The sequence below is a fragment of the Opisthocomus hoazin genome, chromosome 6 (genome assembly GCF_030867145.1).
Source record: "Opisthocomus hoazin isolate bOpiHoa1 chromosome 6, bOpiHoa1.hap1, whole genome shotgun sequence".
Taxonomy (NCBI): Eukaryota; Metazoa; Chordata; class Aves; order Opisthocomiformes; family Opisthocomidae; genus Opisthocomus; species Opisthocomus hoazin.
The window spans coordinates 62629456-63206171 of NC_134419.1; the positions used below are offsets into that span (position 1 = coordinate 62629456).

The following is a 576716-nucleotide window of genomic DNA, read 5'->3' on the forward strand; positions in this document are numbered from 1 at the left end:
TTAAATAATGTGGATTGTGGTTCCTTCACTACTATTTATTATGTGCTTACCATATTTACATTAATTTTTGTAGTTTGTTTTTTCTTGACTTGTATCTTTAATACCCTATGGATCAAACACTGGATAATGGTGATACTTAGAGGACATCAGAAGTAAAAATTGTGTAACAACTAATAGATGTAAATGAGGTGTGAGATTACTGAAACAATCTGTTTTAAGTTAATTTAAATTCTTGCAGAATAATTATTTGCATAACAGAGGAAAAAAGTAAACTCTAACTGCTAGCTAAATACAGACTATATGATTTGCTGTGGTAGTCAAACCTGTGTATGGCAATAACCATGTAATAATACAGCTCCAGGAGAGCTTTCAAGCTGAACTATGCAAACCCTGGCAACTCTTTCCTCGGAGAGCTCTAGAGGAAGTGTGGGGGAGAGGAAGAAAGGGATTCTCTTAAGGTACACACATTTTTTGTATCTGAGAGACTCAGTATTGCAGAAAGGGAACAGAATTTCTGGTAAACAGTTTATTCCTTATACTTTTGCATATAGTATTGCATCAGTTTGGCTGTAGCAAATGAGAACAACATGCAGTACTCTTGTGTAAATGTTTTCTGTAATTTTTGGGAAAAAAGCATGGGTGCTTTTGGGAATGTTTTAGAAGCAAGTCTTAATTCAATAAATGTTTGCACATTTTTAATTCTGTGCCTGAGAAAAGCATACAGCATATGAGGTGCTTAGCAGAATCAAATATAGATCTATTATGCCACCTAAATTTATTGAAAAGTAACTGCTTTACTGTATCAAGTCTAGGAAAGTCCTCTGTTTTCTGCATTTAGTCAGATCCGCCAAGTGGAAGTTGGAAGAAATCCTGTGATAGACACTTGTTGACTAATTTGCATTAAGAGATATGTCTTCCTTACCTCCATTAGTATTTGGCTTAAATCCTGAATGATTTCATTAGCTATGCAAATACTTAATCTCTTGAAAATACTGCTAAGCTCTTGTCCTCATTGAAAGCTGTGATAATTTGTTCTACTTGGTTTTGTATTTAAATACATTACATTTCAGTTCCACTAAATGCTCCTTGTTTTCTTTTTTAAAATAATGGAGAGATGAATAAGAACAATTTTATCCCATCTGTCCTATTATTTTCACCCCTCTGCTGTTTGCTCTTTAGACTAGAGTCTTCTTTAAGCAATACCAGTTTTTTCAGTGCAGTCACTGCAGTCGTGTGTGAGGTAAAATTAAATATTTATGGAAGTTGATGCTTCTAATCTTGTTTTTTCAACATATAGTAGTATTTATGAGACAGCTGTAATTTATGCTATAATTATTCTTTTGACATATGACTTTGATCTATTCAGAGTTGTCCTGCACCTTTTTCAAAGGAAAGAGAACCATACATAAAAGTTGCAGAAGAAAGCGCTGCTTTCCATCTGTGTGTGTAGTCCTACTGCAAGTATGTAAGAAAGTTAAATAGCCTTTTTACTTTCTTTTCCACTGGGGGTGTACATCATTGCTGATACCTATTCTGTGTTGATAAAGGGGAAAAAATGGCATTTGTAGTAACTGGAAAAATTATTTTGGAATCTCTTAATGGGGCTGTATTGCAAGGGGATACGTTACAAGCAGTTTGATACATTTTTATCCCCTCCACAATGCTGACGGATTCGTCAGTGGGGACAATGTTTCCTGTTAAATACAAACCAATCCACGTACTAAGTATAATATAAGTATAAACAGGAATATATGAACAGGGAACAGCTTATGGGAACAAAACAACAGCCAGCATTTTCAAAGAGAAAGTGGTGATGGAAGTGATTTCAAGCTACTTCTGGGTTCTCACAATCTAGTTGATTGAGGAAACAGAAAAAATTTTTGATGTATCTTAGCCTTTGTGGTCTCTGCTAGGTGTAGTGCTGTATGCTTGCTACCTTTTTACCAACTAGTTCTCCTAAGTCTTAGACTTTACAAGAAATTCTTAAAACAGACTTACAATCATCTCTGTGTTGAGCAGAGCACATAATCTGAACCCAGGTATGAAAGCCTAATAGTGACTTTTCTACTATTGGACAACCTGTTTTCCAGTAGGATCTTATCCTATTTTCACATCTGTCATGCAGCAGTCTTGGGTGCATGGCTACACGCCCACTTCTTCATCTGCCAATGAAGATAGTCTTCTAGGTATTCTATATCTCTGCTAGAAGGTTATGGAATGTCCAGGTCCTTGGAGATTGTCCTTATTGCGCCACAGTCAACAAGCACTAAGATAAGATACGAGCACTGGGATATGATGCAAGGACAGAAGCACAGAACTGCTCTCCCAAATACTGGCGTTTTCCCTGGAAACTCAGTCTCTGTAGCATTTCTGAAGAATTTCTCCATCTCTGGAGATCTGTAGCGATGCCATCTAGAGTGCCGTTTACCTTCCTGCAAAATCTGTGCACCTAAACATATTGCAACACTTGGCAAAACATTACTGTTGTCAGTGTTTTAAAAACACACAAAATTCTCTTTGTAACGTAGTTGATAGGTGGTTGGAATGCAAACGTGCATATAGTTGACCTCTGTGGAAAAGGGTAAAGCAGAACATCATTTGGCAAAATCTTTCCCAACGTTGTGCTGACAATAGGCAGATTCACAATCTGCATTTATCTTCTGCTGTAGAGTCCCATTAGTAAATCTGTAGGTCAAACTGAAAGGAGGGTAAGTCTTAAAAGTGCCTAGTCTGATGGGCTCGAGTACTGGAACATCCATAGTGTAATTGTGCCAATGTGTCAATACACATACAATAATTTTCAGTTACTTCTATTCAAATGTCTGTTTTAATTTCCTGAAAGTTTCTAAGTAATACTTTACATATCTATGTTTTCTTAAATATGATAAAGATACCTAGATACCTGAAGATGCATACAAAAAGGTGTTTAAGGAGAAAATAATTCTTGACAAGTAAAAGCTTGGTTGAGTTCATAAAAAGTAATTGTAAAATGCCTGATTTAAACTACAAGCATTGCGCATATAGTAGAGCATCTTTTATGTATGAAAAGGTTTTAACTAGAGAGCAGTTATTGATAAAGATATGTAACAATTCTTTTTCTTAAGTAATCCTTCCAACTTTTCAATTATTCCATTATAAATTGGGTTGGGGTTTTTTTAAATATTTTGTAGCAAATGCTTTCCTTTGTCAGAATGCATGTCTATAGGGAAAGAGCAAACTGTATAATGTAAACTTCACAAATATATGTGCTTGTGCCGTAACTTCTAAAATATCATTGTAATGGGGACTAAAAATAACCACTTGGTGGTTGACAACCTTTTATTAAAAAGTGCACTTTTGTTTAGTCAGATAAGGCCTTATCTACTCAAGAGGCTTCTGTTCCTGTGAACATTCAGCATGTAGAGCTAATAAATTATTCATGGGGGATGCTACATTACTTTCTGGTTTATGTATTCTTAACAGCAGTATTACAGTTGCAAAAAAATCTTTATTATTGGCGATATGCCAGTTAAAATTTAATCTTTTAAGCTAAATTTGCAGTGCTGGAAGAATATAAATATCCTCATATTTAATCTAGCTAATGAACCTGGGTTGTGAGAAGCAGAGATAAAGCTTTTTGTGTTGCATACAAACATAAAAAGCCTCAGACTTGCAATTTGAAATCTGAAGTTGAGACTTTTACTGAAATATTGAAATGAAAAGTAGCTGGCAGTTCTTTTAGTTGTTAGAGATTCATAAAGGTCATGGGTAGTTCCTATTTTGCAATTACAGTAAAAAATATAAAAATTTGAGATTTCAAGGAGACAGTCTAGACAGACTTGACTTTTGCTGCCCCAAGGGTGAGGACAAAACTTTACAGATCAAACTATCCATGTAGTATGCATGCCACCACCCTAACAGAGCATTGCCCTCATTCCCTTAGTGCCACCAACAGAGCAGAGCTTGCTCTTCTCCATCTGTCTCTGGCCCTTTAGAAGGGTTTTCACAATCAGAGTTTATTCCTAAATGGATGGGTGTAAGCTAACAGAGACCTCAGAATTTCATTGTTTAACTTGAGAGGAATTAAATTTATGCAACCTGCTTAATTTTTGGAGCTCTACCCATAATCACATAGCCTTGTTACAAGTATGTAATGTGCACATTATTAGGAAGAAATTTTAAGCATCCAAATATATTTCTTGCTAGGATGCATCACGTGATTTTATGCTGCTTTTAACAAGATTGAGACTTCACAGCTATTGTAAATAACCTAAGTATGTGTAGCTGTTGATAAAAGGCTATTCCCACATCTTCTCCTAAATTGTTTCTAGTATTAGAAGTAAGAGATTGCCAGTATCACTGCTTTTTTTAAGTGAGAACAAAATGAATTCACGCCCCTGCTCTTGAACTACTACAGTTCTTTTGTTCTTGATTTCTTTGTTACAGCTGTGCTAAAGTGTACAATGACAGTGCTAAAGTGTACAATGCTTAGCATATGCTGTGGGTGCAGTTAGTTTTAAAGCCCCTTCCTGCATGATTTCCTTCCTGGTGTTTTTTTTTGTTTTGTTTTGTTTTTAATTGTAAAGTCAGAGTGTTCCTGAAGCTTGTCACAGAAAGGGTGGGGAGAAAGAAGAAAGTCCTTACATCTTCAGCCCATACACAGGGATGATGCAAGACAGATTAGGGTCAGTTCACATATTTAAAACACACACACAAAAGCATAGTATACACTGGAGGCTTCTTACTCAAAACTAGTTTTATTTTTAAAAATAAGTTGAATGCATAGCACTCACAAAGATTCCATTGTTTTGGACATTTTGCATTTAGGAGCACCATTCTTATTTATGCCATAAAAAACACATTTTGGTTCTAATAGTAAGAACAGTGTATTTTTAATGTACACTGGTAAAGCCCTTTTAAATAATATATTGAAACTGTTCAGTGTACATTTTCTCTATAGTCATTATGCAGCTGTAGTGTCAGAAAAACACTCAGACTAAGTAATAAATTAAAAATAAACAGCATGTAGTGGATCTTTTTACAGTTGACCTAGTGTCTTAAGATAGTCAAATAAAAAACACCCTATTAAATGTAAATTTGCAGTATTAACTAACTCAGTAAGCCCCCCCGCCCATTATAATTCCAGTGTTAAGTATTAGTTACATTTTTATGTATCAAATACCTATGGGATAAATTTACTAATACCCCCAAAAAGAAGAGCCTATACTGCTGTGTCACAAATAAAGATGACAAGTTAGCCAATTTAAGGATTTTACAGAAAAAAAACGCTACAGGCATCTGCTGTTATTTCAAGTCATGGTCTATTACAAGACTGTACATTCATAGCATCAGAGGTAGTTAGAGCACTGAGGACTTGGACATAGCATTGCAACAAAACTGAACTGGCAGAAGGAAGTCTATTTCCCTCTTAAGTGGGTAACAACGCTGAGTAAAAAGGATAGCATCTTCTGAGGTGGAAAGTCTCTACTTAACACTACTCTCAGTCATGAGGAAATATTCATTATAAGATGAAGAAAGGAAGGAAAAAAACCCAAAACCAAACCAACTTGCACTTTAATTAAGAATTGACCACACTATGCCTATTTCAAAGTTGATTCTCTAGCATAGAGCAGAGAGAGGGTCATCTCTTTCATTCACCCTCCTATCCCTCTTAGTACATATACGCTACAAAAGCCCACCAAAAAAAAAAGGGGGGGGGGGAATTATGCAAAAAAACCCAAGAGAAACAGGATTTCTTCTCCTCAAAAATAGTTTTTTGTAGCATGCTATCATTCAGCCCCAGAAAGAATGAACACAGCTGTCCTCTCTTGATTCTGAACATTATGGTAAGGCCCCCTTCTCCTGTGATAAAGCTTTCATTTTAATATTGATAATGTATTTTAATTGCCCCTACTTTCAAAACAGCCTCTGTAAGATTCAGAATACTTCAGTGTCATTAGATGGTACACAATTTTAAGTTCTGCCACTAAGACAGGGGAGGAGAAGGTGGTAAAAGAACAATAAAACAAACAAAGCCTTAAACCCACATACTATAAAGATATTTTAAAGTAGTAAGAATCCTGTCATCCATACTTCTTCCTCCCATATTCTACCACAGAGGAAAGTCAGGTATCTTCTTGTATTAAAAAAAAAAAAAATCTGCCATTAATATCTCCACCACCGTTTTCATCCAAGAGTTGGATGAGTGAAGCTTTCTACCATCAGACTATCCGCTCCACAGGAGACAGTGTAATTCCATAATGTTATGTAATTAGCACCATAATTGTGATAAAGCAGTTCACTCTGCAATATATTTTTGATCCACCCATTCAGAAGAGTAAATCTCGGCCTTTTCTTCTGGAACTCCCAAATAGTAGAAGAAAAAGTTGCCCCACTATTTCCTGAGTATTTCCCTCCACTGTAAGCCTGACAGAACTGGATTTCTTTAAGCATTTAACTGTACTGTTTTTGTACGAGTGATACTGTCAGTACAACTGGAGGGTGCTTTCTGTTGGTTAATAATACCTGTGTGTTTGTGTGTGTGTACACAGAGGAATCACAGCCACTGTCGTAGTTCTGGTACAGTACAAGTTCAGCTGAAACTTCCTCTTTTCTTCAATTACTCAATACCACGCAGCTGGGCAGTAGTTCACATCTACATTCTGTGAACACTAACGTATCCCTTTGGTACTCCACATATAGATACCCTGAAGGAAAGCCACTCCACTTGCCATAGTCTTTTCCCTCTCTACCTTCATCCCTCAAGTTATACCCAATTAAGTGTACAAACCAGCAGCACACAGTAGTGAGCAGAAAATTCCCTGAGTTAGTATGAGTTACTTTAAACATAAACAAGATGGGGAAGTGAAAGAAACAAAAACATAGTGTCTATCTTGTGAGGTACAAAACTTAAAAATCTAGCCAAAATACCAGTTAACTCAAATGCCTTAGCCTAAAGCAAATACCCAACACAAGTGCTGAAAAAGGGGCAAGAGTATGGAGTTATCCAGATGAGAGCTGTTTCTTCCTGTGCTCCCCATGTATCTGGAGAAGTCTGGCATTCAATGGAGTCTTAAGTTTCAATAAATTTAAAGTAAGTGTTAATACTGTACGGTGGTATTACATAAATGTCTTCAAAATAATACTGCATATCTCCTTCATTAAAAGGTAAGTCTGTAGTTAGTCCACAGCTATTTTTCTCTTGACTAGCATTTCAAAGATGTGCCTTAGAAGCACAGAGTATTCTGAGTGCCAGAGTAAGAACTTGCTACCCCCAGGTATACACATTTTTTTTAAGAGGGTGTTCTGTGTGCTTATTTTTTGCAGTCTGTATTTGAGCTATGGTACTGTTGCCAATCCAGTTGTTCTTTTCCTGGAAAGACACTTTTTTGATTCAGTTGTTGCCCTCAAACTTATTTGAGGTTTTACAAAAAAACAAAACAATCCCCTCAACACAACTTCCCACCCCAAACAAACAAGCACAAAACCATTTTGTACTTATCACCTCTCAAAGCAGGGAGTAATACAGGAATATCGTCCATTCACTTGGTAACTCCGGTTGTAGGAGACACTTACACATGGCTTCACTTCTAGCGGAACAGCTAGTGGCATCGCAGCACCAGTCTGTACATGGCCTCGAGCCTGAACACTAGACTGTAAGGCAGCAGGGCAAGTCTGAAGTGGGTAAGACGCTGTATGGTTAGATGATAGTATCTGTTGACAGTTTTGCTGCTGTGATGTCTGATGGTGATACTGTAACGAAGACTGATGAGCTTGGAGATACTGCGGTATGTGCTGTTGAGCATGAGCCTGCTGGGGAGTTGGAGCTGGGGTCTGAAATACAGTATGTTGGGCAGACTGAGAATGTCCTTTTTGCTTGTTTGCTTCCTTCACATCGTTATCATGCGCACTAAAACAAATTGAGAAGACAGAATACGTGAGAACAGGTATTAAATGAATTTAAACTCTTTTGGGTTAACTTCTAGGAGAACTCTAACAAATGGTGCAATTATCTGAAAGCTTTCAAAGCTTTTAAAAAATAGAAAGAAAAAAATCATTTTAGCCTACCCTTTAAAGACATCTAAGGTTTTTACATTTGTTTCTTTAGGATATAGTTTCTTTTCAGCATTTCATTTCATTGTAACACAAAATGCAGATAAAAAGCCAAGTACAATACAAATAATACAACAGTATCTAAAATTAAAGGTGTGCTAGTGTACTGCAATAAAGTGCCAGATTGCCAGAACGTGAAATTAAAACTTAGCTGATAGTTCTACCTCATTTAAATTGGGTAACAGAGTATAGGGTTTTCAAATACATTATATCGGAGGGTTTTTAAAGATCTACATTACTGTACTTCAAGATCATATGTATATTTGTATTGGATCCTGCTTTGGGGAGTGGAAATGCATTTTTTTTTTTTTCCTATCACCTGTTTTCTAGCCCACCCAGTACTTAAGCCAGACAGTTTAGCTCACCTGAATTCCCTTTGATTTACACCTGCCTCAAATGTATTTAGACATACTCTTTCTCTTGCTCTTATGCTGTGGTTAAGGCCGCTCACACACTTCAGTCAGGCCCATCTAAGTTTTTTTGGTATTGCCTATACAAGGCAGATCACTTCAAGACAGCTGGGATTCAACCCCTCACCAGTTTTTCCTAGAAGACTACTAACTTTTTATGGTGCACTGCAAAGATGACTGAAAGGCTTCGTTGTCGTTGTCCCACCACTCCCAGTGTTCCACAGCAATACTGAAAACATTTCTGCAGCAGCACTTGGATGCTTTAAGTACTATCCCTTTCATTACACATATTAATGAATCCAAGGGAGGCCATCAGGGGTCATAATGTCACACTTACAAGGAACATGTGATTCTTCCAAATACAGCTGCTCCTGTGCTTCTACCAAGCACAACTGTATTTAGATCTGGGCAAGAGCAAACTTCTGAAGGCGGAAAGCGGTTATGGTGGGAATAGGTTTTGATCTTAAGGTTTAGAATAAAAGAACTGATTGGGTAACATCCCTTCCCAGTAAGGTTCACTTGGCCTGTGTTGGTATTTTCATCTCATGTCAGCTGTTAGTGCAAAAATGGATACAGGAAAAATGGATACAACCTCCTGATCATTTCCTCCCCCCAGCGTTGGCCACTGAAACAGTCTGCATGTTTGATCCATAATCTGTTTGGAGCATCCCTTGAACTTCCAAGGCATGGAGTCTTCAGAGTAAGTAGGACCTCCTATGCCTTCGGTACTCTTTACTACCTCTTTTTCCTCTAGTAGCAGACTACAGAGATTGGGAATAAGTTATTAAACAGATTCTCAAACCATGCAAAAAGATGTTCAGTGGACATGCAAACCTGAGGTTTGTTGGAAGAACAGGAAAGATGTTAGATCTAATAAGGTTTTATTTTTTGGAAAGAACAAAATAGTTATTACCTAACAATATTACCTAATACCCAAGTATTTTTAGAATAGAAAAACTGAAATTCAAGAAGAAATTTACTTTTAGTGCTAACAACAATTAAGTATACAAACAGATGCAGAAATAGCTTAAAAATAGCTGCTGTTAACTTACATTAATAGTCGCTCAATACACGGCACCAGGAAATCCCAGGAGTATGCAGTAAGATGATGTAGTCGAGTAGGCCACGTTGGTGAGAGACGCAAGATAATCCTTGAAGAAGCTACACATGCAGTAGCAACTAAAGAAGGAGCATAATTTAAAAATGCATGATCTAAAAAGGAGGAATAAGAAAAAGATTAATTTAAGGTGGACATTGTCTATCAAGACAATAGTCATTACCTGAAATCCATAACTCACCTTGCAATGATACTTCCAGAAAATAATCAGCATATTTTGCCATATATAACTTCGTCTTCTCTAAGCAAACCATTGGCCAGCCATCATGAAGATCAGTCTCATGGACAGCAATAGAAAGATAATAGTCGATGAAATGAGCAGCAGTTGGGAGGCACAAATTCCACTGAAATGTTTCTAGCAACAACAACTCCATATGAAGCAAATTCTGTTTTGTTAGTACCAAATTCATGTTAGTCATACAACCCAAGCTGTTCAGCTGTTCAAGTTTGGGAACACTGTCTTCCTTTTCTTCAAATTTACCTTCAGGTGAACAGAAAAAGAGAAAAAAAAAGGTCAGCACAAGCGAACTATAAAACAGATTGTAGCTAATGTCTGTGTTGGTCATATTTTAATTCTACTGTGTCAAACAAGCTTGAGACTTTCCTGCAGATGCAAAGCTCAAGGCTTATGTACTATAAAGGGCTAAATTCCAGCAGATTAAGTCAAACACTGTGTACGGTACTGTGCAGTGCCATGTTTCCTGTTGGTTTTCCCACTCCGGCACACAGAAGCAAGCTGTATTAGGACACCACTGGCATTGCATATGCAAGCTTTTGTCACCCAGTTATTGTATAATGTGTCCCCATCATCAGTGAAATACCACTGTGATGTGACTTGGCGTACACAACACCACAGCACTTGGCTTTAATCACCCTCCCACCCCCACACACCCTTTTTGTTTCTAAAACTCACCGGAGTATAGCTAGAGCTCTAGCCAACGTGGCTGTTTCAATGCCTGTTCTGGTAGGTACCTTTTTAGATTTGATAGCTGGTAAGCTGCTCCAGCATTTCAAACAAGTGGATTTCAGCAATGTGCATCTGAAAACCCACACTGCCATATGTACTGTTTCAACTTTAACGCTGCTAGTAGCTTCACCTATCCTTGGACTTCAGCTTGTCAGGCCTGTATGCTTTTAGCCTGAAGCAAAATCGGGTATGTAGAAAACCCATTAATAAGAGAAATAAGTGTCACATTTCCATACAGTTTGCCATATGGTTGTGCTATTTCAATTTCATTGCAAATTCTTTCCATCTTACACTCTTTATTCAGTACTACACAATATGTTGTAAATGCACATTTTTAGAGAGTTTTGCAGGACTGAACATACTGAACGTTTGCTTTTTTCCAAAAGTGGAGGTACTTATACAGGACTTAATCCAACACCAGTCCCAGCCTCGTTAGTTTTTGTTTCCCATACTCTAGTAATTACAGAGATACAAGCTTCAGGAGTCACATAATAATTTCTCTTATTACTTCTTTAACCTTATCGGATGTATCACAGTGTGATTTGTCCAACTTATTGCACTGCTGATTAAACAGCTTGTTTTAGCCACACGGGGCAAAAGTTTAAAATAGCATTCTGGTTTGTGTTTTCTGAACCAGTTCATACACTGCTTCTCAGAAGAACAAGTACTCCAGGCTTTCAGAGCTCTTGCTGCAGCTTATTATGAAAGATGGCAGAGGTTTGTTTTTTTTTTTTAGAAATATTATAATTCTCTTCAGAACATGAATTTAATATGAAAATCTGGTATTAGTTCAAAGCCGATCCATTTTCCTAAATGGATTACATTGTTTCTGAGGCGAGGTTTTCATACTCCGCACCACATCCTTTGCCAAGAGGAGATTGCTGGCTGGTGGCATCCAGTCAAAGTTTACCTCCAGAAGAATCTGAAATAACACTTTTCTTGTTTAATTGTTCTGCTGAATAGCTGTATTGGTGAAGACTGGTGATGCAGTGAAGGAAAGCAGCACACCAAAAACAGCCAACACCTCAGTGCTCTGGTTTTCTAACAAAGAGGGCCTAGAGCCCTCTACAATGTGATATATCTTATGTGAGAAAATGAAAATGGATTCAGAGAAACAGATCAGCAGAAACTAACCAACAGTTAGTTCAGCTGCCAGGATCTATTTCTCTGAATCTGTTGGTTTAAGAACAACTGCCAGCAGGCATCCCAGCAAACTACACCCATAGCTCTTTGGGGAGATATAAAAGAGGTCCACAAATGTCAAAAGACGGATACACACCGCAAGAATCTCACCAAGGTCAATTTAAGCAGCACTATTCATAATGAGTGTTTATAATTAATTCTGTCTTCAGAGTACTGTGCATTCACCATGTATTTTACCGTTACTCTTTGCATGTGACAATACAGGATGTACGTTAGCCTTAGCTTGCTTAAAGAACACTTCAATTTATGAAATCTAAAGTATTCCAGAACCACACAGCACCATGAGCAGGGTGCAGTACAGTCTACATATGGTTTATTTAATTTCTTCCTTTATCACAGATATGCAAATTTCTCATTTCCAGCACTGGGTCTGCCTATTTTGAGATGTCCTCAGAAAGACAGTCTTTCTATTCCTGCATTACAGCTTTGAAAGTTCACCTGAGAATAATTTGTTTCCAAGCATAAACATTGGTTTTTAATCACAGTTTGTTTTTTCTCTGCTCAGTTTCATCAGGTGCCAGCAGAAGTCAAAACAAGAGCCTAAAGAAAGGCTCTACCAATTGGACCAAACTGATATACACTAATCTGCCTGTCTTTTGTAACCATTTTGTTTCCCCTATCTGCTGTATCCCATCAGACACACCTTGTATTTGGCAGCAGAACCTATACTGCTCTAGTTAACGTTTGGTGCTACATACTTACTTGCTAAAAGTAAACAGGAAAGAGCAACCACATGCAGCTGCTGTATAGATATGTCATAGCGATCCATGAAGAGGTCCAACAGATACACAGCTAGATGTCGTGCAGCAGGACAGAGTCTGAACCGATTGCTCACAATGGCAATCAGATCTGCAAAGTATCTTCTCAGATGTAACTGGGGAGATTGGCCTTTGTAGGAGGGCAGCTTCAGCTCCTAGATGGACAGCAGCATGTAATTTTATTAAAACCACTATTTAGTTTGAATTGGTATCAGATTAATATAGCTGATATTCTCAATTTATAATGGAAGTTTCAAAGGATTTCTCCCCTTTTCCTTCTGTTCCCAAAGTTTCAGCATCCCTTTTCACAGAACAAATCCAGTTGTTCTGTTACAGAAGAACTAAGAAATAATTTGGTTCTGCGCAATATTAGTATAATAATTTAAAATTTAACATCTTTTCATTGGGCAATCGGCTAGATTTCAGCTTTTACCATTTCTGTTGTACTACCTCTACTGCAAAGGCTGCACCTCCCAGGAGGGAAATGGCGAGGGTATGCGAGTAACTCCTCAACTGCTTCAATGCAATGTGCAACAGCTTAACTCAACCCCCTCCTGCTACAGCTCAGTCCCAGCAACAAGACTTTGTACTGAAGCTTTTCCATGTTCCAGTGCTGCCAGTTCTCCTGCAGCTGCCTCCAGGAGAAGGGCACCAACAGCTAGCTGCAGGTACCCTCGTAAGGGAGAGGAATGGGGTGCGCGTGTGTCAACGTTTCTTGCCTACGTATGTTTAAACCCTGACTTAATCTGATCTGATTGATGTTGCACTGACACCGATTACAGTATGCTCTCAGGCATACATAAACCTCACACAGTCTCAGATTTGGGGGGGACTCCACAAAACAAAAGCCCTACCAACACCACAGATGAGAAAAATCTGTGGCATGATCCACTCTGGATACAAAATTTGGAGTGGTAGAAAGAACATTCCCCAGGCTGCTGCCGAGTAGCTGTATCTCCTCTTGCGTACAGCAGAGCAGCAGTGCTGTCTTCTGTTATCATGAATAAATTTATGAGTTAGATTGTGCAGCCCAGATGAAGTAGGATTTTGAGTACAATTAAGTTTCCAGCGGGATGGTCTGATGACATCAAGTTGGAATGGAGTCACACAAAATTTTCAAAGTGTTAAGGTCACTTCAAAGCTCTGAAACGCGCTATTGAAGTGGAAAAAAACCTCAACAAACCAACTACACCCCCCCCCCCCCCCGCCAAGCTTTAGAATTCACCTCTCACACTAACTTAGTTTTAATAACGGTAACTTTGGTAGCAAATAAATTATCCTGTTCCTCTCTTGTGTTCCGCCCCCCCTCGCAAACAAACAAGCTGCTTTAGCAGTCACACCCCCAGGAAAGACAACCCACTCATCGAGTACTGTCAGGCAGCAAAAGCACATTTTTAGCAGATTCAGGGACTGTGAACCCATGTTTCAGCTCCGAGCGCTCCGATGCGCTCTGCTATGGAAGCAGCCCCAAGGAGCCGCCCCGGGTCGGCCGGCACAGCCTCAGGGCAGCGCCGCGCAGAGCCCCGCCGCTCTCGGCCGCTAGTAATCCCGCAGCGGGACCCGCGCAGCCCCTTCCCCCGCGCGGCGGACCCCCGCCCGCTCCCGGAGCGCGGGCAGCGAGCAGCCCGCTCAGCCAGGCGCCCGTCACCGCCGCGGGCAGGCGGACAGCCCGAGGGGCAGGCGCCGGGCTTTTCGAGGTTTAGAACTGCGAACTCCCCCCAAAACCTGGGCGGGCCGAACGCCGGCCGCCTCCCACCCCCGCTCCAAGCCGCCGCGCCGGCTCCCACCGGCGCGGCCCTCACAAAGGCCCCCCGCCGCTCTCCCCCGCCGGGGTACCTTGTAGCGAAGCGCCTGGTGAATGTCGGCGGCCAGCTGTCCGGTCCACCACTGCGCCTCCAGCTCCATCGGCGGGGCGGCGCGGCAGCCGGGGCCTGGGCACAGGGGAGGAAGCGGTGCTCGCTCAGCGCGGGCGGGGCAAGACGGAACGGGCAGCACCACCCTCGCCCCCTCCTCGCTCGCCCCCGGTTAAACGCGATCAGCTGCCGCCCGCCCCGCGGGGCCCCCGGCCCAGCTGGCCGCCATGCGGGGCGCAAGTGAGGCTCGTTAAGCCGCCCCCCCACGCCCACGAGGGGGGGCGGGGGGCGCGGCGGAGCCGGCGGCCGCGGCCCCGGGGGAGGGCGATCGCGCCCTGACAAAGGCCGGCGGCGCTTCCCCCGCCGAAGCCGCCACTCACCCTACGCGGCGGCGCGGCTGGCGGCCGCGGCGGGGCCTGGCCCGGGGCACCTGAGCGCGGCGCGGCGTCCCGAGGGCTCCCCCGCCATCACGCGGCGCCGCCCGCCTCGCCCATTGTTAAAAGGCCGAGCGGGCCGGCGTGTGTACAAAGCCAGGCGGCCCCCGGCACGCTGCCGCCCACCCGCCAATCGCCTGCCGCCTTACAGCACGGCCTGCCCCCCGGCCGCCAATCAGGGCGCGGCGCTCACGGCGCACGCCGTGCTCCGCGGCCCCGCGCGGGAAGGCTTTGGCCCCGCGGGGCTGCCGTAGCCGCCCCGATAAAGGCCCGGGGAGGGCTGGGGGCTTTGGCCCCTCGCAGGGACCCCCACCGCCGGGTGTCCCTTGCCGGGGGCCGGGTGTCTTGGGAGAGCCGGGCTAGCGGGGCTCTCCCCGGCAGGAGCGTGGGGTGGTGCTTAGCCCCGAGCACCCGGTGGCACCTTTTCCCCTTCCCTTTTCCCCTGGCGCTTTCCCCTCCTGGCTCCGCTGTGAGGCTTTTAGCGCGCGGAGTGACCGCGTCGGGAGCCGCCGCTCCTTCAGCTCGCGCGCTGCGGGCACGTTTTCCCTTCAGCCGTGAAGGACGGACGCCTCTGGGGCTGCAAAAGTTACGAGGCGCAAGTATCACTCGATTTTGTGGATGAGCCCTTGTCCCCACTCGTTGAACTCCGGGGAGAAGGTTTGTGGCAGCACGCGGCCTCCTTGAGAAGGGCCTGTGCTGTTCAGCTGTGCCTCCTGCCCGGGGCTTGCTGGAAGGAGCTCCCGCGTGCGCTTCTGCTGTCGCAGTAGGTGCTGCGTGCCTGGTTTGCACTCAAAAGACCTTTTTCTAGATGCTTTCTGCTTGTTGGTAACCCCCTGCTATGGAGATCTTGCCAAAGAGTACTTGGTGCCTTACGGTGGTTTACATCTTTGAGTTCCCAAAGACCCAAACAAGTAGCTAATGAGGATGTAAAACCTTGCACGACAAGCAATGCAAAGTGATGCAGAAGAAATGCTTTGGGTGCAATTCAGGTTGAGGGAATAGATTTAATTTTTCATTTCCACCCATGCTCAGACATGATTTTTTTTTTAATTAGGAAAATGGAAACCAACTTTTTGACATAACCGGTTTAATGACTCTGTAGCCAGGGCTGTTCCTTTAAAGATGCATGTCTAACTTTAATGGGTAGTCCTGCGGACTGCAGTGGTCTGTTTCATCTGCGGAGGTGTGCTAACAGGTGGAAGCCCTTGCTTTTGAGGACATGTTTCTTGGGCAGTTTCCATTTATGACAGATTTTGTTATGTAATGCTACATAGTTTTCTAAAGAAAAAAACAAGTGGAAAAATGTAGGGTTTTTTGTGCATGAATGCATAATTGAGAAAATGTTTGAACGACTTAAACTAGCTGTCTGAGATCTATAGACTTGACAGCACCATTTTGCTGTTCTGATGGCTTTTTGTCTCATTTCTGTACATTGTTTTATAGGCAAGTGCATGTTCACACTAACTTTGATTTTAAAATTATTTCTTTTTGAAGAAAGGTAGTACCAAATTTTGTATTTCAGGGATAGGATAAATCTCAAAAGCAGATTCTAGTGGAGACATAGTCACTCACAACACCTTTATGGCCTTCAAAAACATGTTGCCTGCTTGAAGAGGAGAAAGCTAATAAACACCAAGATGCTAAAAACCTGTTACAATGGGCCCAAACGGGGAAGTGATGTTTTTACTCTTACATGTTGGGAGAAATTACTGTTAGCACTGCTGCCTCCCCCTAGAGCTTTTTAACTACCATGTGGATCAGTCTGTTGCTGAATTGTTAAGTGGGGAAAAAAAAAGAGTAGATACTTGCTGGCTTATTTCTCAGATGTGCTTGTCTGATAAAGCTATTTACTCTGAGAGCTATTACATTTATATATAATAATTGAGAAAAACAATGATGCTGTAGTTACTTGCCACGCTACAAAGATGACCGAGCTGTGGAACTACCTATTTCAGATCCTCGTAATGCTGCTTTGTTGCCTGCTTTCAAGTTGCTATGCACCCATTACAGCCTATTTTAATTGAGTTGATCTTGAAAACAGTTGCATCTGTGTCTGCTTTTCATGCAGTCAAAAGATAGCTTTGGAAAGAGCCTTGTCATCCTGCCCAAGACCAGGATTGCTCTTGGCATGTGTTTTTCTGATCTTGGAGACATCCAGAAAATCATCATACTGGAAAAGCCAAAGCACTTCTGTACAGCCACGTTGTTATCGGCAGGAAGCATACATCTCTGTGTGCACCTTAATCCAACTGGAAGAACTGACAGTCTTGGAGCCTGCAGACTGAGGCTGTTTGCTTTCACAGTCCAGGGTTTCAAAGATCAGAGTTTAGGGGTTTAAATGGGAATGGGAATAGTGCAACTGTAATGAGAATAGGTTAATACGGCTTCTTTGGATGTCTTGTAATCAGTCCTAAAAGTAATAACCAGCGGTATTTTTTTAACCGGTGCACATTTTATGTACTTTTGGTGGTCAAGGCTATGTACAGTGCTCTAAGTATTTCCACCTTCATCCCCTGTGTGTAAGTCAGGGCAGAATCAAAACATAGTCAGTCCTCAGAATAAACAGAGGATATTGAAGATTACTTTGTGGCAGTAGTTAGGTTTTTATTAGCAAGAAACTGGCAATGTGAAGTTTTCCACTTATGTGTAGTATATGGAACCCGAGAGAACAGAAAACAGAACTAAACGTTAAGAAACCATTTTGAAATGGGTATCCTATTCCTGTGAAGGGCCGTGAATCACCTAAGCAAATACGTGTGTCTCAAGGGGGAAATGAGATTGGCTGTGAGAGCTGCTGTCTCTGCTTTGAAAAGGTGCCAGACAGCAAGAAGCACTGTTATTCTTGGAATTCCCCAAGAAAAATTATGACGCTTAATTCCATCCAAAACAGGCTAGAAGGTAACCTGTGAAATCTGGACTAAAATGCTTGTAACATTTTTGTGGAATCTTCTAAAGAGGATGCTGCTGAAGTCTTACAATTTATGGACCTGTAACTCACAGGTTATAATCCTAACACAATTTCAGACATGGTGGGTGAGCTGACTTCTCTTTGTAGTTACTGGGAGGTTAGATCTGTATCTCAGGAGTTGATGCACGTATTTATGTGTTTAAGCTGCTTTTTCCTCCCCTAATTTTTTGGTGGTTCTTCTTGGCCTGTGAAAAAAGAAATGTGGCTTTTAAAATACAAATGAAGAACTTGCAGGTAGTTGCCAAGTACAGCAAATACTCTGAACCTGAGAACCACCACCTCTCTGCATTAGAAACCTTTTCCTTCTATACCATTTGGTATATTGTTTTAGTGTTAATGGTACCTCGACCACAAGAGCACAACAGTTCCTAAAGACTGACACATTGTTTTACTTCTGTGCCTATTGTCATAAAGATACATGTTTGAAGTTTGGTTTTGTCTTGACTGGCAGAATTAGATGAATCGGTCACTTGAGCTGCCTAAGCAGAGTCCAGGACAGATACTGAATTCTGGGGTTACATAGCACTGAAAGAAGTATTTAAATAATGGCTCAATCACTATGTTAATTGTTGTTTTGTTTATTGGTTCTTGATTTTGTTTTGATGGTCCTACGTGGTTCTCATCTGAATAAAGAGATGGTAATTCCATAAAATACGTATTTGAAGGACTGCATTTTTGGTTGTAATGTAAGAGAATCTCAGGTTTGTAGAACTTAGCATTATTTAAAAAAAAAATTGTTAGAACTTAGTTCAAGTGTTTCTTAGGGCTGAGAAAGTTAGCTCTGTTTTTGTTACTGTACTTGTTGATCTTATTTTCAAACAAAGACTGCATCTGATGACATTCGTAGCAGTAATATTTCAAGGGCATTTAATTAAAGGGAATGAATCACTCTAAAGACAGGACTGTAACTGCTCATAGAGCTCTTTTGCATCATGGTAGTAGATGAAATGTGGCATGTTGGTAAAGAGTTGTGAAGCATTAGTGAGGGCGGTCTCCTAATGAAAGTACTCCAGGGTTGTGTTTGTAAATGCCTGTACTGAATGTTAAAGGTACTCTGTGGGTAAGATTTTCAAAGTTGTCTGGGGATTTGGATTTCCGAGATAGCTACTAAAATGTGATTATTAGATTTGAACTTAGCTGGTAAATATCCTTTGGAACTGTTGACTTTAGTTGTTAATATGGCTATTAAGAGAGAAAGCATCTGAGAACGCTTTGGTCTCAATGATACATGCTTTTCACTAAGCATTTTAATAAACAATTTGCGTTTAAGTGTTTTCCCATCCTCTCGGAAGCTATTATAAAACTGTGTGCCCATTAATGTTTTATTTGGCAGTAGGATAAATGTATATGTTTTTGATAATGTGTTGTATGAAGGAAATGTTCATACAAGTGGAAGAGTGTTGGTGGATATGATTTGTACTGAGGGGTTCTTCTTTTCTGTAAGTCACACTCTTGGTTTAGGAAATAACTTTGTCAGTAACTAACAAGACTGGAGGAATTTTGCATCTAAAGCATGTGTACTTCCTGCTTGGAAGGCTTCAGCTCATTTGACTGGGATTTAGGAAAGGTTACTTGTCGTGCAGCTAGCTCAGGGATGGAGAGGTAGAGCCGTTAGTGATAGGTTGTGGTTCCTGTCAAACATGTTTTGATTTTAGTTATAGCTACAGAATTTAAGTGGGACAAAGTGGTCTGTTAATTTCAAACTTAAGGTCCAACAAAGAAATTTTTTTTTTAATATAAATATATATAAATAAAAATATATCTTTTTAATATAATATATATATATTCAGGTCTGCCAAATTAGGAGCCAGCCCAGGCAGAGTACCACAAAATTAATGCTTTTGCTGGCTAGTGGTTGCCATGGAGCAGAGCTGCCTGCAGACATGGGCTCACATCCACGGAGGGACGTGGTCTTTGCAGTGCTTTTTGTTGAAGTACTTGACCAGGAGGTTTTCAGTTCTGTAGCCAGGCACAAGTGGAAAACTTCACTTCCAGTTTCTTGCTAATGGAAACCCAGCTACTGAAAGCAACCATTAATATCCTCTGTTTGTTCAGAGGAGTTACTGAGCTTGTTTTCGAGTCTGTCCTGATTTACATGCACAGGGGTAAGGCAGGGATGTGTAAAGCACTGTACTTCCTTTTAGGTAAGGGAAGGCTGCTATTAGGTCCTTCTGGAGCTGTCTCTGGGCTGAAGAAGCCCAGATCACCCATCCTCTCTGCAAAGGGCAAGTGCTTCAGCCACCAGCCATCTTGGTGGCCATCCAATGAATTTGCTCCAGTTAGTCAATGTCTTTGTTGTACTGGGGGTGGGACAGAGGTCCCAAAGCTGGATGCAGTATTCTAGGTGTGGTCCAACAAGTGCAAAGTAGAGGGTAATAATAATAATTTCTTTTGATTATTTTGCTATGGTTAATGCAGGCCAGATGCTGTTTGCTGCCTTCAGTGCCAGGGCATTCTGTTGGCTCATGGTCACCTTGCTACTGCGCGAGTCCTCAGCTTCCCTCTAGCACTAGCTGGTCTGTGTTGCATTCTCTTCCACGTATTTGCCAGGGTCACAGCATGGTTTACTCTGTGTCCACGAGGCAAAAAAACAAAAATGAAGAATGATACATTGCAGCAGACTTGGGGCTGGTGTAAATCCTGCCAAATCCCACGGGGTTTATATGCATTTCAAATACTGTGCTCCTTGATCCGTTATTCAGAAGTGCTGCACCTTATTCGGTTGTGTTGGTAATGATGAGCGTGTGGTTTGGGGCTGCATTATGTAGAAATAGTGTATCCTAATCTGGTCATAGATCACAATGAGATCTGGGATCTGGTTCTGCAATAGTGTCCGATGGATGTGGCCAATTCTGCATCTGGTAGCCAGAGCCCAGGGGCTCCTAATGTGATCTTTGCGTCTCACCATGCTGAAAGAATTTCACATTTTTATGTTTGGGACACATTTTACTGCCAGGCACGTGGTCATGTGTTGAAGGAGCTGATTAACTATATTGTATCTGGCTAGTGTGTGGATGTACCTTTCTCAAGCTTTATGGACAAACAGACCTTCACTTCTGCTTCCTGGTATCTTCATATGCTATTCAGTGCCTAATTATCTAGTCACAACACATCTAGTTGAGACATGTTTTAATAGACATGAGTCAGTACTCTTCATGCTCACTCACTGCATTGTGACTCATTACACCTACTGTATTATTAAAAATGCAGAAACATACCTCCATTTGGATATTGTTAAAAGCGCTGTGATGACTGGTTTAAAAAGTGTGTTAAATGAACAATCCAGTTGAAAGGATATCTGGGTGGAAGGGTAAAATGAACCCAAACTTTGGTTTCACAGCTCATTGCCAGTGGTACTCCCACCTGAAACCCTGACCCCTGTTTTGTGTTAGGGTCTCTGTTTGGGACTGTTTGATGAACACATATGCAGACTTCTATAAAAGCTGTGCCCTGAACAGGTAGTTAACACCTCGTGGGAAGAAGGGTTCAGTAGTGTTTTTTTTGTTTAAATTAATCAGCAGTGACTGTTTCTCTAACAATGAGGAAAGAGACAGTATTAGGATAGGTTCTGCTCTAGGAAGCAAAGGGCAACCTCCACCACCACTGGTGAGACATTGCTCATTCTGCCCCTGAACCAACCTCAGACGTGGAGGAAAGGTGCTGTCAAGAGTCAGTGTGCATCTGTGACCGGGCTCTGCTTAGTGGCTTTGCACATTGTGTTGCTGTGATCGTGTGCACAATTTCTGATGAAGTTGTGTTTGTTTTCCTGTCCCATTTGGGAGCATCTTGAGGACAGTGTATAAGAACCATCTCTTTTGCGCTGTTGGCAAAATGGAGTCACATTTGCTTAGTGTTTTGAGTGAGAAACACTGCGTATGAAAAAACAATATAAAGGTCAATCTGAATCTGAAGCTATCAATATGGTAAATAAACAGGATCTGTAAAACACTTATACATTACCATATTTTAAATTTGTACGTGATTCTCTTTGGCAAAAAAACAAACTAGCACTTCATGTTTCTCCTCTCACTAATGGCCTCAGTCTTAGGAAATGCCAGCTTGTGTTTTTTCTTTAAGTAGTGGTCCAACAATTTCAAAAACAGATGGCAAAAGTCAATCTTTGCGTTTGAGTCATTGCTTTGCTTAGTATGTGACAAGGATTAGAGTAGGTATTGCTTGTAAGAAATAATTTGATTGATACTGCTGGGTGTTTGTTTTATGGAAGTTTGTTACATTTCGTAATTTATTCTTTGCTTGAAAATGCCTGTAGAGTTCTTTTTAGTTTACCATCTGCAGTTTGCAATTTACTGTGTTACTTAGCTATAAAAGCCAAGTGGTATTATTGTTGGTTCCTGGTTGTTTTTTGTAAATAACCACCAGAATTAAACAGAACTGAATTCCTATCCTCTTTAAAAAGTTTTATGAAAATAAACAGTCCCATTTAAATTGACTCTGTTGCATGTGTCTGTGTGTTTACATGTTCAAGACTGGCTTTTTATGTCTACATGGTGCTGTAGGGGAGCAAGAGCTCTGGACTGCAGAAGGTGAAGGGAAATGGGGGTCAGTAATGTTGGGGTGAATATGTGACTGCAGGTGATTGATCCGGGAGGGGGGCATAGGGCGGGATGGAGTTAGAGAAGAGCAGAAGCAGGTGATTAATAGGAGTCACCATGAACTGGTAAGTCCTCAGAGACCGATATTCAGAGCAGTTCTCAAACACTGATAGGCTTGGTTGGGGTCACCAAGGACAAGTTGACTTTTCAGACAACATCAGAAGTTCATTGCTAAATCAACATGTATGTTAGACCACAGGGGTTAAATATGGAAAAAGCATGTCAGATTGGACAGATTTGTCCAAGTATTAGGTTTTACTGCCTGATCATGTTTATTAAAGATTTCAGATAAGCATTTCCATGGTGATGATCTAGAAAAAACACAACCCCTATATTTTACATAGATTTAAAGTATTAATTTTGTTATGAAAATCAGAAGTATAATGCTGCAGACACAGAGCCAATTTGGCTTGTGGTCTAATGAAATATTGTTCAACTTCAGGACTCCTACAAGTAGTTTAAAAATGTGTTGCTGCATGACCCAAAGCTTTGAACTGGCGTAAAGTTTCTCTGTTAGTTCAGCTTTGTTTGAAACATTTAATTGGGTTATGCTTGTGCTGGTTATATCAACAATTGCCTGTTAGTGCTGCAGTTACTTTATACAAGAATAGGAATCACTCATGCTCTGACAGCCAACATAAAGCCCACATAGAATTATAAAGCCGGTATAAGCTCTGTAGTTTATACTCTTACTATTTTAATCCTGATATAGATAAAATTTCTACTGCTAGCTGATCGAACAGCACATAGATCTGGTATTAGTGCCTATGGAAGCTTGGTCTTACCTGTGGATAAGAATATCGATCCTCTGTGTTTCTGGCCTTCCACTTCCTTGTTCTGCGAACAAGTTAGCTGTGGCCCAAGTAACTGAGTGACAGTCATACCATGCAATCACTGGATGCAAATAATCCTGCAAATCTATCTCATCGGGATGCTTCCATTGAAATCAAATGAGTAACATGAGATAAGGTGTCTTAAAGAGTACATAAGATGGAGCAACTGTTAATGTAGTTACTGGAAACAAAAAGACAATGAAGGCTTTGATTTTTTTACCATCAATGGAAGAGACTGAAAGCTGAAATTACTTTAAAAAGATTGAATGACGTCTTTCTTGTTCAACTTTCTGGAACTGTAATACAGATTGACTCAATTCAGAGAAAAAACACAGAAGTAATAAAAGAATCTACTGTATTTACTTCTGAGTTCAGATTAGGTCATACAGAGTATTATTTCATGGCCTTTCTCTAGTGCTTTGTGAGTATTTCCCAAAGCCAAAATACACGTTTTCTGCTGATTAATGGTCTATAGTTAGATGAGGGCAAGCAGTGAAATATTCTGTGGTTGCAGAACACAAAGTGAACTGACAGAGCTCTCCAGCTACAACATCCTCCTCCCAGCAGGAGAAATGCTACTTTGCTGTCCCCATCCCCTTTGACTGGGATTTTGTTTCCCATCAGACTACTTCAGTCATGATGTAAAATTTAATAATAGCAATGTACGTTTCACTTCCTAAGACATATTTCAGGCAGAGAAAATGAGGGAGCAAGCCAGCAACTTACGATCAGAGAAGTCTCTGTGGATCTGTAATACTTCATGGATCATGGAATAGGGAAAGTGGATACATGGATGTAGGGAAAGTTATACGCAGTGCATGCATCTGTTTTCAACTATTTTCAAATTTGGATTATTTGCAACATAGATCTATGTAAGTGTACTGAGATTAATTTTATAGTGTTATGGAATAATCCTGTTTTATTTAACTGTATCATGAGGAGTAGCCAAATGAGCTGAGCAGCATTGCAGAAGAACACAGCATTTGTCTTGCCTTCCTATTTTTAGCTTCTTCCTGAAATAGAGGAATAAATGGCATCATTCCAACCAGGATTTTCTTGTGAACACCCAAGCTACTTAAGAGCCTGATATGTCAGTTTGGAAAATGCAGTGTAACGTGGGTTATTTTTCAAGTCATTTTAGAAAGAGTTTGTCAGGAGTAAGATGCCAGGGTAATTACTCATGTCTGTCAGGGGTGCGCCCTGGAAGCATTGCCTAACTTTGACCTGCTTCCAGCCATCTGGGAAACAGACAGGTTGCTTGGTGGAATTAATAAAATATTCAAAGGCTGTGTTAGCATCATTTAAGCATGTCATAAGCATATCAATACCAAGGTTTAATTGAGGGCCCCTCATAATCCAGATTTTTAAATGTGATGCTAGTTACTGCAACAGCTCAGTTCTGTGGCCACTGAAGTCGGTTTGAGTTCTGATACTGAGAAATTATTGTTCTTAAGTTGTCAAAATCTGTACAGTCTTTACTGAATAATTTATTACTTTCAGTGCTGCATGCACCAGAAATAGTTCTGGTACCATTCCTGTTCCCAGCTGTAGGAATAGCTGTAATCTGAGTGAGTAGCTCTCTATCTCACAGAACCTGTTTACCTGGGATATTATTGACATAATTGAGGAAAATAAATTGCTTCAGAAGCTGAAGACTGAATGGTTATGTATACGTGCTATTTTGAGGGCCTAGAGACAATATTAATTGCCTGAACAACCACTGAGCCTGCCCCACCTGATACAGGAGTAGAAGCTATCTTTGGAAGCCCAAAGGATGCTGCTTGCCTCAGTGTGGCTTATGGCTTAGCATGGCTCTAGTGCATCTTGCATTCATTCTCAGGATGTTCCCACTGTCACACCAACTGCCTGCAGGCTTTTTGGGAGCAAATGGCTTTAGGAGAATGTCATGCTCCTGGCTACTTTGAGGACCAGTGTTTAGGAAGAACATAGATATGGCCTGCTGTGAGAACTGTTGTGATTTCTACTCATGAAACCCTGGCTGAGAATGATGGAGGCACTGGGCTGAGATTTGCTGTACTTGCCATGGACCTTTTCCTGATAATTAAATGTTTCTCTTTATAAAGCTGTCAAATCTCATACTGCCACTTGCCTTCTAATTCTCCAATAGTATGTAGTAATGTTGCTCTTTCGGTAGTATTCACAGAACATCCTGGTTTAAACAGAAAAAGGAAACAATTTCATTAAAAAAAGAAAACAGAACTCAAGCCCTCTTCCTAACTCTCTTTATCCTTTGCTACAGGTTTATTCCTACTAGCAGAACCTTTCGAGGTGTGTATCTAGAATTATATTCTTTGTCAAAGTCTAGCCATGTTCACATTTTTTGAAAGAAGGCATTAAATATTGTTAGCAAAAATATATGGGTAAATAAATATGTGCATGTAATAGTTTCAAATAAATGAAGGCGTTGCATTCAGAAACTGAAGTAATGCAGTCTTAGAGTAATTTTGTAATGAGAATAGGTAGAGTGCAGCAAAAGCAGGCAGGTTTTACTTCACAGCAACTTGATGTTGACTGCCACATGCCCACAAACTGAAAAAAAAATTTTTGCATGCTTCTTTGGGATTTAAGTTACAAGGCTCAGCTTGGAGTTGCTGAATAGGAAGCTATGACAGATAACAGGTCATGTGCAATAACAGTCTGTGCAGGCTCTTGATAATACAATGTGATTGGAAACTGCTTGCCCCAGCGTAAAAGCAAAGCCAGGTACCTTCTATGTGTTGTGGACAAAAAACATAGCGGGGCAGTTGCTGTGAGGAAGCCTGTCAGGTTTGCTTGTGTGCAAGGTATTTTGAAGTGCCTTCCTTGAAATAGGGTTACAATATACACAGTGCTATTTTAAAAGAAATGGAAGTGATGAAGTATTCCAAGGTTGAATGTAATTTCAAGTCTTAGAACGTGTGGGAGTGCCTTAGATTCAGGATCATTTTCATATATAAGTGAATTGGTAGATTCTTGAATCTCATGTCATTCTAGCTACAGAATCTTCCTGACATTCATGGACATCCTGTGTGCCATTGAGATTTGTCACTTCAGCTAAAGCTGGAGAATTTTCTGTCTTTCATGAATTTATCTAGTAGATGCATTAGCCGTCTGTAATCTTGATACTCCTTCGCCTGTGTTGAAGCTGTATTCTACGTGCATCTCTTAATCCATGGAAGCCAGGAATACTTTACCGAAGATACCTTTTACAATTCTGGAGTCTTGTTTGTTTGGGATTCTTCAAAGCAAATTGAAGGAAGGTAAGAATGTACATTCATTGCTGTTATTCTAATATCCAGTACTAGCCAGAATACCCAGAGCAGTTTTCATCTCCAAGCATTTTAAAGACATCTTTTTTTCTTATTCACAAATTATCATCTCCAATTCCTAGATAAATTAAACCAAGGCAGAAAGTTGAGGCAGCTGCCCGAGACCAAGGAGAACTGGTACCATAATCAGTGTTAGCACTTGGAAATTTCCGTTCTTTTTCTTTTTTAGTTTTTGAAAATGATATGTGACTCAGATACCCACTGAATTAAAAATTGCTGACTCTTGGTCTCGATGGCTTGGCCTCTCCCCAAACAATTGAATGGGCTGGATGAGTATCACTGAATCATGTCTAGTCTGGCAGGAATGACTGCGTTACAACTGCCAGCATGTAAGTGAGAGGTCGTGGGATGCTCTGGAGACTGACGTCTCGGTCACATTAAAGATTTAATAGTCGCTGCTCAGGGGGACTCCTTTGGAAGTTGGGTGAGCACATTACCAGACCTGAGGCCATAGGGCTGCCACTGAGAACTTGGATCTGCCCTCTAGGCAAAGCACAGGGAGCCACCATACTGAACCAGGGAAAGCTGGCAGGCTAGATAAAGAGACTCTTTTTTTTTTTTCTTAGCACTTAAGCTATGTGCACAAATATTTGATCTTGCTAGCTTATGAATCATGTCTTGGCTTGAGAGGGCTGGTATCGCTGTAAACCTCTGTTGGCTCCAGAACACTTATCCTGGAAAGTCTCCTGTGACACCTAGATTGATTGGGATCTAGTGAAGGGCTGTGGTGAGAAACTAGTGCTGATACCAGTGACTCAGGTTCCGAGTGATGCAGCCTGTGACTAAGTAGCTGCACTCCCAGATAGACTGCCACAACCTCGGGAAGCACAAGACACTGCTCCCAGGCTTGCGTCAGCTCTGGCTTCTAGGTTTGTACATGTGCATTTTTTTCTGTATTCTTCACCAAGGATCCAGCTCCATTCCCCTGAAATGCAATGGCAGAAACCTTTGCAGCTCCCCTGGGTGCCCTGCTGATTTGAACTGCACAGTTCATCTGGTAACAGTAAGAAACAAGCTGGTGGCTTAGAGCTCCATTGACTGGGTGTGTTTGCAGAGCAGAAGGCATATGTATTTGTGTGTGTATGTGTGTGTGAAATTGGACATACGTACTGTGAAATGCTGCCAACTGGTAGAAGAGCAATTGAGCAAAGAGCTTTTATTGCTGTCTCTTCTCCTGAGGATCTTCTTGTGATCAATATGTAATCACCGTGAGAAAGAAGCAGAAGATCCGATGCTCCTAGAATATTTATATTTCATTAGCAGTAAAGCTGGATATCTTTCCTGAGTGTAATTAAACTTAAGTTGGATGATACAAAAAAATAATTCAATAAATATTGATAATGTCAAGTTTTGTTTATTCAGATAACAGTACTTATTTAAGTGGTTTTAGTTTTCCCTTCGATGCCTGAAAATGAAGACATGAATGCTGGGGGAGAAAGGGATAAATGTATGGAAAAAGAAAAATCCGTCAAGTATAAGCATTCTTAGCATTCGTAGCCTCGGGGTTTAAGGAGCTGGAAACAATCAGAGCTGAGAGCAGCACCAGGGCCTACACTTGGATGATGGGTGTGTTAAATTAGTACAACTCGATACATACTACAACCCGGTAATTTGTAGTAGATGAATCTCCGCCTCAGACCTGCTTGGATACGTGCCAGCGCCTCAGAGCTCGCTCTCCTATCCTAGTTTGCCAACTCGGCAGGGATGTCTAGGAATAAATGGATTTGGGAACAGCACGGCTTTTTCACCTCTAGAGGGACCACCAGGATCAGAGATGAAGCCTGCCACAAGCTGGCCATCAGCTCAGCGCGCTCCTTTCCCTGCTTGACCGGCTCTGCCCGAAGACGGAGCGCTCCAGGCTTTATCAGATCATTAAGAATGAGACAGTGGAAGGGGAGGAACCGCGGGAAGGGACATTTTGGCAGGAGTTACACCGGCAGCGTGCTGGGCTGCCTTCAGGGCGGTGAGCAATCCCTCCCCACAGTGCTCGGATGTCTCCTGCACCGGCCCCTCTTCTTCTTCCTCCCCTCGAGAGGAAAGCGTAGGCCGAAGATTGTACTCATGTGTTAGGGTTATTACTCTCTTTTCATTTGTAGCTGTGGTTCAATCCGCTTTGAACCACTGTCCCTCTCCAGTCTGACCTCTGCCACTGCAGAGGGTGGAATGAACCTTCAGAAAATTGTGGGTTACGTGATGTCTGGACATCCCTGTTGCATTTTTGTCTTCATGTCTCCACATTAAACAGCTGCGCTGTGAAATTTCTGCTATGACCAGTTAGGGTAGAAAACTTAGTGCTTTCACTAAAAATGAGAAATCACCGACTGGCTTATTGTTCAGCATAAATTAAGGTAAACATGGTCTCCCTGTTTTCAAATCTCCAAACTAGCCTGAACTTGCTCTTCAGCATGACTACGCTCTTTCAAGCAAAATTCTGCATGGTTTCCTCCTAGTCATTGCCAAATGCGTCTCCATAATCTGATTTATTTACTTTTGATAAATAATTACAGTGAAATGCTTTGACTACATTTTCAGCTTTTTGATCTTAACCCTCCATAAATGGGGATAAAAAGCTTTAGGTATGCAAATATAGTTATGTAGATATATAGAAAACATCCATATGAGAGCATTGTGTGGCCAGTTAAAAGATGAAGTTGAATGAAATTTGTGGTAAGCTTCAGCTCTGAGCTCTGAGTCGTGGTTGGATGACAACGCAATGCACATTTTTCTTGATAATGTTGCTCTGTCCTGACTGTTAACATATCTGGAGAGTTGAAACTTCTGTTTTCTCTTCATATGGAAAACCTGGAGTAGATATCTTTAAGTTTACACTGAAATATGTATCTGCAAGCCCTTGTAATAGTGTGTTGACTGTAGCCTCTCTGCAGCAGACTGGAAAAGAGTGAGGGACACTCTGGAAAAAACGGAAGAAAACTTGTACAGTTCTACACCAGCTCTTAGGGACAAACTCTTGAAAGAACTGAAGAACAATGGCCTTGTTATTAAGGTGTTAGACTGGTAAGTTGATGATTTGGATTTATGTGTTAGCTTTGCAAGATATCACTTATCTGAACATGGGGAGGTCATTTAACCTTTCTGAGGCTCCATTTAGCATCACTGCAATGAAAATAATAATACTTATTTTCTGCTGTCTACTTAGGCAGGTTTTGTAGAGCTCTGAGTACTGCTAAACCTTGAGCTGATGCAACCCTGCGGGCATTGCTGCGCTTACTGGTCAGCACTGGTCTGCTTTATGTGCTTCTGCTATGCCTCCGGAGGAGAACGGAGAGACAGGAGGGAAGGTGACTTTCTGGCATGTTTTTGTTCCCATCTTGCCTCACTGAATGTCTTAGTTTGTGGAGCAACAGCCTAATGTTGCATGTGAGGAGCTGCCTGCAGGTGACTGAATGCCACTTAGTGGCTGCGAAATGGATGATCAGAAAGAAACCAACTGCAAAATGTGCCAGACCCATATTAAATTCAGGAGAGTTTCCAGCCATAGGTTTTGTTGTGTAAGTAACAAAGACCAACAGGTGTTCCAGCATCTGTGGGTCAAGATAGTGAAGTTTGTGTGCTTTCACCAGCTTGGCTCACATCCCTGGGAAAACCCTCTCCTGGGGATCTTTTAGAGGAATGGGCTGTGCCTACCTGGGGCTTGATCGGACACTTCTCAGTGGAAAAGTTCTCCAGTGGAAAGTGTGAGAGAGGGGTCAGTTACGTGAAGTAAGGGGATGATTGTGGTTGCAGGAGAGAGTTGGCGTCACCACGGGTTTGCCTACTTTGGGATTTCTATTTGAGCAATAAACTGAACCTGAAAGAGAGAACTGAATCCAGGTTGGCCACAGTGGCAGTCCTTTCTGAGCAAAGAACTGGGCAAGCTCTTTACAGGTACTGAAGAACACCTTTTTCAGAGTGCTAACTATCTATTCTATGTTCAGGAAAAATAGGCTAATAGTTCCTTCCTTCCTTCTCCAATTACCTCATTTAACAGCCATTTTGTTTTTCTGTGGGTCTTAGGTACTAACAAGGCAGTTTTGTCTCCTTTGCTCCTTCTGCTCGTTGGAGCTCTTTTTGCAGTGGCTACCATGATCATGAAGCACCTGCTTTTGTTTGAGGCAGTGGGAGACCAAAAATCGTGCTCAATGATTATTTGGTGATGGTGGGAGGATTTCATGCAATCCTCTAAGAGCAGGAGGCTTCCATCTGCAAACAACGTCCCACCAAGAATTAAAATACTGCACGTAGATCTGTGTGTTTATCGTAATTCACTAAAAGATTTTAGAAGTTTCACTTCAATAACGAACCAGGGAGAACTGAAGAAATTAGTCTGTTTTAGAAGTACAGAACAGTAGCTGTTGCAACAAGAAGCCAGTTTCAATTGACAGGGAATATTTAGCGCAATTTCCTGTGTGTTCAGTAAACAAGAAGAAAAAGGCCATGATGCTTAAGGAAAATGTAGTAGGAGCAGAGGTGACTGAAGAGCAGTTGAGACTTTTTTCTGATAGTGAACTCAGATTATAGGATGAAATACAAAGACTCTGGCAAAGCAAGTGCAAAGCTTCCTTGCACTTCAGAAGATCTTGGTATTAAACCACTTTGAAAGCTCCATTTGTAGCCCATTTTGTAGCATGCTCGTTTTTATTGCTTTTCACGAAAGGATATTAACGTTTCCATAGCTATTTTCTTCCAGTGATTGGCTTTTTTCTCCTTCAGTACTGGCGGCTTTCAATTCATAGTTCCAATGCAAAGTATGCTTCATGGCAAAATACTTTCTTTAACTGTTGTTATGGCCTCTGTTCATCTGCAAATCCAAGCCCTATGTGCAGCAATGAATTGGTCTGCTGCCAGTTAATCTTCAGTATCTCTACTGCATCTGAATCTGCTCAGGGTACAATCTTGTTTGTCCCCTGCCATTTTGGAGTGAGCCTCCTTTTTCCCACTCCCGCCTTAGCTCACTCAAACTGCCAGATGCCTTTAAAAGGGATCTGGGGAACAGTCCTCTCTTCTGGCAACATGTTTTTTTCAGCACTAACAAAGAACAGGAGGTTTAACAAAAGAATCTCTCTTATTTCGTCTCTCTCCAAAACTGTTCATTTGGACTGTAGTATTGAATTGCCTGAAATAGTCTTGCAAGGCGACTTAAAGAAATGGGCTCTTGTGTCATGGCACAGGTCTGCTCCTCTGGGTATCTGTGCATTGCACATGGGGCAGAGAAATGCTGAACTGGTTTTTTCTGGTTGGTATAGCTGCTTATCCAGTTAGTGGAGAGTGGCCAGCAAGTTTCAAGCTGCCTAAAACTTTTTTTGACTTTCCTTTTTTAGTAGAAATTCTTGCACACAACATAGTTTGATTACTGGCCACCCTGCTGGTCTGTCTTACTGTTTCCAACAGCGAGTGGTGCAATTCAGCTTTCTCCGTGGCTGGGTGGTTGCAGTTGCTTTCCAGTGAGCGATGCCATCATGGAATGAGATTTGTTTTCCAGGAAACCTTTGAAATTGGTTGATTCCTTCTGTGAAGTATTCAGCTCTCACTTTAATTTCTTCAGATCATAATGCCCAAGGGACTTTTGCAAGCATCTATTGTCTTCCTCCTGCGAATTTATAAGAACAGCTCAAGGTTTTCGTTTTTGAAAACTGCCTCATCCCTTCCCCATGCTACCTTTTTATGTTCCTACAGCTCGCTTATAGTCAGGGTATTGCAGGTTGTTACTCTTAAGATAGTGGTAATGAAGGTTGCTGGGGTTTTTTCTTCTCTTTTTTTCCCCCCGCCATGGTGCCATCCTGTTCTTGCATCCTGTAGATAGAGAGTAAGCAAACAGCAGGAAGCAGTTTCATGGCAACCATGCTCTTTTTCTGTCTCTTTTGAAGATTATGCAAAAAGAATGTAGCAAAAAAAATGCAGAGACAGACCTGTGTAATGGCTCTGCTCCTCTCTTGGAGTACTCCTTGGGTATTTCTCCTGATTTTATCTCTCAGTCATATGATCACTGCTCCATAAACCAGTCTTTCACCTCTCCCACCGCTATAAGACCCATGGAAAACTCCACAGACAGCATCACTCTCCATTTTCCCTGTGACCTCTTCTGGGGCCAGTGGTTTTCCATTGTTTCAACCAGTTTTTAAACAAAGGGATGTTACACTCACTTAGCAGAGAGCAATGTGGCTATCACAGCCAGCAGCTTCAGAAAGGTGTTGCGACTCCATTGTTGGCAACACATCAGAATAGAATGAGTTTTAGGGATGCCAAAATAACCTGTTCTACTGCCCAACAGGGTTGAAGTCTTCATTATAATGCACTGAATTTGTTACTTGCATTGCCGAACATGCAACTCATGCAAGCTTTTACTTGTGTGAGTCAGCTTCTACACTCTTGGAAGCTTCTGCAGAATTATGTTCTAAATCAGTTATATGCTCAAAAGATGTGATTTCTCATTGCTTCTGTGAAGGAAAAACATGGAGGCACTTTTGATTGCTCTGAATTTTATTTGCTCTCATATTTAATGTTATAGTCTTATAATCTTTCAGGCAGCATGCACAGACAATTTTAAAAACTTTTTTTTTTTTTATTTCCTTGTTACAGAACACTGCATAGAGATTAATTTTCCTGCAGTGGTTTCTGAATTCTAAAATGCCAAAACTACTGCTCACAAGAACTGCCTATTTTATATTGCTCTTCCATCTTTAGTGCTTCTGCTGCTCTGCTCTGGATACACAGACCTCTTTAGAGGAATTAGGGAATACTTAATAAATGTAGTTTTTTGTTGCATCTCCTTTTTTTAATGGCTCACTTAATTTTCCTGTACATTTAAATGCTTCTGTTTTTTTCTGTTGGTGTTTGTTTGTTTGTGTTTTTTTGGTTAATTTAGTGTACAAATACAAAGGTACCTGAAAACTTGGTTCCCCCATCCAAAGTAAGAAAACCTGTTACTGCTGTGGAGAAGTCCCTCCATGTTACAGGGGATGAGTTCTCCTATGATTTATTCTTTTTCTAAGAAGGCTGACTTTAACTTCTTGGATAAGGAATGTGATTAACCCACAGGTTGTATTGCAGCTACTTTTTTAACCTTCCAAAAGGATCCTTACTCTCTGTGCCTCTGAAACTGGAAGCAACCTCGATCTGGCTGCCCCATATGTCACATCACCATCCTCAGACCCCTTTTTCTTCTTCCTCTGCAGAGACGTTACAAGAATTAGCATACTTACCTCAACTGTTCCTTGGCTTCTGCTCAGAGAAATGTCCGTCAGATATTTGAGCTTATCTGAATGTTGCAAGTCTCAAACACCTGGTAAACTCTGTTTTCTTCGTGTCTTCCTTTCCTTTTGCTCTTCTTGTCCCATCAAACTCAGAGAAGGAAGCAAGACTGATTTCTAGAGGATTTAGCTGGCAGATTGAGAAATGCAGTAGGGACTGCTCCAGAGTGAAGGAAAAACGGTCCTCACAGTTTTGAAATGGGTTAAGGGTGTCGCGAATGAGTGGTTAGGTCACTTAAATCATCCCTCAAAGGTTTTGCAAGAAAAGATTTTACTGCAAATTTAGAAAATGTGATTTTACAAAATTCGTTGGCAAGGTTCACTCTATTACTTATTAAATGAATGGAATACAAAATCAAAAGGGGGGGTGAGTAGAAAATGATTTATACAGAGATAAAAGTGTAAGGGGTAAGGGAGACCCTCCCGTTGAGTCACCAGGTTCGGACTGGTCCCCCTTGCTTTCTAAACTTCTTCTCAGAGAGGAGCCTAGGTGTGGCTGGATCCAGAACTGGCCTTAGACCACAACGGTTTATGTCTAAAGGATATGTTTAGCAGCAATTCATGGTGTGTTCACAGTTTAAAGAAAGAGAGAATCACAGGAACTTATCAGCTATTAGTCACTGGTTACCTTAACATTTCCGGAGTGATTAAAAAGAATTTGCTATTACAATCACAGTAATGGAGTATTATGTTTGAATCGATTCACACACACACACACGCAATCATAAAAATTCCCCTCACATTCAGTGAAATACTCACATCAAATCAAATGATTTCTCAATGGGTGAAGGTTGAGTCTCAAGGAGATCAGCCCAGTTAATGCCAATGGAGTTCGAGTTATTCTGAGAGGCGTCCCACTCAGAGGGAGTTACTGGGCACAGCCCACTGCCATCCAGAAGAGCTCACAGGGCCTTCCTTGGTACCGCTGTTTATAGGGTCTCAGCGTGACTGACTTTAGGCATCAGTAATTTTCCATCCTGGTCACGATCCACATGATGTAATCCTGATACTTAGACAGTAACTATACAATTCCAGTACTTCCCAGAATGTACAGTTCTGACATTTACCAGGCAGGTGCGACTCCAGGCATCAGTGGTTCCAGGTGCGATGGGGATGTGTAATCGACCCAACTCACTGCTCTTGTACAAAGACAAGGAATGTGCCAAGTTGTCCCAATTCACTGCCTTCATACAAAGACAAGAGAAATGGCACGTCGCACCAACTAACTATTCTTCAGGTGTACGCAAGAATATAATGTTGGCTAGTTCTGAGGTCGCCAGGTGTGACCAGTCATGCCAGCTAACTATTCTTGCAGTGTAAGCAAGAATAACATGTTGGCTGGTTCTGGGATCACCAAGTAAGGGGTGGGGCTTGTACCACCACAAAGGCGAATGGCAAATATTGGTATCAGCCAACCTGCAGAGATGCAGTAGCTTGTCTCAGAAACTGGTAGGGCTGAGAGCTATCTGTTTGAGACTCTAAACCACACTCATAACTCATAAAAATCCACTGTTGTGAGCAATGTTTTGTCTGTGGTAAATATGTTTCTGTAATCCTGAGATTTCACTGCCTTCTACAGTCATTAACACTGGTAATAAAAATGCATCCATCTGCATCAACACCTTTAAATTACTTTATACTTGCTCTGGGATGAATTTAATCCTGTATATCTATTATCCAGTAAAGCAAATGTCTGCTTGATATTAGATTATATTATGGTTTGCTGGTTTTCCTTTTCACAAAAAGGAGAGAAGTTAGGGAGAGTTATGGTAATTTCATGTCCGTTTATGTCCAGTATGCAAAAGTAGACTGGGACCTAAAACAAGGCCCAGTGACCGTGGTGCTGAGATTTATAGCTGTTAAAGTAAATGCTGTATTTCCAGTAAAATTAATGGGTCACAGTCTAAAGCGCTTTGGTAATATTTAATATTCAGACTTCAGGCACAGACACACCTTTGCTTACTGCTGTTAACCCTTGGTTACTGCTTCTTTCCTGGAGGGTTTCACCTCTAGAACTGAGGTGCCAGAACGCACTGACGCAGAGGAGTGTCAATGGTCAGGTCTCGTGGTTCAGCCACACAGACAGTAACCCCAGTGGGAGCGGGAATGTAAACACTTCCAGTTCACTTTGCAAGAGGAGATCTGACTGTACTCTCGAGGCACTTGCTTGCACTGTAAAATTTCACCATACTTTTTAAATTTAGATTTTGGACAGATTCACAAGTCACTTTTCTATTTTGTTATTTATTGTTTGTAACAGAAAGGTGCCATGGGAAGCTACGTCAAGCCACAGACAAGGATGCCATTATGCTGGGTACTGTATAGATACAGGCTGAGAAGAGGGTTTGAAGATTTATAGTACATTTAATTTTCCATTTGTTTGTCATTGATTTAAATTATGTAGTTACAAATATCTTAAATCTGTATAAGCCGGCTTTTCTAGGAAAAGGAAAAGGAACTCTGCAGCCTAAAGTTTGCCTTTTCTCTTATACAAAGTTAAAGAAGTCAATGCAAATATATTTTCCATAGAGGAAGCTGTGTTTACTTGATGTTTCCTTCTGACCCTGTTTTCACATTGTTCTTGGTGCTCTGTGCTTGTTTTCCATCTGCTGCCTGCAGACTTCCCACTTTTCTTAGGTTCCTGGGTCAGCTTTTTTCCCCCTTCTTTTTTTTTTCCCCCATTTTTTTAAACAATTACACTGAAAGCAGTGGTCAAAACTTCAAAGTGAAATCATGTGTTTGGGGGTAAAAATGGTAGAAGTGAGCTATAGTCTGGCTGAGAAACTCCAGAGGCCCAGGTATCTGGATGACAAAGTAACTAGGATAAGGACAGAATGTTAGCTGTAATTTAAAAGTCTGTTTTCCAAGCTTGAGGCAGATTTAATATCAGGGGACAACATCCAATTTCCATAATAAGTCCTACAGGCAGCTGGGAACACATCTCTGAGGAGTAACATGTGTGTCCCTTTTCCCCAGTTACATCAGAATAAGTGGGGGTTAGGTGGGAATGACACCAAGCCAATCTGTTAGCTTTGACCTGTCCAAGAGTTACACTTCTGAAGCATAAATTCCCACTTCCCTAAGTCAGTTTTCTTGTTCTTTTGTGAAACCTATTATGGCTTCTGTGAAGACGTGTGAGAATTTTTACTGTTTTGAGTTGCTAGATGGTGTTTCCAGTGCTGGAGAAACAGAGTAGAATAAACACGGCCAGAAACATGGATCTGGAGAAGGAAAGTCATAATTTGAGTGTCCTGTTGTGTTCCTCCTTTCTCACAGTATCAAGCATAGACCAGTCATCACCGATTCAACCTGCATGCCTCACTGCTGCCCACTGTTATCTCTCATCAACTATCACTCTCCATTTCTCTTATGATTTTTTAATTTATTCAGTAACTTATTTTCTCCAGGTACTTTTTCCCCCTCGGTGTCCATTATATGCTGGTGGAGCATCAAACAACCCCTTGAAATTCCTGCATTGCCTTTCAACCAACGTCTCTGTACTATCTCCGGTCAACAGAGCCAAGCAACTGGCATGTTATGATTTCAGGTACTCCCCTTGACACTTTCACTGTTACGTGGCGCTTCCACATCCACTATTTTTCCTTGTTCTGTTTTGTCACTGACTTAGGCTAAGTGACCAGCTTTCTGTTAGGTCCACAAGGGCTTATCGGAATGCTTATTGATTCAGTACTGCAATAAAAATAATAAACATTAAATTATAGAATGGTTGTAATTATAATAATGGAAAAGTACAGAACTGGAAAGGATCCTACAAAACAAACGAAAAAAACAAAGTGGAAACTCAAGAAGCAGAATAAGCAAAAAAAGGACACTGAAATGAAGAAAAAAATCCAAGAGAAAAATGTAAACAGGAACAGATGGGAAGTAACAAAATAAGAAGGTAGACAAATTTTGTAGAAAAAGATATGAGAGGGGGCAAAAGAGGAAGAGAAATGCTCAGAGATGGAAACAAAAAAGTAGAGTTCTAGTACTTCTAATGCAGACAAAATTTTCTGCTACCTTTCCTGTGAAAGGTTCGGAATCTGGCTTTGAACTCTTCATACAGACAAAATTAATGAACTTCAGCTGAGGAAGGTAAATGCATGTCATAAACACTGTTAATCTTTGGGGAACTTATAGCAATATTAGTAGAAAAAAAAAGATTTGTTTCTATGTTTACAGACTTAGCATATTAATTATTTAAAAATGTTTTTGAGGCTGCAAAGTAAGGTTTTGCTGGTGATACTGAGTAAAACCCAAATGAATAAAGACCAGAGGTTGTTTTGAAGAGTTGCAGAAAGATCTAATGCTATTATCGTGTGATTGAATGGTGAATGAAATTCGTGTAGATATGCATAAAGGTAATGAACATGGCAAATCCCAATATCTCAGCTTTAAATACACACTGAGGGATACTCAACTAGCTAGTACTGTTCAGGAACTTCAAAAGGCAAGCCCATAAAAATGTAAAATCAATGCTGAGTAGCCACCAAAAAGGGGATAGAATTTAGGAATTATTAGGAAAATATTAAGAAAAGAAATGAGATAACATAGTTTTGCTGGTAGGTGTTCTTGGTGTGCTCACATCTTGAATACTGGATGCGGTTCAGTTCTCCCCTCTCAAAGAAGAGCAGAGAATAGTGATATGTATGGATGAATACATGGGATGGTTTGAATATGAAGAACAATTAAATAGACCATGATTTTTCTTCATAGATAAAAGACAGATAGGTGAAGAATATGATAATAACATGAGTGGCACAGGAAAAGAACAAAAAATAATTGTTCACTGTGTCTTCTCATCCAACACCTAGGTGACATCAAATAAAACTAATAATAAAACTACAGGACAAGGGGTAATGGCTTTAACTAAAAGAGGGCAGAGTTAGATTAGATATAAGGAAGAAATTCTTTACTATGAGGGCGGTGAGGCACTGGCACAGGTTGCCCAGAGAAGCTGTGGATGCCCCTCCCTGGAAGTGTTCAAGCCCAGACTGGACAGGGCTTTGAGCAACCTGGTCTGGTGGAAGATGTCCTGCCCATGGCAGGGGGATTGGAACTAATGATCTTTAAGGTCCCTTCCAACCCAAACCATTCTATGATTCTGTGATGATTCTATGTTGTTTCTTTCTCATTGTTCTGCATAAAGCTTGTTCACTACAGACTAGTTAGACCCCTTTTGAAGTATGAATTTTCTTGAGGGTGTGTGTGATGGTTACAAGGATATCTGTTTCTTAATACTCATCTTCACAAAATCTCTTTGAGGTAAGTTCTGTCTTCCCCATACAGAAGTGCTTCTAGGGCATGAGGAGAATAAAATTTGAATCAGTGTTGGGTGATTGATTTAAGAAAACTGGAAGGTAATTCTTCATAGAATTCAGCATGATACCTCACTGCGCTTATTGACAGTGTCCTCCACTGGTGTGGACAGCAGATACAACTGCTGTGTACTTCTGCGCATTGGGACCGTAAGTAGCTTTTATTCAGAAAAAGAGGCACTGAAACTCTGAACAGATGTAAAATGGTGTTTCAGTGGCCTGGTTAGCATACCAGGAGACCTTTAGAAAAGGCAGGGGTAGAACTGTATTCTCCAGCACACCATGCAGCTGCATTAACTGTGCAAAGCTGTTGTTACTATTGCCGTGATCCCCTGTCCTGCCCACTTCACATTTCCTGCTCACAGACAACGTTGGCCTTCACTACACAGCGCAATTAAAATCCATAGTGAGTTGTTCTCTGAAACTGGAGCAAGGGCGGCATCACTGGGCATATGCACAGAGAAGCTAAATTAAAGGTTTCAGGGGTAATGTTAGTTCCGTTATTCTTTACGTTTTTGACTTAGCAACTCTTTTAAAAACATAATTTCCCAGTTTTATTTAAAATTCCCCACCTGAGTGATTCCATCAGATAGCAACATATTGACTTGCTCCTGTCATCAGCTTGTAGTTTCAGTCTCATGCACAAACTCCTGCCTGTGCTGCAGACGCCCTCCTCTCCTCGTTCCCTCAGTTTGTTCGCAATACCCATTCCAGTTGTCTCTCCACCCTCAGGTTCTTTTCAGTAAGATTTCCCTCTCTTTCCCATATTCTTCAGCTCTGATTCCTTGTCTCAGTAGCTTTGCCTCAGTAATCTGTCTAGCCACAATGCCCCACCATGCAACGCCCATGGCTTGTGGTTCCCCTCACACATTTTCCTCAACAATTCCTAATCCTAGTTTGTCTCTGCCACCAGTAGCTCCTAACAAAATCTCCTTGCCAAGACAGTCCCTCCTCTTCTTTTGCGTCTTTCTTGTCCCTTGCCCACTTTGTCCCAAACTTGCTTCTTCTTTCATACCCACTTCTCCAAAGCATTTACAGAATCTTTATTTTCCATTCAAACTTCATTTTAAAAAGTTAAACAAGACGCTCACCATTAAATACTAGTATTATTGTAAGAGGGAAAGGTTATAATTCATCATGAGTGAAATTAAACTGGGAACTAGAAGGCTTCTGGCTATCCATGGAGTGAAATTCTGTAACAGCCTTTCAAAGAGAAGTGAAAAGAGGTATCCTCAACTGTTTGCATCTGTGGCTGTAAGGAAGTTTTATCATGCTCAGGGATAACAGTATCTTTGGAATGTTAGCTATTAATCTCTAATAAATTCCTACTGAGCATACGTAAAAATAGATACTGCATAAGATTATGAATTGTTCATCTTTAGGGGACTATTGATCAGAAAGGCAATAGTAGTATCCTGGATACAAAAACCACGTCTCTGCCGAATTTCAAGTCTCTGCTTCAAACTAGATAAGGAGGAGATACCTCTGTCAAAAAGTGCTGATGTATATATATTTAATGTGAGGAAAATGGTCTTTTTTTTCTTCTTAGCATTGCTCAGGCTTGCAGAATCACAGAATTGGTGAGGTTGGAAGGGACCCCTGGAGATTGTCTAGTCCAACCTCCTTGTTTTGCTGAACTTCATGAGATTCCTGTCTGCAAACTTCTCCAGCCTGCTAAGTTCTCTCCGTCGCGAATGAGTGGTTAGGTTGCTTAAAGAATCACTGTCAAAAGCATTTGCAAGAAATTATTTTAATAAGATATTAAAAAATGTGATTTAATGAAGTTTGTTGGCAAGGTTGACTCTATTACTATTAAATGAATGGAATACAAAATCGAGGGAGGACTGAGATAGAATGATTTATACAGAGATTGAAGAAAGATGTAAGGGGCAAGGGAGACCCTCCTGTTGAGTCACCAGGTTCGGAATGGACCCCCTTGCTTTCTAAACTCCTTCTCAGAGAGGAGCCTAGGTGCAGCTGAATCCAGACTTCGCCTCCAACTGCAACAGTTTATGTCTAAAGGATATGTCTAGCAGCATTTTAAGGTTTGTTCACAGTAAAAGAGAGAAAATCACAGAAATTTAGCAGTAATTAATCATTGGTTAACTTAGCATTTACAAAGTGATTAACAAGAATTCCTTACAATCACAACAGTGTATGATTTGAATAAATTCACACACACACACACACACACACACACACACAGAGGCAGACAATATACATAGATAAAGATACCTGTTAAAAATTCCCCTCACGTTCAGTGAAATACTGACGTCAAATGATTTTTCTCAGCAGGCAAAGGCTGAGCCTCAAGGAGTGAGTTCAACCTAGGTTCCATCAGTGACAGTAACTTCGAACTTCCGAGCTGGAGGGCTCTGAGAGGCGTCCTAGTCAGAGGGAGATTCTGGGTGCAGCCTGCTGTGGTCCGGGAGAGCTCAAAGGGCCTCACTTGGTAACAGTTTATAGGGTCTCAAGATGATTGACATTAGTCATCAGTAAATTTCTATCCTGGCCACAAGCCATATGAGGTAATTCTGATATCTTGACAGCAACCATACAATTCCAGTACTTCCCAGACTGTGCAGTTCTGACATTTACCAGGCAGGTACGACCCAGGCAGCAGGAGTTCCAGGTGCAGTCAGGGCGTGCCTGATCAGCCCAGTTCCCTGCTCTTGTGCAAAGACAAGAAAAGTGCCAAGTCATCCCAGCTCACTGCTTTTGCAGTACAGGCAAGAACACAATGTCAGATGGTTCTGAGATTGCCAGGTGGTCCGGCGAGGGGGTGCTGTATCACCACACTCTCTGAAAGGCAGCACAACCAACTGGTGTATCAACCACTCCTCCCATTTTGTCTGGCTTGCAAACTTGCTGAGGGTGCACTCTACCCCATCATCCAAGTCTTTAATGAAGAGGTTAAAACAGTACTTGACCCTGTATAGACCCCTGGGGTCCAGCACTAGTGACTGGACTTCATGCCACTCATTGCAAGCCTCTGCATCTCTGAGCAGTTCAGTTTTCAACCCACCTCATTGTCCACTTACCTAGACCACACTTCATCCATTTGTTATGGGAGACAATATTGAAAGCCTTTACTAAAGTAAAGATAAACAACATTCACATCATCATAGAAGGCTATCAGGTTGTTCAGGTATGATTTCTGCTGACTGGTCTCAACTACCCTCTTCTACATCATATGTTTCAAAAGTTTTTTCAGGATTATTTTCTCCATCATCTTCCCAGGGATTGAGGTGAGGCAGCCTGGCCTGCAGTTCCACAGATTCTCCTTCTTGCCCTTCTTGAAAATGAGTGACAGGAAACCCCCAGTTGCCATGACTTTTCAAAGATTATTGAAAGTGGCCTCATAATGACTTTATCCAGCTCCTTCAGCACTCATAGGGTGCACCCCATCAGGTTCCAAGGACTGTACGTCCATTTTGTTTAAATGTTCCCTAACCTGATCCTCATTTCTGACTGAAGTTGGTTTGTCAAATTGCAACCAACTTAAATCTGGTGCTTTGGATGGAAGATGGCTTGTGGCAAGTGATACTATCAGTATGTGATGTGTGTGTGCATGAACATTACAGTGTTCTTCACCCATTAAAGATGCACCTCAGGCCATGTACCTTTAGCTGTCTAATGGTTAAATATGTAATTAAGAAATAGTTTTTTACTTTCCCTCTATAGTTAACGGAGAAAGACAGGCATCTCCAGTTGACCCATCCCACTTATTTTGGATTAATTCTACACTTGGTGTCCTAGGGAATGAAAATTTCATATCTTTTAATTAAATAATTTGTATACTATGTCTTTAAGGGTCAATTCTACCTAATTAAACTGCAAGCACAAAATACTCTTAGGTTTTATTGAGAACAAGATTTCAGTATACATATACAATTTTTCCAGCTGTATTGTCAAAGGCTCAAATTCTTCCTTGTTTTCATCAGAGATGTGGATTAGGGATAAGGCACAAATTCTTTATGAGATTTTCTTAGTGAGGTATAGAATAAGGTGGGTAACTGAATTTGAAAGGTGGAATAAATGCTATCACAACTTACTAGATAGCAGTCACACCTTTTCTGACGCAGACAATGTAGTGCCTACCAAATGTCAGAATCTACTGTGAACTAGATCATGACAATGGGACACGGAAGAGCAGGGCCACCTAGAAGATGGACTAAAGTTTGGTTTATCTGCTTGGATAAACTTCCAAGCTGGAAAGCTCCACAACACTGCAGAAATGTGAGATTTTCCCATGTTCCCGCAGAGATCCTGTGTTTGCAGCTGTTCCTCAGGTCTCTCAGGAAGAAGTGGGAATGTACCAGCACATCTTTCATCTAAGAAGATGCAATGCTGGGTGCTGAACCCTGAGATGATATGTGCTTTTCTGCAAAGATGATCCTTGCAAACTTTACCAGCAGACCCAACTAATCTGAGTAGTCCTGGTATAGAGCAAAAATTGATAAGGCATGAGGTGTACCAACTTCAGAAAAAATCCTATCAGACTGTGGACACCCGGACCTAATTTCTTCCATGCTTTTCTTTTGCTGGTGTAGTACTTTCAGCTGTATTACGTCTGCAGCATATTTAGATAACCAACATGTTGGCTAAACTGACCAACCTGCTGGGAGCTCTTATATGGTCCTACACAACCCTTTACAGAGAGGACTTAAAAGAAGTTATATAGGTATATTTAGCTTTTTGTTTAGCAGACAAATAAGCACCACCAACAAGACTGCACTCAAGGGCATGTAAGTGTTTCTCCATGGCTCTGCTAAAAATAAATTGGTTGTAAAATAATAGAATAATAAATAACAGATTGAGAACTTTGGAGCAAATTAGCAGTTATCTGTCAAAAATCCCTACTCTTCCTCCCCCACAAGGCTAAATGGGGCATGAATTGTAACACAGAGGAGTTTCAAAGAAATTTTTGTATGAAAAATACTGCAAGTTTCTTTTGGAAAGTATAGCTCTACACCCTAGTGAATAAATAAAGAAGCAAACAAACATACTGACTGAGGATCACTATAAAAGTAAAGTAATGGACATGTTACTTAAGCCTGCACATCACATCTTCTTCACAATTCGATCATTCTGAAATAGTGCATTAGTGTGCTATATTAGCTACCATTCTAATTACTTATTGAAAACTATTTTCTCTTGTGGGAAATATGGAAGATTTCATGGAATAATATGGTGCTGTTTCGTTATCTGGGTTTTCAAATTGTTTCCATGGTGATGTTTTAAGTATTTAATGTTCTTCTATTGATACCTGCATGAAACCGTGTCTGAATTACTTATAATGGCCGTTGTATGTGAGCACACCTTTCTTCTCACAGTTTTCCCTTTGGTGAACCGTGAGGTCTGAGGATTATGTGGGTTCGTATCATTTGATTGCCAAAGTGACTAAAGACTGAGCCTTTCTTCACTGTGCCCTGTGTTCTTGTTTTTCTTTCTTTCTTTTTTTTTTCTTTTTGGATAAATAATACAACAAATATTTACAGAAGAAAATTTAGACCCTGTTCAGGAAAATCCCCTAGCTGCCTGAAAGGACTTTGTGATACACTTGACATGAGGAATTTCTTTGATGATATAAAGTTACTGGCGTAGGATCACAGGCGGGTGTGTTTGGGGTGAATGTGGCCAGAATGATACTCCACCTTAGGGGTTACCAACTCTTGGACTTGCCTTTTCCAGTGGCGTAGAACTGATCTCATATTAAAGTAGTGCAGCTAGTTCATCATGGATGCAGCTAAGAGTCTGGCCCTATAAATCTAATCTTTCTAATCAGATAATCTGATAAATGTCCTTGTTGGAAGTGCAGGAGAATGCTGGGTGGAAGGGAACAGCTGGAATCCTTTCTAAGTCTAATTGCCTCGCGCCATTATTTTCATTTGTGATATAGCCAACAATTGGCCAGGGCATGTAGTGCACAGGCCACCTTTTAACAACAGTTTAGCCCTGCCAGGAAAGGGAAGGAGGGTCATTAATCTTTGACTGTCTTTATGTGCATAACACCCCACAATCATAATGCAAGTCTGATCACCAGTATTCTAACATTGCTAATTGGGAAGAGTTCAGCAGACATGTCTGGTATTCTCTGAGGTCCAGCTGGTATCAAATTTCCAGCAGAGTTTGCTGAGAAACATAAAGGTCAAGTAACTTCCCCAAGGTTACACCATAAGTGGCTCAGCTGGGATTAGGATCCAGATTGTCCTTGCACCTAATCTTTTGCCTTATTAATCACTGTAGTCTCTTTCTACAAATACCTAGCAAGTTCATATTTGTAGCTTTACAAACACAATGTTATGGGCAAACTCATTTAATTTGGGGGAATAGATTTCATGAGAAGGCAGATAATGAAATAGATTAGCAAAGCTAATTTGTAACTGAAATGGAAAACAATTAAGGCTGGATTTTGCTTATGGGAGCTATTTTAATGGCAATGTTGTACTTCTCTTCTTGATCTCTTATTTCTCAAAACTGTGCATATCTTTCTTCTGGGCTCCCCCCTTCAAGAAAGATGAAGAGCTACTGGAGAGAGTCCAGTGGAGGGCTACAGGGATGGTGAGGGGACTGAAGCATCTCCCCTACGAGGAGAGGCTGAGGGAGCTGGGCTTGTTCAGCCTGAAGAAGAGAAGGCTGCGAGGGAACCTAATATATGCTTATAAATATCTGAAGGGTGGGTGTCAGGAGGATGGGGCCAGACTCTTTTCAGTGGTGCCCAGCGACAGGACAAGGGTCAACAGGCACAGACTGAAGCACAGGAAGTTCCATCTGAACATGAGGAAGAACTTCTTCCCTCTGAGGGTGACGAAGCACTGGAACAGGCTGCCCAAGGAGGTTGTGGAGTCTCCTTCTCTGGAGATATTCAAGACCCGCCTGGACAAGGTCCTCTGCGGCCTGCTGTAGGTGACCCTGCTTTGGCAAGAGGGTTGGACTAGATGACCCACAGAGGTCCCTTCCAACCCCTACCATTCTGTGATTCTGTGATCTGGTCACTCTCCCTTATCAACTGTCAATGCATATGCCATCAAGAAGCATGATGTTTCCTGAACTTCTTGGAGTCTTTATTTACCTTTATTATAACTCAAAGAAATTGGCTGACTGGCAAAGCAGAAACAGTAAGAAGGTGTCTGGGACATGGTTTATGTGTCCTTTTGTAAAACTCTGTGATGCAAATACCACAGCATTTAGGATTATGAAATTGTTATAATGTAGTTTTTCTACTGCTTTCTTGTGTGGGATGGGGTACGCCATCTTTAAGAGGAAAACTAGCAACAGAGTTTTTAGTTAGGATGAGGAAACCCCCTGATTTTCCATCTCTCTAACTGAAAACCATGGTCAGTATTGTGCAGCATGAAACAGTTTATAGTGCCAGCTGGTTTTAATTAAAGGCTTAGTTTCCCCAATACATTCATTACAAACCAGCAAACATGTTCACACCCGTGGTCTGCTCTGTTTCTGTAAACAGGAATGGGTACAATGCGCATGTCTGGAGAACTGCTTGGAAAGCCTCGTGGGGCACAGAACTAAAATAATAGCTAACACATCTCACATGGATTAAGGAGCTAGAAAAACAAAAATGTCTTTATTTAGCCTGTTGTTAAACTAGGCCAATATAGTGTAACTGATCTCCTGCCATTAGGCAGTGAAATTGAAAGGCATGGGGCACAATTAAAAGGCAATCTGGCACCTGCTGTCTCCAATACACCTTTCAAAACAGCTAGAAAGAGACTATGCATCTTAATGAAGGCATTGAGGATGGTATATGAAGGTTTTTCCATTGCAGGTTCCTACTTCATATTCAGCCACGTACTATATGGCCTGGAACGCTATATAAAGGGATTTTGGTCTCTATCACCACTTTTCAAAAGTTACCACTTGATATTAATAATTTCAGCAAAAGTACCAGAGATGTATGAATATGGAAGTGGGACTCATTTGCAGTGTGATTACAGATGATTAAATGCAATGACATAGTTGTTGGGCTACAGAGACAAATTGCTGTTGTGTGAAGTGCAGTAGAGGATCTGCTAGCTACATTCAAAATGCAAGATGATGCAAAATTTAAGAATTGTTGACTGCATTAAACCAACAGATTATTAGATTTCAGTCTAAGAGTAATGCTTTAAAAACCATTTGAAACCTCATATGGAGCCAATGAAACAGATTAAAACTAAATAAAACTGGAAAGGAGAGAATTCTGACAATGTCTAACTTGATACCACGATGAGATACTGGATCAGCTGGAGACTTTTCCAGAGCAATTTCTAGAAGACCCAGCTAAAATTCAGCATGTGGTGATTTAACAAACATACAAAAATGTACAAAGGTATCTGAGTAAAAGAAAAGAATTTAGTTAGACTCTACTTTCCCTTTAGATTCAAGGTTGGAAGGCTTTTTGTTAGGAGAGGTTTATCAGTAGTGACTGGGATGGAAGTTATCATTGTTCAAGCGGCAGAGAGGAAACAAGTTGTGTCCAATTCTGCACACAGATATTTCCACAATTTCCACAGAATTCAACAGGAAGAAAACACTCATGCTTTAAAGTCATTTGCTTCTCCCATTCAATTTTGGTTTGAAGTGTATGTATGTATCTACGGTTAAAATGCAGGAAGTCACATTTCTATTCATGAGAAAAACATGTTGGATTAGAAATGTCTCTTAGTTCTCGAAAAAGAAACTCAAGAATTTCCTAATAGATATCAAAGAAGGTACAAAGCTGTTGGTCTGTAGAGTAAGACAAAGAAATACTTTAAGCTAATATAATAGCAGTCATTGCAGAACAAATTAATCTGATATAGAACTAATTCTTTTAGGACCCTCATGAGTGTACGCCTTCACTCCAGCTGATGGATAAACTGAGGCAGAGAGGTTAAATGACCTGACCTGAAGTGTGCAGCTGTGGACCTGTCTGCCTAGGTGGCAAAAACTTGTGAGAGGGCTCTACTGACAGATACTCATAACTATTAGAAATGCAAGAATGGACAGAAGCTATGGTGTTATAGAATACATAATGCTATGTCTTATGTTATGGCATGGAATAACCTGGCAATTTTAAATATTTCAGTTTGTGTATCTGTACCTTCTGAAATGGAAATTAGCACTCGACATGCTAAAGAAAACAAGACCAGTACTCAGGATGTATGTTGTAATGTTGCATCAGAAAGACAGTATGCGCAATGGTATGTGGTTTCTAGTTTGTTTGCCCCACAAGTAAAATCTTCCCCATTTTGAGAAAGGCTTGAGGATTGCCTTGTTTTCTCACTGTCTCTGTGTATTAATAGATTAATGCAGTTTGCTTTGATTCAGACTCTTCTGGGTTTGCCAGTCCCTCTTGTTTCATCTGGGCAACTGTGTTCCACCTCACTGCTCACATGCTGCTTCACTACCGATAAAAAGGGTGCTGGAGTCCTTCATTAGTATCTGCTGATGAGGAGGATGTTCGTATCATACAACAGATGCTGCTAGCTCAGCTCTCTGTCACTGAAAGCTGCAAAGTCAAGATATCTGCCACAGTCAGTTCAGGCATCCCTCCCTTAGTCATCTGGCCACAACTATTTTTCCAAAGGGTAATGGCCTCACCTCCAAGGCAGCTGACCGGTGTAACTTGTCCTGATGTATGGGAAATGGGACAGGATGCTCTGGGTCACTTAACGCCTTCTAGTTGTAATTGTGCTCTAGATTCTTGCTTTTGAGTGTTGGTTCCTGCCTAAAATCCTGGTCCAATTTTCTGCTTTCTAGACCTTGTCCTAGTTCCTCTTCCTGCCAAGTGCTAGTTCCTAATCCTGCCCTTGATCTGTTCAGCCTTGGTTCCTAGCTCTTGCCTCTAGTCTCTGCTACTGCTGAAGAAGCTTGCATACGTTGAGACTAAAATTGCAATGAGCCAAATCTGACCTTCATTTAATCATGCAAACTTCAGTTTTCATGAAACTAAAACATACTCTGAGGACAGTGGCTTTAGTATTGTCTAATCAAGAAATAGATACGTAGAAATTCTAGTTCTGGTACCAAGGCAAGCTACTCATGAAGGTGAATCTCATCTTTAAGCAGATTACTACTAATTCAGTTACACGTGGTAGAGCCATAAATACAGTGATAAACTTCTTAAAATTTCTGTTTTCACATTTCTAAGAATGCCTCTCCCATCTGCTGTCTGGCAACACTCCCCCATACCCAAACAGTAATAATAAAAAAGTCTTACTCACTTCACATAACGGGAAGGCAGAGAGATGCTTTCCCCACCAGTTTCAAAAGAAGATTCAGTAACTTCCTAAGAACATTCCCTCACTTGTACTACAGATTCTTTGTATGCAGGTGATCAGAAATGGTATTTGAAAAAGCTATGCTGAGAATAAATGTATGTAGGATATCCAGTTATACCAGGGCCTCTTAACTGGATGTGTCCATCTGGTGAGCGTATTAAAATAATTAACTACGGGAACAGATGTATGGAGTCTATTTAGCAAAGCATCACCTGGCCAAAAGCAGATTCCAACAGAGCTGTAGCAGAGGAGGGCTAATGCTGCTATTTTCCCAGCTTGCGCTCCTAGTGCACAGCAGTCTGAACCTCAGGGTCATCTTGATTCAGAGGTCATACCTTTCATTTTAATAATTTGATTTTCCTTCTGTGAATTTATCTCCTAGCTTTTCAAACTCATGTAAATTCTTGGTATCCTTTGCTTCGTGTGAGAGTGTGTTCCCTGATTTAACATTTAATTGCACACAGCACTCCGTTTATTTGTTTTCAGCTGGTCTCTTGATAACTTAATCTCATGCCCTCCAGTTCCTTTACCATAAGAAATGATGAGCAGTCATCCTTTGCTCACCTCCTTCATATCACTTCTATTGAATCGACTCTTCAGCTATCCCTTCTCATGGCTGAAAAGTCTGAGTTTCTTCATTCTTGTACTAAAGTGATTCCATGCATTTGGGTTCCTTCTTTCTAACCTTCCTGGTTTTGTGATATCCAGATTGAGAAAGAGAGGCCAGAACTGAATATAGTGTGGAAGACATGTCCACAGGAAGGATTTATGTAGCAGCACTGTGATGTTTACTGTTTTGTTCTCTACTCCTTCTCTACTGGTTCTTAACATTCTATTTGCTTTTACGAATATTACTGAGCATAAAGACATTGTTTTCATATCAATGTCCATCACATCTCAAAGATACTTTTTCTAGGCCATCTTTTTCTGTACAAGATTACTACTGCTTTTCCTGATACTGTACTGAATTTATTCTTCCAGTTTATTGCCCAGTTCTTCAGCACCATGAACACTGTCTACAGCTCTCTGCAGAACACTGTGACTTGAAAAACTTACTGTCATCATCAGACTTCGGCTCTGGTCTTACTGACTTTGCTACCGTTCATTTTGTTCTATAAGCTTTTCTACTGACACTTCAAGACAGGTTAAGAGTCTTTCACACATACTGCAGAAAGAAGAGTTCTAATGCAGAAACCTCCACAAGTCTGTTCTTACAGATGCAAATAATTAATTTTGGTTTTCTCCTGTGGTTTGTTCTTCTGAGTGCTCATTTTATACCTTGCTCATCTATTGGCTGTACAGATTTTCTGGAAGAGTTCATGTTTCTGATGTTTTTCTTATGACATGGGCTAAATCATTCCTTTATAGCAGATCGACTTCTGAATCACTTTGTGGCTTTTAGTAACAGTAAACAAAACTTAATCTCATGCATTTATCTATTTAAGCATTTAATATATTTATTAAATATATACTTTATAAAAAGTAATTATTGATGTTTCTTTCCTGGCTTGTCTGCAATGAGATTATAAACCATATTCTTATATACTGCTTGGCAGCTACAGCTACTACTTAGTATCGCCAGAACAGCTCAAATTATTATCTGTTTTTCCAGAAGACAGCAAGTTCTGAATATGTTCATGAAAAGTATATAAAAAAATACGTCTGTCTTCGTGGTACAACTCGGTAGGCAGTATCACAGGTAGCAGAGGCTGGAAATTCATGGAGGAAGGAACCATGGACAAAACATAATTAGATGAAGGGAAATTATGATTAGGAATTGACAGCCATTGCTTAGTGTTGGTAGGCAGTCTTTGAATTAAAAGCAAAAAAGAAGTGAGATGCCTCTGCTATTTCTTTTAAGACTATCTGGTTCACAGGAGCTAGAAAAGATCTGTTCTGACACCACCAAAAAGCCTGAGTCAAGTACTGCTAGATGGTTGTTTCAAATGCTTGTAATGACCAGTAAATAGAAAGTATAATCTTGCAGAGAAGCAACATAGTACAAGTGGAGGGTTCAGAGAAAATACATCTATTCTATTCTGTTCCATACCAGTTCACTCGTTAAAGGCGCTAACTTGACTTTCTTGTATTATTCTTTTTTACTAATTTATTTTTACATAAAAGCTTTTTGGTAGGGCCTTTTGACTTTGTTCTTCAGATCTATTATTCCTATACCAATCTGCTTGCAGAAAGCTCCAAACTGTGCTTGTCATTAGGATAATTAATACATTGGCTAGGCAGAGTTCATTTTTTTCATAAAGTACCAAGTAGTTGAAACAATGCTTGCATGAATGAGCTGCTTCATGACTGTAAGACAAGTTCCATATTTCTTTCTCTAAGATAAAATACCAGTACACTGTGAAAATAAAATTGCCTTTTTATGAGGAACTGATTTCTGATACACTAGGTTATTGGCTTTGATGATCAAATATTTTGCAATGTACAGTTGCCTACAGATAACTGTCTGTGAGGTAAAATAAACATATTCATCTTTTTAATCTCTGTTTTTTTCTACAGTAAATAGCCTGGTTTTATTTCATTTGTTAAAACATTAGGAAAGCATAATGGCAAGGCTTCCTTTTCACGATACATTGTCTTATAAACATAGCTGTATTAATGCTGACACCCTGATGGTATCATTACTCGTATCAGAACATAACTGAATTCTCACTATGGAATTACCTGCACATCTACAGTGACACTGCAATAGTGAAAGAACTTGATGATTTAGATTTCTTTGTGGGTTTCATGGTGCAAATCCATCTTAGAGCTATCTAAGCTATAATTGTTAAAACTGCAACAAGAAATGTTTGAATCAAAACAACAGCACCATTGGTAATGTCTGTAGAAAGAGAAATTAATTTAAATTCATGTTAGATTGAACAAAAAATGGGAAAGAGGCAAGACTAAAAATCGTCATAGATCAAAAATCTTATTGGGATGTGGCTATTTTCTTGCACATACCAATAAATGTGAAAATCTGAATGAAATAACATTTTCACTTTTAGCTAGGTATATCCACTTTGTAATTCAAACATGGACCACAGTAGCAGTAACACCTCATTATTGTTGCTAACTAAAAGAAGCTCTTTCACATCTGTGACCAAATTAAATGATTTCAGGCAAATGCATGAGTAACTTCACATTAAAAAGGAATGGTTTTCCTTAAAAAAGGAAGAGTTCCTCAGCTTCCTTCCATGATCTGTGCTTGGTATTTTCCTCAGCACAGACTTTTGAAAATTGAACTCTCTTTTATTTTCCAGAATATTTCTGAGGAAATCCTTAAGTCAGCCCCAATTATTTGGTGTGGATTCATTTCTGATATAAGTAATTTCTTATAGTCCAGCAGATTACACAACAAATTGATCCCGGCCATCCCGCTGTCCATAAATAAGCTGGATATCTAATTGAAACCAGGGATGCAGTACTCGTGTTGTTTGTGACACACCCATGTATTTGAGGAAAGCACTGAGTTTTCAATTTTAAAACATCACATATACAGAGCTAATAGCAACAATAATAAAAATTGCACTATGAAGTCTACTTATTTGCGCTTAATTTCCCTACAAATTTATAACAGACTAATGCTAATGGCATATGTAATGGGAAGTCCTGTCATTGTTTGCTATTTCAGATGCACAATGTGATGTAATGTGCACGGGGAGAGCTCCAAAGCTTCTGAAATACTACACAGCTTACATATGTTTCTGGAGACAATAGCCAATGCTCAGGAAAAAAAACGACTGCAGATGTCAGAGCAATTTTTTTGCTTGAAAAGTAAAAACTACTGTGGGATCTTTCATGTTTCACAGAACACAGGCTGTCCTGCAGTCAAACATCTTCACAGGATCTCACATAGTAAAGTGGACCAAATTTAATTTATCTTCTGAAAGAGAATGAAGGAGTGGAGTATTATGTGGATTCAGTCCTTGCTTTTTAAGAATTTGGGAATTTAACAGTGATGTGTATGTATCATGCCTATCCAGATACATCATGTGTGATATCTGCCTTCAGGAAAAAGAATACAAAGATATTCTAGTCCTCATGCAGCATTCATTGATCCTTGAAATAGGACAGTGCCTGATGCTACTTTAAAGAAATTGTATTCTAAGGACAACATAAAAGTACTTCAAAATAAGTTTGCCTTCACGCACTCTGTCACAATTCGTGCCTGATGCCATGTGAGGTTCAACTGCCAGCATCAGGATACTCAGAAAACGTGTGCGCTGTCCAGTTCTGTGCACTTGCTTCTGAAACATTGGAGAAGACTTTGGCCTCACTTAGGTTTCCTTGGTGGCTTTCAGTTTGGTTTCTACTCTGAGCGTGGTAGGATGGCAGTTTTTGCATTTATTGGTCCTGTCTTCAGTGGTGAGCCTGTGGATTCAAAAAGATCTTGAAGGTAGCCTCTCAAGTCACAGTTTATCAGGCGTTCCTAGTACTCCTGCAAAATGGGAAGGTTGTAGACTATAGCTTAGAAATTTTGGGGAGCATTTTTGCCAATACTGACTCTCATGATTAAAGAGCTCTTTCATTAATTTTGGGAGAAGCTGTTATATAATGTCAGTCTGTTTGGTGGGTTTGCCCATTGTTGTTGTTTTTCATCTGATTGCCACTTTTCCTTTTCCATATATTCCTATACAAATCTTAATATCAATACAAATTTGTTGTTACAAGCATGTGTTTTGACGCAATCTTTTTTGATTCCTCCTGTGCTGCAAAGAATTTCAATGTATATGATAAATTAGATCTTAGCACTTCTTTCTTTCTCCTGTTGGTGTTATCTCACAAGTTTTCTTTTCCTCTCTTTTGCTTGACATCCATGTGTTCTAAATTTGAATGATGAAGTGATACACTACAGATAAAATATTTGTTGCTATTTTAATATGCGAATTTGTTGGGATGAATAGCTGACAATACGATGTAGATTTTAATTTCAGATTAGGCATACTAGCATTCTAACACAAGTTTGATACTGTAGCTGCTTGTTAGACTGATGACTTTCGTGGGTAATTCTTTTCTGTTATCTTTCCTAACTTTAGGGCTGCAGCCAGAATTACGCTGTTTCTCAATTATTTTTTTCTTCAGTTGTAGTTAGTTTTCAGATCCTCCAAAACACTATGGGCACATATTTGCAAACTCCATTTCTGATAGTTTAGAAAAACATAATGAATTAGAGGCCAGAAGAAGAATGTGAAGATTTGCATGCAAATCACCAGTGTATTTCTCTGCTTACTTTTGGCACAGATTGTTTCATTTGGGTGTAGTAGAACCATCAATGATAGAATTCTATTCCTGAATATGTATTTTTAGGGCCAAAAAACCCCACCCCAAAATGGCTTCTATTAATTTTCTTTTACAGGCCAGGACCCAAGGGAAATAAGTGACGTCAGTTTGAATGGGGAATTGAAGATATGTTCATGTTAAATGAATCCTTATTACATGCCCATATACGCTCAATGTCAGCAACATTCCTCCTTGTTCTCAAATTTAATCATTGGTAAAAAGTGTATTTCTTAAACTTTGTTGCAACTAGTAAGATGTGACAAGATTTCTGGAGAAAAAAATTTTACCTGCATTGCTCAGCGAAACTGCTCCTGAGTTGGCTTAAGCTTTTTCCTTAGGAACCTAAATCTTTCTCCTCTTTGCTTTTCATTTTTTGAATGCTGTTTTGTAAGTAGAGAGAGGCTGTCCTTTTCAATGGCCTCTTCACTTCCAATGAATCTTTACAGTCTCTTTTTGCCATGGTTCCTTGCCACTTGGTGGCAATGGTACCTCTGAATTTCCTGTTTCACACGTGCCTTCACACTCGTTGGTGATCTCACTTTTGGTGATCAACTGTGTGCAGTAAAACTCAGCATAGATGTTTAAAGCACGCGACTGCTAACAAGTGCAGTTTATCCCTGTTCTAAGCAGCAATGTTATTGAGTCTCCAGCAAGGCAAACATTTATTTCATAGCGATTTTCAGCTTTTTGTGTTGAGCCTATCAACTCATCTCATCCATGTATAATGTTCTGAAATGCTTTCACTGCTGCCTTTTTCTACAGATACCCCCTACACATCGCGCCTATGCACCTCAGCGAATCCTTGGCTAGGGTGGACCACACACAGCCTAGGCAGGGACCTTTCTTCCCGGGTGCTTTGTGATGGGCCATCAGCTCTCCCTGCCCAGTGCCATTAACGGCGGCTGGACCGCACACACCCTCGGGCGGAGGGAGGCGCAAACCCATCGACAGGTAACGATGGGCCGTGCGGCCAAGCTGCACCTATGGCCCTGCCATGTGGCCAAGGCCCACCGGGGCCGCCCGGCCGTAGGCCTTGGGCCGGCGCCAGGCCGCGGCGGCCCCGGGGGAAGGGTGCAGGAGGCCTCGGCCCTCCCGCCGGGCGGCCCGCCATCGTCCTACCCTCCTGCCCCCAGCCCCCGCGGCCACATCCGAGGAGGAAGAGGAGGCGGAGCAGAGGTAGCGGGGGCGGTCGGTACCGCCGCCTCGCCCACAGCAGGGGCCGGCCCCGCGGGGCAGCCGCCCGTCCCGCCGGGGGGCGGTGGCGCCCGAGCACGCGCCCGCCTTGGACCTCGTCGGCCGCCGTTCGTCTCCTCAGGTGAACGCGTATCCTTCCGCCGCGGCCGCCCCCACCGCGGAACTCGCAGCTCCACAGTCCCCGGATGGAAAGTGTTATGGCCGCCGACAGCGGCTCGCTGTACTATGGGGAGGGGCGAGGTAACTCCGCGAGGGGCGCCGGGCGGGGAAGGAGGGGGACGGCCTCCGCGCCGGGCGGGAGCGGGCGGTCTGGCGCGGGCCGCGGCGGCGAGGAGCGGGTAGGAGGTGCGAGCCCTGGCGGGGCAGGAAGCCGCCCGGTGGTTGGGCTGAGCCGAGCCGTTAAATAGTCCCGCGCCCCCCGTCCCCTCCGGCGGCGGGAAGTTCGGGGGGCGGCTGGGGCTGGCGGAGGGGGCGGCCGGGGGCCGCGGAGAGCGCCCGGCGGCGGCGGGGAGCGGGCGACAATGCCTGGTGGCCGGCGCCGCTGCCGCTTGTGGCGCTGTATCCCTCCGCCGGCGTACGCGGGGCCGGGCGAGGCGTCGCGGGCAGCGCGGCGTCCTCGGGGCCGTGTGGGGTCCCGCGGCGGGCGGCTCGGTCCGGCGGGGCGGCGGCAGCGCTGCCGGCCGGGACTGTCCGAGGAGCCGGGTGGTTCCCAAGCAGGAGCCGCGGAGGGGAGGCGTCCCCACTCCCCTCGCCCCAGTTTCGGGCAGCGCCCGGCGCTGCCGCCGCGGTCGGGTGGAGCCCGCGGCGCTGAGGCGGCGGCAGCCCCGGGGGCTCCCCGGACCCCCGCCGGGCTGGCGTCACCGGCCGCTTCGCGTTTTGTCCCCGCTCTTCCCTGCCTCCTCCTCCCGGGGACGGGGGATCAGCCCGCGCCCCGGCCCGGCGCCCCGTGGGACCGCCCCTCCTTCACGGCGGGGCTGGCAGCCTCGGGGGTGGGGGGGAGGCGGGGGGCGTCCCCGCGCCGCCGCAGCGTGGGCTGGGGAAGGGGGGGGCTCGGCGGCGGCCGTGCGTGGCTGGAGCGGCCGGCGGCTGTTGGCCTCAGCGGCGAGTTTGCTGGGTAGCGTGGGTGTCTGCGCTTGTCACTTTGAGGGTGGTTTGGTGATTTATTTTTCATTTTATTTTTACGAAAGCAGCGTTTTGCTGCGCCAGACAGATGTACCTGACCGCCAGAGGCTCTGGCTCTGTGGGTTCCTGCGGGTCTGGTTCTGTAAATCCGGCGTGTGCCCAGGTCTGCGTGGAGAGGAGGGCACTGCTCTGCGCTTGCGGACACGTGTAGGATGGGACCAAACACGGAAAAGGCTTTAGCACAGGCTTGGGTTTTGTTTTTTTCAGTAAAACTTAAATGAGCCTGAACAATTTTTACAGAAATCTGCCTGGCAACATGTTTTGAATTTCTATTTTTTTTAGTTCAAAATGGGAAAGCTATAAAAGCTACCTGACTTAGGAGAGTCTTACTCTTATCTGCCATTTCTCACTAGATTAAAGTGTATAGCTGAAACTTTTTTTCTCCATGTGTGCTTTTTTTAAGCAAAGTACTGACATATTGGAGCATTTTGGAGGGAAGAAAATTGGTGCTTGGAGCTTCAAGTGGTTACTTATGCTTGTGCTTAGTGGTTTTTTTTTTTTTAATGAGTGTTAACTTTGGCACGTTTATCTATTTTCAGGGTTTAGATTCATTATATACACTTTATAATTGTTTCAAATACTGTGAATGTAACATTCCACCTCCCCCCTCCAGGCTTTTGCAAAACTTTCTAGAAAATTATAATTAGTTCTTTGTGATAGAATTTATTACAGTGTTTATGTAAGAAAAGGTACAGTCCTTTTGAGTTCACGTTAAAATTTGGTGGACTGAGGTACCAGTTATTGTTTTCTGTCTTGTTTTTAAGTTACTGTATGTTTGTACTTACCAGTTACGAATGCCTGAGAAGTAGTGACAAAGCTAAGGTTAAAATAGGCCTTGTTAGGAGGAGTGTGCTAGCGATTTTTAATCCCCTTCATTAATTTAGAATTTGTATTTTATTTGGTGGTGTTCTTTGGGAAGGAATAGTACGTGTTTACAGTTTTTCTGTGTTCAATGTATTAACGCAGATAATGTAAAATTGTGAGGGATTTGTGCTTTTCAGCTTATTCTTTCAGTTATGCTTGTATTTTTACACCTTTAAAAATATCTTTCCTTTTGTTTCCAGATGTTTTTTCAGTATTCCTCCTGACTGTGGCCTTTTCTGAGTCTTGCGTATTTACGTCTTCTATATGTGTGGAAAAATGTTAAAAAGGCTGTTCAAGAATTGATGTCAAGTCTTTTCTTAACGTGTAAGTCTGACTTCTTCTTTGATAATGTACAGCTAAAGATCCCTGGGATTTTTTGATTTTTTACTAGTTGGTTGTTTCGAGTAAATATTTTTGTTTATCATGCTGGAGGTGCTTGTTGATAGTTGCGTGCTACCCAATAATAACAAAGTTAAATTATAATTTGTGTGGTTAATTAGTTAAAGGAGATCTCAAATCAGGTTTGAATATACCCAGCTGAGACTCTTTGCCAAACATAAATGTTTTATCCAGTTAGTAAAATGTTGCCCAGTTGAGGACCATACTGGCCCTGTGTTGAAAGCCCGAGATTTGTTCTCTGTAGCATACTGCATCCACTTCTGATTTTTATAGTGCTAATTGCATGCGTATTTCAGGTTTCAGCATTTGACAGTATAACATTTAAATCTGAATAATAGGCAGCTACCATTGGGATGATGTATTGCATCATGCAACCTGTAATCTTCATGTGTTGCGTCTGTGTATTAAACAAGTTCTTCAGCAAATAAGTCAGTCATTCTTAGTTACTTATGTGGGAGTTCAGCTTACTCCTGTTCAAGAAGGGATTTACCATTGACAAGAGAAAGCGTTACAGTACAGTACTCTTGGTGTAAATGGAGTGCAGTGTAGATGAATTGTTCTCTTTTGAAGGCTCAAAGTAGCGTAACATCCCGTGTGTTAATCTCCTGTGTGGAAGATGGGAAATGCATCGTTGCGTTTTTTAAAAAAAAATAATCCTGTACCGAAAGTATTTTTTTTTTTTTTTCAGTTTGGAAAGACTCCCAAGGAGGGAGCGTGTGTATATGTCTGTGGTGTTTGGGATTTCTTGGTTTTTTGAATGTCACATGTATAGTTGGAATCTTGCAGGTCTCATAGCTGAAGAACACAATTAATTGAATTTATTGGATATTGGAGTATGTATAAAATAGCAAAGTCTGTTTTGATAATTATTTTCAAGAGTTGTGCAGAAATGCTAGTATGTTTTCCAAAGGAATGCAATAGAGCATATGCTTTAAAACATGTTTTGCTTTTTTTGCTACATGATGCATGAACACGGCCTTGAAAATTTTTCAGTCTCCATTTTCTTTGTCAAATATTTGCGTATTTAACGTTAGATACTTCATTCTCACAGGACTATGGGAAAATACTTGGAAGACCTTAGTGGTGATGCTTATGATGGCCTGGAGCTCTAGAAGCAGCTCTTGCACTTCATCCCAGTGAGGGAAAGGATGTGATTGTTTTTTTTCAGTTTGAATGTGAATACATAGAATCATCTAAAGAGTTCCAAGTCTGTGTTGCTTCAGGGTGGGCAGGGGAGTAGTGGAGAGAGCTGCTGATCAGATTTCAGCCAACACTGTACTAGATTTTGCTAGTAAAGAAGAAAGTGATGCTATGACTTCTGCTATGGAAAAAGTTTTTAGTAAAAAGTATTATATACTAGTGAAGAAATAGTTCTTGTTCCTTTTCAGTTTCACTTTTCAAAAGCCAGATTATTTTCACTGCTATTCCAGTTCTGCTGATTTTATGTTTACATGTGGGGCTTTGTTTGAGTGTGGACTTGAGCTGGTAGAAGTTGTCAGGGCAGCCTGTTATGGAAACACTGGCATTAAGTCTGTAGCAAGACAATGATGCTGACCATACCTATTTGAGCCTCTTAATCCATAAAGGAGTACTCTTGTCAGTCATACTCTTGTTCTGGAAAGATTCACCTATACCCAAGAACATATGGTTGGAAACCAAGGTTAACATTTATCTGTTGACTGCCTCAGACTTGTGTGATACTAAAGGCAGGCATGCAAAAAATTCATTGTAGATGAGCGTAGTGGGTTTTTTGGTGTTGATAAAGGTAATGTCTTCATTAGCGAAGTAGACGTTTCATCAGATTTTGAGCACAATAGTTAGCTACTAATAGAATAATAGACTTAAGTAATAAAAATATCAGCTCCTGCTGAAATTGACTTGTTTTTAGTACTTCAGCTAAGTTCAGTTAGTGATCCACGTCACAGAGGAGGTACTGTGTTTACATTTGCTTGGAATCCTGAATGAGTAATAAATGCTAGCTTCGCTTTAAAAAAACAGCGCTTGGGATTTCTCGTACTTACAGACTGTCCTGGTAGGAGAAAACCAAAATTTGATGGCATGCAATTTCAATGTTTTAATCTTTTGGTAGATGTTGTCCTTTGAGACTTATTTTTCAAGACTTATGTATGTTTTGTGCAACATCCCCCCCCCCCCGCCCCCGACACACACCCACCAAAAAAATGTCACAGTGTAATGTCTCTTTTTTTTTTTTTTCCTTCATCCTTTTTTCTTTCAAATGCTATTGTGAAAATTAACAGCTTCCAAGACTGGCATGTATTTACTAATGAATTGTAGTGAGTGTTCTAATTGCATTAATTTTAAAAGTAATGGTTGCTTTGTTTTCTAATTTCAGGAGAATAAAATGGGGAAGTTCTAGAACCTTGAGAATAACTCAGCACAGTAGTCTTGTTTGCTGTGGGAACTAAAACTAATCTCAAGAATTCTCCCGAAGAAAAGGAAAACCTAAAATCATGCCATCTGAAAGGGAACAGTTTTTTTGTGATAAAAAGCAAATTAGTTTGTTAAAACACAATGCTGCGAAGAATTTCTCTACAGATACTACTTTGGAAAAAGCACTGGTGAATGATCCTTTAAGTATGATGACTCAACCAGCAAGTTTGGATGTCAATAACTCTTACGAACTAAAAAATGTGAAAATTGATTTACCCAAGGTGAACATTCCAAATGAAGTATTAATGAAACATGAAGTTGATAGATATGGAAAACTCTTTCAGTGTAAACAGCAAACTGCAAGGAAGTCATTAAGCTTAGAGGAAATAAACGGAAGCAATCCCAATTGTTCAGAGGGCAGCCACTTGCAAAATAAACCAGAAATGCAATTTGAAGAAAGGTTGAAAACTACGGCAAAGATACTGAATTTCACTTGTACGAAGTGCAAGGATAACATTAGATACAGCCCAAATGATCTACAGAAACATTTTCAGCTGTTACACTATGGCGAGTTGCCTTTGTATCCTTGTGAGATGTGTAACTTCTCGGCTAATGACTTTCAGTCATTTAAACAGCATAGACGCATCCATCGTAGCACTTTAGTAAAATGTGAGCTCTGTAATGATGAGCATATGTACACTTTGTTGGATTTGACGAAACACTTCACATCAAAGCATTGTTTAAATGGTCGCTTTCAATGTGAAAAATGTGGGTTTTCTACCCAGGATGTGGGCACTTTTGTTCAGCACATTCACAGACATAATGAGATTCCATATAACTGTGGAAAGTGTCATCACGTAAGCTTTACAAAAGAGGAGTTCCAGAAACATCTTCGTGTTCATACCAGTATCTTTCCTTTTGGTTGTCAGTATTGCAGTTACAGCACATCACGGAAAGATTATCTTTTAAAACACATCATAGCTTTGCATAGAGACCACTTATATGCAAAAGAAAAACTGGAAAAGGATAAATGTGAAAAAAGAATAGTGAAGACTCCAGCAGGACTGAAGCTTGTGTTAAGAAGGTGTAAAATGGGAGCATCGAAAAAAGCACTCTGGAGACGGAAAAAAATAAGCAGTGGAAGTGAGAAAACTGGAGAACAAAATGCACAAGTGCTAAGAAGTGTGAATAAAATTCAAACAAAAGCTGAGGAGTTGAACCAGTGTATGAGAGATGTGGAAGCAAATGAAGAAAAAGATCAAATTACATATACAGAAAAGCATAATTTCACGGGTGGAATGCTCTCTGCTACTCCTGCGCAATACAATAAAACAGATGATAGAACAAGTTACGGCCTGGGATTATTGAAAAATGCTGTTCATGGGCCAACGGTATTGATGGTCAAAAACAATAAAATATCTATTCCAGCAAATTACAGTGCTAAATTTATGGGATTTAAAATGGTAGATGGAAAACAACATATTGTTATAAAATTACTACCTACAAGTAAGCAAAACATGCATTTGCTGGATCAGAAAGCTGATCCTATTAAAGATGGTTCTACAACTCCTTTGCTACAGACTGCTGGTCCCTGTGGCTTGTCTTCAGGTGCTATACCACATGTAACTGGTCAGTCAACCTTAAAGAATAATTGTCTTCACCCATTAACCTCCCCTCCATTTTCTTGTTCTGCTCCTCATTCAGGAAAAACAAAAGTGGAAAAACAAAATAACTCCTTATTGTATGGTAGGAGTGTTTCTCAAACTGTAGCACCTTCTAATGTAGCTGTAGGAAAAAGTTCAAATTATTTGCCAATGAAGTTGGGTTCAGTTGTACCTCCATGTGATGAGGTGACAAACGTTGGAACTCGAAGTAGTGTCTCATGGGGAAGCTATAGTCCTCCAAGTCATCCTCAGGTATTACCACCCACTATTACAAATACGCTTCACTATGACTCTATGAAAATGCCCTTCTTTCCTGGACTGAAAATTCAAAATGGTGGTCTGAATAATAGCAATGGAACTAATAGTCTCTATTATTCAACTTCAGTGGATTCTTCTAATGAAGGGTTACTGTCTTTTCACAACTACTCCAAAATGGACACTTCAGATAATCCATGTAGCATTTGGATGTCAACAGATGACAGATACAAAGAATTTAGTAAAACAGTTTCGTTTCAAAACAGTAGAAGTGAATCTGCATCTTCGTATTCAGAGTCAATGAGAGGCTTAAAACCAGAGAAAGTTGTATCAGCACAATCAAATATTAATAGAACTTATGGACACATAAACACTAAGAATAACTCTGTGACTTCTAAAAGCCAATCTAAATGTGGTCTTGAGAGCGAGTGTTTTATGGAGGGCCAGCATAATGGCCAGCAGTGTTTGGACACTAACATACATCAAGGATTTGAGAATGTAGCTGAGAAATTCCAAGAAAATGCCTCTGATTGTGTTAACTCGGTTTTAATGCCTAAAATCACATCTGTTTTCTCATTGCAGAGTGAACAGGCAGCTAATTATTTGTTGCCTGAAATAAACCAGTTACTGCAAGATGTGTTAAAGGTGAAAGCAACTACTCAGCAAGAATCCCACAGCAAGTCAAATAATTGCATAAAACTTCATTCTGACAAGCTACTTTCTGGTCACGAGACAGGGAATAAAGCCTTTACACATTTAAAAAGCTCGGCAACTGCAGGTGGTTTTCAGAGGCTGCCTTCTAATGCAGGCTTTAATTTATATACGAAAGAGTTGAACGCAATGGATAGCACAAATGAAGGTGCACATTGTGGGAGAGAGAGACAGACACACAGAACATCATTTGAGTCACAGGAAATGGATAAATTATCCATAACTCCAGGTGTTGGTACGTTCCTAAAATCTCATACAGATGCAATCATAACACAGCAAGTAGTAAAAGATAAAATACTGTCTACAACCCAGAACCCTAGCAGCTTTTCACCAGTTATTCAGGAACAGAAGAAAACCCTTTTAGTTCAGTCCCCTCCATCAGGATTTTTTGTTCCTTTGCACCTTGCTAACCAGCCTGGACTGCAGGTTGTTTCAGGAAAATCTCTTCCGTCAACCAGTTCGTCAGATGGGCATGTGGCTAAAGGTGTACCTGCATCTTTTGTCTTAAATAAAGGACCTGGAATGATTTTGACTTTTAATGGGGCAATTGGAACTGTTGCAAATGTCACTAGTGATAGTTCTCAGGTCTTAGGGAGAGTTGCATCCGGAGAATATGGTAAAATAACCATACCAGCTTCAAAAGTGGAGGCGAAAAATGACAGTTTCAGAAGTGTAAGAAGTTCTTGTAATAGGAGAGGATGTAGTACAGCAAATGACTCATTGAATGGCATGCCGTTCAAAGGGCCTCTTGTGATTATGAACTCATCGGAGTCAACTGTGAAGGGAATTTCTTCTGTGAAGGTGTTACCAGAGCATCAGGATGCTGTCTTTGGTTCCCTGGAGTCAGTAAGCCAACACGAAAATAAACAGAAACAAAATGTTAATGCACTTTCACCTGACAAACAGCAGGCAGTTTTTCTGAAATGTATGACATCAAACAAGCCTGTAGTTCATAAACATAGTGTTTTTCAGGATAGTACTCACTATCAAAATTGTCAACCAAAGAAAACTGGAGCCATGCAACAAAAGCTTTTGCTGAAAATTAAGACTTCTGCTTCAGATACGCTGGCTGATGCCACTCAGTCAGTAAGCAACTCGGTGCCCTCACTACAGTTTGATAACTTGCAGTCCCTTACTCCTGCACTAGCACAGAAACAAACTAACCTTACTTCTAATGATGCCTTAATCTTACCAGGTAGGTTAATGCCAGCAAATGCCTCTTCGTCAAGCTCTAATCAAGCATGTTGTGTTCCTGCTGTAGAACCTGTTTATTCTAAGTCTGCAGGGACACGGTTGCAAAAAGGTTCTGTTGAAAGTATGCAAGTAATTGCTAACAATAGGAAAAACTTTGGTAGTCAGAAGTCCACATGGAGTACCCGAAAAAGAACTGCAAAAGTAAAACCTCGTTTAAAACAAACTGGGTCTAAAAGTTCAGAAGCTGTGGGTATACAAAGAAAGAATAATTTCAAACGGAAAAAGAAGGATAATTGTCCAGAGCCTCCAAGAAAGAAAGTAACGTTGCACAGAAAGTGTAAGGAAAAGAATCAAGCTGAAGGTGTTAGTGAATCAGGTGGCCCTTACAAACCAAGGGCATCAAAAGAAACTGTGAGGACTTTGAAATTACTTCCTTTTAATTCTAAACAACTTGTAAAATGCCCTCGGAGAAATCAACCTGTTGTTGTGCTTAACCATCCTGATGCAGATGTTCCAGAAGTTGTAAATGTAATGAAAACGATTGCTAAATTTAAGGGACATGTTCTTAAGGTTTCATTGTCGAAAAGAACTATCGAAGCGCTTCTGCAGCCAGCCTTCTGCAATCCTTTGGACGTAACTACTGATAATCTTTCTCAGAAGAGGCACAGGATAATAAAACCTATTAGCCCTGTAAAGGAAAGATTTGTCTTAAAATTGACACTGAAAAAGACTAGCAAAAACAATTACCAGATTGTGAAAACTACCTCTGATAATACCTTGAAAGCTAAGTTTAGCTGCTGGTTTTGCGGTAGAATATTTGACAATCAGGATAATTGGGTAGGACATGGACAGAGGCATCTGATGGAGGCTACTCGAGATTGGAATTCATTAATGTAATGATGACCAGTGAAGAAAATAAAATTTAAATATCGTACATTACAGTTTTTTAAAATGAAAATCAATTGAATTAGGATACACAAGTCGTTTTGTTTTGCATTTCAGTTTTGTAACTGAAGTTAAAAATGATGCAAAGTGTTTGTATTTTAAAAGGAAGAGCAGATTCTCTGTTGCCATCAAGCTTTGGGATAGATTAATGAGCTTTGTGGTTAGGTAACTTGTAACGAACTGCAAATACAATTCCATAAAAATATATATTATTTTTTGTTACTACTATCATGTCGTATATTTTTATTCTATAGAATGAGTTTTCAGGGCTTTTGTTCTGTACATATTTAAAAAAAACCCAAACATGTAAATATTTTTATACTTTGCAGTTATTTGGTATAATTCTTGCACAGAAATTATCCCCCCCCCCCCTTTTCAGTTCTGTGCATGCACTACTAAACCCAGTTTTAAAAATTTTTTCAAGTACACACAGCTGTTATCCTGGGTTTTTTGTTACTTTCACTTGTTGGTTCTTGATTTTCAGGGATTGAACACTATTGTTAGCAAGTGCCTCAAAGATGTGAAGCAGTTTACATTATGTCAGCTGTGTAACCGTAGGTCCATATGGGGTGAGGCGCTGGAACAGGTTGCTCAGAGAAGCTGTGGCTGCCCGCTCCCTGGAAGTGTTCAGGGCCAGGCTAGATGGGGCTTTGAGTAACCTGGTCTGGTGGAAGGTGTCCCTGCCCATGGCAGGGGGTTGGAACTAAATGATCTTTAAGGTCCCTTCCAACCCAAACCATTCTCATATAGGACGATTTGCCCAATAGTTTAATTTAAACAAAGCCATATGTGAATGCTTTAAGCTATATTGCTATGCACATGACACTTGTACTATTTCTTGCAGTTTGTCTACTTTCTTAGTGAAGTATTTTTCATATAAATTAATAAAACATGTTATGATTGTGTTAATACGGTGAGCCTGAGAATGGAATCAGTTGGAAATACACAGTATATATATTCATAATGTATATGGTGTTTAATAATGGTGAACATTCCTAATCTGTATTGACTCTGTCACTATTAAATTTGCTATAACTTGTGTTTACAGAATATGACTGTGAGCATTTATAGAAAATATTTCTATTTTGTTTTACACTATGTCTGCCACAAACCCTATAAAAGGCCAGGATATGGTGAAGTGTAAAGCACCATTTCAGGCCTGTAACTGCATTATAGTTTTATTCCAGGTGGATGTAATTTGTCCGCATAATGACTAAAGAGTGTTTTCTACTATTGCTTATTCAGATGAACTGCCTTTTAGGGTACCAGGGGTCTGGCAAAACCAAGGCTTGAGTTATTCCTCGTTCATTTTACTGGCCAGTAGGGTAATAATCCTAGGAACCTGCTTGCTTCCTACTTACGGTTTAGGGATAACGATGAAGGGAGGATATGCTTCACATTTATGTAAACAAAAGACCTAATCTTATCCATAGTGACTGAGAGTATACAAATGAAGGTCCTTATTACCCACAGTAATTATTATGTTTAGAGGCTTTGTCCTCCAGATGCTTAATGAACCCGGAGGCTAGATCCAGTCTTCAGTGGGAGTGCCGTTACCATATGACACCTTTTGCCCAAGTACTGGACGATAACATCTGAGATGCGTACGTCAGCTTCCCAAAGTATTGATGGAAAAACTGTCAAAATTGAATAGTGGACTTGGAGAGGATTGAGGCGTTTAAATCTCTGAGGTTTTGGATTGTGTGCAAGCCCAGGGGTAGTTCTTTTTGACTGTTTCCATAAGGTGAAGGTGAAGATTGACTTGCTACCAATGAAACGATTGGAAGTCCTTTACAGATGTTACAGGGATGTCACTGGTAACAGAATTTGACATATGTTTGAAAAAGTGTTACAATGAAAATGATTTTAAAAGCCCCTACTTCAGTAGCTAGGTAGGGTTTTATTTCTTCATGTGTCTGTTGGCAGGAAGATGGACACTGGCCTTGTAAGCTGGTGAGTTATGTATGGGAGTCAACTGAACTACCTGAAACAGTCAAGGCAGCATAGTTTGGGTGAATTAATGTAGAGTTGGTGTGTGTTCTGTATCAAAATCGGATCATTTTGTGCTGCACAGTGGGCTTGATCTCTGATGTGAATTTGGTTAGGAACTTCGATGAAGACAAGTGTAGTGGTGAGGAAGTGTGTTAGAAGGAAACAGCATTAGGAAAGGACAAAAATGTGTTAAGCTTTTTTGACTGGAAGAATCTACTGGCTGCCTCAGCTTGCTCTCCTATAAACCCTGAAACTCAGCCCCTGAATTCTGGACATTGCCGTTGCCGCCTGTGGCAGAAATACCTGTGAAATTTGTTGCTAAAACTTGGTGCAACTTCACCAAGGATGACCAGTTTTTGTTAACAGTTACTTAGCACTGAGGTGGAAGTTCAGCTGTAGGGTTAGGAGTTTTTCTCTATATTGCTGAATCATGAGAGTGACAACTGTCACTGGAATTTTTTTCCTTCCAGCTTGTTTTCCTGTGAATTGAGTAACCTTAAACAATGTTGTGAAAAAGAACATTGTAAAGCTAGAAAATGTTGAAATAAGGTTGCTTTATACAGCCTTAATTTGTTGTCGTGTGTCACTGTCCATGGACATGCATCTCATTCAGTACTAATAATTGTTACTCCCTCTTGAGCAGTGATTTAATATTTTGCTTCCCCACCCTCAATTATGTCCTTGTATTATTTAGCGCACATTGCTCAAGTACTGTTACAAAATATAATTCTTCTTTTCTTACGCGTTTTTCCATGCTGCTTTGTTTGAGGTCCTGAGAATTTGGCACTTCTGCAGATCAGGTTTCAAGGAATCTCAAGTGAGACTTCCATGAAATTAAGATCACAATTAGTGATCATTAGGAGAAGGTTTGTCTTAAGCAATTTGAGCAGCATCACGGTGGATGGTGCAGTGACAATATACAGTTCTTCAATGAAAAAGTGATCATACATTTGATGCTTGTATTGCGATGGATATATCTGATGTGACAAATTAAGGTTGCAGAGGTAACCTGATTGAAGAGTGTCTTGAGTGCTTGACTTGGCAACTGCAGCATTTTAAGATAGCTTGTAACATTGTGCATATAGCAAGATAATAAAACCTTACCTCAGTTGCACCTATTTCTGTATGTCGAAAACACTGTAAGTGCTGCAGGGTCAACAAGTGTTTTTCCTCTGAGGAAATGCTTTGTAAATATATACTTGGCCTAAGCCTTATTTGTACAGTGTTGATGTGATTGTGTAAAGTGGCCTTAAAGAGGCCTGAAATCTATCTTGTTGTGTATTCTTTGCAAGATGTGTATTCATCCGTAAGTCCTGGTTTCTATTCCTCAGTAATTTCAATGTTTTAACAAAAAACTTGTGTTCAATATTTGTTCCAGGGCTGTTGTCACGTGAGACCTTTCTTTTTTTTTCCAACACTGCCTAAGAATCTCTGCCTGCTGCTGGTGGTTTAGATTGAAGGAGGAATGTAGTTTTGTAACTTGTGTGTCTGAACACTTGGATTTTTGAGAATGCAAGTTCTTACTCCTTTCATGGAACAACATTGTCAGAAATGATTTGCAGTACTCATTGTACTGTCCTTTCTGTATCAGGTAGGCAGACAACACTTCCACTCCTTTGTATAGTGGTAAATATGATACTTTGCCCTGAGTTCTCAGACAAAAAAATTACTTAATTTTAAAGCCATTTTTTTTAGTTCTAGTTTTAGGGCTTCCTTTTTTTTTTTTTTTTTCTCCTAGCTATTCAGTTAATGACAATTATATGAAGAACAGATTAGCTAACAATGTCAAAGAAATACGAGGGGGGGAGGTGTGTTGCTATGTCTGTCAGAGGTCAGACGACATACGTGCGACCTGATGGAGACACTTGACAGCATTAACAGTGGCAGCTGCTGGCAATGCTACTGTTCTAAGAAAGTTTCAGGTATAGGATTGCACCAAGTTACCATTTCCTACATTCTGTATTGGCTGCTGAATCAATAGCATCAGGCTTTTTAACATAGCATGCTCCATCCTAAGTGCTAATTTATTTTACATCCTTGCAAAATGCAAGCTTGTATTTTCCCTTGCTCAAACCTTTCTCTTCTCCAGCTAAAACTGTGTTTCAAAGTATGTCTACGCCACAGTCTGCCCAAGTTATAAAATATCTAGCTTGAATATGGAAAGCCGAGTACCTAGTCTGCTTATTGTATAAAACTGCATATAGTAAAATAGGTGATCACAGACTGGTGTTACTGTTTGTGGTGGTGGTGGTGGGTTTTTTTTTCAGCTTCCTCTGGAGTCTGACTTTGTTCCGAGGGTGTTCTTATCTCAGGATGAATGGATTATTTTGTGGAAGGTGGTGTTGCCTATAAAAGGCCATCCTCATTTTGTTGTTGAAACTGTGAGGTACCCCTGTAATGATACAGAACATGGCTAAAAAGAAGAGATTGGGGACGAAGGTAGTTGAATGTTTATCTAGAACATATCCTGTTATTTGTAGATCAGCCACAGTGTTACATGTAGTGCTGTGCGCTTAAGAGCTGAGGGGCCGGAACAGCAGTGCTTTTGGATAGGGGAAGAGCTCAGTATTGCCAATTACCTTAAGACACTGCTACTTGGTCTCGTACGGAAGTCTACAGGTACACTTAAATTTCACTTTTTCATACCTTTTTTTCCCCAGTTCTAGAATGATGGTGATGCTACACATTTAACTCAGAAAGCAATGTTTGAAGAACCTAGACGCTTTTGTGAGTAGCATCATATAAAGGTTAACAAAGAAACAGACAGTTTTGTTAACAAAGTTGAAATACTGTGCAGTACATGAGTGAATAAGGCAAGGACTCTACCTGAATGCAAAGAAAGCTAAATACTGAGTGGCTGATTTTTCATGGAGTATTTTCAATTGTGAGTATTGCTTGAAATAGTAACCTTCTAAAGTGATGTTTCATGTAACGAATCTCAGAGTACACATACAGGAGTAGATGAAGCTTGCAGAGACTAATAACTTTTGTTAATTTTGAGGCCATGACTTAGCAATCTAAATGTTCTAAACATTACACTAGTACTAAGTTTAGTATTAGTATAATGCTAATTAATACCAACGGAACAATATACTAAACATAGCATTTATGTAGTACTGTGAGGTCTGTCGTAGGCAGGCTTGTGTAAAGTGTGTATACGTTGTTTCTTAATTGCCAGTGTCTCATTTGCTTCACATCTGGGGTATTATCTGTGTTGCCAGGGGAAGATATTGAGATGCAGCAAGGTAGGTAGCCAGGTGCTGAACATCTTTTTCATGCGAGTAAGCAGTTCATGGGTGTGTTACTTGCAGAAGTACTTGATCAAAACCACAAGGAAGTAGTTGCAGAATAGAGCTACAACATAGCTCTAAGTGAGTTGCTGAGAATTCGCAAGTCTTGGCTCAGTCTTGCCTTAAATGCCTTGCAGATAATCCTAGAGAACACTGCCTAATCTGGAACACAACAAAGCAGCCATGCATGAAGTGTCAGTTTTGGAAAATACCTTTAAGATGGATGAGTTTTCAGGTCCAGTAAAAGCAAACACCTCTAGAAGTAATTGACAACTGTTCATAAAATTTTTCATTGCTGCAATTTATACAATCATCAAGTAAATTTTCACCACTTTAACCTTGTTTGCAATAATGCAATAATTCAATAAGTAAACCACTGGTAGAACAAGCTTAAAAAAAGAAAGGTGTTTTTTTTGTGTGTCTCTAAACAGCAATTCTGCAAGAATTGAGTGGGTACTTGGTTTAGCAATGAAACAAGGTGCTTGGGTCACCAACAGCAGGCAATCTGAAGACAAAAGATTTGAGAGCTGTTAAGCTAAATATATATGCTAAAGCTGTGAAAAAACAATAAGTTTTCCTAACATCAGAACTTGTGAAGAAGCACATACAAATATATACATTAAAACATCAGCAATGGTGAAGTGATGCTTTCTTCCTGGAAGGATGCTCAGAAACGTGATCCAGCAATGCTTCCATACACTGTTGACTTTACAATACTTTAATTTTATTTGCACATTTGAAAATACAAACAAAAATATTAATGAAACAGAGTAAAGCCGAGGAAAAGGACAACACATGTCCATTAATCTAAAACATTCAGGCAGCTTTATTGCCACTAATTACATGAAGTACAGTCCTATTTTCAGCTTGTACACAGCAGTACCTTAGGTTGAGTTGCTCTAACTTCTGGGGCTGTGCACTTTACAAAGAAATTGCTGAAAACAGTGATTTGTGGTAAACGTAATGAATGGAAAGAGTAGCTCACTGTAGGTATTCTCATTTTTAAAGTGAAAGTGTCCTACAGGAAATCTATCTTTAAATAGCAGTTGAAGAACCAGGCTGTGGTATGCAGGTCTTCACATGACTTTGAATACCTGTGTTGTCACAGATGGAAGTCGCAGACGACAGTGTATCTGTTTTGACTTCATGTGTTAAATGTGCTTTTTTGATAAAAGTGACATGGGGTTGAACTTAGGAACTGCATCTCTTACTGCTCAGTAGGTGCTCTTAAAGAGTATTTTCCATCATTTTGGATTTTCTTCCTTTAATACCTGATCCACGTTTTGGGATGTTGAAAGAAATGATGAAAAAATGTCTTCATTTTAGCAGTCGGATTTGATTAAGAAACTCTTACAATGTGTTTCAGTTTCGTCGAGTCTTTTGTGTTGTTTTGGCTGTCAATTAGAACCAGGGAGGTGCGCTGATGATTCTCTACTATTTCAGCAACACTGTCAAAGCGCTGGGTAGAGAAAACAAATTAATTAGTGCTGGCTTCCTTTAATGCTCTAATACTGACAGCAATCACTGCATCATCTTTTTCTCTTTGCTTCTCCCACCACTGAAGAGTGTGGAGCTATGACTGTCACCAAGTGAGATGCTCTGCCTTTTACTAAGAGCACTGATCCTGCTTAGTCCTGATTCTAGTCAAACAGATTAAATTTGGACAATGGAAGATACTATGGCCGCTAGCTGTCTCATCTCATGCTCTTTTTAATTTGTAATTGCCGTCTGCACAAACTGAACCACAGAGGTTGTTACATGGCATATTAAACTGACACCACTTTCGGTTTACCTTAATATATACCAGGCTGCAGACTGGCAGTTTGGAAGCTGCTGCTTCTGTGATTCAGCCACCTCAGTTAGAGGGAAGGCAATCTTCAGGAGTAACGTGGTACAGACAGCCATCAATGAGAACTTGTAGTTATGCAATTTTAATGTTTGTCATTGTAAATATCTAGAATCTGCTAGGTCTGTTGCTTTTCCTTTTGGTCTTTGGCCAAATACAGATCTTGGCATATCTTCCTCTTTTTCTCCTGAGGTCATTTTTGACCCTTTGTTGAAGGCCAGATGAGCTCCAGGCTATTATTTATTCTGTAACTTCAAAACCACTACCTGGGAGGCAGATAATTAGGCTAAGGCAAGCTTACTTTCACATCCCTGAAAAGCCTATTCTATGCAGTGACAACAAACAGTTTTTATTGGTATTTGGGTTCCAAGTTTCTGTTTTGCTGTCAGAGTAATTATCTGTGTGGTATAACAGCCAACCAATGATTTTTGCACTCTAGACCTAGAGTTTCATATTTGCTTTATGTGAGAATAGGATTAAAAGTACTGCCAGTCTCATTTTTTGGGGTGGGTTGTTTTTTTTCTTTGGGGTTTTTTTGGTGAGTTTTTTTTTTTTTTTTTTTTTTTTTTTTTTTTTTGAGCATGGCTGTTCTTCCTTTACAATTTTCCAAGAAACTTAACTAGAGTCTTAGGTGAATAGAGGACTATAAACAGCCGGGGAATTTATCTAGTGGCTGCAGCTCTGATCTTGGTAACTTTTCAAAACAGTTCTATGAGTATATTTTAAACTTCATCAGTGGTTTTAATTACTCACAGTATGCAGAAGCTGATGTTACACTGGTTTCTCTAGCTTGATAAATCAGTCATTACATAGGGTATACTTTTATCTTGATACATGAAAAATCCTTTTGGTCATAGTGCAATATATCTTAATCCTTGCTTATTAAAGGTATATAACTGAAAACTTAAGGAAAACCCCCCACCATCTCACCTCTTCACCATTTTTTTCTCTGCCCAGTGCATATTGTCTTGTTGATTCAATAAATCGTATAGGAATGTTGTATACTCTTCTGTTGTAAAACACAACCAGTGTGTATGGTTGCCGTGAATCCTGTCCAGAACTCTTTCTTATTAGAAAAGATCCATCCTAAAGACAGAAAAGTGGTCAGCATATTCAGCTTATTTTTTCCAGCAACTTAGTTTGGTTTTAGCTTAATATTTTCATCTGTATTGGTATTAAAACCTTTTCTCCCATTAGAAAACCTGTACAGCAGGAGATGAGAAATAGCATACGTTCCTGCTGTCTAAAAGAAGCTTGCAGAGGTGTCATTGAAGAGTCACCTTTGCTGCTGCCTGTTCTCTCTCAACCAAAGAAAGAAGAAATAAACACATAGTGGCAGCAGTCTTTTGGGGTCCACAGATTATTAGGAAATGAAGTTACTATCCGTGGCAGTAGGTAGGCAAGAAAGCAGTGAAGGGTGGAGATACTGTTTCTCCAGAGCTGTAAAAAGCTCTCCCATGAAGGTGAGCACCTACAGCTACTGGCACTATAGCCCAGCGCTCACTAGCTAGCAGTAGCCTACACTGGTGGTAACCCCAGTGCTCTGCCCCTTTATCTTGCTTTGTGGAGTTAGGCAAGAGTGGAAATGTACCTGATGCTGAGGATGCAACTCCACATGTTACTATTCCCTTCTGTGACACTAGCTTTTGTACACAGAATAGTTGAGAGAACTCAAATTCTCCAAATACCTAAATGCATAGTGTTGCTATTTCAAAATGCAAAGCAGCATCAGACTTTCCAAATAGCAGCTGTTTTTACATGAGCCATTGGACAGCGGTGGAGATCATTTAAAAGTCTTGGGGCTTTGCCTCTCATTTTAATGGATGCACATGAGCTATCAGATCTTCCTCAGCTGTCTAGTCTGTAATAGCTTTCTCTGCAGTGCACAAGTCTTTGAGTTAAACTAATGCAATTTTGTCATGGGATGGAAACCATAGTTAAATAGTTTCATCACAATAATTTCATGTTTGACAGTGTCTGCATGGTACAGTATTCTGACCTGTTCAGAATACAATTCTTAGAATTTTTCTAGTTGTCTTTCAATTTATTTATGTGAAGTTTTTTCATAATATAGACATTCTTTAAAAGTGGCATACCTTGTTTGATCGGTACAATGCATCTTCTGCTGTTTTCCTATCACAGGTAGCAGCATACCACACTTTACTATGAACACCAGCATCCTAGAAAAAGAGAAAAACAGTGTTTCACCTGTAAAATAATAATAATAATAATAATAATAATAATAATAATAAAAAAGAACATGCCTGTAGGTGAGTTACTGCTAAATACTAAATGCTGTGAAGAGCTCAAATGCAGAACACTCTAGAAAACACAGAATTTAGAGAATTCTTTGCCAGGAGCTCACTGTTTTTGCTGGATAGAGGTAGGGCAAAGAAAATCCAATGCGTCAAAACAGTGGTACAGATGTGTGATAGAAGGCTGATAGACGACAGAAGAGAGATACCCTGGGAAAAACAGGTTCAACTGGAGGATAGTTTGGTATTTTTAAAGCAGGAAGCTATTCTAGTAGCATTTAAAGAAGATATCCAGGAAATGTTGAGGAATGAGTTGCCCATTAACAATTTAAATGCTGCTCGGCTGTGGGCTAGCCAATGAAATGTCCAGATTTGGTAGGCATCTAAGCTTTGGGAATGAAGTTTCCCATATGCTTAATGCTATTTGTGAACATGATCATGATTGCCTCCATCTGGATAGCGTGGAGATTGGGTAAGTGCATCTTTTGCACTTGCAAATGGATGGAGTCCTACAAAACAGAGGAATAATTAATGTGTTTCCTCTACTAACACAGCAGTTCAGCCCCCAGTGCTTTCATCTAAGACATGAGATACAGATTTGGTTCTGGTTCCCTGTTGGATAGAGTCTGAATATATCCTTAAGTGTTCTTATCTAAAAGGCATAATCCCATGTTTACTGTGGAGAAAGATTACATCTGTAACAATACAAGAACGGCTTATACTTTATCTCTTGGGTGCCTCCTTTCTGTATGTTATGCCCTGTGAACACCTCACCAAGATCATCCTTCTTCTCTCCATTCTGTGAAATGCTTGGCAGTGGTCGGTACAGTAAACGAACTTAACCTCTTCTTCCAGTGCAAAACATGGGACAAAGGACTTCAGGTCTGCACCTATGCCCCTATCCATGAAGATACAAGATAGAAAGATTGGCACCCTAAAGATAGGTGGATTCTGTTTTAGAAGATAAAAGCTCTTATAGCAAAGAAAGTACAAAGATAAAAAGATGTGAGGAGGTGGTGGCTGGGAGTGAGTGGTATGAGATAATAATTTGAGTAAGAGAAGAAGTGGTAGAAAACTGGGTAGTAAGATGATGCAGGATTGAGTGTACATTTGGGAACAGGAGTGGAGTTCAGGGGAATGGTATGGGGGATCTTAGAGAAGTATGAACAGAAATGATACTCAAGGGAAGGACAGTATGAGGGATTAGAAGCAACATTAGACCTATGCATTAGACTTCAACAGCTAGAAGATTAAGTAGCAGGTTATAAAACCAGCAATCATAAAAAGCAAGCTCTTGCTGAGGAGGTTGATGCAAAAGCTAGCTCAAGTGAGTGGAGAGGCTATGGAAATAGTGCTGAGAGTATTTCCTAATGAACGCTTCTAGGTATTAACCTTCCTGGTCATTTGAATGGATTTGCTAGAACTTTATAGTAACAGGCTTAATGATAAAATTAATTTTCACACAAACTTTGTCACCTCTGTACAAAACAGATTAAAGATGGAAGTTGCACATTACAGCTGAGCTGGTCTAGCTGGCTTATCGCTGCCAAAAAGGCTTGTCTTGGCTTCTCCCTTGTGCTCATTTTGTTGCTCATCTGATCCCACGATAAGATAATTCACTTTAGTAATCTTGCAGAAAAAAATTTGTTACCTTTTTGTGTTTTGTCTTGTTTTGTGTTTGACTGCCAGGTTGGTTTTCTGTCAGTTTAATGAGTTGGCTCAGCCCAGCGCAGGATCAGAGGAACACCAGAGGAGCCTGGGGCTGGGAGGGGAGTTGACAGTGAGGGGAGAGCAGAGCCTCCATTCTGGGGGCATTGCACTAAGTTCTTATATCGGCTCAAGCCATAACATATAACTTTACCTCCAAAGTTCTTCCATGTGTTTCTCCAGTCACACTATTCATTGGAAAAAGATAGGATGAGAGGAACTGCAAGCATGCAAGATACTCAGCCACTTCGAGAATGAGTCCAATAAACCAACCTTTGTTCAACAGAACAAGGAACCAGCTGCCCCTAGACGTTTCTTCTAGCACTATCTGTGGCCTGTAATCTGGAAGCAGAGAATTGCTGCCAAAGTTTGGATGGGAACCAAACAAACAACGAACCTTATGGGCATGAATCATGTCTGTGAGCACCTGTATTGTGCAGGATGCTACAGCAAATGATACTACTGTCCATAATTGGTGGGAAAAAACCACTAACTAACAGTTAATATATTTTCTTTTTTAAACAAAATGGACATTTTATTAAGCTCTGGTTTTGCCCATGGCTGTTACATAAAAGCTGCAAATATAATTGTTACAAGCTGTTTATTTAGTGTCTGCTGGATTGTTTATTTGAAAGCAATTTTTATTATAAATATCCACTATGGCATACTGCAGTATTTTCCAGAATTTCAAGTTCTTTGTGTTCTTTGCTGATGTATTATCTTTGTCATGTCAGGCTTTAGAACATTTAATGTTATTGGCTCTGCATAACAGAGCCTTTGTTTTGCACTAAACAGAACTATTTTTACCTTGTTTCTGACTACTAGGCTAATAATAATGGCTTCCTGCATTATGTAGTCTCCCTTCAGGCAAAATGAGAGTAAGGGGAATAGCACTGAAATGAAAATAATTTTGTATTTGCTTAGATTATTCAAAGCTTAATGTTACAATGAAACACAGAAAAAAAGAATTTTTCATAAACCTGACAGCATTAACTGTAATGAGAAGAGGTCTGTTTAAAGGAACAGAAAGGAGTAGGACGTGGGAGAGAAAAAAAACATTTAGGGGGAGGCATCACAGCATCCTCAGAGAGGCAGCAATGACTTTCTTCTTCGTTCTTAAAACTTTGGTGACACCCCAAACCATAATAAATAGGGCAATGCTCAGAGAAGTGATTCTGCCTTATGCATCCTGCTGCGTTGGGCCAGTCAGCAGAGCATCCCTCTTTTCTCCTACAAATTTCTGGAATTTCTTAGTACATCACATCAGTGCAGGCTAAGGCTGATAGCTGCAGATGGCTTCATTGGATCTGCCTTCCCGTCCCCATCCTCCCCCCAGGCACACTATGTACAACTATAAGTTAGAAAAAAGTAGGCAATTAAAAACTCTTTATAACCTTCTATATCAAAGGCTAGACTTAAGGGCATCACCACAGATTTCCTTGTTTCAAATGATGTCGAAGTATTATGAACTGAGGAGTCAGGAAGACCTGAAACTTCTTTTGTTTAACGCAGCTGGTAGAATGCCAAGGTCGGGTATGATGCTATTTACACATTTTTCTACAGTTTATTAAAGCTCTCCTATGCTGTATGTTCCAAGCATTTTTTTTGTATGAAAGCTAACATTCAGATTATTTGTCCTACCGAAAATCTTCACTGCAAAAGGGGACGTGGATACCCTCCACAAAAGGAATACAATTTTTATTTAGAAAGGGGATAGTGGCGGAAATACTACTTTAAAGTAAAGGATAAGAAGATTTCTGTAATGTGAATTTAGCTAATGTTATACCTGGTCTGCAGTACTTGAAATAGATGAAATGCTGCTGTGAGGGGAAGTACCCAGGGGACGGTTGGTAGCTTCTGGCACTTCTGAAAAAAGGAAAGAACAACATGTAAGTTTTCGAAGCAGGTTTGTTATGCTGCAAGAAATTGATTTGTTACAAGAACTTTGGAAGACCAGGAAACGCTTGACCTTTGGTATCACTCAGGAAAGCTAGCTACTGCAAATGCATGGGCCCTATGTAAGTGCCTGGGACACGCGACTGCTCAAAAGAGAAGCCTTGCTTATAGAGAAACAGTTTGGTTAACAGCTTGGTTAATAGCCAGAGCTAGACTTAAAATGCAAGAACCTCCCCCAAGTGAATCAATGTAGCAATAGATAAAGAAAATACAGGAATGCAATACAAAAAGGACTCAGTCCAGTGTGAGAAGGAGTCATATAGGTGAGGGAGCCGGGAAAACAAATGTAGCTCAGAGATAATTTTTGACTAATTTAGTCCAACTGAAATGTTTGTATATGCGTGCAAGAAGTCTAGGCAGCTTAACAGAGAAGCAGAACGAGTAAGAAAGATTATGAAGCTTAATTATAATAACAAAGCATAGTAGAAAATAGCTATTAGGGCTGAAATACGTACGTCAAAGAGTTAAGAAATTGGAAGGGAAATGGTGGAGTGGTGTTGAATAGTAATAATGTGACAGAGATATGGAAAGTAAGTATAGATAATGGGTTTCTGGTAAAACAGAATCTTGGTCAAAAGATAGTATAGGTGTCTGCCATAGGTACCTGTGATCAGAGTTGTATACAGATCAGTATCATTATACTAGAGAATATGATTTTAGGAAGTTGAGTGTTACTTATTCTGTTATTATGGGAGGTTTTAGTTCCTGTTTGTTTTACTTATTGGGGGGAAAAAAATCCTGCTATTAGGATCGTTAGCACTCACCTATTCCTGGACATGATACTTTGCAGGCTGCTTTATCAAATCTTCACTAGTATAATTCTGATTTAGATTTTCGTTTCAGAAAGTGATAAGAATGTTATAGAGGTCATACAGTGACTCAGAATTAAAAAAATTCAGTTGGAGAGCTCAAAGACACTTGCATGAAGTAGGTTTAGGACTTCTTTTGTAGTAAAGATACAACTGTCCAGAAACTTCATTCGAAGTACAAGAGTGACATTGTAAAGAGCAGTTCCAGCTCTCAAGGAATGAATAATCATCTGAAGAAGGCTATTCAATATTAAGAATTTTGGGTTTTCTGTCAAATATTGACTCACCAGCTGCACCAGCTAGACCTGAAAAGTACATTGTGTTAATAAAGTAAGAATTGCCACAAGTCAGGCTGAACTGGACTTTACAAAAGGAAATTAAAATAAGAGACTCCTTAGCTGTGTAAAAAGGAAAGAGAAATGGGGCTGTCTGCACTAAGAATTTTATTGATTTTAAAGATAATCTAGGTACTAAACCAATAGCAGTTCTGGTACAGAAATGGAAATTTCCACAAATAATTGGAAGCAAAACTCGAATAGCTTAGTACAATAGAACTGGTGGGCCCAGATAATCTTTATCCCAGAAATTTTAAAAACCTACACATGAAATGGTAACAATTATTTTAAATCAATTTCAAGTTAGGGTGGTACCATATGATTAAAGAATACCAACCATAATAGCTATACTTCAAGCAGAAAAAGTGTCCTGAGCAACTACAGCCCTCTGACTCCACAGAGCACAATGCCCTAGAAGAGAATCTGAAGGAAAGAATATCAAGATTTGGAGATAAAGGTGAAACCAGCAAGAGAAAATCTGAAATTTACCCGAGTAGATAAAAAGTTATAGCTCTTTCATAAAATAACAGAGTTCTATAAAGAGGGAATATGGAACTGTACTTATTCTGGCCTTCAGTAGAGCATTTGATACTCGGCCATACAGGAAATTAGTTTTATGAAGATGATGAAAGTTAGCACTAGGCTTGTATGGTGACAAGGAAGAGACAGCAGGTCATGCTAAGGGACATTAGTGATTGGGACCAACTGATCTGTGATTAAGTTGTTATTGGACCTGGCACGGAATAAGAGTGTTCTGAAGAAGTTTACTAATCAGAGCATCATTTAGCACCAGATGACCTTGAAGAATAGTTACACTTTAGGGATTAGTAAAAATTTGTGCTACAAGTTGAAGCACATCATTTGTGCGACAGGAGCAGACAAACTTGAGAGCATCAGGGTGTTGCATGAATATGAACCATTATTATACCTCCACAGTGTGGGAGATGTAATTGCAACATGCATCAAGCAAACATTTCCAGAAAACAGAGGGAAGTACTAGTAACAGCACACCAGTTTAAGCTAGACCACATGCAGATTTCTATGTGCAATTCTTACTGTCCATTTACAGTGTGAAAGATATGTTCAGACTGAAATACATGTAGAAAGGGCTTGTAGGAGGGTCCGACAAGTGTCTGCTAACAAGAGACTAGAAAAAGGTTAGACCTAATTTACACTTCTGTGCAAACAGAGTTCCTATGTGTATTACCTAATTTGTTTTTAGCTGTGAACTGAAACAAAGTCCCTCTTTGAAAGTATTACTTGTAGAAGAGGTTGAGCATTTACCATTATAAAAATATCATCTCCTCCCCCCCACCACCCGTAGAGAAAGAATAAATTGCTGGATGCAGTAATAATCTGTTTGGCTTCTAGGCAACAGAAGTCTGGAACAGCCCAGAATGTCATACTTAGGATTCTTATGTGGCAAGGAAGATTGATGGAATCTTTATTATGATGGGAACTGACCCAAACGGCCTTTGGTAGAAATTTCCAGTAGTCACAGGTGGGAATGAAGCACCCAATTTCCACTGATTTATACACTACCTCTGACATACTCCCTTAATTTTACTAGCTGAGCTAAGCCCCTGGATACTTGATCTCCTCTTCGTATGCATTACAGAGACAAATGTTAATTCCAAACTAACAAATATGCATGGCATCTTGGAATAATCTTAATTCAAAGATTAATTTGAAATTACAAGTTAATCATATTTTAAATCAAAATCTGAATTATACTTACTTGGTAGAATTGAGGACTTCTGGAGCAAAGGCCTGAAATAAATATCAAGAGATTTCAGAAAGCTCTGAGGAGATCTACGCAGTTCTGAAAATACTAAAATTGAGTATGCAGTGGTAGAATGTGTTCCATCTCACCCATTCGTCCATTGAGAAACAAGGGACAGATACAGGCATTTAAAAAAAAAAAAAAAATCGTATCCCACTAATACTGACAATTAGGAATTTAAACATCTGGTTTAAATCTCCATCACCCCATTAGAGATTCTATCCTCCCATGCATTTTGGCAGTGGTTATAGTATTTGGATGCATTTGCCATGTTTTATTTTTTGCTACTGTGAGGCTTCAAGAAACATGACTTTCAAAAAACCAAGAGAAGGCTACAGAGAAAACAGTGCTCCCCTTTGAACTTCTCACAGCTGTGTTCAGACCGAGCAGTAGGAGCTGGTGCACTGAAATATTCCAAAGATGATGAAAAGGGGTTTTACTTTTGGGCACTGCTTGGAAGGGGTGGAAGCGGAAGCTCTTGGCTGGAACCTCGTCGTCGTTCTGCTGCTGTAGGTTTTTCTGTAGCTTGAAAAAAACAAATTGTAGAGTCAAGATTTCTTCAGAAATATATTGCCCCAGATAAGAGAGTCCCCAGTAGCTGAAGGAGGGATTTTTTAATTATTATAACTTTGGGGATTTTTCCTTACATGGCAGCTTGCCATCCTGCTGCTTTCTGTATTGACTAGTGGCTTACCACCAAATTTCTAGGCAAACAGCCGCACTGTGAATGCCTGCGGGAGCTCAGTGGGAGACTTGCCTTCTGAGAGGAGAGCTGTGCGACGCTGGCACGGTGGGGACGCTGGGTCAGGCTGCCTGCAGGAGCTCAGCCGGAGGAGCTGCGGCTGGCTGGCCACGTCTTAGGGTCAGACAGCGGCTCCTGCCGAGTTTTTGCCTGGAGGAGCCGCTGCCTCGCACAGAAGCGAGACGCATTTTCTGCCTGGGCAAGGGACTGGGTCTTGCCAGGAGTCGCCTCTGCGTGAGGTGGTTCTTGCTGAGTTCGGAATGATGCTCTTGCACTTCTCCCTTCCCCCTTGTCCACACCGAGGACTACAGGGCACATCGCTGGTCCATTATGGCGTACGTTACCCTGCCACTAATCTCAACAGTTTTATTGGGACTGCTTTGAGGGAACAACAATATTCAGTGTGGCTAAGCCTGGCCAGATGCAGTTTGAAACCAAATCCCTCTCAAAAACTTAGAATAAGTTTAATGTGGTGTTGTTTCATGTTTTTATTAAAAAGAAAGTTAAATTCTGATAACTGAACTTTTTCACTGTAGTGGAGATAATTTACCTTCATTTGCAGTTAAGGTCTCTCTGGAAGGTAAACATGGTTTCTGCAATAAAAGAGAAGGAAACCAAATATTAAATGGCATGTCACTTGTACAGCAAATGTTTATCTTTTTATACCTTTTGTGAACTAGTTTATATTTAGAATTGACAGCATCCTGGAGGGGTTAGGAGGTAGGGACATGGCCATTCAGTGAAGAGCCTCTAGTTCTATGACCTTGAAACTTGGGATTTTGCAAAGTAGATTTGGAACGAATCCCAGTTTTTGTGTACAAACAGATGGATAGAAGTATAATCTAGAGATGTGTGCCTTTTTTTTTTTTTAAACTCACATCAGTAAGTTTATAGTGTAATAAATGTTTCGTTCTTATTTCAAGTCCAAAAATGAAGAGTCCATCCCAAATACTTGCAAATCACATTTTGAATATTTTCATCTTTGTCAAACTATGCTCACAAATGTCTGAACACATTTCTTTTTACTCAAAGTTACACTGCCAGTTTAGCTCACAGTAAAAACTTGTCCAACCTTCCAGTTTCCATTTTTTTTCATTTTGAAACAATGATATTAAACTGTCAGTTTTGAAACATTTTTCAAATTAATTTCTTCAACAATTTCAACCAGTTCTCTCACTTTCTCCCACAAGAGGTTTTGGGATATTTTTCTAATTATGAAATACTTACTGAAAAACCTCTGATAAATACTGGTAAAATCCTGCATTTTCCTTGAGCTATCACACTTACAACAAATCCACGTCCCTCACATGCAGCTCTGTATATTTCAGGGAATACTTCTGACCTGTGTTCCCATTTATTTCTTATTTTATTCAGCTCTTGCCCTGTGGTTATTGTTACATCCTAGAGTACTGAATCCAAACATTCCTTTAATCAAAATATTTTTCTACTTGAGCTTTGTCATTGCTGCTTAGTTCATATAATGGCACCCAAATATTTAATGTATTTCTAACTCTTTCCCCTATTCTTTTTATGCATTTATGTTGTACCCAAACTCATTATAAAATTAAGTTTTACAATACATTAAAAATTACCTGTAAAATTACTGATTATGCAATTACAAGTCAACTTACTTGTGGATTTACTGCATTAGAAGTTTTCTTTCTGCAGGTTGGAGGAAAAAGAAAAAAAGAGTATGGTTAGTTAGCACATACATGAATTCATTTAGCAACTAAGCATTAGGTTCATTGATTCCCAAGATGTTTCTGGCCAAGATGGGAAGCATCTCCTTACTGGATAGCTGTAGCAGTTGGAGGGGGAAGGGGAAAAAAAAAAAAAAAAAAAAAAAAGGGGTATCCGATGTAATGTGGGTACTCAGGACAGGAAAGGTTCTTATGAAATGCAAGGAAGCTACACTCTGTCCAATACTTAAAATGACAGCTTGGGTGGGGCAGAAAAGTTTTAATGAAAAACACAGCTTTCTGCATTTATAGGCACGCACTTGGTATTGCTGCAGTATGTGACTAAATTAAGCAAGCCACCCAGCATCTGCCATCAGCAGCAGGCAGTGAAGAGCAATGCCACTGGCATACAAACAGTATTCTTCCAGAAATAATAAAATAATAGCTTGCCTTTACCTAGTCAGGATCTCTTTCATGAACAGCAATAAAAATTACTCCTGAATTCTGATTGCATAGGCAAGGATGCGAGTTAGCCTTCAAAGTAGTTGTTTTATTATTTTTTTTACTCACAGGCCCCTTGGTAATGGAGACGGAGCTGCTCCAGTGGGAAATCTGGATTCTTGTGTGTTACTGAAGCTATGATCTAGAGATGCAAATGACATATTTAGTATGCAATATTAGCTGTATCTGAACAGTAGATTTTCCTCACTGTCATTTCAGTGTTAAAGTAAAAAATATCCATTGGTTTAATTTTTTTCTTAATATGTTTTCCCTCTGATTATGCTAGAAAACAGTTCCGTAACATTTCTTGCTTATTGCTGATGGTTATAGAGAAAATTTACACTGACACACTCAACTACATATTAAGGGCACCAGTGACATACTGACAACAAATCCCTGCCATGTTTCCAGTACAGAATACTTACTGTCATCATTACTCTTTGCTTCATGGTCCTGTAATGGAAAAACACGCTAGATTTTATAAAAAGCAACTAAAAAAGGAATTATTATTAAATGGAAAGTGCATAAATAAATAATCAGGTCTTGGTAGTCTGTAGTAATGTTTAAAGAAATATTTGTACAGAATGCATATAATATCCAGAATACTTTACATCAGCTTTTTTGACATAATTTGAAAAATTTTAGCAAACATTAGACTAATTTTAAACATTCTAATAACCTTGAGCTTGCTTTTAGTATTGAGAAAAGTGGCCCTGAATTTTGCAGTGAGACTTTTTGGTTCATGTTTCATTTCTGAGCTGGAAAGCAGAAATTTTGCAGCAGGTCTGAAGATACTAAGAACACATTTTCCACTGAACGGAGAATACTGAGTAGACTGTCTTTTCACCATGCTAGAACTGATCCAGCGTGATTCCTGGCTTCTTCTGGAGATGCATTCTTTTGGCTCCCACTTCTTGTCTTTTAGGGAATCAGACTCCCATATGATAAGAACCTTTCACAGAAAAAATGATAGTCTCTTGATTCTCTGCAAAGCTAGGATGACATCCATCTCAGAGGTAAGCTCCGAGATGGAATTAACAGAGAGATTTCAGCTGCAATATGGCATTCGAGTCTGTTCTGAAGCAGCGGTATTCTTGTTAGTGCTGATCAGAGGATGGAATTCTGTCCAACACTCTCCCATCAGAAGGATTTTTTCACTAATCTTATATTGGTAAGAAAAACTGAGAAATCAAACCATTTCATAAAAGAGAAATCCTGGACTTGGCACCACTCGGGAATTGTTCGGCATCTTACATGATACAGATCTAAACTGGAAGAACGTTGGTATGAGGTGGAAGGTACACTAAAATGCTGCTGCAGTTGTATGTAGAGGTGCGCACCCCTCCCCCCAAATACTTGATATATCTAGAAATTTGAGGACTGAAAGAAAGATTATAAGGTGTTTCCATACTACCTGCATTATGTTACCGTAACATCTAATGCTATGCTATGAACCCAAATTACTGTCTAATTTATCTGTGTAGTTATTGGTAGACTAATTATTTATTAAGGACAATTCAGAGCATTGATCTGGGACAGTTTGATGTACACAGCTTTTGGTGCAGATGCTGATGCATTTACTGTCACCCTGTTTCTTGGTAGTTTGCTCCTCATGTGCACCCTCTCTTGTGCTGGCACAACTGTTAGTAGAGCTATGGTGCAGAACAATTTATGGAACTTATCTGGCTGAAAAAGAACCTTTTATGCATTTGCTTTTTCCCATTTGATGCAGTTAGACTAGCTTCCAAGTAGCTTCCTTCAGAAAACCTTTATTCCAGCACAGTGGAAGGGACAGACTGGGGACAAGAGTAGAGGAAGCAGAGGAATGACTTAAATACTGCCTTAGGAACCCAAAGCTTGTAATTACTCCTTCATGGACTGCATTTTCTAGTGATACTGGTTACTCAGACTACCCAGTCTGACATTTCAGAAGGATTCCATTTTCGGAAAGTATTAATCATTCATCATCTTTAAGGAATGAGGCTCAAGGAAGGTGCTTCAGACTGGGCAAAATTGCCCACTGCTACTGAAAGGAAGGTTCCTGGAGTTCAACTGCTGTTTTTCAGTACAAGAAATTATTTTTGTGGACTGAGGCATATATCCCTTAAAACATTTGAAGTTTTTCTTGGATCAATACATATGTCCAGTGTACCACTTCTGCCCAAAAGATTAATAACCACAACTGCAATATTAGATCAATCTGACATTCAGTCATGCGATTCTGTTATTTAATCCAGACAGTAAAAAGCATCCATCTATTTATATATATATATATAAACAACAGAACAGCATAAGTTTAACACATTCTTCTATAGTGGCACATTAATTACTCACTGCTTTTGGATGAAGACGATTTCTGGGAAGAGGCAATATATTTCTGGAAAATATAAGTAAGTTAAGATGAGTAGGATTTTACTTATTCGATTGCTTGGCTCAGATATGTGGTTCAAGATCTAGAGAGGACAAGGTTTGCAGTAAATGGATTTAATTGCAGCTATGCACCGCTGCAGTGGTTGTGGCAATGCTGTGCCCTTAGTGTGGAACTACTCTAGAAGAGCTTCTGTCCTGGACCTCGGGTCCCCTGCAACTGTGCGTAGGACCTCACCAAATACCATTACACACAGTGTTGTGGATGCCATCCGCTTTTCCTGGGGCATATGGCCTATTCTGTAGAGCAATGTCCTAGAGATGAGACAGCGGTTACGAAGCAGCTTCCTACATTTCTGGGGACACAGGAGTGAAATAGGGTGTGTACTCAAGTTTCCTTTGCCTCTTTTCCTCCAGAGATTTGGAATATAAATCATGGATTTATTGTGTTTAGTTTCTTGACAAGCAATCCTGTGCCCTTTTCCCTGCAAAAACACCTCATGTGCAAGGGTGAAGAGATGGGCAATAGGACTTTAAAGTGGCTTGCAGAGATGTTTTATCCCTGCACTAGATCTCTAAAGGGATATTCAAGAAAATAGTACCCATTTGGCGAACTGGCTTGATTACAAAAGTTCACAAGGAAATGAGAACTTCCAATTTTTACCTTGTCCCAGCATCCCTAGCTATTTGTGTGTCCTGATAATTGCTTATTGTCTGAAGGCTACACAATAGAGAGAAGAAAATTTTGTCTCTGCTAATATTTCCTATTGATATAAGCTGCTGTTGACTTACCTAGAAGTATCCAGCTTAGGTGACTCTCTGGTTATGCTGTGCATGTGGGAGCGCTCCACATTTTGAGTGGGCGTAGACGGAAGTGGCTTACTGAACCTAGTAATAAAACATGAATAAAGAAAGGAGAATTATATTTAACAACAGTGAATGCAAAGGCAACCTCTCTTGCTCCTCCCCCACCCTCACATAATTCTAAAAAGTACCCTTCAGTGATATTTCTTTTTAATATGTGTTATGTTTGGATTATTGAAATTAACACAGAAATAGATTACAATCTTTGTGTAGATAACCTAAAGAGAGAGAATTATGATATGTGTATCTTCTAGAGAGAGAATTATCAAACATATAGTATATAGATGAGAACATATATTTTCTGACAAGTTTTAAATCATGCACAAACATTCATCTCAATGAGTACCTGGTTACCAGTGGTGGTGATGGTTTTTCCTGTAGGAGAAAATGCACTGAATTATTTGGTCACTTTTTGATTTCATAAAATACATTTGTATGATCATATTTACATTATCACAGCAGTATCTTATTTTGGCGTTGTGGTATAGATTTCTAGTAGAACTCTGCCTGGTAGTCTGCACTAGGATGAGAGTGGCAAGAAGTCCCCATCAGTAAATCTGTGAAGCCCTGAGCACACTGCTTTGACCGTATGTCATGTCAGTACCAGCAAGTGGGAAGAAAATTACTGTGTCAGAACTGTCATTGCTCCTTTGGTGTAGTTCTGCTTCTGGAAGGCATTCCCTTAGGCTGCTGCTTCCCAAACTGGATCACTATCACATGGGACTGGGAAACTTCAGCCCCTTCCCATTTACTCTGTTCTGCAGACCTTTTGACTTGGTTTGCCAGCTTTTATGGGAATGAAATGTCAGAACATTTTAAGGGCAGGCACAGATTTGTTCCCATTTCCCCCTCTTTAAAAGACTGGGGTTTTTTTGTGCATTTTTTTGTTTTTTGTTTTTTTTAACAATCACATTTGTGTCCCGCCTGAGGGTGATGCGAGTCAAACTATAGAAAGGCCTTACCTCTTCTTCAGGAACCTCGTAGACTTCTGTAGGACAAGGAGCAAAAAAATGCGTTCTTTGGTTAGCAAAACCATACCGCGTGTTACCAGAAAAACTGACTGGCATTTGTATCAGTTGTACTTCTCCCTCTGGAGGAGTAATTTGGAAAAATCTGCTCAGAGCTTGATTCTGCCTCCAAAAACCTGGGGTGGCTACGCCCCTGGTTTTCTGGTGGGAACTTCAGGAAAAGTCCCAGAAAGTCTGATAAACAGTCATTATATTAATGAACCCTCCCCCAGCCCACAACCTTTTTCTTGTTGCCTTTCTCCCACCCCCCAGCAAGATGAATCCTTGTGCTGTGCAAGCCCGGGACAGTTTGGAAAAGATGTGTTATCACACCTGCGGTAGCATTTGACCTTCCCTGGACTCTCAGGGAGGAAGAGATCAGGTGAATCGTAAATACAAGCTGGTCCATCCCTGAACTCTGTCCCACAGGTGTATTTTAATTCACAGATCTTAAAAGCCAAAACCACCAGCATCCTTATCTATGTCCAGTTTCTTCAATGCAAATTGAATCATATTTCAACAGATTTCGTGTCAGGCCTCATCACTTCTGCTGCGCTGAAAAGTGGCCGAGTTCCCACCAGGGGGAGATGTTTTATTTTTTTAATAACATCTGTCAGGAGCTGGTTGTGCTCGACACCGATTTACAGAAAGGCTAAGAGTGAAAAGGGCATTTTCAAATGCCTGAAAAGTAACTCACAAAATCTTACGTGATTCATAAAAACTAAAAAACTTTTGTACTTTATGACTTGAAAGCTAAACACATTGCTAATGAATATGTAAAGACTTTCAAAGAACTGTGATCAGTCTGTAAAGGTTACATTCCAAGCAATTAGAGATGATGAGGATGCAAAACAACTCTGAGTTAGCACAGCTAAGGAAGATTAAGCAACTATATCTGCACTTACAAAAGCAAATATGTTTCCTCTTAGTTGCTTCTGCTTTTGTTTCTTTTTCCAAATAAACTGCTCTTTATAGAACTTAAATGGGAACATTGTTATCACAGGACGTGCAAAACATCAGTCTATACGGAATTTCTTTAAGGCTGAATCTTGATGTAGTTTTAAAGTAGCGAGTCTTGATTCCCACAGTGAAATGTGATTACTAACATACTGAGTCCTGTAATTATTTCTGCTGCATTGATCCATTTGCGTTTGTCCACTAGAGCAAAAGACTGAAAATATATTCGTTTGGGGCAAATGACTTGTTCTAGTTTTATTCATGCTTAAACCAGATTTACTATTCAAGCTAGGCAAAACAACTGCTACAACACAGAAAAACCTAAAGGGGAACATGTTTTTGTTTTACTGAAGTATGTCATATGGTTTGTGTTGTGAATACATCAAGCGTAATTTATTACTACTCAGTCTTGGATTATTTTATTTTAACAGTGATACAAACTCCACATACCTTGCGTATCAGAAGTAAGAGAAGGCTTTGGAGAAGTAGGGGGGGCTGACTTTGTTGTCTTCATAAGTCTGCTCACAGGAGCTAAAAATATATTTTATTCATATGCATACATACTTTTGTGTGTGTGTATATACACACATGTGTATTAAAAACTAGCAATGTAACATTTATACAATAAATACGAAGTAGGTCCAAGTGATAGCCTTTATGTATGACCTCGAACAAATCAAATGAGGCAGAAAGCAGCTCTCATTTTAAAAGGGAAACATTATTCCATGTTCTTGCCTTGCTGGATAGGTTTGATACTGTCAATAATGTCAGATACTGACATGTAGCAGAGCTACATCCTCTTCTCTGTTTATTTTTCACCTTTGGACTATAGTAAGTTTTACTCTCCAGCTAAATATACTTCAAATAGTGAAGAGGGAAAAAAAAAAAAAAAAAAGAATCAAAGTCTGTCTTTATCTACTGAAAATCTAAAAAGGCTTGTTCTGCTCCTGAGCCACTTCAGCAAACAGAATTTTAATGCTGTGGCTGCCATGGATGAGGAGGGAGATCACGTACTGTGAAAAGCTTCCTGGTTGTACAAGGGCTGGGCTTTGAAACAGCTGAGTGGGAAAGGCAGGAATTAAACATGGCTTCCAATAAGTTAAAAATAATTTTCTTTGGCCTTGTCATGGGCCAAAGGAGCCAACTGCCTTTTTGCAGGCTGTATTCTCTTTAATAGGTGCACCTCCACTCTTTGAACCCTAGAAATAGACATTAATTTGATCCATTTTTTCCCACTGTTGTTCCTAACAAGGCAATAATTATTAGCTTAAATTACTAAAACTCACATCTTGTAGGTAGTGACATGCTGCTTTCTGTGGGTTCAATATAGTTATCGTCGTCATTGTCCACTGGCACAATGTAATTATCCTATGAGAAACGCAGGACAAAAATCTACCAGTTAAACCTCTGTCATATCAACAAGCTGTTGGGATTGAAGCCCTGGAAGCAGTTTACAATCGTTGCCATTTCACAGTGACTGCTATTTCAGACATTTATCATCCTATGCAAACAAGATTCCCCAAGACTGAAAGTCCTCTACCAAATTACCCCAGTTCTAGACTGGTGGATGAAAGCTCTCCGATCCCTTAGGCCCTGGGGTAGCCTTTGAGGTTACTCTCTCCCCACTGCCTGCAGCTTGTTATGGATGAGCAGAAACCGCTCTGTGGTCTAAAGAGCCTCCTTGATACTTGAAGTAGGTAGAAATCCCCTAGGAATAAGCATGGTATACCTGCAGGTCACTGCTTGTGATGTACAAAATGATTTGTACCATAGATGTTAAGAAAGAGACCAGGCCATGGCACTGTTGTGTAGTTTGCCTTATGACTGGTTCAGGGTCATCAGTCACATCAACTGTCAAAGCAAGTATATCTATAAACATTACCTCGTCATCACTACACTCCTTAGGCTTTGGTGGTACTTTTGGTTTTGCAGCAGGAGAGGGCAATGGCAGGGATGGCATGGATGGTTTCTTCGGTTTGGACGTGGCTGGACTTGGCGTAATTGGGAGAGGTTTGTTGATGGGAGGAAGCTGCTGGTGACTGGTGCGATTGTCTTTTAATACAGAAGAAAACAACAATTTTAGTAAAAATTACACATTAGCCTCTGGACCATCTTCTACTACCTGTGCAAACAAGTCTTTACTGTGACTGCAGCTCAGGTCAAGAGGCAGACCTGAGTGTGTGCTAGTCCTGATGTCGAGACTTGTATGCAAACTGATCTGATTTCATCGCTCAAGGTAGCAACCTCTGTATCAGGCTGCAAAGGGTGCTTAGACACTGGCTGTTGTACGAACTGTTTAGCTCCTTGGGGAAAAGGTGGTGGCTGGGTGGTGTAGTCTATTAGTTAGTATGTCCTGTGCCAGTATGAACTTTGGTGATAGGAAGTGAGAAAGACCGTCTGACCTATGAGAAAAACAGCTGTAACACAGCACAAAGGGTGGGACTGAAACACAAATTATGCCAGGTCCTCTGGGGTGTTATTTTAAAAATTCGTCCCCTTTTCATAGAACATGTAGGTGAAGTGCTGATAAACTTCTGTGAGTACATATATGACATTTTAACACTTTGATGATTATTCTATAACCAGTAACAGTCTTGTATCATACAAAAATGAAAGTAGGCATCATGCCAATGTTTCTTTTCCCCACGGCTCAAATCTTCATTTAACCGAAGCTAACTTTCATTCACTTCAGTGTGATCTGCTCAGGGTTCAGAAGAATCAAAACAGGAGAAAACACACCTTTATGCTGGACTGATGTAAATAAAATCTTGATCCTGTCCTGTTTTTCAGGATATTTACCCTCCTCGGTACGAATCTTGAAGGACAATATGGAGTGAATATTTGGGCTGCTTGGTCCTCTATTTTACTGCTTTTGGAATAATGATTTGAAATACAGAAAAGATTAAGAAGGGACCCATCTAGTCTTATGTGCTTCATCTTCAGTACGAATTCCTGCACTAAAATGTGGATGAATCTGGAGCCCAGTTCGTGATATCTCCCATACAGTTCCTTGAATTTTGTAATTAGGAGATGTTTATCAAAGTCTCTAGAACACATTATATTAAAATTCTAAACATCATTACCAGCAATGTTAACCTGTTTCACACTGCAGTAACAAGTCATACTGCTGAAAGCCGAAGACCCGATTATCGGAATTAAAAGCAAACTCTTGAGGAAAGGACAGGTTAGCCCATTTGAGGCCACTTCTCTTCTGGTACAGATAAATAAGCAATTATCAAGCTGGCATAGTCAACCATTCCATAACTACCTGCGTATTCACCCCTAGAAACAGGGAATGCGGAGGGAATCTTCTTTTTCTCCTGCTCACTTGGAGGTGGCTCATAGCTGTCATCAGGATTCTCTTCACTGGGGACCACATACATCTCAGAGTCAGAGTGATCATCTGGATTTTCATAATCACTGTCCTAGAAAGACAGAACTTCCCATTTCTAATCTCATAACGTACTTAAGGCTTCATAGCAGTGTGTGACAAATATCCTTGCAGGAGTGCAATTAACTTAACTATGAGAAAGTATCCTTGAAAGGACACATTACGCTCCGTTTTAGTGCTCCCTCTCTAAACCAATAGGCACTCCCACCTCATCCCCCTTCTGATCCTCCCTGGAGCTATCTCCAAGGAGTCCTTTCACACCAAGAGCTTAGTATTCAAATTATGGACCAACATCTTGTTTCCCTTCACAGGACAGTTCCTTCCTAGTTCCAGCTGTGACTCTTGATGTGTCCTGTCACTTCCTCTCCCTTTCCTATTAAAAGGGTACTCAGGATCTAACTCCAGAAGGAAACTAGTCACTTGAGGCTGATAGTTGTACCATTACTTTATATGACTAATGACCATGACTTGCTTCATTCTAATGTTCTCTAAAACTCTTATCAGAAATTTTTCATTTTTAGGAACAAGTGGCTTTCCCCTCATCAGTTCTCCCACCCTCCCTCTCCCAAATGGAAGACCTTACTGGTTTCTGAAATTATTGCTTAGTTTGAGAAGTCCCTCAAATTGATGCCACGCGCTTACTTATTCAAAAAGCTTAGCATCCATGGCTACCACTGACAGTGCTTCTGAGTGTACTTCTAAGTTGAATGCAAAAAAATTGAGGTAGCTGAAAATCAGTGGCTACTTTTAAATAACGCTGATGTAAAAAACAAGGTAACATTTCAGTACTATTAAGTTCTACCACAAGTAGATGATTCAAAAATAAACTTTTACTATTATTGCGTGTGCTAACTTGTTGCTACAGTAACCTCCTACTACCGCAAAATATGTACTTACAAAATCATCTGACCATTGTTCCTCTTCATTGTCTGCATGTTCTAAACCAAACATTAGAGTTATTTAAGGAGATGGAATAGTGAACATAAACACTTATCTTAGATTCTTTTTTCAATCTGTACTTATCATATTCAGTTGAAAAAAGTGGTCAAAATTTCATAAACAGTTCAGAACAACACATCTGGTTTGGACTGAAGAGTAAATTAAATGCCTGCTTGCCTGTTTTTGGTAAATTGTTTCAGAGCTGTTGGAAAAGCATTAGAAAATGGCAAACTACACATGGTCTAAACAGCAGAGCATGCACTTTACCCAAAGTGTCCTGCTAACACATCTCATTTTTAAGCAGGAGTAACAATTGCTACATAGCAGAACTATTGCTGACCTCTGGGCCTTGCACTTTCTTGTTTCTCGGTTAAAGCCCCAAGACAGCACACTAATTACAAGTGTTTATGTTAAACATAGAACAATTATCTAACAACTTCCAAACTCTGCCCTCTTTTCTTCAGTTTTCACAGTGTTGTTTCCTTAACAAGATAGCTGTTAACTTGTAAAAATGCACATAAATTAGTTCGCAGGCAGTGCTACATGATAAGGAAATATCATTCTACCTCTAATATAACTCATGATGTCACCATTGTCACATTAATAGTATTAAGATTCTGAATCTGTGATGCTCCACTTGTTCCAATTTTTTCCCTCTTTACTTTCACATCACAATTTCTGGCAGAGAGGGACTGTATGTGAATTCTCCTCCATTTTTAGAGCAGCCTACATGCAGAACCCTGGTAAATATCATTCTGGAAAGAGTAGCTACTTGCTACTCTTTCTTCCTGCTGGGACAACTTGCCATGTTTTGCTTGCGTCATTTCAGAGGTGCGAACTACCTTCAGAGTAGTTCATAATGGAATACTGTTCTCTCGTTAAAAACAACTTACAGGCAATGTGTAGCTGAAATACTGTTAGGCGTATAGGTATCAAATATACACAGACATGCAGTTTAAATTTACATTAATACAGCCTTACCTGAAGCATAATCCCTTTGTGGTAAACTTGGTGGGGGTCTTTTTTTTAGCCTGTAAACAATAATTATTACATTTATAATCTAATAAGTAACATTCACTAGAAGGGAGCATTAGCCAGATACATAAAAAGCTGATAACAGAAGATACCTGCAACTGAAGAAATACAGATTACCATCACAGATGCTTAGCAAATAGCTGCAGGAGAATGCTTTGAAAAGCAAGAAACAGATAAGAAATTAGAATCTAACCCAAGATTTTATTTTTATTTTTTTTTTTTTTTGCTAAGATCATATTTTGAAAGAGCAGCCTGCTTGCCTACCCTCCTTTTAATTTCCAACGCAGAAACAGATAATATAGGGGTCAGAGATAAATGCGCATCTATCTGAAGATGAAAATCTGTTCAGGTTCACAGAGGCTTTGCTAAGACTATGGCATAAGAAAGGTGCAGAACTCTCCAGTCATATTTTTATGACTATCATTTTGCATGCACTTTATTTTCAGATTAATGTTTAAATGCATACCAGGTCTCTCAGGGCCAGATGCTGTTTCCATTTCTTTTTTTTTTTATGGTGTTATGCCCCTTTTTTGGTAAATACTGTTATAATGGCATCTGTAATACCAAGTGAATCAAAAGATAATTTGTAGAAATACTGAAAAGATCTTTGTGGCTATACATATACATATGTGCATGTATATATATTTAGCAAACAGGAGTATACATATATGTAACATGTATACACATATATATGTGTGTACTCCATATGTACGCTCCCGCTAGCTAAATTGCAGCTATCCAGAGAAGACACTGAATTACAGTCAGTTGATATACCAATTATTTCATTACCCTGTAAAAAAAGAGAAGATTTTGGGTTCAAAGTCAAAATGAATGGTGCATATGTGACTTCAGAGGCCAGACTGTTGCATCTGAAGAGAAAAAAAAAATGCTTTGCTTTTTTCAGTCACATAAGACATTAACACAATTTACATTAAAATGACTCTGCAAAATGACTTTTGAACATTTTCTGACAACGTCCCTGTAGCACTGATGAGACCTCACCATGCACCTAAATCTCTGTCCACTGAATTGATGGCTTCACTCATTTTTCAATCAGGTCCTAACAAATTCATTGGCAAAAAATAAGCAAATTATTTACAAAAAAAATTGTCCACAAAGAATTCAAAATGTTTTCCTGTGATCTCTGGTAAATAGTGTTTTTTTCTGTGATTTTGCTTTACCACAGGAATTTGACACTCAGTATTTAGGTCCTGAGCATGCTGCTTAGGTGTCACTTTTCAGGTGCCAGTGTAACTCAGTGCCAGCATGCCAGCAAACCAAACACATCAATTTACAAACTTTTCCTGTCTGTTTTGAGAAATGCTTTGGCTACTTTTAAGTTGAATTAATAGAATTCTGTTGTTCAGATAGTCACCAAAAAAATGCACATGCATGAATCAATAACTAAATGGTGCAGGCATTGCTAAAGCTCAAAAAACCCAACCCCCCAAAACCAACCCAAAAACAATCTAAGCACATTGCTTTTGAAGTGTTTACCTGCTTTGTTACTAACAACACTAATGGTGGATAGCTGTCGCCTCCGAGTCTTTAACTGCCGGCAGCATAATATAACTTAGTGTATGAACAGTAAATGAAAAACCATTCTCAACAGCCCTGCTGTTGTCTTCTGTCCAGGTTAGCACAGGCATGTTAGAAAGAAAAATCCAGGGTCACTGCCAGGGCAGATCTCAGGTCTCAGAGAGGGCAGGCCAAAATCTACTAATGTACTTTGCAACATGTCTGTTGTGAGTTGTTCAGAGACAGCAGAGACTTGGAAAATAGTGGAACTGAGGCAACAGTAAGAGGCTGCCTGGGTCACAGCGTGAAGTATGTGGCTTAAGCCACATCATACACTTCCCAGCTGCTAAGCAGAAGACTTCAACACTTTGTCCCAGGCCCTGTAAATCCTGGCAGTGGCCCTGACAGAAAATGTAAATATGTTATAACGAAAGCATACAAAGCACAGAACAGAGGTCTGTGTCTAAGCAGCCTATCATGCTGTTGTGCAGCTCTGAAATAGCATACCGGTCCCAAGTATCTTTCCCAGTTTTGCAAATTAAGGCCACTTGTTCATTTTGGAACCTGAATATCAATAGAAGAAAAGAAATAATGTTTCTGTCACAGAGCTGAAACAGTTCGCGGCCACATCTATATTTGCTAGAATCTCTTCAAATATGTTATTTATTCTAAAATTCAAATCCACTTAAAAAAATAATTCTCACTGTACTGGTATGATTTACTGAGTGTCAGAACTGAAATCCAGGCTCTTTTGAAGTCAGTTGGAGCTTCGCTTTACAAGAGTCAGAACTTCACTGAGTGTGCAAACAACAATGCAAACTCAGAAGACGTAACGCCTGTGCTGACGAACATATTGCAGATTCTGACGTAATTATCCACATAGAAGCTTGCAAGAGTGACAACTGACTCCATCCTGTATATCCAACTGAGAATACATATTTATGTAGAGGACAGAATGATTTCCTAACATATCTCTTCACAAAGTTATCTAAAATTATGGCAAATGCAATTTCCAAGTAAAACATTCTAGCGCTACTCTGTTCTGGACATGTTACAGTTGGTGAAATATCTCTGCGTTAGCTGTGATCGAACGCAGTTAAATAACTCAAGTTTACATTTACTTTAATGGGACTAGTATTTTTCTAAAATTAATAGAAAACAAGTAATTCTGTGGAGATTTTGAAATATCACTGAGAAATTTCAGTTCTAAAGGACTCAATAAAATTCAAGTACATTTCTGAGAGTACGTTTACAGGTTTTAAAAGCAACAAACCACATCTTACTATAAACATTTTAGCTTCAACAAATAACCAGGTAGCATTTGAGACATTTAATGTAATGGGTCTAGATGCTGCTCACACAAGAACAGAATGCACTGTACAGAAATTCATAATAACTTTCAGGAGAATAATCTATTTCATTTTAAAAACCCCAATGTATTCTGAGATTTCCCCTCTACAGCATGCCGAGGTTGATCCAACAAAACATTTAGGCACGTACTTAACTTTCCTTATGTAAGGATTCCTGTAAGAATTGCAAATATTAATCACATGCTTTGAGGTCATAGCACATTTTTGTGTTTTCCTGCACTAAATGGAGAATTTTTAAATAAACTGCAGCAGAAGTCTGGGTATGCTGCTCTAGCAACACTTGTTTTTACAGGCTACACCCAGAAAAGTAACCAAACATATGTAGTAGTAGCCCTTCATGCGTAGCACTTAATTCTCCCACAGATGCATTTCCTCGCTAGTGTTTCTGCTCCCTCCCCCAGCATTTAAGCTGTGCCTAAAACATCTTTGTGTTCAAGAGTCCTTCACTTTTTCTGTTGTTAGCTCTGTACAAAGTCCACTCCCTTCTGATGAACCATTTTAACTGAAGTCTTACAAAAATGATATTGACATCTTTACTGAGTTGGGTATTTATAGCATGTAGTAGTCCTAAGTGCACTAGATCATCACACTTGTGATTAGAAGATGAATTAATTGAACTTTGCCAAAAACTTTTTCAGAGTTCTAAACAGGTGCAATCCATCTGACAGATAAACTTTTCATGAGCTGAAATGACTTCATGGAGTAGTTTGTTACAGCTTTGGAAGTATCTGGAAATTGTACAAAATAAAATTAATCTGGATTTTTTTTTTTTTAAGTGTTATTATTACTCTTTTGCACATTTTCTTTACAATGCGCCGTGGAAGTGAAATCGCATATAGCTGAGACATTTATCTTGACTTTGATGAAATATTGTTACATTAATGAAAATCCTGGAATTCAAAACATTATATTGACATTCATGTTTCTTCAGAATACAATTAAAATTAAGCATTATACTTTTCCATGGTTTCTTTTTTTAAGTGTGGTACAGCTTGATGTTAGTACTTTTCTCTCACTGTTTCATCCATAACATACCACTTTTACCTCTGCCAAGGGTTTGATCATGGATGTCTTCTAGTCGCAGCTATGCAGGTTGAAGAGACATTTAGTGACACAACTCTATTTTTCTGCCTGAAGTTACTGCCTAAGTTATAAGTGGTATAGAAAAATGGACCAGACCTATCTGAAGTAAAAACTTACCCAGCTAAAGAGCTAGGTAGACCAGATTAGATGAAGATGCATCTTCTTTCCATGTTTCAGGTCACGTGGCAAATGTGATTTCAAGAAGTGGATGTCTTTGTTAAATGAATAACTAGAAGTCCATGATTTCTGATGGCTTTGCAAAGGAAGTTTTGATATGATGCAATATTTTAACAGGGTGAGTAACCTGAATGTCTAGATTCTAATTTAACACAGCAGGTCAGCATGTACCAAACCTTTAGGGTGAAATCCTGACTTTGCTGCATATACAGTATGACTTTTAGCACTGACTTCAGGGAGCTAGCATCCCACTGAACAAAGTGCAGAGGCGTAAAGCTTATGATTTACAGATGAGTGCTACATCTTTACAGCGTTTCAAGCATAGGCAACCATCCTGCAGAGTGAAACCTGGGATTTCTCTCTTACTTCCCTGTTCTGTATTACCAAGGATGTCAGTATAAAAAAATGGCCCCAGCTTTCATTGTTTATACAACTTTGGCTATACCTATTGCTTCTACACCCGACATCCTCTTTGACATCATGATCTGCACAGCAGCTGGGACTCCAGTATTAATCACACACAAAACTGTTTAAGGGCAAGAAGGTAAACGTGATCCTGCAGTGGGCGGTATTTTTACCATCAGAAAATTTTGAGTCAGGATGGGGACTAAGCAACAGAAACTTTTAAGCAATGAAGAAACAATCTGCAGTTTTCTTTCCTGTTACCACCATTGTTCAGACTGCTTTCCACAGACCTCTAAGACACACATGGATGGTAGACGTATTGCTCCCCACCTGCACCTTGCAAATGAACTAGATCAGCGCGCAAGACACTTGATACAAGAACTTCTCTTTTCTGCATAATCAAGAGCCAGTCCAGATTTTAGAAGTGTCTTAACAAATACTGGTAATAAGTCAAATGTATTTCATGAGTATTTGATCTTCCTTTCAGTTTCAGTTGCAGAGTCTTACAGTATACATGTGTGACAACTTTAGGCTTGGGATAAGCAAGTACACTGTCTGACATCTCTAAAATTATTTCTACTTATAATAGGTTTGAATTTGAGTCAAAACAATGTTTTTTCCAGCATAAAGACAAATTCCAAATCTGCACTAAATAAAGCAATTTTTTTAATACAATTTTTCCCATTTCAGTCATGTTTAGATCCTTGACATTTAATAAAATAATGCCATAACTGAAATGAAGGAAGCAATCAACTGGATAACTGCATTTTTTAGAAAAAGCATCTAAAAATCAAACTTAAAGCCCCCAAAGGGCACATTCAGAAGAATATAGCCAGTTCTAATTCTGCAAAGTTCAGTGTCTCTTCCACATATCCTTATCAGTGTTGTCAACTCAGGCTTTTATTGCAAGTCTAGTTATGTGCTGTGTTAAAGATTTGAGTTCTGAAGTCATGAAAATGTGAGAATTTTTTCAAAAATAAGAGTAAGTTTCTGATCTTCATAATTGCAGAACAGATTAATATGACTCAAGTGAACCATACATAGAATTATCAGAAAGTTTATTATATGTATTTTTTTTTACATCTCAATTTGTATTCTTATAGCTAGGGGAGGTGAAATGTGAGCTTTGTGCTGCAGTCATACATTAAGAGAGTTTTCATGAGCCTGCTCTTTTTTGTGGATTTTTTTTTAATCTTGAGAGAATCAAAGAATTGCAGTTTTATAGCAGCAATCTTGTATCTGACATTTAATGATGGCACCTCTGACCTTCCCAGCTTCAGCTACATTTAGTTCTTGTTATTTTTCCCTTGTCTGTCCTTCCCGACTTCCTCTCAGGGAAGGATACACAGTCAGAGCAATACTGATTAACAGCAGAATTCACGTCCAGGCAACTGTGGGAGACAATTTGTTGCTTCAGATTATAAACTTGATATGCTTCTATTGTTTCGGACATCTGCTTTCCTCTCGAGACATTTGAACTGGACCTACTGCAACATTAACAACTACACTTAAACCACTACTGTGAAGGAGGAAGCCACCCTTTATTAGAAAGCAACAACAAAAATCAATCCCCCTCATACCTCTTCCCTCCAAAAACCCACCAAAAACCTTGACAGCCTAGAAGCTCTTCCCTGTGAGCTGGTTCCAGGTGAAACTATGAGTTTTTGGAGACGGATCTCTGAACACAGTGGTCTATTTACATACACACTGTGTTAAAAACAAAAAACACACTTAGATTAAATTAAAGATCCAAGCAGCTGAAAGAGGGCCATTTTACAGGAAAATTTGCTTTTGTGTTTGTGTGGAAACAAGTATGTATACCACATGACTGTGACTTACTGCGAATTGCAGCAGTGCTGGAGTGAAAGAGAATGAGTAAAGCAAAAAAGTGACCTCAAGAATCTGATACATCAGGTGTACCATCAAATCTTGCTCCAGGCTTGTGGACAGAAACACAGCTGTGGTAAAGAGGCCACAAAGGAGGGTTTGCAGCCTAAGGTTACTCCTCCTGCCTGGGGAATGGGAAAGCCAGGTGGTCGCTGCTGCTCCCAAAAGTGTGTCCCCCTCCTCTGCCAGCAACAGCCCCATAAACACCAGCCTGGCTTTCCAGAGCTCTTGCCCAGCCAGACCTGGCACAGCCCTACCACTTCTCCCACCAGCCTACTGATTGCTTCGTATACACCTAGAATTAGCTCTTGTTACAACCATACTTTTTCTTTTCCTTGATCTGAGCCATCATGGTCACTCTTTAAAAACAATTTTAAACAACGTTTGTATGTGCCTTTTATGTACGAGAGCTGTATTTCTAGAATTTAATATGGTTGTCATGGAAACAGTGCAGATACTGTGTACTAATTAACTTTTAAAAGTATTTAGTACTTTTGTTGTCAATGACCCATGTAAAGAAAGACATTTGAATGAGAAAATCGGATCCAAATGGAAGTTCAATGCAAATGAGCTACTGCATTAAGAAAAAGTGTGCTAAATAGCTAATTGGTTTAAATAGATGTTTGACCGGAAACAGTGAACAGTGTATTCATTTGACAAGGATGCAGAATTACTGAAATTTCTTTCTATGTATAAATACACATGAATATTTTATGATACTCATATGCACGTGACATCAGTATGCATGCTGTTCAGCATTTCTTACTAGAATAAGGATGTTAGGTAATGCTGAGTTTTGTTTCATAGAACAGAATCATAGAATTGTCTACGTTGGAGAAGACCTTCAAAATCATAGAGTCCAATCATTGACCTAACATTGTCAATTCCACCACTAAACCATGTCCCCAGATTCCACATCTGTACGTCTTTTAAATACCTCCAGGGATGATGTCTCAGCCACTTCCCTGGGCAGCCTGTTCCAATGCTTTACAGCTCTTTCAGTAAAGAAATTTTTCCCAATATCCAATCTAAACCTGCCCTGACATGACTTGAGGCCACTTCCCCTTGTCCTATTGGCTGTTACTTGCGAGAAGAGACTAACACACGCCTCACTACAACCTCCTTTCAGGTAGCTATAGAGAGCAATAAGGTCTCCTCTGAGCCTCCTTTTCTCCAGACTAACCAATCCCAATTCCCTCAGCCGCTTCTGATAAGACTTGTGCTTTAGGCCCTTCACCAGCTTCGTTGCCCTGCTCTGGACACGCTCCAGCACCTCAATATCCTTCTTGTAGTGAGGGGCCCAAAACTGAACACAGTATTTGAGGAGCGGCCGCATCAGTGCTGAGTACAGGGGGACAACCACTTCCCTGTTCCTGCTCGCCACAGTACTCCTTATACAAGCCAGGATGCCGCTGGCCTTCTTGGCCACTTGGGCACACTGCTGGCTCATATTCAGCCAGCTGTCAACCAGCACCCCCAGGTCCTTTTCTGCTGGGCAGCTTTCCAGCCACTCTTCCCCAGGCGTGGAGCATTGCATGAGGTTGTTGTGGCCCAAGTGCAGAATCTGGCACTTGGCCTTTTTAAATCTCATACAATTGGCCTCAGCCCATCGATCCAGTCTGTCCAGATCCCTCTGCAGAGCCTTCCTACCCTTAAGGAGATCAACACTCCCACCCAGCTTGGTGTCATCTGCAAACTTACTGAGGGGGAGACTGAAACAGAGGAGGACTTAGCATTTTTATGGAAATTCTATCATGTCTGACCAGTTGGTTCAAGGTGGAGCTCAAATTAAAACTTAATTGTACCAGGTAGCCTAAACAGCGGCCTGAGGAGAAAGGCGCACACCCAAGTAACAAGCGATGATCATTCCCAAAGAATACGTAAGAAAAATGCATTTAATCCAAATATTCTTTTTCAGGGCTACAAATACAACCTCCTGTTGGAGGCCAGTTCTGCAACTACTTCGCGATACTCTTAATACTGACAGCAATTCCGCATGTTGCATTCTGGACTCTTTACATACGCTGAAGTACATCCCTCTAGAATAACACGGTCCCATCACTAAAGTAAAGTACTATACACTATGATAGCAATCTGAACTTCACCAAATTAATAAAACTAGAATTGGCATTTCAAACTTACTTTTTGAACTTGTTTATTATCCCAGTTTCATTTTTCTTGATGTCATGCACCATCTTTTGAAGCTTCCTGTAAGAGATTAAACAAAGCCAGCATTAAAATTACCATGTGGTTGAAGACCCATTCATATAAATTAAAATATTTCACACATCAAAATTCTTAATACATGTTCAATAAGTAGTTCAGTTGCTAAATCATTTGTTTGTGGCATGATTTGTGTTATTCTTCTCCTTAATACAATTAAGTGCAGTTTAAACAATCGATTTAAGAGTGCATCAGGAAAGAACATCATTGCTTAAAGGAATAGTTTAGATTATTTCAGTGTTAACATTTTGTTCAGAACTGACTTTAAAACACTCTACAGCTATAAAGTGAATGTCCTCTGATTTCTGACCTTACACAAGTCATTTTATCAGTGAACAGTCTACCTCATTCCCATAGTGTTTGCAATTCTAATAGGAGGGGGAAAATGATACATTCCCATGCCCAGGCCATGTGAGAAACCGTTAGACTACCTGTGACTGAGCTGTAAAAACTCATAATCTCAGGACTCCAGTTACATGGACTGACATCTGGAATCATAGATTGTTTTTATTCACCAGCCACACTGACCTCATTAAAATTTTACTTGTAATCAAGACAATTTAAGTTGAATGTCACACTTTTCACTCAGCAAGTATCATTTAGAATCCCACCTCTTCTCACATTTAAAAACCCTACACCACTAAAATCAAGTCAATGTCAGGAACATAGACAAAACTTTCTGCAAAATACTGATTTTATAGTGAAACCTGCTGGAAGTCTGGTCATTCTAGAAACTTCTGTAGAATGCATATATATTTTTAGTTTCTTCAGAGTATGTTCTTCCTGTCAACCTAAACTAAGTATCTTTTATTAGACCTGAGCTGAAGATTTCATCACAACCAATAAACGAAAGCAATGTTTGTTTTTGATTTTTTGTTGTTTTTTTTTTCTTCCCCAGAAAGGGCTTTAAAAAAAGTTTGCCTTCCATTCTTCATTATAAGTTGCCTAAGTCATTCCACACATTTTAGTCTTGCCTACCTCATCTCTGATGCATGATCAGGCTACCAAAAGACTCTTGGAAGCTTTACTTACAAAGAGAAGTACAAACATCAAAGTATTCTTTCCCTATTTTAAAGCTTTCTTTAAACTCGAAATCTTATTATTCAGAAGGTTGAGTAACACATAAAGCTTCACTAAAAAGAAACTATCTTCCAGCTTCATCATTAGTAATTACAGCTGTCTCTTAAATTAAAATAACATTTTCAAAGAAAATATGAATTAGATAAGAATTAGCTGAACAAAATCAGGAAATAACTGCACTAACATTATATGATTATTTGTCTGCAGTCCGTGGTTCAGGCTGAGCAGACATAGAGCCACTCAAAGCATCAGGCAGCGGTTCAGTATCAGGCTTATGCTGAAAGGGACCTTCCTACCTCTGTTGCTGATTTTAGAGCAATTCTTGTAGGTGGTGACAATTAATCCCACTTTGAGACTTGCTTAAAAAGAACAGTTAAATAAGAGAGTACTTGTAAGTTTCTGGAAACCCGAAATAAATAACAAAGCTTAAATTTAGTCTTGATAACATTTGTTAACAGACCAGAAAATTCTTATCCTTTCATTATGTCCGCTGGAATTGAAGGATATTCCACGTTTTCAGCAGCCCTGTAATACAACATCATGGGATATCCTGCTCTGACAGGCTACGTAATGGGTATTCCTAGAGCCTAAGTATTTTCCCATTTTTACTTAAAAACCAATTCAACCTATTCATTTTAGATTCTGAACTCAGAAAAAAACAACTTCAAAATAACAAACATGAGAATAACTGACAAATAATTCACAAGGACATCTTTAACTTTTGCTCAAAGCTCATACTATTAGTTTACAGCAAAAGGATATAGTGTTACCTGCTGATATAAACAAAATAAATTACTTATAGGTGCAAGAAACAGATGCACAGCAAAATGTTTCAAGATTTCCTGCAACAATGCATTACATCTATAAGAATAGCTTGGATGATTATCTAAACGAACCAGATTCAATGTATCTGCAAATCTGGGGTGAACATCTCAGAACTTCTGCTTTTCAGTGGGGTTTGGGGTTTTCCCCCCCCCCCCCTAACAGATTCAGCTTCTGGTTATGCTTGAGACATCACAAATAGCCATCTTCTGCAGTTTACTGTTTCTGTCTTGTGCCCCAGCTGGCACCTGGCAGTGTCTATAAATGAAAAGTAATGAGGAATGAAAAGAAAGAGATGAGATTTAAATGGCTTAGTTCTAGTATGGGGAGAATGGTTGTCTGCATTTGTGTCCTTTTCAAAAAGGCTTGCCAGTCTAATTAGAAATGTGGGTAAGCATCAGTTATTTTTCTTCCTGTATTTGTTGTTTGCTAGAGATAGGACCCCCACAACAACAACAAAATCTAACTGTAGATTTAGATCTGAATATTGCTTATTGCTAATCTCTGACATGAATATATCTTTACAATAGCAAAACTAGAGCTTTATTTTGAAAAAAGGCGTTTAATGTTTCACATGACTCATTTTAGTTTATATTGTCACTTCGGTCTCTAAAAAAATCCACAAACATACAAATAAAACTCACCCCAAAATTTATAACTACAACTACCCAGAACAGTTTGCTTTTGATTTGATCATGTTTTGGTGAATTGATTAGACTGTCATGGGTATTCCATGTGCACTGAAGAAGGGTATAGTTTAAAAGAGCCTTTTAATACACATTTCCATTTTTAAAAAAGATGTATTTAAATTAGAGATAATCATATGTGCCACTACTGGTGCAGTCAATTATTTTTCCCATGCAGATGGACTGCAGTCAAAACATTTCCATTTTCACCTAATTCAATTTCCTAAAAATCTCTGCCTCTCTTATCCCTCATTCTCTTTCTGGAGCCATTTCATTTTCTAATTACAAACTGTGATAAATTAGGGAGTATTTAACATGTATTTGTGTTAATTTTCTCAGTTTTTGAAGTTATGTAGCCATTACAGGAGTTGCTAGAATACTTAGTTTGTTGCCTCCTGGCAAATTGTATCAAGCCCATGAGAGTAAGCAGATAACCAGTGTACTGTATAGTGGTAAGTGTAGGCAGCCATCAAGCACGGATAATCTCCAGGCCAAGTGGAATCCTCTTTGACCCGTGAAGTTGAACAAGCTGCAAAAACTGGTCTGCCCAGTTAGCTAGAGGCTGAGATTTCTTGAGGTGCCAACCAATACAATAGGCTACAACTGACAAGTTTGTTACAAAGAGCTGTCTATCTGACTTGTGATTTTAGAGAAACAGTAGAAAAGATGAGAGGCAGATAGCGAAGCCTATAGTAAGAGGATTCTCCAAACCTTAAGTGTCTCAAGCTGAAGCCTGAAGGCCATTCCAGAGCAGCAAAGAAAGTGAAGCACAGAAGGGCGTTTATACACTTAAAGTTTTGCCTGGATCTGCTTATCCGACTAGCTCTCAAACACTTCTTGTCTGGCTCTCAAATACTTTTCTTTACTTAAGACAATACTCCAAGTAAAGAGGCTCACCGTGGGAGGAACTTACCAGAGCAGCAGCCCTGAGAGTATCTAGGAAATGGAGGCTACCGTGGCCCAACATAGACAGCCCTTGCTTCAGGTACATAACTACAACCTTCTTTCTTCACACCATGTCTGAGTCAAGACCTCGCTACCAGCTAATGCTTATTCCCTAGTTGTTCTCTTGGGATGAGCAGATATTAGAAACATTCAAGGACCTCGACCAGCTAATACTGTAAATGAAAATAATAAGTAATGTCAGTTTTACCTTGCATTGCATGTAATTTAAGATTATTAGGAGGTCAAACTTAAGACTTGTTTCTTAACTACAAGCAACAACTCTTCTTTCAACTTGGTAGAGAGCTTTTTATGTGAAATCAGGCTTGCAGATAAAGGTGCAGTCTGTGTCACCATTAATCTTTGAAAGCACTTTTTAGCAACAGACAGCTATTTTGAGATCCAGTTTAATTGTGACATGCATAGACTGGCTTGGACCCTTTGATCAGGAGCTCACTGCACACAGAATAGATTTTCAAACCTCTGCAGGTGAGAAATTTGGAAGCCTTTGCTCCAGGTGCTTCTAAAGAGTTTTAGGTTGCTTACAAATACATTAGAAATTCTACATGTTGAAGGAATAACAAAAAAGACTGTTCAATGAATCCTAGAAGGAAACACTTTTTTACCCTGTGTTGCTAGTTTTCGTATCTTACCCGTTCTGACCTCCAGCAATTCAGGATTATCAGACCTATTGACAAATGGGTCACTAGCTGTGATACAAATGCAAAGAAAGACGAAAAGGTTTACCATTGCCAATACAATATACCCTGAAAGAAGGATTTGCTGTGTTACAATATACCTAGCTGTGCTCAAGGACTGGCAGAGCTGCCTCAAGATAAAACAAAATGAAACAAAACCACCCTCTCTTTGATCTGGTCACAGCTCAGCGTATGAGGAATGTATGTCAAGTGGCTATGGGTGGGTCTGGCCTGTGACACATCCCTGCTCTCAAACATCAGCTGGAAGCTTTTGGCTCTTTTGCATATGGGCTATCCTACAAAAGCTTTCCAAAGTTAAAAATTTTTCAAAAGAGAAAAATATAAATAACATGAAGAAGAATAAAGTGTGTAATAAGCTCTCAACTCAGATGTTTTTGATGACATGCAGAGTCCTCAGGCTTGAGAAAGAGGAGTCCATCTTAATTTCAGACAGATCTATACAATAAGGAATTCTCCCACCATTTAGACTAATTTTTGAGAAATTGTATTTATTGGTATTGTAAGTCTGTGAAAACATTTACAGAAATGTATTATGGGAATATGTATATTATGGCTCAGAGCAGAGGGCATGAATGGCTCCTCAGTGGCCACGGCCTCCCCCTGCTCCTGGGAACAGAGAGGGATCTCCTGGTGCACCACTAGCACGGGTCACCAACTCGTGCACAGCGGGTCCAGCACCTTGGGCCACCAGTGCACACTCTGCTTGCCAGCATTCTAGCTGCACAGCTGCCTGTGGCAAGGGACAGCCCATAGCAAGTGCCAGCCCTCTGCTGTAAGAACATATTGTGTGGTCTCCGGGGTGCGAAGACGGGGCACAGTCACTTCAGTGCATCTGGCTGCGAGCACAGATGTATACGTTTACACTTGGGAGTGGTGCCGATAATGTTTTTGGAAACAGGGCTGACTGCAGCATCAGTAGGGAGTGGTGGCAAAACAAAAACCAGTTTTAAATGAATCACAGAAGTTTTCTGTATCACAAGCGTACTTATTTCTGTTTATCCGGAGGACTAGGATTATACCTCCTTAAATTTCTGGCACTTACAGAACTGTCTGAATAATCTGTTGTGCCTCTTGAAAAATGCCTATCTGCACTCCGAGATCAGCTTCTTTGGTTAAAGGAGGGCAGAACTTTGACCATGATATATTCAGACAGATTGTCTACAAGGGAAACTTTGTAAGCAATATTGACACATTCAATATTAAGTGACCTGCATATTCCTTCTCCTCCTCCTAACGGCAGTTAGTTCTTTAACTGAAAAGGTTGAATTGGTTTCAAAATAGTAATAATAATTTAAAAAAAAAAAAATCACACTGTAAATCTGTTAGTTTGCACTCCAGTATCAATTCTTGTATCTTTTTTGGTACATCTGTTGCTCACTGACTGGGCACCCTGTAATTCTGTATTTAGAAAGTCCAGTTTTCTGGAGATCATTACTACCTCCACTCACTTAAAGTAAGTTTGCAAGTAGGTGTAGCCCTCAATTTTGTTTAGAGAAAGGCAGCATAACAGATCATGTAAAAAAAAAAAAAAGGTAGCTATTTCTTGTTTTTCACGCAAATTCAAATGCTTAGCATTGGAAACTTAGAATGGGATTAAGTAAGTACAAATTTAGACTCAAAATAGAAACATCCCCCCAAACCCCAACCTGCTTCAGCTATAAAGTTTTACAGAAAAGAACCACAAAAAAGAAAACAGAAAGCGAAGAAGAGTATAATGGAATTTGGAAAATAAAAGCTAAGTTATTACAAGATAAAACCCAAAAATTAAAGAGGAGAAAATTAAAAATTATTACACCTACCTCTTATTCAAAAAAGCCACACTAAACCACGAAACTAAAGAAGTAACAGCATGCCCAGCCCCCTCTTTTACTGCTTCTCATAGCACAATTATTCCACCACCTTCTCCCCAGCTGGCCTTTATTTTGTGTTTCTATTAGCTTTTCGTTTTGTATACAGGTGTGCAGGTGACCAAATTAAGAAAGAAAGTTATTGTTTCTGGAAAAAGGGGAAGACTCCTGCTTGCTGGGAAAGGAAGGGGGGAAACCCGCTCACCTGGAAGGGGATTTGTGAAAGTACCACAAGAGAGGTTGCAAAGCTTGAAGCTCTTATCTTGGACTATCTTCTCAAACTAAACTAACAAACACGGAAAGTACTACCTTTCTTACAATAGGCTTCCGTTAACACGGTGCTCCTGATGTGGTCTTTGTAGAAGAACACAGATCTCTGTGAATTGGGTGTCTTCACAAGATGTAATTTTGTATTACTTGCCTAGTTTGTGCATCTAAAACAACCTAATTAATTATATAAAACAACAACTCCTCCCCACCTTCCACCTCCCTTCTAATTGCTCAGGAAGCAAAAGGAAATTCTCAAATACAGAAAGCACCTAATTCCTCTCGTTAGGCCCCTTTCAGGTGCTTCAGGTCTCCACATGCATGCGCCCCGATGTCATATGTGACCTGCAACAGCAAGTGGAGCTGCCTTGCAGGGATACGCGGGCTGGCAGCCGCTGCCTCGGTCGGAGCTGGTGTTTTCAATAGCTGTTCTGTGTGTACAATGCATAAAGACACTGCTGAGTTCTTGGAGGTGCAATGAGATAAACCGCCTCAGTTGCTGGTGGTGTAGGATAGGGGGTTACTGCCCCATAGCCACTCGAGGGGCTTATTGCAGCCCCCCCCCCCCCCCCCAATGCCTTTCATGATGGGAAAGGAGGAAGTTTGGAGCTGGAGGTGGTAACCTCTGACACCAAACCATCAGTTCCAGGCCCACAGCCTTTGATCTTTATCTGTAAAGCTGTGAAGAAAAGTTGAAAGAGGCTTGCTTACGGGGAGAAGTCAATTACAGACACCTATCCGAGAGGAAGCAGGAACAACGAGTTGTCTTCTGCTGTGTTCATGAGATGCACAAGAGGAAATGACTATAAATAGTTGAGTTTCGTCAAGAGTGTTGATTTTTTTAAAAAGTCTGAGTAACATCCTATTCTGCTTTCTTTTCAATCATCCACTATTTTGTCTAAAGGCAAAACCCATAGTTGGAGCAGGTGTGTGTTTACATGGTACACACAGAAGCCCAGAAAGGCTAAATATTGATTACACTTTTCAGCTTCACATGCCCTCTGCGTAATCTTCAAACAAGCTATCAATCTCTCTTGTACTAGTAAGTACTAACATAGCCTGAGTAAAATATTTAGCATGTAAAGGCATAATAAATCTTTGACACAAATCAGCCCTAACATGAAATTAACAATATAATTACTTTGAAGGGACTGTGAATTCTTCACATTGAAAGAGCCTATGCAGATTTATCAGTGGGGCTGAGACAACCAAAGCCCTAGCAATGACACCAACTGCTTGGTGCAACGTTTTCCTCATTTTAGATTAACGCTGAGGCTTGTTCTGAGTATGCATGGACACTATGTTAGATTTCATGTGTTTAAATTGTACACTATTTGCAATTACTTTTTTCATTTTATTTAGCAGAGTAGTAGGCCTGATTGCTGTTACCTTTCTTTACTGCTTGCAGGGACTTCACAGCTGGTTTTGAGTATCAGAAAGCAGAGACGGCCAGGCACTTTTTTGTATAGTTTTTTAAAATATAGATACTTAATAAAAGCTGAAGGCATTTCAGGTTTGGACACTTCTCCCCTCTTATTCAGCTTGCTTTTCCCTATATCCCAAATGGATAATCGTGGTACTGCAAGTAGCACAGAGAAAAATTAGCTATTATGATATGCTAAGTGAGTATTGTGTATCACTTCTAAACACAAAGAGCAAAAAGTATTTTCTGTTCTGTAACTGACCTGCTCTGTTCTGAGTCTTTTGGTTAACTGATCCCTTTTATGCACCAGCTGTCTGGATATGAGCTGATGCATAACAACAAACAAACAAAAAAAACCACACAAGCTACATTCACAAGGCCTACTCCATTTTTGTGAATGGTTTGCAAGCAGCAAAGAGAAACTAAATGCATTAGATTATTCTAAAATACAGCTCCAGTTAAAACTAACTGAGCTCTGTACCTCCTTGAAAGACTAGTACCCTACAGCCTGGCAGCTGAAGGAGAGCAAGGACAGAAATTCAAGAGAGTAAAGTGGTTTTTATATTTCACCAAAAAGAGGAAACACAAAGCCATTGCAGGGAAGTGAATAAAGACAGGACTTGGTGTGGACCCAGAAAATTACCACCTGTCAGCGGTAACATTAGTCATGATTCTATGAGCTTTTTTTGAAAGGCGAGATAACATTTCTGTCATTCCTGCAGGCATGTAGATTGAAAGCGCGCTACAGTCAGGTGAAGGACATGAAAGTGAATGAAAAAGTAAGAAAACTGAGTGAACTGAACATAGAAAGATGAAGGCTTAATTTTGATTTAGTGTGCCAACAGAGTGAAGAGTGCTGTTTTTCCTCCTCTTTTGCCTCCTTCACAAATTCAAATCTGCCATTGTAGTTCTGGTCACCTATTGAAGAACATTAAAAAAGTCTGTGTCTAACTATGTAATGGCTTGACCAAGATTTAGCCAGATGTTTAAGCACACACCTAACTTCAGCTGCCTTCAAGTTAGGCAAGTACCTAAATGTGGTGTTAAGGTCTTGCTAATGTGGGCACATAAGCACTGACACAAGATGAATAAATTTACTCCACGATCTGAGTGTGGTCTTCATCAATGTCTTTGTGTCACTGAAGACTGCTTCTAAATACGTTTCTAATGTAGTGATCTTAATCCAGTAAGTTCATGGGGAAGGATAAAAAGGGATGCTTTTTCAATGGGCTGGAAAACTTTGTGGGCTCAATAATTTGACGGCGAGGTGCTGTGTGTACTAGTGAAATGGGAGGCTTTTCTAAACAGCCTCTTCACTCTTCTCCTTAAGCCAAAAGCACATTTGTAATGCATAATGGTCTGCATTTGCTCTACCAAATAGTGCTCTGACAGCCAAATAAAACAGAGCAGAGCTTCTAGATATGGCATTAAACTTTAAACACTCCCATTACCCTACTCCTAGAGACAAAACAACCTGAGATATCTTAACGCTGCCCAATATTTGCAAGTCACTAAGGTGGTTCCAAGACAGAAGCTTTTGTGTATATAGGTTCTAGATAACTTCTTACATGTACTCAGTGTAAGAGAATCACTAATTTTAAGTTTTTCATAAATTTGCATTGCTTTTTGCAAAGCCAAAATTTGTCTTAAAGTATTGCATTATTGGTTCTGTTCATACTTGCTCAGCATGAATAAGAGTAACGGAAAAACCCCTGTAACTGAACTTTCACCATGTTTTTGTAGCTGTCCTTTGTGGCCCAGTACTTCCTTTTCCATTCTCTGACAAGATTTTTCCCTCTCCCAGGCAGTTTCTCTACAGGAATGCCCAAGTTGGCAGGAGACAGGAACTCTCTCTTGTTCTTCTCTAAAGCGTAACTTCTGTTGCTAGCAGGTAATCTACCAAAAATCTGAGATCACAGAATGGTCGGGGTTGGAAGGGTCCTCTGGGGATCATCTAGTCCAACCCCCCTGACAAAGCAGGGTTGCGTACAGCAGGCTGCAAAGTACCTTGTCCAGGCGGGTCTTGAATATCTCCAGAGAAGGAGACTCCACAACCTCCCTGGGCAGCCTGTTCCAGTGCTCCATCACCCTCAGAGGGAAGAAGTTCTTCCTCATGTTCAGACGGAACTTCCTGTGCTTCAGTTTGTGCCCATTGCCCCTTGTCCTGTCGCTGGGCACCACTGAAAAGAGTCTGGCCCCATACTCTTGACAACCACCCTTAAGATATTTATAGCCATTTATAAGGTCCCCTCTTGGCCTTCTCTTCTTCAGGCTAAACAAGCCCAGCTCCCTCAGCCTTTCCTCATAGAAAAGATGGTTCCCTACAGCCAAATGAGAAAACACTGTCACTTTCAGCCAGTGTTTTCCATCAGTTTTCCAATTCTCCTCTACTGAGTTCATAAAACCAGTGATATTTTCTTCCTAAAAGAAATATTTGCTTATCTATCATATTGTACTTAGACTATAAAAGATGCTATATAAAACTAAAATCAGTCCTCTAATGCAGCAATCATTTTAAAAACCACATAAAACATGTAAGAAAAAACTACATAGTAAGCAGAGATGCTCTTTCTGTTCTAATGATCAGGGACTTATAAATCATCTGTAAAAGATGATTTAGCCAACTGAACATGGCTAATAATTACTTTTAACCGATTTCTGCAGTCAGACTCCACCTATGAAAGAAGTAGTGTTGAGGCATTTACATTAAATACATCAGAGCAGGTCACAATTTTTCCTCATCGTGGTGTGCATACAGTAATGTGCTACAGTGGAGAAGCATAGTTTCATCCTGAACTATAGTGGTCCAACAAACTAAAACGAAGCATTCAAATTTTTGAAATGTCAAAATTTTCAGTTAACGTAATATTGTGAATGTTAAGAAGAATGGTCTAAACTCTACAAGTTGTCATTTTTTCAGTTTCTGTCCTGCAGATAACTGAAATCTTGTTTTTCCCTCTGGGTTTGGTCACAATGCTGGAACTGCCTGCAGTGTTGAAACACTGCCTGCACTTTTGATTTCACTCATCCTTTATACAGAAAGCAAAACCAAAGGAATTCTTAGGCTATTTTAAAATGTTCCAGTCATATCTTGTCTGGCCTGTTACAACCCTGAAGATGGCTAGTCAGGATTTTTGATCAGGTTAAATGATTTTCCAAAACTAAATTCACCAAAAGGAGAACTAAAACTTGATTCCATTACTCCTGATTAACTTTTTCAGCTGTTGACTTACAAGAGCTTTGCTTCCAAAGACTATCAGACAGTTCTCAGATCAGAGGCATCTTCCAAGGCGAGAAAGGAAGTCACTGAAAACAGCACTTTTCAAATAAAGAGATGAGGTATTTATATAAAAATTTCTACCATTGTGGGAGCTCCTCTCCTGCCCACCTCGATAATCTAATGTTGCTTTCCGACACTGTCATGGCTAACACAAGCCATAACAGTGTGGAGGGCTTTCTTGCAACATTTTACAACTGTCATATTTGCCTTCCAAAAGAAAAGCATCTATCACATTATAACATAATGTGCAGTATGTAGGTTTTGAATGACTCTGTAGAACAGAACTGTTTTGTTCTATGATCAACATATCACTGAGTATCTGCAATGTCATATCATGATTACTATCTAGCACTCTGCACAGCTGTATAGGATATAGTTTTAAGTTAACAACGAAAAATGGCCAAGTTTGCTGGAATGCTTTTTTTCTTTCCCCCATGGCCAAGAAAATTAATTTATTGGGTTATTTGCTTGGCTATTGGTAATTTATTATTTGACAAAAAAAACAACCCAAGTATTTAGATGCAATCTATATTACTATCTTTTGCTGAATAACACACAGTCATAGGCCTAAGACGATGTCATTTGTGATTGCTATAGTTAGCAAATGCTCCTACTGTGGACAGTTATTTTGGTAATGTCACTAGAAGACCTAATTTTATTTGGAAGAAAGTGCATATGAGGCAGTGGTGGAATAAGCTATGCCAGTGACTGAACAATTTTATCAGCACAAGTAGAGTGAAACTATAGGTACTGTATAAAAATAGCTGATCCTGTGAACAGACTATGCTTACACCACTACCTACATACAGAGATTAAATTAGGGCTTTTCACTATAGTTTCAATATTACACTGCATCATTTTGTCCATATTTTCATTTAAAACATAGGTAGATCACAGTCACGCTTTTAAACACACTTTTCTGTAAACAGCATCATAGGAAGGAAATGCTGTATAAGAATAATTTACCATGCAGCAACTTCGGTTTTAAAAAAAGTAGTGTTTTGGGGAGGTTTTTTGGGTTTTTTTAGGGCAGCATGGAGATTGGTCCAGGCAGGATGACAAAGCTGAAAGAAGCACAATAAGCAAGAAAAAAAGCCACTTTAAAGGGATTATTAGAATGAAAATCTTGTGCAGAGAAAAGGGAAGAAAAAAGGACAAATACAGATGGGGTGGAGGCTGAAGTAAGGGCAGAGGGAGAAGCAACAGGAGGATATGACTGGAGAAGTCACACTGGGGGTGAAGGACGGGATTTTTACAGTGGTATTTGGGGAAGTTTGCATTTCGTATCTCATTCCATTCCAAAGTCCAGAGGTGAGAGAGATTCATGAACTATTTAAGCTGACAGAAAGCTAGAGGAAACAGAGATCATACACCTTTATCATTTAATCACAATCCCGTGCTTTGTATGGCAAACTGGACCTAACAACCCTACAGAAAGAACTTTTGTTTGTACTCATCAGCACGGCAAATGTAGCTGGTGACCTCTTTTTCCCCCATGCTTCTGAAATTCAGCTTTAAAGACTGCATACTGTTGGCACTGCAATTTCACGTGACCTTACATCCCACCTATATTTTGTGGGGCTAAAAGGCAGGTGCACCACAAAAGCTGCTGTCGTAACAAAGTGCTACTGAGCAGTGGAAAGTTGTCAAGAGAAACTGGAAGCTGTGACAGAAGGCTGCTAGAAGTGGCCATGGGTGGTGTCCCAGAAGATCTTCACAGCTCTTAGCCCTTGGGGCCTGAGCATGGAGGCAGATGAGGCTTTTGCTAGAAAGAGGAGAAGAACAGAGCAGGTAGAAGAGAAGGAGCAAGCGGCCATGACTGGTGAAGAAGAGATAGTGATGAGCAACTAAACGGGGTTGGTCTGGAAAAATCTTGTATGTGGAACAGCTGATTTGGGCCTCTACACCTCTGAGCAGTGTACAAGTACCTGGGTATTTGCACAGCCTTTCCTACCAAGTCTATATAACTAAAAGGCGGAACAGCAGTTAAAGTTGGATGTGGACTTTGGTGCCCAGGTCTGTCATGGGGAGGATTCTCTAACTTATTTCAAAACTCCAGTTTCTTTCCTGCTTGAGTTTGTTTTGTTCTTTTGTCTTGTTCAAGTCCATAGATGCAATAAACTATGTTAAATTTTGACTTGAAAAAACAGATTAAGTTTCTAAGTCTGCTACAATTCACTATTAATAGGAATTAGAACTACTGTCATAAAATATTTTTGTACAGTGCAAAACTAATATTTAGATATTCCCCATTCATTTTCTTAAAAATTAAATATTCCCTATGATACAACATCCTAGACATAAAAGGTATCAGTTTACAGTTAAGTATCAAACAAATTCAGTTTTTGCTTATACACTTTCAAGAGGAAACGGTACCAGAAAATCCTCTGGTAAAGACAAGACCTAGAAGTTACAGGCAAGCTATCTGTATCAGTAGAAAATTAGTGAAGACCATAAATACCTTCAAATTTGATAGACAACTAACAGACATTCAGGCCCTAAAGAAATGCCTTAAGGAAACTCCTCTTGATTTTAACAGAATTCAGATTTAAATCCTGTTTAGCAAAGGATGTTAAAACAAAATATTGCAAATAAATTGACACGCTTATCCGACCCAAGGAGAAAAAAAAAAAAAGTCAGTTGCTTTTTTTCCACTTGCTTTTCTTTGGCAGTTATGGTTGGAGATAGTAATTTTAAGGGTTTTTTTGGGGGGAAGAACTGCTGCAAATTAACGAAGCCGTCTGAAATGAACATGAAACTATGCTCTTGGAAAAGGCTGTTTGCAGTCTGGAAGCTGTTGGCTGCATGACCTTAGGCAAGGGAAAGCATGTGGTACACTTCTGGTTCGTGCCATGGTTTGCCTGTCACTGCAGTGGTGATGGTAATGATGCCTTTGAAAAGGACTTTGTGATACACAGCTGAAGACAGCTATGAGCAGAGGGTCATTATTAAGGTTTGTAGTCATAATAAAAAAATGCAGCAAGTCTGAAGAGATGCTATAACAGAATCATATATAGCAGCTAGAAACTATTTAAAGACCAGGAATCACAGACTCATAGTCTAAGAAAGTTGAACCACAAAAGACTCTGCAAGTTTGGTGCTGTGTCTTTTGAGTTGCCAACTTCCCATTACCTTTGCTACCTATCATCCCTGATTACCAGTGCATCTATTTATGCATACATTTGTCTGCAGCATAAACTTTTTTTCTGAGGTTCAGGCTGAAATCAAGGCACACTAGAGTCTGCCATGGCAGCACGGCTATTTCTCATGTATTCATTCCACACTTTAGAAAAACCACTCAAAGTACCAAATAATTTGTATCCACCACATAAATTAAATTACCTAATGATAAAAAAACCCAAGCCTTGGACTTCATTTTTCCTGACTATAGGGAAGCAGCTAGAACACACAATGCACTCTGACAGAATACTTGTATAATATTGTGCATACCTTGTAACAAACACTATATAAAAATAATACTGGAATTCCATGAAGTTCCAGCATTCCTATCCAACTGATATTAAAGTTGAGTGACTTAACTGCAAACAACATCCATACCACAACATGGTAGTTAGAGGCACATAAGAACACTTACAGTTCTTATTGTTGCAATAAACAAATGAATGGAGTATGTTAAGAATTCAGATCTGACATAAGATTTGCTAAAGCAACAAAAAGGTAGGTCTGGGAGGCTCAAATATACCCACACAGAACAGATGAGCTTAGCAAAACCACATAATATCTAGTTTTTCAGGTCTACATTTAAAAAAATCAAAAGCTCTACTCTCAGACACTGACTCAACAGCAATGCTACTTTTAATTTCTGCTGCTATAAAGCAGAAATTTTAAAAAAGCTCTCTTTAGAAAAACGTGAACCATAATTACACCACTTGAAACTATGTTTGGTAGGAATATTTCTTGGCATTGCATCTTGCCATATGGAAGACGGTAGGTTTTTAAAGTTACTATTCAGTTCATGTAACATTCAGTACAAGCTCTGAACCATCTATGTGCCTTCCATGCAGACAGGAGGCTATATTATGAAGTCAGCTGCACTGTCAACAAGTCAGGTAGTGCAAGAGGGTATTTGGCTGTTTTAAAGAAGGAAGAAATGGCTGCCACCATGTTATGCTGATCCCTTCCTATCATGGAATCATTAAGGTTGGAAAAGACCTCTAAGATCATCAAGTCCAACCACCAGTTTGCACATCTCTGCTAAATTTATTTTATGAATATGTACTCATGGAAAGTTCTGCCATAAGTATTTAAATACCTGATACTGTAGTAAGCCCATGTAGCCAAGTACTCAGCTTTCTGTCTAAGGAGGTATTTTGACGTGCTCAAATCAAAGCATCCATGTACTTCCACTGCGTATAGTGAGAACACTCACATGTTTGAGAAATGCATGTTCCTGCCTTCCTCGCCCAACTAGGGTGAAGTGGCTGTGAGGCGGAGAGAAAAAGTAGCTTTTAATACTTAAAGATAATACAGGACAGCAGAACTACCTCCTCCTCTTCCTTATTTTACAACAATATTAAAGCTTTGGACAAGGTGAAGAGTGTCAGCCAGTGTAAAGAAGCAGCAGGGGTGTGGTGGCTGCCTTTCTGGCTTAGGGCTTTTGAATCAGTTCACAGACCAGCTGTGGAGCATTATAACCCTCACATGGAGACACCCCTCTGCATACTTGAAAGTAATCCTGCTTTAATCGTTTGCAAACATGCAGAAGATGCATCCTGGGTACAATTTTATCACAGCAGAGAGTATGTGTTTTATTTCTTTATGTATCAGTAACCGTCTTGATGGCATCAAGCTTTCCACAGTATCACTCAGCTTATTATCTTGAGATAGCTAGTTCAGACCAACATTGAGACCCAACACCATTTAGACTATTTAAGGTGATCAACTGCAGACAACGAGGAAATTCACTGTGTCCTTTCCCCTGTCCGTTGAGCCTTCCACAGATGTGTTGCCTGGGCTGTGGGATGCAGTCTGCTAGGCTTACATTAGGTGTGCCTAGCTGAGGAATATAATGGTCATGGCAGCTCTTCAACTGCACACACTGCCCCCCCCCCCCCCGCCTGTATTTCAACAGTATGGAAAGCTTAGATATCAAGAAATGCCATTCCATCAAGATCAGCTTTACAAAAGGGGTTGTTCCGATTTGCATGAAGGCTTCTGGGGAGAGGGACAGAGACTTGAGAATGACTTATAAATTAGTATTGAGTGCTTAAGTATGGTATATTCTAGGAAAAAATATTTTTCAGTGTTTCGTGCTTATTTTTCAGGGGAAAAAAAAGTTTCTATGCTACTTGAATCTGAAACAGGACTTCTTTTAACTATTCAGGAAAAAAAAAGTCACAATGAAAGAGCCTTGAGATGCCAACTCCACCAACACTCCAATCGAGTCACACTAAAAATACTTCAGTCGTGGTCAGCTTCTGCTTTTTTCCCTCTCAAACCCTGTATTTAACTTTGTTCTCCTTCGCTCAGGAACATTTCCCGTTTTCCAGTTCCCCCTATTCACCAGTTCTTTCGAAGATTAGGAAATGTTACAGAATTGAACTGCAAAAGCCATTTTCATAGGACACTGATTAAACCATTAAGCAACTCCTTCAGTTCTTCTGATTTGCATAAGGCTCATACATATGAGTGAGGCAAAGACTATGTTTTTTTAAGTTTTGAAAACAAACACTCAAAAAAAGATTCTTCTTTTCACTGGGGGTGAAGCAGACGCGCATTCTGCTTTGAAACCCGTGCCCAGTTAATCGCTCCCGACCTGCGCTTACCTCCCGCACCTCGCCGGGCCGCCCCGGCCACCGGCAATTAACGTGGATTTACTCCAAAACTTCCGCCAACTTCCCCGTGCCTCGGAGCCTCTCGGTGCCCCCCAGCCCGCCGCGGCCCCCGAGCCCGGCGCGGAAGGCGGCTCCCGGTCACCCCTCCCCGCCCGCCCCCCGGGAGAGCCCCCGCGCCGCCCCGCTGCCCACCGCGGACGAGACCGAGAACCGAGGAGACCGAGACCGGCCCTACCTGAACTTCTCCCCGGCCGGCACGGCCAGCTTGTTCAGCCTCTCCATGCTCCGCGCTGCGCCGGGACCCGCCGCGCCCGTTCCCACCGGCACCTGCCGCTGCTTCCTCCTGCCGGGCTGGGCTCGGCTCCCGCCCGGTGCCGCGGACCGGGGCGCGGCGGAAACCTCTCCGGCAGTAAACGCTCCGCGGGGTTAAATCGCGGCCGCTGCCGGAGCCTCTCCCTGTCCCACCCGCGGGCGCTCGCGGAGGAGGGACCCGGTGCTCGGGGCGCCCGGCCCGGCCCGGCCCCGCCGCCCGCCCCCGCCCCGTCCGGCGGCGCGCACAGGTGGCTGCGGAACCGGCGGCCGAGGTGGAACCGTGGCAGCGGGCAAGGCGAGGCCTCGCTGACCCGCTCCTGCCTGTAGCCCCCTCGGGGTGCCTTAGGGAAGCGCCGGCTGGGCCTCGGAGAGAGGTGAGCTGGCGGTGTCGATCTGGGGGAGCTCCGGGGGCCGTGGCAGGGCCAGGCCGCCCGCCCTCAGCTGTGCCCAACCCCGGGTGGCTCTGTGGGCTGCGGCGACCGGGGCAGGTGCTTGGCTCCCTCTGCTCCCCGCTCCTCTGCGCTTCCCGGTGAAGATGTGCCAGGTAGCGACGTGCTGCCCTGGAAGTTTCCCGTTCCCAGAGAAAATCACCCTGTTATCCCCATCCTTTTGCATATCGCTGTCAGGAAAAAAACATTTCCTCGCTCTGTTTCTTAAACTAAGGCAGGAGCAAACCCAGATCCTTCCAGGGGCACAAGCAGAGGCCATTCCTGCCCAAGATGCAGGCAGCTGGGCTGTGTTCAATGGCTCTGACACCTCTCAGCCTGGGATTTTTTTGCTTGGTCTTGATCTAGGCAGCTGGTTGTTTCTGAGGGGCAACATAAGCAGCTACCCGTGTTCAGCCTTCATCCTGAAGTGCTGATTAACTTCTGCACCTTTGGAGGAGGACTCTGGTTGCTCTCTTCCTGTATCTTTGGCCTGTCCACAGCTTAGTTTATAAGCTACAGCTGCCCTAGGCAGGAAACCTACTCTTCTTTTTTTTAAAAATGTACATCTGCATCATGCTAATATGTTTTGACAAGTGCAACATGTTTCAAGGACACACAAAGATATTTCTTGGGGAGATTCTCACGCCACTTAGGCTAGATTTTCACATGGATGGGTCTCCTCCTCAGGTTGTACTGACTGTAGTTTTTTCTTGTGAAAATGTAGCGGCAAAACGGACTTTCCTGGTTAATGCACATTGCTGTGGGGAAACAGCCTGCCACGAGATTTGTGGTTTTGATAACAGTATTGCTCTGATCTTGGCATGGCTGAAGGTTTTGGTCTTTGAGCTTTCAGCATGGATATCACTGGATATTTGCATACAGTATTTCTCTAGGGGGGGCCCATAGTAAACAAATTGCCCTTTTTGGAGTATCCTATAAAGTTTATAGAATGTAAGGAATAACATAAGAATGTTGAATGTTGTTTACTACACAGATCTCTGGAATTCCACCCTGCATTGTACCTGGTTGTGAACTGGACACCTTTGCAAGTTTACTCCCTGAAAGTTATTTTGAAAATGAAATTAATTTTGAATTGTTTGAAGTTAACACCTTAGCAGTATGAAGTGGGTATAAACATATTGCAGTGTCGCTTTACTTTTTGCTAATATAATCTTCCTGCTATGTCTAAACATATGTCAGAATACAGGATTTGCTCCGTAGGCTGATGCAGTGATTGCTCTTAGACAACAACTGCCGCTCACCTGTCGCAGAAATCCCAGACTGTTTCGCTTTGCGATCTCTGGTGGCAGCCTGTCATTTGCACTGCCGTACCGGTTTCGCCTTGGTTCTTCCTGACTCAACAGTCTGCAGGCTTAGTTTTAATGCTCTGCAGTGCCCGGTGCAGAGGCCTTTCATGCCTGTCCTCGCAGCGCTGTCAGGGCGGTCCCCAAGTCCCCTGTGCTCAGGGCTAGGTGACAGTGCAGCTCACGTAGGATCTCTCATCTCTCTGATCTGCTGTGTGCTTGTGTAGCTGTGCTGTGCGCTTGTGTAGCTGTGCTGTGCAGCGGACTGGGGAAGGAGTCCACTACAAACAATCTAGCAAAAAGTCACAGTAAAGGGGGTTTTAACTGCATCGGTGCCTTGCTTTGATGTGGATGTTTGTGAGGGTGCAGCACGGGGTGGGAGGAATAGGGTGTGTGACTGCGGAGACTGGTACTGCTGCCAAGGAGTTACTCTGAAGAAAGTCTCCATTGCACAAGACTTGTTCATGAGATTCTGTGGCAGGTATCTGCTGTGGGGCCTGTCCACTGGTCATACCTCAGCCTACTTGCTTCTTCTATGCACATACATGGCCCAGCATGCAGCCCTGCTTCACCGTAATATCTAAAGGCAGCTGGTAGCCAAATAAACCCAAACCCTTACCTATTACTCCATCAGGGCTTGTTTTTACCTGTCTGGAAAGCAGTACAGGGTAAAGAGGTAAATGCTTGTCCTCACAGCCCTCGTCCTCTGAATGCTTACACAGGACCTATCTTACTTTCCTTTATATCCACTCCTACCAAGACATACGGACGCTGGGATTTTTTCTTGGGGAGAAAAGAGTCCTGGCCTAGAATTAGCAGAAGTCACTATTATCAGGGGATGTGGCCTACACTGGCTCTCTTTGCTCATGCAGAACATGGGCAAAGAATAATTTAGACCCTTCCTCCTCCCAAAAGCACATACAGGACCCAGTATCCCACAGTTATCTTAAACCCAAGGCATCTGCGAGAGTGGTTTCTCCTGGCCACCTTAGCATATGCTGTTCCTGGGAAACCAATGGAGAGTCAGGTGCAGGCAAAGTCCTGAAATTAAGAGAAGGAAGCCACTCTCCCCCAAATGTCAAACGAAGCCTTTCTAGTTACAGTGAAATTCCTCCCATTCCCCATTTAAAATGTGTATGTGCATCAAAACCATCTGGATCTAAACAGTGTCACCTCACCAGGAAATGACTACAGCCTGCCTAGCTCTTTCTGGTCTGCCTCCAAATCAGCCTATCTGCCCATCTACCCTGGTGTTGAGAAAGCTTGCTTGGGTGCTTCAAGGTAGGACAACCACTAGAGAAAAACCCTAAATAAAGAACACACCCAATCTCCTCCAAACAGCCCTAGGCCTCTTCTTTTGCCCAGAGACCAAACTTCTGGCCCATGTTGGGACTGATCCTGTTTGTGGTCAAGAAGGTTTTTGTATAGTCCATGCAGAGAGGAGCAAACCCCAGTGGGCAGCTGTCAAGGGGGGCCCTGCAGACTTGCATCAGGGACAGGGCAGGCGAGCAGCAGCAGTTCCTTCATCTCTCCAGCGTTACTCATCACCCCAAATCCATGTCTCTGGGGGCACTGGCTGGAGGGGGGCCAGGGCTTCAGTAGCACCTGTTCTAGGAAACACCCTGCCTTCCTCTTCAGGAGACCCGGGAGGGTCTGAGGCGGTGGCAGTTTTGAACCACGCAGCAAGCATAATGTCATACTATTTTTGTGGTTGTAGCCCCAGCAACTGTCCCTCTTTGACCAAGTAGGCTCATTTGGAGAATGCCAAAGAGGAACTGGGATTTGTTTCACCATATGGGTGGCATCTTGACCATAGTGATGGTTAATGTGAAATCCCTCCTCCTCAGCCACGAGTGCCGTTCTTGGCAGAGAGGGGTTAGTTTCGAGGGATGCCACAGCTAGGGCCAGTGGAGACAGTGGGAGAGACATAACCACCAGCCTGCAAGTGTTGCTGCCCGCTGAGACGTGGCCTGGCAGCCTGGACCAGCCTGCACTGCCCAGCTGAGGTGAGGAACAGGTCTGAGGGGTGTGGGGCATAAAGTTGTCCCAGGAGAATATATCTTGATGTGTTGGATGAGGCCTTTTGCAGAGGTGTTCCCACAGTACTGCTTTTCTGGAGCATCATCATTCAAGTGCTTTACCTAAATGGTATTTTCTTATCCAAAGCTTTAAAAACCCACATTCACATGGACTCTGCCATGTTTGTGATGATGTAGATAGCCAGTAACTTTATTTTCCTGTGTACAGCTACAAAAGATACAGGATAAATTCCTGACACCATTACTTAACACAGGTAATGCTGGATTTGCCAGTAAATTCCTTTGGCAGAATGGTTCACAGAATATGCATGCATTTTTATTTTTATTTTTGATGCTCAAAATGCCATTGAAATTTTAGAAAAGACCTTCTAAATGCTTGGACAGATTTTCTAAATATAACTCTTGCAACATCATTTCCTCATCACTGCAAGTGTTGTGGCTTAGTCTGTGTTTGTTTCTCTGATCCTCTCCCAATATGGCTGTGTAATTCTCCTTTTATGCTCGTAAATAAAAAGATTTTTAAAAGCAACTTCTCTATGCTGTATGTTCGGAAGCTAAAATTGTTTTTCACCCTCTCTGCTATTTGTTTCCCGCCAGCTCATTCCTTGTACATGCTGCCTCACTCTGGCGGCGTGTTCTGTTTTCTATTTAAGAGCTGTGAGGTCATCAAGTCATGGTCAAAACTAGACTTGGTGGAACAAATTCTGTCTGAGACTGTGAGTATCCTACCTTCATTTGGTCGAAAATTGCTGTGAATTGCCAGCTATCTCCTGTTTGACCAGGGTTCCAGTTTTCTATACCCTATTGTTAAGGTCATTTACGGTTTGACTTTGCTTTTTTTTTTGAGTAGATAGAGAACCCCTGTCGCACAGAAACAAGGGACCAGAAGACTTGTCTGAAGCATTTCAGTCCACGGTAAGTGGTGTTCCTAGATCAGAACAGGCATCTTCATACAGAGCCAATCTCAGCAGAGAAAACATTAGGCAAAATACAGAGTATGACTGGTATCACTGAAAAGACTGATGGTTTTTCTTGGCTGAAGGTTTTTCTCTGACTCCTTTGATGACTGCTTTTTCTGATTTCCGCTGAAATTAATGTTCTCTAGTTTAGTACCTTCCAGTACAGTTTGTATGATGATTTTGGGTTTGCTAGGGATTCCTGCTTAAACTTCTAATCTCACTAATATTACAATGTTAAATATTATATGAAATATCAACTGTACATATCTTCCTTTTAAATTCATAACCTTTGATGCTAACACATTTTGTGGAGACCATTCATGTCATTGTCTTAATACGGATTACAGATTATGACTATGTTTAGTGTAGGGAACCTAGGGGCCTGTTTGAGTTCCTAATCTGGGTTTGCAGCCGAAGCCACATCCTGACTGTATAATGGGGTGAGGCTCAGTGATGCAACCTCCTCTGCATGACGAGAAACCCTAACAATGTGTCCTAGGCAGGAGCTGTGGCACATGGGAGAGATGGACAATGAAGCTGCAGCAGAGAGTGTGAAAAATCCAAGTCAGTGTATAGATACAGCCTTGGCTCTCAGTTGCAGTTTCTGAACTTCTAGAATTTCCCATAGTTGAAAGAAAAAGCAGAGAACTGTAAGCTGTATCATGTAGCATAAAAATTTAGCAATGAGAAGGTGAATAAAAAGAACTGCAAATAGATTAGTTTAAAACATCAGTTTACAGTAAACCTTTTTAATGTTTATTTTTATTTTTAATGCTTTGAGGAGACAGTGCTGCATCAACGGATCTCAATGAACTATGCATGACTTTCAAGAGGAAGCTATTTTTTACAGATTACATTAATGCTTGTAGATACAGTCTAGTGCCTTCAATGTACATAAAACAGCTGAGAAACCTGATCTGAAGTAAGCAATTGGTTTGATAACTAGATTTCAATTTTATGCATAACATGATCATAGAAGACTTACTTTTTCTCTCAATCATGCTAGAAAACCTATTTCTTAACTCCTTCTCAATTAGTAAATTTGTATCTCCAACATTAATAGAGAAGACAGTGCCAAAATTTTTTCTTACAAGTACTCAGGAGTCAAGGACGCAACTGTTCTTTGTAGGAAAGAATCGTTCAGATAGGTTTCATGTACAACCTCTCTTGCCGAGTAGCTAGTATATTTGCTCATTTTGCCTTTCCCACTTCTGGGCAATGTGGGGAACCACAAGATGTTGCACATTTTACTCTTTAAAAGACAGCTTCGTGAACTTTTGCTTGGCTTTTCCTTCAGGAAGTCCTGACAAAAAAGCAGCAATGTAAGCTCTCCTGAGCAATATGTAAAATGATTGAAAATTCACTTCAAAATATCTGTCTGATTTTACTGTCTTGAGGTCATAGCGTTTCACCTAGCTCAGAGGTACTTCTCCCTGCCTATATCTACATGCTGTCTTAAATCTCTCTCAGACTCTGGTAATTGCTTCAAAGAGAGTATTCATACGTAAAGGTCTCTATTTAAAATTTGAGTCTATTGCTTGAGCTCTGATTTCGTGCTGCTACTGGGATAGCACTAAAGGTGAGAGTTCCAACCGTGGATGCAGTATAATGTGAATGTAAATGTAGCTGGTCAGCAGCAGGAATCTGAGGCTTGATCAGTCTGCGTTCACGTGAAAGTCACTAAATGATTGCTACAGTTCTGTTTTTCAAGGCTGTGGAAGTTTAGTGAAGATAGCCTGAACTGATACCACCTACATCTGAATGGGAAAACAGCCCAAATTCATACCACCTGAATCTGGAATCTATAGCCATGCTGTAGGCTTGATTTTTTCCTAAAGTTCTGCTGTTTTGATGTATTTTGTAGATATTTGATCTCCTCTGCTTTCAGAATATCTATAGGAAGACATGCCAGCAGTATGCTGTGGGGATGAAGAGCGTAGGGGAAATGGAGGGTTAGCACTAGACTGTCACATGCTGCCCGGGAGGGTTTTGTGCTTGATCACATGGGTCTGAATGCAAATTTGTGGGACTTGGTACCAGGCCAAAAAAGCACTCAAACTCTATTGTTTAAAACTATGTCGATTTAGATATAGTTTTGTTTCCCCTTGATTTCTATTTCGGTTGATACACTGCCTACTTAACTTACCATTCAGTGTCCCATAGATGCTATTTGGAAACCATGAGTTTATGGAACATGATTTCTCATAGCATTCTCTGTATTTGCTACTTACTGATTGCTATAAACAGGTGAAACACTACTGCTTCATGATTAAAATAATAAATCTCTTTTTTTCCAAGCATTTCTCTCAGACTCTCAATAACTAGTCTATTTGAATGGATATTTTCCATTTCCAGGGTGCATGTAAGTTGTTTTAAACTAGAAAAGACTACTTGTACAGGGAAAGTTACATGTGGGCATTTAGTTGTGTCTTAGCAGATGAGAGGAAGGCACTTTTCTGTCTCAAGTGTTTTTAAATAATACTAATTTTCAGAAGTTTTAGTCTCCTCACTGTGAGTCAAAGAATGGCTCAATGCCACAGTGTTCATTTTGGAAGACTCCTAGCAACTGTCCTAGAAATCTTAAAGCTTTAATCTGTTAGCACTTTGGATACTAAATGACATATTCAAAGTTGTTCACATAGTAATAGTACCAGGAGATGCATTTGAAAATGCAACTCTAAATTTACTTGAATGGGATTTGGGTTTGTCTTTAGGCTCAGTGGAGGAAATGGGCCGTACGTGTAGGCGTGTACTGCAAGGTAGGCAAAGATGTCAAAACAGTAAATCTAGTAGGATTTTCTCATGAAGGGGCTTCTGAGCAAACTCATTTTAGCACCTGCGGAGAAAATGTGTTTTATTTCTCTGGGGACAAACCCACTCTGAAAAAAGCTGCACTTCTGCTTTTCAGTTTTACTGTCATCTGTTCCACATGCACACAGAAACACAAAATTTGCTCCCTCAGACAGACTAATTATTTGATGTTAAATTGAAAGTGTTTGAGGTCAGATTGCCTTGGAGGCAGTGACCTGTGTTGGAGCCAACTGACAGCTACAGTGACTCTGAAGAATAGTGCTGCTGCTTGGTCTGCAAATCTTATCCCCTTCCAGCAGTCAAGAGCGACTACAATGGAGATACTTGTAACTGGCCAGCTTTAATCTAGCTCAGATCCCAAACACGGAAGGGAGGGCGTAGTGGCATGGGCTTTTTTGCAGGCTGGCAAGCTACCCTCGTTTCTGACTTTTCTCCAGGGCTTGTATGCCCTGCTCTCCTTCCTCATCTCTTGCTGCAACTGGATTAAATGTTGGACAAGTTTGCTTCCCTGCCCGCCCTCCTGTCTGGGGTGTGGACTTACCCTGGAGGGTCCCCAAGAGGCCTCCATTGGAATGCTTAGCAGAGGGGGTTATTTGGCCCTGGCACTGAGAATGAGACTTGCACGGGGCGGAGGACGATGGGGGAGAAGAATTGTTTCGTGTCCTTCCTTTCTGCGTGTGCCTACTGAGCATCAGTCAGAATTCAGACATATATAGTTAATGGTCTAGATATGTTTGTGTCCTGGCTGACAAAATCGCTGTGTATGCTCACACAGAGAAAAGGTTGCACAAAGTTTTTAAATTTCAAAATGAAAGGGATATCTGAAAGTGAGGGTGTTTTGTAGAGCGCTGATACTGTTTGCACATATCACTATGCCTGCAGTACCTGGAAAATACTGAAAATCCAATAGTTTTTAAACCAATTCTTTCTTGCACTGATCTGTAATACATACAGCCAAGGAAAATGGTTGGTGCGTCTTTTCCCCTGTGCAACCTGGTAATCTGCACTGCTTCAGTGACCATAACAATTGCTGTCTGAGTATTTTCCTGTTCCTGCTTAGGAACAGGAAAAATGCTTTTGTCTGTAGTCTGTTCTGTTTTCTCATGTTTCCATCTTCTCAAGACTGCTCTCTTCTGTTTCTTGGATAACTGGAATTGCCTAGCACTCTGTTCTGGGAGCAGAAATGTCACTGAACAGAAAATGTTCCCAAAGTCCTTCTTACCCAGAAGCACAGTGGATTTGAAATATTGCCTTCAAAAAAAGACACTGAAGTGATCAAGGAGATGGAGGACTTTCTAAAGAAAGAAATTATTATCTTATTAATAAAAGAGTAGTACATTACGATTTGAAATAATAACATGGTAACATTTTATGACCAAAGGTGCTATATGGCTGTGAAATGACTTAAAGAGTTTCATGGAATGATTTCAAATAGTAGTGTCCTGCTTTTTAAATTAGACTTGTAACTATAGCCGTGAAATTTTTCTGTTGTCTAAGACAACAGAATTTTGTGAATTATTGCAAATATTATATTTACACCATTGGTAACTTTAATTGCATTAAGACTACAAAACTGTAGCAGATGAATAGGAGTGCCACATTATATCACAGTGAGTAATTATTTTTATGTATCCTATTTTGAAGCATTTATTGCTGTAGTACAGCATTTATAAGAGTCATTTCGTAAGTCTATGGTCATAAGAGCCTTCATCCTTCTACTCTCAGAGTATATTGGGAGAAAAAAAATTCTACATTTAGTAGGAAACACTGGGTTTCAGAATAACTGTTTCTACTTTTTTTTGGTCATCCCTTCAGATTTAGAATATAAAGGGAGTTTGGGGAGAAGTGAAAGAGAAAGACAATTTGATAGAAGTCTATATGTAAAGAAATGCATGTATGTAAATTTGAATATTCATTCTACCGCAGTAGCACTTAGTAGTCTTATTCATAAATAATTATCCCTTTTCATTATATGTTGTTCTGATACAGAATAAGAAGGAGGTCACTGCATTGAGGAAATTACAGTCTAATAGATTTTGGGATTAAAGAGAGTTTCTGACTGGTAGTTTAGAAATATTATACATAAGTGATAATTTTACAAGATTTTTCACTTCTGGACACTAGGGGATTTTACCAACATCTGCAGCATGGAGCTGGGTACTTAAACCTTCTCTGTGTTGTAGAGATCTGCCTGGGTTTATGTTATACATTTGAAATCGTCCTGTCTGTTATTGCCACAATAGCAAATAGGAAGACAATAGTGATACAATAGAGTGTTCCAGGGGGAAATTACTGTTTTTTAAGGTATCTCTTTCTTAAGAGTAGTGATTTCTTTCAAGCTTAAGCCTTTCTTGAGGTTAACTGTCATCATTCTATTCACAGAAGTATTTCCCCTCTTATGAAAAAAGACTCCTCAAAGTATCATGAGCTTAAAAAGGAATTATAGATTTCTATTATTATTCTTGTTCCTGGAACTGATACCACCAACACTTTCCTGAATCAAAGTTCAAAGTGTAAATTTATTTGTTTCAGCATGGTCCACTGGGGTGTTATACCAGCTAAGCGAGCGACGTGCTGTTCATACACATGCGGAGGCACCCACACACACCCACTTGCTCATTCTTACCTTCCTTAGGCACCTGAAGCAGACTAATGTCACGAATGTCATGAGAATTAGACCTTTGATCTGACCCAGGATCGCTTTACTTTAAGTAAGCCAATACTTGAGAATATAGGGATAGAAAGAAATGCCATAATAAAGAGTAAAATTTTGAGCTTGGTATAGAATAGATTCTAAGCCTGCCCAGGTATCTGCTGGAGCTACACCATGGGGCTACATTTCAAAACATTCTTGGTGCATTGGTTGTGAATGAACAACACTTCCAATCTGTACAGAAAGTGGGGGTTTCTCAGAACCTGGTGTTCCATCCTGTGGGCTCTGCATGATGGGTATAGACATGTACTGATATGTTGGTTTTGACTTAGGCTGATTCTGGACCATTTACATCTTTGACCCTGAAGAACACTGTGGTTGTTCTTGTGGTTGACCCTGGCCAACACTGTGGTTGGCAGAGGATCTGATACTATATTTACCTTGATGATGGTAGAAAAGTGTTGCTGGAAAGACGTAATCTTTTAGGGCTCTGGTCTGTCATCTGAAATTAGCTACATTTGTGATTTTGCAGTGTTTTCTTAGAGCTGTTTTTTTTTTTTTTAAGCTAAAAACCAATAAAGTACCAATATGATGGAAGTATATCATACATGTTTCATGGTGCTTCTGAAATAGCTGAAATTTTGGTTTTATCTGTAATTTTCAATAAATCCCTGGAAAGGAATTAGCTAGAATAGAATACCTGTAAGACTGCACATGTGAATTGTATGTCTATTTTTTAAAAAAGACAAAATAATGACAGGAAACATTTGATTTTTGAATTTTTTTTTCAAGTATAATTAAATCTATCTATTTGTGGGCTGTGTGTGGACAAACCCCCCTAGTTATGAATAATTTCCTAAACATTATTTGTACCAGTAATCTAAAAGGCATATAGCTGAAAGTTCTTGCTAACATTTCAAGTAATACAAACAATACTTTTAGTTCTGTGATCTTGAACTGTATTATCTATTCATTAAAGTAACAGCATCGATATACCTTATATTCCCTTGTATTTCTTAAGAATATTATTGCTTGAAGTCAGAGGAATGAGATAAGGAAGATAGATACTGATAAAGGTAATTAATTATATCAGCCAGATCAGGGATTTAGAAAAGGATCTGATTATTTTTATGAAATGTGTGGTAAGGCAAATTAACTGGAATGGTAAGATATTTTTAGGCTATTGTCTGTATTCTGAGAGCTTTGAAAAATAATAAAAAGCCATGAAACTGGGCAGCGAGGAACTAAATAGGAGAAATGACAGAGCTGTGGTGGCAGGTGTCTGGGGAAACTGAAGTGCCAGAATTGTGAAGAAGAAACTGATACTTAATGCTCTGTCAAGGATATCATTGGAGAGTACCTAAAATGTGCAATGGCAGTGGGTGGAGGAGAACGGAAAACAGGAAAGCTAATATAAGAACTGTAAAATAAGTAAAATCTCTTTTCTTTTTTTTTCTCCCTCAGAACTCTTGACTATTAGGAACAGAGTTTGTCAGACTTTGAAAAATCAGGCATGGCTTGTGGAAGAATAAAATAAAATATTTTTTAAAGTGGATGCAGGCTTGCACTATCATTTTTAACAGCAGTCTCAGCCCAGACCAAGACAGCTTTGGGCAGGGAGACTGAACTACCTCCCCAATGTGGAGAATGTCCTTGCATCCCTCTGACCTCCAGAAGGCTGATAAAATAACCTGTGAGAGGTGATCTGAGTAGTCCTAAACTGTAACATGCTTCAGGGAAGCTGCGTATACTGCTGTTAGCGTGGTGAGAGATTGGCCATAGTCTGGCCTCAAAACACTTCACTGAATCACAGAATCACAGAATGGTAGGGGCTGGAAGGGACCTCTGGGGATCATCTAGTCCAACCCCCCTGCCAAAGCAGGGTCACCTAAAGCAGGCTGCACAGGACCTCGTCCAGGTGGGTTTTGAGTATCTCCAGAGAAGGAGACTCCACAGCCCATCTGGGCAACCTGTTCCAGTGCTCCATCACCCTCAGAATAAATAACTTCTTCACTGTGTTCACTTGGAACTTCTTATGCTTCAGTTTGTGCCCATTGCCCCTTGTCCTGTTGCTGGGCACAGAATCACAGAATCACAGAATAGTAGGGGTTGGAAGAGACCTCTGTGGGTCATCTAGTCCAACCCCCCTGCTGAAGCAGGGTCACCTACAGCAGGCTGCACAGGACCTTGTCCAGGCGGGTCTTGAATATCTCCAGAGAAGGAGACTCCACAACCTCCCTGGGCAGCCTGTTCCAGTGCTCCGTCACCCTCAGAGGGAAGAAGTTCTTCCTCATGTTCAGACGGAACTTCCTGTGCTTCAGTTTGTGCCCATTGCCCCTTGTCCTGTCACTGGGCACCACTGAAAAGAGCTTGGCCCCATCCTCCTGACACCCACCCTTCAGATATTTGTAAGCATTTATAAGGTCCCCTCGCAGTCTTCTCTTCTTCAGGCTGAACAAGCCCAGTTCCCTCAACCTCTCCTCGTAGGGGAGATGCTCCAGTCCCCTCACCATCCTTGTAGCCATCCGCTGGACTCTCTCCAGTAGCTCTTCATCTTTCTTGAACTGGGGAGCCCAGAACTGGACAGAGTACTCTAGATGAGGCCTCACTAGGGCAGTGTAGAGGGGAAGGAGAACCTCCCTCGTCCTGCTGGCCACACTCTTCTTGATGCACCCCAGGATCCCATTGGCTTTCTTGGCAGCCAGGGCACACTGCTGGCTCATGGTTAACCTGTCGTCCACCAGGACGCCCAGGTCCCTCTCCGCAGAGCTGCTCTCCAGCAGGTCCGCCCCAAGCCTGTACTGGTGCATGAGGTTGTTCCTCCCCAGGTGCAGGATCCTGCATTTGGCTTTGTTGAACCTCATCAGGTTCCTCTCTGCCCAGCTTTCCAGCCTATCCAGGTCACGCTGAATGGCAGCACAGCCTTCTGGTGTATCTACCACACCTCCCAGTTTGGTGTCATCAGCAAACTTGCTGAGGGTACATTCTAACTCTTCATCCAGGTCGTTGATGAAGAAGTTAAACAAGACTGGGCCCAGTACTGACCCCTGGGGGACACCACTGAGAAGAATTTGCTTCTTCAAGAATTCAGAGCATATCTGAATTTTACTTCTAAGAATTATAAATAAACATCAAGACTGTAAAGTCAAACTGTGTTTGCACTGTGTGGTGGAGCATGATGTCAGAGCTGGTGATAGTTGAGCAGCCTCTGGAACAAGATGTAGAGGAGCTGTACCTTGAGACGAGGCATTTGAGACCATGTGCAGCATCCAGTAGTGCGGTTTTCCTGCTTCAGGCAGCTGAGCAGCTCCTGTGCTTGGTGCTAGCTCCTCAGTCCCTACGCTGCACCCACTGCAAGTGGGCAGCTGCTTTGAAGCCCTGAAAGTTAGAGAAAGCTAGCATGGAGGTTGCCTATGAATGTGCATTATGAGACTCTCTGGTTTTAGGTGGTTACAGATGATCTATCCAGAAAGACTCTATGATGCTCTGAATCACGTGTTGAAGGAGTGCTAATACCATCCATCACGTGGATATGCACAAGTACCATCATGCCAGTGTCCATGGTGTTAGTAAGGTAGTTCTACATTCCTCATACTGGCATTGCTCTTGGAAAGGGAGGTTGTGAGGAAAATGCTAGTATTTATTTGCATGCTGAATGCAATTTCTGTGTTGGTTTGGGGCGAATTTATGAAACATATTTTTGGCAAATTTATTCATTCTGTGGGTTGCCACCTGTAGCTATGCAGGCTGCTGGGTATCAGGTCTTGAATTCTGTTGCACAAAGGGCTGCTGTGGCATTCCTACCACCTGCCCTTCATCTTTTGGCAGGCCAGCTGCACTGAACAGCCTCTTGTGAAGCTGTTTCGAGTGACTGGTTGCTACAGCACCAACTGTCTGGCTTGCAGCTGCAAAAGGCCCTCCTGCCACAGTCCTTTAACTTCTCCTTGCAGCTCACAGAATCACAGAATCACAGAATGGTCGCGGTTGGAAGGGACCTCTGTGGGTCATCTAGTCCAACCTCCCTGCCGAAGCAGGGTCACCTACAGCAGGCTGCACAGGACCTTGTCCAGGCGGGTCTTGAATATCTCCAGAGAAGGAGACTCCACAACCTCCCTGGGCAGCCTGTTCCAGTGCTCCGTCACCCTCAGAGGGAAGAAGTTCTTCCTCATGTTCAGATGGAACTTCCTGTGCTTCAGTTTGTGCCTGTTGCCCCTGTTCCTGTCGCTCAGCACCACTGAACAGAATTTGGCCCCATCCTCCTGACACCCACCCTTAAGATATTTATAAGCATTTATAAGGTCCCCTCTCAGCCTTCTCTTCTTTGCCTAGCTGACCTCATTTTTAAGCACTGCAGTTTTCATGGCTTAGTGTCTTATCTCAAGTGTTTACCTATTCTCTTCTCATTTCTGCATTCAAGAAAATCTGAATGAAATGGTTTAATACTTTCCTTCATTATCTTAGAAATGCTGCATAGACCACCTGCCATCACAGCACAAACGTATGAACTAATGAATGAAGCGCTGCATGCTTATACAAAAGTTACGTTTTCACTCGTTTTCACAGAGGCGAGTCTGAAGAGAGAAGAATGAAGTCTCTCCTGCAGAGAGCATAAATGTGTGGATAACAAGCTGTAAATGAAATATTGTATTTCTTTCAAAAACGGAGAGGACTCCACTTTGGAGACCTGGAGCAAAATGAGCCAAGACATCTGCTCTGTTTTCTGCCCAATGTGTACCTGAGCTGGGGCAGACGTGGAATTCTGCTAAAATGAGATTATAAATTAATAGTCCTTCACACTTCATTGCTTGAGTGAGCCAGAAGTTATTTTCTTCTGAGTTTTGAGTCCCAGGTGCAGCACTTGCTGACTACCAAATATGATTTTCTAAAAGGGAAGAAAGACCAGTGAATCGAAACTACAACAACCTCTTCTCTGTGGTCTGAGTACAGCCATGTAATACAGAAAAGGAAAGCACATCAACTGTCAGGCTGAAGGAAGAAGATCCTGTCCAAACATATGATCATGGTGAAGGATCAGTTTGTTATTTGGGCAACAGCTTCCAGTTCTGGTTCTGCTTCTGGCTTTGTGTACAAACATAAGCAGGTCATTTGGATCCGTGTCTTAAAAAGGTGACCTCTCACTTTTTTCTTTGATTTTTGGTACCCAACTTGAGTTGCTCCATGACTGCTATACTATTGCTATTTAGGCTAGTCTAGAGTACTAACAAAGATAAATGTTTCTACTTTCACTAAAACTTAATGAGATTAAGCTGACTGTTACAGACTCAGCTCTTCCTACACCTGGGCCAGCATATGCTCTTTTATCAGAGCCTGATCCACTCTTGCTCTTCAAAGAGGATTAATAGACACCTAGTATTATTTAGCACTAGTCTGTCACACTGTTGTAAAAGAGAGTCTGTGATTTAGCTTGCTTAATGTCCCTAAAAATGAGCAAAATGAATATAGTGTTTCCAGCATGAAAGAAACACTTCTACATTATACTATCTGCCCCCCCTCCCCTCCAATGTCATTCCATAGATGGCTGAGCATGGTAGGGTACCATGCAAGGAGATTGGGCAAGGTTGAATAATTCTACAATTTTCTGATCTAAAAGTTGACCTGAACAGGCTCCAGAATAGAGAATAATGAAAAATCGTGGGTCTGAAGAAGAAGAGACTCTGGAGACAGTTATAGTCTTGTACTGATGTATATATTATGTATAGAGACATCAGCATCAAAGACTGCAACGTCTGCACCTCTGTATTTTCCTAACCGGGACAGGGAGGATAAAATGTGCCATGGAAGATACTCAGACAAAAATGGTTTCCGTTGCAGGCATCAAGGGTTTTGGGAAGAAAAATTGGAATTTCCTCTTACATCTTCACATCCTATTAGTTCTTTGGTGACCTCCAGATAATATCAACTGTCATTTGAGTTGATTAAGAATGGGATTATTTTCAGTAAGAAAGGGTAGGGAAAAGGTCAAAATTATTTAGTTTCATTGGAGTTTCTGGATGCAATTTTCATTAAAATGGAAAAAAATATAAAAGAAAGCCTTTTGTTGTAGGTTCTTTCTACTCGTCCCAGGGGCAGAATATAGTACACAGAACCACAAGAACTAAAACACTGCCAAGTTAGTTTCCACTTTAACCACACCTGCAATACTGCAGCATGGTGACATCTGAACTGCTGCCATTGCTATTTGGAAAGTCGTAAGACCCCAGCAAATATCTGGATATCAGGACCAGATCAGAAAATGCAAGCTTGCATATTTTGTATATTTTTGTACATTTTCAGCTTTTGAGAGAACTGTATTGCTCCTGTTTGTAGTATCATTTTCAAAGATTGGATTGCTGTTTTATTTACAGTCTCTTGTGAAGTCCAATAATTCTTGTATACAGGTGTCCGTCTTCTCTCTATAAGCTCTGCCAAATGTAATTTCTAGCTATATCTTTATTTCTGGTAACAAAGACAGGCTTGTAATCATGGTTATTTCCTGTCAACTTTATTTAGTATCTTTATACAACTGCAGTTAAAGTAAATAGTTTAGTGAGAAAAGCCACTGAAGTAGGGGCTTTTTAGACATTGTGTTTGCTTGAGATATTCTTAATTAAAAATGTTAAGGGATTCTACAAGAACGCAAAAGGCTGTGGCCTAGGTACTGCATCTCTGAATTTGTCTTAAACATGAACTACAAGCATGTGGTGGGCTGACAGGGCACAAGTCACTCATGATCTAAAAGCTGTATAGCACAGGACCGAACATAAGGTGGTATACATTGCTCTTCAGCTGAACTCGTTGCTAGCTGGAATGGCTTCTGTGTTGGATTTGGTTTTCATCCCACCTAGGATGCCATTAACATAATTCCAGCTTCCATGTCCAGCTTAGAAAGAAGATAGTTTGAAAATGTCTTCTATGTGGTTGCAGATGTAGGAGAATATGAAGTACAGAAATAGTTTCTCCCTTTTTCTTTGTAAATTATTTTCAATTTAAAACAATGCATAAAATACGAATTCACTGTTCATCTATGAAAAAGTGTAAAGAGTTATTTGACTTAAGTATTGGACAGTGTATTTTGCCAAGATAGACTATCACAAATTTTTTGGCAAATCTCATAAATGTGGTCAAGCTTGGTTGGAAGATTGTATTGGATTTCCTTAGTACTAAGAAAAATGCCCGGTTATAGATTCACAAGATTGGAATGTGTCTGCCTGTGTTTGGCTGACTAGGTACTTCTCTTGACATGAACCGAGGAACTGAGATGGGGAAGGTGCTGTGATTAAACTGTGGCATCGGGTTCCATGAGGTCTATGGTGGTGCCACAAGGCATTTAACACTGGTCTTTCCATTCTTTCATTGTTAAGTTTTAGCTAAACACTTAAAAAACTATTTCAGAATACCAGTTTTGCCTGGCTTTGGATTCAAGATAGCACGGTGAACAGTCTAGTCACAAGAGCAGAAGTGACGTTTCTAGAACTTGGAACACACTATGCTCCTGAGCTGTGAGGGGTCCTTCCTCCTTCTCAAGTAACTGGTGTCATTGCAAAAGTCTCGGTTGCTCATGGCAGGATGGAAAGAAAACTGCTATAATGCAAGTGTCTGTTGCCCCCTTTCTGCTGCAGGAGTGTAATATTCTCTGCTGCTGCAAAAGGATGCAAGATGGTGTTCCTTTGCTGAGCAAATTTTTCCTAGATAGATCCTCCTGTGAACAGAATTAGAATTAATTCTAATCAGCAGGACACAGCTGCCTCTGTAAATATTTCATGCCTGAGTAGACTTTTGTCTAGCCCTTCTGTTATAAAAAATTAGTAAATAATATGTAAAAATGTGATTTATAGTCAAATTTGGATACTTTTGCTTTTCTTTGGAGTATATATAGCTACCAAGGAAGTGTCCTGTACTATGTTTCTGTGACACTAGAGTGGTTATGTACTGGCAACTTCTTTTGGTCTCTTTTAGGTATCATTTTTATAGGGACATCACTGTATGAGGAGGTATCTTCTGAATCTGCAGCCCTGGCCGCCTCCAGTTTTGGGAATAAATGGAGATATTTAAAGTGGCATTTAAGCTACATCAAAAACTAAGGAAGGCAAGGAACTAAATCTACATATTTAGACACAAAACATTCAACCTGAGTCAGCACTGGTATTTAAAGGATATAGGGTAATTAAACATCCATTATGGTATATTCAAGGAGAGGGGAAAACCTTTCCTTCTTACAAAGTATTGAGACAGAAGTCATCTAACACCTTTGATTTTTCAGCTTGGAGCTTTCTCTGGAGTGGGGAAAGTCCAAATGCAGATTGTCATAAGACTTCTGTACTGTTGCATCTTGCTTAAAGAGACAGTAAAAGCTCTTTGTCTTTATTATTTCTTAAGGAAACATTCTCATAGAAATCACTTTAATTTTATTAATATTTTTATTAGGATTTGTCTTTGGTTAGGCAATCCACTGAAATAAAAGTATAGGAGCAAGAAATCAAAATATTTCAAAGTGAAACTGAAAGTATCATCTTCCACTCCTTATGTTTACTGACTAAGAATAAATTTAATAATAATGCCTATGTAATCCCCCCTCTCCAAACAGGATTAGAAAATTCTCTATATGTGAAGTTTGCATGTCAATGTAGTCTGTTAGAAGTCTGCTGATTTATTGCTTGAATTCTCTTTTCTTTTATTCTTAATTTTAATTATTGTCTTAGTGTTTATGTCTTCAGTTTTCATGTCTTTTGTATGAGAAGTAAAAATGTAACGGAAGAAAATGTATTATGCATGCAAATGTTTGAGACAATGATTCTTGCTAGAAGCGTGGACGATACTTAAAATGCACTGAAGTGTCTGACTAAATTGTTGAGAAAAGATGGGTGTAAATCTCTGTAACTAGTGGACTAGAATTAATTTTGCCAGCGGAGGCCTGTTTTCCCTTTGAGTCATTGTCATCTTTTGTTGCCTGCAATCCTGGGATGGCCCCTGGCAGCACAGGGGTCTGTCTGGCAGCTGCAGCGACTACGGCAGTGTTGTTGGCCACCACTTGGCCAGTAATCCCCACAGCATTCAGATGTCCTTAATGCATGTAACTCCCGTGGCCTTGTGGCATCACCGCTGGTGGATGGGACCTTGGGAAGCAAGTTACAGCTTTCACCTGCAGTGCAGTTGTACAGTTTTCCTTACTATTTTAAGTAAAGACATCACAATTCCTGACGCTTTTCCTTTATAGTACCCTTGTGAGATTGGGAAATGTGATTATTTCCACACTGCAGGTGGGAAAGGAAGCAGGGAATGCTGAAATAATTTAGCTGAGTTTACTTAGGCAAAGCAAGGTCTCAAATCCATATTTATGAAATCCAGGTTTAGTGATTATTGTATACCATCACTCCAAACGCTTTTGCCTTACGAACTTTCTCCTGACCTGGCTACAGAGAGGCTAAGAGAGGATCCAGGCCTTTGCACCTCGTGTATGGAGAGCTTGTTTGTGGATTTAAATGTTGATAGCCATGATAAAGCTGAAAAGTGATTTTTCCACAATAGGTTGTTTACCTTCATTAGTGAAGAAACAAAAGAAAGAATGTGAGTGGAGGGGGGAGAATGAAAAAGGAGTTAATGTGTGATATTTCTAGTTCTTGCAGTTTGAATTATGCAAGTGCAGACGTTTCAAGTGGAACATATCAGCATTACAAAGGTACTTTACTGATATGTAATATCTCTTGCAATTGAGAATTTAGTCACATGTCTCAGGAAAAGACATCTCCTTTGCTTGGAAGGCAAGGATTAAAAATTTAAGTCTCAAGTTATTAAAAATTATGAACAAATGAAAAAAAACGTTAGAAACTAATCTAGAAATCATTCTTAACTACAGAACACTTATTTGATTTACGAATAGCAAATTTTTCTGCATATAATATAAATTCCTGGTAAAAGAAACTAATAACATTTTTCACAGCAGTGAAAATTAGTAGATGTTTATTTCAAGAAAAGGTGAACAAATGCTGCCCACACCATAATTAAACAAAGCTTGTAATTAAGTGTTCCTTGTCACAGCTCACTTATTATCCAGGATCTTCCATAACTGCATGTTGCTATATACAAATGGTAGACTCAAGACCTGACGTCTCGTACCTGATTTGTGGGTGAAGATTTCTCATTTACCTAGCAATCGGACACAGCCAGAACAGGCTTCTGAATTTATACATGATAGAGAGCACTGATTTTGAGATGAAAGATTCCAGTCCTGATTTTGGAAAATAGTCCCCAGACCTCATGAGTTGAGACCAAAATTTATTCTGAGTTTGATTTGGGAGGAATTTCGAATCACATTCGCTGTAAAGAAAGCCTTTTAATTTCACGGTCCCTGGGAAAGTGAAACTTGAGTAAGCTGAAAGCATTGTGAAATGACTTCTGCGTAAACATCTGGGATTGTAAGTCTTGGACTATCTGCACTGAGGTGATCAAGCTGTAATTACATTTCTTTCTCAAGATGTGCTTCCAAATTATGACTGTATATCACTGAGTTATAGTTTATATGCCAGTTTTGCTGAATACAGCGATAAATACCAATTTTGTTTGCACTGCTTGTTATAATGTTAAGTAAAGTTAGCAAGACATCATGTTTGGAAAGAACTTAAGTTCCAGTATCCTGAAATATCTGTGGTATGAGGTTGATTTTGATATCTGCGGTCTATTAAGTAGTGCTCCTGGATGTAGTGTGATGTTCTATATAGTGTTCTTCCTGGTGTAAATTTTAACACTGAATAAATGAGCCCATGACTGTAGTCAGTGGGATGTTTGAGACTTTTCCGATGGGAAATATCTAGGAAGTGCTGTGGTACTGCTGTTCTTGAGAGCGAACTTGTTCAGTGTTTTGGGGTGACCTGAGGCTTTCAGGGTGAGAGTGTAGCAACAGAGCCTGCTGTGTGGAGTGAACAGTACAATGATGCTTCTGCAGGAGGAAGGGCTTTAAGCAGAGCTCAAGATTTCAACATGATGTCAGGACTGTTGAAAACAAAAACCTGTGAGAGCAGTTTGTTGCACAACCCTGGCAGCCAGCTCCAGAGAGCGTTGGACTAGTGCCTCAGTACTCTGCTGTCCCATGTTTGAAAGCAGCACCTCTCTTCTCTTATTATTTTGGGAAGTGGGGGAGGGAATCTTTCATTATTGCGTTTCAGGGATAGGATAGGACACTAGTAGAGACTGCACCTTGATAATTTCACTATTATATTCAGTAGCTGCTCAGAAGAAATCTAGGTAGGCCTCTGGCTTTAAGCGTTGATGAGAACTAGTTTACATCCGGCTGTCATTAGGCTGTCAAAGCCAATGCTATTTGAATTCACAGACTATAGTAAGAGTCTTCATGGAAAGTGTAGTGCAAAAAACGTTTATTTCAGAGTATCAAAACAGAATTACTACGATAAACTCTTCCCAGAGAAAATGTTCTGTCTTTTTCGTCCCTGTTCTCTTTTCCCCCTTAGAGAATACGTGTAGTACTGACTAGAGGGGAAAGAGCCTTCCATTGAGTTAGTGGAGGCATTTGGTGCAGAAATGAGGGAAGTATACCCATGTATGGCTGCAGATTGCTCCTGGTACATCTGTGATGGGATTTCCTAGCAGAATGTAGAATAACCGTGTGTTTTAGTTCACAGAGCATTTATAGCCTTCAGACTCAAAATCTTTCTTATGCAAAAAAAGCAAACCGAGTTGCACTAATGAGAACTGGAATGGGAAAGGCAAAGAGCTTTTGCTGGTGGGATGTCAGGGGACCTAGCTTCTGTCTAATGAAGCTCCATGAAGAAACTTTCATAACAGGCAGAGACCTCAAGCACTGGCCACTTCCAGGAGAGAGACAGGATTTTAGTCTTACCTTGTCTGGCAATTACTATTTTTGTGGTGATCTATCCTTAGTGTTTCGGTCCATTGGGGATTACCTGCTGTATGAACAGGTTTGAGCAGGGCTGTTAATCTAGCTTAGGTGGATCAATGTAGACCTTCCCCAGTTAAAACATGCAAACTGTTTGACTGCTTAGAAACTCGGGCAATTTTTGCAATAGCCAGTAGTAAGAAGTAAGAGCAACAGATTTTAGAGTGAAAGTTGGTACTAGGGATGTGACATCTGCACTGTGCATTTCAGGACTTTTATTACTTTGGACTGTTTTTTAAATTTTTATTTTTTCTATTGTTTGGTGTTTTGCTTTATATTTAGCAACAGAATTAATATTAAAAGCCGTCTTTGTTATACCCATATACAATTTGAGAATCCAAAGCTTGAATATCCACATTAGCAGAATTGCAACTCTTGGTCTCAGCTCGGTAGATTTCTGTTAGTCCCAATGTTGTAGTAGATCAGATTCATGTATATCACAGAAACAGAGGTCATACCCTTGCTTAACTTTACATTCATGCTCTCTGTATTTTCTCTCAAAATGATGTCCTGTTAGACTTCATTACTTTGCAAGACAGTCCTTTGATATTTTCCTTACTCATCTAGTTAATTATTAAAACAAACCCAGAAGAATATTAACTTATGCTCTCATCAATTTCTTATCAATAGGAATAGGATTTTAATGGGTAAAAATGCCTCCAAGTTTCTCCACTTTCTTCTCAATAGAGCAGAATTTGAAAAACAATTCTGTTTTCGTAAATAGACATAATATTTTCCCAGCTAGGGGGAAAAAAAAGCTACCTGAAATAAGAACAACCATCAGGTGAAGTAGAGCAACTCACTCCATATTAAACTGAACTTTTCCTGGTTTCGATGACTCATAGAGAAAACTCCCTAATATTATTTCTGTGCAGTAATACAAGAGAAGTAATATACTTGAACATTAAGGATATCCTTCTAAAGTAACTTGATTTGTCACAAATTACGTGAAGGCATTTCCTAACTGTTATAGTTGTATTTGTTTATGCAGTATTCTGTTTAAATGACTTTCAACATAGCACTTTGTTAATCTGATCACTTAAATTGATCCCTAAGCAGCAGACGAACCAATTCTAAAAATTTGGCCTTATACACTGTACAAGTAAAGAGCTTCTGTATTCTGGACGAAGTTGAACATGTGCTTTTCCTAATATTAAATTTGTCCCTATCTGTTCTGAGGAAGAATATCACCCAGCAGCTGGTGCAGAAGAGACCTTCTTGTCAGCGGATCTGAACCACAGTTCCTGTAAACCTTCGAGTGTCCTAATCCTGAGGAAGTTCCACCCCCATCCATGAATGCCCTTCACATGAGCAGGAGGTTTCAATTCTCATTTTGCCTTATTTATTAACAGAGAAATTAACAGAGAAACTGTCAGAGTACAACAGAGTATCAGTCATTTAATGGGGAAGCAGAAAATAATGAGAAACTTACGGCTGGTGCATAATTTTGAATAGGCTCAGCTCATAATCCGATACATTCTGAAAAGAGAGAAAACAGGTTTTGTATTTTAAATAAAGATCAATATAATCAAGAGCAATCCATTAAGTGAACTAAGCAAAGACGTGAAAAATAGTTTTCCGTTTTGTAGCTACATGGCTGTCTCATCTTGGTTAATGCTTAACTTTTTATTACTGGCCTGTTGTAAAATTTCTGTAAAGCTGGTAGCACACACTACATTGTTAAACTGGAATTTAACCAGGCATGTGGCAAGTTAAATTATGCTAGTTAATGAATCACTCAGAAAGTGATAAGAAAGCTTTTTTATGTGGTCTCTTTCCAGCTCCACCACAGAATCTCTTTGGGGGTTTTTAGTGAAATCAGCAGATTAGTATAACAATGGCTGAGTGGAGATTACTTTAACAATGGTTGGGAGACTATTATGGCCCAGTTTGGTCTGCTCTTGTGCTAGACTTCTGCATGACTCCTCAACCCATGAGAAACTGGAGATGAAAAAGAAATAGAATATTAGTATGCCACCTTGGCACACACGGTGCCCATTATAGTGCTGCACAAGCTAATTTGGGTACTGGAAACTGTTCAGCCACATCACTTCAGTAGTTTGTGTAGCTCCATATACCTTTCACCTCAAGGTGCCAGAGTCCATGCACCATATTAAAGCAGCAGAAGTACTTCTGATTTTCAAGCTAGTCCGTATCTTGCAGCCGAACTTCTTAAATCAGAATTTTAAGCTAGTCTAAATTAAACTTTTTATATCTGTGGATTTTCCTTTAGTGCAAAATTTCCAGTAAAATCTCTGGATTGTACTCAGACCAACTGTGTGATTGTATGGTTTCAGTCCAGAAACCTGTTAATGCTAAAATGCCCTCTTTCTCAGCATATATTTCAACAGGGGGTAGATCAGGCTGAAAACACGTCCATTTAATAGCTGCAATTCTAACCCTCCTTCTATTTTGTGTCAGAAAGAGGAAATTAATTTGCTTGTTTCTGGAGACTTCCTATGCACACCTCTAATGGATGTAAAACCTCTGAAACAAATGCTTTCCATTGACTTAGGTGATACCGAGTTCATTGTAATAAGATGTTTGCCGAGCTCTATCTGTTTTTCTGAATAACCCTCCAGCTATCAGTCTCAGTCCAAACTGTTTTGCCTTTTCTCTCACCATCTTATCCGCATGATAGATGAGTTTGCATCAGGCATACAAAATGAGACACTAATAACAAGTGTATGAGACAAAAGGGTCGAGTGGAGAACATGTAAGGTCTCAGAGAAAACATATTTCCTCAGTCTGTATTTAAATTCAAGTGAATCTCTGCATTTCTTTGATATTAATTTCTTGTGAAAATATGCCATTTCAGGCACTAGAGAACCTCCTATATTTAATACTTAGCATGTAATTGTACTGTAACAAAAAGCAGCTGCATATCTTCATGTGGTACATACGGTGATTCGCAGATGATCTAGCAGATCTAGAAATCGCCACATTCCTGAGGAAACTGAAAACTATATTGGGCTGATTGACACACAGGCCCGTCTGGGCTCGTTCAGCCTTTGTCAGCTGCGACAGTGACTCACCAGAGTGGCTCTGCAGATCAATGGCCAGCGGTATCAGGGCCATTGCCTCCCCTGTTGGTGCATCTTCTAAAGAAGAGGAGAAAGCAGCTATGCTTTTTGTTGTAAGGATCTGATTCCTGTTCACTCCCTTTTCTTTGCAAAAGAGAATATTTAAACTTGACTTGTGTGTATTAGGATTGCTGAGGTGTAATTGCTTGGTGATTGCAGCCAAATAGCTTGTTTAATCCTCTCTGCCCTTCCAAGCCGATGTTTGCTTTAGCGGCTCTCTGCCGTAAGCAGCTCTTTCCACGCAGAAGAACGCTGCGTGCGTGCTCAGATAAACACTTCTTTAACTAGCAATCGAGCTTACTAGAGGAAGAAGCTATGAATTTCAGCGCTTCCTATACTGGTGAATATTTTATATAGAGGGTTTTAACGTTATTATTTTTGTTTTCCGAGACAGTCATCAATAAGAGGGTTAAGCTCTGAGCGTCCCTGAAGTTTGGGGAGACTGGCATCTATGGGTCCAGCTGAAAGCTATCTTCTCTTATTTTGTATGTTTATTTTTTTGCAGTAAATTGCACTACTGATTGCAACTAAGAGCTGCTGCTGCATTTTAGCAACAAAATTCTGGTCTTACGAAAGAGTACAAAAATATCTTGCAAACTCAACATTTTTGAAATTACATGGTAGGTTCTGTAAGAAGATGACTAATCCTTCCAGGTTTTTGTTATCTATTGCTCCTGTTGTTGTTTATGATACACATTGTTAGTGATTCGTACTGGCATGAATAGAATGTATTGCAAATGAATATGTGTGACAAAGAAGAAGTTAAAGTAGTTTCTTTCCTGGAGGGATTCGAGTTGCCAAATACACAATGAGGAACTAAAGGGACAGATTGGAGTGTTTGGGTTTTTTCTGTTTACAGTTTCATGTTAGAGTGCAGTTTAGAAAGCATATAAAAATTATGTTCTCTTTAAACTTGATGTTGATTTTATCTTCTCTACTGGCTGCTTCATTCACCTGCCATCAGCTTCCTCAGTAGCTCCCGTAGGTAGCTCAGTAGCTAAGAGTAGCCAAAACTCTTAGCTGGCAGATCAAGCCAACTGGCTTTGTTCTGCAGACAGCATCATGGAAGGAGAGAAGCGCTGCAGTGATGCAAATGTTTGAGGTGTGTCTCTGGTTCCTTTACTTGCAGAAGCATGTCTTGGATCTGAGCCTATCCTGCTGTAGCTGCCTGCCAGCATGGGTGCTGACAAAGGGGAAGCCGTACATCAGAAGCAAAGAGAAGCTAAATTTTCATGCAGGCTGGAGCTGCAGATCCATAGATAGGTTTTATGCATTTTTGTCTGGAAAAGTTTAAGCCGACTCCCGCACATTTACTTTGCAGTACATGCATAGTGAACTGGCTTGTCTGAGGTGTTCTGGTTCTGGGCGTGTGCTTCACAAATGGCCAGCATACGTGTGTGGGGCTTACATGATTTGGCTGGGTGGGACTTAGGGCATTTTGCAGACTTGGGGACCTGTAGGCGATGACTGGTAGGTGGAGAAGGGGTAGTCAGTGTGCAAACAGATTCCTGGTTTGAGGAAACTGGGTATGTGTGGTAGGAAGGTAAAGGGAATGGGGCTCTTACATGGGATAAAATGTTCTAATGTAATGTGTAACGTATATGGCACCTTCACTGCCCCAGGACTAGCCCTCCTCCAAGGAAGGCTTGTAAGTCACAAATGCAGCTGTCAGAAGTTGGGGGACCTGACATGTTTTGGCTTCCAGGTTTGCTTTGGAGATACTTTTGTCATATTTTCACCGTTCCTAGCTGAGGTTGTGCTAAGCGATACTGTGATAGAGTCCTTGCCTCAAAAAAGTTTTTAGATGTCTTTTTTTAAAAGAAGGTTGTTGACATTGTTGATTGTATTGTTGTAAAATAGTGTGCAGACACCAAGATCCAGAGGAATCCACAAACTTCTCAGTGAGTTGTCCTGACCATATATGGGAGGAAAGACTTGGAATTCCTGGAAAGGACACCAAGAAGTACCACTTCTACAACTACCAGGGACCACTAGAGACCATCGAGGACCTCATGGAAGTCCCACAGAGACCCAGGCCGCATGTGTAATGAGTATGCAAATATGATAATTAGTTCCAGGAAGTAGAATAAATATATATGAATGTTTCGGGAAACTTAATGCACATACATGTAACAGGGTTATATAAGCTTGGGATGAGCCGACATAGGGCATGCATGTTAGGAGAAGCGATCCTCTGTGCATCTGGCACCATAATAAAGAATGCCTACTTTTTAGTGCTACATTGGTGTTAAGAAGTTTTACTCCCAGTTTTGGTGACAGTATGATGCAGTCTTTTCAACTATATTTTGAAATTCATAGAAGCACATCTTTTTCCCCTTCCTTACTTTACAGCCTGTCCTTGTAGGTAAGCACCTGTATAAAATGGTTAAGGCTGCAGGTGCAAATACTACCTTGAACAATCCAGGAGAGCCCTGAAGGATCAGCAGGAGTTCGAAAAAGACAAATTTTGCTATGAGGGACGATGAAGGGATTCCTTTGACTTTATGATAAACAAACGTAATGTGTTTCTAGGTAAGCTGTCAATATCTGGGCAGTAAAGCTGTGTGTAAGGTGACAGTCTTGTCATTACCTTACAATAATGCTGAGTTACATTCTGTAACATTGCCAGTTCTGAGCATGGACCAGTTTGGAGAGGTTTGTTGCTTGCTTTTTATTTTTTTTTCCTGTGTGTGTATATATGTATCTCTTTATATATATATTTGAATATGATATGGTATAATGAATTTGACTACCTCCTAATCTTCTTCAGTCTTTTTGAGGGGGAAGTAAAGACCCAGATTTATTTGATGTAAAGCAATTTCATGTGTTTAAGGCAAAGTAAATGCATAATATATTATAAAAACTCTGTATTTAGAATTATCAACTTCCTTATGTTATGATTTATTTATGTTTATGGAATCTGTTTGGTATTGACAAAAAGACCTGCAAGAAGCCAGGATTAGGAGTAATCTACAGCTACATTTTTCACTTCTGAGAGACAGAAATTTGTAGTGTAAATAAAAATGCTCTACATTCAGGTAGTCAATGTGAGTAAAAATCTGAAAAATCATAGAATGGTAACAAGCCATGTTAATGATATTTCCTACTAACTGGCATAGGAGACTATCAGTGACTGGTCAGAGAAGAACTGGCATTGTTTTAGTAAAAACGTTTTTATGGAATATAAAAATATCCTTCTAGAATAAGGACTAAGATCTCAGTGCTGTCCTCTGGAAATACAACCTGAGCTGTAGGCTTTGACCAGTGATATCTGGCAAAAACTGTGACAGTGTCTCAGACTAAGTAAATAATGGAATAAATGCATAGTGTAAACTTTTTAGGTCCTTTTTTCTTAAATGATAACTGTGCCCCACGGAGGGGGGTTGGGCGGGGAGGAGGAGGAGGGGGGGAGGGGGAAGCAGAAAAGAAGGAAGTAAATGTAATGTGGAATCCTTAAAATCAAAGGTCAGTCCAAAATAAATGGCATAATAAAGAAATATGTTTCTACTGTAAATGGGGAAATACTATTTTTGAGGTATTTATCCATTTTGAAGTGTATAAAACTGACATCTAGTGGTAGCAAGAGCACATTGTGTGTGAAGTGGTTTTGTAGTGAGACCAGTTTGTATAGCAGATTAACAGGTTGTAACTATATTACATACTGAAATTGCAATTCCCTGTACTTCAGCCTAACTCAAATCCTGTTTCTCTGCGTTACAGACCCTTTCAAATTAAATCTTGCTCCCTTTAGTAATATTTCACTTATATAATGGAAGATGGTGGTGTCTGTTCATCTTTATGAATGCATGGACTCCAGCTAGAGAAGTGTCATCCGGAAGAACAATTTCATTAGAGAGGAAAAGGTTGGAAGGGGTGTTGGGATTAAAATATTGCCATGCAAAAAGCTGGGGGTACCCGTTTAAGAAGCTCAGCAGGGTCACTAAGGAAATTGTTCAGCAGCTACCAGTTTTGAACCTGTTACGAATAAATAGGAGAAATCAGGCTCCAGAGCTGTGATGCATGTCTTGGGTGTGGCATTGCTCACAAGCACAAGTTTCTCTGGGAGGGGAAGCAGGACTCTATGGCCAAAACTGACATCTCGCATGAATTCCGGCAAGATGTGTGGGGTCTGAATCAACAGAACATATAGGTGTGTGCTTAAATCACTCACTGAAGACAAGACGATATGTTAACTTGTTGGGGTCTGTGCTTAAGTGTCTTGCCGAGTCATAGTTGAGATCCTTGTTTCTCATTCATGATGTTATTCAAATAGCATTTTAAAAAATAATTTTTTCTATTTCCTTCCACATTTTGTCTGGCTTATTCTGATTTTAGTGTCTGTGAAGAAAAAAACCCTTGCTAAAACTCTGTGTGATAGCTATCCCAATGAGGCTTTAATTTAGCTTTGCTGCCAGTGCTATTATATACATAATGGATAAATTACTAATAAAGAGAAAAAAAAGATCAAAGTTACACAAAAAAAGAAATACTAATTATTTAAAAAAATATTTTAAAATATGGCTTAGGGTTGCCACATCTATAGTTCAAGGATGAAATTTAAAATGAACAAACAAAAATTTAAAAGCACCATTCAGGTCCCTCTTCCAGATAATAGAATGAAAGAGAACAGCAACAGAAGGCTAGGTGAAGACAGAGACAAATCTGAAGAAGGAAAGGAAATGTGCATCAGTGAAAGGGTAATTAGAAGTGGGCAAAAATAAGAAAAGAAAATAAAAGCCATAGTTTATTTTTTCAGGGTTGGCGATTTGTGGCAGGAGTTGTCAAACTATATAGGTAAATTTTTGGTTGTAGATGTTTATTTTACAGTCTTCTCAGTTCACAATAACTGTTGCAAATATCTCAGATGTAAAAATTGTTGGTAGCATAATTCTAGTGAAACATAGCTCCGTGCAGTTTCAAGGCTGGGGCGAATCATGCTATGCTGCCTCTATCATTCCATCTCTGTTATTTTCAGAACAGGTCAATCATATTTGTTGAACACAAATGTTGATATTCTGCAATGAAACTAAAGTCACAGTTATAGAAGTGGTCTAAGAAACAGCTGCTGTCATTTCAGATAGGCGAGCCTACTGCTTTAACGTGAAAGCAGAGATGAGCAGCAATCCTGTTCGTTGCAGAGCTGCTCTGTGAGGATGAGATTAGTTGTTAACAGTTGTGCCAGCCAGAGCTGGGTGATGCGATCGTATCTATCCTGACGCTGATAATCCAGTGCAGGTGCTTAACAGTTCTAATATACTTTTGACCTTTCGGGTCTGAGTGTGGGAGCAGCTGCAATGACGCGAGGCCAGTTGCTATGTTCAGAGTCACTCTGGCTTTGGCTGTGCTCGCTGGGGCTTCTCCTTCCTGCTTGGACACTGATGCTTTTCCAAAGCAGTGAAAGCATAAGGATAAGTCACGCTAGTAGTGACACAATTGTTGATATACATGATATCTCTAAGATTTCACAGCAGCCATCTCTGCATTTGGCTTGTATAAGACCTCGCATGGTACAAATGAAGTTGTGTTGGTAGCAGTCGTAGTAGCAAGGGAATATATTCAGGAAATTCTTGGAGTAAATAGGACTGTTTGAGATGGATTTCTTGGTCCACTGTGGATTTGTCAGCCATCAGGAAGGTGTTGCTGGTATTTTGTCCTCAGGCATGGTTTTAGTTAAACAAAACTGCTCATCTAATGCTGTGTTACTAAGAGCTGTGCTCAACCTGTTATGGGAGTGAGATCTAGGTGTCTGTCAGCTGGAAGGAACAGTAGAATATTTTACATTTTTTTAGGACAATCAGGATTACTTTAGCACCATTGATGGAGATCTGCTTGTAGTATTGCTGCTCTATCATTTTGAGTGAAAACTGATTTTTTTTAATGAATTATGTGATTTGGCTTAATATTCGTTGAACTACTGTATGGTTTTGCCAGAACTGCAAGGCTAAGTCTGTACTGCATACCGTGACACATTTATTTAACCATTGGTATGTTAGAAACTTGTTTTTTCTTGGGGGGAATGACATTTTCCTGAAATAGCATCTCACTGAATATCTGTTGTTTACATTATTTTGAGGAAACTGCCTTTTGCAATAGTACCTAAAGTACACACATTTAAGGTTAACCAGTTTTACTTTGAAAGAGCTCCAATGAAAGATTAAATTAGTTGATCCTTTGTTCTTGTATATGCTATGAGTGGGTTCACCTATGATTTATTTGTTTATGACCTAGGGTTTCCAGCCCATTCTATACGCCAGGAGCTGCTTGCTTACATTTGGCTATCCAAGACTTTTTTTGAACCTGTCATATTCAATCTCACATGCTGAATGAATAGTCCCCTCCTTGAAAGCTGGCTGCAGAAATAGCCTTGGTCTAAGACAGTAAAGTTTGATCTGCAACATAAATCTGTCTTTTTAGTGCATTCAATGGGAAAGTTCATGTTATTTTTCCTAGAGCATGGGTGTTCTCATTAGTCTTAGGTTGACCTGATGGAGAGATAAGAGGTTTCCAAGGTTCTTTCAAAAATTTTACTGTCTTCCTCGGTGACAGTATAATGCTTTGTGGGCTGAGGTCTATATTTGCATGTCCTTAATGAAAGGACACTTACTGGAACACAGAAAATAAAACCACTTCCCATATCTTTATAGTAATGCACTGCTATGTGCTTAAGCAAATTAAAATGGGTTTTAGTGTTTGAAACAGGAAGCAAGTCACCACATACTACAGAAATAACAAATATGACCACTAGAAACTTAGCTTTAGCAAAAACCAGCAGAGCCAGTTGCTGATGTGGGCTGCAAGATCAGGAAGTCTGATTTTTTTTGTTTTTTTGAGAACAGAGATTTCGAATAGGCAGCCGAAAGTCTTCTATCAGAACCATGTATCTCTAAAAATGCTTTATCAATTAAAACAGATTGTTTTGCAGGACTCCTTTCACTTCATCAATGATTAAGAATGTGTAAAAAATTGTGGCAAAGTTGAATCAATTTATTTTGATGTTTTTAGTATAAGGTGAAAGACCCAAATGAGGCAAGTCAGTGCTACTGCTGTAGTAGTTCCGAAGATTTTTATATTTACTTCTACGGGAAACTTGCAACTATTCATTCTGATTCAGAACAAAGGGAAATATTAAAGAGTCAGAAGTTCCATTTTTGCCCACATCCAAGAATTGATGGCCTGGAAAATATTTCTAGTCTATAGTCAAGATACCAGTGACCTGAGATCCCCAAGAAACAGAACAAGCTGCAGAAATGGCCTCAGCATGGGGCTCTGCTGGAAGAAGAACTGGTGCTTTGGGAATTGACCTTTCCCCAGGACTCAGACCAAGGTGAGAAGGTACAAGGCTGTTGACAAGTTTTGGACACACTTTAATAGTGACATCTAACAGGATTTACACCGTCAGCTTCTTTTAATAATCTTGCTCTTTGACAGGCCTGAACCATGTCTGAGGCCATCTCCTGCTTCCAGCTACCTGAGTCCCCTTCAATAACTGCATGCAGGTGATTTGAGTCAAGCGGTGCCCCTCTGGGTCTAGCTTGTTAAAATGACACTGTTGTGAAAACAAGACTCTGCCATGGCTATGTGGTTACATGCAGTTTCTTTCTGGTTCGTCTTTTCCTACCTCAACAATCCACTTTAGCTACCTGGTATGTCCTGAAGTGAGCAGACCTCTCCACCATGGCCTGTGTACCAGACTCTTGCTGAGGTGGGAGTACGGGGGCTCTTCTAGGATGCTCCTTACCTCTGACAGGGTCTCTTGCCACTAGATAACCTAAGCGAGTTTTATTTTGGTTAGCTTGTATCGTGTTTCGGGGGGAGTGTGTTTGATAAAAGGCAGGTAGCATGGAGCCTTTCTGGTGCTTGCTGCCTGACGCCAGCGAGGTCCTGCCAGGCAGGGCTTGGGGGAAGCTGCATGAGGCACCTGCGTGTCCCAGCAGCCTGTGGCTGCCAAAGGGCCCGTCCTGCTCCCTCTCGTCTCCCTTGACTCCTGTCATGGAGGAATGTCTCCCATCCCTGTGCTGACTCTGGTGCTTCTCTGACCCTTTTGTAAGTTGAACCAGCAGCAAATGACACAAGGAAATTCCCTTGAACCACGGGAAACTTCTGGCTGGGAAGGAAGGGGGCAGAAAGTTTGGTGAGGAGACCCACCCCCGCCCCTGGCAGCAGCCTCTCCAGTTGTCTGGGTTTCTGTGAGATCTCTCACTGAAGAGAGATCTGTGCTTCCTCTACCTCCTCCACGCTGTCACCAGCAGTTGTGCAGTGAGCTGGGTTAGGGAAGTGGTCTGGCTGAAAAATAACTGTACCAAAGACAAGTTTCCATCTGGATAAAACCTTGATGCGCTGCCTTTGTGGCTAAGTGAGACCTAGTGCTAGCAAAGTGTGTGTGTGTGGGGAGTGAGAACACATGCCAAAGGTGAAAGGGGGAGCATGGCCCCTTTACCCAGATATGAAACTGTCCCTTGAGTTAATCTGATATGCTTACTGAGGAAACTGAGCGAGGCAGGAGCTAAAATGGTTGTGGTGGTGGCATTTTCAGTATTTGAATACTGACTTACTAGGAAGAATAGTGTCTTGGAATGACGGCAGAGGCTGTCTCGGTAGAAGACGCTCTGTGCACTGCATTGGAAAACAAAAGTCCTATTTTCTGGGTATTAATAGCTTCCATCCTGCTCTCATGAGGGAGGCTGAAAATGACAACAGGAAATAGCACAGCAGGAATCAATTCTCAGGTCACTGATAGGTGAGACTGGCAAGGAGCCTTGTTACTTGGGGAAAGTTAAGTCAATCCTGCTTAAATGCTGCTATACAGGACAAATAATTGAATAGAGACACTCTGCAGGTGTCACGGGCTGTTGGGAGAAATAGGATCAATCTTGGAGAATCGCAGAAAGTGGGGGGGCTTTGAGCCTTTAGCTTTCTCCTGCTGGCCAAGGGCCTGGGAACAGTGCAGAAGTGCTCCCTGCTGACACTGCCTGCAGAATCAGCTGCCTTCCGCGTTCCTGCATCTGGACAAACCCAATAATTAGAACAAGAAGTGCTGGGAAATAGCTGAGCCTGAAAAGGCTGTGCAGAAGGGGTATGAGAATTGTCTCGCCTCTCATAGCAAACACTATGGCAGAAGCAGTCAGCAACAGCAGTCTTAAAAGCAAAACCTATATGTGAGAGTATTCTTGAAAGATAAAGGAAAGATCATATGCATAATTGTAAGCACATTAAATTTCATCAAGGGAACTAGAAGTAGCTAGTTTTAATGATATGAATAAATGTCCTTGCTGAATCAGAAACCAAACGTGACTGTACATGCCTGGCAGCTCCAAATGCTCCAATGGCTGGGCACCTTCTGTTTGGAAATAAACCACATCATAAGCTCCTCACACGTTTACATTGAAGTAACAATGTTATATGCCCACCCAGAAATCTGCTAAGCTACGTAACTTTGAAAGTGCTGCTGGATAGTGCGATAGATTTGGTGTACCTTGTTTGATACTGGTTTATATTCCCAAGGTAGTGCTTTAGTTCCGCTGTTTAGGTTCATTTTAATAATAACAATGGTTATAGCTACCTGGTATACTCTTTAATTCACACAGTCATGAAAATATTATGTATGTATCTGTAGACATCTTGAAAATGAGCAGTTGATTTGCTTGACTCATGTTACCTCAACCACTGTAAGCAACATCACTAATAGTGGGTAATCACTGAGTCCATCAGCAAGATCATGACTGCTGCATTTCAAAGACTGAAATTACTTTGTGAAAAGATATACTTTAAGGTGCTGGCAGGTCATTCAGGTACAAAGCAGTATTATCAAGACTTAATACAATTGAGATCCCTTACTGTGAAGCTTACATGCTAGATCTAAGTTCTGAGAGCTCAGCCTTCATGACTGTTGTGTGTTGAAGATGCCAGCTGCCCATGCTACATGCAATATATGGCACTGACTCCAACAGAAGAAGCTATTTCTGCTACTGGAGAAAGACATGTAGTTGTTTATGCCAGTAGATATCTTCATTCAAACCATGAACCTCATCTGTCTTGGGTCACAGCATGAGTGTGGATGAGGACTTCCAAGATGGGGTGGAAGACACATGTAGCATGGAGTGGTGACCACTCTCCTGCTCTGTGATGCTGTGCAGAGTGCTGCTTAGTGGTGTATGGCCAGGGCAGCCCCAAATTGTGACAGTCACCTCTTGAAGGGGCAAAGCCAAAGACTAGTACAGTGTTAATTAATGCTTACCAGTGATGCAAAGAACTTCAGAAAATTTCTTGGTAAGTACTTGTACTTAACTACAAAGAGTTAAGGATATTTGATTTAAACATCTGCTTTATTTTTCCCAATTTGGAAATTTGAAAGACAGCTGGTAAATGTAACACTTCCTCTCCCACATGCCAACATCCCCTGACTTTCTGGGATGCCATTAGATTTGTTAGTGCGCATAAGTGGTTTAATTAAAATCTTTTCTGGTCCAATACAATAAACAATGTCTTCAGTTAGTGCAACCTGTCTGATGCTAATGATGCTTCTGGATGACAGATCGTTGTGGGGACAGCTATAAAGGTAAAGAATAACTTCATTTGAGAGGTTTATTTTCCTTTTACTTTAGCTATTTGTGAGCTGAACAGATAATGCCAGTTATAAGCAAAAAAAAAAAAAAAGTGCTTTGAAAGTTTGTCATCTCCTTTGTACTTATATGGAAATTTAACAGTGTAATGACCCATTTGTCAAGTGGTGTATGTCTATCTAGTACACGTTAAATTAATAGCTGCATTTCAGTAGGAAAAAGGAGATCTAGTTTTGGATAATTATATTAGGTTAAATAAACCAGTGCCAGTGTTTGAGTGTGTATTAATTTCTCTGCAGAATATTGGTACACAGAGGATATAGTATTTGTGTTTTTTCTACTTCTGTATTGCTGCTTGGACTTTATCCAAAAACATTTATTAATATGGTTTTCATGCTTTATCTGAGTACTTATTCAAGGTCCTGGGGCACCCAGTGTATACCTCATTCCCTTCCCTCCTAGCACTACAAAACTTCAAAAATGTAAGTATTAGTCTTTTCTTTTTGATGCTTGACATTAGCCAATGAAGTCCATAACTACATCTGAAGTTTTCAAAGCTTCTAAGTATTCTGACTGTATAATCCTGCTCTTAGTATGTTCTGCACTGATTTTGTCACATTAGATCCTGTTCAGGAATGGATATGAAACAGACTTCCTTTGGCTCTTTCTTGAAGTGACCCAAGTTATTTGTGAACAAGGCAGTTGAAAAGTGAATTATAAAAATTATGTCAAATGTCATTGAAATTACTGTTTCACTGTATATAAGCATACATAAATCTCTTTTAGAAAAATCTCTTTCTATCAATTTTTAAAATTTAAATTACAGTAGTTAGCAAATGTGGTTCTTGCAGTGAAAGAAATAGTAGGATATATATTTAAAATGTTTAAAAATAAATATGTTTTTTTCAAGGCTTTACAAGTCAATGACCCAACATGTTGTTGACAACCAAGATTAAATGCTTAGAAGAAATAACAAATTTCCACAGTGTTCCCTTTCCTGGCAGGTCATGAAACATTAACATTTGAATTTCAGTCTGGTGCCATCTGACTATTTTGGAGCATTACTTTAAGTTTAAATCTATTAGGAAGCTTGTGCAGAGTTTAGAGTGGGAGGAGAAAGGAAAAGCAGCATGTGTTCTTTGAGAAAAGTTGAGCTTTGAAAGCTGCTGAAAGTTTTTCAGTGTTAAAAGACAAACCAGCTGAGATACATTAACTGGCAAAGAGCAAGAGAAGAGGTCAGAACTGTACATGCAAATGTCCTTTCACATCATAATAATTTCTGAAGATTCACATGGCTTCAAAAATAAGCTAATTCCAGGGATACAATACACATATCTGCAACCAGTTCTAATATTAGTCTGTCATTATAATGGTATCTGAAAGCCAGTGATATTTATGGTAGCACAAAGGAGACTAATACAATCATTTTAAATTTGTTTCCCAAACCCTGTTGCCTTTTGTGTGGGAGTAGTTTCCTTTTAGGAAAAAGTAACTATTGGTTGACTTCTCTCCCTTTCTCATCCTCCAGCCATTGAATAATACTGAAATTTAGCTCACGGTAAATATTTTCATGTTTGCTTACATGCCATTTAAAATGCTTTAATCAAAGTTTTAAACCAATTTATAGTACACAGTAACTGTCATGTACTATTGTTTAGATGCAGAAGCAAACTAGAAATGGAATGAACATTGAGCGCTAATAGAAAAATCATATGCTGCTCTCTAAATGATTTGATGGATCTGTGAAAGTCAAGAGGCAATAATGGATAATCATCCTTCACTATATAACAGCCATCCTTATGACTGGGCACATACACTTGTAAAACAGGAAAAAAACACAAATAGAGAAAAGCATTTGAATTTTGATATGGGTTAATAAATTAAATATCAAATGTTGACAGATTTTGTATGTATGTTAGAAGTTAACCCACCACTATTAAAACTAGTCAATTTTGATTACGTAAGTTTCTTTGATACTTCAGTAAATATTGTAAGTACTATTTTTCAGCATGGCTTTCCACATTAACTTTAGTGACTAAAGCTACTGCCAATGATCGTATCACTTCAATTGTAGGAGACAACTACTTGTAGCTACTTCTGGTGCAATTAAAATGTAAAAATGTAATAAAAAAGTCCTTAATATATTAAAATGGCCACAAAATGTGTGTTGTTCCTAAATCTGCATTTCATCTTCACTTATTTTTCTCAGTATTGCAGGGGAGGGAAGAACAGGTTTAAACTTCAGATGTGCAGACTTAGAAATTTCTCCTTATAAATTAATGAAATGACCCATAATGCTGTGCATCTCCTACACAAACTTAAACAAACGTAGTGTATTTCTACTCCAGAAAAATAAAGCATTAAGTAATAAAAGTCCCTTTTCCTTTAGTACACTCTAACTCTACTTTTTTTTATATGTGACTGTAATTACCCAGCCATGTAATATACCTGCATTGCATGACCAGATGCCTTCTAAAGTACTTAAAAGTTGTCTTTCCTCATTTTTTTGTATTGCATCACTTGCCAAATAAGACCCTGGCATTTCCCATTCTAACACATTTGTAAAATGAATACTGCTTCCCACTATTGTGAGAGAGTGTACCTGCAGCTTGTTCAGATGTATGTGAGCATGCATGTATTCAGATGATGGATGTTTGGATAGTTGGTGACCTTCTGACTGATGGCCGTGCTTATGTGGAGTGTTTGTGGATCTGGGTACCATTTAGCATGACAAAAATGACTCTGTTTGACTTTAGCTGATTAAAATTCATATCCAATATTTCATGAATGTGGGTTACTTCACACTGAAGATCAACAAAGGCAAAATATTCAAAGGCAAAGGCAAAGTATTCAAGAAATCCTTGGCCTTGGAACCATATTTCATGTTACATTGTGGAAATCCAGCTATTGTCTGCAAATGTTAGATTATACCCATTTTATCTCTGCTACCAAAATGACTATTTCTTCTATTTGGAACCCAAGTGGTTGCTTGTGTTATGATGAAAAGCATAGGAAAACATAAAAAACCCTCCTATGACCTAATTGTTGAGTTCCTCAGTTTCTTACATTCCTGAATTTATTCATGATCACTGTCACAAAAATCCTTCAAGATCCAACAGAAAATGTAGAGCTACACTGTAAAGTTCAAGAATACTTAATTGGACAGGGAAAAGGGAGAAACGATAACACCATAAATAATGCATGGTACAGTTCTAAAGAAGACCAAAATTTGGTTGGCAGAGGACTTTCTGTTGGGAAAGTGTATATGCTATGACCAAATATAACCCCAGGCTTTGGGGATGATACCCTCATTCTTACAGATTTTTATTTGCTTTTCTTCCTATTACCTATAAAATTCAGTGCTGTGTTTGTACAGGCATGTTTCAGATACTCTGTGAACCACCTCAGTCAAAGCATTCAGGTAAGAGGTAGAGTTTTTTACAAATGTATATTTTTTAACAAAAAAATTGTACAATCTGTATAGTTATTTGTGTCTACCTTATCCTATGTTCATATGGTTAAGCACCCCGCATACTCGTATTATGCTGATCAGACGTTGTTTTCGTATACTGGGATTTTAAAGTAAGTTTAATGAAAAATCAAGTTTTTACTCTATCGGGGTCATACCATGACAAATCAATTCCAGGCATTTGTAAGGTATTAAGAGTTCTCAGTCTTACGCTTTTAAAGGACTTATGTTGGAATGGATGCAGAAAATAACACCTTTTAAATGTAGATTGCATTCAAGTAGTGAGGGGCAAAATACATAAACTGTGAAGTGAAAAAGCCCAACTACACCAGAACCGCTGAGGAAACTAAAAGAAAAGTACAGAAACAAAACAAAAGTGTTCTACAGCAGGTCTGAATGATACTAATTAACAATTTAAAATAACTTTCATAGGGATTTTGTTTACTAATGCAAACTCAAATACTGCATGTAATAGAACCTACAGGAAACCAAGTACCCTACAAGTAGAAGCTGTGCTTCTGCATTTGCCACACTAACGTGAATTTTGGATAGATTTTACCCTTCAGTATTCCAGAGGCCTAAAATACATAAAATGATTGAAATTCTTATTCTTCTAAGCACTGGCTTTGTGGGACCTCTGGGAATTCTGATCTCTTTCCAGCACGCCTCTTTCGGAGCGCCAGTGTGTGATGTGGTTTTCCAGCAACGCAACCCAAACTTCAAGCCAGATTCCCTAATGCTAAAGTCTGTGCTTATGCACAGAATTGGCACTGGGAAAATTCACTGATGAAAGATCTCTGCAATTGCATTTGTATGGTGGTGGTTTTTTTTTTTTAATGTGGGCAAATTCCATGAGCTTTTTAGATATGGAGTAATTGATAAATATTTAATAGTGTCCTCTGAGCCATTCTAGGAATGGCTGCAATTTGTTGCTCTTAATAGTATGTTAATAACCGACAGGTTGTGCAAGCCATATGCGGATCATTTTAAATTAAAGACAATATTACATTGAAATTTAGCAATTGCTACATTTGTAGCACTCTACAGATTTGCTGTTCCTGTTTTGTTTGCTTCCCCCCACCCCAGCATCATGCTTATTCAGAGCAGATGGGAAAACAGGATGGCTTAATTTTACAAAGGGAAACCCCCTGATACTTGGTAACTTGGTCTGTATCTGCCTCTGTGTTTCTTGCTTCTATAAACTTGCATTGCAGTTTCATTTTAGCTGTGTTAAGCCTTTTAATACAGCCATAACAGCTCAGTCAGCATTAGCAAAATGTGCTCAGGTTATTGTGGGTTGTATCTAGCTGTTAGGCTACAAGCCTGTCTACGTGAAAAATTTACCAGAATAACCTTCCTGGCATGATCATCCTCATGTAATACGCCTGTGGATGTCTTGCTGGAAATAACAGTGTTATTTTTTGCTTTAGTTCATGTCACTTTATATATAGTAGCTTTATAGTAGCAGTACCCAGACAGGCTTAGAAGTTGTTTCAAAAAAGTGTACTTCTTTCTGTGCTCTTTTGGGAAATTAAAATTGTTTTAATTTATTTTTTAATAATTATTCCTAGCCATCTTTCATTTCTGTGATCAGGCCTACAATTAGTTCCGCTTCAATTTATCAGGGATAGCAGCTCGAAATGTATCTCCTTGGAAATTTATGTCATTTTGGCCCTAGCATCACCCACTGGCCCAAGCAGCATCTTAATATTTGGGGCATTTCCCTCTGTTTGGAATAGAAATTTATGCTAAAGCCAGCTATATATCTAATGAAATCCTGTATTTACACAGAAAATTGATGAAGTCCTCCCTTCCTGAACCCAGTGGAAATAAACATCTTAAAAGTTCAGACTCTCCCTGGCCTGTTCCCAAGGAGCCCTTTCTCCCTGCTGTATTGTTTGGTTCTCATAGGATTTCTTTGTTTTCAGTGGAATTGTATGTATTCATCTTTCCAAACCAACAGAGCCTTAAGAGTTGTCCCTTTCTCAGAAAAACTTCTTTACAACATTGATTTTTAACCTTGTTCATGCTTTCTCATGAGAATCAATAATATTCATCTGGTTTTAGTCTTTGCTGCAGAAAGAAGTATTCCCAGAAACCTTCAAAAATATCTTCCAGGCTAAGGGCACTATGGTCCCCCTCATCAACAAGACAGTTAAATCAGTGCGATTTAACTCCTGGTTTAATTAGATTGAGATTGCACCTACTTCAAATTTATTGTCAACTTCTTTTCATTTTCATGATATTGAAGAATGATAAAGTTATGGGTTTAGTCTGGTCACTGAGGTCCAGACATGTATAACGTATTGTCCTCACTGCTGTATTTCTGTTACATGATCACTAGTTTCCCAGTATTTCTTTTTACTCTTAAAAAAAGATACCACCTAGGGTAACTCTGTGGCCATTATAAATTGATGTTGTGAGAGTAAATTTTCTTCTAAATTAAAATTTCTAATGATAGAAGATTCTTGAGAAAGAAATTGGACCCAAAAATGAACATAATTCTTTATGATTTCCTTCATTATATTAAAGATGTGTGTGAGACGCCATATAGATGTGAGACCAGCAAAATCAAATGGGCTTAGGCTTTCCCTTCCTGTGGACATGCTGTTACATCCTGACTAATTTTCAGCTTTGCTTTCATGTCTCTTGTGCCTGCAATTTTTAATGTAACATACCCTTTCACAGAATGAGCAGAGGTTCTGTTGTTGATAAAATGGCTAGAACACATAACTGCTGTGGATGTACAGTAGGAGCAAAAGATTTTTTTCCTTTTTTATTTCTCTAATCTCTTTCAGTCATTTTGGGTTTATAGGAAACAATGTTTACAGAAGGAAATGCAACTTGAAAATTGATTAGTTAGTTCAGGTCTTTCTCATTCTTCTGTGAAACCAGTCTTTTAATTTTTAATAGCCAAGTGCTCCTGCAAAGGTTGTGTTCCTGAGCTTTACTTTCTTCCATTCTGCCAGAAAAGTAGAGTACCCATCTTATAAATGTCGACTTGTCTAAATCTGTATCTCTGGGAAATTCTTACTGATTGTTTGAGTTTGTTTCTTTGTTAATAGAAAAGCATGAAGTATAACTTCCTCAAATGCTTCTACAAGCCAGAGTTAGCTAATACTTTCCAACTGCTCTGCGTCTTCAGTGATATTCAGACAAACATAGACAAAACTATCTGTTATTTTCTAGTCTGGTAACTTTGCATTGCTGGATCTGCAGCTATCAGTACGTAATGACAAATTTGGTCTACTCTTACATATGCATATATATGTCTAAGTAATTTTAATGAGAAAAGTATGTAATGGGGTTAAAGAAATTCTGCTGTCTTCTTTGCTTGAGATATTTTGCTGACTTCCTGTGGGACTTGCTCACTGAAACTTACAATTACTTCATTAAAAAATATTTATATAACTTGGAATATGCCTTTGCCTACTGATGATTTTTCTGTCCTTTTTTTTTTTGTAAGATAAGTCTTATAGAGAAGATATACAATAATAAGATAAGGATAAGATAATAATAATATGATAAGATAAACAGTGAACTTCCTGAGGCACAGGAAGTTCCGTCTGAACATGAGAAGAACTTCTTCCCTTTGAGGGTGACGGAGCACTGGAACAGGCTGCCCAGGGAGGTTGTGGAGTCTCCTTCTCTGGAGATATTCAAGACCCGCCTGGACAAGGTCCTGTGCAGCCTGCTGTAGGTGACCCTGCTTCGGCAGGAGGGTTGGACTAGATGACCCACAGAGGTCCCTTCCAAGCCCAACCATTCTGTGATTCTGTGATTCTCTGTGAAAATGAACTTGGCATTTTAGTATGTTCCCGACATTCATGTGCCTATTCAAGGATAAAATAAAGAGTGGAAAATTAAGAATGTATTGGAAACAGCTAATATGAAAGCAGAAGGACTAAATTGTGACATTTTAGGGACTTTATAAGACTTCTGAAATGGTTAGCAGCTGGTATTTAACAATGGGAGAGTGATTATAGTTTCTGGCTAGATTTTTAAAAATGACTAAAGATTTTAGGCATTAGTGTTGTGAAGTTCCAACTTGCACGCATTGTAAAAGCTCCTGATTTTTCAGGAAAAAAAAAAAAAGTACAAAAGCACCCAAAATGAAGGTTCTTCAAGTCACAACGTGTCTCTAAAGATGATTTCCTAAAATGATCTCGGAGGGGTGCATTTATGTAACCAGGATGTTTGAATAAAGCAAAAATGGGAGGAAGTGCAGAACTGGAAAGCCTGAGACTGTGTGGAGTTTTCCTATTTTTCAGCTCAGGGCTTACAAAGTCAGTGGTGGAAACTATGACACAATGGCTTAAAAATTTCCACAACTTCTCACATTCTTTTTCAAGTTCCTTGAATTTGAAAGGTCCACAAATCTTGAAGGATATTTTTAGTAACATCTTGAAGTAAATCTTGAAGGATATTTTTAGTAACATTTAAAATTATCGTAAACTTTAAGAACAAAGAATTCTGCATCGAAAGATATTCCTTTAATCCATATTTAATGTAATTATGACTAATGTGACATTTAGAATTTGATTGGATTGTTGTGTGCCAGAGCTTGAAGACTGGAAAGCAGATAAGCACTTTCCATCATTTGCAGCTACTGCATAAAACAAATTTATGTTCAAATTATTTCTGGCAGCAGCATTTGGAATGCGAATAGAAATGTTCTTCTGTCACATTAAAAATTAAGGGCCCACTACTGCAATGAATACTTTTGCATTGGCTCAGGATTTCTTACTACAGGATTACATTGCTAGATCATGGCATTAGACAGTTTTATTAAATTACTTCTGAGACATTTGAAAATACATTTGAAAATACTTAGCAGGAAAAGAATTCAAAATGATTGGACACAAATTCAGTTTCTAAGCTAACATTGATGGGAATCTAGTGATAATGGTGTTTGACTTTGTATCTGAGTCTAATATTTTCCTTTGAGTGTTTACTAACACTTATATTTAGAAATTAATAAACTGATAGCTGAAATAATTTGTATTCTTATGTGTAAGATAATGATGCATAACTTCACAGTGCCCTAGATTTCAGAAATTATATCTACATTCAGTAACCTATCTTCATATTTATCTTTTGGGGTTTTTTGAAGAATAAAGATAAATATGCAAATTTCACTTTTGCTTTACAGATGCCTTGTGCTTTGTTGAACATACATTAATATACAATGCCCTTGCACCTTACTACTTAATTGAAGATGATTCATAAGCAGCAGATGTGCTAAGCTGTAAAATATCTCTGTATTAGCCCTGGTCCTTTTAAGGTCACTCTTCGATTCTAGTTACTTTATACGCTTAACAACATATGCCTCCTTTCTATGGTATTTTCTTACCACTTTCCTCTTTCTGAAATGACTGTAAGTACCTGTAATTCTGCTTTTAGAAATAGTTCTCTATTTGGTAAGAAACAGCAAGAAACAGAACCAAAACCCTCCGTCCTTGCTGGCCGCTGATGTTCAGAGTGACCTAGGAAGTTGTTGCTAACTGTCCCCTCGCTGGCAGCCCCCCTGCGTCGCTCTGTGAGAGCTGTGAGGTGGCGAAGATTGCACTTCTCTGCTCTGTGCGACCTTTTCTGCTCTCTGTTTTAGTGCTTTGCATACATCTCCCCCGAGGAGAAACTATTTTCAGTTTCCACCTGCCCCGAGAAACTTTCATTTTAAACAGCTTTTCTTTAATAGTGTTTTCAAAGTCTGTAAAGCACTTGCTATAGGGATAGGTGCCGAGACTGCTTGTCTTTGCCCAATAGAGTTCAAGCTCTTAAGGTGCCTGGCTCCTGCCACTATCTAGGCTCTTCACTGAGAAAGTGGGCCCAGAGCCTGTAGAAATACTTGGAAATGAAGGTGTTTCTGAAAAACTACCTCTCATAGCTGAGCCAGCTCAGCTGCCTCCAGCGGGGAACCTCTACAGCAAAGGATGGAGATGAAAGCATTTCTGACAAAATATCTTTCACATCTGAGCCAGCTCACCTGCCTCTGACGGGGAACTCTACAGCTGAGAAGGATGGAAATGAGGAAAGCCGGTAGGACTGCAAATCAATGAGAAATGTCAGCAGGAGAAATTTCCTTTCATGAACAACAGGACCTAATAAAGGAGAAAAGGGAAGGAGGACCCTGGCTAAAAGGCAAGCAGAAGAAAAGCACTGGGTGTTGGAAGGCACCTAAGGCAAGGGTGTGTGGAGTGGAGAGGGCAAAGAGGGGCTCAGCCCCTGAGAACTGTGAAGGGGAAAGGACAGGGAGTGTGTGTCAGATGGTAGATAAATGTGAATAGGAGAAAGGAATGTCAGAGGAATAGAAATTGTGCAAAAAGGCAATTAAATTAGTGCAGTTACATGGCCTAATAATGTTTTGCAGCTGAAAATACGTATTTTAGTAACATTACTTTCCTGTGGTGAACAATTGTTGGTTTTTACTGTGGGGACCTTGTGTGTTCGCCAAAGGCGGGATAAACAATGCCTACATCATTTCTACTCACACAAAACACTTGGGTACCCCAAAGTGTTAGTATTGAGGTTTTGTGTGATGGTAAAAAGACTTTTTTTTATGGCTTTCTGAGATAAGCAGTATACTATTAAAACCTAGCTGTGGAATTGTGGCATTTAGCTGTCAACAGCCAGCCCGAGAATGTGACTCAACAGTACCTGCAACTTGCATCATGTCTCTGAACCTCAGCCATATGCAAGCTTTTTATGCTTGCTCAATACCTGGGGAAAACACTGCAAGAGTTTTTTGGCCCTTTCCCAGAGGAATTAGGTTATGAAGAAGTACTCAGCAAGTTCATATTTCTGTTGTTTAAGCTTCTAATTTCTATTATTTAATTTTCTTATTTCTGCTGTTTATGTAGGACCTGGAAAACATTTTTTTTCCACTGGAAACTCAAGATATTCCAAATATACAGGTATGGATGGCAGATCTAATTGGACAGAACCTGATGCTGGTTAGCTCTTTCCTAACAGATATCCAAGCAGGCAAAACCAGTTTTAATCTGTCCTTACACCTATTCCCATATCCCACGCTGCTAAAATACCACTCGCAGTATTAGGAAACACTCTCTTAACTGAAACTGGGGAAGCAATTTAAGTCTTGTGGGACGCTGCAGCATTTACGTAGCAACAGAGGAGCTCTAGGTGTGGTGTGTTTGGTCGTTGTGGTCACTAGAGAAAGCAGATATGGTTCCTGTCCTTTCCCGTCTGCTGCTTCTGCATTGCAGGGATGCGAAGAAGCATCCAAGTGAGACGGTAGTTGCTTTTTCTCAGTAGCAGTGCTGACATAAATGGATGTCAAAGTACAGCCTCAGTGAGTTGAACCTGGCAAGCTCTGGCAGTGTTTTGCACTTGCAGGGAGGTACAAATCTCCCACAGCAAGACACAGGTTCTGTTCTCTAAATATTACTCAAAAATCCCCAATATCTTATTGGTGAAGAAAATGCGTCTGGTTTTCTCCAAGGCACTCATATTCCAGCCATGCGATTTAAGTCACATTTTGAAATAGCAAGAAAGAGGAGAAATACATGAAAGTTGTTTAGAATCAGTCTGACCATTTTGCTATATCTGAGATTTCTTTTATTAAATTTGTATATACAAATCCAGTAAGAAAGTCAACTTTTTTTCTGTTCTGAAGTTCAAGTCAAAGTTCACTGCTTTTTTATACCTTTTCTTTTTTTCAATCTGTCACTATGAATTCAAAACAGAATTTAAAAAAACTCATCAAACAAGCAACCTACTCTTACAGGGAACTGAAAAGCAGAGTACAGTGTCGCAAGTTCAGACATTATAAAGCAAGACAACATATAATATGCTCTGTGCAATGCAGCTGTGGCTAAATGCTGATTTGCACGTTAGGACTAGATCAGCATCATTCAGATCTGACCTGCATATTGAAGAACTATCACAAATATAGTACTATTGATAAAAAATGAAACTGCATGGTACACTTCAGATCTAATATACCACCCTTTTGTGTTTTTGGATCCTACAGAAGTGTAAAGAGAGAGCTATTACTTCAAAATTTTTAGAAAATGCATGTAATTTTGTTTCCTATAAAAGATCAGTTTGATACTCAGTATGTTTATAAAAAAGAATATAACACTGCTATAAAAGTGCTTGTATTTTAGCTACTCAAAGACAAGAAATATTCAAAGAAATGACCATAGAAATGTTGATTACTCTATTTCTGTTCTGAAACCAGTCAAAATTGATTTAAGGTGTTAGGACCAATTTACCACAGATTACGTGGCTAAAGTGCCTGTATGAATCAGCTTTGAACATTTTAAACTTCAGAAAGACCTTGGTATTGATATATCTATCTGATTCACTTTCAGCTAAAATGCAATTTGCATTTGACGCGAATGACGTGTTGTGCAGGAAGGCCGCCTAAGAACTTTTGTGTTAGTTAAGTGGTGGGCTTTAGCACCACCACCTTCTGCAGCATTTCCCCAACTTTTGGCAACATTCTTTGGAAAAATTAAAAAGATGAGTGTCCTTACTGAAACCACAGAGGAAGCAGAGGCACATCTGGTGTGTTGGGGGTTATATCCTGTGACAAACGTTGCAGCACGCTGGCTGCACGCATTGCTTTCCAGGAATCGTACCTGCCAGCGAGGCCCACCAGCGCACTGCCCGCCCCAGAGGAGCGTTGCCTCTCTGAATTCTGGCACGTCTCACTAATGCAAAATGCCTGTGCTGCATATGGTTAAGGTGTCAGTGCCATGGCAGAAGTTTGGGGCTGGCTGGAGGAGTTTTATGGGGAGAAGAAGGCCTTGTCTGAGAATGGTGAATGGCTGTTGGTAGGCATCGAGTAGGCTCTGCTCAGATTGTCTTCTCAGCCCTTGCAGGCACTCTTGAGCACCTCTGCAGCAACACAGATGGATGGAAGACAGTTTTGCAGACTGTGCAAAGGTGAAAGAGAAAATTGTGCCTCTCTGAATGTGCAGTGGGGAAAATTCCCTAAATTCACATTTAAGACACCACTGAAAGTTGCTTTCTTCTTTATCTGCTGGACTAGAAGGAATTTTCTGTCCAGTGATACCTAACAGATCTCATAGCAAAACCAGATCTGTATCTAAATATCTATCTAGCATTGGGTAGACACATAGAAACAGTGTACATACATCATGAGATGTACACATGTGCATAGTATCTCTGTGTGCATACATATAGCAGAAAACTTGCATTTGCTTTTTAAAAATTACTAATATGTCAAGGTAAACCTGCCGCTCCTATGTTTTATGGATTTTGTTGGGCTTTTTGTTCACTGCTATCTAGTGATAGATGGCCAGCTTTTCTCTAGCGACTTTTAGCTTGAAGTCTGAATGTGATATTGAACTTTAAGACTTTGCAGAGAGTAGTGAAATAAATCATATGCCACTTACAACCAAATGATAAACTAAGGTGCAAAGCTAAAGCTCCTGCCAAAGGTAATAAACAGACACAATACGAGAATCAGGATTTTTGAATTTTGGATTTCCAGACACCTCTACACAAACTAGTAGATCCAGTTAGGGAATCACACTTTAAGTGGTGTAGACAGAAACTCGAATTTTATGGGTAGAATTGTGTACCTTATTCCCCTGGTTACTCAGTCATACATTGTTAAGGTGGATCTACTAAGGGTGTGCTTTCTAAATCAGACACCTTGTAACAGAGAAGGAACTTTTCATTCCAGGAATAGATTTCTTGTATACTAGGCTAGGAGCTTGGAATAAAAAAGTGAGCAGTTGATTTAATTACTTACAAGTGAATACACATATTAGCTGGTACATAGGAGAAAAGCATCTTGTAGTTACTCAAATATTGCTATTAATGATAGCGAGATATAGGTTCTGGAATCATTATTTTTTAAATATTTTCCTAATTAATTCTGTTTCAAGCATACCTTATTAGAGTTTTATCATGTTGAAAATGGTACTGAACAATTCGATTAAAGAACACATGAAAGCTGTAAGAAGTACTACTGGTGTGCGAGATGTCTCATTTTCTCTACAATACTATAAAAAATGGATATTACTCCTTGTATCACACATATACTGCCATGTTTTCTGAAGTGCAAAATAACCCTCAAAGATGTGTTAAAAAGAATAAATAGTTTGGAGAAAATGCTAGCAAATGCTTTCATTTTTAATCATCCTGCTTTTGTATCACAGACCATCACCAATGATCATCTATTGTTCCCCTTGCTTTTTTCACTTGTGTTTTGATTAGGTTACCACTAATGTCTGCAGATATTTCTCATATCCTTTTCCATTGCTGCTGTACACCTTTACTTGCAGCAGGCACAAGAAGTCAACACGTTCACCCTTAACTTTAACTTCACTCGCATCCAGCAATGGATATTACAGCACCTTTAGTGATTCATTTTATAATGCATGAATGGGACAGGACTTAGTCTGTATTTGACAGCTTTGTTAACCCTACTATGCTAGCATGAATGGTTACTAAAATCCAATTTTACTCTGTGGCCATGCAGTTTTAAACAAAGTGAACCTGCGTGCACTTGTGTAGCTGTGGTCTAATGAATCGCTTTGCAGAACTGCAGACCTTGTTAACATAAACAGCAGATATAACTCCTGATGCACCCAGGAAACAGTTTCATTGAACAGTGGAGTGCCAAGCAAATATGATTTCTCTGCAGTGCATAAATACATTGTAACAATTATTTGACCTGTAAAAAACATCTCAATGATCTTTTACTTCAATAGATACACAAATGGAATTAGTGGTAGAGGAATTGCCCCAGTTCAAGGACTTATTCTGTTCCTCTCTTGTAATTAGCTGCAATCAATTAACCACACTTTTATGCAAAAAATTCTAGACATCAACAAAGGAAGTTATCAGATATTTTTCAGACATTGTTCATGGTATCTGTAAACTTTTATTGTAAAATTCGCGTAGAATTCTGTACTAGTAAATGTTCTTAATCGTGCAAATTTTATGAAAAAGCTTTTACACAAATAATGGCTTAAAAATATATATTTTCTTAAAAAAACCCCAACCCCTCAAAGTCATATTTCATGAGACGTTACCTGCCATAGCTGTGTGCTAATGGCCAGTTCTACATATCTATACTTTCTCTGGAGGGGCAGAAGGGCTGGCTAGGATTTCTGTTGTGCAGTGGTGTTCCTTGAGTCAGAGATGTAAATCAACCCCCTAAAATGGGAAATCAGAGCAACTGATGAAGTGTGTATGAAGAATGACAATGTCAGATTATTTCCTGGCACTGTAACGAATACAAGCCTCATGCTGAAAGATGCTTGAATGACAGCTCTCACGAAATATTTTCTTACCAAGAAATGAGATCCACTCATGCCCAGTTTTTCTACAATCACAGCAGATTCAGGCATTCCAAACTGAGGTGCAAAAAAATTAGAGTTATTACAGTAGTATGAAACTTCATAACTGTAAACAAACTAATTAATATTTCCATGCTCAAATAGTGGAGGTTGTGGAAATTTTCACACTATTTCACATGGATAATTAGAAAAAGAATACTGGACAGAATAACAGTAATGCTTAGAAACAGATAGAGACTTCCACATAGGACATAATACACAGAATTACCTCTTTCTTGGGAAGAAAGATTTCAGGAGATAAGGGTTTACAAAATCATGAATGGAGTAGACAAGATGAAATTATGAAGCAGCAAATGTAACATAAATGGAACAAGGAGCCCAACAGAAATACACTGTGGAACTTAAATTGCTATGGGATAAGAGGAGGCCAGCATTAGGAACTGGTTAAAAGGTAGCTTGTGACAAAAGTCCATCAGTAGCCATGCAGTCACCTCAGGAAACGGTTATATCACTGACTGCTGGAAAATGAAGGCTCTGTAAGAGAAAGCTCTGTTGTTACGTGCCTGTTTACCAGCCCTCTGTACACACTGGGTGCTGCTCAGCTTCAGCAGCAGATGTTTGGGCTAAGCGCATCTTGCAGTTCCCATGATAGAGGGACATTACTGGAAAGAATTCAAGTTCAGAAACAGCATTCCTTTTCTGTGACATGGTTGTGGTAGTGGTGTTTTTTAAGAAAGTTGGTGTTGATTATAAATTAAAATGAAACAGGAATGTCCAGAAGTAGTATCTCTTTATGACAGAAACGAAATAGTAATTTGGAAAAAAAGTGAACACATTTGGTTTCCTTTATTAAAAAGTAGCAAGGAATGGAGCAGGGCTGAAATTGTCCCAGAAATCTCACTGTGTGTTGGATGGTTCAGCCTGGCTTTTTAAAGAAATTAAAGTTATGCATGGAAAGTGGAAAAATAATTTAGAAATCTTTTCTTTAAGAATGTACCACTCTTGAAATGAGTTTTAGTATTTGTAATGCTTAGCTGCAAATTTCTGTAGCAGTAATGACCAACTCAGACACTAACAGAGAAATATTAGTGAAAATAAATTATTCTAATGGAAATATTTATGTGTTTTTTCCAATGAAATTCTTTATTTCTAGAAAACTTAAGACTGATCATGCTTAAAAACAGTCAAAGTGTGTTTTATCTACTTAAACTAAAATTTCATATTCAGACATATATTCAGACTGTTTGGCCTACAAGCCAATATGCTTGAGTTTATAAGTTGTTCTTTTGTACTAGGACTGGGAGAGTGCTGCTAGTTTGCAGTACAGAATAGATCACAGTTCAAAGGAGAGAGTTGCTGTGGGTGTTGGACCAATGGTTGGTTATGGGATGTGTGCATTTGCCATCGGTTACACTGGTGTTGGTGGAGAGGCAAAGAATCAAGGTAATGCACAATTTCTGCTCATGGCTTTTGCTATCTATTTCTAGTTATTGGCTCTGTCTCCAGTTATTGGCTCTGATGAGCTGCTTTTGTGCTTTGCCTTATGCTATTAATCAAGCATGTAACTTGTGTGATGGAAAATTTCACATGGTTAGCTTGTCAGACAAACAGATGTCTCACTTCTGGTGTTCAGTGATGACCACTGAACCTTTCATTTTCTTACAAATACAGTAACTCCATAGCATTAAGATCAGCACTAAGGAGAGGAACTAGGCTACATGGCAAATGGAGACCAAGTAGATAAACACTGAATACAACATGGAATATCTCAGTGCTCTTGTAATTATATATATATATTACAGATGCAAGATAACATGGAAGTACATGCCCATATCTAAGAAGTTTCCAATTCTTACCCTCACTTATTTCTGAGAAAAAACCAAAATCAATAGGGATAATTATTTTTTAGTAGTGAAGTTATTACTTTGATACAAAATACCTTTCATGAGGCTGGAAACACATTGCAGAAAGGCTAGTTAATAACTTCTGTACTTATGACACAGAAATACCTGTTTTGGAAACATTATTAAGACTGTTAAGGAAATGCTAAAATTGCACTGTACATATGTACATGCACCTTGAACATATATATTACGGAACTAACCTCAGTATACCTCTGCTAGAAGACCCAGACACAGCCACAGCACATAAAAGCTGATCTGCCTTTCCTGAACTGCTGTTCAATATATTACATTCTGTTCAGTGCTCACTGCTCAGCTGCTATCTTGTGCACCTGTATGGCACAGTATTCGAAACTTCTCTGAACCCAGAATGATTTGAGTTTTTTTGTTGTGAGCTGTTCTACAGCACTCTTTCTAAAATTGTCTGAGTGCTTCAGAAACACCAATTAACTACTTTTTCTTAGACCACCCTGTGAGATGAAAACTCTATTGGTAAGGGGAGTTGAGGTACATGAGAAATAAAACTCATACCGTATCCAGTGGTTTTGGATGCCTAGCTACAGCTACTTAGGATCTGTAAGATATACATGTATATTTGTATATTCAATATTTTGGAATTTTTACCTTCTAAGCAGAGCTGCCACTGTGGTTGCAACTCTCAACTCTCACCACTTCTGGAAATCAGAGCTTGGAATTTCAAGTCAAGAACTCAGGAAATGCATGGCTTCAGGTAAAAATGCAGAGCTGGGGCAGTGACAGAATCTGATATTTTGAGGCAGAATTGAATCAATATTACCATGAATTCATTGTCTCTTTTCAGCAAGTCCTAGCCTTGTGCACCTTAGAATTTCTGTGACAGCCCAGAGTTGTACACAAAACATACAGGTTTCTCTGCATTGAAAGAGGCAGGTTTTTGTGAATAGAAAAGGTAGCACATGAAGAAGCAATTACAGAATGTCATTATGTGCATGTAAAAGGCGGCAAATTCACGTGAGAGAGGAAATCCCACTTCTGGCACATTTAGCATTGAGTGCTTGTTTCTGCAACCTTAACCACGTTATTTTTGGGTTCATGTACATGTATGCCCAGTCTCTGGCAGGGATCCAGCACAGCCCTTGGCATGTTGGCTGCCAGTGGGAAGGATGGTAGTATCTGGTGTGCAGGCTCCCTGGAACACTGGTAGTGGGACTTGAACAGCTTTGTACGAGGTGGCCGCAGGCAAATGGCTGCTACTCCCCAATGCTAGTCTTTGATATGCGGAATGGCCAAGCACATCATGTTGGTTATACTGTAGTAATTAGATCACTTAGCTGCTTTAATCAGTGATATGAGTGTAAGTATAAGCATGAACAGCTTTTTATAAAGTTGTAAGACTCTCTCTTAAGTATGAAGCCAGTACTTATGGTGTGCCTGCTGACATTTCCCTGGAAGTCTCTGAATTGTTGAACAATTGTTATTAATTTCTGTCTTGTATTCTGCTGTAGAATTGCAGAGTACTTTAAAATCATTATATCTTCTAGTAATTAGTCTGATTTCCTTTAAGCTGAAAGACTTTGAGCTAATTAATCCTCTGAGTAGCTGTACACAGTAATAAGTTCACAGGTTAGCTGATACATTATTATTATGGTATGAATTAATTCCATGGAACAGAAAGCACAGGGACAATGGTCTACCTGTGATACATCTGCACTGTTGTTTGTAGTTTTTTTTTAAATTTTTTAATTGTACACGCATGAATGTATGTATTTATGCACAAGGCAAAATGGAAAAAATAATAATAAAACCCACACATTTTAAACTTTTGCCTACTTTTTATGTGGCTACAAATGGAACTCTTGTAGAAACAATTCATAACACTATTATTTTCTGTGAAAAATATTGTATAGTGCTTCAATTGAAAAGGGGGAGAAACCTTAATGAGAATGAATTCTCACTGTTGGTGTAAAGGAGGAACCAGAAAAGATGAGTGCTTCTACAGTTAGAAGTAGGATGAACACAAGACAGAAAATTCCTATTTATAAAATTATATAGAGAAACTTGCATTAAAAAATGCATAAGGAAATGTAAAATGAGATTACATATCAAAATGCAGTGAACGGACTTTATTGTGTAAGTTACTTACAGGTAGAAGTCTAAACCCTGAGTCATAGTATTCAGTAAATTACAAGGAAAAAGCTGATATCAAAAAAAGGATACCTCATGGAGGATATGTGTTATGTATCTTGGAGGAGATTATTCAAGTAATGAAAGGAAGACTGAAGACAAGCTTGGAATATTTTGTGCAATTCGTGTTATTTTACGTATACTGGAAAGAACAGTGCAGAACTAGGAGAGGTACAAACAGACAAAGAAATGATTAAAAAACCCCCAAAGTCAAGTACCTTAAACTTATGCAACATCTAGCAGCTACTGTGGATATATATGCATTGAGAAGAAAAGATGAACAGTAGATTCCTATTGAAAAGCTGTAAATTTTAAAGTAATATTCAAATATAAAGCCTAGACCCACTTTCAGTGAAATGGTTATTTCTTCCCAGCAGAAAATAAATTGGGGCATGAAATACCTTTTTTGTTATAAGAAATATCCCTGTGAGCAATAATTTTTATGTGATTTGCCACATAGGAAATCTTAGCCAGCAGCTTCTGCCATGAATTAAATTTCTACAAAAACCAGGAGAGCACCAAGAAGTTCAAGTAATATTAATAAGTTCTTGGGGGGTGACAAGTCCTGACTAATCTATTTTCATTACTTTTGAATATCTGTGCTAGATTTAGGATAAGATATCTCTTTTTCAAAGATAAATCCAGTAAGAGTTTCTGCTAGTTGAATGTAGACTGGACTGTCTAAAGTGTTACATAGACATTCAGTACCTGTCTTAGGAGATCTGCAACTTGAAAAGCTGTCCAGTTCTCAAATTCCTCTTGAGATGGTAGTTTTGTGGCCATGTTGCTATCCAGAGAGAAAGACTCGATCTATGTGAGTAAAACTGAACTGTTGCTTCACTGGTTTTTACTGAGCTGCTGTAGAAATCCTAGGAGGAAGTCCTTTTTGCAACTTTTTTCCTGTTTGCTCACTTAAAGTAAACGCCTATAAAGGCTTATTTAGGAAGTACTAATGTTATTCTGAGAGTCACTCTTTCCAGTATACGGAAACTGTAAGTTATTATATCAACATATGCAAATATCTGTCATTACTGAAATCAATTAAACAAATTCTGCTGAAAATCAGTGTATAAAATATTTCTGAGTCATCAGAACCTTTGAGGTTTAAATATGGAAATTATTTTTCGTATCTTACAAAAACAGTTGGTGATAGCCGTCTCTTGCTTACCTTGAGGTTATTGATCCAGTTTCTAGGATCTGCCTTCAGATTGCATTTGACTTGCTTATGGGTTTTGACATAACATGCTGTGGTGTTTAGACAGAAAAAACAGATCTCAGTTGCAGAACATTTACTGCCATATTGTCACATCATATAATCTCATTCTTTATGTCAAGTCTGGCCATCATACTTTTGGGCTTAAATAAATCACTCAGTTACCCTAAGGTGATGTATAATCTAAAGTTTTGGGGGTTGTTTTTGGTTTTGTTTGGTTTTGTCCCCCTATCATTACTGCCAAAGAACAAATGGTCAACAAATTCATTCCAGTGCTACATTATTTTTACAAAAGGTAGGGCTAACATAAAGTGCTTGTACTGAGTCAGACCATAAGCTCATCCAGGCTAGCCATTTTGAACCCAGGGACTTACTGGTCTGGATATGGTTTCTGCACATATGTATCACATATGCTACACCAATGACTCCCAAATTTGGAACTGTGACCATTATCCTTTAATGAGGGAGATGCGCAATGAACTGGGCAGGCACAGCCAGGAACTGATCCGGGGCAGAAGCCACAAGTTTTTAGTGGAGGCTGGGGCTCAGATGGAGTTGAGAGGGAGCAGAGCCAAGGAGGCTCAAGATGGGCACTTCTGCCGCTTCCCAGCCCTGTCTCTGTCCAGCCATCTCCCCTGAGCTGCATCCCTGCCCCACTCACAGCCCTTCTCTGCCTGTTCACCTCTAACACAGAACATACTTCCAGTTTGAGAGGAGCGGCGTACGCAATTTTTAAGCTGGAGAAGGGGGCAGGGTGCATTTTCTAAAATGGAGCAAGGGGGAAAAGTTCGAGAGCCATTGCTTTGTAGAATGGGCAATAAAATTGCAAACATGCAGCTGCAGCTGCTGAAACAAACCCAGATTATTTTGCTCAGTAGTTCTGAGTCACCACAACAGGAGAAATATGAAAGCTTCCATAAAAGGCTGGAGACCAAGGAATGTTATATTCTGCTTTCCAATTGCTCTTCCTGTTTTACTTCCCAGGTCAAAATGGATTTGGGGCACACGTTCAAATATTAAAATGGCTTTCGGCTAAGTTAAAATGTCAAATCTGCTATCCTCCTTCAAATTTTCCCGTGTGTATTTTTGCTGTTAGATTGACTGACAGGTCAGTTGTTGCCAGTGAATACTCTTAACTCTTTAATGTCTTATGACTTTGAAGAACATTGAATCTGCAAAAACTCAGCAGCTGGAATTTCAGAAATGCAGAATGGAGATAGAAGCCTTTGGAACTTCAGCTTTGCCTGCTCAGAATAATCTCCAAGTGCCTGGCTGTGTACGCTATGAGAAAAGTTATGTTGAATTTCATAGTGTTTTGGCTGTGACTTTTTCCAAGGGGGACAGCCTCTCCCCGGATGATGAGAGGGACCAATATTCTCTTCCACTGCGTGCAGGAAAAGAAGAGGTGCACATATTCCTTAAGAAGTTTTGTTTGCCTAGTTTGAGTGCAGAAGTAATTGTGTCAGTAGTACGGTCTTCATATATGGTGGAGGTGGGAAGCAGCTGGTGGGAGATACGTGTGAGTTACAGGTTTAATGGTTGCTTAGGGGAAACAACAAAATAACAGAAGGCATCAGGTGTGAAGCATGAATAAAGTGAAGCACAGCAATGCTGTTATTTCTGCGGTACAGGCCGAGTTTTGTTACTGAGTAGGTGTAAGCAGTTCTAGTTCAGAACAGCTCAAAGGCAGATTAAATATAGTTCGAGGATTTTGCAATTCAGTGCATGCTGCCAGCAGTATCTGCTCCTCTTCTCACCATGGGTCAGTAGACCGTCAGCATTTTCAGAAATACTGGCATGCGAGGAGCTGCTCCTTGCTGCCTGCTGCCCTCCGCTGTTATGTTCCTATATGCATGATAGTCTTCAGTGTGAAGTGAAGCTATGCCTTGCCAGCTCGCCCACCTTGCTGTGCCCAGGCCTCCCTCTTCTCCCATCTGGCTTCTCTCTGATTGCTCTCCTCTAACACTAACTTTTGGCTAATTCTCCTGTCATTGCCTGTGTGACATTGCCTTCATTTGTATTCTGGATTTTCAGGAGAGTACTCTCAAGAAGCCAGTGTTTATGCAGTTCTCCTCTCTCCACTGAATGTGACAGAGATCTGTTTGTGAAGGTCATGTTCAGCTTTGTGTTCCCAAAGCGGCTCTAGCAGAGATGGTTGAATCACAGGGACTGTAGCTTGCAAGAAGTATTTTGCCATTTGTGTTTTAGTTAGATTAAAAATGATGACAACAACAAAAAATTTAAAAAAACAGAGACACGGGGAGGCTCATCTGGGATCCTGGTGCTAACCTCTCAATGCTGATGTTGATGTTGGCTTGATCAATGCTGTAGTTTTCTTTCCTTGAGTGTGTGCAGCAAAAATGGAGAATATTATCATGCACTTTCAGTTGCTTTCCACTACCTTCAAGGGGATTATTTCAACAATTGTTGGCTAGGAAGACCCCAGATTTAGTTACCACTTCTACTTAGCACCCTCATACTCCTAGTTACCTATGCAGTATACCACCTTTCATGGCAATCCAAGTAAATATATGCACTTGAACATGTTGGCTGTGTGGGCTATGGTGGGGGTGATCCTTGAGCAGAACATTGAGGTATCCAGAAAAAGATGGGCACAGATGCTCTTTCTTTTGAAGCGACCAGGTGCCTACACATAAGTTTCAAGCAGATTGTAGAGGCTTGAGTGAGAACCAGCACTAGCCCTGGGCAGATCATGCTCACTTGCTACTTAATATTCCCTGGAGCCTCTTGATCAGACATGGATAGCAGAGCTAAAAACTTGTATCTAACTAGAAATATTAACACTTTTGATCTGTAGTTTACAATTTCACTTCTCAAAAAAAGACAGAAATCTGATTTTGTATATTAAGAAATTTCATTTTTCTGGACCCTTTAGCAAAAATAACATCTACTATTTGAGAACTACCAAATTTCAGAGGAATCTTAGTCAACGTGTGCTTTTTATACAGCAGGTAATCTAACCTCTGAACAGAAAGTCATTCTCATACATAACTTGTACGTAAAGCAGAATTAACACATCATTACGGTATATATTTGAATGGTTTTAGTAGGTATGGTGGTGTTTAGTAGGCATGGTGGTGTTGGGTTGATGGTTGGACTTGATAATCTTAGAGGTGTTTTCCAATCTATGATTCTATGATTCTGTAATGTTTTTTCCTACAGTCTGAAATGTGCAGGCCACATAAGAGGCATGTTTTTACAGGCTACAACTCCCTGGAGTTTCATAAAGTTCTCAGTTTGTGATAGCATAGAAATTGTTAATAAACAGTATAAAACCCGACTCCTAGATCATACCACATGCATCTTAGTAAATACAGCTATATATTTTCATGAACATAAGCACTAAATGTGTTAAATTATTTCAAAACTTTCAAAGTCAAGTTCTGCTTTGCAAAAGCCTGTAGCAGCTGCATGCAACATATTACTGGATATAACACTGGAATATTGCTCTCTGTAAAGTGCACTTGAGTGAAATAGCTCAATGAAGTATTACTGTATATAAAATATGAGCCATTGTCACTGATTATTTTGCCCAATTTATACAAAAATAATGCAAAGGAATGTGACTTACCATATACTCATTTTTCTTTTCCCAGGCACACATATTGGATTTGATTCCAAAGAAGTTAAAGGAGCAGTTTCTCATGTCTGCTCTTCCTCCTTAAACTGTCCCATATGTATTTTGTTGTTGTTGGTGTGATTGACAGGCTTGGCATTCAAGGTGGGTGGGAGAAAAGCTTGCTTAAAGTAAAAAGCTGGAATAGTGTCATAGTCTGAATAAGTTCACAGAGAACATCGGAAAATGAAGGCTTACTTACAGCTATCTGTCTAGAGGTTTGATAAAATGTTGCTAATTGGTTTTGTCCTTCTATGTTATTTAACAGGAAATAAAAATAACATAATCAACAGAAATCATAGCATCTGGAAGGGACCTCAGAAGGTCTAGGCAGGCTTTAGCAGAAAGGCAGGATCAAATACAACTAGAGCAAATTGGGTCAGTCTTGGAAATCAATTTGGTAACCCCTTTTTCTAACTAAGGTCTTGGGGTAGCATTAGGATCACCACATCCTTGGGTGGCACAGCAGAAGAACTCTAATAATTCTCTACTATACTGATGAAGGGTGCAAGAGAGAGTGCCTGTTGGTAAGGATAATTGTTGTCTAAGCACCAGATGGGCTGAACCTGGACCTTCGCTCTTTCCTGAGGAAGAAAACCCAGTTTCCTTAGCATTTCTTCATTAATAATGATTGTCTTGTTTAACCTTTTTGTTCTCAGCACTCTCTTCAGTTTGGCTCCATCTTAACTGAAAAATAAGATGGACAAACTAGCCCCAGGATACTATTCTTTATCCTGTGGTAATTACTTCTGTCTCAGCAATATCCCAATGTATGTTAGAATTGTGCTTGTTATTCAACATTCATGTTATTAACAAAATACTGAATACACTTAAAACCAGAGCAAGTTCCTGTGGGACTGTACTTGAAATACACCCTGAGTTTGAAGGTAATTCGCAGATATCTTCTCAGATGGGCACTTACAATATACAGTACTTTTGTCACATTTCTCTAGTTTGCGTGTGAAGATTTTTATATGGAACTACATCAAAAGCCTTAGTGATAATATGTACTTTGGACCCCTTATCTACTAGGTAGCTATCACATCAAGGAAGGAAATGAAACTGATTTGACACAGTTTGTTTTTGACAATCCAGTTTTTACTGCAGTATTAAAGAAAAAATTCATAAGTATATTGAGGCCCAAAATTTGCTTTACTATATTTGTGAGAATTGAAGTTGGGCTGATTGTTCTGTAGTTCCCTGTCCTCCTTCCCCGCTCATCTTAAAGGACGGATGTTTGCCCTTTTTTAGCTACTGACATTTTACTGACCTACATTATGTGCTAAATTCATAGCACTCAGAGTTCAACGATAATGCTTTGGCTAGTTCTTTACATAATCTGTACTGACAATATCATTATGCCATTCTTATTTAAATTTCTAATCCACCTTAATATTGGTAATAAATATCCTGATCCTGCTGTGGCTGCCATAAAAATTAAGCATCTTGTCACAATCTTTTCTGGGAAGACTAAGAAAATACTTCAGTTTTCTCTCGTATTTGTAATTTATTCTCTTTCTCCCCACTAAGGTATGGATCTGTAATTCCCTGCTATTCTCTTACTAGTATTTCAGGAACCACAGTAACTTGAATGGACTTTGGATGAACCTGTGAATGAGGGAAGTGTCACAGGCTTTTCCAATGGTGCCACAGGTAAGTACTAAGGGAAGGAGTTTCTTACAAAATTACTTTCTGCAGAAACATTTTTGTACTGAGGACGGTTTAGCTTAATTGTGTTCTGGCATGTGCCTTTATAATTGAATTGTTTTTTGGTTTTCAACATTTGTTTTTTGGAAATTCTTGTTGAAATTCTAAAAATCATGCAACAAGAAGGTATTCAAAATCACTTCTTTTTGTGCAGCAATGCAGTATTCCTTAAAACTGACATCTCTTCTTACAATAATAAAACCATAATGCAAAATTCATAACCGCTTTTGTAATGGTGTGACCTGTCTCAGAGCTGGATTGTAACTCAGAATGTGGCACACGCAACAAAATTTTCCTTGTTTTACAGAAGAATTGGGGTTTAGGAGCTATAACTGGTTCCGTATTACAATACATACTCCAAGAGTGGCAACATGTACTATCGTTTTTTGAGTTGTAATTGTATTTTCACTTTTTTTTTTCCTACTGTGCCAACCAGTTATATAAGGCATGGAAATGGAGTTCGAGAGTCTTGGGTTCCCTTTGTGACTGATGTAGATTATTTTTTATGATTTAGAAAAGTCAATTAGGGGGCCTTTCAGAGGCCAAAGGGAACTCTAGCTGTCTAAATATTTAATGAATCTTTGCAAATCTCTTTATTTTCTGTCCTGGTGTTTTCTTCCACCTTTGTTTCTGTGAGAGGATTTAGTACTGTAGGAGGGAGAAGCACAGGGAGCCTTAATATATGAATGATTTCTCAAATGTTACGAAAGATTTCATGTTAGAAAGTGACCATGTGGCTTTTGCAGATGTCTGTTCTTCTGTTTTGGTTCCCCCTCCCCCCAGTAAACGATATCTTTTCAGTTTTACTAACTGCATGTTATATCAATTTTGTGTACTGTTTGTTGTAATACAGAGCAATAATCTGTAGAACTTCTTTGAGCAGCTATCTTACAAGTCAACACAAAATTTACTGGAGGATTCTGGCATCTAGACTATGTTACTGAAAAATAATTAACTGTTCATGGTAAGGAACAAAAATGATCCATTTGCATTACTGAATTGAAGTATGTCTCTGTGTAGCCCTAAATAGAACTCTAAAATGCATTTCCTTCTTGTGATTTTAAAAGACCCTGATGCAAAGAGGCCTCAAATGGAAGAGATCAAAAGCACAAAAAACAAACCCCAGACCCAAAGAACTTGCTAAGAATGGATAGCACCATTGCTATACCAAAAACACCATGGTTGTTTGCTAGTTTGAAATCTGCCACTTTTAAATCACTACCTCTATATCCAGTTTGCTGCATAAATATACCCTTTTTCTTTATTTCTCTTGTTCTTCAACCCATTCCTCAGGCATTTTGTTTCAGCAGAATTTTAATTATTGCCAAATGCTAGGCTTTTTTTGTTTGCTTGTTTTGTGCCACAGAGGCTGGATATGTGGCATAAAAACCATTGTCCTAAGGACAATTGCTTTTTGTTTTATCCCTCAGACTTCTAAAATCTTCTTATATGGCTTTTGATTGTTAGTTTGACCTTCTCTTTAAATCTAGCAACAGATTCACCATTATTCTAGAGAGATTTTCCCACATCTAACCATGCATTAAAAACGTACTTATTCTCATATGTATTTGTTTGTATGCTGAATTTTACACCTAGTTTTCTTTATCTTTTCAAAAATTCATGTTTTTAACTAGGACAATAAAATATAACAGTAATAAAAACCCAACCTGCTACAAAAGTGACATTGTTCATCAGAAATTCTATTTGACTTTTCTGAACGCTGGAATTGATGCTGTACTGCTTGGTTGTGATATCCTTCGCAAGTGCTCAGTATTCTTTGCAGTTTAAAACTGAGCTGCCGCTTTGATTTTTATTCGTTTGAACACCTTGGAAGAACTTGCAGTCTGTTCCTCTAGATTCATATGCTGGCTTGTATAGTTTATACTTACATTTATATCGTTTCTTTATAGAACTTCTTTGAAATTCATCTGTATGTTGACTACTCTGATAAAATGTAGGAAAATGTGTATGAACAGATTTCTGTCTGGCAACACTTATATGCATTAAAATATAGTAAGTAAATTTCAAAACAGAAAAAGAATATTACTTCAGTGTCTTGTCTTATCATCTAAATAACGTTCCTCGGCAGCTTAAATTTTAAAAGCTGCGACTGATGCTCATTTTAAATTATTTTGTTTATGTTCTTTTGATGTATTTTGTTAGTACAATGAATTCTTAAACACTTGATTTCTTTGAGTCTTGTACATTGATATGTGTAGAACATCTTTCATCATGCACATGACTCTTGATACGAGATAAATTGAAAAATGTTAAATTACTACTTCAACTCCCAGTGGGCATATGAATGCATCATTGTATGGTATTTTACTGTGGAAGATCTCAGCAAAAGCTTGACCCTGTAGGTGTTGAAGATTGCCATGAAGTTAGTATAAGAACCAGAGTGGTGGGGTTTTTTTGCTGCATCTACTTCCCAGGTCCATAGTTCTCTGTCACTGCAATGAACTTGGCCAATTGCTCTTCCTGTTTTACTTCCCAGTGCAAAATGGATTTGGGGCACACGTTCAAATATTAAAATGGCTTTCGGCTAAGTTAAAATGTCAGATCTGCTATCCTCCTTCAAATTTTCCCGTGTGTATTTTTGCTGTTAGATTGACTGACAGGTCAGTTGTTGCCAGTGAATACTCTTAACTCTTTAATGTCTTATGACTTTGAAGAACATTGAATCTGCAAAAACTCAGCAGCTGGAATTTCAGAAATGGTGTTTATTGCTTAGTGTCATAACGAGAGCATGCGGAAGGAAGGAAGCGTAAAGTGATGGTTTTGGGGAGCCCAGAGAGTTCAGGGAAGCATGTTCGCTTTATGGATAAAAGGAATTGGGTGGAGTGTATGTGTCAGCTGGCCAGCATCCAGATGCTGTTTGGACCAAAAATAAGCAGACCTCCTCCCTGCTTCCAGTCAACAGAGCCCTGAAAATGAAGTTGGAAAAATTAACTTCTGAGCCTGTTAAATAAAGACAGAAGAAAGGAGGAATTCAAAAGGGAAAGCAGGGCCTAGAAGATGGGTAGAGAAGTCGGAGACTGACAAAGGGAGGGAGTGTAGAAGTGGCAGGGTACAAAAAGTAATGAAAATGAGAAAGGAGGTGATGGAAAGACAAGCTGGATAAATAGAGACTGTTTCTCAAGGTTTTTGGACTTATACAGAGCTTTTAGATGTCTTCTGTCCTTAGCCTGCTGACATAGATAAAATTTTATGAGCAGAGTTTATTTGACAGTCAACAGAGAGAGAATACGATAAAATCTCAATAAATAAGAAAGACCTTAGGAGCTGAGAGATCTATAGGTGTGTTTTTTTATTTTTTTTTGATTCTGACTGCGGTATTTGGGGAGATCCAGAAGAGACATTTCAAGAGATATTACATTCATGATAATAAATTATAAGTGAAAGAACTATCAAGATAAAATGAAAAAGTACTTTTATATTTTTCTCATTTGAGTCACACAATTCAATGTCATAACATTTTATTCTAGCTCCTTTTTATTAGTTTGGTTTTGGTTATCATTTAGGTAAGGGTTCTGTCATCAGACTTCTCTATCAGCATGGTATCAAATGAAATCAGTTCTAGGTAAAATGACCTTGCGATAACAAGAAAGGTATGGAAGAAACTGACACTCAGAGACAGATTCTTCTCCCCACCAATTCTGGAGGTGTCTTCTATTTTTATCTGGTGAATATAATCAGAATTTAGTATGGTTATGTCCGTTCTCTTTTCATTTTTTCTTGTGAACTGGCTTTTGTGAACCTTTCTTCCATAGCTTTAGCATCTCCAGTTCAATCGTTGTAGAAATGCTAAGGAAAGCCGTGAATATTCTCACAGGTATTTTCTTTGCACAGTGCCAGAATTGCCTGTTGCAGTACGAATTGATGAAGCTACAGAGTTGTTTGAGTCTATTCTTCTCTCCTCTCTTCCAAAGGCAGAAGTCATGCTAATCATGTTAGTTTATTTGCAAGGAAATATGAGTTGCCTATTGGAAAAATGCTAGGGATTCTAAATATAAGAAGGTAGAGGGTGAATAATGATGTGGGATGTACCAAAAGGCAGTTTTGTGGTACCAGCTGGAGTTCGTGGGAACAAAGGTAGTAGCTGACTGCTGCATGTGTGTGTCTTGCATGACAAACAATACCACTAACGTATATCTCAAGATGTTTACTGTTTCTAGGGAATATACTAGGGAATGAAGGGCTCAATATCCATGCATATTGCAACCTAATGGAGAAAACTCCAGTAACAGCTGCTCTTATGTGTTGTAAACATTCCTCTGATAAGCTTTTTAAGGATCTATATATGAGGTCTTCACTATGCATCCATCTACTGACAGTATTATGAATATTGTATTTCTGACCTTCAGATTTTCTCTCTTGATCTCTGGTTAAATGATAGATTTGCCAGTTTGACACTGCTGACATTCTGTCTGCCTGGTCTAACTGTTATACCATGATTCCTTGTGATACCATTGTCATTGGAATGATATATCTCAGATGATGAGTATAATTTGAAGCAACATGGGAAATAAACACACTGGCTAAACTTCATTTACAACAAGACTTTTTGTTGCAAAATGCCTTCTTCAATGTGCAGTATAATTGATTTTTTGTAATGTTGATATGTTTAAGAACACTGCTGTTTTATCAGATAATGTAAAGGAGGATGAGCTACTATTCAGGTGGATACGGAGTATCTCAATTATGGTTTTAGTCAGATTTTTCCCTTGCTTTTAATTTCCCATGCACTTTATTACTGGGCTGTGCAAGACAATCAGCTGGACTGTAATAGAAATAGAAGTTTCCTATTTTGCTTCACTTCTCTAGAAAGTGAATGCTTCACTTCTCTAGAAAGAAGATCCAGAAGGCCCTTCTGGATCAATGGGACAAGGTCAGTTGTATGAGGTTTAAAAAGGCCAAGTGCCAGGTCCTACATTTCGGTCCCAACAACCCCATGCAACGCTACAGGCTTGGGGAAGAGTGGCTGGAAAGCTGGCTGGTGGAAAAGGACCTTGGGGTGTTGGTTGACAGCCAGCTGAATGTGAGCCAGCAGTGTGCCCAGGTGGTCAAGAAGGCCAACGGCATCCTGGCTTGTATGAGGAATAGTGTGGCCAGCAGGAACAGGGAAGTGACCATGCCCTTGTACTTGGCACTGGTGAGGCTGCACCTCGAATACTGTGTGCAGTTTGGGGCCCTGCGGTACAAGAAGGACATTGAGTTGCTGGAGCAAGTCCAGAGAAGGGCAAAGAAGCTGATGAATGGCCTAGTCCACAAGTCTTACTTGGAGTGGCTGGGGGAACTGGGGCTGTTTAGTCTGGAGAAGAGGAGGCTGAAGGAAGGCCTTCTTGATCTCTAGACCTTCCTGAAAGCAGGTTGTAGTGAGGCAGGTGTTGGTCTCTTCTCCCAAGTAACTAGTGATAGGATGAGAGGAAATGGATTCGAGTTGTGTCAGGGGAGGTTTAGGTTGGATATTAGGAAAAATTTCTTTACTGAAAGAGTGGTCAGGTGTTGGAACAGGCTGCCCAGGTAAGTGGTGGAGTCACCATCCCTGGAGGTGTTCAAAAAATGTGTAGATATGGCACTTTAGTACATGGTTTAGTAGGCATGGTGGTGATGGCTTGATGCTTGGCCTTGATGATCTTAGAGGTCTTTTCCAACTTTAGTGATTCTATGATTCTGTGATAGGTTGTCTTCTCTATAAATGGTGAAAGTTAACTTGCCTTCACTTCTCTAGAAGTGAATCATAAACTGTATGAGGTGAGAAAGAGAAGAAATCAATGCATAAAAGTTTTGCACTCTGGTATAATATTTTTCATATGCTTGTTTTATGTTTTTGAACACACTTCAAAAGCAGCCCTACCTTAGAATTCCATGCCTGTTTTCAAAAGTTGATTGGATGTATGAGGTGAATGAGACCTTGATAATGTTACCTACATTCCTGATAAATTGAAGTCTATTTTGATGCAAGTATTTTGTGAAAAGTCAGTGGGAGTTGTTTATGCATGATCTTCATGTCCTCATTCCTTTGTTATTAAAAAGAAATGAAATGAGAACTTAAACGTTAAAAGAAAAAATTGTCCACAATAAATGTCAGGCTGATAAAAGCCTCACCACTGAACTTCAGAACAGTGAGATCTGACAATGATGTGATTATCCTTTGAGGTCAGAAGTTAAAAGTCAGATGAAGCAGTGATTTTAGTTCTCTGCAACCTACACATTCTGTATAAAGTCCCATGCCTCATTTGCCACATCTTTTCCACTGTCCAGAGCATGATCTATTATTTCTGTTTGCAATTTTGCATCTCTCCATTATTGGCAGACTACAGCAGACAATTGAATTTTCTGGCATTTCTCACCTCTTGGTCAGCTGTGTAGCAGTTCACAACCAAAGCACTTAATGTGCTGTATATGTGACTAGCACATGTGAGTGCAAAAGCTATGGAAGCATGCACTAGCCCTGATATACCTGTATCACCAAAACGAAGTAGAATTGCCCATATCTTATAACTGATTACAGATTATTTAATGTCATTGCAAAATTGCTCTTAATGGTAGTTAATCTCTTCTCTTTCCTGTTGACTTTGGTAGCTGACGTTAGTTTAGTTTGATTTAGAGGCACAGAAATGATTTTATCACTTAGAGTTAACACTTTATCACAGTGTGTGCTGAAGGCATTCTGATCCAGTGTCCCTATCACATCACTGAGATGATGCCATAATTGTTGCCTACCCTGCCAGCCCAGCTTTTGGATTTCTACTGATAGTTTGAAAATTTCTTACATCAGCTTCTAGAGTCATGTTTTTTTTCTGCTATTAAGGAAAGCTCAATAACATGTAAGGGAAAATAACTACCAAGCAGTTTTGAGATTACATCTGGAAAGCCACAAAATCACTTACTCATTAGTTTCTTTCCTTATTGGGGATCTTACTGACTTTTTTCCCCTATGAATTTATCTAGCAAGACTTGATAAATAAATGCAGGTCTAAGCAATGCCTAAATTGACGTACTGGAAGACTTACGTGCTGAAAACTACTATGCATAGAATCACAGAAGATCTTGGGTTGGAAGGGACCTATAAGGATCATCCAGTACAACTCCCTGCTCCTTGCAGGACTGCATAATACTAAACCAAACATCAGCACACTCCTTGCTGTCCTCAGGCTCAGGTGCTTTAGGCTACAAGCTGACAGTTTGTACTGGGATGAGGCCAGGGCTTCCAGTTTGTACGGGGATGGGGCCCAGTCTGTACAGGGAAGGGGGCAGGAGATCCAGTTTGTGTTGAGACATGGGCCAGTCCGTACTGGGACATGGCCAGGGGATCCAGTCTGTACTGGAACTGGGCCCAGATTGTACTGGGAAGAGTCCAGGGGGTCCAGTTTGTACTGGGAGGAAGCCAAGGGATTCAGTTTGTACTGGGATGGGGCTCAGTCTGTACTTGGAGGTGGCCAGTGAATACAGGTTCTGTTCTGAATGGACTGAACTCAGGAAGTTCATAATACTATAAATAATTTTTTTCATTTTCCTTCCAGTTCTCACAATAGATGGATTGCACTCAGCTCTCTTACCTCTTGCTGTCTCTCTCACAGCATGCAGAACCCTGTGAGTCAACACTCTGTAAGAGCAGAACAGCAGGAGAGCAGGGCCAAAAAGAATGTAATATTTTTGTGGAGGTTTTCTTAGATCAGTCTCCTTCAGATTTCTTGTCTGTATCCCAGGAAACTTGAGAGCACAGATACTTGCTTGTCAAGAGGCTCTCTGAAACAAAAGTAGCCTGAAACACATCACTCCTGCACAAGTGTGGTTATGAATCTCTGAGAGGGCGAGGAACATCCTAGGAGGCATGTGGTGGCCAGCTTTGGCTGGCGCTCTGAAAGACTGGCTTCCACTCTGCTACTGACAGAAACCTGGCTGAAACTCTCTGATGTGATATGAGGCCATATATTCGTAAGGATTGCCTTTCTGCTTCCCTTTTTTTCTGGATTTCTGTCAACTTGTCTGCCTTCAGATTGAAAACTGCCTATGGGAGTGGGGGGTTGTCCCCCTCTTGAAAGATTAGAAACATGTCAACAATAAGGTGATTCTATCGTGGAAAAGCTGCTTTCTGTGTTTGCTGACCCCATCTAAATGACAGAGCCTTTGTATTTATGGTATTTAGTCGTCTAACGTAAACATCTCTTCCTGTACTACCTGTAATTACTAAGAAAATACTTTTACAATTAGTTTCTACCATTAACTCCAGTTCTAGAAACTCTTAGCAGTGTCTCTGTACAACTGCACATAGAATAGTTCTAGAGCATCCATGCTCTAAAAGTAGACTCTGTCCAAATACAATCAATCTCAGAAAGAGCAAAGTTGAGATGCAGCATTTCATATAAAATTTCTCAGTGATATTTGATAGTTTCATAATGGTAGTAGAAGAGCTGACCCTCCGCTGTTCAATTCTTGTGCATCATTTAATGTGGTTGTAGAGAATGGATCTTTAGATTCTCGCTTATGCTCCCAGAGGAGATTAAAATAGTACTGGAAACTATTTATCAAATGTTACATGGGAATGTCAGTACTGAGGCTTAATGTTTGGTGAGAGGATTTTAGTAGGTTTTTGCCTAATTCCCCAGTGGATTGTATCCTTTAGGCCATTCGCACACATGGAGTGTTCTAACAAATATTCTAAAAATTCTTTTTCACATTCACTCTCACAAAATATACTGCAGAAAATTGTTAATCTGATTATTTTGTTTAGAGATCTTAACTGCAAATCCATCGCAGACAAACCCACTCATTTTTATAAACTGAATAAGCAAAGATAAAAGCACTATCAGAAAGGATGCCTTTTAGCAAACTGTTTTATCACAATGACCCTGGAACTATTCAATTAAAGTTCGGGAGAAGAACTTGAATCAAATGAAGTGCTGTTTATTTCCAGAGAGGATCTTAATCCTTGATATGCTTTGCTAACATTACAGGATCTTCTGGGAGAAGTTAGTGCTTGCCTTTCTTTGAAGTTAACAACTGAATTCTGAAGACTTTTCAAGGGAGTAGAGCACTTTGCTGGACTGACACAGCACAAAGGTGGTGAAATCACATCTTTGTTGACGAAAGTTTTTCGGTACGTTTTGAGAAGATGAGTTGGAGCTAAAAAGAAGTGAGGAGGATTGATGGGTAACTACACATTTCAGTGTTTGAATAACATTTCAGAGAAGGATAATAAAATACTACATTTTTTTTTCTCCTCCTGAAACTTGATGAGGACATAGTAGAACAGGGGATGTATAGTAGCACAAACTGCACTGAGGAATAAGATATTGCAGATGGTTTCATCAGGTGAGATACCCTGTGTGTTTTCAGTCAGCACTAGGGCATAAATAGGAACAGAAGAAGACTTTTTGAATGGTGAAAAGCATTTTATGTTGAACAGCTTTTAATCTAGTGAAGCTGATCTTTATATAATGTCTAACTAGAAAAGCTTTCTTCTAAAAGAGTAGCACAATGAAGTTGCAAATCCATTTGGTACATTATGAAATTAGAATTTTGAAGTAGACTGCTTGATTTGAAGAAGGGGTCTTGAACTCAGGTGGAAATTGTTCTCAACAAATATACTCTTTCATGCAGCAGAGTGAAGGTGGCAGTGGCCACGTACACATACTGGACAGTTTTTTCCACTTCAGGAAAATTAATTGAATACCATTTTAATGATACTTTCTTTCACTGTGCTACATTTGTTTGTTACAGGATTAACAAATGCAATTTCAAATAATTCACTTCAGTAGCAAATCTCCTGTCAACAATGAATACACGTAGTTATAGTCCTGGGTAAATCCCAGTAAGACCAAGACACTAGTCAGCCATCCCTGATTTAATCAGTTATTTTCCTTTACATTTGTTCTATATATTTATTCTGCAAGGTAGCAATGGTGATCAAAAACACATTTAAAAGCAAAACAATGAATGATCATCTGCAGTTGCAGATAACCTGCCATTGCAAATATCTGTTACCACAGATTTATTCAGTGAAACAGTTTCTAAGAGGAGTTGCAATGCTATAGGGCTAGCTTAACTCTGATGATATACATACAGTGTGTATATGAGATGCTAGCATTTAATCAAGAGAAATATCAAGCATTATAATGCCATGTTGTAACAAACCAAAAGGGGGAGTACTTAACAACTACATTGATTCGTTAGAACTCAGGAATAGAAACTGAAAGCAGGAGTTTTAATGCAAGGCAGCTGAACATGGGTAATCTCTTCAACACTTGTTGACAATGAAAATCAATTTCCTAAAAGAAGGCTTTGTCAGATCTTTAGACTCAAAATAATTAAGCCACCTCATGTACACATAAAATAAAATAAAATAGTAAATGCCTTACTGAGCCAGAACCATTACAGTTGGTTTTCAAAAATGGAGTGGTGTTTTTTGGTCACTTGGAAAGGAGTGTGATAGTTTCTTCATTTATTTGACTGGATGGTTAATTTGTTAAGTGTAAAATTTGGAATATTTACACATACAGAATTACTGTTTCGTTTTCTTTCCTGCATTTATGCACTAAACACAGGTTCTATCTATGATTTTACCATAGATAGCTGATGCACTTACTTTATGTTGATGGCATTTACTATGAGACCTTTTATTGTTACTGCTGAGATAGGGATCTAGCCCACAGTATACATTCATGCAGGAGACATTTGCAGCTGTCAGACAGTTGGCAGCTCATTGGCTTGTTTTGAGATCTGTGGATAAAAAACTGCAGATTAATGACAAGATGTAGGATTGTATTTTTTTTGCTTAGTGACGCCTGGTATCAAGGGGGCTTAACATGATAGTTGACTGTTAGTTTACCCTGGCAAATTCTATGTGGAAGACAACAGTAAAGTAATGCCACACTTTTCACAGAAAATGTTATACTTTGCCTTTTATTTGGGAATCTTCATGTTCTTCAATGGTATTCACACAATTTAAGCAAGTCATAATTACTGAAGTTAGACAGAATTCTTAATGTTCCCCTATTTGTCAGCAAAGGTAATATAACAAATATATTTGTCAGAGCTTTGCTCTGTACAAGCGTGCAACAGCCTCTCACTGTACCTTAGTATCATAGAATGGTTAGGGTTGGAAAGGACCTTAAAGATCATCCAGTTCCAACCCCCCTGCCATGAGCAAGGACATCTTCCACTAGACCAGGTTGCTCAGAGCTCCATCTGACCTAGCCTTGAGCACTTCCAGGGATGGGGCATCCACAACTTCTCTGGGCAACCTGTTCCAGTGCCTCACCATCCTCATGGTGAAGAATTTCTTCCTAATATCTAATCTAAATCTGCCCTCTTTTAGTTTACAGCCATTCCCCCTTGTCCCATCACTACACACCCTTGTGAAAAGTCCCTCTCCATCCTTCCTGTAGGGCCCCTTCAGGTACTGGAAGGCTGCTATGAGGTCACCCCGGAGCCTTCTCTTCTCCAGGCTGAACAGCTCCAACTCTCTTAGTCTGTCCTCATAGGAGAGGTACTCCAGCCCTCTGATCATCTTCGTGTCCCTCCTCTGGACCCGCTCCAACACATCCATGTCCTCCCTCACCTGCCCAGTTGCCCTTAAGCAACAGGTATGGGGCTCTGGAATGTGAGGGACTGGCCACAGAGGATGTGGGTGAAGGTGAGGCTCCATCCAGGGGGTTGCCTAGAACGAGTCAGACAGCCCCACGTATTACAACTGCCTCAACTAAGAAAAAAAGGAGGGTCATTGTCATAGGTGATTCCCTTCTGAGGGGAACAGAGGGCCCGATCTGCCGACCGGACCCATCCCACAGGGAAGTCTGCTGCCTCCCTGGGGCCCGGGTTAGGGATGTTGCGAAGAAACTCCCTGGTCTGGTGCGGCCTTCTGATTACTACCCCCTCTTGGTAATGCAGGTTGGCGGGGACGAGGTAGCAGAAAGAAGTCCCAAGGCCATCAAAAGGGACTTCAGGGCACTGGGGCGACTGGTTGAGGGATCAGGGGCGCAGGTGGTGTTTTCCTCCATCCCATCAGTGGCAGGGGACAGCACTGAAAGGGGCAGGAAAACTCACCTGGTTAACAGGTGGCTCAGGGACTGGTGCCATCGGTCAAATTTTGGCTTTTTTGATCATGGGGAGGTATACACAGCACCGGGCCTGCTGGCAAAAAGTGGAGCTCAGCTATCACAAAGGGGAAAAAGAATTCTTGGCCACGAGCTGGCGGGGCTCATTGAGAGGGCTTTAAACTAGGTTCGAAGGGGGAAGGTGATATTGCCAAGCTCACTAGGGATGAGCCTAGGCTTGGAGTGCCAAGGCCAGGGGTGAGATTGACAGCCCAGCTCAAGTGTGTTTACACCAATGCACGTAGCATGGGCAATAAACAGGAGGAGCTGGAAGCCATTATACAGCAGGACGGCTACGACTTGGTCGCCATCACAGAAACGTGGTGGGACAACTCGCATGACTGGCATGCTGTCATAGATGGCTACAGACTCTTTAGGAAGGACAGACCAACAAGGAGAGGTGGGGGAGTTGCTCTATATGTGAGGGAGCAACTGGAATGCATTGAGCTTGGCCTGGGGGCAAGTGAAGAAGGAGTTGAAAGCTTGTGGGTTAGAATTAAGGGACAGGCTCACACGGGTGACATTACGGTGGGTGTATACTACAGGCCACCTGACCAGGAGGAGGAGGTTGATGAGGCCTTCTACAGGCAGCTGCAAGCAGCCTCACAGTCACAGGCCCTGGTTCTCATGGGGGACTTCAATCACCCTGACATCAGCTGGGAAGACCATACAGCTAGGCAGGCGCAATCCAGGAGGTTCCTACAGAGCATCGATGATAACTTTCAGATGCAAGTGGTGGAGGAACCAACAAGGAAAGGCGCGCTGCTGGACCTCGTGTTAACAAACAAGGAGGGACTGGTGGAGGATGTGAAGGTTGGAGGTAGACTCGGCTGCAGTGACCATGAAATGGTCGAGTTCAGGATCCCGCGTGGAGGAAGCAGGGCGATCAGCAGGATCAAAACCCTGGACCTCAGGAGGGCTGACTTTGCCCTCTTCAAGGAGCTACTGGGATGAATCCCGTGGGCCAGGGCTCTCGAAGGCAGGGGGGTCCATGAGTGCTGGTCGCTTTTTAAACAACACTTCTTCCATGCACAGGAGCAATGCATCCCCCTGAGAAAGAAATCTAGCAAAGGAGGCAGGAGACCTGCATGGTTAAACAAGCAGCTTCTAGTGGAGATCAGGCAGAAGAGAAAGGTGCATGGAAAGTGGAAAGAGGGACAGGCCACTTGGGAAGAGTACAGATACGTGGTGAGAGCATGCAGGGATGCGACGAGGAAGGCCAAGGCTCACCTGGAATTGAAGCTGGCAAGGGATGTCAAAAACAACAAGAAGGGCTTCTTCAACTACATCAGCAGCAAAAGGAAGGCTAGGGACAATGTGGGGCCGCTGCTGAATGAGGCGGGTGTCCTGGTGACGGAGGATGCGGAGAAGGCAGAGCTAATGAATGCCTTCTTTGCTTCAGTCTTCAGTGGTAAGACTGGCCCTCAGGAATCCCAGGCCCCGGAGGTAAGAGAAGAAGCCTACAAAGAGAACGACTTTCCCTTGGTCGAGGAGGACTGTGTGAGGGATCGCTTAAGTGATCTGGATGTCCACAAATCCATGGGCCCCGATGGAATGCACCCACGAGTGCTGAGGGAGCTGGCAGATGTCATTGCTGAGCCACTCTCCATCATCTTTGAGAGGTCCTGGAGGACAGGAGAGGTGCCCGAGGACTGGAGAAAGGCCAATGTCACTCCAATCTTCAAAAAAGGCAAGAAGGAGGACCCAGGGAACTACAGGCCGGTCAGCCTCACCTCCATCCCGGGAAAGGTGATGGAGCAGCTTATCTTGGAGGCCATCATGAAGCAAGTGGAAGAAAAGAAGGTTATCAGGAGTAGTCAGCATGGATTCACCAAGGGGAAATCATGCCTGACCAATGTGATAGCTTTCTACAATGACATGACTGGCTGGGTAGACGAAGGGAGAGCCGTGGATGTTATCTACCTTGACTTCAGCAAGGCTTTCGACACAGTCTCCCATGATATCCTCCTGGGGAAGCTGAGGAAGTGTGGGCTGGATGAGTGGTCGGTGAAGTGGATAGAGAACTGGCTGAATGGCAGAACTCAGAGGGTTGTCATCAGCGGCGCTGAGTCTAGTTGGAGGCTGGTGACAAGTGGTGTCCCTCAGGGGTCAGTACTGGGCCCAGTCTTGTTTAACTTCTTCATCAACGACCTGGATGAAGAGTTAGAATGTACCCTCAGCAAGTTTGCTGACGACACCAAACTGGGAGGAGTGGTAGATACACCAGAAGGCTGTGCTGCCATTCAGCGTGACCTGGATAGGCTGGAAAGTTGGGCAGAGAGGAACCTGATGAGGTTCAACAAGGGCAAGTGCAGGGTCCTGCACCTGGGGAGGAACAACCTCATGCACCAGTACAGGCTTGGGGTGGACCTGCTGGAGAGCAGCTCTGCGGAGAGGGACCTGGGTGTCCTGGTGGACGACAGGTGAACCATGAGCCAGCAGTGTGCCCTGGCTGCCAAGAAAGCCAATGGGATCCTGGGGTGCATCAAGAAGAGTGTGGCCAGCAGGACGAGGGAGGTTCTCCTTCCCCTCTACACTGCCCTGGTGAGGCCTCATCTGGAGTCCTGTGTCCAGTTCTGGGCTCGCCAGTTCAAGAAGGATGAAGAGCTACTGGAGAGAGTCCAGCGGAGGGCTACAAGGATGGTGAGGGGACTGGAGCATCTCCCCTACGAGGAGAGGTTGAGGGAACTGGGCTTGTTCAGCCTGAAGAAGAGAAGGCCAAGAGGGGACCTTATAAATGCCTACAAATATCTGAAGGGTGGGTGTCAGGAGGATGGGGCCAAGCTCTTTTCAGTGGTGCCCAGTGACAGGACAAGGGGCAATGGGCACAAACTGAGGCACAGGAAGTTCCGTCTGAACATGAGGAAGAACTTCTTCTCTCTGAGGGTGACGGAGCACTGGAACAGGCTGCCCAGGGAGGTTGTAGAGTCTCCTTCTCTGGAGATATTCAAGACCCGCCTGGACAAGATCCTGTGCAGCCTACTGTAGGTGACCCTGCTTCAGCAGGGGGGTTGGACTAGATGACCCACAGAGGTCCCTTCCAACCCCTACTATTCTGTGATTCTGTGATTCTGTGATTCTTATGTTGGGGGCTCCATAGCTGGACACAGCACTCCAGATGGGGTCTCACAAGAGCTGAGGAAAGGGGCAGAATCACCTCCCTTGACCTACTGGCCACGCTTCTCTTGATGCAGCCCAGGATACGGTGTCACCCAAGCCTGGTGTTGTCAGCAAACTGGTTGAGGGTGCACTCAGTTCCACTGTCCATGTTGCCGACAAAAATATTAAACAAACCTTCATAAGCAAAATATTGTGGTAACTCTAGAAGATATTTTCAAAACCTGCTCTTTAATGCGACCAGCATATGAAAGTGAGAGAAGTATTAAGGTGCTGAGTTTGATCTTCTCATTTGTCTGCCAGGGCTGATATTCCCAATGTGCGTACATCACCTTATGAATACAAACTGAATTATGATATGCCACATTCTGGCTTTGATACACTTTGTGATGAATAGATGTTTGCTGATGATATAATTTCAGGACTTAATGTTTGTACAGTTTGAAATGAGGTCTTAAATGAAGCCTTTATTTGAAGGTGATATACAGCCATTGATTGTAAGCCTAATGGATTCTCTCTCTGCTTTTGGATAGATTAAACAGTGATTTCTGAGTTAGAGAATTAGGAATAAGTGATATCGAACACAGACATTCCATGCATGTTTTCATGCTTTGGTGAGTCAAATTCAAAGAAGTGTGTCAACAGTATATGGGAAATGATACCTTAATCTCCATCAAACCACCTCTGAAAATGGCCAAAACCTTGAAAGAAATTTCTGCCTTAACAATGAGCCAAAGACAATTGTTGCATTTTTTGAAAGGATTACTTTTTCTTGCCAATGAGTTTGTGTGTAAGGGAAACAGGGACTGTGTTCTCAGTCAGGGGCAGTTCACACTCCTTTCTCAGGTGAACTATTAGTGTATTTGACATTCCTTCCCTTTACCACCAAAACTAGTGATCACAAAAATGTAGGAACTTAGCCAAGCTGTTCTCAGCACAGAATTGCCCTCATGTTGGAACATCATCTTTTTGTTTCAAAGTAATTGATCCAAATTATTCACTGAACAATTCTTACTCCATTTCAGTTCACTGTTCAAACATTTACTGGGTAACATATTGCTAGATCCAACACTTGAATATGTCTTAAAAAAAAAAAGTCTTGATTTATTTCCATCTTATGGACAGAATGACTTGGCTTACATGCTTCAATTAACAAATCCCATGAAGAGATAAATTAAACATATATGGAGAGTACCAACATTTCTGTGACACCCATAAGGATCATATGAGTAATCAGACTGGAATTTAATTGTGTCACATCTTAAAAAAAGCATGGAACATGTTCAGTCTTTATGCAAGATGTTATGGTATAATATTCGTGCCTGGATAGTGTAGTAATAAATAGTTAGATAGAAAGAAAATGTGCCCCAGGTTAACGTACTCGCTCAGTCTCCGAATCCCTCAGGAAAAAGTTGCTGTCCTGAATCTTTGGTGATATAGGAATGCTGTCTCAAATAAATAGTACCAAGTGAATCATAAATGTTTTCAACTTCAAGCATTTGACCTACCCGGTACAGATAAAATGCTTTTAACGTTCATAGAAGTGAAATGTGCATACACAGGTGTATGCACCAGTATGCAGGTACAAAGCACATTTTTTCTGCACCAGTTGCAGAGTAAAGTGCACCACTCTTCCCTAGCTCTTACTGAACTCTTGTTTACTTGTTTAGACTTCTGAAAATCTTAAATGAATCCTTTACTGAAACACAAGGGTTTTTTGACGTCTGTTTGATTTACTGTTACACTAGCTGAAGAAGAAATCATCCAAAAGCTGGCCTTAAACCAGGATTGAAAATGGAAGCTATGCAGTGTAGAAATCACAGTACTCAGTCTCCTTTTTCACAAAGGCTTCAAATAGAGATTCATAGTTTCATAGGTGTTAAAGCTGCAAGTGACTAACAGTCTTCATAGTGTGACCTTTCGCATAACAGATATTATGATTTATGTAAATAAATTTTTGCTTTGTATCCTATGACTGTGATTGAACTAAAGCATATATAGTTCATCAAAATATCCAGCTTTGATAAAAAGAGTTCCAAGTGTTTGAAGATTTGTCACAATCCAGATGCACAGAAATTGATGAAGGTGAATGGATCACATCTGCCATGTATTTTTGGTGAGATGTTGAATTTATCAAGATAGCTACATATTACACCATATTGATCTAAATACATTGAAGTCTAAGTATGTCCTATTATGGCTAGTCTTCATATGCCAAAAGATGACTATGCAAAAATCAAGGGCATAGTTAAAGAGACAGTTGCAACTTCTTTAAACAGTAGCATATGTTTAAAAAACCAAAGCACAAACAACCCAGACCCCAAACACTGTTCAGTACTGTTATGAAAATCTAGCAAAAGCCAGAGATCCAACAAATAATAATGGAGCTTGTTGTTCTAAGTTTCATGTTGCTTACGCCCATTTAGGACTCCGTGTTTACCAAACTTAGATAAACCAGTTAATGTCACCAGCAGAATGAGGTGAAATAAAATGGTGGGGCCATGTCCTTATTGACATTGCATTTAACTAATGTTTCATCAACAGTGTGCTGTTCTGCGAAATTCAGCAGTGTTACCTCTGAGATGTTTAATTAAGACAGGGACTGCTATGTTGACTTGTCTTTTAATCACCTTTTGGAGGATGGAGGCATTTCTTTTTAGTGAATTCTAACTACATAATAACACCAGCTTCTGCAGAGCAGAGCAACCAGTGCTGTGTTACAGAAAAATCTGGAAGAAAAGAGGAAAAAACTTGAAATATATTAAAAGCCTTGTTTTAAGATTTGTGATGTTTTTACTTCTCATTTAAAATGATATTTTAAAATAAAATAGCCCTAAATTTAAAAATAAGATAAGGAATTACAAAAGAAAGTATTCTGATATTGCTTTATGTTGCCATCAAATGAAACACATTGTTCAACCTAAACTGAATGTGGATATTTTTGGATAGTCAATACAAGGAGTTTCATTTTTGGTTGAATGAACACTTTCAATCACAGAGAAACATTTTGGTTTCATTTCATGGAAGACGTTCCGCCTTTTCCAATCAAACAAATATTTCTTTTAACAATTTTTCAGCAGATGAACTGAAAATGCTTTCTTTACCTGCTTGCATTCCTACACCATGTGTGCTACTCTGCATTCAGTGTAAGGCACTTGCCAGCATGAATGCACTAATTTGCCTAAGAACTGTATTTAATTTGGGACCTAATAGGGTCAATTTACAGAATGAAGAGAAGGGTTAGAGTTAGATTAAATAGAGAAGAGGTGCAAAAGCTCATCTGAGAGTTCTACAGAAGGAATTGTTGCATGTATGACCACAAAACCAAGCCGGATGTCTTCTTTTGAGTCAGGTCTGACTCCAGTCTGTCAGTCGTTGTTAGCCCAAACACAGCTGTTACCTCCCCACACCTAACATTCTTATACAAACAGGAAAGTTTCTTGATTTGCACAGGAATTAATTAGCCGTAAACCCATTTGGCAATATGGGTAAATGATCCCAGCATTCCTGACCCCTGCCACGCTAATATTGACTGCATGCCCAGAATTGCTAGCCCAATAGTCTATTTAGACATCAGCCATGGGATTCTATTAAATTCAACTCTTAACTCTACTGCGCTCCGAACTGTGAAGGTTTAACCTGTTCATTAATGCTGAAAAATGATTCCTTTTAGCCAAAATCCAAGCACAGGTGTCAGACCCTTGATTGCATCAGTGCTCAATCAATTTTCTCTTTTCTAGACTTAGTCTAAAACACAGGCAAATGAGCTCTATTTCCCAAAACCTCAAAATTATCCTAACCTGAATGTTGATATGGATATATTGCATCATCCATATAAATGGAGGCTGCTGACCCAGACTAGATCTAGTGTGATGGCCCCTTTGATATCTAGGTATACATTACCTGGCCTTGTTGATTTGGACCCTAGCCCTTACCCAAACTGAGGATTTCTTCTCTTAGCTACCCTAAATCTAAGGTTATTCTTACTACCCTTGTTTGCAGGCATATTGAACACCTCTTCTGGATAAGTACAAACCAACCTTAAACCCTAATATGTATTTCGGAACCTACCTCAACCCCTTTTTATTCCCTCTGGAGTCTTTCAGCTATAGCTGTCACAAAACACCATCCTATTCTATTGACATGCAAAAGCAATATTTATTATCCAAAATATCCTGGCCCAGGAGGTAGAATCATGTTAAGAGCACTAAATTTGGCCTAAGTACAGTCCTAACCTTACTTTATTAGATCCTGCAGAAGCCATTACCCTTGATTTCAGGTTGACGCTGCTTTTGTCATTTCCTTATATTTAGAGAGGGAATACAAAAGGTTCCTCAGTGAAGAGTTTGTATACAAATGGGCTGAGGTTTATATTCCAGGTGCAGAGATAAGTCAGTATCTCAAAAGGCTGTGGGGCCAGATATTTATATAAAAACCTGAAGAGTGCTAAGTATGCCACTTAAATTTATATACATGCCTGTGTTGAAATGTGAGGAATAGGAGGAGTATTGATTACTTTTCAGGCATATTCAGCATGAATTAGTGCAACAAGTGATATGTAACTGTTCGGGTGTATTCGGTTTATTTATAGTACCGAAGCAATCTTAACAAGGTTGAGCATTTTTAATGTATCTGTTTAAATGGATACCTTTAAAATGTGGCTTCTCAGGAAAGAAAGCAACAGGACAGACCTTCAGTCATTGCAGTAATGAGAAATTCTCGAATTCAACAAGAAAAGAAAACCTGAGCAATCATGTTTTTAGCGTGTTGCTAAAATCTTTCTTGCTTGCTCTGGAGATGACTGAGGAGGCTCTATAGACTTTTCTAAAAAGTCTGTGATAAAGCAACTGGCTGTACCATCATGTTAATTACATGTCTCAGCTGATTCTTCTAACCTCAGATTGCTCAGGCTGCATGAGAGCAAGGTCAGGTGCAGCAGTCGACTTCTTTTGGCTCAGACATTCTACAGAGAGGCTGACTTGTAAGTTTTCATGTCAAATGTACGGTGTTGGGTTGTGAGTGACAAGGTGGTAAGAAATTGTAACTCCCTCTGTTATATGTACTACATATTTAAAGTAGTTAAATTTTATGAGTTTAGTGCTCCATTGTTTTCCTAATCACTTTTACTCAATGAATCTGTTACAGTGCTGTCCCAAGCAATACAAAATAGCCTTGAGAACTCTTGTGAATTCAAACACATATAGTAGGACTGAGTATGGCTGAAGAAGTACCGTCAGTTACTTTTTCTTTCCTGCTTAGTCCTTTGAAATAAAGAGTTATCCTCAATTTCTGGCACTCTTTTTTGCCCCTCTACATTGTACTACCATTTGTTTACACTGGTATTTGTGCTGCAGCGTGGTTGTGGCTAGCACAGCTGTGGAGGTAACATAAGGTGATCCTGCGGTGGTTTGTTGTGGAGCAGCAGGGAGTGTGCACCACAGTTTCGTCTCTCACCACAAAGGCTGGTGGGGTTTGTGTTTTGCTGTTTGCTGGTTTTGACCAGTGAGTATTGACGAGAATATGTTTAAATGGTTGCTAAAGTTAGAGTGTTTGCCCCCAAAATTTCTACATCTAACTGTTAGAACCGGACCATTAATACTTTGGCAAAATAATTTTATATGGGATTAAGGAAATAAGAAATTACGTGTGTGTGTATATATATTGTGTATACGTATGCATACATAATTTACAATTAAATGCAAATGGTCTAAAGGTATTTTTGATACCTGTCAACTTTTATTTGACAATGTCTACCAGAGAATAGCTATTTAGGGTATTTGTTAATGGCCTCTATCATATGCCATTGATGTATGCCTACATCCTTGCCATCATCAAATCCTTCCTATTCAGAAACTGTTCTTCTGGACAGAGCCATCTTTTTCCACTCACTGCAGCAAAGTGAAGAATATTGTTTCCTCTAATATTTTCTCCCTCCAATTTGAATTGTATTCCCTCTCAGAAACATCTGCTCTTACAATCTGATTTAAGTAGTTCCTTTAACCTCCCTCTATCTATATTCATCAAGGAATATTTACATTCGGTTTCCTTTCACAATGCTGTATGCAACCAGAAGAGTAAGCACTGTTACAAACTTGGTCTGAACCTTTTCTTCCAGCCCTCTAAGCTGAGCATAATCACTCACAGTCATTGTGTCTCCCTCCACAACCTTGAGTTTTCAACACCTGTACAATGCGCATGAAAGGATCAGGAAGACATTTTAACTCACATAACTTATATACCGGTGATATAAGTAAACAGGAAGCCATTGCATCTACATAAAGGGAAAAATAGACACTACATATAATTACTCGTGACAGAGAATTTTCTGGATTTACTGATGTACAAAAATATGCAGGGATTTTTCCCTCCAGGTTGTGCAGTATGACACATTTTGTACCTTACTAGATGCCTACACAAGTTAATGGACTGACTGTCCAAATTTTCTGTAGATACAAAGCCATACTGTTAGGAAAATATAATTTTATCCATGTTAATTGGATGTTTCACTGATTATGACACCTATATATACAACAACTAATTTTTTAGTCAAACCTGTGCGTATAGTTTCTATATTGTGTCCCATCTTGCTTATGTAAACTTTTTTACTTATAAGAGACATCTTGGACTACTTTCCTATACAATTAAAAGCATGAAAACATCTTACATCAGTATTTTAATCTTAGTAGTTCACTACTTTTGAATTATCTTCCTCTGCAGACCTTTTCTTCTTCACACAATTTTGATAAGCATTCACTTACAGCTGTCGAAGCTGTAGTCTGCATATGTTGTTATACCCATGGCTTTCTCATTCTTTGAAGGTTATTGTGCAACTGCTGTGAATGTTATGTTGAGATATTCAGGTGTTCTCTGCGATAAGTCTGCACAGCACAGAGTGGTGGGTAAGACTGTAAGAGAGAAAAAGCAGTATTTTCCTCAGTGCCTCATGTAAGTAAATCAGTGGTCTGGCTTAAGTGCCAAAATCCACAGCAGATTTTCTCCAAATCCTCCTACTTGACTCATTTGTTTTGGACAGTGAAAGCTGGGTGATTGATAGATTAGTATCACTTCTGTGGTGCTTGAGTCCAGCTTGTAGAAGAGCAGCCTAGAAAGCTGGAAATGAGCTGTCTGGGTTTTGAAAAAATGTACGTAGTAATATTGTCAAAATAATTGTTCTTGACTGTATGACAACTTTGGCATCTACTGGTACCTCCTCTCTGTAACCATTAGCACAGTCTCAGGATTTAGGCCTTTCTCTCCTCTAGCTTGACCCGATTTTATATCTTTGTAATTCCACATATTTCAACACAGTTAAACAAAATAGAGGTTGAATTTGTCTGTGTATCGTGCTTGTATTCGTGACATTTTGAATTCCAGTGCATAGTAAACCTCATAATGATCTGGCAACAACAAAAGAAAACTGATATTGAATTGTGTCCTTAATAACATCATGAAGAGCAAAGTGACTAAATTAAAATGTCTTCAAATTATAAACAGCATGTATTTTTAGTAAATTTTTAGTAAATTCTTGTAACAGAACAGCATTCACAAATAGATTTACCTGCTTTATATCCTTCCTGCTGTCAGGCTTTGTAATATATGATAGTAATTAGTCTAGCATAGGAATAGAAAACCAGAAGGATATAGGAAACCTTAGTGAAGACAGACGTTGAAGCCTTCTGACAGAAAGTTCTTCAGTATGGTGTGGTCTTCTGATTTGTCACTTAACTATTGAATTACCAGCTCCATTCATAGTTACATGATTATATGTTGAGTCTGACTTTTCACATAGTAGAAAATTAGCTTTCGTTTCTTAAAACTGAATCCTCTCTGCAGCAATAAACATGGGAAAGTAAGCTCATAATACAAGTACTTCAGTTAGGTGGAATTATACTGTCTCTGAATAGTATAAAAATGTGTCAAAACTTGTCATGGAATTCCCTAATAGGCAGGTGTGTATCATAAAATAATGGCATGAGATTTACTTCTGTGATTTAAGGAGTCAGAATGATGGCTTTAAAGGCTGTGTTCTCAAATATGTGTAGGGACAGTGCGATTTTCTTATAAAGATCGATTAACATACATTCACAGCTAAGTAAGTGTGCAATGCTACACTGGAACAGGGCTTGTAGGGGCTATTGCACCTCTGAATTGACTTAGTAATATTGAATTTTTTACAAGATGATATGAGGAAGCAAATTTTGAGATAGCCTGGAAGAGGAATTTCCAGTGGCTTTGAGAAGTAAATTTTTATGCAGTAGAAAAAAATTAGCTTTCGTTGTAGTGAAAGGTCATGCCATCAAATTGACACTGCAAAATAAAAAATATTTAAGTATTTTGTGATACTTTAGGCAACTGTCAAATTATAGGTGAAGTCAGTAAGAAAAAGAAAGAATGCTTTTGTGGAAACTGTGTCAAGAGCAATTTTGGATTAAAAAAAAATCCAGCTGAATAAAGCAAGCTATCCTGCTATGAATTAATCACACAGCTATGTTACTTCTGCTATAATTAGTTCTGCATTCTTGGAACGCAGAACCTCAATAAATCAAAGAGGTGAGAATTCTGCCCCATTCCACTCTGCTTTCTAGCTTCCTTCAGCTCAAATTTCTCGGATAAAAACTTCTAACTTCTTTTTCCTTCACCTGCAAAATTCACGACATGTCATTCAGATGAACATCTGCTTTGTTTTCTCTCTGGAGATAATACAAAGATATGTTTAATCCTCATCAGCGATTCTTTCAGCTTCTCTGATGCTGGCTCTGACGGTTTTCAACGGCTGATTTCAGTGGACTGTGCAGAAAGATCTCTGTCAGGACTCACTGTACTGTTAGCCATTACCTGTTGCTTTTGCTCAATAGCCAGAAATTGAGGTAAACTTTCTTATCTTGGTGCGATTGCATAAACTTTTAAGAGGACAAGGGGACATACTGCATAATATTATTCATCATTTTTTCTCCCCTCTGCAACAATATTATCTATGGCACTTACCCTTATTTACTCCTCTCTTTTATATTGGTCTGATTATCTCCTCAGCTTGATGATGTGGGAACTGCAAGCCAAAGAAGCTTTCCTGTACTGCTGAAAATTGAGCGTATATTTGGAAGCTTTATGAGAAACATGGCAATAGCCTTTTCCAATTTTTAATAATTTTGGCTTAAGTACATCTATCTTTATTAAATGCATCATGCTTTACTATCTGTAGGTGTAGAAGGCATAAACCTCACTCATACTGCTGTTTGTGTATTCTGTGATGTAAATACGTCTAGAACAGCATTTGCAGTGTTACTGCAAGATGCATAAATTCTACCATCTAGTAACTATTGTAACAAACAATTAAAAGAAGATACATGATCAAATTAGCTCTTATATTAGTGAAGCGGGGAAGGAAATAAGGATTCTTTATGAGAGGATGAAGGTGGCAAGATAAAAATTTTTATATAACCGTGTATTCATTTCTAGTATGATCTTTTATATAAGAAGTTTCTTTAATGTCCACAGGAACATTATTTTGTCATCATGGAAAGAAATAATCTTTTCAGCTGCCTAAATATAGGCCATGCCACACTGTTTGTGTAGCTCCTCATCTCTGAAAAGTTGTTTGGTATCTGTTAATTAACAGACATGTCCATAATACTGGCAATGAGATGAATGTGAGAATTTGAATAAATTGTACTCAATATCCAGAGACCTTTATCTTTGTAAACTGTGTTTGGAAGAGATGCACATTTGTCAAAGGACCTGCCTGACCATGTATATTGATGGGATTATGCAGATATGTCTCTGCTTGTCACTGAGAGGTCCACGAGGCTCTCATGAGACTACAGTGTAAAGAAAACCATTGATGCATCAGCAAAAAAAAATCAAAGAATAGTCCAATAACAATCACAACAAGGAGCAGCAGCTACCATTAGCAAAGTAATGAAAGAGAGCAATTGTAAGCCTTGTTACTGAACAGAGAGACTGAAGGAAGAGTGAAAACAATAATTTCCAGGGAATAGAGGCATATTGATGTAGTTAGGAAGTTGCTCCTGCCAGGATTTGCCTCCAATTACTTTTCCCCATGCTGTAAGGGGGAATCCTATTGCTCTATTTTATTATTCAGTGCTGTGATATTGCTCTTCTCCAGTTTCCTCAGAAAGGGCTTAGAAGAACAAATTCTTTCTACAACAGCGGTGTATACAATCAGTTAAAGAAGCTGTTGGCTCTTTGTATGATTTTTACGTGGACAGTTTTTGAGTGTTGTTGCTAAATACATTCTTCAGATTCAGGTTTTCATCTCCAATTTGAGGAAAAAAGTGATAATAAGCAGCTATTCTGACCATAAGCATCAGAAATGTTGTACATTTGATGACAGCAACTACAACATTTCGTGTCTTCTCTAAGCCTACTTTATCTTACATGCCAAATACCATGAGCCAAGCAAGCACATTCAAAGCATACTATCAATTAATAAGTTTTTCAAAATTCTTGGTCATCTGGGTACTTTATGGAGTTTATAATCTTTGACGTGAATAACTCAAGCATGTATACTTCAACGTTGCCCCCTGAAAATGTTCTAGTAGTTCAAAGAATATAAACACCAAAGGGGATGAGGGAGAATAGATTTTTAAATGTATCTGAACATTTCCAGAATATACTTTTCAACATTTCCTTATCTTTAATAATAGCACATTTATTCAAAACACTGGAATCAAATGTAACAGCATGATGTTCTGTTTTTTTATTTTGTAGGCTAGCTAGATTGGTTTACTATGTTCATTTTGTAAGAATTTATATATTAGTATATGGGAAAAAAATAGGGACTAAAGAAATAGATTTGCAACTTAGGTTCAAACAAGGATTGCTGGTGCAGGTAGCAGTGTCCAGGAATTCCAGGTACTGACCCCTTTTGTCCGAAGGAGTTGTAACCCCTGTTGTGGTTTAGCCCCAGTTGGCAACAAAGAACCACACGGTCACTCTCTTCCTCCCCCCGCCCCCGGTGGGATGGGGAGGAGAATCAGAAGGAAAAGGCAAAACTCATGTGTTGGGATAAAAACTGTTTAACAGAATGGCAAAGGGAGAATAAAATAACACCACCACCGATGAAAAAAGTATATAGCACACAATATTCTCACTACCCAATACTCAACTTGCTCCTGAGTAGCAAATCCACATGCTTCAGCCAGCTCCACCACTTAAATACCGAGCATGGTGTCACGGGGTATAGAATATCCCATTTGATTCACTGGTTTGGGTCAACCCAACCAGCTTCTTGTGACAATTTACCCTATCCCAGCTGAACCCAGGACATATTGTTAATCTTGTTGATTACCTACTAAACAATAATGAAAACTTCCCACATAATGTGGAATTAGGGACAGAAACTCAAGGCCTTCATGAGTCCATATAGCTCCCTGGTGACAAGTGAAGCAGAAGATTGAAGTAAAATAAATAAATTCAAATATCAAAATAAAGACTGTACTCTTTTCTAGGAGAGAAAACTTCACAAAAAAAGTTCTGAAATATTTTGTATTTTGGTATATGTACATCCTTCAAGTTTGTGCACTGGCTAAGTGTAAGTGGTACAAATATAGAAAAAAATCCGTGTAATGAATTAATTTAAAACCATAATTGGATTCCACAAATTTTTTACTAAAACCGGGAAGAATACCTGCAATATTATTTTTAGGCATTGAGAGACTGGTAGAACAGGTATCAACAGCAGAGGGAATGCTTAGCAGCCAAGAAGGCCAGAATTTAAATAAAAGTAAAATCATGGCAATATCTGGACAAAAACAAATATCAGAAGGATTTTAAAATTTCCATGACATTGTTCATTGTAAAATGCTGAATTACCAAAGACTTTTATATGAAAAAGCTAAGAAAAATTGCTCTTTGTGAAACAATACTGCTTGAAAAACTGTTAAGCCCATGTGAAATAATAAAATCCAGGTATCCAAACAATCACTTCTCTAGTTTTTATTGATGGTGCTTGAGAGATGCTTTCTCTGAAGGTTAGCATACTGCAGCTGTGTACTACAAGCACCTTTTACCACTCTTCTCTCTTCATGGGAAAGCTATATAAAATGGGCAAATAACATTTTATAAAATATTTACCATGCAGTTCACACGAAAGCAGGGCACTAAAAGACTATCTCACTATAATCAAGAAGGTGCAGTGAAAGCACGTGCAAATACCGAAATTCAGAGGAGCTGAACTGTGCTTTCCAGAAATTGTGTGTTCCTGCACTTTCCCTCCTGAGGAAACCTCCTGTGAAGCCAGCTCACTACTCTGGGCTTCAGGCTGAGGTCTGTGCTAAACACTGCTTAAGGACTGCTTGGGATGCTGTTGTTGGCACAGGCATCTCAAGTGGTGAAAGACATTTACTTAAATGCCCATCAATATTTTTGTACATCTCATTCTTAATCTGTGCCTTTGACAGTGCACGAAACTGATCCTCAGCAAGAACATCAGAACATGGAAATTTGTTCCAGCTTTCCCTCCAGAGGTGTGAACTACTCTGAACTCCAGAAGCCTGTACTGAGATGGAAAAATTTCTGCAAGTTTTGGTGGTTTTAGGCCACTAATCGTATATGGTGGAGAGTAAAGGGTTATGCGTGGTGTTGTGACTCAGACAACACAATACTTTTCCTTTGTCATGAATAAGAGATGTGCTTTTTCTCCACTCTATTTGCTCTGTCCCTAATGCATATTCTACTTTCTGTGTTACTGTCAAAAATACTGTAATGTAGCATTGTAGGAGAGGAGTTTGTTCATTCATCTGGGATATGGAAATCTTGTTAAATTTGGAAGATATGTTTAATAAAATTGCATCATTGGCAGAGACCTTTTCATGATATTATAGTGTGTTTATTAGATAAAGAAAATCTCTTTGCATTAGGTTCAAAGCCAGAAATTGCTTTCTAAAGGAGCCGTGTGCCTGGGTTGCTTAGATATTTTGAAAATCCCACTAGGCCTCTGTTTGCAGCTTTTTGGCACCTAAATACCCTTGAAAATCTGGCTCAAGAGTTGTTACAGTAACACAAAGGAATAATAACTTATGTTTTTCATGCCAGAAGGATTTTACTGGCACTGAGCATCTTGATGCTACACTGGGGGAAATTATATTTACATGTTTGAGAGCACTGCATTAATTATAACATAAAATAAGACTTTGTTTAACATATGTAAAGAATCTGTTCTCAAATACATTATTCCTTGTAGGGCTTGAGATAAAGTAAAGCATTTTACCAAGCCTTGGAAGGCTGTAAACAGGGACATGGACAGTGTTCAATGGTTGATTAGTAGTCTGGAAAACAGACACGGAGCAACCAAAACAGATTGCTCAGCCTGAATGCCAGACCCATCACTATTAATTTTTTTCTTCCTTGCTGCTATTCTTTTGGATAAGCCTCTTAAAGTCTGCTAGTCCATTTTCTAGTTCCTACAAAAATATCTCATATAATTTCAAAATAACCTTGAAATGATTTATTTTGACAATTTTAATGTTCTGAATCAGATAGAGGAATAGATACTTTGGCTTCTGGGTTGTCCTTAGGCAAGGGAAGAAATGAATGGAGTGTAGTCTCTGTACTGAACTGTGTATATATTTTCTTCACAGCCTCAGGAAGACCCTAAAGCTGAAAGCTCTGTATTAATTTTTGATGGTTAGTTTCTATTCTGTTGAAAACTGTTTCTTTATATCTGTGATAAAACAGCTGAAGCAGCGAGAGCTATGGGGCTGGGAAAATGTCAGTAGTAATTTTGTAGTTTAATTTTAAACTCATAGCCATAATTGCAGGAAACAGGTTTTGACTCATTTTTCCCTAACTCAGGTTGTATATCCATTTATGACAAAATGACTGAAAATAAAATAGATAGATCTGACTTAAGCAGGATCTTTCCATCTTGCTTCCATTTCTGAACATGAGCAATGAGAACTGCAAGATATAACATTTCTGACGCATTCTGAAGGACTGGTAAAATCCAAATTCTCTGCTATACTAAAACTAAAAATCCAACTAGACATGGAGATGGGGATATTTACCACTGAAGTAGATTTGTGTCAGATAGATGCACATGCTGTGAACCTGGTTGTTTGCACTCACTTTGCTCTGATGGAAATTCAGGGTGATACCTAAGTGAATCTAGCACTATGTCTGCAACAAATTATAGTGTGGTTCTCTGGTGACCAATACCCCATCCTCTAAGAGAGGATGGTACATAGCCTCCATAATCTCCTCTGTAGTTGTATGTAGGTCACTGGGTGATTAAAAGCAAGAAGGCAGTTACCTTGTCCCTGCTGTACCTGCCACAGATAGCAGTACCTTCCAGGCCAAATAGTAGAAAACAATGCTAGCAATGCATGCAAAAAGTATATTTAAACACATCTCTAACGCTTTGTCTTTCTTTTCCTTGGGATCAAAACAGCAAGGGATTTCTTTTATTCTAAATTTGATTTCAAAAGCTTTTTTTTGTTTGCTCTCTTGAAAAACCTATCCCTTTTAAACATGGACAGCGACATCGAGTGTACCCTCAGCAAGTTTGCAGATGACACCAAGCTGAGTGGTACGGTCGAGACACCAGAAGGACGGGATGCCATCCAGAGGGACCTGGACAAGCTGGAGAGGTGGGCCTGTGTGAACCTCATGAGGTTCAACAAGGCCAAGTGCAAGGTCCTACACCTGGGTTGGGGTAATCCCCGCTATCAATACAGGCTGGGGGATGAAAGGATCGAGAGCAGCTCTGCTGAGAGGGACTTGGGGGTACTGATCGACGAAAGGCTGGACATGAGCCGGCAATGTGCGCTGGCAGCCCAGAGGGCCAACCGTGTCCTGGGCTGCATCAAGAGAAGCGTGGCCAGCAGGTCGAGAGAGGTGATTCTGCCCCTCTACTCTGCTCTGGTGAGACCTCACCTGGAGTACTGCGTTCAGCTCTGGAGCCCTCAGCACAAGAAGGACATGGAACTGTTGGAGCGGGTCCAAAGGAGGGCTACAAAAATGATCCGAGGGCTGGAGCACCTCTCCTATGAGGACAGGCTGAGAGAGTTGGGCTTGTTCAGCCTGCAGAAGAGAAGGCTGCGGGGACACCTGATTGCAGCCTTTCAGGACTTAAAGGGAGCCTATAGGAAAGATGGGGACAATCTTTTTAGTAGAGACAGCAGTGACAGGATGAGGGGTAATGGTTTTAAACTAAAACAGGGTAGGTTTAGGCTGGATATAAGGAAGAAATTCTTTACAATGAGGGTGGTGAAACACTGGAACGGGTTGCCCAGAGAGGTAGTGGAGGCCCCATCCCTGGAAACATTCAAGACCAGGTTGGACAGGGCTCAGCGCAACCTGATCTAGTTAGAAGTGTCCCTGCTCGCTGCGGGGGGGTTGGACTAGATGACCTCTAGGGGTCCTTTCTGACCCAAAACTTTCTATGATTCTATGATAAATTAATGACACAGAAGTAGCAAGTGTGCAGGCTATTCTACAACATACTTGTATACCGTTATTTAGTTGTATTCTAAGACATAGTTCCTAGCTAACAATAGGAAGAAATGTTATTATTTTTTAAAATAAATTGCAAAATAATATGCCCTGCAATTTCGACAAGTGACATTTGGAAAATAAGTGAAAACAGAAATTGTTGGAGCAGGGCCATTAAACCAGCTGAAGACCTGGCTGGTGTTTTGAGATAATTTTGCTATGATCGATATTATTTGGATAAAGTCTTTATCAGTAGTGGCTGTTTTAGGTAATGAAAGCATATTTGCACCTGTCTGGAGTATTTCTGTGCAAGAAGTCCCAGCTGGTAGAAAGCAAGTGATATATCTGCTTGTGTAGCACCTGTTTTTGATTTTAGAGGAGAAACAGAAGGAAATTACTTCATTGGGTAGTGACATTAAATACAGCTGCTCCCTGGCAGAAAGCATGTGATCTCCCTTTTACCCCAGTGAAAACATTTCTACCTTGTATTATGAATAGGATTAGAGTTCCAGCTGTATTCTCCCAGAGGAAGAGACAGCAAGGGATGCATTCCCCAAACCTTTCCCATGGTTATGAAATAAAGTTCAACAAGTTTGTCATTTTTATTATGCAGAGGAAGATGGGGATGACCAGAAGAAAGTTTTTGATGGAGCTGGCAAGAAGAAAAGGTTTCAGAGTAGAAAGTGAGCTAAGGTAGGAAAATATTTATATATGTACAAATAAAATGTAGTAATGCTGCTTAAAGTATCCTAATTCAATAAATGCAGTTATACAAGTGACTGTGGTTGAAATTTTTGCCTATGTGTTTGGTGGATATACTTTGCTCTTCCAACTAGAAAGATGCTTCAGGAATTCAGTGGGTGTTCTGTTGTCTTTTGGGCAGTAAGCAGGCAGAACACAAGCTAACAAAATTTCTAATGTTTTACCTCTGAAATCTGTGGTTCTAATTAATCTTAAGTCTGTTAATTTTAATGTGTCTGCATTTTTCAGTGTGCTGCTTCTCACATGGAAAATAAAACATGTAAGGTGTGAACCTGTAAATGTTTTTCATGGGATATGTTTCTATGTGTTTGTACAGTCTCACTGGAATCAATGAATCACATCTTTAGCTGATCTATGTCAGCCATTGTTTATTTCCCGCTTGAAGTCAGGTTGAGATTAATGTAAACTTTATAGCCAATTCCTGAAATGAAAAAATGTTAAATATACAGGAATGGAAAATGTGGTGGGTTGAGGGGGGGCATTTCACTAGAACATCTCTGGTATTCTAATATTTAATCTTCCTGTGAATAATACACTGATATGAGTCTCAAAGTTACTGACTTACACTTCGGTATTGCTTGGAAAGGCACTAGAGAAAAAAACAAGGAACAAACCACTGCAGATGTGGCATTTCAGGGTGAAAAGATGCTCCAGCTGCAGATTTGTCTGGTGGTGTTTCAATAAGGCAACTCATTTTGAAGGAAGCCTTCCTCCAAGTAGTGCTTTTCATGGGCACTAGTTATATCATTATGCAGTTTTCTGAAAGCTACATCATTATGTAGGTTCTCTGAAAAGCTGGAAGAAAATCAAATATTGATTATTTCTCTGTATCCGTATGCAGATAGTATACAACTGGGTTGTACCTATAAAAGCTCATTTCCACAGATTTTTTAGTCCCATCAACTTTGAAAGCCTGAGGAAGATGGGAGGATGAAATAATTTGTAAAGCAAGATTCAAGCAGGTATTGAACAGAAGTAGGCAATTAGCATTTGATACAAAACTAATTGAATTCTCAGGGAAAAAAAAATGAACTGGGCTGTTCTGAGTCCTACATTAACAATCCATTGAGGACTGAGTAAAGGCTTTGTCTGGGCTGCTTTGACGCACAGGTATTTATTGCTAGTATTTCAGACTTTCTGTAAGTTATATCAAGGCAGGTGTTATGTCTAATTTCAGCTTAACTGCTACTGGATGAAACAGAACTATTTAACTGTTGATTTTTGTTTTTGAAAATGCCAGAGGAAATGCTGAATTAGTTATGTTCTGTGCCAGGAAAAAAGCACAGCTGTAGCTGTACAGGTACCAGAGGAAACTGGTGCACAGCAGCTAAACTGCTGCTGCGAGCATAGTGATGGCAAAGTTCCCAGATCTACAGCTTGGTACAAATACATTACACATGAATATTTTATATAAAATGAAATAAACCACAGGAAGCAGAAGTTTTATGTCTCTAACTGATTTTTTTTTTTTAACTCAACTAAAGTTGTGACAGTTTAATTAAAGTAGAACCTAGCAGGGTTAAATAATAATAAACCCGTTAGTATTTCATGGCGATTCACCTAACCTACATTTGTAATATTTTAGTTTAAATTAAATAGGGATTTTTTTTCAATGGACTCTGCTCTACAAGTTGCACAACATAGAGAGAAAAAAATTGTATCATGCCATGACAGTTTTTGTATTTCTGAAGTATAGTACATTCAATAGATTTCTTATATTTCCAAAATATATTTAATGCATTGGAGAGTTATGTGATAACAGTTTTCTATGGGATGTCTCCAATATTTATCATTGTGATTTGGTGATTTAATGAAATCGGTTATTATTGACATGAATCCAGGCCACAGAGATAGGTCAAGCAGTCTTCTTGTTCTCCTAGAAAGTAGTTTGCTTTGAGAGTTTGGACGGTCTGCCTTTAACAGTTAACACCCATAGTTTTTACAGTCAGTTACACATGATTTTTACTGGTCATACTAACCAGCTATCTCTACCAGTGATGCCTTGCCTCTTTGGACAGCTTGATGGCTTCTCCAGGTGTTACAGAAGGAATACAAACCAATCTGTCAGGTCCATTTGAAATTTACTGTATATGCGCAAGGCTGTCACCAGCATGGGCTAACAGGAGGTTACAGAGGCTTCCAGACGGAGGTGGCTGCCATCAGGATGACTTGTGTTCCAATTCTAGGCTTATTTCTATAAAGGCTAAGTCAAGTAATGACGCTGTCTGTCTGTGCCTTTCCCCCAAGAAGTTAAGGAATCTGTTGACTGATATCAGCTAATTTTGGCACATACTTCAGAGATACTGAGGTCCTACAAGTTTCATGAAAATGAAGAGTTTCCTTCTTTATCTGTGTTGTCTTTGTGGGTGAAAGCACCCTCGGGGGGTGTGTGCGAAGGAGGAACACTAGGAATAACTCAAAATTTCCTACCAAGTTAGTAGTTTTCTAAACTTGCTGAGGAACATCAGCAGGCCAGGTAGAAATTTACAAATTATTATAAGTACGTATGTAACTTTTTCTTGAAGCATAACTTTGTCACTGTCCATTATTTTCCTATGGAAGGTGCAGAACTATGTCTTCTTGATCATGAATGATCACGGGATTCTTTCCAATGTTATTCCAGTATATCAACCCAAATTCAGTCTAATAACCTTTGTGCTACTGTATTTTTAAACAATGTACACCATACAATCTACTGAACAATAACTCAATCTGTAAATTTCATATTCACTAAACTAAGATGTTTTTGTAAGAGACCAGCTTCTTAGTAGGAAGGAAGTGGTCTTTAGATGGAATGCATAATTCATAAACTTTAAGTCTTGAACATTTGACAATGCCATATGTAAAGAGCTGCACATAAGTATAGAGATGTTAAATTTACAAAAACATATTGGTAGTTGTAAAGCTTTAAAGTATTGTTGTTAACAGACTTTTTAGTACTGTAAAGCTTTACTTCATTGATCAGGAATATTGGGAATGGGCTGTCAGGTATTGTAAAGCAGTCTTTTCATTATGGTACTGCTCACGCAAGACAAATATTTTCAGAGCTGCAAAAAAGTGCATAATAGGATAGTGTCCTATGGAAGGCAAATGATGCTGAAAGAAAGAAAATGCTGCACTTAGAGGAGCTGTCAGGCTAGTCTTTCCTCAAAACGGATTCAGTGACTGGAATAGATCTGTTGTGATATGAAAACACAAATGCTTCCCACATCCTAACATACAATATATACTACAATTTTCAGGAAGTGCATGGTAAGTAAACATGGAAATAGCAGCTCTGTATCTGTACATTGGGGTTTGGAGAAATAAAGAAAACACCTTTTTGTGTACTTCTTAACAGTGACTCTGTCACTCATATTGTGGCTGAGAACAATTCTTACCCGGAGGTGCTGGACTGGCTGAAAGGACAGGCTGTGGGCGACAGCTCCAGGTTTGAACTACTGGATATCTCCTGGTTCACAGCCTGCATGGAAGCAGGAAGACCACTTGATTCAGAAATGAAGTATCGTCTCATGGTAAGACAGATCCTTCATCGCAAAAACAGTGACATCCAAAAATGAATGACTCTGTGTGATTATATTTTATTTTCTTCACCTAAAAACATATATACTTGTGTTGTGATAGAAGTTTTGAAATGGAAAACTCTTTTCCCTAAAGTTTACATGAGTAATTCACACCATTTTAATAGATTAAAATGACCTTCCATACTTTTTATATCTGTGTCGGGTGATGCTACGTTTCTATGCTGTCACACGTTACATACTGGTAATATAAAAAGGGTGCTACTAAGGGAGAAATCTCCATCAACAAAGCACTTGCTGTTGCTGTGGTGCTTGTGGTATTTCCACAAATACTTCAACATCATGGTAAATGTCCCACTGAGAGCAGTGCATTTTAAGGGGCTTCTGATTGAATACTTTGCTTTTTCAAAACAATACAAAAATATTAAAATCTTTGCTGTTTTGAAGTGGTCAGCTAACCACTGGGCCCTTGAAAGATGTGTGAAATGAAGGCTGCTGCACTCTGTGAACATGCATTTACAAACTTGGCACCATCAAGTAAAACTGTGCTAAGAAAAAAATGTTTTATTATATTGCATTGTCTCTCAGTGGGAGCTGTAGGTCAGAGGATATCGTGAATGGCAGGCTGATTATTTGGTGAATGGTGTTTGACCTTGAAGCAATGCATGATGACGTATTTCCGTCTGATCTATATCTGACAAAATTATGTGATAATTTCTGAAATGGAAGCATGGTGTGAAAGGGTGGTATTCAATACCCCAAGTACAGACTGTAAATGGTGAGGGTATGCTAGGGATGCCTGGGAGTCCTGTGGACAGTGTGACGACAGCCTGTGCTGCTGGGCCATGAAACAGCCCCTGCGCTGTGGCAGGGTGAACCTATTACCTTGTTCTGTGTGCACTCATGCCTCACAGTGATGGATTTAACATGCACTGGTGAAGAAATGAATTCATATGTCAAGAGAATTACAAGTCTAATCTAAATGTCTCAGAAGTAAAGTGAGTGATTCCTGATGATTTCTGAGAGTCTGGATTACGCTCTGTGTGAACTGTGACCCCACTGCAAAGCAATAAATGGGAAACCCATGACCACTGGGACCGTAGGAAGATCTGCAGTGTGCACCTTGCTGTGAGGCAGAGGATGCCTGAATGTTTAACAGAGATATTGCACAGTTTGTTGCTTCTTCATTCTGACATTTAGATTATGAAGGATGATTCATAAATAGCGTCCTTCCCCAAGAAAAACTGTAGCACCTGATTAATTTTTTTCAGTCATCTTTCATTGCTAGAAACTATTTTCCAGGATTTTAAGTATAAGAATTACTGTTTAATAACACTCTGGGGGAGGAGGAGTGAATACACCAGATGGAGCTGTCGCTCTCAGACTGAGCATAATTCCATTACAGAGTATGTGTTTCTATTTGCAGTCCTTCCAATGAAGTATTTTTGCAGTGTATTTATCATATTTTCAGTGAATCTGCTGGAGGGACAAGAGACCAAAGAAATTAATGCAAAATAGAAAAAAACTGAAAAACTTATGACTACTGTATTATTAATCTCAAAGGCAAATGGGTCATAAAAATATAAGTACTGGGAATGCAAAGAAGTTCTCTAAACAAGAAATAAATCGAGAATGTGAGCAAAATCCTGTGAATTTTGCTGAGAGTTTCACATCAGGATTAAAAATAAACCAAATTACCCTTTGTGTACATTCTTAATTTTAGCAGTGCATGAAGACCTATAGATTCAGATATCTTGGAAAATATTTTTTTTTGTAAATCAATGAGAAGGCTACTGCAAGTTGAACTACCTCAGTTTCCTTTATATATAAAAGTCCTTTTGAAATACTGCTGGAGCAGAAACTTCTGAAAAAGGTAGCAGCACTGTCAGGAGATCACTTTTCTGCTTTGAGACTGTCTCTGCAAGTAAAAGATGCTGTTTTTATTGAAACATAATGTTTTCATGCTAATAAATGTAGAGTGCAATAAGCAAGCCAGTGACAGCTGTACCGTTAACTTTAAAGCTTATAGTTAAGACCAGTCTTAATTATATAGTGGCTCTAAAGTAATAAACGTTTTTGTAAAGCAAACAAGGAAGGAAGAGAAAAGATTCTAGAAGTTCAGCAAATTCAAAAATAATTGTATTGTTGCAGTGTCACTATGATTATTTTTTTTTCTGCCTTGAGAAATGAGGCAGGATTGAAGTAAAGGTTAATTTTCTTTTTAAGTACTACACCGAACTCATACATAATGTAATTTAATTGGAATTTCACTGCAGACAAATTTGGTCCGTTATGTCAGTCTGGTAAAATGTGAAATGAAACTGAATTAACAAACCTTGAACTCAGGCTGCATCATGAAGGCTTTGAGCTAAAAGGAATGGATTGCATTTGGGGAATGTTTTGGGTGAAATGTACGTGTAGGTTAATGGTAAAATTCCCGTTAATATCAATAGCAGTAAGATTTCATCTTTCAGATCTTATGGTAGCCTATTTGGAAGGTTGTTCTTCATTCAGGACATTTGTTTTAATGCATTACTAAAAAGAAACATCCTTCTCCATGGAAAACAGGGGAAATAAAGTCAGAGTTACAGACCATTAACTAACATATTTATTACAATTGTCACTAAACTACATCTTTCTGTGGTTGCGAATGATCTGAGAAATACTCTGTTGTTAGTGACTTATAAAGCATAAAAGATTGGGTGACCTGATCTGAGGTGGTCTGAATTCTTATTGATTCTTTTGGTAACAGTTGACTTTTGTAGTTAATAGCCATCATTTAATTTAATAGGCTACGGAAGTGTGGTAGCCAAGCATCCGCTTTAAAGAAAAATAAAAATATTTATCTGGCAAAGGAATGCCTTTGTCCTGAGGCACCTTTCCCACCACAAGTAGATGGGTATTCTGGATAACAGCAGGACATGGACATTAATATGTATGCAAGAGCATACCCACATGCTAGAAAGTAGTGCTGTTTCCTGGGTAATGGGAAAGAAAGAGGCAGAGGGGAAGCTTGCAGAGGGATCAAAAGAAAGGAAGAGAACCGTAAGTGGGTTGACATCCTCAGCAGCCTTAGGAACTGTGCTGTGACTGCATCTCTTCTGCCTTTTCCTCAGTCAGAACCCAAAAGTAGGTGCTTCTTTTTGTTTTCAAGAAGGAAAAGTGGTTTATTTCCTTCAGCAAAGGATTTCCCTCCACATCAGGAAAAGGAAGTGTCAGATCTTTTGATCCCTTGCCATATGATATGATGGACAACTCCTATTTAACATTTTCTGGAGAGTCTCACTCTGACTTGTGAAAGAGAGAAAGTCTAACTAATGGAAGAAATCTTTCATACTGACAGTCAGAGTTTCCCAGAAAATAAAATGAAACTTATAAACTGGCTGCCTTCTCTTCATAAAATGCTGGATATCAGCACAGTTTATTATTTAATCAATGCTGTCTGGACTTTACAAAGCTGCTGGCTGTTGAATAATGTGGCCTGAAACAGTCTCTTGTATCTGTGCGCTTTATTTACTGCTGCTCCATTTTCTCTCTCTATCTCCCTATGTCATTATACGTCTTCGTTTGTGTATTAAAAAAATAATTTGACAAAGAGCCAAGTAGTCTTCTACAAGATTAATTCTGCAACTAAGCCTCTCTGCTGTACAAACTTATGCTAGTGCTACAGGCTGATTTTCCTGCTTATGCCATGTGGAAAATGTCACTGTGAAGGAGTGGCAGTGACACTCAGTGTTACTGCAGCCTGGATGCAGGGTACAAACTCTGACTAGCTCTAGCAATTAAGTAGCCTACACATTTTGATATTTTTCAGTGGTTGCCCCTGCCCCTGTGGTTGCAGTGTACTATAATGCCATTTTAATGTAGTGGAGTTATCTGCAAAAAAAGAAATTTTAATGCTGACATTTTTCTCATATCTGTAGTTGTTTCTTCCCAGTATTACAAATTATTTTGACATAGTGTGAGTTTTCAGGATTTCTTGTTCTACGCTGTAATTGCTACTGGATGAAACTTTAGGTTTGTCCCATAATCTGTACAAATGATTTTATCCCATCTGGTCTTCCCACCAAAAAGCAATATCAAATCTGTTCTTATGTTCTGCTTACAATAGGAGATCATACCTGTAGTTCTCATGCAGGCATCATAATATTCCTTAAAAATCAGACTATACTAATTACTGTTTTCTAGACATTTTTGCTGTGGATATCTAGCCGAAATTTCTTCTTTTGTTATATATAATGAAGTCCTGTTAATTAAAAGCATAACTATTGCTGATTAAGAAAAATTCTCAAATATCTTTGCTAAGGTAGGAACAGGATGTTTATGTGCCAGCCTATCACCCTCTTAGATAGAGTTTCTGCATTAATTTTACTCTCATCCATAGCGCCAGGTAAAGCTACATGTAGGGCTCTGGCTCTTTGTGTGTCTATGTCCTAATGAAGATATTAGCTTATCATATATTCTGTTTGGTAGTGTTCTATTTGTCCACAGTCTTTGCAGCTGGCACTATCATTTCAAGCAGTGCATTAGCTGTAATCAATCATAGTTTATATGGTTTAAAATACAATTTGTGAATGTGTGCAGAAGTGGATGAGTTGTGCTGTTGATCCTGGCTGAAACCCATTTTGGTTATTCCCAAGAGTGGTCTTACACATGAAATATTTTCCGTCGTTTTGGTGTGAACGATGAAAAACACCATATAATTCACTGCTCCTTCAGCTGTGCAAGCAAATGCCTCTTTTGTGTGTGTGTGAATACTATTATTTAACTAATCTGTACCAAATACAAAGGCAATTTAGCATTAAATTATATGGGGGGTGGGGTGAGTGTGAAGGCACATATCCATATTTATAGATTTGCCTAGCACAGATATTAGCTTTATGTCTGCATGTCTTTAGATACGGGGGGAAAGGGCTCAACATTCTATTATCATGATAAAAATTTCCTCCGTGTATCTTTGTGATGTTTTGTTGTTGTTCTTGAACCATTTCCCTGTGGAAATAGTCAAAAATACATTTTTGACAGATATGCCAAATGTTTTCAGACAAAATGACAAATAGCAAAAAATACACGGAAACATGTTTCCAGAGTATTTCAGATTTGGCCACTTTTAATGAAAGCAAAGGAATGAAAGGACTGGACATATAAAGCAGTAGAAAAACTGATGCTAGGTTGTCTTTTTCCAGTTGCTTACTTGTAAGGACACTCTCATGTTGAGGATTCGTGCTCAGGACTCTTTTGCCAATGGGGGCAGGTCTCTGTGTATCCTGCCTTTCAGGAGAATTCCCTTCGCACACTACTGGGGTGGGTAGCCCACAGACTTTTTTGTTGATCTTGGTTGATTTTTCATGGAGGAGAATCAGGTGAAAAGTGAATGAACATGTAGGTAGCCTGGTGCTTCAGAAATTCTCATATAAGATTTGGCACCTGGCTCCTTTTCCTTGCTCCAGGAAACACCTAAAAATGATGTCTGAATTGGATCAACATGTATGAAAGGGACTGAGTGAGAAACCACATCATAAGCTGAACACTGGCTGTTGGATGAAAGGATGGAGATGACTCTTCTATGGCTGTTTGTGAATGTTTCCTTTGCTTTATGATGACCCCAAAATAGAACATTCAGCTTAATGAATTAAATCCAAACCAAAAAAGTTTTCTTTCATTTTACCTGGAAGAGGGGAGACAATTTTATTTGGAAGTTATAAAAACATCTTTCCTACACCACTGAATTTAGCTACAGATTGAAAAAGTCAGTTATTTGAGCATCTCTTTTTTTGTATTTTTCTCCTTGGTCTAACATCCCTGGTCTTAAATTGAATCACCTAATGTTTTCTGGGAAAACTCTCTGTTCTTTCAAGCTTATACTGCAGTAACAAGAGTAGTAGAGAGACTTTTTTTTTTTTTTTTTAATTACTGTGCCACTGAAAACTTCCTGCAAGAATTTATTTCAGAAAATCAATAATCCCAGGAATCACCGGACAAACTGGTATTGTCAGTGCAGCCAATGTAAAATTAAATGTTTATTTAGGAAGATGGTAGGAGCATTATTACTTTCTTTCTCTTTGAAGTTACCTATTTTGGGCTCATGACATATATTTTTGGTATTTTAAGCCATTTGACAGTTGTCTCACGAAGCATTCTTCCTTTTTTTTTTTTATCTTCTTGTTAGAAAACAGATTTGTCTCCTCTTTTGAATACACCTGAATTGGAAGTGCCATCATTTATTGCAAGCAAAGTATCCCAGTATTCATGTCAAAGGAAGACAACTTTAAATAACTACAACAAGAAATTCACGGTAATAATTGCTCTATCCATGAAATAAAAACTAGCATAAGTAAAATAATTAATACAGTACTTGCATCAATATTTTCTATGGCACCCTCACCAAATTAAGGAGTTCAACAGGCAGCATATGGATAACAATTTTAAAAAGTTATAAGTCTGCCATACTTAAATTAAAATTGAACGCAAGCTTAATTGCATCCTGTAAGTATTGCTGAAAGCTTAACACAGTGGATCTTTAAATACACTAATAGCTTGTAAACACATGAATTTTTAAAACAAATGATAGAATAACATTCTGAAAATGTCTTTTAGCTTTTCATCACAGTCTTATTTGACGAGTTGAAAGTAATGATAAGCAAAGTTTGGTTTAGGTCAGTCCAAAGTACCTTGCAATTTCTGTGCTGCCTTCTCATTTGCCCAGGTGTTTGGTTCTTCAAACTATGGTTGTAAGCTTCAGATTTTCACAATTGCTTAATTATGAAAACAGATTGCATGATCAATGTATTTAATCTAACATGATGAAAAAACTCTTAAATTGTCTAGTTAAGTAGATTCTTAGTGACTGTCATATATCCTGTTTAATGCTCAGAATATTACACAGTTCAATGGGTATGATGAACATGAGTCATCTGGTCTAAATTCCTCTTAAGTTAATGTGCCTAATAGCTCCTCTTGGCTGGCTCTAGACACTCAGTGACAACTGTTCTACAGGAAACATTTGACACAGACTCTAACGTAGTATAATCTGAATAAATCTCGCATAGTTACATTTTAACTATAACATGAAACACCTCCTCACCTTCCTGAAGTTTCATTATTTATTTTATTATCATTTATAATTTTTATGCTTTTACTTAATGTGTGTGTGCTATAAGTACACACAGATCTTTCAAATAAACTTTATTTTAAAGATCCATATAAAAAGAATAACAACGGATACAAGTGACTGTAGAATAAAAGCCATTCACAAAGTAAATACTAAAACCTCTGGGAATTCAGAACTAAAGATAAACCTAAGAGCAATTCCGAAATGTCTTGATCTGGGAATGCACAGTTAAAAATTAAACAACTTAAATTTTGCCTTGTAGTGATGCTTTGAAATGATCATCAATTATACCAGTTGTATAATAGTGTTTATGGTACTCCAGTAGGTTAAACTGCTTATTTTTAAACTTTTCCCTTTTTGAGCAACCTGATGGGAATTGAGTTTTGACCCTGCTTTGAGCCTGAGGTTAGACTAGAAACCCACAGAGGTCCCTTCCAATTCCAGTGATTCCAGCATTCCCCAAAATGCTTCTTTTGAAGTCACTATCATGCCCCACCTCCTGCTAGAAAAACAAGGCTGTGAATGACACCATTTAACCTCTTGAAAGCAGTCATTCTTTTTCACTGTTTACAAATATCTAATACACACTGCTGTGGGGGATGATGTCAGACCAAGTATAGTATGACCCAAAGATTCTGTAAGATGCTGGCCTTCTTGGAGAAACACTGTTCCTGAGAGCAGTGCATTGTGGGAGTCTGGATCTTTGTTGAATTTTCTGTAGTAGGACACTTTGTCAGTCATTCTAAAGGTGAAAAATTAATTGTGGTGGATAATGGCAAAGTACAATGGCTGCTCCTAGAAGGCACAAAGTTGTTGCTGATTTTTAATTATCATTAACATTTTGACAACAAAAAAGGTCTAGAATAAGGTAGTTCCTTTTTTAATGATACCCTTTAAAATGATTTTTAATTTTTGAAACATCTAATATCTTTATTCATAAATTTACACAGTGTTTTTCCATTTTCAAAGACTGAGTGCTATAATTCTACTGACTACTTATTTCATCTTCTAGCTCTTGAATTCCTGAATTTAGTCCAAGATTCAGTTCAAATGGAAACTATGATAGCAGGAACATATTAATTGAATGGTTTCTGTTATACCTGTGTTTCACAGAGGGGCAGTCCCTAAATTACTTCCGGGTTTACTATTGCAGCAGTCTTAACGTCAGAGTACAACTTGTATTTGATAAATGAATTTAGCTGAACACATTCGAAGCAGGGCAGTTCAATGACTGAAGCACTGAGACTCCCTTCTGTAATCCTATGTATCAAACATTTCTGAGTCTGGGTAGAAATCAGGTTTCGCAGTGACAAAGCTGGCAGTTTTTCATCGTTGTACTGTGAGAGTAACCGAGTTCATGTTGTATTTTGCTTCTGGAGGGGTACTGGACAAGCTCATAATGCACAGGACTCTGTCTAGTGTCTGCATCTTGACAGTTGTAATGTAATTCCTTTGGGCTGTTGCTCTTTTTTCTCACAACCAAAGCTTGCAATGACAGCTGAAAGCTTGGGTGTTTATGGACTGCAAGAGCTGACCTATTCCCTGGAGACCTGCCTGATGTCACAGGAGCCTGATTTTCAGTTTTCCTGTGGTTTTGTTGGTCTTGTATTAAACCTCTAATTCACGTTCTCAAATAAAAGTGTTCCAACAGATTTTTCAGTGCAAACACTTAGCAAATGCACTGAAGCATTGGTATAATTCACTTGTGCATGCTGTGGGCAGCCAACCATTAAATGACAGATTTTCCCTGGCTCAGTGCTGTACATCCTGAAAATGAGGTCCAAACCATCTTGAATTATGTGTTGATGATAGTATTTTGTCATAACAACTTTATTCTGCGAGACAGGGTTGTTCCTTTTTCTTACAGATTTTCTGTTTTCTTTGGTTATCTTGAAAACAATGTTTTTATTTAATTTTGCCTATAACAAGGGCACAAAACTGTTATTTGCTTATGCGTTCTTGGGTGGACTCATGGATTCGTCTTTTTACTGGACTTTGCCCTGATACCTTGTATCAAATTCCTCTTTCTAATGAGTAGTAGTTATATTTGAGAAAGAGTAGTAGTTACATATGACATCTTCTAGTCTCTTCCAAAATGCAGGAAAACAGTCACTAATAAGCAGTGATGTGCGGACAATGAGGCTTTGAGTGTTCTGATGTCTTGGGAGAGACGCTCTTGGAGACGACTTCTGGAGAAAATGGTAGTTAGTGATCAGGTTTAATCCTGACTCATGTTCTATCCGTATTTTACCATGAAAGACCATTTATTAAAACCAAATAGCAGAGATATTTGATGAAACCTCATGAGAACAATGGTGGTTTAACACACTGGATGCAGTTTCTGTGTTCAACTGTCCCATGTTTCCTTTCTATTGTAATAACCAGAAAACGAATTACAGAAAGGTGCATCAAACCAGTTTTACATCATGGAAAAAGCTACAGAAGGGTTGGCAAAAACTGTGCAGATGTGAAGGTTTCATGAGTATGTTCAGTATGGGGCAAATCCTACCCAAACTATTATTTTGAGCTGTTGAGTAGTAGCAAGGCCTGTTGTGTAAAGAATAGACAAAGTATGTTAAATTGCATGCCAAGGAGGAGACAGTGGGATTGTGTGGAAGTTGCTGGAGGAGAAATGCAACTGCTTCAGACTTGTGAGGTCTCATGCAGTCTTTGGGTCACTGTGTATTATGCACTGTGACCTCATGGTACGTAGGTTGGGAACCACTGCCATGGACTTCACTGATTTGGATGATACAGGAATGCACCTGAACGCATAGCCCTGACTCCACAGGTGAACTGTAGCTGTTCAGATGGGTAAAGATGCAAAACAAAAGGGAAATCATTTCACCAGAGGCTGTACCTTAGCATGTTTCTTTTATGTTTGTCTTAAACTTTAATGTTATTATGGAATCTAATATTGCAATATTGTTCTCTGGCTCATTTGTAAATAGCTAGCCATCCTCCGCCTCTCCCACTGAAAATATACACTTGGGTTTGTGTTTTCATGTGGTAAAATAAATGGAGTCATTCTGCTGTGCCCAAGAGGGGCTGCTGGATTTGAATATTAATACCCAACTGCAATAAAATTCAGAAAGACATTCTTCTGTGAGGAAAATACAATTTAATTCTTACAGAAGAAATAATTAAGTCAGAGGCAAATGGTTCTGTGGTTCTGAGGCTTATTGCTAGTGCTACTGAATGTTACTCTGCTTTGGCTGTTACTCATGGTAATGAGAATGTGGATGTTTAGCATGAGAAAGATGCCCAATTTCCTTTCCACTCTGTTACAGGAAAAAAATAAATCCCTTTTTTATTTTATCTTTTTTGTACCCACAGAAACATGTATCAGGTGTGCCAGTGGCTCAAGCATTTATTATTATTTCATTTTAAAATAGACCTCAGGAGAACCTCAACTTTAATTTTATAATGAACTTGGGAGCTCTATAGGTAGAACAACACTAGCAGAATGTGTACCCTTAATAACACGTACTCTCTTACTGACATAGCTTACTTCAGTAAAAATTTTCCAGACAGTACATCACAATAGCAAATTTTGTAAATGTAGGTGAAGTGTATACCTACTAAAAATTAACTTGTGGTTTGGCCTAAGGAGGAAAAATTTCTTCTAATTTTTAAGTGGGAGAGTGCTCCCTAAAATACAGGCAGAATATAAACACGCCGGCACCTTTCACCAACCCAATTTTGTATGTATACATCAAGTCTGTGCTGCTTTCTTTGGTCATATTAATACATGTAATACACATTTAGCGTTTTATGTTTCTTATTACATTCTTAATGTCATTACATTACATTCTTATTTCTGTGTTTTTATCTAGGGCAGTGTTACATGATTGACACTCTAACTGCATTTTTGTGGTTTGTCAGCAAATCTCTTCTCACAATTGCCTTGTTTTCTTTCACATTATGTGGAAAAATACGGAAACTTCTCTGAAGTACCACTCTCTTCTGTTGGAAGAAATGAACCTGTTATTATTGGTTAATATTAGGAGCAGCTGGAGCTAACAGATATTTATTTCTAATAACAGTGTGTATACAAGGACCCTGAGTTCATGCACATTATGCTGTTACTGTTATTCTCATTCTCTCAGCTCCTTTGTTTCTCCAGCTGGTGTAAGATGATGTGATAAAATCTTTGGACCTGGGTGAGTACTGGGCTTTTTAATTCAGATACCAAAAATAAAATTAAAAAAAAAATCAGATTGAACAAAAATGGATCGTTTATTTATTTGGAAATCACTTTAGTCAACACTACAAGTTGGCTCAAATTGCTTAATTGTCCTTGAAATAAGCACCTGAAAGTATTTATTTTCTCTCTCTGTGTGTACAAAAGGTATTCACATGCCCTATGTCTCTTCCCATTGACACATAAAACTAGGATTTACACTGGGGAAAGTGAGAAGAAAATTATTCGAATGAATGATTCCCTCTAAATCTCTTCAAAACTGACCACAGTGATTTTAAAAGGACACCAAACACTGGCAGCAGCAATGTGATGAGAACTAGGACCCACCCTTTGGATTTACGATTTACAGAATAAACTTCAAGCAGAAAACAGTGATTGAGAGGAAAAGCAATTTAACTCAGATTGCTGTTCTGAGTATAATAATCCTTCAACCAGGTATCATGTAGGATTTGTTTTGCTTTTTTTTTTTTTGTTTAGCACACTTTTCTATTTAGCTCTGCAGTGGGTTAAGTTCACCTATACAGTAGTATGTTGTTTTTTTTGTTTGTGTTGCAGTAGCGTTTGCAGGCTCAAGTAAGATAGGGGCCTTTTTCTAAGAGATGCTGTGCAAACACATTGTAAAAGACAATTCGAGCCCTGGAGATTTCACAGCCGTAATAGACAGCAAATGAAAGATAGCAAGGGAAGCAATGGCAGAGAGGTTTGAGGCAGCTTTCCAAGGTCACACAGCAGAGGACCAGTGAGTGTAGGCATATTAATAAGACAAGTGCCCTGTCCATGAAGCTGTAATGCTTTCTTTACAAAACAGATTAAATTTTAAAATATGTTCTTGGTAGTATAAAAATGGTGATGTCTGTTCTTGCAAAGTTTTAAACTAAGGTTATTTAAGACTGTTTTGCAAGTAGCAATGGAACTACTCTGACAGTTTTATTGAAACAAGCAGATTAGTATGAAGCATAGCATAGAACTATTAGCTTCTTTTGCTTTTCTGAATGTGAGTGAACTCGTGTACTCTGATATTCGTGTTCGAAGCTATCTGGCTAGCTGTTCAGCAGGCATAAACCAGCACAGCATTACTGATTCTTTTTTTCTGAGAATAGCTCTCGTATATTAGTTGAGAATCTTGTTATTTGTGTTGATTTCAGTCTTGTGAATTTTAGTGTTTATAATATAATATTTTAGTGTCCATTTTTACATGTGCAAGATGCTTACTGGTAACTTTGCTTTGTTAATGATATTTTGTCTTCTTAGGCCTTAAATACCAGATATTAAATGAGCTGCAAAATTTGTCGGTACTTCCACGCTCTTCCTTATTTTTAACATAACTGAACAAAAATCTTGGTGTATATTGTTTCTGATCCCCTGGAATCTGGAAGTCCATTCCATCCCCAAATTTTTCCATAGCCCAAGTCTCACTGACTTTCATAGAATCATAGAAAGTTTTGGGTTGGAAGGGACCCCTAGAGGTCATCTAGTCCAACCCCCCCGCAGCGAGCAGGGACACTGCTAACTAGATCAGGTTGCTGAGCCCTGTCCAACCTGATCTTGAATGTTTCCAGGGATGGGGCCTCCACTACCTCTCTGGGCAACCCGTTCCAGTGTTTCACCACCCTCATTGTAAAGAATTTCTTCCTTATATCCAGCCTAAACCTACCCTGTTTTAGTTTAAAACCATTACCCCTCGTCCTGTCACTGCTGTCTCTACTAAAAAGATTGTCCCCATCTTTCCTATAGGCTCCCTTTAAGTCCTGAAAGGCTGCAATCAGGTGTCCCCGCAGCCTTCTCTTCTGCAGGCTGAACAAGCCCAACTCTCTCAGCCTGTCCTCATAGGAGAGGTGCTCCAGCCCTCGGATCATTTTTGTAGCCCTCCTTTGGACCCGCTCCAACAGTTCCATGTCCTTCTTGTGCTGAGGGCTCCAGAGCTGAACGCAGTACTCCAGGTGAGGTCTCACCAGAGCAGAGTAGAGGGGCAGAATCACCTCTCTCGACCTGCTGGCCACGCTTCTCTTGATGCAGCCCAGGACACGGTTGGCCCTCTGGGCTGCCAGCGCACATTGCCGGCTCATGTCCAGCCTTTCGTCGATCAGTACCCCCAAGTCCCTCTCAGCAGAGCTGCTCTCGATCCTTTCATCCCCCAGCCTGTATTGATAGCGGGGATTACCCCGACCCAGGTGTAGGACCTTGCACTTGGTCTTGTTGAACCTCATGAGGTTCACACAGGCCCACCTCTCCAGCTTGTCCAGGTCCCTCTGGATGGCATCCCGTCCTTCTGGTGTCTTGACCGTACCAGTCAGCTTGGTGTCATCTGCAAACTTGCTGAGGGTACACTCGATGTCGCTGTCCATGTCATTGATAAATATATTGAACAGCACCGGTCCCAGTACGGACCCCTGAGGGACTCCACTCGTCCCTGGTCTCCATCTGGACATTGAACCGTTGACCACTACCCTGTGGCTGTGACCATCCAACCAATTCCTTATCCACCAAATGGTCCACCCATAAAATCCATGGCCCTCCAATTTAGAGAGAAGGATGTTGTGGGGGACCGTGTCAAAGGCTTTACAAAAATCCAGATAAATGACATCCATAGGTTTTCCCTTGTCCACCCTTGTTGTTACACCATCATAGAAAGCCACTAGGTTGGTGAGGCAGGACTTGCCCTTGGTGAAGCCATGCTGGCTGTCTCGAATCACATCCCTGGCCTCCATGTGCCTTAGCATATCTTCTAGGAGGATCTGTTCCATGACCTTCCCAGGCACAGAGGTGAGTCTGACAGGTCGGTAGTTCCCAGGGTCTTCCTTTCTACCCTTTTTGAAAAGGGGCACAATGTTTCCCTTTTTCCACTCACTGGGGACTTCCCCTGACTGTCATGACTTTTCAAATATAATGGAGAGTGGCTTGGCAACTACGTCAGCCAGTTCCTTCAGGACTCTGGGATGTATCTCATCAGGTCCCATGGACTTCTGTACATTTAGGTTCCTCAGGAGGTCCCGAACCTGATCTTCACTTACAGCTGGAGGGATTTTACCCTCCTGGTCTCCTTCATGCCATTCATTGACTCGGGAGGGGTGAGGAGAGAGGTTGCCAGTGAAGACTGAGGCAAAGAAGTTGTTGAGTACCTCAGCTTTCTCCTCATCTGCTGTTGCCAGTTCACCGGTCTCGCTCATGAGCGGGGGTACGCTTTCTTTGACCATCTTTTTCCGGCTGACATACCTGTAGAAGCCCTTCTTGTTATTTTTCACATCCCTTGCCAAGTTCAGCTCCAGCTGTGCCTTGGCCTTCCTGACCCCATCCCTACACAACCGGGCAGCTTCCCTATACTCTTCCCAGGAAGCCAGTCCCTGCTTCCACTGCCTGTGCAGTTCCCTCTTCTTCCTTAGTTTGACCAGCATCTCTCGCCTCAGCCGTGCCGGTCTCTTCCCTTCTCTGCCCGACTTCTTACACTTGGGGATCGAGAGCTCTTGCGCTCTGTGGAATACATTATATGGAATACATTTCATTCCATAATTTCAGATAAGAATGGAAAATTTGCAATAACTGAAGAACTGAAATGTAGTCCAGCTATCTTTCACATTTAATTAGAGCAGCCCCTGCGGAACACCCCAGAGATTATGAAAATCCCATGTGTTGGGAGAAATCTCTAGAAATTTAGTTTCCTGTTAAACTAGGACCTTTTAAACCAGCAATCTAGGTATTGATCTAATTGATAAAAAGATGACGAGGTGCTGAATGTTAGAAATACAAAGGTTTAGAATAAATGAGGGGTCAGTAATTTTCCTTTTTATGTCACCATAAGTAGATTTCACCAGAGATATAACAGATTGCAAGCTTTTTCTCAGCTAATATAGGAGTTTCACGTGCCTATCCCCTCTGGAATATTATTCAACATGGACTATAATGTTCAGTAGTCAGCATCTCCACTTGGAGATCAGTTGCTTTCTTTTTTTAAAGCAGAAAGATTTTTTCAAAAAGCAGTTCTATGTGAAAAGACTTATATGTAATCCAGCATCTGCAGGCAATGCTTTGTACAGGGAGTAATGAATTTTTGACACTATTTAATTGTTTATTTAAAACAGCTTAATTAGATTTGCAAAGGCAGAAAAACACTGAAAAATGCAAACTAGAATGATGAAAATGCTTTGATTATAATTTCTCATTGACTGTCAACAGCCTCTGAGTAAAATGCTACATGTGATTGTTTTTTTTGAAAATGCTAGTGACGCAGCTTCTGTGAAAACTGCCCTCCCACTAGTAGAATGGGGCTAATCCCTCTCTAAAACACCAGTGGTACAGGTATATGCAGACACATTTATCATGATGGCTGATTACTCTGTGCAGAATACATCTATTTAGATGTGCATATGAGAGGCCGCCTGTTGGCAATGAGAGAAGACATTCCAAGATTTTCTGAGCTTCCTAATCAAGAAGATGACTTTGTCACTCTGTCATTACTACGTACTGCTGAGCAGGTGCTTCTGAGGACTGTTTTCTGTCTATGTATTTGTCTGTATAGACTGTTTTATCAAGAAGGTTAGCAACTGTGTCTTTTTTAGTTCTGTTCCCTGAGTAATTCTGCTAGTGTTAACGGGAGTAAGAAATTTCTTGCCAAACACTGCTTTCTTGAGTATTCATCCGCACAGACTGTAAAGAGAGAAATGGAAAACAAAAGTAATCATAATTTTGTGACTGTAAACCTCACTTAAAGCAAGAATTAGCATCTTTTCTTGCACAGAAGGAAACAAATCTTTAAAAAGGTGATAACGAATAAGAACTTGAGAGAATATAAAAAAAACACCACAGCAGAGGAAATATCTGACTCCTGTCACCCCACTTATCAAATGTATATTCCCCATTTGCTTTGCAGTACTGCATGTGCTGTACTTTGACATGCTGTATCATTGACAGAGCTTTACACTAGACTTGAAGGGAGAGGGAGATAATATCGGGCTGACCTGTGACAAGCTGAAGGGTGATATGCCAAGGTTAGAGGGATGGGGTGCTGGCGAGGGTCCTCAGCCTGTTGCTCTGAGATGTGCTGGCTGCACTGCACCACACTTGAAGTCTTGTGGAAATGAGCCAGGGGCTCCTGAGGTAACAGGGGCCAACAGGGAAACACCAGTGAAATACCTTAAACTAATTAAGGGGTCAGACAAAGAGTAAAGTCTGGACCCTGAATTTTAGGAAAGCAAAATTCTGGCTCTTCAAGGAGTTAGTCAATGGGACCCCTGGGAAACTGCCCTCAGGGACAGGGGAGCAGAACAGAGCTGGCAGATCTTTAAGGATGCTTTACATAGAGCACAAGAGCTCTCGATACCCAGATGTAAGAAATTGGGAAGGGAAAGCAAGAGACTAGCATGGCTAGTCAAGACCTGCTGGTCAAATTATAGGGTAAGAAGGAACTGCACAGGCAGTGGAAGCAGGGACAGGTATCTTGGGAAGAGTATAGGGGCGCTGGTTGGTTGTGTAGGGATGGGTCAGGAAGGCCAAGGCTCAGCTGGAGCTTGGCTTGGCAAGGGATGCAAAGAATAATAAGAAGGGCTTCTACAGGTGTGTCAGCCAGAAAAGGAAAGTCAAAGAAAGGGTAATGCTCCTTATGAGCAAGACTGGAAAACAGGTAAGAATGTATGAGGAGAAGTCTGAGGTACTCAACAACTTTTTTGCCTCACTGGCAATCTCTCTTACCACACCTCTTGAGTGGATGGACCATAAAATGGGGATTGGGGCAGCAAAGTCACTCCCATTTTAAGAGAAGAACAAGTTCATGACCACCTGAGGAACGTGAACACACGTAAGTCTATGGGACCTGATGAGATGCATCCCAGAGTCCTGAGGGAACTGGCTGATGCAGTTGCCACTCTCCATGATATTTGAAAAGTCATGGCAGTCAGGTGGAGTCACTGGTGACTGGAAGAAGGGAAACATTGTGCCCATTTTTCCAAAGGGTAGAAAGGAGGACCCTGGGATCTACTGACCTGTCAGCCTCACCTCTGTGCCTGGGAAGGTCATGGAACAGATCCTCTTAGAAGCTGTGCTAAGGCACATGGAGGCCAGGGATGTGATTCGAGACAGCCAGCATGGCTTCTCCAAGGGTAAGTTCTGCCTGATCAAGCTAGTAGTTTTCTGTGATGGCGTGACTAGATCAGTGGACAAGGGAAGAGCTACAGATGTCGTCTGTCTGGACTTCTGTAAGGCTTTTGACATGGTTCCCCACAACATTCTTCTCTTTAAATTGGAGATATATGGATATGATGGGTGGACACGACTCCGAGGACTGGAGAAAGGCCAATGTCACTCTAATCTTCAAAAAGGGCAAGAAGGAGGACCCAGGGAGCTACAGGCCGGTCAGCCTCACCTCCATCCAGGGAAAAGTGATGGAGCAGCTTATCCTGGAGGTCATCATCAAGCAAGTGAGGGAAAAGAAGGTTATCAGGAGTAGTCAGCATGGATCCACTAAGGGGAAATCATGCCTGACCGATCTGATAGCTTTCTATGATGGCGTGACTGGCTGGGTAGGTGAGGGGAGAGCAGTGGATGGTGTCTACCTAGACTTCAGCAAGGCTTTCGACGTGGTCTCCCATAACATCCTCCTAGGGAAGCTCAGGAAGTGTGGGCTGGATGAGTGGTCAGTGAGGTGGATTGAGAACTGGCTGAATGGCAGAACTCAGAGGGTTTTCATCAGTGGCGCTGAGTCTAGTTGGAGGCCTGTAACTAGTGGTGTCCCCCAGGGGTCAGTACTGGGCCCAGTCTTGTTTAACTTCTTCATCAATGACCTGGATGAAGAGTTAGAATGTACCCTCAGCAAGTTTGCTGATGACACCAAACTGGGAGGAGTGGTAGATACACCAGAACGCTGTGCTGCCATTCAGCGAGACCTGGACAGGCTAAAGAGTTGGGCAGAGAGGAACCTGATGAAGTTCAACAAAGGCAAATGCAGGGTCTTGCACCTGGGGAGGAACAACCCCATGCACCAGTACAGGTTTGGGGTGGACCTGCTGGAGAGCAGCTCTGTGGAGAGGGACCTGGCAGTGCTGGTGGACGACAGGTTGACCATGAGCCAGCAGTGTGCCCTGGCTGCCAAGAAAGCCAATGGGATCCTGGGATGCATCAGGAGAAGTGTGGGCAGCAGGTTGAGGGAGGTTCTCCTTCCCCTCTACTCTGCCCTAGTGAGGCCCCATCTGGAGTACTGTGTCCAGTTCTGGGCTCCCCACCTCAAGAAAGATGAGGAGCTACTGGAGAGAGTCCAGCGGAGGGCTATGAGGATGGTGAGGGGACTGGAACATCTCTACTACGAGGAGAGGCTGAGGGAACTGGGCTTGTTCAGCCTGAAGAAGAGAAGGCTGCGAGGGGACCTAATATATGTTTATAAATATCTCAGGGGTGGGTGTCAAGAGGATGGGGCCAGACTCTTTTCAGTGGTGCCCAGTGACAGGAAAAGGGGCAATGGGCACAAACTGAGGCACAGGAAGTTCCATCTGAACATGAGGAAGAACTTCTTCCCTCTGAGGGTGACGGAGCACTGGAACAGGCTGCCCAGGGAGGTTGTGGAGTCTCCTTCTCTGGAGATATTCAAGACTTGCCTGGACAAGGTCCTGTGCAGCCTGCTGTAGGTGACCCTGCTTCGGCAGGAGGGTTGGACTAGATGAGCCACAGAGATCCCTTGCAACTCCTACCATTCTGTGACTCGGTGATTCTGTGACAGGAAACTGGTCAGATGGTCGCATCCAGAGGGTAGTGGTCAATAGCTCTATGTCCAGATGGAGATCGGTTGCAAGTGGTGTCCCTCAGGGGTCTGTATTAGGACCAGTACTGTTTAATAACTTCATCAATGTCATAGCAGGATCGAGGGCACCCTCAGCAAGTGTGCAGATGACACCAAGCTGAGTGGTGGGATTGGCACGCCTGAGGGGTGGGATGCCATCCAGAGAAACCTGGACAAGCTCAAGAAGTGAGCCTATGTGAACCTCATGAACTTTAACAAGGTCAAGTGCAAGATCATGCATGTGGGTCAGGGCAATTGCAAGCAAAACACAGGCTGGGTGGAGAATGGATTAAGAGCAGCCTGAAGGGGAAGGACTTGGGGATGTTGCTTGATGAGAATCTCAACATGACTCGGCAATGTGCACTCACAGCCCAGAAGGCCAGCTGTATACTGGGCTGCATCAAAAGAAGCATGGCCAGCAGGTCAAGGGAAGTGATTCTGCCCCCCTACTCTGCTCTGGTGAGACCTCACCTGGAGTCCTGAGTCCAGCTCTGGAGGCCCCAGCATAAGAAGGACATGGACCTGTTGGAGCAGGTCCAGAGGAGGGCCACAAAAATGATCCAAGGGCTGGAACACCTCTTCTATGAGGAAAGGCTGAGATAGTTGGGATTGTTCAGCCTGGAGAAGAGAAGGCTGTGGGGAGACCTTATTGCGGCCTTTCAGGACTCAAAGGAGGCTTAAAAGAAAGACGGGGAAAATCTTTTTAGTGGGGCCTGTTGTGACAGGAAAAGGGGTAATGGCTTTAAACTAAAAGACAGTAGATTCACGGTGGATGTAAGGAAGACATTTTTTACCATGAGGGTGGTGAAACACTGGAATGCGTTGCCCGGAGAGGTGGTAGATGCCCCATCCCTGGAAACATTCAAGACCAGGTTGGACAGGGCTCTGAGCAACCTGATCTAGTTGAAGATGTTCCTGCTCATTACAAGGGGGTTGGACTAGGTGACTTTTAAAGGTCCCTTCCAAGCCTAACTATTCTATGATTCTATTAGTTTTTCCATATGAAAACTGGAATGAATCAATGTTGCTTACTACCTCAAAGTAGTAGTTTCTCTTTTTTCTGCATTAGTTTTCTTTCTAAATGGGAACTATAATGTGCACCTGTCTTTAACCAAAAAATATGTAATTAAATACAGCATAATCTGTCAAGCAAATGAAGATCTTAAATGTGGAAAAAAGAAGAAAGAATAGCAGTTGAATAAATCTGACAGTTAGCCACTGCAAGAGCTTTAAAGACAGCTGTAAGGAAGCTAAGGATTTGTGCACTATTTTTATGATAGTACGGGTTTTTGTTTTTTTTTTCCTAAAAGGAGCATTCTCCCTCCTCCCTTTGATTGCAGGGGCTAGCTGAATGTAAATACTGGTAGAAACTTCCAGATTAAGCATCTTGCTAAACAGTTCTCTGTCTCAAGGCATCTTTCATGAAATGATATGAAAATGGAATTGCACAGCACTTGCTAATCAGGGTAATCGGGGTAGCTGATAAATAAATACACAGCTAAGGGGAGAATTCTTCCAATGGGATGGATAACAGGTGACTGATCCTTACAGGGATCAGGGAGTGAAGTTATACTGGTGATATAGAACAAAGCAAATTCTCTGTAGCAAGCCCTAATTAGTTATTTTTATACATGTAAACATCGTAGCACAGAAAAAATGGAAAGCTAAGTGATTGTGTTTAGCTAAGGTACCTATTTCTTCTAAAGAGATACAGTCAAAGCAATTAATATCTCATATTTTTGATTTGTTAATAGGAAAGATTTGCAAATGCTAGGGCCAGTACAGACAACATTTTCTTCAAGATTTTGGTGAAAACTTTCATTTTGCTTCCGTGAGACTGTAATGTTTGTAATCTGAACAATCCAACATATCAGATGGTCTATTTTTCTGGAACAAACCAAACAGTGAAATATGATATGTGAATAATCTACAATCATTGTGAAAGATATATTTAATTTTAAGAAGTTTTTCTGTTTTATTAATCTAAATTATTTTAGTTCAAGTAAAATGTCGTTATTGTCTAAATCAGGCTGTATTTCTTCAATGCAGGGTGATAGATGCTGTCCTCAGTTCCATGGATGTAATAAAGGAATGACTTCACTGGATTTGCTGTCACATCAGTTAATGGGTTTGGAACTGACTTCAGTTCACCTGGAAATATTACACATGTAACATTTAGGAAGTGCAAGGCCTGCTGTTTTTTACTTGGCTTTATCTTCCACCATAAAGCACATTAATACTAAGATAAAAAATCAAAGCAAATTCTAAAATTATCTATCTTTATATAATTATATTTATTATTACTACTATTTATTTATTACTATCACTACTATTTCTTATTACTACCATTATATTTATTATTACTATTATTAATTATTAAGTAAAATATAATTGAATTATTAATAATTACAAATGAAATGTCATCTGAGCCTAAGTATGAACAGTGATCCCATAAACAAAAGAGGGCAGGAAAAAACTGTTTAATTTTATTCCTTCCTACTATCCACTGCAGTCACTGTTCTAGTAAGCCATTTGTTGTTGATATCTGTATCACAGGGTTTTTCTCATCCTTATTCCAAACCCATTTCTGAACAGACACTTGTACTACAGGTCTGTGAAGTGATAATTGCAGGCAGATGCACACTGACAGCCACTTCTTTGTTATTCTGCAATGCCTTGTTGGTCAAAGAAGAAACAGGAGTAAGATGGAAAACAGGAAGGACATGCAGCAACTGATACAGTGGGACATATGACCCTTTCAAGGCTGGGACCTGTTAGCTGCTGCTGAGAGACTGGCTGAAGAGTAAGAAATGGGATTTCTGGCAGGAGTGCAGAACACTGTGCAGTGAGGGAGCTTTGCAAGGCTGGCTTGTTTCCAGTCTGTACCTAGCCTGCCTTGTGCCATTTGAATGGTGCACAAGAGCATCCCAAACAGTCAGGTGTGCGGTGCATTTTAGATAAATATTTTCAACAGCGAAAGTCTCTTCTGTAAACAGTACACTCTCAAAAGTCTCTGAAGAAAACACTTAATTTTGCAGTCTTGAATATTTTTGAGGTTTTGGGCAAGGTTTCATGAAGAACTTAGATTTGCAGCTGCTAATCAGCTGCAAGCCTTCATAAGCTCTTTTCTTACATTATTCACAAACTTTTTTTGCAGCATTTGTTCTATCCCAAAACATAATATTCTACAGAGGGAAACAAAAAAACTACCTCCTTTCTCTACCTCTGTGCTATCTGTTCCCTGCATTTAATTTTTAAAAATTGCTGCTCTTCAGCTATATGTATGTATTCTGGGAGGGAGGGAGACTCCAAAGCTACATAAATAACATACGGATAGTTTAAAAAAAAAAAAAATTGTACTGTCAATCTCCAAGTAGTTTTGACTGCAATGTTGAATAAACCAAGCCACGGATAGCTGAAGAACTGTAAAGAAAATATGTTTCTATTTGCATAGGTCATACATCTGAAAAATGAGAAAAAAGAGTTTGTTCCCTAAATTACTAAATAGAAGCATGGCTATGAGTTCAAAAATAAGAAAGTGGTTTCCAGTGTTGTTGCCACAGACTCCTATTTGGTTGTGTCTGAGAATGTCACATACTGACCTGCTGGATTACTTAAATTTGGGCACAATTCTAAAAATTATAGTGCTACTTCACATTGATTTGTTAGGTCTGTACAGAATATGGAAAGTCTCACAAAAGGTTTTAAAATTTGGCTTTGTTACACATCAGAATATTTTTTTGCATTTGTCTCTAAAACACAGTTTTTATGATACCTGTATAATTTCAAGTGGTTAGAAAATTATGCTGTTTTTTTTAATGAACTCTATCTTTTCACCGTAGTATAACGGACTCATTCTTGAATTAACATACAAAGTTTCTAAGGAGTATACTGAATAGTTTAAGCTTTTATTAACCTTCAAGTTTTTTCTACAATTACCCCCTCCCCAGGATGCCTTTGAGATAATGGCTGACAATTACGAGTTCAAAGAAAATGAAATATTCTGCCTGGAATTTCTGAGAGCAGCTTCTGTGCTGAAATTTCTTCCATTTCCAGTAACCAGAATGAAAGATATACAAGGCTTGCCCTGCATGGGAGATCGAATCAGAGATGTCATTGAGGTAACGCACCTACGAGTTACCTGCCAATTGATTCTTTTACAGATGTACTTTTAGAGGTCACAGAGTGCTGTATTGATATCTGTGTGTTTACATAACCTTCTGTATTTCCTGTAATAACATTATATTACCCTTGTTACTCAGAATGCAATGTTTTCTGGAAACTTTCTGTAGTAACATAAGGTTCTGTCATGGAACACCCACCCTTAGAGCTAAAGGTAACTAATGAATAAATAAAAATTAACAAGTAATGCCATATCATCTTTGTATGTGATTTTAAAAGGTTCACTATGATTTGAGTGACAGGTTAACTCTTAATAGTTCTGTTCATGTGACTTCTGCCTTTTGCAACATCACTTTGCTCACCTGAATGCTTATTAGAAATACTATTTTTGCAAAACTGGTAAATATTTTAGTACTTTAATGTTAAATCCTGCCTTGCTATGAGTTATAGCAGGGCCTTTTATCTAGTGATGAATGAACTTTACATTCTTGCTGGAGCTTTGAGTATTCCCTGCATTTTTCTCTAATTCTTAGCCTTTTCAAAACCCCACATCTCAGGTGCTGTTATTCCAGCAGGCAGCTGATCAGGAGGTCTCAGCTGTCTGGAGAGGTCATTTCTGAGTGTAGCAATTCACTCTGGCTCCTTGTTTGCCTCACTCCACCAGTTAAGAATGTAGCCTCAGAAGTGCTCTTTGTACCCGCTACCTGGGGACTGGGAATTCAGTTATGATCCTGCAGAAAACAGGATGACTTGTTGGGGTTTTATTGGTGGGGATTTTTTGGTTTTTAGTTTTTATTTGAAAGATTGAAGGAACCATACACTCAAGAAAAAACATATCTGTTCTTACAATGCTCTTACTTTTAAGAGAAGTAATCTCATCTAAATAATGAAATCTTAATTTTCAGGACAACTCATTGATAGCTTATGATAAATAACTGCTTTCTGACTTGAATTTATGAGTAAATATGTATTGTGAAATTTATGCCATGGTCCTGGTTTCTACTTCATCCTTGAGCAAATTTATGAGTAAATAAGTACTGTAAAATTTATTCTGTGGTTCCAGTTTCTCCTTCGTCCTTCAGTAACTTTCTGTCACGAAAAGGATTGCAGAATTTTATCCTAATGGAACAAAACAATATGCTCGCTGAGGATGCTCTTCATGTTTGTACAGGTTGAGAAGACTTTCTTTTAGATTATTTTACTAAGTCTTACAGTAATCTTGATTTATTTTATTTTAACGTAATGTATTTGTTTAGGAGATTATTGAAGAAGGAGAGAGTTCTAGAGCAAACGAAGTGTTAAATGATGAACGATACAAATCATTTAAGGTAAATCTTTTGAAGTTTGTTGCTGTTGTTTAAAATTGCATATATTTTCCTCTGTTTAGTAGAGCTTAGACATAATCATCAATTCTATTATAAAGGAACATCCAATATCAGGTATGAAAAATAAAATCTTGAATAAAGAGAAAGGGATAGAGAGAAACTGCGATAGAGTAAGGAATAATGGTGAAATCAGTTACCTTTCTGATTAATGTGATGCACACACAGTTGCTCTTAAGCTTGAACTAAACAATCTCTTTTTCCTGTAAACAAATATAATGCATACTCTTTCCTGTAAGTTTAACCCAATGCTGTGTGTATTTTTTCCTCCGCTGATTATCATTATAAGACTACGTCATCTTATTCTGGCATTAAAAAATAACAGGTGAAGAATAGGACTCAGATCTATTTTAATTTTCTTTTGTGTGAGGCAGAAGGAAGAGGACTGGCGATATTTGTTAGGTAGATTGTAGGTTCAGAGTCATGGTCACACTTCTTCATAGTTACAGGGAATCTAAACCACATAAATGCTGCAGTTTCCATTTCCTTAGTAGTCACTGAATTCTCCACTGGAAAAATACATACTGGCAAATCATTTTTTCAATTTTATCTATAATTTTAATCTCTACCAATAGGTTTTTATTTTCCTAAAAATTTAGACAGTGGCAGAGAATCCATTTTGTTTAGTTCTCTATCCCAGTATTAATTAATTCTCTTGGAATAGTTCTAAACTCAGTAACAGACCTTTTGGAAAATCCTTTAGCCCTAGCAAAAACATTAAAAGATAACAATCTAAGTATTTAAAAAAGCAAATTCTTTCGTAAACACCTATGATTCAGACAAAGAATAGGTAATTTCATCCATTATATACAAAATGTTGGGTAATTCCTATTTAATATTATCCAAGATTTTAATTCGTCTCTTTTCTTCATCTTATTTCCAAGGAGTTACTGTGATTAGAAAAGCACATAATAAAGCTAGCAAGGTTGGAATTCAGAGGTTGTAGCTTCAATGGAAAACAGTGGTTATTGATGTCTTACAGAGCTACTCATTTAATGCTATAAAAGTACAAAGAAAGTACTGAGAGCTTCAGTATTGACAAACTTAACATAAAGAATGTGCTTCTGGGCAAGCATGAAAGTTTTCCCTCTTGCTTTCATATCACTGTTCATCTGAGATATCCACTGAATAATGCTTACAACTGTGACATTTTTGCTTTACATCCTTTCTTGGGGAATAAGTTAGTGTACAAAATTACTTCAGAATAAATGGAATATAACCATACTAAAACTTCAGAGACTGGTAGGTTTGGGCATTGTTTTTTCCAGTGGGCAAAATAGTGAAATCTGTACTCCAAATAAGACTTACAGAAATTTCTCTTGGCTCATGTGAAGACTGAAGAATTGTAAGACTGCTTATAATATGAAGCAAAAAAAAATTACCATTTGTACTTGAAATTGAATCTCATTCAGAAAACAATATTTGGCATGACTTCCAAACATACATGATTTATGGAATGAATATAAGAATAGATTAGTAATCTTGATGTACTTACCATCTGTTTCTACGCACCTTTGCAACCTGTTACCCTCTGTGTAGAATTTTAAGAGCCACAGGATTCCCACTGACCCCATCTCTCAGGAGTGCTGCAACACCAACATCATATGTACAACTGGGAGCTGGTAGTGTACGTAATACAAAATAATAGTGTCAGTCATATTAGGAAGATAGTCTTGAGACATCTCTTATTCTATGAAGTCAGTGTAAGGCAATCCAGCTACTTAACATTACTGTTTGTGTTTCTTGTTTGTGTCATAAAAATAAAGACTACTATCCATATTTCAAACCTTAGTTGAAAATGTACATTTAAGGAAATAACATGAAGATGCTGGAGATGCTACTGTATTATTGTTTACATTTCACTTTCATGAGAACTGCCCGTGTATAAAAACAATAGTCTATTTGATGTAACTAGGCAAGGAAAGGATGCTGAATCTGTGTGTTTGTAGTACACTAGTATTTATCTTCAGTGCAGGATAAATTCTACCCAGTATTTTCCCTGTGAAACCTCATTGTTACCTACTTTTTGTTAATTCACTCCTCCTTTATAAAACAACACTGAAGTGCGTGTTCTTCTATTGACCTTAGCAATTTACTTCAGTCTTTGGAGTGGGAGTGAAGACATCTGAAAAATGGTACAGAAAGGGTTTACGAACTCTGGAAGAGGTAAAAGCTGACAAGACCCTGAAGCTGTCAAAAATGCAGAAAGCAGGTAAGGTGAAAGTCTCATGAAAACTTGTATTTCAGTGCTCTAAGAACTTGATTCAGAAACAGAATCGGAGGAGGAAGTTCATTTGTACGTCCATTTTGTTGATACAGTGTCTTGTGGACATTAAATTAGTAGGTTAAAATAATATTTGGACTAACAGAGCTCCTAATTAAAAATTTTATCATTCAAAACATATGAATATACATATTTGTAACAGATACCCAGTGAAATCTGCTGTTACATACAAAACTATTAATGGGTCATTATTGCACAGGTTGTGAAAAAATTACAACAGTAGGAAAGCCCAGAACTGCTTTTCAGAGAAGACCTGTCTCCTTCAAGGCAGCCCTACTTTAGTGATAAATCAAAATTTGTAATAAATACTTGTAAAATTACCTCCATAATCCTAGAATATCTTAACTTTTAAGTGTTAAACGTAGCCAAATGAGTAATGTGCCTTCTCCATCGATATTTTTATGTGTGTGTCATTTCCCTAAAGGGACCCATTTAACAAAGGAATCAGTTGCATTAAGAAAAGGAGATTATATAACATGACATTAAAATAACATAACTTTATTTTTGCATTAAATCCATGTGTTTTACATCACCTCAGAATCGCTTGGATCAGCTTGCCCACGTTCATGCTTCTTTGTCTGTTTTTCTTTTACGTATTGTATTCAAATGTGAAGCAAGCTGCAGGACTGGGCTCTTTTGCAACAAACTCTGTGATCAGACATGCAGATAGCTGGGATATTTCACATACCTTTGAGCCTTGTACTTGGGTAGAACCCCACCAGTTTGGGAAGAGTGCCTTTAAAAGCAGGATGTCCAGAAATGCCATTGATGGGAGCTGGTAGGGAAGTCAAAGTAATTTATACATATTCAGATTCTCAGCAAGTGGACCAATTATCCTGACTACTGTGTTGTTATAAATTGTAACTACTGTTACAGTTGTAACTGCTGCTGCAATTTATAACAAAATATAATGACAAAAATATATATAAACTATAAAGACAAAGATGAGGAAAGGAAGAGGCTGTCTCTTGTCTGCAATCCCCCACACCCAAGGCAGGAGACTGACTCCAGGAATGGAAGAACAGAAGGAAAAGACTCCTGAAGAGGTTGGATCAGAATATATTTCTTCTCGCAATGTGCCCTGAAACAAACCTATAATTTTAGGTTCAAGCTCAAGCATTTCTTAATTCTTGCCATTAGACAGGGTTCCCTTGCCCATGGTATGAGCTGTGTGACTTAACTTCTTGGTGAGAGGTGGCTGTTTCGTGCGGGGCTTACATAATTCTATGTAGATTTTAAAAATTCCACAGGGTGATCAGCACTCTGATTTTTGCCTTTCATTTCCAGGCTTTCTCTACTATGAGGACCTTGTTAGCTGTGTATCTAAGGCAGAAGCGGATGCAGTAAGCTTTATTGTCAAGAATACTGTGTGTATGTTTCTACCAGATGCTGTAGTTACCATAACTGGTGGTTTCAGGAGGTGAGTGAAAACAAACGAGGTCACTTGGCTGTTTTATTCAGGTACACACAAAATGATGTTTTTGTCTTGGAAAAATCAAAGCAGCTTAGTGGGAAAGTGTCAGAATTTGTTTTCAATAGTTGGTTTTTTTTCTGTCTTTTAAAATGGGAGAGCAATTCTGACATTCACAGGTTCCTGTGTTTTAATACTATAGGTGGTTGTTTTGTCAGAAGAAAATCTATCTAAGAACAGCTTGCTGGAAAAATGATGTTTAGATCGCAGCCTGTACTAGAGCATATTTTTTTTCTTTTTTAGTGTATCTGAATTCCTAAGGCTGAGACTATTGTAAGGCCATGTTAGAAAAAAGGATACAATAGCTTTAAGGCATTCTTGTTTTGTTTTGTTTTGGTTTTTTTTTTAAAGAGAAGTTGGTCACATGAGATTGAAATGTGGTAAGGCAGAGTTTCCAGTGTTAGAAGTATACATTACAGTAAACACTGACTACACTGAATATAAAGCAATGACTAAACTGAATATACGCTAACCTCTGTATAGATAGAGTGATCTCAGAATTTCTTTCCTTAGTGATTTTTGTTCCTAAAGCTTTTGGTCTTGCTCTGTGAAACCAAACTTGGAAGTGTTGCTCAGGACATACGCAATTCACTCTTTCAGCACTTACCTGAGAGCCATCCTAAAGCCACACAGGAAAGTACTGAGACTGGGAATAGTCTTCAGGAGTAGCAGGTTCCTTGCTCTGTACTCAGTCCCCTGTTATGTCACTACTTGTAGTACATGGTGTGCTTGTAAGCCAAAGAAAACCTTAGTCAGCACCCGAAATCTCTTTCTGCTTAATTTGTTACTTTGTGAAACTTTGACTGTGTTTTTAACATATTTTTAATATAAAAATATCTATATTCTCTTAAAACTCAAAATACACATTTCTGTCACTCTCATGTAACTAAACCCGAGGCCAACTGTATGAGGTTCAACAAGGCCAAATGCCGGGTCCTGCACTTCGGTCACAACAACCCCATACAATGCTACAGGCGTGGGGAGGAGTGGCTGGAAAGCTGCCCGGTGGAAAAGGACCTTGGGGTGTTGGTCAACAGTCAGCTGAACATGAGCCAGCAGTGTGCCCAGGTGGCCAAGAAGGCCAACAGCATCCGGGCTTGTATAAGGAGCAGTGTGGCCAGCAGGAGTAGGGAGGTGATTGTGCCTCTGTACTTGGCACTGGTGAGGCTGCACCTGGAGTGCTATGTTCAGTTTTGGGCCCCTCACTCCAAGAAAGACATTGAGTTGCTAGAGCGTGTCCACAGAAGGGCAACAAGGTAGGTGAGGGGTCTAGAGAACAAGTCTTACGAGGAGCGACTGAAGAAACTGGGGCTTTTTAGTCTGGAGATGAGGAGGCTGAGGGGGGGACCTTATTGCTCTCTATAACTACCTGAAAGCAGTAGTGAGGCAGGTGTTGGTCTCTTCTCCCAAGCAGTGAAAGGACAAGGGAAAATGGCCTCAAGTTGTGTCAGGGGAGGTTTAGATTGGATATTAGGAAAAAATTCTATCCTGAAAGAGTGGTCAGACATTGGAATAGGCTGCCCAGAGAGCTGGTTGAGTCACCATCCCTGGAGGTGTTTAAAAAACATGTAGATGTGACACTTCAGGACATGGTTTAGTAGGAATGGTGGTGTTGGGTGGATGGTTGGACTTGATGTTCTTAGAGGTCTTTTCCAACCTAGAATTCTATGATTCTATTAAAACTGGTATGAAGGCAAAAGACAGAAGCATGTTAATAATTTATGCATCACTTGTGTGATGTATTATTGTGAGCCTACATAGGCCTACATAGATTCACTCTGATGCTAAATTAAGACCTTAAATTATTTGTAATTGCTATATACATGCACGGTGATTGTGATGAATGTATTTTATCACCTTTGTGCCACCTCATGATATTTATAATTATTCCTTGTATGTCCCGTATTTATTGTGCGAATGTTTGCAGCCACCAGCTACATAATTTCTGTAAAACAGTGTGGTCAAAGAGAAGCATTAGGCTCAAGCATGAAACCTGACCCACGGTATAAGAACAACATAAAATTTTATATTCAAAACATCAAGCGTCATCATTCTTAGAGTCCTTGTTAAAGAGGTATGTGATGGCAATCTCTTCACAATGACGCCAGTCAGTCAGGGACCTTGTGTGGTTAGTAACTTCGATATAACTATTAACACGTGTCTAGATGGATCAGAGAGTTGCAGGGACAGAACAGTTATCACACTGAAAATTCCTAGTGTCTTCTGATATGATGTATTTGTGAGCTTTGTTGGCAGCATAGTTGTTTGCAAAGTTTGAAATTTGAATTAAATTTAAGCCTTTTTTTTTAATTGTTTCAGGGGGAAATGATAGTTAGCCATTCTCTCTTTTATTAAAAATAAGCTTTTGTAGCTCTAAATGGGTGTGTCAAACCAGAAGAGAAATTATTTAAGTGTCCAGTGATGCCTTCAGTGAGTAATCCTGTGTATTAAATATGTGCCTTTACATATACAGATAATATATTAAAAAACTAAGTTTCAAAATGTCAGTCCTAAATGATATTTTACCAGCTTATGGAAAACAAATGCTGCAGTGTAGGATTTGTAGAAAAGTTGATTAAATGGATTGAAGTACCTTTATTAGGCACCTGTATTTTAATTACTGAACTGCAATAGAGTTGACCACATCTGTTCTTTTTTTGCCTGTCTCATATAATGGTGATATTCATCAGCACGAAGTATGTGTAAGGACACTAGCTCACAGTTTTCAGTTAGCATATTTGTTTCATTCATCTTTACATAAAAATTTCAATAAATAAAGGAGGCAGATTTTATTAATCAAACAACTTGAATTGATTCCCCCATACTACACCTTGTGTGATACTAACATAAGAGAAAAAATAGCTCATGATTGCTCTGAATAATATATTAATTCTGCAAGACCCAGATTTGTCTTGTTTCGTACGTTGGTTTCATAACTTGGAAAAATTAAGCATTTGATAGTGTTCCTCCAGATGTCACTGGAGAGTAGAAAGTCAGGAGTCTCGTAAACCTAACTGACTGTGCAGGAGAACTGAGAGAATTGCAAGGAACAGAACTTCCATTTTGCGATCTGCAGTCATGGAGATTCAATAAGGTAGAAATGAACTACAGGGAAGTCACATTCTTTTTACCAGACTTATCAAACAAACCTATGGCTGGGTATATTTAATGAGTTACTAGACCTTTTCCATTAGATTCCTGAAATTTCATGAAATCAGATGTTGCAGTATTTCTTGTAATCAAAATTAGGAAGCATAGTATAAACTTCAAGTAAATATTACTAGCTGTTTTTGAAACCTCAGCAAAGTTGGTTGTGGATTTTTCTTTGGTCTGATTTAACTTTCACCTTTAGTCTTCTGTATTGCTTCTTGTACTAGCCTTAATGCTAGTTGGTGCTCATAGCAGCCATAATAATGGAAGGTGCTAGATTAACCATGTTTCAAGTACAAATGGAGCAGTTCAAAGGATGAAGAGCAAACACAAGAGAATCCACTGCCTAAAGGACAAAAACAACAGGGCATCAGTCAGTAGTCAAACTACAAGCACAAGTGCAGGAACAGACTTGGCTGGCAGTTGTATGTTAGAGAGCAACAGGAAAACAAAAAGAAGGATGGACAATGGACAGTGAAAATGATGGAGACACAGACATATGACATATGTCATATTCCAGAGACAGGAAGTGAAAATCATGTTGCTACTTTGGATCTATAAGGTTTAATCACAATACCAGACCTACAAGTTGTCCGAGTAAGGCATAAAAATTGGAAAAGCTGATTCAGTCTTACTGAGAACATACCAAGACCTGTTTCTCTGGCCAGTCGCGTAAAATTTATTTCCTCTTTTGCTCTAACATTCTGTAGTTTCAGCTACAAATTCTCTCTTTTACCTCTTCTTAAGGGTCATATTACTAAAGTAGACTTCAGCGTCTGCTGCTTTGTTGACGACTTTTCTTTCTGATTCTTTCATCTTTCTGCCTGTCTGCACAAAACAATACCTCAGAAACCCTATTTAATTAGAAGTGCTTTTCTTGTGTGTTTGGTTGGAAGTGGCAATAATACTACATTTGGTTGAAGGCAACTCTCTTTTCAGCTATCTGAACGCATAAAGGAATAGAAAGACTTAAAAGTCACTGAAACAAAGGGTCATGAGGCCAACCCTTCAGTATCCCCCTAATTTGAAATGAATCAGGAGCAGAAATTAATAAATTAATGAAGTCTGGATAAGTTTATCCTTTGTTACTCCTCTATAGAAGCAGTTAGCTAACCACCTGTAAAACATCTTCCTTGAGTTTCAGTTGGTATGGTTTGATACGAAAGGTTAGGAGAATTTTTTTTCTATTTTAAAAATCTTTTTCTGACACTTATCTAGGTCATTTTGAAACAAATTACAACACTGAAATGAATGGAAATACAGAACTAGAGCAATTGTAGTTATGAAATAAATAAATCACACCCACAAGAAGTGGAATGCATTTCACTGTCTATCTAGTGAGGCCTGTTGGCTTGACTGTAGAGAAGGAGGTATTGAAGATGCTGATAATGCAAGATAAAGCATACCATGGACAATGTTATCAGAAAGACTGAATTTACTGTGCGGCCTATTTGAACCAGGAATTGGCATGGCATTACTTTCAGCACTCAGCCTCTCTTCTTTTGAATTGCTGAGATTTAAGACTGTTTTCTTCTTAAAGTTAATGAGACAAATTCTGAAGTGGGGAATAGCACTCGTATTACAAATTACAAAAGCCACGGAGGGTGAAGTTTCAGGTCCAACACTGAGTTAATGAGAGGCCCTGGGATGGGGAGAAAATAAACTTTATTTTATTGTGCGACATCCCTGATTAGTACTGTGTTTGTCCCAACTATACCCAAGGCAGGAGTATAGTTTACGCTAATGTACGTTATCACTTATTAAATGAGAGTTAAACTGAGGACCTGATACTTTTTTTCCTGGTTATTAAAATGTAATTTTATTCTTTGAAGAGAATTAAGAGTTTTTCAGTAGTGATAACATCATTTCATCTTGTATATATTACTGCATGGAGCAGTTTTCCCCCTTTCTCCCGTAACTCCAAGTTAGGACATGGCTTCAGAGTGACTTCGAAACAAGGTTGTCATCGGCTGAATCATTAACACCACGTTCTGCAAGATCCTGGGTTTTTGCTAACTTGATTTAGGTGCTGATATTTGATTTTGCCACAAGAGGTGATCTGGACTGAGGGCTTCCCAAGAGCAAAAATGCTTGGAGGAAGCATTATATAGTATATGTATTTTATGGCTTCAGTGTCTGTACTGGTTATTCCTGTCTCAATACACACACCCACAAAAAACCGTGTTTGACTGGAGAAGTTCAGAAAAGGATCTGGAATAAGAATTAAATACAATAATAAGAATAAATCATCATGTTTATTATCTGCATTTCCAGTATGAATTTCTGTTAGCCTTTCTGTGTGCTTTGTCCATAGGATTCACAAATTATTTACAATTAGCTTTCAGTTTTCATGTGTTCCATGTAGCACACTCAGATAGCTGTGGTTAGCTCTGCAGAAGCAGGATTGTATTGCTGTGATGTGAGCACATAGTGCTTATTGATGATGTAGTAACGTTTTTTTTAGAAATTACCTAGGCATCCTGTTGGTATTATGATTTCAGTTCTGATTTTCTCAAATGAGATTTACTTAGACACACTTTTGTCAGCTTCTCCCATCTTTTCCTTAAGATAAAGTGAAGTAGACTAAGGAGACACTTTGTTTTAGATGAGTTTTCATACTGCAGTTCTAAAAATGGTGTCCAAGTGCCTAGGGAAACGCATCAAGCAGAATAAGTAGTGCCTATCATGTATTATTTGCTTGGTGAGAGGCTAATTCCTCCATCCTGCATCAGTCTTCAGGGAAGTTTTGTCTCAGACTAATGATTTCTGTTCTAACATGAGCCTAATTGCAGATCACTATCTCCTTGCCTGAATTTTATGCTGTCTTTTAGAAATCGTGATTTGAGGCTCTGTAAAATTTGAAGATAAGGATTGCTAATAGAAAAGCAATGAAGATAACAAAAGACAGGGTCAGTGTGTTTGTGAGGCAGCATTGCCATGCTTTTTTATGTTACAATGCAAAAGTTTCTCTCCCTTGTACAGTGATATTTCCAAAGCAAAGGAGTGCATAAAGGAATGACCTGGCACAGGAATCTGGTCTTTCCTGTTGTATATCAAGAAAATAATTTAAATCTATCTCTCCTTTCTATCTCAGAAATAAAGTAAAATGAAATAGCTGGGACAAAGAAATACTTGCAGAGATAATTTTACAGGCTCACACACTTGATGAATCACCGATGTTATTGTAGCACCTTCGTTTCGGAAATGAGACTTCTATAAGACATCTGGAATTGCAATTATATGACTGTTTTGACACATGCTCCGAAATGAGAGAATGTGAGGTAGAATGTATGAAGAATATTACACTTCCCAAGTTCTTGGTATATACTCAAGACTTTGTGGTTTGTTTAACTGACCTAGTCATATGGCTTCTGACTGAATTTCTTGATAAATCCTGATTAAAAACTCTGTTCGACCTTTTCATATTGGATACTCCTAATATAAGTATCTTTGCTAGGTTCTGAGAAATAAATATATTTGAATCCCTATTAAACAAATTGTTTTCTTTCTGCTCAGATCTAGGATTAAAATAGTGCCAGACTTCAAACTAACAAAGAATTTAGCAAAAGTTGCTTTCATTAAGTTTTCAGACAAATTCTTAAGCAGAGATTGCTTATTCTACTCACACCTTGTCATAATAGTGCATCTTGCATCTGCACTATTCTTAGATACAGTTATTTCTACGCTTTCTTTTCCTCCAAAACACAAGCTATATTAAGGGAAGATATTAGCTGTACCCAGCTGCTCAAGTCCAAATACAGTAGTTTCTGCTCACTTTCTTGTACTGCTGTTATAAGAAGTAAATTTCTTATGTGCTGTTATTTCATTTTGTCAGGGAGAAATCTGCTGTAAAGGAGCTGTGAGGCAAGCTGCTCACTGAACATTTGAGCTGATGCGGTAGTTTGCACATGCTCTAAGCAGATCCTAGAAGAATGTAGCAGTTCTTCCACCAATAGAGTGAAGAGACTGTTTGGATTTCATTCATGAGCACAGCTTTGTGTCTGATAAACTATAGTGTGTTTTGGATGAGGCTTTTAACCCAGAGATGTTCTAGTCTGATCTGGTTGGTCTTAAAGCTTAGTAAAACAGCTTCACCTTACTGAACACCCTAAGTTTAGAGGTGTTTGACCTTGAGGTGTCGGGATGCTCTGAATAAAAATACCCTGTGGCAGGAGTTAGAAGCACTATAACTGGGAAAGAACAGAGGTCATCACTAGTTTCTGTTTCTAATTTTCCATAACCCATTAAAAAATATGTTGAGTAAGAGGAAACTAATTTTTATCCGAATTAGTGGTTAGCCAAGTCAATTTAGAAGATAGTCTGTTGGAGTAATTCAGACACTTCCTTTTGTCATTAGAGCTTTGATTATTTTTCCACTCGTTTCATCTGTTATTAGCAGTGATGAATCATGAAGTAGAAGCTGATGAATAAGGTATCTGGGAGTCATGGACAAAAAGAACTTTATAAGAATCCCTGAGACAGTCAAAAACTCAACACAGTGTATTCTTTCAAAGCCTTTCAAAAACTTTTTGAATCAAGACTTTTTTGTATGCCCTGCTTTACTCAAACCTTTACCACTTTCACAGGTTTGTCAGCTCATATGAAGGATGCTGTTTAGTTATATGCCTCTCTTCTCTAAAGCTACTCAAAGTGCTGGGTCCAGAATGGAGGTGGCAATGCTGCTGACTTCTGTGAAGCCCCAAATTTTACGCAATATATGTAGAGCTAGAAACTCCCTAGATTAACCTTACCTTTTCAATGATAACCTACAACTCCTGGAATGCATTTGTAACAACCGTAACAGTGTTTAGCATTTTCCATATACTGTCAACACTTATGATGACTACTAGTAAGTAAGCTAGAGCAATACAAGTAATGTTTATAGAGAAAGATATGAAATCCCAGATTATATTGTTTTAGGAATATTACAACAAAGCCTTCTGTAACAGTATCTTTTTTTTTGAGTTGGAAAAAATGAGAATGAAAGCCAAAACTAGTGGTAATGTATTTCCTTGTCAGGCATTCAATCTGAAATTTTAGTTATGCACTGATACATGATCAGATTTGTTATCATTTTAAATCTAGACAAAGTTTCTATATGAAACTGGTTAAAATCTTTAAAATTACTGCACTGATGACTGCTTTGTGTTATTTACAGTATTTGTTGTTATACAGAGTCTAAGGAATACCTGCAGCAGCATTTTCAAATTACAAAGGCAAACTTGTAGAGGATAAGCAACATATCACAAGTACACTACTAGGAGTAAGAGAAGGTGTTGTCTTAAAAATAGATTGGTTCTTTACAGTTCACACAAATGTAGTGTTTTGTTCCTTTGATATCAAAATCTGATATTCAATGTTAAAATTAAAACCAAAGTGTGCAATTAGTGGAACAAAATGTAAGAGTTTATAGTAAAAATGCAGCTATTTCTGGTCTAATAACACAATTAAAATTCACAGGACTAACTGGTTTTGACCACTAATGGTAAGTGGGTTGCCTTTTCTTATAAGAAGTTATTCTAAATTAGTGTATGAGAGAAAGTTTCCTGTTGAGCTTAGGCTGATAACTACATAGATCAATTTGACCATTATCAGAGCCAGAAATGCCCTGTTACAGAGAATCCCAATGAAAGATGTGGCAAGATGCAAAAGCTTAAAGCAGCAACAATAAAAGTGAGTCAGAGCAACAGAGAAACTTGCTGTGAGCATATAATTTATGGATGTATATGTCAACTTCTAAAAAGACTCTCCATATATATGAAAGAAGAACAGAATGGCAGCTAACAATGGTTAGCTTTTAATTATTATTCAAATAATTTTTCTCCTTTTGCTTTTTTTCCTGATTTGCCCCTTAAGGTCACTTTCAGTCATTTTTGGCACATGAGGGTCAGCCATTTGACAATTCTGGGTTTCTGAATTATACAGAAATATTTTTAGAATGCTTACCACTGCATAAAACCAAAATGTTAATGGCTTCACTAAGTCAAACTAAATTTTAATGGCCATGGTTTAATTTTTCTTTTAGCCTGTTCATATACTTTCAGTAGCATTAAATATGGTTCAGTTGTCTTCTAGTATCACAGCTGACCTGAATAGCCTTTTCAATTAGCCTTTTAGATGAAGCAGATCTGATATATTTTAAATAAATAAAGATCTCTTTTTATTGGTTAAATGCTGATATCCACAGCTCATTTAATCTATTTATTGAGATGCAGTGTCAAAAGAACAACAGTTTCTTTGTGCAGTGTTGGTGAATAATGTGTAGAGATAAGACAAAAAAATCACAGCATCTTTGTTTTGTAAGTGAATGGAATTTAAGAAAGAGGAAGCCAGAAAGATCTATTTAAGATTTTAAGAAAGATGCATGAGAGAAATGAAGAAAATTATATTCCCAGAAGTTACACACAAAACATTTTAAGAAATCATGAGAAAAATGTGAGCAGATTCCTCTCATAGATTTATTCTGACTTCTTTCGAATAATCTGGATGTCCTATGATTTTTAAATCTGTTCAGTCTATATTAATACGTTTTAATTTCCTGTTTTCATGGACTATTTCAGTGTTTACAATGTAATATGACTATTACTTATGCAAAAAGCAACAGAAATTGTTAGAAATCTACAGTAGTTCGTTCAAAAGCATCTTTGATGTTTGCATAATTCTGTTTGATGTTTATTCTCATTTTTGGATGACAGTTTCTCAAAACCTTCACTGTGTAACAGAGACAGCCTACTGTGATAAAACCTTCATTGTGTATGGGGGCAGGCAGGGGGGGAAAGAGGCTCCTGGGTTTACTGTTCAGCATGGGATACAACAAAAGCAATCTGGGGTGTCTGTTATGTAGAAGAGCTGGGTTGAGGATGATTTGGACCGTAGATGTATGATTTCCAGTTGCTTTGGTTATCAAAATGCAAGAGAATGGTACTGTCATTAGCTAGAGAAGATTTCAGCACTGACTTCAGTTTTGCCGGTTTAGTTGTTTGTATGAGTGTCAGATTTTAAACTTGCCCAAAAGTAACTTGCTTTCTCCTGATGTAGAGTCCTACCTCTCAAACAAATACCAGTCTGTCATGATGGCTGGCTCATTAGACTCACCTAAGTGGAAAGAAGCAGTGACATCTGTCAGTACGAATAATAGTACTCTCAGCTCCAAACTCCAGCGGCTTGTGTAGTCAGACTCCTAAAAATAACATACCATTAGGATTCCAAAATGTTAAAACAGAGTTTGCGTTATTTACACAATTTTCTAGGCAAGTTTGCCAAAGTGAATGTTTTAAAAAGTTATGAAAGGGGGTTATAATGTAACTATTTATAGTCCTGATACATCAATGAAATGTACTTAATAATCTGCATTCTACTGATCATTCCCATTTTAAAATGCTTAGCAATAAAAATTGTTGTGAATTTTATTATGCTAGGTTAACTGAAAAATATTAATTCAGCATTTTAGAACAATTCACATATGCAGTACTGGTTACTATTGCCATTATGAAAATGAAACATATAAATTACTAAGTCCTGGTATGAGTTACACTGAAAACCCTTCTCAGTTTTTTCTGAATGGGAAATGCGCTGCCTTTCCTTGAACACAATTCTTCTAATATACAAATATGTCATTTTTCAGTGAGCATAAAACATATTAAATAATCTCAGAACAAAAGGTGTTTTGCACAGGACACAGGCGTTGGTGCTGATACAGTTTGAATAGGATACCATTTCATCCAAAAAAATCACATCAAGTCCAGTGGCCTCAGGCATCATTATAACATACAATCTTGGGCTGGGGCAGGGGGGCAGATTGCATGATATAGAGCGTGTAGTAAAATTGATTTATCAGTATAATTTTATAAGCTGGAAAATCTGCTTACTGCACTAAGTGTGATCTATCACTCTTTGAATGTTTTGGTAATTTGGGAATAGATTAGTGTGATATGTCATGGGGGAATAAATGCTGTTCTGATTAAAAGGAAGCTGTACAAATAATTGGTACCTAACATTAACGTGTACAGAGATATATTCACAGACCGAATGAGCTTAATTTTCAAAATCTGTAGAGAGAATGAAAAGTAATTCTTTACAAGAAAATCTCAGACAAGATCAATGATGATAACCTTAGAACTATTCTGTAGCTGAGTCCTGTTATATGTGCTGCAGTTAGTTGGAAGTGCATAAAACGGGGCTCATGCAGTTTGCAGGCTCACTCTTTTTCATGCTACTGATATTAGATACTTTATAATAGAAATATGATAAAGAGAGAACACGAATATCCAATTTTCAGTAAGTTTTGATTTTTATCACATGCTTCACTATTGGTAAGAAAGTCTAAATTCAGTGAAGATTTGATTAACTGTTTTAAAAATTTAATTTTAGTGGCTTTTCACTAATTTATTTTATTTTATTTTTAAATACTGAAGGACAGGAAAATTTGTGTATAACCATTTAGGAAGAGGTTTTATGAAAGGAGATGCTGACAATGTGAATATTGCAAGCCAAAACATATCAGTGGTGTTTTAGAACAGCTCTATACCCAGAAATGATGATAGTGAATGAAGCAGACCATACATTTATATTTAGGATTAGTTGGAAAATATCTGCCAAAATGTTTCAAAGTATTGTTTGTTTTCTGTGAAAATTCTCAATTCTTCATTGAAGAACTGGACAGAAATGTAATTCTGTTGCCTGGTAGGGGCTATAATTCAAGTGATTTCTATTTCTTTAGTGAAATGAGTTTTTTAGTCGGAATTTCTCTTTCATGATGAGCCTCAGTTATAGATGTTTCATACTGTATTGTGTCATTTCACCTACAGGCAGGGGTATCTGCATCATGGAAAAGGTAGTCAGAGGCACAGAAACCTCTGTGAAGTGTTACAATGCCTTTTCAAGATCACTGAAATATTTTGATTCAGGTTTTGGCCAAGAAATTGGAATGACAACTTGGATTAAAACATTCCTTTCTCATTTATATTTAACTGTCCACACAAATCTTTCTGCTTTCTCTCATTTTCCTGAACAACTCTGCTAAATCCTCATTGTAAATAATAGATTAAGCAATTAGAGAGCGAGAATAAATGATCAACTATAATTATCACTCAGAATTTGTAGCAAAATCAAGCACCAACAAATATTTTCCAGTCATAAGTGATTTTTCAGTGGTTGGGGTTTTTGGCCTTTTACGTGGATTTTCTGGGGAGGCCTCATATTTTCAAGTACTGCTCTGAAAAGTCACAATAATCGAGGTGTCTCTAATCGACATTTGGCATGAATACAGTTAATATCATGCATTGATTTCTGAAATGCTCAGCTAGTGAATTTAAACACTGATTTTAATACTCAGGCCAGGAAGTATCCTTCAAAAGTATTTTGTACAAATGGATGAGTACTAAAGGTTTTACAGGCTGTCTCACAAATAAATTACTATAGAGTAAAATATATTCATGATAATACATAAAACTGTAAGTAAAAATATTCTAAAAGTTATAGAGAAATAGGTACGAGCAGGACTATTAAGGTAGTGGAATATATTCAGGGGAAGATGAAATAGCAAGATAAAAAGAAAGAGACAGGAGACTTCAGATAAGGTGGTAAGATAAAAGAAAAACATAAAGAACAAGAGGTCAAATCAAAGACGTACATGGCCTGGATGAGGTATGGATGCATACTTCATTAGACAGTTCTGTTCCTTAGATTTTATCTATAGAATAGTTTCATTTGGGTTCACTTGCTAAAAAGAGGATGCCTTACAAAATCCAAGCAACTCAAGGTGGAAACAGAATGAAAAGAGACAGACAGTAACACTGTCTTTGTAACACTGAGAGACCTGCAGAAGAAAGTGCTGCTCTTGTTTAAAGGCAAACCAAATCAAAACTCTGCATGAAGACAAATTGAAACAAAATTCTGCAGCAGTCCTCGAGTAAGTTTGCAGCAGTAATGTCAGATGTGAGGTAGCATTAATGGGCCAAGGATAGGGCCTGATTATGATGAAGAGATTTAATTAATGTTAAGAAAGAATAGTGAGAATGATCCTTAGCCAGCTTTCCATCAGACATATACATGTGCACCAGAGAATAAATGTCTATTTCTTATTTTGTTTCAGACAATTGTACTTCAGCATCTCTTTACCTATGAACTCCAATGCCTGTCCCTAAGCAATTCACGACAGAAGTAGAAATAATTCATTACATTTTGTCTTGTTTGCAGTCCTTCTTGAGTGTGTATTGCTTCCTCTGAGAGGTTTCTGATGCCTGAAATGTTTTCAAGTGTATTTCTTACTATTCATATAGCAAGATAATTTTGTTTGTTAGTATGTTTTACTCATAAGTGTTTCAGGGCATCCACACCAGCGATGAAGTTGTTCTGAAGATTTTGCTCTCTATTAGTGAGAAGATATGAAGATGAACAATATTATTCTGTGGTTCACTGTTCAGAAAAGAGATTTTGCAGGCTCAGATGCCAGATGGTTCAGGGTTTGCAGGATCAAATGCTTATTTTTTAGAGTCAAGAGATTAAAACTCAGTTCTAATTATAATACGTAATATACTGCATCACTATTACCACAGTTATATTCCTAGAAAGCTGGCTTGAAAACAGGATATTTATAGCAGAGTTTGCTCATTGCTCACTAGGGATGAGCCTAGGCTTGGAGTGCCAAGGCCAGGGGTGAGATTGACAGCCCAGCTCAAGTGTGTTTACACCAATGCACGTAGCATGGGCAATAAACAGGAGGAGCTGGAAGCCATTATACAGCAGGACGGCTACGACTTGGTCGCCATCACAGAAACGTGGTGGGACAACTCGCATGACTGGCATGCTGTCATAGATGGCTACAGACTCTTTAGGAAGGACAGACCAACAAGGAGAGGTGGGGGAGTTGCTCTATATGTGAGGGAGCAAGTAGAATGCATTGAGCTTGGCCTGGGGGCAAATGAGGAACGAGTTGAAAGCTTGTGGGTTAGAATTAAGGGACAGGCTCACATGGGTGACATTACGGTCGGTGTGTACTACAGGCCACCTGACCAGGAGGAGGAGGTTGATGAGGCCTTCTACAGGCAGCTGCAAGCAGCCTCACAGTCACAGGCCCTGGTTCTCATGGGGGACTTCAATCACCCTGACATCAGCTGGGAAGACCATACAGCTAGGCAGGCGCAATCCAGGAGGTTCCTACAGAGCATCGATGATAACTTTCTGATGCAAGTGGTGGAGGAACCAACAAGGAAAGGCGCGCTGCTGGACCTTGTGTTAACAAACAAGGAGGGACTGGTGGAGGATGTGAAGGCTGGAGGTAGACTCGGCTGCAGTGACCATGAAATGGTCGAGTTCAGGATCCTGCGTGGAGGAAGCAGGGCGATCAGCAGGATCAAAACCCTGGACCTCAGGAGGGCTGACTTTGCCCTCTTCAAGGAGCTACTGGGAGGAATCCCGTGGGCCAGGGCTCTCGAAGGCAGGGGGGTCCATGAGTGCTGGTCGCTCTTTAAACAACACTTCTTCCATGCACAGGAGCAATGCATCCCCCTGAGAAAGAAATCTAGCAAAGGAGGCAGGAGACCTGCATGGTTAAACAAGGAGCTTCTAGCGGAGATCAGGCAGAAGAGAAAGGTCCATGGAATGTGGAAAGAGGGGCAGGCCACTTGGGAAGAGTACAGAAACGTGGTGAGAGCATGCAGGGATGCGACGAGGAAGGCCAAGGCTCACCTGGAATTGAAGCTGGCAAGGGATGTCAAAAACAACAAGAAGGGCTTCTTCAACTACATCAGCAGCAAAAGGAAGGCTAGGGACAACGTGGGGCCACTGCTGAATGAGGCGGGTGTCCTGGTGACGGAGGATGCGGAGAAGGCAGAGCTACTGAATGCCTTCTTTGCTTCAGTCTTCAGTGGTAAGACTGGCCCTCAGGAATCCCAGGCCCCGGAGGTAAGAGAAGAAGCCTACAAAGAGGACGACTTTCCCTTGGTCGAGGAGGACTGTGTGAGGGATCGCTTAAGTGATCTGGATGTCCACAAATCCATGGGCCCCGATGGAATGCACCCACGAGTACTGAGGGAGCTGGCGGATGTCATTGCTGAGCCACTCTCCATCATCTTTGAGAGGTCCTGGAGGACAGGAGAGGTGCCCGAGGACTGGAGAAAGGCCAGTGTCACTCCAATCTTCAAAAAGGACAAGAAAGAGGACCCAGGGAACTACAGGCCAGTCAGCCTCACCTCCATCCCGGGAAAGGTGATGGAGCAGCTTATCCTGGAGGCCATCATGAAGCAAGTGGAAGAAGAGAAGGTTATCAGGAGTAGTCACAATGGATTCACCAAGGGGAAATCATGCCTGACCAATGTGATAGCTTTCTACAATGACATGACTGGCTGGGTAGACGAAGGGAGAGCCGTGGATGTTGTCTACCTTGACTTCAGCAAGGCTTTTGACACAGTCTCCCATGATATCCTCCTGGGGAAGCTGAGGAAGTGTGGGCTTGATGAGTGGTCGGTGAAGTGGATAGAGAACTGGCTGAATGGCAGAGCTCAGAGGGTTGTCATCAGCGGCGCTGAGTCTAGTTGGAGGCTGGCAACAAGTGGTGTCCCCCAGGGGTCAGTACTGGGCCCAGACTTGTTTAACTTCTTCATCAACGACCTGGATGAAGAGTTAGAATGTACCCTCAGCAAGTTTGCTGATGACACCAAACTGGGAGGAGTGGTAGATACACCAGAAGGCTGTGCTGCCATTCAGCGTGACCTGGATAGGCTGGAAAGCTGGGCAGAGAGGAACCTGATGAGGTTCAACAAAGCCAAATGCAGGATCCTGCACCTGGGGAGGAACAACCTCATGCACCAGTACAGGCTTGGGGTGGACCTGCTGGAGAGCAGCTCTGCGAAGAGGGACCGGGCAGTGCTGGTGGACGACAGGTTGACCATGAGCCAGCAGTGTGCCCTGGCTGCCAAGAAAGCCAATGGGATCCTGGGGTGCATCAAGAAGAGTGTGGCCAGCAGGACGAGGGAGGTTCTCCTTCCCCTCTACACTGCCCTAGTGAGGCCTCATCTGGAGTACTCTGTCCAGTTCTGGGCTCCCCACCTCAAGAAAGATGAGGAGCTACTGGAGAGAGTCCAGCGGAGGGCTACGAGGATGATGAGGGGACTGGAACATCTCCCCTACGAGGAGAGGCTGAGGGAGCTGGGCTTGTTCAGCCTGAAGAAGAGAAGGCTGCGAGGGGACCTTAGAAATGCCTACAAATATCTGAAGGGTGGGTGTCAGGAGGATGGGGCCAAGCTCTTTTCAGTGGTGCCCAGTGACAGGACAAGGGGCAATGGGAACAAACTGAGGCACAGGAAGTTCCGTCTGAACATGAGGAAGAACTTCTTCCCTCTGAGGGTGACGGAGCACTGGAACAGGCTGCCCAGGGAGGTTGTGGAGTCTCCTTCTCTGGAGAGATTCAAGACTTGCCTGGACAAGGTCCTGTGCAGCCTGCTGTAGGTGACCCTGCTTCGGCAGGAGGGTTGGACTGGATGACCCACAGAGGTCCCTTCCAACCCCTACTATTCTGTGATTCTGTGATTGCTGATTTACTCTTTAGCAGAAGTCATAGTTTATTGCAAGCTAGTTAGTTGCTGTAAAGACTGTTGGCAGCACAAGCAAAGAATGACGTTTTCCTGGCAGATCATCATGAAAAAATCTGCAAGCATCGGTGACCTTGTATTACAATTAGAGCAACCAGAGGGTATGTTTTGCAGATTCCTGTGAGCAAGAGTAGCCATAACATTTTAATTCAGTGTGACATCATCATCCTAGTGGTGTGGGGACATGATAATGACTATGTATCTGCTGGCTAAATTTTTTTTGTCAGAATGTGAGTCAGACAGGACATTTTCTACAGGTCAGATAACCAGGAAAAGATTAAAAAGGTTAAAAATAAATCACGTAGGAAATGCCTGAATTACAAGATATAACCAGAAATGGTCCTTATAGTTCCTTTCAGTTTGGGTATGGTGGAATTTATCACAAGGTGTTGTTATGTTGTGGGAGAGTTGGATGGAAAGTTTTCAGGCAATGTTTTTGAAGAATGGAATGATCAGCATTAAATAGAGAGCAGCAAAACCTAAGATAGACTCAGTCATAATCATCAGCTATGATAGCTGTTCTGTGATACTACTAGGGGCTATCTTGGAGAACCAAAAAAACCCCATTAAAACCTTATGGATTGCTTCTCATATACCAGTTTATAAACTCCTATTAGTTCATAAACTAAAAACATTCTACTCTGTAAGTTATGTTAATGATCAAAGACTGCAGAAAATTTGCATTTCATCTTGGCATATCTTATACCTAGATACAGTCCTAGTGGGTTAACACAGCAAACATTCCTGGCGATTTGATCCTGTTGCAGAGGTTACTGTGTCCAGTGGCGTGTTGTTTGTATGCATTAGTAATAAAGTCCACGTTGAATATTTTTGCTTATGAAATGCCTGAACACTGATATTACAGTATGCATTTGTATCACTGCCATAAATAGTACTACATCCAGACTTAGTAAATGTAGATCATATCTCCACCATTCAGATATCATGAATGAACTGTGAACAACCCACTGGTATGTTCTAGCTAAAAGGTCAGTGGGAGCCTTGACGCTGATTTCAGCTGAATAATGACAAAATAGAAGGATACTTTTATCAAGTTGTTTGAGAATTTGAACTGGAAGAAATGGTGGCTCAGGAAATACATCTTCACATTTCACCTAAAGAAATAAAAAATATGTAGATACAATGAAGATGGTCTTAAAATGCCCCATTACTCGAGATCACACAACAACACAGGTTGAAAAAGTCAAGATTATATTCAGAAAGAAGTCAGAACAAGAGTTTAGAGAAATATGACATGACTAGTTCTTTGAGAGATGCTTTGAAAATACATGGCTAGAGATTTATAATTTCTGGATCAGGAAAAAGGGGGCACAGAGAGACACTTCAGTTGCATTCTCAAACAGAATATCTCCTTGCCATGGTTTGGGAATTAAGGAAGTTGGTCAATAATAACCAGACAAGTTTTCAATTTAGGATTAAATCAACTAAGCCAACTTCACGAGCTCTTAGCCTGGTGGAGGATCATGGCTTGAAGCAGAGTAAGGGAATTTTGTAAAGGAGGGTAACAATATTTCTCTGGGGAGAGATTTATTTAAGGTAGAAGGTAGATTTAATGACAGGCTTGTCTACGCTTTAAAAGGCTTTTCTTGTAAGTATGCTTATACTTGCAGAATATATTGGCAGCTTTTCTCTGTGGAGATGCAGTGCTCCTTTGCCAGTATAGTTTAAATGATTGTCTCAAATGGAATAACCTGTATTGGCTCAAAGGGCATAACTGTTTCAGCTCCTGCAAACTGCTAACAGCATGATCTCACACAACACAGCTCTCTTGGCAGAACACTGATGTAGACCAAGAAGACAAGATTTGAATTTCAATTTATGTTTGAAAACAGATCACAAAACGGGCATATTTGTTGTATCCCATAATTCTGGTGTAAAATATGTTCATTTTAATATTAATATTATTTTCTCTGTAAAAGTCTAGTTTTCTAGATGTATTCCATAGGTTAAGAGTAAAGTCCTCTTCCCTTAGAAAAAATTAGTAGATTACACAATCCAAATTAGGTCTCAAAAGAGAGCAATCACATTTTATCTGGGTCATGCTTCTGTAAAATTCCCCAACTGCCTTCCTTGTGGTAGAGGTATGCAGTTGTAGTTATGGAAAACATGTATGTCAGCCCAATCCTGGAAAGCCTTAACAGTTCATTCTAAAAATTCAAAGGAGTGAGCAATGTCATTAAAATTAACAGATTGTACACATGATTGAAGTTTAAACTGTGCATAATTATTTCAGAAATACTGGAGTAGAACTTTAGTGTCTTGGTAGAAAGACTGGACTTAAACTCACCGTTCTCCAGCTGTGTGCTAGCAACAATGCAACTGTTTAATCTGAAATTAGCAAATGATATATTCCATTAGATGAAATATATTAATAAAATATCATAAAGGAATCACAACTGAAGTAGAATTAGACATATTGCCATAAAATGCCAGAAAGTTCAACTTCATCAATCAGTTTCTCATGTCATTGTGACTAATCCAAATACATGAACAACTACCTGCACTCCTTGGCCATCACACCACCAGCTCAAACAGAAGTCTTAATCCTATTTTATGTTAGAATCTGGGGAAGATGTGGGTTTTTTTTGTCTTTTTTTTTTTTTCCCCAGTTGATGCAAGCAATCTATTTCTCAGTTCAAGGAATTTTAATAGAAAAACTGTCATGTTTATATAACTTCCAGTACAGCTGAGCAGGAAGCAAATAGAAACCTTTATTTTTATGGTAGGTTGATTCTACAGATTGTCCCATCACTGCCAAGTAAGTGAAACCCTGGCTGAACATCTAATATCATTCAGATATTCTGAAAATGCAGGTTTCCTTCCTTGCATGAACATTAATAATGTCTTTTAAATTGTTTAAAGTGAATGTTTTGATTTTTGGAAATGCTAAAGTAGACATGCATGAAAAAGAACATTTTGATGGAAGTTTCTGTGACAAAGGGATCTGACAAAGGAATAATCCATTTGAAACTCTCAAGAGAATTAGCTAGAGAGAATTAAAATGGACTGGGTTTGAATGCATGTTTTCAATCTACCACCAAAAAGATTCAAAACAGCAAAAATTGTTGCTATAAAGCTATTTGTGAGTTTAGTTACAGTATCAGTATAGAAAAATACCTTTTTATTTCTTCTTTCAAAATCAAAGATCATATCTTAAATATTAGCTTTAATATGTATTAATGAGATTCTGAGTAAGTAGAATAGAAAAATAGTTCTGAACTAAATAATTCTCTCTTGGACAATAAAAATCTAAACTAGTAAATGGAAACTGCCTTAGTTACAAAATCATTTTTTCCTAGTAAAAAAAAAAAGTGCCAAATAGCTTCATAAAAGCATTTTTTTAAATATACAGCTTTCATAATTAATAATGCAGACTGTTGTCTGCTTATTTCAGTAAATAATTTGAATGCAGCTGACCTTTCTGTTTCCTCTGCTGCATTATTAATGATGTTGAAGAGAACACTAGGTTATTGTTCTAGCAATACATAATTCGCTTAGCTAAGGTTTTGGTTTGCAGCTAATGCTGTTTGAAAAGTGGCAGCTGAGTAGATTATGTACCAGCTGAGATGGAAACAAAAAACTGGAAAGCTTTCTGACTTACAAATCCAGAGTGTCAACACATTTCAACTGTTCAGTTCCATCTTCAGGCATTCTGAGTACATGTATAATCTGCAGCTAGCTCTTGATTACTGCATCTAAATACTTCATGATGGAACTTCATTCGCTGGCAGAGCACCAGCAGAAGGTGGACACAGCACCTGAATTTGTCTTGAATCACAGCAATATCTATATATAATGATTAATCCAGACCTAGAAGGGTCCAGCTCTCTCCCAGTTTGTGGTAGCCTGTCCTGAAACGTGCTGGTCACTGACTACGTCCATAGAAGTCAGACAGAAGTCTAAAATCCTTAACCTTCTCCTTTCATCATCTCATATTGATTTATTGTTGTATAGAGGGAGAGGTCATTTTCTTTACCTTTTTTTCTTTGTTTCTTTTCAAAGTTCATTGTACTCACTGAGTGTTCACTGAAATATCTGGCATTGTTGAGTGCACTGATCTCTTGTAGTCTTCACAAGTAGAGGTAGTTCAATTTCCTTGTCTCTTGGTTTTCATAATTCTATAGCCTTTGTTAAACCTTTGAATTAGGCCAAAAGAGACTAGATATTTCAGAATGTCTGAGCAGGTCTAGTCTGAGATGCCTGCTCCAATGAATGATAAAAACATTCCTTCTCTCCAGTCAAGCCTGATTCTTCAGCACTTCCTATGTATTGGAATATGTTTCTTTTTTTCTGCAGATTCCAGAATAATTAAAATTTTACAATTTCTGGTAACCAAAAATACTGTAACACTGTCATACAGAGTGTTTCTTAAGAGCGGGAATGCTTGTGCCGTGTTATCATAGAAATGCTGACAGTAGAGTTTACATATGCAAAACTAGATAGATGTTTTAAGACTAAAGTATCATCTGCATACATTTCAGCTGAATATACGAGATCCCAAAACCACTTCAGTGCTCATAGTTTGTAAAACTTTTTCAAACAGTGTTGAAGAGGTTTTGCTTCGCCATTGATTGGCACTTGGCAAAATTTATGTGTGCAGGAAGTTTCTATTATGTCATTTGAAATGTTTGATTGGAATGGAGTGTAATTTAAAGGATTTACCAAGCCAGCAAAAGCAAAACTTCAGTAAGATGTTTCATGACTTTAAATAAAACTATGACAGATTGGTATGGTACATTTCATAAGCTCTAAAAGCTTGAAATTATATGGACAGCTTTGAGGTACAGTTGCATTATTTACATTAAAATGAGACAGCACCCTCAGTGATTCAAAGCTTAAGCATAGTTTTGTTTTGGTTAGTAGAATAGTGGATTTACTTCAAATATAGAATTCAGAGAGCCTGAAGCTGTTAGTAGCAAAAAAGTCTTCTTGTATGCAAGCCAAAAAGGGATAAATATTCAACATCAGGCTATGATCGGTGACAGCCACATTCAGGCATTTATGTCAGAAAGCTGTAAGACAATAAAGCCATCTAGGCAGTACAACTATTATAACACATAGAGGTAGCTGTACTTTCTAATTACGAAGTAGGTGACAATTCTTACATGGCCATTATCCTATTTTGCTCTCTCAGTAGAAACTGGGCTGATAGAGGACTAGTTTTATAAACAATTTAAGTAGTGAGTAATAAATGTAGTTGAAATTTAATTTTGTAACTGTTTTTCACAGATTTTTTTTTTAACAACTCTGAGGCTGATTAAGGTTGAAGGGAATTAATTTCAGCATCTGAGTAAGAGGTGGTCCTCAAGATAATACATGCAAAAATAGGTCAATCAGATTGTTTGTAATGTTTTTGTTTGTGGAATAATATTTTTTGGTCAATTTTTTTTTGTTGGACCTTCAAATTTTGACTTTCATTAAATTTTCCAAAATGCTCCACAATACAATGTTTTTCTTAAATATCTATGTATCAAAGAATCCTCATGCAGATTCCTTTTAAACTGAATATGCTTTGAAGTAATCATTTAGCTAAAAGTCCCCAGAAGCCGATATATAAACACACCATTCATAATTCATTCCTTTTGCAAGGCAGAGAGGTAAATCTTTTCAAGGTTTTACATGATAATATTTTTAACCCATTAAATAATTTTTTTATTTAGATAATTTAATAGAGCTTTATAAAGATCAGTGGATAAATTTAAATTTAGCAATACTGCTAGTCATTGAAGTTCTTCAGCTGAATAACCATTTTCTGATTTATTTTCTCCTCTTACTGTATTAAAGTAACAGCAAATATCTGTTAATGCAAAGCTTGAAAAAGACATCAGCATGACATGAAGAGAATTACCCAGGTGTCTTGTACTCTGAGAAATAGTTTCTAGGTTTCTTTTGGGTCATAAAAGACACACTGAGTCAAGCATAGCATGAGATACACTTGATCTTTGAAAGCACATTTAATGAGAGACTAGGTGAACAGGATGCATAACTATGCTTTTTGAGGCAATGTAGTCACTGAGGGTGAAATTAAGTTAAGAGTAAGATTTAAGTGGTATTGTGCAGGTTTCACACTGGTTCTGCTCACTTCAGTGATTTTCACCCTCAGAGCATAACTCACAGAAATATCCAGAGATGTGGTCCCTTCTGCTGCAGCAAGTGACATTTCTTTATCCTGACTTGAGACAAGAAAGATCTTCTAAGTAATGCATTGTCTGCATTGTTTGGTGTTTCCCTAAAAGTCTCCTTGAACACCACCTGCTGATGCTTCATAGCAGTGATATCCTGCTGAATAAATATGGAACCAATAAGTGCTTGTTTCGTGTATCCAATATTAAAGCTGTATTTGCTTGTGCCGTATAAGTAAAGTTTCTGCTCCTAAAATGAAAGGGATTTTTCCATTGCTACTTCATTGCAGAGTTAGCTTAACTTCAAAAATAAAATAACTAGCTTCCACAGCTATGGAAAATTAGTTCTGCCCCCAGTGAATTAGAATTAGTGTTCCAGTGGGCAACAAAAGTAGCATTTTTATGAAGTGTCCACCCTCAAGCACCTCTTCCAGAGAAGAATCTTTGCCGAATACTTGTGTAGTTCAGCTGGGTTTATGTTGAATTACTTGGCTGGGTGAAGAAGCTGCTATATGCTGTCTTTGGCAATTCAGACCTTTGTAGAGCCCTGATTTATAGCTGCTCAGGAAAACAGTGGCTCAGTTTTCAATATGTTTTCATTTCAGAAACAGTCCAATGTAAAATGATTTTATTGTTAAATCAGTGGGAAAAGTAATTCTGCAGACAAAGCTACAATGGTGGTTTTTTTTCCCCACGAACAGTCTCAAAATGAGTCAGATTATCTCTCATAACTGTGTGGTACCTTTTCAGTTAAATATATCATTAATTCAGTTTTAATTTTAATTGTCTTTGCTGGTGACAGAATTTATTTCAGTTAATTTAATTTGATTATTGCTATTTCAGAAATTAATCAGCATCTTATTAAACCATTCACAGATATTAATTATGCCCCAAAATAGCCCTGTGATGTACAGTCAGGGAAGAATTAATTCTTAAGGACAGGAATTCCAGAATTTCCTTTGATATGGAATATGAAAGTTCAGTCAGTTTGGGTTTAGATTTCCACAAATATTCAACCCTCAGTTTTTATCAGCTTGTGCAAACCAAATCCAGTAGGGTAAGTGAAATGCCGGGCACTAAAGTCAGAGTCCAGCTACAAAATGTTTGTGCAAGTATCTTCCCACAATAGCACTTCTCATCTCAACAGGCATTTTATAGTACATTACCACCATTAGAAGGAAAAGAGAATGAATTTTGACACTGGCTGGGAACCACTAGTGCCAACCTGCCTTCAAAGGCAGCTAGGATCTAATTCAAATCACAAGCCAGGAGAACAGAAATTATCCCAAGAAGCCAGCTATTCCTATATCCATATTTATATTCCACTGAGCCCTGATCGGATCTTGCTTTATTGTTTTCCTCATTACTTCAGACATGCTACTTTATTTTTGATTAGCAGGGACTGACTGTGCACGTGTATTGTGTTGGGATTCATTCACTTGAGGTGAAACAACAAATATACCTGCCATAAATACTTGCAATGTAAGGTGGGTAGGATCCTTCTCAGTTGTTTAATTTTGAAATGATGATCTAAGATTTGTAATTATCCATTGCATAAAATAACCTGATAATCTACTCAGTGCTCTGCTCTTATTTGCCACCCCAGTCCTGCAATGGAAGTCTTGCCTAAGTTTCAGTTCTGGAATCAGAGTGATCTATGATTCCAAAAACTACAGCCTTTAGGAAGCTTAGTATGTCTTCATGTGATAAATGGTATAGATGAGCCTTCTGACTATCTAATTTGATAAACTATAAAATGGTATCTTGCCTCTGGCATACTAATCAATCTTCTGTCTTAGTCATGTTGAAGGTGGAAGTATAAAGCTCGTGCACCTCGAGAGCAAGTGAAGCTGGTGGCAGAGCTTGGCATGTTTGAGTACCCCTAGCTTTTTCTGGCTGGATGTTGCCTGTTCCACTCTCCCTCCGCTGACAAAGTAATCATTGCACAGTGTGAGTCAGGCTTGCGAACAGTTACTTTTTGCATTCTGCTGCCTCTGCTTTCTATGTGTCAGTGTTTTTGGGTTATTAACTTTGGTTGAGCTGCTTTTGCAGTTCAGTGATAGTTTATTTTCTGGCTACCTACTCTGTATTAATGGGAACCACCATTGCATTGACACTGTTGAATCCAAATGTTTTGAAAATGTGGAGCTGGCTTGAATATCAAGGAAAACTGCTGAGCTAAAGCTGACAGTGATTTGAAGAATAGCTTACATGTGGTGTAGAGCATTTAGCTGGTCATTTCTGATAGAAATGGACTGGTACAGCATTCTGCTGCTACTTAGGCTGTTAATACTCTTTACAGTATTGATCAGAATATGTGATTGAGAGTTTCTGAGGAGATAACTTCAAATAAATTTTGCAGCATTTTATTGTAACTTGAAAGACCCCTTCTGTCACAAACAAGATAATTTCTAACTTAGCTGTTACCCAGTTCTTGTTGCAAATGCAGTGAGAGTGTTGCAAAAATTATTGTTTCTTCCACTTAACAAAATTCTTCAGCATAAAATCACTGTTGCAGAAACCCTTGCACAGATAATGGTTCTGTTCATTTCCTTGGGAAGTGCCTTGCTCCTTCCTGTCAGTGTACTAGTTATATACCTACCAAAGGTCAATGTTGTTTTGAGTCAAGAAAGCCACTTATTCCAGGTCCAGATTTCAGACCTGAAAAAAAGTCAGAAGAATATGTGATGAAGTAATGAATTTCTGATTAAAATCTGAGTTCAGTAAATTCAGTCAGGCAAAATATTCTGAGAATTTTACTTATTGGTCTACTTTGCATTTATATTTTATTAAATTGCTAGTAACTTATATCTGAATATGGAACATCACGGAACAAAGTTTTGGAAATCTGTTATATTACAGCCAAGAATTATTCTTAGCTGGATGAAATCTGTGACTACTTTTCAATCAGTGGAATTTTTCTCCTCTGGATGTTAAATGGTCCAGGATTTTACCTTCTGTGTAGTAATTGTAGCACTGTAACCCTCCAGTATTACCCACTTAAAGATTTTTTTGTCCTTATCATGGGGTTTATACAAGAAAAAGACGTAGTTCTTAATAGTTTGAGTGGCAGTAACTCAGAATTATTTTGATATCTGGCTGTAAGAAATTGTCCGTCTTTTGTTCAAGGTCTCAGCAAAGGCTGCTTAATAAGCAAATCCACAAACATCCAGAGTACCTGGGATTTGGAATAAAAATTTCTGTTCCTCTTCCTAGAAGGCACAGGCTGGTTGGAGACAGGTAGTAGAGCTACCTTAATCAGGACTGCGGTTATTAGAGACAGAATTACCATGCCACTTCTATTTGGTCAAACTCAACTGGTGTTAAACAGTAGCTTGGCATTGCTAGTACAGTGGGAGTTAAATCAGACCCAGAGCAGAGGATACCTGTGTAGAGTAAAAATACAGTATCAACATCAGAATTGTCAGAAAGAAATCTTTGAATTATGTATGCATGTGTGTGTATGTTTAATTATACCTGTAATTATATGTCTGACGATGCATTCACACTTGAGGCTACTAGAGTTTTTCCTCAGGAACATGCATTTTATGTTACTTATAAATTATTTGTGTGTTATATCTAAAAGGAGTGATGCTGCTACTTATCCAAGCTTTCTCTTTGTGGCTTAAACAAAAGTTCATTGTGCTATATCATAATTTGTCCATTCCTTCAGCTATGTGCAATCTTCTGCAACATTTAATCCCTTTTCCATTGCCACACAATCATCACTTCAGCAATTGCATTTGTCTTCCTAGATGTTTATGCATATTGCTCATCTATATTCAAGGAAATATTCAAATGGCCTCACATATTTTTAAATCACTTGGGGATGTCTGTCTAGAAGCTGTCCTCCCTGCATTTCCCAAAAGAAGAATGCAGGGAAGATGACACTTATTTTAATATGTAATGAATTCCCATATTTCTTTCCACAAATAAAGGACCTGTAATTTTTTTATATCGGCTTTCAGCATTTTAGCTAGTATCCAGCTTGCTATACGAATGAATTTCAGCTGGATTGCTTTTAATCTGAGCTCTTTGGAAGGAAGAGAGAGTTGTATTCTCTGATATGTTGTGCACAGTCTCCACATGCTATCTAAGGTCTGCTCCATGTAGCTCTGGTCTGAGACTACTTTTACTGATTTTCCTAGCTTTCTGTATAAAAATGCGACTATACAATAAAATGGTCAGGAAAGTGAGAGTTTAAAAATCTCACCAGGTTATGGTGAATATTGGTTGCATAGCAATTCCTGATGGACTGATTTTTTTCACCGTCTTTCCCAATAGCAATCATTCTCAGGAAGCTCTTTCACAGCTATGTTTTTTTTTCTCGTTCAATGTAATCCATTAACATTTTTTAAAAACATTTCAGTCTGCCAAATCTGATTTTAATGTTATCATAAATGTACTGTTTTAGTAAATAAAATCCAGTTTCATCAAACAGTCTGAGAACATTAGCCAATATCCAGTGTTTAAGAGTTCATATGCCTTCCTCCACAATCAATATTTTTCCACGATTTTAACAGGAGTAAAAGGTTCAGTCAAATAGAAAGAAGCCTGAAATGTCTGTGCCAAATCTGTTTCTGTTCTCCATTATTTGTCCCCATTTCATTGTGTTATATTATGTGGCAGCCAAAGGAGGGTGATTTGAAGATTTATTATGTAATTAATTACATGCAATTAATTGGCTTCATTCCAGGAACCCCACATACATTTATGCTCTGTGATATTTAATATAATTGATCAGATTTTGGAAATAAGCATTTGTGAGTTGTTAGTCCTCCAGTTTCTTAAATATACCCACCTGACTTCATGCAAGGGATTAATTCCCCCGATATCAGTGGTGGTGTTCTCATGTGTAAAGCTCAGTATGTGTGTGTAAACACTGAAGGATTTAGCACACGTGCAACCTCATTCAAACTTATAATGCTATCATTATGCCAACGAGAACTTTGTCTGAATAAGGAATAGATAGCATTTGCTTAATAAATGGAGACTTGGCTATGCTGTGACTGTTACAAAATGGAAAATCCCAAATTATTTGGAAATTTTCCATCTGTTTTTTCAGAAATACAAGTTGGCTAGCTTGTCTCCAGTCCAGGCTCTGAGCATACAGAGTCAGTGGGCCATAGTCACCTCTGATGATCTTTCTGAGCAGCTATTGAAAACCTTTATCTTCTTCTGAATATGAAGTGCCTTCTTCCCCAAAAAGAGTGCTTGAGTGCCCTTTCTAAGATGATTTTGAGAATTGATTGAATTACAGAATACAGCAGCTGTGAAGAAAGAATATTTTAGACTGCCCTGGAAAGTCTGATACTATATTGGATTCCTTCTCCAAAATTTATATCCAACAAAGCAAAGTTCACTTTGAATTTCTAAACAGAAATCAGACAAATAATTTGTTATTTAACTGACAAGGACAGATCTGCAGTAGACCATTCAACCAGAGAACTGTTTTCACACAGAAGTGAAGTCAGAATTTTGCTGGAGAAAGATTTATAAAAGCTATTATAATCCCACTTTGAATGAAGTGTGAAGGTCTGAAAACATGAAAATGCAGTCTGTAAAGCAAATCATCACAGTTACCCATTACCAAATAACCTGAATAAACCCAAGACTGATCCAATACAGTGGTCAAGGTTCTAAAATCAGAAGTCATTTTTATGATTATCTGATACTGCAGGTAGGCCATTCAGTTAATCACTTTAATGGTTTCCAGGACTTCACAGAAAACTTTTATCCAAGGATTTATCCTATTCGTTCTGGTTTATTCCACAGCAGGGTAACAGCTGGATTGTCAAAAGAGAGGAAACTTTTACGTCTATCAGAATATGATTCTAGGAACTTGAAAACTAACAGGTACATTTTAAAGAGCTGTCAGTGAGAAAGAATGAGTGAGGTGCACCTAAGAAGAAAAAATCTAATACAGAGACTATAAAATCAAGATAGGAGAGAATTCCAGGGAAACAAAAAAATACCTAGATCTGAGTACTCCTCCTTATGTTTCTTTCCTGTGGTCTCTGAATGCTAAGCAGGTGAGAGTGAGAATGTCACTGAAGCAGAGCATAAAATATTTAAAAAATTAAATTATCTATATTGTGAAAAAATCATACTGTAGGGCAAAATTATAAAGACCTGAAAGAAAACTGGAGCTAGAAGAAGACGCTGAAGAAAAACTACAGTACAACAAGCTTAGCTGGAAAATACAGGGCTGTGTGTGTGCCCTGTGAGTAATGGCAGACTTGGATACATCCCGCCATAGCTGCAGAAAGCGGCTGCTTTTGGAGAAGGGCCCTCACAACTGAAAGGGGCTGATAGAGAAGATTGAGGCAAACAAATCTAGGACTTAGACTGCAGCATTTCAAAGAGGAAACTCTTTTCCCTGGTTAGCAGACAAAGCCCAAAATATTTTGGCAACACTGAGAAGTGAGTAATATTTCTACACACAATACAATGTCAATAGTAAAGGTGATAACAAATCAGTTTTATGACAGATCCATCCAAAGCTATTGTGCTGCCTGTGATTATTTTACCTTGATGCTTATATTTCCTAGAAATATGCTTGAGCAGGAGATGGCAGTTACTCTTATAAACATAGGCTGTTGATGTTGGACTTTTTATTTCACTCACTTCAAGGTCTTGCGAGGTTAAGAAAAGCGTACAGTTTTACCCAATGCAAGCACACACATGGAAATACAGTATCATCTACTGTATTTGCTTGAACTCTGTATAAGCACTGAGACTGGTAAATGGTTTTTAAGGTTTTGTCATGTAACTCATTGCTGCAAAAAAAGTGGTTTAAGCTCCTCCATTAGTGAAGTTCTGTGAGTGGTAGAGAAATGTCAGTCCATCTTTCCTCAACTGAAGTCAGTTTATCAGAATTGTCATTGATATGGCTTAGCTGTTCTATACTATCCTGGGATTTCAAAATGCTCTGCACACATACTGCTCTAAAATGTCTAATCATGCAGATGTTGCCCTTGTAGAGTAAGACAATGGGATTATCCTTTGCCATGCATTCATATATTTAAGTTTTAGTCATAGTGGTAGTTAAGTTTGATGACTTGGAATGTAAATTTTATAAGTAAACAATAACAGCAAAAAATAAAATTCCAACAACCTTAAAGATATTTAACTACAAAGAAACACTTACCAGCTTTATACAAGTTTAGTCAGCCAAGAAGTGAACACAGATAATTAACAGTGTTCTGTCTTTTATAGTCTTCAGGCTTGAATAAATTATTAGGACAAAACCTGAGTTGCAATTTCAGTTCTGCAATGTGCTGGTTTTCTTACAGCTTCAGTCCAACAAGGATCTAGGTTTAGATTTAAAGAAAAGAAAAAGAAGATGTAAACATATCTGAATAGCAAATCCAAAACTTGAATCTGTGTCCCTTCCTGTTCAAAGCCTCAGAAATCTGAACTCCTCAGTTACGCCCCTGATTGCTCTGCTACTAGAGGCACCTACACGTTTGCTGCATAAGAGTCCCAGCGTTTCCAGGTATAAGCAAATAATTTCCCAGATCCTACTTATGCCCAGCTGGAATCTAGAAACTAGACAGATTATCACTGTCATCTCATAGGAGGCCTAGAAAATAGAGAAGCTCTGAGCAACTCCTGTACACATCAAAAACACGTGTAGAATTTTTTCTAAAATGTTATCACAGCTGTTTTTATTTTTAAAATAGTACTTAAATTTTATACAAAAGTCTTGTGATTAGAGTATGTAGGCAGTGGCATGCCAGAATCAAATCCCTACATCTCCCACCATCCATTAGTGTGTTAAAATCACTAGCCTGGGTGGATTTATGCCACCCTGCAGTATAATAATGGGAGATTTGCAAAGCCAGGAAGAGAGAGTTTGAGGTAGCGTACTGACTAGGATGACCATTTAGAGAGAACTCTTAAGGCTCTGCTCCCCGCACCAAGCACTGGCTCTGCATTTTGCATTTAACAGCCAGTCGATGATGAATAACTTGGCTGTGAAAACATCAGATAGGGTTCTTCTCCCTGGCTGAATGGTTTCAGTCCAATAGCTAGTAACAGGTAAGTAAATAACCTGTGGACTTTGGCGTGGACCCAAAGGCTATCTCCGAACTCTGGTCCTGGAACTGTATGCTAGTGGCAGGCAGAAGGAGAGGGGGAAAATACTGAGGAGATGCCTCCTGTGAAGCAGGAACATTGCCAGTATTCCTAACTGAGAAAAACAAGGCAATACAAAGATGAGAAATCACTGCACCAAACACTGGGTTACAAAATGCAAGACAAAACCAGGCCCTGATGGCATGAAATCAGTGTTAGGTTTTTTTTAAAAAAAGTGTTTTAATTTTTAAGTGAATGATGCTTAGTTAACCCCCTTCAGTCTCTAGGTCATGGTGGAGACCATCTGTAGCCCTGTGTAAGGAGCCTGCTCTCTTGAATGTGATGGGGTTTGAAAACGACTGCAGCCTGCAGCATTCCTCTTGGTGAGCTTCAGGAATGAACAAGAGATTGAGGTTTCATCTCTGAGACAGTTAATCAGGTGATGAATTTTGGGTTTTCATACCCAGTTTGAAGACCAGATGTCTGGCACCATAGTGTTTAACTTGTATCTAATCAAGTCCTGTATCATATCTAGTCTTTAGGTATATAGTTAGCTTCAGCTTCAGTGAACTATTGGTGTGCATGTAGAGTCAATTGTCAATAAACAAACACATACGCTTACAGACTTTCTGAGCTGGGGACAGAGCACCTTGGCACTATCCTATCCTATATGCCCTATATGTAATTTTACAAATATCCACAGCTGTACACTTGTATGTATATACACACAAATATATATATATATGTGAAAAATCCTATTCTGCTGAAATCAATGCCCATGTTCCCTTCAGTTTCAATGGAATGATAGTCTGAATCTATGTGCAATTTACTGTATCTTGTTGTATGATTTACAAGCCATAAACAATATATATTACACAGCTTTTTAATTTACTAGATTGTTTTTCTGTTTTAAGGAAGTTATTAAATTTTTCTAGAATGAAATACATTATTTGGTACAGAGTACTAGTGGACATTAGACTAAATGTTCCAGTAACAGCCTCACAAATTCAGAGAGAAATTAATCTAATGTGAATTAGCTCAAAGAGAGGCTGAAATATAACTCTGACAATAACAACGATTTTATATTGTGTGCTTTTATATCAAATGTAAATATTCTAACTTCACAAATAAAAACTATTTCAATAAATACTCTCTGTCTTGGGAAATAGATTGCCAGAGAAACACCTTGGATTTCTTGGGTTTTATGGTTGGATTGATGCAGGACTTTGTAGATGTGGCTAACCTAAAATATGCATGTTTTGAGTACCAGAGGAAGCATCGGGGATCAACTCCCAATTACATGAGCTTCCAATTTCTTCCTACGATATTTTTTAGTTTTCTTTTCAATAATTTTAGGCAAGTTTTCTTATGCCACTTTCTGCATCTCTAAGATAGGAATAGTAAGTTTCTTCCCTTTGAAAAAATATTTTGAGCCATGTAAGTAAAAAGTGCTACGCAAGAGCTTTGGATTATTATGGTAATTTAAGAGATAATGAATGTCATCCTACAAAATAACTCAGAAAGTGTTACATGGAATACTAATGTTTTTTAACTTATTGAGTTTGAATTGCTGTTCGGTTTCTAAGCCTAGACTGATGCTTTGTTTGAAACTTCCTTAGAAATCATTTCCATCTGTTTAAGCAGTTTTAACTTTGCTGAAGACATGGTGTCCTGGGTTTGGCCAGAACAGGGTTAATTTTCACCGGAATCCAGGAAGGGGCACAGCCGGGGGGTGGGGGCTGACCCCACCTGGCCAAACAGAGCCCGGTATTCCATACCATGTGACGTCACGCTGGGTTCCGGTGGGGGGGGCGGTGCGGCGGGAAGGCACTCGCGGCTTGGGCGGGCGCAGCGTCGGTCCTGTTTCGGGAGAGTGGCTGTTGTACGGTTCGTGGTTGTGTTTTCTCCTTATTTGTATCGTTGTTGTTCCTGTTTTCCCTCTGTTTGCTGTTCTGTTAAACTGCCCTTATCCCGACCCACCGGTTTCTGCCTCTTTCTTTTCATTCTCCTCCGCACGCCGGCGGGGGGAGGGGCGGCCGCGTGGCGCTTTTGTTGCCGGCGGCAGCCGAAACCAAAACACATGGCACAATAGTTGCATTATAGTGAGTTAGACTGCTTGTCAAATGTAAAACCTAGATTTTCATTTCCTTACATCTTGCTGCTAACGCTGTTCAACTGTCCATCAGTAAGATGATTTCCTGTCACACAAATGGCAGTTGACATGTCTGCCAATCAGTTCTGTTCCTAAAAATTTCAAAGTTTAAGAAGTCAGATTCAGTTTTAGGCACTATTTTAAGAGAATGACTATTTCATTAAATACAGAAAAGAAAATCTTTTGATTTGTACAGTTCCAATTTTCACTGCTTGTATAACAATTCACAAGTTCTCTGAATGCTGGACACGGTGCTGAACTGAAACACACCTGAGCTATAACATCACATACCCTTGTGAACATCAGCAAAAGTAGACTTGAACACAGGAAAAGGATCTGGAGATGTGCTACACTTCTGTGTCACTATTCCAGATTTTGAATGCTTACTTCACCTTCTGTATGCTGCACCTAGCTGCAGAAATATCACCTTTGCTCCTTGCTCCTTAGGCTGGCCTGTTTACAGCCAATAAATAGATATGTATGCAATCCCTGCTGCAGTGTTTAGACCAAAATGAAAACCTTGTACTGGTTCTGCAATTGTCAGATGAATTGTAGTCCAAGATAAATTTTTAGATGTTCTCGAACATTTTATAATTCTGAAGGGAAACATTCCAATAGCTTGCTTTTGCCTGTTTTCCACTGATAGCTACATCTTAATCTGACTTAGGTTTAACGCGTTTGGTAAGTGGATGAAACGCAAGCTGAATGCTTAGACTTAAATGAAGAAAAACAAAAGGTTATGACATCATTTTTCATTAAGAACATATGCAATTAAACTTTGTGCATGTGGATTTGATTGTGAAATCCTTAGTGGGTGTAATATACAAGCTTTAGTCACATTATGGCGGAACTGTTCTTGAAAAAAATCAAGCTCAATCTCTGCAAAAAGTAATGTTATATTTAAAAGAAATGTAAAATACTCAGAGATCTTATGTCTGCAGAAAAAGAAGAAATAAAATTATTCATAATCATAGTTTTGTTCATTAAAGTGTTCATCAAAAGGTAAAGAAGAATATTTAAGCCTGCAGCAGTCAGACTGGCAAGTTTATCTGCTGTTACTGCACTGGATTCATAATATGTACTACGGTATTTTGATTATGGTTTTTTTTTTTTCAAAGATGACCGAAACCTTCTGTTCTGGGACTTAAGAGGAAGAAAGAGAGAGATTTAACATCACCAAATAGATCTGCAGTATCTAGTTGAACAACAGAGAATATACATCAAAACGCTTAAGTTATTGCTTAACAAAGAACAGTGACAGACTCGATAAAAGAAACAGAAGATTCCATTCTGATTATGTTTCAAGAAACATTCTTATCACTTTATGCTGCAAACTCTTTTTATAATGCAGCAAAAACATTCTTTTCAAAAGCAGTGTGAAATTCAACAGGAACTTAACTCTTTTAGTCCTCTTGTTATTTATTTCTTCCAGGGGTAAGAAGATTGGACATGATATAGATTTTTTGATCACCAGTCCAGGACCAAGAGAAGATGATGACCTTCTGCATAAAGTTGTTGACTTATGGAAAAAGCAGGTATGAACTAAATAACATTTGGCCAAAAAGACATTTTCTAATAGCACTGAATTAAGCCTATGTAGTGCTTAAAGAAAGTTGACTCCTTTTTACAGATGACAGCAATATTTTGGAATTGGGTATTATATTATTTGGTTGCTAATCATGATGATCTAGATGCATCCTCCAGTTCTGAATGCTAAAGTTGAAGGTTATATCAGAAGTACTCTGCACACATTCTGTTATGTCTTACCCTAAGAACATCCAGCTAGTCAGAGGTAAGAAATCAAGCTAAGTGGAGTTCTGAGTGACACAGCAAAACTGTTCTTATACTTTGAAATAAAACCATAGTTGTTTAATTTCTCCTTGAGATGGGAGTAGGTTCTCCCATGGGGAACTATTTCAGGGAGCTCCAGCTTTAAGTGTAGTGGATTTGGGTGACCTCATGGTGTGAGGTGAGCAAGTCTGCAAGCTTAGGTACCAAAGCCCTGGAATTCTGGCTTCCTTTCAGCCCACAGATTAGCATTTTTCCTGGCTTCCATTGGAATATTGTCAAAATTGACATTGTCTTCCATGATGTCTGTGTCTGGAAGAATGCACACATTTCATAGAGGAACTGTTCCTCTAAAAGTTTTGGGTTTTACTATATTCAGCTTTCTTCAGTTTCAAGCAGCTGTTAAGCTCAAAGAGTCTGAATTATAGCAGCTGCAAGTACTTCAAAATATTCCTGGGTCAGGTCAATATAGTATGTTGGGAATAATAAGATTTTGTTTCTCCTTCCACCTTGCTAGACAGCTAAGATATTTTTCAACATTTACTACTCATACTTTTCAAAGGAACTGAGTACATTTCAACAAGTAAAAGGTCACTACTCTGTCTGAGGTAAATCACCAAATGCCCCACTGCTAAGTAAAGTCATTTTTCAGTGCAGATAGCCTGGAGAGAATGCTTTTGAACTAATTCTTGAACTATGTAGTTTAATTAATGTATGATGGGTTAACATGTGGAAGACATCAAAAACACCCAAGCAGACAAAAGCTTATCTGACTGTATAAAGTTACCTGTTTCAAGGTGATCAAAACCTTTCAACTGACTTTGGTGGAATGGCTTCAAACTTATTATTTCCTGGTAAAATACCACTTCAGCTGAATTTCTTTTTCCTTCAATTGACTCTGGTCTTTGAAATGTTAACAAATTATTATTAATTTCTTAGATTTCTGTGACTTCCATCATAATTCTGTATGGAAAGTGTATGTATTGAAGTAGATTGCTAGCAGGTATAATTTATCATACTCCAATAAGAAGCAATGAAGCTGTGGCATTTAATTTAGAGTAGCTGAGGACCTACTCTATTTTTATCTTTTATTATTTATGTAAAGTTTCTTTCTCAGTCATTCTACTCCCTTTATTCTGAGAAAAGTTGCATTTCTTCTTAGAAGCCGTCCTTTCACCTTCTTAAGTGGACTTGAACCTCTAGGAAGCCATCAGTGGGTTCTACAAAAATCCTGTTTATTATCACACAGCAGAAAGGAAAAGTGACGACAGGCTGAGGCTACTGCCTGCCCTGAGTGCAGCCTTTCATTCCGTCTCCCATTCCATCACACCCCGCTTACATTAATGAGAACAATGGCTGTGATCCGAGAAGTCTGGCAACTGCTGAAGCTTTTCAGGTCACTCTGACCTGCTTTCATTAAATGGAATTGAAAAGAAAGAAATAGGAAATAAATTGTTCTTGCTGATTTTTTTTTTTTTAGGATAAAATTTGGCAGAAGCAAGTGCAGGGAGAGTATAGGAGGTCAAGGTTGGCCAAGGATTTGGTGAAAAGATTAGGATTCCTCTAGGAATCCAAGCATGAAGAAAATGTCAGAAGGGGAGATGCACAATGGCCATAGAAACCAAACCCAGACATGCTAGGGATGGTTTAAAGCTATGGACAAATATTTTCTGTGTTCTGTTTGTCCTCCAGAATTTTTATGGCTTATACTACTAGCTATACTGCCTCTCTACTGTGGCAGTTGTAATATACAGGCTTTTACTGGCACTACTAAAAAATAAGCTGGCAGCAAAATCAAAATGCAAAAAAAAAAGAAAGAGGAATTATACTCCTCTTGCCTTTTTAGTACCTTGGATTTCTAAAGGGGGGAGAGGAAACAAAAAACCTCCAAACCTAAAGCACTTTTACACTTTTGACAGTACACCTGTCACCTGCTTCACAGCTTTCCACTTTTGTGCTACTGCTTCAAAGCCCAAATTCATCAAAGAACATCACTGAGGTCATGATGTTGACTTCCGCTCAGCAGCTCTTAGTGAAGGATTCTGCAATGTTTAACTTCTAAACTGTGAACCTCAGCCTTATTTAAATAGTTTAAAAGAGCCATTTTCTTAGCTGAAAAGTTTTAATGTAACAAGATGCTTCCATTGAAAGCTGTTGAAAACTAGGTAGTTAAATCAACAGCATCATGCTCTTTGATGCGGCTTCACCAGGGATAAATGTGCTGAGAAAAAAAGAACACAAAGTCTTCACTGAGCTTCAAAGTAGTGTGCCAAAATGGAAAAGCTGCAATGCAGTACACAGGTTATGGTTTAAATGGTTCCAAAAACCTTCATAAAGAAAGTAAGAAATTAATTCTGTGGGCTAGAGTTTGGAAGTCCGTGGGCAAAAAGGCTGAGCCATCTGTCTCGACGCAGCTTCATCCACGTACTGTGTAAAGACATTTTCATTTTTTGCTAAAAACTATATAGCCATATTTAGCACTGTTCCTGTAGTTACATATATACTTTCAGCAAAGGAAGAGATACCATTAGTACAGGCGTTCCTGCACTCTTCATTTTTTCCCTTTGTATTCATGCAAGTATAAAGTTGCATTTTTCTTTTGGCTTTTAGGAAAATGAGGAATGTAGATGCCTGCCTGTGCTTACTTATGTTAGTATAGTAGTGGTCTGGTTTAAACTCTCATATTTACCCTTGCTGAGGTGAACAGGTCAGGAAGCGGAAGGCTTCATATCCCATTAAGGCGGAGGGTGAGGAGCAAGTAACAGGTCTCACTTTTTCATTTCTGGAAACAGCCTTTTGTAAACAGCGTTCACAGAACAGCAGCACCTTCGTTCTTGAGTGACAGTTGGGTTTTAGCAGCAACAAAACCTTTTCCTAAGACAAGACACAGAAATGGTTAAGAAGCTGGAACAAAGAGCTTATATTTTTCAGCTGAACCCCCTGCCCATAAGGACGCAGAGCTCCTTTGTGAACACATATTTTCTCACCTTTTGACTCAATGCATTATGAATTTTCTGTTGCTTTCTGGCTCAGCTTCATCAGGAGCTGAGAACGTTCTTACCTAAAAAAAACTAATGCATGGTGGTTAGAACACTGGACATGAGAGAACTTGGTTTAACCACTTTAGGCAGAGGATGGGGCTAAATCTGATTGTTCTGCTTGTGAAGTTATTGCGTAAAGTAGGCAGAAGTGTTCCCCTTGCTGCTATGTTTTCAGTGAAGATCCAGGCAGCGGTGGCATTTCTTATGATATCTAATCTTTCTGGTGTGTACTGTATATCTGTCTGTGGGTAAGTATGCATGTATATGTCTCTGTCTATCTATCTATCTATCTAAATCTCTCTCTCTCTCTCTCTGCCCCCCTCTCTCTGTGTCTCTCTATTGATCTGTTTGTCTTGCCCACCAGTGGAAACATTCATGGCACAGAGCAGGGGAAGCATCTTCATCCCTGGATTCTAGTGCTGGTCTGTCCATTGCTGTCAAAACCAGGCTGTTTAGAATATGCCCAGAATTAGAACATTCTGACGTGCAGGGAACTTCAAGATGAAAAAGGGACAAAGGCAGTTATGTGGTAATGCACCTGCTGCAAAGTTTTGTATTGCTTATCAAGCCTTTGATGCCATTTGCTAATGATTCCTCACCCTAACAGGCCTGACTGCTCTTAGGCATCAGCTCCTTGAGCTGTTCCACTTCATAGAATTCCATCTGTCTCAACTAGGTAGAGATTTTTCCGAACTAACATGCCTATGTCCTCTTTTGGATTAGCTATAAGTAAGTCACAGAAAAAAATATCCAGTTTCACTTTATTAAACCATCTTAGAAGGGAATTAAGAGTGACACATACAGATATTTCAGAAGAACATACTGGATTACATTTTCAGGTGATAAAAAATGGTCCTACTTAGCTTTAAAAGAATTAATCCAGCTATCAACAATTATGAATATTGACAGTATGTGACATTAAAAATAAGATAGGATTTCATTTAATTAAAAATGACAGAGAATGCTAATGACCATATTTGGATTGGTTTTTCAGCTATTACATATTTTTCTAAAAATTCACACTTTGCCTCAGTTTGATCATGGATTTACTCCAATATCAACGCTATTGATGTGCCAGCACTCAGTCTATTTAAGTAAAAGTGCATAATCATTCTAAAAAAGGAAAATTGTTGTGGGTATTAACATAACTGCCATAAAAATGTACATTTGGTTTTGATGGTGTTGTAAATTTGAGAAATGAAAATGCCCACATTTTAAAACTTGATTGTGTAAACAATGTCTACAGCACTTTATGGTGTATAGATCAAGCTGAAATTTGCAAAGAACTGCAGATTCACTGACACAGAGTAATGAGAAGACTGCTGTTTTGCAGCTAACTAGCCAAAACTTCACACAGTCTTCATAGGTGACTGCCCCTTCAGTCTTTTTCAAAATGTACAGAAGTGCCATTTTAGCTCTACTTTATGGGGTGATGGTGATGTCCAGTGCCCACTCAGATTACGTTAATTGGAAATATTATCCCATTGGATATCACCTAGGCTTTGGCTCCTATTTAAAGGTGATATCCTCACTTTGAATCAGGTTTCAACTGCTTGTTGAACTCAGCACCTGTGTAATTGTTGTCTAATTGCATTTTTTTTAAGTTGAAGTAGATATTTACAGTGGTCTACATACTCTCATGCTCTTCCTACTATCTTTAGAAATTGCCCAGCCAACAAACTATGAAAAAACACTACAGAATAACCTAGAGAGAGCTAGTCTTTATCTTTATAGTCACACTTGTTAACCATGGCCATCTGCAAATACTTAAACTGCGTTCAAGTAGAAGACATAGCCTAGTTAGCAAGGGAAAGCTGCAGTAGGAAGGCTCCAATACTGATTTGTTGTAGCTTCTTCATGATTGCTTAATGTTAAATCTCAAGAGACCTCAAGGATTGTTCCCTTGAAGTTCCCAAATATGAAAATTGGATGAGAAAAAAAAACCCGCTGTGGTTTAACAGACAGAATTTGTAGTCTTCAAGCAGCTGACAGATATCAAAGGGAGAACTTTTAATAAGTGTGGTATCCAGGATGACTTTAGGTAAAGAGAATTTCTTCATTTTTAATGTGGGCGATACAGGAAAGACTGACATGTCATGTTTACCCTGTTTTCATTTACAACTATATATTCCTGTAATTAGTAGCAAGCTGGAACAAATGACTCTGAAAACTAAGTAAATCTGATGCAGAAGAGAACATCTATAAGATAATACCACAGCTAAGTGTTAGAATGAAAACAGTGATGAAGCAGAGGATAAAATGTATGACTAAAAGTTAAAAATTCATGTCTTAAAAGGCCTGAGCATTTTATGTCAAGACCATTTTATCTATTACAGACACACAGATAATCTGTAATCATAGCTCCTCAAGAACTTGCACATTAAAATCCAAGTATGGGGTACTGGTGGCCATGTGCAACTGTCCCCAAATCTCACTGAGACAAAACACTCCTACGTGCTCGTCTGCTTGCCTGTGAAGAGAGAAACCACTGCAGGCTGTGATGTCTTGCTGGATTTCTCAAGCAATCAGAAACAAAATTCCTAATAAGACTTTCCACCTACAGTAGGAATCAATTCCTTTTGTAGTCCATCTAAAGACGGGCTTTAATTCCTAATTTCTTGCACAAAAACTGAGGAGATTTCAGCTTCATTTGAACAAAGAGCACACAAACACTGATACAGACTGTGGCAAATGTGCAAAACTGGTGATCTAAGCACACTGTCTACAAACAGCATACAGGTACTGGAAATGTAGGTACCTGGAACTACAAAATAAGACTTTGCCAAAACTTAAGCTAGTTAGGATTCTGCCTAGGGAAATAAATTCTTTAGATTCATTCTGGGCTATGCTTTGTATGAAGCAAAAGATGAGAAAGCACTGATGAAGTAGCTAGACGATTTTTGTAGAGAATGGGAAGAATGTGAGTGTATAATAAAAGCTTGAAGTCATCGATTATTGGCCAATGATCAATGAGATTAAAAGCATTTTTTAGCCTTAAAAGCAACAAAATTAACCTGAAGGCAGGCATAGTTGTATCAAAAAGAGTGAGGTAATAAGCAGTTATGCATTAACATTCAGCAGCTGTTTTGTGTCTACATTTGGAAATTGCAAGCATCAGTGCCTCATGACGTTGGGGTAAAATTAAGCAAAAATTACAATATGTTTTAGAGATGGATGTGAGAGAGCACCTGCTAAAATTAAGCATTTTCTAATCAGCAGACTTGGAAACCAGTAATCCAAGAGAATGAGCTACATGAGTTTTCTCATATTAGTTTATAATAAATCTTCAAAATCAGGAAAAATTCCAAAATGAAAGAATGTCAATGCAAGTCAAATAGTTATCATTAAAAAGGTTGGCCCAGTGACCCATAAAGCAACCTGTGACTGATTCCCAGTAATATAATGGGATCATTAATTTGGAACTATCATCAACAAAAACCTGGAGGCTGAAAGTATAATAATAATACCTATCATTGTCTCTTCATGGAAATCGTATCTAAAGTGTTTTTGCTATGCTTTTTTTGTCAGAATTATAGCTCTGAATGATACAAGTAATTTTATTGCTGTAAAGTATTCTCTAAGGTATTTAACATATTATAATGAAAAGTTACCACGCTTGTACAATATAAAAGAAATAATCAAAACCTGTTCTTTAATATGGAGATATTCTTCCAAAAATCTGGTCATTGTCACCTGTGTTCATAAGAGGTCTGACCTGGAGGCCACTGTAGTTAATTATCGGCAGCCATCAAATAAAACCACTTCTATACACTCTCAGGTCAAAATTGCAATTTAATTCCTGCCTGTCCCCCCCCAACCTAATATGGCTCTTTACCGTAGTTGAGGCATATGTTAACTAAAAGTCAGGAGGCATTCTTGACCGTGCTTTTTTATGGTGAGACTAGTATAAGAATTCCTAGTGCAAAGGAAGGAGAATGTGTAAACACTGGAGAGACTTCAAAGGAGAGACAAAAAATTGATCCAAAGACCTAAAGAAATCCTGATGATGGAAATTTTAAGAAACTGAGTCTATTCATCTCGGCAGTGAGAAATCTGAGAAGTGGGCTTGATCAATATGTAAGTTTAAAGAAATGTAAAAGGAGATATGAAGTGACAGTTATAGTCTTGTTGATCTTGAAAATGAAAACTAATGAGCTTATCTAGTTAGAATATGAAATGAGGCAGTTCAGCTTAGTAGTTTTCCTTCTAGTAATAACAAACACCTGATAGTCTATGAAGAAAGTCGTTTATGCACTGTTGTTGCTAATCTTTATAACAAAGTTAAATTTCTTTTGCAAAGGCAAATCTCAGAAGTCTCTACTTTCTGTGTGTCCTGGGTTCGGCCAGGACAGGGTTAATTTTCACTGGAATCCAGGAAGGGGCACAGCCGGGCGGGCTGACCCCACCTGGCCAAACAGAGCTGGGTATTCCATACCATGTGCCGTCATGCTGGGTTCCACTGGGGGGGAGCTGGGCAGCGGGAACTCACTCGAGGCTCGGCTCTCTGGGTTGTGCGATTTGTGTTGTGTTTTCTCCTTATCTGTATCGTTGTTGTTCCTATTCCCTTTGTTTGCTGTTCTGTTAAACTTCCCTTATCCCGACTCACCAGTTTCTGCCTGTTCCTTTCCATTCTCCTCTGCACCCTGTCGGGGGGAGGGGTGGCCACGTGGCGCTTTTGTTGCCGGCCACAGCCAAACCATAACACTGTGAAATCAAGAGCTCAGAGGAGGCAGTTACAGTGGTCTTTTATATTTTCTGAATCTATGAACACTAAATAAAAGCTGAGTGTATCACTACTTAGGCACATATCTAAGTGTTTTCATCATGTGGAACCACTCTCAGAAAGTGGAATCTTTTTGCCAGCTGAGCCCTCCTGCTAGAGATGGCTTCAGTGACACTGAGCATTGTTGTACTATTAAGCATCAAGCTCTGTTCTGAAGGCTCAAGGATGACTGAAGGAAGTGGTGTAATGGACAGTATCTGCTTTATTTCTTTGTTATTGTGTATTTGACATTTTGTATTCTTTAAAAAGGATGTGCTGGGTAGCAGAGAGAGGGATGGTGCTCTCAGGTGCTGTGCTTGGGGTGACGAGAGATTTTCTGGTTGGTGAGGAGAGATTGCACTTGCTTATGTGAAGGCAGCTGAACATGCAGAGCTCTAAGAAGCTTTGGGAGTACAGGGTAAGCCTGAGATGTCCAGGAAATCCATAGTCTTGGAAGCTGCCCAGAAATGCAAAGAACAGGCACAGAGATAGGCCTGAGGGATGACAGAAGGATGCTTTCCCTCAGGGCCTGGAGGGGATAGTGCAGAGTTTACTGCAACCCAGGGAGCCATTGAAAGGTTGCTGGCTACAGAGCAAGACTGGAAGAAAGCACTATCTCTCTCCACCCAGCCCTTCATACGGCGCTGGATTACAAGGAGTTAATTTACAATGCTCTAGTACTTTCATTTTTCTCACTCTGAATGTTCTTTATTATAAAAAGAAAATCTTGTTTATGTTTTAATAAAATCTGTCTCTTGAGGATCAATAGTTTTTGGTGCACTCCGTTCAAACAAAAGGTAGGGGCAGGGCCATTCCACATCTCTGGAGACTCCAGACCTTGTCACAAGGACGTCTTACACAATAGACACAGTCCAAATGCTCCATTTGAAATCTGTCTACAAGACTGTGCTCTGGACTAACCTGTTTTTCTAGATGTCTGCCATGTGGAAAAGCATCAATCCCCACTCACAAATTCTGTTGACATCAACTACAAAAGGCTTAGGAGGAAAGGATGGAGGGGAAGAATTGCAAATATTGTCTCCTTAGTTCAGGGCAGGACATTGCCACTATAAGATGACTACCACTGCAAATTTCCTTCAAAGGATGGTGTAATATTTTTCCAAATGTTGCAGTTATTTCTTTTCTCTGCTTAGCCAATATTTGGCCTTGCACAGTTCAGTGTTTACTGAAATTGTATTTTACACTTTTTTTTTTTTTTTAAACTACTGTCTAGAAACTCTGGAATTCCAGTAAAAGCAGTCCAGCAATTGAATGTGAGCAATGTCTTCTCTTTAGGGCTTACTCCTATATTGTGACATCATTGAATCAACATTTGTAAAAGAACAGCTACCAAGCAGAAAAGTTGATGCCATGGATAATTTTCAGAAGTGTTTTGCAATTTTAAAATTTTATCAGCCAAGAGTAGAAGACAACAGTTACAACACATCAAAAAACTTTGATATGGCAGAAGTCAAAGACTGGAAGGCGATCCGTGTAGACCTGGTCATAACCCCCTTTGAGCAATATGCATATGCTCTGTTGGGCTGGACAGGCTCCAGGGTAAGTAACCACAACAGCCTATGCTTTCTTAGCATTGCTAACCTATTTTTGCTGTTGCAGGACCATTCAGAGTTCATGGATTTAAAAAAAATATTCTTTCTCTCCACACATCACATTTCATGCTGTCTTCAACCCATAATCATAGGTTGGAGCTGATGAACTCATCACTGACGTTTATGAAGGTCTCTCTACAGGACTTAACATTTATTTTCTTCAAAGCTTAGTGTTTAGGTTCATGGACTGTAGAGCTAGATTTTCAGTCCTTTGCATTGTCTTTTTACATCATACTAGTGTTAACAAGCAATTCAAATTTTTACTGAGTAGAAAGATGATTTTGAAAGCGTCACAGAATTTTACAGGAAATTAAACTTTTCCGGCAGAGATATTCTGAATAGGTACTTAATTTGTTTTGTCGGAAATTAAAACCAATTTGACATCTTTCTTTTCGGATTAGATAAAATGTTTTCTTTCAGTTGTATTTTAACTGAGTGTTTTAATTTGTAAAAAACAGGAAAACCTTAAAATTGACACTACAGTTTTAAACTAGAATAAAATATGTTTGGACTGGTATTTTAATAAGTTAAGAAAACTTGAAATTATAGCTACTTTCACAATAGACACTGTAGCCAGTGTGTATAATACAAAATAGTACAATACTTTCAAAATAAAAAGCTCTGTCTAAATGCAAACCCCAAACTCAAATGATTAATCTCTTTCCAGACAGAATTATTTTTTAATGTGTTCTACATGCTTGCCTTCTGATGTTCATTTTCTTAGGGAGTGATTACATGGCATAATGGAGAGCTCCTGAGCCTGCTCTGAATGATCTTTTTGATGTGCTAGAAGCAATACAGGTGCATTGCCACTCTGTTCTACTCAGGTTAATTGGAAGCAGGATGTTTTAGACCAGGCAAAATGCTGCAATTGATGTATTCTCTTGCTGAGCTGATGAGTTACTTCAGTCACTTTTCTGTTTTGAGATAATAAAATGGATTTATTTGGACCTTGGATTAGGTCCTGCGGACTTTGGGGTCCTTCTTATCCTGGAAATGTTTGGCTACTTAAAAGCCCTCCTTTCAACTCTGTATCTGAGTGTCTACACTAAAAATGCACTTTGTGAGGCCCTTTGGTGGAATAGGCAATGACTCCATCTTTCTCTGCCTCCCTCAGGTCCTACTCCCCATTGAGATAATTCACCTACAGACTGTGGGAGCCCATAATATGCTATACTAAGGTTATTTTCTCGTACAGTGCCCAGCTGTTCCCAGACTAAGCAACTGAAATGGTGGACCATTGCCTATCAAAATATTGCCCTTTCAGATTATCTATTTTTCCAGACTATTATCTTTTAATAGAGGTAATTTTAACATGTTCATTTATTATTTGGTTTGGTGTTGGAGCTCTTATACAAAGGATATCAATTTTGATTTGTCAAAATTGCTCATATTTGCTGTATCTTTTACAGCAATTTGGACGTGATTTGCGGAGGTATGCTACTCATGAAAGAAAGATGATATTGGATAACCATGCCTTATATGACAAAAGAAAGGTATTGTTTATTCTCAGAAACTAAGCTATCAAGATTTTATTTCAGAGTATGCAATTTCAGGTTTTTTTTATATTCAAGTATATAGAATATTTTAGCTTGATTCTCTGTCTATTATGTGGTAGACCAGTTCCACCTTCACAAGATTTACTTTTGCTGACAGAGCCTGATTAAATCTGAACAACTAAATCCAGAAATCTTTTTTTGGCATTGCCAAGGTAATTTCTGAAATTTAACAAGAAACATACATTAGACAGCAGTGTTTGGAAGGAACTGTGCAACCTTCACAAAAGTGAGAACAACTTGCCTGCAAGTATTTGAAAAAAGTATTTTACTGTCTCATTTCAGGAGGAAAAGTCTTTTCTGTGTCACTAGCAGGTCTGAGGAAGTTTCTGTAGGTTGTGATACTAAGTGGAGATCAGGGACCATCCTGCTTTTAAAGCCCCGCATTCAGAAGTCTATATGGCGTTCTGTTTAGTCAGGCTTGCTAGTCCTGATAGTAATTGGTTGTATTTCTGTTCTAAATGCTCGTGGCTGCAGTTACACTGATCTCTGCATTTATTTGTCTGTATTTGTATTAGGCCATTTTAATAATAAGCAAAAATCAATTTTGAAGATGTTTATTGATGTCATTATAGGGGAATGCAAAAGTACCATGTCAAGATTTTACATTAATCTTTCCTATATATTCGTTATAGAACAGAGATAGCTTTTATCATCTCTACTTACATGCAGCATTGTCTCATTGTTTGTCTGTGAGACACAGCAGCGATCTAAGCCCTCAGTCCATTTCAGCTGTCTCCATATGTGCTTGTCAGGCTCAGATGCTATAGCATCCTCAGTTCACAGAGAAACCTGGGGAAATGATCAGGCTAATGATCCATTCAGTCAAGTATTGTGTCTCCAACAAATGTCAATACTAGATGCTTCAGAAGAAAATATAAAATTACATAATAGATAAATATGCAATCAAATGTCTAAGGGAGGAATTTTCTCCATGAACTCAGAGATGATGTCAGTGTCTTTCTGCCTGTCTTTTGTATTTTCAAAGCATTCAAAACATAAACTCTTTGCCTCAACATAATACAACAAATGCTATTATCTGCAGGTTAATATGTAGTCTGCTAAATAGCTTTTTGGGTGTAACAGATAACTGCACTAGGGAAATACAAAGAATCGAAGAAACGCCAGTGTTATTTTTTGTGAGCAGGAAAATTTGCCTGCCTGATGAACAAGTATGTATCATTATATCTGCTTCTTTTACTCAGAACCCTGAGGCATTCAGTGATGCAAAATGGGCACTGTTCATTCACGAACAGCATCAATCAGTATTATTTTTTCTTTATTGTGTTTAGTCTTTATATCTGATGTACCATTCAAATCCTTCTGGGAAAGAAAATGTGAGTTTCCATGAGAATTTCACTGGACTAGCCAGGATGTTTCACAGATAAATGATGAGTTTATCTTCACAGTGCCCTTTGGGAGGAGACATGCTCTTGTCTTCCCAAATTTTCAAATGAAGAACTGAGGCAGAGAAAGACTTAAGGCCCTAAAAATCCATTGCAGTTGGGCCTGAATTTTCTCCTGTTGAATATCTGCCTCAGGACTTTGAAAAATACATAAAATTGTGTATATCCATGACATGTTTCTGAAAGCCATCAGCTGTAGCTGTAACTGGATTTCCAAACCTTCTACATGTCAATTTATGTTTCCTCACTGCAAAAAAGAATTTGTGGGAGAACTGAGAAGCATGATTGAAATTTTTTTCCTTATTACTTATTATGATGCAGGAATTCTACGACAAGAGCAAGGAAAAAGAAATCCAAGCCTTCAGGGCAGATTACAACTGTCTTGACTGTGAAGTCCTTCATCTAGAACTTCCATATATCAAATGAATAGATCAAATGTCCCTTTCTGCTGGGGACTCTGTTTGCTTCCATATGCCATCCCCCCCCATGATATCTAAGTCTCCCTTTTCTCATTTAATCCCAGACATGGCCAGTTTACTAACCAAATTTTATTTTCTGCTGTAAAACACAGATGTACTACAGATTCCAAAACAAGAAATCACGACAATCTGTTGATACAGCACAATACTGTTCTTGTCCCTGCCGCATTCTTAGAAATAGCTAAATTAAATTAGCTGAAATTTTTCACAAAGAAAGAAAATGCTGATATGCAATATGCAAAATTTCAGACCAGGCAGCACTGCAGCTGTAATCCTCTTAAAACAGGCTCTTTTGCCAAGTGGTGTCATTCTAACAAGCAGCAGGGAGACACCCCCCCATCCCCCTCAAGTGATCTGCTATTTACAATCTAATGTGTTGAATTCAAATAATATTTTTCTTATTTTTAACTTTGCAATTTTCCATGAAGATATTCGCATAAAGGACATTTTTTACAAAAAGCCTTCCACACTGTCATCCAGTGTGTGATAAAGTCAAGAATGTGCATAATACAGCAATGGCATCTGTAAGGGTGAAACTTCAGGTGATGACCCATAGTGGAAGATAAGTTTGCAGCACATTTTGTGGCTGCCAAGGTAGATGAACTTTTAGGGTCATCAGGTTAGCAAGCTTAAAATCAGTGACTAAAATAAATAGTAACTTTAGTGCTGTTTCAGGGAACATACACCCAAATCGTGAAATGTTTGTGGGTTTTTTCTTAATTTAATTGTGAAGACTAGAGAATCTTGTTTACTAGAATTCTAGTGCTTTTATTTAAAAAACAGTTGACTAGGGGGGAATATTAAAAACATGGATGTTTTATCTGTACCATCTCTTTAAATTTACACTGAAACATAAACTTCTGCATTTCATAAGGACATTTTTTTTTGTGGTAGGAAATCTTCCTTTCTCGAAGCTAAAAACAATCAAGAAGCAGATATCCCTCGTGCAACATGCTCAAAATCCCTCAACACAGCCCTAAGGTTAATTAGGCACCATAGGTAAAAACTGAATCACGTCTTTCCCATGGTTCTCTCCTTGTCTGCTGAAGAGAGGTTACCTGATGTCACTGACTCTGCCCAGGCAGACAAACTTTCATACACAACTCTGTAACAGTCACTGGGGTATAATTTAGGAGCTGGACCAAACCCTTTCTGCTTCTTTCTTCTTTTATCACTCTGTGTGTGTGTGTACAGTAAAAGGGACATAAAAGTCAGGGAGAGTCAAACGAATTCTCGATCCTGACGAAGACCAGATCCTTTCCTTGAAAACACTTGCCTGTCGTCGTTTAAAATTTTGCAAGCCGGTATAAGAAGTTAATAAACCATGCTATAGCAAATATATTTTGATTTTTTTTTTTAATGGAATGTAACAGTGCCTGTAAAAGATTGTCTTTCATTATAAATGACAACAGTTTCCTGGTTTGCTCTACATTCCAATATATATTTGGTATACTTTACTCTTCTGTATTAACATTTATCAGCCCTTTGGCACTGAAGCTTCCACTGTGGCCCACTATCCGAAATGTGATGCGTGTCAGAGAATCCCAGGTTCCAGCATTCAAGGGGTTGCATCAAGAGAGAGTCCTGGTTACTTTAATGTATTTCCAAAGGGATTCTAACAGGAATAGGGAGCATTAACACAGCAGTTAGGAATCAATTACATAGCTTTGCAGAGGGGAACAAAAGGAACAAATATTTCCTCCAGGGACTCGTTACAAAGTTACACTGTGAAATTATTCCTCAGCCTTTATTTTTTTTCTTTTTTTTTTTTTTTTCCAGTGTGAATCTTTTTCATATATTTGTGGGTTTTGGAACACAGTGTGCAACTATCAAACTAATGATTTCTTTTAGTTCTGTAATATAAAAGACATTTTGTAGATCTTCCTTTGGTAGGAAAATTGTGACAACGAAAACTGAAAATTTACTACCAATTCTTTGTCAGCCTCTTTTTCATAAAAAGATGAGTGGATGTCCAAATCTGTGCCTCTTTAGAACAATGTCCTAAAGCTATGGAAATCAGCACTTGTATATACCAACTTGAACTAGGAAGTTTCTGTGATTTGTGTCAGCTGCAGATCAAACCTTACAATGATTCCCACATTTAAGGAAAGAAGGAGTTCATTGATCAGCCACCAGGAGTAAAGAGAAACTGTATATTCGCCATGTCTTATAATGTTATTATTGCTGTTGCACTGGTTACAAATGGCATGATACATTTATGAACCAGGCCAATAAAATTCTCACTGTAAAACCTGATTCATGAACTACCAATATGCTAATTAAAGTAGAAGTGCTTTTGCAAAAAAGAACTTCATTTTTCTGTGTGAATCATAAGTCAGGTCAGCTGAACAATAGGCTCTTCCTTAGAAAAATAAAGGTCTTCGAGCTGGAAACCATGGCACCACTGGTTGTTTTTACACCCCTCTGTTTGTTGGGGGGGTAATTTATCCCTTAAGCCACCATAAAGAATTTTTTGTTACAACATGCATTGTGTCTAGACTTAATCAGAAGCTAACAAAGAGTGTGAGCACTGACCTCTGTTATGTATTTATGCAATGTCGTGACCAGTTCACTGTCTGAACTGCAGTTTTTAGTCTGCGTGTATATATACAGTTTGCCACACACTGAGATCTGAAGGGCACTTTCTCTGCAATGATTAAAAGTTTGTGATGTGCTAGGGCAGTCGTTAGAAAGTTTTGACAACATCCTGACAGCGTTTTAACTGGATGAAATGCAGAGAGATCTAGTGGATCTAACTAAAGAAGATATAGCTCGAAACCCTGTTTTATTCTTAAACATCTGTCTCTAAGCTGAATAAATATCATCTGCTTGCATGAGAATGCAATAAATGAGTGATTTACTTTCACTTTAATGTTTTTTTTTTTTAAAGTGATTTTTAAAGTGGCTGGCAAACCACAGTCTTTCTATTCTTAAAGGAGTACCTATCCTTGAACTATGAGTGTGTCTCCCCTATTACAGTGTCAGCAACCTGGAACAAGATCCAGGAACCGCAAAGGTTGTTGGTTGCTCCTTTACCAAACTCTGGAGCTGTTAGCTAGAGCACAATATCCTTGTCATGCAGAAGGGCACCGCGAAGAGTGTCTGAAGTTGGACTCTATGATATTGGATTTTTGCACTCTTCACCAAGAGGGTGGGTTAGACTTACTGTGGAATGACTGTTCTCCCATGAAATGGCTCTCAGACTCAAGTGTGTGCTTTCCTTCAGTAAGAATATTACTTGAAAATCTTCCTTGTTCTCCAGAATACGAAATGCTACAGCCCAGTCAGCTTGTAAACTTAACGTCTTTAACTTTGATGTTTGCTCCACCATAAATATAATCTTCTTATCTGTCTGTACTCTTCATGCCTTTACTTTGCTTCTCTGATTAATCTCATCCAAGTCTCCATTTCTTCTTAATTTGACATAGTTTAATTCAGTTTTGTAGACTCCAATAGTTTTGTAAACGCCAATGCTGCTACCCACTTTCTCCTGGGTACTAAAAATACCACTTCAAAATCCAGAGAATGACTATGAAAACGGTGGCTACAACTTAGCAGTGTAAAATGTCATTTTAAGAAGTTACTGTCCTGATTCCAGTATCAAAAGAATGCAGTAGGCCCTTGTGAGTTACTTAGAAAGCTGCTGTAGCTCTGGAAGACATAAGCTATATCTTTCTGCTGAAATTAAAATGAACCATTTTTAAATATAGCTTAGATTCCAGATGGTTAGCACTGAAAAGAAATTCAAGTTACAAAAATTTCATCATCAAGAAAAGCTGTGTTTTTAATTTAAGCTGATTTTGTTTTGAATTCTGTTATTCTGACATTTGCTGTTAGTTGCTCTTTGGCATTGCTGCAAAACATTTCGGTTGCTTGTTACTCTTAAAATTCCACAGGAATATAAATATGTTGGATTCCTTTTTTAATTTTTTTCCTGACACTCTGTCCCTGGATGTTACCTGAAGTTGCAGCTTGCAGCTCATAAATACCAGACTGTTATGATCCTATTCTTCCTCATGGCTCATCCATTTGAAGATCCCATTCAGATACCCAATCTTTGCTATAAACAGCTGTAGATTTGCTGCAGTCTGGCTGGTTGAAAGTCTCTCTGTTCCCTCTGGTTCTCTATGTGTAGTCGCTGGATATGAAAGGTCCTTCTTCAGCTTCCAAAAAACCTGACATACATGGTTGTTAAGACACCACACTTGTCATTGGTATCTGAATTATTTACACTGATGATTGTGAAGACAGTTGTCCCACAAATTTCTGTCCCCATTGAGGAAACGCAGCCTAGAAAAACACTAGCATTTAAAGAAAAGGTTGAGTGAGCAGGCTGAAAATAATGTGATGTTTTATCAGTTGGATTCTTCAGGACTGTACATTGTCCAAGTTCTGTACTTGGAAATGCCTTAAGTGCACAGCCAAACCACTCCAAAATTTGTATGTAAAATTTTGCAGATACTGCTGGCATTTTGACTCAACAGAGAAAACAATCAAGAGCAGCTCTTAAGATGTGTGGAAGGCATTTTTATGCAGACTGGAAATAACGTCTGGAGATGACCTACTCTGTTTGTGCCATTTCTTACTCTGCAGTATGTCTGTTCTTGCCTGGTACATATGTCTTTTCTTGTATGACTTTGTGTCAGGCTGGTAGACTGACATGATTACAGTCAGCCAAAGGATCATGTACCTGTTCAGACGTGTGACATCAGAGGGCATATTCAAACAATTTTCAGGTTTTCATGTTCTCTGAGCATTTTCTAATCCCTCTTTTAATCCTGGTTTAGCTTGTGAAAAGGCAATATGAGAAGGAATCTTGACATTTGGAAAGAAGTGACAATTGCGTGAGCTGAAGAGAGCATGCGCATTGCTGTAATATGGCCTGAGGAAGGAGGATGGTCCAGAGGCTTTACTATTAGCTTGTAGCTTGGGTCCTACTGTAGCCAGATTTTCTCTGTACTTTTAAGGGGTCATTTAACTTCCTTGATATCACTTCCCAACAGTAAGACCTAATTCCCATAATGCAAAGGTGCAGTAAGGATTAGTAATTAACCACTGTGGCAAAAACTAGTTCAGTTTAGTGAATGATTTTGATCACTCAGCTTTTTGCCTTTCCCTATAACTAGGAGAAAGAACAAATGTTTAAAGAAGAATTTTGATAATTCGAAATTTGCTTGTTCTCTGAATCAGAGGGAAAGTCAAAATGTTGACACTTTCTTCAAAGGAAAATGCTTTTTGAATCTCAACTTTGAAAACAATCCACAGATCAGACTGTTCCAAACCTCCAAAGCTCAGACAGCTCTTGGGGCTGCAAGCTCTGAGGCACTCAGCTTGTCTAGTTGCTCTAGGCTCCTGGAGCCAGCAAGCTCTGGGGACCCTGGCTCTGATGTAATTAAAATGACTTATTTGAACTCAGGCTCCCAGTAGCCCATCAAGCAAGTTGTTGAGAAGATGCGCAAGCTGGCAGGAGCTCAAATAGGCTTAGATTTCTAAAAGTGCTTGGTAAACTACTTTCTACTGGATTGGGGGGGGCAATATTTTAATAATTACATAATTTTTATGGAACACTCAGGTTTAGTTGAGCAAGAAAATTCCAACAAACCAAAATTTATTAGTGTTTTGTTGATTAGATCTGTTCATGAGGCAATGGGATATGATGTTTGTGTGACCGTACATGTGTTAAGTAGAAATACTGTTCCCTAGAACTGTCTGGGAATGCTGGGAAGTTGCATTCCAGTGATTCTCAGCCAGCAGAATCTATGTATCATGTTTCTCTGTAGAGCTTGGTGTGAGGATGCCCCAAAGTTAAGTACAGAATATGCTTCTGAAAGATCTACTGTGCTTTGCAAAACCCAACCTTGCCACTTAAACTGTGGATAAATATGAGTTTTTAACATGCAGGATTTATCAGTCTTTTTTACTATTACTTCCTAATTAAAATCCCTTATCTGTATTTATTTAAAAGTAGTACCATTACCAAATACTTCAGAACCCATATTGTCAGAAAAGAAGATGCTTTTTGGTTGTTTTTATGTTTTGGTAACTACTTGGAAACTATTCATTGTACCTGCAGTAAAGAAGGATGTTTAAAATTTCCTCGCTGTACTTCACACAGTTTTAGCTGTACTGGGATTCTCTATTGCTCTTTCCTGTCGTTTAAGGTATATCCACTATTCTTGATGCTGTTTTCTGTTCAGCAGTTACTCAGAGCCAAAGAGCCTGGCAGAAGTCCACCTGAGCTGTAATCATTTCACATTTCATAGGGGAAGACTCTGCATAAACCAGGAATTAGTTTCAACTGCTCCATGCCAGAAATTGTGAAGGACATATTTTCTCAAATCGTTATCCTGAGAGCATGTGATCAAGCATATGGGAGTTAGCCTGAATGACAGATGGAATGGGCTAGATGTATTAAGCTGCAGCAGGTACTTTTCTCTATTCCTGTTTTCTGACGGGAGATTTCTAGGCATGGCATGTGGAACAGTTTCATGGCTGGATCACAGACACGTAGGAAACATCTCTTTCCTGCACCTTTATCACACCACTATCCGGTGGAGATCCTCAAGCTGATGGTGGGATCCAAGGGTTGAATTTGTTTTGTAGATTTAGATTTTTACCTTATATAAACCCATATGTTTTCACAATAATATTCCAGAAAATCACTTTTAAGTCCAATTATTACTTTATGCAATTCAAGGCAGCAAAATGAACTGATGTAAATAATTAGCATTGCTTTTTTGTAAAAGAGTAGCTGGGGTTCCTAGGGTGTAATAGATTGATTAAATTATCAACATATGAATGTTCTTGCACTAACATTGCAGGCTGTTGGGTTTTTGTAAGAGGAGGGTCACAAGCTCAGTGTTATTTTAAAGAGGTATTGGAGCAGAAAGCAGTTATTAGTTTTATGTCCTATGAAAATTTAAGATGGGAAATAGCTGCCTTAATGTTTTCTATTGTTAAAGAAATATTGGAAAAAATATGACACTCTGTGCATAAGACTGTATATGATTGATGACAATTTTGCATTTAAAAACCGTTGTGTGAATTTGAATGGCATTAAATGTTATTTAGTTATTGAATAGCAAGACAGGCAGTTTATATAACTGCTCTGAATAGTAAATTCACAAGATGCTCTGAAAACTTCATAATGGAACCCAGCTTTGCTGGGTACAGCACATTAAGTGCTGTACAGTTACAATGAAAATAATAAAACTCTATGCTCCCAACTTTTTTTTTAAGAGAATATTTAGTTTTCCTCAGGAAACCAGTATAAGCACGAAAAGGGAAATTAATCCTGGGCTTTCTTCCACACTGTGAAGATCACAGGCATGCAATAGTCATCATCACTATTGCACAGTCTTTAATCACTTGCCTGCAGAAAGCATTTCTATTTAGGAAAACACTTCACTGACTCTTCAGGCAGGGCTTGCCCGCTCTGTAGCTGCATATATCTGTAAAGCCAAATCCAGTCTGTGGTTGCAGCCCAGGTAAATGACTATTACGTTACTGTAATGCTTTGATGCTCTGGCTCAAAGGTGTGCGTCTGTTTGCTGAGTTCTGCTACTACCCATCTTTTGCCCAAGTAGTTCCTTCACAAACCATAGCGTTTGCAGCAGGCAGCCCATCCAGTCTTGCCTGGCAACATACTTGAACTTCTGGCCTCCCCCATGACATTCAAAGTTTTCTCTAGCTGAGTTTAAGCCTGTGTTCTGGCATGCCATTTAGCCAGCAACTTTTATTTTGAAGTAAGTCTTACCTGACATTGACCACATCGGTCGGAAAAGTTACGTTTGTATGGTGGCTTGGCTTGGAGGATGGAAACAGCTCTGAGGAAGCCCGAATGATTGCAGATGGCTATGCTGTTGCCTGTGCTTCCCAGATCTTTGTAAACAGGTCTCCTCATGAACCGCCAGCTTTGTTTTCCAAGCATTGATTCTTTTCTGTCACTGCCCAATACATTATTTCTCAAAAACATGTACAGTGGGAAGAAGAGCTGGTTATGATTCCGTACACTCTTTTTATTACATGAAGATCACAGAATCACAGAATCACAGAATAGTAGGGGTTGGAAGGGACCTCTGTGGGTCATCTAGTCCAACCCTCCTGCCGAAGCAGGGTCACCTACAGCAGGCTGCACAGGACCTTGTCCAGGCAGGTCTTGAATATCTCCAGAGAAGGAGACTCCACAACCTCCCTGGGTAGCCTGTTCCAGTGCTCCATCACCCTCAGAGGGAAGAATTTCTTCCTCATGTTCAGACGGAACTTCCTGTGCCTCAGTTTGTTCCCATTGCCCCTTGTCCTGTCACTGGGCACCACTGAAAAGAGCTTGGCCCCATCCTCCTGACACCCACCCTTCAGATATTTATAAACATTTATTAGGTCCCCTCGCAGCCTTCTCTTCTTCAGGCTGAACAAGCCCAGTTCCCTCAGCCTCTCCTCGTAGGGGAGATGTTCCAGTCCCCTCATCATCCTTGTAGCCCTCCGCTGGACTGTGTAATATTCACATGTGCTTAACAGTGTATTCAATGATTACAGTCTCAAAATCAGTTTTCTTGTGTCATCTGAGAACATTTGCTCCACACCACCTTTCACAGAAAAAAGATGCCTGCAGAAGTTTACTTGCACAGAGAGACATTTTTTATGATTCTGTAAAAAATGTATGTTATAGTCTTATTTTGGCAGATGCTGCTCTAAAACTGTGAAGTTATAATAGTAAGACAGTCAGCCTTGAGAACATCTTGATGCATTAAACATGCTGCAGCTGCAGAGTTTGCTTTAGATGTCTGCAGTAATGACTGGATTAAAGCTAAAGTAAACACAAAGTTCCAAAGTTTATATTATAGATTTCCAGTGTGATCACTTGTTCACACAATCATTACTACAATTAAACACTGAGTCATTGTAAACAGATGCACATACTTTCATTTATGTTCCAATTCTTCTCACTCTCTCAGGAAAGTAGAAATTGCGTATGTGATTTGGGGCATTTGTTCTTTTTGCACCTGGTATATCTTTAAAAATTAAGATATAAAATAGTCTACTTTTCTTACCTCTTGGTAGATTAAAAAATAAATATGTATTTTCTTCCAAAGTGTGCTTTTGTCCAGTGTTCTCTTAGCAGTTTAAATGTTTCACATATAGCACAAGACAGTTCATTTTTACAAAGTCTGCATACAACTCATGTATATATTTAGCTAAATTTATTCCCTTTGTAATAGCAAGCTGTACATCTAAGACAAATAAAAATGTACCAAATTGTTGTTTCCTTTGCTTGGTGTGTTTTCTGAACTGTTCAGTAAAACCTGTATTGCTAATGAAAAGAGAGAGCTCTCAAAATGCATAAGTTATTTTGACTATATTTTTAATTAATTTTAATTTCTAGGGCAGTAGAGAGCCAACTGTTTTCAAGTGTCTGAATTCAATTGTTCAATCAGTGTGCTTGGGAAGTTATTGAATGTGGGGCAGATAACATAGTCTCAGGTTTCCTGTTAAAAGAAAAAAGAAATCGATGGGGAAGAAGCTTGGTAGAGAGGAAGCTGGAAAAGGAAAGAGCCAAGAGCCAGAGGGGACAGTGGGGTATGGAGTGGGAGTGAGAATGGGAAGTCTGTGGTGGATGTACAGATTAGACAAGGAAGTGCGGAGTGGCTGGACAAAGCGACGGGGAATGAATCTTCCCAGCAAAAGGGAGGAAAGGCTGTATTTGATTCGCAGCTGCATTGTGGAAAAGAATCTGAGTTGGTTGAAGAGACTGAGCTGACAGGAGGCATGAAAAAAGAATGACTGGGGAGAGATATGAGTGGAAGTTTGATGTACTAGAAAATAAATTAAATTCGTCAGGCAAATGCTTTAAGCTGGCAGCAAGAAATGGGTAAACTTGCAATTGCCCCAATTAAATAAGTAAACTGTGTTTATCTCACTTTACTCTGGATATGGCATGAGCAGAGCCTGAAGTTGCATGAGAAATCTGAGGGGAGAGAACAAGGCTACAACTTCGTACTTTAGAAGTAGTGAAGAAAGGGAGTTAGAACAGATAAAGATTGTAAAAGCTCAACTTGCTAAGACTGACTGATCCCCAACTGGCCTGCAACCCCAGATTGCTGTCAGTGCTGTCAGCAAAGGTTTGTTAGCCCTGGGGCACAGTATATTTCCTGCCCAGGGAAAGAAGCCTAAGTATGTTACAGGAATTGAAGGAAGCAGTATTTCTCTGAAGAAAAAGAAGTCGCTATGCATACACATAGGAAAATTGAATTATGGGGTATTTGATTTTGCAATCTCAATAATGTTCTTTTGAAGTGGTTTGTTCATAATAATTCCATATAATTTACACTCCACTGTACTTCATAAAATCCAGGATTCTGCACTTTTCTTGCTTTAATCCTTCATATGAAGCTTTATAAAAAAAGGTACAATCAGCCAACTCAACAGTGTTTGACAAGCTAAAGATACTGTAAATAACATAGACTTAAAGCAAAATAGCTGAAGTGGAAAAGGAAGTAATCCCTGTTAACCTTTTCAGTGACTTTGTGATAGGATACAGATTGTCAGAGAACTACAGAGGGCAGCAAGTTTTTGTTCTGTCTATGTTTACAACAATGTGCTATTTAACATGTTAAAATTATTGCCTGGGTTGTCAGATAGGAAGTTCCAAGTTTCTCTCACTTTGTGTGCCCAAAACTGAAAACATGTTGTTGTAGTCTGCATGGTAATATATCATACTCTTTATTTATTGTAGAATGTTTTTAATTATTAAAATTATAATGGGAGATTGGATGCACAACTATGTAGTGTTTTGCAACAACTAACTGCACATCTGTCATTTTAAACAGAGAATTTTCTTTTGTTCCATTTTATGCACAGCAAGGTCTTGTTTACAAACGAAAGTTTAGCAAATAAAAAAGTGCTTATTCAATGAAGTCAATAGATAATATTTTTTTATATATTTTGTTTTTCAAAGTGTCAGCTCTTTCAGCAACTTCTCCTTCATGAAAGGTACTTGGAGTAAGTACTTTTCATGTAGAAATCTTGAAGACATTTTGTTACTCCATGTTATGAAATAGTTAACAGGATAACTGCCTAGAATATACTAACATTAGCCTGAATATTCTATTCTATTTTATTTCAGTGAATCTACTTTTTATTATTCAGAAATTTAATAGGAATAAACTTATAACTAGAGTTAGAGAAAAGTTGTAAAAAAAATACTCAAGTATGGTATTTCTCATTAAAAGCACAGGACATGTCCAGTGGTAAAAATGAGATTTATGGTTCTGGCTTCTATTACCTTCAAAAATTATTCATGCCTAGAATTATTAGAATAAATTCCACTGCACTGTTTTGCATCAATACCATTACACATGATTTTGCCTGAGGGTGTTGAGTCAATGGGTAATGCTTGTAATACTGCTTTTTCAATCATGGTTTGTTATAATGTCATTTCAAAGAGTATTTTTTTTCTCTCTGATTTATTTATCATCTTATTTGTAGCTGGATTAGGAACAGATTAGTTTTTATTTTAAAGCAGGCAAGGTGATGTGAATATTACTACATAAAATACCAGGTAAACATGAAACTTACATGTGGAGATAATATAATGTCAAAGGCACTTCAGGTTTTTTGCTACTGAAAACTGTTGTGATGCCATCAACGCGAAAATGCACAGTGTCTACATTGTGCTGTGGAATATTGTTATTGAACTTGAAGAAATACTTCATATTTCTAGCACAATTAGTACTTCAGCATTTATGTTCTAATTATCTGTAAATTGTTTGTACTGTTGACAGTCTCATTCATAAACATAGTGTCAATATTTAGCAAAATGTCTAATTACCAGCAAAACACAAATCATCAACACCAGTCTTACAACAAAACCTCTCCAAGAAAACGAACAAGAAAAGACTGGGAAAATCAAGGAAGGAAAAAACATCTGAAAGTTGTTAGTTGTATTGCTGAGGAAAGTACTGGAAGATAGATATTTAGATAAGATTGCAATCCACAAAATGTAAAAAGTGTTTGTTGACCATAATGAAGATAAATACTACTCAGAGAAAAATATACTTATGAGTAATTACTACACAGTTCCTTAGGGCTTGATTCTGTCACATTTTTTCACGAAGCAGTGTCTTATTCTGAGAACGTTGTCTCACTGACTAGTGCTGGAATAAGATGCTGTCCCTCTGAGACTGGCTAGCAGTACGAGTATCAGGACCATGAGGAAGTTTCATTTTTCCATGCTACTTTCTGATAGCGTTTGTACTACACAAGATAATCATCAAATACAGTTATTTGAAACCTTTTATATAATGACAGGATTGCAGGATTTTTTATCTGGAAATTGCCTTACTTAGATTTTTCTTTCCTTTTTTTTTCTGCTTCCTCTGTTCCCTCCCCTCCCTCTTCATAAACTGAGGAAAATCATTTAGCTCCCTGTGGAAGTTGCTGATTACAGCCATTCTTGTTAGCGCTTTGTCTACCCTAATGAGTCAGGTAATGATTTCAGAGAAGTAGCCACCGTTTTGTGGATTGATGTTACATTGTATTCCCATACTTTCATTGTAAATTGAAGGCACTCAACCTCATATCGCTCAGTGTACCGCAGGAATTTATGGATCTTCTGTAACACTTTCTGTACAGTTGCTTTATGCAATTCTGGGTCTGTAACTGGTGTAAAATTGCAAAGCTATTTGCTACAGTGAAGCTCTGAGCAGATTTACGTTTTCCGAAGCTGTACAACATTATTTCTTGTAAAGTTAACAGTAGCATAGGGAAGGAAATAGCTGGCTTCCCGAACAGTGTGTGCAAAGTATGTTTTTGTCTTGGTCATTGCAAGTCAGTAAAGACAGAGTGGAGCTGGTTGCAATGCTGAAAATCAGCTGCATGGCAGAACATGACAGATGGAAATCCCGGTGCAGGGGCTGCACCCTTTTATCAATGGACATAAATACACGGATTGAGGTACACATCAAGCTGTTGAAAGAGAATAAAATCCTAGTCCCTGTAGGTGAACACTGATGTCACCAAATTCTACTATTGAAATCAATAATTTTTAAGCGTTGATGGCAGCACTGGGCACCTGTAGGTTATTTTAGTGGAAAACTCTATATAGTACCACATGTATTCCTTTTTGACATATAAAATAAAGTCACAGCCCTCTCTTGGTTAGAGTGCTGCTCAATGATTCAAATTCAACATGGTAAGTGTGGAAAATAGCGTGGAGCTAGATATTCAGGGAAGATTTTAAAGAAATATGCTTGAGAGATGCTAGCTTTTGCTTACATCTCTTCTATTATTATAAATAATACGAATCAAGTGACGTTGCTTGTCTCTAAGTTAGTAAATTCAAATATAGACACAAGCATGTAGCAATCACAGCAAAATGTTTCTTTTCTTTGAAATCTGTTCCTTTCTACTGCTATAGAGAGTATTCATGCATTTTCTCATAGGTTTCTTCAAACCTTGTGGCTTATACCTTTCAGAGCTATTAGCTGGCCTAGTTAAGGCTCTGTCTGCAAGAAATCACTTCTTTTGGTAATGGGGAAGGTGGGAATATCTTTTTGCGAGTAAACAAGTTTTGAACAGGAAGTGACTGAAACACTTGGAGTTTGCAACATCCTTCCTCACCCTCCCTTGCAGCTGCTATTTTTTCTGAGTCAGTTTGCAGGCACTACCTGCACCACCTTCTCAGAAACCCACTCCCTCAGAAATCCATTAGGATAAACCAAAAGCAAGTCAATGTTTTTTATTCAATCTGCTGCAGGGCTTTATTAAGCTCCTAAGAAGTTTTCTAGACTACTGCTTTCCCCCCACGTTCTCTTTCCATTACTTTCTAGTCTAGGCACCCTGTCATGCTTGCCTTTTGGCTGGCTGGCAGCTGGAGTAAATTTGTATGGTTCTGTAATTTTGGTTGGAGTAAAGTGTTCTGAGTAATTTTATTAGGGATTTTAGTCTGAGTTAACAACTACCTGAAAGAACAATTCACAAATATCTAAACTAAAATTCCAGTGAAAATTTCAATATTTTCTTCAGTTTTACCTCCCTGACCTGTTATATGTGTTGCATTCTCCGTACAAAAATGCTGAACTGCAGAACAGCATGTTCAGTATTATAAGTGTTAGCACAGGAGGTACCATTAGGATGTCATGTCAAGTCAATCGTTCAGTAACACTCTCCTCCATCCTGTTTTTTTTGGTCTTTTGCTGACATTGTCCCTTTTGTCCCTCTCTCCTCCTTTATTTTTCACTTATTTTTAGAGAATGTTACTAGCTTCTCCATACTTATAATTCCAGGATAAACCCAATTTAATTTGATGGGGATCAAGAATATAATAAACTCAAAGTGTTTATTTTGGAACTTGCAATAACTTAATTATCGGTAAATAAAACATCCAACTAGTTGTGCCATGGAGTGAGTTTGGATAATTTTTCATCAATCAGCCTGTATAATCTGATTACCTCTCCACAGAATGACCTTTCTGAGAGATGTGAGTAGGTGAAACAGAACATATGTCCTCCCTGTCTGTCTTGTCTTCTCTTGGGCTTTCCTGACTCAGTTTCTTTGATAGTGGTCCTTGTACTTGTCACATCCAAGAATTCCTAGACATCTGCATTCATCGCATTCAGGGGTTGGCCTTGGAACTTGACTTTTTGTCTGAAAAATATGCTTTCCTTGTCAGAGGTTGACTTTTCTGTGACCTTATTTTTTTGAACGTGTTTTTTTTATTTGGTTGTGAGCTAATGGAGATACTCAGGCTAGTAAGGCAGAGCAGGCTTCCCAGGTGAAAAGCAGCAATGAACTTGTATGATTCCATAAGGCTTGTTGGCTAAGGTTCATCAGAAATCCATGCGGCTCACTGTAGTCAAATGAAAAGCCTGTGATGTTGGACTGTCTTTAATTTTGCACTGAGAACTCTCTTTTCTCCTCTTACTGAATGTGTGTACTGTCAGTCACAGGAACTAACATTTAACTCTCGAAAATTGGAAGGAACTGGAATTATAGTGATATAAACCAGTAGGTGTCTGACTAAGGACTTTTAACTTCCAGTTGGCAAAATCCATGTAGCAGAATTGAATTATCAAATGATATGAAGTTTTTCATGTAAAATTGATCCAGAAAGATGCATGCTTTTCTAATGTAAATAGTTTTTTACCAAAACTTTATCAGCTAAGATTAGCTATTGTCACATATTACATTTAATAACCGTATATCAAGAAAAAATTTTACATATTACTGCTACCTTTATAGAAAAATTTCACTACAGTTGTTTTAGCTTTTATAGAAATTCTCCCATAAACGTGACAGCAGTTTGCACCTATTCCAACTTGTTTGTTTTATTTCTAATTATTGTAATTTCTAGCATTTTCACAGATGAAAAATTATTTAATTCTATAACCATTTATTGTCAGAATCTTGGTCTGAACTCAATAAAATATGACTATTGAGTACAGAAGGTAGCTGCAGTCAATCTAAGAATTGCAGGAAATGTTACAACAAAAAGACTTCAATGTATTGGTTTGTGGACACAAGATTGTGCAGACATTTTTGATGCAACGATCAGACTCGCTCAGCTTAATTTCTTCCTCACGGTAAGCAGGAGTTTTGGTCGATATAATCTGAAAATCAGAAGTCATAAAATAATGAAATATATACCTACATTATAAGATATACATTATAAAAGTTTGATTTATTAAAAGCAGCATCTTCCTGAAAACCTCTGCAGTACTGGTGCAACCTGTGTCCAGTGTTGGTGCATCAACACTTGAAATGGCCCAGTGGCAGAGAACAGACAGGGTAGTGCTCGAGTCAGGTAAACATATGTGAACATTCCCACTGCTAATCATGTGAAAAGGATTTTCTATTTGATGGATTACTTATGTTTCTGCCTTCACAATTCTTTCTGTAAGCTCATTTTATTCATTTAATTAACCGCTGTTTATATTTTTTCACAGGGTGCAAATATTATTTGAGCAAATGGGATCAGAGCGAAAGGGAGTGTGAGCAGTTTAATAGCTTTGCACTTTTAATCTAGTAAGCTGTCTTGCTATATTCAGTAAATCGTAGGTCCTTTGTATTACGGCGTACTGCTTCACTGAATGCAGTGGCCTTTCATATCTAGAGAAGTGCTTTCACATCTTGGAAGCTATTGCAAGTAATTTAAGTAGCATCATCTCTGCATTAGTCCCTAGTATCTTTAATTAAAAATCTTTAATTGACTTTGCTTAAGTGATGACATGTGAAGATGTCACTAAAGTGACAAATACTTGTGTAAGACAAATTTAAGGTGCATTGTGGTATCTTTTACTATGGTTGATTAAGCAAGTCCTGTTGCTACCATCATTCCTCTACAATTGACTTTACCCACAAACTTCTTTATAGAATGGACTCTGTCCAAGAACAATGAACAGTTAAGTTCCAAGCTTGCAAATGACAGTCTGTCTTCTTTTTTGTTGTTCATTTATCATTGCCATGCTTACTGCCACAGTGATAATTCCAATTGTAAAGTGATGGGAGTTTAGTTTGGTATTTATCATTCAGTATACTGGAAATATTACGAAGTTAGATACAATCATATTTCTGTTATATCTCCCTTTTAATAATTTCAAAAAGGAAAGCAAATATTAAGGTAATTAAACTTATGTAAGTGTATGTCACATGTGAAACACTAATACAAAAATTAGTGAGAGAAGACCAAAATTAAGTTAGAAAATCCCTAACTACCCTGTGTAAGAGTCTGCCATTTTAAAGCATGCAACATTATCAGTATACAGAGAAAAGGTTAGAATAAATGTGTATGTTCGTGACATTCCCAGATACTTCTCTAGAAGCAAAGTTGTATCAAAGAGTTTTGTAATTTGTTAACAAGATACTGTTGGCAATATTCTGTGCCATCCGTTCCCCCTCACCCCCACCCAATTTATTTGATGGAACAGTATGTCAGAAGGAGTCCAGACAGACCTTCATGATTATGGCCCTTCAGGGTTTTCTGCAAAAGGTGGGAGTGTCCCTCCTACACAATGTCGTATTTTTCCAAAGGATAATGAAATCCACTGGAGTATGACTGCCTTCTTTCTGAATTACAGCTGCAGAACAAATAAAAAGTTCGTTCTATGAAAAGAATAGGAAAAATGCGATATGGAAGGAAATTCTTTGGTCTTTAAAAGGGCACAATTTTGCTAGACTTATTCAAGAATAAATGCTCAAATAACGTATAAACTGGAGTTGGGCCAGTAACCAACTAGGAAACTTCATAGTTAATTCCAGTTTCTCAGCTAATACCAAGCATGATAAGGATTTAAAGAAAGAAAAGAATCAGATTTCCACCATGTGTCTCATCTTCAGAATGGTGGGTTGTGCATGTACATATGATGTACATACAAACCTGGAGTACTTTGCTCTCCTGCAGATTCTGCTAGTTCAGAACAATTAAATCCCATTTCATCGATGATACTGTCTACATGGTCCTACTGGCTTTTATTTTGAAGTAGTTGTATTCAAACTAACTTCTTAAGTTCATCTTGAGATGGGGAAAGTAGTAATGAAATGCCACAGTGACAGGCTGAGAGTTCTTTGTAGTATTACTCAATTATAATTGATTACTCAGTTTAGTATTTTGCAACACATTATTATTACCAAGCAATTTGGTAATAAGCAGTCTGATATCAGTCTACTTGGAATCGGATTGAATGTGTGCCTTTCAAGAAGGTTGAGTTAATATTGATGGAGAGCACTTGGCTTCAGGAACTTTGTGTACACAAAGCTGGCAGAGCAGTTGTGTGCATAGCAACAGCTTTTACGTCTGCTGAGTGGGCAACCTCAGCAAAGTACTGTGTTGCTCAGTGCAGTCAGGCGGTTGCTATCACTGCAGTATTTATCCTTCCTGACCAAACAGTGGAAAGGAAGATGAATGACCACAGTAGAGGCAAGTGTGGGCTGGGTGTCTAAACAGTATAGTTTCACTTCAAAAGCCTAAAGAATTGATCTAGGCTCACTGAAAGTACAGGTTGCTTAATACACGAACAGTGCATATCCAGTGGCCTAAATTTTCATATCACACTAAGATCCTCTGTGTTATGAAAATCAAGAATTTGCGCACACTAATTTCCAGTAATCTCTGATTTGGGGATCTTTTCTTCTGCATCGTTACGGGACAATTTACCAACCATATTTTAAGATTTCCTATCTAATGCACAGGGCCAACCTACTTACATTGAACTACCCAAGAAGCAGGTTAAAGAGACACATGAAAGTACTCCAAAAAAGGAAGAGAAAAAGGGATCTGAGGTACTTTCTAGTGCATTCAACTTTTTCTGATTATTTAGATCACATATATACAAAAGCAGTAAAATCAGTATTTGCCCCTCAAAAGAAACATGCTGTTGGACAATACTGATTTATATAACTAAAACTAGAATTCTACTTCATTGAGTAATGATTTTGTTTTGCTGGCTTCATCATATTGAAATGGGAGATGAAACCAAGTGACAATGGTAGTATAACATTTATGTGAATCTTGGCAGTGCTAGTTAGGATATCATCAAGCAATGCTAGCTCTGTGCCTTCACTCTCTGCTTCTCTTTCATCAAAAGTATTATTGATCATTAATCATCATAATGAAAAGTAAGAGGTAGCAGTTCACATAAGAAAACGTTTGGATGGCAGCTGTTCCACATGAGGTGTAGTTAATGGTCATGTTTGCAACCACAAATGTAATATTTACATCTATTGAAATAACAGAATTGATTAAATGGGACAAGGGCAGAGTGATACCAGCTGCTCCAGAGCACTGTTTTTTGTAAGTTTGATTGATGTTGACTGGACATATCTTGGATCTGCTGAATATTACTAAGAAGATGAAAAAAAATCACAACTTGGCAAGCAGTTCATTACTTCTTTTGAGCAAAAAGAAGAGAAAAGAGGAGGAAAGAACAGTAGTGAATGCAATAATCAAACTTGCATCACTGTATAAGCTCTGCATAGACTGACAAAGAAACAAAATCATAGGTTATGATTAACATTAATAACCCTTACATTGGTAAAGCAGTTGGCAGATATCAGCTAGAGATTCACTTAGAAACATGGCTTGTAGATACTGAGAATGTTATTCAGCATCAGATACTTTGTATTAGAAATTTTCCCTGTCACACAAATGAAATGAGTTTTGCTTGCAGAAAAACATAAAGTGACAGAACAAAAGAAATGGGATGCAATTTGGGGTGCCAGAGATATGAAGAGCTTCTATTAAAGAGTATCTGTTATATCTGTCTCCAAGTGCAACATGTTTTTTCTTGTTTTACTTTTTTGCAGTAAGGTACTGTAATGTATGGATTGCCCTCTCTTGTTCTTAGTAATACTAAAAGAAAACCAAACAAAAAAATTCCTAAAATTCTGTCTTCCCAGGAAATGCTCAAGAACAAAATATCCCGAGCATTGTTACCTGATGGGCAGTTGTCAACGTCTTCTTTCCTTTTCTTCTGTTCTGTTCAGTACCTTATGTTCTACCATGTTTTCTAGTCCTGTCTGTGTGAAAAAGGATCGGTTTTCCCCAGGACAGTGTTTCTTGCAGATTCCTTTTGTTCCAGAATCTGACATTTGAACTTACTAGGAAAAAGCAACATTATTTGTCTTTGCTTTATAAGCGACCTTTGCTATTGCAGACACAACTTTGGAACTGTCAGTTCATTACGGATATGTGGCTGTTTTCAGCTTTTCATGCTCCAGCAATACTCTGTAGTTGTCTGGGACACTGTCCCAGAGTCTAAATATTTATATGCTGCGAACTTCATGGTAGAGGATAAAATCCTGATCTGATTAAAAAAAAAAGTCCCTGAAGCAATGAGCAAAACTATTCCCTCAAATTTCTGATATGGTGTTTTTGGATATGAAAATTATTTTATATAAGTGGAATTCATTACAGGAGAATTAAAACAACTTCATATACCTTGATAAGTGCTTTTACTGTGCACTCTAGTAACAAATCTCTGATCCACATAGAATATATCACAGCCTAAAATCAATGCCTTTGTAGTAGAGCTTAATCCAGTCTGCTGACCTCAGTGAGAAAAACTATGTCAGTGGTTTGGGTTTGGGTAAAGTGCAATTGATACACAGCGGTTCTGCAAATGCAAATCTGGGGAATATAAATGCCAAGCAGTTAATGTGATAAGCAAGTAGCTTCTGAGCATGGCAAGGCACTGTTTGTGAATACTGCACTGTACGTATAGATACAGGACATTACAGAAGCACAGACAATTTTAAGTTACTTTCTGATTTTGTAATATATTTTTACTAATAACACAGAACACATTACTTCATGTTGCCATCATTACCATTGACTGTAACTATTTGCCTATTAAGGCTGTGTTTGTCTGATTAAAGACAAACTCTCTCCAAATAAAATAGTGAAAATGTTCCATATGACTTCACTGTAGAGCAATAATTTGCTAAGAAAGATAAATGACTTAGTAACTTTGAATGTATTCAAGAAGGTATCGGCCAGAACTGCTCTTAACTACCTGCTTTGCTGGTTGGGAACTCTGGAGGAGCAGAATCAGAACATCATATTCTGTTCTTTCTGTCCTCCCAAACTCGTGGGAACACTCTGGCTCTATTTGCTCAGCAGCGTCCAACCTCTACCATTCAATTCACAAGCTTTCTAGCACAGTTAAACTGGCTTTCATTCTACTTTGTGGCACTGAAAAATAGCTGTTAGAGAAGCTGCCAGCCTGACTACTCCAGCTGTTGGAGCTGAGCTGTATCAGTGAAAGATGGGCCTTTTCTGTAGAGTTGGACTTAGAACTTCAAATTTCAAATACCCCTAGAATGAAATGGAAACAGGTTTCTGATTTGGTTGAATTCTTAATAAAGTTTGAGTCCAGCTGAAAACTAATTTTACATTTCACTTCAGGGATTCAGTTTTTCATTATGCCTTGGCAAAACTGTGGCTTGTGACAGGACTGAGATATGGATTAGGCACTGGAAGGGAGTGATGGAGAACAACAGTAAGCTGGGAGTATCAGCTGACGAGGTGAATTTTACTGATGATGCCCAAGCATATTTCAGGGACAGCATGAGGCTGCCCTGGAGTCAGTGGGTTTGCTTGTTCTTTGTTACCATTCTTTGTGCTTTCCTTCCGTTGACGCAGCAGCTTAGAAACAGCATTACATAGCCTTCACATGCCCTGGTGCCATAGCTCTTGGCCAAGCTGCATCCCCAAGTGTTTCCTACCAGTGTTGATTTTCATCTCTGGTGACTGATAAGTAACAGGGGGGGTGAAAGGTGAAAGAGTGAAGTGTCAGTAACCAGAAGCACAATCCACCTGTTCCAGTAATCTGCTTGCCTGCTGCTTTCCGAGTACCTTGATTTATCTGATCTCAATGGGAGTAAGAGACAGGGAAGCAGCATCCAGATTAGGGAGTGAAGGAGAGCGAGAAAGAGAGAACACAGAGGAAAAAGAAGGAGATGTGAATCTTTGGTGCCGGAAGTTGTTCCACCATACCATGGGCCTGCTTTGATCTAGTTACGGACTTCTCTTCTTGACCCTTTCCCATGGGTATGCTGGGCAGCATAGCCCTCCTGGAGGCAGTGCTTGGCAGCTGAGAAAGCAAAGTGCTGGCACAACTCTTCCTAAAGTTTATGGTAGTCAGAGATTTTCCCAAGATTCCCTATGTGGAATTCATCAATGAGTAGTTCTCTAGACAGCTTCTCCTCTTTCACAGTAGAAAGTAAATCTAGAAGATTATTAAACCTTAACCCTGAAGTTTTCATTACGCTGGAGTTTGAGCTTGTTCAGAGCTGAACACTGATTGTGACTAAACTTCAAACGATTCAGGAATTGCTGAAATATTAAGTATTCTTTTTCAATAGAAATGAGTCCTTTCTTGCTTCCAAATTCCTCTAAACAGTGAGGTTTCAGTGTTTTAATATTAATGTAGTTAATGTAATTAATGTAGCAGTTTTTAAAATTAATATTATGCTTCAGTGATGAAAGAAATGCATAAGGCTATGCACCTTACTGTATCAGTCATCTTAGGGGAGGTAAGGCTTGTGGGTGGTTCCTTTCCGAGAATACTATCGTGTGTTATCAAAAGCCCATATATGAAAAAACCCCCTGATTTTTACTGTAAAACATTCATTAGGAGTGTTTGTGTAAAAAAACCCAACTGCAGTTGTTGACTCCCCATTTTCAGCTTGGTTTTCCGGGTGGAATATTTTGCCTTTTCAGATAAGCCTTCTGTAAGTATTAGAAATTTGGAAAGCATTGACGCTTTTAATGCTTGGCTGTACATAATCAGTGTAACCATTAAATCAGCTTGAATGCATTTATAGAGAATATTACTATATTAATTTAAAAAACTTTGATTATTTTATTAAGAAAGTCATCTATTGACCCTCATCAAAGGGAAATGTAGGCTTTATTTGAGTTCTAGTCCTTGTACTTGTGCACACAGTCTTGAAAAAATAAATAAAAACAAAGAGTTGCAAACTAGTCATTAGAACTGAAAGCATCAAGCAGCATTGGAATTTCAAGGTCAGCAAGCTAAAGACAGTGTATTCTGTAGAGGGTACAACGGGTAGAACTGTCAAAAATTAACTCTTTTTAAACAGCAAAAAAACATCAATTGAAATTTCCATCTTTATTGACTCCTTTTTTTTTAATTCTTTCACAGAGGATCTTTCTCAAAGCTGGAAGTGAGGAAGAAATCTTTGCACATCTTGGCTTGGATTATGTCGAACCATGGGAAAGGAATGCTTAAAATGATTTGCCAGTATTCATTCATCAGTTGACACCAATGGTTCTTTATGCCTATCTTGCAGTCAGATTCAGATACATACATTATACGTGTCTCTATGACTACTAAAAAATTTTAAAATATGTTAGAAGCCATTATACATGCTGATGTTCCTAGAAAAGGACAGTTTAAGTTCTTCTGAATCCTTTCCAGTCTTTTCTGTTTTAGTCTTTGAAGCTTCTACATGGGAGTGACGAGACAGAGCTTGGTTTGGGGGGAAAACTTGAAACTGGTGAGATTTTTGCTTGTGATAGGATTTTAACATTCCTGTTAATAATAGTTGATTGTTAAAATACTGTCAGCTATGACAATACCTAAAAACACAAAATATTTGAGCTAAGTCCAAAAATTACTGACATGTGTGCTTATCTTTAACTGAATTTCATAAGTATTTTGCTGAATCCATATATAAAATTGCTGCTGCATATAAAGCTTAATGACATGGGCAGCAATTAGTCTGGCAGTCTCGGCAAGTTGAGGTTTCAGCTATAATATTTTTGCAGGTGGCACAGCAGTCTACAAAAACCATAAACAAGTTGAAAATTCAATGAGAGTTAAAAATATTTCACAGGAAGGGATTTTGTAAAGTAAAAGTGGAATAACTCAGTTGAAAACTTCAACTGTGAGGAAAAAAATACTGTAAATTTTGAGTACTGATTTGGACTAAAGAAGATTGCAGTGGTGATGTTATGGTCCTCGATCAGGAATTTGAATTATAACCTGCACGAAAACAACTTTTTTAACTCAGGCTCGTGGCTGCCCCGGGGTGAGAGCTGTTAATTGCCTGTGCTCTATTTAGATAGCTGGAAATTTATTGATTAGTAGATATATAAGCATTGGAATGTAAGTTTACCTAAGCTGTTTGGTTATTGGCTGCTCTAGAATAGTATTGCCTCTTTTTGGTCAGAAATTCATCTTAGATGTGAAAGACTTTCTGAAAAAAGTAATCGTATGGGATATTTTTGTTTCAGAAAATTTCCAGGTAGCTCTTGCGACTGTAATGATAACGAAGAATTTGCAATGTATTTGTGTTTTAATGAACAAGGGCATTTAGTGCTTTAGTACACAAAGTTACTTACTGACCACTTGTTTGTCATTTGTAGAATAAAGGTGATTAAGAACACCAAGACTGGTCTAATAATTTTCTTTCTTAAAAGCCTGAACTTCTTTTCCCTGTTAAGGCTGATTTCATATCTTGGCATGGCAGGGGAACAATGGCAGTGACAGGGCCATGCACAACAATGATTACTGACAGTAATGGCTTCCCATATTCAAACAATGGCAATACTCCATGGCAATGTCAACCTGAAGTTTCTACACATGCATAAAATATGCCAAGGTTTTGAAAAGGTTTTTAACTACAGGATGAATGACTTAAAGTGCAAGTGCCGAAGCTATTGCTGGTAAGAGAAAAATAAATAAGAACTTCTGAGAAGCCGCTTCCCCAAAAGATGATTTTGTTAGTACAGTAGACAGGATATGACAAGTATTAACAAAACTTCCAATGTACAGCTTTATATGCAACCACCTCTTTCTGGTTGTTAAAATAGGTAGTAGCTGTATTTTTGTGAAATGTATTCATTCATTATTGTGGTTAGACTCAGTACTATACAAACACTTTGAAAATATCAATTCACATTAAATTATATTTATTTGCTGCCCAGATCTTGTAGGATACAGTTTATGCATCCCACTTTCTATCTCCTCTACTCTATTAATGAAAAATACTCTCATTCAGTATTATGCATTTATTCACAAGAGTAAAATGTTACAGAATCTGGCCCAAAAGTGATTGTAAGAAAATTAAGCCTATTTCCAAAGGATCAGGTTTTGCTACAAGGACCTCATTCAATAAACACACCCATCTGGCTCACAGGTAGTGGGGAGGTTTCCTTAGCTTTAGCAAACAACCTGAAACAAAAGCTGAAGCAGAATGGCTTTATCAGACTTACTGCAAGAAATGCATGCTATGCTATGCATCCATTCCATAATTTGTGAGAATCCTAATTTTATGTTACAAGCAATTTAAATTCTGTAATTTAAACCTAATTTGATGCCATTAGTAGAAATGTTGGCAAGACTTTTTTTTAACAGATATAGTTACATGACAGTTTTGATACTAAGCAAAAGTATGCTGATTTTGGTTACTTGTTCTGTTCAAATGAGGAATGGGCTTTTAGGAGAACTGCATCGCAAACCACTCTAAAACCTCAGTCAGAAGCGCAGAAAAATGTGACAACAGCATAGAGCTTTATTCTTGCCTGTGCCAATAAAACTGTCCTTTTTAAGTGCAGTTTTGCTAACTGAGCTGAAAATATAACACTGTTTTTTGAATTGCTCTAACGAGAAAGCACTGGCATTGCTTCCTGCTTTATTGTGCTGATGTGTGAAGCACCTTCTCTGTGTTTTGCATCAGGATGCTGAAACTTAAGTAGCAATGACATTTTTCAGTCCTAGTGGAAGAGAACAAAAGCTACAGTACCTTATCTAAATATACTTACTACTTGGCCAACATTTCTCAGAAAATATACTTTCCGGTTGTGCTATTTCTGCATACGTCAAGCCACAGAAGAAATATGAAACATTCTGATTTCCACATAAATAAACATTTGAAATTCATAACTCTCATCTTACCTGCCTATGCATCACTTATAACTATACCACCTGTGGGGGAGGAGATACCAAACACAAATTCTGTCAGCTCCTTCAAGATTGCAAGAAAACAGTGTATCACTTTATTCTTTTCTTTCCCTTGAATTTTGTAAGTTTTTCTTAGAATATATTTTACAAAGAATGAAAAACAGGATTACTCACTCGATCAAGTATTATAAAAAATTACAGAATTGTTAAATGAGGGGTTAGATTAAGCAGAAGGTCAGATTAGATGACCAGGATGGTTGGACTATGAAGAGAGCTTCTGTTATGCCCCCCCTCCAGTGAAGCAGCCGGTACCCCAGTCACTATCATAGCTACTGTATGCAGGATCAACCCTGACAGCACTATCCAAACTTCTTGTGTATGCAATGGCAGAGCAGGAAAAGCATAAACTCTGTTTTTAGTAAACAAACTCTGAATCATAACATGATGCTTCTTGCATCAATTAAATCTACTGCTACAATTCTGAACAGTCTCAGCCCTGTAATGATTTCATTTGTTCTTGGTGGTGCTAGTCAACTGCCTGTAATTAGAAAACATAGAGGTCATATGGGAGAACTGGGGTGGAACAGGCTAAAGGAAAGAAAACCTGTATCAGTTGAGCATCTCTGGATCCATGGGAGTACTGGAAACTCCCTACAGTGTGGTGGAACTGTTGGAGTCAATGGTAATGACGCTTCTGAACTCATCAAGGACAGGTGAGGCCTGGGGGCCTGGAAAAGGGCAAACACTTGTAAAAAAAGCAGACCGATGTTTATAATAGGAGGAAGACGAGAGAAATTCAGATCAGTGCACTTAATATCTCCTAAATTGCTAGAAAGATTAATAGACTTTGTTTTTAAAGCACCTAGAGGAAAATAAAGTGCTAAGTTATTGGTAGCTTCTTCTTCAGAAATAAATTGTATCAAGCTAATTTAGCTGTAAAGACCCTGAAGGCTGATTTTTAAAATGTCTGTCCCTCCTCCCCTGCTTTTATACCGAGGCAGTTCAGCATATAGTAAGAGGAGAAGAATCACTGGTTTTATAAGCATCTACATACTAATTCTCTAAAAATTGATCAGTGACTCTATCTCTGGGAAGAACAGGTTGTTTTGGTTTCGGCTGCCGCCGGCAACAAAAGCGCCACGCGGCCGCCTCTCCCCCCGCCGGCGTGCGGAGGAGAATGAAAAGAAAGAGGCAGAAACTGGTGGGTCGGGATAAGGGCAGTTTAACAGAACAGCAAACAGAAGGAAAACAGGAACAACAACGATACAAATAAGGAGAAACCGCAACAACGAACCGTACGGCCCAGACAGCCGCTCTCCCAAAACAGGACCAGCGCTGCGCCCCCCTAAGCCACGAGTGCCTTCCCGCCGCGCCGCCCCCCCCACCGGAACCCAGCGTGACGTCACATGGTATGGAATACCGGGCTCTGTTTGGCCAGGTGGGGTCAGCCCCCACCCCCCGGCTGTGCCCCTTCCTGGATTCCGGTGAAAATTAACCCTGTTCTGGCCAAACCCAGGACATTATCCACCCCTTATTCCATACCATCTACGTCATGCCCAGGTCCCCCATTGTCCAGTTGATCACCACCACTTCTCCTGTCTCCAGATATCATTCCCTTAGTCTATGGATCATCACTCTAAAGTGTCCCTTGAGTTCATTTAATCCATGACTTCGGGCTCCATCTGTCGTAATGGTCTTCCATGGCGGGAGAGGTGATGTGTGGTGATGGGCGGTCACTTGCTGCATCCGGAGCTCACGGCTGATGTATCTGGTGCGGCCCGTGCCCACAGTCTGCAGGAGATGTTGATCTTGATGAAGTTGCTGGATGCCAGTTGTTGAAAACCAGGTCCAGTTCCATCATTGCTGTGCTCTGCTAGGTTTTCATCGAAAAAGTCCATCCTTCTTTAATCTGGAGAATTCTTACTATGCTACTACTGGTACAAAATATGACAATTATAACAGTGATAACAGACAGTGACAGGGTTATTTAACAACTAACTTTATACAATTTATTTATGGACTATTCTCCCCCAAAATTAAATCCCCATGAGGTACACATCGGACTTCCCCATCCTTCCGCATTACCCACCAGGTACACCCAGGTCCTTGAGCAAAAGCAATCCCGCGGACGGGCTTGCCTTTGCCCGAGGCAGGACTAACCCAAACCGTCTTCCCTAACATGTTCCGCATGTGCACTACAGGGACTTTATCCCCTTCTACTGGGCGCTGAGGTTTTGACTGGGCAGGACCAGCCCGGTTGGTGGACCCTCTGGTGTTGACCAACCAGGTGGCCTTTGCTAAATGGGTATCCCAATTTTTGAAAGTCCCACCCCCCATTGCCCTCAAAGTGGTTTTTAGCAGCCCATTGTAACGTTCGATCTTTCCAGAGGCTGGTGCATGGTAGGGGATGTGATACACCCACTCAATACCGTGTTCTTTGGCCCAGGTGTCTATGAGGCTGTTGCGAAAGTGAGTCCCGTTGTCCAACTCGATTCTTTCAGGAGTGCCATGTCGCCACAGGACTTGTTTTTCCAGGCCCAGGATGGTATTCCGGGCAGTGGCATGGGGCACAGGGTAGGTTTCCAGCCATCCGGTGGTGGCCTCCACCATTGTGAGCACATAGCGCTTGCCTTGGCGGGTTTGTGGCAGTGTGATGTAGTCAATCTGCCAAGCCTCCCCGTATTTATATTTTAGCCATCGTCCTCCATACCACCGAGGCTTTACCCGCTTGGCTTGCTTGATTGCAGCGCATGTCTCACATTCATGGATAACCTGTGCGATAGTGTTCATGGTCAAGTCCACCCCTCGGTCACGAGCCCATCTGTATGTCGCGTCTCTTCCTTGGTGGCCCGAGGTGTCATGGGCCCACCGAGCTATAAACAGTTCACCCTTATGTTGCCAGTCCAGATCCACCTGAGCCACTTCAATCTTAGCAGCCTGATCTACCTGGTGGTTGTTTTGATGTTCTTCAGTGGCCCGACTCTTAGGGACGTGGGCATCCACGTGACGGACTTTTACAGCCAACTGCTCTAGCCGGGCAGCAATATCTTGCCACAATGGGGCAGCCCAGATAGGTTTGCCTCTGCGCTGCCAGTTGTTCTTCTTCCATTGCTGCAGCCACCCCCACAAGGCATTGGCCACCATCCAAGAGTCAGTGTAAAGATAGAGCACTGGCCACTTCTCTCGACTGGCAATGTCTAAAGCCAGCTGGATGGCTTTCACCTCTGCAAACTGGCTGGACTCACCTTCTGTAAAAATGACTTGGAGGTCCCCTCCAGAGGATCGGAATCAAGGTCAAACTGTCTACCTGGTCTGGAGAGCTGGCTTCTGGAAACTGGAGCGGCACTTTTCCTAACAGAATCCCCTTTGGTGATTGTTTTACCTCGCAACTCACGTACTCGGGCCTCTAGACTTGAGGTGGGTTTTCCATCCCACTTCCTCATGTCCTCTCCGTGGTCACTCAAGTAGAACCACAGGGTGCCCCGGGGTGTATAGCCTCTGTATTCCCTCTCCTGAGCAGAGAAACGCCTGCCCCTAATAGTTGAGACACTGGCCCGTACAGGTGGGGAGTAGGACATATTCCTGTCTAGTCGCTTGACCAGTTTCTCCACGGCTGATACAAGGGAGGAAGAGAGACTTTCCTCATATTGGCGGAGTCTGACAGCCACCTCGTCCACTGTTGGTGCGTCTTTACCTTTCCAGTTTACAACTGCCAGTGAGTTGGCATGCGAGGAGGGTGCACTCCGCACAAACTTCCTCCACATGGATTGTGAGCACTGGAGTTCATCTGGGTCTGTGGGTACCTGCTCATTGTCTGTGTCACAGTAAACCAGCTCCCGCACAGCTAATTCCCTCAAGTACTGAATACCCCTTTCCATATTGGTCCACTTGCCAGGATAGCATACAAAATCGTCACTGAAGGGGTACCTCTCCCTCACGCCTGACAGAAGTCTCCTCCAGAGGCTGAGGATTTGTTCCTTTTTCCCAATGGCCTTGTCAATGCCCCCATCCCTGGCCAGGGATCCCAGCTGCTTGGCTTCCTTGCCCTCTAATTCCAAGCTGCTGGCCCCATTATCCCAGCACCGCAACAGCCAGGTGGCAATGTGCTCGCCTGGGTGGCGGCTGAAATCTTTCCGCATGTCTCTCAGCTCGCCCAGGGACAGGGACCAGGTGATGATCTCTGTCTCTATCTCCCGTGATGACCCTGGCTCATCGTCATCCCTCCCGGAGCGATCTGCTCTCTTTGCATCTTTCTTTAGTTTTACGGGGGCGACTGCTACTGGCACAGGTTGGTCATTGGGCTCAGCCGCGCTGCCTGCAGCTGGAGCTGGAGCAGCTGCTGTGCCCGCCGGGGAAACCGAGGCAGACCCTGCAGCTGTGGCTGCAGCAGCCGTGGTGCCGGTCGGGTGGGCTGTGACTGCCTGCTGGGCTGGAGGGGCTGCAGGGCCGGCTGGGGGGGCAGCGCCAGTTGCAGCGCCTGCCGCTTCGCTTCCCCCCCTTTCCCCTTTAAGGCACTGAACAGTGTTGAACAGGGCTCGGTAGGCGTGGGCCAGACCCCAGCACGTTGTGGTGATCTGTGTCTCTCTGGAATTCCCAGGGTGGCAGCACACTTTTTTCAGATATTTTACCAGATTGTCCGGATTCTGTATTTGTTCAGGGGTGAGTTTAAAACACACCGCAGGTGCCCACTGCTCTAGACATCTGCCCATGCTGTCCCACACACCCAGCCACTCACAGCTATCCAGCCCCGGGGCAGGTCTCTGCACGATGTTCTTAACGACTTGCTTAACCCTAAACAAAACCTGCAACCCATTCAGGAGGCATAACAAAAGGAGAGTGCTGCCCTGAGCATCCCACGGGTACTCGAAATTCTCAAAAGCAGTTAGGACCAGCCTGAGGGAGAGGGGGGGGGGGCGAAAGAGTGGGGGAAGGTATCCCCTTCGGCTTTCCCCACAGACTGGGTTTGATTATTAACAAAATCTAAGACATAGGATCCGAGGTACGGAAATGACCGCAGTGCCGCATGCAAATACAAGACTAATTTCATGCACAGTGATGTTATCATATCATAAGTCGATATCGTACAGTACAGCAAAATCATCATCTTAATCCTTTTCCCAGTGATGATGAACAGCATGACAGTAAACACATACTGCAAATAAGGGTTCAAAAACCACAGCCATCTAAACAAAGTCAGCAACATTTTTACCGGCGACTATTTAACTAACACAGAAAAATGCCTATAACAAAATTAAACAAAATCTAAGAAAGCAGTTTTAACACCCGCTGCTCAGCCCTGCCGTTATCCCCGCTCCACGTCTGGGCGCCAATTAATGTTTTGGTTTCGGCTGCCGCCGGCAACAAAAGCGCCACGCGGCCGCCCCTCCCCCCGCCGGCGTGCGGAGGAGAATGAAAAGAAAGAGGCAGAAACTGGTGGGTCGGGATAAGGGCAGTTTAACAGAACAGCAAACAGAGGGAAAACAGGAACAACAACGATACAAATAAGGAGAAATCGCAACAACGAACCGTACGGCCCAGACAGCCGCTCTCCCAAAACAGGACCAGCGCTGCGCCCCCCTAAGCCGCGAGTGCCTTCCCGCCGCGCCGCCCCCCCCCACCGGAACCCAGCGTGACGTCACATGGTATGGAATACCGGGCTCTGTTTGGCCAGGTGGGGTCAGCCCCCACCCCCCGGCTGTGCCCCTTCCTGGATTCCGGTGAAAATTAACCCTGTTCTGGCCAAACCCAGGACACAGGTAAAAGTTAAAAAGAAACGCACTCTATCTCTTTCATGGTTTGTGGTAATTTGTCAAATACCCCAAATAATGTGATAAACATCAATACCTAAAATACCCATTTCCAGTGATAAATGTGGTAGAACAGACAATGTACAAGCAAAGTAATGTAGTCATTAAAAAAACAAATGAACAAATCCAAATACACAATCATACAAATGCTTTGCTACAAATCTCTTATGGCAAAAGCAACGAGATATATTTAGATTGGTGGGTAATAGTGTAGTTAACGTCATCAGTGAAGCTAGGTGGCATAATATACTAAAGGAAACTCTTATTATATCTACTCAACTCTACAAAATTGTAAATCCAGGCAACCTAAACATTTATACAGCTTGCATTATAAACTTGAAGCCCCACAGACTTTCTGGAAATTACTGGAAATCTGAGAACTGCTGCTATTTTGCATATATAACTCCAGAACTTTAAATAAAACCAAACTCAAAGATCTGCATACCTTATAATGCCCAAGTGAATTATATACTCTATCACTTATGGCCAGAACTGTTTGGATTTCTCAGGTGAGGCCATCTTATACCTTAGTATGAAAAGTATTCTTTCACTTGTTGAACAACTATTTCGTTCTATAATACAGTTTCCTTCAGCAACTGCGGTTAAAATAACTAAGTCCTCGGTATAAAAGGTTAGCTGAACAAATCACATAAAAAAATGAAGACAGGGAGCTCTGAAAGCCTTCCATAGAGGTTAAGCTTCTGCTGGCATGGCTGTCAATCTAGCTAGGAGACAATGATGCTGGCTTTGCCTTTAAGGGCCCAGCAGGGGCCATATCCATAAAAATGTCATGTGTATAGGCATAGGTGAGTCAGAGATTCAGAGCTTTCCACTTCTAAATTCAGCTGATTTCCATATACATGTCAAGCCCTCCTTCTTGTTTGTTGTTTTTTTAATGTTTCATTTTACAAAGAGGACCAAAGAAGCTTTGCTCCTGCTGTGTATGCTGTGTAGATATACTAGGTGCCTTTTATTTTAATCAGGATGCATCAGATGTAACTTGTTTTAGCTGATGATTCTCCCTCGGAAAAAAGATCAGTTCACAGTCATGGTTAGTATTCCCCCTTTTGGATCTCATTTGCTTAGTATGAATTGTCTCATGCATGTTTACAGCTTCTATTGTATGATTTGTGGTATTATACATTAGGTCTGTGAAATTCCAACCCTGGATTTGGTCTGCTTGTTTTTAACTAAAAATTTGGATCTTTGAATGGGGAAATGAAGTCTCTTCAGATCTCCTATATCTTGGCCATATTGCTATTGTGCATGTGTGGCCTTACATCTTGCTCAGGTGTCTATGAAGTGGGTTGCTCTAGGAGCATGTGCTCTTGGTACTCTGATTCCCAAATCTGTCTACACAGGTCATTCATTCCACATTTCCATTTCACTCTGCAGTTTCAGCTCTTCCTTCCTATATTTGACTTTATGGTGATTTGTAGCTAGAATGTGATTCTGTGGTGGCCAAAATAAATGCCAGCCTAAGCATCAAACATTAAATCCACAAACCTTACAAACTATTAATCAGCTTCTGTTTGTCCCTCATCTTCTCCCTGGTCTTTGCTTCTTGCAGTTTACATGGTCTTTTCCTCATTTGAAGGATGTGTGGAATACAGTGAAAATGTACTGTGCCACCCTGGCCTAAGGTGCTCTGCTAAAGCCGAATGTTCTCTGCTCTGATATCACCTCACACAATGCTATATCATAACTAGGAAAGGCTTTCCTACATGAATGCTGTTAAAACCCCTTCAGAATACTTTATTTAAAAACATATTTAATGACTTCTTCAATAAATGTGTGTTATAGGCAACTCATAAAATCTAACACTATTTTTCACCTAATGCCTCCAAACAAATAATATTCTCAAACACTACTGGAAATACAGACAAGCCATATACATTGCATTGTGGGGGCTACTGAACTACATACCCCAGAATCCTAAGTGCCTTCGGTAAATGTTTTGTCCCTGGGTTGATCAGGATCAATCACACCTGCAGCTGGAGACTGACTATGGGGAGAGAGATCATGTGTTGGGTAAGTCCGAAGGCCACCAGTCTGCTGTGTTGTAGTAAGTAAACACACTTATTTGAAAAACAAGCTACTTTTTTTATGTTGTTGCAGGCATTTGATTCTAGTACCTTTGTGACTGTGCAGCAAAAAATACTGCTCTGTGGTATATTGCCTTTTGTGTTGCATTCTTTCCAAAATTGACATGTTAATTCAAAGGGATTTTTGAAAAATTCTGTTGCCATCATTTCTGAAGTCATAAACTTCTGTGAAACCAATTCAGAAGCATTTGTATTAAATAAAGAAAGCCTTTCTAGCAGGAGTAGTATTATTTCATGTATTGGTTGCTATATATACAAACACTATTATCATAAGTTTTCTGTCAGCTTCGGTGTTTTTTTCTCTTCAGGAAGCTATGCAGTAAGATATAATAGAAAATAGTAAGAAAGCTTTCCATTTGTAAAGACTGGGTGATTTCTGTGCTACGGGAAGTGTAGATTATATTCCAGAAATTGGTGGCTGCAAGATCAGGGAAAAAAGAGCAAATAATAAAAATCTTATCCCAGCACTTAGAAGATAAAATAGTAATCTTTATATATTTCTAACCACTAAAAGATACATGATTTGGAGTTCACAGCTGGGTAGAAAGGCTGAGGAGTTCATACAGCTTCAAAAATGGAGCTTGACAAGGTTATGTAATTGTGTGACTAAGTAGGAGTGTTTCTGCACTTGGAAACAATTGCTGACAATACGAGTCTGAAAGAGTTCAATTTTTGGTAGCCTAAGGATGGGTTGAAAGACCATATGGTCCTGTGGATTCCATGACTGTACTCTATAGATTCCACACTACAATATGCAATGGTTAGGAAATCTTCCTTTTGCACTCCTCTGAAACACAAAACATCAAAGAGACAATGTTGAGCAGGATAGCTAGGATCTACTGCTTCCTGTGATCCTGAAATCCATGTGTTCTGGTGCAACCTATATTATGATATGTGAGCTGGTTTTCTATATTTTAAACTAAACTATTCTGTCAGAGAGATAGTTTGGTGCCTTTTGTACTACTCTTTTAAGTGTGTTAAATGCTACTAGAAAGTACTTTTTGCATTGGTGGTACATGAGTGGAAAGTGGTTGTTCTGGAAACCCCTCCAGACTAGTTGCAGGGCTGTAGCTGTTGCAGGGCGCTTGACAAATGATGGATGATATAATTTGAACCTTTCATAATACCAACACTAAAAAAGAATCCAAACACCACGAATACTAGTATGTAACTGTTTGCACTAGACATCAGAAATGCAGACAGAATACGGATATTTCTCTCCCGTTCTGTCTCACCCCTTGCCCCAAGTTAGATCTGACTTCATTAGGGGAAGAGGATACGTATCCGAGGAACGCCACTGTCAACTACAGAACAAGTGCTGTCCTTCTCCTACTCCTTGTTGAAGGAGCTTACAACCCCTTTCTTTACCTATTTGCCTGAAGGACCCAGAGGTTCCCTTTGACTGCACATGACCAGAAACTGGGATATTGAACATCTTTAAGCAAATTTCTGTCAGATGCAAATAAATGGCATCTAATGAACCATATATTTAAAAAATGCTGCAAGCTGCAAGCCACTCTGGTACACGTGTGTATGCAGGGAAAGATTTTCAAAAGCACCCAAGTGAGAAAGAAAATGTAGATGAGTGGGCCATTCCACTGTGAATTTTAGTGGCAGATGGCTGCTAAACAATCTGTACGAGATGATAAATGATTATACATTAAAGACTACAAACCACAAATAAACACAAAAAATGCCTCCAAGAAGCATTTGAACTGAAGTTTAATGATCATACAAAATTACTAGCAAATCAAGAATTACAAGCTGTTAAGAAGAAGAAAAGCTGAACATAGAATAAACATTCTTCTAGTGTAGGGAGGGACAGGTATGAAGACTAATCGGGGCTGTCAGTGATGATGTTAATATTACAGTTATTCCAGTCCCTGAGAAATCAAAAGAACCACCTTAATGAGACATGGTAATTCCCCCCAGAAGCAAGTACTTCTCATGCCCAGACTAAATCCCACAAAACCAAACTTTGATGTATAACGTAAGACAAATTAGCCACAGAGAAATGGGCAAGAATAATGAAAATGGGTAATGATGAGATATTATGAGTTACAAATTTTAAGATAAGATTATAGTATTTGTAAAACAATAATGGAGGCCCACTGGAGAGCTTTAGTAAATTACATTAAATTAACAGAGTTCAAGAAAAACAAATGACATAAAACCTCATAATATGATAAACGTCTGTCTCACTGAGCTAGTTATGACAAAGCACTATTATGGGTAATTATTTTTTATTGGTGGGAAAGAGGAGTAGCGTCTTCAAAAGTATCCAGCCCCCACATTCTATAATCTCAGCAGTCCCTTAGAAAAAAAACACACAGCATTGACAATTATTCTTAAATAATTAAAATTATTAGAAATTAATTAATTAATTATTAGAAATTAATTGGAGAATGTTTATTTTAAGAAGTAAATCATGTTAAAAAGACATATGAATTTTGTAAGGAAACAGCAGAGAAAATAATTTTCTACAGGCAGAGGTTTACCATATGAAAAGGAATACTGTCACGGGTAACTCTTTCTTTTAACCAGACCTTCTGTTCACCAGAATTCCCCCAGACTAAGACTTTATTGATACTAAAATCTAAATTACAGTATTAGTAACAGCTAGGAGTTGTTGAAAATTATTAAATCTCGGGAGATTTTGATTGAAATGACAGAGCAAGAAAATTGTAAATTTACTTTAGAATACACTGGATCTGGATTAACAGAGAAATGTGTTCAACAGTTTGTATGCAAGGGCATATTAAATGTGGTTCAGACTGGATGAAGAATAAAAATGCATCACCATTTTAAGTTACCCAAACCCATGACGTCTTTACTTTCTTTTTTCTTTTCCCTCAAAATTGTTCTCTTTTTTTGTCAAAAATGGGAAAAACTGCCCATTTTCACTTTTTATCTCTTCAAAAATATCACACAAACAGCCATATAACGTTGAGTACTAATTGAATTTCACTGCAAACAGTTGATCTAAAAGCAGACAGAGGAAAGATATTATAATTTCAAATTACTATATATCAATCACGGGATGCCACACAGGTCTCTAAGGTAACAGATGTTTAAGCCTAAAATTCTTAGCCTTCTGTATGTGTGATTCATATTCTTGCTGTTGTATGGATTTCTTCTTGTAAAATGCAAAAACTCATGTTTTTATCTTCTGGTCTTCATACAAAGCTGATCAAGAAAGTATTATTAACGATTGCAGTGCCACTTTAGACCAGTGGCTTTGCCACTGCTGTTTCCTTCCTTTGACCTGGGTTTCTTCACAATTTGTATAATACTACCTTAACTCTTCAGTGCTTAATGAAACCTGCCAGTCATTTCTGTGCAAGACCAAGGAAACTGTGTGAAAACTAAGAAATATTAAGACACCTAACAGTAGCACAGTGTTGGGCAATGATTGACTTAGATGTATGAGTAGATGTTTGCTTTTATCCAGCACAAACCAAACTCTTGGCTTCTGAATCAGGAGACCTGTTTCAGCTCACGTTGTGCTGATTTTAAACTGATGAACTGCTTATTGTCTTTAGAGAAGGCTGGGCTCATTTATGCCAGTGAAAGAACTGGATTACACTTGCAATGTCTGTGTGGGATGAAATTCATGGAAGAAAAAACTACTCTGGCAATAGGAAGATTGTTTGAATCAAGAAAAATTGGTAATCCTAGTCAGAAAGTGAGCAGAGAGTTCATTTATGTGAAAATACACCTTGGATACTCTAAAAACAGAATACTGTTGGGACCTGCATATCTTGATTGATAAATCCCTTTAAGGAAGTTACTTAGCAGAGTATTCCAGACACTTAGTGGTGTTCTAGACTCCAGGATCCCAAAATAATGGAAAAAAACAAAGTAAATTGAGAATAAAATAAAATCAAGTTGGATTTTTTTTTTTTAATTTAGCATCATCATGCCCCAGAATAGTGAAGTTACTAACTTAATCTGGCAACATATTGTTCAACTTGTAATTATTTCACTTTAGTTATGCCTGTGAGGACTTAATGAAGTAAGGTTATCAAGTTTTCTTTCTGAGAATGTATTACTCAGAGTTAGATCATAGCTTAGAAAATTAGGAATTCTTACAAAAGTAATTCCATCTTTAAGTTGACTATTTAACAACCTCAAACAGGATAACTATGCACTGATCAAACAAAGGTAAAAACAAAGTGTTATCTTACTTGCCCCTTTTTTTGTATTCTTGTTTTTTGCTAAACCTTACCTTCAGGTAAGACAAATCTTACTTTTTTATGCAACTGAGAAAAAAATTCGTTCCCTGATTGTATTATCAAGTTAATTGTTTTTTACAAAGATGCTATGGATATTAAAAATATCTTATCAAAACACAAAATGCAGTTTATGGAACACATTAGCATTCACGACTGATAATGCAAATGTGAATTATGTCATGGTAAACTCAATATACCATCTGCTCCAGAAAGAAAAACATCTGTTGGTAAATGTAAACTGTGGAGCTTGTGTGGTATGCAATATGTTCAGATACCGTATGGAATAAATAAATTTGACATTCACAATCTATTGTGTTAGAAACATTCAACTACTTTCTTTTGCTGAAAAGAGGAAGAGCTCAGCTGCAAGTATTTCTGAGGTGGTGAAGGAAATCATTGTGCCATGTCCCATCCAGATGGCTTTTGCTGAAGCCAGTCACTGACAGGCTGCAGCAATCATCATTCGCAATTGTGAGATGCTTTAACATAGCATGGACACAGCAGGAGTTTCTGTATTTGAATTTTCATGGTGATGATGACATTGCAATTTGTGATATTGTTGGAATTGGCTGTATTTTCTGTCTTATAGGAAGAAAATTATGATTCTGAAACAGATATTCGTACCTATGAATGACAAAGAGAACTGTTACATCTTTAATAATAGTGAATAGCATCAACACATGAATAAAACCGGATATTTTCAATGTGCTTCACTAATATAAAAATGGAAAATGGGCACTAGTTTTAGAATTCTAAGGGCCATGCTAGCCCTTATAAAATCTAATCTAATCTAATCTTAGAAAATCTAAAATCTACCCCTTGTAACATCTAATGCTTTTTTTTTCTTTGATTTAGAATATCCTGTTTTCAGATTCATTTGTTAATTTGATTTTAAGTCATTAAACAAAATTCTTTTTTTTACAACTGAGTGGGACAGCTGAGGCAGAGGTGAAAGTCTCGGAACACCACTGTTCTGCATCCATATGCTGTCGTAGAAAAGGGTAGCACTGAAAACACTTCAGAACTTTCCTTGACAATTCTCCATCCATTCCTTGTCAGGTCATGGAAAACACAAAGAGTTTTTAACATATTTAACAAACTGTTAAGTATGCATAAATGCATGTTTGAACATCTATTTAAAAGGGCAGAAAACTTATAAAATTCTCAGAGTTTTTGTTTCAGTTTAGAACTTTTTTTTCCCCCCTTCATACTGTGAGAAGAAATTTATTGTAATTGCATATAAAACCAATCTTGCATGTCACTGTTGCTTTTCTTTAGCTTTCCAGTATGTTCATATTCATTTTCAGGCCACAGATAGTAACAGAAGAATATTGTAGACAAAATATGTTTAAACTATTTGTTTGGATCAAACTCACCAGTCCACTGTTCTTTGTGGTACTGCTAACACCTATAGTACTCTCGAATGCATGTATCCGCTATCTGAGGGAGTTTTTTATGCTTAAGGATGTCAACTGAAGTGAGTTTCACAAATCTTTGTATGAAGTGTTAGCACATTTAGTCACCTGCAACACAACTGAGTAAGCAAATATATGGTGAAAAATCTTTGCAAAAATAAACACTAAAAAAGGGTAGATGTTACAGTTCTTAAAAACTGTATGTTCAATTGTTTTCAAATATTGCTATATTGTAAGAAATATGGTCTATGGATTGATATTCAAAATACTAAAAGAGAGCAATGGGTGATCTAAACTTTTTGCTACTTATGGTTTCCCCAGCTGTACCACCAGTGCTCTAGCAAGAGTATCTACTTTTAACCCATTGTCTGGGACATAAGTGAGCCACGCACCTTCTCTTAGTAGACCTATATTCAAGTTTTGCTTCTGCCAATCTTTCCTGGGATTATGGTTTATTCTGTAGTCAGTTTTAAAAAATTGGGGTGTAGATATATTTTTCAGGTCTCCTCTGTACAAACAGAGATAAACTCTAGTGTTGAACATAAATGGTTGTCACTGTTTAGAAAATTCCAGAGAAGACACAGGCAACAGTATTTTTTATAAGTTCTAATCTGTCAAAAAATAGATTTGGAAATGTGGACAGGCCCACAGCTGTCTTGCTGAAAGAAATAAAAGCACAGCTCGAGATATCAATACCCAGATGACAGAAGAGTGGTCTATCTTTCTTAGTTGAAATAAAGACAAGTTAGTAGAATGGACATAAGCCTTAAATATCAATCACCTGACTAGCATTTATCTTCCCTTTTTCATATTTGGACTGAATGTTGGATATAGGAATGTCTATGTACTAAAGAGAAAAACAGCAGCTAAACAACTTTGCCAGTAAGAATAACCTGCTTTTTTTTATTGAACTTCAATGGAAAATGTTACAACACCTCCAGTAGCACATCCAGATCAGACAAACGATGTAAGAACAATAAAAATGCCTGAGGGACAGAAAGTGTTGAAGAAAGATATAGCTGAGTATCAGCATCCATGCAGGGGCACGCAAACATCATCAAAGAGTTTGGCCTTTAAGTGCCAGCATATAGATTAGGAACAGTGCTGGGCCAAGAACGGAATGCTCTGAGCGACATCAGAGCTGAGCTTATGCTCTGTAGGAAATTAAAGATCCCACGACAGCCTAAGGTCAGAAACTGACCATTGGTCTGCAAATTACAGCTAGACAAGACTAAGACAGGCACTGTAGGAAAAAGACAGCACTTTAAATCTCCTCATTAGAGTCCTATAGAGTGATGACTGAAAGAACACAAAAGAGGTGCATAAAAAGTGAAAGTATTTTTAAATTTTTATATTTGCTCAGTCCTATCATTCTGAAATAATTCATGGCACGTTTAAAGGAGATACAGCCTTTGGATACAAAAGACAACTAATCAAAAGCTTACATGATATAGGAGATTTCTTAATTGCGTGATTGTCCTAACAGCAAATCAAAGAAAAATGGCAGTCAAAAACATTTGACATAAATTTAGAAGTTAAAAAAAAATTATCAGCAATAAAGTTTATAAATTATTACTGCAATATTCACCTTGAGGAAACAAAATTAAACTGTAACTATACAATTGGTGGGGTTTTTTTATACTACTTGATGTAAGCAGCGCTCTGAATCTGGGGACGTTCTTAAACAGGTGTTTACACTTGGCAGGAAACAAGGAGGTGTGTGTTGCACAGTAGGTGCTGGTGACTGCTGTGGAGATGCACAATGCAACTCATCATTGTGAATCTGTAGAATATGTCAGAAATCTTGTTTGACAGTCTTTAAAATGAAGGACGAAAGTCTGAGAAAACAGACAAGGGAGTGAAATCCAGGAAGCAAAGGGGGTGTGGGAAGTGAGGCAGTAATAGAATTCACAAGAAGCTGCTTTCTCCTGGGAGAGAGTGGAGGTGCTGGCAGTGGACAGGACAAGATGAAGGGCTGTCTTATATGCCTGACAACAGCAGAAAATGGACATAGAAGCGCTGGAGGAATAAAAGTTTTTAAAACAATGCTTTAGTAAATAAGTTCTGAGGAGAGCAAGCTGCTAGAAAGCTAAATACAAATACAAGTGTGAAGTAAATGGAAGGCTCATAAGCAATCAGATGGCTGTGATTCTCCATATCTCAGTTCACCAAGCAGCCAGCCTGTCTTTTTGCAGGGCTGCAACTGACAAGACAGTGGGGGAGTTCTTTTCCAGTATAGGATGAGATTTAGGTATAGTGCAGATTGCCATCTCTCCTCCTATGTAATCACAAAAGTCTTCCTCTTTTCTCAGTCTGTTTTAAGATAAAAATGTCACATTGCAAAGTCAAAGTAGATCTAAGGCTTGTAAGAACCCTCCACTGCAAAGACAGGATTCAGTGGTTAAAATGGGATCAAAGAAATTAATAAGCATTGTGTAATTTACCTCCAGTTAAGGAGGAGGATTTTCTGTAGCTTTCATGTTAGTTACATTCTCCACTTGAAAATGCTGCATTATTTATTGTATGCATAAAACTTGATTCTCTAAGGTCTGTGAAGAGCCTTTTTATTAAAAAGAAGTGGCAGCATGTTCTGTTCTTGATATCACACCAACAGCAAACACTGAAGTCATGAGTGCTGCTATCTCCCAAGAGTATATTTAAAAATTACATTAATTTTTTTTCAGAGGATCATGGTTCTAATACACTGTTGGATATTTAAAATGTGAAAACTGACAGGCTGATCATTTTTTGTTTGTACAACTATTTAAGTTAAGAATGTAACATAAATAATACAGTATGTTATTTTTAACTGGTGAAGAAACAGAACAGCAGTGACTTCAGAACATCAGTTCCTGTTTACCAAGATATTTTGGAGAAACTGTGCTACTGTGGTGAGAATATTACTTATTCGAATCTTACATTTGTTATACCCAGTAGTTAAATTTAAATTATTATGAGCTATTTGGCATTCTGTTTGGCATGGGAAATACCATGGTTTCTGACTTTAACTGTTAAGTGGATTGTATTTCTAATGAAGAGTGATCTTGCAGTACAGTAAGCTATCATTTTCAGTTGGTGTCCACAAGATACTGTTTTAGCCCTGATGTAATTTACATGTCTGGTCTTGTTTCCTCTCTGCTTATGTTCTGCTTATTTCTACTTGCCTATCAATTACAGACATTTTCAGGTCACTTTTATGTCAGTTTTTAAACACTGTTATTTTCAAAGAAGCAATGAAATATGAACACAATATGAACACATAACGAAACATCTGCTTGGTTTCTTTATTGCTATAACTCAGCGGCAGCCAGCTGGTGGGTGGTTATACTCCCCCACACTATCTCAGAAATCTGCAAAATATTTTCTAGTTCTATATGCACCAATGGTCCTAGGGCGGGGCTGATGCAGGGAGAGGAACAGGAAGCTGTGATGGTGACACTAGACAGTTCCCAGCTAGGTGGAAGAGCCTGCCTGGAAACAGCTGAAGCATAGGTCTGGAAAGAGGAACGAGACATTTTAAATTGAGGGGAGCTTGAAACAGGAAACTGAGAGAAAGAGAGGTGACATTGCAAAATGTGCTGTGCTTCTCCTCTTCTGCATAGCTACTCAATACTAGTCCTAATAGCGTTGTTTTCATCTGCTTGTTAGTGGCTCCCTAATAACCTGTGTGGTCTGATCAACCATTAAGTCTTTTCTAATAGTTTACACTAAACAGCTTATTGTTCTATGTTGCCAGTCCGTGTTCCCTTATTTGAAGACTTTACTGTTGTGATAGTTTTGTCTTCCTATTTGTTCCAATGCTCCCTCCTTCTACACTCCACAAGTTTTTTCCATCTTCTTTCCTACCTTTTTGTCCCATGGACCCATTTTTAGCAGCTTCTTGTTTCTCCTGTGCCAGTAACCCTCATCCTTCATCACTCCACCCTCTCATCCATCAGACTCCTCTATTGGTCCATCAGTTATACACTTTTCATAATAATCTGACCAATTTAAACTGCTTGCTTACCTCCATTCTTAGGGTTAAGTGCTGTGTGCTTTTAAACATTTCATTTGTATTAACGTCTGAAACTTTGAAATTACATTTGAGTTGTCAAAACTCAACTGATAAAATACGTAGACTATTCTCCAGGGGATTATAAAGAGAACAGATGATGTTTAATGCTTAAAACCTCTTCACAGTGTAGACTGGAATAATTATTTTCATTACATACATTAAGAAACTGAGACAGTAATATAATCAGTTCTTCAAGGTATATAGCAGCAAAGCAGGGAAAAGGTCTTGAAACAGTCCTGTCTTAGACACACTAGGCCACACTGAGCAGACACTTGTTCTGACTGGACTAAATAGTTTTTATCTGAAACATATTACTAAGACTTTGTGAGCTAACTACTATTTTGAAAATGTTTGGTGTGATGTTGAAAACAATTACTGTTTCCTTGTGGGAAGAAATCCTGAATAGAATCATGCTGACAAATTTGCCATTGTGCTAATAACTCCCTGCTTGTGCTCAATGTTCACGTTATTTTCCAAAACCAATAGAGAAACAATCACTTAAATTGGAGGAACAAAACTAGAATTCATTTTATCCTTTTAAAAATAATCACAGGGTTTCAAGAGCATATGAAGTAGAGAGCTGTGATCCTTGTCCCAAAGGAAATGACCTTTGTTCTTCCTATGGCTGTGCACTCCAGTTGTTTTCTGCTTCTTTTCTTCTGCACCTTATACAGAAAATTATTCCTGACAGAATCTTTTCTAGAAACTATATGCCAGCTTGGCTTTCTTGGACTTAATGTGCATTAGTAGGTGGGATGTATTAGGTACCTTTCTGGAGCACATCTCCTGCAAGCCAAAGTGTGGTGAGGAGGAATAATCAGGAAATTTTCTCCAAGAAGTCATTCCAGAGCTGGACTAAAACAGCAGTGTAGGTGCACCTAAGGACTTACAAGGCATCAGAAATTTTCTACATGCCAACCCTCTCTGTCTCCATTGCCCTGTCCCCTCACCCCCCCTGCCACCACCCCCCCCACCCCCCCCAAGAAAAAATGGTTCCAAATGTCTGCAAAAAAATCTGTTCACTCTGTAGGTTTTTGGTGTTTGTTCTGTTAGTCTGCCTTTTGTCTTGTTAGGAAAAGTGACTGTTGGTCGCTGATGATACAAGTACAAATTAAAACTTCAACAATGCAAATCCAGTTTCTCTGTTAAGCAAATTCTGCTAAGGTCAGTAGTAGAGAATTTCGTCACAAGAGCAATCCCTGTTACACAGTTTAAAATCCATCATCTTTGCTATTTCAAAGGAATTTTCTATCGGTGCCCCTTAAGAACTGTTGCAGGAACAGAAAGCCAAGGGTTGCCCTTGTAAAAACTTTCAAGTTCACTGATCATTTTACTGTAAGGTTAAAGGATTTGTTCCCTAATATTTTTATTGGGTTAAAAGATCAAAGTTATGCACAAGCACTAGCTCTTTCTTTTTTTATTTTAAGAAGCCTGAGAGGTTTCAGAGTCTCATGTCTCAGACACCTCAATTACCATGAATTAAAACCTACATTGACGTTGCCTGATACAAATATTCTAGTTTTCCCTCTCAAAAACACTTTTGACACCCAGATAAGAAAGATACCCAAGCAGTGAATACAACTTCAACCATGTGTTCTCAGTTCATGAGTTCATAACTACTGGGATGAGTACTGATGTACACAAAATTTGAGAAGCTTCAAACAACTGACACCATGTTCTTTCAAACATTCCACTGTAATGTTCCTCCCTTACCTCCTCCTACATGAAATCATGTTTGTTTACTGAAGGAACAGTGACTATTCAGACTTCAATTAGTTTTAAGGTCTGAGACAGCTTTGAAGGCTAAAAACTTGTGGACTGTCAGGGTTAGAAATGGATGACTGCAAGACTCCTGGGAATCTCCCATTACGAGTTGTAACCAGCTTTTGTTTCTTTCTCTGATCCACAGCAAGGTTTTGAATAAAATATGTAAATGGTCTCAGGCAGATGAAAGGATTTTGTGATCTTTAACATATTATTTAGCATTTTTTATTCATGAGGCCTTTACTTTCAGACTTATAGAACAGAACATAGCTTTTGCAAGTGAAGGGATTGGGGGAAAAAAAATGAATAAGCCTTTGAACAATGGTTTAAAAATAGTTTTCAAAAAGGCTTGCAACAGTTCTAAGAACAGTTTGCTCCAGATAAATGCCCAAGTTTGATTATTCCAGAAGCATGAATTTCTTGTTTTGCAGTTCTACGGCTTCTTGATCCAGAGGCCTGTTTGCTCAATATATTATGATGCTTATCACTTCTACCACAAATTCTGTCAATTTGAAGTCTCACAAATATGGAGTTTCCCACATAGTACATAAAAATTGTATTTTTAGTTTGTTTCTTGTCATGCAGGTGATCTACTAATGTTTAATTCTTACTTGAATCAGGAATACAAAGGATACAAATAAGTTGATTTATTCAGTAAGGGTAACAGGAACAGGAAGGATCCTATCAAGTTTGAAGAGTTCTTGAATACTTCTGTGATTTCCTGCAGTGTTTGTTCATCTGCTACATACTTGCCCCGGATGGAACTTCATCTTCTCCTGCAATTGCTGTCTGGGCTTCCTGAAGCAAATTTTCCTATTGCTGGAGATAATTTACTTCAGCAGTTTCAAAGGGGTTTTAATTGTAGGTTTTATGAAATTAACTAGCTAGGTTGCTAGTAATGAGATAGGAAATTGTTTTTCTTCCATTAGTGTACAGTTTTCTTTGCGTGATATTTAGATAATACAACATAGAACAGCTACCAGCTGCATGAGTGCCTTGAATATACAACATGCATAACAAGACAATAACTGGCAATAACAATATTTTACTTAAGATTGTTAGTATTTAAAACCCTTATAAAAAGAACACTGCTTTTCAAGACTACCTGGTACATCTGTCATTTCACCATTCCTGTGACATGAGAAATATGACTGTCAGAAACTTGTTGGGGGCATGGCATCAAGATACATGCTAGACTGTTCACTTGGCAGGTTGTATAAGAGGTACAGGAAAAGTTACAGGCTGGAAAGATCTTGGTTTATTATAGGCTGTGAAACTTCTGGGCTGTTAATGAAAAACCACTACACCACAGTTTCAGTGAAATTAATAAATAGTAAGACTAGTTATTTATTGGTCTTTTCATAGACTGTGCTTAGATATATTGAGGACCGTTTAAACAAATGTATCAACATAATCCCAAAAATAACAAAATAACAAAATCAGCATCTGCTGTTTTTTTGGTTGGAGTTTTTATTTGTTTGCTTGTTTTTCTTTGCTACAGTACAAAACAGAGAAAAATGCAAATCACTGCCAACTATATAAATATATAAGAAGACATATCTTTGTAAATATTTAAATAATTATTAAAATAACCTTCCTACTTTTGTACAAGAAGTAGTGAAAACTGGCATGTATTATGGTTCCAAATGTGCTGCTCAGTTCTGTAACCAATGCAAAAATATAGTGGGCTTTATTTTAAAAGAGGATTCACCCAAGTGTGTTGTTTTCATGGTTTTCCTGAGGCATCAGTTGGAAGCTTTCTAAAGTATCTGAAAGAAAAAGTATCATTCTTTGCAGATGTGCCACTGGGATTTAAGTAAACGTGCAAAAATTTTTGCACATTATTTGGCTTGGTAGCTAATAATTCTTCCTGAAAATCAACACATTTCATACCCCCACCCCTGCCATCTTTCTCTTGGACCAACAGATTGATCAGGTAGTTAGCATCTGCAATGATGGCTGAACTTTCCGAGGGTGTCGTTGCTGCTTTGCCAAGCTCACAAACCACCATGCTGACCTAGAAGCAAGCCAATGACTAAATCACCGTTTACTACTTTTTTCTGTTCCAGCAAGATATGATGTGTGTCCACCAGTGCTACACTGCTGTGGGAATGGAAAAGTTGTGCAGAGACTGTGCCTCTTCTGTGGTGCTGATAGACTGTGCCAAGCAGCCAGGAGTTGTCCTAGGCATTCTGTACGTGAGGGAATACCCCATACAGCTATTTTACATGGGTTCATTGTTGGACCCACTTATTCCCTAAATACATAATCTCATAAAGAATGTATCTTTCTTCAACCTGCTTTAGAAGTGGATTACACTCAAACACAAAAAGACAAACATACAGAAGCACAAGTTTGCTTTCAAATTAAGCCAGTGAGAAAGAGCTGTTATACTTCAAACTGCCATCAAACTTGTTTTACAAATGCTTTCTGATATAAACAAGTACTAAAACTAAAGCTTTCAGGGAGCGTGAATGCAATATAATCTAGTGAAGAACAGCTGACAAGAGGAAATACACTAAAAGATTCAATTTGATACTTCTGTTTTATCAAAAATGTATAAAGCAGAAAGTCTACATAAAGAAGTGCCAGAATGTTTTTTTGCTTTAAGAATGTATTTTATATCTTGTGATTCATGTTTCACACCAGATGTAGGATGTGCTTTACAGTGATGAGAGGAGTAAATATGAGTAGGGTTAGAGTAAGATGAGCTGGCATGATGCTCTGCCCTTAGTTGTTACAGTCCCTAATGAACTGGGCGTATTTCTCCCTGTTTTAGTATTTTCCCTTTGCTCCATTGTGATAAATGTCCATATGTGAGCATGGGACATGCCTAAACCATTAATACTCACATAATTAAGATATCATTTTCTTTTCTTGGAAAACAGCACTGGCTTCTCAGAGATGATCCTCTCGATTATTCAGAGTGATGATTCCTTAGAGTGCACTTAAATGAGAGATGACAATGTACCTTAGAGCCACCCCCAATCTGCCACTCCATGTTCACATTCCATCACAACAAACTCCAGTGGAGTAAGACCCTGGAGAGTAATGTTTTTACAGTCTCATTACTACCTAGTGTATTAGACCATGGCAAAAACATAGTTTAATGAAAAATATATCCTGTTACAGTGAATGATCACCTGGCAGCAATGGTTATTTTAAAACTTCATCTGAAGCCTTTAAACTAAGCTTTCACCATCTGTTCTACCTTCTAATTATACACGCAAAAAGAACATAATTCACAAGTGTATCATTAAAGTGGATAATGTAATTGATTAAATGATATTGCTGCGTGTATATGTTTGGTTATTCAGTGCCTCTGTTTTGCTTTTTAGCTCATAAATCACTCTGAACACATTGTCCAGTGACTTTTTCTTGGCAAACAGACAAGAGACATTCTCTCTCACATTTGAGGGGAGGCAATGAACTGATGATACTGATGGATAGAAAGAGAACACCAGAAAGGTACAAACACAGTCAAACATCAAATACTTCAGAACATGAGGACTACTTGGCAACTGTTTTACTTTAAATAAAAGCAAGGAAGAAATTGCTTGCTTAAATGGCATCTGACAGTCTACAGATAACCTTTTGCATGACATTCTAATATCTGTGCGTTGTTATGAATGGAAATCTTAGAGCTTTGATTTGCTAAGTCATCCAGGCGCTTCTAACACTTTCAAAAATACTACAATTAATTTCATTTCTATTACATGCTAAGATTAAGTTCAACCTGTCTAGGGCCTTAGGGAGGAAAAAAAAAGCCTGTGTGTTAAAACAGACAAGAAGAAAGGAAGAGCCACAATAAATGGAAAGAAAAATTACTTGTAGTTTGTTACCACAAATAGGAAATTAACTGAGTTCACAGATTTCAGATAATAGTAAAACCTGAAGAATAGTGTAGCCTTTACAATACTTAATTTCCTTAAAGCTAGCAGATCTTAGTGAATACACAGAAAACTCTGATTGGGAACTCATACCCCAGCTTAAGCTCCATTTTGATGAGAACTTGCTTAGGCAAGATGAAGTAGAAATTTGAAGTGCCTTCCACAAGGCTCTAATAAAATTCTAGATTCCCTTCAGATTCATCTGTTTGAAGATGTGCTTAGTACTAACTGCACTCCCAATTAATTTTCACTGTTTCTGCAGTAACTTTTCTGCAGTAATATACTTAATGTACATTTTGCTACACATTGTTTGTTCTAAGTGTACATAAAACACATTGCATAAGAATGCATTTGTCTGAAAGGATAAAAGAAGATACTCATTATAAAATCTGTTTTGAAAGATGCTTAAAATTAAGCAGAAGAATATTTCATTCTTAAATTTTTACCATTCTATCCATTCAGCAGTCTATCCATTTATGCTGTGGATTCTGTGATTCCAAATAGGTTTTAGCTGACTTCCTCCCAAACAGCTCTTCTCTATTTTTACATTTGTCTCCTGATTTAAGCAGATAAGGAGAGAGAATTCTTTGTGACTTTAATGTATATTTAATTCAGATCATTACTTTGGTAGTTTGGCCTCAATCTTCTTCCGAGGACTGTAGTACACACCCCAGTCATCTCCTGTCATGTCTTTTGCTCTTTCTCTGATGTCCCCTTCCCTCATTCTGACAGGTAATTTAGAAAGCCTGCCACACACCTTCCTTGCATCTGATTCGACTAGATGTGAATGGATTGAAAGATGGAATGTAGTGGAACAAAACAATCTGTAGCACTTTTGAGTATTTTCATAAACATTTTAAAATATTTCTATTGATTTCGCAAGGATTTCCTAAGTATTAGCAATGCAGTCCAGACAGAGCACTACTGTGATTTTGCCATGAAGTAACACGTTTTTTTCCTTAAGAGGCTTTTTTTTTACTATCAATAAACAATATTTTCCTCTTGTGCTACTGTGTAAAAAAGAAATTTATTCTTAACATGTGTTTGCTTGGAGGTAAAATAAACATAAGATGGAGTGTTAAAAAGCAAAAGTGTAATGTTAGGGAAGCATAAAACCCCTGCTAAATCCCTAGAGAAGTACATGCTCAGCCATAATCTGCAATGATGTATTGCTTAGAAGAGCGGACAAAGCAGGCAGGTGTCAAACTCGGTACCTATATAAATCAATAAAACCCATAAATTAGGCAGTGATACTTCATCTTAAAATGTATGGACATAGGCAAAGTCTCATTTACTTCACAGGGCTGAGACAGGGCACATGCAAGGAGATGGGAAGTCCAAGCACTGACTGTAAAAGGTGGGATTAGACCTTTAGGACTGGAGAAAAGCCTGTTGAATCAGTGGGACTGCTTATGCTGATTTACAGCAGACGGTTAATAGGACCCTGAATTCTTTATTCTGAAACCTGAACAGATATTCCTTAATTCATCCAACCTGTTGCTTATGAACATAATTTTTGCAAGTAGCTAGTCCTCTGCCATTGGTATACTGGCACATTTTGTCAAAAACAGTTTCACAAAAGGAACTACTTTCTGAAACCAGAAAAAAACTGATTATATCAAGTTCAGAGCAGGTTGCTCTTTTGAGGGTTTATTAAAATAAATCAAGTTGATGAACCATTTACTTTTGTCGCAAAAATGTTCATATTCTTCTAGAAGTCAACATCAAGTGAGCAATTTTCTAGCAAAAAAAATGATACCATTCCAGATGCAGTCAAATACCTCCGATCTACAGGTGTATATGCAAGACCTATTTTTATCTTCTTTTCTTACCTTTCAAACCACCATTCTCCTTTCACATGCTCTATATTCTGCTGACCTACTATGATTCTCTCCATCTTTTAAAATATTTATTTTGTATTTTATTTCCTTCCTTTGTATTTCTTTCCTTTATATTGTCTTTTTGTTCATTTGTTGTTCAAACCTTAGTGGAATGCAATTCTTATACTAGAATCAGAGTTTAACTTTCAAAACCACATTTTCCGCTTCTTTGAAACTGTGAAAAGGAAAAAAAAAATCCCTATTATACTTAATCTTTAAAAACATCAGGAGACCCAGAAAAGAAATCTCCAAGGGCTCAGTATTTTTAAAAAGAGGTGAATTCTTTCTCTAAAGCAGTGATTTAATATGGCAGATCTTCTGAGTTTTTCTGTAACCAGGGATCAGTCTTTTTTTACATTCCATTGACGAACAACCACAGAGATACTGACTCAGCTTGACAATGTTTATAGTAGATGTTATTTAAGCTATAATATAAATGATTTTGAGCTATGAAGTCAGATGCAGAAAGAGTACAAGAGGCTCTCTGATCAGTGATGAGAAATTGCTCCTAGATAACTGTAATTCATATAGCAATCTGCAGAGCAGAGCTGTTTTGGCCAGCTGCCCAAATTCACTTCATTACAGGCTTAAGTTTAATTAGACTTTGTAGACTGATGGATTATAAAGCCAGAAGGGGCTATAGGGATTGTTCACGCTGACCTGCTTTGCAGCACGGGCCGGAGACCTTTGCTGAATAAATCCTCATTCCAAGAACAAAAGTCTTTTCAGCCAGATATCCACTGTCGCTGTAAAAACTCTCGTGATGAGTTGTAACCCTTAGTACCATTAACCCAGTGTTTCCTAACTACACTTGTTCAAACATCTTCCTTACCCAAAGATTTATACCAGCTAAAATCAGCCCCCGAGCTCATTCTGCCCCCCCGGGACCTGGTGAGGCCCCTGCCCTCCGCTGCCCGCCAACGGGGCCATCTCCCCCAGCAAGGCTTGGCTGGCTGGGGGCCGTGTCCAGACCCAGCTGGGGGCTCCGATAGCCCTGGGTGAGGGTAGTGAGGCCTGCCCTGCCCTTCTGTGTTTTCCACTGTAAAGAAATGGCTCCATAGGCCTGGTGGCTGCCTCACTGTCTGCTGCCACACCTGCATGCCAGGATGGGAGCAGCCTATGCTAAAGGTACTTTTCTTCTTTCTTTTTTCCCCAACATCAGAAACAACAATTCAGTATCAACCTCTCTCCCTTGCTGTGCAAGGGCAGGGCTGGCGCCTTTACAACGTTTAGCAGTGTGGGCCTGTGGGTGGAGGTGCCATGGCTGTGACTGAACTCCTGTCATGGCCTGGCCCAGCCTGTCTCTTCCTGGGGGACCAGCTGCTCTCAGTCTTTCCAGCAAAACTGTGTCCATGTGTGGGAGCCAAGCAGCTCCGCATGACACCCAAACAAGTCTCCCCTTAAACAAGGTCCCCCACTTGATATCGTGGTCTGGATGGAGCCCAAGAAGGTGGTGGGCCGTTGGAGCTGGATTTTAAGATTTCTGAGTTGCCTTTAATTAGTCAGCAACTTACAAAAGTATCTCGCCAAATGAGGAATGCAAGTCTAGTCTGTGAATGAGATTGTCAGTTAAATTTAAATGATTGCAGAAGTCATGCAAGGGTAGAAAAGGATTCCATATAATAGACTCACTGCTGATAGTCACACTTGCCATAGGTACCAACGGGAAGTATCAAATAAGTGTTAACAACTAGCTGTCAATGACAACCAGTACAGACATTTGGCAATCTAACGGTGTACACTTCAGGTAGTGTAATAAGCACACTGAGAGCTCCCTTTCTGGCTCCCCAAACTTACAATTGAGACTGTGTTCTTCATGCCTTGATTCTGCCTTTGGAAGTATACATGCTCATAATTAATTCTAAAGGCTCTTTCTTTTTAGGGAGAAAGAATCTGTAAAAACCTGAATGAATTGACCAGTAAAAAAAAGAGAACAAGAAAAAAAGTTCTCAGTTAAAGTGAAAGAACAGTATTTCTGTTTTGGTGGGGTTTTTCTTTTTAATGTAAGAAGTGAGTAATAGCATAGAGTTATTTACTTTGCATGCTTGTAGTTACCCGTACTTTCAGAAGTTACAACATTCAAGCTTAAAATGACCATGTCTACAAGACCTTTATGTGTACTTGAGCCTGATTAACATTTATTCTCTGCAGGTTGATGTTTTGTTTGATGACAATAAAACTCAGCTGTAGCTTAAAGTTCCGTAAGAGTCATACTGACAACTTTCCGGGTTTGATAATATACAAATAACCTACTTAGACTAATACTAATTAACTTTGTACAGTTTCTGCTGTAAATTATTTTCTGAGCCACTTAGGATTGCTCTCAGCCAATTGCATACATGGCAAAAGGTTAATTGTTTGTGAAAGACAAAGAAAAGGTCACCTCTGTGACTCCCAGTAGAAATTAAGAAAATAATGAAATCTTTCTGTGGGAGTTCATCTACTTCATGTGTGATGTACTGACTTCAAAACTTCGATGATATTCAAATACATATTTTCAAGAGCTGTATTTGATGAAAGCAGAGTATACATTTGTGTAAAATAATGGCATGGATTTCTGCTTTGTTCAGAAACCTGGCCAGCAACAGATGCAATAATTTAAGCTTGTTTGTTTTGAAAGGAATTGTACCATGGATATATATAAAATGCATGTATTTCCTATGCTGATCAAGGCATGCCAAGTTGTTCAAACTAGCCAACAGAGTGCAGGAACATTGTACTTATGTACATGGCAACCACTATCAGACCAAAAGAAATTGCATAATTATTGTGACATGAAATATTTATGTGGCATATCATTACCAGAAGAGATGTGAATTGCCAATTGCACCCAACAAATGACAAAAGACACTGAATGTGATGCCACAAAATGATGTAGTTTTTTAGAGCTTATTTACAGCTGATTTCTAATGCAGTTTATAGAAACATTTTGATTTATTTTTTTAAGACATTTGTAAAATATTGTATGTTTTTTTTCTTTCCAACTTCCTTATGAAGAAACTCATCTAGAGAAGTGTTGGCTGAAGAATCCTGAAAATAAAAAATATAAAAATTATAAAATTATTTCAAAAACTATATATAAATAGTTTTTAAAAGTAAAGAAATAATGTGACCTTGTCAGGAAATTATTTCTTGCATCCTTCACCCTTACTTTCCTTCTGCTTAAGGAACAGTTGTTTCCTGCTCCCTTATGCTACTATTTGGGCTTATACTTCCTCCTCTGCTTGGTCTTCTAGCATTGGTTGTGTAAGCAAAGCTGAGATCAGTCAGCTTTGATGAGTCTTATATGTCTAAAGATCTGACGTGGGGAAATAAGGCAGGTTTTTGCAATCCAGAATTGTAGAACATTGTGGGGTTTGTTGCTTGTGTGTACTTACACATATTGTTCTGTAAAAATAACTAACATTTTGCAAACCTCAGTCTGAAAGATGTGAAGTATAATAAAGAGCAGAAAAAAATATTTTTGAAAATGGATAGGGGTAGAGAAATAAACTAAAAAGCTAGAAACTTAGCATGTGGGAAACCTAATGGTGGAAGTAAGGTAGAAATAAAAACCTGTACTTTTGGTACTGAAAGTTTTGCTGATGATTTAATTTTGCATAGCTGAAATGATTAGGTAGGTTAAAATCTGGGCCCTGAGTGGCATTTAATGTGCAGTGCACATTTACCTTGTTGTATTGGGTTTGCGTGGAAAGGTTTTTGTAGTGGGGAGCTACAGGGGTGACTTCTGTGAGAAGCTGCCAGAAGCTTCCCCTATGTCGAATAGAGCCAATACCAACCAGCTCCAAGATGGACCCGCCGCTGGCCAAGGCCTAGCTAGTCAGCAACAGTGGTAGTGCCTCTGTGAGAATATATTTAAGAAGGGGAAAAAAAACCTGCAGGGGGATAAAGGAGTGAGAATATGTGAGGGAAACAACTCTGCAGACACCAAGGTCAGTGAAGAAGGAGGTGGAGGAGATGCTCCAGGCGCAGGAACAGTGATTGCCCTGCAGCCCGTGATGAAGACCATGGTGAGGCAGGCTGTTCCCCTGCAGCCCATGGAGGTCCACCGTGGAGCAGATGTTCACCTGCAGCACATGGAAGACCCCGTTCCAGAGCAAGTGGATGTTTGAAGGAGGCTGTGACCCCATGGAGATCCTGCACTGGAGCAGGCTCCTGGTAGGACCTGTGGACCCGTGGGGAGAGGAGCCCACCCTAAAACAGGTTTTCTGGCAGGACTTGTGACCCTGAGGGGGACCCACGCTGGAGCAGCCTGTTCCTGAGAGACTGCACCCCATGCAGGGACCAGTGCTAGAGCAGTTACTGAAGAACTGCAGCCCATGGGAAGGATTCACTTTGGAGCAGTTTGTAGAGGACTGTCTCCCATGGGAGGGACCCCGCGCTGGAGCAGGGGAAGAGTGTGAGGAGTCATCCCCCTGAGGAGGAAGGAGAGGCAGAGACAGTGTGTGATGAACTGACAGCAACCCCTGTTCCTCATCCCTTTGCACTGCTTGGGAGAGGAGGTAGAGAATTCAGGAATAAAGTTGAGCCTGGGAAGAACGGAGGGGTGGGTACTTTTAAGATATGGGTTTATTTCTCATTATCCTACTCTGATTTGATTGCTAATAAATTAAATTAATTTCCCTACGTTCAGTCTGTTTTGCCTGTGACAGTAACTGGTGAATGGTCTCTCCCTGTACATATCTCGACCCATGAGCCTTTCATCATATTTTTTCTCCCCTGTCCAGCTGAAGAAGGGGAGTGACAAAGTGGCTTTAGTGGGCATCTGGCATCAACCCACCACATCTGTATAACTTCACACTACTTTGCTTTCTTCGTCATCAGTGTATTATCATGTCCTGAGAGAAATGTCAACTTCATTGAATTCAGCGGCTGTTTTCTCATTGCTTTAAAGAAGGGCCAGACTTCATGCTTATGTGTATTTACTTCTTTGCTGATCAACCATGAGAAGGAAACACTTTATAAAGAAAAACTCCTCTTGCTATCTTCACAGTTACCACTTCCAGCTGCTGCAGTTTCTCTAAATTCGCAGACGTGACATTTCCTTGTAGGATAGGCCAGCAGTTCCTCCCCTTACTAGCAGCAGTAGAATCATCAACACCAATGATCAGCCGATCTTCCATTTGTTCTAAAGCTTATTAATATGTGAGTAACATTTGGGTAGAAGTTAGTATCCCTGGTGTACAGACAAACAAAATTAAGTATGGAGTAATGTATTCTGTTTTTAAAAAGTTTTGTTCATACAGAGCTTTTAAACAGTTCTTCCTTCATTGGAAAGGAAAAATGAATCATTGGTAAACTAAAGGCAGCAGAGAGAAGATGTAAAAACAATTTTTACTGAAAATTTGACAAGGAGCCATGTCATAACAGTCTGAACTGACAAAGACATTAGTTTCTGGATAAAGTTTCATTTGAAAAACTGATTTAAGATGATTTGAAAGAATCAAATGAAGACAACTGTTAGGATCTAGAATGGGCTGGCTGATATTCTGGCTGTAATCTATGCAAGCACTAGCCTGGAAGAAGTTTTACATCTTTAGCCTACTGCTGTTTTTTCTTCTTTATGGAGCTCGATAAATGAAGGTTTGATTATCAGAGGTTCTGAAACTTGTTTCTGAATATGGGAAAGCATAATCTTTTTAGGAATGTGGAATGATCTGTGTATCATCACAGAATATTTAGAATTCTGAGAGAAGAAACTAGGAAATATTCACTACTTCTGGAAGTGGTATCTAGCAACTCACTGGAGATGAAGGTTGGAGTCTTTTGCAATTGGAAATTGTGGAGTCATGCTGTAAAAAGGACAGTGGTTAAAGGGTTGTTTTTGATCCTGTATAAATAGGAAGGAAATTAATTTGTTGTTACAATGAATAATCATGATTACAGTACATTTCTTTTGTAGTCAAAGTTGTATGTAGGAGTGAAAAAATGAAATAGATGGTGACTTGTTTTTAGGCTAGAGACTGGCTTCAGATTTTCCCACAGCTTTCTGCTGAAGCATTCAGGTTACACAAAACCAACGAATATGGCAAACTGGCAATACCTGGCCTTTTTGGCAAATTGTATCAGTCATACATTTGTTTTCTTGTCTTTTGCAGGCAGGTCAGACTGAGGAAGCACTACATTGGCTTACATACCACTGTTTGAAATTTAGTGTGTGAAAAATACTAAGCTTTAGAGTAGAATGCAAACTACATGGTGATACTATTTTTTTTTTTTTAATGCAATTATACACAGTTTGGCAATGGCCAATTGAGGAAAAGGAAGAAGGTTCACATAAACACTCTAGAGGAATAAGGCCCATAGGAATCTGCAAACCTGTATATGTGGAACACATACACTGAAGATAATTTCAGCAGAAATCAAGGAATAATTAAAAAAATGGAGACAAAGAATTACAGTATCCAGCTATTACTACTCTAAAAAATTAAACAAATAGAAATGCTTTATTAAGAACACCTGTTTCATTAAGGTTTTTGTTTTTCTTGTTGACAAATTGCTGACATATTAAAGCTTTCAGTGCTTTGTTTCATATTTAGCTCACAAAACTCCAAATAGACCAGAAACATGAAGCTCAAAAATCTGTTGTCTTTTAAAAAATGTTTTTATTTGAGCTGTTAGGATGCTTGCAGAGGACAATTTTTCTGCACATATTTAGATACTGTTCATTCTTGTTTTTTTGAAAAAAAATTTTAAAATCTAATTCTAGTACAACACATGCATTAGATCTAATAGAAACAAGTCTGCAGGCTTTCAGTCTTCCCACAGTTTTGATAATTTGTATCTACTGAAAAATCAGGAATTTGTTTAATGTATAGAACGGTTAATGGGTATACTCCATTGTCCTAGAAATACTCCTTTCTTTAATATCACCTTCCTTTGTGACAATATTTCGCAAAACTTTCCTTGTTCTGACTCCATATTACAACACATTTTGGAGGCTTACTATAGCTCCAGACTTTTGTCTTATCCAGACTTAAAAATGAGCTGATGCGATGACACCAAGCCTGTCTGCAACTGCTAGAAGGTGGTCTATATTCTGTCACAGCTTTCATCATTTTTTTTTAATTCATTAGATTTCTAAAGCACATTTTCCCAATGTTGTCAATCTTCTCCTAGTAAAGTTTCAACATGCTGAGAATGGAATAAGCATTCAGAATTTAGAATTATAAAATTTTCCATTGTTCCTTTTATCAAAGAAAAACAGAGAAATCTTTATAGATGTGTAGTCTTGAAGCTTTTCCTTTTCCATATTTTCCCGTGTTAATTTCCATTGTGTGGTCCCTTTTTAAGGACAATTGTAATGCTAATGAGCCATGCATTATAATACTTCTGTAACAAAGAAGTAATGACTATTTATTAACATCACAATACTTGCCTATTAGACAAATAATACCTTCTAAAAGAATGATAACCCTTATTTTTAAATGCAAATAGAATAAAACATCAATAAAAATGTCAAAAAGAATAACAAAGAGGACACAATAACATTCTTTATTTTATTTGATTTAGCCGCTTTTAACAAAATTTGCATTTAAGACTTAGTAAGTATTATTGCAAGATTATCTTAAGCTAGGAATTTTATATTTTGGTGTATTCTGCTTTTTTAGATATGCAGGGTTATTAAGAACACTGTTTCTTTTTCTTAAGACTATTTAACACAAAGAAGATGATTCTATAAAAATATACTTGCATTAAGATCCATTCCAGATAAGCTTTTGCAGCTTAAAATCTGCAGAGGCTCTGTTTTCATATGTTCCTCAATTTTTAACACTCTGGAAATATTTACAGTCTCTGGCTCAGGGGTTGATGAGTCACTTTACCAGAGATAATTTGGAAATTTGGTTTGTTTTAGAATAGACTTCTCTTTATTCTTAACAGTATTCATTCTTTAATCTGTATTTTCCTTAACAACCAGAAGGTGGGATGTTCAGGTTTTCTGCTTAATGAACCAGCTTACATTTCATTGTTACAATCACGAGTGCAGCTGAGCCACATAGTAGTGCATTATGTTCTTATTGTTACTTGACCAAGGAAGACCACATATCTCATGCAAGTCTGGTGAGTTGAAGGCTTAAAAATAATAGTTATTTAAAAAGTGGTTTATGTTGATGTAACAAAGATATTTGTATTCATGTTTGTCCATATCTGGACAACCTGACTGAGATGTCACTGTTATTAATGCTATGGTGGTTCTGTGTTAGGCTGAAGCAATTGGGAAAGAAAAGGAACATTATCCAGGAGTATCTGTGTGCTGAAATAAAGGACCAAACCGGTTTCTAAGAGCTGACACTCTGCAAGGATCTCAGCAAGATGTGCCCTGGGAGATGAGGCGAAAGCATGTGATAACTGTGACAAACTGCAACTATTTGGCTAAAAGGTTAACACCATTGGAAGTTTCCAGATATAACAGAGCCGTGATCACTTCAACTGGATAAGGAGATGAACTTTCCATTACAGCTCTGTGTGAATTTTGTTCAGTGCTACTTCTGTATAGGAAGGATAATAACTAACTCCTCATCAGCTCACTCAGCCACTCCTCTTCAGTGGCCTGAAATGTTCTGCTATCTTCAAGCAATCAAAAAAATATTTGAAGAAATAGTTCTGTAGATGTTGGTTGAAATCTGTGACTTTCTGTATAAAGTTTTGTGGTCTAGCAGATCAATTTATTTAGTTGTTTTCTCTAATCCACTATAAGTGAGAAATTGTTCTTTTGTTACAGAGATCACATGTACTGTAAATCAGTACCCCTCATTCTACTTGTCCATCAAATCAGTTTTATTTCACTCCTTTAAAACATTTTTTTTTGATGCCTCAAGTTGCTTCAGGGAAGGTTTAGATTAGATATTAGGAAAAATTTCTTTACTGAAAGCATTGTCAGACATTGGAATAGGCTGCCCAGTGAAGTGGTTGAGTCACCATCCTTGGAGGTGTTTAAAAAACATGTAGATATGGCACTGTGGGATATGGTTTAGTAGGAATGGTGTTGTTGGGCAGATGGTTGGACTTGATGATCTTAGTAGTCTTTTCCAACCTATGATTCTATGATTCTAAGTGGAGGAAAAGAAGGTTATCAGGAGTAGTCAACATGGATTCACCAAGGGGAAATCATGCTTGACCAAACTGATAGCTTTTTATGATGACATGACTGGCTGGGTAGATGAGGGGAGAGAAGTGGATGTTGTCTACCTTGACTTCAGCAAGGCTTTTGACACGGTCTCCCATAACATCCTCCTAGGGAAGCTCAGGAAATATGGGCTAGATGAGTGGACAGTGAGGTGGATTGAGAACTGCTGAATGGCTGAACTCAGATGGTTGTCATCGGTGGGGCAGAGTCTAGTTGGAGGCCTGTAACTAGTGGTGTTCCCCAGGCTCAGTACTGGGCCCAGTCTTATTCAACTTATCCATCAATGACCTGGATGAAGAGTTAGAAAGTACCCTCAGCAAGTTTGCTGATGACACAAAGCTGGGAGGAGTAGCTGATACACCGGAAGGCTGTGCTGCCATTCAGCAAGACCTGGACAGGCTGGAGAGTTGGGTGGAGAGGAACCTGATGAAGCTCAACAAGGTCAAGTGCAGGTTCCTGGAGGAACTCCATGCACCGGTGCAGAATCGGGGCTGACCTGCTGGAGAACAGCTCTGTGGAGAGGGACCTGGGTGTCCTGGTGGACGACAGGTTAACCATGAGCCAGCAGTGTGCCCTGGCTGCCAAGGCCAGTGGTATCCTGGGGTGCATTAGGAGGAGTGTGGCCAGCAGGTTAAGGGAGGTTCTCCTTCCCCTCTACACTGCCCTAGTGAGGCCTCATCTGGAGTACTCTGTCCAGTTCTGGGCTCCCCACCTCAAGAAAAATGAGGAGCTACTGGAGACAGTCCAGAGGAAGGCTATGAAGATGGTTAGGGGCCTGGAGCATCTCTCCTATGAGGAAAGGCAGAGGCAGCTGGGCTTGTTTAACTTGAAGAAGAGAAGGCTGAGAGGGGACCTTATAAATGCCTACAAATATCTTAAGGGTGGGTGTCAGGAGGATGGGGCCAGACTCTTTTCAGTGGTGCCCAGTGACAGGACAAGGGGCAATGGGCACAAACTGAAGCATAGGAAGTTCCATCTGAACAGGAGGAAGAACTTCTTCCCTCTGAGGGTGACAGAGCACTGGAACAGGCTGCCCAGAGTTGTTGTGGAGTCTCCTTCTCTGGAGATATTAAAAACTTGCCTGGACGCGATCCTGTGCAGCCTGCTCTAGGTGAACCTGCTTCAGCATGGGGATTGGATTAGATGATCCCCAGAGGTCCCTTCCAACCCTGACCTTTCTGTGATTCTGTGATTTCCTGTTCTGCATATCATTGAATATTTTGTATATATGTTGTGTATGTCATTCTGTGTCACAGTATGTTAAATAACATGCAAAATATTAATCTCATCTATTTTCTTTATAATTCCGTGGCTCTTCCACAGAAGTTAAAACTGTAAGGTTGGCAATGCAAGTATTATAATACTTCACAGTCCCACATCTGCTTCATATCTAATGGGTTAAGACAGATTTGAATTCAGGCCCATATCTGAGCATCCTAACTGCTTGAGTACCTCTTGCTTTCTTGAGGCTTTATTTCTAATGGCAGTAATCAGCTGTCATCTAATTTTAGGCTATGCTCAAAATAAAGCTGAATGCTAGCTTCTTAGTTCTGACTCTCATATAGAACCAAACGATGATAGTAAACTTTGATCTGCAGAACTGAATTTTTACATGCCTCCATATTTATGATCTCTGCAATTCACAATGCTTTTCTCTGACCTACACTCTTTCTCTTTTAATTTATCTGTGTCTACTGACTGCTAGGAAGAAAGCAAGTAAAAATGGCTCTGGTGTAGGCTGTAGAGCCCCTGCTGCTGTTAGGGAAACTGCTTATTTACTCCAAGAATAGATGCTTAGTTGATTGGTCACATCTAGAGAAGCCTAACAAGTACAGTTTCTGTAACACTTCTACCAGGAAAAAGTTTATAGTACTAAGCAGACCTGGAAAATTCAAAAGGACAGGGAAAATAGACTATTTGTACCTGGGTGAGAGGCTGAGGGGAGAAAATGAAGTGTTAACCATAAATCCATCTTTTTCTGACTGACCACAGGCAGAAAGTTAGTTTTTTAAACAGCTGGCTCCTTAGGATGGGCTATGACTTTGCTTCTCAGTTACCATTACCACCACCACCTCTAGTTCGCTTTTTTAACTAATTAAGTAGTTGACAGTGTAAGTCTAAGTTATGTATACAAAAGTAGTTTTAAGCAGTCAAATATATTTAAACACAAGTATTTATGAGTATATTTTATGTATTATGTTATATATTTAGATGTAAGATATAGATATATATTTGTTCATGCACTCAGTCATCCCTTTTGTCTGTATCATTCATCTAGAGAAACTATTACAATGAAATCCTCTATGGATAGAAAAGTTTATGGTTACATAGGGCTTAAACTTAATGAGATTTGTTAAATGTTCATTCCTTCCTGCCTCTGAAACAATTATAAAATCGGGGCTTGGGTTTTGTTGTTTTTTGTTTTTTTCTACAAATAATAATACATTCACTGAGAATGTCATCTATGATTTGTAAACAAACTTGATCCTTCAAAGAATTATTCTTACTGTCTCTTTTATCATTTTCCACATAAAAACAATTAATGTATGCAGGCCACTGAAGAAATATTATTCAGTTCACCCAAGCTAGGATCAGAAACTACTGGTTTGTGGCATTGTCTAAAAAAAAAATCAGAAAACAAAAAAAATTGGGAGATATTATTTTCAAGCTCAAGATATTTGAAATAATGCTCTTTGTGCATCATTTTATCATTTTATGCTGGAGAGCATATTTTCCCTGTATAAAAGTAGAAACTGCTTATCTCCATGGTGAGGAAAGTCTGTGCCTCAAATACAAATGAGTAAGTAAACTGACTTCGGAAGAATGCTTCTCTGCTTGTGGTAAAGCTGAGTTCTTGGCAGAATACTGTCATTCACTCAAGGCTTGTGAAGGGTGATGTTCTAAAACCTTTCCCCCTCCCTTCATTTACAGTGCAGATAGTGCAAACATTTAATCTAAACAGAATGTATTGTTAGAGTAGTCTAAGACTATGTTCAAAAAGACCACAAATGGGAACAATTTGGTTTTGAAAATTTTTTATCTGATTACAGGGATAATGACTTGAAAATCAGCCTGGCAATTTTGCATGATTAGAAAAGTGATATTCGTGTTGATTTCTCATCATGTTTCCAAATGGAAACAGATTTCTGCCACGTTTTACATATCATTTGTCTCATAGATGACTCAGTGCATCTCAGTTTCAATCTTTCAGCAGTCTCAGCTACTCCAAGCATGGAGCTGTTCTGTTGTTTTGACAGGCAAAGACACATCAAAACTATGTATTAGCCACTTTTCCATGCCACTAAGTCTACATGAAGAGCTTAGGAAAATGAAACCAAGGAATGATACTTAATTTTTAGAGTTTTTGGATCGATTGCATCAAATTTTATGTTTAGGCAAAAATAGACTCCTTAGCACCTTTATATTGAAATAAACACTTGTATATATTTTGCCCAACTGAACAACGATCTAATTTAAAATCCTTCACTTCCACTTTGTGCAAGTGCATTTAAATTCATAGGTGTGCTTGTGGGCCTAGACACTGTTATACTGAAAGGAAATAGGTAGAGACAGTGCAGCTGATCTATTTTTATATCTTTAGGTGACTTACAAAGCACTATTGTGACATCTGCTTAATTCACAAAGTTTAATGTGGTATATTATAAATAAAAACTTCCTTTATTTTTTGCTTTTTCTACAGTGTCTGTAATCCACTTTATGCTATTCTCATCAGATTTGATTAAAGCACTCTAGTTACTGTAGAGAAAGTGGGGTTTATGGGTATCTAGGCCTGTTCTGTGAATGAATTTCAGCCGTGGACTTGTCTTAATGACACTTACTTGCATCTTGGTGTGAAGATGCAGAGTCAGTATGAGGATTCTGTCTTTTCCCCTGTAGCACAGGCTACACATTCAGATAAATTTTACTGAGCCTGTCAGTGTTTTCTGTTGAAAATAAGAATGAAACCACAAGTGAGAATCAGCATTTGATGACAAAGCTGACTCAAGTTACAGATGCATCATGACTCTGAAATTTATTTTTTTCCGCTCACAAGTTTTAGCTGGGCTTCAGTCATTATCCATTTTAAAATTCACTTGCAGGGTAGAAATTACTGAAATAATTTCACTGGAGATCTTTTGAGCGTGGAGGCAGGTCAGCAGGAAAATCCTTCAAGGTCTGTGCTAGGACCAGTGCTCTTCAAAAGTATTCTTAAATGACTTTATGAAAAGGCATGAACAATGAGGTGAAAAGGTTTTGATGGCTTTATTGGTTTACTGGTTATCCAAGGTATTAAAGGTGAGTTATTAAGTGATTTCAGAAGGGTATAGTGAGACAGAAGACTGAACAGTAAAAAGATCAAATCCAAACCAGACAAAGGCAAAATCATGCAAGAAAGTGAAAAGTCCTAATATCAAATTCAAAATAATTGGCTCTGAGCTGGCCATTAGTACAAAGGAGTGAGAACTGGGGATTATGGTAGTTCCATAAATATGTCACTCCAATATTGACCAAAAAGTGTTATGAATTATTAAGAGAGAAGTAGGGAACAAAACAAAGAACATAATAATCCTACACTGTACATCCATGCTTTGTCTTGGTAACTGTGGACTCTTCTGCTCCTATTTCAAAAACAATGTAGTGCAGCTGGAAAATGTTCTCAGAAAAGACAGGCAGGATGATAAAAATGATGAAACAGCTTCCATACAAGCAAATTTAGAGAATTCAGAAAAGGGTACACTTAGAAATTCAGAACTGCAAAATCCTCTACTCGTCGTTGCTTAGACTTAGGTTGTTCTCCATAGCATAAAGCTAATGGTGTTGATCAGTATTACTGCAAGAGGTTATCATAACTTCCTCTGGAATACTTTTTCTCTCGCTATTGGATTGCACTGTCAGGTGTGCACAACCCTCAAATGTTTGAGGAAGGATATAATTCGTTCTTGCTCTTATTTAGTTAAGGCTGTATATTTGTTTTACTTTCATGCCATGTTTCTGCTGCTTGTATTTTTCCTCATTGTGTTACTTTGCTCTGTGGAAATGAAAGGGAAAAACTCAGAGAAGAGAGCCTGGAGATGCTGGAGTTGGGAATCACTTCTAACACTGCTTAACAAGAGGTAATATTGTTGTGGAACTGAAAGATGTTGAAGCAGTGTACAAAACCCCCATAAATCAGGAAGAAAATTGAGTTCAAGCAAATAGCATTTATTAAATCAAGATGGAGTAGAATTCAAGTGTATAGAAACAATAAATTGACTCATTGAAGTTATTTTTATCCCTGAACTTTCCCTAGTACTGAACCCTCCTGCTTCTGTGTTCCTTATGCCCATAACTTTGTCGATCACCAGTATGTAACACTGCCCATTTTGATGACTGCCTGAACTCATCTTTCACAAGAATCTATAACTCACTCCTCTTGTTTCAGTTACATTCACATCCAGTGCTTTCTACTCTCATCTTCTTGATCTTGCTCTCCTGATCTTAGGAAACTGTTCAGAATTTTTTTTTTTTTTATAAATTTATGATGTGACAGCCTCTGCCTAAACATTGTTATTTGTTCTCCACTTAGGGTCAATTCTATCTACAATCTTGTCATAATGCCATAGAAGCTAGAAGGACCTATTCAATAATTTCGTGCAGTACATCAGAAAACCATTTAATTTTACCCACCTATTATTATTTTAAACCTCATAATTTGGAATAGTCTGTTTCTGTATTTTGAAAACTAAATTGTTCCATGCCCAAAGAAAAAGAAGAGAGGACAGAGAGCCGCAAATGACTAAGGTATTTTAGGGAGGTATATACAGCCAGCATCACAGGTGAAAGCAAAACTTCCAAATTCCTTTCTGTTTTCACATGGAAACAATTTTGTCTCAGCGCAGATCTGGGGAGCAGTTTGACTCTGGGTTTGTGAGCAAGCCTAATAGCTGAGAAAAAATATACTGGTTTTAAGCTATTTTTTAAAAACTACCTTATCTGACACACTTGTATTGATCAAGAATATCTTCTCTACACATGATGAGGGTTTTTATAGGCACTTTACAAAATAGTTTGCCATCATCCTACAAATTCTCTGAAAATATCTCTTGCATTCCTTGTCAATAGTTCTTGATTTTTATCTCCCTCTGCCTTCTACTGAATATTTTAACACATTCATCAACCAACAGCCTTTCTCCTTCTCTTTCTGTAGTTTACATCACAAACTTCCTACTGTATTTTGTCTTTTATGATGATTTCAGGATACAATTTATAGGACTGACAGACGGTAAATTAAATCTGTATTTTATTTTTATCAACAACAGCTGTGATTGGTGTTAGTTTTTGAGGTCTTTTCAATAAGCAAGATAGACTTTGGGTGTTCCTGTTCTCCGAGGTTGTCTAGATCACACTTGATCTTACGTTCATTTCACTGCATTATGGTTTTAAACTTCCCCTCATAGGGAATTTCCCCATTATTGGTTAAGGGTAATGGTTTGAAGTTCAATGAAGGAAAAACTTTTTGCTGGTTGAAAAAAGCATTAATTGCATGAATGATATTGGATCTGGATTATGCATGTCACCAAGAATGATGTTGTCATTTCAGCATTTGTCTGTCAAATCCAATCATTCAAAATCCATTTGATTTCCTATACACTGCAAAAGGATTGCAGACAATAGGTGACATATATAGTAACAGGGAAAAAGTGGAAAATAGTTAGAATGACAACTATTAAAAGCTTTATGTTTTTTCTGATGAAAAGCTTTGTCCCAGGGCTGTTTTCATACTGTGATTAAAACATATCAAAACCACTACTTTTTTTTGTGTCTTGCTTCATACTCATGAACATGTTTGAAAGCTAGAAAGTGGTAAAGAACTGGATTTAGACAGCAATGACAGACTTTGAGAAATGGTAATTATAGCACTATTAGTCATTCACAACATGTAATATAACCCCTTTGTCTAATCATCATTGACCATATATTTGGAGCTAGCTGGCACAATTTTGGACTCTTATGACCATCTTGCTCAGAACTAATGGCATGAAGGAATCAACTCTCTTTTTTTTTTTGACACAGATGAAGTGTTCCAGAGTTGAGCAGGTCACTAGATCTTTTCCATCAAACTATAATAGAATGTTGATCCTTTGCCTTCTGATGATAATTATCAGATCTAGAATGTGTCTAGAAGCTTGCTTTTCATTGGGCAAAAGAGTAAATTGGAAAGGAGGTGACCAACATATTTGTTCCACAGTTGTAAATCTGAGGTCTGAAAAGGTATGTTGTCCAGTTACAGTTCTTGTACCATAAGTGTTTTTTTTTCTTGCTAGTTCTAATCAAAGGCGGTGTGGATTGAGTGGTGAGGGCTAAAGCCTAGGGCAAGACCTAAGAAATCAGGCAGCTTGAATTGTATTTTAAAACAACAGAGATTGTGCCAGTTTAAAAATATTGCTAGCAGAATCATTTGAGGGCAAAAAGATTCCACTGCTCACTAACAGACTTCAATTAAAGAAAGTGAAGGCTGAATGTGGTCTCTCAGTAGTCCAGAATGAAGAAATCAGTAATATCTCTTACTTTAACTTTGCCTGTGGCAGCGATGGTAAGTGGTTTGAGTTTGCTGAGAAATTGCTTTATAATTAATTTCTCAACCATTGCAAACTGGAGCAAGTAATCTGCAAGCCCCACCCTGCCCTAGTCTACAAACTCTAACCCTAAACCCTAACCCAAAGAGTATACTTACCATATATTACCTGTTTGTTTAGCCACCTAGGAAACACTATTGGAATGATTTCAGTGTGCAGGTTACAGAGAATATTTCTTTGTTTTGTATCTTGGCTAATTCTTACCCAAGGGTAGATACAAGCCAACTTGTATGGCTATAATACTAGTATGTATTGTAAGATTTCCTTGGAATTTTGTTCATACTTGTTATTAATTCTAGATATTAAGTTTCATATATTCACTTCCTAGCTATGTATTTCTTCTTTTCATGGTTACTTATCTTTGCTTGAAACCAAGTTCCCCATTGCATAAGATGTTATCTCTTACGTCAATATGGAATGACTGTCAGGATGTTAGGTTGGTTTTTATTTATTATACTTTATTTTGGTCCACCAACTACTTTAAAAAGGTCTGTGAATGGTGACCAAGAAAATTGAACAACTTGTTAGTGCCTTTAAATTGGCTATATGGGACTCTGCCTCTCTACTGGAGAAAAAAAAAGATTGGGGGGATATAAATTGAAAACGGTTGAAAAACATTGCTAGCTTTAAATTTACAAGATTATTTCAATGGGAAAAGATCAGTTTCTTTTTCCTTAAACTTTTATACATCTAGAAAATAATAACAAAGCTTTAGGTTTACTATGTTGAGTGGAGAATGAAGTGAAAAGCCCGTGTACTCTTTTTCCATCTTCTGAAAAAAGGTAATTTTACAGTTGTTAGAATCCATCTTCTTTCAAAGATATAATGACATGTTTTCCTCTTATCTCTCCTTAAAACATTAAATCTTTTATATGAATTGGTTGACAGTTTTTGAAGGATAACCTTTTCAGCATCATAAAATAAATGAAAGTGTGAAGGATGTAGATTCAAAATGCTTTACCAGTGCACTAATAATTTGATGAGCACAGCTATCATTTTTCTAAAATGGCATTAGATTAAATCTTATTCATCCAGCAAATTCTTTTGAAGAGACTCACCTTTAAAAGTTGATGACACAAACCAGCCTGAATATGTGATTGTGGTATTAGAAATACTCTGTCTCTGGAGTCCATTATTTATGATGCATGATGAATATTTTCTATGTTTCTTTACAAGACTCACTACCTTAGTATTATTATTTTAAAAACTAAACTTACAAGGACATAATATAGTTCCCTCTCTGTAGTGAGATCTCATCTCTGGTAACTTAGCACATTTTTCTCCAGGCATTCATGTCAGCAGCACACAACCATGATGTGAAAGGAAATTGCTTCCAACGCCTCTAAAATTGCTTGCTTGTCTTGAATTAATCTTAATCGAATTTCTGTCTGAGATGTTTAAAAACCTTACAGAACCTCATCCTTTGAGCACAGCTTTGCTAATTTGATTCTACATTCCAAAGTGACGACAAATTTTGAGGCCCTGCAGGGCTGCTATTGCTGATAATGTTTCTATACGGGTGGCATGAACCACACTGTTCATTAATATGACATACCTTTATAACGAATGTCCTCACATAACAGTTAGGGATGTAAGTTCATTGTTTTTCCATTTAACTGTGTTGCCTCCTTGTCGAAGGGACCAAATATACATTCAGCCTTGAGAAAGAAAAAATAAGAAAAAACCTATGTATCTTCAGATATTTAATTTGGGAAGAAAGCCAAATTACTAACTTATAAAGGTGATTATTTTTTAATCAAGGTAATCCAAAACCTAGAGGTTTACCACAACAAAGAAAAAAACCAGGAAGGACAGAAAGATCTGCATGTTATCATCAAATGACTTAGAAATGACTTTGAGTTTGTAACGCTTCAAATAATTTTCAGATACCTGATATTGTTGACTTGTTTCTTTCTAAAGGACAAACCAGATTCAAGTTTCCAGTTACTGAATTGTGTGTAATTAATTCTCTTAGGTATTTCTAAAGTGAAAATGTTATTTAATTGTACAACATTTATTTTAACTTAATGTCCAAGATATTCCTGACGATACTTTTTAAAAACTTAACTTCTGCAAGAAAAACTGTTCCTATTGATATCAAGTTGGTCAGCATGAGCTCCAAGTAGTGTATGTTCCTTTTGGTGACAAAAATCAAACATAGTTCAAAACAATAATCTGTCTCATCAGAGTCTGAGAAAAATCTCACTGAAAAAGTATTGTGTTAAAATAAGAGTAGCCTAAGTGTGCTGTCTAATAATAAAGCATATAGAATCAATAAAGAAACAGTCTATGTACTGAGAAATGAGGTAGCAGGTCTCAGTTTGGATTTTCTGTTTTATACACTGATTGCTCATTCAAAGATCAGTGCATATTCTGTAGCATTCTTTCTGTAAAACCTATTCTACTTACTGTAATATCTAATGTGGAACAAAGCTGACAGCAGTAAGCAATGAGTTTTCTTTGGCTTTGCCTCACATTTTGTCACCTATGGTATATCCCATCACAGATTAACACAATGTATTGCAAGCATCGTAATGAAGCCAGGAAAGTCAGATGTGCAGCTGTAGTTAGAGAATCATTTCAGATTTTATTCTAAGTGATAGTTGTGTAGCTCTTTAGAACTGTATATGTGTAATTCATGAACTTCGCAGCTTTGTGGGTAGAATTAAACTTTGCCATACTTGTTTTAGCAGAAAATAGAAGCCTTTTTTTAGAGATATTTTTTTATCTAGATGTCAGGCTCGCATATAATGTATTACACTAATTTGAAGGGTACGCTTACCAATAATTAATATTTCAATTCAGATAGTTATAAGGAGAACAGGCTTTAAATAATGTAACTACCTTGTGCACATGTCCGTATACAGATATGTATTTTAAAATTACAGAAGAAAGACATGCCATTTAAAGGCAGACTCACTCACTAATGGATATTTTCTCACTGTTATCAATGAAAAGCATGGCTGATTTCAACAGCAATATAGAGGTGACAGTTCCTGAAGCTAATTCTAACAGTTACCTCTTCCTGTTTGCTCTAGTAGGCTGGGTTATTTTGCATGAAGAAACCGGCTTTCTAAATACTATTTTATAGTATATTATGTTCTTTGCCACACATCATTGCAATGAGATTTTTTTCTGTAAAGCAACATCCAGTCTCTTCTTATTATGTGCTCTACAGGGATTTCTTTAATTTTGATGAACCCATTATTTTGCTGTTATCTTCATTGGTTCAGTATGCTACTAAGATAGCAGTTCCTCTGAGTGGGTGAGAAAAATGCTGCTTATGTTTTATGACTTTTATTACTTTTCATATAATCTCTTCTACACAATTGCTTTTAAACTTTATTCCTGTTGACCCTGTGAAAAGAGATTTAGCACCATACAGTTTGATGACTGTAGTACTGTCTGGTAGTTTTTCAGTAAGGTAGTGATTCTGTAGGCTGCACGGACTTCAGTAACCTGCTTTGACCCCAGTATCTGCAGAGAATGAATTGAGAAAACTCGCTGTGAGCAAATCTCCACTTGGCTTATCATACACACTTCTTAGACTTCAGAAGGTGTTTTTAAGCACTGTGAAGTGATGTATTGAGAAGAGGTGATGTTTGAGGGCTGGAAAGCAAAAGGTCAGGAAAATGAGTGTGGGGTTGGGTTTTTTCCTACTCTGTATCCCATAGAACAACAGGGAATTTGTGCTGGTATGAGTGTTATGGTGGTACTAACTCCTGAGAGACACACTTTTGTGCATTTAAACTCTACTAAAAGAACTGGGAGAAGGCAGTGGTGGCTGCCAGCTGTGTAGTCTTGCACTTCCTATGAATTACAGAGCATTGCCTGTGTGTAGTGGACCTCAAAAGAGCTGCAGATTCTGCAAGCTGGGGCTGTTAAAACAATTTGTGAAAAAAATCTCATTTTCTGTTCCTTTGTGGCTTTTACCACATTGGGAAATGTTCTGGCTTTCTATTCAGTGTCTTGAAGAACACATGTTAACTATGAGAGCAAAGAAGTATTATTTTGTTTTGAACTGAAATACTGTATTTGTTTACATAGGTGACCTTGTTATCCTTTATTAAAATACCTATTGGAACAGAGTGACCTAAAGTAGAAACCTAAACTATAGAAAAAGTCAGATGTAAATGTCCTTAGATTTCTTAGTGAAATAAACCTATCTGATAATGGCTCTTTTAAAAGACCCAGTCCATCATATGCCACAGTATCAAAATGAGCTGAGTATTTGTGCAAGTCCTCATTCACCAAATTATCTGAGCTGAGGGCAGAGAGGTGACTGTAAAGCTTGTTTATGACTGCATTTTAAATCACTACTAAATCATTCTTGTGAATTTAGCTTTGTGCTTCTTGATACACAAATTGGCCAAATATATTTCCTTATTTGTAATTCCCTGCTGTGTTTGGCAGCAGTGACAAATTAACTTCAGACGTTGGCTAATGTAGGAAGTCTCTCTCTACGACAGAAAATAAATTTATAAAATACCTCATAAAACTGAGAAGAGAGGAGCAGATTGTAGTTCTCCATTTCATACTTGTCCATTCTTATAAAAGTGCCAATGGACAGTAGTAAAAGTGCTCTCTAAGTTAAATATTTGCAGGAATGTCTCCATATTCTGTGGCCCAGTGCAGGCTTGTAAGGCCAGTTCCTAACCTGAGTAAATGAAAATATAGGGTTGTTGGTTTTCTTTTTCCTTAGGGAACATTTCCAGTCTTTTAAATATGCTTACACAATCCTGAAAAGCTTCTGTGGTTTGAAGAGTATATTTGAAAGCGAATCTTTGACTTAGCCAAAACTCCCTAAAGATCACTTGCCTACATCATTAGAGTAAGTCTACAGTAGAGTAATTCTAGAATTTCTAGTCCCACTGGCCACAATGTGACTCCTACCTTCAAGCTTATTTGTAAATAGGAAGGACTAATCAGAGGATCACATTGTCTGCAATAGGAAGTTAGTTTCACTTTTACATATTACTCTGAATGCCAGAATGTGGTGGATGGCCCCAGAAACAGAGTGCAAAATAAATCCTGTCTTAGAATCACAGTTTCAATGCTGGTTGCATTTTACTTAACGTAGTGCGGGTTACAGGCTGGTCTAGTCTCTTCTCTGGAGGAGGCTGCGTACCATTTTTAGGACTGTCTTCTTGTGATGTGTGTAGAGGTAGTAGCTCTTTGATCTGAGCACCTCACTGTGTTCAGGAACAGGAGGTGAAAGACTCTGTGCAAAATTCTGAGCTGTGAACCAGCTGGAGCCATTTGGTTCTTTGGCTGCATGTGCTCCTCAAACAGAAGCCATTATCTCCTTCAAGGCAATGATGGCAGGCCAGACAGCATCATCTTGGAGACTGGCAGGGCACTTCCACTTCAGCTGTAATGAGATACGCCATCCATTTTCATTCAGCAGTTATGTTTTATTGTACTTCTGTGTGCATGACGCTGGTCTGCTACTTATGTTATTCACTCTGCAGCTCCTGTAGCATGGTCCGGGGAGTGAAAAGAGTGAATTTGGTTTCTTTCGTCTCCTCTGTGCAGGTAATTGGGAGCTGTGATGAGATGTGACTACTGCTTCTAACTTCATTTGCAATGCATAAACATTTATAACAGTGAAAATTTGAGTCGTATTTGTTATCATTTTAAATGGAGGGAAAAATACCTCTTTAAACCTGTTGCTAATCTCTTTAAAGTTGCAATCTTTGTAAGAAGAAATATAATATAATGAAAACCTGTTTCGATTTCACGCTGCTGAAGAGTCAGTGCGGTGAAGTTCAGCCCAGTTATTAGATAACTGCTTGGCATGCAAATTTATAAATTAAGAGGCATATATAAAGACAAATTTACGTCTATAGTACTCAGGAACACAAGAAAAACTAGTTTGACTAGTTATGAACTATTATTCAGCCAGATTTTTCTTTAATTTGCCAAAATTGTAGAAAAGAATTTATGTGACTTGTCTGTACCCTGCTAAACTTTTTCACAAAGACTTGCATGGATGCTGTGCTTTAGGTTGATAACTCCTTTTCCAAACAAGTGCTGTAGTAACGCAGCAGCACTAGCTCCCTTGTCTTTGAAAATTGCCTTTATTTCTTATGGTGATGCAGTTGCTGGTTGGACCATGACAAATAGGCTTGCTTCCTGCTATTGTGAATGAGTACTCTGAAGATCCTTATGTCCTTTTAAAGCGGACAGACCTGATGTTTTTTATTATTATTATTTTTTAAAGGAATTTTAGATTTTGTAATATTTTGTACTTAGCTTTAAATGATTTCAGCTTAGCCATGTCTCAGCCCTTTCACAAATCTGCACCTTCTTCCAACTCTCCAAAACTGCAGAGAGCTACTGTCAGTTTGTTTTATAAAATGGCTTCATCCATGTTGTGAACTCCCCCACTGTTCTTTCTTTCTTTGTTTTTTTACACCTTCTGTTAATTTTTATAATTTTTTTTTTCTATCTCTTACTGCCAGAAGTTACCTGAAACCTCTGCCTGTTCACATGATGACTAATAGCCTGAATGCTCTAAGAGCAGTACCAACAGTCATGCAGTAAATTTCTACTGAGCACTGACCTTCTGAATTTGGCCTGCAAGCTTATGGCAATTAAGTATTCTCTTGCATTTACTATAGAATTTTATGCAGGTCGATTGTCCACCCTGTTTCCCACATTCCTTAGGGGTGTAATCAGCTTATTTAGATAGCAACAGTAGTCCTGTGTGCAAGTGGGAAAAGGAGCAGGCTCATAACTTAGCCTTTTCATAATGCTTTTTCACTGTTTCTTCCTTTCCCCTCTTATCTGGTTCTGGTTCTGTCCTGCGGAAGCTTCTGGATTACTCACTGGCTGTGTTCCAAACATGATTATGATAGTTGTGCATCCTTGCTTTCACACAGGATCTAAGAATTATGTAGGACCTAGGTACCATTGTATTAGGCACCATACATTGCCTTGATGGTTTCCTTCTCACTTTTTTCTGAACGTTCTTCCTTATCTTCATGCATTTTTCTTGGTATTAACTGGGAAATGATCAGTTTTGGACTGATTGGATGCTTTACCTATATCAGATCTTAATTTCAGATAAGTATTGTATTTGAGGTTTTGCTTCTTTATATTGATTTTAATGTCTCATAGTAGTTTCACTGTGCAGATGGTTGTGCCTCTAAGAATTCACTGTTTATTGATTAATTCTTATATGTAAGCTTCTACTTTTACCCTTGCACTCAACTAAAAAAAGTGGCCTATTTAATTTTGGTTTTGGAACCTTTGTGTTTGTACTGGTAAAAATGTATTTTTTTCACTCTCCCATTATTCATTAGTGTCTAAATGCATATAGCACGGAGAGTGTAGAAGGAAAACAATATCCTAAAAGCGAGTATTTCTAAAATTTCTAAGGCTGCTAAAACATGGGTTTAGGGGAAAAAAATGTTTTGCTGTCTTATTCTTCCATACATGCACGTATATGAGTGTACACACAGACACACAGTGTCTTACTCGTACATACATACGCAGTGTCTTCTCCAAGGCTATCCTAGTGTTAGGGCAGATGAGTTACACTGCTGAACTCTTCTCCAAGAGCAATGAAACTCAACTTGTTTAGGCCATGGATCAGACTTGTATGAGGAATGTGGTAGTATTATATACCTTAGACAATTGTGGGGTTTGTTGGGGTTTTTTTCTTCAGGGAAAATTATAAACTTGTGTCTGTTTTTGCTTAAACAAGGAATCTGTATTGTCTGCTTTTTAGGTTTCCCTAAAAAAAGCGCATGCTGTCACAGCACAAAGTTCAGAATGATATAGTATGTTGTTTCAAGACATTCTACTAAAAAAAAGACTTAGTGATTACAGAAATTCCTTTTTTATGTATATTATGCTGTTAATGTACAATGTCGCAAATTATTTCTGGAGAACTTTTTAGGCAGGAATTTTACAGGTTTGGGGTGGTTTTTTTTGTTTTTTTTTCCCCAACACCTATCTTCAGTGGGGTATAATGATCATTTTGTTCTGCTCTTGGATACAGGTCTTCTGCTTTCATTTTAATCAGTCAGAATTTTAGTCAGCTTATTAACACATATTACTAGAATGCATCTTATGAGTCTTGAAAAGAAATTTTAAAAAATCCCTCACAAATTTGAAAGTCCAAACTTTGCTCTATATGACTTTATTCTATTGTTGAAAAATCTGGATTACATTGAACTGCCTTTTAACTTTTTCAGTGATAATGCAATTTTTGTTCTAAAATTTAGAGTTACTTGGAAATCTAGTCTTAATACTAAAGATGCAGAGTTCCTATCAGATATTGTTTTAGATTTCTTTAAAGAACAGAAAGACCCTTTCTGAATAGAGTTGAAAGAACAAAGGAAGTGATCTTGGGTTGCAGGCTGAGTGTTTTTATGTTCTCTCCTAGCCTGTGACATCAGGGAAGTTGCTTTGTCTTCAGTGTCTCTTTCAATCAAACTGAAAATTTTATATAATAACACACAAATACTTCTCATGTTTACGGGTGAACGAATTAGTTCTGTATCTGTAAGCATCTTAAAATACTACATTTTACTATATAAAATACCATATACTGTGTATTCTTTACAACTGCATAGTCACAGCCATGAAATGTGAATTTTTTTTTCTAAAAAAGAAAAAATTTTTCTCTACTGATTCAAGTATTTTAACAAAAAATATGTAATAACCTACTTTGTTCATTTTTTTTAAATGTCACAGTTTAACTGTCCAATAATACATTATTAGATACATTTTTGTTTCCTTAGATTACCTTTTATTTTTCAGTAAGCTTATTCTGCAAGATGACAGTAATATAGGAAATTGGAAAAATGGGTGTGAATTATAAATTTTTGATTCATATTTCAAGTTTCTGGAGTTCTGGATTTTGCAAAATCTCACAATTACTATCCACATGGCTGACATTATGTAAGTTTCCTTACTATGTAAAAGTAAAATAATCTACAGCCTGTCAACATCTGTGTAACTCAGAAAATTCATTACGGGGTAAGTGCTAAAAGTTCTCCTTTGCTTTCAAAATGCTGTAGGCTTTATACTAATTTTTCATTACTATACATACTTGATGTTGTCTCTTGTAGTTTAAAGTATCCGCTTACTTACTTATAATAACTTTCTCTTCAGTCTTTGCATGTATATATATTTTTTTCATCTACCCAACAAATGCCGTACATTCACTGCTATTTTCTAAGAATGATGTGAACTTTTAAATCAAATTGTACTTTATGTTAACTCGGATGACCTTGTCCTGTCTCCTTCACTTACCCTCAGATTCTTGTATGTATGCTGTAGCTTGATCATCAAAAAGTTCTCTGCTGAACCATTGTTTTAATTCTTATTTATTATATTTCTTGCAGTCCATGTTTTCTTGAAATTCAAAAGACCATGATCATGAAAGATTGTAGACTGTGAATGCTGAAGGGAAAAAAATGTATTTCACAGGGATTCGTATTTCTGTGTTGCCACTATTAGTGGAGCCCAAGTTAATAATGTCTGAAATTCATAATAATCTCTTGCTAACAGAATGCATGAAAAGAAGATAATCAGCTTAATGTAGGTTTTGATTCTTTTGCAATAAGGCAAACTGTATTTGTGATATACATAGAAAAACCTTTTAGTTGGCATTTCAGTTCACTTGCTCTAAGCAAAAATGAAATGGCTTTAACAAAAATTGATACCAATGTCTTAGGGAGAATTAATTAGGAATATGAAGGAGAACTTACTGTGCATACTGAGAGACTAGAATAAATGTTTAACATTAAAAATCTGTTATTTATAACAACACTGAAAATCCTGTGTGAATGGCAGTGGTTAATGAAGATGGATTCTGATCTTGCCTAACTGTAGTTTTCTACAGGTCAGAAGGTGTACTCAATCAGAATACCTCTTTACTCAGAGACAAAGGCATGTATCCCAAATGGTAATTCATCTCACCTATTTGAGACACCTTATTTCAGATTAAATGCGTCTAAAGGTGCCTGTGTCTTACAATGACTATAAAGGGAGTCCAGTAATTAACTTAAACTAGAAGCCTACCCTTTATACAGCTAACTGCAAATGTGTTAATGACATACAGCTAAGCAAAACTGCATGATTAGTCTGTCACGATTAGTATGCCTGTGTATGACCTTAAAGCTGAGAAAATACAGCTGACAATCTTGTGTTAATGGACAAACTGTTAGTGTAATTTGGTTGAAATCGTTTACATTTAAGGGCCATTTTTCCTTTAATCCCTGATTGTGAAGTTGCTTTTTTCTCAGATTATGACAAAAAGTACTGTTGCCATAGCAGCAAGTTTCTGCTTTTTGAGGAAAAGAAAGGGCAGTGTAACACTTACAAAATAAGCATAAACTTTTTGGATGGGGAGGAGGTACAAAAGGTAAAGACCTTAGAGAAAGTACATTTATGGATGAATGTGCCCCGTGTCATTTACCTTCTGCCAAAGACAACTGTAATAGAACTGAGAGCGGGCTTTCTACCGGGATGGAGCAAGGTCAGACAGGACAACCTCAATTTCTTGTACAGAGATGATGTACAAAACATGGCTCATTTATATCTCCTGAAAAGAAGATTTAGTACAAATTAGAATTAGAACAGCACAATGGAATAAATGTTAAAATTCAACTATATTTTTGCTATCCCATGGCTTGTCCCTGGCATTACTATGCCTGTTCACCCTCTACTATGCTCTCATTTTCATATCATCTGTCTCTTGCACTAGATGACAGATACAGAGGCTTACACAGCTGAGCATTTGACAGGTATTATGGAAAGGACATAAAGAAATGGAGGATTTCTTCTTCTAGATCAAGAATAGATCTATTTTAGAACACTTAGGTCTTACGGGAAAAGCAAGTTTTCCAAAAAAGGACAGTTCCAATGCAGGTGAAAAGATGAAAATGAAGGATGGAATATGTTGTGGAAATAGAGGAGTCAGGTTGCCATAATAAACTCTTAGAAGCTGATAACCCTTGAAATTCATGTTACAGTTAGAGAGTCACTACACCTATTACTGCATACGAGTCTTAGTCTCATATGACCTGTCTTATGCTTATTTGCTGCTTTTCGTATGTTGAAGAGATCCTCAACCTTGTTGTAAAATTACAGTAGGTAAGAACAACATTAAAGTAACTCCTTAGAATAACCTATATCCTATCCTTAAAACCTATAAGCTATTGAAACATTTTGTCCTTTTTTGCTTGTTATTGTAACTACCTGTTAGTTCTTACAGTGATGTTGACTTGAAGCATTTACATCTGAGCTGATTTCCTCAATCATACTTTAATATTGTCTCAGTATGTGCTTATTTTGTTACTACATAATCTGTTTCACTCAAAGTGAAAAAGTAGATCAGAAGAAACCTGTCATCAGCAACAGGCACTGTACTTGCAAGTGCTAGTGCGTTATTCTGCTTATTTGAGTTCTCAAAATGTAACTTGGCCTATGCCCAGCTTCTACAAAATATTCAGGCACCCAGATCTTACTTTGTCTTCTAAAGTTTATCATAATGGAGCATATGCACATATCAGTCTTGATTTTGATCCTGTGCCCTGCCTTGGCAACATTTATATATGCTGAAAATCAGTTATAATAGGTTGCCTGTCCGGTTGTGCAGAATATTGCTGTGAGGTTCTTGACATCTTCACAATTGTTACATTTTTCTCCCATGCTTCTCCTTTAACACCATGCAGAATTACGGCAGGAAGAGACAAAAGGTTCCACATTACTAGTTCCAGTCATTGCATGTTTTGCTTAAAAACTTGCAAGTCTTCCCAGTAGACAAGTAATCACTGTATTCACCTGGAACTGAACTCTTGTCTACCTACTTTACCCAAGGGACCATGGGACGCCTTGCATCAATGTGTACAGTGAAGCTGAACTGAAGTAGATGTTCCTTGAGAGAATAGTGAGTCCCTCTCTCTAAGAAGCCTGGCATTTTAGAAAACATTTGTGTTGTGAAAGTTTTCTAGATTTCATAGAATCGTAGAATGGTTTGGGTTGGAAGGGACCTTAAAAATCATCTAGTTCCAACCCCCTTGCCATGGGCAGGGACACCTTCCACTAGACCAGGTTGATCAAAGCCCCATCCAACCTGGCCTTGAGCACTTCCAGGGAGGGGGCAGCCACAGCTTCTCTGGGCAACCTATTCCAGTGCCTCCTCATCACCTTCACAGTAAAGAACTTCTTTCTTATATCTAATCTAAATCTATCCTCTTTCAGTTTAAAGCTATTATCCCTTCTCCTATCACTACAGGCCTGTGTAAAAAGTCTCTCCCCAGTTTTCTTGCAGACACTTTTCAGGTACTGGAAGGCTGCTGTAAGGCTCCCCGGAGCCTTCTCTTCTCCAGACTGAACAGCTCCAACTCTCTTAGCCTTTCCTCATAGGAGAGGTGTTCCAGGCCTCTGATCATTTTTGTGGCCTTCCTCTGGATCTTCTCCAACGGGTCCATGTCTTTCCTATGCTTTGTGTCCTTTGTGAACAACTTGGAACTCATCATTACGGTCTCCTAAAACATGATGTAGCTCATACAATACTTGATTGTATGAAGAAACTATGCAGTATGTGTAGGTGGATTTTGAAAAAGCAGCTCAGTTTTTTTCAAACCTTTTAATTGGATTCTTGGTTATACTACCCTGTAGAACTCACTATGTGATGTGGATGCTATTACATCAGTGGACCATCCTCACAGGCTTTGTAACTTCAGGCCTGTGCCTGGACTTTCAGTGGATCAATGCCACTTTCTTTTCTGTCTTCTACAGGCTGCTTGATACTGTAGGTTTGAGGCCAGCTCTTTAAAATTCCTCTTGTGTTAATTTTGTGGTCTGCTTATCACCATGTAAAGCTTCGGCAATCATTGTCCTATTATTAAAGGACATTTCCCAGTTTGTTATCATGGGTCAAAAGCATTTCTTTCTGTTAAAAGCAATGAATAGGTGACATTTTCCAGGAGACTTCTGCATATAAGCAATAATTAACATGATGATTTCATTATCTGTGTGTTTAATTTTAGGTTATCTGCAAGATACAGAGATGCCACCTTGTTGGGGGTTTTTTGTTTGTTTGTGTGTGTAGATATTCTTCTAGAAAAATGTTCATTTTAGCAAACTGCACACTCTATTTAGTGATCTTGATCTTCATTTTTGAGAACCTTCATTGTCTCAGAAATAAATGAAACTTCCAGACTTATATGAATTTAACCACTTCTCCCAAAATTTTCATATGTTGCTGCGGTGGCTTTCCACAAGCTAGTGCTTCCGAAGCTCTGCCAGAGTTTTGTGTTTAAAATCTAGCAAAGAATAAAGCTAACAATTGGAGGGGTTTGACTGGATTTTAACAGAACAGGTTTTGTAAAATGAAACCAGTTGTCAGTTGTCTACAGTGTTTCTTTTGAACAAATGTATTATTTCGGTCACAATGAATTAACAGGGTTTTGTTGTTGTTGTTTGGTTTTTCTGTTGTTGGGGGCTTTTATGGTGTGGGTTTTGGAGGGGGAGATTGTATAGTTGTTTTGGGTTTGTGGGGTTTTTTTTAACTTGCTGATGTTTGTACATTAGTTTGCATGAGAAGGTGACATTTTCACTGGCAAGAATGAGTAGATGAGTCTACAAGGAGTCTATCACCTTATGGTGCTTTCTTTTATAGAATTATCACAATCCTCTGATTTTTCAGATGCAACAGGCTTTTTATCTTGTGAAATTTATTCTGCTACTCAGCAGAAATCTTTGCAAATGCTCTCCAGCTGAAACCAACAGATTTAGTTATATTTGTGCAGATCTATAAATTGCCTTCTCACCATCATGTGGTTTAGTTAATACCATTTATTTTTCCTACTATGCTGGTTAGAACTTCTTTAGAAAAAGCAAGATAGAAATTATATAATTACATGTGCGTAAATTCAACCACAACAAAAAAATCTTTGTCTTAGAGGAACTAGTTTTATTTCCTGAAGCATATCTGGAAAGTAGGCAAATGGAGAGACCAGTATTTCCTGCAGTAATTTTCAGAGAACTGTAGAGGTAAAAATTCTACTTATGTAATGGAATCTATAATTTTCTCTACCAGTGCAAAGCAGAAATCAAGATGACTAAATGACACGTAAATTCAGTTCCACAAAACACAAATATGAAGACTGAATAGCAGAAAAATGGTCATTAACCTAAAATGAAAGTGGATGTAGTTTGACTCATGCCTAATGTAATACGTACCTTTCAGAAGAAACTGAAGTAAGTTTTTTAACAACTAATAACCTCTTTTTTTTTTATAAACTACAAGAAATAAGACCATCACCAAAACAAAAAATCACGGTCTTATCTATTCTCTCCTATTGTGCTTCCCGAGGAGAATTAGAAATAGTAGTTGACTGAATATGAATTAAATTTCAAGTTGATTGGACAGGAACAAAAATAGCTAACAATGAGTTTATTTTGGCCTGCTCCCACTTGATTTTAATAAAACGGCATTTCAGTTAGATGGCTGAAATTGAATAGCAGTAAGAGAATGAGAGAAAAGTCACAAGGAGGACTTCCTTGGTCATTCTTTATTTACGAAGTTTTTCATTGCCCAGTTAATTGCATTGATTTGTTTTTTCCTGTGTGTACTATGTTTAGGGGCTAGGACATATACAGTTACTTAAAAACTGGTGCCAGATCATACGTATCAAAAAGCATTTGAGCATAATTATCATTTACATGTCTACTACCATGTAAGAATTTTTAAAATATTTGCAGGAAAATATTAGTCTAGGCTAAAATTTGTCACTCTGAAATAACTTTAAATTAGTTATATAAGTATTACCAAAATCCCAGTAAAAACATACTAAATAAAAACAGTATTATTAGGAATTCATATTATGTATTTCTCATCTGATGCAAGTATGAAGCAATATTCTGAAGCTATTTTATATAATCTAAAATAATGGACAGTTTATCTTCTTCTGTTTAGCATAAAATCTTCTATTATTTGTGAAAATTTAAACTATACTAAACTCTGTCTAACAACCTTGCTGTCTAAGGTGGAGAATGTAATACCTCTATCTTGTGATTTTCCACTTTACATTGCTGCAAAGCCTGACATTATTGGTTTCCAGTTCAGACCCAACACCTGCAGAGAGTGCCTGAATATCTGCAAGGTTATTTCAGTTCACAGGCCTCTTAAATCAGCTATTCAGTAGTATATTCAGGAGTAAAAAATATATTTAAAGATGTAGTTAAAGAATTTATATCTAAATGCCTAACTTTTATGCATTGATAATGCAGTATTTTTTAAGAACGTACAGCTTTGTCAACATAGGCTTTATGTGCCAGTTTACTTGGCAGTAACTTTATGTATTGGAAAGCCCTGGCTTTTATGAGTCCTCTTCATTAGGAATTTTCACTGAACTGAATTAAATGCAGTGTGTATAGTTACCTGATATATCAAGGATAGTCAGCTTCCTGTCCACAAACTCCTGTATGGCAGTGGACTACTTTGAAGGAATTCAGATAAGTAAATAAGAAAAATAATCTTAGGTATGCCTAATGTCAATCTGTATGGGAAATAATCTACAAACAGGAAAACAACTGGGAGGAAAAAAGGGAAGGTGGAGCACATTTAAATAATAAATGCAGTGCTTTTCAAAATCTTTTTATCTGATACATTGTGCAACTTGTTCCTTCTGGTGCAGAGAATTCTAAACCTCTAGGGGTCTGCTTGAGATCCCAAAGGATCAGAATAATAGAATAATTCCCCTGTGTCATGCCAAATTTCTACTACTTTGTTTTTTTCAATTACGAAACACCTTCCCTTGCTTACACTTAAGATAGTGCTTGAATGTTGACAATGATGCTTTACTGAATTTTACTGATAGAAACAATAGCCATATAAAGGGATGTGATCTACATAAGGTTTCACTATTTATTTATTTATAGTTGTTTGGGTACTCTAGAAAAACAGTTGTAGCTGGGCAGAGCAGTTGGCATCTATTTGTCAAGTTGTTTTATTCATGGCTGCATTAGTTATATCTGAGGTTACCAAGTGCTTTCTTTCCTGTTCCGCCACAATGCTAAAGTGTTTCTTGTGGTGTGTGGTTTCTTTTTTAAATAGTGCCTTCCTTCTTTAGCAGGTGCTCTTGTCTTCCCTTTATTTGGCCTGGAGACAGACTGTTCAGGTGAAAATCAGTTTTGATGAAGGTGTAGGAGATTTATGTAGCTAAAAGCAATATGTAACTCATAAAATTTCACAATTAAAGTATGTTTTTAGCTGTTATATTCCTAGCTGGTTTACTCTATAGTTCAACATGTCTGTTAACAACATGCTTGGATAAAGCTTCTTTTTAAACATTCAATGGATGTTTACCTACAGCAAGGTATAATAAACCCATGCTTTTACCTAACAAGTAGTGGCCTATTAAAAAATTGGAAAAGTAGCTGTGTAAGAATTAAATTATCACAAATTTTTTTACAACACGCTGCTGGACTATTTGTGTGTGGTTTTTATTTTGTCCACTTACTACTGGTTTACATTATCATTAAGTTTTGACATGCTTGCTGATTGTGATGAATATCCCCCCCTTTCACAGGATAAATGAACTACACAAAGTCTTCAGGTACCTCAATAACGCATTCTCAGAAGGATCTTCTGAAAAAGGTGGAGTTGTTACCACTTAAAAATTCATGGGAATGTTTTCAGTTCCTACTGAACATCCTTGTTTAATTTTTCTCTTTTTCTCTTCTAGCTAGCAAGAAACTATTCATCATCATAGACAAAGAAAGATATTTTTCCAAGTACTTTGTGTAACTGAGGGGAAATTACTCTTTTGCTTTACTGAGTATGTCATAGAGGATTTGTCCTTTCTTGTAAAGCATTTTTAATTCTATTTTTTCTTTCTTAAAATGCTGTTGCATGGTTCACTGGTGCCAGCAATCTGTGAGTGTAGACTAGGTTTCTTCGAGTGCAGTGTCTGAACGTATTTCTAAAATTCCCTTTGTGCTTTCACTTTGAGTACTCACCTGAATCACACTATGTATTTGATGAATGCTTTTCAGGTAACTTTTTAATAATTTGTAATATCAACATTTTCAAAGAGTAGTATGTTTTAACATTGAGGAGTGTCTGGTATGGCTTATTTGTTTATATTTTTTTCTCTTCATGTTTTATTATATTCTGCGTACTACCATATATTTAAAGACTCTTTAGATCTGCAGGATGTTAACTTTCATGGTATTTGGGGATTTTTTTTTTAATTATTTTTTTATTTTTCATGCACAAGTACTTAATAATTATTTCCCTATCCTGTAAAAACCCTCATCTGAGGTTTATTTCGCGCTTCATGCTTAACTAAATAACCCACAATCCTGTTGCAAAATAATTTTATTTCTTAGTTCACTTTGACTGTCTCCAGATACAGATTGCCCAGTCAGAGTAACTGAGTCAAATAAAATTTATTTGTAAATATAATAAATCTTGTAAAAGTAATTATTTTCTCTATTAAGTATTATTTTATCATAATTTATGTGATTGTGGTCTGGTATAATATCTACTCAGCAAATAACAGCAGTAGGGTTGAACAGCTTTCGGACACTGGTTGTTTAGAAACTTTGAATGTTTCTGATGCATTATGGCTTACATACTGTGTTTTTGCTCCACAAGTGAAAGTTTTTGAACAGAGGGACAACAAAAAATGAATAGCAAATACTGTATGCTTACTCACTACTCTTGCTTCAGATATACTTTAGAAAGAGTAAATGCTAAGATGAATATTCACATTTTCTAACTTCAGCCATTGAACTGTAATGTCTACATTAAGAACTGCTCTGAATATTGTCAGATAAGATGGGGGAGCAGAAAGATTTGTAATTGTGTTCTGGACTTCTTATTGGAAATATTAAACATTTATACTAAGCACAGAAGAGGAGAAACTGCAGAGTTTGTACAATGACCTTGAAGAAAAATATTGAATAAATTACCAAAACATTAACATTGTTAGTGAATATAACAAGCTGGATCTAAACACTTTGTCTGCAGTATATAAAGAACTCCAGAAATTTTGGACTGCTTAGAAGCTTTTCTCAGCTCTTCTGCATTAGAAATCAGTAGCCTTTTAACAAGATTTTAATCAATCTCAACAATCCTTTAGAAAGCTCAGAACAGAAACAATCAACTAAACTGATATCTACCTGAAACTAGGATACCTCAACCTATGTCATTATTTTTATCACATTTTATAATACTGACATTGACTGACATGGCACAGAATTATCAATAAACATAACTGATCAGCATTTCAAATTCATTGTTGTTTTCATAATATGTAACAGGTCCAGTAGCACACTGGCCCCATTTTAATTGGTTAATACTATATCAAGGTCTTGGGCACCTTCTGAACTGCCACCAACAGTTCTTACAACACACAGAATTTCCTTCAATAAATCTTCTTTGGGTCTTGATTAGATCTAGTGTTGTTTAGATAAACTCTCAGTGGAACCATAACCTGAGATGCTTTAGCTGTTAGAAGTCTCTCCTGAAAGGCAGAAGATGGGCAGGAACTTTGAAGAAAACAGCAAAATTAATGAAAAGGTCAGAAATGTGATTGGACTTTTTGCTATATGTGCAATAATGGTTTGGTGGGAAGGCTCATGGGATAGATGTCAGTCGGGAACGCAGAGCTGCTGCTAGAATAGCTCAGATAGCCTACACGTGGCCAAGTTCCTATACCCTGGCCTCTCAGATGAGGACAGGAATCAGTTAGGAATTTACTTCACCAGGGAGAATGGATTGTACTTAGTGTGGTGATTAACTGTGATTCTGGGAAGCATCACACATATCATATTACACTTTGTTTATACAGTAGGTGTGGTGTCCGGAGGAAGGGCTGTAGTACACAGCCCTTGAGTGCTAGCAGAAGAAGCAATATATGTTCTGCAATGGCAGGAAAGTAGGGAACCATTACCATAAAGACTAAAGATATTAACACTCTTGCTGTAATTTCTTTTGGCAATTTGAAGGCTCATACTTGAGGTTGCAAGGCAGTCCTGCAAGCTCTCCAATCACTTGTAGAAGAGACACACCACTGAAACATGATACCAGTTTTTTGACACTTAACTTTTTATGTGCTTCTGTCACTGGCATCAAGCAATTGCCCAGTAATTTTGCCACTATGGTACTGTCTAGTCATCTGGAGCATGTGCAATTACCTTTTTTACAAAGGCTACACATCTCTCGTTATAAAGATATTAAGAGCATATAGTGATAATAAACTGAGATGAGAAGATTCAGATCTCAATGTGATAGTCTGAGTTCTTCGGTACCCAGAAAAGTTCGTCTGAATTTATTTTAACATGAAAACCTACCTCTATTATAATTATTTCATGGACACCCTTTGGAGAGAAGCACAAAGGTAACGTACTACAGGCTCATAAATAACAACTTCTCTTTGTAGTGGCATTAATACAATTATTTATCATCTTTTTTCCTCTCTTTTTTTCAACTATGATAAGTGATTTGAAGTACTTCATCAAAACCCCAGTATGGCTGTAGGAGTTCTGCATACTTATTTAAAATTATACTTCATCCCCTGGAAGATAACTGTCAACAGTCATAAGTAATTTTGTAGCATCTAAAAAACTTTGAATTATTTTTGAAATGTTTTTAATCTGCCCTATCTTCTATCCTGCCATTTCTTATATCCTATTTTTAACTTAGACCAACTAACTTAGAAAAATTGGTAGTCCTGCACTTCATTAGTAATCAATTGTTAATACATTATTAATAAGTTTTTTAATCTGTCAGATTCTGGCTTATTTAAATAGTACACCAAACTTTTTGTGTAAAAGGAGTTTCCTAACTGTACCTGAATAAACTGATTTCAATAAGTGTGTTTTCTTTCAGTTATCTGAGCAGAAGATACTGGTGTTCATTGACCTCCAGCCTCTAAATGTCCTGTTCTCAGCTGAAATATCATTATTATTGCTATGTTTTGGGGATGCTACATCTGGACCAGGATGAAAGAAGTGTTGTTTCATATAACTGTGATTTGCAGAAGGAGATTAGAAAGAAAAGACTCGCTGCATCTGGAGAAACTGTGGGAAGAGTGTGGTTTGTAGCAGAGCTCTGGAAAAATTCCAGTGCCAAATAAGGTTTGCAGCAGGTCTTTCCTGGGCTGTGAAGGGATGGTGGCAGGCAGGATGTCTGTTGCAGTGCAGAGCAGGGCTCCTCTGCTTGGTCTCAGCTCTGTGCCTGGGCTGCGTAGGTAAGGGAAGGCTCTGCTGGCTTCATATACTGGCCTCATATGCTCACTCACTGGACTCACTTGGGACTGTTTGATTGTGCCCAGCAAGCAGGAGCCTGTTAGGGAGAGGAAGCCAGAGTTGGGGCAGGATCCCTGCTGCATTTCACAGTTGATTTGCTCTCACTTTACTAGTGAGGCATACCTGCTGAAGTTCCTGATTTATAGTGAGGAGTTAATGACTGTGTTAACACCTGAAATTGTCACTCAGTCTTCCCAAGGGCAGAAAAACTGCTTAGTAAGAGTAATGACTGTGCAAAGACTGAATCTCAGACTGCCTTATGAATCTGCAAGCCGATACAGTAGAATAATGCTGAGTTTATTCTCATGGTTACCACGAAATAGTCCTTACAGGACTTTTGGGGTCACAGATTGTGGAAGATAGGCTTTTCCATGTTCATGCATCGAAGAGAGGAATGAGGGGCCTCTAAGAATGCCTGCATGAGTATGTATTTTGCACCGTGCTCCACATCTGGGAACAAGCCACCTTTGGGACTTGAGATAGTACTACCTTGATATCCCAAGGGCATGGAAGAGAGCCCAGAGGGAATGCACTTATATTCCATCTGTGTTGGATCCCTGCTGTATTTCAGTAGGAGATCATTCTCCTCCTGCTTAACCCTTCATGTTTGCCACTAACTACTTTAATAAGCAAGAATTTCTAGGCATGAAAGCTCTCCAGTATTTCAAGTCAGCTGCCTCCTGGGTTTATTATGAGATTTATAAGTACAGGCACAAGGTTTTCAAACTTTCTTTTTCATCAGTTTGATAAGGGATAACTAATTTCAAAAGAGGATTAACTCTTTCAAAGTTGTTTTTTTTCCCCAACTACCAATTAGATGTGTGTATTTCTCCATTCTTTGCAGCCCTTTTCAATATTTTAACAATGATTTCCTTTGTTACCTAGTAGTCAGTGCATAACTTTTTCACATCGACAGCATCCCACTTTCCAAACCGTATACAGTCTTTCAATGAAAATCTCTGTTAAGGGCAATACCTTCGCATTTTCCACCTCCATAACACATGTTGTGCAATGCACATCATTCAAAAAGTAGAAAGGGGATCAAACGATTCTCCTTTCTCCAGTATCAACAAAAAAACACATTATATACACATGGAGAATCGCAGCTTTGGCCACACTTAAGTTTCCTGTAGTATTTTCTGTATTCAACTTCCAAGTTAAAACATTTATCAGAGACAAGATCCTGGTAACTCTGCAAACTGTTCAGATAGTCACTTTTTAAAGAAATAATGAGGAAGAATGTATTTTTATTATAGTTCACTAGATGTTCTTTTTAAATTACCCACAACATGACACTTACCATTTTCTTTTAGGTATAGTTGATTGTGTTGAGTAATGACCTTTGAAAGTTCTCATCATAGTACATTTTACTCACTGCCACTAATCCTGTAGGAAAAAAGCTAAGCTAAAAATGTCTGGCAAAAATTACACCTAACAATATTATAAATAACATGAAAGATAACTTTGGCCTCGTTCAAAGCTCTTAACCTGGGAAGCCATAAGCTGCGTGTTGTATTAGCATTTAGGAACTCCAGACTTCGCCAGAGTCCTTGAGGAAAATGAAGAAAATAGAGAGCTGCTATTCCCAGCACTCAAAACTTAGAAGAATTTAGAATACGTTGCTTGTAAAAGGCTTCAGCTCTTTATCTTTGTCAGAGAAGAGCAATAAAGAATGAATTGTTCCCTGTTTTCCTATTTGTATTTCATTTTAACATGGAGTTGTCTAAAATACAATAATAGACTAGAGAGGCATAGTCTGTTAAGTGTTATTTTTCTTGATTATGGTAAGAACATTTCAGCTTATTCTATTAGTTAGAGGTAATTGAACTATTAATATGAGTAGCTAATATTCTTCATATTTTTCAGTCAGTAGGCTGCCAATTTGTCTCTCCATTCCACTAAAGTGAAGTTGTTTCATCAATTCAAGTGCCATCTGACAACAGAGGGGGTCAAACTCAACTAGTTCAAAGCAGCTTGACACAACATCACTTCTAACTCAGCTTATGTTTGAAAAGTATTTCAAGGCCCCTGTTTTGAATTCAGATCTGTGTGAATGATGCTTGTTAGGGTATCAGTCCAGTCTGCAAGACAGCAATCCAGAAGTAAAAACTGAGAAAGGTGTCTCAGTGAGTATCAGAGAACAGTACAAGTGATGATCTTTATTCAACAACTAAACAACTAAATGAAAGTTCTCTGTTTTCCATTTTAAAAAGATCCATGCTTGTGCAGTCTGCTTTTGATGATATCATGGTAACAAAGGAAATACAGAAAATTATTTAAGTTCTGGTGAAAGATAATTGTGAATGAAAAATTCTTAGACAAAGGAATTTTGGAAAATATATCCTTTACACTTGATAAGCTGAACGTGTTTGGTGGGGCTTTTTTCAAATTGAAGTTGCAAAAGAATGATTAGAAATAAACTATAGGAACAATAGTACCATATATTAGAAGAGTAAGGCTAGCAACAGGAGGAAGTAGTTCTAGGAAGCATGAGGATAGGATGAACTTGGCATTACTGATGGGAGAGGAAATAAACAGTAGGACGCATTTGTAATGAAAAGATTAACGGGCAGAATATTCTCAAGGATAGTTGTATGTTGGATATTGTCTCTAGTATGCAGTAACCTTGTTTTTGAAACATCCAGAGCTGAAAGTCAAGAATTGAGTAGGAGGGGGGTTAGAACAGAGCCGCATGTAGCTCTTGATACCTTACAAATTGGACTGTGTGAGCTAATTGGATGGATAATCAAGTTATCTGTTAGTAAAAGCAGATTTATATGTCTGATACTGCTCCTAGTGAAGTGATAAGGGTACACTGATTTCTGTTTAATAAGGAAGGTTTGGTCTTACACTTGATATTCAGAAAGGTTTTATTTTCAAAGTGTGACTGAATACTGTCTCAATATGGCTTCTCTGAACTTTCACAACTGAATTATTGCCTGTCTCGAGGAAGCTGGGAAAGAAACAGTCTGAGTCAAGGTCCTGACCAGGTGCTATAGACGTAGTTCTCCCTTGCTTAGGGTATAGGTGTCTATAACTCTCCATGACTGAAGGAAGACAAAACATTATTTTTAATGCTGTAGCTAATGCCTAAGATAGTATGTTGTTGGTGTTTGTTCTTAATGTGTTTCCCCTTCCGTTTTTCTCCCTCCCTGAAGACTGAACATTCCCCTTTTATCCTGTGCCCATTTATTTTTCCTTATCCAGTTGTAGTAAATGGCATAGATGGGATGTCCTATATCCTTTTATATGGTACACTTTGAAGACATGAGGATGCATATTCTTTTGGAAAGGAATACTGTTTACAAGGGTTACAACACAATGTGAAATCAGCAACACAATCAGCTCCAATGTTCCCAAAGAGCACGTGGAATATTTGTGTCTTGTTACTCCTTCTTATCCTATTGTCAGGCAATAATACAATATGAAGAGATACTCCATTTTCTCCAAGTGGGAAACTGCAGCTGCTCTCCAGGTGGTCAAAGTGCTATTTGCTGTAACTAAAAAAATTGTTAGATTAGAAGCATGGAACACATGATGTCAGATCAAAAATCTGAATGATGTAATAAGGTTTAAAATTCTTATTTCAAACTTCAGGCTGAATTTAGGCTGGGAATGAATGGCACAACTGCCATTAACATGAATGTTTTGGGGTTGGGGTTTTTTTTCCCCTTTTTTTATAGTCTGGAATTTAGACCTTAAGATCATGTGATCTGCTGTTTCTTGATTAGAACCAGTTTTCAGTCTCTAGTTATTCACCAATAATGGCAAACTGATTTCTACTAATGAAAACTCTCAAATTGTCCTTCAGAAGTTTTTAATATAATTTCTTTTTTGGCCTTGGGCTTTGAGAACCATACACCAAACTGACTGTAAATTAGCTCTAGAGTAGAGAAATCTTACACTGAAATGTGACCCTGCAATAATTAACAAAGAGCCCCAGGGGCTTCCATGTATTTTGATACTCCTTCCTCTTCAGGCAAATTAGCGGTCCTTGTGATTCCTTGTAGATTCCCTCGTTGTTTTTATGCAGATGACTTGGCAATCTGCATTAGTGGGCCATCTGTCACAGACCTTTCAGTTGAAGTACAATGTAATTTGACCCTTGTGCAACTGATTGCCTAAAAAATAGATTTAACAAGGTCTTCACATTTAATCCTGACTTTGGATTCTGGAATGGTTTTTGCAAAATAGGCTGTTTGAGCATAGTCCTTTTTGGAAAATAGTTTTGTATGATTTTTTTAGGCATTATTTTTTGGCTTTTTATGCATTTGTTTGATTACTTTATCAATGACTATTGACTCTACATTAGTAAGAGTTTATGTGTTGTTGTGAAAGACACTTAGGATTAGTTTCCTGTTTTTCATTGCTACAAATTCATTCCAGTGTTCTTGTACATAGTGTAACTTCTTGTCAGTTTTACTTAAAATTCAAACAATGTGCCATATTTCTGTTAGACTTATTTTGCTTTTTACCTTTGGGTCTTCCTCAGGGACCCATGTGTAGACTGAACCTATTATGCTGAAATGAAGATTCTACCTCTGTTATTTTACACTTACTCATAGATTCATCTATAGAAACATACCTACTTGTAAACAAAAACTCCAAAGTCTTGTATTTTACATATCAGCATCCTAAAGACACTAATACTTTTAAACATTCAAAATTAAAATTTTCTGAGGTATGGTCCTAATTATAATTTGTTTAAATAGTAACTCACTGGTATTCAGTGATCTACATTTCAGTTTTCATATTTGTAAAATCCTAAATGTACCAGAGTGGACATAAAATATTTGCACCCTGGATATGCTTTTTAAACTACTTTGTTTTTTTTTTCCCCACTGCTTATTTTAGATCCTAACTTTGGAGGTTGTCATTTAAATGAATGCATGAAGGTCTCCTCGGGGTTTTTGTCTTGTTTAAATAAATCAAATTGAATTGATTTACTGTTCCTATAACAATTTGTTAAACTTACTCAGCCTGTTGAGGGACATAATGTCACCAGGCTTTACTATGGATTACAAAGGGGAAAAAGAGAACTGCTCAGCAGATTGTTTTGACATTAATTTTTCAGTTTCATGACATACACAAAATGCTCCCTTTGTAGCAAAATTTTTAATTCTACTTAATATCATATAATTTTATATTGTTTCAGAAAACAAAACAACAGAAATATTTAAAGATTCCTTACATAGTTCTTACTTTTAAATCAAGAGTCTCCATTGAGTAATTATAATAAGCATCCTTATTATAATAAACATTCTTGTTATTGCATCTCCAACAAAAAACTTCTATAGTATTTCTTAGTCAATCAAAAGAAGCAAATAATATGAATGTCTTATGTCCAAATGTAAAGTTATCTACAAAGTAGCAATGCTGACCTCACCTATAACATGGGGAAATGGTACACTGGAAATTAGTGATATTGAAAATTATTTGGAGCCAGGGTAGAAAACTGGTTGAACATTATAGTGATGCTGAAGTTAAAGGGCTAATGTGACTTAAGACATAAAAGCAGAATAATACAAAAAAAAGGTGGAAAGATAGATACTACCTTTTTATGAACAGGACAGTAACTGTTCTTGGAATACTAGGTTCCCTTTTGGAACCCATAATTTGAGGAAGATGCTAAAATATTAGAGAGTTTCAGAGAAGACCCACAAATGTGGTGATAAGATTGGAGAGGAAGGAGTTTTGAAGATCTAACTGGAATCAGTTCAAGGAAATCCTCCTGTCTGTATGAACCAGAAGACCAATCTGATTGCAGTAATCATTTCTCTGCTAAATAACTATGAACTGTTGATTATTTTTTTTATGAAATGTTATTCAGTTCTAGTTCCAGAAAATTCATTAAGAATGAGACATTCTTTGAGATTTTATATAGGCATATTAAATCCATTAAATTTAAAAATCACTGATTGTTAGTCTTTGGTATTTCATGGTTGATAATCTTTCCTGGCTTCATCTGAAAATACTCTGGGCTAAAACACCTTTTTTTAGCTCCTTTTAAATATGTTATTGTATTGGAACTAAGAGGTTTTCATTCAGTAATTATTTTTTAAAAGGCCCTAATTTACACTAAATACAATCTAAAATGCATTTCACAGAATCACAGAATGGTAGGGGTTGGAAGGGACCTCTGTGGATCATCTGGTCCAACCCCCCTGCCAAAGTAGGGTCACCTGAACAGGTTGCACAGGACCTCGTCCAGTTTCTCTAGTACATTCTTGATGGTACCACTCTCATGATTTATTACTACAATCTAATGTCACAGCAACTGTTCTTTGATAATGTGCAGAACTGGAACAATAAATCTCTTGTATAACATCTGAAAAACTGATACATTCCATTAATTTAATTTAGCAGTGTGTGAAGGTTTGTGTGTGCTGTGGTGGTGTTGGGAATTTCATGATCTTTAGTCAGTGAAGAAACACAGACATTTTCAGAGGACCACTCAGATTATGAATGGGGCAGATTACACAGGGAAGGCATCTCTCACAGCAGGCTTTATAAATCCTGTGTGACGAGTTTCATGATTTTGAAGTTTGAATTGTAAGCCTAAAGTTTAGAACCCTCATCTCAGAAGTATTTAGGTAACAAACTCTCATTGATATATTTTCATTTTGATTCAACTTCCAAATAACATTAAAGATCTGAACCTGAAAATATGTTTCTGAGATTACGCAGGAGCAAGAAAGTGAATCTCCAGGTTGATGGCCTAGACATCAGATAGTATTTGCATACATTCCACTTCCCCCCTCAATTCTTTGTAACATCTTGTTGCTCTGAAAGGAAGAATGTAAATCATTTAATGGTTGTGAGCTATTCCTGAGAAAGTAGTGATACCAAAAGGGTTTAGGGATCATAGTGCAGAGATAAAAATAGAAGACCTACCAAAGTAAGGCTGTAATAAGTGAAGTTCATTGGTTTGTAAAATAAGTGATGCTGTATTATGTTGCATTAATGAGACCATTATTGCTATGCCCTCAATGCTTTGAAACAGAAGTTGAAAAATTGGCAAATGTTCGTGCAGGAGCCACAACAGTGATTCAAGGTCAGAAAACCTGACTTGTAATGAAAGACAAGAAGCCCTGTCTAGTGATTTTATGTGAGAAAAAACTAAGAAGTAAGGTAGGTATTTTATGTGTATTTTACATGGGAAATTTGGGAATGCAAAATGGTGCATTTTTCACTGCTTCAAGTATTCAAATCTGGAGGCTTTTTTAATGTTTTGATTTGGGGTTTTTTTGTTTTTAATAAATTACAGTAAATTCAAAAAGTTACAGGGTTGATTATGGACATGTTTGTGTGAAACCATATGCTATATGATGCAGGTGACAGGTGACAACAGATGACCATAATCCTCCTTTCTTAACTTTAGAATCTATGACTGAATATTTTTTTTACTGTGTGACTTATGATAGCACCTAGAGAAGGCAAACTTAGATTTTTGAGTATTATCCTGTTAGACATTAAACATGTGTGTACTGAAAATATTGCTCTGGTTCTAGAGACTTGTCAATCCAAATAATTAGTAATGAACAAACTCTTCGCTTCACTTAAATATAGTAACTCATATATGTCTGAAAGCATTATCTGTAGAGAATGAGGGGGTGAGTTTGCTCTTCTGTAGCTACAGTAGTTCTGGCAGAAATGAAGAGTGCTTGCTGGAAGACAAAGTGTGTGCTTTTGTTAGAACACAGGAGTCAAGCTGACTCCGAACAGCTTCTTTCTTCACTCAGGTTCGTTCGATGGTGGTCTCACTAAGTAGTCTGATAGATGTTACTTGTCTTGGAGTTAGCTCACAGCCCAAGATTTTAAAACTTACAAATTCAGTGTTGTTGGCTCTGTCCACCGAAGGAAGCTAGCTAGATAGACAGAATATCATATAAAGATATTTAATAAATATATACATGTCTTATGATATTTAATTTACGGTTTGGGGTATTCCAGCAATTCAAATACTAGGCTACTGATAGACAGATGTGGCTTGTGCTTCACTGCCTGCAACTACAGACTAAATTCACAAAATCTGTCACTCACAAACTCCATAGACAACTGAAATGGTTTTCTAGAAGTGAAAGCATACTAAACTTCTGGAAGCTTTCCCTCAAAATACAGCTTTTAAACATAGTTACTGTAATATGTGAATAAAGTTCTATACATACTTTTAGAAAATGTGACTTCAGAAACAAAGGACACTTAACCTGTTTACATTCAAAAACAAATAGCAAACCACGGATTTCATAATGTTCATACTGAAATAGGTTAACTAATTATGTAAATCACACTGACTCCTTAGGTGATACTTATTAGGGTATAAACCTGCTTAATTTGTATTCTGTTTTTTTCTAGTAAATTGAGATGTTACTTTTGCAGGTCTTCAAATATAATCTCAGTAATTTGCAAATTAAAATACTACTGGCAAAAATTGGATTTTTTTCTTTGTTTTAGAGTATCTTACTGATTCAGAAGCATGAAGAAAGCAGTAAAATCACCAAGGGTGAAATCCACTCCTGGCAGAAAGCCAGAAAAATGAATGGACTCTAGTTATGTTATGCTTGACACCCTTTATGATATGGCTTTATTGAAAAAATTGTGGGACTAGAATTCTTGAAGAGTTATTCTCAAATGATTTCTGCTATGCTGTGCTGATACCACTGTAAAATGAGAACATCTCAGAAAATCAATTAATTTACAATCTGTAGCACTCATGAGGAACTATTATTTTCCCAGACAGAACTGAGTGAGATTAAAAAGTTTTCCCAAGGTCATGCAGGATGTTGCTGTGGAGGTAGGCACTAACTAGAGCCAAAATGAAATCAAATTTTTATTCAATTGTTCAGACTTTTCTTTATAAAATATAGAAAGAGAGCAATTGAGAATTCCTATGAAAAGTTACTGAAAATTTGTGTGTGGATAAAAGCATTATGTTTTGTTAAAGTATTTTTGTTTGATCCTGAGTTCTTGAACTAGTTTTACACTTTAAAAAAAATAAACAAATAAAAAGGCCTATAAAAATAGTAAAATGGATATTTTGCTGGTATAGAATAAATATTTGGGGTTATTTTTTCCTAAATTGCTTTGATGAAAATCATCAAATCTGCAGGTATTCCTGTTAAGAAGAAAATAGCAATTTTTTTCAATATTTTGATGAAACACTTGCGATGAAACAGTTCTGTTTACTGGTCTTTGTACTTCACAGTCCAGTTCCTTGACTAAAAGTCTATTCTTATTTTTTACAAAGGACACAGTAAGAGTGTGATTTAAAAGGCGATACTTGGCAAACTTTGGTTCACAGTTCATTTTATAGCCGTTGTACCTATTCCATTTTTCTTTTTACAACCTAAAGTGTAAATACATTGAAGCTTCAATGACATGTAACGCTACTGCTCTGGTACAGAAGCAGTTTTGCATTTAATTTTAATTCAAATTCCCAAAAATGCATTTGCTATTATGGAAAAGTAGATTCTTCATGCACTTATGCAAAGCAGAAGTGAAAATGGCCTAAGGTTGCCATTTTCCTACCAGTGCCAAAGAGGCACTACCAAAGAGGTTTCCATTCAACTGCAACCTGAGGCGTATTTTCTTTATCATTAGGGAGATGTGTGTATGCCATGTAATTGTTTCAGTCCAGCCCTCTGGGGTTTTACAACATTTTTGACAGAAAAATCTAACAATGTTTAAGATACTAACAAGAGATAGGTTGACTGTCAGATTAAAAATCCTTAAACAGTTTGGACAATATTAACTTAAGGACACAGGAATGCTAATGGAAAGCTATAAAGTGGCAAAGAAAAGAACACTGTGTAATTCTTTGCATCCTTCTGCTCAAATTTCCTCTTCGGAATTGAAGTGTAATTCTATGACAAACTATGCACAGACTAATAAACAGACCTGATAAATGTTTGCCCTATTTTGACTCAGTTCTGAAACACTGAAAGATGGCGATTCTAATCTTGTTTGAGCACATCTTTTCTAAGAATCATTCAGAGCTTAGTTCAAGATGTTTGCAGACCCTGCAAGCCTTTCTTTTTTCCTTTGAATCCTACCACTTTTTTCTGCTAGTTCACACTGTTATCAGTACAAATCAAATATGTTTGACAATTATAGCTGGAATTTGGAATGCATTTACATTACGCAATGAAATATAGTTACAATGTATTCTAATTTCATATATAATGCTGAATATCTATGAAACATCAACAAATTATGAAAGACAAAAAGAATAATAAATTCCAGGAAAAGTGATATATAAATATCTCCCATTTTTACATCTGTCTGTGTATATACTTTTTATAAAGATCTTAGTTACTTCACTTGCATAGAAAGCATATGTGTTTTTAGAACTGTTTTGCAACTTTCACTTTGATGCTTTGATTTGCAACGGATTTCTTTCTTGTTGTAGCTATGAATCTGCACTGAAATAGAGATAAAGTGTGATGGTAGTCATGGGTAGCAAAGTTTTTCATACATATTGCATCGCTTTTTTGCAACAAAATTTTGTCTGTCAAAGTTCCAGAAAATACTACAACAGTAGTTGACAGGGAGACTGAGAATCTCCTCATTCATTAATACATGCAAACTTATTTATTTGTCTACCTGAATCTCTCCATTATTCTTGGAAATAAAGCTGAAGTTTTTGCTCCCATCCCATTGCAATTACAAGCAAGGAGGAGAGTGCTTTTGGTTTAAGCCCCAATCAACACAGAAGCTAGAAGAAGCTGCAACCTAAATGCAGCTTTGGCCTTTAGAATGAACCTTCGCATTCTAAAGGAATAGATGCGTGAGGTAGTTACTAGACATCTGGATATTTCCATGGTTTATCACTCAGTGCCAATATATGTGTGTTATTGCAGTATGCCAATATGGGCTTACCACTGAATACTTGCATAGTAGAAATATTCAAATCCACTTAATTGGATAAAAGTTACTCTTTGTCTCAAAAAAAGATTTTGATGTTCAAAGAAGAAGTAGGTAAAAATAGCCTTGTGCAAGTTTATAGGACAATGGAGACATAGGACCATGCAGGCAGCAGAAAAACACAAAAATGTTGAGCCAACTGTCTACTCTCTATCAGCTTTGGAAAACTGTGTCAATCAAGGAAGATTCCTCATGACCAAAAAAAAGGCAAGTGTCACATCCCGCTTTCAAGGTGAAAGAGCACAAGGTAGGGAATTATATACTCGCTTCAGACCACAGGGAAGTTCTGGATTAGGTCTTCCTCCAACCCATTTCAAGGCACGTGAAGGAGAAGAAAAAGACAACAAAAATTCAGTGTGGATTTCCCAGGACAAATCCTGCCTGACCGATCTGATTGCCTTCTACAATGGGATGACTGACTCAGTGGATGAGGGGACAACATTACATTCATTTATCTTTACTTTGTCAAGGCTTTTGAGAGTCTCCTGTAGGATTCACCTAGCCAGCTAGGGAGATAAGAGCTAGCTGGGTGGACTAAAATTTACGGTAACAACTGGCTGGCCTGTTGACTTAGAGTAGTAGTCAACGATTTGAATTCTGTGCGGCCCATCATGAATGGTTTTCTTCAGGGATCAATACAGGTGCTAGGACTGTCTAGCATCATCTATAGTGGGATGATATAACAAAGTGCACCGTTATAGACCTGTTGATAACACCAGACTGGGGGAGCAAATCCTGCACATGTGAGGGAACAACTCCATGTATCAGTTCAGGCTGGGAATTCTCTGCAGGTCTGCAGAAAAGGAGCTTGGGGTCCTGGTGGACAAATGGAATATGAATTAGCAATATGACCTTCTAGTAATGGGAGCTGAACACACACCTGGGTGCATTAGCAAGAAAGAGGCAGTGAGGTTAGGGAAGTGAATATTCCCCTCCCTTCAGCACTTGTGATGATTTGTCTGGAACACAAGGTCCAGTTTTGGTCTCCTCAATAAAAAAGAGACATTGACAAACTGGAGAGAGTCCACTGCAAGACTTTTAGGATGGATAGAGGCCTGGAAGATATGAGGTATGATGAGAGGTTGTGAGAAGTGTGTTTGTTTAGTCTGGGGAAAATCTAAGGGGAGATCTAATCACTGTCTTCAACTATGTAAAGGATGATTACAGAGAAGAGGGAATTATACTCTTATGAGAGATGTGTCATGAAAGGACAAAAGGCAACAATTGCAAACTACGAGGGAAATCCCAGCTGCATATAAGGAAAAAAAAATCACAGTCAGAGTGTTTAAGCACTGGAGTAGTTGCCAAGAGATATTGTGAAATCCCCATCCTTGCAGATATTTAAAGCTTAACCAGATAAGTGTCTGAGCATATACATTGTGTGTGATTCTGTGATCATTTATTCTCTGCTTTTAATATCCCTCTACCACCTTTTTTGGTCAAGTGCCAGCTAATTCAGTAGAATAAATACTAGCAGTAGTAGCTACTGAAGACATCTTCTATTTTCTTGAAATTATTCCATGGAATTTACTGTTACTGACTCTTAATTTTCTAAATTACAGTAAACTCAAATGCTTGAAATAGAGACCTTAGAAAATAAATTGTCAGGAAAAAGTTCCTTTCACATAAAAATGAAATAAGATGGATATGATTGTTCATATTCAAATGCAGCATATTTTAATTAGCTTACACTATCTTTCTCAAGGGAAAGAAGCAAAAGCCCTTAAGTAATATTTCAGATAGATTCCAATTCTTTATGATGAACATAGCTATTCAGTCGCTGACATATAATAGCCAATATTTTTTCCATAAGCTTAGACTGTATGCCTGATGTTATTAAACAAGCTGTGATTCTTATTAACATTAACTTATTCATTTAGTGCATTGGAGTATTGATCTATCATTTTAGAAATTTGCAGTGGAGTTTTACTATGAATCACTCTACATAAAATCATGACTCTGAGTTTTCACTGCATACAGTTCTTCATCTCGATAGACTTAGTAAGTGAAATAGTCTGAAATACTCACAGCAGAATTTCAGCAGTCTCTCGGTGCACTGACCCACACATTTGGGCTAGAACTTCACTATCAATACTAACGACACAGACTCCTGAAGCCTTTATTATTTGAGAAAGACGTCCAATAATAGTACTACTTCTATAGCAATATGACTGATTAATACAGGTATATTCTAGAATTCTTGTGAGTTTTTAAAAACAGTTTAGTTTGTCTATTCTTCCATTTCCTCCTTATTCTTCTATAACTTATAATGAACTTGATAATGCTAGTCAGAAAACAAAATGTAATTATGCCAAAACAGCAATTCTTCTAGATTACTGTCATAGTAACAGATTTGTTCCCTAGTTTGACTCTCTGATCCCTAGACTCTCTTGCATGAAAGAAAGAGCTTATCTACACAGTTTATCTTATTTTGATGGATTCGATAACCTATGGGAACAACAGGTTTTACAAACACAGGTACAAAGAAAGTGTCCTCTCATTTGATATTCAGAAAATATTCAAAGCACAGTGTGTTGAGAGTAAGGGGAAAGTTAAAGCAGAAAGGTTGACCAAGGATTATGTAATGTTCAAATTGAATATTAAACAGTGTGCTAAATGTCCTTCAATGAATGCCAGTAACAGCCAGGAAGAATGTGTATTACTATTCTACATCATGTATGCATGTGATTCATCAAAGATATGACCTCTGGTTTCTACCTCCCCTAGAGCAGTCTAGGGACAAATTCTTCTGTGCAAATTTTATGTGCAATTTTTACGGTTTAAGTAAATTCTGTGCAATTTTTATTAATTAAATTCATTGATTGTAATGTCACATATGTAACATTAAAATTTGTGGAACAAAACCTTCATTGAAGTCTTTTATTTGCTAAATTCTTACCGGTTTATTGGAAACTACCACTCTACAATAGTAAGGGAATTCCTTAGGTATATATATATTTGGCTCAGCTGCTGAGAAGTGTAACACGGCTAAATTAATCCACGTCAGGAAATTTTCACAGGACAAGTCCCCATAGACCATAATAATACTTGTAAGCTGTAATTTATTCAGATGGTTCAAATAAACTTGAAGGATCAAGCAGAGCAGAAGTTGATGTTTCAATAGGACTTTACTGTTACAAAATCACTAGTTAAAGGGATTCCAAATCCTGCTGTTTATCATCTAAGTTGGTCCTTGAAGCAAACTGTATCTTATTCATATCACTCCATTATGCAGAAGATCTTCTGCTACTTAGAGATGGACAAATCCTAGACTGAAGTCTGGGAATTAACTTTTTTTTGGTGTTTCTTTTTTATAATAGATTTGCTGAGAAGGAAAAAATGGCATTGGTACAACACATAGTCTTTTTTTTTTTTTAACAGACTCAAGAATACTCATGAAAATGAATAAAATTAAAGAATGTTAAAATTATTGAATAGAGAGGAAAAGTAGTTAAACTTTTAAATCTCATAAGCTTATATTCTAGTGTTTGAGTTCAGGATTCTCTTTAAACTTGTTTTTTTGCTAGGCAAATTTTGAGGATTTTTGTCTTCTATTGTAAGTCCATATAAAGTCATTATCCTGTAACACGATCTGCTGTCTTACTGATAAATTTGGTTTATATTTATAGATGACTTGTAAAATTATGCCAAATGATAGGAGGATTGCCTTTTCTTTCCCTGATATTAAATTGTTCTCTTGTTTAAGATTCACTCACAGCAATTTTGGTGATGTGTAATAGAGGAGTCAAAGCTCCTGCAGAAGAACTGGAAGAATTAGAACATTTTTGCTCTATTTCCAAATATGTTTCTCTGCTGCTCTTTAAACTTCAATTTTAAATTTTAGTGTTCCTCACATTCCTATATACTGCTACAAGGCCATGAAAATTAAGGATGCTAAACAGATTTTAGGGATTTTTTTAATTCCACCAGTTTAGATATCTCATGTATTTACCCTTCTATTTCAGAGGTGAAGGAAGAATATGACTGCAATGGTGGTGTAGAAAATCCTCTAATTTTGAGAAATAATTGCGTAAAACCACATCTGTTAAGTGAAAACTCAGTAATATTATAAGAAAAATGGTTTCATATCCCATGTGCTGTCCTCAAGAAACCAGCCAAACCAGCTAGCTCAGTATTCCTGTGTTTATATGAATTATACACTAAATGTTTTTTGTCAAGGATTACAGAAAACATGTATAATTTAAAATAAAGTTTTAAAAACTTACAACTTCTTAACAATACTTTTAGAATAGTATTCATATAAAAATTTGAACAGATTGTAAATTGTGATTAAATCTAAGACTTGCAGATCAAGTATTTTATCTGTGTATCTTTTGTTGTTATACATAAACATAATAGCAGAAGTCATACAGATTGTGATCAGATCTTCATTGAAATCAATAATTTCCATTATTCATAATAGTTTAATGTGTGAATTTAACTAATTGTATCTATCTATCTTTGATGTGGGAATCTTTGTGCAGCTGATGAATTATTATATTGAAATGATATAGAAATAGAATTGTAATGTTTTAAATTCATATCAAGTTCTCAACCTACGTAACCCATGTAAACAAAATACAGAATTCCAATGAAGAATTTACTATGTAAAATACAGCCTTAAATGAGTCACAAAACTAACAGAAAATTTCAAACTTCTCTTTAACAATTATTGGAGCTGATGAAACTCTCGAGATGTTGTTTGTCACTTGATCAATAAATCCTTACCGTCTTTTAAAAAGTATGTTCTTGTGTGTTTGAGCTGACATAAAGTTTTACCCTCAGAAAGACAGAGAGGAAAAGAGTGGGGATTACTGGATCCCAAGAGGGCCCTTTCCTCTGCATTTTTTTCTCGGTGATGTTATTTTGGATTTATGCATCTGTGACCCAACAAGTCAAATACTTGACTGTGGTTACAAAGCAGAGTGAAATTCTCAACAGCATGTTGATATGGATTTTTTGATTGTACTTCAGATGATGTTTAGCAGTTATAAATAAGAATAAATCATTCATATATTACAGTTCTTGAAAAAGAATTTTAACGTATAGCTTAAGTGAAGATATCAGGATATATATGTTATGTGTTAGATTTATTTTGCAGATGTCAATCATACATTTCTGTTTGCAGGAAAAATTAGTCGAAGATGTAAATGGAGTAAATTTAGACAAAAGTACCACAACTCATTCCTCATTTAAAGACTGAATGAGGTTCTTTTCTAATTTTGTAAATTCACCTTGCTTTATTAAACACAAATCCTGTTGTCATAGTGATCTACTCTCCACAGAATGAAACTCCCATATGTTGCTGTTGTTTTTCTTGGTTTAAAACTTATTTCTTCCTTCCTGATACATTTCAGTTTGTATAAACACTGAAAGAAAAAATATTTAATAAATTCTCAGGTAACAGGTTTTAATTTTGATGACAAAATTACACAGAGCAGCAAAGTTTGCTTTCATATTTTCTTTGGGAAGGAAGGAAAAGGAATATGGGACTTTAAAAGAAAAAAATAAATAGGAAATAAAGTAAAAATCAGTTTAAAAAATGAAGGATAAAAATGCAAGATAAAAATACGAAGACAGAAGTAGTTAGAAATGTATCATGACAAACAAACTTAGGAAAGAAATGCAAAGGAATGTTTCACTAGACAAAAATTTGCAATGTGTTGTGATGGGAAAAACTAAGGATTTTGGTTTGTTCGGTTTTGGTTTGGGTTGGTTTTTGTTTGCTTTTGTTTTTTTTAGGGTGAGTGGACTATACATGGACAAGGAAGGCAAATAATCCTTTCATACTGTTTATGTTGCCATAGCTCATAGAGTACGGAATAGTGTGTTGCATTGTTAGGAGACAGCAGAATACAGATCACCCTTCATGCAACAGTAAGTTTTCATTGTTCATTTTTTTTACACTCGGTGCATAGTGCAATTGGTGAAAATCTAGCAGAGTTGTTCTTGGTGTAAATGTCATCCTAACATCAATATGGAAGAAAAATTACTTCTTGTTTTCTTATTAGATACTTATTTGTGATCTTCATACCACTAGCCCATTCTCCACTTTAAGTAATAGTGTTTCAGGAGTATCAATTATGTCTGAAGCCTGCTGTGGTTGGTATGTCATAACCTTCAGTTGTCCACTTCAGGATGTAAGTGTGGAAAAATCTATTTCATTAAATATGTTTATTTCGTAATGGAACCTATGTTCCATTTTTTCCGCTTGTTTTTCTGCTTGCTATAGGACTCTCTTTGCATACTGTTGACCAGCAAGTCTGCGATTGCCTAGATCTTTTCTGGGTGTTTTCACCTGTTCTTGAATACATGTCCCTTATTTGCAATGCTGTCACGGTTAGACACTACACTCATCTGATAGACTTGTTTAAAAATTCTAATATAAATCCCCATTCCTCCCACCATTCAGCTGGACGTACTGAGCCTAGTTTTGCTTCTACTTTAAACATGAGCAGTTTGTTTCTTGTCGTCATTCCTGCTAGCCATCTTTCATTTGCCCTCATATTTAGAGCAGTCTTACTGCAAATTAAGTTAAGGAATTTCAAATTTCAGGTGATTTATTAAGCTGTACTCTTTTGGCCTTCTATCAAAATCTTATTTCTTTATATTTTTAGGTTTCTGGCTGAAGAACCTGTTAATGATGTGCTGTAATTTTTGGTGTAAACTCAAATTCAGTGTGATTTCTGACAATTCTAACTTTTTTCTCTACTTTTTTTTGAGTTCCAGAATGTGGTCCTCTTTGGTAATAATTTCCTTTCTTTCATTCTTTTTTGTGGGCTATCTGCTTACTTCTCAGTATTTCAAGAGGTTTTTCAATCATAGCTGAAGCCTTGTAACACTATTTATAGTACAAGTTTCAGGTTGCTTTTTTTCAGTTTTTAAATAAAACTTCTCTACATTTAAGTTCTCGAGCTTTTTCATTTCAGAACACTTCACTAATGAATTCCAGCAATTTCTTAAACTTGCTCTTTCAGATATAGAAGAAATGCAGTTATGGATCTAGTAACAGTTTGTGACTTTAAAGAAAGCTGTTAAGGATATTCCAGCACCCTGTCAGCTCGTAAATTTTTCTCAGATCTTATACGACACTTCAGTGGGTAGAAAGGAACAGTGTAATAGGAGTTTCTATTTCTGGCTAGTAAATTGTGGCCTCACCATGCATATGGTTTCTGTGGAAACCTCTCTGCACAGCCTCAGCAGCTGAGGTTGCTTGTGCTGTCTCCATAGAGGCACACCAGGCCTTCAGCAATAGGGTGACTTTGCATCCACACCCAGTTTAATTCTACCTACTTGAAGACATTAAAGTAAACACACCTAAACTGAGTTCCTTGTTGATGCCTGCCAGAAAAAGCCAGGTGCTACCAGCAGGTAGTCATCTCACAGGTAAGGAGACTCATAAACTTGTGGAGCCTTCTTTCTCTCCTTCCAACTACAGAGGAAGCGTAGGGTTACTAGCCTTCTAATATTGATGTCTCAGGTAAATCCTTAAATGAAGCAGATAATAATTAATTCTTTCTTTCCTATGTTCCTTCCATTTTAAATAGATAAGCTGCTTTTTTGATGGAGGATTAATTGTACAGATTATGAATATTAGAATCACTGAGCAAATTTCTAGTGTTTATATAGAAATATATCTCAAATCATTTGCATAATGTAAAAATATAATAGATGCTTTATTTACATTACATCAGGCTATAATCCATAATGAAATTACATGGGAACTTCAGAGTCATGTAGTGAAGCAGTGATCACAATTTCTCTAGAGATATCTGTGCTGTACCAAAATTTTCTTTGATTCTTTATTCAGTGAAAAAGATTATTCATCCAGTCCATATCTATTATTTGTATCGCAAAGCAAATGAAATCTACAGAATCCACATAAAAAAGACTTTTTCTTCTTCCAGATAAAATAATTCTAAATGTATTTGAATTAATTTTCAAATGATATACCTATAAGACTTTCCAAAAGAAACATAATGGTTTTAAACTTTTTTAATTGAAATTAGAAATTCTTTTGTGACTATCAGTTATTTTCAACAGAAGACTCTCTTCATGTACAAGTTACTCAACTGAATAATGTTTATATCATTTGTCAAATAATATATCTACCATTTTGTCACAGAATATCAGATGGGTATTAGCCAGACGCAGACAGCTCCATATTCTCTAAGTAAATGACTGTCATCTATGGACAGTGGCTGATTTTAGAAAATCAGCTTTTTACCTGGAGGTAAGCCTGATTCTAAAAACATCTCTATATTTAAATATGAGGGATGGAAAGATGTCTGGGCACAGTTCTGAATTTGATTGACTTAGTCACCCCCAAATTACAGATATTTTGTAGATGCTTACCAAAGACCTGCCTTTAATTTTTTTAAAATAGGTAGTATAACACAATGCAGGATGACAGCTCAAGTCAACAGTGTTGTCATGAATCAGATATTGAGCAAACCACGAGATCACAACAGTCCTTATCTAAGTGTTCTGTAAGCAAGCACACATATACATATATTTAAGTGTAAGCATATGTTGAAAAGTGTACTTTTCATCATTTTTTTCAGTTTTTATATGACACTGCCATACCACCTTGCTATTTTCAGATAAAAAGTCTATGCATTTTACTTTTCTACACTTAAAGAAACCAAGCAGAATTGTATTGCAATGATTTATGGGTCTTGCCATAAAGCTGTGTGTGTTACTGGGTTACTCTTTCATGGTGTAATTAACAGTCAAAGTACTGCGTTGTGAAATGTCTTCTGATTGAGGGGAAGGGCTTACCAAGCTCCAAAGAGTGGTATGGCTTTTATGCGAGTAGCTTATGTAGTAGGTTGTTTCTTTGCTAAATGTAAGACGGAAACAATAGGCTATATTATCCTCCTGAAAATAATTTCTTTTAGTCATACCAATGCTACTGTGGAAATTTTTTGTGTGCTACTGAAGATGTACTGCTTCCTCAACACCTGCTGATCTAAATTACTTGGAGACACTGGGAGTAAACTTGCTTTCACAGGTATTTCTAACAACTAATTGCCTGTGAAAATTCATTTGGTTATTTGCAACTTGAAATGAAAGGACCTGTTATGAGAGCAGTAGGTGAAATATATTTCCAGCTCACCCACCTCTGGCTTTTAATTCTATTGACTGAGCTTTGATATGTAGACTGTACTGCTGCTTCACTGACTACTATATCAATAATTAAATAATTCAGATTTTATTTCTACAAGAAATTAACTCTGTGCTGTATTGTATATAACGCTTATGGAATGGTATTCAATTTTATGATGGGAAAAATCATTCTAGTTAATCAGAAGGAACAATAATGTCATGTGCTGTCCTGAACCTCCATCATTATCCCTTTGTATAATCAAAATCATTGTCTCGTTTCAATTGGTATAGTTCAATAGAAAAGTTATTCCCCCATGAAAAGTCCTGTAGAATTCAAGTATTTTGTGGCCACGTGATCCATGTCATCAGATTCCACCTAACAACTTCTGAACAGTTACCTTTTTAGTCAAGGATCCAGAGTCCACAGAGGTACTTTTCTCAGTCCGGCAGCAAAGCCACATAGATCCCCCTCTTTTCAATTCATAACCTGTGAGAATTAATATCACATAGAAAAATACAGAAAAAGAATAGCCAATATAAAAGTATTAGATTATACTGCAATGTTTAGATTCTTGAGCACATACAAAGACTAGTTTACAATTGCAAAGAAAAGCCCCCCAAATGGACTAGATTTGCCACATATGATCCAAGCTTTCCCCAATACAGCATTTAAAAGAAACATTTGATTTAGTAGAAGTTAGGAGATTGAAATCACCAGTAGTGTCTGTTGTTTGCAAACTAGAGTTGACTCCATGCTTTATAAATTTATGCTACAAGATGTTGCAATTCTTTAGCATTTATTTGTCCATGAATATACAGATATAGACAAGTTGCCAATTTTCTGCTAAGTATTCTTTCCTAACTTCATTTGTGAATTAAATCAAGCATTTTAAAATGATACTCCAAGCATGTTTTAAATGATACACCAAAGACTTATTTTTGTGTGGTGTACCTTCTGTCTATATTCTCATTTCAAAGATGTGTCGTTGCCTGAATTACTTTGTTAATTACCTACCTGCTATTCATAGTGCAATGTTTAACTAAGCTTTTGGTGTTGCACTGGATCAATATTTTGGAGGACCTACTTTTGCTGTAGAAATAAAGTCTTTCAATCTTTGAAAAAAATCTGTAGGCAACTTTTGTTACTTTGTCATCCCTTTTTCACTCAGTAACTTTGGCTAAGATCTACAATACCTATTCACAGGGTTTTCATCTGTTGAAGAAGACCGGCTAGTCATGTGCACAATTTTAAATTAATATAAAAGGTTCCTCCAAAATGAATCATTCATTGTGACTACATATTTTCTTCATAACAGAGAGTATAATACATGCTCCATCCAGGTGTCTAGGTTAATATCTTACTTGCTGGTTTAAGTAGCACTTCACTGCAAATGCAGACACCCATGATAACTCACCTGCTTGTTTAGGTAAGCTCAGGGCAATACCATCCATTTTTCATGTGCTCTGCTTTCTGTGGGAACCTAACCTACATAGCAGGGCAGAAATCAGCTGTGGTGCACTCCAGACAATACCTTCCTTGAATGGCTGGCAGGTTAGACCCATTAGTATGGCTGTGTAGCTGTTGTACTGTTGAAATCTGAGTCTGAGAAATTATTTTCAAAAGGATATCGGATTTTCATAGTTACTCTCACAGTGTTATGGGATTAATTATCTCCTGCTTCTGAATCAGAGGTGGTGAATCCACGCTGCTGTAGTATTTCATTTTATAACTTGACTTTTTACCATCTGAAGGATCTTTGAAGCACTACTTTTAATTTTACTATGTAGTTGTGCTTGCAAAAAATAGATGACTTCTCAGATAAGGTCCAAATCTATACAGAGTGCTTCGAAGGTGAGCAACCTGTTCCTGAATTTGCGTTGCTGAATCCATGTATTCAGAGGGAAAACAGTGAAGAGAGCAGAGCAGTAAACAGACCTGCTGTCATTGTCCTGTCTTGCTTGTTTTGGGTTCCAAACTGATGGCAGCTCAGTTAAGTTCAGCAATTTAATTTTTAATAACCGGGGTTTACAATGATCCTGGCTGAAGTCTAAGATCATAACACCTGAGTGCACTAACAAGGGTTCTTGCCTGGATACTTCCCTCCCTTTTCCCTTTCTTACATAAGTTGGTTTGTAGATTTGACTTGAATTGTGTTCCATGTCTTTCCATTTTTATTGCAAAATAGATATGCAAAGTTAACAATATCTCAAATTTTATCCTTTCCTATCTTTTTTTTTTACCTTATCTATGTCTTTCTGTACATCGCCTGAAAATGGAATTTTTGGAAGCTTATCAACACGCAAAGGTCTCATATTATCTGCTGGCTAACGTTACTGATTTCTTTATTGATCTACTATCTTCTCTATCTGCCTTCCATTTTTAAACTATCACAAAGAATATCTATACCTTTCTTTCACTGGTTAGACAGCAATGAGAAAATTGTTCTCCAAAACAAGCACAACTGATGCCATTTTTTGCTTGGAATTGCTTATTTGATCTGTCAGTCATCCCACCAATTTCAAACACAGCTAGAAATAAAAAGCTGGACTAGAGAAAAAATAGAATGAGGATGAGTAGTCTTTAGCCTTATACACTCTAGGACAAGACTATAAATACAGTGAGGTTTTGGCATGTAACTTCTGTCATATTTTTGAATACTGCATTTAAAACACAATCATTTTATGCATGATTTATCAACTGAACAAAAATAGCATGCCAGATTTGCTTTATTAAAATGTTTAAAAGGCAAAAATATTATTGTATGCAAAGAAAAAGTGATTCTGCAAGGAAAAAGTTGCAGATATTTTAAAGGAGGGAAAGATGTGAAAGGAAAATAAAAATTTCTGGTGCCCCACACTAAGTAGATATCATATTACAAAATATTTTGTTGTTTATTTTCCTGGAGCAATTCCATGTTATGCACCTAATTAAGTGCAGTTGTAGTTTTCACATGATTTTCTGTTCTATATAGAAAATAAGCTGGATGGGATTGCAATCATAGTAACAGAAAAAGCTGTGTTAGAGCTCTAATTTTGAAGGAAAAACAACTGTACACCAAAAAATAATGAGGCTGAAGACAATTGTCTCACCTGTTTGAGCACGTACAGCAAAAAACTTCTATTTCAGTTGTGTTTGCACACCAACCAGTATCAGTCGAAGAGGGTAGCATTAAAAGAGCTAGAGGAGAAAGGAAATAATTGCATTCGAAGTATCTGAAGCAATGATTAAAACATGCACACCATGACACCATCTAACACTTATCATTCTTCTCCCAGATTTTCTTCTTTGTCATTGTGTTACCCTGTGTCATACCTAAACTTACACTATAAATTCCTTGGGGGTAAATTTTGTGTCTTAATTTATTTTGCAATCTACCAGCAGTCTTGGGGTGATGTATAATAATGTGCTGGATGTCATTAGTTTATGGATATATTTTGATACAAGTAACAGCATGTGTTTAGTTTGCCAACGAGGTTAGTAAAAATCAGGCTTTTTCTCCACTGTTTCCTTTTACGTGCTTCTCTATCTGTGTAAACCTGTGTGCACACAGACGTTCACACAAATACCTCTTTGTAGGACCTCAGTCCTGCATGTCTGTTAAAACAGTATAGGTTCAAGGTTCAAATGGACAATATTTCTTTTTTTGTATTTCAACGTGTCTCAAGCTTACAAGGAGACGCAGGTGCTCAGTATCTCGAAGGATGTTCTCAGCAGTTCAGCCTGCTTATCCCTAACTCAGGCAAAACTTAGGATAAAATCGGAGCAGCTACAGCCTGTAAGTCAATGAATGCCTGCTGTTTCTAATGTCTCGTATCTCAACTGTTGCCTCAGTGGGAGTTTTACTTTGTGTGGTACTGAGCTTCTTCAACTCTCATTGACTTCAGTGAGAGTTGAAAGGTGCTCAGCAGGTGATGGCAGGTACCAGCAGAAATTTAAATGCCCAGATCACTTTGAGTATCTTAATATTAACACTGAGAAAGAGTAATCCTGTCTTGGGAGTGATAGCAGGCATTTTTTCCTTATACCTGCCTATCAGTAGGGCTGTTCTCAAAATGGGCAGTTGTGCTTTCTCCTCGCTCACTTCTCAATTTGGTGATCTAATGGAAAACAAATGTTTAGAGAGCTTTTGTAATTTTTTTTTTCTGTTAAATTGGTTACAGAGTGATTCCATGTATGATCACAAATTGAATAGACTGGATCTGAATATTAGGTGAAGGATGGAAAAAGTGGAAACTAGCGGTAGCATCCTGCCATTAGGTGTTTTTCAGTATATTTTGAAACTGCACCCAGTGACAGAGGTCAAGGAGAGATCTCACAAAATTCTGATGATTTATTTTCTTAACTGCAGATGGGAAGACTACTTATCAGCATGTTGATGTTCTGACAGTTTTGTCAGATGACTGCCTAGACATTAGATTGGTTCATGTACCTGGTAATTTCCTTTGCTGATATTTCCCCTACAGAGCTTCTGGGTCATTTTGGATTTTCAGAAATTTGAAATAAATCAATTAGAAATTTGAAAATAGCTGAATCTTCTACTTGTTATTCAGAAGGCCTTTGGATTATCTTTTCATTCTAAATACAGTTTCATAAGTTTGTTTCAATTTCTTATGAGACTGTATGAAATTGCAAGTTTTCAAAGGTCACTTGAAGGGATTTTGTAATTTTTTCCCTTCTGTCAATTTTAAAAACACTGTTGTCATAAATGATTAGTAAAGTTATAAGTAGAATCCAACGAATTTCCTAAGATATTATAGATCTCGTCCAACAGTGACTATGGAAAACTAAAGAAGATACTTGTTACAGGATGCAGGATGCTCTGTCAATTGTTGTTCTCCATATTGTGGTACTTACCTTTTTTTTTTTATTATTATTATTATTTTGCATTCAAGTTAGAGCCAAAATGGACAGTATCAGTAATTACTTTAGCAACAGGATTCTGCAGGTCACTTTCTCTGCTTGTAATGAAAATTAGTAATTTACACTACTCAGACACAGTAGCCACATTAGTGCCTCTCATAATGTATTCAGATTTTTTTTAAGAGTATATTTACTCTTTTATCTTAGTTCTATATTTTTTTCTTTTTTGCAATCTAGCTTTTTTGAATTCAAATTTATTCAGATCTTAGATTCAAGATCAAAATGTTCTAGAATCAGAATCTGTTTATTTAAACTGCACTGCTCAAGGTGATCTGTAAAGCATTATGTACTGTGGTCCAGCTTAAGTTTTTTCTCCTGTGTTTCCTTATGCCTGTTTAATGTGCTTACTGAAAACATGGTGATGTTGTTTCTTAATACTGTGATACAATGACTTTGTTTCTTCTGACGACAATCTTTGTTTCTTCAGAAGGAAAATGACAGCCTTGAATTTTTTGTAATCAAATTAATCTCTTCTACTGACTGCATATTTTCTTCTTAAAATCTCCAGTTCCTTCAAAGCAAATTTCACAGAATCACAGAATCACAGAATAGTAGGGGTTGGAAGGGACCTCTGTGGGTCATCCAGTCCAACCCTCCTGCCGAAGCAGGGTCACCTACAGCAGGCTGCACAGGACCTTGTCCAGGCAAGTCTTGAATATCTCCAGAGAAGGAGACTTCACAACCTCCCTGGGCAGCCTGTTCCAGTGCTCCGTCACCCTCAGAGGGAAGAAGTTCTTCCTCATGTTCAGACGGAACTTCCTATGCTTCAGTTTGTGCCCATTGCCCCTTGTCTTGTCACTGGGCACCACTGAAAACAGCTTGGCCCCATCCTCCTGACACCCACCCTTCAGATATTTATAAGCATTTATTAGGTCCCCTCGCAGACTTCTCTTCTTCAGGCTGAACAAGCCCAGCTCCCTCAGCCTCTCCTTGTAGGAGAGATGTTCCAGTCCCCTCACCATCCTTGTAGCCCTCCGCTGGACTCTCTCCAGTAGCTCTTCATCTTTCTTGAGGTGGGGAGCCCAGAACTGGACAGAGTACTCCAGATGAGGCCTCACTAGGGCAGTGTAGAGGGGAAGGAGAACCTCCCTCGTCCTGCTGGCCACACTCCTCCTAATGCACCCCAGGATTCCATTGGCTTTCTTGGCAGCCAGGGCACACTGCTGGCTCATGGTTAACCTGTCGTCCACCAGGACACCCAGGTCCCTCTCCACAGAGCTGCTCTCCAGCAGGTCCACTCCAAGTCTGTACTGGTGCATGAGGTTGTTCCTCCCCAGGTGCAGGACCCTGCATTTGCCCATGTTGAACCTCATCAGGTTGCTCTCTGCCCAACTTTCCAGCCTATCCAGGTCATGCTGAATGGCTTTTGTGTAACAAAAGAGTTGGTGCACTTCCTTGCTTTAGATCCAGATATACCCAAAAACTAGTGGAATATGTTCTACTTTGATAAATGGAGAGTATACTGTTTGTTCACCTAAATAATGCCACTTAAATTCAACTGCATCTTGCAGTACACTAACTCTTTCATACCACTATGTTCTCTGCATCTCCCACTTTGGAGATGGTTATATAAATAAATAAAATCAGAAATCAGTAGTAATAGTTATTGATACTCATTTGACTTAGTCACTGCTGAATAACTGAGGACTGTGAAGGTTTTGCAAACCTGGATTCATTAGCTGATTTAATTCATCCATCTAAAAATTATTTGTCGCTCTGTAAGTCACTAAAGCCCCCTTAGTAACTACTAGAAAGAAAGAGAAGCTGCCAGAAGGTTCATCGCTTCCATCTCAAATACCTACAGAGGAAACCTAGGCAACAAGCCCAGTCAGCCTGTTTTAAAGATGACTAAGTTTAGGTGAAGAAAAAACCCTCCCTCTGCTAGTGTGTGTCTGCTAAAAAAACAGGCTTGAAGATTGACCTCAGTGGAATAAGAACTGTGTCCAGTGAGCTAGATTACTGGGCTGGGTTTTTTAGGATGTTTTAATTAGATACTAACTGATTGTCACTATCTGACTGTAGAACTCTACAGTTAATAGACGTGTGTCATTAGGAACTTCATCAAAGGCTTTCTAAAAATATAAATAAGTAATGACATCTGCTCTTAAAATTTGTAAGTTACACTATAATATCCACAAAGGTAGATGGGTAGCATTTTCCCTATGCTGTACTATGCTAGTTATCCCTTATTAAATTATTGCTATCCCTTAGAGGCATGTTCTGAAATACTTCCTACCTACTTATTTTTTCAATGCTATTTCTCATTGCTAATTACCTGGAAAGATGTAGGTGACATCTGACCAAAATCTTAAGACTAAAAAAGAGTTTTCCAAGAAAAAAGAAGCTTGTGGCTGTCCGCTGATTGACATGAAATTTTATGTTTTGTATGATGACATAGCCTCAAAACATACATGAACCACAGACCAGATCCTCTCAGACTCTTTACAGTTCAAATCAGGAGGAAAAAAAAGTGTAAAGAATGAACTTTAAAAGGCAACTACTTGCCCTTTAGTCTACAATTTATCCAGTCTGAAACCACCCACACAGAATAGCTTACAAGACAGTTTACATGATTGTCAGTCGCTGAAGTGTAATCTGCTTTGTACTCCCCAGACTAAAATAATCCAGAGGTCCAAAAGAGGTACATGCAAAAGAGGTTAACTGTTAATAGAAAGCCAAGCGATCCAAAAGAAACACTATCCAAAAATCCTCTTTCTCCAGTTCTTCCTGTAAGCACAGTTCCTTTTCTGTTTACAAAGAGGTTAGAGTGTGGGATGAAATTTGGCTCCAAGCATGTATGGCAAAAATAGACTTTTGTCCCACAAGTGAAAGTCTCTACCTTGTCCAGAGCCACAACAGAAACACTTCTATGTTGAAAGACAGAAGTACACTATTCACCATCCTTCTCTCAAGAGGAAGAATGCTGGCAATATGAAATACTCTTCTATTTCGGCAACTTCATATTTCTAGTACTTTGCCTTCAGAGTTCTGCAGATAACTCACTAAGTGCTCTAGGAAATGTTATCAAGAAAGTTATGTAGAAAACCACCCCCATCTTAACCAGAACTCATGGTTTACATCTTGCAGATCTTAACTGGCTTTGTGTAGAATGACAGTGAATAGTGTTTTGTTGTTTTTGAAAAGATGCTTGTTTCCTATGAAAATAAATCAACAGCACTCTTAAAATATCTACTGTATGATCAAGGACAAGAAATGGATGGGAGAGCCTTACCATTATATAATGTTGATCTGCAATGTTATTAATGACAGTCTTTGAAAAACAATCTTTAGGTAATACTTAGTGTTTGTAAAGCATTTAAAATTAATTATGTCACTATATTAAAATGTGTGAGTTTATATGAAGTGACACAATATCAATTGTAGCAATAAAACTAAATTTATTCTGATGACCATTTTAAGAAAAAATGTAACTGTTGATATAATATTTTCAATTTACTCACAAATTGGAGACTAGACAAGTTAATGTTACATTTTAATTACCTACAATTTTATTTTTTATTCTTGTTCTTGAAGTTTTATTCCATAGTTAGGCTAAACACTCAGATAAATACACCAGCTTAATGAATAAGGGGACTTTTTATCTTTATAAGGAGGGAAGTGCAACTACCACCTCTCATCTTCACTGGAAAGATTTGCAGAGGATATACCTCAAAAAATTGTATTTGCAAAATCTGATTTGGACAGAAGTCACCTTGGCAATATCTTATTTTCCTTTCACAGCCACATCAGGTGAGATCGGCTACATAGGGTTTGATAGATAGAGTTATGGGGGTTTGGAGGTCAATCATTATCACTAAACAGGATTTTAAAACTCTGAGACAGATTATTTCCCCATTACCTATGCTGTCTGCGCCCTTTGTGAATTGTTGACTGGCCAGGGGATCCTGCAATGGGAATGTCCTGGTTTCAGCTGGGACAGAGTTAATTTTCCTCTCAGTAGCTTCTGTGTTTTGGATTCAGTATGAGAAGAATGTTGATAACAGTGATGTTTTCAGTTATTGCTAAGAAATCAAGGACCTTTTCCAGTTTCTCATATTCAGCTAACGAGCAGTGTGCAGAAGCTGGGAGAGAGCACAGCCAGGCCGATAGCCCAAGCTGGCCAACAGAAATCTTCCATACCATAGATGTTATGCTCAGTTTATGAATGGGGGATGGCCAGGGGGCAGGAATCTATCTTTCTCTTTTCAATGAGTTCAAATCCTCTCTTGGCCAGGAGTTCAAACTTTTCTGGGAGTTCAGTCTTTTTCAGGAGTTTCGTGACATTTGCGAAATCCATGATTTCTGGGTTCTGCAATCACTGCTCAGGGACTGGCTGTGAATCGATCGCTGGGTGGTGAAAAAATTGTGTCATATATAGTTTGTTTTACATATTCATTATTATTGTTATTATTATCCTTATTAGTGGTAGTATTATTAGTAGTAATTGTATTTCCTTTGTTGTCTTCTTAAATGTTCAGTGGGCACAAACTGAAGCACAGGAAGTTCCGTCTGAACATGAGGAAGAACTTCTTCCCTCTGAGGGTGATGGAGCACTGGCACAGGCTGCCCAGGGAGGTTGTGGAGTCTCCTTCTCTGGAGATATTCAAGACCCACATGGACAAGGTCCTCTACAGCCTACTGTAGGTAACCCTGCTTCAGCAGGAGGGTTGGACTAGATGACCCACAGAGGTCCCTTCCAACCCCTACCATTCTGTAATTCTGTGATTCTGTATCTCAGCCCACAAGTTTTCCATTTTTGTCCATTTCTCATCCCTGTCCCACTGTGGGGGAAGTGACGGCTGAGTGAGCAGCTGTCTGGTACTCAGTTGCCAGCTGCTGGGTTAAACTACGACAGGGAAAAAGCTAAAGTAACACCTGCTTAGACAGCCCCAGTGCCCACCTATCCTGCTTATTCTTGTCAGTGTTATATTGGCCCAATGGTTGATTGAATTGAAATACAAGACAACAGAAACTAACTCAAGATCAGAAAGGACAAACAAACTCATCATCTTGAGCTTAGCCATCTGGTCTCATTGATGTAACTTATTTATTAGAAAATTCAGGTTTTTGTCTGGGTAGGAACAAAGGCTGGTTGCAGGGCATGTAAATACAATATTGTTTAATCTGTGAGATGGCAACTTAATAGTGTTTGGCAGATTTAGTAAGGTCTCTTAGCAAATAAATAAATAGCATCTGACCAGTCAAGGAAAAAAAAAAACCAACAAACCATGATACCAACACAGAAAAACATCACAAAACCCACTGACTTATCCTTTATTCATTTCCAGGCACCATTTAGTTCAGTGCATAAGGGAAGGTAATTGTTTGAAAGAATGAAAATATTCTAGATGCCAAAATCAGAATGTAAGACTCAAAGAATAAAGGGAAAGTCATTTGGGGAAATGCCTAGGGTAGCATTTTTTTCCAGCTTGATGAGAGATTTCTTGAAGCACTTTTGGAATATAATGTTAAAAAAAAAAAATCAGTTTAACCTTTATTTACATAGTGATGTTTGGTGACAGAAATAGGTATGAGTGGAGCTGCCTTATTGTTACTTTCACATGCAGTACAAGAATCAAATGTGTTGATATGTCATAAACAAATTTATATCCTCTTCTGAGGAAAAATCCAAACGTTACAAGTTAAATATATTAACACAACATTTTACAAAAGGATAACTCATGATATCTCATTTATTTCCATGAGTTATGGATGACCTCATAACTCATGAGTGATGGAGCAAAACAGAGCTGGAAATGAGTTATGAAAAGTCATCAGTAGAAATAAATGGTGTATACAGAATCAGCCTGCTTTACAAGCTCTCTTTATGGAACACCAGTTTTCATTGTAGACTATGCATTGGTGGACTCTAATATTTTATATTAAGTTCTGAAGCAACATCAGTGCCTTGGTTGAAGTGTGAGTGCCTGCTGGTATTGCCACTGGTTTGGAAATAAGTAATAAGCATGCATGTAAAGATAAGTAAAGGGTTGTGTTGCATTTTTCACCCATGCTCCTGAAACTAACGCAAGAGGAAATAGACAGACAGCTCTGTATCAAACACAGAGGAAAAGGTGGAAAGCAGGCAGAGCCAGCAGAGAAATGGGTAAGGAGTATAGAAGAATTTTCTTTCATCCTACTGGCTGTAGAAATTGTCAGGAAAGATATTAAAATTCCAGGTACATTGTAGAGAGCTGAATTGACTTTGTGTATATCTCATACTCCTACAGTGTTTCATTAATACCAAAGAGTTTCCAAAGAGAAGCTCAGTCACTCTGGCTTCTTTAAGAGGTAAATGGAGATAACTCACCTGAAATATGGGTCATCCTCTAAAGCAACTTATCTTTGTATCTTGATAATATAGGAAATGTAAATGACTTAAGTAAGTTTCAGTGCCTCAAAAGGCACAATAGATGCACAGCTCAAACTGAACTTCTGTATGATGCTCTGTGAAAAGGACTACTGCAAAGTATATACCAAGGGTGAATGAACGTGGGTAGAAAGGTAACTTTACTTTGACCAGTACAAGAATTGTGGGTGCTGATTGCTAAAAGTGGGAGGGTTGAACAGAGAAAAAGTTATTAAAGCTGGAGAAAGCTGCCTTATAGAGAGGCATGACAAAAAAGAACTTGTTCTGTATGGCTTCCTGGGGAAGAAGTGACTTGCTTATGATCTAGAAGCACAAGAAAAAATATACTAAGTGTTAAAAGACTATTTAAGCTAGTAGAAAAAAATAGCTTATAATAAGAACTCCTGGCTGGAAGCTGAAGCCAATAAATTCAAATGAGAAATAAGGCACAATTTCATAGCAGCAATGGTATTTAACCTTCAGAGCAAAAAGCCAAGGGCAGTGTTTGATTCTTCATCTCTCTGCCTTCGAATAAAAACTAAATGTTTTTCTGCAATACGTTAAACATAAACTACTGAGTTGAGTACAATCGAAAATGAAATTTAATGACCTATGATATACAGGGTCAGAACAGATGATCTAATGGATCCTTCCGGCCTTGAACTGTATGAAAAATTTAATGGAGTTGCACCATTTTACAGAGACAAAGAATTTGTCTTTCATGTCCGTTACTCAGCACTTATTTTCTTTTATTTTTTTTAAGCTGGACTCTGTAAATTCATGTAGAAATGGCTTTCCTTTGAAGGTTTTATTTCATGTATTACTGTACTGAGATACAGAAGGCCTATCAACTCCTCACATAAAATTTATTTTGCAAAATTATTTCAATTTTCTAAAAGCATTAATGCCATCCTCATCACTAGTTAATGCCAAACAAGTATGCTTGGCAATAGAGTCTTTGCATTCACATGTTTGTGTCCCTAATTAACTCAGATATAATCGTTCACTACATCTTCATTCCCGTTTTTCTCCTCCTCTGTGTCTCTGAGGTTTTTTGGTAATTAGAGAACTGGAATTATGAATTCTTATAGTCTTGTGGGGTTTTTTTACCTTCTTTTTCTCACCTTATCTTTAAGCAGAATTTTAGTCTCATGTCTCTTCTTGCCCTGGAGGTCTGTACAACCTCCCTAGTGCTATCCTTATTCTTTTTCCTATCTAGCAGCTTAATCCCAGATTGATTCATTATATTTCTCTGAGGCTCACTATAGCAATTTTTCAGTTCTGATTTTTCTCCTGATACTCACAGCTCTACTTTCCCCCCTGTCTCTTTCATGTTTTTGTCTTCCAGAAAGTCTGGAATACCTGTGTTTAGAATTAATATCCTTCCTTGGGAATAAATCATGTTTCTCATGTAAGTGCTACACTGCCATGCATTTGATTACCAGATGTTCATATTCTGAATATCATATTTCTATAATGACATCTCCAGAAACAGTATCCTAGTTACGGACTGGATGTAGAGGCACCCCATGAATATTTTATAACTCTGCACGTGGAAGTGTGTTTTATAGCTTAGTTTCATGGTGAATCAATTGTCCCATTGTTGAGCACATTCTTTTTAACCATTATCGTTGGTTCTATTAATTCTAAGCCTCATCTCTTATTGCTCTAGTATAAATAATTATACACTCTTTTTCTTCCTGTGAGATTATCTCTGAAAAAAGAGGCCCTATTGTCACTGTTTTGGTCAGGATCTGAACTTTCTGAAGGACAGTGGGAATTCTAGTTTTGGGCAGTGGAAATTTCAGTAACTGACCAAACTATGGAGTCCCTTTAATTCAGTGTCATAACTTTGATAGCAGGCAGTGTCAGATGCTTGAATGGAGAATGGAACAGTTGTTCAAAGGAAAAGAGGTTTTTTTGAACATGTCATGCCCTAACAGGCTTACTTTTTAACATGCAGCAGATCTACTGTTTATATATTAATACTCTTATTTTTTATTTTTGGACCACTCTCTCACTTCTCCAGATGTGTTTTAGAGAATAATATTTCATTAGTTGTATCCATCTTTGAATTGTTTGTGAAAGGTGTGAACCGACATGCATATCCCAAACCCAAGTATATTAAAACTATTTCTTGTCTCCAGCAGTTTAGAAGGTATACCTCTCTCCCAACATCAAACGATTCCATATGACGTGAGGTGTGTTTGATAGTTTTTCATTGATTTCTTCTTGCCGCAAAACTCAATTATTTAAAATTGTAGAAGATTTAATTCTCTTTATTCTCCTCTGCAGATGAGTGAGTTCAAAGCCTTGGGTTTTTTTCTGAAGTTTTAGATTGTATATTCTTTTAACACTTCTATCAATTGGCAAACTTATTGCTAAATGTATATTAAGGATGAAAAACTTAACAGCTAAAGCTTTCAAATAGTAAAATCTTTAACAGCACGGCAGTTTGGTTCTGGAGTAAGACTTGGACTAGTAGACTGGCAGGAATGACAGTCTCTAAGAAATTCTTTATTCCAGTGCTTCTTTTAGAACGTTTGCTATTGAAGGAAATTCTAGCTTGTAAACCAACAGAGGAGTAGAAAATAAACCGCAGATAAACTTCAGATGTGAGCTGAACCCATTGTGATTTCCTTTTAATGGCTAACACTTAATTCATAGAATCATAGAATGGTTTGGGTTGGAAGGGACCTTAAAAATCATCTAGTTCCAACGCCCTTGCCATGGGCAGGGACACCTTCCACTAGACCAGGTTGCTCAAAGCCCCGTCCAACCTGGCCTTAAACACTTCCAGGGAAGGCGCATCCAAAACTTCTCCTGGCAACCTGTTCCAGTGCCTCCTCACCACCCTCACAGTAAAGAATTTCTTCCTCATATCTAATCTAAATCTACGCTCTTTCAGTTTAAAGCCATTACCCCTTGTCCTATTACTACAAGCCCCTGTAAAAAGTCCCTCTCCAGCTTTCTTCTAGGACCTCTTCAGGTACTAGAATCTTGCTTGTTATTGTCACCGAAAATCCGGGAATAGACCTCGTAACACCAATGTAGTGTTAAAAGACAGGCATTCTTTATTGCGACGTCGGATGCAGGGGGGATAATTCCGCCGAACGTGCATACCCCATACCCTTTCCGTGCAGTTTATATAGATCAAAATATACACATTCATCTGATTACATAAGCCCTTTCTTTCATAGTCAAATCAGTCCATTTTCATACACTCCTCCCACCCACACTTTCGCAGTGCCTCCTAGTGGTGGTCATCGGGGGTCCTAAGATGAAGGCTTATCCTCTTCATCACAGTTTCTGCGCAAACTCAGTCCTCTTCTGGCTCTTGTCCCTGTGGCATGGGTCATCTTGACCAGTTCTAGGCACCTGCTGGTTTTAATTAAAGCTAACTTCTTTGGGGAGAGATGTATGACTTTTTGCTTCAATTAATTCACACAATAGATAGGTACCACAAATACACCTGCAATCATTTGGTAACGCTATTTCTATTAAAAATCCCCCTTCACCATTATTGTTTAACATTAATGATTACCTAGGGACTAAACCCTCTGTTCCCAGACCTAATGACCAGATGGGCAGGGCTGTACAAGGGACATAGCAGCATTGTTCGTGCTTTATGATTAACTAATTCCATCACCGTGGTTACATTATATATGTACAATTGCTAACATTTGAATCTGTGGCAGAAAAAGTCATAATTTTCCTACCAATAATATTTAAGCTGCTTTCATTTTGCAGGATTTTAGATAGTGGAGTGCTTTTCATTTTTTCTAAAATGTCTACAGGTTGACATATTAATCAAAATTATTTCATTTACTAAAATGCTGGGGAAGATAGATTTTGGTGAAAAAGTCTTCATGGAAATAGCAATAAGTGTTGAATTAAAGATGACAATGTTAAGGAAAACTGTACACATAACAGAAAATACTGGAAACAGGGAGAGTTTTAACTAATCTTTAGGGGAAGAAAAGAGCAGTAGAATGTAGACCCTGAAAACCCTTACATACATAGTGGCAATGGAGATAGAAAGAAAAATTACAAGTTTGAAATATTCAAAGTTCATCTTATAAAAGCTCATAAACAGGATCCACTATAACCCATGAAAAAAGATTAATTTTTTTCCAAAAGTATTATGAAGTTCTTGGACTTTCTTTAATTTTTATATTCTCTTTAGATTAAAAAAAAATTTTGCCAGTAATGCCTAGAGCATCTCAAGAACTTGAACAGAATCAGTACTGATACTTGTCTCAATGTTATCTCAGGTAGGTAGTTAAGAGCTACGAGTATGCAGGAATGCTGCCCCAACAACCTGCAGGGAATGCTGCCCCAGCAACTTGAACACGAAGTGAAGGGCGTCCCCAAGTTACATAGAGGCTGGATCTGCTTGTGAGGATGCTTCACATTATTATATTACATGATATTGTTCTACTTTGTGTAGAAGGTTCCTATAACCATCTTTATGGCACATTCATTGTGGACATTTAGGACAAAGCAGGAGTAGCATCACTAACCTAAAGTATAGATTCTGCTGCTGCCTGAAGCTCTTACTGAAATGTGGTGAAACAAAGATTGAAAGGATTCTGAGTGCCTGAAGAGCAGGGACTGGGCTGAGACCATGGTATTCCTATCAGTCCACTTTCTTTTAGATTGTTTCTGATTAAGATGCTGGGTTTTTTTCAAAAGGGAAAAATCCTGAACCAGATAATCAGGGTCATATTATCATGGGAAAAGGTATTCTTTGACATATTTTAGCTCAGTAATCAGCAGAAGGAAAAAATGAACCATCTCCTCATCAGAATTAACACATAATTTACACCATGTAAAAACTGGATTCCTGTAATGAAGTAAATGCACATTTTTCTTGATGCAATTATCAGAAGGGTTTCCGGTATCTTGTTCAGAATTTCATTGCTTCATCCTAACATTCCCCTGTGTCATTTGCCATCATTCAGGAGTACAGGCAAGGGCAGAACAGAAGCATAAACCTGAAGCTCAGCTCGCCAATAAACTCAACCATATAAAAAAAGAGATGTTCTTGAGTAATTTTTTTTTCCTAATTTCACCATAGATGTGGAAAGGTATGATTTTGCAAAAATAAAAGATTATACTGGAAAAGATGAAGTGACTGCCTTTTTCCTACCATGCATGTCGGTGTAAAACTAATATTCAGATTTAGCACATACATTAGTATTATGCATGTGTTGATAAAAATATTATATAAATTAATTCCGTAATATTCCATATCACTTTTTGTATTTCATTTCCCCATAAACAGAGACTAGAAATACTAACATAACCACTAATACCAATCAGAAGCCCATTAGCTAGTATTTTGGTATTGTGCATTCAGCATTTTGTAGGAGAGTTTAAAGTCAGTTAAGTTAAAGAGATGCTGATGTTCTCTAATGCAAACATACCCATTGAATGATGTGATCTAGGCTTACCTTTTTTTTTTAGTCTTTCCAATACAGTTGTAAATCTGAGAGGCTCAGTGTGTGTGGTAGTCTGTCAAATAATTGTTAGAGAAACACCGTTTGCTTGAAACACATTGTGGGAAATGTGCTTAATTCCACCACTAAGGAATAACACCAAAACTTGTAATCCTCTATGAGACACATACTCTCCAGTCCATTTGTGTATGTAATTGTAAATATACAGGAACGGCAAGATTATCCACTGAAATATATACTTAGAAGGAAATCCCACTGAATATTTCCTAATAATTCTTAGTACTTAATTTTTTAAATTATGTTGGGCATCAAGCTGATGTTTTTATAGAGCTACGTGTCACAACCACAGGATCTTACTCTTGTTTAGTAATACTTTACTTCTAGCTATCCTTTGTTGTGGGTTTTTTTTTTTCCAAGTGCACTACTTTACATTTATCTATACTAAATTTCATCCACTGTGAGAGTTTGCAGTCAAACCATCCTTCCACAAATTAGGGCAATTCATGACAGTGAAGGCTATCTGAAGCACATACCAGAAAAGTTCACATAAGAGTTCAGCTTTTGGGGAGAGAAATAGAGTTCAGAGTTAGCCACTTTCTGCAGTAGGTTTTCTATCTTTGGCAATGGGCAGTCATACAAATTATACTTTTCCTTTGGAGCAGTAACTCTTGACATGGAGTAAGTACCAAGGGAATGCAGATCCACAGCCTGTGATTTTTAGACTTCTTTTCCTTTTTCTATTTTAAAAAATGTAAATGAAATGTACTGTTTTCAGCATTTCCTTCTAATTTATAGCAGTTCTTCACGAGGATAATAAATACCAAATTATTTACTTCAGAGGATTGAGAGGATTACTTAGTTAATATTTAAAAAGCACTTTGAAGATAAAAAGCACTGTTGAGCTGCTTAAGACTTACTGAATAGTTAATTATCTAAAGGTCCCATTCTCCCCCCTACAGGTTATTTCTATGTAGGGGAGAGTAAACTCTAAGCTTCATATCATGACTTTCAAAGCCAGGCTTTTTAAATATATTATTGGTTTCAAAAATTTGCTTTTTTAGCGGCCTGAAACTGCCTCCTTTGAAGTCACTGGCAAAAGTCCAGCAGATTCCACTGAGGCATGATGTAGCTGTTCAGAATAAACAAGCTGAAACTATGGTTAGAGCCCCTGTCCATATTATTTATATTTTGTCTTACTTAGCGTGTATATATATTTATATATATACATACATATATGCACACATGCATATATACGCTCACACACATAAATATACATATGTACACAAACACACACAGATGGTGGGTTGCGGATATGTTTTTTTAGTTTGGGACTTTATGTATATGGATCTCATTCCTTCTTAAAGAGCCACTTCTGGAGAGACACACTGACCTTGCTGGGAACCTTCACAGGCACAATGGATCCCATTACAAGATTTGAACAGAATAGATGAATGATCTTAGCAACCGTGGGGGGAAAAAACGCTCTTGAAAAGACTCCACCTGGCTGCTGTACTCTGATTGCCTCACAGCTAACATGGATACATTATATGAAGAGATGGAGAAAAAGGAAAGCGTTTCTGAATTCAGCAATCAGAGTCAGCCCTTGTCCACAACAGAATCATTGAAGGTAATCACCAGTCCTTTCTTCAGTATCTTAACTATTAAAAACATCCTCAGTGATCAGCATAAGGTAAAAGCTACTCTGTATGCTGAGGACAAGAATCTCCCTTTGGCCTAAATAGTTTGGGAAATACTGTTGCAGACATATCAGATCTCTGCTGTAGAAGACATCAGTCCTTCAAACATCAATACATATACTGAATATTGCAAACATTAAATACATCTTGATTCTGGTGTGAATGATTAGGAGTTAGATGTTAAGTATTTGTTAATACTAACATAATTATGGCTTAAATTCATCAATATATGACATTTGAGAAAAAGTCATGAGAGTTATAGTTTAACTGGAGTTCGTAACTGATTCCTCCATAAGATAAAGAACAGTGTCTCAACCTGAACTCATTTAAATTTGACCTTTTAATGTGCTACAGCAGCATACTATGTTATGCTGTGTGGGCTTTTAAATCAGGGTCTAGATGTAAAAGGTCATGCTGACTTCTTGAGTTAGATTTTTAGCAAGAACCACTCTTCAGTGTTTTCATGATTAATACCAAGAACTTGCAGGGATTGTAAGAGGAGAGAGTAAAGGAGTGAGAAGAGATTTGGTTAACGAATTGGTCTCTGTATACCCTATTCTGTTTGCAGGCATACACTAATCTGATGTCAGGAAGAACAGCTGAAGAAGTGATGGTTAAAACACAATGCTGTGAAATAAAAAATTAATTGATCTTTCTAGTGAGAATGTAAATCTTGAGTTAAAAAGTGAATGTTTGGCCCACGTGTGTCAGACGTTTCCAAAGTACAGAAGTTAATTATAAGTTTATGGGTTTATGCTTCTAAAATATTCCTCTCCAACAGGTTCTCATGAAATATGTGTGTGTTTACAGGAAATTGTGGAAACAGTGACTCATCTTTTCAATAATTTACACAGGATAATTTCTTGAAAAGCAAGATCAGCAGGGGCTTTCTTTCCTGATTGTAAAGGATTTGGTTAGCTACCTCTGGATACTCTCAAAAAAAAAAGAGAATTTTTGAAGTAGAATCTAAGTGATGTTTGCTCTTTGACAATACAGTTTTACTAACAGCTGCTCCAGTCCTCTAAACCACAGTGTCATATCTGTTATTAGGATTTTTCAAAACTTCATTTCTGGCTGATGTTATATTTTCCAAACACTGTTATATGCAAATGTCACAAAATGCTCCCAAAACATAGAAATTACTCAGGTTTCTCCAGCTCTTCTTGGGATGTTTGTACCTACCTTCTCTAGGCCATGGTGTTTTTCTTAAATATGATTTGAGAGACTGAGGGCAAGTGATGGTTAATGCTTCTAAAAAGTGATCAAAACCTAAATTATATATTCTATCCTCAAATACTGCAAAAAGGAATGGAGTGATGTCACGGAAAGAAATAGAACACTAAACATTGTGACACTGTTAAGTTCAATTTAAGTGGACCAAGCAACAAATAGGCTGTATCAGAAATACATTTTTCACACGCATACACAGAACTAACTGAAACTACCCCCCTTACCAGCCCAGTGGGGAAGCCCAGGGGGATGTGACACTCCTGCTGATCAGTCTCTATGTCAAGCTCTTGGGCAGAGTCTCAGCACCAACATATAGCAGTTCTACCTCAGGCACTCTGCTTCTACACTGCATTGGGTGTCCACATAACAATGTTCCCCCCTAATCCCAGCCTCTACTGCCAAGTGTCTTTATAGCCAGATGTTTACGCCAGCTGCAAATCAGATTGCAGTACAGCCTTCCAGCAGTTTCATGTACCATTCTCCTGTCAGTTGTTGATCCACGGTCCTCACCAATACTTATTTTACTCAGATCCTATTTGCATTGTCATGTCAACCATGGCTTATTATGTTCACGCCTTGTTTGCAGTGCCCTCTTGGCCAGGGCTCATTATATTCAGTCACTCAGCCTTCAGTTGAGGCAAAGCCATGATACTACCTTGTCAAATGAAGGATGGTTTTTTATATATCTCCACTCAAAGTAAGCATTTATTCCTGTCAGATGGTTGTTTACGAAACTTTGGGATGGCTTTCTGTATCAAGTTTCTGCATCCCAAATACTGGAGCTGACTGTGGATGGTCTAGTTCATGATGTAAGTTACAAGACCTATTTGAGTTCCTCCAGTTCATAGGTCGAAACCATAGCTCCAATGGAAACAGGAATAACGTATAAGCAATACGAATATGATGCCATTTTTCCTTGGCTGCATGCCCTATTGCAGGATCTGCAAGAAGAAAGTGCATAGGGTTGCCACAACAGATAAAACATACCTCCAGGATATTGTTATAATGATATCAGAAATATAAGGAACTTTTTCAAGTATTTCTTATAGACAGCCCTGCAGAACCCAACAATATTTTCATAGTGAAGAAAATTCAGGGGCTTTGTTGCTCAAAAATAGAGCAGATTCTTGCAAATGTTCAAGCATAACATGATGTCCAACAAAATGAATATCTTAAATGAATAGCCACAGGATACAGAAAATGCTCTACAAGTCTGCTCCATTAATCTTCTAAGAGACTGAGAATCTGCTACAAAACTGGAATATATTCTTTTGGGATTTTCTAATTTAAAGCTTATTGTAGTCTTCATTTCATTCTGAGCCTGCAAGTAGTAGCTCATGAAATTTGACCTTATAGACAGAGAGTGAGATAAGTAATATTAATACTCATCAATTAAAAAAGCAAAATCAGTAAGCATGAATTTTAAAAATATGTATGTAAAAAGCACATTTCTGAACTGCAGAAGTATTTTAAAGTCTTGCAGTGACCTGTATGACCTTCCCATTGATATGCCCCACATGAATAATGCAGCCACCCCAAACTCATACCATTAAAAATCATAATAATTTTCTGACATACACATGCAACATTGCACTGGGGATCAATTTGGCCCAGAGTATTCCCTTAAAACACATAGTGAGTTTCAAATGTATATGTTAAAATGAAACATCAGCTGTAATGAAAAAGGAAGCAGAACAGAGTGGGCTTTAGGTATTAGTATGCATTTTCCTTTAGAGAACATTTTGCCACACTTATACTCTACATAATGCCATTCCATATTCGATGTACAATCAATCCACATTTTATTTTGCTTTTAAAATTATCCTATGAAAAGTACAAGGCAATCAATGTACTGTGCTCTAGAGAGATGGTGGTACTATTTGAATGGTTATTGCTATTGAATATTTAGTTTTCAATAAAGCCTTGGTTATCATAGAATCATAGAATAGTTTGGGCTGGAAGGGACCTTTAAAAGTCATCTAGTCCATCCCCCCTGCAATAAGCAGGGACATCTTCAACTAGATCAGGTTGCTCAGAGCCCCGTCCAACCTGACTTTGAATATTTCCAGTGATGGGTCATCTACTACCCTGCTGGGCAATCTGTGTCAGTGTTTCACCACCCTCATTATAAAAAAATTTCTTCCTTATATCTAGTCTAAATCTACATTATTTTAGTTTAAAACTGTTACCCCTTGTCTTATCACAACAGGCCCTGCTAAAAAGTCTGTCCCCACCTTTCTTATAAACCGCCTTTAAGTACTGAAAGGCCACAATATAGTCTCCCTGGAGCCTTCTCTTCTCCAGGCTGAACAACCCCAACTCTCTCAGCCTTTCCTCATAGGAGAGGTGCTCCATTATAGTCCTTTGCATTAGTTACCGTACAAGTACTTAGGAAAATGCGGTCCCTAATCTGAAGTTCAGCATCTCTGAATTACAAAGCTTTAGCAAGCTTAGAAAAAGACAGGTAAAACACATCATAGTGGCCTGGTTATTATTTGTTCTTCCTACATTACCCCTGAACGTTCAGAGACTGAGATCACCATCTTGGCATTCTTGTATCAGTTCATATAGAAAGATACCTAAGGAATCATTCTGTTGGAATTCATGTTTTTATATTCTAAAGACCTTTGACATTGCACAATAGAGTATTGGACTTTACATAGGTTAAAAAGATTGTCTTCATAATACTCTGTGGAGTTCAGCCCCTTACATCAGCAGTGAGGAACTCAGTCATAACTAGGTGAAAACTAAAAAACTACTAATGGATGTGTTTGCCTCTTACCAAGCACAAAATCTGCCCCCATAGATGCCCTTGATATGAAAAGTGTATTCCAAAGTGCGTAAGAGGCAAAGCAAGCACGGATCACTGATGGGAGAAGGTAATTTAGGATTTTGAAAATCCTGGACACGTTTTGGCTTGATGAAAGAGTGCAGGTGAGAATTCTATTAGTGTATTTATGTAAGTGTTGGGGGGTTACCAATAAGGCAAGCGGTTGTCCCTGACACCAGATGCACATGCAGTTTTTAATCTGTCTGTGAAAGTACTGTGAGGCAGACTTGTTCCCAGAAGACAACAAATGTACTCTTTGGATTCCTGTGTCTATAAAGCCATCATGGCTACTGTGTACACTGGTATTTTTAAATCCCAAATATTATCAATGCATTTAATGCATAAAATGAAGACCTACATTTATGTACTTCTCCACACTGTACGGTATTTATTAGTTGAAGGAGACAGCCAGTGCTTCACAACTTGCCAGTCTGTGTGAAGCTTTAGGGACATTTGTACTAAAGTAATGTGTTGAGGTCATGGAACATGTGTTGCAACTAATTTTATGTAGCCTCACAGTTTTATGTTAAAACCAAATTTTTAGTCCACTTATTTGGCACTAAAACAAATTTATTTCCTTGCTTCCTTCTTCAAATTAGAACAAAACAAACAATTTTTAATTTTCTGGCAGAAAAAGGGAAAATTTTATATAACAAAACAATACAAAACTGTTCTTTTCCAGGCTAATATGGTACACATTAGATTTCAGCTTGCAGTGAATTTTGTAACAAAGTAGTAAACAGGGATTTGGAAGAGAAATACTGACAGGTCTGTTACTAGCATTGTAATAATGTTGCATATGAAAGTTTCTGAAAGTTCCCATCATATATAATTACAGTACTTACAAAAGCATTTCCCAACAAAGAAAAAGGCTAAACTTAGCAGCAGCCAACCTGTCATACTGCCTCCTTTTTCAGCATTCCTGCTTTTCTTGGAGGTCATTTTTAATGAGTATATACAAGCACCTTAAAAATCAGGTGCATAAATTAACTACCAATTAAGGTAGTTAAAAAAAAAAAGAAAAATTTAATTGCTATTTTCTATATATAAGTCCACTCATTATCGTGCAGTATGCCTGCATGTTTATCACATAGCAATTACTGAGGCTCCAAAGAAAAGTGATGTTTTCATTGTGTTGCAGTCCTGAAACTGTACATAACACAAAGCAATAGAATTTGTTTTCAAATTTGTATGTCAGTGGGTACAGTTGAGAGAATGTTATCACGATTTAATATAGCAAGTGCTTAATTATTTCTGTATAAGATTCCCCCCCCATTTAGTATCACTGTCTGTCTGGAGTGGCTGTTGACCTAGTTTTTAATTAATTGCAATGAGAATACAAAATTGCCTTTAAAGCAGTGAATTTTTTTTACTGAATTACCCATGACAGCTGAAATGGTGAATTCACAATTGATAAACTTTGTTGCCACCATCAATACTGCACTGGCGTTATTACCCAAAATCTAACAAAACAATAATGGCATCAGAAAATATACAGAATGTTGAGAATAGGATTCTGTAGAAATATCGCATTTATTTATAAGACAAAGAAATTTAATATTTACAAATACAAAATAAAATGCCTGTGTATTTGGGTATTAACACGGTAATTATCCTATGAAATATGATCAGGTGATAGCCATGTATATTTGGCAACTTTGTTGGGGTTTGACTGAGTAGCATATTCAACTTTTGGCATTACCCCCATAAAGCAAGGAAAAATGTCTCTCTTTTCATCAGACAAAGAACAGAGATGATAAGTTGAAGAAAGAAAATGAAGTAAAAAACATCTGTGTACTGTAAACAATCTCACTCCAACAAATCACAGACTAGGTATAGCAAAGGCTGTAGATGCTTATATTTGCAATTTTGATGCAGGCATTTAGATGCGTGGACTCCGGAGCAGAATCCGGAAATGTAAGTGAAACGCCATGGATATCTGCAAGAGTTAAAAGGTAAGCTATGAGCCTACAGTTAGAATCCCAATGTGATGACTAAATTATCCAAGAAGGAAATGCTGAGAAGATTAATGTAATTTCTAACCTTTCATAGCTGTCCTCTAAGGACCAACAACCAGTATTCCTCTCCAGTATGTAGACATTTAATTTTTTTCTTGAAAAATTCGGGTAGGTTTACTCTTTGTTTAAAATTTAACCACTGGAGTAGAACAAAAAGAAGACAACATGGTAGTGACAATGCGCCTTTTATACAACAAGCTTTGGTCCAATTCTTCAGTTATCTTATGGGAACTTAACTCCCACTGAAACCCAGGAGAATTAGGTACCTAATTACTTCTGCTAATATGATACGTAGAAGTCAGAATGTTTACGACCTAAAAGCAAGGTCCTTTTCTGCCTAAGAGGATTCAAACCCTGTATTCTCAGAGACCGAGCTAGTCCTGCATACACTCAGAGTCAAAATACCAGTCACCTGTGTGTAAACATTAGCTACTATCAGATTATATCAGGATTTTATAGCCATATTAGTTTAATCAATTTTGAATCAATTTGGTCATGGTAGTTCAAGAATTTTAATGCCAATGAGACACACAGATGGAAACTAAAGTCAGCAGATGGTAAATACTCCCAAGTACCTGTGACCTCTCTGTTTTACATCCAAGCATAATTCCTTCTACTTTTTTTTCAGAAACATCTCTCAAAGTAAACATTCTTAGAGCAAATAGTTAGCAATTAGGTTGCTGCTGACATCTCAGAATACAGGATATCTGCATTCAATTTAAGTAATATGCAGACTGTAAGTTATAGCATTAGAGACATTTACTGTATGCATTTCGTTCAGCACTGTAATAGCTATGGACTGTATTCAGCACTTGCTAGCAAAATGAGCCTCAGCTAGCTGAATATTTGTCTCTGTCAATTTCATTATTCACTATCATTTTTTGTTGATACCTACACTGTTAGCACCACGTGAATCACCTTAAAATAATTTAAACAGCTAAGTTCTCCTGTCACTTAGTATCGGTCAACTCAGGCTGCATTGGTATAAATGGCTCAATGACTGAAAATTAAAGGAGATGATACTTGTAATATAGATTGCATTCTTACTGTTTGGACTTCAGTTTGGTTGCCCTTTAATAGGTCTTTTATCCTGTATAGCTGATGTTGATGACAAGGGTTAACAGTGGCCATTAGTAGCTATTAGTGCAATACAGCTCACAGGTATCACCCACTGCTAACTCCCAGACTGAGTGTTATTCCCCATGAAATTACTTTTAAGTATGTAAGTAAAGCATGCCAGTATTGTCATGCTCAGCCATTATCTGCAAATACATAATAAATATTCAGGACTTCGTTTCAAAAAAAACAATGTATTTTTTTTTTGTTCTCAGTGTTTTCCATACAGCTGGATAAAAAAAGGACTGAAGACAGAAATATATGAGAAGATCAAGGACGAATGCAACGTAGATCAGAATTCTATACAGGCTGATAAAATTATAAGAACTTATATGATGAAACTTGTATGTAAGACTTTATTTGTTAACACGAGAGGTTATCCAGTGGTTTGTTGGAAAAAGAAAGGACTCTGAAGAAGACCTTAGACACCACACAGCCACATTATCTAATAATTTTTACAGTTCATTTATGGACTTGTACAGAGACCTGTACAATGCAAAATACAATGAAAGGTACATATGATTCCTCTCCTTACTTTCACCTTGACCTGTCAAAAAGACAGAGAAAAATGACATTTTGCACCAGGCAGCGAACTCCTTGGTTAGTTAGGGTTGTTCCTGCCCTTTCCCGCAGGTGTTGTATTTCAGGTAGTGAATCTGCAGTACTGAGAATATTCCGTTGCTTTTGGCTATAAACTAATTGGCAAACAACCAGGCCCATGATGGGTGGGTATTTCACCACTAGGAAGCATTTTTCATAAACTGTTGAGGGTTTTTTTACCCTTTAAAACCTGGAAGGCAATGTCACGGAGAAGTGGGATTTTGAAAGCGTGATGCCATAGATGAACAAAATATACCCCAAAGACATCGTGCAAATGTTTTGCACCCATATTTATAGCATTCAAATAGTATCTGTTCAATGTAATTAACTGCAAATTATTGTGTGATGAACAAACATAAACAGGACATCCTTAAAGAGTGAGCTGTTGACCAGACAGCAGCCTATTTTGTTATTGTTTCTGTTAGGACGCTAGACACTGGTAGTACTTAGACACTTAATATTGGTTTTTACTTGTACAGTTTAAATCAAAGACTCTTAATTTGTAAGGCAATTGGGGCATCAGCAATTCATATTAATTTAAATTAATTTAAACAATGGTATTACAGAGTCAGTGTGATTTAAAAGACTGAGAAAACAACTTTTTTTCTTAATAGTTTTCTATAGAGAATATTGATGATAATTGGAACCAAACATTTCCTGACACCAAAGTTTTATACTTATTATTCCCTTTGGAATTTGTTTGTAGCCAGGAACAAACAGATATGGTCACTTTAATTTTTTTTCTGTTCCAAAGCTGAAAGTCATCTTTTGGCAGTAGGGCCCATTAGGCAGATGACTAGCACCTTCACTACATTTTTGTGATAACATAGCAGGACCCAGGATATTAAAGGGAGACGAGGCAGAGAAGCTGAAGAGGCATGATACATGGGTGATTCTCCCAGCAGACTTCTGGGAAAATAAGACAAAAGTAATAGAAAGAAGGGGTCAGGATATCAAAGTAATTTCCTGGGTTTTATCAGTGTCTTGAGGAATACAATTCCAATAGCTCTTGTAAGCAAGAGAGAAAAATCTCCGTTTAATTTATGTCCATATCAGTCCTTGTGCACAGGTAATCCTTTCTGCTTAAAGTTTTTGTGAGTTTCTTTGAAATAGTCTTAGTCCTTCTGAACTCTCTGCTTCATATAAAATACAAGTGCAAGACCTGTGTTTATTTGTACGATAGGATATACAGGATTGTCTTTGCTTAAGGATGATTTTATCTGTATATCTCTATATGCAGTAGCAAAGAAAATAATGTGTAGAAGGAAAAAAAAATGAGGAAGATCTGTATCATTCTACTGATTTTGCAGCTCCAGATGGTAGAATACTGCAAATGACGTGAACTCAGATGAAGAATCTCGAAAGGAAGCATTTCCTTACCAGGTATGCCTTTATATCATACCACAGAGGTAGATGTGATGCATACCAAGAACAAGGGTATGGGCCACCAAAATTGGAGTCGCAAGTAGATATTGTCTGTAGTTTTCTCAGGTGTCCTCACAGTTTACTAGGAAGTCAGCAGGTAACTAGAAGCAGACAGGCATTTTCTTGGCCCCCCCCCCCCTCAAATTATGGTACTCCAGTGTCTCTTCTGTTTGATGGTTCCTACAAGGGGAAAGAGGAGAGTGGAAACGTGGCATCTCTGGATGCTGCATCTAGGATAAGGTTTAGTATATTCCTGGGCACTATTGAAATACAAGATGTTTGTAGTTTTTGAGAGAAGTATGGGATGGGGAAGCTGATTTGTATGTTATGCGTATAATTTAAAGATAAATGATGCTTCTGCCCCAGTGGAAAAGATGTTAGAAATTTCAAAGTTGCATATTTACTTGAGCTTCCATCCTTCACTATGAACTCAACTAGATGAAGTCAACATATCTAACACTATAGATATGCTGCTAAGCAGCAACCAGTGCCAGAATAGAGTTTGCTAGCAACTAATGAATAGCAAGAAAAGATAAAAATCTGAGGCTGTGCTAATGGTCCTCAAATAGTCTTGTGTGAAACAGAAATGCTTTAAGTAAGAATCTTGAACTTTGAGATTTGCAGTTTATTAACTGTACAGTATTGGGAAATTCTAGAGCATTTGTGGAAAATAATATAGCTGTTCCATAACCAACCTTTTAAAAAATTGTAACACTGGATTGTTCTCATTTAAGATACTCAAGATTTTATATCCACACTTTTGCATTTTATATTTTGAATTTTCAATTCAACAAAACCACGTAAAATCAAAACAGCTGAGTATTTGAAATGCTATGCATATCGAAATGAAACTGAGGTTGTATTACTTTTGCCTCCTTACTTCATAACATTGATTATTTAGTGCCTTCCTAGCTGCCTGAGGCAGTCTCCAACTGTTTGTACGGTACCTGACAAGACTGTGACCCACAAACTTAAGCTTCCTGCTTCACACCAGTTCCACTATCAACAGCAAAGTTTCCATATTTTCACTGCTAGGCAATCTTTCACAATGTGGAACACCTATCCTCTCCCCATCATGATGTCATCTTCAAAGACGTTTCAATTACTGAAAGTTCAGATGAGTTCAGAAACCTCTGAAGGTGAAGGAGATTCCTAGTACTGATAGGTCACCAAGACAGTGAAAGAGACCAGGGCTTATGAAACAATGCACTGAAGCACAGATGTGCAGTGATATTTGAAAATCATGAATTAACTTTTTAAAAAGTGTACACAGTGTTTAAAACAAAAAAAATCTAAAGTCTCTCACTCATAGACTTTCTCTTGAAATGCATTACAATTTTGCCTGTTACAGCATTCACTTCCAAAACTCTCTAACTGCTTCACACTCACTCTAAATGTGAGTGCCAGATGGCACTTGCCCTCAGGCAAAACATACCTTCCATGTCTTGACACTTCTTTTGTTTTAACATGCTTTTTTTGAGAGAATGGTGCCTTTGCAGAAGCTGAAGCAGAGAAGATGTTAATGCGTTTTTCAAAGTTCCTCAGATCCTGTAGTTTAACCTTTGCTTTCCACTGCCTTTACTGAGTGCCACATTGGGTAGACAGATGATGAATGTGTTCATTTCATGGCAATCCTTTTCACTGTTCGTTCACATCTCATTAGTAAGGTGGGAAAGGCAGTGAACTTTATTTGTTAGTGTAGTTCAAATAATTATCAACCCACTCTGATGCCAAGAATAAATGAAACAATGCAAAAGGAACTCTCATAGTCTGACAGTAACCGTAGAAATCATGTTTGATATGTTCCGTTTTGTTCATTATGCAATTAAGACCATACAGGATAGCAAATCAAAACTGATTTGAAACAGAATTTGATATTCTCCACTCATATAACTAATTCATTAGTACTACATGGTTCTGAAAACTGCAGTATCTTCCTATCAACCCTCCAGCCTTACACAGTAAGTCTTACAGCTTATCTTCTTGTCTACCTAGACTTCAGCAAGGATTTCAACACGGTCTCCCATAACATCCTCCTAGGCAAGCTCAGGAATTGTGGGCTGGACGAGTGGTCAGTGAGGTGGATTGAGAACTGGCTGAATGACAGAACTCAGAGGGTTGTCATCAGTGGCGCTGAGTCTAGTTGGAGGTCGGTAACTAGTGGTGTTACCCAGGGGTCAGTACTGGGCCCAGCCTTGTTTAACTTCTTCATCAATGACCTGGATGAAGAGTTAGAATGTACCCTCAGCAAGTTTGCTGATGACACCAAACTGGGAGGAGTGGTAGATACACCAGAAGGCTGTGCTGCCATTCAGCGTGACCTGGACAGGCTGGAAAGTTGGGCAGAGAGCAACCTGATGAGGTTCAACACGGGCAAATGCAGGGTCCTGCACCTGGGGAGGAACAACCCCATGCACCAGTACAGGCTTGGGGTGGACCTGCTGGAGAGCAGCTCTGTGGAGAGGGACCTGGGTGTCCTGGTGGACGACAGGTTAACCATGAGCCAGCAGTGTGCCCTGGCTGCCAAGAAGGCCAGTGGTATCCTGGGGTGCATTAGGAGGAGTGTGGCCAGCAGGACGAGGGAGGTTCTCCTTCCCCTCTCCACTGCCCTAGTGAGGCCTCATCTGGAGTACTCTGTCCAGTTCTGGGCTCCCCACCTCAAGAAAGATGAGGAGCTACTGGAGAGAGTCCAGCGGAGGGCTACAAGGATGGTGAGGGGACTGGAACATCTCTCCTACAAGGAGAGGCTGAGGGAGCTGGGCTTGTTCAGCCTGAAGAAGAGAAGTCTGCGAGGGGACCTAATAAATGCTTATAAATATCTGAAGGGTGGGTGTCAGGAGGATGGGGCCAAGCTCTTTTCAGTGGTGCCCAGCGACAGGACAAGGGGCAATGGGCACAAACTGAAGCATAGGAAGTTCCGTCTGAACATGAGGAAGAACTTCTTCCCTCTGAGGGTGACGGAGCACTGGAACAGGCTGCCCAGGGAGGTTGTGGAGTCTCCTTCTCTGGAGATATTCAAGACCCGCCTGGACAAGGTCCTGTGCAGCCTGCTGTAGGTGACCCTGCTTCGGCAGGAGGGTTGGACTACAGAGGTCCCTTCCAACCCCTACCATTCTGTGATTCTGTGATTCTGTCTGTGATTCAGGTTGAGAGTCTCAGCTGCAATTGCTCTTTTGTTGTCTGCAGTGTCTGGTTCTAAGGCAGTCCCTGTTCACTATCACATTTGCAGTCAGTGCCATCATGTTTTTCCCTCCCTAGACATCTGATCCAAAACCTGTTAAAATCAGTGGAAGGGCTGTAATCCGCTTCAGTGGGCTTTCATCCTCCATAGCGAGTCACTCCTGTCACTATGGGTTTTTCACCAAGTTGTGTAAGCACTGCTGTTACTAATACAAAGAAATTCCTTGGAAACAAATCAGAGAAATGTCTGTGATCAAATACTACAAAACCCTTATCTGACAAGTTGGTACTGAGTATTCTCAATCAAAGAACTATTTTCACTCTGCAGACCTGCCAGGTTAGCAGATGGGTAAATGAAAGCAGTGAGTTAGCTTAATATTTGTACAATAGTTTATGTCAATTTAAAGCCACATTATTGGTGGCCTTTGCTCAAGTGCAGCGAACAGATAAAGAATTTTGCAGGATAGCAATTACTTCTTTCTTATATTATCTGGTGCTTTTTTGAGTTCCAGCAAGCCACAATGAAAGACATTATTAAAATAAAGCTCAATCACAAGAAAGTATTGGATTGTCTTGCCCTGTTCTATTTAAAAGCTAGATGCAGGGCCCTAGGGACCTTGCAAGACAAAGCTCACAAAGGTGAGTTTAGTTCTTGGTTTTTTTCTGGACTAAATTTGATTGGCAATTTGGACAACACGTCTTTGTATTTTGGAGTGTTTAGGACTTTTTTGAAATACTTGAAAATGTATGATTTTTAACTGTACTACTGTCTTTACAACCCTAAAGGTCACATCTATTATGTTCTGCAGTCAAAGCAGCTCTGCAGGGAATCTTGTCTCTGACATATGCCGTATTATGCAGAATTTCATCCATCTAATTGCACATCATGTACAGTGACTTTTTAAAGAGTATTTTTAGGCCCTGAGACTGCTACTAACCTTTAAAAAGTGCTCAATCCATTTGTTGTGCCACCTCCTATCACCTGTTTAATTTTTGTCTTGTAAAAGTGTTAATTTCAAAAGACAACTCGACTGATTTCTTTGTGTATAAGCACAGAAAAATTTGCACCATCCATATTCAGGTGAAAGCATCTCCACTCTAAATAATCATGTTGTTATGGTTCATACAAGGCACATCTATGGCTTAATTACAATGCCATCTTTTACATGAAGTTCAAAGCTTTTACCCCTTTTGTGTAGTATTTCCTTAAAAGATTCTTTTGCATGGCCTCCATGGGTACTTGTACCCTTGTACTGCTAAATATTAACTTGTAGGACCATGTTTTGCATGGGTATTCAAACTATCATATTGATTTTGTCTCTGTGTAAAAAGTGCTGATATACACAGTTAGTTCTGAAGGAACCTTCACTGGGATTAAAAGGAGTACATAGTAGATATCGAATTTCAATGGCAGCTGAGTTCTTCACTCACAGAATTATCTGAAAAGTCTCTGCCAGTATCTTTCCTGTAGTTCTGAGAAATTTAGGAATTAAACTTCAACATGTGACAAGGTATTTATTACTGCAATTTATACTTTTAGGAAAATTAAAGGTGCATATATATATTATTTGTATAAAATATTCACAGAGTTGATAACATACTATACAGTCAAAATTGACTCCCTTTTTGCTCAGCTTCTGCAAAACTAAAATTGCTGTACATTTCAAACATTGAATTATTCCTCTTTATACTTGAGGTTACTGATCAAGTCAGATTCCTTAGCGTAATACTTGCCTATCAAAAATTGTGGACTCCTCCAAATTCATGAAGCCAAACAAAGTTTACATGGAATATGATTGCAACAATTTTGATCCCAGACACAATATGAAGACTTTGTATTTAAAACAAAGGAAAAATAGTTTTGAATGTATCATTTGTTACCTGCATCCCAAGCAGACCAACATAAATATCTACAGGCATGTGTGAGAATTAGTCTCAGAAGCTTGCACAGTAAGAATGTTTCATCTACATTAATTATTCCTTACCTTTGTGCATGATAATCAATAGAACCAGATTTGTGGGGGTTTTATTCCATCATGGGTAGACGGAAGTTTTTTTAGTGCAAGTTTAGCAGAAGCAGAAAAACTTTAAACTGCACTTTGCTTTTGTTATTATTAATCCCTAAAACACTTGCCCTCCATACAATGAAACAAAAAAAAATTTAAGGTCCCTTGTGCTAATGCTTGTTTTGACAGAGGTGCAAGTTGCAAAAAAAAATGCATGTAATTCAGTGTGGGACTCTATGTATTAATGTAATTTCACAGACTATAAATTACAAACTACAGTACTCTGCCCGACAGCTTCAGTGACTAAGACCCTATGGAGAAAATGTTAAGAATTCTTTTACCTAAAAAATGTCATGTAACTAGGATTGAATAGCACAAACCATAATTTGAAATGTATGAAAACTCTCTAGTATGTACAATAATTCATGCAGTAAGTTCTTCCTAACACCATTTAGGATTTCCCAGTGTTATCTGATTTGTAAAGAGAAGTCCAGGTATGTACAGCAATTTTAGTTTTGCAGAAGTGGAGCATTTGCCATATTGCTTCCTGCAGACATGGACTATACATGGTTCATAGGCTGAAATGTGTACTGTTCAGAAATGTGAAGATGATGAATGTTTTTTATGTGCTGTTCATGCTCAATTTAAGATGAGTTTATCCAGACTGGAATGAATTTAAGTTCATGATTACATTTTAGAATGACTAAAAAGAAAGATCTTTCCTCTTTAAAGCCCTCCATAAAGGAATAACTACAAGGTTGAAGGGTGACATGGTATGGATAATAAATATCCCCGTATGTGTAACTACTGAACATCTTTAAAGGCATACAGAAAAATCCACATTAAAAGTCAAGACTCCCTCGATTCCCCCAATTGCTGCATTTGGTAATGAGATGTCAGAAGTTCTAACCCATCCTAAGTACTAAAGAACAAGTCTTTTCCTTCCACTTCCAATAAAACAGTAATAGAAAATTCTTTCTTTAAGCTCACCTTGCTGCCTAACTTCTACAGGTTTTTTCACCATCTTTCAGTAGCACCATAATGATGTGTGCTGTATCACAAACACTGAGTTGTTCTTTTTCTTAAGACCAATCTAAATAGTACATTTGTCTCTTATCAGGCCCATACAATACAGTGTGATCACTACCTTGCAGCAAGGTAAGGTATGCAGGAACACTATCTGACCTACAGTAGCACAGAAACTGTAAAAAAGACTTTGTCACCACAGAAATATCTTGGTACTCCACAGTGTTGTGAAGATAGCTATGAAAGATATATTTTGTGGTGTACAATCTGATTGTGAGTGATATTACTCTTGCACCTACTCCTGAGTTCAATGGGTGCTATTCATGTGTGTTTTGTTAAAGTGGTATTTAATATTCAAATAATCAAGATAACAGTGTCCAGAGGTATTTCTGTTCCAGACAGCTGATATTTTCTACTTTAGGATTGATTTGTTTTTTTCTGCAAAGCAATTTAATTGTTAAAAACATCTTTTATTCCCATATTAAAACTTTATAATTCTTCCAAAAATCTTGAACAACTCCACAGCTTCTACACTGCAGGAGCACCTCTGTATTTTTTTTCTTTTTTTCACAAATAAAAGTCCAATAGTATTTCAGATGTATCTACTTCTGGAAAATAATTGATTGAAAAGATTAATAGCTGTTTATTGGCTTGCTGTTTCTTAAGAAACATTATACTACACTTTTACATTGCAGGAGTGAATAAATGATGGCAAATTCCTCAAGGCATTACCAAACTGTGTGAATTTGTGTATCTGATCAAATATTTATTAGCTGCAGTCTCTTCCTACACTGATTTTTCTTTTCATTTATTGCTCTAGGCCTTACTGTGCAACACTAAGGTGATACTCATGGGCATGTGCCCCCAAAAGAAAGGCAATCATTATGAAATATCCAACTTCAAAACCACAGGCTGCCTGCATTTTAATTTTTGTTATGTGTTTTTTTTCCTTTAAGTAAACTGCCACACATTTTAATTATCTTATCTAGTTCATTTACTTGACCTATATTAAAATTAAACAGAAAACAAATTTCATTATCTAAGCTGATAATAGATATTAATTTCTATTGAACGATGTCCTAAGCTTTTTATGCTTGTATTTAAGCTCTTCTCATTGCTGTATAATTCTACAGAAAGTGAATTGTTCTTATTTTTCATTCAGTGTTTAATGTCTCAGTAGAGGTCTGCTCCAAGGGCTGGAGCACCTCTCCTACAAGGAAAGGCTGAGAGAGTTGGGGCTGTTCAGCCTGGAGAAGAGAAGGCTGCAGGGAGACCTTCTAGCAGCCTTCCAGTACATGAAGGGGCCTATAGTAAAGATCATAGAATCATAGAATCATAGAAAGTTTGGGGTTGGAAGGAACCCCTAGAGGTCATCTAGTCCAACCCCCCCGCAGTGAGCAGGGACACCGCTAACTAGATCAGGTTGCTCAGAGCCCTGTCCAACCTGGTCCTGATTGTTTCCAGGGATGGGGCCTCCACTACCTCTCTGAGCAACCTGTTCCAGTGTTTCACCACCTTCATTGTAAAGAATTTCTTCCTTATATCCAGCCTAAACCTACCCTGTTTTAGTTTAAAACCATTACCCCTCGTCCTGTCACTGCTGTCTCTACTAAAAAGATTGTCCCCATCTTTCCTATAGGCTCCCTTTAAGTCCTGAAAGGCTGCAATCAGGTCTCCCCGCAGCCTTCTCTTCTGCAGGCTGAACAAGCCCAACTCTCTCAGCCTGTCCTCATAGGAGAGGTGCTCCAGCCCTCGGATCATTTTTGTAGCCCTCCTTTGGACCCGCTCCAACAGTTCCATGTCCTTCTTGTGCTGAGGGCTCCAGAGCTGAACGCAGTACTCAGGTGAGGTCTCACCAGAGCAGAGTAGAGGGGCAGAATCACCTCTCTCGACCTGCTGGCCGTGCTTGTCTTGATGCAGCCCAGGACACCGTTGGCCCTCTGGGCTGCCAGCGCACATTGCCGGCTAATGTCCAGATGGGGAAAATATTTTCAACAGGACTTGATGCGACAAGACAAGGAGCAATGGCTTTGAACTGAGAGAGGGTAGATGTAGACTAGATATGAGGAAGAAATTTTTTACTATAAGGGTGGTGAAACACTGGAACAGGTTGCCCAGAAGCTAGTGGAGGCCCCATCCCTGGAAACATTCAAGGCCAGAGTGGATGGGGCTCTGAGGAACCTGGTCTGGTTTAACATGTCCCTGCTCACTGCAGGGGGGTAGGTCTACGTGACCTCTAAAGGTGCCTTTCACCCAAAAGCATTCTACGGTTCTATACTATTTTCCTATTCTGTAAACATGTTAGATGTGCAACAGATTCATTGCACTGAACTAGTCTGAAACTTCGGAACCAGTAAATGTACCAGTAAGGCTTGTGGGAGACTGATAGTTGAATAACAATGAACTGTCAATGAAACAGAAGGAAATGTGTGCAAATTTTGCAACCACTCTCATTTTCAACACTGAGCCACCATTAAGTCTTCTGTGTGCGATGCCTCGTTTCAATGCAGTTAACTCAGAGGAGGCAATCTGTGCTGCAGACCCACACCGTGGCACTGTATTACAGGAGCACTAAGGAATGGTGCATCTCCTGTTTTCTCCCATGATCCTCCAGTGCCTTTGAGTAAAGTAGATCTTCCTGGTGGTGGCAGAGATAGCCTAATGATAACCCTTCCTTCTACAATGTTCATTTCAGAGTTTTTTTTACCCTGTCATATTGGGCAGATTCATAGGATAGAGAATTATCTTAAGGGCTGTGATGAAATATGCTTTGCAACAGGATTTTGCTTCTCTGAGCACCACAGAGCAAGTTGTCAGGATCCCTCTCATCATTTGAACATCTGTGTGTCTTTTAAAATAGATTGAAAGAAAAAAAATGCATGTTTTACTTAGGAAAATATCACATCCTTGGGTTTTCTGTATTTCTGTAGAGGCATAAAAAGCTTTGGAGGAACTTGGTTTCAATAGTTTCTCCATAGGAAATGATATGTAGATAGAGAAAACCAGAGGCACTATACTCTGATTCCATTCTTTTTAACTTCCCTCATTACCTCAGAGGATGTAGGCCAAAACAGGCAATGGAGACACTGTGTAAATAATACTCTTTATAACATCCCATGATCTCTAAAGCGGTGAGATCTTCAGAACTAAGCTAAATTGACATACTGCTGTAGAATGCAAACAAATGCACACAGGCAAAATAATTCTGAATTACGGCTTACAAGAATTCACATTTCACGAAGAACAACAGGGAGAAACTCTCAGGAGAGTGGAAAGTCGCAGACTTGTGAGATCTATGTATTTATTTAGATTCACACAAATAGATGAAGAGGTGCCTATACTGAGCCCGAGGCATCCTTGACAATTATGAAAAAGCATAAGCATCATGAGGGATGAAGCACCCTGCAGCAGTCTCTGCCATCCACAGCACTGTGTATTAGACCTTAAAGGAACAGGAAATGAAGAGAAATCACGTTCCCTTTCTCCCCAAGCACCCTTCTGAAGAGGAACTTAGGTGCAGGACCATATGATGCATATAATATTGCTGTTTGGTTATTTCATTGCTGAGATTTTCTTTGCACAAGATAGATAGATAGATATTTCCTGTGTGCGTATATATGGTCTTCTATGAAATATGCACACATAATGGTTTCCATTTCATTTGTTCTGTGGTAGTGAACAAGAAATTCCCAGGAAGTAATCAGTGGCTAATACCTTGTTACAGATTCATATGCAGTGTTTGACCTGATATGCTGTCTTTTAGTGTTTTTTCTCCATACAATCAATCAAACATGCATATGGACAATTGATACAGCTAGAAGAAATTAACATCAGTCCCAAGATTCCTAAATGTTACACCAAAGATAAAGAGCTCTAACCTACAATATTAAACCAGTTTGGAGAAATCTAAATTTTAAAATTGAAATTCTTAATAAATTCTTATGTTGTTCTATTGCCTTGGCCCTGGACACTAATGTAAATGGGGCAGCATTTAGGTATAAGTGGCACTATGTTTCAGATTCTGAATTATTTAGGCCTGCAAAACCATTGAAATCAGCAAATTTTTGTCCACAACACTAGCTAACTGCCTAAAGTGGTGGTGGTTTTTTTAAGTCAGGAAGCTGGTTGATCATATCTTTAAGTAACTTCATTAGGAGATTCACTAGGAGAATACTTCTCTCCTACCAGTTAGCAGCAGCTCAGATTTCACACAGAGCAGAATATTCTGTCATTCTCTCCTGGGGAGTGCTTCTGTATGCTGACCCTTTTTGCTTGTTCGCTCTTTCCTTCCATAGTCTGAGAAAAGGCATCAGGGAACCATGTGACATTTAATGTGACTGCATGAAGTTGACTCAGAGAAATGTGTCTTTTTGTCTATTCAATTCTAAAGGCAGTCAGGTTTGGGTTCTGATGTGCACTTGGAGCAAGGTAACTACTGCACACATGCTGTGAAGGTGTCTGTTAAGATGAAGATTATGCCTTTTCCATCTGAATACCTATCTGTGTTTGAAAACTACGTAGAATGAGATTCAAGTTTTTGAAAATTATTATCACCTGTTTAGTTAAAGCAGCCAAGCAGAGAGTTTTGTAACTAATATTAGGACTGAAGCATTTAGTATGAATTAAATGTCTGAGTTTGAAAGCATCACATGAAACAATATAGAGTAAAGGTTAAAAAAACAAAAGGCCTGTGCAATAAACTAGGAGCTGACCGATAGCACTGAAACCAGTAAACACTGAGGAATTTGGGTTTTTGCAGCAAGACTAGAAGGCTTGTGTTGCAGTAGAGCCACAGCACAGATGAATTTTTGGCGGGTAACCTTCACTCTGAGAACAGAAAGACGGCAAGATAGTTACAGCCCGTTGCATAAGCACTTCCCCCTTGTTATCCGAACAGGAAGACAGACTGTACCCATACAGATACCCAAAACAAGGAAACGGTAACTGTGGACCATAATCTGGCCTCAGAATGATAGAGGTTGACGTAAGCAACATTCCAAGGCAAAAGACTATGCTGTAATTGTTTGACTTTGCAAAAGGGTTAAAAAGCCAGTCCAAAACCCAGTTCATTGTCAGCAATGAAGAGAAGCCTAGGAGGTGTAGCAAGGTCTTGATACCAGCCATCACTTGTCCTCCATGCTCATACAAGGGGTCTTCACCAGACCAGCGATACACACATCTTTCTGCTTTCAAGTATGGAAATAGAAGAATGTGAGTGAGCGAAATCCAAGAGAATAAGTGTGAATGAGCAGAATCCCTTTTGCTTAAATATCACCTTCCTCTTCCATAAGGTTTTATGCTGAGTTTTGTTACATTAAATTCCTAAAAAAGCAGGCACTTGCTGTTTCCATAGCCCTGTTTGTATTTTATGAAGCATGCTATACTTTTGTGTGCACAAAGGAAACTAAGCCAAATTTGATTCCAATGTCCTTATTTTCTTTTTTTCTCTAGAGATGCCAATGTGCTTTGCTTTTCATACAGAGATCGAGAGATGACAATTAAATGACTTTCTCCACCTGTTTACGTATGATACCTTGTCTCTGGGCAGATTACTTAAGGATGTATGGGAAGATTTTTAAAGGTAGAAATGGCAATTAGCTATCTGACTCAATGGAGAAAATGACAACAACTTCATTAAAGAAATTGATAAACACAATCTTGGTTTTCCACAAGGAAAATGCAAATAAATTTATTTTGGTTTTACTTTCTAGTGTGAGCATGTGTTTCTAATGAATGCAATGCTGTAACTGCTGTAAAAATGTTTTCACATTGAAAGCTTACCTTTGTTTATACAATTGTAATCATAGAAGAAGCCTAAACATGATGAGGGGAAGAGTAGAATTTGTGATTGTAAATGCTTTGGTTGAAGTGGGGAAATGCAAAGAGGCACGAACACTCTTATCTCAGCATTGTCTACCACATTCATTTAAGAGCATGATGATAGCATTTGTCACTATTTTGAGACTTAAATCTCATCTTACATATGCTGTTAACCTTTCTGAATGAAAACACCAAGGACTATGTTATACAAATGGTAAAAGTAATGTCACATTTTATACAGAGCTGGGTTTAGATTATTTATGAACGTTATAGTTAATCTGAAACAATTTATTTAATCCCATTTGCACTTTCATTGGGGAGCATTTTTTGGAGCAAAACAATAATAAATTCCACTTTATTTGCTGCAGGTGGGCTTTTCGCCTGGAAGGGAAGAAAAAAGATGCTGGAAGGAGAGAAGAGAGTTCACGTATGTTTTTTTCCCTGATCACTTTTAACTAAATCAAAGAAGATTAAATAGGAAGTTGAGATGCTGGATGAAAACTCTGGCCACTTGCTCTTCCAAAACAGGGGACTACAGGTAATATGGAAATTACAGGACTAACAATTTGCTTTCCATCCATCTCCCACTGGTTTAACAGAATCTCCCACTGGTTTAACAGTTTTCTTATCATTCCTGGAAGCATTCCTAGAAGAAACCAGCTCCAAGAAAACAGGATTGATCTGTACCTTCTGAATTGTTCTGGCAGCAGAGAAGAAATGGAGAGCTGAACTAACAGGTCGTATCCTTGGCTGACCAAAGTTTTGCGAAGCGTTGTTGGAGATATAACTGTTCTGGCAATCCTCAGCTGGTGGTGAGATTAGGGAATAATTTTCAGGCAGCTTTGTGCTAGAGGTTGGTCTAGTCAAAGATCAGGAGAGTGGGATGACTGAGATTACTCAGGGTCTTTTCCTATATAGAGTTTAGACAGACCCAGGATCCTTGCCCCAGATCCTTCATGGGCACCCACACCAGGTCTGTGGACTTTCGATAATGAGTCTGGGCTGACAAAGCACTGTCAAAGTAGATGGGATAATTCAGTAACTTTTGTTTTCTGTAAGAGAGCTGAACATTACAGGAATAAGTGGCTAGAATTCTTGGAGCAAGAGGCACAACAAGTTTTGAATACAGACTGAGTTGTCCGAGTATTACAGATTCTATAATAAGTATAATACTATAGCAGAAATCACGTTTGTTCAGAGAATGTGCAGAAAGCCCAAGTGTGAGGTAATGTATTAGCCAGCTTTTGTTCCCATCATTTTCTTCTCTAGAATATGATGTCCTGTTGTGGTTTGGGTTTTGTTGCTGTTTTTGTAGTTTCTGGTTTTTTGGTTTCTGGGTGGGATGGTTTTTGGGGGGCAAGAGGAGGGATGTCACTGAGGGGTTCTGATGGTTTCTATTCAATTGTATTTTATTTCAGTTCTGTAAAGCAGCATTCCACATTGGGGTTTCTGGTGGTCAGTTGAAAGCTTCTTTCTTGGCAATGTGTAGATGAGTAATTTTGGATGAGCTACACAACATAATGCAAGGCTGTGTAGATGTATCTGTGCTTGTTCTGAACCAGTAATAATAGGTGGTAGAAGTCCCTTAAAATATAATTTATATTCCAGGAAGAAGGCACAATTATAATATACTGTCCCCAGCTAAGCTAAGTGCACAGAGTGAAGTGGCACACAATCGTGATTATGCTGTTTTTAAAACACATGCTAGTATGTGTATACTTAAGTATACTCTAAATGCAGTAACATAGTTCACTGAGCCTGAGTCTCTACTGCCGGGCATAGTCTAAAATCACAGATGCCCTGTGGAATATTAAAACTTGTCTTTTGATGGTGTGTCACACTGACTTTGCAGAGAAGTAAAATATTCTTAAATCTTGCAGGACAATAGAGATATGGTCCCAGTTTATTCATTCATGGTGAATTTTGCTTTGATAAACTCAGTCCTGTATATCTTTATTTGTAAAATTAGGGATACTGTGGCCTCAACTACCATCAGAGTTCAGGCACTATCACTAAATTTTTCTCTTTGCTTGGAATAACATCTAGAAAGCTAAAAGATCATATTACACTGTGAATGAAAATGTGATTTTCTGTAATTAGGAACACAAGTATAGTAACCTTAAATGAAGGTCACATCCTTACAAGGAGATTTATAATGAGGGTAACAAGTACATATGCTGCTGAAACATAACCCTCTGAACTGTACTGTATAGTAGTTGTAGGAACTATTCATTGGTTTTGTGGCATTTTTTAATTAATTCAGTGATGGGTGAAATCTCTTATGTCTTGCTTTTATTGTCTCTCTGTGACATTTGCCACGTAATTATCATCTTTTAATGCTTCATGGGATGTCCCAACTATGTTCTGCTCTTGGTAAAATTATTTTCACTGTTGGTCTATAGCATTATGATTGATTCTTTAAAAAACATTAGATCATAGTATTGCAGCACAGACTCCTAACACCCATAACTAAAAGCTGTAATAGATCTGCATTTCCCAGGTATTCAAGGGAAAGTCTTGTAAATTAAGGATTTATAACTGGAGTTGTAGTGCAATCTCAAACTTCGCCCTTCATCAGATATTTAAAAAGAGTAGTATTCTGAACATCAATGTTTTTTTGTTATGAGGCAAGAACCTGTGTTTATGTAAGTTTGAAAATTATTGATCAGATCATATTTCTGGTTAATTTTTACTCTAAAAATCCTTGAAAGTGGAAACTACTTGGAATCGTCTCAATGTTCTCTAAAATGCTCGGTGTGCTAGCCATTGATACCTTGTTCTTGTATTATTTCTAATTGTACCTTTTGAATGAAATATATTCTAGCTACAAAAGGTAAATTCTTTTGCGTGTAGTGAACTTAAATTAACACATTAGATACTTTTTCCTTTGAAGGTGTTCACATAAGTTTGGTAAGATCAAGTCTGAAAAATCTTATAAATGTTTCTTAATTATTGTTCTAGTTCTATTGGTTTCTATGCTATTACACAGAACAGTACAGAATTAAATAGTTTATTTTGCCTTAATTTTATTCTGCATTTAAATGTTGTTTGCTTGAGGACATTGATCATGCTACCACAAATGGAAAAACCAATGTCCTTGGTGAAATGTATGAGTTGTGCTAATTAATATACAGTTTTCACAGTGCCTCGCAAAGGAGCAATTATTGAAACAGTTCAGTGCATCAGATAAAAAAGCACGGTTTAGTACAACAGGTTGAACAACCCTGAAATTCATTGTTAAAATTCATGCAACATAGAAGAGTAAAAATACGGTCCTTTCAGTGTAACTAAAGGCATGACAAGAAAGGATGAAAATTGTATCAGGTCAGAACTTGCAAGTGCCTGGACTTAGAAGCTTTGAAAGAATCTTCTCAAAATTAAATAATTTCAACTGTTTCAGTTTACTGTGATACAGCAAACTATGTCTAAAATCACCACTTCCCTTAAAGGGAAGCTCTGCAGTGGATAATATTTTATAAGACACTTTACTAATTCAATTTATTACTTGAAAGTTCTGACATTTACGTGTGTCATAATACCGATCTGAGTTCTCTAACACTACTTGAGCTACATATTTTCCAATGAGCTAATTGTATAACTGGCCTAGTTAGTTCTAGTGAGACAGAGACAGCCATGACACAGGAAGTTTTCCCACAGCAATATCTGTTAATTGTACATCTTGGATATCAGTTTGGAATCACATAGTTCTAAGATTGAAGGAATACCACCTGTCTGGTCCAAAGCCCATGGCACATTTACACAGGGTTCAATTGGTGTCTGCATGTTTTTGGTTTTTTGGGTTGTATCCTAAAAGGGGAGGGGTTTTGTATTGCAGTTCAGGACTGCAGTAGAAGCAGCAAATGGAGAGAGCTATCCAGAAGTACTGTAGGAGAATGTTCTCTGACACGTACAGCCTCAACCAACTCTGACCAGTCTTCAGCTCATACTGGTCAACTGTAGACCCACGTGCAGAAGGAAGATCACAGCCATTGTAGACCCAGGTTATCTGTGAGATTTCAGAGCCTATATGTAACATGCAGCTTCCAGTAAAAAGGTGAGCTTTTAAGGGCTACTTCAGATACCTCTACATAATTTTTCTCTGTGTGATATAGACATCCCAAGGTCTTTTTCTAAACAGGAGTTTAGGGTATTGCTTGATGAACAGAAATGATACAAGTGTAACAGTTTTAGAACTTCTCACTCCTTTGGCTGGGAATTATGGTTGGCTCAGCTAAGATTCAGTAATGAACTATTAGTTTTCCATATCCTTTCAAAGGAAATTTGAACAGGTTTGCCCAAAGTTTAAGCGAACCCATTTCACTTTGCAGTGAAACCAATGAGGGGCAGTCACACTGTTATTTACTGCATCTCAGAGAAAGGGTAATAGCTTCCTTAGTTTCTTTAACTGAACCACTTGTGATTTTCTTACCATACCACTAATTGCCAATGTCACTTAAATATTTTCAAAAATGTGAATGTAGGCTAACCACAGATGTACCTCTGCTAATCACATTTTTCTCCTTTCACAGCAATGATTTTGTCCTACTTCATCTTGTGAATTTCATTTGACTCTCATTTAAATAACTGCTTCAGAACAGTTTAATTTCTTTTCAGCACTTTCTTCCATAATTTACTGTGTTGTTCTAATTGGTGTGTCCTAAATTTGCAACAGGCCAATCCTTTCAGTTTCTTCTTTGCTGTTTACAGCTTCGCTGATGTTAAATCTTTGGGGAAGGAATATTCCAATTTAGATTTTTGAAAATGGTCCAAAGAAATTGGAAAGTCTGAAGAGAGTAGCGTGAGTAGTCATGTCTAATATAAAGGCATATTAAGCAGCAAAAAGATTAATAAAATTGTCAGACTTTATTCAGCAGAAAGTTGTCTTTTACATTGTTGTGAAGGGTTATGGATATCTTCTATACTTGGCAGAACTAATGGCTAGGAGTCATGCCTGGCTGTAAGGTATTATGCAAGTGCAAGATTCTTGGAGAAAAACAATTGAGAATGGAAACTTCATTAAAATGACAGCTTTTTTTATCAGTCCCCTTCACAGCTGTCTTATTTAAAGGTTACAAGAATGATAACTGACCTTCTGGATATAAAAATGACATTTAAAGATATGAACAAAGCACAAATTAATCCAATAAAAGGAAAATACATTATTTCATTTCTTTGTCTTTGGTATTACTGTTTTGCAGTGATAATCTGTCTCAGTTGAAATCTGTGGGAATTTACAATTGATTTTAACTCAGCAAAATGTGCCATCTCCTGACATCGGAAAAAGACTGACTGAAGAGCTTAAGGTGTCTATTGTACGGTTTTATTTTTGGAAACTATGCAAATAGAGTTCCTGATGTATTCTAATCCAAAACTAACATATACTGGGCCTGATTTTCATGATTGCTATAAGTAGCTTTCCCACTCTCTGGTGGCTAGGATGTACACTTGGGAAGTAGGAGGCGTAGATTTGAATTTGCATAAGCTAAGAACAAAACCACAGTTCGTATGCTTTTGAGCAGATTAGAATAATTGGTGAGTTGTTTTGAAAAAGACAGGTATCATCAGCCAGCCAAGTTCCTGAAAAATTGAGTCCTGACTAATTAAGTGCCTGTCTTCAGAAAACTTTTCCAGTCTGTAGAGCCCACATGCATGGAGATCCTTAACATGCCACACTGTCACTGGGTATATTTGGTGGGGCTTTAGCCTCATTGCTATGCTCAGAGCGGTTTATTGGCTGGAACTGGGTATCCCTCCCACTCACAGAAGGGTTTTTGTAGCCCACACTACTGAGTTTCTTGTCTGTCTGTATTTACTACTGAGGGGAACCTGGGTAACTAACTGTGACTCCTTGGATCATCCTCCTAGAACCAGTCACCTAAGGTTTTGCTGCTGCCTAAGCTGGAAATACTTTGTCTCTTTCTTTTCATCCCTCGCTTTAAGGAAACTGTTTCATCACTGTTTATTACTACATTTATTGTTCAAAAAAAAAAGGTCTTTCAGGTACTAGCAATCTTGCGAGTGCTGGAAATCAGTCAGATATCAATTGTGATAATCACAGCTGATGTGGTAGTAACAGTTGTCCAAGGCCTAGTCTGACAATGGGAGAGTAAGCTTAAACCAGTCCTTTGATTGCTGTCCCTGCCACATTAACCATGTTAGTGCTGTCATAAGTTAATTGTGGCTGGGCCTGGCTGGAAAATTTCTGATGGAACATTTTATTGGTTTGTCAGGAAAAAAATGGAAATGTGGTAATTGTGACTAGTCCTTTGAATGAAACTAGACAGGTTTCTGATAAATTTCTGGTTAGTTTCCCAACAGCTCATCTGACCTCACTGGCTCCTTGGTAGCCCGTGGGCAATCACAGAGCCAGGAACTGTGGGGTATCCAGATTCCCAGATGGCAGACTAGCCTGTTTTCCAATCATAAAAGCACAAACCCCCATTTTTTTTAAAGTCCCCAGTAGCTTTAATGGAGAGTACTTTTTGGAGCCATTTTATCAGTGGTCGAGGACAAGAGATTCCAAGGTATAATCTGAAGGCCAAGATGAATAGTAAGTGGCCATGGAATTCTGTGACAGAATTCTCACCTAAAATCTTTTGAAGTTGACATATTCCAGCTTCTGGAAAATGAAATCTGCTTACCTAAGAAGAAAAATGTGGTCTTTTTCTGATTGTTTTCCAAATTTTTTAAGGTAGAGAAAAGGCTGTTGGTTTTTTCCCCCTCTTATGGGTATATTTTCATTTTTGACAGAGTAATGTGCTAACTCAGTTATCATAATGGAATTTTTTAAATATCACCTTCATGCTGTCCTTGATAGTTACAATCATCACCATCAGTTTTGTGAGCTTGCAAATGTGCAGGGATGTGTGCTGTATCTCCTCCCACCAATTCTGTCTAATGGTATCTTTAAGGAGGCATTGGAAAAAGGATGTGGTAGCAATCTAAGGATACAGAAATCTGTGCTTTGTTAGAATATGCCTTAACTAAATTGCAAAGAACATTAACTTTTACTCTCTTGCTTGCCTCTGTAGTGTAGGCTTTTACTAAGCTGATGCTTTGTAAAAAAACTGAGACAGGCAAGAACTGCTCTTGCTTTACAGCTGCAGTATCTGTAAGAGGGAAGGGAAATTCCTGCTCTTTTTAAGCAATATGTGTTAATGACAAACGCATCACTTATCAGTATTGAAAGTTTCATTTCAGTAGTTAAATCAGCTGATAAACTATGGAAAACTTTTTTTTAAACTTGAATACAATTATAACCAAGGTATACAAGCTGCTATGTTGAGAAAATATGCAGCATTATTTTGGCCTTTCATGAAGCAACAGTAGAAAATGGGGGGGAGGATCTAAACCTACAAATCATTAAGTCATAGTTCCATCAACTTTCATTTATAACAAGTTTTGATGCGGTGAAAGTCAGTGTATGCAATGGAAATTACCCTGGTGTGAAAACAGTGAGCTTGATTTTATAATTTCCTCATTTTTCATCAAAGCCATTGTACCAGTGCAAAATATAAGTATAAAATGTTGTAGTATTGATTTGAGTTTCTGTACTACCCAATCAGCCACCAGCCAGCAGTGTGTTGTAATGACAGCAGATCAGAGCATCACATACCCATTGTTTCTAATACTGTCTCGTCTAAAAAAAGGCCTATTTATGCTTTTAGTAGTAGATTCACTCATTTTTGCCAGCTAAACTGTATGGTTAAACCAGTGTTTTTCAAACTCCTTACTGACAAAAACTCTGGAGCATCACTTAAGACTAGTTTCAAGTTTCAGATAAAGGTTTTTTCATCTTTTTGCTGATTTAGGGATGGAAACTCCAGTCATTCTTTTTCCAGTAAAGTGTAAGAGATAATTAAGGGGAGCATACATGTGTGAAGTACTGAGTACAGCTTGCTAAGTGTCTTAACAAAGTTTATTTTGCGATGAGGCATTTGCTAATCAAATGCAGATAATTTTAGACCATTCTAGGTCTATTTCTATGTTTAAAAAAAAAAAAGTTAAAACAAAGAGAAAAGAGCCATGAAGTAGTTCACACCTTAAGTGTGACTTGCCATAAAATTAACATAATAGTTCTGGATTCCTAACACCCTCCTAATCCAAAATCTACTCATTTATTGCAGTGAAACGATTTACCCTGTTTACATAAAAGTTTCAGTATCTTGGCTTGACGGGTTTTTCAAACTAACAAAGCCTTGCTCCATACACATTATTTTTCTATATAGCCCCCATTTTGAAGAACTGCATAGTAATTAATGCCTTATAAACAAACTATGGCAGCTGTATTCATTGCAGCAGAGATGACAGAGTTGTGCTGCTGCGTTTGGCTTTTTAGCCTAAAGCCATTTAAAAATAGTTAATGGAATTTCATTTTTCACCCTGGTATTTAAACCATGATAAATTTCCCCACTGAAGATCCCTGACATTCTTATATGACAGCAGATGAAGTTGAGTGACATAAACCTCTGCCCTCTTGTGGCAGATCACGTTGGTGAAGTAAGCTAATGATTAGAGAATATTTTCTTTAACTTCAACAGTGTTTCTATAAAATGATAAAAAGCTTTAAGGGTTCAGTTCTGCAGGCACTGAAATCTTCGTCTACTCTCACAGTTTCCTAATGGAGCAAGGCCCATGGGGAGAAAATCGCTGGCCTTTCTGATTCAGCTCTGCCATTCAAAGTCTGCCTTGAACACTGGTATTTTCAAATAAAATAAAAAAAAAGGAGTCCCTGTGCCATGGTGGTGGGTAAAGCTCTGCTTGCAAAAGATTGCTCAGACATTCTGCAACTTCCCTTAATCCAGGAGGAAGCAGTTAATGACCTGCTATGCCACCTGGACACTTGCAAGTCTATGGAGCCGGATGGGATCCACCCAAGAGTGCCAAAGGAACTGGCAAAGGAGCTGGCCAAGCCACTCCCCATCATCTGTCAGCAGTCCTGGGACAGGGGAGGTCCCAGATGACTGGAGGATCGCCAGTGTAACACCCATCTACAGGAAGGACTGGAAGGAGAATCTTGGGAAGTACAGGCCTGTCAGCCTGACCTCGGTGCTGGGCAAGATTATGGAGCTATTCATCCTGAGTGCGCTCACCGGACGTGTGAAGGACAACCAGGGGTTCAGGCCCAGCCAGCCTGGGTTCATGAAAGGCAAGTCCTGTTTGACCAACCTCATCTCCTTCTATGACCAGGTGGCCCACCTAGCGGATGAGGGAAAAGCTGTGGATGTCATCTACCTGGACTTTAGCAAGGCCTTTGACGCTGTTCCCCACAGTATCCTCCTGGAGAAACTAGCTGCCCATGGTTTGGATGGGTGTACTCTTCACTGGATAAAGAACCGGCTGAATGGCCGAGTGCAGAGTGTGGTGGTGAATGGAGTTAAATCCAGCTGGCGGCCAGCCACAAGTGGTGTTCCCCAGGGCTCAGTTTTGGGTCCAGTCCTGTTTAACATCTTTATCAATGATCTGGATGAGGGCATTGAGTGCTCCCTCAGTAAGCTTGCAGATGACACCAAGTTGGGCGGGAGTGTTGATCTGCTTGAGGGTAGGAAGGCTCTGTAGAGGGATCTGGACAGACTGGGTTGATGGGCCAAGGCCAACTGTATGAAGTTCAACAAGGCCTGCACTTCGGTCACAACAACCCCATGCAACACTGCAGGCGTGGGGAGGAGTGGCTGGAAGGCTGCCCAGCAGAAAAGGACCTTGAGGTGTTGGTCGACAGCCAGCTGAACATGAGCCAGCAGGGTGCCCAGGTGGCCAAGAAGGCCAACAGCATCCTGGCTTGTATAAGGAGTAGTATGGCCAGCAGGAGTAGGGAGGTGATCGTGCCCCTGTACTTGGCACTGGTGAGGCCGCACCTCGAGTACTGTGTTCAGTTTTGGGCCCCTCACTACAAGAAAGACATTGAGTTGCTGGAGCGTGCCCAGAGAAGGGCAACGAGGTTGGTGAGGGGTCTAGACAACAAGTCTTACGAGGAGCGACTGAAGGAACTGGGACTGTTTAGTCTGGAGATGAGGAGGCTGAGGAGGGACCTTATTGCTCTCTATAACTACCTGAAAGGCGGTTGTAGTGAGGCAGGTGTTGGTCTCTTCTCCCAAGTAGTGAAAGGACAAGGGGAAATGGCCTCAAATTGCTTCAGGTGAGATTTAGATTGGATATTAGGAAAAAATTCTATCCTGAAAGAGTGGTCAGACATTGGAATAGGCTGCCCAGAGAGCTGGTTGAGTCACCATCCCTGGAGGTGTTTAAAAAACATGTAGATGTGGCACTTCAGGATATGGTTTAGTAGGAATGGTGGTGTTGGGTGGATGGTTGGACTTGATGATCTTAGAGGTCTTTTCCAACCTAGGATTCTATGATTCTCAACTGAAAATAAACAAGCTGGTTTGTCGTTGTAAATATCCTGGCATACCCTGTTTACAGCAGACGAATCATCAAACATAGGAATAAGTCATCGCAGTTCCTTCTCACCTTCTAGGGACACCGGAGAGAGTTAACTGAAGGGATATTTAATCAAGGTGTACTTCAATACAACTGTTAAATAGAGAAAACTAGTGCATGCAAACTTAGGCAAGGAGCCTAAGAAGTGTAATTTGGACAAGGAAGAAACTTTTTTCTTGCTCGTTGCCCTAGCAGCATAGTATTTTTCAATGATATTTTTCAAGGCACTTGCTGATTTGGCAAACTCCATTTCTTATTTTGAGCTTCTGACATAGTTTGTGGGTGGTTCACCATGAAAAGCAAAAGTATAACAACAGAAAGGGGGAGGGGAACAGCTGTGAACAGAAGTAGAGGGTCATGAGAAATCTGTGGAGACAAGCTAAGAAGCTCTGGGTATATCAAAAGCCACAGGAAGTTACAATAAATGAATGATAATGGTTAAAACGTAGAAGTACAGAAAAATTTAGCTAAGGGAGACTGGATGTCAGGTTTTGCTTGTCTGTGCAGAGCTGCTCTTCTAATTCACTCTTGGAACCAGATCAGAAGAATCTTTTTAGCTCCAATTCAGTATAATAAAAAGCTGAGAGACTTTGTGAGGGAAGAAGTATGGATAAGAAATAATCTATCTACTATCTTGGAACTTTGTGATATAAATCAGCAGTAGACTTGAACTACAGCAATTAGTTCTGTTTCAATCTTGTGTTCAATGTTTTAAGATCAGAAATCCCATCTATTTAATTTAATGAGGAAAATGTGACACTCATTTAGCAGTTGATTGTTTTTGCTGTAATGGTAATATGTACAGGTATAAGGGTCTGCCTTTTACCTGTGTTTTGAGCTCGGTACTGTAGAGATCTCTCCCCCAGATGCCTTAATGATCACAAAGTACTATGTTGTGCTACATATTTAAATACTAGCAAATGTATCCACCATAAATAAAACCATATGGTATTCAGATACCAGATTGCCAAAGAAAACTGGCTGTAAACAAGGTAGCACTGAAAACCACAAGAATAAAAAGTGAAAATAGGAAAGTAAAAAATACTAGTTCTTAAAGTTTCTAAGGCCAGATTAACAATGTAATAACATCTGTCTCTCTGTAATGCAGGATCTGCTGAATGTCCTAGCCAGTCAATACCAGGGAATATTCTAGGAATCAATCAACAGTATGCTATTGATTTAGGGACGCGTACCAGGAAAAACAACAAAAAAAGGCCAAAGAGAGGACAATGGAGCTTTTGCCATGTATTTGGCAGAATCTCAGCTTTAGTATTTCTGCAGTTGCCTGTAACAGATGGCACCCTTAATGCCTTCCTAGCCGACCTCGCTACTCTGCCTTACAGAGTTTCAGAGATCTTGACACCAAAATTATTATCCCCCAAACAAATAACAACAGAAAGGAAAAAAAAGAAAGGTGTGTGCACAAAGACTGAAAACATGCAAAGCACTAGCTGACAGAAGAAAACAAGGTTGTGAGTGGGTCTCAGAGCTGGGAGGCCCTGCCCAGGAGCGAGGGAGTGGGTAGGAAAGCTGCAGAGAGAGGTGAATGGAAAGCCAGGAATTACTGGTGCCTGCAGTGAACTTGGCCTTACAAAAACTATTAGGGTTATTGCAGCCTTATGCATTTAATTGAAAATTAAAAAAAACCATTGTGGATTAGCATCCATGTAGTTGTGATCATATTTATTATTAAATCGCACTTCATGTCCTTTGCGTACTGCTACCATGAGCAGACAGCCTACCATTTCTCAAACATCTGTACTGAAAGACTTGTGCGTATTTGCTTACAGTAGCATGTATTTAACATTTAAGCACTTTCAGCAACTCTTTGAAACAATTAGCTCATAATGAGAAGCTTCCATGCAAGCAAACTATACTAAATTATTATTAAAAACTTTAAAATTGTAAGACTGACTTTAACAGGAAAAAGGCAACACAATCATCAACTCACTCTCAGGAGTCTTTTTGGGGTGTTGTTCCTACAAAGCAGAGAATAATTGCTGCAAGGAAGTCCTATTTCACTGTAAACTTTTGTGCCAGGACAATGTCTGAAGTTACATCAAAGCCTGCTGAGGTTTAGTGCTTTGTGACAGGTTCCTCTAACATCATATGAACAGAGCTTTGACATGATACGTCATAAAAGATATCTGAGATTTTCTTGGGCTTCTTCATGAACCTTTATCTCACTTCCTTCATTATCATCAGGACCAAGGTGCTACCTTGCCAACCTAGCTGTGAAAACTGGAATTTGACAAGCCAGCATAAAAGGGAAGACAGGGAAAGTGTTTCCTGACACCAGCTGTTCCAGAGAAGGGGCTGACAATGAGGTCTTGCTACAGGAGCAGATCATAAAAAAAAGAGGAACTTGGATCATAAGCAGGGCCTTATGTTTCTTCATCACAGAATACTGTCGCCAATATTTAAGAACTCTGACTTCTTGAAGCTGTCCTTGAAGAATCAGCAAGGTTTCTTTGTGGAGATCCCTCCCAGAGATGCCAGGAATCTTAAAAAAGAACCCCAGATTAAAGTTCAGCCTTGGAACCTGAATGCTTTAGTTATCTGAACCACTAAGACAGAAATTGAAATAAACAAATTAAAACATCTGTCCTCCTTTTCCCTAAACTTTAGGGCTGTTTATTTTTACCTTGAGATGTAAGATCTTCTCATCTAAATGAACCTAATCTGTAGTTTGCAACATCTGGTAACTTTGCAAAATGAAAAAATACCTAAAAGGGACTTGCCACAGTTCATTTCAACTATTCTATTAGAGGTATTGTTTCACATCAAATATGCATAAGAGGGCGTTATTTTAAGTTTATTACAAATTCAGAAAGCAATAATGCTATGAAAAATATATGGAGTATATATGCATAACTGTTTAAATCCTACATTTTAATTGATTTTTTTAAATCCATACCTCTACATGCTTAAAGCTGAATGTAAATTTTCAGGACCTCATTGCCTGAGAGGCCTGTCTGACACTGTTTCTATCCTGCTGGAGACTGTGCAATTGCTTAGTATGAGATGTTGCATGCCATGAAGAGCTGATACTTTAGGTAGACAAAAGCAATTAAGAAAATCTTATTTTGGGATTATAGATGAAGAAGTGAGCACCAGACAGAATAAATGTCCTTTGTAAGGCCACATGGCTTTCTAGCCAAAAGGAGACATAAACCTTGTTCACATGCTCTGTCTTCTGTTCTGTGAATGTTGAGTCACTTCAGCTGTTTACTCAAAAATCACTCGAAGCCTTAACAACAGGTATGAGGTGTCAGTACTTTCTTTTGCAGAATGTACAACTTGGTACTTGTCCCCAGTATTTTCTGGCATACTTACGGGGAGTTTTATAATTCTCTGAAGTGAGAATAGGATTTCAGCCATTCAGTTTGCCACAAATGTTAACGTGTTAATCTTTGAAAAGAAATGAAAAATTTTCCAGCATAGAACTTCGCTGATTTCTTAGGATCTGAGATACATCCTTGTTAGTGATGTACCTGCCCTAATACCTTGGAACCAAGCATCTCTATGCCCACATAGTAATTCTACCCAGAATCAGATCTTGTTTCCTTGAGAATTCAAGCATGCTATATAATACAGCTGCTAGTATGGTGTGGAAGCTCAAGACCATTAATCTATTATTGATAGGCCACTTGGTCCAGAAGTAGCCATGGTGCTCCCACCAACAAGAACCAAATTTTGTCATGACTTCTGTGGCCTTGTGCATGTAGCTTAGACACTTCACTCCAGCATCCCATATCGTGGCTCCCTTTGTCTTACATATGAGAATTGCAGTCCCACAGATCATATCCTGTGCTATTGAAAGATATTGCAGTTATGAGGAAGCAATGAAAACTTAAAGACATTCTTTTATAAGAAAGACCTGGGGTGCAGATATTTGGAAGTATCTCCCTTTTTCCTTCATGCTCAAACACATTCGAAACACTGTTATAAAATATGCATTGAGAATCACAGCAATAAAATGTTCCTTCACATTCTCTAAATAGACAAAAGAGTCCTTGCAAATTATGCAGATTTTAAAGACGTAAATCAAATAACCAATCCATCTTCAGTATACCTTGTTTTCTGTGATTATCTACATAATTACCATAATTGCCTATTGTATTCAATGCATATTAGTAATATTCTAATTGTTATTATGTTCCTGAAAATGTCATATTTCTAGTTATAGTAGACAGTCAACAGGTGGCATATGTGCTTGGCATCGTAAATTATATATAATATCAAAGAAAAATATCACTTTATCCTTTGCTATCTTGGTTAATTTTTGGGGGGGAAATATACTTTAAAAAAATTTCTATTTTAAGTATCTAAGTATTGTTTTAGATCATGGTTTTGCATACGTCATGAAATTAACTTCTGTGAATAAATTGAGCAAAATGACCCAAAATTAGAACTTGACAAAAATGCCATGTGAATATATTTACTTTCAATTTTGATGCCTGCTTCCACAGCAGATAGAAAAAAAAGGTACATAATAATTTTAACAAACATAATAAAAAAATCAGCTTTGGTCATATTCAGCAAAAATGCTGAGGTTAGCTCTTTTTCTACAGTTAGGTATATTTATATGAGCTTTTAAAGGCAAATATGATTTCTGCCTGCCCATTCTCTGAAGCAACATGAGCCAGTTCTCACTAAATATGAGCCATCCAGCAGCTATATAGCTTCAATAACATGACACTAAGCATCGCTATAACACCCTATATCACAGCAATCTGTGGGTTCTGTTTTGAAGATGATTTCCTCTAATCAGCTCAAAACATAGGTAGGCTGAAGTTGCATAGGGTGGTAAAATATGGTGGAGATATATGCTCTGTTAACATAATCTGATTTAGTGTGTCAGTCAGTAGGCCTGGACTTAGTCTTTTAGCTAGTTCTAATCAGAAGAGTTGTACTTCCCTTCCTGGGGATTTTTCGTAGAGTCCTCTGGATGCATAGAATAACCCTGCGTATCCAAAACTCTCAAGGATCCAGAGAAAAAAAAAACTGAAATTGAAAATTTACTTCCTATATTTATGGTTTTTAAGTATGTATAATATAGTTAAAATATCTGTATTAACAAACAGTTAATAAATGATGTATATGCAAACTTATCATTGCCATTAGTGGCAGATCTGATGAATAAATGATACAGCATAAACAGTAGATTTTTGTTGGCTTGCTTTGAAATTATTTTAGAACAGTTACTGTTTAAAAGAATGCTATGACATAAACCTTCACTAAAGTTACAGAGGATGCACCATCATTCTGTTCCCCAAACCACCTTTGATCCCCTGTGACAATCTTGGATCCCAAATGACAACTGACTGCACTTCCTTTTTGAATCTCCAGAATGCTTTCTGTGGAGGATTGATCTGAGTAAGAGCGTGGGAATCATTTCTTGGAAGCAAACTCAAGAAAGTTTAAAAAAACCATTTTATTTAAAGCCAGCAAAATTGAGCTAAGGAATGGCTGAAAACAATTTTTAGGTTTGTGTGTGTGTGTGTGCTTGTTATCTCTTGCTTGTATAATGGCACCCAGATTATGTAAAGAGACTTCACAAAATGAGGTTTGCTGTACCAAACTAAATTTTGAAAAGGTGCTTTTGATGTCTCAAATAGGGGATACTTAGTATAAGAATATTATATTTAGTTATTATACTTGTATTTAGTATATACTTATACTTAGTATAAGAATATTTTTTGGAGATGAGTACCTACAGTTACCTCATCAACATCAGCTGGGTTTTGAAAGCACAAACCACTCTCAAAAATCAGGCCCCAGTTTTGCATATGTTGGATATGTCAAAATTGAAGGAGTATTTTTTGATCTTTGTAATTATCTCTACCTGTAGAGTTAATAAACAGTTATTGTCTATCTACAAACATTTCTCAGGCAAATTGATCCATTATTTTCTATGTTAACCTGCATGGTAGCTTTTGCCTGTGAAGCACTATTAAGACATAGCGGAGGGTTTATTTTGCTCATACGCCTTTTTTTTTGTTCTTAGAACATTATGTGGTACCTAAAGCCACAGGAATACAATTAGTCTTTGTTTTTTGGGGAGGGAGGTCTAATTAAGCAGGTCTCCATTGTTACAGGCACAGCTGTGAAAGAGCTGACTGTGACATGAGTTATGTATCCCACACTGAAGGCAAGTTTGCTCAATAGAAGATTAGGTTTATTATTTGAGAGTAGAATCCATAACAAAAGAGAAAATTAACATCAGAAGAATACAGATACCATTCTTTTCTTGGTTTAGGTGATTTTTTTTTGATAAGTATGGTAAGTCATTCTTTTAATGCCAACCTGTTCCTTTAAAGACTAAAATCATTGCCGACTTAGCTACTTTGATGGGTTAGAGTCCAAGAGATGTGGATTCTATTTAGTTAAAATATTCCATAGTGCTCTGATGTGTTAAAATGACCCAATTAATGTATATACTTACGAAGAAAAAAATCTAGCTGAAATGTCAAAAACTATCGCAGAGAGACCAAATGTAAAAAACTACCTGAAGTCAAGGGCTGCCCTTTTTTATTGTAATTACTGTCATTTCCTCAATTCCCCACCTATAAAAAAAGTGTATTTCCTTGTTCACCTTTTTTCCGATATTTTGTAGTTGGGCTGTTTCAGGCAAAGAAAGTTTACCTCGAACAAAGAGTTATTGATCTTTATTTTGCTGATGCAAATCTTAAATACTTCAGTTGAATGTTTTCAACTTCCTCTGTCATGGGTCAATGAATGGGCAAAGCCTCAGCTGACTTCTACAAATGTAGGCACAGATATGACAGGTCCATTTCATGATACATGTGTAAACAACTGAAAATGTTTTCCACAGGAAAGCAGGACTTCAAGGAGCTGAGAACTCTTAACTTTTAAAATCTCCAGTGTATTTAGGGAGCTGTACCAGATTCAGTCTCCAGGCTACTATAAAACAGAATTAGCTTATAAAGTAGTTTGGGAGCTGAACGAAGTGTAGCTCACTTAGAAGTACTACAAGTATTATTATTTCATATTTTTTTTGTTTAGAACCTTCTACATTTCCTCAGATTCATTTAACCCAGAATGATTATAGCTACATATGTGAAAATGAAGGCCAAATAATTTTATATATTGAATGAAACAATTTGCATTTTAGATGTATTTATTTTTAACTCTGAGTATTTCCTTTTAAATGTTTTTTTCCTTGAGACCTATCTGCTACCAAGCCTTTTTTTTCAGCCAAGGACTTCAACATTTGAGGCTATGGAGCAAAACTGCTGATTTTTAAAAATCTAATTAAATAACTGTCAACCCAACCATACAGATAAAGGAACATTAAATGGCCTGAACTTTACAGACATGGAGAAGTAAGAAGGAAGAAACACACAAAAGATGGAGTGAATAAGAAAAAGGTATAGGATATGATTATTGTTCACATAATCATCTATCTGTTAGTTTCTGTTTCACTTGGCTGATTAGTAAGACTTCATATTTTCCTTTGAAAACAGTGGATTTACCCTTTTCTTTGCATTAGTGTCTTCTGTATCTTTTACTGTCATCACTTAAGTGATAGTGAGTTTTTATCCTGATAAGAGGATAACGGCCACCCATAATGTCTGGATAAATAAAATCCCCATGTAACATTTTCTGAGCACCTACGTGAACAAAGCTAAGTTTAAATGCAACTTTCAGGAACACAAACAAACAAACAAAATTGGTAAGGTATTTCTTATTTCTTAACAGACTACTTTGTTCTCATTTTCCTGCCTACGAAAAAGAGAGGAAATCCTCTGCCAAAAAAGCCTAAACAGGAATTGTGCCCTCTTCAGTCAAGTTGCAAAGTTCTGTTGTCTTTTTACAGTCTTTATAAAGGGCCAAGTACAGACCTACAACTATGATCCCATAAGTTCATGGGTCACACCTTGCCATTTCCTGCATTCCGACCTTCTTCACAAGGTAGATATATTTGGAGCTATGAGTTTGTATCTGCTTCCCATATGCCACTCAGAAAACTTTACCTGATTTCATGGAGTTTGATTTCTCATTGTAAAAGTGTATGCATCTCCCATAGTTGCTATAGGAGCAACAAGAAGAACACATCTCCTCTCCTTCAAAGCTTCACGTGAAATGATGCAGTGCTTACAAAATGGACTGCTCATATCAAGGCAAAAGTTGTCCTATAAGTTACTTTGACATGGGTATATTTCTTTGTATTTGCTGTAATGCACTTCAGATGAACAATCTTCTGGAACAACAGTGGCAAGGATAGCAACTTTTTAATCATGCTATCTGAACTCTGTTCAGAACAGATCTAAAAGTAAACAATAAAGTTATAATAATGACTTATCTACACAATTATTACTACTATTGGCAAAGAATACAAAAAGAAAAAATTCTATCGTAGATGGATTTAATGAGGCAGCTAAGCTTATTCAGTGTTACCACAGCAATCAGACTGACTGTATATAAAATACTTTTCCATGAATATTTTTTCAGCCTGAAGAATAATCAGTTATGCATCGATGTAGACTGACTAACCATTCCGTATATCTTGTACTACAGACTAAATATACTGTTTTAAATCCCTCCCTTTGAATCATTATTACATCTGTAGTTCAGCAGTGTCGTAGATGATAACAAATCCCAGGAATCAGGGGGCTGAAACTCCATACCAGTTGCTTCAAAATACAGGAGTTTAATATATGATGAATGGCTATTTATGGTTTGTGTAATACCATCGGTGTGAATAGCAATTTATGCCACAAAACCTGACAGCTTTCTATCCTGATTTTCCAATCTAGTACTGAAAAGAGTAGTGAGGGTCAGTTTCCTTCTTGAGTTCACAATATTTGTAGAATTACTGCAGAATAAATGATTGGCAACTCTCAACTACAAGGAAATAAATGTGTTGAGGAATTGTGTTGACACACTGTAGTACTTAAGAGTATAACTATTGATGCAGAGCAAAAGATAGATTTCTCTAAATTAATGGGAATTTTGCTACCAGGTTCCACATTGCCTACACTTCACTGTCACTATATGGAGTTCGGCTATTTTTACCTTGAATTAATGTGCATTCATCTGCTTTCCTATCCTCCTCCACTCACTTTCCCCTCTTCCTACTCTCCCTCCCTCCTTACCTCTGTTTGGTTCCTGTTCTATATCTGCTGCGTCTGCCAAGCAGTTAAATTTTAAAATAGCCTTTCCCTTTGAAGTGCTAATGCAAGCACTGCTATTTCTATGGCAAGTTAACTTCACTGACTGTTGTGGTTTGCTTTTACTCTTTGTTTTATGTGTTTGTAAGTGCACTTGTAGGGTGTTACTTGATTTTAATGATAAAGAGCTGGAAAAATGGAAAGAAATAAAAAATCTCCTAATGAAGTTTTATAAATAAAAGTTATATCCCAGCTGCTCCACCTCGGGCTGTGATTTTGTCAGATCTCACAAGTTAAGCAGGTCAAACCTGGTGAGTAATTAGATGGGAGACCTCTGAGGAAAACCCGGGGTGTTGTATGTGGTGGCACTGAAGATTCTGTAGCTGCCACTGTTCCTTTTCAGTAAGTGTTAAATCATTGCTTATGTTGTTCTTTCTTCATTCATTTCATCAGTGGCTATTAAACATGACAAGTCTGTACAGAACCTCTGTTTCTGAAACCCTTTACACTGTTTATTGCCAGAAGGTAGGAGGATGTTCTTCTGAAAGGACCAGTTTGTGTACACACACACTTTTTACAGTCTTTAACCATCTGCTAGTGGCCAAGCATAGGAAAGCAGATAAACTGTAGACTGGAGATGGGGTATTGGACATTTGATCAGTTCCAGCATCGCATCCATATGCTTTTTTTATAGCCAAAATTTTTTGTGTATTGAGCACTTGAGCAATCACTGTTGTCTTCTTCACGATGGTTCTTTTTGCTGTTGTATAAAATATGGTGTGTGTTTTTATTTTAAACATGTATACTTACCTGACTTACAGTAATGACCAACTGCCCTAATGTGACCATTATATAGTATGCTGTACATTTATGTAGCAAAGTAAAAAAAAAAAAAAAACCAAAACATTCCATATTTGGGTGTTAACCTTAAAGAGTTTGGGAGTCCTTACTGATACTGTGAGATTCAGACAGCTCACAGGTGTCCATTTTAAACAATTATGTTTCATTCCTGCATACTGGGAATGTTTCATTCATGAGTGTGTTGCATTTTACATATAAGTTGTTTCATTTATTCACAGGTATAGAAAAAACCCCACCGACTCATAATGAAGTCATCAGTTACATGTGCACTGAGAAAATTTTTCATTTGCACTATCTGGATTATCCTCAAGGTTTGCTTTGGCAAAGATAATTTGAGATAACTGCTTACTGGTCTGTATAAGTCAGGAATGTAGTCATACTCTAGCTAAGTTAAATAGTGTTTTCTCTTGTAGGGCTGCTTCTTTGAGCTGATCCTTTTCGTTTACAAGAAACCACAAAATCCTATCTCCCTGAACAAGGCAGTGGAGTATTCCTTCACCGCTTGCTCTAAGCCACTGTCAGCCCGCTACCCCAGAGGCGCTCTCCTTTTCTAAGATTTTCAAGGCTCCAGGGGGCAAATTCAAAACATACCTGCCTACATTCTCTCTTATTTTTTCCTAGACTTGCTGGAGAGGGGATGTATGTATGTTGCGGAGGTTACAGACACCTAAATCTTCACATAAAAGTTGAGAATTAAAAACTTTTTCCCTTGTACAGGAATGTCTTTTTGATTTAGCAGGTCTTTGGGGTATTTGAATGATAGCTAGATATACCAGTTTCAGCTCCCAAAGCATAAATAATTCTTATGAACACCTTAAAGGAAGATGTATCTCTGAAAATGTGAGGTGGGAATTCTGTAGATCAATTAATAACGGTATGTATATCTATATCTGAGATTTATCACTTTAATAAGAGTGTGTATGTTTACAACTGAGATTTATCACTCTGTCATACAGCTTTGTTATTGTGCTCAATGGCCGGTCAAAATCTGGGGGTTTGTAGACTATTTCCACGACAAGGTAGAACTGTTAACAGAGATTGATCTTTTTTCAGTGCAGTCCTGTTTCTAAAAAGCAACATAAAAAAAAAAGACCTGTTTCCTTGAGCATAGCAGAAATTATACATATTGTAAAAGCTGCTTTTTTTTTAAACAATTCAACTCATGTCAGTCTGTGCCAGCAGTCCAAAACCTGTCTAGGTTTTGTCCTCGTTACCTGGTCTTTGGCAGTAATTTGACATTAGCTCCTTCTACATGTTGGCTATTTCTGCATGTTTACATATGTCCTATATACATAGACCCTATTTGTTTCACTTGAATTTATTTGCTGCTTAAAACAGCAAAACCACTCCACCTACTTCATTCACATTCTGAGCTGGTTCTTTCAAGCTTTTGTTTTGTAGAGAGACATGTAATTGTGTTTAGGGTTTAGAGACTACGGTCATTCCAGCTACTTGTTTCTTCAAAGGAGCATAATGACTTCTTACATCTATCTTAAATGAAGAGGGACAGCTATACCCAAGAGCTGCAATGAGGTTTATCTGAACAATAATTTTACAGCATTATAAACCGCATTTAAGCTGAAACTTCAGAGCTAACAAAACAATAAAGGTTTTGGTTCAGCATTGTGGTGTAGTGAGTTTTCCTTCCAATGATCTCCTGTCTGTTCCTCCAGAAGCAGGAAACACGTGGAGATTCTGAAGGGCAAGTCTGCAACACCCTTTACTCTTTGGCTACTTGCACAGCTTCAGGAGGATGTTCAGAGGTGGTGTACTGTAGACACCAGCTCTGTCTGCAGCTTGCCCTAGCTATGCACAGATAATTTTGGACTGTTTTCAGAGTGAGAGAACTACAAAAGCAATTCTACTTTGAGTTACTGTCCACTCTGAGTTTGCAGAAGGTACAACTCAGCTGGATAAGCAATTCGGAGTAACGTCTTTTTTTGGATCTTCTTATTCCTTGCCGTGACTGTTCATTCACCCTTCCTATTTTCTCTTTTCTTTCTCCAGTTCACTGCCCTAGTGACACGATTTAGAGCAGTGCAATGGACATATGGGTGAGGGTATTTAAAATCAAGGGCAATTTAAAAAAAATAGAAATAAACTACATGGCAAAGTGTTTCAGCTTCAAAATTATCTACACTTGTTTGAATTGCCCTCAGCAACCTTTCAGGAATGACAGAATTGCCCTGTTTTTTGATATAATATTCATCATCTTTCAACACCGTTGATATCCTCTCAGTAACTTGTGTCTATCGCTTTACTATTAAGTAGGATTTTTAACAGTCTCTATGACTTCAGTGAGAAACATTAATGTCATGATAAGATGTCAGGAATTACAATACTCAGTTACTGAATAAACATGAGAGAAGATGCACTTCTCTGAAGTCTTTCAAAGGTTGGTACAGTAGTGAATACCAGATCCTGCGTATGTGAAGCCCTGAGGTTTCATATGATAAATTTCCTGTAAGTTTTATGCAGATTGAAATCCACATCTGTCTAGATAATCTCACATTGTTACAAAGCTGTGAAGAATAGGTCTTTGAAGAATGAGGAAATGTTAAGTCAAATTCACTCTTAATGAACTCTAGTGGCTGGAGTACAGAAAGGTAGATTTGCCCCATTATTTGTCAGATGTTTAATTCACTTAAAAATTTATTGAAAATCACGGCAAAAGACACCCTTTATGCCTTGAGATTCAGTCTGTGCTTCAGACTGAAACAAATACTCTACCATAATTCAACTGAAACCACAGTTTCTGTGTAGTGGCCAGAATGAGTCGTAAATCAGATTAGCCTCATGAAACTTAGTGGATGAATAATTGTGACCAAACTTTGAATATCAAGCACTGCATCAAGAAAATGTCATATGGCCTTCAGGCCAGGGATATTTCATATAGCTGTACTACTGTCATTTGCTTTTAATTTTACTAAATCAAGATCGATCCTATCATAAAATATTCTTCCTTCAATATAATTCATTTTCTAGGAAAAAAAATCTAGAAAACTTCCATGTTTCTATTTTATATAAGCTGCTGTATTTAGGAATTTCATGTCAAATACAGTGAACCCTCAGAGAAAATTCAGTGAATGAAATCCTAGCTCTGACAAAGGAACTAGCAGAATTTCTTTGATTTTTCTGATCAAGATTTCATCTAAAGTCTTTGATAGAGATGCACCAAGACTAAATGTCTAGATGTGACAGCACTGAAACTTGAAGTGATCCACAATGTGAACATGCATATTACTTGAAATATTTCCAATGAATCTGTGTCCATATAAATTCAGATGTTGCAGCAGCAGAACTATGCATCCATATGTAATAAATCTGTCCATCTTTTAATATCAATAAGGCATCATCAAGGTTGTTAATCATTTAATAGAAACATAAAGTTGTACTTCAATAAATAAAAACAACATAAGAAATGCAGACTCTGAAATTTTGAATGCTTTTATAGGTACATGGGCTCTACAAAAGTCAGTGAGAGGACTCATGAATAAAATTGCCCATGCAGTTGAGTTCTGTGATAAGGAATCTGGAGAAATTCTGAAAATACTCAGAACAAGTGAAAAGCATTGGAAATAGGTTCTTTCTCGCCCATTTTTAGCCACGGTGATTCTTCTTTTGAGTCATAGTCCTAGGCCATTTGTAAGTAGGATATCTAGCACAGCAGACGGACTGGACTTTCACCAGGCTAGCTGTAGATGTTCTTCTCCTCTGTAATTTCAATTATACTGTACGTTTATCCTTCTATCACACACATATGACACCTTATCCGCCATCTCATTTAAAACCTTTGCTTTTTCCAGAGTTTAATGCTAGATGCCTGGAAGCAGGCATCTATATGTGGGCAATTATTCAAGTGGAAGAGATGAAAACTAGTACAAAAATTGTGAAGCAGACAAGGACCTTAGAAGGAAGAGGGCTTATGTTGAAGAGATCAACACATAACATGGAATTTGCTAGCTTCTTTAAGAACCAGTCTTATCTTTTAATAATTTCACTAATAACCTTAGAAAAAAAGAAAATGTGAAATTTACCATTGATTCCCAACCTGTCAACAGCACACACAAGATATTTGAGCCAAGAAATGGTGTTATATTACAGTCTAACAAAATTCAAGATAATGCACTAGAGCCTAAGAAAAACTTTTGGTATAATCTGGTGGTTTGAGAGTCAAAAGTTGTACAGCATGAGAAAAAACTTGTTGTTAGTACTGAGCACTGGGCAAGCTATAAGTGGTCAACAGACAAAAGTAATGAAAGAAAGGCAAATCCCATCTTTGTCAGTGTTTGAACAGAGATCACTTCACGCTATTATGCACATTACTAGTAAGAGTCTGCTAGAATGCCATTTACAAAACTCTGTCCATCAGTGTTTAAGACAGAATAATTCAAACTGTAATAGGTCATAGGCACCCTCAGATAAATACAGAACTTGTTTTACAAAAAGAGATTAAAGGATTAAATTATCTGGTTCAATTAAATAAAAATTGAGTGTTGTATATAAATACATCAAGTAGTGAACAGAAGACAGTAACACTCAAGAACATTATTGAGAGAGAAACCAATGAGACCATTTCTAATCAAAGGAGTGATGTTCAGGCACTGCCTTCAGTAGGAACCGTGAAACGAACTGATTTTAAGATGAACCACTGGATTACAGAAGATATTAGGTAATGTAGTCTGCTGAAAAGGAAAGAGTTTTGCATTGGTGATTCAGAGGTTTTACTCAAGTCCCATTCCTTTTTAGTTTTTCCTGTTAAAACGGATGTACTCATGATAAAATTCTGATTCTGACAAACTGATTTTTGTTTCAATAAAAAGTAGATAGAACAGTTCCATCCAATATTATGTAATTATGTCAGAATACCAGTACCAAGTGCAATGAAGTAATATGGTGGCTATAGCCAGAAGCAGTCGCAAAAACTATGAAGACAATTAAACCCACATGAAAAACAGACACCAGAATTAAAAGAAAATGATGTTTCATCAGAATATTAATTCAGGACACACACTTTTAGAAACAATATCAGAAACAGCTATGTCTGACAAATCTCTGTTAAATTTAATTGGGCTGTGGAAAATAATGGGATGACTTTGTACGCTTAATTTTAAAAGGTCAAAATCGGCTTTACCTGAGTTCTTATCCTACAGTAAGAATGGCTTGCAATACATGGGAACGTTCAAAATTCACAAATGTGAAGAAAATGTGAAAATTTTTTTAAAAAAGAGGGCAATTAAGATTTTTCTCTGCAGAAAGCAAATAAATACTATTTTAAAAGAAAACTCAGCTGTAATTCTCAAGTGTCATTCTGCCAAATGTGTAGTCTAAATGCAAGCATTCAAGTATTAAATGTAGAGATTTTAGTCCTTCTGTAAGAGCAAACCACAATGCAACCTCAGCTGTGGAGTTACAAGTAATTACTCTTCTGTATACAAATAACATAAAATCTACAGCATGATGGGAAAGGAAAAATAACAATAACATGTCATGTAAATGAAACTTTACCACAAAAGTGCTCTATATTTTAATTTTATTTTCTTCTTCTTCTGCCTCCTTACACAGCTTTAATCCTCATATGATTGTCTAAGGGCTTGTGACAATTTGGGACATCTCTCCATGTAAAGCTTATGAATTCTGTTTGATACTTGGAAATTTCTATATATAGTTGTGTCGGGTTGAAAATTCTTCCCTAGTCTAAAATCCACAAGAGGTGACAGGACAAATTTTTGCTCCTGGCACATGATCAATAAAGAATTGTTAAACCTTGATATTATCCTATTCAAATACAGTCCCTTGCAGCATGATGATGCTACCAGGTAGGCAAACCTGGCTTTATAGCTGAGGTGAGGAGGTAATTAAGAGGTGATAAATCGTGAGTTCTGCACAAATTTCAACCCCTGATAAAGGAGCTACCTAAGATATAGTGGCTGTAAGAGCAAGTGTCTCTTCCTTAGTGTTGTAGACTAAGTACATCTGATAGTAAGTACTGGAGGGGGATGATGGACTTGCAGGACTTGCACCTACGTTTGGAGTGGAAAATAAAGGCGGAGAGATGCAAAGGGGCTCCTGTCTTTATCAGCTGTTCTGAAACCCTTAAAATCTGAGTGGTCGCTTACCCCTGCTGAGAATACAGAGCAAGTCCAGCGTACCGCAAGTTTAAAGGAACGGTATCAGCAGAAAGCAGCGCTGCCTCTCGGAACAGCGGGCACTGAAAGCCCCGTGCCAAGAAAGGCACTGCAGGGCTGGGGTAGGAGCCGGTGTTGCTGCTTCAGCAGACCCAGGCAAGCTCACATGCACGCCAGCGGTGCCTCGCATGGAGAAACGGGGCTCTGGCAGCTGGCAAGCAGCCAGACGGCTGCTTTTACCAAGGCGGGGCGGGGGAAGTATGGGCTGCGGTCTGGCTACTTTTGTGCACGAGCCCTGTCCTGCTAACGTGATCGCGGCCACACGGATGCCCAGCGGCCCTTCTGCCCTCAGGGTTTCTCGCACTGCCCGGCTCATCCCCTCCGTGCTTAGCGCTGGGGCCCTTCTCCCCGGCCGAGGCACCGGGCGGGCCGCTGGCAGCGAGCAGCCCCGTGCGGGGTGCACCTCCCGGCCGCGGCCTGCCTCCCGCTGGCCCGGGGAACGGAACGCCCGCGGCGTGCAGCCGAGCGGTGCCCGAAACCCGCTTCATGGCCCGGAGCCTGTGCAACTTCCACCGCCCGCTTCAGCCTTCCCCCACCTCTGCCCGCCCGCGGCTCCGGCGAGGTATCGCTGCCAGCGGGCCGACGGCGCGCGTGCCGCGGCCGTTGAGCCCGAACGGTTCCCCATGCGCGAGGCGGATCGGGCCGGCCGGGGAGCCAGAGGCGCCGGCGGGCGGGGGCGGATCGCCCGGTCACAGGCCCAGAGGACTCCCAGCTCCCTCAGACCCGGCAGGGCACGGGCAGCCGCGGCGAGCTGTGCGCTGGGCGCAGCCTCCCCTCCCCTCCGCGCCGGCGGAGCCCTGCGCCGGGGAGTGAAGTCCGGTGGGAGGGACGCCCCGGTACGCGCTGCCGCGCCCGCTCCCCTCCGCCTGCCTCCTCCTCCAGTCCCTGGGACCGATGAATTAATCACGATGTGGCTGCGATTCGTGCGTTTACGTGGAGCGGGCTGTGCCACCGGCTCGAGGCGCAGCGCGGCCAAGTGAGCGAGCGAGGAGAGCGCCGGCCCCGCCGCTCCGCTCCGGCGCGGAGCCGAGGCCGCGGCCGCACCGCTCTCCATGGCTCCGGAGGAGGTAACGGGAGCCAGGACCGGCTCCCCCTTTCCCCGGCAGCCAGGGAAGGGGGCCGGGCTGGCGGCGCGGGGGTGTGGAGGGGGCACGGCGCGGGCAGGGCAGTGCTAACTTGCCGGGAGCGGGGGAGACACACGCGTGTCGGCGCGGGGGAGGTTTCGCCTCTCGTCGCCGAGGTTCCCCTCCCCGCCCCCCCAAACCCTGCCCGCGGTTTAAAAATCGCTCTCTTGGCATAACTGCGCGGGAGCCAGGCTCACTTTTATCGCCGCTGACGCCGTCAAAAACGTTGTGGCTTCAGCAGTAACGACAGCGAGCCCCCTCCCTCCGCCGGGCTGCCGGGTCGCCCGCTCCGTGGGAGAAATTAAACGCTGATAATCCATTAGCTTCATCTTCCCCTCTTACGCGAGAGCGATGAGGACTTGCTAATTAATTTACATACGAGGGAACGGTCTCTGAAGGAAGGAAGAAATACCCCGTTGCACCTGCTCCGCCGAGACTTGTCATCTGAAGCTGGAGGAGAGCTATAAATCATGTAGAGTGTTGGCGGTGGAGTCGGCTTCTGAGAGCTGTAGGATTATGTATCCAAGTGCTGAATTTATATTTCCCACTAGGAAAAGACTGAAACTCAGGTCAGATATAAACTACATCATCTAATTTAAAACTAAACTGTAGTTATTTGTTGTAATTCTAGAGGGGATTTTTCATCTCTCCTGATTAAATAGAAAGTACTGTTAGAGCATGTAGTAATGATTTACACATTGTAGCCTGAAATCTCTTGCAGAGTTGGAAGTGGGTGACAGTGTAAGGATGATGCTTTAAAATCACGTATGTCCTGTTATTTTTGCTACACATGGAAAGACTGAGAATTACCAGGCTGGTAAATTTTACTTTCAGTTTTTAGTCTGTACAAAACCCTATTTTCTGAGGCACAGAATGGAGGAAACTTGGACTGGAGAGACCACAACTTCCATTGAAAAGGCTGATGTTCTCAACTACAGCAGCTAAAATCTGTGTCACGTCGTCTTTGACTATTTCCATCCTTTGAAAAAAAACTTCAAAAATGTGATAAGCTACTTTCAAGAATTTCACTTAGTGCCTCCAAGGCAATACTGTAGTAGTTCTTGACACGTCCCTGTTAAATGAGCTGAACTGGGGAGAACTGCTGTTCAGTAAGATGTTTGTGTTTAGGGATATTTATTGCTGTGGCAGGTATTCCTCCATAAATTAGGAAATGGGGGTTTTAGGCTGAGAAGATCATGGTTTCATATTGTAGACATTATTAATAATTTAGTTTTATGACATCAGTGAATTTTCATATTTTTGACATTTTGTTGCTGGCAAAATGAAACTGATGTTTTATCACTTCAGATGGAACTAATTTAGATTGGGGTTAATTGCTTTAGTAGCCTAACTTATCTTTTGATAATACAGTAAAAGGCAAATACTGTTAAGTTCTTTTGTTTCCAATTATATAAAAATACTGCTTTTTGATTAAAAAGATGTTGTGTGTTATAGATGGAGCCTTTACATTGCATTAAGTCATGTCATCAGAACGAGGGAATTAAGGAGTTTGTGTTCTTCAACAACACATGTGATTTTCAAGTTTTGTAAGTTGTGAGCTTGTGGTAAAAGTGTGTGTATGCGTATGGCAAAAGAGGGCTATACTAGTAAAATAAACAAATAATAACCCAGAAATCTGTGAGGTAAGCAAGAGCATATGAGCTAGGCTAACCACTCAATATGCTTACTTTGAAAACAGGGCGTGTATGCAGTAGTTTTCGTATCACTGTTGTACAGCAACAAAATAAGAGAGGTAAAAATAAGCACAGCTGGAAATAAGAAGACAAAAATTTGTCAGGAGACTAGTAAGAGGGGAAGAAACATTTTGAAGTGGAGTCTTTCTGTGAAATCCAAGACTGCATGTCATTGTTGAACTAAACCATACTCACGTACAGCAGTTTATGACATTTAAGGTGGGAGCCTTGGTCTAGTCTATAACAAACCAATTAAAAGAGATTCTGTTGTTGAGGATTTGGTTTATCACAGAAAAAGAGATGGTAGAGGTCAAATGACAGTCAGTAAAGGTGGACTTCATCTTTGAACTTGGAACAGGAGAGCAGTTTATTTCCTTCTCTGATTTCTTCTGTCTCTAACTGGAAATGCTGTCAAGAGCAACAGTCCCCAAAGTGGTCAAAGTATACTAAGTGGTGGATGTTTATTGGTCTGAGATAGCACTTTAATAGAAATACTTTTTCTGTGTAACAGTCATTGTTCTGACTGGTGCTTTGGCTGTGTAGGTCATAGGTAGATAACATGGAAGTTCTGAAAAATTAGGGATTTGAACAATTCCTGTCACTGCTGAAGTTTCAGTTCAGTGTACAGTTTTAAGTGAAATTTATGTTTGGCTCCCAAAGTGTGGATCAAGTTATGCTGGAAAAGCATTTGCTTCTTTTCTAATCTAAAATGAAAAAAATCATTTGTCGGCCAGAAGGATGTAGGGAAATGTGTTTACAGTCACCAGACTTTACCGTGTGTACAATGACGACTCAGTTGTGTTTGATACAACGGATTGTGAGCTTGGTGACTTCAGTGAATGACAGACCCGCCTACCTTTTCAATGCTTGCAACAGGTTGAGCGTGCTTTTTGTATCATGAAACCATAGTGCTGCACATTTCTTGATGGACTTAGCTTTGAAAGGAGCTGAACAGAGAAGAGTTTGCTGTCTGCAGCACTGTTTAGTGTTCTCTTAATGCTGTGCAAATAACTATGTGGCAACTGGTCTGTATCTGTAGTCATGTGAATATGCCCTTTCTATTTTCTGTACCTGTTTTTGAATTACACACTGTCATAAGAAAAATTTTGAATGGGTTATTCAACGATTAACATAAAAGTAGCATGTTATGAGGGGTGCGGGTTGCTCTGTGTCCTGACAGAAGCTTATATGAAGTTTTCAGATAGCAACATCAATATAGAAAGGATAGGGCCAGCATTTGAGGTGTGTATGCGTAGAGTACAATCAAATTCATTTTTCTGGCTGTTTATATAGTAAGCAGGAATCCATTAAACTGGCAAGGAGGACAAATATTTAATGAAGACCCAAAGAGTCAATATCGTTTCAGTATGTTTGCAGTGCACTGCTCTGTTTAATTGGTGATTAAATCTTTTGATCTCAAGAAGAGCTTCTAGTTATCTGCTTTGATGCAATATTCTATAAAAACATGTAAGCTAAAGGGGTAGGGGTTTAAGTCTTAAGACTGTTTTCTAAGACAAAAAATTGCATGTAGTCTTCTCATAGCCCCAGTTGAACTTCAGCGTGAATAGCAGGAACAAAAAGACTGGGAAGGGGAGGAGCAGAATAGGGAGCAGTTCTTCACTGTAGTAATTCAGGGCTGAAGAAAAGGCCTGAGTTAGGCAGCAATCTTACCTAATCCCAGTCATAAAGTCTCCACAGTCTACCTTAAAGCCAGTTAAGTACTTTGCCCTGTTGCTCTTTCTGGAAAGATGTTTCAAAACCTCTCTGCTAATGCTTAGAACTTTCTTTGAACTTCCAGCCTAAATATATTCGTTGATTCCTAATTTTTAATATCTCAATATTGTTAATTAAAACCAACTCCTTCCTTGGTGTGTAGCCCTCAGTAAATTATAAAAATTGATCATGTGCCTTCCTCAGCTTTTATGTTCTCGGATCAAACAAGCAGAGTAAGCACCTTTTAGTCTGTCTAGTAAAACAATAAATAGGAAGATACAGAGCCTAGTAACGTGACTTTCCTGAATTCTGAGCGTACTTCACCTGCAGCAAATACCTTGTACCTGAAGCGTTTCCTCAAAGTCTTGAATAATAGTGCTAATGCTCCACTTGGTCTACTGAAAATACTTCATCAGATATTGGTGAAGATCAAGTGTGTTTTACAGATATGCCAGGTAGGCTTAATCTTCTTCCAGTAAATGAGACATGGGTGTGTGATACCTCATGCTCTACGATGCTAAGACACCATGTAATCACAGAAATTCTGCTATTTGTAATTGTGGCTTTGAAGAGTTGCTAAATGTTTTCCCACTTCTAATGCGCCTATCCCAATGGTCCTCAAATTTCTTCTGTAGGTTAGCAAGAGTCTCACCTGTATCAGGAGTGCTTCCTGTAACCAGTTTTTATGAAAACACCTCTACTTTTTGCCAGGTTCACAGACATGAAATATGATGAGTCTGAATAAGGATTTTAAATAAGTCCATTCAATATGTCAGTATTAGTTTTATATCCACTTTATTTTCGTGTTACACCCTGTCTTTTCCAACTCAGTAAATCATTCGTGGGTGATACCATATCAAATTCTTTACTGAAATCTGGAGAGATTGGACTGTAGATTTTCTTTACCTTAATATTTGCTTTTAAAAGTTAACTTACTTGTTCCAGACTAATATGTATTTTTAAAGTTATGTTGGAATTATCCTGATTTTTTTAAATTGTCGTCCTTATTGTTAATTACCTTTTGACTGAAAAAAAGAAAAGCCCAACTTTTCATACATTGAAGTCAGGATAACAATTGCCTATGTCCCTTGCTCCTCTTCTTACACCTGAGCACCACGTTTTCTACTTTCCAATATACTCTCCACTTTGATCTAGCTTTTTTTTGGCCACTTACTGTTTAAAAGCAGTAGTGCCCTGTAGATTTCTGCTGATGATACTAGGTCCTTTGTGAATTCCCTACCCTGTGGCCAATCCATTAATAATCCAGGGAGGAAGCATAATTGAATAGCTCAAAAGCTATTAAAAAAGAGTATGTCTCTGTCCTCCTTGTACCGGCTAGCCCAGCACTGGATGCAGTACTCCAGATGTCACCTCACTGGTGCTGAGGGGAAGGATCACCTCTCTCAGCCTGCTGGCAGTGCTTTTCCTAATGCAGCTCAGGAGGGTGTTGGCCTTTGTTGCCCCAAAGGCACTTTCTGGCTCAAGTTCAGCTTCTTGTCCACCATAACCACCCCACCCCCCATCCTTTCTGCCCAGTTGCTTTCCATCTGGTTGGTCCCTAGCCTTTTACTAGTGCAGCAGATTATTCCTCTCTGGGTGAGGAATGTGCTGAATATTCCTTTTGCTGAACTTTGTGTCTCCAGACTGTTGAGGTCCCTCTGAAAGGCAGCACAACTACTTCCAATTTTGTATGGTCTACCAACCGGCTGAGGGTGCACTCAGGCCCATTATTCAGGTCATTAATGAAAATGTTAAACAGCATTGGCCCCAATAACAGCCCTTTGGAGTACACCATTAGTAACTGGCCTCCAGCTGAATTTTGTGGTGCTGGTCACAATCACTTCACCTCACTTACACACTTCATCAGTAATAATGTAGATTACTACTGCTATGTGGCCAGGATAATTAATAGATAAAAATGTCTTTTCACGATCTTTCCTTGTTGTGATTTAATAGCACTGGTATATGTGTGTACACACACACTAACTGACAGTTGTCCTTTCGTCTGTGTTTTAGTGTGTGAGTGTGAATTGCCCATGAGATGTGTTTGATACAGGGAAGACAGTGTTATTTTATGTCACACAGATGCTACTTTTTTGCATTAAATTTCTCCCCTCCTCCTTTTTAAGGGAGAAGGACCTTCTGGGCTTGGTATAGTTAAGGAGATTTTGAAATGTGTAGTCATGAAATGTGGTTGAATTAATCAGGGTACGGCTGAAGTTCATGAAGCTTAAAGGGCCTTTCATTCAGCTGAAGAAATTGTTTATCTTACGTTAGAAAAATGCAAGGGCTTTTCAACATATGCTTGCTTCAGGTGTCGGGGAAAAACTTGAGAAAAAGCGCATCTGTATTCCACATTTCCTCGTGCTATGCCACACTCACCTGGTTTGTCAGCAGCAGTGAGCAGAAGAGACACTGGACTACCCTCATTGTAAGCAAAGCTTAAAATCTCTAGGGTGATACTCAGAGCTCTGTTTAAGCTTCATCCAGAAACAAGCTGTCTGATCTCAGGAAAATTTATTCACTATTGCTTGAACAGAAGGAGTTTTCTGTTGGTTTATCAAGTCAACAGTGCATTTGCTTTTAGCTAAAAAGCTGTATTTTCTGTGTGTGTGTGCATAGAAGAGTGAGGAAAATGAATCTTTTAATCAGATTAAGGTTTTCCATTTACAGAATATTGTAAAAGGTAGTAGTTCAAATGCTGAAACTGCTGATTCTCTTTTTTCTCCTCCTTGAAATGAAGATACGGTGTCATAGGGACACAGTGATGAGCTAACTATACTTTCAACTTAATACCTTGACAATGATTTTGAGAAGCAATCTAGTCTTTGTAATACGATTCTGAATTCACGTCCGGTAGGAACTCCATTAGAGAAATGGAAGAATTTTATTCCTCTGTGTGATGCTGAGGCATCCCAGGATGCCTACAGAATTTGGAAAGAAAAGGGTCTTGGCATCTAAGCTGCAGTGAACAGGTGGGAATCAAAAAAGTGCTAATGGTCTCCTGTGCACGTATGCAGATCTAGCTTTTACCTTTATTTCCAAAATCAATATAAATGCATATGCTCACAATCTGAATTTTGGAAAAATAATTGCTTTTGTTTTTTCTTCCCTTTGTTGTTGTCTAAAATTTTCTGTTAATGCTGTACATCTGTTTAACTTGGGAAGACAGCGCAAATTCTTTTCAATGGGTGCTATAAAAGGTGCAGATGTAGTTATTAGGCAAAATGTTACGCGTTACCTACTGAACAATGGAGAAAATTATTTAATATTTTTTCCCTACTATGTTGAGAGTGTTAACCATTTTTTGTATTACATTAAAGCCTCTGCAAGTGAGGTTTAACATTTTTGTCATCTTAAAAAGTGTTTAAAGGGAAAAAAGATGCCTAATTAAACTTTATATAAACTGCAAACAGAAGACTTCCCTTTTTTTGTAGGGATTGACCATAGAAAATGTGTTCTAATACTGTATTTATTTACAATGGGATCTTAGTGGACATCTGAAAAAATCTGAAAGCCCAAAAGCAAGATAATAGGGAGATAGGTTGTGTAGATAAATAGCAAAATATCAGTTAGCAGAGATGCTGTTTTATAGATATGAGTGAATAAAGTAATCCAAATACTGAGCGTAACTTTTTAGTTGCTGGATGGAGAGAAACTGGGCTACTTCTGTCCTTGTCATAATTTAGCATTTATATAGTTCTTAGTAGGTACAAAACTCTTTATAGATATTAATGACCTTCATTACACCCTCTGAAGGAGGTAGGTGATCTTTTACAAATGAACAGTATAGGGCCAATATATTTTAGACCTAGAAATCTGATAGGTGTTTGAATTTTAATATAAATTTGTTTGAAGTGTATAAAGAGCAGACTATATCCCTCAGTATCCAAAATCAGCTCTTACAAGATATGCTTTCATTTTTAAGGAACAAAGATAGAGTTTCATTCTGAACTCTTAAATAACAACATGTCTCTTTGATAATGGAGTCTAGTCAGATGTAGTTTGTCTTGAATTAATGTGTTGGCTACTATACAGAACAGTTTTTTAAAGGTTCAGACAGAATAGATCTTTAATTTACAAAGATTATGTCAGATTTAGCTTCCATTTTTATGGAAAGGTGGTTTACACACGGAAAGAGGGAGCTTGTTTTTCTTGTCTCCACCCTCCTTGGTTGGCAGACTTTCCCTCCAGCGATCAGTTGACAGAAATCAGTTTGAGGATTATTTCCAGAAGAAAAAGGTTTACAGCTTTACTTCAACAGTAAGATTTAAAAGAAAATAGCTGTCATCTGTTTTCTTCGCTTAACTAGTTAAAATCATAGCCATAAAAATGCCGTGTTACTCAACTAAGCTGTTCTGTGCATTTTATACAGTAATCAGACCGTATTAAATTAAAGGTGGACAAGCCTTGCAAACAATATAACACAAAATACAAAAAATTAAATTTTGACTGGAACTTCAGAATTTGTTATTTATTGTTTCTAGATGAACTAAATCTTTAAAATAAGCCTTACACAGGTATTGTAATGAAACATTTTATCTTGTGACCTTGTCATATATGAGGAAATGTAGATAATTCTCAGAATTAAAAAGTTCATGTTTTATAACAGCCAGATTCTTCAGAGTCTACCAGACTTGCCTCACCTAATTCCCACACCACCATGTTTCCCATTGTACCATTTATAAACAAAAGTGCTGTCAAGTTTAAGATGGAAAATCATTTGCAGTTGTCAACTTTGACACTTTCCAGTGAAAGATTCCTAAGATGCAGTATGAAAATAAGCATTTAATTTTTTTTTTCCTAGGTTGCAACAATTGGACTTCTTTTAGATCTAATTCCCTGAACATTAGGTTCTGTCACTCTCTGAAAGATCTGACTCTGCTTCCTTTGTACCACATGCTACCTTTAGTTTATTCTGTGAATAAACAGCTCAATTTAGTTTGATGGTGTTTTGTTGGGTTTTAAATCTGTTTACTTAATTTACAGAATTTCATTTTTATGTCTTTGATTTTCTTCTATACTGTTAGATGTTGACTCTTCCAGTAGTTTTGGGAACCTGTGCATCACTGATTTTTTGGCTGTGATATTTTTCCCTCCCCTCCTATAGCAGATTAATGAAATATCCCTACAATGCATAGACTTTTTTTGTACTTCTAGGGTTTTCTGAATTCGAAATCTGACATGTGCACTGGAGAATGGAGAAAAAGAAAAGGCTTGTTATTTTCATAGTCTACTGCATTCTTATGTTAGCTCCAAGTTTCTGGATCCTAAAGATCCATGCCTGTACACTGCAAAAAGTCCTGAGAGATTAGGCCTCTTTAGCAGGTTAGAGAGCTAAATGTTTTTGTTGTTTTCATCCTCTTTTTAATCTCTGTTCAAAATAATTAAGGAAATTTAAGACATTTATCTAAATATTGGATGGCTGGCTTTTTATGCTTATACTTTATCTCCTGTATCCTGGTAGCGTAAACAGTGCGAGTGATAGAAAACAGAAATTTCAAAACTAAATTTATCTTGAAAAGAGGATTGTTATGATAATTATGTATGGAGTATTAGAAAACAGAAATAGTATAAATCTTCACTAAAAAATCATTCCTCAAAGTCAGGTATTCAGAAAAGAGCATTGTATCTCTTTCCTTTTGAATCCTTGTGTGGTCATATGCACAGAATATTGTGCTTTAATACTCCAAGGAATTGTCCTACTTTGGCTCTATAATGAAGCAGTTTCCTTTAATCAAATGGAAGCCAATAGAAATACACAAGCATCGAACATAGCTCTATATTGCCCGCTGGGAGATACTTAAATTTGTGCCAGCTTACACTAGAAGGAAATGCTGTTAAAGCACTTTGTTTTGTTTCTGTAAAAACTCTAATATTCAGTGCATTAAAATATCCACTTAAGAAATAGAACAGCTAATATCATATATACTGATTAAGGCAATTAACTGTTCGGCCAACTGTAAGATAATACTATACATGTTTTAACATGTTTCTCCTGTACAAGCTGATCAGATTGCTTTACACTGTAGATAAAGAAATATGGACTGCTCTGCTGTTTTTAATTCACTGTTTGTGATCCTATGGTATTCTAATTTATTAAATAGAAATAATCATTTGTGTATATATATCTGAGGAAGGAAGTAATTGTCTAAGTCTTAAATTGCCAATATTTGTTTTGATGGAGAAGATTTTGCATTTATTTGTAAAAGATTCCTTGCTAAAAAGGTTCAGAGAAAGAAGAATGTTAGGATTACAGAGCAATTTTTAAAAATTAGGAATCTAAAAATACCAGTTGTCTCTGTATTTATCTTATTATATGTGCATTAGTATTTTGACACAGTCACTGCTGGTGCAATCATGTGCTGTTGGTCCTGGTCCCATGAAATGTGTTAAATGTACACAGTTAATGATAGCAGCACATACTTCATAATTTTTCATTGCAGATTTTAATGCAGATAATAAGATTATAACAATGTTTATTTTTACAATCTTATTATAATCTTATTTTTTTAAGCAGATGGAGCAACCAAATCACAAACAGTGAGTTGTTACATAGAAAGCTTTGGGTAAGACTCAGAATTAAGTTTTTGGTTTTGTGGCTGTTGAATGAGAGATGTTCAATATGGGTCTTCACTGAATAGTATGCCTCATGTACAGTGGTTTAAATCTACTGCAGTGTGTAATTGAGGTGAGCTTGTTTTTACCACTTAAATATGTACTTAAGACGTGAAGAAATTTTAGGTATCAGTGCAGGGTTGGTCAGAAACTTTTGGAGGGTATGCATCTGTTAACACTCTACTTCAAGTTAATATTTCATGAGAATATACTAATTTTGTCTAATAGAATTACTGTCTTTCCTGCTCCTAACTGACTTTAAGGGAACTACAGGTCCCAAGAACGCCAGTTGTAAGGCAGAGCTTCCCATGCTGGCAGCAGGAAATCTGTATAGCTAGGGGAATTAGTTTCACCTAACTTAATGGAAAAATCTCTTTTTTCTTTTAACAAAGAGCTTGGGTAAAACTTGTTTCCCCATGTCCAATGATTTCTTGTACTACTGAAGCTTCAGAATTCCACAGAACTTGAATTCTACCTTCCGGTTAGCTAAGTATTCAAGTATAAAATACCTTCATCTTGACCTCTTAATGTCTAACTTATTCTCATTTTGATGCTGAGTAAACAGCTACTTAGCTTTAATACATTCCTGTTTAATGTGGGATAGCTCTGAAAAGTGAATATTGAATATTGCAATCTAATTTCTAAGGTCATAAGAAAAACATTTTGCCTATTTGAAATTTTATCAGTCCTTTTTTTTTATCAGTCCTTTTTTTTTATCAGTCCTTTTTTATTTAATGTCAGCAGAATGAGTTTAGGAAGGCCGAGTGAGATGGGAAGGGCTACAAGTGGTTTTCCCCAAAAATAACTGGACAATCCTTTCTAAGGCCCTTTCAGGGTTATTCAGACAGGTGTGGCAGAGGAAGGTCCCACCCACCTCTTTGCTGATGATAAGGTTTTTCTTCATCACTTCAACATGTAATGCAGCTATTTTTTCAGAAGATACTTATTCTGTGTTGAAGAGAGAGGAACATTCAGTGTAATTTGATCATGTTTTCTTTTTAGTTACAGTTTTTACATTTCTTATGAGTTCTGATTTCTTGTTCATTTGCCTGTTTCCTGTTGTCTGTTGTTAAGTGTAATCAATATCTAGTGCAGACTTCTTTTTATGCAGTCTGTTTTTTCAGATTTTTTTCTTGTAAATCTGTGGTTCCCTTGACATGTTTTTTGCTTTATTTTTTGCTTTATTTTTCCGGCTTCTCAGAGGGTGGTTTGTATTGGGATTTTTTTTTTGGTGGTGGTATTTTGGTTTATTTTATCTTTATTTTATTTTCTCACACTTGCTCTCCAGTTCTATTTTTGGTCTCTGCTGGTAATTCTTCACCATCTTCCAGTCTCCCAGGTTTGGTTTTATGAGTTCTGAAATGAAACCTCAAACCCTGCTGAACTGTAGGTTTTGATTAGTGCTGCTTGGGATGGAATTTTCTTCTGAAAATGTTTCTCAGTAGGTGACACCAGTTTGTCAAAATTCTACCTGTTCACAAAACCAATAACTCAGTGGTTTGGGTGCTCACCTGGTGTTTGGATTGCAGTAAATTGGGCAGAATCCAGGCTTTGTCTTGCCACATTTTGCTTATACGTTGCACTGAGTAAATATCTCACACGCACACACACCCCCCACTAATGAGAAACTTTCTTTATTGTGATGCAGCAGAAACTGTCTGTAACAGAGTATAGCATCGTATTTCTTGGTGAACAAATCTTTGGCTGACCAGCTTTAGATGTAAATTAACTTTGGATTTGGGACATCTTAAAGTAAAAAAACTTTGGAAGTAACTAAGTGCCAAAAGATACAGATGCCTGTAGGTAATTTTTTTTCTGAAGGGATCTTCAGTATATTACCATTCACTTCTGTGTAGTAGCTACTAGCTATGACAGTGAGTATATAATTTAGTAGCACAGCCCATGTGAGCACAGGACTCATTCAGGATTCAAGACCTGGGTTGTCTCCTACATGCTTTGGAATCCACATATTCTGCCTGCTGAGAGAGTGCCCACCCTGTTAGTTCATAGAATGTTTCGTGGTAGAATGTTGGATTTGGATCTTTACACTGAAGCTGTTTTATTATTTTACATATGAGATGGAGAATACAACCATAGTACCCATATCCCTCCCCTGAAGAAGTGGACTGCACCTCAGATCTTCCTGAGATTGCCTCAGAGACAATTTCACTTTAGATCTTGGGTTAGATAATTAATGCCTGCAGAGTGAAATAGTTTCACTAAACGAGTAAGGAATGGACTTTATTTCCTGATTTTCCTCCAGCATCTGAAAACGGATGGGCAGGTACAGTGGAAGGTTTCTGTTCAGATCCTTCCAGGCAATACAGTTGTTCTTGGTTTCCTGTTGTCTCCTGGGTGCCTCCTCTGACAGCTGGAAAAGAATAGTGACACTGGTGTTACCCAAAAAACAAGGAGAGCTGTGCTAATATGTGCCAAAACATCCCAGAGAGAAGGCTGTGTCGTGTCTGGTTCCTGTGAGTTCCTTGGACAAATGGGCTTGCAACAGGAGAGCTGGAAATTATCTGGTTTGCTGTAGTGTGCTATTTGGGGAAAAGACCTGGGCAGTATTTAGATGGCAATAAAGCCATCTATTTAGTATAGTACACCTGAGTGAAGTAAAGAAGTAGAGATTTAAATGTCCAGTAGTGCTACTACCAGCACAGTCTCAGAACTGGCTGGAGACTTTGGATGCTCTCAGTTTTGCGCTACCAAATGGTATATTTAAAAAAAAAAAATTATAGAGAACTGATATTTAATGTTTCTGAAAGTCAGATTGACTTTAAAGGAGTAAATTTTTTTAATTCTGGCTTCATGCTTAAAGAATATAGTCCTATATATTCATGTACTTCAATATATATTCACAATGCTTTTTCAAAGGCTTGCTTACAAATAAAGAGAATAAACTGCTTTAATGATGCTTTTCCTCTTGTTTTTCACTGAAGGCAGGTAATAGACCTTCTTTACATTAGTAATTGAAACACAGTGGCTTTTAATTGTCAGATTTCACCAGACATTTTAACATTACTTCTGCTGAAATCCATAGAGCTGTATGTGATTGAAGTTATAGTTGCTTAAATTGAGCTTGCATTGAGTACTTTTGAGAGTACTGTTTGTTTAATACTGGAATACATTCCAGTATTCAATTAATACTTATATGAGACAAACAGTTTTTTAAAAAAGCCCGTGGCACATCAGATGTTGAAAAGCACCTCAGCAGAAGAAAAGTGATACACTGAAATTTATTTTTTCAGATTAAGAATGTTTTAAGGAGCTGGCATAGGGAAAAATTTTAATTACTTTTAGGTGATATTTGGATTGCGGTATTGAAAGAAAGGCTTCCAACTTTGCAAATTATGCTAAATTGTGAGAAAAAATACAGTCACATTTTGTACAAAAGAACTTAGATTAGTTCAGTATTCAGGCTAGTAACTGTCAGGCATAGTTAAATGCGGACACCTAATACTACTCTGAGGCAAGATTAAAATGGAGAGTATCTACTGAATGGAAAAATCTTGAAGCACGCTGACCTGCAGAGGGATAGAAGGACCTGTTACAGAATACTGGGTGTATAAAGCACTGTTTCAGTACAACTGTACTGTAGCTGGGAAAATAGAAGAGAGAGAGTTATATACATAAATGAAGTCATAGAAGTTTGTTAACTTGTATATACATGGGACCATTCAAAGTTAAGTTGAACTAAGCATTTTTATTTAAGTCATATAAAGTTAATAGATATATAACACTTCTTCCTTGTCTCCATTCAGTGCATTTCACTGAATGGCCATTTTATTTCTTAAGAAATATGTGTATGCATGGATCAATATATTTTAGATTTAATTTGGTTTAATATTCCTGAATTATCTTATATTGGTGTGACCTCAGATGCTATCTGGCAAAGTAAGGTGTACTGTGTGTGTTACTTCATATGCTCAGTCACAGATTCACACTATCTCCCAGTGAAAACGCAGACAGGTTAAAAATACCATTGTACCTTCTTGCCAAATAGCAGACTTAACCTGCTGCATGTGAAACTGATATTTTGAAGAGAATAGTAGAGAGTAAATAGAATATAATAAAAAAATTTGATGTACTGTGCTTTCTGGGAGGAGCAAAGAATATGAAACACATTGAACAATAGTGTGGAAAGATAGATGTCCGTGTTTTAATGGAGTCAAGGTAAGAAGCATGTCAGGGATTAATCTGGTGATAAATTAGGTTCTATCCTACTCTCATAGTCTGTACTCATTGGATTTGTTATTATGTGGTAATCCGGTTTCTCCATATGACACCAGTATAAAAGAGGACTGTCTTTGCCCACAGAGCCCAGTGCCATCCGTTTTCCTGCCTGCTTGTCTTACAGACAAAAGGTGATTGTACACTGTGCTCCATTTCTAAGTGTGGCGTTCTTTGCCCTTCATCAGATTCTGCATTTGGTGCAGAAAACACAAGAACTGAGAGTCCGTTTTGCATCTACTGGGCTTGACTTCATTGGTGAATCAAAAAGATGGGTCTTAGATTGGCTGTCAGTGAAAAAGCTGAGCTTTCTGCTGTAAATAATCAACAGCTGGCCAGTAGCTGTGTGTGGAAGAACTCTACTGTAGACCCTTGTTGTGGAAAGCTAGTGTTTTATCATCCATATAATTGATGTCTGAAATCCATCTGCAGCCACGTGTCAAGAGATAGCTGAGGTTAGAAATTAACAGTCTCTAGCAGTGATAGCCAAGTCCTGGAAAAAACATAGATGCTATAAGAAAGTGATAATGCTATAGTGCTGATCTTGAACCAGCATTAGATGTCAGGAGAAGGACAGAGACTTAAGCCAAAATTTTAGTCCCAGAACCTTGGCCAACTTCTAGTTTACATATATGCTGTCTGCCTACCCTGACTGTCTTACTATGAGAATAGTGTAGGATGAAGAACCCTGACTGTCTTACTATGAGAATAGTGTAGGATGAAGAAAAGAAATTGTAAAATGTCCATGGTGCAAAGGAGCAATTCTAACTCTGGCATTATAAAATCTGAGGCACCCAAAATTAACCTTGTGAAGTCAATCTTGCATGCCCCCCATACTCAGTTCTTTAACATTAGGAAAAGGGGGGGGAGATGGAGGGGGTGGCAGATGCTCATTGTTTTCCCTGCTCTTCATTTGTGAACATCTTAAATGAATTCTGTGTTCAGTCATTTCTGAGACTAGTGTAAGGAAACAACATCTGTTGTTCTGGGCTCCCCAGTTCAAGAAAGATGAAGAGCTACTGGAGAGAGTCCAGCGGAGGGCTACAGGGTGATGAGTGGACTGGAACATCTCCCCTATGAGGAGAGGCTGAGGGAGCTGGGCTTGTTCAGCCTGGAGAAGAGAAGGCTGCGAGGGGATCTTATAAATGCTTATAAATATCTCAGGGGTGGGTGTCAGGAGAATGGGGCCAAGCTCTTTTCAGTGGTGCCCAGTGACAGGACAAGGGGCAACGGGCACCAACTGAAGCATAGGAAGTTCCGTCTGAACATGAGGAAGAACTTCTTCCCTCTGAGGGTGACGGAGCACTGGAACAGGCTGCCCAGGGAGGTTGTGGAGCCTCCTTCTCTGGAGATATTCAAGACCCGCCTGGACAAGGTCCTGTGCAGCCTGCTGTAGGTTACCCTGCTTCGGCAGGAGGGTTGGACTAGATGACCCACAGAGGTCCCTTCCAACCCCTACCATTCTGTGATTCTGTGATTCTGTGATTCTGTTCATCTTGAAATTCTTGCTATTTTCTTTTAAGTAAAGTAACCAGTTCCTTTTTATCCCCCACTCTCTTTTTGTTTTTTTTCTTTCCCAAGCGTGGTGAATGTTTTTTCGTGGAAGACAATCTGCATGCCCTAAATGTCACCCTGCCATTCTAATTGTTAAATTGAAACCTTTATTTTTAGATTTTTATGTATCATCTTGGCGTATATGCTGTCTTTCCCCTCTATTTGTCAGAAAGATTAACGTGAGAGTAGACTATTAGCATAGCATAGCACAAGATTGTATTAGCTAGTTCTTTTCTCTCTGGAAAGGACCCCTATTCCTTTATTGAATGTTTTCTTTGGATTTGTTGACAGTAAGAGCAGGACGCCACTGAAGGAAAAAATACCTCTTTGGAAAGCTAACAAAGGAACAATTCCATACAACAGACGTGTCACACAGGAGTGGTTGCAGTTTTCATTGCTTGCACCTTTAAAAAGCAGAAATGGATCCAGTCATTTAGTGTGATTCTGGAGTACTAAGTCACAGTAGTTGAGAGTAGCTGAGTAAGTGGACAAACAGGAAAATAGTAAACGCACTTTAGCGTTAAAGGGTATATACTTTTTGAATTCTTCCCTGAAGAAGCATGGGGTCACTATTTTTCACACTTAGGTGGGATGACAGAATAATTTAAGCTGTATTCGTAACAATGCTATGTGAAGCTGTTGAGCCACTGCTTTTCATTTAAGAAACACCAAAACAAAAGTATGTCACTCAGTAAAATAACAGTACATGTAGCTGAGGGGTTTTGCTGAATAATTCTTAGGAGAAATGAGGAAATTACACAAGATGAAAATGAGCCAAATGCTCATGACCTTGCGTAAACGACTACTTGAAGTGTGAATTCAGATACTGCTTTGTGAGACCTCTCTAGATGGAATGGTAGATGAAGGTGAATAGTAAGGAACAGAAAACAATCACCTGCTTGCGTTTTGTTGTGCTAAGGAAAGTGGAACTAAAACACTCTCTGTAAATAAGCAAGACTGCATCAGACACGAAATTCCATCATCTGTTTCTTTCATCCATTGAAGAAACCTTGAGAACACTGTAACTTTAAGTAGCTGCTATAGTCAAGCTGATCTCACCTTTAGCAAGAACCAACTCTCTTCCTGCTAAAATAATCAGGATAAGAATGGAAAAAACAAGTTCATCATGCTTTGAAGCATTCCATCTCTGATCTGAGTAATTGTCCCAAGGGATATCTAGAGAACTTCAGTTTTCTCATTTATTTTTTTAGAGCACGAGGGGCACTTTAGTCTGTTGGGGAGGCACTTACTAAATCTGCACAGTGCACTCTAAATCACTGTTGAAAGACTTGCACCTGCTGCCATTGAAATGTTAGAGAAGACAGCCTAGGTATTGGATGAGGAAAGGACTGAATGTGCCTCTTGTTAGACAACTGCTCAGCAACAAGAACTGTAATTGTCAAAAAAGCCCTGATTATGTTGAAACTGGGAAGATGTTAGTTCTTCCAGTATGGGATGTTGTTTTTTATATTGTTTTATAAACTTAGATAATTTTGAAGTTGTGGGTAATACAGTCTTCTATCAAGGCTGGTTTAAAAGTATGGGAGTCTATAATCTACAGCATAGGTAATGTGCCAGATAATGATGAGTGTCTACTAAAAATGGTGTTTCCTGGACCATTTTGACTCTTACTGTATGAGTGGGTACTTAAAACTCGTTACACACTTCACATTAAACATCTATTTCTCTTACCTACCTTTTTCCTATTCCCGTACAGTTCTTATGGGAGTGTGTTATTTGTATTCATACTGTGTGTATTTCCAGAATATAGATATTGGGTGTTTTGTTTGGATGTTTTTGGTTTAGCAGTGGTAGAGCTAGCTCAGATCTTACTCAGTTCCTTAAAATGCATTGTAAACACTTTTGTCATAAATTATGGGCTCATCCAAAAATTCAGGTTGGAAGGGACATCAGGAGGTGATCTTAGTCCAGCCCTCTGCTCAAAACAGGGTCAGTGTTGAAGTCAGGCCAGGTTACTCAGGGTTCCGGGTCTGGTCTTGAAAATGTCTGGGGACAGAGACTGTTCCACCTCTTGGGGCAACCTGTTCCAGTGCCTGACTAGTAAAAAGGCTTCTCCTTATATGCAGTCAGAATCTCTAGTGTTTCAGCTTACATCTGTTGTCTTGTGTCCTCCCACTATGCAAGAGAACTACGCAGAGCTTGGCTCCACTGTTGTGATGACTTCCTTGCAGACCAGCTCCTTTGATGTTAATAGTAGCATTGGAGATGTTTAAGTACTCTGCCTCACTTAGAAGATTGCCTTCCTTTTTTGTGGTTCTGATACCAAAAAGGTACTGGAGGTGATTCAACCTTTGTGTCTAATACCTCTTTCATAGATGTGGGTGCTTGAAGAGAAGTCTCTGGGAGATCTTATCAGTGTTTACAAATAACTGATTGTAGATTGCAAAGAAAATGAACCCATACTCTTCTCAGTGGAGCCCAGTGACAGAGTAAGAGACAATGGGCATAAACTGAAACACATGCATTCCATCTGAACATAACAAAACAGTTGTTTGTTTTTTTGTTTTTTTTACTGTGAGAGAGGTCTGGAGTGGGAGGGTTTGGGTTTGTTTTTTTTTTAATTATTTGGAAATAATCTCAAATAATCTTATGCAGATAAGTAAGTTTTACATGGTGATAAAGACTGAAGATGCAAGTTAACTGAACAATAGCTAAAATACTGTTGAAAGAAAAATTTTTTGTGACCATGTATTCTTAATTGCCTTTTATTCAGAAGCATATATCTGTTGAAATGAAAATAAAAGATCTTGATATTCTTCTTTCCTTCTGCGAATGCAGTAGGTTTAATTGCTTCATTAACATTAAGAATTTCAGTAAAACTTGTGGGTTATGTCTCTAGTCAGTTCCTATTGTTCCAACAGGAAATAAACTGAGTCATCCTATAACCAAAAGTTATTCTTGTATTTTGATTACGTATCTCTCTGATTTTATAAAGCAAGTAAGGCAAGTAGAAGTTTATTCTGTTAAGTGTACAGACTAAAACAGACTTTTTTTAAGATAACTATTCAATTTCATCTTGAACTAAATTTTCCACAGAATAAAGTAATTTGAAAAAACACTCAGTTTTTTAGAAGCATTTTAAGACTAATGTATTGTAACTGAAGATATTAAAAATTACAGATTAGTTACTAAATTGCAAAAATAGTGTATATTGAGGGATTACCAAATATTTCTAAGCTGGTATTTAAGTCTTTTGTTTCCACACAAGCGTGTATCCTGAAGTATCAACATTCTGTGCTATTATTACCACTGTGATTCAGCACTAATGCACTAATTCATCTAGAAGCAACATTTCTGGAAGATGGTCTGACTGAAGCCAGCACTTTCGTTCCTCATAGATCATCCTTCCGTGCTACCTTCATCAGCCAGGGCTCGATCACAGAATGTGTCAGCTGTGTTAGACTCCTGCACTACACAAAGCATGAGATGTAAAGGAAATAAACTACAGCATAAAAGTAAGCATCAGAATTAAAACTTCTGCCTATAGGGAAGATGTTTGTGCTGTTTCACTCTGTACACAAGCGGATGCCAGCAGAGAGTAAGGTGTACAGAAGTTAGTCTTTTTTTTCCCAAAAAGTTGTTTCTCCTGTATTTGGTGGCTTTAATTGTTTCTTAGTTCACTTGATCATCAGAATTCATTGTGCACGTTATACAGAAATTGAATGAACTTTGTGCTTTATTACTGGTGTTCAGTGTTGCCTGCACTCAAAAAGCAGAGTTTGTTGTTAATGTCAATTGGAAAAGCATATTTTGCCATTGCTAACAGTCTCTGGTCAAATCACGGATTGAGATTAGGGTCTTGGGAAAAATTCTGGCATTACTACAAGACCCAAAATTCACCATTGGTACAAATCCTAATTATTTTGTCAACCCGAGGAACTCACTCAGAAACTTAAGAAGTCTTGTGATACAGCAGATATGACGGAGAAGTCAAGATAATAATTGATGAAAATCATAGGATCATAGAATAGTTTGGGCTGGAAGGGACATTTAGAGGTCATCTAGTCCAGCCACCCTGTGGTAAGAAGGGACATCTTCAACTAGACCGGATTGCTCAGAGCCCCATCCACCCTGGCCTTGAATGTTTGCAGGCATGGGGCTTCTACCACTTCTCTGGGCAACCTGTTCCAGTGTTTCACCACCCTCATTATAAAAAACTTTCTTCCTTTTATGTAGTCTAAATCTACCCTGTTTTAGTTTAAAACCATCACCCCTTGTCCTGTTGCAACAGGACCTATTGAAATGAAGTAGTGCTTTTTAGAATAGGAAACACAGTGTGTTTCTGTGTGACTTAGTTGAAGACAGGTCAAGTGCTCCTGCCTCCTGTCCTAGTAGGTTGAAGTTTTCAACCCTTTTCTAACCCAAAAAGGTGATCTTCGCTATTATCATCTAACAAGTCAAAAATGTTTTAACTGATCAAAATGGAAAGAGAGAATCAGTGTGAATACTTATTTTCTTTTTTTAACCTGCAGCCATTCCATGTTATTGTCTGGCCAATTGATGTATGTAAAAAATATGTTGTATGTCAATAGTGACATATCCTAAGTCAAAGCTGTGTGGAAGAAATACTCCTTGAGACCAGACTTTCTCTGCCTGGACATTACTTCCCCTCCTGTAAAGTAGTCCTAGGGAAACTAAGCAGATCTATATAAATGCAGAGATGGCAGGGAGAGAACTTTGAGAAAGATTGTCAAGCTTCTACTTTTACATTAGGAAATAATGTCTCCAGTAGATTGGATGGCAGGGGTCTATGAAGACTTTGTTTGTGGGAATAGTGAAAACTAAAAACAAAAACTTCTCTTCAGAAGCTAAACCTCTAATCCTTGATTACTTGGCTAGGAAAGTGACAAGCTAATCCACTGGTACCATTAAGAATTATATCTCTCTTCTGGTTTTCATTGTCTCCCTGGGTAACAAAACACAAGAATTAAGTATGCTTGTCATATATCCCTCCCCTGCCAAAGTAGTAATGTTAAGATGCTCCCACAGGATTAGGTTGCTTTGCCAAATCTTTTACATAGGTTCAAAACGTCTCGGTAGTCGTAGCATTCTTTAGGTTTTTTGTTTTGTTTTGTTGAGATGACCTCCTGTGTCTGTTTAGCAGCCAAGGATATCTAGCTGGACTTCACGTTGTCTTGACTGGGAGTAAGCGGCATCTTCCAAAATTAATTTTTTTATAAATTGTGCACAAAGTTAAGCCAACTCCTTAGAGAAACCATCTCTATAATAATACTCTTCAGTTTTACTGAAAATTCTGAAAATGAGGTATTATATATATCAACAGCCTTGACTGTATTTCAGGTAGGAAACTAAGGGTTAGAAGAGTCTAACTTTTGGGATTTAGGCATCAGAATCTGTATCTGTAGTGAAGTGATTTGATAAAGGTCTTTTTGCAAAAAAAAAAAAAAAGTATAAACAATCTTTGAATAAGAACAAATCTGCCTCAGAAGCATTTCCGGTACTATTAAGTTTCCTCTTTCAGCCATGAAAGAGATAATCATGGTCTGAGATACAAGATTGCCTTTGGATTTTAGAAATATTTTTAGATGAGAGTGACTTTTCATCGTTATTCTCTTACCATTTATGTCTGGTGACTGTGTTAGGTAAGGTGTTTTCCTGTATTGATAAACTTTGCTAGGAAATCACTTGCTGATCATTTTACTTAGTAAGTTTTAAAGCTTTGATGTTCTGGGCATTAAATGTAAATGAACTTTTATTCAGGCTTTTTGGTTTTGATGCATTTCCCAGAAAATTAACTGCAAATGAAGATCAATGTATTCAGGTTGAGAGACTGGTATATATAGATCTAGATGTTCTTGAGGAAATGTCTTTAATCTAAACTTGAATTTTTGGGTTTCTAAAATGTTTTTTGAAATGTGATTATTCTAATTGTTTCTTCAAAGAGAGAAGGAAAAGATACTCCCTCTGCCCCAAAAGCCAATGTCACTAAAGCACTATTCACATCTATCTTTCAATATTGTATTGTAAAAATATTTATAGAAACAAACAAATAAAAATATCCTGAGTTGAAAAATCATTAATTCACAGTTTTCCCTGTCTCTTACCATCCTGATTAATTATTATTATACCTGCAACTCTGTTTTAAAGAATGATTTAATTCTAGCTCATTTATCACTTTAAAAAGAACACATTTAAGCTTTCTCCAGATCTCATAATTTCTTTTTTGAATTTTAGGTTTTATTTTCAGGACAACTGAAACAAAATATACATATACAGTAATATTACAGATATATGCTGCTTCCTGTCGATGCTGTGTAAAATTTTACCAGATCGCCTTCTGTTTCAAATAGATTCTAAAAAATATTTTTTTTACATTTTGTATTGATTTGCTTTTTGTTTGCCCCTCTCTTCCTCAGATTATCCTTTTGGGACACTGGATATGGCTTCACGCAGCACCTTTTTAGCATTTGCTAATTGATAACACAGCAATGAAACTGAAAATGCATATCTTGAAGTGAAAATCAGGAAGGACCGTGTAGGGCACAGATACGAGGTGTGGCATACAGAATTACAGAGCACCCGCTAGTTGCTGATGTTTATGTGCTTGAGCAGTTGGTGGTACTTAAAACTGACATGGCACATTGAGATTCATCAGTTTGATAACAATGTGGGTCCCACAGTCCATGCTGGGGGCTAACAGAGACACTGGTAAAGTCTAGTCAGGAAAGAAGTGCTGTGGCTGTAATTGTGACAGACAACGAGCCCTACCAGTTCTACAAGTAACTAAAAATATAAACTTACTGTTATACACCTTTTGATTACCAACTGTAATGTAGTTAGGCTCTTTTTCCTTGTCTGATAAATATAAATTAGAAATGATGTGATGTTTTTGAAATTTTGCTTTTTCTTCCTTAACCTATTCTTCAGAAAAATGAGCTATATTAAAGGTGTTACAATCACATCAGAGTATTCTGAGATGCTTCACTTAGTGATCTGTTTTGAAACACGATACATACACAAAGGCAACAGTTTGTAACTTCAGGCAGGTAAGTAATTTTGAATAGGATCTTTATTGCTAAAGTAATTTAGTAGTATTAGCGGTGGTAAAGAACAGTGCTTATTGTTTCAGTAAACAAGGCTACCCTCTACTACTCCACAATAATGTTTTATTTATATTTCTATATACACTTTCACTTACCACCTTTCAGATGAAAGTTTTGTTGATGAAGCTTGATGAATATATCACTTTTACTACAGGCTGAAGTATTTTGCAATGGCTCATTGCAGGGCTAGCTGGAAGATTACACATTTTAGACATGAAGTTATACCAAGTGCACTTTAATTCCACATTCTTCAATCCCAGTCTTCAAGTATTTTGTTGTGGTTTTTGTTTTTTTTTTTTTAGTTTCCTCCAATCTATGGTGACCTGTACAGATACTGCAGTGGCGCAACAGAGCTCTTATGACAGTTATTATAGATTCTACAGAGTAACATGAGTCAATATTTCTATTAGCATCCTAACTCACAGCTGTAACTCTTGTTTGTAATTTTGAAGCCCTGAAAATGTGCCACAGAATAGATTATATATTCTAGTCATTATTACTGGAGTTACCCATACTGTACATTGTTAGAATTAGAGATTACTGTACTTTTAGTTAGTCAGATGTAAACGTTTTTCACTGTTCTGAGAAACTTCTGATGCTTTTACCACTTCTCATAACTTTGTTTTGTGATTAAGATTAAATAATATTAACAGTTGTTTTCTGAAATCCCTGCCCCTTTATAATTGTTTCTAAGAGCATCAAAGATTAGAATGAAATTGATATTCTTATAACTTAATTAAAATGTTGTTTTACTGCAGAATACTAAGCATAACCTTCATGATGAGACTGTTCATGTGAAACAACTCATTATTAAACTACAGAAAGGAATGTGCACACAGTTAAACACAAATAAAAGTTTCAAGTCAGATTTAACTTCACACTTGAATTTACAACTTCTTTCCTTGAGCTTATCTGTTTGCTCAGATGCCTTGACATTTGATGACATTTCCATGCTATGTTCACAAATGTGTCAGTTTTAATGGGAAATGTTCACAATACCCATGGATAGGTGTACTTCACCTCATCCTGGACTGAGGTCAAATCAAGTAAATCCCTGTGTCCGAACGTAGGCCATGGAGACTGTTAAGCTTCGATATAGATTATAAAGTTGGAAATACAGTTTGCTCCCTGGAGGGAAGAGAAGGGTTTCTGTGCGTGCACTAATGAGTTCACACACTTGTAGTAGCTCTTATGTAGGATGCATTGAAGCTGTTGCTGGTGCACTTTGCAGCTTGATGTAAGCAGACATGGCAACTTCATGTACATCTCCTAATGTTGCCATGATTGTAGCTCTTACATTAGGTCTTAGGGGGCTCTTTTGTTTACAAGCTATGTGTTATGCTAGTAGAAGATGTCGATTTTCAACAAGCTCAGCTGTTGACTGAAAGTGTAGTCCCATGCTCTCTCCAGAGATAATGCTGTCTGAGAGCTATACAAAAACTACTCTTAAATGACTGAAAGTGAAGAATTTGATAGTTTTAAAAAAATACATTTGCTTTTATACACATGATTAATACTTCTTAATTTTTACCTAGCAGTATTTCTTATTTTTTTGGAAATGCTCTGGAAATGTTGCATAGGTAAACAAATACCAGCAATGCCATGTCTTAGGGCAGGCAGAGAACAAGGTAAGACTTACAGCCAAAGTGCATTTAATGAATTCTATGTTAAATGATAACTTCCATTAAAAACTTCTTCCATTTAGTTATATTAAGTTCCTAAATATTTGAGAATACCCATAGTGACCATTTTGAGGCGTCCAAGTTAGCCCATGTTTAGTATATGGCACTTTTTATAAAGTGTTTGGTATGGTAGTTTTTGGATTGACTCTCATGGGGATTAGATGGTCTAAACTTCTCAAAGCCTTCTGTTCTTCTTTCAGGGAATATTTAGGAAAAGAGAAGGTGATGCTTTGATACCTGTCTCCTTTTTTTTTTTTTTTTTTTTTTGCACTATGTTCCTGCAACCATCTGTTCTTTCTGATTTAGCTTTATGCCAGAAAGTTCTTACTCAGGGTGAAACTAGCTTTATGCGAAACACTGCGTGCTTCTTACATCCTCATAAAAAGGTATTGTGTTTTTGCATGGGGATAACATTCCTTTGCACAACAGTCTCAAGCAGAAAACAGAAAAAAAAGTTAAATTTAACTGGTGGTTTTCTTGTGACCTTTTTTTATTGACAGATTTTTTAAAAATATGGTTAGTAATATGCTAATATTTAATAAGTGGCAGTGCATGTTGCAAGGAGCTCAAAGGCTTTTTGTTCTTTGTTCTTGTTTCTCTGATACAGGGTTTCATGTGTGAGGCTACTGTTTGACAGCATTGCTTACTGTAACATTTCCTGTCTTACTCCTGTATGTGGCATAGTTTTGGTGGATCTCTAGACTTTTCAGAAGGATGCAGCCAGAATACTTTGTTTTATGGAACTTAGCTTCTTCCTTTTTTTGTTTTTGTGTCATTTTATGTTTCTTGTTTCAGCATGTATTTCACAGAGGACAACAGTTAAAATCAACAAAAAGTATGCTAATTTCAGAAGTAATCACTGGAAGCCAAAAATGTGACATAAAGCTAGCTAAATAATTCTTGGAGAGCAAGTGGCATAGTATAATTTTTCATGGCATTTGAAGCTGATTAATCATGCTTTATTTCAGAAACTAATTAACTGACCATACATGATGTGATGTTCTACATGTGCTATACGTACCAGCTTTATAATCAAACAGAAATCACATTATACTAGAAACTCTTGTAATGCAATTGTTAGTTAAACTGCATCATTTTCCATTTATCACAAATGCTCATTAAAAATAAAAATATAAGTACTAGAAGTTGATAAGGGCTTAGTGGCAGTCTTGCTGCCGTTCAGACAGAGCAGAGAGCGCTTTAAGTGCAAGAGGTGGAAGGTGATACCACCTTGCTCTTGTTGTGCAGGTTGCTCCTTCCCCCTCATATATACTGGCAGACAGACTCACTGACTGTCCATTAAATGCATGGAGGCAATAGGTTTTTTTCAGCTTCATCTCTTGATAATCACTGTGGAATCCCAAGATCACAAGAGGAGGAAATGCTCAATGGGAGAAGGGAAGATGAGTGATACGTATCTTAACATGGACCATGGTGTTTTCGGTTCTCATCTGGCCAGATAAAATTCTTCTTATTTCTGAGAGCTGGGCTACAGGGTAGGGAAAGCCCCAGAGATTTCATTAAGTTATTGCTTTTACTGTGTTATTCAGTGGGTTTAATAACAGTCTGATTTGAACAGAGGGGAAGGAATTTCATGGAGAGGATTATCAGTCTTCTAACACAAACTGATTTGTATCAAACAGGTTCTGAAAAGTAGTCCTCCTAAAGTAAGCCTCTTAAAGGACCATTTACTCTCTGACAGTTTATTTGAATTTGATTTCTTTAAGCTTTTCTGGATCTCCTCCTCAGCTACTTCAACATTTATTTCTCTGCTCATGTTTTCCTTTGAGGTGGCAAATATTTGGGGAAAAGGAATAGCAAGGCACCTTGTCTGTGGATGCTTCCAGTCATTTTACTTGCAGGCAGATGAAAACTTGAAGATTGACTCTCAGCATGGGTGATTATTGGCAGCATTCTGCAAGCATTCCATAGCAGAAAATATTTCATTATAGGTGCATCCAGAATCGCAGTCAAGAGGTGCATTTCAAAGAATAAATAAAAATGAAGTGACAAGGTATTTACAAAGAAAAAAAAGTTTACAGTAGAAAGGTGAAATAAAATTATCAGAACCAGACAGGGTGAGGGCCCTTTCAGAAAAACTTCATCAAAGTGAAATTTAAAGGTTCTCTAACTCTTCAGGAGACTTTAATTAAAAAGTTTTGGTAGGGTTTTTTTAATGTATTTTTCACTGACTGTGATTCTTTATTTAACTCTACTATGTATTCTCTCCAGACAGCTTAGTAGCTCAACCTGATTTACTATTAAGAAGCTAGAACAAATGTCCAAAGGACAGGGAAAGAATACCAGTCTTTAAAATGAGATTTTACATATGTTTTCCTGAAGTCTTTTTGCTCTATTATCAGTCCAGGGGATCTTTAGTTTGTCCATAATGGAAAATAATTTATTTAGGCTTCAAAATAAAGTCTATGTAATTTTGAAAGTATTATTTTCTTCAAAAGCAAGTTTACAGTAACACTATCAGATCTTTTTCCCAGAAGAAGTGTATTATAGAACATATGCTGAGCAGAGTAGACATTAATAGCATTAGACAGTGTCTGGGCAGGAGAGCTACCTCACTACCTGCAATAGCCAAACTGAAACCACGACTCTTTATAGGGGGAAGGGACGCACCACAGTTGCTTCTTGAAAACTGCTGTGGTGGATTGCGGTCATCCCTGTGTGTATTGACTTGTCACCTGGTAACACTCTCCTTTTGGAACATGACCCTTTGCTGCCGATAGCAGCTGTGGGTCTTTTTAATGCCTTACAAAGGTAGATAAGGCAAATCAGTAGCTAGTAGAAGCTTACTGTTTCAGGTCTAATCTCTATTACCAGAAGTGTGGGAAAGTTCTTCACTTTTCAGATTTTTGAAGTACTAGACTTTCTGAGCTTTTTAATGCTACTTGCTTTTACAAGCAGTGTCTTCTATTACATTCTCATCCCTAGGATATTTTAGAAAATTATATTTTATTGTATAGTTCTTGTCCAAAATTGCAAAAGGTACATTTTTTTACAATTATGTCAAATGTTCATTTTTAGAGGAGAATATTAATATAAGGCAGAGGTACACAAAAACTTAAAAGTTGCAGCCACAAACTAGATATAAATAAACAGTTATTATGTTTTATTTAAAGAATTTGACCATGGCTTGTAAATGATCAAAACCGTGCTTGGATGTGATACTGTTGCTTGTGGAGTGAGTTTTTGCTCTGAATGGGAAGAGACCCTTCAGTCACCTCCAGTAGTTGTACTAATGTCTGCCATCTGAAGATTTCTTTCAAAAAATATTCACTTTTACTGACATATTCTATTGCCTTACCTACTCAGATTAAACAGCCTGTTCTTAATTTTTAGTAGGATTTGGTTCCCAGCCACTCCAGGTTTGTCCTCCAGCAGAAGACAATGCAGATTTTTGTCCTGTGTTGTGACAGCTTCAAATCTTTTTAAACAGTTATGTTGTGGAACATTAGGGTTAAAGCCTCCATCTTACATACAGTATGTTATAGGTTATCAGAAAAGTTGCATGTTGATCTGGCATAGTATTTTCTGTTATCTTTAAATTGCAGTAACTAGAGAATCCAAATGATTTAAAGATCGAAGCGTTCCAAGAATACATCTGATTCTTTCCTTTTGTATGTCAGATTGAAAATTTCACTCTGAATGGCTACTGCCATGCTTAATTAGCAAGCAGATCATAAGAGGAACTGCTGCTTCACCAACTGTGACCAGCAGGTATTGACAAGAAAGCCATGTAAACTCTGCAAATGATTGCTGGTGTGCTTAAAACTGCAGAAAAATATGTTCACTTCAATGTCCCTGGGGCATTTAGCTTTGTATATTAGACAGCAGCTTTTACTGGAAATGTGAGCATAGGGCTTGTGAACCTGGAAAAATCTATAATGTTCCAGCTGTTTGAAAAAGCCCCACACACACTCATGGGTAGAGTGTTGTCAATATTTAACTCCATGAGAAACTTTTTTCTAGGGGATACAAAAACAGAAGAGAGATTGTTCACTTTTCCACTTTTCAAAATAGTTTTTGATCTATTTTTGGTACCTTATGCTTCCAGGTATCAGGACTAAAGCCTTAAAGCAGCCCTTTTCCTGTAACAGCAAGATCCTTCTCTCTCTACCACTATGAAAATTTTGTCTAGTAAAAATATTCTCATACAGCAAGGCGGGGGGGCTGGGGGGGTGGGGGGGGGTGGGAGGAGATGCCTTAGTTAATCTGTATTAAATTCTGGAAAGAGTTGATGCCTTGCAAATAAAATCCTGCTGTTTGTTATGTTGTTAGTAGAGAATTAATTCTACATCCTAATTATAAGCAACTGGGATTCCCAAACCACGCATGCGAATAAACTGTTATATTGACCCTTCAGTGCAAGTCAAGATGTAGACAAGTATCAAGAGCTGGCTGGCTTGACCATAGAATCCTTATTTGTGAAAGTGCTAATTTGTTTAATATTAGATCCTTTGGCTTCAGTGCACCTAGGCCCCCTGGGAATAGTTTGCATTATAAAATTGTATTAAACCACAGCCCGCCCATGGGGGAATGTGTGTACTCTTTCATGTACACATATGTCTGTGTACATGAAAGCATCTCAATCCTTCTGTATAAAAATAGTACGAAAGTAAGATTCATAAAGGTATTTAGCACACAAATTACACTGTATTAGAGAATGCAATGTGGTTGTACCTTGATTAATTATGAAGTCCTCTGTAACTTACTAATTTAAGAGCACTCATGATCAGTTATGCAGAATTTCTCTCTTCATAAAATTGAAAACCAACAAACATTTTGTATGCCTAGTCACAGAGATATATGTGCATTATTACTATTATCAGTATGAATTCAAGAGTGCCATATTGTGCATTAAAACTGGTGAAGAATTAATCTTGCAGACCAGCATCAGTAAGAGCTTTTTGCTACATTGAATTATTAGTAGATGCAATTTGTAACAGTATTTTTGTAGACTGGCTAACAAAGCTGTGAAATTTCCATCACTGGAAAGATCACATTGCACAAACAGCTGTCAAGAATGGTTTCAATATAGTTGATCCTGCCTTGGGGCAGAGAGGCAGGGTAAGTGACCTCTTGAGGTCCCTTCCACCCTAGTTTTCTGTGATTCTGTAGCATTGTGATAGCACATATTGTAGATAAGTATATAGAAATTACTTGGTTATGAAAGTTTATTTGTACTATTTTATTCCACTCCTGTTTTTTAAGCTTGGGGGATTCATGTGTATAAGTAGGAAAGAAAGGGGAATGGTTCCTAATTAATTACGGAAACTTGAAATACCGTTTAATTGGATTGCATTTTAAGATCTACCTTGAGACTGATAAAGAGCAGAGTGCCAGGAAGAGATAAAAGCAAAGCATCATAGATCAAACCTTGAAAGTGTGCTAAATCAACCTTTCTTATTGAAATATGCTTTAAATGGAATCTATCCGTAAAGACAGGACAACGTATTCTTATGACAAGTGTATGCGGAGGAAAGACTAGCATTGCCTGAGAGGAGTACACTGTTCTGTAAGATGCTTCTCTTTTGAGAACAGGCTGGAAAAGCTAGGGGATAAGGAGGAGAAAGCACATGCATTATTCCTGAAGTGATGTGGTCTAATAATGGAAAATTAGTTCTCAGTCAGACAAATCAGGTACTTGATTGCTCTCACAGAGCCCAGATTAGTGTCCTAATAGAGGCCTATCAAACATTTTAATGAAATACCATTTTTGTTAAACGTTGAAATGTTTCGGTTTGATTTTCTGCAGAAGGAACATAAATTTGAAAACTTCGAAATTTATGTGGCTTTGCAGTAGTGATTTCCAGTACACAGTATAACTACAATTAATATAACTCAGTTGGTATGAGAAACATAGTGCCGCTTCTTTCATCCAAACTTGGCTAAGCTTGCTAGAATTAACAGAAATTAAACCTCTTATGAAAGAACAGCAATAGTTTCACCGGTAGAACAGAATTCTAGTATCTTGACTCCTGAAGTGTGCCTTAACCATGTCATCTTTCAAACCTAGTAACAATTTATATCTGTGCATATGCATGTCAGTGTTTGTTTTTTGGTCAATTGAAGACATCTCTTCTTTTCTTGGTGATGGGACCCCCTCATGAATATTACTGAGTTCTGATTTTTTAAGTTAATATTATTTGATGTGACTATTATTTAATGATTCTGTCATTAAGGTACAACTCTACTATTAAACATTAGTTGTTGAGGATGCTCTTTAAATACTACTGCATAATAAAGAACTGAAAGTATTTAGCTTTCTGCAACTGACCCATTTTTAGGAATTTTTGCAACATGTGCAGATTCAGAATATGAACAACTACTCCATTTATAGAACGCTCATTAAAAATGAAGTAGCAATATAGTATAGGAATAGTTAAGAAGTCAGTGAAAGTCCCTGCAGCATAGGGGGACTAAAGCATTTCTTTTTGTCATACTGCGTACCATTTTCCATCAGTAAGTTAAAAATATGGTAACATGTAGGTAATGTTAGCTGTTTGTTACCTGAGATATCTACATGCATAATTAACTTTCTTATTTTGATTAGACATGTGAAAATAATAAGTGCTTATAATGGTAAGCACATAAGGAAATATTCACTTTCAAAGAAAATAATATGAGAAAATATTTTCTGTTGCCTTGAAAAATATTTAATATACATTTTTAAAAGTGTTTATTAATTTTATATGCCTCTGTTTTTAGCTGTTTGGCGTAGTTATTATCAGGTGATGTGTACCTGGCTGCTCTTGTTAATACGGGCTGTATCTGTAGAAGTCTTCCATTTGTGAAAACTTGGACTTTCATATTAAAGGTTGTCTGTTTGGAATGGAAACATTAAAATATACTGGAAGTTTCTGAAAATGTTGCCATATGTTTCCATCTGTATGGAATCTTGAAATGTTGTTGTGTGCATATTTCTGAATCTGATTTTTATAGAACATGACTAGTATGAGCCTTTTTGGTTCTGGGTGCTTATGTGTTGCAGTTAATTGAGTATTTAAGAATGTGTGAGCAATTTCAATGGACTTTGAAAGTGAGCGATTAACATAAGCCTAAAGGTTTATACTTGCTGAAGTGAAGTCCAAGTGCCAGATACAACAATCTAGTTAAAATATTCCAGGACTTGATGTGGAAGATATGTCAACTGAAGTAAATGTTGCTGAAATGGCAACATAATACAGAAATAATTATATACGTATTTTGCTTGGTTGTCTTTTTGTAGGGAATGAAACCTTTGATAACAAAATAACATAAGTAAACAATTTTAGACTTGTGTGGCTTTTTTGCCTCAAGGACTTCTAGTGTGTGATAAAATTCAAGAACATGGCTAAGAGCTTTACGGGATATTTGTCTTCAGTCATGTCTTGAATAAAGAGAAAATGTGAAAATGTAGTTCTAAAAGTTAGTTGAGATATTGACAACTCATCTTCAAGAAATAAGTTGTGAACTACTATCTGTGGATTGTACTTCAAATGTTTATTCAAATGTTTATTACATTCCAGACTTTTTAATGTTCTAATGCTGAAAAGGATTACAGCTGTACACATTTACAGTGTTATGTGTCAACAGGTAAGCACTTACTCTAGTTTTAAAGTCAGTATTATGTTGATGCTTTTTGAAACACTGTGGAACCCTGAATACATTGCAATACTCTTAACAAAGGCATAGCCTTTTTTCTGTTTTAGGAAAGGAGAAACAAAGTCAGTGATTTTTATTACTTTCTTACTTTCTGAAGAACCTTGAATCAGTATGCATTGATCTACTTAAATTTTGCAAGTGACCATTTTAAGCAAACTTTAACTATTACCGATATATTGAACAGCTTATTTCACTGATTTCAATTGTAGTTCACATATTTTGTTTGGAACATTCAGTGAAGTTTGCTAGTGGAGTAAAATACCAATGTATTACCAATTAGATCTGAAAAAATAAGTTACATTACATACAAAAAGAATAAGAGCTTTGCAAAGAAATAGTAAGGTCCTTAGTTATGGCAAACAAGCTTCAGGGGTATTGGGGAAGAAGGGCTCAGTGTCCGTGTAATTTTATTTGCAGTATAAAGAAGAATCAGTTTGCACAAACTTGGTTTAGGCCATTTTTGTTAGAATGGGAATGGAAACAAATCCTGGAAAGCTTCCATTTCAAGGTAGACATGGCAGTAAAGTTGAGCAGGTTCAAGAATATTCAAAGTTGGATTAGAAGTCTTCTTTCTTCAGAACTGCAGAAGGACTGTGAGAAAATGAGAAGGTTCACTGGGCATCGGGTCCAAAAGAGACAGCTGAGGACTTTTTATGTTTAAAATGGCGTTTCTGTGATGTTGTATATTTGAAGTAGCTTCTGGGTAGAAAGATCTTGGAACTGCTCCTGCTACACAAGACTGCCACCAAGAAACAGTTGTTCAACTTTGCTCTTTTTAGGATATACTTAAGTTCTAAATTCATACGGTATGAATTTTGTTGCATGGACAGGATATTGTACGGATAGATGCAACAAGCATTTTGTTAGTTATTTCACCATTGTTGGGTGTATGTATCACTCTCATGTAGGTGTGCTCCACCCTTCGATTGAGTTCTTGTGCCATATGTTAACTAATTCTCTTAAGCATGCCTTCTTTCTTTTCTTGATTCTTCTGTAAAACATAACTCTTTTGGATAGTAGTGTACTTTTTTCTACAGACTGCTAAGAACCTGTAAGTATGTGTAAATTACTTTTACATAGGTAGTTAAGGGACTGTGGGAATGCCACTGTCTATACAATCATTTAAAGAAATGTGAAAACCACAAATGCAGCGGTTATTTCTGTAGAATACCTACAATTTGTGAGCAGTCTTAGCGTTAAAATCTCAAACAGAAGGTTAACAGAAATGCAACACTAAATTGCATTTTGTTGTTTGGGTTTTTTTCTTGTTTAATGGTATAGGAATACCTCAGACTATTAGTCCTTTTGCTATCTTTGAGTTCTTCTGTTGTGCTTAGTAGTACTTGTTTCATGTGTATTGTTGGATTTTTTTTGTGAACCACAAAGCTAGCAGTCTAAAATATAAACACAATGCCATAAATGATGGAGGCAACCAGTGGAAGCAGAGATAGAGGAAGGAAAGCTCAGTATGACAAAAACAAATTCAAGATACAATTTAGACATCTGTGTCTTAATAATGCCTCTAAATAGCAACACATTGTTCAGTATTTGGAATGCCAAATTCAGAAGTTCACATATTATTGTTCTGGATTTTCCAGCAACACGGTGTGTGGACATCCTGTGTGCAGTGAATTTATATATATGCATGAATTATTGCTCAAGCTCTCATAATTGTTTTCTTTGTGCACAGTAGAGGAAGCTGTTCATTCAGGATTTGCAGACATCAGTGGACTGGTCAAAGTACTAGATTCACTGAAAAGCCTATAGAAAACTCAGAGAAATGGTCAAACAAGGTGTTAGTGTGGACAGCTCTGTAAATGTTTGTATGCAAGTGCTTGTCCTATAGAGGAAGCTAGAAGTAGTGCCTGTATGTCATCCTGCACATTAATAGCATCATATTTTCAGTTTTTCATAATGCCCCAATTATCAGCTATTACAGGAAAATGTTCCATGCAAATCATCTATCTCAAGCTGAATGTTTCTCAAAATTAACCTATTTCAATTATATCTAAGAACTGTTTAAAAACAGAACAGGGAAAAATATGGGTATAACCTCTTAAAACTAAAAAGCTTGAAAACTCTGTTAGTTGTGGAAAGGGTTTCCCTCTCTTGGGTTCACTTTTTGGAGTCTGTAGGGAATGGGCTGTTAGTGGTTACAAACACCTAAGCCTCCAGCTCCTCTATGGTCCTAGTAGTATTGAAACGCATCTGGTCTTCTTCACAAGTGTCTCTTCCCTTTCTGTCTGTTCTTTTTTGCGTTTTCAGCACCCTCATGGCTTTTATGCTTCTTTATGTTGTGCAATTTTTCATTGTAGTGCACTTTAGTGTGGCCGCTGCCTCACAGCCTGGGTGCCAGGCAGGGAGCGCTGAGCCCAGGAAGGGGTTTTCCTGCTGGGTCTGGCAGCTGCTGTGTGGAACAGTGGGGCAGGGTTGGAGTAAGAAAGCCGTGGGAAGGTGGAACAGGCTGTGTGGAATGGGTGATTCAGAGAGTTTTGGCAACCAGGTTTCAGAAAAGATGTTCTGCGTATATAAACAAATTCACAGAAACTCTGCAGCTTGGCCAAATTTGAGGGAAATTTTCACAGACTCAGTAAAATGCCGACAATTCTTTGTCATATTACAAAGCCCTGTTTAACAAAACAACACTAATGCTGCTCAAAGAGCAAGCTCCTGTATATTTTTTTTTATAAACCGAACAAACAAGTGATTTTTTTTTCCCCAGCTTCATTCTTGGAAGTGGCTCAGCTCAGTAAGTTGCCATTTCCAAGAAAAAAAAAATCACCTTGGGCAGTCACACAAGTGTGGAGAATTTAAGGTGACAGCTTTTTGGCAAACCTGTGTGCTGCTGAAAACTGGATTTGCTAATAAACTGTGTTGAGCAGCATTGGTGTAAGTCATTCTAACAGTAATTAAAATGGCAAAGATCGGTGGGACTAGGAAGAGGGAGAACTGAAAAAGAAGGAGGGAGGAACATAGTGCAGGAGCAAAAGGAGAAAGGTGAAGCCATGAAGGGAAATGCCAAGAGTGCAGAGCAACTTAAATAGGAGAGATAAGGATCATGGAGAGCATACAAGAACTGGATAAAGGTAGATGATAGGTGTCATTTTACTGTAAACAGGTGTCTGCTTAAGTGTTTTGGAATGAGCAGTGCACAGAGTTACAGCTCAATTTCAGACAAGTGGCGTGGTCTTAACCAAATAATAAAATGTCAAGAGTAAAGACGTTGTGGGTTTATTAACATTATTCAACCCATTCTTATGAACTGTTCCAAACTTATTGACTTTAGTGCAAATAATTCTTACTGACAGGTGGGGTTTGTATCATGTACGTACTGTAAGAGGAGGTTTACTGCAAAAACAACTTTAAATCTGAACAAGTGAACTGCAGAATGCTTTCATCTAGACCACTTCCAAAGCAGTGTATTGGCATCTTGAACCACATGCTTAGCTTTGGTCTTGGACGTAAAGTAAAAAATTAAAATCTTCTAGAATGCAAAAAGGTTCCATTGAATTATTCAAATTCATTTGACCGTAGCTTAAAGGACTTTATTCAGCTACTTTGATACCTCTCTAACAGGTATATGTTTAGTCTTGTCGTAGTTTAACCCAGCAGCCAGCAACTAAGCACCAGGCAGCCACTCACTCACCCCTCTCCTTCCCCCCGCAGCAGGATGGGGAGGAGAAATGGACAAAAAGGGAAAACTCGTGGGTTGAGATAAAGACAGTTTAGTAAGGCAACTAAGGAAATACTAATACTAATTATAATAATGATGATAATAATGAATATGCAAAACAAACTATTTACAATACAGTTTTTCTCACCACCTGACAACCAACTCACAGCCCAAAAAAAGAAAGTTTGAACTCCCCACCAAGAGAGGATGCAAACTCACGGAAGTGAGAGAGAAAGAGCAGACAGGTCCCTCCCCCAGGCCAACGCCCATTCATAAACTGAGTATGATGTCTATGGTATGGAATATTTCCCTTGGCATGCTTGGCTATCTGGCTGGCTGTGCTCTATTCCAGCTCCTGCAATACCTGCTCATTAGCTGAATGTGAGAAACTGGGAAAAAGTCCTTGATTTTGTAGCAAAAACTGAAAACATCAGTGATACCAACATTCTTGTACTGAATCTAAAACACAGCAACTACTGAGAGGTACATTAACTCTATCCCAGCTGAAACCAGGACAAGTCTGTTCTAAAATTCAGATTTTGGCTAAACCGTCTTACAAGGAGGCACCAACAAATTAGTATGTAAGAAATGAAGACACGACTGTTATTCCATTGTTCAAGGATAACAGAAACATAGAACCCACAAATAGAATCTAAAACCACAATAAGGTAGACTAAGATAGAGCTTACAAAACAATTTTTTAAAGAAATAAGACTAGCATTATTTCAAGTACACCAGGAACAGGAAGCCTGTCTTTATATTGCAAAATCTGCAGGTAATTCAGAAGTTATTCAGAATAGTAGAAATGAAAGCCAACTGCAAAGAAGCACCGCAGTGATACTGGGTAATAAAGTGACAAGTGAAATTCATTCTAAATAAATGTAAAGTAGTTCTCAAAGGGTTAAAAAAAAAAGCCTTTTTGTGTCTGAGAATGGACTTCAAACTGACAATTACTGTTCAAGAAATTCATTGTGAGATTATATTTTCACAGAGATGTGTATTGACTGTGATCTATGAAAATAGTAGCAGTCAAAAAAAAAGCAAATTTAATATAGAAATTTTTAGAAAAAAAAAAGTAGAGAACATCATGGTTACAAACAGTGTCACAGTGGTGCACCTGCACCTTGAAAAGGTAAAGAGAAAAATAAGTAGGATGAGTAAAGGATGATTAAATCTTTCAAACAAGCAACAAGTAGAACTATGAGTTTTCAGTCTGTGAAGAAGAAACTTGAAGGAGGCTATGACAAGTTTATCAACTGATGAAAAGCGAGTAAATAGATTATGAGTGATAGTTGACTGACTCTTCTACTGCAAGGACACTGGGCATCAGATGCAACTGGTAGGTGGTATGTTGAAGTGAAACCAAAGGAAGTATTTTTTCATACCTCATATAGTTATGTCATGGAACTCCTTGCCACAAGCTGAGTTTATGTTGATTCGAAAAGTAGTAGGACTGATTGCTGGTATTATCTGTTAGGGGCTCTAAAGCTAATAATTCTGTCTGAGAGCACCACTGAAACTCAGATTCACCAGAGGCTGAGAAAGTATGCTTGGAAAAATCACTGTATGCTTGCCTTGGTTTTGTGTGCTCCCTTATGTGTCCATGATGGGCCACTGCCAGAGAGAGGATACAGGACAAGTGAAATGCTTGGTCCAACCAAGTATGGCCTTTCTTAGATTAAGCTTAACAAATGTTTCAGTTAAAAATGCTGCCCAGATGCAAGCATGCCTCAGTTTGCATGTAGCTTCAGAGATGGAGAGCTGGCTTTGTTTCTTTTGTGTGTTTGTTTTAATCTGACTTAGTCTGAAATTAACATCTCCATTGAGAGGAATGGAATAGCATTTCTAGATCTTTGTTGTTATTGTCACATGAAAGTATGTTACTTTCATGGCTGGTTATATTTTAATTTACTCACCGCACATATTCATAAATTTTTTTCTGCATTTAACCACATACCAACTCTTGTATTTAATTCCTATACTTTCTTTTTAATACATCTTGAATGAGAGTTGTGCTGTAGAGTTCAGTGTTTACTGGCAGGAAGCTACATTGGACTACACGATTTTGAAGCACAAGAAAAGCAATATGCAGTATCTTTTATTAATGACCTGGATGATGGAGGTGACATTACATGAGGAGGGGTGCAAGCACACTGGAGGACAGGACTGGGTGTCAAAATGTTATTGCTATATTCAAGAAATGGTTTGAATAAAATAGGCTGCAGTTTAATAGGGACAATTGCAAGTAGAAATAAAAAGAAATCTTTAACTGTACAAATCCCAGGTATGGTGTTACTGACTATCTAAGAGTGCTGTGCAGAAGAATTTCATATGATTTGATGGATTAGAAACTGCCCAAGAATTAATGCCATCCAAGCAAAATAAAAGCAGGAAGAAAGTAAGGATTATTTACATGGGCCGTAGTCTGGAAGTCAAGTGGGGTGGTTGGTTGTTCTCTGTGTTACTGAGGTCTTATTTGAAAAGAGAGGCCTAGGAGTCACTGTCATCATCGAGGTGGATATGAAGTCACAGAAAGAGTCTAGAGATCAGTGAGAGTGGTCAGAAGTCTGGAAAATGTGACTCACAAGCCAAAATTTGATGAACTGTGACTGTCATCATGTACCCTCTTAGCTTTTTCTTTGTACAGTATAGTGTCTTCAAGTTCATTAAAAGCTGTTACAAGACAACTGTTTAGGATTCATCACTTAATCATGTTGCTTTGTGCCCTGGCATCTATAACATGGAGTTCCTAACTTTCTCTGTTAGCTTGCTTCATTTTTTTATATTTACAACCTCTTCTCTGGCACATGACTCGTCTGTCATGCTGCTGTCCTTTTTCTTGTCTTCTGTAAGTTATCCAACTTTGCTTGTACTTTCCGCATCAAACTGTATGCTCTAATTGTGTAGTTCCTGGTCTTCACTAAAGTTAGCGAAACACGAAAAATTGTGCTTTGAGCTATGACAATGGAAACTGTGGTCATTCAGTCAGAAATGGAGATTTTTCTCTGCCCTTCTTTCCACAGAACGCAAAAAAGTAAACAAATGCATCCAAACCTAGTCTTTATTTATATGACATTTCTTTAGAGAATACATTAAAAGAAGTGAGTTGATACATATTCTATATGATCTAACTCCTAGTTATTACAATCCCAGAAGTACAGGCTTCTCAAATTGAGTTCTGTTTCCCCCTGAGCCCTTGTAAAGTCTATTTTATAAAAGATTGCTTATTTAAGACACTAAATACTGTATTTTGAAATACAGCTTAAAATGTCCTTTTTCTTTGTTGGCTGTTCTTTCTTTCTATTTTATTTATGTTATTTACATTACATGTTACGTGGGTCTTCAGTAATATTTAGTGACAGTGACACTCCTAGGTTAATAGTGTATTGTTCAAGGCATATAGATTTGTCAGTTTTCATTTTGTTGCCTTTTTATTTCACTGAAACATGCTTTTCCTGAATTTGCAAGCCGATGGACAAGGGCTATCCTAGTTCATTTGTCTAATGTAACAGTCAAAGGACAAACTCCTGAGAAAGAAAAAAGCACACATCTTTTGACTATCTCCATATATTAAGAAATTATTTATGCTTGCCGTCTTCTGTTGACAGCCACCTCTGAACTCCCTCTCTCTTTTGAGAGAGGTTGACCAGAATGAAACGCGCTGTTCCTAGTCACTCTGAACCATTAGTTTACCATAATACATTAAAATTGTACTGATGTTTTCTCTCACTGCTTTTGCATACTAATAGCGCACTTGCCTTTGTCCACTACTGTACATCAAGCTGAAGTTTTCATTGAGATTTTTGAGTGTTTCACCAAGAATCCTAAGGATAGGGCTTTCCAGGAAGTCTGAGGGATCTAGGTGTTAATCTCTAATTTGAAATTCAAATTTCAAATGAATTAGTAATTAAAACTCCCTTAGGCTCCTTTGAAACTCTCAGCCTACATCTTTTTTTGAAGAGATGTGTGGTGCAAGGTTCTGAACTAAACGAATGCTGAAGATTTCCTGCACATTCCTACACTTTGGTTTCTGAGCTTTTTTTTTTTAATCCATATTGAATCTTTGCTCTTTACCTGGAAAATGATAGTGAAGTACTTTGTTAAAAGGTCAAATAAACTATGTCAACCTGTTCTTTTCCCTGTGCTATTTAGCTTGCATAGTCAATAGAATGTAAAAGCCATGTAAAAATTTTGTTCAGCAAAAAGGGATACGTGTTGGATTATTGGGGGGGGGGGGTGATCTAAATTAATTTATTTAATTTTAGCGTATCATGGTTCCCTTCCATTTCATTAATTTTTTTGGATGTAATTTCTCCCATTTTATATCAATGACCGTTGTTACCTTTCAACATGGGGGCTAATATTGCTTGATAGTTTGTCAACTCTGCAATTTAAAAATCCCTCCAGAACACTGGGATATATTTCTAAACACACATCATGATTTAACATTTCCTTTATTGTTCAGCTGTAGCAATGCAACTCACCATTACCATCTTAAGGAATCCATTTTATGGTTGCCTCCACCTTACTATCACCTGGACATTCAAGGTTTTTGGATTTGCCTTTGTAATATCACTACAAGGTGAGAAACAAAATTCTAAGGGCACAAGGTGAGGAGGAGCGGGGAATATTTCAAAACTTTCATAACTTTGCTACTAAGTACATTGTTCTATGACTGACTTATCTGCGACTAAAATTAGACCAGTATAAATGCTTCTGAAAAATTTCACCCTCGAGGCTTGTCTTCAAGGGGAAATTGCTGTAAGAAAGCTGAGGTATAGCTTTTAAAACACATTAGCTGCTGAGCTCTAACTCCCCATGTGAATAATCTGAGTTTGAGGAGGCTGCTCTACTTGGAGAGCATGTAATCAACGGTAAATTCAAACGCCATCTCGTTTCGTTATGGCATCACTGTGCAAGGTATGTTTGCTCCAGCCCCACCCAGGAAAATGTGGAAACTGAACTCAGATTAATTCAGTCTCCACTTCAGTCACAACCATGATACCATCCTTACCACTTTTGCCTTCCTACATACCTGCACTATAGTAGAATCTAATTTTTCCTAAGGTTTGTTAGGTTGTAACAAATCTAAGTTCTTTTGTGCTTGAACACCTGTTCATGTTTCCAGTGCACACACATTTATCTGTTTGCAATAAACTTTTATAATCTACATTTATCAGCATCAGCTGCATTGCTTGTGAACCCAAGCAGTTTAAATTCTTGAATCTGACTACGTCACTTTCTATTACTGCCTGTTCTTTATTTCTGTGTGCTATATATGTATGTGTGTATTTGCACAAACATAGAACCTAACTGGTTATTAAAATGATTAATAACATGGTTTTGCCTACAGATGCTTAATTTTTTGCTCTTTGTAACTTCCATTGCTTTCTCCACGTCTTTTCTCTTTCACTATCAGCTTTGTGATACTTTTGGTAGAAGTTGGTTACATGTTGTAATTTAAAATACTTCACCTTCAGTTTCTCCTGCATACTTAAGAACACAGCAGATCCATAATGTTTTATGAACTAGGTTGGACATCATGATTTATTTCTCCTGCTACTTTTAAATTTTACTCAAATTTCTTTTCTGAAACATTCTTAGACTGTGAATAACAATTATATCAGTAATTTTTTTTTAAATGTCAGGAGAAGTAGCTTCATTTTATGAATGTTTTTGACGTGCTACTCTAATTTCGTATATAATTTTGGTAAGCTCCATAGTATAGAAATTGAGACTCTTTCACATTCAGTAACTGAACCTCTTACTTCTCACACACTGACACTTCAATGTTGTTTGATTGTAACATTTTGATTCTGATCTTGCTCTGAACTGTTTTTATCTATAAACTCAGAGTTAGTGACTTTTGACTATAATTCCCTTTAAGGCATCAGTAGGTGTGACAGCTTTCCAAGTACATCCATCTCAGACATTCCCCCCTGGACAGAAAGGTTCTGGAAGAAATTTAACCTGCTCTTAATATTAATGTTCTTTATGCTTGAAATGTATTTAAATTGATAGATGCCGTAAAGAATAAGTGGGACATGAGTGTGAAAATATTTTAGATAAGAAATGTCAAACTACAAATCTGAGATGAAAATTCAGCATTAAAAATGTAAAATAATGTATACAATTTCTAGTTTATTGAAGAAATACTGTCCTCCCTTGAGAGGAAAAGCTATTACCATTGCTTTAAAACAGAGCAGGCGTCAATAACTGGTAGCTTACACTGCTTACTTGCATCACCTTTTTTAGCATGCTATAAATAGAAATAACTATTCTGTATTTTATAGTTACAAATTAAATTTAAAATCCAGATGTATTTTTCCCTGCGGGCACATATTTAAGGTAAGAGAACTGAACATTCATAATTAGAACGCAGAAAAAATCCTTTATTGCCACAAAGTTAAACATGATGTTTCTTTAAGTAGAAGCATATTTCCTCCAGTCCAGTTTGTGAAAAACGTAGTATTATGACCATGCTTTGCAAATCACTTTATGTATCAGTGACCAAACAGTGAGATACTAAAAGCTGAAAGTAGGAGGGAGGATAGGATGTGATAAGTAATTTTGAGATTTCAGCAGAGATCCTCTTTCCTAACTGCATTACATGTTAATATTTCTGAATTGCTACATATTTGTGAGAGGGTGTTTTTAAATTTAAAGATCTTCTGAAATGGTGCACGGTTTGGACACATCATCAGCTGCAAATCGGTAGTCTGCAAATGTTTGCCAGAGAATTGTTTCTGCCATCTTGCTGAGTTGGAAAATGGTTGTATCGGTGTCTGAGAACAGGCAACCTTCAGTGGAGTTCTCGGCCATCCTAGAGATACAAAAGCTTCAGATGCTCAACATCTTTAATGGTTGCACCACCATTTATGTAGGGAATTAAAATTTTCTAGTCTTACATTCAGCACTATCCAACTCCATTTTATTAATGGGGTAAAGTACTATTCACCGTGAGTGCTGGCAGCGGAATGTCTTTCTGATTTTATGTGCCTTTAGGCAGTCTGATTTGAAAGTGTTGGATTTGTGATTCATGTTTTGTTTTTTCTATGAATCCAACTGGACTTGCAAATTAACTGGTATTCAGGTGTTGACATTTGTTCTTCAAAAGGTTTAAAGTAACTGCTAAGCTAATGATGAAGAATGCCACAGAAAACCTGCTGAAAATACTTCTGTTGACACTCCAGCAAAACTCAGAGAATGCATTGAAAATGGAAAAATCAATGTACTCAGAAGTAAAATGTACAGTGAGATGATAAATTTTTTTTTTCAGATTGCACCGTGCGTAGGGACTGCTGAGCGTGCTGATGTGGCAAGAGAAAGAAGGATCAGGATGCACAAGATGTGTGTGTTTTATGTTTAAAACCATCACATACAAACATTTACATGCTTGCTTTATATAACAGTGCTTTAGTGGTAATGGACAACAGGTAAAAAAGAAATGAGGACTGATCCTCAACTTTTTTACGTTTCCTTAGGAAAAATTAAATGGACTAGAACAATATGGAGTGTGTGGGTTGTAAGCTATATAGTACAAAAAATAATTTAGTTGTGGCTAGACAATGGCAATGATAGATCACAAAATCCATCACCTTTTGCTACAGAAAGTAAGGGTCTTTTGCCAGTCTGGAACTGAAATAACAAAATTTGATATTTGGGGTTTTTTTTTGTCTCTTTTATTTGGGAGGGAAGGAGAAGGAGAGGAAGAGGGATAATGCAAGACAATGGAAGTGCCTTTTGCCTTTATGCCATGTTAAAGTATTGATCCGTGGGGAAATGTCCAGTTGTTGTGGCAATAAAAGACCAGTCTGCTGTCATACTGTATCTTTTTGAGTAGCTTAAATCAGAGGGTTTACAATCAATTAAAGTACATGAGCTGTACTACCTACCCACTGGTAAGAGAATGACTTTGAACATTCTAACGCTTTATAGTTATAATTAATATGCAGTTAATTATAAAAATATGAGCCCCTCCCTACCCGTGCCTCTTTCTCCTCTGATACAATAGTATCTATCACCTTGCCAACTACCAGAATACTGATAACACTGTTCAGACTTAAGGAGAAAAATATTAAAAGGTCATTATAAGATATCTAGGTGCAACAGATGTTTTCTGAATTGATACTACAATTTCAAATTAAAAAGTATTAATTATTAATTTTATCATCATAGCCAGAAAACACAATATTTGAGTCTGGGAAGGAATCTTACCATACTCTGATTCAGTCTCTGACCACATCTATTGTGGCTCCTCCTCTAGAAATCAGAGTTTCTAATGTGACAAACCCTTACCATTTGTCACAAGTCTCACAAATTTGAAGTCTGAAAGTCCAGATCCTGAATGTATGTGATGGCTCTGAAATATAATTTTACCTTAAAGACCTAGGTGAAAATTGACAGTCACAGCTTAAAGGCTCCAAAGAATTGCTGTAGGCACTCTCAGCCATCAAAGAGCCTTTCTGAGAAGTTGTAACTGATTTGAAGTGAAGCAGCATTAAATTAGTAGCGCGGAAGACTTATTTGGGTGCAAAGTAGCACCGAGCTATGAGGGAGAAGTGACGCTCTGTGTCAGGGAACATGTTCTGCTTGAATTAACCATGCTGTCCGATGCAGTGGTACGGCAGGTATTTTCCCCCTGGCTTTTCAAGTTTAGAGCACAACGACAAAATGTTTTTGTGGAAAGACCTTAAGCTTATAGATGCAGATTGTTTTTGCACAGAGAAGTTGTCATAATAACTGGCTGGAGTGGGGGCAAAAAAGAGAAGGAGTTGCTTTGTTTTCCAGTGAAGTTTAAGAGATGATGACATATGTTTGTGTATCTTTAATACTTTGACTTTGTTTGGACTACTGACATGCCTACAAATTCAGGCTGTACATCAAAGTTTGAAGGACTGGGACTGCAGAGAAGCTTTTCTAAGTTCTGTCTTTCCTAACTAAGAATTGCAAAAGACAGTCAGATAGGACCCCTTCTAAATCTCAGAAATTCTGGAGTTAAGCATAAGAAGTATTTGGTATTAGCTATCTGCTCTCAAGACTTCTCAGAGTGGTAAGTATTCTTTTACTCTATTTTAACATATTACTTCAGCAGTGGCAACGGGTCTGGTAGGGAGCAAAGGGTCTGATTTCTGCGTTTTCTGTGATAGGCAGAGAATAAACTGTCTTTTACTTACTCTGTGTTTTCAGACTGTCATCTTTGACTCTGTTTTAGCCTGAGGAGTAATGCCAAAGAGACATGAGTTTGGCACACTGGGCTATTTTCTGTGTTGTAACTCTGGTTATTAAGCGTTTTCAAACATTTCCTCAGTTGCTTTCGTTCCTGTCTCTGCAGCTGCCTGCTGGGTTGAACACGTACTAACTCGATAATGGATATGTGTTGAAGGCACTAACTGAGTTTTTATTCAAGAAGAGTATTATATAATTGTTTCTTTTGTAATGTGTTTGCCTGTTCTGTATTATGGTATTATATTTACCACCTTTGTTTTTAAGGATTTGCTTACCAGTGGAAGACAGTTTTGCCTTTGTACTGCTTTCTGTATTAAACAGTTTTGAGAATTGGTAGGCAGTTGCTTTCTGTGGTCTCTGACTTCAAGTTCTGCATGTTTATTTACTTTGAGGAAAGGTAGACTGTGAGGCTTTTTGTTGTATAATTTTGGATTCTTTTATGCTCCAAATCTCTCAGCATACCTAAACTCAGTGTGGACTGGATATGTTTCTTAGTTTTGTGAAGCCCATTAATTCAACATTCATACTTACTCAGGCCTTTTGTCTCTGATCTTTATTCTGGTCTCATCTCTTCTCAGGGCCTATGCCAGTACCCAAAATTTCAAAATTACATTTTGAGTGTGAAATCAATTGTCTAGATGACATGTTTTCACCTTCTTTAGATTCCCTCACATCTGCTGTTTTATAGTCACTCTTTAAAAAAAAAGATAAATAAATTACTCCTGAGCTGTTTTTTTATTTTTCTTTGCAGTATTTTTCACAATCCTGAGTTAACTAAAAACTATTAAAAATATCAAGTACTTGAAATAAATACGACCTTTGCTTGCATGCAGTAATGAAGTACTTCTTAAACGTTGTTCAGTCATCCTTTACAAGGCCAGGTCATTTTAAGTCTGATGGGCCTTTTAGCTGCTTTGTTTCATTGTGGGTGAATTTTCAGCTCACTCTACACGTGTGCTTTTCAGTATTTTCCTGAGCCAGGAAGTTGGCTCCTTCTCTTAGTGTCTGAATTTGACATTAGAAGGTCTCCAGTCTGATGGTTACTGGATAGCAGGACTTACTACCAAGGGAGGGATCAGTTTATTTCATGCCTTGTGTAAAGGGGATGTACAACAATTGTACAGGATCCAATACAGCAATTCTTATCAGTCTGCAATATATAACTACTTCCCAGAGACTAATGTCAGAGCTTTCGAAAAGTTCTTCAAAAAGTGATTTTAAACAGAGGATAAGATACTGAGCAGGGCTCACCAGACTTGGATAAAATGCCTGAGTGTGGGAGTGCATTCAAAGGGGGGGACAAAGGAGCCACCTTGCCCACAAGACTTCTGCTTTGTGGCTTCTCTCCCTGACCAGCTGCTCATGTGTCATTCCTGGCTGTCTTAGGTAGCTCCCCATGCAGCTGCCAGTGTCGCGTGAGCTCTGCCTGGAGTGCTCTCACCCTGCATTGGGGCAGTGCTGAAAACATAAGCTATAATATTGACAAGTTCTTCCCAGAAAAACTCTGCTGTGAGACAAAGTCTTCCCTGTTTGGAGTCCTTGAAGTTGTAATGCTTTAGAATCCCCACCAGTTCCGATTAGCAGGGGTTTATGTTTTGGGTTTTTATTTTTTAATGCCAGAAAGCTGTGCTCTTTACAAGAGACTGTAACAGGTTCTAGGGTCAACTATTTGACATGGATGTCCTGTAGGAATTTGCTGTTTTGCACAACAGAGACCTAACCTGTCCTCGTCCCTATCGAATGCTTCTGTTGCCATCTCTGACCCTCTGAGAAATCTTTCCCTTTGAAAGACAGGTCTCTCGTAAAACCTCTGCAGCAAATTCTAATTTTAATTCCTAAAAGTCAGTGAGTGTTAAGGTGTTCTTTCTGACAACAAGTGTGGGCGAATGAATAGTATTCAATTAATTATACCAGAGGTAGAGAGGTTGAAGTTTTGCCTTAGTAAGATCCACAGAAATAAACACAAAAGCTAGTTATCAGCCACGAATCGTTACTGCTTATTTGTCTGAAGACCTTGCATGGCATCTTTGTTACTTTAAATTATATTAGTCCTGATGCATAGTTAACAGTTAGAGGTTTAAGTTTAATTCAACAAAACGATAACGCAGTTCCATTTGAAATACGCAAATGTGATATGTAGAGTGATTAGGCATATGAAATTGGCCTTGTCATCTGTATTAATACGACCACTAGTTATGCTTGACATCTTAATAGGACAGAACTTTTTTTTACTTCTGTTTAGAGGTATGCTTAGAATATACCTGGCTTTATGGACTAAACATATTAAGGGCCTTTATGAAATTGTAATTCAGTAACTTTTATGTGGATGGTTTGAGCATGATATTTTTAAAAGATACCATAAAATATAAATGAGTAGGCTACAGCTATAGAAAGTTTATTTAGCTCAGAAATATTTTAGCATATTTATACTGTGTATATTACCGTATATAAGGTACTGCTATATATTTGGAGTCATATTATCATCAGGCAATTTTCTGTCTTGAGTTATCAGAAAAGAGAATTAGAAAATATAATGCTAGCCTTAGGGAAGCAATTTTTTTTCAAAACTCCTGTCTGCTAATATCACCTGCCAATGATTTAATGTGTTTATATTTTATGCTAACCTTTCTTAGCATTCCTTTTTATCTATTATAGTCCGTGTACCTTGTGGAAGGGAAGCCTGCAGCCAACTGCCATTACTTTGCAGCTCCTATCTTTACTCACCAAATAGCTATTTTATTTTTTATACCTTTTTTTATTCCTGTAAGGTAGTAACAGTTGGCTGTTATAAAACTGCAATCTCATTAGAAAAGGTTCATCCAAATAAATTCACTGCTGATATTAGGACTTTAAAATGTTATTGTCTTTGTCTTTCTTTGGGATAATGTATGTTTTTATACTGATGCTTAAAGAGACAGCTTTAGACTCTTTCATTTCCAGAAGAGTTGGTATGACAGCAAGATAGCATTTTGAGAAAGTCTGTGGGATCATGGTTTTTTAGGTAGTGCCTCATTTAAGAATTCTTAGTAGATCTCTCTATTAAAAATATGTCCGTACTTTGATTAAAATGGAAGTTAAAAAATTCTTAAGTGCATACAAGAATGTTAACATTCTTTATCAGCAATATGAACGGCTATGATGTTTGTTTGGCTCTGGGCTCTGTGGTCCTTTTTGTACTTTCTTAGTCCTCTACTCCTTGTATAACCAGAGACCAGTGGAGCTCAACTTGAAGCTCTGTTGCAAAACTCCAATGTCATGTTTTACACACACTCAGCCTGTCTTGCTTTCTGCAGTTCACATCATTTTCCACGATTACAGGTGAGGGGTATTCTTCGTGTCCAATCTGTGTGTATTCATGGAATCTGGCTAACCTCTCCTACGAGATTTTGATAAAGGCCAACAATGACATTGTGGGAATGTTATTTAGTTATTACACTTAATCTGACAACAGAGTGTAGAATAAAAGTGTAGCAGAATAGTTTTATGCCCTGTGTGAAGATAAAGGGTTATCACATGCTGGGATAACTGTCCTTTCACACATAGTCTTTAGTTTGATGGAATAATTAATTTGGGATTCTTCTGAATCAGATCTCACTGAAACTTTCAGGACACAGCTCTAAAGATATTCAGTTGTACCTATTTCTAATTGATCTCATTCTAACATAAACCTAAAGTAATTGCACTGCTCATAATGAAATTAAGGTCTGCTCACAATTGTTTCTATGTAGGAAACTTTTTCAAAATGTTAAATATTTTTCACACTCGGAAATGTGTTCTCATTGTCTCCTGAATTCAGTCTAGGCAAATCTGACCTCTGTGGATAGAAGTAGCTGAATTTTTTTTCCTCTGTTTGTATTAAAGAGGATACTTTTTTGTTCATCCACTGGACATGTACCAAGTATTTTTAAATGTCTGTTACTTCACAAACAATTCTATAAAGCAGAATTAAGGTAGTATGAAGAGGACTTTTGACGGTTGTATTTGTTCTAACACTTAATGCTTGGAATTAACAGAATTAGTCATTGCTCTATTGGATATGAATAAATTGATATTGGATTGTATTAAGCAGTGTGTCCCATAAGCACTGGATTATTCATCTGCCTGTTTTTTGAAAATGTATAAGCCATACTGAGAGCAGGCTGCTGTATTTTTTTTATATTGTCAGCATTAGAGATGTTCATAATTCTAGAGATGTAATTGAGCCATTGCAAATTTTTGTGCCAGGAAGCCTTAAAATGTTTGAATTGTACTCTTCTCAGTGGCTGACCTCTGTGTTGGGATGAGTTGATATCTAATAGGAAAAAACAGGAAAATGAGTACACTTTTTAAATCCAAATACAGTTTCAAAAATCAAGGCAAAAATTGGTGCTTTGTTATACTGGTTTGGACCACGTCCCCTTGTTGTAGTTTTTAGTAGTGAACAGGGGTATTTCTGCATAAATACTTTGAAACCACAAAATTCTGAGTTTGTATTTTGTTTCAGTTTTGCAGGGGGAGCAAATGGGAAGAAACTGCCATATTCCATAAAGTGCTCGAATCTTATGTGGAAGCATTGGGGAATCTCTTTGCTTTTCAGTACAGCATGCAGCCCAAATATAAGTTACCATAAGATATGCGAGTGGCTGCCATGAAATGGCACAAAGTTGCAACTGGAAGGGGAATTGGAAGCCCTGGGGTTTTTATTCTTGGTTGGACTATAAACCTGTTTACATGACCTTGAGCAGATCACATTAACCCTGACTTTGCAAAACATTTGAACTCCTGAACTGGATCTACAGGTTGGTCAGGTGCAATTTCCTGTAAGGTGAGAGCAGTGCCTTAAGAGAGTTCAGCCAGTTCATTAACACAAAGTGCTGTGAAATTGTCCAATGAAAAGCTTTACAGGCAGTGGAGAGTGTGATTAGAAATTAATAACATTATAAATTAGTAATACTAATACGGTTAGGTTTACTCTATGATGTTGCACTTTACCCTGAAGCAAGATAAATCTTAAGCTGCTTAGAAGTCTTTTTTACAATAAAGTGCAGCAGTGAAGGGTCTTTGTTACATTACTGCAATATTAAAATTATTTTTGAGCCAACATACGAGCTTCTTCAGTCTAGTCTAAGGTTCTAAAAAAGTAAAACAAACAAAAGCACAAGATATTATTTACTTAATTAGTCCTCTCTGCACCACAAATTTCTGCTTAATAAGTGTCATATCTGTTGATGTACCTTATGTTTCTAAGCAACACTAACACTGCCAAATAATAGGAAACTCCCGTTATTAAGGCACTATAATTCTGATCATGTATCATGGGATTAATTTCTTAGGAATACTCTGAGATTCAGAGTGTGCAGTGCAGCAAGGTAAAATATATTGTTTTCATTATAAAAAGCATTTCATATTTTCTAAAAATGTGCATTTAATTGCATAAAGGCAGAAAAGTGACACAAGAATGATTTGAATAACATTCCAATCATATTTGATAAATGATCTTTAGAAGCTTTACATTTATGTAGCAATTATAACCTAACCACAGGATCTAACATCTTAGAGCTTCATCAAAATCAATCAAATGTCTTAGGCTGAAGCTGGAATGTTGTTCTGATGGAACTGCTCCCAAAGGCAGTTTTGATCTATTTAGGCACCAGTTTCACAGCACATTCTGAATTTGGTTACTTCTGGTAGTGTTTCCTGGGTAAGGTTTTGTTCCAGAAATGACTCTAAGAAATTTCCACTATATAAAACAACTAATTAATTGCAAACTGGTTAAACTAACATAATTGTTTTCAAAAATGCTGCTATCTGTAGAAAATGCAGAATCTCTTCTGTCACTTGCTTTCTAAGTGTGTTTTATAGAGAACTGCTGATTTTGGATGGTAAGTTGAACAGGCTCTCGCCCACATAGCATGTGAGCCCGAGAATATTTTGGAAGTCCAATCTTTCCTTAGTTCTAAGTATTAATTTCTCATTCAGCTTCCAGGCATCTTTGAACTACAGCATTTGCACCTGATTTTTAGGTGCATGAAACCAGATAATTAGCAGTTAATTAGGGATAAAACAATATTAGTGTGTTGGGTTTTTTAAAGTAAAATGAAAAAGTGAATTTGAGCCCTTTCTCATCTATCGCCAGATCTAGGAAGAACACACCTCTGTCTATACTACTGCAGAGTCCCCAGTCTCAAATACTTTTGTATCTTTTTTTACACTGGCTTTAGTGTATTTGAGATAAATTCCTTCTTTCTTCTCTTCCCTTCTGTTTTTTGTTGAAGCTATTAACCTAGTTAGTCTCAAGAATAATTCTTCTCAAAAACTCTAAAAGTAATTTTCTTTCTGGTTAAATAAAGTTGCCTGAAATATCTGTCACGTATCAGTTCATAAAACTGTTTCAAGATGGGACAGTTCTGGAATTTAAATTAGATAATGAACTATATGTCTCCACTTTGGTATTTGCAAGGCATTTCTTGCTTGGCAGGCATTCAGGCTAGTCTTGCCTTATTTTCAAAGTGCTTGTAATGTATACAAGTGTATACACATTATAATGTATAATGTGCTGTGTGTATCAACACGAAAAATGTAAATTGAAAAAAATTGTAAAGGGTTTACAAAAACAATTCCTTAATATTCCTGAAAGAATTTTAATTTAAAAATGAAGATTAATAGAATGTAAATTAACACTGCGGTTTCAGAACATGTCAAAACAAAGATTAACTGCTCCCTGATCCCTTGTCCCTCTTCCCAAATTTCAGCCTACCAGCATCACCAGTCTGGAAAGCAGCCATAGGGCCATGTATTCCTACTTCAGAGAAGAGATTGTTTTCAAAACCATCTTAGGCGTAGCTCTATCCTTACTCAGAATGGACCGTTCACGAACCTTGTGAATCACTGAAACTTTGGCTTGAAATTATTAAAGCAGAGTCACTGCCTACAAACATGCTTAACATTTGAAGGCCAGTATTTCAGGAGTCATCTGGGGTGTGATGCCTCAGATAGCGTGGTCAGCGTTATATGAGAGCTTTTCGAAACCAACATTAGCTGCCGTTACAGCAGAATGCATTTTGATTCCTCAGCAGCACTAAATACCATGCTTATCATTTCCCAAGCTTGCCATCCAAAAGAGGAGTCATTCTGAAAAAAGTAACTACAAATGGGTTTGGTATAAACATTTCTGTTCTTCCTTCCTGTAATTGCCATAGAAATGCTTGCATTCCCTGCTCTTGAGAACTTTGACTAGAACTTTCATGTGAAGTTCTTAGTGAAAAAACTTGTGACCTTTAAAATAAAACCTCCTTTGAGGTTTGTAAAGGAGAACAATATTTTCTCCAGTCTCTGATTACAAAGCCAATTTGTACTTGGACTTTTCCAATATTAAATAAGTGTATGCTCACACACTTTACATGGGTGAAGCTGTGCTCTTTTTGAAGAAGCAGTTGCCCTTTAGGTGTTGCTTGGACTTAATAGGGAATGCTCTCCACAGATTTACTCACTAAAGGTCATAGTTTAAAATGGCAATTTTAGGGTTAATATTTGCTATCTATCTGTGTGTTTCAAGCTCATTCAGCTAATGGGAGTCATTCCATAGATGTTCAAGAAACTGGAGTAGGTTTTACTAAGATTTAGAAAATAGATTTAATGACTCTGCTACACTGCCTAGACTGTCATTATCAAAAAAGGTTGTATGTTATATGTTTAAGTCTGTAAAGTAAGCCTCAAAGTAAACAATTTTCACAGAGAAATACTGAGTGCTTCTCCGAGCCATGACAAATGGGAATTGGCTGTGTTTTCTAAGGTTGTTTCTAAGAGGTGAACTACTGTGACCAATATATTCAGAAAAAGAAAGAAACTGACAGTGGAATGGAAGAAGGAGCTAAAGTTGTAATATTTCTGAGACTACTTTAAAATATGAGCTATAATTGAAATAGATTCCAAAAACAGTTATTGTTTTTAAAATGACTGCTGTTTCACTGTATGAAATAGCTTTTTTCCACACTCTACACTTAAAACAAAGTAAGTTAAGGATATAGATCTATCTTACAAATCTTAAAATATTACAGCTGCTCAGAAATGGGATGAAGTCCAAGAATCTTCTCAGTGAGGATTTGTCCTGTAAGATTTTCAGATGTAGAAACAGGCAGTCCAAGCATAGTGGTTCCACTGCAGGTGTTGCATTGATCTGAATTTTTTATCACTGCTATTGTGATGGCACATCTGTTAGCTATCTGTTTCAAGTAATATATGCAAGTTACGTAAGAGGTTTCAAATGTTAGCAATGCAGTTACAATGACATTTGCTTTCAGTTACATGTGCACATGCACATACCTGCAAGTCTAAAGCTTTTCCCAAATTTTTAAGAGATTCAACATTCACCACTTCCTTAAAATGATCGTATGCTATGTGGATTAAGAAAAATAAGATATCCAGCTCCAACCAGACTCGCTTCGCTGCAGAAGTTTTTAGGTGCCCAGAAAGCATCCAGGTATTTCTTACACGGAGCTTTGGAGGAACTGCAGAATATTATCTGAAGATTGATTTTGCCAATATTTTCCCAACACTTAAGTGACTATACTTCACAACACCTGGGTAGTTACAAAGAATCCACCCTGTCTCATTTATTTTTTCCAACTCAGACACTTCACTCTTGCTTTGCCGCACTATTAGTTTTTTGCTCTAAAGGGCTCAGATTCCAAAATTTTGCCTATATCTCTGCCTTGTTTTCTGTGTCTAAGTAAAAAGAACTTTTTTTGTATGATCCATAGCTCAAATGGATGTACCACCATTCAGTGCTATTATTTAGATTAGGATACACTATTCTAGCAGGGAATTTGGGGAAAGCCATTGACATTCAAAAATGCTTTGGAGTTATTATTAATATCCCATAGCAGGCATGGTATGTATGGCAAGAGAAGTATATGGTATATATGGAGGAGAACCAGGGAAATCAATGCAAGCAAATAATGGTCAAGAATTTAAAATCAGGTAAAAATTTCTAATGTTCTGCTTAGAGGAAATAAAAGCTGTTGAAGGGTCAGTATCCATCATTGGTCACCTATGTTTAAGGAATAAAAACACATGGGGTTTTTTTGTTGTTCTGAAATAAAATCACGGAAAACAAATAACTTTGTTATAAATTTTCTATTTTGATCACAGATTAGATTTGTGAATTGAATTGTGAGTTGAATTTCCAACTAGTAATGGGTTTAGAAATATTGATTTGTCTTATTTTATTTTGTAGATGCTTCAGAAACGTGCTGTGTGTTTACCACGGGTTCTGCCAACCAACTCAAGAGGGGACTTACCTGTTCTTCCATTAGTGGAGCATAGGAGCATAACATTATCTTGAAATAGTTATTCCTCTCCACATGGCCTTCTTACTAGTGTCAGCTTATTTTCTGCTGACTCATGCTCAGGGTGCTCCTATTGAGAATGGGGCACTGTTGGAAACACTGAAGTCACAAGTAGGATTATTCAGCAATAAAAGTGAACACTATTCAGCACAGGTGAGACCTCCTGGCACAAGCCGACAAATACCTCAGACAATCATCATAGGAGTTCGTAAAGGAGGGACAAGGGCTTTGCTGGAAATGTTGGATATTCATCCTAATATCGTGGTAGCAGCTACAGAAGTCCACTTCTTTGACTGGGATGAAAATTATGTGAAAGGAATAGACTGGTATAGAAGTCTGATGCCATTTTCTTATGGAAATCAAATTACAATTGAGAAAACACCAGGCTATTTTACATCACCACAGGCTCCAGAAAGAATTCATGACATGAATAGCTCCATTAAACTGCTGCTTATTCTGAGAGATCCCACTGAAAGAGTTATATCTGACTATACCCAAGTATATTACAACAGAGTAGAAAGCCACAAGCCTGTTCAGCTTTTTGAAGATATTGTTATTAAGAATGGAGCACTTAATATGAAATACAAAGCTATTCAGAGAAGTTTATATGATGTTCATATGGAAAAGTGGCTTAAGCATTTCAGTTTGGATCAGATTCACATAGTGGATGGCAATACTTTAATCAAGGACCCTCTTCCTGAATTACAAAAAGTTGAAAGATTTCTAAATCTTCCTTCCCGAATTATGTCTTCGAATTTTTATTTTAACCAAACCAAGGGATTCTACTGCATTAGAAGTGATGGAAGGGAGAGATGTTTACATGAATCCAAAGGGCGCCCTCATCCTCTTGTTAACACCACTGTTCTACAGCAGCTCTATTCTTACTTCAGAGAGCACAATGCAAAATTTTACAGAATGGTTAATCATTCCTTTGACTGGCATTAATGCATTTGGAATCAATGTTTCTCAAAAAGGGCCTGAAAAAAACTCTTTCAAACATCTCTTTCTAAACTGTAGAGATTCATATTATGAGAACTTGACGTACTGGTTATGTGCTTCATTGGAATAATACATCTGTTAACTCAGTGAACTGGTGCACTTTCTGTTGGGAAAAATAAGTTTCACATATTTGTATGATTACTGTGAGTCATATTCTGATCTCCGTTCTCTCATCATGCAAATACATTAACTTTGGCAGACTTATTTGAGATATGTATCTGTTACAAGATTTGTGCTGTTTTGGAAAAATGACTGCTTCTAACAGTGTAAAAATGTAAATATTTAAAATGGTATTATTCTAATTCTTCTGTATTTTTCGTTGTTAGTATTTTTTATATCACGCACAATGATAGTGGTGTTGATATCTACAATTTTTCATACAATAAGTTAAACTGTATTTTAAAACAGAGGCGTACGTAGTGGCTCCGATAAATAATTCATCCTCTGTTAATATGCTGAAGTTCTTAATCAATTAATAATAAAAGGAATCTATTTCACCTATGATTTTGAATAGGTGAACTAGAAGCTTCCTGTCTGTGTATCACTAGTATTAAACCACAAGCTTACTATCTTGGATTTGCAAAAAAAATTCTCCAAACAAAGTAAGAATATGAACTGTTTAAAGAAACTTTAAGTGAGAGTTCTGAATGTAAAGAAATTAAAATATCCCAGGCAACCTCAATTTACACTGTTATTCTATACACTTTAAAAAAATTGGTGCAAAAAAATTATTATCAGCAACTGTACATATATTTGATTATACAAATTATGTCACTTTGGTCTTGAATGGGAAAGCTTTTCATTAGCACTACCATATTAATCATATTTTGTATTCTGTGACTAGTTATTCTAGTGCTGTCCTGGCTTTACTTTACATATCTCCATCAGCGTACTGATTCTTGGTAAAAATAACAAAAGTTGTTTGCTTGTCCTCCAAAGCACAGAATATTTTTATTTTGTCATTTCTAATGCAGACCATGAGATGTTCTCAAAGTTAAAATAACATCTTGTTATACTGTATAACTCAGACACAGTGTTCAATGTATGACATACTCAGATTATATATAAAAACCACACCCATCGATACCCCTGCATTAAGAATTGTTTTGGTTTTAATATTTTTTTTGTTTGACAGTGTTGTACTGATCTGTTCTTCTTTTTCATGTAACATTTTATTATATATCAATACCAAAGAAGAAAATCAACTTGAAATGTTAAATATGGTGCCAGATAGAACTAGAGATGCAGATATGCTTGTTTGACATTGTACCTTACAATCCAGAAACTCTGGTGCGCCCCGTGGTAGAAGCATTCATTAGGTGCATTCCTCTTCAAGCTTCTCAGGGCACTGGTGAGCTGTAGTCGCATGGGCCCACTCTGAGCATCACAGCATCAAACTCCACCTAACCCTGGGGAGGTTCCTAGATCTCTGTCTTTCTGTCCAAGCCAACTGTTCAGCCTACTGGAGTATATGTTCCTAACATGGGATTCAGTCTTCCGCTTCACAGGCTAAAAGGTATGTGTTGCAGCGTGAATTTTTAGGCTTCTAATACTTTATGAGGGAGCTACTTAGATGTTAGGCAGGTAGCCGTATTTCAGTGAAGCTGGACAGAATCAGACTCAGCCAGATTATGTGGAAATAGCCTTCATCAAATATTCCCTCAATAAATGTAAAATGTTAAAAATAATATAATAAATCTTATTTTTTATCTCTTCCACTACTTGTATGTGTATGACATACAATATGCGAGAAATATATGCAAGAAAATTGTATTTATTTGTCATTAGCATATAATTAACCTCTGAAATTGTCTTTCTGAAGTATGATTATCCTAATTCTCTGATTTCTACAGATGGCTAAAATAGTTATTTACTTCTACCGCCTTTTCTGAGATTGTGGTTTCTTAGTCAGTAATATTGATCAGATCTGGGCACTATTGAGAAGCACAACGTTGATCTGAATCAGGTGTGGAAATACAAATGTATTTCTTTCAAATTAGCCAAAGAACAGGATGTTTATGCTGGTCTTTTACCACCTCTACAAGGACATTGGACAGGCAAACTGTAATAATTACAGCTGTGTAGTCTAACAATACCTTCTTTGTCATTTACCAAGTAAAAAATTAACCCAGAAAAATTCTGAACTCTGAATCAGCAGGCTGATTTTATGCTGGACCAAGACTTTGTATGTTGTGAGCACAACAGTTTTATCTGATAAGAGAAGCCCCAAATCTAGATTCCCTGTGTTTTTTAACATAGCCTGTTCTTTCTGACCAATGCAATCTCAGTGATGAAAGAAACCTCATTCCAGCCCACTAATTTCAGAAATACAGTATTGAAGGTAGCAGCATACCAGCAGTTTATATCATAGATTGTAGTTTTTCTTTCAGCATTACTTTCTGTTTCTTATACATTCCAAAACTTTCCATATTCTTCTTGTTTTGCTTCTTTCCAGTGATGATTCCATTTAATAGTATTGAACGAGGTCGTGTTGGTTTGGGTTTGGGTTTTTTTTTAGCAAGAAGCTAATTTGAAAACTATGTATACTTTAACAAAGGTTTCAGGTAGTTGCCAGTAACTGAAGAGTTCACATGTCTGTATGTCACATTCAATTTCATAGTCTTCCAAGAAAAAAAAAGTCTCATGTCTTTCTATATTTATGCATGCAGGCATCAAGTCTTTCTCTTTCTTCTCTGAAGTTTACAGCTAATCTTTAAATGAGTTGAATGCAGGAACACCAGTTGGCAAAAGCTTTATTATGCATCTTTGAAAATGCAGATCCCCTTCTGGAATTTACATTTCAAGGAGAGCTGATCTGTATGGATCAGTGACGCATATATCTACCTGATTTGTTAGCATTCTTCATTCCTGCTCAGCGCTTTTAGAGATGGCAGAGTTGATGGAATGAATTCAATGATCATTTTAGAGTTTACCAATATCAGAAGAAATATATTATGCACAGTATAATTGGAGTGAGGGGTTGGGTGTTTTGGTTTGGTTTTACATAATCAAGATTCTCATCTGAACTTTTGTTTTGGTAAATGGTCTACAAAGATGCAAATTCTGCATAACAGAATTCAATAAATATAGTAGACTATAATTTAGCATTACAAACTCTTTCAATCAGTTTCTTGTTTTGTGGCCTGAAAAATTTTATCTTTTGCAGTCCTGACCTTCTTTATTCTTACTGTCTTCAAAAGACAACCCTTCTTCCCTCAACCTCAGGAGGGGGATCAGATCAACTTAATAGAAGATCCACTGACCCATACTTTAGTAATACTGAAATAAAAAGTACTCAATTTTTAGCACTTGGAAGTCAAAGCTAGTAAAATTTTGGAAAGAACTGGAGGCTTACAATTGGTTTAAAGTAGTTATTAATAAGACAATTCTCAAGAAATTACAAATCTTTCTTACGAATTTCCACAATTAACAGCAAACCATAAATGGTTCCTCTCCACCTTGGTCATCAAAGGACTTTCATCTCATTATCTGATACTCAAGAGGTTTGCAGAAATAAATTTAATGTGGGAAGGTTGCTTAAAGAGATCATGCAATTGTTTCAAAAGTTGTTGGGAGCATCTGAAACAGATGATACAGTCATGTGTAAGACTACTGCAGAGTTTATCATGATTTGAGCAGCAATTTGATGTTGTTTTGCATTCCACAAATATTGATCTTTCATTTTAAATAGTGTTCCTTTGCTTTTTTAGTTAAAAAGCTATAGTTATAGTTTCTTTTATCTAATATCACTGAGAATTAGCAATATCAAGCTACTGTAACTGGATCGGTTTAGCCTTTGCCACAATAAGCAGCACACTCGCACTTAATACCTAGATGAGTCTAGTCTTAGTATTTTTTTTTATATGTGGGCTATATAGATTACCTATAGTACATAAAGAAAAAGCTTCGGAAAACTAAGAGCTAGGTTTTTGTCCCAGAAGGGTCCTAGTGCTTAACTAATGGGAAGAAAACAAAGAGGTTCCTCTATTGCACTCACCCCTGTTATTTTACCAGGAAGGCAGTTGGATTTTTTCATTGTATCCTCTGTATCTAGCTGCACAAAGGCCTTGGGCTGACGTCTGGTCTTTTCTTTCATAGCTTAGCCTTGATAAAGCATTTACAGCTCCTCTTAAAGAACACCTGTTAAAGCAGAGATGTTTTTGGAATATCCATAGGCAAGATTGTGGAGAACTTTACAGAGGGCATACACTTAGTGCACATCATTGTATGCTGCTATGCAAGGCCAACTCCTTCAGTATCCTCTTGATACAAAACAAATAGATAATCCTATAAAATGCATCAAAGAAAGATTAGATTGACTACTGTAGGGAAGCACATCCGCCTACGGTTTCCAGTCTTAATGTACGTTTCAAGAGTGCATCAAAAAGAAATTTAAACTGGGTTGCTTCCAGCAAGTTTGGCTGCTTATTACCTTTGTCAATTCAGACACTTTCATGAGTTGGACAAAAATTTTAGTAAGTCATAATCCCTATAATTTCTTGTTTAATCTATGTGGTCAAAAACAAAAACACGGGTTATTACTTTGCTTTACAGGAGCACAGTGGAAAAAAAAAAGAGAGACACACACCCCCACCTCCCAAATACCTTGGTTCATAGTACGAGTTGCACAATAACAATACTGACAATAACAATTCTCTACACTAAGTGTTGGGCATTGTTAAATTCCTTATGGAAAATTAGCAGCACTAGATGCAGCAGGTTTGTTTTTTATTTGACAAGGACTGTCAGCCTAGAAAAATGCTGCGAAACTGTCATGAGAAGATTGAAGATACCTTTTCTATACTCTGCCAAGATACAAATCTCCAACTCAAGACAAGTGACACAGATGGAACACTGTAAACTGCACGGGGTGCATTGCTGCCTTGAGTGAAGGAAAATTAAAGGCTCATAAACAACATATGCTGTAGTTACACACGCACACAAGCATCGTACACAGCTTGTAAAATACACTGAAGTGTAAAACAAAAACAAGCAGAATCTACAGCTGTGCATTAAAATGATCCTGTCGAAGGCACACCGAACCAGGGGCAACAGTTCTAGTATGAGCTATCTGTAACTTACTGTTTGTTGTATTAATAAACTGAGGGCTGTTTAGGATGTGCTCTAGGCATCTTCTGTGAGCTAGCACCTTATACTGCTCTAAATAGTTTCACCTTGCAGACAATGAGCATTGTATCCTTAGATTCAAAGTAAGCTTCATTAGTTATGTGTCTGCCAGACAACCCATGTTTATGTGATTGAAGCTCTTTGTCAAGTGTACATACGACAAAATGAATGAAATATGAACAGATTCTCTGGGAAAAAAATGGCTAATGGGTTGTCTACTTAGGGCATAGCAGAGCAGAGTTCAAGTAAACTGCCTTTCTACTTTTAAAAAATAAACTGACTGTGTGTTTTCATTTCCTTTAATTTAGGGGGGGCAAAGTCTCCTCTACATTGTTTAATAATAAACTTGGAACTTTAAAATTGAAGTTAATCTGAAAAGAGAACAATATTTTGGTTTCAGTGTCTTAAAGAAGAAATTACCATTCAAAAGTTAATACGCTTTTAGTAGCATTAGAAAACCTTTCACTTCCTTTTCAGTTCTTTTATGCCTTGTGTTGCACTCTCCTGCCTCTCCCTTGAAAAAATATTTTCATAGCAAATACCCTTTTTGCCATCTGATTTCAATGTTATATGGCCACAATACTAATCACTTGCATTAAGCATACAGAGATTAGGTAGGGTGATAGCTAAGTCTTACATTTATATTTCCTTGAGTGGAAAAAATCTCATATGAAATAAAACTATGGTCACTTAAAATGGGTACGTGCTTAAACATACTGACTGTTGTCTGCTCCAGACAGATCCAGAGAGAGATCAGGGCTGTTTCAGCCGTCCAAATGACTGCTTGCAACATCTTTTGTGAGTTTGGCAAGAGTGGGTTCTCCCTTCCATCACACAGACATTGAGACTTCAGTCTGAGAGAAATCTTTTTTCCAGTTCTTCGGGTGCATTTGTGGAAACGAGCGGTTAGGTGCCATTTTTCCCCTGAAGTTACTCGCAGGACAGATTTTTGCTAAATTGCAGTATGTATTCCATAGGTAACAGCAAACTAACTGTGGAAGCCTCGTTTAACTTCTTTTACTAGGTGCTGGGTCCTCCATTATTTTTGTCCAAAATCCCAGTTGTCATGGATGGTAATTATCCTAGACAAATCAGCCGCCCAGAAACGTATGAATCAAATATACTAATCCAGCTTTCTGTAGCTACTAGATACAGTAAGCCAGAAAATACAGAAGCTTGTTATCTTGGCAGGGTCCTTTGTCCATGACTCCTTTTTATCAGTTGGGTACAGTTATATATACTTGTATCGCTCCCTATCCTGATCATCTGTATATTATGATCAAAAGGGAACAGGATTATGTTGCCTCACTTTAAATACTGAAGACCAGGAGGTTTATTTCACAAAAATGCAACTTCACTGCCAGTCACCCACTATCTGTGATTTTCTTCTCTATCTATAAATTCATCTCTGTGGTTCTTTCATTTATTAATGAATTCTGGCTTTTCTCTTTCATGGAATAAATAGTTTTGATCTTAAATTGAGCTTATCTGAGAAAAGTAAAAGCTGAAACATATACTATCACTTTCAAAAATAAATAAATTTTGGCTCTGTGCTGTGTTAGTATATTAGGGAATCAGAGTACAAACTTGCAAGCAATTAAGACAAAATAGCTAACACACATAGCAAGCATAATGATTGAGGGTATTTGTGGAGGACAGGAAAAAATTCACCTTCCATTCTAAAAAAGAAGTATTTATGTGGTATTTAACAGAAGTATTTGGATTCATGTGCTCCACTAGTGTAAAGTGGCACTGACTTCAGTCAGCTACCGTGACTGCAGTAAAAATACTCTAATTTGTAGCTAAGGATCTAGCCCGGAATGTATATATGTGGAGAATTCTACTTCAGTCTTAGGTGGCTGATAAGCCAAGTGAAATAGCTGACTTTCTGAAACATAAATACTCTTTATCCCTTAATACACAAACATTTGATAGCAATGCTAATATAGAAGCTATTTTTCTCTTAATTTGATTATTCTGTAGAAATTCTAGTCAGTGAGTTATTCAACGACAAGCAATAAACTGCACTCTCTAATTTCATATATAAATGAGTGTATTTACTGCAAGGAGAGAGGGGGGAAAATTCCTTTATTTGCATCGTTGGCCTCATTCTGTCAACATATCACCCAGATTGCTGGATACACACAGAGATGCATTCTGGCAATGCGAGGTAGGGACCTGCATTTCCTGCTGTCTATTTCAACTTATTAATAATAGGATGATGCTTCTGGCACATCTAAAATAAATTAATATTGAACTAATTCAATTCAAAAAAGTGTCAGGAAAACACATTGCAGATTCATTCATCACAAACTTGAGACCAAGATGTTTTAAAAAAGAGTACCATAGTAACTATGTTTACATGTATAATTGCCTAAAGCCGAGCCAAATGACAGAATATATTCTAACACATACATGCCTTCAGTGCTGCTTAAGCCACCAGTTCATAAAATAAATGTAGTATTTTCAACGCTAACAGTAACGCAAAGAAATTATGTTCATTAGTTTTGTTTTACTTCAGAAAGAATTTTATCTGAGCTATAAAAAGATTTTTTTTTTATTGCTGCTGATTCAAAGTTGTGTTCACTGACAATCATTTAGATCTCTTTGGATGTCAAGGACTGACAGCACATCAGTATTTCTTTGAGTGGTAACAGGCTGGGCAAGAATAACTGCCAAACTTTACATAATTGACTTAAGTGTAGCACTGGTTGAAAAATTTTGTAAGATTATACCTAACCAGTTTATACATGGAATAATACAATGCTAAAAGTAAGAGCAGTAGAAAAATCTGAATAAATGTTTTAGCATTTACAGCACTTTATTGATAGGAAGATCAAAATAAACAAAACAAGTGGGAGTGATTCTGTAGCCTTTGACCAGTAAAAACTCCTACATATAGCAGACATAACACTTGAGCTAACGGCTGCAGATCTGGACCATTGATTTGAACGTGCTGTATTCTGATATTTTATTCAGTAGGACCTCAGATACAGTTATATCCTACTCAAGGTAAGTAAACCTGTCAGAATGTCACTGGATGTGAGGATGAATTCGGATTTACTCGTCTTGTACTCATGACAGTCAGATGAAATACAGAGTAATAAAGATACCTTTAGCAAGAGTCTCAGCATTGCTGAGTAGCTTGCCCTTTGTGCATTTTACAAGTGAAGAACATAAAGATCTTATTTGTCTGAAGTATTTAATAACTTATGATTTAAAATAAGCAAGCATAACAACCTCTTAAAGATTCTCAGAAACACTGGGAAATAACCTGAAAAAGTCAAATTAATAATTTTTCATAAGCAATGTCCAAGGCAAAGAATGATGACTCTTTAATAAGATTAGAACATTTCCACAGTCTTTCTTCCTTAGTCTGCTACTTTAAATTGTAACTACTAACAGTGAAATAATTACAACTAAAAGTATTGTTGCACAAAGCTTTCCGGTTATAGGTGGAACGCACATTCTTGAGTATACTAAATTTGTGACACATTTGAGCTCTGGAGGAAGAACATTTAACACACCCAGTACTCCAGAGGAAAAGATTCTGTGCACTCTCATTCCATTTCAGAAAGCCCTTAGGCCCAGAATCTCTCTCTCCTAACTGTCAAGATTGGAATGGAATACAGGGCATCAGAAGCTCAAAAATGCACTTGGGATGCAATTCTCTTGGGACTTTAAATATTAACGTGAAAAATCCTAAAGCGTGGGCTAGCAGGCAGCTGAGACAGATCGCAAAACATTGTGAGGAGTCGCACTCCCTTCTGCTAATCTCTCCTTGCAGTAAGAACACACAACTACATAGTGAACCAGCTGTAGGCAACAGACCAGTTATGCAAGTCACCCAATGTACGGCATGTGTTTCTTTAATGTGTGCCATTTCACAACGATATGCATCGTGATTATCACCAGGGAATTCAAACAGAGCGTGATCTCATTTTCATCACAACAAAGTTGATAGTGGCTTCAGGTCCTTGAATTGCAGCCTCTGGTCAATAACGGCACATGGACTGCACAACCTGCTGGCCTGCAGGAGTAGCACCTCATCGCAATTCAAAAGGCCTAGGGAAATAACCCTCTCTTCAGATCTCCTGCCTGAACAAATCATTGTAAATTAAATCTGCAGGGATTCTGTCTTTACTAATCTTGTATTTTTTTCATGTACTTCAGTCATAAAATGGAAAAAAATTGTATGTCTTCTTTAGTTGCAACTGGATATAGATTATGCTAATGATAACTCAGGCCATCTTGCTCTCAAACTCTCGATAAATCAGATTATGCTTTACACCTAAGTATAGGAACCAAACCAGACACTTGTGAAACGCAATGCTAGGCAAAAACAGGCAAGAAAATAACTGGGTTCAAAGGCATGCTGGCACCATCTGCCATCCCAGGTGGCTTAGATAACTAAGCTAGTCCCAAAGAACTGCAAGATTAAAAGAGAAATCATAGGTTTCTTTGTACTATTCAGTTTGATTTTACCTTCCATTTTTAAGCCTGCAGAGTATCCTAGTGCCATACATCCAGGCTTTTCTCTACACCCAGAAAACATATGCGTTTTCTTTAATTTAAAAACAATAAGCCAAGAAACTTACATTAATATATTTCCAAATTTCCAACACCTGAAACTTTTGGGGGAAAAAGAGCAATACTTTAAGACTTGCACTTCAAACATGGGAGCTGGCAAAGTTGGAGAGAGATTCATCACACACTTCCTCTTTCTAGGTAATTAGCTGGAGAACTATCTGGATCTGCAGTATGAGAGAGAAGATGATGCAAAAATGCAGTAAGGTAAACAGTTACAAATCACATGGGCCAACCTCTACCCGTCAGATCCTCATGTAATTTTATGCTAAATGGCGCAATTCAAAGCCAAGTTCTTCTGCTACTTTAATTTGAATTTGTCTCGTGGTAGGAACTTGTAACATCAAACTCCATGAACAACCACTTTTGTTAATCTAGGGGATACATTCTTTTGTTGACACTAATCAGTGATACATATTCTTTACATTGTTTATTCTTATAATGAGACATGCTATTCTTTAAAAAGATTTCTGCAACATGTTTTAAACAGAAACTCCAAATTTTCAATTGCTGCTCAAATCTTGTTCTTTGAATTACTTAAATTATCCGCATTTCACATGGATTTTGCTATTACTCCATCACGAAGCTTTCCTATATGTTTGTGCAAGACAGGAGTTAAATCTGATCAGAGCTATATTCATGCTCCAATACTATCGGGCATTCTGCCTATGACAATTAAGTTACATAACTTATTAAATGTCTGATTTGATAGCTAACATACTTGTGTTTTCTTAATGAATTATACCTAGAAGTTAGTAAGTCTGTTATGGATGGGAATGACATCAAGTTTGCATTTATAAACCCATTAACAAATGAAATATGAATTCTTTTAAAGTGTTGGGAAGCAACAATTTCACAATAATCTTTTGGTTTATCTTCAACCAAATACCTGTACTCTGGCACTTTTTAGAAAATTACAATATGAAATTTCCTTCTCATCTTTGGAAGCCAGTGGTGTATGCTGGTAGATCATAATCTCTCCCTCATTCCATCCAATTCACATCTATTTCAGTTCATCCATACCTCAATCACTGTGACCAAATAGCTGAAGAGAAACTAAATTGTTTCAAACCTTTTTGTAAAGAGGAAGGAGCAGTTTTCTCTTCAAAGCTCCAGGTTTACTGGCCAGCTGTTAATTTACTGTGACTTCCTTCAGCAGCAGTTAAACTGGATGCATGTTTAAGAAGGGGAAATCTTGCAAAAAGGAAAGGCGAGACCTGTTGGGAAAATGACTTTACATGATGCTATAGAACTCTAAATAAAAATTTAAAACCTACACTCCCTTTGCAGACAATGCCTCTATCGATGTTAACCACTGTTAGTGTCATTTGCGTACATAATCCTGCATCTATCAATACATAGTCACAAAGACCGTATTATTCCCTAAGCAGCTCCCTGAACTGCACAGACAGAACTCAGCCATACTCTGCCTGTGCCTCTGCTACGGGCAAAACATCCCCAGGGACAGGTAGCCTGTTCTCTGTAGTGGTGTATCAGTGGTGGTTTATCAGTCTGATCTACTGCTAAACCTTGACAAAGAAAAATGGAACAGAAAATAAAATTTTCTTCCAAATTTCTTAAATGAAATGGATCCATGTCTTTCAATAAGGGGGGGGGGGGGGGGGGTGTGTGGGAAAGAAACCAGTGGGAACGTCTGAGAAAAGAGAAAAGAGAGAAAAAAAGACTTTCATTTATTTACTCCAAAAGCAGACATTCAACAAAGCTTCTGTACTGAGAGAAATTTCAAACACCACAACAGAAGTCAACATTAAAAGCATTTCTGTCATACATGGGACATGTAAATCAGTGCCCATATTTCATGTGGAGAAAGTTAAATTTATTGTGGTAAAATGCAGATATTCTTAGATGCTGGGAGGGGATCAGCAAATGCTAGATGGATCTTTATTTCAAAAGAGAAAAGAATAAGCTAAATAGTAAAGAAGAACATTAGATAAGTAGGGTACTGTTTCTCATGTATTTTATGTAAATATATTATTTCTGTGTGTTGAATATCAGTCATTACGTTGTTATTTTTAGCTATATCAGATTATTTTTTCCTCTGAAGATTAATCCATGTCGTCTGAATACTCACTGTAGTGTAAATAGATTACTGATGTGTTTAGAAATATTCTGTATTGTAAGAATTATCTCTCAGTTAAACTTTTTATATAATGAACTTCTAGAGAATGACAATATGAGCATTAACAACCAAACATGTTGAATCAGATGCTGAAGTAATAACAGCATTTTTTAGACAAACTAAAGCCATGGTGGCTATTCTTGTATTTTGAAGATACATCTCAGCTGTTTAAGTTTCACCCAGTTAATTAGAATGACTAGCAGTCTAAGCTGACAGCTACCATTATTTTTTTTCCTGCCACAGCAATAATTTCTTATTTCTCTACAAGTAGTTGCTTGTGTTTCTTGCAGGAAAGCAAAACAGAAAAAACGGCATTTCAGAATTACTTTTCCTTGAAGAAGTCCTACCTAGCTGTTTCCTGTTGGCTAAAGCTAAGTTTTAATCACAGATATCTGATTTTTCAAGTATTTTTACATCTGTCTCTGTTGTCTGTGTCTCTACTCATCAGTGTCAAACAGGCATGCAGGATTTTCTGGGTGGCCAATAAAGAGTCTGGCTATAAATATGGATTTTTTAATGCATACAGGAGTGCAGCATGTGTTTCTAAATAAGTATTTTAAAATTTGTTATTTCTACATAAGTATAAGGAGAACTAGTACTGACTGTAGGCTCAGTAGATTTTTCAGATGTATCTTGTTAAAATGCAGATGTGCATATATGTGAATATCAGGGTCTATGTCTATAAAAAGAGTCTTTAAATGTTCAAACTCCTAATTATTTTTTCAAAAGATTCCTGGGGATTCTTTCACTCAGATCACCTTTCAATTTTTAATTCACTTTATTAAAATCTCAATAAATCATGATATTGCCAACTTCTCTATCTGGAATACATTAACATATCAGAAGATAATTTATCAGTCAGATCTCATATATTGCTTCTCATACATCAATTTGTCATTTCTCTGCTTTCATTTTCCTGTGTATGAACTAAGAAAATCTTATCTCGTTTCAAATTTCTGTTAATCCAGGACATATAAATTTTATCTATTTAAAGTCATCTAAATGGTTAAATTAGCTAAGTTTACATATGCCAAATTTTTGGTTTGTAGATGAAAAATATTCTAAATCAGTGAAGTATAGAAAAGGTTAGATTTAAGATTCATCAATGCTGGCAAAATCTTGCAATAACAGATTAATAACCATCTACAAACAGCTAAGAACCGTTTAGCTCTAACAGCATTAACAGTGTTGATATAGCAAGACTTCTGTTTTCTGTGCAGTCTTGGACAAGTCACTTCAGCCTCCCTGAATCCCACAGCTTTTCTGCAGGACGTCAGTCAGAAGAACAGAGTAGTGCCCTAGGTAAACACTCTCCTTCCAGCATACATAAGGCGCTATGGAACAACGACAGGTTGTCCCCACTTAGAAAATGCAGTGGTCCTACTTCATGGAAGTGTAGTGAAGATCCCACTCAAGACTAGAAGGCAATCAGGCACACACAAAACCTAAAGAGAAGTAGCCACACACTTCTGAACTAATATGAACAAAGTGATAATAAAAATGCTTTTGGTAGCTGGCCATCTGCCTCCGTTAGAAGCCAAGTTCTCATCTGCACTTACATTCAAGGGAAACACATAGCATCAAATTGCATCTACACCTTTTCTGAGTCTCCCCTGATGGCTAGGGTGACAGAAGAGAGCTACTGTGTAAATGAGATTCAGTCTTAAGACACCAGATATTGTCTGCAGGAACGGAGGTGTATTTTGCAAAACTGAGTTACAATATGCAGACTGTTGTTCGATAGATAAGATCTGCATGTGGATTAGCAGCAACTGGAAAGTCACTAAGATTTTATGTCAGTTAAACATATTATTGTCTGGATTTTGAAAAACACAAAAAGCCAACTCTTGTGCACAATGATTTTAGCAGATCTGAAATAGTGCCATTATAAAAGTTTGTAATATAAAGACTGATTCCATAAATATCTGATGAAAGCCATCACCAAGGATAATTAAAGCTATAGGGTTTTGTAATAGCACTTTTGCAGGAGTGAATATAGAAGAATTTAAGGAATGGAGACACCAAGCAGAAGCAGATGAGGCTGTAGACAAACTGTCTTAACATTTTGCAAGACTACAACTGTAAGACAGTTGTGAGCAAATGTAAGCAATGATTAACTCAAGATTAATCTCATCTAACTTTGGATGCTTTATTGTCTAGATTTGTTCAATAAGAAGTAATATGCAGCAGGGGAAGAAACAGTCACTTCTAGAACACTGTTCATCTAACCTGTTTGACACATCTATGCAAGATAATACAAATTATGCCCCAAAAGTACCTATTTCTGTTCACTGAAATCTTCAGAAGAGTTAACATTTGCAAATTCTTACACTGGAAGTGTTCAAGTTTGAACAGATGAATCTTGCCCAAATTGCTGTCAATGAGAAGAGCAAATGAAAAGTGTTTATCTATAAACCTGGATGAAAACAATCATAATCATCCCCACTCTGGCAACTAAAGTAGCTGTTGTGGTCATGAATAGATGTGGGAGCTCAAGTAGAGGTATTCTTTTTTAATTCATATACCTTTTATATGCCATTGTGCTTTAGGTCCTTGCTTTTGAACCTGTATCTGGTTTATTCAGTAGTGTTCTGCAAAGTACTCAAAGGAAAAATTTTCTACTAATTGCTGTTAATGAACCCTTAAAAGGTGGCTACAAACAGCTCCTGACTTGTCTCAATGACCTCCTGGAACAGCAAATGCCAATGAACTATTATACTCCAGGAAAAAAAGTCCCTTTGTCCTTTAATTTCACTTTATCTCCTTGCTTCATACTTTGAGATAGAGCTAAAAAGAAGACAGTAGTCATTTCTTAGTAATCTTCTCACCTCGATCAAATCCCTGTTGTTCACCTTATTCAGACTGAATTATCCTGGTTCTTTTGAATCTATTTTTGTTCCTATAGAAGTACTACTATACTTTTTATCACTTTCTTAACACCTATTCGGACTCTCTTAGTCTCAGCTTTATCTTTGTTATGCAGCTGTCAGAGAGGGCACTGGGATCACAAACATGTACAGAAATGCGAGTAACAGTTTCTCACACAGGATTTCTCAGATTACCAATGATCCTGTGCACTTACTTGTTCATTCCTTACACTTAAAAATTTCTTGTATCAGTTTACAGACAGTAAATTATCTTCTTATCTTGTCAACATTACAACATTGGTGGATAAAGGACAGGCAACTGACATCATCTACCTGGACTTGTGCAAGGCATTCAACACTGTCCTGCATGATGTCCTTGTCTCTAAATTGGAAGGACATGGATTTGACAGATGGACCACTCGTTGAGTAAGGAACTGGCTCGATGGATGCACACAAAGAGTTACAGTCAACGGCTTGATGTCCAGGTGGAGACCAGTGACGACTGATGTGCCTCAGGGGTCGGTACTGGGACCAGTGCTGTTCAGTATCTTTGTTGGCGACATGGACAGTGGGACTGAGTGCACCCTCATCAAGTTTGCCAACGACCCCAAGCTGTGTAGTGTGGTTGACACGCTGGAGGGAAGGGATGCCATTCAGAGGGACCTTGACAGGCTGGAGAGGTGGGCCTTTGTGAACCACATGAAGTTCAACAAGGCCTAGTGCAAGGTCCTGAACATGGGTCGGGGCAATCCCAAACACAAGTACAGGCTGGGCAGAGAGTGGCTCGAGAGCAGCACTGAGGAGAAGGACTTGGGGGTACTGGTGGATGAGAAGCTCAACATGAGTTAGCAATGTGCGCTTGCAGCCCAGAAAGTCAACTATATCCTGGGCTGCATCAAGAGAAGCGTGGCCAGCAGGTTGAGGGAGGTGATTCTGCCCCTTTATTCCACTCTTGTGAGACCCCATCTGGAATACTGCATCCAGCTCTGGAGCCCCCAACGTAAGAAGGACATGGGTGTGTTGGAGCGGGTCCAGAGGAGGGCCACGAAGATGATCAGAGGGCTGGAGTACCTCTCCTATGAGGAAAGGCGGAGACAGTTGGGGCTGTTCAGCCTGGAGAAGAGAAGGCTCTGGGGTGACCTCATAGCAGCCTTCCAGTACCTGAAGGGGCCCTACAGGAAGGATGGAGAGGAACTTTTCACAAGGGTGTGTAGTGATAGGACGAAGGAGAATGGCTCTAAACTAAAAGAGGGCAGATTTAGATTAGATATTAGGAAGAAATTCTTCACCATGAGGGTGGTGAGGCACTGGAACAGGTTGCCCAGAGAAACTATGGCTGCCCCCTCCCTGGCAGTGTTCAAGGCCAGGTTGGATGGGGCTTTGAGCAACCTGGTCTAATGGAAGATGTCCCTGCTCATGGCAGGGGGATTGGAGCCAGATGATCTTTAAAGTCTCTTCCAACACTTACCATTCTATGATTCTATGATTCTAGATTATACAATAGTATGAGGTAGAATTTGTGAAAGTTTCAAATGGCAAGACAAACTTGTAATCTTTTGTAAATATAATGTAGTCATGAAAATAAAGTGGCAGGCTGTCAAAGTAAACATTTTACCACTCCAGGGGAGTACAGTGGGAAAATATTTCAAATTGTATGGTAGAAAATACAGGCCCAGCAGTCACAGAACTGAGAACAAGTACAAAGAACAGAATGAATTAAGAGAAACGAACTGGTGGATGTAGGCAATCTGCCTAGGTGAGAGGAGGGAGAGTGGTAGGAGAAAGATATTTCAAGAGACCAGGGATATTTTACTCTGGCAAATGTGTAAGAGAAAATTAATTCCCACAAAGCCCATATACAATTTTGTTCTGAATCCTATGAAGTTTGTCTAAGAGACAGACATCCTTTCCAACCCCCCCCCCCCACACACCCATCAAAGAAACGCACAATGATCAGATTAGAACTTTTACTCTTTATAACAAGTTGGACGCCAGGGAGAAAACATTAAAGAACAACTTTTCCTGGACAAAAATCAAACTGCCTTTGTAAGGTTTTATTGTTGGTCAGAAAAAAAGAACAGAGGTGGCATAACACAGCTAAGTGGTCTTGGAAGTAAAACCATCACTCAAGGTCTTGAAAGATTTCCTACACATTTTTCACATAGAATTGGTAGAGTATTTGGGCCAAATTAACATAACCGTTGATATCAACCTACATGAGGGATAAGAGTGAGTCAAATTTTCTTGAAAAATTTGCAGCTATTTCAAGTGAAAGAAAAAAGAAGAGACTAAGCATTCCATCAGAAAGCTTTCTAAACAGATTCTACTTGACCACAGTGGGAGGAAAATAAGCAGCAAAGGTTTGCAGAGAACTGAAAAAAACTTTAGGAATACGGATGAACCAAGTTCAATAAAACAATCATTCTCTTTGAATCTATGTTTTGAAATAGTTTTTAGACAAATTTTGTAGCACTGGGATGACATCAAGTGGCTACTCAAGCCAATTACTCCACACTTGCTGGAAATAGTTGTTATGACATCACCTTAATAAGCTGTTCCTACAGTGTAAATATTACAAACAACTGCGTCTATTTTAAATTCATTCTTTGCATATCTCAATTTCAAGTCCTCTGTGCTTTCCTCAAGCCTCTCTCCAAAAATAATAAACCTAGAAACCTTCCTAGAAATCAATAAATCTCTTTTTCATCTAATACCTTTCAATTCAGGAGATCAGAAGTATAGATATCTTTGGATTTAACAGTTTTGTAATAAGTGGAATAATTAGGCTTAGCTAGTCAGACTTGAACTAGAAGGAAAGAAATTGAAAGATCTTCTTGGTGTGTAAGGCAAATTATTAATAATTGAAAGGAATTCCACAGCTTAATACAGTGCGAACAATCATTCACTGGAACTACCTCCACAGTGGCATGGTAGAGTCCTCATCACTGGAGGTTTTCAAGATGCAGTTGCACAGGGTGCTGGATAATCCCATCAAGGCTCCCTTTCCCATGAAAGGCTGGACCACATGATCTTCTGAGGTCCCTTCCAACCTGGGCTATTCTATGATTCTATATTCTAGACAAAGGACAACTGTAGCTTCTGATAAGCTTGTATTAAAGCTATAAAAATATGATAACAAGTTTAGAACTAGTTAATGGGTAAACATTTCAAGCACTTTTTGAATTTATTAATAATATGACTCACTACAGTTTGTATTTCTCAAATTTTTTTCCAGGAAATGTCCATCTTCAGATATGACAGTAAGGATTATAGTCCAAAATTGAATTTTCAGACAACCAAATATCTAAGAGTATTTATAAGACAATCTCTTTTCCACATGAAGAATGTGATCTTAGAAGTTTACACGTTTCCTTCCTAGCTGTTGCACAGAACTTAATAAAGTATTCTCAAAGGTCAAAAAAAATCCAAAACCCACAAATAGGAGAAGTAATAGAACCTCCCTGTGAATTTGTATCCTTTGATCCCTACCAAGCTTCAGTCACCAAGAATCTCACCTTTATTCCAAAGAACCAGGTGTATTCTGCCTGCTTCTGTAGTGGCACATTATTTTGAATGAACCTCCTGCATCTAAGCGCCAGTTTCCACAGATCTCGTAGGAATTTCAGTACATTTCAAATTTGCTTGAAAGCAGTTATCATTTCAGACATTATGGGTACAATGACCAGATGGAGAGAAACAGAGACGGTAACATCAAGTAAGCCTTGTTTCTCAAGGAGTTAGTAAAAAAACAAACAAACAAAAAACCCAGATCCCAACCCCCCCCACTAACTATTGCCCTAAACGGATATCAATTTTCAAGATGTCTGTTTCCAATTTTTTTTCTGCCAACCTCCTATATGAGTTATTGAAGGCTAAAAGTCTTCCACATTCCTTTTTTTCTTTCCTTTTCCCCCATTCTCAACGTACTTGGAAAGATTACCCTCTCGGAAGATGCCTTGTAAAATATACCTGCAGGAGTTTTGTCCAAGCCTTGTCTTGGCAGCAGTTTCTACTCTGCTTGCACATCTAATATCTTCATTCAAATACTCAAATGACGCCAAGCTGTCGAGTTCTGCCAAGAGTTCCTCTAAGTTATGTTGTCATGTTTTTCTTTAAAAGCTCTGACTGACTCTTGGAAAGATGTTTTTATCTGCTGTGAAGCCCACAGTAAGCAGATCTGTGCTAATTCCTAAAAAAGCAGGCCTTAAGGAAGTTACTTGTCTAGAACTAGGCTGCCCTTCAGAGTCTGATAATCACTCAAACGCCCTCAGGGACATTTCTAACAAGACAGTCACCTTGTCTTGTCTCAGCTTTGGGATTTCAGAGCTGAACTCGATGAGGAATGACATCTCTTCATCATGGCAAACTCTGGAACTAATAAACTTCTTCTAGATGACATACAGAAAACCTGCAGCATTTAATCTGTGATTTAATGGCACTGGGTATAATAGAAATTTTTAAAAGTATGTCCTCTATATATCTACACATCTTTTTGTCCAGTCATTTATTCATACTGAAAGTAGTTTTAGAACGATATAACTAAGGGTTGTAGACATTATCAGGATGAATTTAACCAGTGTTACAGTACTAGCAACTTAGTAATCACCACAAGCAACATGAACGCTTGATTCTGTTTTCACTCAAAGTCACAGCAAAATGCGTGAGTTTTAACAGGAATAGACTTGTGGTCCTAACATTTTTAATACTTTATTTTTTAATTTTTAAAATATTCCCTTCTGGTAAAACACTGCAAATTCAAGCATCTGTAAAGTTCAGGCCATTATCCCTTTGAAGACTTCATACTGCTAGCAGCTTAGTCTTACAAGTAACTGGCCAAGTGTTTAGCTCAAGTAGTTCAGTTGGCTTTTTCTAGTGATATTCCCTTTTTATGTCCACCTTTGGTAGCTCTACCAATTAATTTTCTTTCCTCACTGCAAGATCAAAAGGATGTTTGTTCCTGACTTCTTTGCTTCTCTTTGTTCAGAATATTTTTGGCCTTTCACTTTTAGTACAAACTAGAGAGTGAACTATAAGCTTTGAAAGTAGAATTGATTGTCATGATGCACGGATAAGAAATCATGTCTCTATTTCAGTCGTAGACCGCAAATAAAGAATACAGAATTAAGCAGTAACCAACTGGCACCTTTAAGTCATTGGCTGTAGAACACTGCTGGAGAGTGGATACATGGGGCACTCATCTAAAGAATTTTATACATACTATGTCAAATAGTATTTGATAAATAGCTATAGACATTAAATAGTCACACCACAAAACCTAAAACACAGACAGGACATCTTATTTCTTAATAAAGGACAGATATAATCAATTAGAAAACCCATTCTTATTGTTGTCAAACCCATGTTCCAGTTTCTGTAATTTATTTTTCAAAGCTATAAATTTCTTTCTCTAGATGAAGGCTAACAGTGTGTATGTGTCAGGGAGACCACGAGCAAGCACAGGAAGAGAGCGAGCGAGAGCACACGTGCAAACAAAAACTCCTGAAAGTTATTTCCCATAGGCTTGAACTATAATGATGGAAACAATCTCACAACAAAAAATTGTAGCTACACAAAAATCTCTGTTGGGGTTCATTTTTAACAATAATTCAACATGTTTGCCAATACAGACATCACTGGGAAATTCAAACTTTGCCAAGTACAGGAGCAAAGGAACAAAGTGACTGTAATGCAGCGTTCAGCATAAAGCCAAAGAGAGATGCTTTCTTTCCAAATTCCAGGAGAATTTTCTTCCTCATTTTCTTCTGGCACAGAAAACACTGAGAAAGAGAATGTGGTGTGAGTACCGAACAGGGTGTTTGGATACCTTCCTTTTTAAGCATGGGGAAGGACCTTTACTGGCAGACAAAAGGAAGAAATGAATGGGAGAAGTTGAGACAACGGGGAAAAAATAAGTTAATGAAGCAATCATATTGAATGCGAAGTACTCTGTCAACGTCAGAATTACTTTGTTTTGATTTAATTGTTTTAATGACAAAATATCCAAAAGGCTAAATAAAAATCTGTTAATGCATTATCACCTAGCAACTTGGTGCTTGTTTTAGGTTTATTTTTTTGAGGGTGTCCTGGTTTCGACTGGAATAGAATTAATTTTCACAGGAAGCTGGGAGGGGGCACAGCCTGGGCAGCTGACCCAGCCTGGCCAGGGGGGTATTCAGTACCATGTGACCTCATGCCCAGTGTATAACTGGGGAGTGGGCCGTGGGGCAGGGATTACTGCTCAGGGACAGGCTGGGCATTGAGTTTCTGGATGGTGACAAATTGCATTGTGTGTCCCTTGCTTTGTATATTCTTTTTATCAGTATTATTTTTTTCTCTTCATTTGCTGTCATATTAAACTGTCTTTATCTCAACCCACAAGTTTTACCTTTTCCTTCTGATTCTCCTCTCCATCCCACCGGGTGGGAGGAGTGAGCAAGTGGCCACATGGTACTAGGATGGTGGATGGGGCTAAACCATGACTGACAGTCAGATCCTTACCTGATAGAAATTCACATAGTTCCACTGACTTGGCTGTAACCAGCTGAAGTTTCATGAACTATAGCCTAGTGTCAACAAGAAACATACAACTTTTATAACTGCAATTCCTGCCACAATGATAACAAATTACTTTTTCCTCTGTGACGTGGAGTGCTATTTTAACTTGAAGTATAATTAGTCACAAAGGCGGAATAAGGAAAAGGAAAACTTTTAAAATCCATTTCTAGCTCAACTGACATACACAGAACTTGATACTGCAAGTTAAAACCAGGCTGTAAAACAATTAGATAAAATAACGTAGTTATATTTGATTCATTAATGCATTCCTGCATTGTGAATCCAGCCATCAAGGATGCTTACGCCGTTGCTTAGTCAACTGCAGGCAAATGAAAAGCTTCAGAATAGCATAGTACAGGATTAGACCATTTGATCAACAGACCTACATTTTCCTTTTGTTCCTGTCATACTGGTAGCATCACGTATGGCTACTCGTTATGTCCTTACCTAGTTTTAGCTCCAGCTAAGTTTGGCCTTTGAGATGTCATCCTTAAGTTCCCAAGCAATTTTTTTATAGCATTTGCCTTTGGCGCCTGTTCTAGCTTCCTCTTCCTATATGCCCTCTTTTTGTGTTAAGAAGACATAGCTGACTATCTAGTGCTGGCAATAGTCCTGGTTTGAGCAGAAGGTTGGACTAGATGGTCCTCAAAGGTCTCTTCCAACCAATATTTCTATGATTCTGTGAACACTTATTTTCACTAAGTATTGATTTCTAAACTAGTATTAAATGTTACATTAAAAACAGTACATATAAAAATTGGGTTTTCATTTTATACAGTCAATATTCATTTTGGAAGCCACAGGATGCCAATCCCACTTAGTAAGCAATGGTTGTTATCTCAGGAAAAAATTATTTTGACAAAAATTTTGGTGCTGTCATTATTTAAATGAAAATATTTTCTTTGAAGAATTATTATTGTGCTGGTTGCTAATGTTTTAAGAATGAGACAGACAACAATTTCAGGCCCTAATTGTTGATTATTGGCTAGTATCATCTGAGGATACACATAGATGATTTAATAGCTACAAAGTCAGGCAAAAAGATGTTTTGTATTTTCCACATCACGAGAAAGAAATTGGACAAAATCACTTCACTTTACCACAAAGGGTTCAATTCCCTACTCTGTTACATTTCATCACAATAATTTACACCTCTTCAACAGATATGCAATTTGTTACCAAACTGGACTGGTTTCATTTAATACCTAATGTCACTCTGCATATGTGCAAATTAATACACAAGGTGCAAACCAGTGGAGAATTAGGATTCAAGGCAGAAAATTATTGTTTGGTGATTACAATTTCAGAATGCACTCACAGAATGAAAGTTCATCTGAGGCAATTCCTAAGAGTACAAATAGGTACACATGAAGATATTTGAAGCTCTTAGTTCTGTCACCTGTCAAAAGAACAGAGGTTTGGGTTAGCCCAAGGGTTTAAACTAGATAGGAATTATTCCCAGATGAGTGTCCAGATATAGCTGTTCCCAGCTGTCTCCAACTCTGTACCACTTCGATGTCCTAGGGAAACTAGGTAACAAAACCAAAGTATAGCGGAACTTACGAGCCCAAGTTTCTTTGAGTACTTTTCCTCCACATCGAAAGAAATTAAATGCTGTCACAGGTGAAGCAGTCTTAATACTCAGGGATATTTTTTTTAATTAATTTATTGCCAATCAACAGAAACTTCTAATCACTGATTTAAGTATTGGGAAAAAGAAAACATAAGTAATTAAACAAAAACTTATGGAGTCATCTATATCGCCTCGTCCCCAGGCTCAGCTCAAGTCAAACTCCTACGCTTTCCCACTTGCAAGTCTCAGTTTCCTGTATTTTCACCATGGGTTATGTTCTGTCCATCCCAATTCCCTCAGTGAGGTGATGGGCAGTGCAGGAGGTTGGCATCAAGTGTTTAGTGCTTTCTTTCTGCAACCCATTTCCTGGGCCAGGAAAATGAGATATACAAACAATGAAGAAGAGAACAGCAAGAAGAAATTTGTGTTACGGTAACACCCAGGCGCCAGTATTTGTAGGGAATAAGGAAACTTTCTCCTGAGAAGACTAAATTGGCACAAGGCTTCTCAGGTTTTTTTGGCCTGCTTTAAAGTACCAAAAGAAAAGGTAAAGTCCCTAGAAAAAAAAGTTGTCATGCAAATTTGCTGCACGTACATTATGAACCTCAGCAGGGAGATTCCAAGGTAACAGGAGATAAAGGACTTGAGTTCAAACTTGAAAGCTGTAGAAAGAGCCTGCAGGATGCGGAACCAGAGCTAAAAGGCTATCCTGCAGCTAGATTGATTTAAATAAATTTCAACCTCAGAAAAAGTGAAGGTCTTTCCGTAACGGGAAAGAATATTTTCTAGTCTAGAAGACAGTGTAAAGAAACAGAATATATAAAAAATAGCTGATGTGTGCAGTAATCAGGCCAGGAAAAAGCTAAACAGACATAAAAATAATTTGCAGTTTCCACACCAACAAGAGTGATTATATGCTTTAATATAAAACACCCAATTTGGGTGTCTAAACTAAAAAAACAAGTTTCTGTGCAGAAACACAGAAGCTTCCTGGAATATAGCACCCAAATGTTAATTTCCTTTGCGCTGCCCTGCAAAGAAAACGTAAGGCTGTGCTTTTGACCCTACCTCTGCTTCAAAAGGCATGTACCTGACCACTTTATTCTTTCTCATTAACAAAATGAAATTGGTATCTAGTGGCAATACCCTGACAGCAACTACCTCCAGGAATTTTTGTTACTGATTTCTTCATTGCCAGTATTTCACTCATTCATGGCAGAACAATGTGAAAAATTTCAGGAGTTGTTTCCACATCAGGAAGGTCAGCCTACATGGAAGAAAACAAGATTGTGCTGATATATCCATGCTAACTCAGGTTCCAAATGCAACAGAGATGAATTACAGCATTGTTCTGCCCTGGGCAACTTACTCTGCTTTATCACCAAAGCAATAAGCCTAAGAAAACATTGATCTTCTAAAGCTATAGGGGTTTTTGAGAGCTAAGCAAATATATAGTACTGCATTGTGCCACGTCAACACTTGCCAACAGATGAATTTATATGAAAATATGGAGTTCAGTCTTCTAGGTTGACTTCTCTGGTTTGAACCAAAATATGAGAATTGGTTGGTTGCACACATACCAGAAAGGACTGAGAAGAAAAAATGAAAAGAAATGGGAAGATTACAACTAATATCTCAGTTTAGTTCTGTATGTATGCCTATGAATGGTTGCAGCTGAGTGGTAATAGATGGGAGGATTTTAGAGTCTCTCTGCTACTTCCCCATCATTTATGACAAATCGCAGGCTGTACAGGACTGAGCTAGGAGAACAATTGTACAGTCTAATTTTACTGCAAACGAAACTTACATTTTTAATGACCATTTTTGTTTATTTGTATTTTCAGTTTGGTTTTTATATGTCTGTAAAAGATGTGACTGTATCCAGGAAACACCTCTGAACAAAGGGCTGAGTTCTCTACCCTAAAATTCAGCCCCCAGACAATCTTAAATAGCCCATGTCTTTTGAATCCTGAAGTTCCTACAGGGTTTTGGGTCTTTGAGGACTGCGAAAAACCTGTAATCAATGGATGTAATAAGTAAATTCTCAACATGAAAGTTTTCTTCTGACTTTATGCTAGATACTGGTTTTGTCTGATACTTTAGTTTCAAGAGCCAGTGCTTATAGTAAAACAATACATGTTTTAGTTTTTCTAATTAATATAGTATACATTTAACATCCAGCATAAAAATAACAGAAGATACTACAAAAGATACTTCTTTCTCTCTCTATGCAATATATACTGACAGTGTGTACACCATCCATCTTAGACAAATACAAATTTATCATGGGAATAGGTCAGGGACTAAAACCACTTATGCAGTGTTGATGGTGAAATTATTCATGATGATATGGCATATTTTCATCTTTTCTACAGCGTCTCTGGAACTAATGCATGTCTATACTGACAATTTCTACATAAGAGGTAATGCAGACTGGCTTCATCTTACTAATTATGGTTTGCAGTATCAGACCCATGCCAGTGGGGAATTTAACAGTTGAACAAATAGTGCAAAACTCTTCACAACGCTGTCATGGGAAAGCAAAAGACAGTGCAACATATAACTCAAATTAGGGTAGACATGAAATGGATCATTCATCTTTCAGTGTGAAACTTAAAATTTACAACAAAGATTGTGTTAAAGAGCAAAAGAAATGAAGACCTTATGGTGACAGATGCATGGCAAGATTATAATATTTAAACATAAAACGAGTTCATAATATTTAAATAGAAACAAAATTCTCTCCTCCTCAAAGTAAATTGCAGTGTCAATGCAAATCAGGATTACAGTACAGGTTCTGGGGCTCAGACATGCAACTTCTTGTGTAAGGAGAGTTTTATTTATACATGTTAAATGTCAAAACCAAATGAACCTCTCATTTTAGTCTGTTCTTTATTCTCATTAATCTCTTGCTGTTCTACTTTATAGGGATCTGAAGCTATCCTAAATTTGTTCTATTTTTTTCATTGTTTTAACTCAGTTTATTTTAATGACAGCAAAAGGAATAGTAAAAACTCTTTTTTAAGCAAACAAACCTAGGAGTCTGCTGAGATGGCAGATCCTCCTGAGCTCTCACAGCTTTAATTTTAACACTGAAAGGCTAATCAAGTTGCATTTGGAAACTCGGTGAAATGTTACTTCCTGCTGCTAGATTCAGTGCTGTTAATTGCATACTATTCTTTATCAGGGGAGGGGAGGAATATCTGTGTAGAGCCTTCTTACCTAAACTTGGCAGAACGCCTGACTGCGATTAAAAGTCCACTCCAAGGCTTACTTCACCTCACTTTCATTTTTGTTAAGGTCATGATACTCGTATGAAAGCAGATTCATTGCCTGAGTTCAGCTCTTCTCAAGAAGTTCAACTTGGATCTGGGAATGTACATTTTCCAGCAGAACTAGTTAGCGTATTTCTGACTTCTTTTAAGAAGGCAAACAAAACAAACAAACAAAAAAACCACCACATCTCAGCAGATCTCTCAGCTCTCTATGTTGTTAACAGAAAACACAGAAGAAATCCCAGAAGTTATCTTTGTTGATTCTAGATTTTCTTGGGATTGGATCTCAGTCCTGTCCTGCTTGGCTGTTATAACAGCTTACTTACCTGCTCCTGATGAAGTCACTGGGGGCAGCAAAAGAGTCATCCTCTTAAGTTGAAGGGCCGATTTTACCACCTGTACTCAGGCTGATTAATTCCTTTCAAATTGCTTCTTGTGGAAGAAAGCACTATTCAGATGCAAGCAAGGGAGTCAGAAGCTGTGTCTTACCTAGCCTTTACTGCTGTTAAAATATATATGAAAAGGGCAGCAGTAATATTATTTCATCCCTCACACACACAGAGATACTGTGCATAGCACCTGAGATCTGGGAAGAAAGCATGCTATGTCAGTGTTAATTCCTGGTGAATAACACAAAAAGTGAGATGTTGCCTGTGGCTGAGCACACAGAGGATCTATTCTATAGGAGACTGGAAATGAAGAGATGAGATGAAGCCTTCGCTTTAAAAATTCTCCAACCTTGAGGCTATCCAATTAAAAGTTGCTACAAATCAGGATGTTGATTTAGATTCAGTATCTTCTTGGCTGCCTCAGAACAGCTAAAATCGTCTAGATTTTTTTTCCTTTCCAAATAAAGATATGTAGTTTTTCCATTTTCTTGTACAGGTGATACCACCTCTTCTCATTGGAAGACAAATGAGTGCAGTGGACAAAGTAGGGAAGATAAGGAAAGCTTTTTTGGGGGTATTTAAGTGAGAACAAGAGGAGAGCAGAAAAGATAGAGAACATCAGAAAAGAGATGCAGAATGTGTATGGGATAGCATTTAACATACTGAAAGTTGGAAACAAATACACATAGTATGGCAAATTTTTAACAATATTAAGTTCCAATAGCTATTAAACTATTTCATATATCCTACTTTAGGATGTCATCTGCTGTTCAGCTTGTTGCCATAGTGTGGCAGTGTGCCTTCTCTGACGTTTCATTCCATGTTCACAAACCTGCATATGGCTTGTTAGTATAGGATTATAGTGTAATTTAGGTTGGAAAGCTTCTCAGGAGATCTCTAGACCAATCTCCAGTTCAAAGACAGTCCTCCTGGCCAAAAGTTTTTCCTTATATCAAGTCAGAACCTCTCTTCTTCCAACTCATGTCCATTGTCTCTCGTCCACCTAACATGGACCACTGTGAAGGGCCTGGGTCCAGCTTGGTAACCTTGTACTGGGAAGCTATTGTTAGGTCCCCATGAAGCCTTCTCTTCTCCAAAGAAGCCAAGTTCCCTCAGCCTATCGTCACAGGGAATGAACTCCAGCGCATTTCTGACTATCTTAGTGGCCATCCTCTGAACTTTCTCCAGTTTATCAATGTCTTTCTTGTACTGGTGGACCAAAAACTGAGCACAATATTCTAGATGCGGTCTACTGAATAGAGGGGGATAATCACTTCCTTTGAGGTACTGGGTATGATTCTGCACTTACATGCAACTAGTGGTTTCTCTAACCCAGGGGAACTCTGCTAATTGTGACCAAAGTATTTCTCCTTTTTCAGTGTCACAGAGGAGCTATACAGCTTATTTGTGTTGGTTTATTTTCCTTTTCCAGTGGCTATATGGCATATCTGTGCCATGTCACAGTGGTGACATAGCACAGTTATTGATTAATAACCATTAATCAATAACTATTAACTGTAACCATTAATCAGTTGTCCTTGCCCATGGCAGGTGGGTTGGAACTATATGATCTCTAAGGCCCCTTCCAACCCAAACCATTCTATGATTCTATAGATTCCCATCCCACAGGGAAGTCTGCTGCCTCCCTGGGGCCCGGGTTAGGGATGTTGCTAAGAAACTCCCTGGTCTGGTGCGGCCTTCTGATTACTACCCCCTCTTGGTAATGCAGGTTGGCGGGGACGAGGTAGCAGAAAGAAGTCCCAAGGCCATCAAAAGGGACTTCAGGGCACTGGGGCGACTGGTTGAGGGATCAGGGGCGCAGGTGGTGTTTTCCTCCATCCCATCAGTGGCAGGGGACAGCACTGAAAGGGGCAGGAAAACTCACCTGGTTAACAGGTGGCTCAGGGACTGGTGCCATCGGTCAAATTTTGGCTTCTTTGATCATGGGGAGGTGTACACAGCACCGGGCCTGCTGGCAACAAGTGGAACTCAGCTATCACAAAGGGGAAAAAGAATTCTTGGCCACGAGCTGGCGGGGCTCATTGAGAGGGCTTTAAACTAGGTTCGAAGGGGGAAGGGGATATTGCCCAGCTCACTAGAGATGAGCCTAGGCTTGGAGTGCCAAGGCCAGGGGTGAGATTGACAGCCCAGCTCAAGTGTGTTTACACCAATGCACGTAGCATGGGCAATAAACAGGAGGAGCTGGAAGCCATTATACAGCAGGACGGCTACGACTTGGTCGCCATCACAGAAACGTGGTGGGACAACTCGCATGACTGGCATGCTGTCATAGATGGCTACAGACTCTTTAGGAAAGACAGACCAACAAGGAGAGGTGGGGGAGTTGCTCTATATGTGAGGGAGCAACTGGAATGCATTGAGCTTGGCCCGGGGGCAAATGAGGAACGAGTTGAAAGCTTGTGGGTTAGAATTAAGGGACAGGCTCACATGGGTGACATTACGGTGGGTGTATACTACAGGCCACCTGACCAGGAGGAGGAGGTTGATGAGGCCTTCTACAGGCAGCTGCAAGCAGCCTCACAGTCACAGGCCCTGGTTCTCATGGGGGACTTCAACCACCCTGACATCAGCTGGGAAGACCATACAGCTAGGCAGGCGCAATCCAGGAGGTTCCTACAGAGCATCAATGATAACTTTCTGATGCAAGTGGTGGAGGAACCAACAAGGAAAGGCGCGCTGCTGGACCTTGTGTTAACAAACAAGGAGGGACTGGTGGAGGATGTGAAGGTTGGAGGTAGACTCGGCTGCAGTGACCATGAAATGGTCGAGTTCAGGATCCTGCGTGGAGGAAGCAGGGCGATAAGCAGGATCAAAACCCTGGACCTCAGGAGGGCTGACTTTGCCCTCTTCAAGGAGCTACTGGGAGGAATCCCGTGGGCCAGGGCTCTCGAAGGCAGGGGGGTCCATGAGTGCTGGTCGCTCTTTAAACAACACTTCTTCCATGCACAGGAGCAATGCATCCCCTTGAGAAAGAAATTTAGCAAAGGAGGCAGGAGACCTGCATGGTTAAACAAGGAGCTTCTAGAGGAGATCAGGCAGAAGAGAAAGGTCCATGGAATGTGGAAAGAGGGACAGGCCACTTGGGAAGAGTACAGGAATGTGGTTAGAGCATGCAGGGATGCGACAAGGAAGACCAAGGCTCACCTGGAATTGAAGCTGGCAAGGGATGTCAAAAACAACAAGAAGGGCTTCTTCAACTACATCAGCAGCAAAAGGAAGGCTAGGGACAACGTGGGGCCGCTGCTGAATGAGGCGGGTGTCCTGGTGACGGAGGATGCGGAGAAGGCAGAGCTACTGAATGCCTTCTTTTCTTCAGTCTTCAGTGCTAAGACTGGCCCTCAGGAATCCCAGGCCCCGGAGGTAAGAGAAGAAGCCTACAAAGAGGACGACTTTCCCTTGGTCGAGGAGGACTGTGTGAGGGATCGCTTAAGTGATCTGGATGTCCACAAATCCATGGGCCCCGATGGAATGCACCCACGAGTGCTGAGGGAGCTGGCGGATGTCATTGCTGAGCCACTCTCCATCATCTTTGAGAGGTCCTGGAGGACAGGAGAGGTGCCCGAGGACTGGAGAAAGGCCAGTGTCACTCCAATCTTCAAAAAGGGCAAGAAGGAGGACCCAGGGAACTACAGGCCGGTCAGCCTCACCTCCATCCCGGGTAAGGTGATGGAGCAGCTTATCCTGGAGGCCATCATGAAGCAAGTGGAAGAAAAGAAGGTTATCAGGAGTAGTCAGCATGGATTCACCAAGGGGAAATCATGCCTGACCAATCTGATAGCTTTCTACGATGACATGAGTGGCTGGGTAGACGAAGGGAGAGCCGTGGATGTTGTCTACCTTGACTTCAGCAAGGCTTTCGACACAGTCTCCCATGATGTCGTCCTAGGGAAGCTGAGGAAGTGTGGGCTGGATGAGTGGTCGGTGAAGTGGATTGAGAACTGGCTGAATGGCAGAACTCAGAGGGTTGTCATCAGCAGCGCTGAGTCTAGTTGGAGGCTGGTGACAAGTGGTGTCCCTCAGGGGTCAGTACTGGGCCCAGTCTTGTTTAACTTCTTCATCAACGACCTGGATGAAGAGTTAGAATGTACCCTCAGCAAGTTTGCTGACGACACCAAACTGGGAGGTGTGGTAGATACACCAGAAGGCTGTGCTGCCATTCAGCGTGACCTGGATAGGCTGGAAAGCTGGGCAGAGAGGAACCTGATGAGGTTCAACAAGGGCAAGTGCAGGGTCCTGCACCTGGGGAGGAAAAACCTCATGCACCAGTACAGGCTTGGGGCGGACCTGCTGGAGAGCATCTCTGCGGAGAGGGACCTGGGTGTCCTAGTGGACGACAGGTTAACCATGAGCCAGCAGTGTGCCCTGGCTGCCAAGAAAGCCAATGGGATCCTGGGGTGCATCAAGAAGAGTGTGGCCAGCAGGACGAGGGAGGTTCTCCTTCCCCTCTACACTGCCCTAGTGAGGCCTCATCTGGAGTCCTGTGTCCAGTTCTGGGCTCCCCAGTTCAAAAAAGACGAAGAGCTACTGGAGAGAGTCCAGCGGAGGGCTACGAGGATGGTGAGGGGACTGGAGCATCTCCCCTACGAGGAGAGGTTGAGGGAACTGGGCTTGTTCAGCCTGAAGAAGAGAAGGCTGCGAGGGGACCTTATAAATGCCTACAAATATCTGAAGGGTGGGTGTCAGGAGGATGGGGCCAAGCTCTTTTCAGTGGTGCCCAGTGACAGGACAAGGGGCAATGGGCACAAACTGAGGCACAGGAAGTTCCGTCTGAACATGAGGAGGAACTTCTTCCCTCTGAGGGTGACGGAGCACTGGAACAGGCTGCCCAGGGAGGTTGTGGAGTCTCCTTCTCTGGAGATATTCAAGACCCGCCTGGACAAGATCCTGTGCAGCCTGCTGTAGGTGACCCTGCTTCGGCGGGGGGATTGGACTAGATGACCCACAGAGGTCCCTTCCAACCCCTACTATTCTGTGATTCTGTGATTCTGAGATATTCAACACCCGCCTGGACAAGATCCTGTGCAGCCTACTGTAGGTGACCCTGCTTCGGCAGGGGGGTTGGACTAGATGACCCACAGAGGTCCCTTCCAACCCCTACTATTCTGTGATTCTGTGATTCTGTGATTCTATAATAAATACACAGAAAATCAGACTTGCTGTAAAATCAGATAATGACTTAAATTAATATCGTGATTTCATAATTACTGTATTTGTTTCTTCTATGCCATCAAAACTTTGTCTAAAATTTTCTTCTTTTAAGCTTGAGTCCTACAAATGGGCACTATTTTGGATGTTTCAATTTACATATTGTTCGATAAGATTCTGGAACAGCATCTGCCTCCTGCTTATTACAGGTTATATTCACTAGCTCATTTCCTGTCTTCTAAGCTCTGAGTCTTACTACATCAGAAAGAGCCGCTTTGGACACTGAGCACCTAGCTTACTGGCTGTTTACTCTGGAAAAAAAAAAACAAATACAAAACAACAACAACAAAAAACCCCACCAATTAGATAGAACAATTTGAAGATTATAATAGGATCCTCAAGGTCCTAGAAAGCATTCCAGGTGGCCTTTTGTAGTATCTTATATCCTGTTAACAGACCTAGGAATGATCATAAGTTATATCTGACCTGGATTTGGACATAGCAGAATGTCATTGCTAACATCTCTAGATTTGATATTAAGATATTAAATTCAAAATAAAACCATAAGATGCTTTAGATGGCTGCTTCATTTCACTTGGCTCTTGCTGCCATCTAGTGATACAATTTACAGTCTTCAAAGCCTTCAATTTAGAAATTCTACTGCAGCAGATTTATTTGGAAAGGTGCAGGATTGATTCTGAAATCTGTGTTTCATTTAGCTAATGTATTGCCCCATGCTGATATGCGATTATGTGTATATTCACTTTTGAAAGTTAGTATTTTTTATATTCCCTATAAGCATGCACTTGAAGATTCAAATACTTGCCTAGGAAGAAAACTGTTCAGAGCCATAGCAGTAATTTATAATGTACTCAGCTCCTTCTCTTCTATAGCAAATTTCCCTTGAACAGGCCGTATTATTTATGACTGCAGTGGTTGTTAGTAAATGATTCATAATGATTTATATGAATATAAATTATGAAAGTACTTATAGTCAACTAAAGGGAGCTAATATGTTCCTCTTCTCAGTGAACAGAAAGTGTCCCATCTTTGTTTGAAAAGTAATCACTTCCCAAATCTCCTACCTACCTAACAGGAGATCGTGAAGTGAGAAAACACTTAGGAGTGAAAACTGACTCCTAGGGTATTACTGGAACCTGAAGTTCAAATAAGAATAAGGCACACAATCTTAATCATGAAGGTAAATTGCATAGAAACATTTATTATTTGTCTGTGATTTGATACCTTTAAATCAAGATTGATCTTTCTAAAGAATTCACTATAGCTCAAATTGACAATTTAATTCATATAAATAAATGGGGATTTATAGTCATCTGGTTTTACTTCCTAAGTCACAAACTACTTAGCTATTTTTTGTAGTTATGTGCATTTAAATTTTTTTTCCTGTCAGATTATCTCACTTCCCTGCACGATCATTCAATTCATAGTGCTCCTGAGTTTAAATCAATTTATGCATTGAACATAAAAAGATACAAACCAAATAAAATAAAGCCAATATCTAAGAATCTCAGACTTGACATAATCACGTCAACCATACTCAAATTTGGTTTCCATTGTTAATTGAAGTGCACATGAAAAGCCTTCCCACACAGCTCTGTTATCACAGGGGCCTGGGTCACAGACCAGGCACTGAGGGTTCAGTCGCTATTAACTTTTTCTTCACAGGTTGATCTTTGTGTTTTTCCAAATACTGCTACAGGCATCTAGAGCATGTTTTTATACTCATTTTGATGTCTCTCCTTGATATCTCCCCTAACTCTCTCACAGACAAGCCTTTCTACAAGTCTTTCTTCAGCTCAGCTGAAAAAACTCTATGTGATCTGCTTCAAAGTCTGTGATATGGGGAGCTAAATAACAAGGCCACAGAATATATATGCACTTCCTTGAAGAATGTATTTAGCCTATACATGTTAAGCAGAGTCTGTGGAATGTTGACATTCTTTAAATTAACTAATGCTTGGATCCTTTATTCCAGCACAAACTTGAATAATAAGCACTTTCTCTGTCATTATCATTGTGAGCTGATGAATATTCTGAGTATTTCCAAATACCAAATGTCTTCCTGTGTTTTCCAGTTCTCAATGTGAAAACAAACTTGTACATTTAATTCTGAGTTTGGACTTAACTCTCTGTACAAAATAAAACCTGGTAATTTACCACAATGGTAATCCTGCTGTCACCTATAGAAGCAACCTCGGTTCTAGCTCAGTTGATTCTAATCAGCTCCAAAATTCCAGACAGCTTCATTCTTATGTTTTCAGCTTTTTTGGTCCTAGATAAATCTCCTTCTAACAATACAATCAGGCAAATGTACCTCTGATAATATTAACTATGCAAATTGGAAAGAAGAAAATGCAAGTCAGACATCATATTATGTACAGTGGATTTCCATTCTTCCTGGAATCTCTTCCAATTTAGATACTATTAATAAATATACACTCTAAAACATTACAATAATTCAAAGTACGTATTTCCAACCACTCAAATAAACTGGAAGAAAATGCTGCTTCTGAAATCAGAGAGGTTTTGGCATTGTTAATTAAATACACAGATTATGCTGTTGAGCACATCTGTGACTTCTTGCATTCACTGGATCATTGTCAAAATAACTAAGTTGATGGACCACTAACAATTCTAAGTTATGTTATTTTATGAGCCACCAAGTTAAACATTGTATCTGAAGCAAGAAGTGACTTCAAGTGATATAAAAGTGTGCATTTTGAATTATCTTTTTAAGTCGTCATCTGCTAGTGTCAGCAATCAAAGCAAGGATAGAAAGTGGAAATCATGCTCATACTGAGAATTTTTATTGTCAAATTCTGTAACTTGCTAGAGCTAGCAAAGGAGATCAGATAGGTGATTACAAATCAGTGTGTTACCCAAAACTGGTCCAGGAAAAAGGAACATTCACTATTTAACTCTGAAATGAAATAAAGACAATACCTAAGATTTTTTTTTTTTTTATGAAAACAACTGTTGGATTGTTGCAAAAAATAACAGCATAGGATTAAGTTAGACATTAGGTCTTGAACTGATCTACTAGTTTGTCAGTACCAAAAGGGGGGGATCTTGTTCCTTCTGCTTCTGACTCCATACGCTGTTCTTTCTCCTTCTCTCACATTCAGCTTGTTCTGGCCCTCCCACACATCATACCCTCCATTTAGTCAATTCAATTTGTTGAACCAGAAGAAAACTAACCTGACAAAGAAAGGAGAGAGAAGAGCTTGTCTATGATTTAAAGATTTCAATCAATTTATCACAAAATCAGCTAAGTGCTAAAGCTGGTGTCAGGGTAAAGGTGGGATCATGCAGCTAGGAACAGCTGAAAAATTTACCCATTCTAACAAGAGCAACCTGTTAGATTACATCAGTCATGAAGTGTAACTTTATCCTTAAATTGTGCCCCCAAATCATGCTTACTGCTGACACGTAGCTCCACTTTCAAGCCACCTATACAGTCTTGCTCCTTCCAGTGCCCCAGTTTCAGTGCTTGTCCAACCAGTGTGCTGTAGTGATTAAGAGACATTCGTTTATTCATTGTCACTGACATACTTTACTGGGTTAAAGTGCTTTTGTTAAAAAAAAAAAAAAAAAAAAAAAGAGCCAGACAAGCTGTGTTGGAACTGACAGAGTAAAGGGGCAAGAACATTTAATCAAGGCACTTGGAGAAGCCAGGCTAGCCCACAGAAATCATACCAGCTTAGTTTGCCACTAAATTGCAGTCTCCCTCAAACTTAGAAAATGCTTCCTCTCCCTCCAAGAAGTAACAAAAAACATTTCTGTACAGCATTCTCACTTATCATTCCATTTCCCTTTCATCAATGTTTTGAACTACATCAGTCTTTCTTGAATTAAGGACATGTCAACGAGAACAGAACAGAGCCACTGGAAGATAGAACTGTGGCATAATTTGGTAGAAGGACAACTAGAAGGTAAGTGGGGAGTATTAGGCCAGTATATAGCCCACCCCACTCCTAATCTTTACTGCAACTGGGAAATTATCTGAGGCTTAGAGTTTGAATTTCTCAATAACAGACTTCAGCAGCATGTAAAATTATTTCATTCTAATGATAATTGAAGAAACTTAGCTGAAAAAGATTACCATGTTGTGATTAACTGAAAAAACAAGACTGAGCTAAATGTCAAATTTCGAAATAGTATAGCCTAATCAAACTGATTCATTATTTGCTGTAAAGGCAAATCTATTATAACTAAGCCCCTATAAAGACAATATGCCAAAAACTATAAAATAACCACCTATGAGATTATAGAATTCAGCAATAACATACCCACTATAATCACAATCTTTATAAACTCTGATAAAAATGAGTTAAAACCAATCATGATAACAATTTTACCTTATCACAGTTAGCTATTAATATATTACTATATTAATATATTTTAAAAGTAATAACACAAGGTATATGGAAATACATTTTTTGTTAAAAATCTGATAATTTTTTTTTTAAGAAAACCTGTACATAACAATTGCAAAAACAGAAAGGATTAAATGCTGTGACTTTTGTTCCTGTTTGGAAATAATGTACTCAAAAATAAAAGACAGGGCACGTCACTTTTGCCTTTTTCGTTTTGCTAAATATAATATTCAGGAAAAGTTTTGAGCTGGCAACCTTAGAGATGCAGTTTGGCTGTTCAGCTACAAAGTTCAGGGCATGCAACAATCGGCTATTGAACTAGCCCACCAAAAACATCAGCCCTGCAGCAATCATCTCTAGGTCAATTCACTCTTCTTCGAACCGTTACAAGTTCTCACTGGTCTGTTGAAAATGATTAGGCTAACCCAGGTGTGATCATTGTAGTGGAACAATCTCAAGATACACACCTTTCTCCTACAGATACAGCTCAGTGTTGCAGCCCTGTCACATAAAATGGATCAACAAACACCACTCCCACAAAGATCAGCTTTCAGGTGGAACAGATGTAAGGAGGTCTCTAGGTGCAGCTTCCTGCTCAAAGCAGGGTCAGCTTTGAGATCAGACGAAATTCCTTGGGGCTTTATCCATTTAGATATTGAAAACCTCCAAGGAAGAGACTGCACAATTTCTCTGGGCGGCCTGCTCCAATATTAATAAAAACCTGTCCTGAAACAGGATGACTAAACTATTTCCTTCGTGCAGTTAGACACTATTGGGCAGTAATAGCACTTAAGAACTATGCTGAGTTGTAGTGTAGAAAAGATCCTGAAGTCTGGTTCCTGGCAAAAGCAAAAATTAAATAAATTGAACAGTTGATATATGTTCAACAGAGTAGCCTCTTCCTCTGTTACAGTGGCCATGAGGGATACTACAATAGAAAGCACCTCCCTTGTAAAGACTCTTTGAAATAGTGATCAGTTCTTTGCTTTTATTCCTCAGAGCCAGATTATCCAAAAAACTTTTTTTTTCCCTTGCTTATCTTTTTTTTTTTTTTTTTTTTTTTTTTTTTGCCTCTGACCTATTCATTCTTGATGAGAGGTGAACTGACAGATTCTTGACAGCTGCTAGTTCAGGTAACATCCATAAGGCAGTTTTCTCTTAAAATTCAGATAGCTGTACATCTAAATAAAAGAAGGCTGAAAACAGCAGGTCTTAAATATTTCATTCAGCAGTGTCATCTGGTAGACAGCATTTGAAAAAAATTTATAAAATTAACAGTAGGATCAAAATTAGTTTGATCTTAGAACACAACTGAATTATGAAGTAGCTACCCTTGTATTTAACGGCACACAAATGCTTCTTCTCAATACTGTAAACCAGGTTAAGGCTCAAATAAAAATCGAGACCAAGTCACTCAGAGAATACTCAATCTATATCTAAATAATATCCCGCCTAATTAACAGTTTAAAAAGAGCAAATCATGACTACACATTATCGCCTTCCATAATTGTCCATTTCACTCTCTTGGGCAGTAGTTAAAAGAAATTAATTTTCAGAATATTCAGAATTAATTCCTTAAGCTTTTCTGACTTCAGAATTTCATTTTTACTAGAAAATACATTACATAAGAGAATTGCCAGAAATAGACAATTGAACTTTTAATTATTTGAATAGGATTAAATATCAAAAGCCTTGTGCTTTCAATGAAAAACAATATACTGTGAAAAGAGAAAAAAAGTTTTATACTGAAAGATTTGGAATGAAATATTGATACTGGTTTGCATTTCTAACTTTGCAGCTATCAGTTATCAACTGGAATGCGTGTCTTATTTTTTTCTGTAACTCAGCTGCAGAGGAGTTGTTTGGGTTTGAGTCATCACAGAGGGATACAAAGTATCTTTATGTCGAGAAAATATTAGATAATAGAGGATTATCTAATTCCTAAGGAACAGCCTAACAAGAACAAATAATAAGAAGCTGAAAAAAGAGAAAAGCAATTAAAAATCTTAAACAAGGTGATTGGGGGGAGGGGGGCACTACCAAGAAAAGTAAGTCCCATCTCTTTACTTTGAGTCAAAATTAGGTAATCTTTTTGAAGACAAACTACGGTAACACCAAGTTACTAGCCTCAACAGCAGTGGTGACTGGGTAAAACTTGATAGCCTGTTTAGTGATCACCTCATATTAAGCCTTCTAAGGCACAAAATGATACTTTGTAAGTTTCAGAGCGCCTTCTGATATAACAGAGAAGAGGCAATCAAAACCGAATTAAGCCAGATCTCAATTTAGCGTGAAAAGCAGAATAATCCCAAAAGGTTTTCCTTTCTAAGGCTTAACATCTTCAGAGAGAGTTCATTCTAATAAGAAGATACAAATCTTTTCACTGCGTTGTCTGATAAGATGCATTTTATAAATTGGGAAATGAAAATGTTGATATTCCCATTCAAAAGAGTAATTTTTAGACAGTAATTCTGATCATTTTTATGTAGTCCTGCATCTCACCTATGTATTTCTGAGTCTGATTTGAGAAGTGTTTTGCAATTGTTTGGGAGCAAAGGCATAACAGAAATGGCTTTTGAGATTATTAATATGTTCCTTATGAGAACGTTTTCCATCTAAAACGTCCTTTCTGCAAGCAGGGAAAACTTTTCAACAAAATAAAATAATGTCAGGGTTACCAAAGCTCTGGTTTGTATAGGTTTTGACAAGCTTCAAATCCTTATTTTTATTGAACTATTTTTAAAGATATGTACATACTGAAGAAGGAATTTTACTTTCTGTGAATAAACTTTTTCAACATAAATTCATTGAAAACTTCGGTAAAAAAAAGAAAAGAAGACATAAAATATTGAAAGGTCTTTAAACCCTGCACAATGAAACTGACTGAAAAAAAAATCTTCTATTCAGGAAACTATTTTTAATATTCACTCTGCCTTAATTTTTTATTCAAAATAGTGTTAGACATTTTTCTGATGTGTTTATGACACACACAGATCACACAACATACTTCAGAACTTGGTATAAAGAGTTAAGATTTGAAACACCTTTAAAAGAGTGAACGCTTACTGCATAAAATAGAAATTTTTTTTTTGCTGTTTATCTGTCTCAAAAAAAAGCTGGGGCAGATGGTACAGAGACTGCCTAGAGATATTTTCAGCCACAGATACTGACAAATGTGGATTACATTGGTTCACAGACTGAAACAGGCTGCTTGTTTTCTTTCTCTGTTTTAGGAGCTCACAGCTCTGCTATGAAGGGGAAGAACTCTGTCACAATTCAACTAATGATAGAAGAATAGACCATTGGGCAATCCTGCACTGGATGAGTCTTTTGGGACAGATGAGCCATTACCTAGTACTACTTCTGAGAATCCCTCAAAGCAAAAGAAAAAATTGTCAGTAGAAATGTCAGGAGATGCTTAGGTTCAGAAGCATGAAAGACAGTAGCAACAGAACTGAACAAAGCCATGTGGACATCTGTAGCAAAATACTGGCCTAATTACGTCTATCAGAAAAATATATTTTTCACTTCAATAAAGCCATAACTTTTTCCTGATGTCCATCCATTTCTATCTGTCCTTAGTATATAACAACTTTCTTTCAGAAAACCTGTATAAAGTGATCAAATTTATACACGTATCAAGTCAGCTTTCTGTCTTGTCAAAAGGGAAAATCATCATATTACTTTATCATTAAAAGTGAAGGAAAAATTTAAATGGTAATATAATTTTCTCTAATTCTTCAGCAAGCCAAGACTATATCTTCAAAACCTAATTAAGCAGATTTGAGACCTTGTGCCACTACAGTTTTCACGCTGATACAAAGGGACAGAATATGTCTAAAAGCTTCAGGAAGGTTAAAATCCTTCCAAAATGCATTTATTCTCATGCAGTTATTCACGATACTTCTCCTTCTTTAACTTCATATGTCAGTCCTCTTCATGGTGATATAAAGTAACTTCTATCTAATTAATATTCCCCTGGCTAATTATAAGATCCAGTCATTTTCACTTGTTCTTTAGGTTGTCCTTTTCTCTCTTTCTACTTGCACACTCTTTACTACCATCTCTTTGTTTCCTTAAGTCCTGAAATATGCCAGGAGAAATTTATTTTTCGTCAGAATGGCAAAACTGTCCACCATCATCAAGTTGCCAGATAGGAGTTTTCAGGCTTCAATCTTCAAAGCAGGTTTCATCTCCCATGCACCAGAGAAAAGAATCATCCAGTAATTCATTAAGTATTACTTCCTTTAAAGGCTTCTCAGAGAAATGAAACCAACTACGAACAACTGGTTAAATCACAGATCTACAGAAAGAACTTTTTTTTAGTGCAATATGATACAGTAGTTTCTTTATACAGCTTCAGCAAACCTATAAACAATATTTTAATAATGAATTTAAATAAAAATGTTGAGTTTTAAGAATAGTATTGTTCCAGAATAGAATAATACATATTCAAACTTTTTCTACGCACTAAATAGGCCAATAAGCTGAACACAGTGTTTAAATGGCTCTGAAATAGTCACAGAATAAACACAATCACACAAAACATGACCCTTAGTGATTCTGCCGAGTATCTGCCACAGGGCCAAAGTAGCTCCTACAGAGTTGAGCAGGAGCCTCTTTTACCTTAGTGAGTGAGCTTCTGGGTTAAGATTTTCAGAAGTTATTAGGAATGCAAGTGCCTTATTTACACCTGTGCAAAATTTCATGCTCCTGAAAATCAGATCTCATTAAGAAAAATCTTCATTAAGACTGTTTCAAAAATGGGACCTCTTAGGGGCAGCTGCAAAGGAGATATTCAAAATCACTAGCAAATTAGAATCATAGAATCGTTAAGATTGGAAAAGACTGCCAAGATCATCAGGTACAACTGTCAACCCAACACCACCATGCATGATAAACCATATGCCAAAATGCCATATCTACAAGATTTTTGAACACCTCCAGGGATGACGACTCCACCACTTCCCTGGGCAGCTTGGTCCAATGCCTCACCACTCTTTCAGGATAGAATTTTTTCCTAATATCCAATCTAAACCTTCCCTGACACAACATGAGGCCATTTCCCCTTGTCCTCTCACTACTTACTTGAGAGAAGAGACCAACACCTGCCTCATTGCAGCCGCCTTTCAGGTAGTTATAGAGAGCAATAAGGTCCCTCCTCAGCCTCCTCATCTCCAGACTAAACAACCCCAGCTCCCTCAGACACTCCTCGTAAGACTTGTTCTCTAGACCCCTCACCAGCCTCGTTGCCCTGCTCTGGACATGCTCCAGCAACTCCATTTCTTTCTTGTAGTGAGGGGCCAAAAACTGAACACAGTACTCCAGGTGCGGCCTCACCAGTGCCGAGTACAGGGGCACGATCATCTCCCTACTCCTGCTGGCCACACTATTCCTGATACAAGCCAGGATGCCGTTGGCCTTCTTGGCCACCTGGGCACACTGCTGGCTCATGTTCAGCTGGCTGTTGACCAACACCTCAAGGTCCTTTTCTGCTGGGCAGCTTTCCAGCCACTCCCCCCCATGCCTGTAGCGTTGCATGGGGTTGTTGTGACTGAAGTGCAGGACCTAGCATTTGGCCTTGTTGAACCTCATACAGTTGGTCTTGGGCCCATTGATCCAGCCTGTCCAGATCCCTCTGCAGAGCCTTCCGACCTTCAAGTAGATCGACACTCCCGCCCAACTTGGCGTCATCTGCAAACTCACTGAGGGAGCACTCAATGCCCTCATCCAGATCATTGATAAAGTTGTTTAACAAGACTGGACCCAAAACTGAGCCCTGGGGAACACCACTCATGACCGGCCGCCAACTGGATTTAACTCCATTCACCAGCACTCTCCGCACTCAGCCATTCAGTCAGCTCTTTACCCAGCAAAGTGTACACCCATCCAAACCATGAGCAGCTAGTTTCTCCAGGAGGACGCTGTGTCAAAGGTCTTGCTAAAGTCCAGCATCCACTAGGCGGGTCACCTGGTCATAGAAGGAGATCAGGTTGGTCAAGCAGGACCTGCCTTTCATGAACCCAGGCTGGCTGGGCCTGAACCCTTCACGTGCCCGGTGAGCGCACTCAGGATGAATTGCTCCATAATCTTCCCCAGCACCAAGGTCAGGCTGACAGGCCTGTAGTTCCCAGGATTCTCCTTCCAGCCCTTCTTGTAGGTGAGTGTTACACTGGTGATCCTCCAGTCATCTGGGACCTCCCCTGCTAGCCAGGACTGCTGATAGATGATGGGGAGTGGCTTGGCCAGCTCCTCCGCCAGCTCCCTCAGTACTCTCGGGTGGATCCCATCCAGCCCCATAGACTTGTAAGTGTCCATGTGATGTTGAAGGTCGTTAATGTATTTGTAAAAACATTTTTTGTTATCCCTTACAACATTGGCCAGCCTGAGTTCTAGCTGGGATGTTGCTTTTCTGATTTCCTCTCTGCATGACATAATGAGAACCCTGTACTCCTCTTGAGTTGCCTGCCCTTTCTTCCATAAGTGGTAGACCCTCCTTTTTTTTTCCTGAGTATCAGCAAAAACTCCCTGTTCAGCCAGGCTGGTCATCTTCCCCACCAGTTCATCTTGCAGTACATGGGGACAGCCTGCTCCTGTGCCTTTGGGACTTCCTCCTTGAAGAATGTCCAGCCTTCCTTCCTTCCTGGACCCCTTTGCCCTTCAGCACTCTCTCCCAGAGGACTCTCTCAACCAGCGTCCTGAACAGGCCAAAGTCTGCCCTCCGAAAGTCCATGGTGGTGGTTTTGCTGACCCCCCTCTTTACTTGGCCATGAAGAGAGAACTCTATCACTTCATGGTCGCTAAGCCCAAGACAGCCTCCACCCACCACATCTCCCACCAGTCCTTCTCTGTTAGTAAACAGCAGGTCAAGAGAGGCACCTCCCCTGGCAGGCTCACTTCTTAGTACCTTGGCCTTGGTTGTTTATTAATAGGTTTGTTGTAGGTCCCCAAAATGTTTACCTATAATTGGGTTACAGATTGCAACCTTGTAGGATCCTGCTGTCAGCTACATTTACAGTTATGTTATTGATTAATAACATGCTGAAAGAACCTAAATTCAGTGTAGACATACTCAGTTTGTAATGGAAGAACTCTGCATGGTGAGAAAGGCTGAAAATTTTATATTTTTCTTTAACTTTTTAATGAATTGTGGATTTCACTTGTTATTGAATTCATGTTTTTCTTTAGCTGTTAGCAATGATCCTGGAATTTTGTGTTCTGCATCAAACTTGGGGGGGGGTAGCCCAAAAAAAAGAAACAAATACAGAAGAAATCAGATAGCAGTTGTATTTATAAATACAGAAGAACAGACTTCACCTTTCAGTAGCAGAGAACTGTCAAGTTGGTTCAGCAGTCTCAAAGAACCACACCTGAAGGATACTGTTCCATGAGTTTGAAATGTTCTAAATTTTCAGCCCAAAACAGGTTGGCATGTTCAGGAGGTTAGACTGGCAAAATCAAATACCTCTCATTGAAGAGTTTTCTGTTTTTCATCAACATGCAAGAGAAAAAAGCTGCTGCTAAACTGGGCAAGTACTCCATTTCCTTTTCTGATATAGAGAGTAACTTTCAAAATAAGTACTTTCAAAACGTTTGTCTCTAGAGACAAAAACCGTAGGAGAAAAAGATTATTTTTCTCACAGCTCAAAGTAGTCTGTGTTATCTTGTCTCCAGGTACATTTATTCCTGTACTTCTTACCATGAAGGTGGAAATTTATGTACCTTTGTCATAAACTGGCTGACACCTTAACCTCTAACACAGACATGATTATTCCCATTCTTCACATAAATCAGTAGACTGATTTCACCCTAATGTCTACCTCAATAATTTACCTCAAACTACTAAACTTTAGGGAAACTACAGATAACCAAATCTATTTAAGAATATTATGCGTTAGTTACTGTGAGATAACCAACATATGACAAGAATAATTTTTCCTAGTAAAGGATATTTAAACAGCCATGTTTAGTCCATATTTAGCTAGTACATGTTAAAATTCTCTATTTTGTAATGCAAATGCAATGCTTTATGGCTCCTTCTGGTTTTAGTATAAGAATTATTCCATAACTAAGATCTGAAAACATATAATGAAGGCACCAAAATTACATCCTAGGACACAATAATTAAAAAAAAAAAGGTGTTCTTAAAAAATAGACTAGAAAACTGTTTATCACAATGAACAAATATTAGCAAGTAGTCTACAGCAAGTATATTCAAGTTAGTATGCCCTACTGACCTAAACATTATATTAACAAAATCTCATGTCCTGAAATACAAATTGTAGTCATGACATATGAAATACATGGTTGATAGCTATTCAGCAGGTGGCTACAAGTCGGAAAAAGATCCTCAAATGTATCAAGCAAGTCTGAATTTTATTCTTACTCCATTTAATTATTTAATCTTGCAGTCTATCTGAAACTGAGCCTGAGGTAGGAGCAAGAACTTTAAGGCTGACTAAGATCGGGGTGCTGTATTTTTGACATGTTCAAATTAGACACTTGAATGAAACTTCGCTTTTAAGAAGAGGGGTGCACAATATAATAATTTAACAAATCCTTCCATCAGGCTACAGAAAATGAGAAGATACTGTATTTGCACTCAGAAATTTTAGCACAAATAGGTCTGCTGTTAAGATTACTTTAAAAACACAGTAAATAATATGTAGCTGCCCATAATCAATTAAGAACTGTTGACCTCTTCATATCCATAACTTCAACATTGTGTCATACTGTTTTCACAAGAATGCTCTCCAAACAGTTTTCAAGGTTAGTTTTGCTGCTACTCCCTCTGGCAGGGTGAAAAGATAATTCTGTCTCCTCTCTAATTTCTTTCCCAGCTTGTTTGATATCAGTAACTTGTACCAATGCTAAATGAAGCTTTCATCTTTTGTCAAGGCCACTGTTTGAATTTGTCTGCCTGTTATAATTCCAAAGGTATTAAATATTGATACTTCAAAGGATGCAGAAAAAACATAGGATGCTTCTTGTTAGTGAGATTGCTGAGAATGTTATATACCTTCACTGACAACATTGTAGGGCAAGCTACTGTATTTTTCCATTTCTATTTCTGAGTAATTAGTATTGAAAATTATTTGCTTGAACCTGATCAAAAGTATTTGCCCCTGTGGTTGTATAACATATTGGGGGGGGGAAGTCTGTTAGTCACAATTATATCTTAATGTTTGGCAATTGCCTGTGTAAGACTTAAAATTTTACTTTTTTAAAAAAAGCATTCCATTACTCATATTACTTACATTACTAATTCTACTGAAAAACAGCTATTATTCTAAGTATAAAAATGTAAATTTTTTAGATTTGAGGGGTGTGATGCTTTCCGACACAAGCAGCTTAGCTGTTGACAAAGTTAACAGAATCAAACTTAAACTAAGGATTAGGTGTAACAACAGTACTATATGTTCAGAAATCCCTGTTATTAATGTACATCTCAAGTTTGAATAAGCTCTTAAATACTAAAATATGAACTTTGTTCAATGTACAGCACAAAAACTTTTGGGCCTGCTGCTGTGAATCAACATAATTTCAGCCCACAGATCTTTACTCATTTACACCAGCTGAGAATCTGGTCTACAGGAGGTGCATTACTTTGCATTTGAGGCTAACAGATTGTTCAAATGTGCTACCCCCATTTCCTAGTGACTCAGTAAAATGGTTAAAGTATTCAAAATCTTATCAGTTAATTCACATATTTACAGGTGAAAGAAATCTTCACATTTTATTAACATATAGGTATTTCTCCACATGCATCTGAAATGCATTTTTTTTTTTAAAAATTTATCCAATTACAATAATAATATGTGATCTATACAGAACTACTGCATTACCTGTAATAAGAGCTCAGGCAAACAAATGACAATGAAGGTGATCCACACTTGCTAATGTTTTATATTAACAAAAGGCCTTCAGCAGACAAACATAGAGCTACAACCACAACAGAGAAATAAAATAATAACAAAGGTCTTCATTTCACTGTGCTGTTTAGCATACGTTACCTACTCCATTTCCAACTGGACTGGAGGCAAAACCCAGTCTGTGGGGATTGCACAGTTACCAGTTACACTATCCTGGGACAAGACACAGAAAAATTACTATTATTTTGGCTAGTTATACTTTGAAGGTGCAGTTCTGCAGTCAGGCCAGCCAATCTCTCTTTTACTAAAATGAGGAGTTCTTATTTCACCTTCTTTTTCCCTACACCTTGCTAATCTGGCTGGAAGATACTTTTTTGGTTTAGTTAATCTTTCATTGGAAACTAACTAGTGAGTTGAGCTGAGTACCTGGAGAGGTACACCAAAAGCCAGAGCCAGAACAGAACAAGCAGTAGGAACATGCAGCTGGGATTCAGAGAGAAAGCAAAGAGGTAGCAGTGAACTGTTAAGATTGTCTCAGCTGATGTCAAGAAACTGAATATTTAGAAAGATTTATAACTGACCCAATTAAGGATTTTCTATCACCAATATCTTCCCCTAGATTTCCACAAACATGAATAGTCAGGTTTAACTTTGTGCTGGATTCTCTGGTATTATACTGAATTCCTTAGTACTTCAGTAAGTGTACTAATGAAGCACAAAGAATGAAGAGAGCGAAGTCACCTGCAAACAAAGACAAATTGAGAAGAATTTTAAAAACTGTTGATACATACTTCTTTCTGATGAAATACAAGGTGCCAATGGTTCAAATACTTCTATCAATGCTCAACTTTAAACATGACTATTTTTTCCTTGAAGTCAATGAGTCTGAAATTTGAAAAATGAAATTTATGTAAGAGTATATCTACATTGCTGAATTAATTTGAGTGATCCACTCAGGTCATACAGGAAGACGTAGTTCAGATATGAGAAGCTAGTAATGCAAAGCCATTTTTTAGAATGTTCATCCCATTGTACATATTATTTAGTAGAGATACAGAGGCTGGGGGCAGCTTATGCCCCCCAGTCATAATATTACACTAAGCTCAACAATCTCTTCTAGGGAACTATGGAACAAGTTTTTTGTCCTACTGAGGACACAAGGGAATTGTCAGCCGCTGAGCTGTTTAGCCTGTGTCCTCACTGATACTCTGGGGAAGATATCTGCATGCAAAAGCAGCTTCCAACCTTTATCAAATGCTTGAGACAGATCACTTAACACATGAATGGTGGAGCACCACACTTTAGTTCAGAGATACCACTTGCAAGGGAGAAAGTGGCCAGCATCAACACTTTAGTAACAGTTTAAATTTAGCCTGCCCTAATATACAAGATTGAAACCAGTTGTTTTTGTTTTCCCTTTAAGAAACCTGGACTTACACCCAGGTAGCCCAGAGCAATCTGCTGTTTAAGACAGCTCTGCACCACATAAGCGAAAAGTACATAGCTAAGCATGAGTTAACAGTATTGGGGGGGGGGGGGGGGGAGTAAAAGCCACATTTGCAGGAAAAAAAAGAGCCCAAATACAATATTTAAAAGAATGAGAGCCTTTCCTCCCTAAAAAGAGCAGTGGGGGCCAACTGAAGGCTGGAAAAACTCTTCTTTGGACAGGTTTGAAAAATGCTTGTATTGGTTAATATAGATCAACTGGGACTTAAAAATAATCAGATTCAAAACTTTAGTTTAAAAAAACCTAATAATTATATTCGTTGTGCTGAATTTCTAATGAATCTGTACTGTTAAGCTGGGGTTCGGCTTTGATTTGTGAAATACTGGCACTTTATATATTATTCAGATAAAATGGAAAAAAGTTTTAACTGGGAATCTCTCATTGATTTCAGTGAACACTGAATCAGATCTCTGAATACGAGTTTATTCCAGTTTAGTTTCATAAGCTGTTTCCTGCAGTTTGCATACAATCAATTTCGTTCACCCTGCTTGGCCCAGAAAAACAGTTTTGAAGGCCAACTACTGTATCTTGCATTCTTTTAGTAGTGAAGATGCTTGCCAACTTCATTCTTTTCAACATAAAATATGCAAGCTGTCTTTCCAACATCTTTGACCATTACCATTCATGTCAGTAGCATATTTTTTATATTTATGCTTCAACTATCTGGGCACAGCTCATGGATCTTCATTTTAATGCAATTTGATTTAAAAAAACCCACAACAGAATAATAGAAGAATGCATCGTTACACAACTAAAACTTGGCATTTGCAAACAAGAATGTTTGTTTTCTTTTGCTTATATAATACTTATATAAATGTATTTTATGCAAATGAACATTTTTTGCAAGGATCACACACCATCTGCTTTTGTGCATTCAGTGTATTTTCCTGAAATGAACTTGCACAGGTCCTACATCTAAGACTTCAGGCACTAAATAGTCAAATGATCTTTAAGGTCCCTTACAATGTTTACCACTCTATGATTCTATCACTATATGAAACTTCCAGAGCAGCCTAACATATCATATACACCTTCAGTATTTTTTAGTTATGCTTTCCATTATAAAGTTTACTATTATTTGCAGTTTCTGAGGTAATTTAATTACATGTTTGTCCAGATAAATATGGCATGTAACGGAATAAATTAAAAACTTATACCTGACTAGGTCATAATTTAAATTCAGAAGTTTTGCCTGCAAAGCTCTTGGCAGCTCCCCCAAACATTTGTTAAGAGGCTGTGTGTCGACTTTTGTTTGGTGAAGCACACAGGGCAATGTAGGTCTGTAGGGTCATTGAAAGGAGTTCATCATTAGAGAGAAAGACCCTGACTGCATTCTATTAAGCATATTACAGAATGAAAAAATGTAATTCTTGTTCCATACATCTAAGTACAAAGCAGAAGACAGGGAGTAGGTGAAAACAATGAAGACAATTAGTCTCACAAACTAGCACTAACAAATTAGTCAGCATGATGACCAATACTATCAGCCCCACGGAAACCCAGCTATCAAGAAAGTTCTCATAGGTTCCATGGCAAAAGATGAATTTTAACAGATTTCTAGACAGCTAATCAAAAAAGCTTTGTAGATGTATAAGCAAAACCATGTTGGAGAGCAGGCCAAAAAAAACCCCAAACCTTTAAAAAAAAGTATGGGACTTAAGATAAAGGAAAGACAAAACTATGTATGAGTATGTGTGTGTATGTTGAATTGTTAAAGCCACCACTGTAGGCTGGCAGATCCCATTCCAGTTAACATTCATCTTCAGTCCACATTCAGGATACAAAGTGTAACTCACAGAAACCAGGTTTTCATTTCTGATATTCCTCCTTTTAGACATTACACAGGATGTGCAATTTTGAATGAACATTCCAGTTTTAATTCAGGTCCTATGGTAGAAGGTCTAAGAAATATAATTTCTACATTTAAAATGTATAAGAAATTAATCAGAAAAGGCCCAGCCCTGTCATATCCAAAGTTGTTTGACAAATAGTCCTCCAAAAATTTAGGCTTAGTTTGATGGTAAAGAGCATCTTGAGTTAACCAAACTGCTACTATATCCTCAGCTTCTAAAAACTATGCCTCCACCCTAATCATACTTTTCCCAGCTGCCGTACAGGTCCAATGAATTGCATTCCAGCCTATTTTGTTTCAAAGCTGCAACTCAAGCATTATAAATCACGTGGCTGATGGAAGATAAATCTAGGGCTCTCTCTCGCATTCGTGTGTTACAGCCCAGGTAGATTTCTCTTCTGGCTGCCTCTACTCTGTAACAATCATTCATGAAAGGACAGGTTACAAGTGTTTGTTTTAGATGAGCCATCTAGTTTAGCTTCTAACATTAGACAGGGGCTATTCAAACAGTGCTTAGAGATTGGCAGCTACATACAATTAAGAGTGTTCTTTACTTAAGCCATTATATTTTAATATTAGTTTAAAAATGCCAAACTCCCCTCTTCCCCATGGCAATGATCAAAAAATTAATAACACCAAGAACACAGGGATCATTTTTTTCAGATTTATTAGCCTTGACAATTATATATATCTTCATATTCCATAACCATAAGAACACCAAGCGTTCTTATAAAACATCACTTCCAGCAATTAAAATGCATCATTAGCTCCACTTGAAAAATAGCATAAGATACACTGTATAAAATTACTGATGTTTGAAAGGAAAAAGTGCATGGATTTACCCAGGCTATTGTTCAGTGTAGGAATGGTTTTGGACACGTTTGCCTGATGTGCACACGCTGAAGCTAAAGGGAGGTTGATCACTGACTTTAACGGAGTACGCTCAAATCCTACAATCACCCATCTTTGGCATTGTGGAAGAATACAGAAATGAGTCTGCCAAACATTTGAAATAACCAGCATTGCCCCACATGTGATGCCATCAGGTTCATAAAAAAATATAACAAAAAAGCAAGGTTCACATACTAACCAAGGGATCACTGCTTTTCTGCCTCTGCAGCTATTTACAGCATTAGACAATTATAAAGTTAATATTAACATTACCATGATCCTGTCTCTTTGAGGACAGTAAGTCAGTGAATCATCTCTTAATAATAAATAGACAGCTGGTGGTTTTTTGTGGGGTTGGAGGGGTGGTATGTGGGGAGGGAAGGCTGGTGGGGGTTATGTGGTTTTGCTGCTGGTTTTTTTTGTTTGGTTGGTTTTGGGGTTTGTTTTGTTTTGTGGTTTGTTTGGGTTTTTTTAAGAAACTTTGACTTATCCGTCCTGATCAAGGTTCAAATATTTGGGCTTTGTAGGGGAGATGGATATTGACAGGACAGAATTCACATCCATAGAATGCATGAGCCAAACGTTCTAGCAGTCCGCTGTCTTAGAATATAGAACTTTTCCTATCCTATTAATTGGTCAGTGTAAAAGCAGATGTCTGCAAGATGTCTTCTGCCTGCTCGGTGCCACGTATCCTAACATTTTACTTAAAAATCAGCATGAAGGAAATTTTCATCAGACACTTTGTTCAGCCCTCACTTGCTTGTTCCACTGAGAGTTTATATGGCAAACAGAAACTAATGCCAGCCCTCAGCTTTAACAAGGCATTGCACCTCCAAATATTCACATTAGAAGTTATGAATGGTCATAATAATATAGTACTTCCTTATTTTAGGGGACTATAAGCAGTAACTTAAAGCCAAATAGCTCTATACTCCTGCAGGCAGTCTTGATCAACACAAAATTTTTGACTGAAAAAAAAGTAGATTCAGCAATACCCAAGAAAAGTTTGTAATCGAACCCCCCTCCCCAACTCTGCACTTTATTCTTAGGGGAAGCACTCGTGTGGTGTTTTAACTGAGGTTTTTCCCAATACACTTCAACCTCTCTCCCACAAGTTACATGCTTAAACTTGGTCAGCCCTGAATTAGGCGGGCAGTTGGACTAGATGATCGTGGTAGGTCCCTTCCAACTGAAATAGTCTATCCTATTCTATTCTAAATTTCTCACAAAGCCAGAAACACTGAAAAATGAAAATTCTGTACAAGTATCTGTCATAATAGAAAAAAAAAAAACATTCCCAAAGCAAAAAACAGCTGGAAACCCATAAATAAATCCTTGCAAAAACACACATACATACATACACAGATGACCATAAATGAAATAAAAAGTCCCTTTCACGCTGTTTAAGAGAGAGCTCTGGCATAAACTGATGAAAAATGTGTTCCAGAGCTTCACAAGCACTGTAATCTGCCCTTCTGAAAATACATTCCAAGATAGTTGGGATTTCTAGTCCCACTAATTCTAACTGCTCAGAGGGGGTTGAAACAATAAATACCCTCTAAGATACATCAGTGCTACGTAATTCATTTGACTGTTTCTTTTCTTTTTTGGGGTTTGTTTTTTCTCTTTTTTAAACAGCAGCTAACAGCTATGATCCACAGGTCTACACATATGCAGGAAGTGAATCTTGCATGGATCTTCTTATAGAAAAATGTTGTTAAATATAGACACTTATCACACGAAATTACACATACGATGTAGAAAATATTGGAGACATCAATCCTTGTATGCTTTAAAATTTCAGGCTATTTATTTTACACTAACTACCAACTTTATGTGGGATTCAAAGGAATCCCTGAATTGAGTACATTTCAGAAATCATGTCTCGAGGCTAAAAGGGATCAGATCACCTCTTTGTATTCAACTTCAAAGGCAAAAGGTTGATTAGTGTGTTCATTTCATTATTTTCTTCTAAAATTTCAAAGTTGCCTGCTCCATACATTTCTGAATAAAACGCGCAGTTTGATAAAGATTTAATTCTGAAATACCAAATCAAAACCAGCTTTTATTGTGTTCTTGAGAGACTGATAAATTAAAAATCAGCTGTACCAGGTATTTTACCAAGCCACAAATAAGTAATATCAACTATAAACCACAAAAACTAAGAGACTGCTCCTTCGCACACAACTAACCAATATTACTACCCTCAGTGAGAACACTTATCTGAATAGCCACTCGTGTTCATAAAGATGGGAGCCTCAGACCCCACTCCAGATTTCATTTACACCTTCTGTGGATATCGCCCTTAACCAAAGCTTCACATACTATCTAATGTCAAAGCACAACATTCCTGAGTTTGGTGATGTTTTCACCCTGCATTAGCTGGCCTGTCTAGGACTCCAGACTAAAGCATGAGCAGTGCCTATATTCCAGCTGCTAACCCAGCAATTTAGTGTTCCATCCTCTAGGAAAAAAACCCTCTCTTTCTCTCTTTATATATATATTTATCAGAAGAACACATACCAAAATCAGAACTGACAATTCCTCTAGCGTGTCTGTTATACAAGAAGCTGTTCAGCACTGCTCTGAAAAGTCTCTGGTTTTCTGCAGGACAGGTTTTCTCTTTCCAGATGACATATCTGTCTGATTGAAGGCAGAAAGCCCAGCTAAGCTGAAGTAAGCATTGCATATTATAAATCACAAAACATACAACACTTGTTTTGGGACACAACTAGGATGGCTCCAGGCTGGAATCACAGAATCTCTCTAAAGAAAACCTGGAAGAATGAATCATACTTTTTGTAAAAGTCTAAGGAAGCATTAATCCTCAATTAAAAATAGAAATCTTTTTATTTCAAGGCACTGTACACAAATCAGAATGCAATGACTGTCTGTTATGACAGGCAGGAAAAAACTGAACCTGAGGTTACAAAATGAAAATTAGGAAATTAAGGAAACTTTAACAAATCTTCTCACACGGAGAGCACACAATGAATTTTAGGAGTGTCCAAACTTATGAATAAGCAACAGCAAGT

The 576716-nt window shown here is 38.5% G+C and overlaps 5 protein-coding genes and 1 long non-coding RNA gene across 19 annotated transcripts; 4 read left to right on the forward strand and 2 right to left on the reverse strand.

Annotated features, from left to right (window-relative positions):
- Window positions 1-4812: 4812 nt before the first annotated feature.
- Window positions 4813-14621, reverse strand: CCNJ (cyclin J). Of its 2 annotated transcripts, XM_075423495.1 has the most exons (5): window positions 14383-14621; window positions 12491-12701; window positions 9800-10099; window positions 9554-9713; window positions 4813-7888 (listed from the first exon to the last, which is right to left on the reverse strand). In XM_075423495.1, exons 1-5 carry the CDS (start codon window positions 14449-14451, stop codon window positions 7480-7482), a joined length of 1149 nt encoding a protein of 382 aa, XP_075279610.1. In that variant the 5' UTR covers window positions 14452-14621; the 3' UTR covers window positions 4813-7479. The 2 variants fall into 2 exon arrangements, with proteins under 2 accessions (XP_075279610.1, XP_075279611.1); XM_075423496.1 differs by lacking the exons at window positions 12491-12701; window positions 14383-14621 and adding an exon at window positions 11408-11482.
- Window positions 14622-55947: 41326 nt separating this feature from the next.
- On the forward strand, window positions 55948-68923 carry ZNF518A (zinc finger protein 518A). Of its 2 annotated transcripts, XM_075423497.1 has the most exons (3): window positions 55948-56123; window positions 58130-58253; window positions 60682-68923. In XM_075423497.1, the coding sequence occupies exon 3, from the start codon at window positions 60800-60802 to the stop codon at window positions 65438-65440; it is 4641 nt and encodes a 1546-aa protein (XP_075279612.1). In that variant the 5' UTR covers window positions 55948-56123; window positions 58130-58253; window positions 60682-60799; the 3' UTR covers window positions 65441-68923. The 2 variants fall into 2 exon arrangements, with proteins under 2 accessions (XP_075279612.1, XP_075279613.1); XM_075423498.1 differs by lacking the exon at window positions 58130-58253.
- A 2128-nt stretch (window positions 68924-71051) lies between these two features.
- On the reverse strand, window positions 71052-176576 carry BLNK (B cell linker). Of its 9 annotated transcripts, none has more exons than XM_075423500.1 (25): window positions 176528-176576; window positions 171290-171352; window positions 144314-144360; window positions 103526-103591; window positions 96969-97025; window positions 94890-94939; window positions 93867-93907; window positions 92847-93003; window positions 91461-91630; window positions 90865-90946; window positions 90029-90109; window positions 88577-88602; window positions 87961-87989; window positions 87543-87638; window positions 86718-86760; window positions 84809-84836; window positions 84453-84525; window positions 83835-83865; window positions 82754-82796; window positions 81902-81986; window positions 81417-81448; window positions 78365-78444; window positions 74713-74796; window positions 73547-73702; window positions 71052-72229 (listed from the first exon to the last, which is right to left on the reverse strand). In XM_075423500.1, exons 2-25 carry the CDS (start codon window positions 171344-171346, stop codon window positions 72110-72112), a joined length of 1734 nt encoding a protein of 577 aa, XP_075279615.1. In that variant the 5' UTR covers window positions 171347-171352; window positions 176528-176576; the 3' UTR covers window positions 71052-72109. The 9 variants fall into 9 exon arrangements, 8 of the variants coding, with proteins under 8 accessions (XP_075279615.1, XP_075279621.1, XP_075279614.1 ...); XM_075423506.1 differs by lacking the exon at window positions 176528-176576 and adding an exon at window positions 176068-176163 and having other exon boundaries at window positions 81902-81980; XM_075423499.1 differs by lacking the exon at window positions 176528-176576 and adding an exon at window positions 176068-176134.
- On the forward strand, window positions 166851-316846 carry DNTT (DNA nucleotidylexotransferase). 3 transcript variants are annotated; one of them, XM_075423510.1, is made up of 14 exons: window positions 166851-166906; window positions 180190-180314; window positions 181776-181862; window positions 213201-213280; window positions 216690-216864; window positions 223040-223165; window positions 239895-240065; window positions 241323-241394; window positions 243537-243660; window positions 245020-245152; window positions 279749-279851; window positions 289204-289467; window positions 290933-291016; window positions 315620-316846. In XM_075423510.1, the coding sequence occupies exons 3-14, from the start codon at window positions 181824-181826 to the stop codon at window positions 315704-315706; spliced, it is 1458 nt and encodes a 485-aa protein (XP_075279625.1). In that variant the 5' UTR covers window positions 166851-166906; window positions 180190-180314; window positions 181776-181823; the 3' UTR covers window positions 315707-316846. The 3 variants fall into 3 exon arrangements, with proteins under 3 accessions (XP_075279625.1, XP_075279624.1, XP_075279623.1); XM_075423509.1 differs by lacking the exon at window positions 166851-166906 and adding an exon at window positions 173866-173926; XM_075423508.1 differs by lacking the exons at window positions 166851-166906; window positions 180190-180314; window positions 181776-181862 and having other exon boundaries at window positions 213078-213280.
- Window positions 316847-428141: 111295 nt separating this feature from the next.
- LOC142361617 (uncharacterized) lies at window positions 428142-440796 on the forward strand. Its single transcript, XR_012764261.1, has 3 exons — window positions 428142-428198; window positions 439904-440033; window positions 440641-440796. It is a non-coding gene; the product is annotated as an uncharacterized LOC142361617 (long non-coding RNA).
- Window positions 440797-467869: 27073 nt separating this feature from the next.
- On the forward strand, window positions 467870-525390 carry LOC104338191 (heparan sulfate glucosamine 3-O-sulfotransferase 1). 2 transcript variants are annotated; one of them, XM_075423512.1, is made up of 2 exons: window positions 467870-467962; window positions 522373-525390. In XM_075423512.1, the coding sequence occupies exon 2, from the start codon at window positions 522500-522502 to the stop codon at window positions 523427-523429; it is 930 nt and encodes a 309-aa protein (XP_075279627.1). In that variant the 5' UTR covers window positions 467870-467962; window positions 522373-522499; the 3' UTR covers window positions 523430-525390. The 2 variants fall into 2 exon arrangements, with proteins under 2 accessions (XP_075279627.1, XP_009942514.1); XM_009944212.2 differs by lacking the exon at window positions 467870-467962 and adding an exon at window positions 468049-468588.
- The last annotated feature ends 51326 nt before the right edge of the window (window positions 525391-576716 follow it).

What these genes read in the sequence shown, in the direction of transcription:
- CCNJ (XM_075423495.1), bottom strand. Translation starts at nt 14,451, where the DNA reads ATGGAGCTGGAGGCGCAGTGGTGGACCGGACAGCTGGCCGCCGACATT. An exon ending in ACCAGGCGCTTCGCTACAAG is followed by an intron (nt 12,702 to 14,382) that starts GTACCCCGGCGG and finishes CTGTCCATCTAG; the next exon opens with GAGCTGAAGCTGCCCTCCTA. An exon ending in TCTGGAAGTATCATTGCAAG is followed by an intron (nt 9,714 to 9,799) that starts GTGAGTTATGGA and finishes CCTCCTTTTTAG; the next exon opens with ATCATGCATTTTTAAATTAT.
- ZNF518A (XM_075423497.1), top strand. Translation starts at nt 60,800, where the DNA reads ATGCCATCTGAAAGGGAACAGTTTTTTTGTGATAAAAAGCAAATTAGT.
- BLNK (XM_075423506.1), bottom strand. Translation starts at nt 176,142, where the DNA reads ATGGCCACAAAACTACCATCTCAAGAGGAATTTGAGAACTGGACAGCT. An exon ending in TGAGTGGATCTCATTTCTTG is followed by an intron (nt 144,361 to 171,289) that starts GTAAGAAAATAT and finishes CTCTCTTTTCAG; the next exon opens with AATGTATCGGATTATGAGCT. An exon ending in GACCTTAACTGCAAATGAAG is followed by an intron (nt 81,981 to 82,753) that starts GTAAATTATCTC and finishes TTCAAGCTACAG; the next exon opens with AAAAACCTACAGCAGCAGAA.
- DNTT (XM_075423508.1), top strand. Translation starts at nt 213,078, where the DNA reads ATGAATAGGATTAGAGTTCCAGCTGTATTCTCCCAGAGGAAGAGACAG. An exon ending in AAATGAAGTATCGTCTCATG is followed by an intron (nt 216,865 to 223,039) that starts GTAAGACAGATC and finishes TCTTCTTGTTAG; the next exon opens with AAAACAGATTTGTCTCCTCT. An exon ending in CCTTATATGACAAAAGAAAG is followed by an intron (nt 291,017 to 315,619) that starts GTATTGTTTATT and finishes ATTCTTTCACAG; the next exon opens with AGGATCTTTCTCAAAGCTGG.
- LOC104338191 (XM_075423512.1), top strand. Translation starts at nt 522,500, where the DNA reads ATGGCCTTCTTACTAGTGTCAGCTTATTTTCTGCTGACTCATGCTCAG.